General features: G+C 41.9%; 3 protein-coding genes and 3 non-coding genes across 10 annotated transcripts; 5 read left to right on the top strand and 1 right to left on the bottom strand.

The window, feature by feature from the left end:
- Positions 1-11341: 11341 nt before the first annotated feature.
- Positions 11342-11414, top strand: TRNAD-AUC (transfer RNA aspartic acid (anticodon AUC)). The gene has a single exon. It is a non-coding gene; the product is annotated as a tRNA-Asp (tRNA).
- Positions 11415-35365: 23951 nt separating this feature from the next.
- On the top strand, positions 35366-416468 carry TMEM108 (transmembrane protein 108). 2 transcript variants are annotated; one of them, XM_007180919.2, is made up of 6 exons: positions 35366-35413; positions 41983-42097; positions 251694-251779; positions 400811-402223; positions 410973-411127; positions 416042-416468. In XM_007180919.2, the coding sequence occupies exons 3-6, from the start codon at positions 251740-251742 to the stop codon at positions 416162-416164; spliced, it is 1731 nt and encodes a 576-aa protein (XP_007180981.2). In that variant the 5' UTR covers positions 35366-35413; positions 41983-42097; positions 251694-251739; the 3' UTR covers positions 416165-416468. The 2 variants fall into 2 exon arrangements, with proteins under 2 accessions (XP_007180981.2, XP_007180980.2); XM_007180918.2 differs by having other exon boundaries at positions 251698-251779.
- On the bottom strand, positions 130062-130168 carry LOC114237829 (U6 spliceosomal RNA). Its single transcript, XR_003623309.2, has one exon. It is a non-coding gene; the product is annotated as a U6 spliceosomal RNA (small nuclear RNA).
- A 3626-nt stretch (positions 416469-420094) lies between the features above and the next one.
- Positions 420095-489885, top strand: BFSP2 (beaded filament structural protein 2). Of its 2 annotated transcripts, XM_007180916.2 has the most exons (7): positions 420095-420588; positions 459511-459593; positions 465699-465855; positions 466848-467009; positions 480736-480867; positions 487443-487663; positions 489615-489708. In XM_007180916.2, the coding sequence occupies exons 1-7, from the start codon at positions 420100-420102 to the stop codon at positions 489616-489618; spliced, it is 1248 nt and encodes a 415-aa protein (XP_007180978.1). In that variant the 5' UTR covers positions 420095-420099; the 3' UTR covers positions 489619-489708. The 2 variants fall into 2 exon arrangements, with proteins under 2 accessions (XP_007180978.1, XP_007180979.2); XM_007180917.2 differs by lacking the exons at positions 480736-480867; positions 487443-487663 and having other exon boundaries at positions 489615-489885.
- On the top strand, positions 446325-446397 carry TRNAE-CUC (transfer RNA glutamic acid (anticodon CUC)). Its single transcript has one exon. It is a non-coding gene; the product is annotated as a tRNA-Glu (tRNA).
- A 62097-nt stretch (positions 489886-551982) lies between the features above and the next one.
- CDV3 (CDV3 homolog) lies at positions 551983-568409 on the top strand. 3 transcript variants are annotated; one of them, XM_057545492.1, is made up of 5 exons: positions 551983-552602; positions 553331-553407; positions 563273-563418; positions 564698-564857; positions 566047-568409. In XM_057545492.1, the coding sequence occupies exons 1-5, from the start codon at positions 552363-552365 to the stop codon at positions 566195-566197; spliced, it is 774 nt and encodes a 257-aa protein (XP_057401475.1). In that variant the 5' UTR covers positions 551983-552362; the 3' UTR covers positions 566198-568409. The 3 variants fall into 3 exon arrangements, with proteins under 3 accessions (XP_057401475.1, XP_057401477.1, XP_057401476.1); XM_057545494.1 differs by having other exon boundaries at positions 551984-552602; positions 566225-568409; XM_057545493.1 differs by having other exon boundaries at positions 551987-552602; positions 566506-568409.
- The last annotated feature ends 8307 nt before the right edge of the window (positions 568410-576716 follow it).

Below are 576716 nucleotides of genomic sequence, written 5' to 3' on the forward strand. Positions count from 1 at the left end.
CCATCTTGCCCCCTCAAGCCAAAGAAAGCATCTGAAAAGATGTTTTATCAAGCCAGGTTTCTCTAACAACTGTGTATGCAATAAAAGAGCCCATTTTGGCCATTTTCAGGCCAAGATTTTCTTTTAATCCCCAATTAAGTAAGTACTTGTATGTGTAAGTTTTTTACATACATAAAACTGGCTAAAGTTGTTAGTTGGAGGTCGGCTTTCTGAGGCCCCTCGTTTCTCTATTTGAGAGGCTGTATTTCCCATTTTAAAGTTGAATTTGTCAGGGATAAAATTTACTAATGAAATTATATGGTGGCCAGTGTGCTGCTTGTGAGCTTAACTCCTCTAGGCGTCACCCTAGAGTCATTTCGGGCCTCTTACATGTCTTGTTACGCCCTTTGGTGGTCTAAGACCACTGTGAGTGCTTGGCTCACTGAATGGCCAATTCTTTTTTTTTATTTTTTAACATCTTTATTGGAGTATAATTGCTTTACAATGCTGTGTTAGTTTCTGCTATGTAACAAAGTGAATCAGCTATATATGTACATATATCCGCATATCTCCTCCCTCTTGCGTCTCCCTCCCACCCTCCTTATCTCACCCCTCTAGGTGGTCACAAAGCACCAAGCTGATCTCCCTGTGTTATGCGGCTGCTTCCCACTAGCTAGCTATTTTACGTTTGGTAGTGTATATATGTCAATGCTACTGTCTCACTTCATCCCAGCTTACCCTTCCCCCTCCCCGTGTCCTCAAGTCCATTCTCTACATCTGTGTCTTTATTCCTGTCCTAACCCTAGGTTCATCAGAACCTTTTTTTTTTCAGATTCCATATATATGTGTTAGCATACGGTATTTGTTTTTCTCTTTCTGACTTACTTCACTCGTATGACAGACTCTAGGTCCATCCACCTCACTACAAATAACTCAGTTTCGTTTCCTTTTATGGCTGAGTAATATTCCATTGTATATAGGTGCCACATCTTCTTTATCCAGTCACCTGTTGATGGACACTTAGGTTACTTCCATGTCCTGGCTATTGTAAATAGAGCTGCAATGAACATTGTGGTACATGACTCTTTTTGAATTATGGTTTTCTCAGGGTATATGCCCAGTAGTGGGATTGCTGGGTCGTATGGTAGTTCTATTTTTAGTTTTTTAAGGAACCTGCATACCTGTTTACCATAGTGGCTGTCCCAATTACATTCCCACCAACAGTGCAAGAGGGTTCCCTTTTCTCCACACCCTCTCCAGCATTTATTGTTTGTAGATTTTTTTGATGATGGCCATTCTGACCAGTGTGAGGTGATACCTCATTGTAGTTTTGATTTGTATTTCTCTAATGATTAGTGATGTTGAGCATCCTTTCATGTGTTTGTTGGCAATCTGTATATCTTCTTTGGAGAAATGTCTGTTTAGGTCTTCTGCCCATTTTTGGATTGTGTTGTTTGGTTTTTTGATATTGAGCTGCATGAGCTGCTTGTATATTTTGGAGATTAGTCCTTTGTCAGCTGCTTCATTTGCAAATATTTTCTCTCATTCTGAGGGTTGTCTCTTCATCTTGTTTATGGTTTCCTTTGCTATGCAAAAAGTTTCATTAGGTCTGAATGACCAATTCTTATTTTTTCTTTTCAAAGGTATTTTTTTCAATTTGTTTATTTTATTTACTATTTTTATTTTTGGCTGTGCTGGGTCTTTGTTGCTGTGCGCGGGCTTTCTCTAGTCGAGGTGAGCGGGAGCTACTCTTCATTGTGGTGCGCGGGCTTCTCATTGCAGTGGCTTCTCTTGTTGCAGAGCACGGGCTCTAGGCGCCCGGGCTTCAGGAGCTGTGGCTCGCGGGCTCTGGAGTGCAGGCTCAGTAGTTGTGGCGCATGGGCTTAGTTGCTCCACAGCATGTGAGATCTTCCGAGACCAGGGCTCGAACCTGTGTCCCCTGCATTCACAGATGGATTCTTAACCACTGCACCACCAGAGAAGCCCCTGAATGGCTAATTCTTATACATCATCCCGAGATGAGCAAGTCTTTTAAATAATGAGTGGGTCTATGGAACCACTGTATAGTATGAGGACTCTGCCTCCACCACTCCAGGAAATTTCTCAGTCTCCTGCGAAAGCCATAACCAACCAGGAGGAATCTTGTCCCTCTTCTTTGGAGCAAAGCTCTCATGTAATATCTTTACTTTTATCCCAACAAATTCTATTAAGTCAGCTGAATTGAGGAAAGGCCTCAGATCATCCTCTCACCCAATCACTCAGTCAAGACCACTCATTGTCATTCAACTGAGCAAACCCCAGTGTCTTCCAACCAGCACCCCCGCAGTATCCTTCAACTAAATGGGTACTTTCCCAGTATCTTTCATCTGCCCCCTCCAGTAGCTTTCAACGAGGTGGGGTACCGCCCCTCCCCCAGTATCTTTCAACTGCAGGACCAGGTACCTGATATATACCGCCAGATAAAACTCAAGATCATCAACCAATATGAGAAATCTGAGAACCAGAAGAGATTCATCCAAATTTGTCTGGATTCTCTGAGGAGGTGGATGGGCACAAGAGGCCTCTGCTGGTACCAAGGCTCTGGTTCCTTGTAGTGTTCAGGTGAAGGAGAGAAGTCTGCTCTGAGTCCCTTTGTTGATCACCAAAACAGTCAACTGATAAAAAATGCACAATGTGAGATTTGTGAGTTAAGTTTTATTTGGGGAAAAATGAGGACTATGGCCCAGAAGACAGCATTTCAAATAGCTCTGAGGAACTTCTCTGAAGAGGTAGTGGGGAGGTCAGTATATGTGTGATTTTGGTGAAGGGGGATACATGCAATCAAGCACACATTTGGCAGAAGGTTGCTGCTGGTCATGGGGAGCAGATGTCTCTGTTAATGATTTCAGTGTTTTTCCCGATATGAGAAGATGCAAGAAATTGGGCCCATAAAATCTTTTCCTAAAAATGTCTAACTCTCTGAAGGCCTGTTCTGTCAGTTTTTTCCAGAGCACAGAGTGTCCCATTCCTGATCTTCACCCTGAACTCCTTTCAGGGGGTGTAGAAGATCACGACTGCAGTGGCTAGTGACCTAATCCTTGTAGAGGCAGATGGCAAGTGACAATTATTAGTTGGCACTTTCAGTGTAACAGGGGCAAAACTCAGAAATACTTGAATCAACAACTTTTACTCTCTTATCATTTTCCCACTTATGCCTCATTTGCCAAGGTACAGGCTGAACAGGTTTGAGGTTGGGAAAGGAAGAGAAACATTTTACCCTTTTACCTCTCCCAAACTCACTTCCACGGCTACCCAAACACTTTAAATGTTATTCTCTCCCAAAATTCAGTAGGCATTTTCCTTTTAGACATATTTTTTCTTATTATAAAAGCAACAAATGTTTATGTCAAAGACTTTTAAAAAGACAGAAAAGAAAAAGGGAGAGGAGAAAGTAAAGAAAAGCCACTTTAACCCACTACCCAGAGATAACAGCAGCTGGATGTTTTCCTGTATCTTCAAAGTTTTTAAATGCACATTTAATAGAAAGTGAGTACATTCTGTATATACTACTTCAAATTAGAAATTTTATTCACTAATGATAACAATTTTCCAATGATGGGTTACATGCATTTTAACCTACATGAGTACTTCTCAAAGTTTCTTCCACAACACTATTTCTGTGGGCAGTTAATATACAGTTAGAAAAAAAAATGGGAGGAAGGTTATGATCAAATACATTTGGGAACTGGGAAATGCTGCATTAAGTGTAGTTAAACAGGCTTCTTTAACTCAGGGCTTCCAAGTGTCATTAATATGCTGGTGGGTGTTATAAATCTTCAGGATGAGGACTAGAGTATGGATTATTTCTCAATTTGTTGAACTCTTTTCTCCTCTAAGAATTGCATAAAACTTTTATTCCAGCACACATTCTGGGAAATGCTGGCCAAAATTACTAGGAGCAGAAATCAAACCCTCTCGTTTCTCATGGACATTTAAGGCACAATTTTCCCATTCCTAAAGAACTTCATAAAAATTTGTTGCAAATAAATTACTTGGAAAAATTCTAACTGAACTTCCCTGTAGTTAATCTTAATATTATTTTGCCTTACTAAGTATAATTCAATGGACAACATTTAATTTTAAGGAAAACAGTAGTGATATATTATTGGTTGTGAATAGGTGCTCTATTGGGGAAAAAATAACCAACGTGAACATTCTTTATTAGAATAAGGGGTGTTTTTTTTTTGCTTTATTTGTTTTTTATAAAGAATTTATTTTTTCAAGTGCAGTTTTAGGTTCACAGCAAAATAGAGAGAAAGGCACAGAGATTTCCCATATACCACCTGCATCTACACATGCATAGCCTCTCATTACCAGAGTGATACATTTGTTACCACTGATGAACCTGTACTGATGTGTTATAATCACAAGAGTAAGGTTTTAAAAACTTTTGTTAAAGCTTGCTTACTTTGTTCTTCTCAGCACAAGTCTATTCTGTGTAGCACTAATGTCCACAGGCATCATAGTCAGAATGTTCTATCCATATGAAAAATTCTAATCTCAAACTTACTCATTGACTCATTGCTGGTATATAGTAGCCCATGGTGCAAAATTTTATTTTCATATTGTCCTAACTTCACAGTATACCTGGAGTTATATACTTGGTGTTATTTTTATATCGTGTCATGAGATCCTTGGGGAAAATGGTGGGCAGGACAAACTTCAGAAGGCTGACCATTCCCAGCCCCCTTCTGAGACACTTCTTCTAAGTCAAAGGTGGCCAAAGCCAATTAGCTCAGAGGAGAGAATCTAATCCTAAGAGACTCCCACTAGAGGACAGTGATCACCTGAAGCAATCCCATTTGGAGAGCTGGTCAGTGAGCTGATGATACCAGTGGACCCACAGGGCAAAATGGAGGTAGAGGGAGTAGCAGAATCACACAAGCAGGTGCAAAACTGAGGTAAAAGATACAGGAAGCCATTTTTGGAGACTTCTGGGGCCTAAATGACCTCTAGGGCCCATGAGTCCTCATTACCATGTCACCTGAGGTTTGGCTGTGCAGTTTTCCCGGAATGAGGCTGGCTAGAGAGTTGAGATTCTTGTTTTGTTACTTTCCTCAGGTATTTTCACAATGAATTCACCTTGAGAAATAATGAGTAAGACTGTTCCTTTTGATGAGAAGAGCCCAGATCAACACAGCTGGAAAACACAGCAGGAAAAAATGGTGACTCCTCTTTCTTCTTACAACTGCCTTAATGAAACACCTGTCCCAACTGCCAGGAGGGAAAGGGGATGCCTCCCGATGTCTGCATCTTATCCGCTGGAAGTACTGTACAGTTTCAGATCTTTAGCTTAAGGGTTGCAATAGGTGGACGGGCTTTAGCATGTCTGTGAATCCCCTGATAGTGTATGTAATTTTTTGCCTATGTACAAATAGGGGTGAGGTACCATTCATAACTTTCTTTAGACTCTCAAAGGTGTCCCTAATGCAAAAATGGTTATAGATAGAAAAATCTAAGCCTGTTTGTTTTGGATCCATGAGATTTTTCTATAGATCAAATATCTTGACTCTCTGTATTAAAATATTAGGGTTTCTTGTAATTTCTCTGAATCCATTCTGCATAATTAAGTTTTATTTTCCTTGGATCTCTCCCAGCTTGACATTAATACTTTCATCTTAAAAGAAATGGAGAAGTGTCTTTATCTGATGCATAAATAAATAGCATTGAAAAAAGTGTACAAAGAGTCAAAAATATCATTTTAAGTTGTAAAGTGACATCTTTTTCTGGTTTCATAATGTCTCATGCCAAGGCTTTCAAGCTGAAACTACATCGACCTATAAAACTGTCAGCTGTGCTCGTTCTGTCTCCTTTCTTCTTGCTCAGGTATATACTCTCTTTCTCTCTCACCCACCAAATGTAATTCAAAATTCCAGGGGCTGCAGGAAGAAAAGGGGAGAGCTCGTGAAGTCACACTGATAATGAATAAAAGAATGAAAGTCTTCGAAAATGCCAAAAAACCCAGCTGAAGCCAAACAAAATTATTTCATCATAGTGTTGTAATCTACCCATAAGGAGAAAGGAGAGAGCCAGTGAAGTCAGTTTCTTTAGATGAATACAAGAATAAAAACCATTGAAAATGCCAAAAACACAAAAGCTAAAAAATAAAACACTCTCTCATGAATGTGTTAAAATCTACCCATAAAAGAAGACATTTTTAATTGAAATTAATTATTTTGGCCTTGAGATAATGATTCCATATACTGAGACAGCAAAGCAGACTAAGGTTATGACCTCAACTTAATGGAGAGAAAAGGGAAACATGGAATCAGTATAGCCCATGGATGCTCAGTGAGGTGGTAGCTCTGCTGGGCCTGGGACTCAGAGTGTCCCTTTCCCAGGACCATGATTGGGTCAATGACCCACATACTCTTCATGCTTGGTGCCCATGAGAGGAAGGTCAGATAGATAGTAGTGGAGTAGGTGATTTGAAATAAATGGTTAACTAAAAAAGGGTACACACAAGAGCTCATGGTCTCACAGGTTGGTCCCTGTTGAATAGTCTAGAAATGTAAATCCTTGGAAAGCTCCAGTGATGGCTTCCAAACACTACTTTTACTTCTTTCCCTTTGGATCAAGGACAGGGCTAGTCTTCATTTTTTTAAAGATGTTTATGTTTTAATCCTGGCCTATTAACTTTTGTTTGGAAAATGTAATCACTTTGCTTAGAGAACAGGAGTAAATAGAAATTTTCAGTGAGAATTTTAAAAGTGGGTAATGTTTCAGTTTAAAAAATACTCACACATATAAATACAACAATGGGTTTATTGTTGAATTCTCTTGACAATGTACAGGACAAAAATAATCTTGTCAAGAAACCTAAAACATATTATTCCCATTTTTCTTTCTTTTAAAACATTTTAAAATGTAACAAGCATACTGAAATGTGCCTAAAACGTCATTGTTGAGTGGTATTCCATTGTGAGACTATACCACAGGTTGTTTATCCGTTTTCCTGTTAATGGACATTGGGTTGTTTCCACAAGGCTATTATAAGGAATGCTGCTTGCTATGAACATTCTCATATGTTTTTGGTATAAATGTCATGTGTTTTTGTGGGGTACATACCTAGGAATGGATTGCTGGGTCATTAAAGTATGTGTATCTTTAGCTTTATTAAATACTGCCAAACTTTTTCCAAAGTAGTTATACCATGCTTCGACAATTCTAATTTTAATTATTATAATGGTATGCCCAAGTCATGTGGTTAAGGAGTGCACCTGGTTTTCCTGGCAAGAATAAGTTGGTAAATCGGTTTGGGAACAATTCTGTTTGCCAGCTCTTGTTTTCCTTGATTAAATTTCCCCCATTGATACACTACTTCAGACATTATTTTTCTTGACTTTGCCATGATAATACAGTCATTTTTAAATCACCCTTTGACCTGTGTCAATATAGCTATGTAAGATGAGATTAGGGGACCCAGAAGAAAACCAATACCAGGGAAACAATTTGCATAGGACATAATTTCCTTTAGGCTTAAAGCATCTATATTAAATCTTCTGTGATGTGCAGTACAATCTATTTTTTAATTCTTTTTTTAAGTCTATTTAAGTGATGCCAAAGTAACAGAATGATTTAACACAGTTAAATGCCAAACTGGGATTTTAAATACCAATGTTTTCTTCTTTAAAGTTGGATCCCTCCAGGATATTATGAGGATGCAAGCGTCTTCACGGCAGTCTGTCACCTTGTGGCTCCAGAAATTGAAAGTTCATCATGTTCATGGATCAGTACCAGTTTTACTTATTAATACTTCTGGTGTCTGCCTATAAATCAGACACAAAGTAAAGGGCTTTTAAAAATAGCCTACTCAGTCTTCTCAGGTTTGATATACTCTGCTAAAAAGAATTGTTGATATCAGCATCTCCCTCCTTTCCCTTGCTGGCTTCTCTCTGAATATGGGATGCACCTGTGCTGGATCCAGGTCCATCAAGATCTCCAAAGATTTACCATCACTGGTCTTTGTTTCTGCAAAACTCTTGTAAAAATCATCTTATTCTTTCATCCAAGGATGGGTTCCAATAATTCAAAATTGGGAGCCAGAGTTTGGCTTGTGGCTAAGTTTTGTTTCAGTTTACCTAAGCACTGAGCAATAAAGAGATCTCACATTAAGTGAAGTAAATCATTTGCATGCTCAAAGTGAAGTCAAAGATAGTTTGGTCTGTGACAATTGTGACAATTATACAGTATTAAGGGTTTGGGGGAACACATGGGCACCAATATATTTTATGAATTTGTCATTTTATATAAAATAAATGATACAATCCCTGACCTTAGGGAGATTGAAATATAATTCAGGAGATTATACATATATAATGGAAATAACTGAAGAGCAAGTGTTTGGATGTACAGCACAGTAAAACAGGACTTTAGGAATTCAGTCAAGGACTAACTCCACAAAGTCAGGTACTGAAGAAAGGACCAGAAGAGAGTTTGAAGAAAGTTAGTCAGGGAAAGAGCAGGGTGAGGAAAAGCACCCATGAGACATGATGATGGCATGTGAAGATGGCAGAGAGGCTGGATTAATATGGCCAGATCATGGCTGGGAGCTCTGAGAAATGTGCTGGCTACCTAGGTGTGGAGACCCATCCACAGGGAGTTTTATGGGCCAGGTGGAGAAGTGGCAAAGAGGTGCCACTGAATATTCTTAAACATGACAGAATAGTGATGGGAGTGACTTCTGGAAAGATGGACCCGTCATGATTAATATCAGGGCATGGACAGGCAAGGGGAAATGTTCTGGCCTCATTGAAAGAGAACTGGTTAAAGACGTTCGTTGCCACACGCAGTTGAGCAGATGGTGATCATGATATAAATGGCACCCAGCAGAGCTATGTGTGTATAACCTGAAAGATGTTTTGTTTGGGGACAGTGAAGTCTGGGAGAGTAAAAAGCCATCTCATATTCCATGGAAATCATAGTATTAGCGTCTTATAAAGTGCTCCCCCCAAATCAACCGAACTATATATGTGCATTAGAGCTTGATATATACACTAACATTAACAAGTATATTATTTGATTTCCATACAAACGTTAGTCCCAGAATGTTCACAAAAGCATTACCCACAGTAGTCCAAGACTGGAAACAACTGCAAAGCCCATCAGGTAAATGGGAAAGAAACTGGAGCACATCTACCAGTGCTGTAGCACTCTGCAATAAAGGGGAATGAGTGAGTGATACACGCACAACCGGATATGTTTCACAGACATTATGCTGAGTAAAAAGAAGCCACACAAAAGCAGTACGCACTGTATGATTTCGTTCATACAAAAAGAAAACGCATACTGATCTATAGAGACAGAAAGCAGAGCAGAAGCGACCTGCAGCCCAGCGACTGCAAAGGTGCATAAGGAAACTTTTGGGAGTGAGGGAGAAGTTCTTTATCATTATTGTGGTGGTTTCAGGAGTGTATCTGTTACAAAGTCATTGAATTATACACTTTAAATATGTGCAGTTTACTGTACATAAATCATAACACAATAAATTCAATTAAAGAGAGAAGCTAAAGTTCCAAATATTTTCTTTCAAAAATTATAATTTTAGAGTTAAGTTATTAGTTAGAGGTGACTTCTTAGTTTTTAATCCTTCAAAGTATTTTTAAAAGATTTCTATGTTCTAATTCTTGCCTGTTTACAAATTTGTTTGAAAATGTAATCTAGCTCCTTTGGAGAATGAGAGAAAACAGATATTAGTATGAGTCAGGAAATCAAAAGCAATTGAATTATGAGAATTAAAAAATTATTTTCCCACTCACATTACCTGATTTTGCATTTTAAAATGCAAATACATTTAGAAATCTTGTAAAAAAGTTATTGTTGTTACTTCTCCTGATCTTTTCCTAATGTCATAGATAATTCAAGTTGACTCAATAAACTGGATCATTTCCCAACTAGTTTTTCTCCTATTAGGTATTTGTTGAGTCGGCAGAAAAATCCATCCTGGTTTAGCTCCAGCGAATGAAAAGACAGCTTGTGACACACTTGTCACAGGAACCAGGGAAGTTGAAGGGTGACAGGCAAACTTTAAAGGGCCTCCTTTACATGGGGTGGCAGTGGCTTTCTTTCTTTATGATAATCTTTTCTTTTTCTCCATGGAGGATGAGCCAATTACAGTCATAGCTCAACAGGAAGCGGTTCTTACACCTTTGATCATAACGATATTAATCACCATCCTGCTAGTGATTCTCTGTGACTTGGTCACATCAATTATTAATTTGTAAAGTGTGAGTTTGTCGTTTCTTACTGAAATGCTGGCCAGACAGATTGGTATACAGTGGAATGGAGGCTGAGCAAGGGGGCTGTCACTTCACCATTATGAATATCAGACCCTTGTTTGAAAAAAAAAATTACAGCTTGGAAAATGTTTTGCTTTTATACATTCAGCTGATACCATCCAGGACTTGAGTCTTAAACATTTTAAACATACTATTGGTAGGGTCTATCATAATGCATTTAGAGCAGTGGTTCTCAACCTTGGTCGCACTTGTGAATCACCTGAGGAGCTTTTTAAAAATGTCAAAGCTGGGCCCCACTCCCAGAGATTCTGACTTAATTGTTCTGGGATGAGGCCCAGGAAAAGGTATTTTTAAATAGCACCCCAGGTGTTTCAAACGTGCAGTCAAGACGGCGGCGCACTACTGATTTAGAGGTGGGACAGTGCTTTTTAAATGTTCTTAACAAATGAAATACATATAAGTTTTTATAGTCCACGTTAATTCAAAAAGGCTTTAAAATGGGTTCCAGAAATATATTCATCCAAAGATTTTTTAAATTCTGAAAATTATAATTAAATAAATGGAAATTAAAGCAAGAATGAGGTACCATTTTTCCCTTTTGGTAAAGATTTTAACAATTGATGATATCCAGTGATGTTGGGAATACATGGAAATGGTAATGCTGATACAATATATAGGCATGTTAATTGGTGCCAGTTTCCTGGAGGACAATTTAGCAACATCTATCAAATTTTACAAGTTTGTACCAACTGTTCTCTCAATTTCACTCCTAGGAATTTACTTGCAAAATTTCACCCAGATATAGGTTTAGGAACATTCATTGCAAAATGTTTTATAATAGTGAAAGCCTGGAGAAGACCACTGTCCATCATTCAGGGGACCAGTTAAGTAAATTTTGATACATTAGCACGATAGAATATTATGGAGACATTTAAAAAGAAGTACTCCCTCTATATATGCTGATACCAAAAGATCTCCCAGATATATTATTAGGTGAAAAAGAGGGTGCAGAAAATTATGTACAGTATGATCTCTTTTGTGTAAATTTAAATAAATGTAATTTAAAATAAATGCTCACAGGGACTTCCCTGGTGGTCCAGTGGCTAAGACTCTGCTCTATCAATGCAGGGGGCCTGGGTTCGATCCCTGGTCAGGGAACTAGATCCCACATGCCGCAACTAAGTGTTCGCATGCTGCGACCAAAGATCCTGCATACCACAACAAAGATCCAGCACAGGGCAACAAAGATCTCAGGTGCCGCAACTAAGACCCGGCACAGCTAAATAAATAAATAAATATTTTTTTAAAAAGCTTCACTAAAATCATAAATAAATAAATAAACAAATAAATAAATAAATGCTCACAGGTACACTTTCTTTTTTCCTTGAAGCAAACGTGGTTATCTTTGGGAAAATGGACTTTAGTAGAAGTGAGAAGCTTTTATTTTTATTTTGTACCTTTCTGTACAGTTTGAATTTTCTAACCAATTACATATAGAGTAATTATATATATATATATACACACAAGTATACATGTGTGTATACATATATACATAGAGAGAGAGAGAGAGAGAGAGAGAGAGACAGACAGACAGACCACAGAGATATTGTGGATTTGGTTCTAGACCACCTCAATAAAACAAATATTGCAATAAAGTGAGTCACACAAATATTTTGGTTTCCCAGTGCATGTAAAAGTTATGTTTACGTAACTATATATACTGTAGTCTATTAAGTGTTCAATAGCATTATGTCTCAAAAAACAATGTACATGTCTTAATTTAAAAATTCTTTATTGCTAAAAATGCTAGCCATCATCTGAGCCTTCAGCAAGTCATAGTAGTAACATCAAAGATCACTAATCACAGATCACCATAACAAATGTAATAATAATGAAAATGCTTGAAAGATTGTGCGAATTACCAAAATGTGACACAGAGACACAAAGTGAGCAAATGCTGATGGAAAAATGGCACCAATAGATTTGTTTTGATGCAGGGTTTTCACAAACCTTCAATTTGTGAAAAATGCAATATCTGCAAAGTGCAATAAAAAAAGGTGTGCCTGTATAAATATGACATATAACTGAGTTTTCTGGGAAGTTAGATAATGTTCCATTTTTTCTTTATAATATAAACTTTTAAAAGTGAGGAAACCAGGAATAAGGATTTTTTAAAAGTTTAAAAAGAAGATAAAAGTATGAGTAATTTGGAATACAAAATACATGTCTTAAGGTCTCTGTGACTGCTGACTGCCACACATTTGGCTCTGATATAACAGCCTATAAAATAAAGGAAACACCATCAAATCAATTACATGACTCATGATGTCTGAAGGATAAAAATGCATTGTAGGGGAAGCCCAGCAATTCATAAAACTTAAGTGAAATTTTTTTAGGTGGATCTTCAAAAAGAGAATACTGTATGCAATTACAGGGACACACCCTCAACAGTTACTCACAAAAAGGTCAGAAATATTTATCTATTTTGCAGAAGAGAAAGCAGTTAACAGGGGCTCAGTTACTGGCCCTTTCTACTGAAATAGTGTTCTTAGTTGCAACAAATGGCCTCTTCAACCAATGTTGCTGCTGATCACAGACACGATAGATAGCATTGGCCATGCTGAGCGCTGGTGCCAGACTGCCACCTTACTGCCCCCAGAAGCCAAACACCTTCACTGCCATCCTCCCCAGAAAACAGATCCCCTTTGTTCTTTTACAAACCAAAGTATCCTGCGTGACGTTTGATTGGTGGACCTGAAGTCATGTGACTTGTCATAGCTGCAATGAGAGTTGGGAAAGTGGGACAGGTCTCATAATACGGTGTTTCCCTCACTGTGAGGGAAGGATATTCACATTCACAAGATGCAAGTTGGTCAGGAAAAGGACAAACGCTCACCTAGATTCCAAAGCAGATCCAGGATTAGGGTCAAACAGCTCTCAGTATCTATGATCATGCTTTGCATTTTGCCTCTTGCTTTGCTATCAGGAAGTTCTACTTGCACTTCGTCTTAACTCTAATGTCTTTACCAGTTCCAACACAGATCATACAAACATGTAAACTAATATGAGCTAAAGGTTTGAACATGTCTTCTTTCTATAGCCCCAGATGCTGATGGATGTTTAAACAAATAAAAACTGAAATTAAAATTCAATGCATAATGAAATCTGGAACAGCCCAAATACCTTTCAGCTGGGAAATGGATAAGCAAACTGTGGTACAATATACACTGGTACACAGGAATGAGCTACTGATATATGCATCAACATAGAAGAACCTCAAAAAGCATTATGCTAAGTGAAACAGCCACAATCAAAAGTCTACATGCTGTATGATTCCGTTTATGACATTCTTGCACAGGCAAACCTGGAAGGACAGAAAGCAGATGGGGTGGTTGCTGGGGGTACTGTGGCCGGGGGAAGGGCTTAACTACAAAGGGGCATGGGGGAATTTGGAGGATAACAGACCTGTTCTATATCTTGGTTGTTGTGGTGGTTACATGACTGTAAATGCTTGTCAAATCTCTTGGAACTGTACACTAAAAGGGTGAATTTTACAGCATATAAATTATACCTTAATTTTTTAAGTGGGGGAAAAAGTCAATGAAAAATACCTGCATTCACTTTTTCACAAATATTTACTGAGCACCTACTATGTACCAGACACTCTTAAATGACCGTATATTTAAGCAAACTAATTTCAATGTCTGTAATACATTGGAAATGATCTAAATTACTCTCCCAATTCCTTAAACTTGATTTACAGCCAAAAACAATGCATGAAGAACTTTAGCAGTGATGGGAAACCGTGGCAAGTAGTTTCTTTAATCCATAACTGACAAACTATTGAAGTCTGGTGTGAAGACATATTGCAGCCAATGGATCTGACGCCCCCCGAGTACCAATTTAGAAAATCATTTTAGGTGATAATTGGCTCTGCTAAACTCACATTTTTGGTGCAAGGAGGCTTGGAATTTCTGTTGGAAAGAACTAGGGAAGGAAACTGGTGAGGGAGTTAGGGCAGCCTGAAGTAGTGAGGTGGAGGAAGCAGAGCAGGCCTAGGAGGTCTGGAGATCTCACTAGTCCTACTCCTGACTTGTGAAGATCACTTTGTCTTTCTGAACTCAGTTTCCTTAGCCATAAAATGAATGAATTGAAAAAGTGGGAAATACTGACTGCACAATGCAGAGCTCTTCCAGCAACCGCTTGTGACCATGGACAAGTCAGTTTTAGCTTCTTACTATATCAAATGAGAGATTTAATGGTTGCACAAGAATGTCAATACCACTAAACTGCACACTTTAAAATGGTTAAAATGGTAAATTTTATGTTATATATATTTTACTACAATAAAAAAATTTTAATTGAAAAAGCTTTAGACAAAATGACCTTTGGGGTGATGTAGTTTGATCTTGCCTCTTTCTCCTGGGATTAAGTCCAAATTCCTTAACAAAGCCGCTCATAGGGTGTGCAGACCCTGGGCAAATATTTGAGTCACCCAAAATCAGTTTGTCGGCACCATTCTGGTGCCCCAAGCTCACATGATCTCACACAAGAAATGCTGCACTTCCTAGCAGGAAAAATATGCTTGCCAGACTGACATTCTGGAACCATCACTTGGCTCTTGGGCCCCAGGACAATCCCATAGTATGAGTCCTGGGGCATCTGGTCAACCCCACAAATGGGGTAGAAGATTAAGAGCCCTCTGAAGGAGAGAAACAGAGAGTCTGTGCAGGTCCCAGTCTGGGCTCTGGGCACGCCACCCAAACGGCACTGTCATACCCAACTGGTTCAAAACACTAGAGAGGGACTTAGACAATTTTGAAGAAGGCCCTCCAAAGCACAGGCCCTTCCGCACAGGTCATGGGTCAAGGCTGGGAGCAGAGGGATAAGGGTAGAGTAGGGGTGCTTAAGGAATTTTCCCATGTCTAAGTGTGGAACTTCTTAATTTGGCTTATAAACCCTGTCTGTTCTGTCTCAAATGTGCCAAGGAGGCTCTCACCCTCGGACTATACACCTACATAGGGTTTCTCTATCAGAACACAGATTTCTCCTTCTGCCCCAACACTTATTAACCCATTTACTTAATTAATCCTATTCATCTGGGAGGTGTTAGAAAATATTTCCTCCTAGAAGTCTTTTCTGATCCCTGGTTAGTTACTCTGACGGGCTATGTTTTCAGGTGGACCTAGGATCTTGGAATCTGTCTTCTCTTTTTCTTTCCCAAATCAATTCACCAGAATATTCAAAATAAAAGGTAACAAAATCCCTCAGGAGTAGAATACAAGTTCTAAATATGCTTCCTTCTTTCCAGACGCTGGAGAGGAATGGAGTAATTCTGCATTGAGTCCTCAGGGGAGAAGCCTGCATTCAGAAGACGGAGATTGATATTAGCCCCTCCCCAGGCTATCTGAAGCCTGTTCCTTGTGGTCTAATACAGCTTTCACTCATTCATTAATTTATGTATCTATCCATCCTTCATTCATAAGTCAACAAGCATTTTATGGCTCCCTACTCTATTTATGTTACTAAGCTAGACCTGGGGCTGGGTGGGGGGGGGGGAGAATCAAATAAGATATGGTTCCTTCAAGGTGTTCATAGTATATTGGACATAATCCACTCTGGGATGTAGTTAATGGTGTTGTGCCAGGGATGCTTGAAGAATCCTGCCGATGGGTCTGGGGGCTTTCCTGACAATTTGCCATGATACAGGGAGTATGTAATTTATGAGCACCTGAATTCAGAAAACTGTTGTTAGGAGAGCATAAAGCTTCAAGGGTTAGACCATGCCATTGCCCTGGGAACTAAAGGGAGCACAAAGCATGGGATATTCTGCTTTTTCACATTAGACCCCAAGGCTGTTTGTATGCTTGTTACTTTGTAGCATTTCCTATAAGAAAACAGAAGCCCAAATGAGAAGCAAAGAATTATAATAGGAGGTCTTCACTGTCAAGCACCCTGAATGGATAAGACACTGAAGAGAAAGAAGTAATGACAAAGTCATATCCAGGACTTGACCACAAACAAACCCCTTAATTTGCCCCTCCAAAGACTAGGGGTCAAGGAGGGAGTGTGGTGGCCCCTAATAACTACTCTATCCTTTGGAACAGCTGGACAGTTAAAAGAGAGAAACCTCTCCCACAGAGGTGCTGAGAAACCCATGTGGGTGATTTCTGAGATTGAGGCTTTGCTGAAAAACCTTTCTGACTAACGTCTAACTCTGTAATTGATTTTGGACTGGTAAAGAAATGGAAATTTCTATTTGCCCCAAATTTCCTTAAAAAGAAAAGTTCTAAAGCATTTGTTCCATGACTGATATTTCTACTTCTGTCTCCAAATAGAATAACCAGGAAAGATTAACAGGCTGCCTGGTGTTTCCTCAGTGCCCTCTGCTTGGGATGAACTACTTTGAGTCTATAATTCCTTTAGAGTGGGATGAAAGCTATGGGCCTCCTCCCCAGAAAAATGCATATAAGCCTATACACAAAATTTTCCATATAATTTCAGTGGATTCAGAGACCCGCTTGAAAAATATCCATGTACCCTAGGGAATCTGTACTCCGGAAGATATTAAAAATGTTATTTGTTGCAAAATAGAGCTTCAACTTTAGCTGCATTAATTAATGAGTCTCCAGAAATATTGGATAGTGGTTCTCAGGTTAGAGGTTTGTGTGGAAGTTCCAAGGGAGGAGCGAAGTCAGTAGCTATGGAAATGGGCAAAATGACAGAATCTAACCATGTGACAGTGACACTACTCCTCCTAGTTAGGGTGGCCAGATAAAATACAGGATCCCCAGTTAAATTTGAATTTCAGATAAACAACAAATAAATTTTTAGTATGTCCCACACATATTTGGGATACTGTCTTAGTTTGTGCTTCTATAACAGAATATCATATACTAGGTGGCTTAAACAACAGACACTTATTTCTCACAATTCTGGAGACTGCAAAGTCCAAGATCAAGACACTGGCAGAATCAGTGACTAGTGAGGGCCCACTTCCTGGTTCAGAGATGAACATCTTCTCACTGTAACCTCACTTGGCAGAAGGGGCAAGGAAGCTCTCTGGGGTCCCTTTTATAAGGACACTAATCCCGTTCATGAGGAGAGCTCTACCCTCATGACTTAATCACCTCCAAAGGCCCCACCTCTAAATACCATTACATTGGTTATTAGGATTTAACATATACATTTCAGGGGGACACAAACATTTAGTGCATTGTTTATACTAAAAATAATTCACTGTTTATCTGAAATTCAAATTATCTGGGTATCCTCTGTTTTGACTTGCTAAATCTGGCAACCCTAGTCCTGGTCAATTCTATTTTGGCTGGTTTCCCTGTCTTGGACTTGTTATACCTCTGTTCTCTGTGTGTTCCTTTTGACAAGGTCTTTCTTCTCCCTTATCTCGAGATGTACCTTAGTTTGATGCAGCACTGACAAGAAACTAAGGATGATTGATTGTTGTCATTTCTCTCAACAACACAGGAATAGTGAAACTGTGTGTGCCTGTGTATATGCGTGTGTAAGAGAGAGAAAGGGCAAAACAGAAAAGTGATGGATCATTCAGAAAGAAGTTTAAGAATTCGTATTTTGGGCTTCCCTGGTGGCGCCGTGGTTGAGAATCTGCCTGCCAATGCAGGGGACACGGGTTTGAGCCCTGGTCTGGGAGGATCCCACGTCCCGCGGAGCAACTGGGCCCGTGAGCCACAATTACTGAGCCTGCGCGTCTGGAGCCTGTGCTCCGCAACAGGAGAGGCCGCGTTAGTGAGAGGCCTGCGCGCCGCGATGAAGAGTGGCCCCAGCTTGCCGCAGCTAGAGAAAGTCCTCGCACAGAAACGAAGAGCCAACACAGCCATAAATAAATAAATAAAAAATACTTAAAAAAAAAAAAGAATTCGTATTTTGAGATAAACATGACTATTAGAAAATGAAGTCTAACCTCCAGTAACTATAGAAGGAGGTAGTAGTATAACTAGTACACAATTAAGATAGAGAAGTGACGTCTTACAACAAAATATGAAAAAATCCTTGAGCCTTATAGAGAGTCACCAACTGCTTGCCAATGGGAGTAAACTTTTCTTCAAAATCAGGTAGTTTGGGAGAACTGCTAGTTGCTAATGCCAATATCCATTCTCTTCTTTTCCTTAAAAAAACCCTGATCTCTGATTTTGGTCAAGGTAGTAATGTGTCTGGCTAAAACGCATTTTTCATCATTGTTTGCAGCTAGAATAGTCATATGACAACCTTAGCCAATGAGACATAATAGAAGATTGTTGGACATTCTTGGGAAATAGTTGCTTTTCTGATATAGGTGCTACATTTTCTTCCTTGTTGCTTCCTTCTTGCTCCTGCCCAGAGAACAGAAATAAGGCTGGGTGTGGAATAGCCATCTTGAGATCATGAAGCAATCATGAGCTTGAAAGCCACGTGCTTAGAATGGCAGATCAGAAAGGAAAAAGGAGTCTGGGCCACTGACAACTGTGTTGGGCATTGTGCTATAACAGCCTAACCCCCCTTCAGGACTGAAGTCTTTGATTCCCACTGCTGAGGCTCTTGATAGCAGGTGTCCCTCACCTGTCAGACCTCTTTGGGAATTGTCCTCAGCTGAAGACAGACACCCCACCACACCCCACATCATGCTCCCTTCCTGATGGGTAGCCTGCATCCAATGATTGGTTGATGAGAGGGTATAAAGCCCTGCTCCCTTAACCCAGTACAGAAAAACTCTGAGGGGCCAGCTTCAGAGGTTTCCATATGATTGTCTGAGGTCTGTTGTGACCACACCACAGCCCAGCTTCTTCCTTTTACCTAATCCTGCTGCCTTTCCTTACCCCACAGGTGTTAATCCCAAGAGCACTCCTCAGTAAACATCCTGCCTGCAGTCTCCATTGCAGAGTTTGCTTTCCAGAAGACCCTGACCTACTGCTGGCTACTACTTCAGCCTACCTCTGAACTTCTGGTGGCATGAGAAGATTTTTACAAAATATTGGATAAGCCACAGCAGCTGTATTTCTCATATATCCAGCCCAAAGCAATGCCTTTGCAAAATGGAGGGGTATTTTATATCTTGAACTGTGGGCTTTAAAGTCTGAAGAAAGGATTGATTCACAAGATTTAGCTTGTGTTGCTGAAGGCAAATGCAATGTAAGTGAAACTTCTGGATTGACAAGGAAAAAATAATTCCCATCTGATTCCTGCTTTGGATTATGGAGATGAGGAAAAGCCATTCCCAAAAGCTGCAGGAAAAGGCAGGGCCTTGACATTTCTTACTGGAAGGCTAATGAAGGATGAACTCCAAAGAGACTTGGCTAGATTGAAACACAAATATTGGCTCTACAAAAGCTGGGAGCCCTCTTTGACAAAAATAGATGAAGGCACAGGAAGAGTTGGTCACCACGGCCAAGAGAAAACAATTTCAGCACTAAGGATTTAATGTTCAAATGTGGATTTGTGTTGCTATTGACAAACTCCTCAGACATCATTAGTGCTAGAAAATCTTGATAAATAGAGATGTAAGACTTCATCATAGGTACCAAAAAAAAAAAAAAAAAGCCCCACAAAATTAAAAAGTAAACAAAAAAATCTAGAAAGGAGTGAAAAATAAAAATGGAAGCAAATGATTTCTCTTTCTTCTCACTGAATGGAATACTGGAATATAAGGTTAAGTACACATTTGATCATCATAAAATTTGAATAAAATGAATTCTAGGTGAAACCAACAGTGAATCCAAGATCTCTTGAGACTACAGAAAACCTGAAATTGGTATTCTTCCTAGTGTCTCAATTAGATGCATTGTGATTATGTTGTTTAAGACAAAGGCAGAAAATCTAAAATCAGAAAAAAGTAAGGCAGTCCTGAGGGCTTAATCAATTCTCACCCAAGGCCATTGCATCATTACTAATAGATCACTGCCTTTTCTTTCTGGGTTTTAAAATTAGTACAATAGACTCTTCAAATAAGATAGTCATTGACATGAAAATGAGAAATGTGTACTTGGTCCATACAGGTTTTGACTGCAAAGATATTTCCCCAAGTAATTTAAATCTAATGACTTCTCAGACATTTGCTTGCCTTGAAACTGGGGCAATGACAGAGAAGTACATCTGTCATATCTTGAAAGGCCCAGCAAAAAGCAGGGATTCAAGTTTTAATTTATGTGCCTGAAATTTTTAGCATAACTTTTCTTTCCTATTTCTCTGCTTTACACAACCTGTAGTATATTGAAAATGGTCACATTTGGCACAATAATTGCAGTCCTTTAATTTAATGTAGTTCTATAATGAAACAGTACAAGTCACTTTATACTCAGGCTAATGGATTGCTCTAGAGACCTCCAAGGATCATTCAAGAGCTGGGAGAAAGGAGAGTTGAATGTCTGTGGAATTCTCTTAGACTTAGTGTTCTAAAGCATGGGGCATATTTCCTCCTTAGGATATGTGGCCTCCTTTCTTTTTTAGTAGTGGTATCCAGATTTTATCCATGGCAACAATGTACCCTGCTAAAAAACCACACTTCCCAGCTTCCTTTGCACCTCACAGTGATCACATGACACAGTTCTGAGAAGGGGTTTGGGAGATTTCTCGATGGGAATTGACCATGTTAGCCAAGGGATATGTCTGTTGCCCATATCTGATTTATAGATGTGTTTTGCTTGGCCCATAGAGATTTATTTTTTTAAAAAACTGGATAAATTTTCATTAAAAACTCAGATTTCTAGATTATTCAAAATGTATGAGATGTGATCCATCTTGCATTCCCATGTTGCAGTAATGGGCTGTGACTCAGTAACCACACAGCCCCTACTTTTTTCTATTGCCTTATTGTCTGTGATACTCCATTCTTCACCTGCCTCACTCTGTGAGCATTTGTTTTGTAAACCTTGCCTTAAACCATAATCTGTCTCTCTCATTCTTTTTACTTTCTGTGTCTTATGCCATGTTTTATCTGTCTGTGCCTTAGCCCTGGATGACAGATATGTCCTAAAACTCACGCAGTGATCATGCCCAGGGAGGGCTTTCTCAAAGCTGCAGCATGTATGTGTGAATAAATGGGATTATTATTCATTCACTTTAATATTTTAGTTACTGGTCCTGAGCTTGGATCACAGGCCATATTTCAAGGTGAAGTGGACCACATGAAGTCTTAAGGTCCTAGATTGCTCATTTGGCCTTAAGGATTAGAACTGTATTATAAGACAAACCTCAAGGAGTTTTTACTATATTCTTTTACCAAAGACAGCACCAGGGGACATGTGATAGGGGGGTAAGTGGTCTTCCCTTCTGTGAGCTATGAAAAACTAACAATTGATGGTTTTATCATTCATCTACTTGACAAAATACGTTTTGATTACCTTTATTTTCCTTACTCACATCATTCTCAGGGGTTGTGGGTACCACAGATTATACCCATTGAATGAAGTAGTACTTTTTTCATAAAATTCCCCAAGCTCAAGTTTCACAGGACCTTCTGCATTGCAGATTTCAGAATTGAGTGATCAACCTATCTGTACTGCTCTTGATATTAGAGGTTATTATTGTCCCACTTCCTAGGTTTTACCACTCTGAATTGAAAAATTCTCCCCCTTTCTTTCATTTGGCCTTATAAGGCAGCCTTCTATCTGGTGGAACTCTTGTTTTCAATCAATCAGCGTAGCTGCCCTTTCCTGACACTTTTTCCAGGACAATTGTAACTTTCTCGAATTTCAGTAACCAAAGATACACAGTTTTATTGGAAAGAAAAAATATCTTTCTTTTGTATGATATTCAACAACTGACTGGTCATTTGAGCTGTAGTGCCACATTGAATTGACATCCTGGAATGATGTTACTCCTTTGGTCATAACCAATCATAGAGAGTAATTCCTTTTGTATATAGATTTTGGATTATTTATTAATTACTTTTTCTTATATTGTTTTTGAGTTTGTCATTTAATGGCAGAGTACAATGATTCTAAATTGTGGTTCTTGGGCAAAAGCATCAGCATTCCTTAGGAACTTGTTAAAAATGTACATTCCCAGCCCTCACCCCAGACCTACTGAATCAGACGCTCTAGGGGTAAGGCCTGACAATTTTGTTGTACAAGCCCTCAAGGTGACTTTAATGCACACTCAAATTGGAGACCTACTGACATAGTGTTCTGTAAGTGAATGTGACATAGTGATAGAATAATTAATAGGAAAGGAAATTTTTACTTAGAATTAGAAAAACTGGAATGTAAACAAGTGGAATATCAAAAGTATCTTGTTGTAATGGGTTTTTTGCTTGTTAGGATTTATGGCTATTAAAACAATCACTGGCAATATGTATGAGGTGTCAATGGGTCATATCTGAAGTAGTACTATCTAGGTTTGATGATCTTACTATAATTAGCAGGGGGAAAGGAAGAAATATGAGAATGGAGAAAAGAATTTAACCTGAGGGCTTCCCTGGTGGCGCAGTGGTTGAGAATCTGCCTGCTAATGCAGGGGACACGGGTTCGAGCCCTGGTCTGGGAAGATCCCACATGCCACGGAGCAGCTGGGCCCGTGAGCCACAATTGCTGAGCCTGCGCGTCTGGAGCCTGTGCCCCGCAACGGGAGGGGCCGCGATAGAGAAAGGCCCGCGCACCGCGATGAAGAGCGGTCCCCGCACCGCGATGAAGAGTGGCCCCCGCTTGCCGCAACTGGAGAAAGCCCTCGCACGAACCGAAGACCCAATACAGACAAAAATAAATAAATAAATTAATTAAAAAAGAAAAAATCCAAAAAAAAAAAAAAAAGAATTTAACCTGAGAGGAGTTTAAATATTTATGCATGCAAATATTAGCAGAGAGAACACAGAGCCCAGAAAGGAAACAAAACATAAAGGAATGTAAATAATAAACCCTGCTAATAGGTAATGGCAATCGCCCAGTTCAAAGCAGAACCGTCAGAGATGCTCAGAGAAGTAGAGGGAGGATTCTGAGAATGAGAGCTTCCATTCATTTCACAAATGATTATTGAGTATCTACTCTATACCAGGCATTGTTCTGGGGCAATTGTTCTTGTCTTGTCCAATGAGGGACAATATAGAAATTGTAAGTTCTGCCCTCACAGAACTTAGTCTAGTGGAGGTCATGAAACACGGAATGGCCAATTTTAATACGATGTGACAGAAGCCATGTTAGGAGACGTGCCAGGTCGCTGTGGGAGCTCAGAGGGGAGGCGCTGAACTCAGACTCCGGAGACAATGCGGGTCTCGGTCATGGCCACTGTTTAGAGCAGAGGCATATTGTAGGAGCAAACTGAAGGAGATTAGTAAAGTAATTTTCTGCAGCTCATTTCTAATTATCTCTCTGAGGTGGGAAGCATTAGTCCCGGTTTGAGGTTTTAATAGAAAATGTGTGTGTTATAAGGACACGTGACGGAGGGGAGAGATCTTGGACCATGGAAGCCAAAATTCTTGGCAGAAACACAGGACTGGGCCCAGAGTCCTCTTTGAAACCATTTCTAGCCTTGGGAAGCACAGGTAATTGTAACATTGGGGAGAGGGCTCTAGCCAAGAGAAGATGAATCTGTTAAAAAAAAATCTTTGAAAACAGAAGACCTGAATATTCTCCCTGATAGGTTGCTATTCTGAGATCCTCTCAGGAGGAATTAGAGCCATAGGAGCTCTTGAGCAGAAATAGTTTTAAGAATATATGAGGGCCATGTTTTGGGGCCCCTTGTTAGTAGTAACTTCTGTCAGAGGACTGTTGCTGATGGAGCAGGAGACGGCTGATGGAATTCCAGGGAAGCCCAGTATAAAAAAGAAAGAAAATAAAGTGGGGAGAGCAAACAGCCTGTGACTTATTTTATTTCAATTTTTTTGGTTTTTATGTTTTTATTTACTGAAAAAAACTAATTTTAAAGAAGGTAACACTTATTGAATGTTTATTATGTGAAAGGCTTTCAGTTTGTTTTAAACCTGTAACTTTAAGTGTAACTGGCCAAGAAATTCATCAGTGGTAGTTAATGTCAAGAGAGATAAGAAACAATAGGAAGAACAGGGTTACATATAATTCTTACCAGATCCAGTCAAATAGCCATTTCATTAAGTTACTTTAAGTCATGGAGACTATAATTGAGGTTAAAAATCATTGAATATTTAAGCAAAAGTAATATTTGGGGTTATCTTTTCTCAGGTCTCTTCTGAACCTTTTTATGAGAATGGGCAACAGCTACACATTTGTATATACAAGTCACCTCTTTGAGTGAGCAGATTCTCTATCTCTCAGTCCTGATGGTTTACCCACATTGATTTTGTTCAGCTTTGCAAAGTATTCTGAATACATGATTACTTTTACAGTAAAATAATTCTAACTTGCCCATCTTTGTGTATAGCCTAGTAAAGGGAGTCTCTATATAATTCTTTCAGTGTGTTAATTTGCAGCAAATAATTCAGCCTGTGAAATATGCTCCTTTCCATTCTTGAGCAAATCCTTTATCCCACCAAGATCAAAGGATCCCACTTATTCTTTGAGTGACTTCCTCCCTTTGACATGTTAAAATAATCTCCTTTTATTGGTTTCAGAGACCTTGCAAGGTGTTCTTCAAAGTATTTTTGTTGTAGTTATTATTCTCCTCATTTATAATTGATTGGTTTCTTTTATACTCCCTTACCAATTTGGGGGAAATGCCCTCTTTTTTCTCTGATAATTTATATGGCTCTAAAAGTTCTCTTTTTAGCTCCTACCTCTAATGATTATTTTTGTTCCTTGGTATATGCTTTTCATGGAAAGCAAACAGCAAAGAGAAAGTACATAGGCTTTCTTATGGGTTATTGACTTTTTAAAGTTCTTCCTTTCAATTGTCTCCTAAATAGGGCCTATATTTATCACATTCCCTTTTTAAAAATCTGGAGTGTATGGGATGGGTTTCTTGGTTTTCCCCTGTCCCACGAGGATGTGGAATTTAATTATGTTATTAATTTTTGCCTAGTGCCTCACCCACAACACTCTCTAGGGTCCATTTCTGATCCTGTTTAGGATGAAAGTTCCCTCCATTTCCCCTCCTTGTGGGATTTGGAAAGCAGTCCTCAATTTATTAACATCCAGCCCCCTACCCCTACTCCCATCTCCCATCCTGATTGAGCAGTTGGTTACTTTGTGTTTGGATAATTAAAGCCTCCTATTATTATCTGGATAAAATTATCAGCTTCCCCAATTCTATTTAACATTTTATGTCTCATCATTTCTCTTGAGTAATCTATTATATACATTTTTTTCAATATGGAGAAGTTTTAACGTGAATTCTTTTTACAATCGAAAGTTTTTATATGAAAAGTTACAACACGAGTCTATCCTGTGAAGTTTATTCAAATAATACTTTTTGAGTGTCTAGACACTGAGGATAAGCAGAGACTGAAATCAAAATCCATGCGCTTATATTCTACTGAGGGGTGAGGTAGGGAGACAACAAAGAAATAATTCATCAGATGTTGATAAGAGCTAAAAAGAAAAAAAAATATGTAGGATGATAGTTTAGAGCAGCCCTTTTCTACCAGTTCTAACAGAAAATTAAGCTCTGATGCCCAAAGACACCCTTTATATACAATGAATTAACTTCTCTCCTATGCACCTAGAATGACACCAGCAGTGTACAATCCTTGGGAGATGGGAGAAAACAGTCACTGAAGTCATTTTCTGTAGGGTTTAATACACTCATGGAACCCTGGCAGAGAAAGTCAGAGTGACAGTTGTAGTAGGTAGCACTGCTTTGGATCAGCTGACCAAGGAAGGCCTCTCTGACAAGAAGTCTTTTGAGCATAGACCTAAATTTAGTGAGGAAGGAGGGCCCTGCAGATGCAAGGTGAGGGTGAGGGGTAGAGGGCGGTGGCCAAGTATTCCAGCCAGCGACAAGGGTGGGCTTGGTATATTTGAGGAAGAGTTAAGAAGGCCAATGTGGCTGGAGCTGAGTTATCAAGGGACAGAAAGGTAAGGATAAGATCAGAGAAGTGGCTGGTGAGGGGTGGAGATGGGGTGATGAGGCACGCCAGAGGCATTTCAGTTCAAGTCAGTTCAACAGAGATTCACTGAGCTCCAACTGTGTGTCATGACCTGGGGGTTTCAGAGATGAATGAACCATGGTCTCTGTCATCTTGCAACTGACAATATAGATTATATCACTTGACTCACACTAAGTAAAATAGTGTGATAAATGCTACACCTTAACAATAAGCAGACAGGTGGCTGTAGATTGAGTCCTCCCAGAAGCAGCTCCTGAGCCAAGCATTCAGGTGTTAGTGATTTATAAAGGAAGTGCCCACAAGGAGGAGGAATTCATAAGAGCCAAGTAAGGGTGGGATTTCAAGCAACAGACTCAGCCTGATCTATGGGGAGCTCTGTAGTGTAAATTACACTGCAGAGTTTGTCACATTTTAAAGCAAAAGAGCTGTTAGTCATAGGCTATCGGCTGCCCAACAGGGTGGTGTCGCTGTCAGGCTTTTTTGGTTCCATATAAGTGAGGTGGCTCCAGTGTCAAAGGTAATCCTCTGAAGATTATCACAAAGGGAGTGGAGGGTGGAGGATGGTGTGAACAAAAAGCTGCTGAAAGGGATTCAAGAGCATCTTGGGGCACCAACAGTCTCCATCCTAGGGCTAACAAATAGAGAACTCCAGGGGTGTTTCTGAGTGGGAATGAATACATGCGTGAATGACATTCCAGGCCCAGGAATTAGTCTTGAAAATTTTTAAGTATCATTTGGTGGAAACCACATGCCCCAATATTACATTTTCACAGAGGACGCTAAGCTCTTCTGCATAGGAATGGCAAGGTGGTAGAAATATAGTTCAAAAATCTGGGAGATATAGTCATAAAAATGTCATATACACTTGAGTGTGAGTAAGTGAGAAGTGATGCATCTACGGAACAAAAAGTCCAAACTACTTAGAGTATGATGTGTTTTATTAAAAATTACAAAGAAGGACTTCCCTGGTGGCACAGTGGCTAAAAATCTGCCTGCCAATGCAGGGGACACGGGTTTGAGCCCTGGTCTGGGAAGATCTCACATGTCACAGAGCAACTAAGCCTGTGCGCCACAACTACTGAGCCTGTGCTCCAGAGCCCGTGAGCCACAACTACTGAAGCCTGCACACCTAGAGCCCGTGCTCCACAACAAGAGAAGCCACCGCAATGAGAAGCCTGCGCACCACAATGAAGAGTAGCCCCCACTCGCCACAACTAGAGAAAGCTCGTGCACAGCAATGAAGACCCAGTGCAGCCAAAATAAATAAATAAATAAATAAATAAATTTATTTAAAAAAAATTACAAAGAAAAAAATTGGTGAAGACAGTCTCTAAATTTTCAAGAAAATATGTAGGTCTGTCAGCAGCTAGTTTTTTGTGTGACTTGGTGTTGGACTGAGAGGGTCTTTTTATCACAGAGAACTTGCTTAAATGTAGATAAGAATCAGTATACGTGAGTGGCACTAGGATGTAGAGCTTGAAATCAGAGTTGTGTCAGGCACCAGGGAGGGCTGAAAGGTTCCCCCTGGGTGCCAATTCTGATTGGTTGAAGTGGGAGGTCACTAACACTGGGTTGAGAAGGAGTCTGAGGCCATATCCACGTTTAGAAGAATACTACTAATAATAGCTAACATTTATTTAGCACTTCCTACATGACAAACACTGCTTAAGCACTTTATATTGTTTAATTAGCTCATTAACAGATGAAAGAGACAAGTACTTGTATTGCCATTATTTTTCCCTTTTGCAGATGAGAAAACTGTGCAATCATTATATCTTCCAAGGGCCAAACTGTCCAGGTTTATACAGCTGGTAAGTGGAGGAGTTGGGATTTGGTCCTAGATTCTACTCATAATCACTAGAATAGAGTTGAATGTCATGACTGATTAGAAAAGGGAGGAAGGACATATTTGCCATCCTTGCATTCTGGTCTTTTCCCCACCTTTCAATCACCGTCCATCCCCTTTAACAGCCAGTCAAATTAAACTACATTCTCTTCCTCAATGTTCCATCCTCTTGTGCTTTTGTATGGGCCGTTGCCAGCCCTGAAACACCCTTCTGCTAGTCCTTTCCTGGCTAACTCTTACTAGTTCTTTGGAATTCAGTTCAGGTATCACTTTTTGCAGAAAGCCGTCTCTGATATCAATAAGAATTGGTGTTCCTTCTTTGTTTTTTCTTATAGTGTATGAGCCTCACTTGTAACATAACACTTTTTATTTTGAATTGTGATGACTTAAACTTAACTTAAAATGAGCTAAAAGACAGGGTTCATGTAGTGTTTTTATTGAATGAATGAGACTTGATTGCTCTCCTTATCTCTGTTCCACAGTACTTATGTAGTCTTCTAAAATTTACCTGCACAGGAGTTGGACCACATGGAATTTCCAGCTTTGTTATCCTTTTCTTATATCAGTTCGGAACTTCCAAACATTTTATTCAGTAAGAATTTTGCTCACTTACATTTATGTTTTCTACTATATGCATACAATATGGTGTTTTCTTCCATGAACCATTCTCTCTCCTTTGTGGCTAAGCTTGCTAAGTGTGGTATCTCCATCTAAAAAATCAACTTGTTGGAAGGGGTACATGGGGGCTTTGACTTTATTAATAATGTTTTATTTCTTAATTTGGGGGAGGTATAGAGGGGCATATCATATGTTTTAAGTATGAAATATTTTATAAAAAATATTACAAAAGAATATATATCTTTATAGATAATATAAAGAATATAAAGAACATAAACTTATCTTAAAACGTCCAGTGTGTTAGGCTAAATCTGTAGACATTTACACTACTAAATGGAAAAAAAGGTACCAGTTATTAAAATACAGATACATAGACATAAAATGGTTATCCTGGCAAGATGGAAACTAGAATCTTGGGTAATCTGTGGGTCTTCATGAGTGAGAAAAATTAAGTTTAAAGAAGATATTTATTGCTAGAGAGATAAAAACATAATTAGCAATCATAAAGCAGTCTGTGGGGGTTCTGATCATCATGGAGCAATGGGTGCATTTCTGGAGACTTGGCTGTTTATGTCTTATCTCTTTCTTTTCTTTTCAAATATTCCTAAATCTCTTACTAAGCAATTTCTGGGGGGGGGGGGGGGGGGTTGGGGGGGAAAGGGAGGGAGGGGGGCTTGCATAAGCTAACTCCTGATTTATATCAGATACTAACCTATCCATTTCCTGAGATAGGACAGCCAGGTTATACTTGTGAGGCAAGCAGACTGAGAAACAGAAAATGAATGACAGTCTGGATGTTCTTTTTTCAAATTCTTATCCTCAAGCAAGAATTTCTTTGTTTCTCGATGCCTCTTTTTGTAATGATGACACTCACAAAGAGAAAATAAATTACTTTTTCTAGTTAAAAATTTAAATTACTGATGCTGGTTAAATATCAGTGAAAAATGTGCTTATTTTACCCAGTAGATAAAGCTAGAAGTTTACAAGGTGGGAAAAAATTCCCCCCATTGAATGCTGTGAAATACATTTTTAAAAGTGTGAGAGCAGAGGGAAGTTAGATTGCAGGCTTACACATCAGGCTTCCATATTTCTGATGTGGCAAATAAAGTCACTTTTTTTTTTTTTTTTAGATAAGTTTTTGTGATGTCTGTTTTTTTTTTTTAACATCTTTATTAGAGTATAATTGCTTTACAATGGTGTGTTAGTTTCTGCTTTATAACAAAGTGAATCAGTTATACATATACATATGTCCCCATATCTCTTCCCTCTTGCGTCTCCCTCCCTCCCACCCTCCCTATTCCACCCCTCTAGGTGGTCACAAAGCACCTAGTTGATCTCCCTGTGCTATGCAGCTGCTTCCCACTAGCTATCTATTTTACGTTTGGTAGTGTATATATGTCCATGCCACTCTCTCACCCTGTCACATCTTACCCTTCCCCCTCCCCATATCCTCAAGTCCATTCTCTAGTAGGTCTGCATCTTTACTCCCGTCTTGCCCCTAGGTTCTTCATGACCGTTTTTTTTTTCTATTCTTTTCTTTTTTTAGATTCCATATATATGTGTTAGCATATGGTATTTGTTTTTCTCTTTCTGACTTACTTCACTCTGTATGACAGACTCTAGGTCCATCCGCCTCACTACAAATAACTCCATTTCGTTTCTTTTTATGGCTGAGTAATATTCCAGTGTATATATGTGCCACATCTTCTTTATCCAGTCATCTGTTGATGGACACTTAGGTTGCTTCCATATCCTGGCTATTGTAAATAGAGCTGCAATGAACATTCTGGTACATGCCTCTTTTTGAATTATGGTTTTCTCAGGGTATATGCCCAGTAGTGGGACTGCTGGGTCGTATGGTAGTTCTATTTTTAGTTTTTTAAGGAACCTCCATACTGTTCTCCATAGTGGCTGTATCAATTTACATTCCACCAACAGTGCAGTAGGGTTCCCTTTTCTCCACATCCTCTCCAGCATTTATTGTTTGTAGATTGTTTGATGATGGCCATTCTGACCGGTGTGAGATGATATCTCATTGTAGTTTTGATTTGCATTTCTCTAATGATTAGTGATGTTGATCATCCTTTCATGTGTTTGTTGGCAATCTGTATATCTTCTTTGGAAAAATGTCTATTTAGGTCTTCTGCCCATTTTTAGGTTGGGTTGTTTGTTTTTTTGATATTGAGTTGCATGAGCTGCTTGTAAATTTTGGAGATTAATCCTTTGTCAGTTGCTTCATTTGCAAATATTTTCTCCCATTCTGAGGGTTGTCTTTTCGTCTTGTTTATGGTTTCCTTTGCTGTGCAAAAGCTTTGAAGTTTCATTAGGTCCCATTTGTTTATTTGTGTTTTTATTTCCATTTCTCTAGGAGGTGGATCAAAAAGGATCTTGCTGTGATTTATGTCATAGAGTGTTCTGCCTATGTTTTCCTCTAAGAGTTTGATAGTGTCTGGCCTTACATTTAGCTCTTTAATCCATTTTGAGTTTATTTTTGTGTATGGTGTTAGGGAGTGTTCTAATTTCATTCTTTTACATGTAGCTGTCCAGTTTTCCCAGCACCACTTTTTTCACAGAACTAGAACAAAAAACTTCACAATTTGTATGGAAACACAAAAGACTCCGAATAGCCAAAGCAATCTTGAGAAAGAAAAATGGAGCTGGAGGAATCAGGCTCCCTGACCTCAGACTGTACTACAAAGCTACAGTAATCAAGACAGTATGGTACTGGCACAAAAACAGAAATATAGGTCAATGGAACAGAATAGAAAACCCAGAGATAAACCCATGCACCTATGGTCAACTAATCTATGACAAAGGAGGCAAGGATATACAATGGAGAAAAGACAGTCTCTTCAATAAAGTCACTCTTGAGCAAAATGGCTGTTGTTGGCAGAGTGTTCTGAGGGGACCTCACTAATTCAGTTAAAAACTAGGTCATACTCTGCTACAGCAAATATTACTCCACAGAAAAACTCTGTGCAACAGTAGCTTTCCAAGATCCTAGCACTAATCACTTTTTGTCACAAAATATAAGAATTTGGTAAAATCCCAGTAAAGAGAATTGAGACTCTCCTGGAATACTTTAAAATAGGCTCACCTCCTTCATTTAGCTATCATGGCAAACTAATAGCACAGCTTGAGAGTTTGCCTATATGTAGATGTTCTGTATCAGGAGGTACAACTTGGACTCAAGTTTAACTAGTGGTGGCTTCAGAATTGTTACAGGAGAGAGGCTAGAGGAGGTTTGGTGTGGGGGCCTGGGAATTTGCATTTTAACCAGGACTCCAGGTGATTCTGTTGCACACTTTGGAAAAAGCCTCAGAGAAAAACTCTTAATAATGCAAATAGAAATTTGCTTTTAGTTAAGAAGGACATAAAACAAGTCAAGATATCACCAGAGAGTTCATCAGTTTGGTATGGTTAACAAAAGGTAATAGGTTCTTTTTGCAATATTTACTAAATCAACTGGAATTAAACCTAGTTGTGAACCTGGCTTTTAAATTTAGTCTACTGAATAGTCTTCAGAGTATTTATTCCCTATGAATTATTTTTGGCCTTTAAAAAAATCTATTCTCACAAATTATGTGGAAGCTTTGCTTGTGTTTCCAATCTTTTTTTTTTTTTAACATCTTTATTGGAGTATAATTGCTTTACAATGGTGTGTTAGTTTCTGCTTTATAACAAAGTGAATCAGTTATACATATACATATGTTCCCATATCTCTTCCCTCTTGCATCTCCTTCCCTCCCACCCTCTCTATCCCACCCCTCTAGGTGGTCACAAAGCACAGAGCTGATCTCCCTGTGCTATGCGGTTGCTTCCCACTAGCTATCTATTTTACGTTTGGTAGTGTATATATGTCCATGCCACTCTCTCACCCTGTCACATCTTACCCTTCCCCCTCCCCATATCCTCAAGTCCATTCTCTAGTAGGTCTGTGTCTTTATTCCCGTCGTGCCACTAGGTTCTTCATGACCTTTTTTTTTCCCCTTAGATTCCATATATATGTTTTAGCATACTGTATTTGTTCTTCTCTTTCTTACTTACTTTACTCTGTATGACAGACTCTAACTCCATCCACCTCACTACAAATACCTCCATTTCATTTCTTTTTATGGCTGAGTAATATTCCATCGTATATATGTGCCACATCTTCTTTATCCATTCATCCAATGATGGACACTTAGGTTGTTTCCATGTCCTGGCTATTGTAAATAGAGCTGCAATGAGCATTGTGGTACATGACTCTTTTTGAATTATGGTTTTCTCAGGGTATATGTCCAGTAGTGGTACTGCTGGGTCGTATGGTAGTTCTATTTTTAGTTTTTTAAGGAACCTCCATACTGTTCTCCATAGTGGCTGTATCTATTTACATTCCCACCAACAGTGCAAGAGGCTTCCCTTTTCTCCACACCCTCTCTAGCATTTATTGTTTCTAGATTTTTTGATGATGGCCATTCTGACCGGTGTGAGATGATATCTCATTGTAGTTTTGATTTTCATTTCTCTAATGATTAGTGATGTTGAGCATCCTTTCATGTGTTTGTTGGCAATCTGTATATCTTCTTTGGAGAAATGTCCATGTAGGTCTTCTGCCCATTTTTGGATTGGGTTGTTTGTTTTTTTGTTATTGAGCTGCATGAGCTGCTTGTAAATCTTGGAGATTAATTCTTTGTCAGTTGCTTCATTTGCAAATATTTTCTCGCATTCTGAGGGTTGTCTTTTCGTCTTGTTTATAGTTTCCTTTGCTGTGCAAAAGCTTTTAAGTTTCATTAGGTCCCATTTGTTTATTTGTGTTTTTATTTCCATTTCTCTAGGAGTTGGGTCAAAAAGGATCTTGCTGTGATTTATGTCATAGAGTGTTCTGCCTATGCTTTCCTCTAAGAGTTTGATAGTGTCTGGCCTTACATTTAGGTCTTTGTTTCCAATCTTTATGTCATTAGTGATTTGTGTTGCTGAGTTGATTTCCCTTGTTAAACAATGAGTTCCTCAATCTAGCAGCTTATATAGGTATTCTCAAGCATGGCTGGATACAAATCACCTGTGGAACTTTTTAAACCTATAGTTGCCCAGGCTCCACTCTTCACTCCAATCGGAATCTCTAGGCACAGGACCCCCAAAACCTATTTCCCTAAAAGCGTTAACATACACCCAAGCTTGAGGATCAGTGGTTTAAAGACAGCACAATAAACTTTCTCTGAGACTTTCAAACATATTTTTCTTGGTTAGACGTTTCATTACTCCAGCTGCACCCAGAACCATTGTTGTGCTAGATTCAGTGTATTCCCTGCAACTCTGAGCTTTGTGCTATGCTATCTCTGATAGAGACACTCATGAACAATGTCTGAGATTGCTAAGCAGGCTTCACTTGTAGGGCTGATAAGTCAGAGGCCCAAGACACACTGACAAGGGTGAAGTTTTCTCTAAGTGACAGCTTGATCACCTTGAGGAATAGTGAGAGAAAACTTCTGGAAGCAGTGTCACACCACCTGGTCTGAAGTAGGAAGAACATTTTGGAGAATGCAGCACTTAGACCTTTGAATCACTTTGGTGCAGTCTTGAGTAATAAGAGCTTGACTGTGCTGAACAACAAATATTCTAGCAGCCAGTCTGAAAATACTTAGATTTAGGTCAAGTTTTAGAGATGACAGAGGCATTGGGCTTCCTGAATTCCAGACTCCGGAATTACTGACAGAAGGCTATCTCGACAATTTCAAAGATCCCTAAGATAGGATATTACAAACTCTCTGGCTTATTTTGGATAGTTCTGGCCTGAATTGTCCAAGATGCTGCAACAATTAGCTCCCTACATGTTATTCCTATACGTTTCTTCCTGAGTTTGCCTGCGTAGTTCTGTGACAGACTGCAAGTTTCCAGAAAGCAGAAACCACTCATGTTGCTTCTCTGGCCAAGAGTATAGCACAGTGACACACATGCCCAATACTTTAAGATGACCTAGTTCTCAATAAGGAGCGTCCACCAAATCGGCACAGGTTTGTGTCCCATGGGCCAAGGATGGGTGATGTTGAAATTAAACATACCTTCCCTCAGCCTGTGCCCAAACTACGAGCGTCACCAGAACACCCCTTGTTTAGTCAGTCCCTGGAATGCTTTTCATCACTTGAGGAAGTAAAAGGTCTTGAAACTTTTAGATAACATGGAGCGGGGTTTACAACCATCATTTTCTGACAAGTGTCCTCAAAATATTGCTACCCAAAGCGTGGTCCTCAGAACAGAAACATCACCATCACTGCCTAGAGCTTGTTAGAAAGGCAGAGTCTCAAGCCCCCATCTCAGACTTAGTGGATCAGAATCCGCCTTTTAACAAGATGCCCAGGTCATTCTTATTCATATTTAGAATTTGAGATATCGATTGATCTAGTAATTGATCAATCTAGCGCCAATCAACCCCCCAAACAGACACTCAGCCCTTTGTGCACACCTCGCACCCGCTCCACTCGGTAGCAACCAAACCCCCAGAGACATCGGAGAGGGTGCTGCCGAGGGCAATTTGGTGATTGGCTGGCACTACCACGTGACCGGGGCTGGTCCTCCCGTGCTACTGGATTGGCTCTCGCGGACGCTGACGGACAGGGCCGGGGCGGGCCAAAGCCGGGTCGGAGAGGCGCGCGCGGGGGCGCGAAGGCGCGAGAACGCGAGTGCGCGTGCGCAAGCGGCGGAGTTTTTTTTCCCCGAGCCGTCGGAGGGAGTCGGAGCGCTTCTCCCGAGGTAAGAACCGCCGCGGGGCGGCCTCCCTGTCCTTCCGCTGCCGGGTGCGGGCGAGCGGGGCGGGGGGAGGTCTGGGGTTCGCCCGCCCGGGGAGCCTCGCTTGGGAGAGGATGCAGACCCGGGCTCAGCCATCACCCTCGGTGCCTCGGTTTCCCTTTTTCTGCCCTCTAATGCATCTCCCCATCCTCCTCACCGCGGTGACGGGTCCGCCTGAGGGGAGTTGCCCACCTGGCAGCCTCGCCTCAGCCTTTGTTTCCCGCCCGGGGGGATTCTGGTATCGACCCCCTCCCGAGGTAAAGGGTGAAAGGTGGTGGGGCGGGGGCCGGGGAGAAGATGGCTTTAATGCAGTGGGACCTGTCACATGTGAAAACGAAGAAAAAAATGTGGTGTCACTTTGGCCAAGCCGCGGGACTCGAAGTAATCCGGCGGCGGCGAGCAAAGCCGAATTCCTGGCGCAGCCGTGCAGGCTGGGGTGGGGGCAAGGACCGGTGGGCCAGCCCAGGTGCACCGGTGCAAGGCTTCTCCGGACCTGCCCGCCAGCTCTCAGTCCCGGAGCTGCACCGAAATTGAGCGCTTTCAGCCTGCCTAAGGAATACAGAGATCCGTAAGGAGACGGAAAATGATGATTTTAAAAGCAGCTGGGCACTGGCGGAGCAGGTCTAAATGAGAGGCTACCATAAGAAATTACAGCGAAACTGATGACTGGTAATTGTGAGGAGGGAGATGCCTGCAGTGAACTGCAGACCAGACCATCACACTGATATTCTCTTTCAAGAAAACCTTTTTCTGAGGGGCGGGGGGGCGGGGGGGTGGGGTGGGGAGGGGAGGGAAGGGCGTTTATCTCTGTAAACTGGTTATCTCTGTAAACTGAGGTTTTTCTGGACTGTCGAAGCAAGTAATGACTTATTTCCAGCATGTTAATGGGCTGTAGGGAGAAGGGTCTAAATTACACCCATTTAGATCTCCTTAATTCTTTGAAAAGTGCGTGCTTAAAGAAGACCATTGGATGCCAAACCTGCTTGTGCATGGGGGTGGGGGGGAATGTCTCCTTTAAGTCATACTTTAAAAAGGGAGGCATCCCCTGCCTCTTTCCTTCTGCATTTTCCCAGACCTGCAATAGCAAGGGCACACTGTACATCTTATAACGAAGTATAGAAAGTCCCTTCAGTTTTCCACTGGTTAATTTGTTAGATGTACCTGGTAGTCTGCTTGGTAAGAAGTGGTTCAACTAACTGTTATTAGGAAGATTTTACTGTATACTGGAGTTTCACTGTAATTCATTTAGAGCTTATTCTGGTAGGAAATGGACAAGAATCTCTCAGGTTCCTGGTAGATACCGCTTCAAAGGCTTTTTATTACTCTTACCTTCCCCATACAAAGTTTTGTGTTTTTTTTAGGAAACAATGTGATTTTTTTCAAGCATCTAAGACACACTCCATGCCTGTGAAATGCCTACACTTGCTAAGAAATCAATTTACTTGGCAAGTTCAAGCTAATTGAAGAGGGAACACTTAAATTTGTTAGGGGGAATCCGAATTAACATCAACTGTAACAAATCAACTTTTGGTGGTTCTCTGGGGTGAGCAAAAGTAAAAGAGAAGGTGCTGCAAAGCTTGTTGGGAATATAACAAATGACTCTCGTAAAGTAAAATATAGATTGTCACCTGACAGCTTGGAATAGTAAGAATAATTTTAAAATTTGTCAGTGATTTGTTTTTAGCTGGTATGCAGTGGGGAGAGGAAGGAATTCCGAGGCTGGGGTAGGTGGTGTAGTTTGAAAAGGTATATGCTTATGTTTAGAGAGAAAAATGTCACTTTTGTTACATAAATACACAAAGGGCATGCAGTGTTTATCTTTAGCCTGTGGAAGGGAGGCAGGGGTTTTGGAAAGGTTGAGAAACACTTATTAGGTTACACAAGGGAACACAGAAAGATTGGCAGGCTTAGTTCATCTTGAGGGAAGCAACGTGACCTACAGGACAAGGTTTATTCTCTGAGTCAATAAAAGCCCACTAGTGTAGCTTTAAAAGCAACAACAAAATCATTTCTTTTCTGTTGTTTCTGTCCCCTGGGTCAGGGACGGGGGGCATGGAGAGTGAATGAGAGAGATTAGAGTCTGACCTGCATGCCTAAGCAGTAGCGTGCTTTGAGCAGGATCTGTGTCACATTGTGTAAATCTAAGAGCCTTCACGTTGAGAGGGGTCTGAGCACCTTCCCTGGGACGCTTGCTGTAAGATAGAGCGGGATAACATTGCCACAGGTGGGGGCACGGGTGAGATCATCTGATACAGAAGCATGGGGGTAAAGGAGAGCTAGGAAGTGTTTAATTCAGCAAGGCTCAGCCTTGAGGAGCCTTGAGGAGGCATTTCTAGGCAGAGCCGCCTCACTATTGGCTAGACTGGCTGGGCTTTTTGTGGCTTACAGAAGACCTGCCCTTCACGATGGGGGCTCCTGTGGAGTTCTGTGTGTCAGATTGTAAGCATCAGTTATGCTTGTAATGTGCTCTAGAAAAGAAAGGCTCACAAAGACACAAATCTAGGCTGCCATTCTTTCAGATCCTTGACGTGTCACCCACTGGCTTCCAGAAAACAAGTTGTGCCCTCCCTACCAGTAGATGGCACTGCTGTCTCTGGGAATTCCTGGAAGAGATGAAATATAGAGGTGGCAAACCAGCAGTGTGTAGCCTCTAGTATAGATTTTGAAAGGCTGTATCGGTTCTCAAAGAGAATCTAAAAGAAAAAAAAAGTTCTGAAAGCCAGAAATGTTGCTCTAAGGTAGGGATGGTGATTGTGGGTGGGAATGGTGCTATTACTCTGCTGGTTGTGTGTGGGAGGTGGAGAGGGTAAACTGACAATTAAGCCTCATAGCACAGGTTTTGAAAGTACTTGGCATACATGTTGGCTAATTGAAAATGAGGTTGAAATCATGATTCAATCAAAATTCCCAACAACTTCATAGTTTCTACTTCTTTGCTTATAAAACTAGTCTCTACACATGGACGGGACTATGGAAATACATGTCTAACTTTTAAACCTGATCAGTATCCAAAAATTACATGCTCTGAAGATAGTGGTGAGGGTATTAGTTAAAATAATGCTCGTAGCTACTGTACTTCAGCGCTGTCCACAAAGGTAGGTCAAAGTTATTTTGAATCCTAAAACTTAAAAATTCCTAACAAGTATTTTAAGATTGTATTAACATTTCAAATCTTGAACTCTGGTTTCATTGACCTTTTTAGCCAGGGTTCGTTCATCTATTCCCCTGTTTTGAAATACCTTTTTCGTTTTTGTTGTTGTTTTTCATTTTTTGTAATTGACTGTTCTTTGAGATGGATTTTGTAGCCATGATATTTGAGGGAGGTAGTACTGTTGCTAGTGAGGTTGCTGTGCATACGAGCTTTGACCCTACTGGAGGCATAGAACACTGCTGCTGGGAGTCATTACTCCAGTCACCTGCTTCCTCGTGCCATCCCCATTCTATGGCTCAGCTTATTTGAAGTTTATTTCTGTCTCTCTTCAAGTGAACTCATGAGCTAGGTTCTACTACCAGTGCCAAATCCTAAAATCCTGCTGATGCTAGATGGCAGTAGTCAGAACAGTCCACTAACACTGCCTCATTATGTGACCTCAAATACATTTCTTTGCCTTTCAGAACCTCAGTTTTCTCACCTGGTCACTGGGATTGGTGAGATGTGGTGCATGTCTCTTAAAATCCCTTCTAAGTCTAAAATTCTATGGCCAGGTGAGTCTTATAAGCTATTTCTGAAACCTCTGAAAAATTCTCATCTAGAAGGTATTTTCATGCAGTGAACCTAGGGCAAAAAGAAATCTCACTAATATTTCTTCTCAGAGAAATGATTGTGCATTGTCTTAGAATCCTAATAATTCAGAGTTGTAAGAAACCTAGGGATGGTTTAGCTCAACCTTCTCATTTTACAGGCAAGGAGTTTCACCTCAGAGCTGAGTGACTTGACCAAGCTAACAGAGCTAGTTAGAGAACTAGGACCCAAGCTCGGGCTTATGTCAGTCTTGCCTTCTCCAGTGCTGTGTTTCTTCACCTGCCATCAGTACACAGAAGATGCTGTATCTACAGGGCTGGAGCCAAAAAAATTCTGAGTAATTCCTTAATGTAGGGTTTTAAAGCCACAGCATGACTAGTGTTGTGTTTGGGCAGAAATTCAAGGTCAGGCTTCTTTTTGCACCTCATTCTTTTCTTCTCTGACTGTTCTTGAGCAGCATTGTTACTATACATCCTTGTATTTTTAAAACTTTTCTGCATAACCTTTCCTGTAAGAAAAAGCTTTCATCACCCTAGAAGAGTCATTCCCCAATCAGATGTTTTTAAATTGGGTCCATGGACTCTTGAGGGCTATGTGGATAGAAGAGTATTTCCATATAATTGGCTTCCTTTGTAATCTTATATATTTTCTCTATGCATTTAACAGATTATTCTAAGAAGGAGCTCCTTAGGCTTCAATAGATTGCCAAAAGGAGGGGAGGGTCCATGGCACAAAAATAGGGTAAAAATTCTAGGGTCTAGAATAGGTTCTGGGAAATGGCCAGGATGTGAGAATTTTTGAGGTGCTAGAGACACTATGGTGGAAGAGAGTTGGGGGTGGAGTACAGAAGTAAACCTATAGAAGTTCTTAGAACATTTTACCTTTATTAGAATGCTTGAAATTACTCACTAAATGAAGATGCTGATAATAACATTTTACCCATCTTAATGATGGATATGCAAGTATGGATTTCCATTTATCATTCCTTGCTCAGTAAGTACGCCCTCCTAATTTCACCAAAACAGTTTCAAATTTATATGGCTTTATTGGAGACATGCATACTAAGAGGCTTCCTTCTTCCCCAATCTGATTTGATTTCCAGGTAAGTCAATGCCTTTCTGACTTGGGACTTGGAGTTTGGACTCCTGTCTCTCACTGCTGAGGCCCTATGTTTTACTTTCTGCTGTTAACTCCTAGGACTCACCATGATCTCAGAGATGGAAAATAATTTAGGTGTCGGGGATAAAAAATCTTGAGGTTCCTTTATTTGTCTCCAGGGTTGACTACAGAAACCACTGCTCCTCCTCAGCTAATTATTTCCTTTCCCTTTTTTATTTGCAATCTCAAATTCTCTTTTTCTAATTGTCCCCTAATAGGAGTGACTCAGTGTGTATATATGGAAACTAAAAATTCTTGTTTTTGCCAGAAGGTATACAGAAGTTAATTTGTGTTCAAGTCACATTTTGGACACATGAGATATAACTTTGATGGAAATCACTATGTTCTGAAGAACGTCTGCTTGAAAATCTCAATGTCTGTCCTGTAACCCCCTCACTTACATTTGGTACGATGGTGACCCATGCTGGTGAATGCTACCTTCTGGAACCTTTTTAGATTTGGGCCAGGGTAGCATTTATTCTCGCTTTAGCAGAAGAATAAAACTACCTTTTCTTCTTCAGAAGGAAAAGAAGAATCGAATATATGTAATAAGAGAAGAAATAGTCAAATTTCTGGATTCTAATTCCAGCACGCTAAGTTGTTCTGAGATTTTGGGGACATCGTTGACTTCTCTGAGTTTGTTTCCTTGTCTGGAAAATAAGAGGGGAGAGCAGTGACCACTTACATCCTTTCCAGTTCCAAAATCCTGTGACTCTATGAAATTTTACCTGGTACTCAGGCTAAACATATCCTGAAAATGCTGGCTAGTTGGGAATTCATGTATAATCAAAGTCGGTGCCAAGATAATAATTCTTTATATCTGCAAATCACTTTGTGGTATACAAAAATATTCTCTAATTTTAAAAATCTCTTTTCTTCTTAAAGTGTGGTCAGAGAACAGCAGCATTGGTGTCATCTGGGAGTTTGCAATCTGCATTTTATCAAGATGCCCAGGTGCCATGCATGTACTTTAAAGTCTCAGAAGTGCTGTTTTGTCTCATTTTGAATCTCACGTTGACACACCGGTCAATGAAGGAAGCAGGGTATTTCACAGATGAGGAAACCAGATCTCAGAGTTGTTAAGTAACTAAGTCAAGTTCACTGTGCTAGTGTCTCACCCAGAACTCCATACTCTAAAACTAACACTGTCTTCTTTGTTGGGCTGGAATCAGGCTTGTATGAGACTGATTACTAGCTACCCAGCAACCCATGGGCTTAGGTGTGGCTGTGTAACTGAGTGGAAGCAGAAAAGGGTTGTGGTCCACTTTTAGGAAGAAAACACAAAAAGAGAACACCCATGTGAGTTCCTCCATGTTGTTTTACACTCCTCGTAGGCTGGACTGGAAAGGACCCCTGGGGGATCTTGGAAGCTGTGTCTAAGGATGGCAGGACTTTTGTCAGCCTGGGTGCCTGGATCACTGATCAAGGAGGGCCCCTCCACTGTTCACTTGTCCAGTATGTATACAAGGACCAGAAACAGACTTTTACTGAACTAGAGCTAGTATATGTGTTTGGGTCTATGTGTTAAGTAAGTACTTAGCCTACACTAGCAAATTCACTTGAGCAGTAGCTTGGGACTTGAAGTTACGGATCTTCTGGCCTAACGCATTCATTCATTTTTCGTCTTTGGTAGTTGGTGATTGATCGGTTGTGGTCCACCATGCAGAAGTGAGTGGTGAAAGGCAGCAGAGCTGATGGGTCACAAGGATGTAAGTGCGTTTGAAGGCTCTCACACCCTCTACTCCAGGGTAAGTCAAAAGCATTGTTGCCATTGTTGCTCTGGTTTTACCCTTGTCTTAACAGCCTCTTGGAGTCAGTGCAATGGGGTGCCCTGTTTGTGAAAGGTTCCCAAAGCCTTTGGTGATTCAGCTCATAAACACCATTAAGATCAGCACTTACAAAGCTAAAACCATTGTCAGGGTGATGGGATGGAATCTCTGCATTGGAATATCTCAGCACAAGAAGTTTTAGTGAGTTTGTGTGGGATTTGATTTACGTGGGTGGTGAGGGTGTTGCTGGGCCTTCCTGAGATACACTGTAGGGGAGGGAACTAGGCCTGAGTGCCGCTTTCCTGTAGCTGTATCATATTGTTAGCTCTGCTGGCTCAAATTCCCCTCTCTCAGCATCCTCCCCCTCCGTGGATTACTTTGCTTAACTTTTCCTGCATTAATCACTTTTCTTTTTGGGATGGGAGGCGGAAACAGCTTACCAGAGAGTTGATGATTCCCAGTTTGGTGGATAATAGCAGTAGCAAAGCACGTGGTTTTGCCCATTCCATTTTATTTTATCCAGTGTCACTGGAAGTCACATGTCCATTCCCTCCTCATCTGTTTGCAGTCCCTAGTGCAACGGATGTAGGCACTGGGAGCATTATAACCAAAGCTGGCTTTGGATTTTCATTTGTCCTGAAGATTTTTGAGACCAAAAGGAGAAGAAGTTCACTGTTTGGTGTGCCCTTCTCAGAGACCAGTGGAAGTCTGGGAGGGAGGGGTGGAAAGGACATCCAGTCCTTTCTGAACTCTCTGGCTTCTAGAGCTTAAACTAAAATCAGACTCACTGAAGAGAAAATTATAGTTAATACAAATCTAAACAGAGCTAAGGATGGTTAGGAAAGAGGGGGACAGGAAGTTATATAAAAAAAATAAAAGTAATCAGCTGAAAAACTGGATGGAGGGTTGTTTTTAAGCATCTTATTTCAATACTGTGGAGCCCTTGCTGATAACGTCCCGTTACCCAGGCTCAGACAGAGGGCACCCAGAAAGGCTGATGTCCTTCTGTGCCTCACATGGCTCAGTAATGAGTACAATTTTCTGAACAAAATAGACAATTAGAGGCTGTAGACCTCTGGAGATTCCCATAAGCATACATCATTACTGCTCTGGAGTGATGTGCATGCTTAGAGATAAGCAAAGCAGAGAAAAGGCAGCTGCAAAGCACATCAACAACTGAAGAGTCCAAGTGAGTAGCCAGACACAGACCCCAGCTCAGTGCCTGGGGGTCGCTAAGGAAAGGACCTGGTATTGGCTAAGCTTTCTCATTAGAGGAAAGGAGCCACACTTTGCCAGCTTTCCTCATTTTCCTCTGTGGCTCCCATATATTTTCCATTTTAAAAGTAACTAAAAAGTATAGTATGCCAGAAATAACACTGAACTGGCATGTTTCTTGTGTAAATATTGTACAAGGATCAAATTACAGAGGGAGCCATTCTTTATTGACTAGGGGCCAAAGAAAGTAGTGCTGGAGATGCCAGAGGATCAGGGATTCTCATCCTCGGCACCACTGACATGCTGAGCCTGGCGATTCTTTGTTGTGGGCTGTCCTGTGCATTGTAGCATGTTCAGCAGCATCCTTGGCCTCTACCCACTAGAGGCCGGTAGTTCCCCCACTCCACCCCACCGCAATCGTGACAATCAGAAATGTCTCCAGACACTGCCAAATGTCCCCTGGGGGGGAAAACTGCCCCTGGTTGAGAACCACTGCTGGAGGTGTACAGTGACTTAATCTTGCTCTGAGTTTCTCTGGGACTGTATTTTAATCATTTAGCCTCATTTTGCTCCAGTTTCCCTACCTGTAAAATGGACACAGCATTTATAACTCAGCACCCTAAAGAAGGGATGTACATAGTGCTGTGTGATTACTTGGGAGCTCTATAAATGCTAAGAAATATCTGTCTCCCCAAATTTCCAGGACTCAAGGATCACTCTTAATCCTTGTGAAGGCAGTAGCTGAGGAGCAGGGGAGTTTGAAGGGTGAAGGGTTAGTGGTGTGGGAAATGATGAACAGTACTGGATTCTGATTTTACTTGAGAGCTTCATATTCAGCTCATTTCAACAATATACTCGTGAATAAAGGCTTTTTTTTGGAAAGTTAAAAAATGGGAGAGTGGAGGAGGGAGAAGGAGGCTGTTTAGAAGAGCAGTCAAGGAAATTGCTTTTGACTGGGGGTTGGGGGGGTTGTGGTAATCTCTTTTTTTTTTTTTTTTTTTTTAGAAAGATGATGCATATTTTGCTATCTCTGATTCTAGTTATTCTAGTCTTTTTTTTTTTTAATTTTTATTTATTTATTTATTTATTTATGGCTGTTTTGGGTCTTCGTTTCTGTGCGAGGGCTTTTCTCTAGTTGTGGCAAGTGGGGGCCACTCTTCATCGCGCTGCGCGGGCCTCTCACTATCGCGGCCTCTCTTGTTGTGGAGCACAGGCTCCAGACGTGCAGGCTCAGTAATTGTGGCTCACGGGCCTAGTTGCTCCGCGGCATGTGGGATCTTCCCAGACCAGGGCTCGAACCTGTGTCCCCTGCATTAGCAGGCAGATTCTCAACCACTGCGCCATCAGGGAAGCCCTGTGGTAATCTCTTAATGCTAAAGTGACTCATGTATAATCAGATCAAAGGACATAAAGAAGTAACCCCCCCAAAGAAAAATATCCTCCCAAATGACTACTGATCCTAGAACAGATTTTGCAGGTAATACAACAAAGACCAGAGAATGTTTGGAGAAATCTGTTTTTATTCTAGCACTTTTACATTTCTGTTTCTTCTCCCCTTTGGAATTATGGAAAAGGGTTTATCTTCAACTCATGCTCTTTGAATGATACATAAAATGTTTTAAAATCACAGGTGTTCTGATAATCTTCTAGAACTCTGTGTTGGAATGGTGAAAAAGGCCATCACCCTGACTTAGGCCTGAAGCAATCACGTTATTTTACTAGAAAGCCTCAGTTTAACTCTAAGGAAGGGCAAGTGCAGGGATTAGATGTAAACTGTCCTGGCAGATTTGTGTTCAGCCTTGCTGTGTTTCTGGTCCCTGCAATTATTAGGTACACTGACAAAACTTACAACAAACACTACCATATTGACACAGGCACAGTGCGGACAGAGAGCATTGCCATCATCAGAGGAATTCTGTTGGATAGCACTGCTTCAGTCTGGAAGGACCCTATTTGTCAGAAATGCACACTTGTAGTGACAGCAAGTGCGCTTGTTATAACAAGACCTCACCTCATTTAAAACAGGATTGCATTTTGGACTTCTCCATTCTTGGGCACTTTTCAATCTGTGAGTGGCTCTTGCTGAACTTTTTACCTTGCTGCAGCATCTGTCTGTTACAGAAAGTGCCATGGGCCTGTCTCTCTGACATAACTGAGCACACTGCCTCAAAAATATTTGTGCTTTAATCCAAGGCTGCTGAGCTGTCTCTTTCCATCTGGTCTCTCCATGCCCTGACCCTTGGTGGTGAAGCTAGTTTGTGCAGGATGTCTCTTTTGATACTGCCTAGAGCATAACAAAGAGTCTGGGAGAAGTGGCGAGAGAGTTTTCACCTTCCCTTCTTCCAAGCCCCAGTGTGGCTCAAAAAAGTGTTTCATAAGAAGGTATTAATTCACAAGTTTAATCTCTCAAGTTTAATCTCTGAGGAGTTATCCCCTAAAGAATTAGTCTCTAGATTTTCCAACAGACATATTATAGTACAAATTTAGTAATTAAGCCCTTTAGCAACATGGAAGAATTTTCAGGTGATATTATCTATTAGTAGCACCAACATTAGTTGCTTAGAAACTACCATAATTAGAACAAAGGAAAAGATGTGGAAATAAAGACACACATTTTAAAAGATGTAATTTAAATCTGAGCCCAAGACTGTTTTGAGTGGTAGCAGGAGAGAACAAGGAGTTTGTGTGCTGTGAGTAGTGTTCCTGGAGGCAAGGGGAAGGAGGTAGCCAGGGCGAGATGATCCCCGGACAGTCTTCACTCGACTGCTTCACTTCTGGTGGTGCAGTGCTGGTCCTCTTACTGCCCTCCTCTCTTCACTTTGCCTTTCTGTCCTGCTTTGGTCTGCTGGGAATGTTGGAGGGGGCTCAGTGTTTCTCAAGGGAGGTGCTGTTAACATTTTGATACAATGATTCATCATCGTGTGGAACTTTGCTGTCCATTATAGGACATTTAGCATCCCTGGTTACTAAATACCTGTATTACCCTAACCAAGTCATTGAGTCAACCTGCATGGCCCCTCACATTTCCAAATACTGCCTGTGATTGAGAATCACTGGTTGCTAGAGAGTTGAGTGGGGTGTTTTGTTAGGAGGGAGGAGTAATTAGAGTTGCAGAAGGTGCAGTGCTCCGAGGGGCTGGCTAATTAATTTCTGATATGACCTGACCTTTTCCCAGTGCTGGAACTGCTTTGGGAGCCAATCTTATTTTTTAGGGACCAGAAGAATCAGGTTTTGCCAGTGGAAAACTTGGTCCCTGAACCTTGAAATCAACCAAGAAGTCACAGGGGGGATTCTGTCAGTGCCACAGAGGGTGGAGAGACTACTAAGGCTCCCATAGGATGCTGGGTTTTTATTCTTGACTTAACTGTGGCTGAACCTTCTAGATCTACTGAAAGTAAATGGTGGTCTACATGTGGCAGGGATCGACTGGGAGAAAAAATGCAGCAAGGGCAATTTAAAGACAGTCCAGGGGAAAGGGGCTTTGCCAGCCATTTCTTTTCTTTCTCTGTGATTACAAAAACTGGCAAAGTAGCCCTAAATTTGTGAGGTTATGTGTAGACTGTCAGATGGGAGATCTGAGATTGTTTTATAGTTAGTAAAGAGAAAAGGAACACTTTCAGACATCTTGCTGTGGGGCCCCTATAAATGTCTTTGATTACGAGAACAGAAACTCATTCAAGTTACCTTAAGAAATGGAAGGCTTAAGTAAGGATGCATGAGAAAATAAAACAAATGTCAGACATGTGGCAAGTTGGGAGGAATCCCAGAGGCCTTTCAGCATGAGAAAGAGCTGTAGTCTGGCCAGACATCATGGAGACAGGACCTAACTCAGGACCAGGAAGATTGTCCCCTGATCTGTTGCAACTCCAGCATGTATCTGCACTAACAGTACTTGATCAGTCCACATTCTACTTCTTGACCATTAACATGGCTCAGCATTTCCGTTTTGGCTTCTCTGCTCAGGTCTTCCTGTCGCCACAACCTAACTGATGGTCTGTGTACGGACCAAGAAGGAAAGGAATATGATAATTCTGTAGTAACTACCATCCGTCTGGTCAAAGCTCTTCTACCAGGCAGTCTTAGGGGTACTCTCTTGTTCCACACAGCTGTGGCCTAGGTCTTCTTGCCTCAACAAGGACTGTGGTTTCTCTGGAAGGAAGCAATGGTGGGGTAGACTGATAGAACATGAGACCTCTCTGGTGTAAGGACCCTGAATTCTTAATTCTTGGAATCAATATAAACAGTGTTTGTGGGTCATGTGTATAATAAAGAATTGGAAGATTACTTTCAAAGCCTACACATTGAGTAGCAATTGTGAAAAAGCCTGTATCCTTTTTTTTTTTTTTTGAGGCGACTGGCTGCATCCCTGTGCAGAATGGTAGGGAAATTGCTGGGCTAGATGGTTGGGAAATGAGGAGTTGTATTTTCCATATGGGTATCTTATTTTTTGCATCTGTCAAATGTGATTCTCTCAACCACCCATGTATCCCACAGGAATAATGGCTAGGTGGCTGTCTAAATGTTGAAAGATGTTTTGACATCTCTGACAAGTGTTGTTCAGTAGCTGGGTTTGTAAGATTCCAGTTCTGACAAAGGAAAATAACTTGGCTTATTACTCCAAAGATAAATTCCATATAGATGTTGTCATTTTGGGGATTACCGCCTTACAAAGCAGACTTTAAAATGTTTTGTGTTGTAGTGTGTTTTGTTCATTTACCCCTAATCTTGGAGAGTTAGTTTCATTTGAACCAGTGATTGAATATGACTTTACAAGGGAGTGCATTCTCATATTGCAGAAGGCTCTGTCCCTATTTATGATTCTGTGACAGGATAAGAATGATGGTTCCAGCTCCATGGGCCTGCACAGCTGTGAAGGGTGTGCCCTGTGGTAGCACAAACAGTGAGCACTTTGGCTCACTGAATCTACTGAAGGCTCTTACTCTTCTCAAGTAGCTGCAGCACGGTGGTGCCACATTCAGAGAGTCTGTATTTCCTTGGATGCAGCTTCTTTTGAAAGAGGCAGAAGAGAAGTGCAGTGGGGCTTCTACAACTGCTGGTTGAGGAAAGAATGTACTCTGTTATTGAAGGATCAGCTTTCTCACCCAGCTGCTGCCTACTAAGGGGAAGGGAGCAGAGATGAATCTTTTGCTTCAGTTTCTCTTCTTACTCTGTGAAGATCCCTATCCCCTCTATTGAATTTTTTTAATGAGAAGGGAAAAATAGAGCATTGTATCGAATTAGTTTTAACGTATATATTCGTCTTTCTTCTGAGCAGGAAGATTTGTATACAGATAACCACATATTTCCAGATTAAAATCTTCAATTTTAATTTTAAACAAGTGCTAATCTTACTTTATCTTTAGTTTATACTGTAAGTCAAATTTGTGCATATCTAATTTATTTTTTACAAAAATAAAACAAAATTATGTTTTTTCTCATAGAATCAGGAATTAATTTGCAGCCCCTGCATGAAGATTCTGTAGCAACAGTAAAGGCATCTGCTCTCTCTAGGCCCTAGATCCTGAATCCTGGGATTTTGTCCTGCTGTAGTCCATTCCTTGTGAGGTTGTTGGGAGATAAATGTGCTCGAGAGGCAAGGACTGAGGACACAGATGCTTGAGGGGAGGGCTGAAACCTCCAGGTTTAGTGAACTGTCCTGTTCTTCCCATGAGCCACAGGAAGGGGTGATAGATCCTACTCAGGCCTTTTCCCTCCTGAGCACATCGTTGAATCTTGGCCGTCAACTTTCCAAGAAACAAAGCTGTGGCTAGAGTATTGGGTTGGCCAAAAGGTTCGTTTGTTTTTTTCTGCAAGATGGCTCTAGTAGTATTTAGTTGTCTTTAACGTCATTGAAACAATTTTGTTAGATTGTATTGTGACAGCTGTCATATCAGTGTGCATTTTAAAAAAAAATCAAAATTGTTGAATTTTTGTGTAGCCATTTTAATATTGAAGATGGAAGAAAAAAAGCAACATTTTCGGCATATTATGCTTTGTTATTTCAAGAAAGGTAAAAACAAAACTGAAATGCAGAAAAGGATTTGTGCAGTGTATGGAGAAGGTGCTGTGACTGGTTGAACATGTCAAAAGTAGTTTGCAAAGTTTCATGCTGGAGATTTCTCGCTGGACGATGCTCCACGGTCAGGTAGACCAGTTGAAGTTGATAGCAATCAAATTGAGACATTAATTGAGAACAATCAATGTTATACCACGCTGGAGATCGCCGACATACTCAAAATATCCAAGTCAAGCGTTGATAATCATTATTTTGTTTGCTTTATTATGTTCATTGCTTTGATGTTTGGGTTCCACATAAGTTAAGTGAAAAAAACCTTCTTGACCGTATTTCCACGTGCAATTCTCTACTTAAACATAACAAAAATGTTCCATTTTTAAAACAAATTGTGATGGGCAGTGAAAAAGTGGATACAGTACAATAATGTGGAACGGAAGAGATGGTGGGGCAAGCAAAATGAACCACCACCAACCACACCAAAGGCCTGTCCTCATCCAAAGAAGGTGATATTGTGTATATGGTGGGATTGGAAGGGAGTCCTCTATTATGAGCTCCTTCCGGAAAAACCAAGCAATTAATTCCAACAAGTACTGCTCCCAATTAGACCAACTGAAAGCAGCACTCGACGAAAAGCGTCCAGACTTAGTCAACAGAAAACACATAATCTTCCATCAGGATAACGCAAGACTGTGTGTTTCTTTAATGACCAGGCAAAAATTGTTATAGCTTGACTGGGAAGTTCTGATTCATCCGCTGTATTCACCAGACATTGCACCTTTGGATGTCCGTTTACTTTGGTCTTTACAAAATTCTCTTAATGGAAAAAATTTCAATTCCCTGGAAGGCTATAAAAGGCACCTGGAACAGTTCTTTGCTCAAAAAGATAAAAAGTTTTGGGAAGATGGAATTATGAAGTTGCCTGAAAAATGGCAGAAGGCGGTGGAACAAAAGGGTGAATATGTTGTTCAATAAAGTTCTTGGTGAAAATGAAAAATGTGTCTTTTATTTGTACTTAAAAACCAAAGGAACCTTTTGGCCAACCCAATAATATCTTCAAACATGACTTCTTATCAGCACGTCCCCCTTAAAAGAAGTTTCCTGCATGAGGAAGAAGGCAGACCAGGTGCATGCTTCCCTTAGCTGTCAAAAGCTGTCCCCTTTCTATTGGAAAGAACACTTATTAGATCACTTCTGAAATTCTTAATTATTGGCATTAGTAAAATATTTGCCAAACATTAAACAATAGGACATTATTAGTAACCCCCAATTAGTGTCTTTTACTTTGAGAGCCCCAAATCCTGTGTCAGTATGGTACTGGACTTTAACTTCTTGTTCCTTCTGGTGTTTCTCTAAATGCCTTTCCATCTTTTCCCTTCTCTCACTAACCCTGTTACCTGGTGTAGATCCTTTGGTCTCTTTGCTCCCTTTCTTACATCTTTTTTGATTTTCAAAGTTCTGTGATTCCCAGCAGCCTGCAAGACAGTGTGCTTCTTAACTAGACATAAAGGCAGTCCACAGTCTGACTCCAACTTACTTTCTGACTTTGTACTTTTTCTATGCACAAACTGCTCCTTACTCAGACTGGTCTTTGGTCCCATTGTCTACTCTCAGCATAGAATGCCCTTTCTTTTCAGTGACCATTTGGTTTGGTAGCATTGAAAGACCTTTATCCTGTTAGCCAGATCAGCATTTCCATCTGGTCTCTATCAGATTTTAGAAAGGTGACTTTGGGCAAAATATTTAATATCTCTCAGCCTCAATTTTCTTATTTGTAGGATGGGATTCATAATAACGCCCTTATAGGCTGCTTGTGAGCATGGTACCTGGGTTACTCCCTCGCCCGTGTCCTCTTTTCTTCCTGCCCAGCACAGAGCTTTGTGTGTAAGTTCATCATGTGTGCTTGCTGATGAAGTTACTGAACATCAGAATTGCCCAGCTGATCTGAATCACATTTCTTGATTAGCCATCCTCTGCCTGCCACTGCCACACCTCTAACCACATGTTTCTTAGATAAGACCCCAGCCCCCCAACTCTATCAGTAAGTACCTAAAGATATGCTCTCCTAGGGTATGGAGAAAGGGGACTCTTGTACACTGTTGGTGGGAATGTAAATTGGTGCAGCCGCCATGTAAAACAGCATGGAGGTTCCTTAAACTAAAAATAGAGTTACCATATGATCCAGCAATCTTACTCCTGGGCATATATCCAGAAAAGATGAAAACTCTGATTCGAAAGATACATGCACCTCAATGTTCATAGCAGCACTATTTACAATAGCCAAGGCATGGCAGCAGTCTAAAAGTCCATCGACAGATGAATGGATAAAGAAGATGCAGTATATATGTACAATGGAATATTACTCAGCCATGAAAAAGAATGAAATAATGCCATTTGCAGCAACGTGGATGGACCTAGAGATTGTCATACTGAATGAAGTAAGTCAGAAAAGACAAATATCATATGATATCACTTATATGTGGAATCTAAAAAAATGATACAAATGAACCAATTTACAAAACAGAAATAGACTCAGACATAGAAAACAAACTTATGGTTACCAAAGAGAAAACAGGGAGGAGGGAGGGATAAATTAGGAGATTGGGATTAACATACACACTACGATATATAAAATAGATAAACAACAAGGATTTACTGTGTAGCACAGGGAACTATGTTCAATATCTTGTAATAACCTATAATGGAGAAGACTCTAAAAATAATATATATGTATGTATAACTGAATCATTTTGCTGAACACCTGAAACACTGTAAATCAACTGTATGTCAATAAAAATAAATAAATAAAAATGAAAAAAAAAGATTGAAAGAACTTGGTTCTTTGAGAAAAAAAGAAAATACTGTCCTCCTTCCACCTGTGATGGTGAAAATTATCCTGGACCCTCATAATGTCCTGGTGTATCTGCCCACATCAGAAATTGAAGGCAGTTTCAGGGTCACTCCATACAACGCTGAGCACTGATTCATTGTCTTCGCAGTTGTTTCCTCTCATGTATAGTGAGATTTATCATGAAGATCAAATGCTATGATTACAGCTGTCATCATAAGGTATACCTCTTTAAAACAAACTTTTCCAGCGCCCAACCAACAGGCTTTTTATTCCAAACATCATTTAATAAAATGCAACATGACATTAACAGGATTGCTTTGTACAAACACTTGGAATTCATTTAAGCAGACTGTGCCCCATATTGATTCTCAGTTATAGCACGTTTAACATGAATAAACCTGCCATTGTTCTCAAACAATGGTGTTGCTGTCCTGGCAGCTCTGCCCTTCTCACTGTAGAGCTGAAAGCATATCTGTGTTTCTTTTGTTCACTCTATTTAAATTATGGTTTTACACCTCTTGCTCAAATGATTTTAAGCCATATGTTAGGCTTATAAATTGTAGTTTTTAAAACCTAACTCCTTCTGGCCCTTCTCACTCTTTCTTCCTCTTTTTTCTCCATTTTCCTTATTGTACCATGCACAAAATAAGGCTTTAAAATTTTTTTCTACTCAAGGTGAGAATAACTTAAATATTGCTTTTCTGGTTTGATTTTTTTTTTTTTTTTTTTAGTTTTTAGCATGGGCTGCAATTTCATATGTATGTGTGGGTCTCATTGCATTAATTTTGTCTCTTTTTTTGCTTTTTTAAAAAATTTGTATTGGAGTATAGTTGATTAACAATGTGTTAGTTTCAGGTATACAACAGAGTGATTCAGTTATACATATACATATCCATTCTTTTCAGATTCTTTTCCCATATAGGTTATTGCAGAATATTGAGTAGAGTTTCCTGTGCTATACAGCAGGTCCTTGTTAGTTATCTATTTTATATATAGTAGTGTGTATATGTTAATCCCAATCTCCTAATTTATCACTTCCCCCCACGTTTCCCCTTTGGTAACCATAAATTTGATTTTGAGATCTGTGAGCCTGTTTCTGTTTTGTAAATAAGTTCATTGGTATCATTTTTTTAGATCCCGCATATAAGCGATATCATATGATATTTGCCTTTCTCTGTCTGCCTGACTTCACTTAATATGGTAATCTCCAGGTCCATCCATGTTGCTGCAAATGGCATTTTTTCATTCTTTTTAATGGCTGAGTAATATTCCATTGTATATATGTACCACATCTTCTTTATCCATTCCTCTGTCGATGGACATTTAGGTTGCTTCCATGTCTTGGCTATTGTAAACAGCTCTGCAATGAACATTGGGGTGCCTGTATCCTTCTGAACCATGTTTTTCTCCAGATATATGCCCAGGGGTGGGATTGCTGGGTCATATGTTAGCTCTAGTTTTAGTTTCTTAAGGAACTTCCATGCTGTTCTCCATAGTGGCTGTACCAATTTATATTCCCAGCCAGTGTAGGAGGGTTCCCTATTCTCCACACTCTCTCCAGCATTTATTGTTTGTAGATATTTTGATGATGGCCATTCTGACCAGTGTGAGGTGATACCTCATTGCAGTTTTGATTTGCATTGCTCTAATAATTAGTAATGTTGAGCATCTTTTCATGTACTTTTTGGCCATCTGTCTGTCTTCTTTGGAGAAATGTCTATTTAGATCTTCTGCCCATTTTTCTGTTGGGTTGTTTGTTTTTTTGATATTAATCTACATGAGCCATATGAGAGAAAATATTTGCTTGAGTTTATTGATGAGAGGCATAAGTACAACTGTGTGGGTTTTTCTATGGAAAAAAAAAATCCAGAAAGTTCCAAAAAGCAAAACTTGAATTTGCTGCACACTGACAACTATTTACATAGCATTTACATTGTATTTACAACAATTTACATAGCATTTACATTGTATTAGGTAATACAGAGGTATTAGGTAATCTAGAGATTACTTAAAGTATACGAGAGGATGTGCGTAGGTTATATGCAAACACTGTTATTTTATATAAGGGACTAGAGGGTCTGTGACTTTTGGTATCCCAGCAGATACCTAGGGACGACTGAATTGTTCTTTCCAGATCCTTTTTTTTGGAGAAGAGTTATGATAGAGTTTTTTGTTTGTTTGGGGTTTTTCTGGGCTAGTAATCAGAAAGATTATCTAGTGTAACTTCTTTGAATGGAGAGATTTTATAGGCAGGCAACAGGAGCTCCCAACCACTTCTCTCCATGAGCACTGATGGAGGGAGTGCCTGTGTGTGAGTGTGTTTTAGGGTGGAAAAAAGGGAGGGTGCTAACAATAAACTGGGACACTGGGTTGCACGAAGTTGTTTGTTAATCCTTTTGAAGGGGAGTCACCAGAGCTCAGCCATGTGTCCTTCCTCACAGAGTTATTCATAGTTGGAGGAGGCAAGAAATATACAGCCTCTGATCAAGTTGGATATTTTTTAAACTTGATTTTGCATTTTTTATATTATGGGCACCAGGATGAGGACAGCAACGGGAAGGAGAGGTACAACAGCTGACATGTAGCCCCTTTGTGACTTGTGTTAGGTGGGGTATCCTACTCCTTCTTCAATTTTAAATAACCCTCTCAATTGCCTGCCCTGTGGGCTGAGAACTTTTCTCCTGCCGGAAGCTCTCCCCTGTTCCCTCAGAATTTAGGAAGAAGAGACGATGGGGTCAGACTTACCTGAGAACGATTGATAGCCCCTCTGTGGGTTTGTTCCTGAGGAAGGAAAAAGAACTTGCATCTTACTTTACTTCATGTCACACCCTGCTTGGCCCTCAAATCGCTGCTCTCAGATGTGCTCTCTCCGCCACATCCTGTCTGTCTGGGTTTCCCTCCCTCTCTTTTGTTTTGCTGCTGGGCAGGCCACTAAATGTTGTGGCTAATCCCTTGTGCCTACAATCCTTCCCAGGGTGAAAAAGATGGGAGAGGGATGCTCCTGAGGGGTGAGAGGCCCAACAAGAAGAGACCTAGAGGTGCCAAGGGCAAAGCCCTATTTCCCAGTTCAGCGCCAGGCCTCCCTGCCTACCTGCTTCTTTGGGCATCACAGTTTAAGGCCACATTTTGGAGCTAGGAGACTTTGTTACTTATTGGAATTTTTTCCCCTCAATTACATATTTGTCTCCACAGTTAGACACTGAGTCTCCACAGGCGTGGACCCTGCCATGAACTTCTATTGCATTCTTTGCATGGCCTACACTGTAGGAGGCACGTGGCAGGGCCTCAGAATATGGGGGTTTCATTGCATTAATAGTTTGTAGCCTATCTTACTCATTCTCTTACCTTCACTTAATTACCATTTTAATCTGTTTCTTCAATGACCACCACTTGCTTGGTTCTCCCTGGAGAAGCATTTATTCTTCCAGGTGGGTCAAACTCTGCATGCCTCCAAAGCTGTCTGCAGTGGGATTGGTTTGGCCATATCTGACTTTATCTGTTGAGCTGAATCTTACCTTTTCCTCTCTTGTAACCCTGTGAAGAGCCTGCAATCTCAGGAACATGAGCCTCACTTTTTACTTAAGGAGCTTCCTTAACTACCAGGAGATGGAAGGGCCTGAGTTCTTTTTCATCAGGTCTCACTTAAATTGGCTGTGTGGTTAGAGAGTGTCCTTTCACCTCTGTGTAGTGTACTTTAATAATTGAGAGTCACCCCAGCTCCCTTAATCATATCACTTACTCTGTTACTTTTGCTTTCATTAAAGTTGTCCTATTCCTTTGTCATAGTTGTTTAATGCAGTTTTTTTTTCCCTAGCCAGACTCATTTCTTTGAAGGGCAGGGACAAGACCTAATCCTCATTTATCCTTGGCTACCCTTTTTCTCCCTATAGACCAAGCATAAGACTCCATTCAAATTAGGTGATCCAGGGCTTCCCTGGTGGCGCAGTGGTTGAGAATCTGCCTGCCAATGCAGGGGACACGGGTTCGAGCCCTGGTCTGGGAAGATCCCACATGCCACGGAGCAACTGGGCCCGTGAGCCACAATTACTGAGCCTGTGCGTCTGGAGCCTGTGCTCCGCAACAAGAGAGGCCGCGATGGTGAGAGGCCCGCGCACCGCGATGAAGAGTGGTCCCCACTTGCCACAACTAGAGAAAGCCCTCGCACAGAAACGAAGACCCAACACAGTCATAAATAAATAAATAAATAAATAAAAGAACGTGAATTTCTAAAAAAAAAAAAAAAAAAAAAAAACAAACAAATTAGGTGATCCATAAGTGTTTTAACCTAATTAAACCCAAGCATTTATAGAGTTCAACAGCAAGAAATGCCTTTAATACATTAGCTTCTAAACACACCTTAGAGGTCATCAGGTCTACCTCTTTTTATGATCAATTTATTGATTCAGTTACTTCTTCATTCATCCCTCCCTCCTTCCCTCTATTTTGTACCAGGCACTGTGTAAGGAGCAAGGGATCTGAGGTGAATATAGACGTGGAGCTTACTATCAAATGGAGAAGATAGACAATGAACAAATAATTAAGTCTGAAAGCTGTAAGTACTGGGAGCTACAGAAGCCCACCACGGGGAGCTGTCTTAGGGTCCAAGGAGGCTTTTGTGAGAATGTAAGGTTTAAACTGGGGATTATCAACCCAGAGAAGGGAAGTGACTTGCCCAAGGCCAGTCAGTAGCTCCTGTGTAGCAGAGCTTGGCCTGTAACCCAGATTTCTACCCTGCCCTGGGTTTATTCCCCTGAATTTCGTGAGAATGCTGTGAAAACTCTCATTGTTAAAGTACTTTGATCTTCTGAATTTCATTGTGTACACACCTCTTAGCTATTACATGACTAGCTTACATTTTGATGAGAAAACCTTATATATTTTTTCCTTCCTTGCCACCTGTGAAGCAATGTGCAATGCTTTAGTACCTTCCCTCCTTCTGGAGTAGTTATTGGCTCGCCTTCTATTAACCTTCTCTCAATCCTGTGATAGTTTATGTTCTTCATAAGTTTTAAGTCTTATTTAATTTCCCCTAACTCATTAGGAGATTTTAAATTTTGTCCTACAGGGTGGTAAAAATTAAGGACTCAGGAACTATAGAAATTGAGAGTGGCCAAAAGATAAGTGATGATAAATAAGAACTTTAATAAAAATTTAAAATTTTCAGAATAAACTTGAGGGGTTCTTTGAGATGAGCCTCAAGAGTAGAGACTGGAAAGGGATCTTTTTGCCAATTTTTCCTAACTCTTCAAACCTTGTTACATAAGAGGGCTTGGCTAGAGATGCCAACTGGCAAAAACTAAGAGAAATCCTCATGTATCTACGCACAAATTTTTCACGTAGTATGCATGGGAGGAAGAGCAAGGCAGTGGGGATGGAGTCCTTGGAAGGAAGATGTTAGAAAGGGGCCCTCTTAACCTATAGATAGAGTGGGTATTCTGCATTGGACCTGTACAGATAGTCCTACGATAGAAACATTTTATCATTCTGTATTAGTTTGCAGAGAAATACAGAAAATATGATTTGTGCAAGATCACACATCTGGTTAATGAAGTCTTGAACTGTGTGGAATTGTCTGCAAAATGTTTACATTTAAGGGCATTTTTTTCTGGGTGGGTCTGTTTTCATAAGATTCTCAAACAGGGTTCTCATCACAGAAAGGTTAAGAATAATGGTACTAGCAGAAAATACTGATTTTAAAAAGTTTGGAGTGATAGAATCTTTCCATATGTGTCATGAAAATCAGAAATTGTTTAAAAATTGCTCTTTTATAGTATAATAAAAGCTTACACATGACAAAAATCACAAGATTTAAAGATGTGACTAACTGAAAAATATTTAGAGCATGTTTTTTGTTAATATCTCTAACATGCAAGTAGAAACACATCAGCAGTGTGTTTCAACAACATGATGGTGTTGGCAAGAGTGAAGACCTCTGGAAGGCCATGGTTGGTTGGGTCTATGTTGTTATAACCTTTCTGGAGGGCAGTGTAGCCACATACATAACTATGTAAGATGTGCATACACTTTGGTTGAGCAATTCAACTTCTAGAATTTGTATAGAGAAGGCAATTGTACAGCTACTGAAAGATGCACGCACAGAGATACCCATGGCAGGTTTGTGTTTGATAAGAAAAAACTAGAAATAACCTAAGTATCCATTAGTAGGAGACTTGTCTCTAAATAATGGTACATGTCTACGATGGAATACTTGGTAGCCATTAATAATGATAAAGTTCTTCTGAACAGAGAGCCCGGAAATGAACCTACACTTATATGGTCATTTAATGTATGACAAAGGAGGCAAGGGTATATAATGTGGAAAAGACAGCCTCTTCAAAAAACAATGTTGGGAAAACTGGACAGCTACATGCAGAAGAATAAAACTGGACTTTTTTCTCATACCATGTACAAAAATAAACTCAAAATGGGTTAAAGACTTAAATATGAGACCTGAAACCATAAAACTCCTAGAAGAAAACATAGGCAGTACACTCTATGACACTGGTCTTACCAATACTTTTTTGGATCTGTCTCCTCGGGCAAGGGAAACAAAAGCAACAATAAACAAATGGGACTATATCAAACTAAAAAGCTTTTCTCTGTGAAGGAAACTATTAACAAAATGAAAAGGCAGACTACTGAATGGGAGAAGATGTTTGCAAACGACATATCCTATAAGGGGGTTAATATCTAAAATATACAAAGAACTCATACAACTCAACATAAAAAACATAAACTCTATTAAAAAATGAACAGATCTGAATAGATATTTTTCCAAAAAAGACATACAGATGGCCAAGAGAAACATGAAAAGATGCTCAACATCACTAATCATCAGGAAAATGCAAATCAAAAACCACAAAACCTTACACCTGTCAGAATGGCTATCATCAAAAAGGCAACAGATAACAAATATTGGCCAGGATGTGGAGATAAGGGAACCCTTGTGCACTGTTGGTGGGAATATAAATTGGTGCAGCCACTATGGAAAACAGTATGGAGGTTCCTCAAAAAACTAAAAATAGATCTATCGTATGATCCAGCAATCCCACTCCTGGGTATATATCTGAAGAAAATGAAAATAGTAATTCAAAAAGATACATGTACCCCGATGTTCATAGCAGCATTATTTACAATAGCCAAGACATGGAAACAACTGAAACATCCATTAATAGATGAATGGATAAAGAAGACACACACACACACACACACACACACACACACATACATCCATATACATACACAGACTGGAATATTAGCCATAAAAATGAAATCTTGTCATTTGTGATGAGATGGATGGACCTAGAGGGTATTATGCTAAGTGAAATATGTCAGGGAAAAACAAATACCATATGATTTCACTTATATGTAGAATCTAAGAAAAAAAACAAATGAACAAACATTACAGAAACAGAGTCATGGATACAGAGAATAAACGGTCTGGTTGCCAGATTTGCGGGGGGTTGGGGGACGGTGGGTGAAATAGGTGAGGGAGATTAAGAGATACAAACTTCCAATTATAAAATGAGTCACAGGGATGAAATGTACAGCATGGGGAATATAGTCAATAAAATTGTAATAACTTTGGGTAACTAGTCTTATTGTGGAGATCATTTTGTAATGTATAGAAATATCAAATCACTATGTTCTAACATAACTAACATAGTATAGTATGTAAATTATACTTCAATTAAAAGTACTTTATTTTTATGGAAAGATATCTCTGACAAATTAGTAAGTTAAAATAATTGTGATCACAGAAAATCTTAAATAATGTGAATCCATATATATAAAATTGTTTTTATATATGTATGTGGGCAGAAGGAATATTGAATAACATCTTAGCAGTGCTTTTTTCAAGTGATTTTTATTTTTGTTTTGGTATTTTGCTGTGTAATTTAAATGCTTGTACAATGAGCATGCCTCATTAAAATTCCTAACAATACTTAAAACCTGCTTGGTCCTACTGATCAAGTGTTTGTATCACCATCTAAACGAGGTAGCATGTTAAGTGGGTGGAAAGGACTGGACATTGTTTTTATAGAACATCTATTAAGTTCAACTTGATATATACTGTGACATTAGGTGATAGGGATACAGATAAGTGTCTTTGTTGCCTAGGAGCTTAAAGTCTAGAATAATTCCAAAGTGATATGTTATCAAGTAGGTCTGCAGTTCTGTGGCATGGAGTATGTAAGTACCTGCCAAGCTTTTATGATGGCATGTGTATTCAAATTTGTCATTTTACCTTGAGTGTTTACCCACATGTGAATGGAAAATCTGTGAGTGCTTCACTTTGAAGGAGATATTTTGGCACAATTTTATGGACCTCCAGAATCATTTAACTGAGTGTTGCTAACAGTTTTGGCACTTATTTTTAAAAGGAGCTAGCAATTTCTTTCATTGGCAATTCATTAGGTATCCTAACCACCTGCAATTTAAATCTGGTAGCATGGACCCTGAGTCTTCTCCATGGCAATGCTGGAAAGTTGGGATGCATTTTCTAGAAGAAAAAGTCATTTATTAGCTTCGCAAATAAAATGAGTGCTTAGTCATTCCTTCACCCAGTTTTTCTTTATCTGACGTGGATGTTTCCCTCTAGCATCATCATATTGTTGTTGTTGTTTTTAATAGATCTTTATTGGAGTATAATTGCTTCACAATACTGTGTTAGTTCTGTTGTACAACAAAGTGAATTAGCCATATGCATACATATATCCCCATATCCCCTCCCTCTTGAGCCTCCCTCCCATCCTCCCTATCCCACCTCTCTAGGTCATCGCAAAGCACCGAGCTGATGTCCCTGTGCTATGCTGCTGCTTCCCACTAGCTATCTGTTTTACATTTGGTAGTGTATATATGTTGATGCTACTCTCACTTCACCCCAGCTTCCCCTCCCCACACCGTGTCCTCAAGTCCATTCTCCATGGCTGTGTCTTTATTCCTGCCCTCTCACTAGGTTCATCAGTACCATTTTTTTTTTTTTTTTAGATTCCATATATATGTGTTAGCATACGGTATTTATTTTTCCCTTTCTGACTTACTTCACTCTATATTGACAGACTCTAGGTCCATCCACCTCACTACAAATAACTCAATTTCGTTTCTTTTTTTTTAAAATTAATTAATTAATTAATTAATTAATTAACTTATTTATGGCTGTGTTGCGTCTTCCTTTCTGTGTGAGGGCTTTCTCCAGTTGTGGCAAGCGGGGGCCACTCTTTATCGCGGTGCACGGGCCTCTCACTATTGCGGCCTCTCCTCACAGGCTCCAGACGCGCAGGCTCAGTAATCGTGGCTCACGGGCCCAGCTGCTCTGCGGCATATGGGATCCTCCCAGACCAGGGCTCGAACCCATGTCCCCTGCATTAGCAGGCAGACTCTCAACCACTGCGCCACCAGGGAAGCCCTCGTTTCTTTTTATGGCTGAGTAATATTCCATTGTATATATGTGCCACATCTTCTTTATCCATTCATCTCTCGATGGACATTTAGGTTGCTTCCATGTCCTGGCTATTTTAAATAGTGCTGCAATGAACATTGTGCTACATGTCTCTTTTTGAATTATGTTTTTCTAAGGGTATATGCCCAGTAGTGGGATTGCTGGGTCATATGTTAGTTCTATTTTTAGTTTTTTAAGGCACCCCCATACTGTTCTTCATAGTAGCTGTATCAATTTACATTCCCACTGACAGTGCAGGAGGGTTCCCTTTTCACCACAACCTTTCCAGCATTTCTTGTTTGTAGATTTTTTGATACTGGCCATTCTGACAGGTGTGAGGTGATACCTCATTGTAGTTTTGATTTGCATTTCTCTAATAATTAGTGATGTTGAGCATCTTTTCATGTGCCTCTTGGCTATCTGTATGTCTTCTTTGGTGAAATGTCTAGGTCTTCTGCCCATTTTTTAATTAAATTGTTTGTTTTTTGATATTGAGCTCCATGAGCTGTTTGTATATTTTGGAGATTAATCCTTTGTCCATTGTTTCATTTGCAAATATTTTCTCCCATTCTGAGCATTTTCATTTCGTCATCTTTATGGTTTCCTTTGCTGTGCAAAAGCTTTTAAGTTTAATTAGGTCCCATTTGTTTATTTTTGTTTTTATTTCCATTACTCTAGGAGGTGGGTCAGAAAAGATCTTACTGTGGTTTATGTCAGAGTGTTTTTCCTGTGATTTCCTCTAAGAGTTTTGTAGTGTCTGGTCTTACATTTAGGTCTTTAATCCATTTGGAGTTTATTTTTGTGTATGGCATTAGGTAGTGTTCTAATTTCATTCTTTTACATGTAGTTGTCTAGTTTTCCCAGCACCACTTATTGAAGAGGCTGTCTTTTCTCCATTATATGTTCTTCCCTCCTTTGTCATAAATTAGGTGACCATATGTATGTGGGTTTATCTCTGGGCTTCCTATCCTGTAGCATTGATCTATATTTCTGTTTTTGTGCCAGTACCATACTGTCTTGATTACTGTAGCTTTGTAGTATAGTTTGAAGTTGGGGAGCCTGATTCCTCCAGATTTGTTTTTCTTTCTCAAGATTGCTTTGGCTATTTGGCATCTTTTGTGTTTGCATACGAATTGTAAAATTTTTTGTTTTAATTCTGTGAAGAATGCTACTGGTAGTTTGATAAGGATTGCATTGAATCTGTAGATTGCTTTAGGTAGTATAGTCATTTTCACAACATTGGTCCTTCCAATCCAGGAACATGGTATATTTCTCCATCTGTTTATGTCATCTTTGATTTCTTTCATCAGTGTTTTATAGTTTTCTGAGTACAAGTCTTTCACCTCCTTAGGTAGGCTTATTCTTAGGTATTTTATTCTTTTTGTTGTGATGGTAAATAGGATTGTTTCCTTAATTTCTCTTTCTGATTTTTCGTTATTAGTGTATAGGAATCCCAGAGATTTCTGTGCATTAATTTTGTATCCTGCAACCCTACCAAATTCATTGATTAGTTCTACTAGTTTTCTTGTGGCATCTTTAGGATTTTCATGTCATCTGCAAGCAGTGACAGTTTTACTTCTTCTTTTCCAATTTGTATTCCTTTTATTTCTTTTTCTTCTCTGATTGACGTGTCTAGGACTTCCAAAACTATGTTAAATAAGAGTGATGAGAGTGGACATCCTTGTCTTGTTCCTCATCTTAGTGGAAATGCTTTCAGTTTTTCACCACTGAGTATGATGTTTGCTGTGGGTTTGTCATCTATGGCCTTTATTATGTTGAGGTAGCTTCCCTCTATGCCCATTTTCTGGAGAGTTTTTATCATAAATGGGTGTTGAATTTTGTCAAGCTTTTTCTGCATCTATTGTGATGATCTTATGGTTTTTATTGCTTAATTTGTTAATCTGGTGTATCACATTGATTGATTTGCGTATATTGAAGAATCCTTGCATCCCTGGGATAAATCCCACTTGATCATGGTGTACGATCCTTTTAATATGTTGTTGGATTCTGTTTGCTAGTATTTTGTTCAGGATTTTTGCATCTATGTTCGTCAGTGATATTGGTTTATAGTTTTCTTTTTTGTGATATCTTTGTCTGATTTTGGTATCAGGGTGATGGTGGCTTTGTAGAATGAATTTGGGAGTGTTCCTCCCAATGCAGTTTTTTGGAAGAGTTTGAGAAGGATCAGTGTTAGCTCTTCTCTCAATGTTTGATAGAAATCGCCTGTGAAGCCATCTGATCCTGGACTTTTTTTTGTTGGAAGATTTTTAATTACAGTTTCATTTTCATTACTTGTTATAAATGTGCTTATATTTTCTGATTCTTCCTGGTTCAGTCTTGGAAAATTGTACCTTTCCAAGAATTTGTCCATTTCTTCATGGTTGTCCATTTTATCGGCATATAGTTGTTTGTAGTGTCTCTTATAATCCTTTGTGTTTCTGCGGTGTCAGGTATAATTTATCCCTTTTCATTTCTAATTTTATTGATTTGCGTCCTCTCCTGGTTTTTCTGTATAAGTCTGGCTAAGGGTTGATCAATTTTGTTTATCTTCTCAAAGAACCAGCTTTTAGTTTCATTGATCTTTGCTATTGTTTTCTTTGTTTCTACTTCATTTATTTCTGCTCTGATCTTTATGATTTCTTTCCTTCTACTGACTTTAGGTTTTCTTTGTTCTTCTTTCTCTAGGTGCTTTAGGTGTTGTGTTAGATCGTTTATTTGAGATTTTTCTTGTTTCTTGAGGTGAGATTGAATTGGTATAAACTTCCCTCTTAGAACTGCTTTTGCTGCATCCCACAGGTTTTGGATCGTGTTTTTGTTGTCATTTGTTTCTATGTATTTTTTATTTTCTTTGATTTCTTCAGTGATCTCTTGGTTACTTAGTAGCACACTGTTTAGCCTCCATGTATCTGTGGTTTTTTCCTGTAATTTCCTGTAATTGATTTCCAATCTCATAGTGCTGTGGTCAGAAAAGCTGCTTGATACAATTTCAACTTACTTAAATTTTCTGAGGCTTGGTTTGTGACCCAAGATGTGATCTATCCTGGAGAATGTTCTGTGTGCACTTGAGAAGAAAGTGTATTCTGCCACTTTCAGGTGGAATGTTCTATAAATATGAATTAAATCTGTCTGGTCTAATGTGTCAGTTAAAGCTTGTGTTTCCTTATTTATTTTCTGTTTGGATGATCTGTCCGTTTATGTAAGTGGGGTGTTAAAGTCCCCTACAATTATTGTGTTACTGTTGATTTCCCCTTACATGGTTGTTAGCATTTGCCTTATGTATTGAGGTGCTCCTACGTTGGGCGCATAAACATTTATAATTGTTATATCTTCTTCCTGGATTGGTCCCTTGATCATTACATAGTGTCCTTCCTTATCTCTTATAACAGTCTTTATTTTAAAGTCTATTTTATCTAATATGAGTGTCGCTGCTCCAGCTTTCTTTTGATTTCCATTTGCATGGAATATTCTTTTCCATCCCTTCACTTTCAGTCTGTATGTGTCCCTAGGTCTGAAGTGGGTCTCTTGTAGACAGCCTGTATATGGGTCTTGTTTTTGTATCCATTCAGGCAGTCTGTGTCTTTTGGTTGGGGTATTTAATCCATTTACATTAAGGTTATTATCAATATGTATGTTCCTATTACCATTTTCTTAATTGTTTTGGGTTTGTTTTTGCAGGTCTTTTTCTTCTGTTGTGTTTCCTGCCTAGAGAAGTTTCTTTAGCATTTGTTGTAAAGCTGGTTTGTTGGTGCTGAATTCTTTTAGCTTTTGCTTGTCTGAAAACCTTTTGATTTCTCCGTCGAATCTGAATGAGATCCTTGCTGGATAGAGTAATCTTGGTTGTAGGTTTTTCTCTTTCATCACTTTAAGTATATCCTGCCACTCTCTTCTGGCCTGCAGAGTTTCTGCTGAAAAATCAGCTGGTAACCTTATGGGGATCCCTTTGTATGTTATTTTTTGTTTTTTCCCTTGCTGCTTTTAATATTTTTTCTTTGAATTTAATTTTGTTAGTTTGATTAATATGTGTCTTGGTGTGTTTCTCCTAGCGTTTATCCTATATGGGACTCTCTGTGCTTTCTGGGCTTGGGTGACTATTTCCTTTCCCACGTTAGGGATGTTTTCCACTATAATCTCTTCAAATATTTTCTCAGTCCCTTTCTTTTTCTCTTCTTCTTCTGGGACCCCTATAGTTCGACTGTTGGTGTGTTTAGTGTTGTCCCAGAGGTCTCTGAGATTGTCTTCAATTTGTCTCATTCTTATTTCTTGATTCTGCTCCTCGGCAGTTATTTGAACCATTTTGTCTTCCAGCTCACTTATTCGTTCTTCTGCCTCAGTTATTCTGTTAGTGATTCCTTCTAGTGTATTTTTCATTTCAGTTATTGTGTTGTTCATCTCTGTTTGTTTGTTCTTTAGTTCTTCTAGATCTTTGTTAAACATTTCTTGAATTTTCTCAATCTGTGCCTCCAATCTATTTCTGAGATTCTGGATCATCTTTACTGTCATTACTCTGAATTCTTTTTCAGGTAGGTTGTCTATCTCCTCTTCATTTATTTATTCTTGTAGGTTTTTACCTGGCTCCTTCATCTGTGATATATTTTTTTGCTGTCTCATTTTTCCCCCCTTTTTTTAATGAGTGAGATTGTGTTCTTGTCTTACTGGTTGTTTGGCCTGAGGCTTCCAACACTGGAGTTTGTAGGCTGTTGGGTAGAGCTGGGTCTTGGTGCTGAGATGAGGACCTCCAGGAGACCTCACTCTGATGAATATTCCTTGGGGTCTGAGGTTCTCTGTTAGTCCAGTGGTTGGACTCGGAGCTCCCACCGCAGAAGCTTTGGCACAACCCCTGGCTCATGAACCACGTTCCCACAAACTACATGGGGCAGCCAAAAAACAAAAACAAAAAACGGAGAACAATAACAAAGTAAAAAATAAATAAAATTCGACTAGGAAACTAACAGCTATCTTAGAAAAAATATAAAAATAAAAATATAGATGAAACAACAATTGGAAGGTAAAATAGAACCACGATTGTAAAAAAGAGGAGGAGGAAAAAAAAAACGTGGAAAAGGCCTTGGCTGTGGAGGGTGGGGCCTAAGCAGGGGTGAGGTTTGGGCAGTAGGCAGGGCCTATGCTTCGGACCCACAGGGCTGGAAAAGGCCCTGGGAGGTGTGGGGGTTGGGGCTTAGGCTCAACTGAACAGAAGGGGCCCAGGGTGCCTCCTGCCTGTGGTCTCAGAGGGCGGGGGACCCCACCTGGGAATGCAGCAGGTTTCCTGGGCTCAAGTTGGGGGCAGGGGCCAAACGCCCTCCACTCCTCCTCCTGCTCCTCTGGTCTTGGTGGGCCCCTCCCACTTGACCTTCTTGTTCTCTCCTATGCCCTCCTCCCTCCTATGCCCCCAAGACCAACCTGGCCCAGAGGGGACCTCTGAGGGCATAGGACCCAGCCCAAGAGCCAGGCACACTCCCCTGGCTGATTGGGGAGGGGAAATGCTGGGCACGCTCCCCCCAGATCTGTACCTCTTAGGGTACCTCCAGGTGTGGGAACCCCTCCCCCCTTTCAGCCACCCTTCAGGGGCGCTGGTCCTGTCCGGCCTCCACTTTTCCTCCCCCTTCAGTACCCTTACGTCCTACCAGTTCACTTGGGTTTTCATCCTGTCTCCTTGGGTGTCAGGATCCCCCACCAGCATCCTGCAGGTGCCCTAGTTGTGGGGAGACGTGAACTCTGTGTCTTCCCACACCACCATCTTGACTCCGCTGCCTCCATATTGTTTTTTGACATTGGAAAATCATAACCTCTTGAGTGAAGGCAAAATAATATCCATGAAACCTTTTTAGAGTTCTTGATAATTTTATTAATTCTCCATTAACATCTCATTATTTAAAACTGTTTTAATTTTCTGTGAGCTTAGAAAGTAAAAACATCTATCTGCAGCTAATGGACATTCTTTTGGGCCAAAGGCTAGGAGCCCATGATCTAAAGAATCTCTTTTAAAGGAAGTTAGTTAATGGCTTCTGCCATCCAATCTCCTCTTTTACTGTTATGAGAATTTGTGCTAAGGGGAATCTTTGGGAGCATATTCCAACTCAGGACATGTATACTGCCTTAGAAACTTGAAGCAAGTCTTAAATGAAACTTACTTTCACAGAATTAAATTTCTTTCATTCTGAAATCTGGTGATATTATTTAATGCCAGTTCATTTCTACAAAGATTTATCAAGCCCCTGTGGATTCAGGGAGAAGAAAGATGGGAGACAACACTTTTGAGGACTGTAGCCAGTCCCCTGGGGCATGCTGAGGGCTCACTGGTGATCTTGGGTTTAGAGTGAGAGCATTCAACAGAATTCTGTGTCTTTCCTCTCTCTGGGCCTGTGTGTGAAGGAGTGGAGAGAGGAAGTCAGTCACGGTGTGGCTTTGCCAAGTGAGCGGGTCCCTGTGAGAGTGGGAGGGATTTTCACTCAGGGAGGGAGTGGTTATGACAATTGAATATGGAATTTAAACTGCTGAAGGAGGTGAGGCCAGACAGGAGGAGGCTGAGGGAAAGTGAGAAGTGGGAGGATCAGCAGGTCTCACTGGGGTCACTGGAGTGGGGGTACCAGAGGTGGGAAACTGAGAGGATGGTGGTGGTTGGAGAGGAACATGGAGGAATTTCAGTTAAGAATTGATGTGTGTTCTTGGAGTTAGGGTGGAGGACAGGGACTGAGAAGTGGGGGATTGGAAGGACCATCTACGTGGACACCGAATTCACCGAGAATTGTGGCCACCATAGTGATGGAGAGTGACAGGGAGCCAGGAAACCAGATCTTCCTAGAATGCGGGGAAATGGGTGGTACGGTCTGATTTTTTGTGATTCAGAACTCAGAGTTTTTCGGAAGAGGAAAGAGGGACAGTGGCCCAGATGTGGTGAAGAGAAGCAATAAGAACTTCCACCCTACTTCTAAGCCCTGTGGTTTGAGAATGTGGGGAGAAAATAGACACCACTTGAGAAGGCTGGGAGTGGGAGAGCAGTGTCCTCAGGGAACAGCCAAGTAGGAAGATAGAGGGAGCATTCAGAGAGGAAGGGGATCTTCCTGACGGCTGCCTGTGAGTTCCAGAGAGCACAGGAAAAGGGGCTTCAGACACTGGGAGGGAGAGGGTGAGAAGTAAGGTCAAGAAAAAACTATGAAAGAGGCTGTTTGGGCATAAAAGTTGGAGGAATGAGAAGTGACCTGGGCTTCTCATTGTGTCTATTGTCAACAGGAATAAAAGGTATAATGAAATTAGTCCTGATATTCCCAAGGCTGAGTATAGGGAATGGGATGGGAGGCAGGCAGTGTGGATATTGGAGCACCCAGGGTTCTGGGTCTTCAAACAGACTCCTGCATGAGGGGTAGTCTAACCCCAGCTAGAGGAGGGGCTATCTTAATTCTGAGCACTCAGCTCATCCTTACCCCTGCCCAGGGAAGGGTAAAGAGCAGGAGAGGGTCATGGAAGGCTCTTCTGCTTTATTCAGCTTTGTGAATCACTTCACATATTTCACACATTGGCAGCATCACTTTGACTGTGACATATTCTGCTAATTACTTTGTGCCTGATAAAGAGACCTCCTTCTTTTCTTTTTTCTTTCCTTCCCATTTACCCGTTTGTACTGCTTGTGTCTGGACAGATGAAGACCGTAATGTGTGCTAGTGTGAGGGCAGAGCATTGCAATATGCCCTATAGGGCTCTGCTTAGTTAGATACTATCTGCAAGAAAGCATTTGATTTAAAACCAGGGATCACTTCTGCCAACCTCAGGGACATCAGTTCTATCTTCTGGGCAATCCAAACAGGATTCCGTAGTACAAGCCAAAAGAAACTAAACAACTAAATGTATGAACTGACCTTTCAGTGACCTATTTTGGGTGAATTAATTTGTGTTTAACTCTTTGTGAGCACTGGATTTAAAATTCAAAATAAACTCCTTGATAAATCCTGACTGCCTCCCTGTGGACAGATGCTAGTTTCTTAATTCTCACAAGAAGAGATCCAAGAGAGATTTGTCAAAAGGACCTAATTTTAATTTTAACTCCTCTTTCTGGAATCCTGCTACCTTTACAAGGATATCACACAGAAATGACATTTCATGAAACATTTGAGTTGTTTTAACATTTCACTTCTAAAGGTCTACTTTGTGTGTGAGGGGAATTCTCAGAAATGAATCATAATTTTCAAAACAAAGGGAGGGAACAAATGTGAATATAAAGGTTGGTTAGAGAAGGAAACAGATTTTTCTTGTGGAAAATTACAGCATGTGGTAGAGGTTTCAGAGGTGGACTGAAGCAGGGGAAGATGGCACTGATGAAACCATGATTTTAAAGGTACCCCTTCCTTCCTTACAAAGAAATCTATCCTACAGATCACTTACATAGTACATAAATAATAAACACAACCAAGTTTTACTGGCATTTTTTTCCAACTTTGCATTGACACTTCCTCATATCTGCAGTATAGTCATGGTCATAGTTTGGTCCCTGCAAGATTCTGAAAGTCCTGAGATAGCAAAGTTAAATCACATCCCTGCCAGGCTGTAAACTTTTAGAAAGCAGGACAAGACATTTTATGTCTTAAACGATGACTTTGGGGAAATGATCTCACCCTTTGGGATGTCCTAGATGCCAAAGTCACAATGACATGATACTTAAATGAATGTAAATATATTCAATGTATATTTGTTGAATAAATTAAATTGTGGCCAGTGTATTATTTAGTACTGTATATTCTTTTCTAATTCTGTGGCTGCTAGCAATTCAAATGCTTGTGTGTAAGGAAATGTACAAATATACACACATACAGGTACACACACAGAGACATATACTGATACAGGACATACCTGGATATACAGAGAGACACCCTGACTCTTCGCTAACATAATTTTCAATTAGCCAGAATGCTGCATTTCCCAACTAGGTATGTATAAGTTTACTGTAAACGTAGTTGTATTTGTCAGTTTTTTAATCTTTTGCCTCATAGGGGAAACAACCATGTTTAGGAAACTATGTCTTCAGAAATAAAAATCAGCTCAGGAAGGGGAATGTGGCATCTCTTGGTAGCTTAAACCTAACCTCTCCACTGCTGACCTAGTTTTGACATTTTTAAGCTCTGTTTTGTGCAGAAGAAACACAATTTTATTCATGCTCTATAAACAAGTTATTCTTACAGAAAAAGTGAAGGGGCCTCAACATAGGTTCATATTCCTTAGTTAAGAGCTTCTATGATGAGAGAGAAGATGAAGGTGGTGGGATAGGATGTGGAATTCACCTCCCCTGACAAACACATAAAAAGTACATCCTCATGTGGAACAGTTCTTTTTTTTTAATATAAATTTATTTATTTATTTATTTATTTATTTATTTTTGGGTGTGTTGGGTCTTCGTTTCTGTGCGAGGGCTTTCTCTAGTTGCGGCGAGCAGGGGCCTCTCACTGTCATGGCCTCTCTTGTTGTGGAGCACAGGCTCCAGACGCGCAGGCTCAGTAGTTGTGGCTCACGGGCCTAGTTGCTCTGCGGCATGTGGGATCTTCCCAGACCAGGGCTCGAACCCATGTCCCCTGCATTGGCAGGCAGATTCTCAACCACTGCGCCACCATGGAAGCCCCTAGTTTTTTTTTTTTCTTAACGTTTTTATTGGAGTATAATTGCTTTACAATGGTGTGTTAGTTTCTGCTTTATAACGAAGTGAATCAGTTATCCATATGCATATATCCCCATATGTCTTCCCTCTTGCATGTCCCTCCCTCCCACCCTCCCTATCCCACCCTTCTAGCTGGTCACAAAGCACTGAGCTGATCTCCCTGTGCTATGTGACTGCTTCCCACTAGCTATCTTTTTTACATTTGGTAGTGTATATATGTCCACATATACACTACCACTCTCTCACTTTGTCCCAGCTTACCCTTCCCTCTCCCTGTGTCCTCAAGTCCATTTCCTAGTAGGTCTGCATCTTTATTCCCGTCTTGCCCCTAGGTTCTTCATGACCATCATTTTTTTTAGATTCTATATATATGTGTTAGCATACGGTATTTGTTTTTCTCTTTCTGACTTACTTCACTCTCTATGACAGACTCTAGGTCCATCCACCTCACTACAAATAACTCAATTTCGTTCCTTTTTCTGGCTTAGTAATATTCCATTGTATATATGTGCCTCTTCTTCTTTATCCATTCATCTTTTGATGGACACTTAGGTTGCTTCCATGTCCTGGCTATTGTAAATAGGGCTGCAATGAACATTGTGGTACATGACTCTTTTTGAGTTATGGTTTTCTCAGGGTATTTGCCCAGTAATGGGATTGCTGGGTCATGTGGTAGTTCTATTTTTAGTTTTTTAAGGAACCTCCATACTGTTCTCCATAGTGGCTGTATCAATTTACATTCCCACCAACAGTGCAAGAGGGTTCCCTTTTCTCCACACCCTCTCCAGTATTTATTGTTTGTAGATTTTTTGATACTGGCCATTCTGACCGGTATGAGATGATATCGCATTGTAGTTTTGATTTACATTTCTCTAATGATTAATGATGTTGAGCATTCTTTCATGTGTTTGTTGGCAATCTGTATATCTTCTTTGGAGAAATGTCTATGTAGGTCTTCTGCCCATTTTTGGATTGGGTTGTTTGTTTTTTTGTTATTGAGCTGCATGAGCTGCTTGTAAATTTTAGAGATTAATCCTTTGTCAGTTGCTTCATCTGCAAATATTTTCTCCCATTCTGAGGGTTGTCTTTTTGTCTTGCTTATGGTTTCCTTTGCTGTGCAAAAGCTTTGAAGTTTCATTAGGTCCCATTTGTTTATTTTTGTTTTTATTTCCATTTCTCTAGGAGGCGGGTCAAAAAGGACCTTGCTGTGATTTATGTCATAGAGTGTTCTGCCTGTGTTTTCCTCTAAGAGTTTTATAGTGTCTGGTCTTACATTTAGGTCTTTAATCCATTTTGAGTTTATTTTTGTGTATGGTGTTAAGGAGTGTTCTAATTTCATTCTTTTACATGTAGCTGTCCAGTTTTCCCAGCACCACTTATTGAAGAGGCTGTCTTTTCTCCATTGTGTACTCTTGCCTCCTTTATCAAAGATAAGGTGACCATATGTGCATGGGTTTATCTCTGGGCTTTCTATCCTGTGGAACAGTTCTTACTGAAAACTAACTGGATCCTGGCAGAAAGATTCCTGTACAAGCAAGGTTGTGAGAAAGATCCACGTGGAATTGGGTAAGGCACAAAGAGAAGTGTGCCCCAGGGAGGAGACTCAGAGGAAAAGGAAGATTTTAAGGTCAGAGATCCTCCTTGGGGAGTAAATGGTTTGAACTACATATTGGGCACCCTAGTCCTGGGGTCCAACACAGAGAAGATAAGCTCCCTTGATTGTTTGGAGGACCAGTGTGACCAACAGGAGGGCTGTTGGAAGCCTGGCCTCCACTTCTGTGGAGCACACACCCACTTGCTTGCTCCCAAGGCAGGGCAGGGATGGAGGATTGAAACTGCACGGGTGGCTGCTGGTTTCCTGTGACCGTCTAGGTGCATGCCCCAGCCTGAGCTGAACAAACGCTCCAGCACCACTTATTATATGATGTCACAGCTTCACACCAGAGTGATGGCTACTATGGCCAAGGAAAGAGTTTGGCTGTTAGTCACTGAGGTGGCCCAGACCCAAAGCAACATCTGAGCAGGGCAGGGACAGCCATCACTGGCACTTGCACAGGCAGTGTATCTAAAGAGCCCCAAACTCTGTGGCTGGACCTCCACAACCTGCACCCCATCACATGCCAAGAACTGTCACATGCTGAGAGCCTGCTTGGGCACTTCTTGCTCCGTCACTACTCCCCTCTGGTGCAAGGATGCTGTTGCTGGGATGTGGGAGAGCTCACACTTAAAGGGAACAGAGCCAACTCAAACCTGACCCTCAGGGCTTCTACTCCAGTAACTTTGGACCCGACCCCCTCCACTAGGGCAGTGATGGCCACTGAGCAGAGGGGAAGCCCTGGCTCACACCTGGTTCAAGCCCTAGCCCCTCCTTCTCCAGCTTTACCTCCTACCTAGGTGACAGCTGCCAGCACACCCTGAGGAAAGACGTGACTTCTCTTCACATCAGATCCAGCTCTCCTATCAAAGCCATCAGGCACATGCTTTGTGCCCACAAAAAGGGGCATGTCCCACATAAGGACACCCCTTCAGGACCTCAATAGGTAACTGTTTCACCTAACTTCATAGAGACAGAGAAAGTTAAGCAAAATGAGAAAACAGAGGAATTGGTCTCAATTGAAAGAGTAAGAGAAAACTCCTGAAAAAACAAATAATAAAACAGAAATAAACAATTTACCAGATAAAGAATTCAAAGCATTAGTAATAAGAATGCTAACTGAATTAGGGAAAAGAATAGATGAAGGTGGTGAGAATTTTAACTAGAAAGGGACTAGAAAGTATAAAGAAGAACCAGTCAGAACTGAAGAATACAATAACTGAAATGAAAAACACATAAGAGGATCAATAGCAGAACAGGTGATACAGAATAATGCATAAGTAATATGGAAGATAGAATGATGGAAATCACCCAATCAAAACAGCAAGAAGAAAAACAAATTTAAAAAAATGAGAACAGTTTAAGATGTCTCGGGGATAAATGAGGCATACCAACATTTACATTATAGGAGTCCCAGAAGGAGGAGGAGACAGAGAAGGGGGTTGAAAATGTATTTGATGAAATTATGGCTGAAAACTTCCCAAACCTGAAGAAGGACACAGATGTACAGGTACAGGAAGCATAGAGGATCCCAAACAAGATGAACCCAAACAGACCCACACCAAAACATATCAAAATGACAAAAGTTAAAGAGAATTCCAAAGGAATCAAGAGAAAAAGTCATATACAAGGGAACCCCCTTAAGACTATCAGCTGATGTTTTTTTGCAGAAACTTTGGAGGCCAGAAGGGACTGGCATGATATATTCAAAGGGAAAAACCTGCAACCTAGGATACTCTACCCAGCAAGATTATCATTTAAATTGAAGGAGAGATAAAGAACTTCTCAGATAAGCAAAAATGAAAAAAAGTTAATCAATAATAAACCTACCCTAAAAGATGTGTTAAAGGGTCTTCTCTAAGTGGAAAAGAAAAGGCTATAACAAGAAGTAAAGATCTATAGGAAAGGAAAAAATCCTACTAGTAAAGGCAAATATATAGTAAAGACTGAGGATCAACCACATGAATAATCTAGTGCAAAGGTTAAAAGACAAAAAAAATGTGAAAGCAACTATAACTGTAATAAACAGTGAAGAGATAAACATGAAAATGTGAAATATGAAATCAAAAACACAAAATGTTGGGGAAGGGAGTAAAAAATGTATATCTTTTAGAATGTGTTTGAACTTAAATGACTACCACTTTAAAACAAGTAAATATAGTTTTAGGTCAACATATATGAACTCCATGCTAACCACAAATCAAAAACCTACAATAGATACACAAAAACTAGAGAGAAGGGAAAATAAGCATACCATTGATGAAAACCATCAAACCACAAGGGAAGAAACTAAAAGAAGAAAACACAGAAGAACTGGAAAACAAGTAATAAAATGGCAACAAGTACATAGCTATCAATAATTACTTTAAATGTCAATGAACTAATACTCCAAACAAAAGAAATAGGGTGGCTGATTGGATAAAAAAACAAGACCTGTCTATATGCCACTTACAAGAGACTCACTCAGAGCTAAGACACACACAGACTGAAAGTGAGGGTTGGAAAAAGATATTTCATGCTAAAGGAAGTGACAGGAAAGTGGAGGTAGCCATACTCATATCAGACAAAACCATACTTTAAAACAAAGGCTATAACAAAAGACAAAGAAAGGCATTATATAATGATAAAGAAATAAATACAAGAAGAGGACATTATGCTCATTAATATATATGCACCCAATACAGGCACACCTAAATATATAAAGCAAATATTAACAAACATAAATGGAGCAATTGACAATAATACAATAACAGTAGGAGACTTTAACATCCCACTGACATCAATGGACAGATCATCCATACAGGAAATCAACAAGGCAACAGAGGTCATAACGACACATTAGACCAGTTGGAGTTAATAGATATCTACCAAACATTCCATCCAAAAAAAGCAGAATACACATTCTTCTTAAGTACACATGGAATGATCTGCAGGGTAGATCACATGCTAGGCCACAAAACAAGTCTCAGCAAATTTAAGACTATAGAAATTATATCAAGAATTTTTTTTCAATCGCAACAGTATGAAACTAGAAATAAATTAAAGAAAAATGGAAAAGCACAAACACGTGGATACGAAACAACATGATACTAAAAAGCCAATAGATTAATGAAGAAATCAAAGAGGCAATCAGAAAATACCTCAAGACAAATTAAAATGGACACACAACACTTCAAAGTCTATGGGATGCAGCAAAAACAAGTCTAAGAGGAAACATTATAGCAATGAAGGTCTACCTCAAGAAACAAGAAGGATCTCAAATAAGCAACCTAACCTACCATCTAAAGAAAGTAGAAAAAGAAGAACAAACAAAGCCCAAAATCAGGAGAATGAAGGAAATAAAGATCAGAGAGGAATAAATAAAATAGAGAGCAAAAAACAATAGAAAAGAGCAATGAAATCAAGATCTGGTTTTTTGGAAAAACAAAAGTGATGAAACTTTAGCCAGGATCATCACGAAGAAAAAAGAGAGGACCCAAATAAAATAAGAAATGAAAGAAGGGAAATAACAACTGAACCGCAGAGACACAAGAGATCATAAGAGAATACTATGAACAATTATATGCCAGCAAATTGGACAACCTAGGAGAAAAGGACAAATTTCTAGAAACATACAACCTGCCAAAACTGAATCAGGAAGAAATAGACAATCTGAACAGACCTATTGCTAGTATTGAAATTGAATCAGTAATCAAAAACTTCCCAGGAAACAAAAGTCCAGGATTGGATGGCTTCACAGGGGGATTTTACCAAACATATAAAGAAGAGCTAATACCTGTCCTTCCCAAAACTATTGCAAAAAATTGAAGAAGACAGAACAATCCCAAATTCTTTCTACCTCACCATTACCTTGATACCAAAACCAGAAAAAAGATACTACAAAAATATTACAGGCTAATATCTCTGCTGAAATATATGCAAAAATGCTCAATAAAATGTTAGCAAACTAAATCCAACAATATGTAAAAAAAGGATCATACACCATGATCAAGTGGCAGTTATTCCAGGGATACAAGGATGCTTCAATATCCAAAAATTGATCAATATGATACACTGCTTTAACAAAAGGAAGGATAAAAATCACATGGTCATCTCAGTAGATGCAGAAAAAGCATTTGACAAAATTCAACATGAATTCATGATAAAAATCCTCATCAAAGTGGGTATAGAGGGAACATCTCTCAACATAATAAATGCCATTTATGACAAACCCGTAGCTAACATATTCAGTGGTGAAAAGCTGAAAGCCATTCCTTTAAAATCAGTAACAAGACAAAGATGCCCACTCTTGCAACTTCTCTTTAATGTAGTATTGGAAGTCCTTGCCACAGCAATCATACAAGAAAAAGAAAGAATGTTCATCCAAGTTGGAAGGGAGGATGTAAAACTGTCACTGTTTGCAGATTATGTGATACTGTATATAGAGAACCATAAAGTCTTCACATAAATATTATTAGAACTAATAAGTGAATTCAGCAAGGTAGCAGGATATAAGATTAATACATAGAAATCACTTATGTTTCTTTACACTAGTAATGAAATATCAGAAAGAGAAATTTTTTCAAAAATCCACTTTAAAATTGCATCAAAAGAATAAAATACTTAAGAATAAATTTAACCAAGGAGGTGAAAGACCTATACTCTGAAAACTGTAAAACATTGAATAAGGAATTTGAAAATGATTCAAAGAAATGGAAAGAAATACCGTGTTCTTGGAAGAATTAAGAGTGTAAAACGTCAAGACTATCAAAAGCAATCTACAAATTCAATGCAATCCGTATCAAAACACCCATGACATTTTTTGCAAAACTAGAACAAATAATCCTAAAATTTATATGGAACAAAAAAAGACCATGAATTGCCAAAGCAATCTCGAGAAAAAGAGAACAAAGCTGGAGGTATATAACTCTACCTGATCTCAGACTATACTACAAAGCTACAGTAATCAAAATATCATGATACTGGCACAAAAATAGACAAGAGACACACAGACCAATGGAACAGAATAGAGAGCAAAGAAATAAACCCACATGCTTATGGTCAATTACTTTATGACAAAGGAGGCAAGAATATATGATGGAGAAAAGGCAGTCTGTTCAATAAGTGGTGCTGGGAAAACTGGATAGCTACATGTAAAAGAATGAGATTAGAACATTTCCTCACACCGTATACAAAAATAAACTCAAAATGGATTAAAGACCTCAGTTTAAGACCTGAACCCGAGAAGCAAGAAGAACTACAGTCCTGCAGCCTGTGGAACAAGAACCACATTCACAGAAAGATAGACAAGATGAAAAGGCAGAGGGCTATATACCAGATGAAGGAACAAGATAAAACCGCAGAAAAACAACTAAATGAAGTGGAGATAGGCAACCTTCCAGAAAAAGAATTCAGAATAATAATAATGAAGATGATCCAGGACCTCGGAAAAAGAATGGAGGCAAAGATCAAGAAGATGCAAGAGATGTTTAACAAAGATCTAGAAGAATTAACGAACAAACAGAGATGAACAATACAATAACTGGAATGAAAAATACACTAGAAGGAATCAATAGGAGAATAACTGAGGCAGAAGAACGGATAAGTGACCTGGAAGACAGAATGGTGGAATTCACTGCTGCAGAACAGAATAAAGAGAAAAGAATGAACAGAAATGAAGACAGCCTAAGAGACCTCTGGGACAGCATTAAATGCAACAACATTTGCATTATAGGGGTCCCAGAAGGAGAAGAGAGAGAGAAAGGACCCGAGAAAATATTTGAAGAGATGATAGTCGAAAACTTCCCTAACATGGGAAAGGAAACAGCCACCCAAGTCCAAGAAGCACAGAGAGTCCCATACAGGATAAACTCAGGGAGAAACACGCCGAGACACATAGTAATCAAATTGGCAAAAATTAAAGACAAAGAAAAATTATTGAAAGCAGCAAGGGAAAAACGACAAATAACATACAGGGGAACTCCCATAAGGTTAACAGCTGATTTCTCAGCAGAAACTGTACAGGGCAGAAGGGAGTGACATGATATACTTAAAGTGATGAAACGGAAGAACCTACAACCAACATTACTCTACCCAGCAAGGATCTCATTCAGATTCGATGAAGAAATCAAAAGCTTTACAGACAAGCAAAAGCTAAGAGAATTCAGCACCACCAAACCAGCTCTACAACAAATGCTAAAGGAACTTCTCTAAGTGGGAAACACGAGAAGAAAAGGACCTACAAAAACAAACCGAAAACAATTAAGAAAATGGTCATAGGAACATGCATATCTATAATTACCTTAAACGTGAATGGATTAAATGCTGCAACCAAAAGACACAGGCTTGCTGAATGGATACAAAAGCCAGACCCATATATATGCTGTCTACAAAAGACCCACTTCAGACCTAGGGACACATACAGACTAAAAGTGAGGGAATGGAAAAAGATATTCCATGCAAATGGAAATCAAAAGAAAGGTGAAGTAGCAATACTCATATCAGATAAAATAGACCTTAAAGTAAAGAATGTTACAGGAGACAAGGAGGGACACTACATAATGATCAAGGGATTAATCCAAGAAGAAGATATAACAATTATAAATATATATGCACCCAACATAGGAGCACCTCAATACATAAGGCAACTGCTAACTGCTCTAAAAGAGGAAATCGACAGTAACACAATAATAGTGGGGGACTTTAACACCTCACTTACACCAATGGACAGATCATCCGAACAGAAAATTAATAAGGAAACACAAGCTTTAAATGACACAGTAGATCAGATAGATTTAATTGATATTTATAGGACATTCCATCCAAAAAAGCAGATTACACTTTCTTCTCAAGTGAGCATGGAACATTCTCCAGGATAGATCACATCTCGAGTCACAAATCAAGTCTCAGTAAATTTAAGAAAATTGAAATCATATCAAGCATCTTTTCTGACCCCAACGCTATGAGATTAGAAATCAATTACAGGGAAAAAAACGTATAAAACACAAACACATGGAGGCTAAACAATACATTACTAAATAACCAAGATATCACTGAGGAAATCAAAGAGGAAATCAAAAAATACGTAGAAACAAATGACAATGAAAACACGACAATCCAATACCTATGGGATGCAGCAAAAGCAGTTCTAAGAGGGAAGTTTATAGCTATACAATCCTACCTCAAGAAACAAGAAAAATCTCAAATAAACAATCTAACCTTACACCTAAAGGAACTAGAGAAAGAAGAAGAAACAAAACCCAAAGTTAGCAGAAGGAAAGAAATCATAAAGATCAGAGCAGAAATAAATGAAATAGAAACAAAGAAAACAATAGCAAAGATCAATAAAACTAAAAGCTGGTTCTTTGAGAAGATAAACAAAATTGATAAATCATTAGCCAGACTCATCAAGAAAAAGAGGGAGAGGACTAAACTCAATAAAATTAGAAATGAAAAAGGAGAAGTTACGAGAGACACCACAGAAATACAAAGCATCCTAAGAGACTACTACAAGCAACTCTATGCCAATAAAATGGACAACCTGGAAGAAATGGACAAATTATTAGAAAGGTATAGCCTTCCAAGACTGAACCAGGAAGAAACAGGAAATATGAACAGAGCAATCACAAGTAATGAAATCGAAACTGTGATTAAAAATCTTCCAACAAACAAAAGTCCAGGACCAGATGGCTTCACAGGTGAATCTATCAAACATTTAGAGAAGAGCTAACACCCATCCTTCTCAAACTCTTCCAAAAAATTGCAGAGGAAGGAACACTCCCAAACTCATTCTATGAGGCCATGATCACCCTGATACCAAAACCAGACAAAAATACTACAAAAAAAGAAAATTACAGACCAATATCACTGATGAATATAGATGCAAAAATCCTCAACAAAATACTAGCAAACAGAATCCAACAACACATTAAAAGGATCATACACCATGATCAAGTGGGATTTATCCCAGAGATGCAGGTTTCTTCAATATACACAAATCAATCAATGTGATACACCATATTAATAAATTGAAAAAGAAAGACCATATGAACATCTCAAAAGATGCTGATAAACTGCTTTTGAGAAAATTAAACACCCATTTATGATAAAAACTCTCCGGAAAGTGGGCATAGAGCAAAACTACTTCAACATAATAAAGGCCATATAAGACAAACCCATAGCAAACATCATTCTCAATTGTGAAAAACTGAAAGGTTTTCCTCTAAGATCAGGAACAAGACAAGATGTCCACTCTCACCACTATTATTCAACATAGTTTTGGAAGTCCTAGCCATGGCAATCAGAGAAGAAAAAGAAATAAAAGAATACAAATTGGAAAAGAAGAAGTAAAACTGTCATTGTTTGCAGATGACATGATACTATACATAGAGAATCCTGAAGATGCCCCCAGAAAACTACTAGAGTTAATCAATGAATTTGGTAAAGTAACAGGATACAAAATTAATGCACAGAAATCTCTTGCATTCCTATACACTAATGATGAAAAATCTGAAAGAGATATTAAGGAAACACTCGCATTTACCACTGAAACAAAAAGAATAAAATACCTAGGAATAAACCTACCTAGGGAGACAAAAGACTTGTATGCAGAAAACTATAAGACACTGATGAAAAAAATTAAAGATGATACGAACAGATGGAGAGATATACCATGTTCTTGGATTGGAAGAATGAATATTGTGAAAATGACTATACTACCCAAAGCAATCTACAGATTCAATGCAATCCCTATCAAATTACCAATGGCATTTTTTACAGAACTACAACAAAAAGTCTTAAAATTTGTGTGGAGACACAAAAGACCCCGAATAGCCAAAGCAGTCTTGAGGGAAAAAAACGGAGCTGGAGGAATCAGGCTCCCTGACTTCAGACTATACTGCAAAGCTACAGTAATCAAGACAATATGGTACTGGCACAAAAGCAGAGATATAGATCAATGGAACAGCATAGAAAGCCCAGAGATAAACCCATGCACCTATGGTCAACTAATCTATGACAACGGAGGCAAGGATATACAATGGAGAAAAAGTCTCTTTAATAAGTGCTTCTGGGAAAACTGGACAGCTACACATAAAAGAATAAAATTAGAACACTCCCTAACACCATACACAAAAATAAACTCAAAATGGATTAGAGACCTAAATGTGAGACCAGACACTAGAAAACTCTTAGAGATAACATAGGAAGAGCACTCTTTGACATAAATCACAGCAGAATCTTTTTTGATCTGCCTCCTAGAGTAATGGATATATAAACAATAATAAACAAATGGGACCTAATGAAACTTAAAAGCTTTTGCACAGCAAAGGAAAGCATAAACAAGACGAAAAGACAACCCTCAGAATGGGAGTAAATATTTACAAATGAATCATCAGACAAAGGATTAATCTCCAAAATGTATAAACAGCTCATGCAGCTCAATATTAAAAAAACAAACAAACCAATCCAAAAATGGGCAGAAGACCTAAATAGACATTTCTGCAAAGAAGACATACAGATGGACAAGAAGCACCTGAAAAGCTGCTCAACATCACTAATTATCAGAGAAATGCAAATCAAAGCTACAGTGAGGTATCACCTCACACCATGTAGAATGGGCATCATCAGAAAATCTACAAAGAACAAATGCTGGAGAGGGTGTGGAGAAAAGGGAATCCTCTTGCACTGTTGGTGGGAATGTAAATTGATACAGCCACTATGGAGAACAGTATGGAGTTTCCTTAAAAAACTAAAAATAGAATTACCATATGACCCAGCAATCCCGCTACTGGGCATATACCCAGGGAAAAACATCATTCAAAAAGACACGTGCACCCCAATGTTCATCGCAGCACTATTTACAAAAGCCAGGTCATGGAAGTAACCTAAGTGTCCATGGACAGATGAATGGATAAAGAATATGTGGTACATATATACAATGGATTATTACTCAGCCATAAAAAGGAATGAAACTGGGTCATTTGTAGAGACGTAGATGCATCTAGAGACTGTCATCCAGAGTGAAGTAAGTCAGAAAGAGAAAAACAAATATCGTATATTAATGCGTATATGTGGTACCTAGAAAATGGTACAGATGAACTGGTTTGCAGGGCAGAAATTGAGACACAGATGTAGAGGACAAACGTATGGACATCAACGGGGCAAAGTGGTGGGTGGTGGTGGTGGTCGTGTGAAGAATTGGGAGATTGGGATTGACATGTATACACTGATGTGTATAAAATGGATGACTAATAAGAATCTGCTGTATAAAAAAATAAATAAAATTTTAAAAAAAGTACAAAGAAAGGAGGATGGAGAGAAGGAAGAGGGTCCCAGGGCCCCAGCTCCCTGACCCTGTAAGTAAAGAAAAAAATTAATAAAAAAAAAATAAAGTGGGCTTCCCTGGTGGCGCAATGGTTGAGAATCTGCCTGCCAGTGCAGGGGACACGGGTTCGGGCCCTGGTCTGGGAGGATCCCACGTGCTGCGGAGCAACTAGGCCCGTGAGCCACAACTGCTGAGCCTGTGCGTCTGGAGCCTGTGCTCTGCAACGGGAGCGGCCGCGATAGTGAGAGGCCCGCGCACCGCGATGAAGAGTGGACCCCACTTGCCACAACTAGAGAAAGCCCTTGCATGGAAACGAAGACCCAACACAGCCAAAAATAAATAAATAAATTAATTAATTAAAAAAAAAATAAATAAAGTATATGTTAGGGGGACCTCCCTGGTGGCACAGTGGGTAAGAATCCGCCTGCCAATGCAGGGGACACAGTTTCGATCCCTGGTCTGGGAAGATCTCACTTGCTGCGGAGCAGCTAAGCCCCTGTGCCACAATTACTGAAGCCTGCACGCCTAGAGCCCGTGCTTCGCAGCAAGAGAAGCCACTGCAAGGGGAAGCCTGCGCACCGCAACGAAGAGTAGCCCCCGCTCGCCACAACTGGAGAAAGCCTGCGCACAGCAATGAAGACCCAACACGGCCAAAAAAAAAAAAAAAGACCTGAAGCCATTAAACTCCTAGAAGAGAACAAAGGCGAAACAGTCTTTGACATAGATTATAGCAATATTTTTTGGATCTGTCTACTGAGGCAAAACAAATAAAAGGAAAAATAAACAAATGGGACCTAATTAAACTTAAAAGCTTTTGCACAGCAAAGGAAACCATTGACAAAATGAAAAGACAATCTACTCAATGGGAGAAAATATTTGCAAACTATATGACCAATAAGGGGTTAATATGCAAAATATGTAATCAGCTCATACAACTTAATATCAAAAAAACAAAGAACCCAATTAAAAAATAGAAGATCTGAATAGACTTCTTTTTCCAAAGAAGACATACAGATGGCTATAAAACACATGAAAAGGTGCTCAATATATATACGAATTAGAGAAATGCAAATCAAAACCACGAGTTACCACTTCACACCTGTCAGATGTCTATCATCAAAAAATCTACGAATAATAAATGTTGGCAAGGATGTGGAGAAAAGAGAACCCTTGTATGCTTTTGGTGGGAATGTAATTTTGTGCAGCCACTATGGAAAACAGTATAGAGGTTCCTCAAAAAACTAAAAATAGATCTACCATATGATCCAGCTATTCCACTCCTGGGTATATATCTGAAGAAAACAAAAACAGTAATTCGAAAAGATACACGCACCTCAGTGTTCATAGCAACATTATTTACAATAGCCAAATATGGAAGCAACCTAAGTTGTCTGTCAACAAATAGGTAAAGATGTGGTATCTATCTATCTATCTATCTATCTACACACAATGAAATATTATTCAGTGATATAAAATGGAATTCTGCCATTTGCAGCAACATGGATGGACCTAGATATTATTTAGCTTAGTGAAATAAGTCAGACAAAGACAAAAACTCTGTTATCACTTTTTTGTGAAATCTAAAAAATAAAGCAAACAAATGAATATAGCGAAACAGAAACCAATGCACGGATATAGAGAACAAAGTAGTGGTTACCAGTGGGGAGAAGGAAGTGGGGAGGGCAAAATAGGGGTATGGGATTAAGAGACACAAATCACCATGTATAAAATAGATAATCAACAAAGATATGTTATATATTACAGGGAAATATAGCCATTATTTTGTAATAACTTTAAATGGAGTATAATCTCTAAAAAATATTTAATCACTATGTTGCACACTTGAAACTAATATTATAAATCAACTATACTTCAATTAAAAAATAAAATAAAATGCATGAATAAATTTTATTTTTAAAGAAAGAGCTTCTGTGGTGTATTTAATTGATTACTCCTCGATCTTATTTCTAACAAGTTGTTTTATACATAACTGGGTCTATTTTTTAAATAAGAGGGTTTTTTGTGTCCATATGGCATTCATGTGGTTATGTATTTGTATGTAGCATTCTAGGAATAAAAATAATTTTTAAAATGAAAGTTGCAATACCAGCATGTGACTATTTCTGCATAGTTCAGCCACTTTCAAGGCTTAAAGTGGGTGGGATTACACATCTGAATTTTTCAATATAATTGTAGGGTTACTAATGCTTGGCAATTTTGGGTCTGTAAACAAGGAAATATACTCTTCTGGAGGTTCTTCTGTAATGGGTAAATATATTTTCTAAGTTAAGTGTAAGAATTCAAAACAACCATAATAGCTATGAAAAGCTACTCATCTTTGCTTCATTAGTGTGGTTTCTGTGAGTTTTTACTGTGATCATAATTCTTACATGTACTTATACTCCAATTACTTTACTATGTTTGGCAGCCCAAGGATGTCATTCCTTACTGGATTTTCATTGAGTTACTTACACTCATATTTTCTGTGAAGTAAGGACTTTCCTGAACTTGAAATTTAATTGGTATTATATTGGGATAACCACCAACTTTATTCCTATTTCCGTCTGCAACAAGCCCCTTTAGTGTTTTGTGTGACTGGTTGCAGGATAATCCCGTCAATCTGCTCTGTATTATGATATTTTTTCAATGTATGTCTCCTTTATTTCATACCACATCTTGCTCTATAAAGGATTTAGAATGCTTTACAAAGATGCATTAAAATATAACAAGTTAAAATTTAAGAGTGAATGTGAAATAAGAAAAAAAAGGTAAGGTAATAAAAAATAGAACCCTGAATGAAGCTAAGAAAATCTCAGTTTATAGGGATGGATATTCTTGCTTTTGAAGGGACAGACACATGGCCTTGGGCTTTATAGCAGCCATTTTGCAGGGATCTCTGTTCCATTACACAGTATCTTTAATATAAGAAAAAACCATTTACCTCTCTTCTTCTGTAGTTTGGTCCGTGTTTGTTAATTGTTTAAAAAGAGTCAGTTTATCATACATAGAAGAGTAGTTATAATGTATAAGGTAAGGTATGAAGAATGAGACATATACTTCCTGTGTACCTTGCGCACAGCTGAAAAATAGAACATTACCACTTCCTTTGAAGCCCCCAATGTGCTCTTTTCCAACTGAATTCCCCTCTTTTCCCCTTACTAGATGTAATCAGTATCTTAAACTTCAGTTATTCCTTAAGGTTTTTAAGTTTTTACATTATTTACATACAAAGTAAAAAAATGAAACAGTCATGTGCATGTTTTTCTGTGACCTTGCTTCTTGTACTCAGCATTGTTTGAGATTCCTCCATGTTGAAGTTTGTACCATAGTTCCTTCATTTTTCCTTACGTGAGCATTCATTCTTTATTCCCTTATGAATAACAGTGCTATCAACGTTCCTGTTTGTGTCTCAAGGTTCATGTCTCCCTTATGTATGTCTTACATAGGTACTCACATGTGAGACTTTCTCAGCCTCTATAATTATCAAATTGTTGTGTCATATGTGCATATTCAGCTTTGCTAGACAATGCAAAATTGTTTTCCAAAGTTGTTATACCATTTTACACTCCAACTAGTGTAAGAGGAACTCTTGGGCTCCATATCCTGATACTACTTGGTATTGTCTGACTTTTTAATATTTGCCCATCTGGTGGATTATTGATGTATTCTTTATAAAGCTATTGCTAGGCCGGAGGCTTGGCATCAGAGGTGAATTTCCTGCTCATTGGATCCAAGAGTCCTTTCTGATAACTTCTCTTTAGTTCCTGAAGTTTTCCTTTATGCTACACTTCAGAATCTCATCTACTTCAGCTCTCTGAATTACTAATGTTTGTATGCTACCACTTGCTTAGGTGAAGAATTTAGAACATTTTTCAAATGTCTTCAGTTATGATTTTCTCAGTTAACACAGAAATCAATAATTACTTGACACTGCAACTAGTCCGCGCCAAGATATGTGCCCTGCTCTTGGAAACTTTATATGTCCTGTTAGGGTGAGGGTCAGTCGGGCTGTAAACAGATTAAAAAGGAAGCGTCAGGTGCTGAGATGGAGTGTAATACGGGAAACGTACTTCAGGTAGTGTGGTCAGGGACGGCCTCTCATGCAGGTGAATTTAGCTGAGACATGATGAGTAGGAAGAGGTTAGCGGGGATATGTGACTACAGTTGACCCTTGAACAACACAAGGGTTCATTCGCGTATACCTTATAGTCAGCCCTCTGTATCCACGGATCCTCTGCATCCGTGAACTCAACAAACCAAGAACGTGTAGTACTGTAGTATTTACTATTGAAAAATATCTGCATATAAGTGGGCCCATGCAGTTCAAACCTGTGTTGTTCAAGGGTCAACTGTACTGTGTGTGGGGTGCGTTAGAGGGAGGGAAAGGGACAATGTTTCAGACCAGGAGGGAAGAGCATGCACAAGGAGCTTGAGGCAGGGTAAAAGCCCACATGTTTATGAATTGTTAGAAGGCTGATATGGCTGGAAGGCAGATGCTGGTCTGGAGTATTGTGGTAAGAGGTGAGGTTGGAGATTAAGAGCCAGTCAGATCATGTAGAATCTTCTAGGAGGGTAAGGACTGTAAATTCATACTTAACTGCAGTGGAATGCTGGTGAAGGGTTTGAAATGGAGGAGGTAGGGGGAGGGTGACATGATCTGGTTGAAGTTTTAAGATGACTCTTGCTGATATCTGAAGAATGAACTGAAGGGTAGGAAGCATGTTCATAGAATCACAAAATTATAAACACTGTTATCTGTGAGGATGCAGGGTGGGGTGTTTACCCTCCAGGGTCATTCACAATTATTTGGGATGGGGAAGCAATAAGAAAATTGATTGTACTAACTGCCAAGTTTGTTGTACAAAGATAAGCCTTAGAGATTCAGAAAAGGGAGAGGTCACTGTGGAGGGAGCAATCAGGAAAGGCTTCTTGGTTCAGTATGGACCTGGAATTATGGGTAGAAGTTAAACAGCAGAGAAGAGGGAAGGCATTCCAAGCAGGACAGAATGGTGTAGACCTCTGGATAGAACAGAGAGGGGCTGGGAGGTGAACTTAGAGAGAGGGAAAGCTGTTCCCACATTGTGAGAGACCATCTCTTCCCTAAAGATAGCACCACTAGTGAAGTAGTGAACTGACACGCTTCATGGCTTCATGAGGATGTAGCTGAGATGGCTCTACTTTAGAAGACTTCACTAGGAATACAGTTTCCTTAAGAATAGCACCGTTTCATTTTACAGGGTATATGCCCAGTAGTGGGATTGCTGGGTCATATGGTAGTTCTATTTTTAGTTTTTTAAGGAACCTCCATACTGTTCTCCATAGTGGCTGTATCAATTTACATTCCCACCAACAGTGCAAGAGGGTTCCCTTTTCTGCACACCCTCTCCAGCATCTGTTTTTTGTAGATTTTTTGATGATGGCCATTCTGACTGGTGTGAGATGATATCTCATTGTAGTTTTGATTTGCATTTCTCTAATGATTAATGATGTTGAGCATTCTTTCATGTGTTTGTTGGCAATCTGTATATCTTCTTTGGAGAAATGTCTGTTTAGGTCTTCTACCCATTTTTGGATTGGGTTGTTTGTTTTTTTGATATTGAGCTACATGAGCTGCTTGTAAATCTTGGAGATTAATCCTTTGTCAGTTGCTTCATTTGCAAATATTTTCTCCCATTCTGAGGGTTGTCTTTTGGTCTTGTTTATGGTTTCCTTTGCTGTGTAAAAGCTTTTAAGTTTCATTAGGTCCCATTTGTTTATTTTTGTTTTTAATTTCCATTTCTCTAGGAGCTGGGTCAAAAAGGATCTTGCTGTGATTTATGTCATAGAGTGTTCTGCCTATGTTTTCCTCTAAGAGTTTGATAGTGTCTGGCCTTACATTTAGGTCTTTAATCCATTTTGAGTTTATTTTTGTGTATGGTGTTACGGAGTGTTCTAATTTCATACTTTTACATGTAGCTGTCCAGTTTTCCCAGCACCACTTATTGAAGAGGCTGTCTTTTCTCCACTGTATATTCTTGTCTCCTTTATCAAAGATAAGGTGACCATATGTGCGTGGGTTTATCTCTGGACTTTCTATCCTGTTCCATTGATCTATATTTCTGTTTTTGTGCCAGTACCATACTGTCTTGATTACTGTAGCTTTGTAGTATAGTCTGAAGTCAGGGAGCCTGATTCCTCCAGCTCCATTTTTCGTTCTCAAGATTGCTTTGGCTCTTCGGGGTCTTTTACGTTTCCATACAAATTGTGAAATTTTTTGTTCTAGTTCTGTGAAAAATGCCATTGGTAGTTTGATAGGGATTGCATTGAATCTGTAGATTGCTTTGGGTAGTAGAGTCATTTTCACAATGTTGATTCTTCCAATCCAAGAACATGGTATATCTCTCCATCTATTTGTATCATCTTTAATTTCTTTCATCAGTGTCTTATAATTTTTTATTGCAGACTGACTTTGTTGGCCCTGGATTACTATCTTATGGAACTTCACTAAGTCACATGGTTGATTTTTGTTTGTCACTGGGTCTTTACATAGAAGAACCAACTCTTTTTTAAATAGCCTAAGAAGTAATTAGAAAAGTGCAGGTTTAGGTAATAAAGGCACTTATCTTACTCCCTCAAGACTTTCCTTCATTTCTGCAGTAGTGTGAGGAAATGGTTGAGGCAACATGCATTGGTGGGGTCAAGTCAAGTCTGTTGTTCCTAGGAATGTACTGTCCAATTCAGTACAAATCCTTTTATTTACCATCCAAGCCCTTCCCCTCTCTATCTCACCCTTTGTTTAATGCCCAAACTCCTCCCTAGGCCTGCCCTGAAGCTGGAAATAGCAAGACCACCTGGTATTCCATCCTGGATTCTGTCTTCCTTCATTTATGCCCATAGCTGGGAGTGGTGCCTGGTCTGTCCAATCTTTGTCTGGTCAGAGTACAGCTGTATAACAATGTGTACATTTCTCAGTCTGCTTAACTTATCTACTTTTCCTCAGTGTCTTGTATACCTGTATATAATCTCTTGAATTTAACGATTTAATATATATTATTTTTACTCACAAAACCTGATAGATTTCTCTGCTCCAGGATGATAGATTTCTCTTTGATTGATGCTTCTCAGCACCTTCCACCTTTAACATGTCCTTCTAAATTTATTTTCCTATAAAAGCCCACTGCTGCATTTTTGCCCATTCTTGTCTTTTGGCTCAGTACCCACCCCCAAGTTCTCCTCTCTGGGGGCACTGAGTGGCACCACCAGTATAACAACTGTCATAGGCCCTTGCCTACCTTCTCACACCTCTTTTCAGGTGACTCAAGCCATTTTGATACCTGTCAGAGTCACAGATTCAGAGGGACCCTCTAAGTGCCCAGTGTGTGTGAAGTTGTGCCTGGCTTCTGGGAGGCCTTCAGTCTTGGGAGAAGAGGGCTCATACAAGTGAGGAGTGAGCCCATAGCAGAAGACTGGCTTCAGCAAGTTGGCGGTCACCTGTGTTGAGCAGCCCGGCCTGGGCACTTGTAGAGCTGTGGTGCACCTGCTACCACTGTCCCCTCTCCTTACAGCTTGCAGGCAGTGAGCTGCAGAAACTGAGGAAATTCAAAGTGGATTTTCCTCTGGAAAAGGCTTAGGACTCTGATGTAACTTATGAGGAACTGCTATGAATACAGCTGTAAAGGAAAAATACAATAAAAGCTGAAGAATGTTTATTAAGAAGACAGCATGATTTAAATTTCATTATAACATTTCATTATAAGGACTCATTCTCTATAATGAAGCAGTGTCCATGTCCTGGCAGATGACCCACAGAAAAACCTTTTGTTGCTCTGACTACAATAAACTTTTGCAATGAATACTTTCTCTGATTCTTGTTCACTTAACAGCCACTTGTCATTAGAAATGAATTGTGTTCTGAGCTGGAGATGGGTACATGGAAGACAGGCTACTGCAGCAACCCTGAATGTTCTGTTGCCGCCCGCCCCCCCCCACCTCCCGTTTTTGTAACTCAATGTTTACTGCCTTCAGGAAATTCACATTGAGGAGATGGGGACCCTGGACAGCCAACTAATGCAAGTCTGATGTCCTTGAAGGCAGGAGCCCAGTACCTTGTACAGTGCTTGATATGCAAAAAGTGCTCAGTAGGAATTCACTTTTTAGAAAAGTTTAAATACAGTATAGAGATCACCCACATACTCACTACCCAGATTCAGATACACTTATTGTTAATATTTTGTCCCATTTGCATGCTCATGTACACACACTTTCTCCCTGCCTCTCTCTGTGTGTAGGTAGGTTGTTTCCACTTTTTGGTTATTATGAACAATGATGCTGTGCACATTCATGTGTAAGTCTTGGCGTGCATATGCTTTTTCATTTCTCTTGGATAGCTATTTAGGAATGGAATCATGATACATTTATGTTTCTTTGCAAGAAACTCCCAAACTCTTTCTAAAGTAGCTGTACTGTTTTACTTTCCTACTGGCAATGTATGAGGGTTCCAATTCCTCTACATTGTCACTAACACGTGTTATTGTCTGTCTTTTTAATGATAGTCATCCTAGTGGGTGAAGAAGTATCTCTTTGTTCTAATTCGCATTTCCCTAATGACTAATGATGTTGAACATCATTTTCATGTGTTCATTGACCATTTGTATATCTTCTTTAGTAATATATCTATTCAAATATTTTGCCCATTTTCATTTGGGTTGTTTGTTATCTTCTCTTTGAGTTTTAAGTTATTTTTCTATTCTAGATATGAGTCCTCTGTTAGATATACGATTTGCAGATATTTTCTATCTGTGACTTTCATTTTCTTAATGCTTTCTTTTGATGTGCAAAAGTTTTAAAGTTTGATAAAGTCCACTTTAACAGTTTTTTCTTTTATGTTTCATGCTTTTGATGATTCTAAGAAATCTTTGAATAATCCAAGACCATGAAGATATTTTCTGTGTTTTCTTACATAGCTTATATTTATATCTATAATCCATCTTGAGTTAATTTTTGTGTAAAACGTGAGGCGGGGTCCAAATTAACGTTTCTGCATGTGGTTATCCAATTGTCCAAGCACCATTTGTTGAAAACACTGTTCTTTCCCCGTGAAATTGCCTTGACACCTTTGACAAAAATCAGTTTATCATAACTATAAGAGCTTATTTCTGTACCCTCAATTGACATTTATCTTTTTGAAGAAAACAGTCTTCCCCCACAGCTTTTTTTTTTTTTTTTTTAAATAAATCCAAAATGAGGAACACTGTGATGTTTCCTCATGATTAGATTCAGGTTATGCATTCCTGGCCAGGATACTATGTAAGTTATATTGACTCCTTCTGAGGTCATTACATTTAGAAGTACTTGATGTCTACCTGTCCTACATTGGTGGTGGTAATTTTGGTCACCTGGTTAAGATGTCCAGTTTCTCCACTGTATAGTTACTATTGCAAATATCTTGCTTCTCATAAAATATTTTCCCCTACATCTAGCATCCATTGATGATTCTTGCCTAAATCGGTCTTTCCTGGGATGGTTGCAAAATGATTTTTCCAGACCTACCCACCCCCACTTTGCACATTGAACAATCAGCACTAGACATTCTGCTGTTGGCAAGAGCTCTCCCTTCTCTACCATTTCTGTATTTCTCCATCTGTTTATGATTGGTGTGGACTGAAGGATTACTGTTTTTTCAAAGGTTTATAATTCATAACAGTCCTTAACTATTTTGGTGCTCAAATGATCAGATTTGGCTATGCGGACATTATTTGAATTGAAGGTTTATATAAGCTGCATAAAACTGGGTAGCCTCTTGGTCAGTCATAGTACAGTTTCATGTCCAGAAATAGTCTAACATCCAGTAGTCAGAAATAGTCTGATATTTCACAGATACCAGTGAAAATGGTTTAAATCTTTCCTGAAGTTTCTTAAACCAGAATCAAAGGGGAATTCCTACCATGATGCACAGCGCCACTTATCACATCCTCCATCCCTGTCTTCATCTGCCTCACATATCACGTCTCACCAACGGCTCCCCCATCTCTTCCCTCTCAAAACTCATGCTTGCTTGTCTTCTCTCTCTCTGTCCTTCTTACTTTGAGTTCCTCTCTCCTGCATGTCCTCTTTGGAAAAATGTCTCTTCAGGACTCTGCCCATTTTTTTATTTGGTGGTTTGTTTTCTGATATTGAGTGGTATGAGTTCTTTGTATATCTTGGATATTAATCTCTTGTTAGATATATTGTTTGCAAATATGTTCTTCCATTCGGTAGGCTGCCTTTTCATTTTGTTGATCATTTCCTTCACTGTGCAAAAGCTTTTTCATTTGATATAGTCCTATTTGTTTATTGTCACTTCTGTTTTCTTGCCTGAGGAGACAGATCCAAAAAAATATTGCTAAGACTGATGTCAAAAAGTGTACTAAGGCCTCTTTTTTTTTAATAAATTTTATTTATCTATTTATTTATTTATTTATTTTTAAAATTTATTTTTGGCTGCGTTAGGTCTTTGTTGCTGCGTGCGGGCTTTCTCTAGTTGCGGCGAGCGGGGGCTACTCTTCATTGCGATGCATAGGCTTCTCATTGAGGTGGCTTCTCTTGTTGCGGAGCAAGGTTTTCTAGGCGCACGGGCTTCAGTAGTTGCAGCACGTGGGCTCAGTAGTTGTGGCTCGCGGGCTCTAGAGCGCAGGCTCAGTTGTGGCACACAGGCTTAGTTGCTCCGTGGCATGTGGGATCTTCCCATGGCTCGAACCCATGTCCCCTGCATTGGCAGGCGGATTCTTAACCACTGCGCTACCAGGGAAGCCCCCTAAAGCCTCTTTTTTAAAATAACAGCTTTATTGAGATACAATTTACATACCATACAATTCAGTCTTTTAAAATACACAATTCAGTAGTTTTTAGTATATGCACAGAGTTGTACAGCCATCCCCACTATATACTTTCAGAACATTTTCATCATCCCCAGAAGAAACCTCATACTCATTAGCAGCTACACCCTAACCTCTTGCCACCAGCCCCTGCCAACCACTAAGTTGTTTTCTATTTCTATGGATTTTCCTATTCTGGACATTTCATATAAATGAATTCATTACATATATAACTTTTTGTGCTGGCTTCATTTATTCAGCATTATGTTTTAAAGTATGTTGTAGCATGTATCTCTACTTCATTACTTTTTATGTCCATGTAATATTCCATTGTTTGGCTATACCATATTTTGATTATCCATTGATCAGTAAATGGGCATTTGGGTTGTTTTTACTTCTTTGGATATTATGAATAATATTGTTATGAATATTTGTGTACAAGTTCTTGTGTGGATATATGTTTTCATTTCTCTTGAGTATATGCCTAGAGTGGAATTGCTGGGTTGCGTGGTAATTCTATGTTTAATCATTTGAGAAATTGCCAGCCTATTTTCCACAGTGGCTGCACAGTTTGACATTCTTACCAGCAGTGTATGAGGATTCCAATTTCTTCACATCCTTGCCAACACTTATTATCCGACTTTTTAATTCTAGCCACCCTTGTGCCTGTGGTTTTGATTTGCATTTCCTTAGTGACTAAGAATGTTGCTTTATGTTGTTGTTCTTATCATACATAGACACATAAATTCAGAACTTCAAGAGAACAGCAGAAGCAGCAATTAACTTTGATCTATCAGGAAGGCCTAGAAGGTGAGAGAGATGCTTTTGAATTTTGGTGTCATTGTATAGTACTAGTGCTCTGCCCATCCTCACTCCATACCACCTCATTAGCCAACAAATACTCTTCCTGAGTGCCTATGCTGTGTTAAGTTTTATAGTTCATAAGTAAATCAAACTCAGGCCTGTCCTCTGGGAGCTCATATATCAACAGTCTAAATCCAATCACCCTTATAAAATGGCACATGAATGAGTCAGGGCAGAGTGTGTATGGTTCCTCCTGCCTTTCTGTCTCAAGTCTCCTGTTTCTTCTCATTTACTAATTCACCGTAGAGGTGACAAGCATCAGCTAATTAGCTGTTACCTCTCTAGATTGTGTGGAAACAGTGCTGCCATCAAAGTGTCTTTTGACTGTGTATGAGCATTTCTCTGGGATATATATACACAGGGAGTAGAACTGCTGGGTCATACTTAATTTTACTAAGTAGTATTTGATTGCTTTCCAGAATGGCTGTATCAGACAGTCCCCCCACCAGCATTTCTTGGAGGTGCTAGTGGCTTCTTGATTTCCCCAAGTTCCCACCAATGCTTGGCATTATCCAACTTTTTAATCTTTGCCAGGCTAGTGTGTGTAAAGTGAAATCACATTGGTTTTTTTGCATTTCTTTGATCACCAGTGATCTGAACATCTCTTGCTAGTTTGCTGTGATTTCTAGCAAGATAAAGCACCCTTACTGAATAGTAATCTTAATTCCCAAGGAGTCCACCTCATCACAGTCTTCATTTGTCATCCTTTCCTTCATCACTCTTCATATCTAGCACATCCCTGTGGTTTTAACTTCTCCCCGGTCCGTAATTCCTTCTCCCTTGTATCTTATCCTTTGTGAGGTTGTGGGTAAGATAGGACATTATTTAGTCCACTCTGTCTTTTGTTGCTGTGGGAAACAAGGAGCTTTCTCCTGCTTTGTACCAGCAGTGAGTCACAGAGGAAGTAACAGATGGTTTGAAGGGTGAGAACAAAGGCACAAAGCCACATGGGAGTAACGTTTCTTTAAAAACCAGCATTCAAGGGGAAGCAAGTAAAGGAGGCTGAAAGAGTGAAGAAGCATGAGGCAGGTTGCTAAGAAAGGGGGTGGTATCTGGAGACCCTGGGGTCCAAAGGAAGGAGGAGATGATCTAGAAAGGAAAACAGCTTTGGATGATGTAGGACATTAAAGAAAGAGAGAGACTCAATGAGACTTGGAGAGGGAGGAAAGCAGAAGTAGGATTTTAGGGTCTAGTTTTCTAATACATGTACTTCAAAATATAATATATGTAGTAAAATACATGTATTTTTAAATACATGTACTTGACCTTGTGGTGTATGAAATGTACTCTATAAAATTAAGCCAAAAGTCATAGTGTCAGCCCCCAAAGGACTTAACAGTCAACTAGCTGAGCTTTTAATTTCTTTAGAAAATGTGAGTCAGGGAAGATACCAATAGACACTTCTACAACATGTACTAAAGTTGTGTAGACAATCTAATTCAGTGGTTTGCAACTTCTGTCCCACCCACTCAGCAGGGAGCTTTGGTACACTCTGGTCAGTAACAGTGACCAGAGTGTGTTTGATGAGTGCTCTAAGTGTGGCGGAGGAAGGGATGGAGGAGAAGGTCGAGATGAAGATCATGTCTCTAGAAGAATGGGCAAAGAGGTCAGTGATGATGTAATATGAGAAACCAGTCAGAGAAATAGCCCAGAGCAGCAGCTCTCCACTTCGGCATTTCAGAGGCCTCATTGCCATATCAATGCCTCAACTTAACTTTTTTGCCCTCCCCACAATACACAGATTTTAATGATACCTGATCTGCTTTATCTTTCGGTTAGGGTCCTCTGACAACAGGACTTTCTGAATTCTGCCTCTTGGTTTTTGAGATCAGCAGTGGCAATTGCTGAGAATCAGGGGCCAGGGGTAAAGGAAAAAACTATGGGGATAGGCTAGGGAAAATGCCGTGACTCAAAAAGGAGTTGAGGAGTAGGTTATAAGGCCCTCAGCATATTGTTTCTCTCTCAGACAAGTATTTAAAGCCAGTAGCTCTGGTCTTGGTTAGCATCCCTGAATTTCCCTTATTTTGCACCTTGTCCTGCTAGGGTTCTAATCTTTGAGTCTAGGAAACATATCTAGTTATTTAAGAGCTAAACTAAGAGGCCAGAGTGAACGGTCAAGATGGAGAACAGATTAAAGATAGTAGTACTAATACTCCCTTACATGTATCTATCATTTCAGCTTAGTGTTCTTCTTATACTTTGAGGAGTCAAGTATATGACTGTCATCCTTACTATGCATATGAGGAGGCTGAGATACAGATGGGGAGAGGGACTTCCTCCAGGTATCCTGGAAGCTGAGACTGGTCCTAGGATTTTGAGTAATTTATTGCTTATGTCTGTGACAAAATGCTGCAGATTGGGGTGGGAGTGCCTGGGAAAAAGAGTTGACCATAAACTGGAGAACTAAAGGGAAAGAAGGTTAAATAAAAACTGCAAATGCAGTGTATAATAAAAATTAAGCTACTCTGCCCTTAAAGTTGACATCTTATAATCTTCTACTTTAAATTGTTCCCTTGGATATTTTTAGAATCTAGAACCAGAATATTAGGGCTGGTTACCTTTTTGATATTCTAGTCCATCTTCATTTGGCTGAAGGCCAAAAGACAGCTTTCCAGGTTGAGATGTAGGAGGGCCTTGGAAGTGGGTGGAGCCAGAATTGCCTAATCCCTGCAAAATCCCTCTTTTTGCTAAACCACCTTTCCAAGGCTGACTGGAGTCGGGCTCAAGTCAGAGAGATCCAGATCTAGGGAGAGGCTGATGGCTGGAAGAGAAATCAAGTCCAGGGCCAAGAAATCAGAATCAGGTTGCCACACCAATGCAGGGAATGACAGCAGTCAGAGCTGGGAGGGCTGGGGGCACTGCCTTGGTTCTGTAAATCATATGGTCATGCTAGAGCCCAAGGGGCAGGTGGATTCATGGCACAGAGACCAGGACTTGGGGGCTGGGCTCCTGTGGTTCCTCATTCTTTGTCTGACTGAGCCAGAGACTTGGATAAGAGGCAAGAGAAGTAAGCTAGTGGGTGCCCAGCTGCTTGGGACTGATCTGGGGACGTGCAGGGTTGGCAACTATAAGTTGAAAGTTTTATAAGTTGAAAATTAATGAAAAAGGAATCTGAGGTGTTAGACTTTATTTTTGCAGAGAGAAAAAGTGCCTATTTAAGTGTGCTTTGTGTTTCTTCTACTCCTTTTTTCCTTTTCTATTGTCGTGATTGCAGTGGTGTTTAGTAAGGAGCCAGCTACCTGGGGGAGGGCCGCTGCCCAGAGGAAGTGCTGGGCAGCAGGGGGCGAGGCAGGGCACCCAGGCTACCAGTGTACCAAGAGCATAGGGCCAGAGGCCGTGGGCCCCCCACGCAGATTCCAGTGAGTTGTTCAGGCCTGGAAGTTTGACGCTCTGTTCTATTGAGTTCCTCCTTGGGGAACTGAGAAATTCTGAGGAAAAACAAAGGCAAACTCAGTCTCCAAGAGCGATGTTTTGGTCACATTTCCTCTCCAGGGATAGCCTTCAAAGTTCTCACAGTGATAAGCCAGAAATAAAAACTTCAACTTTTCTTCTTGTTTTTCCCTCAAATACCCCTGCACTTCCAGTTTTCCTGTGACCAGGTAGATTTCTGCTTATTCAGGCCCTTCTCCTGGCTGCTGCTTAGTCACAGGAGAGGTGGCCCACTCAGCGAAGGTCTCCAGTCCTTGTCTTCTATGTAAGGGTGAACAGGAACCTGGCCAGGGTCCCCTGAGCTCTCTCCCAGACTGACTCAGTGTTGCCTCTGTGGCCAGGATGCAGCCGGTGTGTGTCTCCCTAGGGCATTCAGAGGAATCACTGGGTGCTGCCAGCTTTCTTTTGTGGGTGTTCTAATCTAAGACAAGGTAAATCAGCCTTGAGGAAAAAGAGCTTCCTGAACTGAAATGTGAAACAGAGTGGGTGGGGAGTGGGGCAGAGCAAGTCTCGTCTGCATACCTTGGCCGACAGGGTGGAGTCTGGAGAACTTACGTGCAGTACGTACATATCTCCGGCCTTTGTTTTCAGCTATCCACAGATGCACCGCTGAGTCACTCCTTGTGGACAGCAGGGCATGTACCCCCTCCTTCCTAATCCTTTGGGATCGCTCATTCAGTATCACCCAAGGGACAGCTCCAGCCTGCATCCAGTTCTTAAGTATAAAAAAGATGGGTTACCCCCAAACAGGCCAGTGCCTGAACCCCTTGCAGTGAGTGATGCTAAGCAGAGCTGCTCTGAATTGCTGAGCTGAGCATACAGGGTTAGATTAAGCAAGGGTGGGAGAAGCCCAAGAAAAAGTAAAGCCATAGTTACAAGACTGTGACCCTCTGAAGAACCACGGAATTACTAGTGATATTTTCCATTTTAAATTATTAATAGTGACTCAGTAATTTAAGTGAATAAAATCAACTGAAACGTAATGCAACTTAGAAAGTAATTAGAAATTTGAGATACGTTCAACGGGAAGAGTTTTAAGATTGGAATTTATCTATTCAGTCACAGTAGTTGCACTGAATAAGACTAAATTATTCATTTTCCACATGTGAAATGTTCCCCCCTCCCCTTCACACAAACACACACACCGTTCAGTTATACTTTATCACTCTTGGATTCTGTAGAAAAAACAGAGAAGAAACTGATGATTTATTTATTTAGTTAGTTACTAATATAGTTGATTTACAATATAATATTAGTTTCAGGTGTACAACATAGTGTTTCACAATTTTTAAAGATTGTACTCCATTTAAAGTTATTACAAAATAATGGCTATATTTCCCTGTGCTGTACAATATATCGTTGTTGCTTATTTATTTTATACATAGTAGTTTGTGCCTCTTTATCCTCTACCCCTATCTTGCCCCTTCCCCTTTCCTCACCCCACCGGTAACCACTAGTTTGTTCTCTATATCTGTGAATCTGTTTCTGTTTTGTTATATATATTCATTTGTTTTATATTTTAGATCCCATGTATAAGTGATAACACAAGTATTTCTCTTTCTCTGACTTATTTCATTTAGTATAATAATTTCTAGGTCCATCCACATTGTTGCACATTGCAGAATTTCATTCTTTTTTATGGCTGTGTTTGTGTGTGTAAGTACATATATATATGTGTATACACACACACACGCACACACCACATCTTTATCCATTCATCTGTTAATGGGCACTTAGGTGGTTTCCATATCTTGGCTAATGTAAATAATGCTGCTATGAACAATGGGGTGCATGTGTCTTTTTAAATTACTGTTTTTGTTTTCTTCGACTGTATACCTAGCAGTGGAATTGCTGGGTTATATGGTAGTTCTATTTTTAGTTTTTTGAGGAACCTCCATACTGTTCTCCATAGTGGCTGCACCAATTTACAGTCCCACCAGCAGTGTGCTAGGGTTCTCTTTTCTCCACATCCTTGCCAACATTTGTTATTTGTAGACTTTTTAATGATAGCCATTCGTAGACTTGTTGATGATAGCCATTCTGACATGTGTGAGGTGATATCTCACTGTAATTTTGATTTGCATTTCTCTGATGATTAGCGATGCTGAGCATCTTTTCATGTGCCTGTTGGTCATCTGTATATCTTCTTTGGAAAAATGTCTATTCAGGTCTTCTGCCCATTTTTTGATTGGGTTGTTTGGTTTTTTGATATTGAGTTGTATGAGCTGTTTACATATTTTGGATATCAACCCCTTATCAGTCATATCGTTTGCAAGTATTTTCTCCCTTTTGGGAGGTTGTCTTTTCATTTTGTCAGTGGTTTCTTTTGCTGTACAAAAGCTTTTAAGTTTAATTAGGTCCCATTTGTTTATTTTTGCTTTTATTTCTTTTGCCTTAGGAGACATATCCAAAAATTTATTGCTATGATTTATATCAAAGAGTGCTTAGCCTATGTTGTCTTCTAAGAGTTTTATGGTTTCAGATCTTTCACTTAGGACTTTAATCCATTTTGAGTTTATTTTTGTATATGGTGTGAGGAAATGGTCTAATCTTATTCTTTTACATGTAGCTATCCAGTTTTCCCAGCACCACTTATTGAAGAGATTGTCTTTTCTCCATTGTATATTCTTGCCTCCTTTGTCATAGAGTAATTGACCGCAAGTGCATGGGTTTATTTCTTTGCTCACTATTCTGTTCCATTGATCTTTGTGTCTGTTTTTGTGGCAGTACCATGCTGTTTTGATTACTGTAGCTTTGTAACATAGTCTGAGGTCAGGGAGCATGATACCTCCACCTTTGTTCTTTTTTTATCAAGATTGCTTTGGCAATTTGAAATCCTTTTTGGTTCCATATAAATTTTAGGATTATTTGTTCTAGTTTTATGGAATATGTGAGCTGTACAGGCTTTTCTTTACATCAGAAAAAGACCTGTAAGGAAGCCCATATTGGAGACTGTTAAACCATGTAGACCTGGTGGGCTGGTGTCCACTCTCTGCTGCCCACCCCCATTCATATTCACTCACTGTTGTTTTGATAGGGATTGCATTAAATTTGTAGATTGCTTTTGATAGTCTGGACGTTTTAACACTATTAAATTCTTCCAGTCCAGGAACACGGTATATATTTCCATTTTTTTCAACCATTTTCAAACTCCTTCATCAGTGTTTTATAGTTTTCAGAGTTTAGGTCTTTCACTTCCTTGGTTAAATTTATTACTAGAATAAAAATTATTTTCAATGCAATTTTAAACTGGATTGTCTTTAAAATTTTCTCTTTCTGGTATTTCATTATTAGTGTAAAGAAAGCAACAGATTTTTGTATATTAATCTTGTATCCTGCTACCTTGCTGAATTTACTTATTAGTTCTAATAATTTTTGTGTGGAGACTTTAGGGTTCTCTATATACAGTATCATATCATCTGCAAACAGTGACAGTTTTACTTCTTCCCTTCCAACTTGGATGACTTTTATTTCTTTTTCTTTTACGATTGCTGTGGCAAGGACTTCCAATACTATGTTAAATAGAAGTTGAGACAGTGGGCATCCTTGTCTTGTTCCTGATTTTAGATGAAAAGCTTTCAGCTTTTCACCATTGAGTGTGATGTTAGCTGTGGGTTTGTCAAAAATGACCTTTATTGTTTTGAGATGTGTTTTCCTCTTTACCAACTTTGATGAAAGTTTCCATCATGAATGCATGTTGAATTCTGTTAAGTGCTTTTTCTGCATCTACTGAGATGATCATGTGACTTTTATCCTTCCTTTTGTTAATGTTGTGTATCACACTGTTTGATTTGTGAATGTTGAACCATCCCAGAATAAGTCCCATTTGATCATGTTGTATGATCCTTTTTATATATTGTTGAATTTGATTTGCTAAAATTTTACATTTATATTTATCAGGAAATATTAGCTTGTAATTCTCTTTTTTTTGTAGTGTCTTTGGTTTTGGTATCAGGGCAATGGTGGCCTTGTAGAATGAATTTGGGATTGTCCCATTCTCTTCAATTTTTTTGGAATAGTTTGAGAAGGATAAGTGTTAGCTCTTCTCTATATGTTTGGTAGAATTTCCCTGTGAAGCCGTCTGGTCCTGGACTTTCGTTTGCTGGGAGTTTTTTTAATGACAAATTCAGTTTCACTACTAGTGGTTGGTCTGTTCAGATTGTCTATTTCTTCCTGATTTAAAAACTGATCATTTTTAAAGACCCAAAAAGGTATTCATTTATCAAAAAATAGATATTAAAATCTTTTGTGTATAGCTCTCTGCTCAAAACTGTGAGGGGAGTAGCATGCATGGTTCTTCCCTTTCAGAATCCTTCAGTTAAATAGGGAAGAGAAGACAAACTTGAAAAACAGTATGAAAATATTATAGCTATATAATGATCAAAGACAGTAAGCAGTACCAGTGGTATGTAATTAGATCCTAGAAGATCTTATTAGATCCATTAGATCTTATGGCACAGAAAGAGCTGTAACATAAGAAGGGAAAGAGATCCTTGGTAGCTTCATTTTACCAAATCATTTATTTTTCCCAAGATTTGTTTCCTGTGTGTAAAGAATAGGCCTGTAAACCTGGTCAGTTGAGACAAAATATGTACTGTATACCACATTTATCTGGGACTTGTCCAAGGAGTGGTCTCTCCAAAAGCATAGTCATACAAATCCTCCCAATGATTCTTTGGGGATTGTTGGAGATGCACTTAAAGGAACAGCAGATCAGAAGGGCTAATAGTTCCTTTCAGATGAGAGGGCCCCAGCAAGGTATCCTTCTAAAGTAAATGGCAGGCTTGAAAGTAGAAAACAATACCTGTTCACAGTTGGCATCTTGCTCATCTGCTGGGATGGCAGTGTTGGATGTACCTTGTCTTCAAGGAAGGGCCTCACCAGAGGCATAGAGAGGCCTCTGAGTGCAGCTGAGGTGCTTCTCTACAAGACCAGAAGCTTTACCCTAGTGCACAGGGTGTAGACCTGAGTTTAGCACAGGTATTTTCTTGCTGCATGCCAAGGCATGAATAACCAGGAGAAGTGGACTCTCTTCACATACTCTACCTGTTATCATTTTGTCCAAGGGAATTGGTTGATAAGATAGAGCTCTGTGTGCTCAAGTGAGCTGTACAGGCTTTTCTTTACATCAAAAAAAGACCTGTAAGGAAGCTCAAATTGGAGACTGTTAAACCATGTTGTTCCCAAGACCTGGTGGCCTAGTGTCCACTCTCTGCTGCCCACCCCCATTCATATTCACTCACTGTTGTATATTGAGTAAGCAGGAATAAGCATGTGAAGGCAAAAGGATGGTGAATTTCAGAAACTTTGGTTTGTGATTAATTTCCAGGAGCTCCTAAAGAACTGATTAATGGGAATTGTGATACTGAAACTAAGCAAGTCATTTGCATCTTCGCCCTACCTTCTCTAGGCAAATGCCTCCAAGGGCATTTATAGGTCACCTTTGGTACTTGACAGTGATTTCAGGGAAGGAAGGCTTTATCTAATGCTTGCTCCTTCCTCAAGGCCCAAAGCAAATACTTTCTGCCCTGAGATCCTTCCCTGAGCTCTTTAGTCAAAATCAGTGGTCTTGTATATCTTCCCATAGCTTTTTGTTCATATCTCTTATGACCACATACTTGGTTATTCACATGTGTGTCTGTTTCCTCCACTGAATTTTAAGATCCTTAAGGACAGATTCCATATATTTATTTTTTACACTCAGAAGCTAGAAATAGTAGGCACTCAGTGCTGTGTGCGGATTGAAAGAAGTTTATATAGAGGATAGCCAGTGCAGTTCAGTATTGTCATTGAGAAGTACTGTCAGCCCTGTGTATAATGTTTAGGTATTTTCTCAGGTTTTGTAAAAATACTAGGTTCTAATGCTTATGGGAAAGTAAGTTTTATAACTAGGCAGACTTTAAATTGGGTTTCATCATATATGGAACAGAACTTAACATTTTCCTCTTCAGCTCCTTAAAGCTTCTCCTCTGGGCTCCTCTATCTGTGAGGGAGAGTGGTCTGATGAAAGGAGCATGAACTCTAAAGCTGACCAGATGGGTGACTTGGGTAAGCTGCTGTCCTCTCCTGCACCTATTTCCTCAGCTGTAAAATGGGGGAAATTACAGTTCCCTTGCACAGTTCTAAGACACATGGTTGGCACCTGTGGTTAGGCTTTGTCACTTATGCGTTCCTCCATGCCCTCATCATTTCTCATCTGGATATTTAACTGGAAGATGATTGTGCTGTTCTTTCAAGCCATTCTGTACCCTATTGTTTGTGGAGCATAACTCTGTCACCACTTTCCTGTAGTACAGTACTTCTTTATCACCTCCAGAATAAAAGTCAAATTTCTTAGCATAGTACTGGAGGCTCTGACTCCCGTTTCATGCTTCAGCATTGTGTCCTTCTGCTTTCATGTTGATTGATTCCTCTAGGAAGCAAACACCAACATGGAATTACAAATGCAAGAAGCTAATAATGGGGAGAGGGAGCAGGAACAGGAAGGGAAAGCTTTCGATGCAATGTTGGTCTGACACTTGCGAAAAAGAAAGCAGGGAGGAAGGACAGCTGGGTAGGAAGAACTTCAGACTTTGGTGCAGCTCTGAGAAAGTCTTGTCTGACCCAAGAATAAGCTTTGGGTCAAAAATCACCTATAGGGGGTCCCTGCTAGTGAGGAATGGCAAGGCTTGCTCAGTCATTGGCTGGAACTGCCTGAGGAGAGCATAGCCTCAGCTTGAAAGTTGAGGCAGTTCCTAAAGACACCCATAGCTGGGAGCTGTTGGTTCACTGTGCTCCTTGTGGCAGATTCTCCCTTGAAAATAAATCTGAGCAGCATACCTCGTGACTGCTGCAGTCTACTTTGTATACTCGCCTCTGCCATGCCACGTTCCTTCAACCATCATTCAACAGATAAGAGTGCCCACTTTGTGCTGGTAACCAACCTTGCTGAGCAAAGCCAGGCTTCTCTGGAGCCTATAATGGGGGAAATAAGTGCAAGTCAGATGTTCACAGTGGCAGGGGTATGACTACCAGCCACACTGAGTGCTCTGGAGGAAAGGAAGCAAGAAGCATGGGAGCAGGTGACAAAGGAACCTGAATTCCTTGAACTCGTCTCAGCCTCTTGCCTGTCTTTGCACTTGTTGTCCTTCTGCCATAACGTCCTTTCCCTGCTTCTTTGCTTGGCCAACATCCTTCAGTAATATCAATGAATACATGTATAAGGTGACCAAATGTCCCATTTGCTCGGATAATTCTAGTCGATTCCTTCTGTTCCAGTGTAGTATTAGCATCGCCGAATCTCATGCTCAAAATACCTCAGTTTGGACAATATATTATATGGTCATTTATTTGCCAAGAATTTGCACTGTTCTAGACATTATACAAAATATTCATTTAATGCTCAGTATGCCTTTAAAACAGTAACTTTAAAAAAAAACAATTTTTCATTGTGAAACTGAGACACAGGTTAAATAAATCGATCAAAATCACAGAGCCAGTGATTCTGGGATTTGTACCCAGGAAGCCTGGCCCTGAGTCTGTGCTCTGAACCACCTGGCTATTTTGCCTCCCTCAAGGCTTTACTTGGGAAGTCCTCCTCTGTTGCTCTGTTGTACCCCTCAGCCTGGCTTAGCCGTTTGTGTATGAGCATCTGTTGTAGCACATTGTGAGGGCCCTGGAGACTGCCTCTCACTTCTCACCCGCCTCACCCCCAGCCCTCACACACACTGAGTGCTCAGGAAGTCTGTTGAATGACTGGATGGAGACAGATGAGAGTCGTTGGTGTGTGCCACGTGGACTGTTAACTGGAACAGGCTCTTGGGTGAGTTATATTGCTCCTTTTTAGATGTTTTTCCCTTTATCCAACCTTCAGACATTATTTACCTTCCCCTCCTGGCTGAATGCTGCCCCCAGACCTACCCAGTTAAGACACTGGGGACTAAAAAGGGACCTCTTTGAAAGAAGTGTGTTCCATAGTTCTTTGTTTTCTTTGTTTTGTTTAATTCTCCTTGTGGTGTCACATTCATTGGGAAATTTATATTTCTTTTCATGTCCCTGAAGTAATACTTTATTTTTAGATAGTTCTAACCCAGAGGGCATTCCAAAGACAATGATATTTCTGGGTTTGTTATAAAGGAATATATAATTTTTTTAAAAACCCATATTTTTCATTTCGCTAAGAGACTTTGAAAGGGATGAGACATTAAATAATTGGGAGATGAAGGTGTTGACTCTATTGCTTTTCCTTCTCACCTTCCTCAGGAACTAGTCCTGAGGTAATGTAGAAAGGGGACATATAGTAATTCTAAAAACTTCACACTCCCTTTGTGTGCATAGCTAAGACCTTCCTAGATAAATAAAATTTCTTAAGATGTTGAAGGTAAAGCTCTGAAGGTCTTGACATGGTTACAGGAAGCAGAGAAAAGGCATCCAAGAGATTACTCTTTGTAACGAGGAAGACCTCTCCCCCATATCCTCTGCTGTAGCTCCGCTCCGAAGTACCCAGATAATAGTAGTTGATGCATATTCCCTGAGTTTTTCAGATGCTAAAAACCACCACCAAATGAAAAAAATTAACTACTTGATGATCATAAGCACGTAGCCCCCAGACCTTCTGGCGCCTAAGGATCGATCACCATCAACCAATCAGAGAATTGTGCAGGAGCTGATCACATACCCTGGGGCTCCCCCTGTCACCCTCACCTTGCCTTTAAAAATACTTTGCTGAAACCCATGGAGAGTTCAGGGTTTGGGGGGCACGAGCCACCTGTTCTCCTTTCTTGGGCCTATAATAAACCTTTGTCTGCTCCAAACTCCAACATTTCGGTTTGTTTGGCCTCACTGCGTTGGGCACAGGAATGCAGTTTGGTAACATCTTCAGCCAGGAAGTTTTCTGTCATCTGTGCAACGCATGCCCCAGTATCATGGAGGAGAAGATTTATTTCCAACCGTTAGGTTTTAAAAAATTTCATAGATTAAAAAAATTATTAGGGATTTTCAACTGATAAAAACCAGAGAGAACCGTATCATGAACCACATGCACCCAACTTTAGCATTCATCTGCCTTCTGTCAATCTTATAACCAGACTTGCCTGCTTGTGAATGCTGTGCTCTCTAGTCAGTCGGTTTTCTCCCAATGCTTAGTTTCCCTTTGGTTAGGCTCCTTTTACTCTCACTAAAAAAGTCAATCCGTTAGACCTATTCCAGCCACTCCTCTCTTCTCGTCTTACTCTAGAGAAAAAAGTGATCTTACATCATGGTATGGAGCAGGATGCTGTGAAGTTGACTCATCCTGAAATGGTGTAGACTTCCAGGAGCTATTGAAAGACACGATGTTATAGGAGAACAAGGGAGGCAGAAAAGGGCAAATCCTGCCGGGATGATGAAAGCATCAGAACTGGTCTTTGAAGGATTATTAGCTTTTGGAGAAGATTTTGGATGGATAGCAAAAGAAATAATACTTGCAATTTTTTATTACCATAATGACAACAGTAGCTACCAAGTTTGGCATGCTTACATGCCATGTATGTGTATCGGCACTCTTCCAAGCACTTTGCATATATTATCTCATTAATTCTCACAGCAACCAAATGAGGTGCAAGAACTGTTAACATTTCCATTTTACAGATGAGGAACCTGAGGCACAGGGGAGCTAACTCACCCCAGGATGTACATGGCACAGAGAGAGGGAAGTTCAGATATCCATGGGCTCACAGAGTGGGAGTGAAGGTCATGGAGACTGACTCCTTTGTTAAGGAAGCCATGACTCGTGGTGTAGGGAGCTTCTCCAGGACACATAGCTACTGGGTGGAAGGGCTGAGACTCTTATCCAGGAACCAGACTTGGGCCGGGTGTGTTTCACTTGTACCACACGGCTGTCTCCCCTGCTAGGAGCTCCTCAAGAGGTCTCATGATACCAGTCTCTACCTTTCAGCCTTTGTTAGGATTGACTCTTCTCTTACTGTCTCTTCCTTCCAGGAATATTTCTTGCTTTATATAGTTTGTTTTATCTTAACTCTGCAAATTGTTAAACTTTGCAGACATTTAGAGAATACAACCTATTCAAGGCATAGTATCACAAAGTAAGTGTAGAGTTGGGGGAAGAGTCTCCTGCCTCCTTATATGAAACTCTAAGTATAAAAAGAGTTGTTTCTGTTCCTTTTTTCCATTTCCTCGACCTCATAGTCTAAAAGGTGTCTGAAGGATAATTTTTCTTTCTCTGCCATGAAAGGCATTGCCCACTGTGGTGCTTATTCACTTAATTTACCTTTTAGGATGGAAAAGGGCTATACAAAGCAAAAATCCAATGTGAAAGGAACACAGAAGCACAGCACTGATTCTCAAATCAGAGGCTGCAACAAGAGATGGGAATATAATTGAGTTGTAAGGGTTTCCCTTTTCCTTTTTATTTTAATGCTTGTATCCTCATGGGTTTTTAATCTATTCAGTATATTACAATGATAGTCTTTTTTCCCTCTAAATTTGGCTACTGGAAGTCTTTAATCTGGTTTCTGTGTTGTTTTGACAAAACCCTATTAATCTTTGAGTTGTTACTTGCTTTCTGTGACAATAAGATGTCCCAATAAGATGTCATGTTGTGTGTTCTTGGTAGATTTTTTCTTTTTTGTAATTATTTTAATTTTATCTTTTGTGGAAGAATAGAAGGAACAGTTTAGATTATATGGATTTTAGAACTCCTTGAAAAAGTTTGAAAACCATCAGTTAGATCAGTGTGCCATTTGTGATTTTTTTTAAAAAAAAGTGTTTCAGTCTTCAAGAGCAATATTGTTACAGGGGAGCTTTATTTTGGAAATGGAATTTATAAGTTTTCTAAATCAAGTGTTTCTGTTTTTTTACTAATTTTATCTTTTCTCTTTTTCAACTCTTCCACTCATTTCTCACTTTGCTGAGCCACATTTTTAAACAAGAGAGAAGAAGAGAAAGAATATACTGATAATTGCTTACTAAGGAAATTTCACATGAAAAGAAATAGAAAGAATCCTCAGATACTGATCCTGCCCAGAGAATGGTGAAAAGGATGACATACCCAAATATTAGCTGTCCACAGTGACCATCTCTGCTCCCTCCTCCTTGAGTCTGTTCCTCCGCTCTGAGCCCCGCTGGCCTGTCCAGGGTTGGCTAGAGGTAAAAGCAACTTATTCACTTCAGAGCCAGATATGAGTCACATTTTAGCTCTCTTCTTACTTAATTTCTGGAGCATTCAAGGCTCCCCCCACCGCCACCACCAAATCTGAAAAGTGAAGCAAAACCACCCATGTAAGTTGGAGGTGAGGATTAAATGACAAATTCTACACAATATATGTGTAAGACCTGCAGCATAGCAAGGGTCCAGTAGTTGTTGAATTCCGTCTACCTTATATTTACACATTTGGGATTTTGTCTGCCTCATTTCTCTGAAGTTTTTTATTGTTGAATATAAGACAACTACAACAACTGCATAAAATAGTTACAGTTTGATGAACTATCATAAGATGAGCATTCTTTGAAACATCGTCCACGTGAAACAGGTCTCGTCTTCCTTCATTGGACAAGGTACGCACTGGAGAACAGGACACGGTCTTGCTTCCACAGAATGGATGATTCTGTAGCACCTTGCACTGCCAGAGGTCAGACGTGGTAATGAGAGAGGACATTTCATGTAGCTAAATTAAGTTGGCCCAAATCCAGCAAAGACCCTGTTAGCAGAAGGGAGAGCTTTTTGTCCAGGACACTGTGGTTGGGCATTGCTGTGGGTTAGCTGCACGATTCTACACCCCACTTCTATGGCTGTGGAGAGAATGGCCTGCTTTGTAGTTTTAAAATTACAAAATGACTAGGAAAAATGCAGATGTGTAGAAATCCTTGTACTCATCCCAGGAATCTTAAGCTTCCACTTGTAAAAGGAAGTTCAGAATGTTGGGAATCCCTGAGGAAGAAGACTCAACTTTAGGATTTTGGCTCTTCTTGAACTTCACTCAGTAGTGGCCACCAGTGGTTGGCTGCAATCCTAATAAAGACATACTTGACTCACCTGGTCTCCCTCTTCTCTGGGCTTCTCCCTTGTTACGCTCTCTGGCTTTGACTCTGCTTTGTATCTCCTTGACCTGCTCTCCACTCTTCAGGACGCTGGGCTGGATAGAAAGTCTTGTTGAGTTCTGAACACTGCCTCTAGGAGTTCCCTCATACCTTGCCATCCCACACTGACTCATCTTTCTAATTCTGCCCAGTTTGAATCTGGTAACCCTGTGGTGTAAATCTTCTGGAAACTGTGTCCCAGGCTCCACATCTTATAACCACAAGAGGTGGCCACTTGCCAGCTTGCTCTGTTGCCCAACCCTCATCTGAGAGATCAGACACTGGCTTCTACTGGTGGCTAGGGGTTAACCAAGGGAATGTCTTTTTTTTCTTTCTGTTCATGTTTGCTTTTTTGTTTTTGTTTTATGCTGGCCCTTAAAAAATGTCATGAAGCTTTGGCATTATGACAATTAACTCTTGGCATTGCTTTTTGGAACCAGGTGAGGGAAACTTACTACTGTCATTAAGACTGATTGTGCCAGGCTCACACTGTCCATTCCAGAGCACCCTTCTTACACTCTCTGGCATTGCTGATTAACTTGCTTTCGACCTTGTCTCTTTAACAAGACTACAGATATCTTGAGAGCAAGGACCGTGTCCATCTTTCTTCCTTGACACCTGAGCACTTGGCGTTGTCATCCATCTACCATGTGTGGCTGCAGCTAGAGAAGAGCCTTTTGTTTTGCCTGGTCATCGTGTAGAAAGTCAGGTCATTGCCTATTATATCATTAAAGTCAAGGTCAAACTAGCTAGTGCCTTTGTGAAATGATGCCTTCATTAGAAAGGGAGCCCACTCCCATTAGAGAACTTTCAGAGAGCTACAGAAAATATCATAATCTTGGTATTGTACCTGTTTGGTGAAGAGAAACAGATTGTTACTAGAGTGTTGAAATTGACTTTAGGGTTTTCTTTCTCAGTCAGGGCCCAAATATTTTAGGTAGGCATTTGGGGCAGTACAAGGATAGCCGTGGTCATTGCTCTCAAGGTGTCTGTAGTCTTGTTGGAGAGACAAGGCCCAGAGTAAGCTAACCAGCAATGCAAGGGCATCTGAGAAGGGTGCTCTGGGATAGACAGCATGTGCTGCAAGGTTGACGGTGTGCAGAAAAGGCCTCACAGAGGTGGTAAAACATGAAGGTCTTAAATTGGACCTTCACAAATGGGACGATTCCTAAGAGCAGAGAGGAGGGCTGTGGAGAGGGAGACCCAGTTGTGAGCAAACTAATGTGCAGAATGTATCTGAAGGAACTGAGTATGTAAATTAGGCTAGAGTAGAAGGAGGATAAGACAAAGAAGTAGTGGTAGGTAAATTGAGAAAGGTTCACCATAGATCATAGGGGGCAATAAATGCCAGCTTAAGGGGTTTGGAACACTTGAGAAAAAGTGTTCTAGTGAAGGTGATGTTCTCAGATTAGCTGTGGAAGAGCCTGCAGGGTAGTAGGGATGGGGCAATGCTAAGAATAGGGCAATTGTGGGGATAGATTGCTGCTGGGGCTGCTTTTTTCAGTAGCAAAGCTTAGGCCACTGTGTTCTCCTCCTAAACTAATTCCAAACCATTTTTATAGATCTGTGCTAGCAGTTCATCACACAAAGAGTTTTTTTGTGGTGTATGGTGCTAGGCAGTACATTAACACTGTATTTGAGTGTTTGGCTTGGAATAAATATTGACATTGATAACTCTTTTTAAGGACATATCTGATTGATAATAGACATTTCAATAGCTGCTTACTAGATTGAACCCAGAGTCATATAGCTGTGGCATTATGACAGTCCTTGACATTGCTGTTTGGGACCAATGAGGAAAGCTTATTGTGTCATTAATATTGGTTGTGCCATGGCCACAAATGCCAAGAGCAGCCATCCTAAGTGTGCAGCCCTGGTCATCGTGCACACTGATGCATGGGAGATCAGAATGATGTCAGTTGTCTGGTCAGTTTGCCAGCTTATGTTCTGTGCCTTTTCTATAATTTTAACATATCATTATATTTTGAATTTTTTAATTTAAAATAGATTTTCGTTCTTTTAAATAAAATGCATATGAATCTTATTTTGGGCCTGTAATTAATTCATTTTTTATAGCTTTGTTTCATCCACTTTAATCTGAATGTGCCTCATAACCTTTTATGGTGCCCTATGGTGAGATAAGTTTGGTGACACCAATATAAGTTGTCACTTCATATGGATAGTGACTGAGTAAACAGTGAACCTGACAAGGAAAGAGAAGAGAGAAGAGGTTCAGGAGCCGCAGAGTCTGGCTTAATGAATATCTACCTTCCTTAATCTCAGATTTGTACTAGACCCCATGGTTCAGAGGTGCAAGCTAGCTCTCATTTCCTGACTCTTGGGGGAAAAAAGCTAACGGTCTGGTTAGAAGTCTTGTTTATTCATAAGCTGACTTGTTGAAGGTAGTCTGAGTATCTTGGAGAGTTGGAGAACAGGTCTGTTGTCTGGCTGCATACCAGCATTTGGTAAACATTCCAAGTTCAATCGAATGTCAGTTTAACATGTGTTCAATATGTAGATTAATTCCTGAACCAAAATGCACAAAAATGAAAGGCTCAACTAATGGAATTTAAAGGCAAGTTCATACTCTGCCAGCTTTTTAAGCTGAGCATAAGCAGCAGATTAAAATGAGACCAGTGAAGGTGAAGAACATGGTAGGGATGGAAGAAGGTGACCAGTGGGTCTTACTTTATGTTCTTATGTTACTGAAATCCTGGAGAGCTTGTGGCCTAATAAGAAAATGAAACATTCATTACCTGAGAGGGAGATACTGCTTTTAGAACAAATAGATCCCTAAAATCCTTCATATAAAGCATCAGGAGCCAGGCAAAATGTTGTCAGTGAGCATTTCTGAACTCTCTGGCATCTTAAGGCAGTGCTGTGATTCTCATTGCTTGACAAATATAACAATTCTTCAGGAGAGTCTTTTCTCCCAACTTAATTTTAAAAGGAAATTTCACTTAGCTGCTGCTTTGTTAGGGTCCAGTCTGTAAGGGTTTTGAGGTCCATGTATCATTGGCTCCTTCCCATGTCAGCTCTGGGCAGGATGACTTTGGGACAAAGCTGTCAATACACATCAGTAAGTCATTTCCCACCATTATAAAGATATTATATACTCATATATTGCCAAATAAAGCTTGATAACTCAATGCACTACCACTCTTGTACTGATTCTGTAAGAAATTCCAAAGTTTCATTTTAAGAGTGAGGTGAAGCAATCATCCATGCAGTCAGCATCCAGAGAAATCCATTGGTTAGCAATTTGGAGTTTTTCTTTCCAGTATAATTTACATGCATATAGATATGTACTTTTTATTTTATAAAATTGGGATCATACTGTATAAAAGAATACGTGTCCTACATTTTCACACATCATGTAACTTACCATGTCATTCATTAAATGTTCTTTTAGAACATGAGCTTTTAAGGACTGAATAGTTTTCTGTGGATGTCCCAGAATTTACTTGCTAATGTTCTCCTTTTGTTAAATGATCATTATCTGCTGTTTTATACTTGTATAAAACAATGATGGTTATCCTTGCACATTCGACTAGTGTTTGTGAATTTTTTAGGATAAATTAATGTAAATAAAGTTATTGGCTAAATACATACATTTTCAATAAACATTACCACAATGCTTCCAAAAACAGCTGACTCTAGTTTATATTTCATCTAGGACTATGAGAGATTGTTTGTTTCAATGTGCTCCACCAACACTGTTACTGTTAAAAATTATTTTGCAGATTCATAGATAACACATGGTATCTTATTTTAATTTGTATTTCTTTGCCCAAGAAATTGAATTTTTCCATATATTTGTGTACTTGTATTTATTATTGTTTTGGCTTATTCTGTACTCTACAGAGTGATTCTCTTTGCAGATTGGCTTCCCATATCGGCATGAGTGATGGGGCAATTATACTTTATAACTAACCACAAACCCAGGCAAAGGACAGCCATTTTTATGGATTGGTTGATTAGATCAGCCAGTGTATCTACTATTGATTGATTGATTGATTGATTGATTGATTTGGCTGTGCCAGGTCTTAGTTGCGGCATGCGGGATCTTCACTGCAACATGCAGAATCTTTAGTTGCGGCATGTGGGATCTAGTTCCCTGACCAGGGATTGAACCCGGGCCCCGTGCGTCGGGAGCGTGGTATCTTAACCACTGGACCACCAGGGAAGTCCTAATGTATCTACTTTTATAATAATCTACTTAATGCACATCTGTCATAACTTTCTTTTTTTTTTTTTTTTCTGAATGTCATGGTTTTTTCTTTTTTTCATTTTTATTTATTATGTATTTATTATGTTTATTTTTGGCTGTGTTGGGTCTTCGTTTCTGTGTGAGGGCTTTCTCCAGTTGCGGCGAGTGGGGGCCACTCTTCATCGCGGTGCGCGGGCCTGTCACTATCGCGGCCTCTCTTGTTGCGGAGCACAGGCTCCAGACGCTCAGGCTCAGTAGTTGTGGCTCACGGGCCCAGTTGCTCCGCGGCATGTGGGATCTTCCCAGACCAGGGCTCGAACCCGTGTCCCCTGCATTGGCAGGCAGATTCTCAACCACTGCGCCACCAGGGAAGCCCTGTCATAACTTTCTGTTCCTTATTCTTTCCCAGATGTTTATTGATTATGGTACATAATATGGTGTAGTAAGATCATTAAAAAAACTATCTGATGAGTGGAATAGTTTTTCTTATTATGAATTCATTAGTATCATACTTTTAAAACTGTCTATGTTTTTAAATACTACTCTCAACTTATTCACCATCAACCTGGTCAAATTCTTTGGCTTGAAGAAGACTGTGAAATCATCAAGATCATTTTCTGCCTCTAGGCAAAGCCTAATCAAATTAGGCTGAAGAGGCAGTAGAGAAAGCACTATGTTAAGTCTGAAGGTTTGGTTTTGAACCCTGGCCCTTTGAGTGACCTTGGCCAAGCCAACTTCTCTGAGCCTTAGAGTCTCCATCTGTAAAATGGGAATAATAATCCCAGCTTTACTCACCATAAAAAGTATTCATTAAAAAAAAGATATATATATATATATATATATATATATATATATATATATATATATATAAATATTGTGTAAACTTTTAAAAAGTATGAAAATATACGGAATTGTATAACTTTTTCTTTTTATTTCAATAAGGAATTCAAATTCATGGGCCCAGCACGCTTCCTCTGTGCTACTCTGCTACCTGGAATTCAAATTCATGAATTGTGTAAACATCGACTATTTTGTACATGGCCTTCTGGTTTACAGGCCCCAAAGTTTTATACAAAGTTTGGCTCATACCTGAAAGAGCATACTCCCTAATTCTCTATATCTACTAATCTTCTCTTTCTAAAAACTCTGACAAAGAGATACTTCTCTGATTTGAGAGTCATCTAAGAACTATCATGGTAGCATAAGAACACAAACATAATCATGCTTCTTTTGATCCTCTCTGAAAATACACATTATTTGGTACCTTCTCTTGCTAAGTTTCAACTGTTCTGTCCCTGTATAATAATAAAATACTGAGTCTATAAAGTATGGTGACTCCAGCAATACTTACAGCTTCAAAATTACAAGGCAAAAAAAAAAAAAAAATTACAAGGCATACCTTGGGAGGAGGCTTGCGGCTTTTTCTTCTGATGCCAAGCTAATGATGGCAGGGAGGGGAGCCAGGAAGAAACAGTCCATCATTTGAGCCTTGAATTTATAAACAATTAAGTGATGGAAATAAATCAACTTCATTTCAGATCCAGACTGGTAAGGAGTCAGGTATGAAAAGTCAGCAGAATTCTTTCTCATTGATTAGTTGGCATACTAAGAGTGCTGTGAAACATCTCCATTGTTTCCTGAACTCCAGGGTCTAGAACCTGTAGCTGATAGTATTCTCAAGCCTCTTTTACCCAAGTGATACTTAAAAGTTTTCTATCAAATTTTAAATTTATAATTTGCTTTAGTTGTACAATTTTAAATATATCAAAATATTATAATAGTTCACTTTTTAGAATCTTAGAAGTTTTTAAAATAGCATTTGCTATTTTTTTAAAAAATAGTTTTAAAAATAGCATTTTAAAATAGCATCCTACAACTGCAACACAGTGGCAATTATTAGTTAGTTTTTAACCTTTTTAAAAGCATGGTTTTACAAAGTGTAATCATAGATTGTATTTACTACTATAACTTGGATTTTTTTCCCTTAACATTAAATCCTAAAAAATTTTCCTAATTCACAGTGTAGTCTTGATGTTAATTACCAAGATGATGTTAGTAGCGAATTCATTTTCCATCAAGTGATCATACCCTTAACCATTCTGTATTGTAGGATCTGTCCATAGCTTCGAATTCTGTAATACTTTTTGAAGATATATTTATATTATAATGCATTCATTCATAAAGCATCAAATTTTTAAAAGTGAAAAGGGAAATTTTGTACAAAGAAGTGGCACGAAGCTTGGGAATATCTAAAAAAGTTCACTTAGACTTACCTGAAAAAGTTGTTCTGTCACATCAGTGGCTTGGGAGGAAGAAGATAATCTCACTTTTAATATTTTATGTTTGTAGGTAAGGATTTGAAAGGTTGAAGTGAAATCCCACTTGAGGTGGGGAGCTGGAACTGTCCCTGATTAAAGCCTGAACCCTGAGCACACTGTGTTCTTGGTAAGAGGAGTAGAATCCTCCTCCCACCTGGCCAGTGAGGAGAATAGCAAGAAAGCTTGCTCCCCAGGCCCTAGGTGGGCAAACAAAGTCCGGAGGCAGAAAATCTGCTTCTGGAACTGGTTCTATATCTTTATTATGTGTATAACCTTGGCCAAGTCATTGTTTCTCTTGGCTAGTTCCATCTTATGTGAAAATAGAGTCAGAACAGATAATGTCTAAGATACTTGCCAACAATCTCTAATTCTGTGATTTTTAAACGTTCATCTGCTCAACACTGCTCTGAATGGTCTGGAATTTGGGGAAATTTATGACTTACCGAGTAGAGGAAACTTAATTCTGATGGAGGCAGAAATTTCTAAGAACAGATAGATAGAAGGCCCAATGCAACTTGCTTTAAAATATTTTTTATGTTTTTCTTGGCATTTCATGTTTACTGTTAAGACAGCTTATCTTTCTGAATTGGAAATCTGGCTATCAAGCGAGATGTTTTCAATTTAAACTCAAGTGGTGGATGGCTGGCTGCTTTTCTGCTGGTTCCATTTTATCCTGCTGAGAAGTCAATCCTTGGCCATCCATGAACCTTCTATTTGCATTTATAACAATAGTAGTTAATGACAGTGAGGGGAGTTGATGTGTGAAGCAGGCACCTTGATAGCTAAGGTCTTAGAAGCTTGAGTTGTTATAGTTCATAGACCACTATTGTATAGATGGAAATATTGTAGCCCAAGGTTCCAGTTAAGTCGTTGTTTCCAAAAGGAGCTTCTTTCATGATGTGAAAATATGCAGGTCTGTGTTTCTTAAACTTCTCATATCCCATGTCTCTTCTGATTAATCTCAGAGTTGATAATTCTCCCTTTTTCCTCTACTGTCATGTGTAGACATACACACATGAGAGATGCTGCTAGCTAGCTTGATAGCCCTCGGCACACATGGAAAAAATGCTACATTTATTCATTTCAGGGTAACTTGGTCATAGTCTCAAATCAGCCACTTACTAGCTCTGTGGCCTTGGATAATTTATCAAACTCCTGTTTTCTCTTCTGTAAAATAAGGGCTCTTTGGCTAGAGAATCTCCAAGATCCACAAAATTATACTTTCAGAAGCAGAAGGCCTGAGACGTAAATAAGCACAAGCCTGGCCCCAGGCACATTGGTAAAGCAAGACATGCTGCCTGCCTCTGGAATTTCTTCCTTTTTGCACACCTCATCATTCACTTTCCCCCCTTCCATTCCCCCCAGCGTCTGGCAGCAGCAGAGTTCTGCTGCCTCATGCTGGCTGGCTCCCTTAAGCAGCAGGTTAGCATATTTAGGCCATTTCTTCAGCCGTCTCTCCCACTTGGCATATTCATATGCTAGCCATCCTTCAACATTCAGGTTAAATGCCTTCTCCATGAAGCCGTATTTGATCACCTCATCTATATTAATCTCTCTTATCTACTAACTTCCATACTAATAGCATTTTTTCAATTCATGGTATTTATTCCTGTTTTGTAGATACAAATAATATTTCTTTTAATGGATTATAGTCTCTCTCTGAGGGCAGAATTTATGTCCCAATTCCTGGTATATCTGTTGAATGAATGAACAAGTGAATGAGGGAGGCAGTTAGTGAGTGAATGAGTGAATGAATTCATCACCTTATCCCCACTTGGTACTATGGTGTTCAGTTAGTAGATCTTCAAAAAAGTGTTGATAAATGAATAATTCCACTTTTCTCATCATTCCCTTAGGCCCTTTCTAGATAACTAGCTTCTTATTTTCTGATTAATGAAGAGGTTATTAATAGCTGATAGCCTGGTATGTTGCCTCTCAGAAAGGAATTTGTGTTCTAATAGCAGATTCAAAGGCCTGACTCATTAATGGTGTACATTTCAGATAATGGACTAGAAGAGGTTTGTGGGAAGTGTGGGTGCGTATAGTCAGAGACAGGAGGTGGTTCCATCTACTACACATGCACCTGCCTCTCAGCCCCTGTAGAAACCTGGTCTGATTTATGTGTATTAACTTTTAATTTATTATGCAAAACAAAAATTCTCCATAGAACACTTAATAATTGTGGCAAAGCTGAAAGCCAGCTGCTGTTTTGTTCCCTTGCAAATATTCTTTCCATTCAACTGCAGTTTTCTCACTTTTGCCATCTTGGCCTGTGAATCTGTAAGCTATGCTAAAGAAAGAGGACTGTCTGAGGTTATCCCAAAGAATGAAGATCTGGTCTTCATAACCTCTTCCACAGTATCTTCCTGGAGCACATGAGCAGTGCTCACTTACATTCACTCTTGAGGATACAGAGGGTGGCATTTTTCAATGTGACTGGGAGATGAGGGAGTCTCTTAGGATGTCTCTACTAATGAGCAGTACAGTCTTTCTTATTTCTTTGGATTATGTCTGAACGGCCTCACCTCAACCGAGCACACAATTCTGATGGTTCTGCCTCACCAGGCAGTATGCACTGTGTCTTTCCTATAAGGTATATCAAAGGAGACAATAGATGGTAAAGAGCAGTGCAAATTCTGAAGGCCTGCTTGTTTTGTGACTGCTTGTTCTCTTATTTAATTCAGTCACTACGGTTTTCTGTGGATTATATTTCTCACATTTTAGAAGACCAAGTATATTTAAATAATTTGGCGTAAAGCCCAGCAAAGTACCGTGCGTGAACTGACACTGAATAAATAACCAGTGGGGAGAAAATAGAGGTTTGCAAACATGACAACCAAGAAACCAGGGCACAATTCAACTTACCTTGAGCAGTTGGCCCTCAGAGGAAATGTCTAGGTGTCTCCGTGGAGGAGATGCCATTGTCTGTATTTGTAATGCAAGTATCTTCCCCATTCTTTTCTCCATCAGCCCCACTGCATGTTAGAAACATTGTGTATACATGAGGGGAAAAAACTAAAACTTGGTTAAATTGGCTATTCCAAACAATGTTATTGAAGTTACTTAGCGGCCATGACAGTGGGTCATCATGGGAGCAAGATACAACCTTTGATCTGTCTTCAGAATGCAGTGTGTTTACAAAAGCGATCACTCAAGGTTAATAGCCTGCATCTGTGGTGTTTGGTAGTTAAAGAATCAATTTAAATGTCTTATGCAAAGGAAAACCTTAACAATGTTTTGTGGTGGTTAATGCATTTCAAGTATACTTGAGATTTAAGGAGCAGACAAAAAGGAAAAGAAGTGGATTTCTCATGGTTTAGACTGGTGGTGAAAACCATTTTTTAAAAAATCGAATTTCTTTAAAAAAATTTTTTTATTCAATTTATTTAAACTTATAAAAAAGTTCACCCATTTCTCCCACCACTTGCCTCCCACCTCTTGCAACCACCAATCTGTTCTCTGTATCTATGAGCTCGTTTTTGTTTTTTAAATTCCACATATAAGAGAGATCATACGGTATTTGTCTTTCTCTGACTTATTTCACTTAGCATAATGCCCTTGAGGTCCATCCATGTTGTCGCAGATGGCAAGATTTTATTCTTCTTTGTGGCTGAATAATATTCTATTGTATATATACACACCACAGTTTCTTTTTTTTTTAACCACATAGTCTTTTTTTATTTATTTACTTTTAAATTTATTTAATTTATTTATTTTTGTCTGGGTTGGGTCTTTGTTGCTGCACACGGGCTTTCTCTAGTTGCGGCGAGCAGGGGCTACTCTTCATTGTGGTGTGCAGCCTTCTCATTGTGGTGGCTTCTCTTGTTGCAGAGCACGGGCTCTAGGTACATGGGCTTCAGTAGTTGTGGCACGTGGGCTCGGTAGTTGTGGCTCACGGGCTTAGTTGCTTCGTGGCATGTGGTATCTTCCTGGACCAGGGCTTGAACCCATGTCCCCTGCATTGGCAGGCATATTCTTAACCACTGTGCCACCAGGGAAGCCCTACACACCACAGTTTCTTAATCCATTCATCCATTGATAGGCACTTAGGTTGGTTCCATATCTTGGCTAATTCTGTGATGAACATAGGGGTAGACATATCTTATCAAATTAGTATTTTCATTTTCTTTGGATAAATACCCAGAAGTGGAATTACTAGATCATATGGTGGTTCTATTTTTAATTTTTTGTGGAAACTGCATACTGTTATCCATACTGGCTATACCAATTTACATTCCCACCAACAGTGCATGAGGGTTCCCTTTTTTACAGGTCCTTGCCAATGCTTGTTATTTCTTGTCTTTTTGATGATAGCCATTCCAAGAGGTATAATGTGATATCTCATTGTGGTTTTGATTTGCATTTCTGTAATGATTAATGATGTTGAGCATCTTTTCATGTACGTGTTGGCCATCTGTATGACTTCTTTGGAAAAAGAAGTCTATTCAGCTCTTATGCCCATTTTTAGTTGGATTGTTTGTGTGCAAGCTTTGTTTCTTTTTTGTTTGTGTTTGCTATTGAGTTGTATGAGTTCTTTATGTATCTTGGATATTAGCCCCTTATCAGATACATAATTTGCAAATATTTCCTCCCATTCTGTAGGTTCCCTTTATATTTCTTGGTGGTTTCCTTTGCTGTGCAGAAGCATTTTAGTTTGATGTACTCCCACTTGCTTATCTTTGCCTTTGTTCTTTTGCATTTGACATAGATTCAAAAAATCATCACCAAGACCTATGTCAATGAGCTTACCACTTGTGTTTTCTTCTAGGAATTTTATGGTGTCATGTCTTACATTCAAGTATGTAATCCCTTTAGGGTTAATTTTTGTATATGTTATGAGATAATTGTCCAGTTTCATTCTTTTGCATGTAGTTATCCAGTTTTTCCAGCACCTTTTATTGAAGAGATTGTCCTTTCCCCATTGTATATTCTTTGGTCCTTTGTCATAAATTAATTTACCATGTATGTGTGGGTTAATTTCTGGGCTCTCTGTTTCATTCCATTGATCTATGTGTCCTTTTATATGCAAATACCATACTGTTTTAGTTACTTTAGCTTTGTAATACAGTTTGAAATCAGGGAGTGTGATACTTCCAGCTTTGTTATTCTTAAGATTACTTTGGCTATTTGGGGTCTTTTATGTTTCCATACACATTTTAAGATTTTTTATCCTATTTCTGTGAAAAATGCCATTGGAATTTTGATAGGGGTTGGATTGAACCTGTATATTATTGGTTCTGGTAGTATGGACATTTTAACAATACTAATTCTTTCAATCCATGAGCATGGAATATCTTTCCATTTATTTGTGCCATGTTCAATTTCTTTCATCAATGTCTTGTGGTTTTCAGTATAGAGATCTTTCACCTCCTTGGTTAAATTTCTTCCTTGGTATTGTATTCTTTGATGCTATTGTAAATGGGATTATTTTCCTAATTTCTCTTTCTGATAGTCCATTATTACTATAAAGAAATGCAGCTGATTTTTGTGTATTGATTTTTTGTCCTGCACCTTTACTGAATTTGTTTATTAGTTCTAACCATTTTTTGATGGAATCTTTAGGGTTTTCTATGTATAGTATCATGGCATCTGCAAATAGAGACAAGTTTACTTCTTCCTTTCCAATTTGGATGCCTTTTATTTATTTATTTTTTGTCTTGCCTAATTGCTGTGGCTAAAACGTCCAATACTATGTTGAATAAAATTGGCTGGAGTGACATCCTTGTCTTGTTCCTGATATTAGAGCAAAAGATTTCAGCTTTTCACTATTGAGTATGGTGTTAGTTGTGGGCTTGCCATATATAGCCTTTATTATGTTCGGGTATGTTCCTCCTATACCCGCTTTGTTGAGAGTTTTTTTTTTTTTTAATCATAAATGGATGTTGAATTTTGTCAGATGCTTTTTCTGCATCTATTGAGATGATCATATGATATTTATCCTTCATTTTGTTAATATGGTGAATCACACTGACAGATTTGCAGATGTTGAACCATCCTTGCATCGCTGATAAATCCCCTCTGATAATGGTGTATGATCCTTTTAATATATTGTTGAATTCAGTTGGCTAATATTTTGTTGAGGATTTTTCACCTGTGTTTATCAGTGATTTGGGCCTGTAATTTTCTTTCTTGTATGCCATCCTTGTTTGGTTTTGGTATCAGGGTAATACAGACCTCGTAAAATGTATTTGGAGGCATTCTCCCATATTTTGAGGGCAAGTTTGAGAAAGATTGGTACTAATGCTTTGAATGTTTGGTGGAATTCACTGGTGAAGCCATCTGGTCCTGGACTCATGTTTGTTGGGAGATTTTTGATTACCAATTCAGATGCCTTGTTAGTAATGGATCTGCTCAGATTTCCTACTTGTCATGATTCAGTCTTGGTAGATAATATGTTTCTAGGAGTTTATATATATTCTAGGTTGTCCAGTTTGTTGGCATGTAATTCTTCATAGTAATCTCTTATGATTCTTTGTGTTTCTGTGGTATTAGTTGTAACATCTTTCCTTTCATTTTTGATTTGTTTGAGGCCTCTCTTTTTCTCTTGGTGAGTCTAGCTAAAGGTTTGTCAATTTTGCTTATCTTTTCAGTGAACCAGCTCTTAGTTTAACTGCTTTTTTCTCTTGTTTTTTAAAGTCTCTATTTCATCTATTTCTGCTATTACCCTTGTTATTTCTTCTACTAACTTTTGGCTTCATTGGTTCTTCTTTTTCTAGATCCTTGGGGTGTAAAATTAGATTGTTTATTTGAAACTTGTTTCTTGAGGTAAGCATTTATTACTATGAACTTCCCTCTTAGAACTGTTTTTGCCACATCCCATAGATTTTGGATTGTTGTGTGTCCACTTTCATTTGTCTCCAGGTATCTTTTGATTTCTTCGATTTCTTTTTTAGATTTTTTTTTTGATGTGGACCATTTTTAAAGTCTTTATTGAACTTGTTACAATATTGCTTCTGCTGTATGTTTTGGTTTTTTGGCCCTGAGGCATGTGGGATCTTAGCTCCCCGACCAAGGATTGAACCTGCACCTCCTGCATTGGAAGGCGAAGTCTTAACCACTGGACTGCCAGGGAAGTTCCTCTTCTTTGATTGCTTCAGTGACCCATTGCTTGTTTAGTAGCATATTGTTTAACCTCCAAATGTTTGTGGTTTTTGCAGTTTTTTTGTTGTAATTGATTTCTAGTCTCATACTGTTGTGGTCAGAAAAGATGTTTGATATGTTTTAAATCTTCTTAAATTTATTGAGACTTGTTTTGTGACCTAGCATGTGATCTATCCTGGAGAATATTCCATGTGCACTTGAAAAGAATGTGTATTCTGCTTTTGGATGGAATGTTCTATTTATATCTATTATGTCTGCTTGGTCTAATGTGTCATTTAAGGCCAGTATTTCCTTATTGGCTTTTTGTCTAGGTGATCTGTCCACTGATGTAAGTGAGGTGTTGAAGTCGCCTTCTATTATTGTGTTGCTGTCAATTTCTCCCTTTATGTTTGTTTATATTTGCTCTATCTATTTAGGTTCTCCTATATTGGGTGCATATATTTTTACAGTTGTTATGTGTTCTTGGATTGAGCCCTTTATAATTATGTTATGTCCTTCTTTGTCTCTTGTTACAGTCTTTTTTGTTTTTTAAAAAGTCTATTTTGTCTGATATAAGTTTTGCTACAGCTTTCTTTTTGTTCCCATTTGCATGGAATACCTTTTACCATACCCTCTGTTTGTGTCTTTCGATCTGATTTGTCTCTCTTGTAGGCAGCATATAGATGTGTCTTGTGTTTTTATACATTCAGCCACTCTGTCTTTTGATTGGAGAATTCAGTGTGTTTACATTTAAAATAATTATTGTTAGGTACATGGTTATTGCCATCTTGTTAATTCTTTTGCTGTTTTTGTAGTTCCTCTCTGTTCCTCTTTCCCCCTTTTTTTAATATTTTCATTTTGTTGAAGTATAGTTGATTTACAATGTTGTGTTAGTTGCACGTGTACAGCAAAGTGATTCAGTTATACATATACGTATATTCATTCTTTTTTTGGTTCTTTTCTCGTACAGCTTACCGCAGAATATTGAGTAGAGTTCCCTGTGCTATACAGGAGGCCCTTGTTGGTTATCTATCATATATATAGTAGTGTGTGTTTGTTCATCCAAGCTCCTGATTTATCCATTGCCCTGACATTTCCCCTTTGGTGACCATAAGTTTGTTTTTGATATCTGTAAGTCTGTTTCTGTTTTGTAAATAAGTTCACTTCTATCTTTTTTTAAAATTAGATGCCACATATGAGTGATGTCATATGATATTTGTCTTTCTCTGTCTGACTTACTTCACTTAGTGTGATAATTTCTAGGTTCACCCATGTTGCTACAAATGGCATTATTTCATTCTTTTTTGTGGCCGAGTAATACTCCATTGTATATATGTACCACAACTTCTTTATCCATTCCTCTGTCAATGGACATTTAGGTTGTTTCTATGCCTCAGCTATTGTAAATAGTGCTTCAGTGAACATTAGGGTGCATATATCCTTTCAGATTATTGTTTTCTCCAAAGATATGGCCAGCAATGGGATTGCTGGATCATATGGTAGTTCTGTTTTTTAGTTTTTTAAGGAACCTCCATACTGTTCTCCATAGTGGTTGTACCAATATACAGTCCCACCAACATTGTAGGAGGGTTCCCTTTTCTCCACACCCTCTCCAGTATTTATTGTTTGTAGACTTTTTGATGATGACTATTTTGACCGATGTGAGGTGATACCTCATTGTAGGTTTGATTTGCATTTCTTTGATAATTAGTGATGTCGAGCATTTTTTCATTTGCTTTTTGGCCATCTGTCTTCTTTGGAGAAATGTATATTTAGATATTCTGCCATTTTTTGATTGGGTTGTTTATTTTTCTGACATAGAGCTGCATGAGCTGTTTGTGTATTTTGGAGATTAATCTCATGTCCATCACTTCATTTGCAAATATCTTCTCTCATTCTGTGGGTTGTCTTTTCATCTTCTTGATGGTTTTCCTTTTTTGTGCAGAAGCTTTTAAGTTTCATTAGGTTCTATTTGTTTATTTTAGTTTTTATTTTCATTATTCTAAGAGGTGGATTATAAAAGATTTTACTGTGATTTATGTTAAAGTATGTTCAGCCTATGTTTTCCTCTAAGAGTTTTATTGTGTCTGGCCTTATGTTTAGATCTTTGATTCATTTCGAGTTTATTTTTGTGTATGGTATTAGAGAGTGTTCTAATTTCATCTTTTGACATGTAGCTCTCCAGTTTTCCCAGCACCACTTTTTGAAGAGACTGTCTTTTTTCCACTGTATATTCTTGCCTCCCTTTCATAGATTAATTGATCATAGGTGCATGAGTTTATTTCTGAGCTTTCTGTCCTATTACATTGATCTATATTTCTGTTTTTGTTCCAGTACCATACTGTTTTAATGACTAGCTTTGTAGTATAGTCTAAAGTCAGGGAGTCTGATTCCTCCAGCTCCGTTTTTCTTTCTCAAGATTGCTTTGGCTATTTGGGGTCTTTTGTGTTTCCATATAAATTTAAAAATTTTTTGTTCTAGTTCTGTGGAAAATGCCATTGGTAATTTGATGGGAATTGCATTGGATCTTTAGATTGCTTTGGGTAGTATAGGCATTTAGACAATATGGATTCTTCCCGTCCAAAAACATGGTATATCCTTTCATCTGTTTGTGTCATCTCCAATTTCTTTCATCAGCATCTTATAGTTTTCAGAATAGAGGTCTTTTGTCTTCTTACGTAGGTTTATACCTAGGTACTTTATTCTTTTGGATGCGATGGTAAATGGGATTGTTTCCTTAATTTCTCTTTCTGATCTTTTGTTGTTAGTGTATGGGAATGCAAGAGATTTCTGTGTATTAATTTTGTATCCTGAAGCTTTACTGAATCCATTGATGAGCTCTAGTAGTTTTCTGGTAGCATCTTTAGGATTCTCTATGTACAGTATCATGTCACCTGCAAACAGTGACAGTTTTAATTCTTTTTTTCTGATTTGGATTCCTTTTATTTCCCTTTCTTCTCTGATTGCTATGGCTAAAACTTCCAAAACTATGTTGAATAATAGTGGTGAGAGTGGGCAACCTTGTCTTGTTCCTGATCTTAGAGGAAATGCTTTCAGTTTTTCACCATTATGAATAATGTTTGCTGTGGGTTTGTCATATATGGCCTTTATTATATTGAGGTAGGTTCCCTCTCTGCCCACTTTTTGGAGAGTTTTTATCATAAATGGATGTTGAATTTTGTCGACAGCTTTTTCTGCATCTATTGAGATGATAATATGGTTTTTATTCTTCAGTTAGTAGTTAATGTGGTGTATCACGCTGATTGATTTACGGATATTGAAGATTCCTTGCATCCCTGGGATAAATCCTACTTGATCATGGTGTATGATCCTTTTAATGTATTGTTAGATTCGATTTGCTAGTATTTTGTTGAGTATCTTTGTATCTATGTTCATAGTGATATTGGCCTGTAATTTTCTTTTTTTGTGGTGTCTTTGTCTGGTTTTGGTATCAGGGTGATGGTGGCATCATAAAATGAGTTTGGGAGTGTTCCTTGGTCTGCAATTCTATGGAAAAGTTTAAAAAGGGTAGGTGTTAACTCTTTTCCAGATGTTCAATATAATTCACCTGTGAAGACATCTGGTCCTGTACTTTTGTTTGTTGGAAGTTTTTTAATCACTGTTTCAATTTTAATACTTGTGTTTGGTCTGTTCATATTCTCTATTTATTCCTGATTCAGTCTTAGAAGGTTGTATCTTTCTAAGAATTTGTCCATTTCTTCTAGGTTGTCCATTTTATTGGCATAGAGTTGCTTGTGGTAGTCTCTTATGATCCTTTGTATTTCTGCAGTGTCAATTGTAACTTCTCCTTTTTCATTTCTTCTTTAATTGATTTGAGTCCTCTCTTTTTCTTGATGAGTCTGGCTAAAGGTTTATCAGTTTTGTTCATCTTATCAAAGAACCAGCTTTTAGTTTCATTGATCTTTGCTATTGTTTTCTTCGTCTCTGTTTCATTTATTTCTGCTCTGATCTTTATGATTTTTTTCCTTCTACTAACTTTGGGTTTTGTTTTTTCCTCTTTCTCTAGTTGGTTTAGGTGTAAGGTTAGGTTGTTTATTTGAGATTTTTCTTGTTTCCTGAGGTAAGAGTGTATTGGTATAAACTTCTCAGTTAGACCTGCTTTTACTGGGTCCCAAAGGTTTTGGACCATCGTATTTTCATTGTCATTTGTCTCTAGGTACTTTCTTAATTTCCTCTTTAATTTCTTCAGTAATCTGTTGGTTGTTTAGTAACATACTGTTTAGCCTCCATGTGTTTGTGGTTTTTACAGTTTTTTCCCCCTGTAATTGATTTCTAATCCCATAACGTTGTGGTCAGAAAAGGTGCTTGGTATGATTTCAGTTTTCTTAAATTTACCAAGGCTTGATTTGTGGCTCAAGATGTGATCTATCCTGGAGAATGTTCCACGTGCACTTGAGAAGGAAGTGTATTCGGCTGCTTTCCGATGGAATGTTCTATAAATATCAATTAAGTCCATCTGGTCTAATGTGTCATTTAAGGCCTGTGTTTCCATATTGATTTTCTGTCTGGATGATCTGTCCATTGATGAGAGTGGGGTATTAAAGTCTCCCACTATTATTGTGTTACTGTCAGTTTCTCCTTTTATGGCTGTTAGCCTTATATATTGAGGTGCTCCTATGTTGCATGCATATATATTTACAATTGTTATATGTTCTTCTTGGATTGATCCCTTGATCATTATGTAGTGTCCTTCTTTGTCTCTTGTAACATTCTTTATTTTAGAGTCTATTTTGTCTGATATGATTATTGCTACTCTGGCTATCTTTTGATTTCAGTTTGCATGGAATATCTTTTTCCATTCCTTCACTTTCAGTCTGTATGTGTCCCTAGATCTGAAGTGGGTCTCTCATAGAGAGCATATATACAGGTCTTGTTTTTGTATCCATTCAGCCAGTCCATGTCTTTTTTGGTTGGAGCATTTAATCCATTTACATTTAAGGTCATTATTGATATGTATGTTCCTATTGCCATTTTCTTAATTGTTTTGGATTTGTTTTTGAAGGTCTTTTTTCTTCCTCTTTTGTTCTCTTCTTCTGTGATTTGATGTCTATCTTTAGTGAAGCGTTTGGATTGCTTTTTCTTTTTTGTGTGTGTATCTATGGTAGATTTTTGGGTTGTGGTTCCCATGAGGCTTTGATATAGCAGTCTATATATAAACAAGATTGTTTTAAGTTGCTGGTCTTTTAATTTCAAATGCCTTTCCAATATCCTGCATTTGTACTCTCCTCTTCTCATGATTGCTGGTTTTGATATCAAACTTCTTTGTGTATGATTTCATACCTTTATCTTTTCCTTTACCGGTGAGCTTCCCCATTTGTAATTTTCTTGATTCTATTTGTGGCCTTTTCTTTCCTGCCTAGAGAAGTTCCTTCAGGATTTGTTGTAATGCTGGTTTGGTGGTGCTGAATTCTCTTAGCTTTTGCTCGTCTGTAAAACTTCTGATTTCTCCTTTGAATTTGAACAAAAGTCTTGCTGGGTAGAGTATTCTTGGTTGTAGCTTTTTCCCTTTCATCACTTTAAATATGTCATGCCTCTCCCTTTTGGCCTGCAGAGTTTTTCCTGAAAAATCAGCAGTTAACCTTATGGGGGTTCTCTTGTATGTTGTTTGTTGCTTTTACCTTGTTGTTGTTATTTTTTTTTTTTTGGTCTTTAATTTTTATCAGTTTTATTAATATGTGTCTCAGCATGTTCCTCCTTGGGTTTATCTTGTATGGGACTCTCTGTGCTTCCTGGACTTGAATGAGTGTTTCCTTTCTCATATTAGGGAAGTTTTTGGTTATAATCTCTTCAAATATTTTCTCAGTCCCTTTCGCTGTCTCTTCTCCTTCTGGGACCCCTATAATGCGAATGTTGGTGTGTTAATGTTGTCCCAGAGGTCTCTGAGACTGTCTTCATTTCTTTTCATTCTTTTTTTCTGCTCTGTGGCAGTGATTTTCACCATTCTGTCTTCCAGCTCACTTATTCGTTTTTCTGCCTCATTTATTTTGCTATTGATTCCTTCTAGTGTATTTTTCATATTTTTCATTCCAGTTATTGTATTGTTCATCTCTGTTTGTTCTTTAAACCTTCTCTTTGTTAAAAATATTGAACACTTCATGAATTTGCATGTCATCCTTGTGCAGGGACCATGCTAATCTTCTCTGTATTGTTGCAATTTTAGTGTATGTGCTACTGAAGTGACCACATCTGTTCCTTTTGTCTTTTCTTGCTCTCTTCATTTGTTGTTTGACTTTCTTTAGTGATTACATTTATATTTATTTCTCTTTGTCTTTTTTGTATTTACTGTAGGCTTTTGCTTTGTGGTTACTGTGAGGCTTACATATAATAACTTACACTCTGTTTTAAGCTGATAACAACTTAAGTGTGTTCCCACTTTAAAATCAACATTTTTACTTACTGTCCCCCTACATGTTTTATGTTTTTAATGTCATATTTTTACATCTGTTTATTTTGTGTATCCCATGACTAATTATTGTAAGCATAGTTACATTTACTACTTTTGTCTTTTAACCTTTACACTAGCTTTATAAGTAATTAATTATTACCTTTATTATATATTTTCTTTTCCAGTGAGATTTATTCTTTCATATATGATCTTGTTACTAATTAACTCCCTTTTGAGTCTGTTTCTTCACCTATAAAATGGTATGATAATGTTTTCATCATAGGAGCTAAATTTATGTATGAAATGTATGTGAGGCTGCTTTGTAAATTATCAGCTACTTTATAAGTTTATTTTATTATAAAGTGGAAATATCCTTTCATGTCCAGTTTTTGTCACTTTGCCTTTCTGTTTATCTAGTAATCACATATGTGTATAGATGGCACTGAGAAGATTGCTTTAAAATTACTTATTATATTGTTTTATTAATATGTATTATATTTATTATTACCTATTTTATTGTTTTACTACTATCTGAATGTTTGACTTCTATGTAGAATTTATTTATAGTTTGACATCATTTAGTAATTATCCAGAGACACGGACATGGTTTACTGTTACTTTTTTATGACTAGATCTATTAGTAAAGGAAATAAGCCTCACCATATCCATTACTCTGTGCAGATGCTACAATTAACTCATCCATGACTTTATAAAGAGCTAGCCGTGGATTCCCAATGTAAGAATATTTGCTTTAGGTTTCTTACCTTAACCTTCTGGTTTTAATTTGATTCAGTCTGAGAAAGGCGAAGTAAATCAAGGACAGAGCAGGCCTGCTTTGTGAGTTTGGATTGAAAAAATGAGAAATTCAGCCTAGACACTTACCAGTGGGGATATGTGATGTAATCATTAAAATGGTGAAGGGTTAGGATTTGTTCAGTACCCCAAAGGAGTCCTCTTTAAAACTATACATATGCATTAGACTTAGATTCCCCTATCTAGTCCATCAAATATGAAACCAGGAAGTAATTTTTTTCTAATACTTTTCTGATTATAGCAGTAATATGTGAGTTGGAAGAAATCTATAAAGTACACTTGAGCTCAGTAAAGAAAATAAAAACCCTATGACACCACTTCATAGAGATCACTGTTGTTATTTATAACCATAATCACTGTGAATAGCCTTAAAAGCTTTGTTTTGTGTGTGTTCATACCTATATCTAGATATCATATGTAGTTGTGTATATAACTTTTGATTTGCAAAATTGAAATCATAGTGTTTTTATTACCTTAATTAAAAATATTTCCTCATTGTCACATGCATGTATGTGAAATATTCACTATTTAGATGAATCATAATTTATCTGTGCCCTACTTTTGGACATTCTAAGTTGGCTCCCAGTTTTTGCTCTTATATGTAATGGGGGAATGAAAACAGTCTTATATGTAAAAATTGGTGTGAAATTGGTAATCATTTTATGTGGACAGGACCTAAAAATGGAATATCTGGGTCAAAGTTACCTATAGTTTTAAGGATTTTTGAAACATATGCCAGATGTTGTCCATAAGAGTCCAATGAGAGCTCCCATTGCCATACCACTTCACCGTTGTCTTACCAACTCACCAGGTCCTGTTTATGCACTGACTGCAAGTTATGTTCCTCTCACTATCCCAGCCTTAGTTAAAGCCTCATCATTTCTTCACAGGTTTACTTCAACAGCCTCTAGTCTTGACTCTCCAAAGCATTCTCCACGTTTACATGATCTTTCTCAACCAAGAATCTTATCACATCAATGGCTTCTCTATAGTCTGTATGTGAACCTACATATTCCAGCATGTGTGCAGAGCTTGTGGTTGCATTGCCACAACCTCTCTAGCCTCATCTATAGATACTTGCCCACTTACAGTCTTGCCTTCAGTCCTCTTAAATTATGGTGGAAGCCTTCTGATATGAGACATGATTTTTTAATAAAAAATATTGGTTAAAATAGGGAGACATAAAAATGATATATTAAAAATGTTTATTATAACTTAAAACATATGTTCACATTTGTTCATCAGTCTTTTGATGTAGGGCCAAAGCCTTTCCCTTGAATGTGGCTCCACTCATCAAAGTACCTCATCAGTTTTCTTGTGTAACCACACCCATAATATGTCACTTACGAGTTCTAGTTTGAGTTTCTTTCAAGTAGAATGAATAATAGAGCAGAATCTTGTAGGTTGTTACGGTGTATCTTCCAGTCTTTTACAGCTATCTCACTCACTTGTAATTTGACAGTAATTTTTTGGCAGCTAGTCTTTTTGAGTCTTTCTGAAAAATTCAACCTAGTTTTCTTAGAGACAATAACTCTTTTGGTTCATACTCATATTTCATTGGCTTATATAATATTTAACTAAATTACACACTATTTAATTAAATTAATTAGATTCTAAGGCCAAGCACAACTGACTTATACATGTTGGGAACCAATATAAGTGACCCTTAGCGAGCATATCCCTCAACTGGGGGAGTCATCAAGTGCCCTGGTCTACTGGAGAGAAACCATCAGTATTTGGCTTGAGTGTCAGTATGCCTTTCAGAGAGAATGGAGAGTGTTAATTCAGGAGTGAGTTCAGTAGAAGTCAGTGAAAAAAGTTTTTCACTGACAGTTTTTCACTGTGTTTACAGCTCCTTAAGTAAGTCATAGCCTCTCTCTTCTTTATTTTTTGGCCTGTTATTTGCTCTCAGATCCTTACAAATTGAATTTTGGTATCATGGCTTCTTCCAGGAAACTTTTCTTCATAGACCCTCCCCTTCCAGATAGTTGTTCCCCCTATTTGCTCACTTAGTGCCACATGCTATAGGTTAAAGTATCCCTATATTCAACTGTGAGCCCAGTGAGACCAGGGCCATGTCATTTATCTCTGATTCCATGGTCTTGACTTTTAGAAAGTATTGGATAAGTGAATTTGATTTTGTTTTTTCAGGAAGGTGGGACAAGTTGAAAAATATAAATACATATCCTCATTATTAAGATGTGTTTAATGTTTCTGAAATTTGAATAGGACTTATAATAAATGTGTTTGTTTATAACCTCAGTAGCTGTTATTGAATTGATGGTGTATCTTAAACATCAAAGCAATGAAACTGGGTTAAAAAAGCGAGATCACTTCAGGGACAACAATATTCTTCCATAAACACCCCTCCATGCCGCTGTCAGAATCTCTGTTGTGGGCCAATGTAGCATTTCTTTTTGACGTCTAAGTTCTAAGGTTGGCTCAGGGTGGGGATGCTGTGCAGCCCATGGGTAAGAACACAAAGACTGGAGTCAGAGTGCCTGGGTTCAGATCTTGGCCCTGCCTCATACTCTGTGCCCTCGGACAAGTCAGGGCCTCACTTTTCTCGTCTGTAAAATGGAGAAAGTCATAACTTTTAAATGATCCATAAAAGCCACTTAGAGCTGCTTGGCACATTCTGTGCCTTCAAGATAAGTTAATGGTTGCTATTGCTATTATTGTGATACCAAAGAATTCATAAAAGTGATCCTATAAATAGTATAATCACAGAAGGATTTATAAAAATGCTTTCATAAATAGTAGCATCCCTTCTAAACCCTCACTGCAAGGCATTCAAAGAGGAAATACTAGGTGGGTAGATATTTACATCTGGAATCTACCATTTACCAGCTGTAACATTCTGGACTATTAACATCTCTTAGTCTTGATTTCTCTACCTGTAAAATAGAGATAATGACAATGCAAGACTCAGCGGGTTATTATGGATATTAAATTATAGGATGAATGTAAAATATAATCAGTCACAGATTTGGTATGCAAAATATAACTTTGTTTATAACTGAATTTTCTCACCTCTTGAGCCTCCGTTTTCTCCATTGGCAGGAAATGAAATCTTGCCAATTTAATGGTAAATTCAGAGACTTCCAGACACTTCCCCTCAATCTCTAGTTTGAGTAAATACTTAGTTGATTTGGGATTCTTTCCTTTTGCCTTTTACTTTACTTCTCCCTTAGGGTGAGGTTCTGGGGATTAGGTGTTATTCTGAGATCTGTGACACTTCCATTCAGATATAGGGTTTCCAATGGTGCTTAGCTCTGTTGAATGCACAGCTGAAAGTTTTCATTCTGCCTCCTGGCCCCAGACCCTGCCGATACCTCTGGTTTCGTGGAGCCTGGTGCACCTGCTTCATCTCTGATACGATGAGGGAAATTCTTGTTTCTCTGTCACCTCACTGGAGAGTGCAGACCTGTACAGTGGCCCCCATGCATGTCCATGCTCCCCCTGTGCTTCCATGGCTCTTCCATCCCTCCAGACCCTGCTGGGTGCTGAGTTTCTCTCAGCTTCTGAACTCACCTGGGGTTTCTTTGCTTCGTCCCCCATCTACATGGGCTTGGCTCAGAGTGCAGATGGGGAGAGAAAGGCTCCATTTCCTTCTCAGAAACCCATAACGGTATTTAACTCTTATTCTTTGCATTAGTTTTCTATTGCTGCCATAACAAATCACTGGACATTTAACAGCTCAAAACACCACACATTTATTATCTCACAGTTCCGTAGGTTAGAAGTCTAGGGTGACTTGGCTGTCTTGGGTTTCACGAGGCTGACTTGGGTTTCACGAGGCCAAAATCAAGGTTCACTTCAGGCTTACCAGGTTGTTAGAAGAATCCAGTTTCTTGCCTTTGTAGGACTGAAATCCCCATTTCCTTGCTGAATGTCAACTGGGGGTTGTTCTCAGCTTCTTGTGGCCACCCACTTTCCTTGGCTCATGGCTCCCTTCTTTCATCTTCAAAGCTAGCAATGGTGGGTTGAGTCCTTCTCACATTTTGAATCTCTCCGACCTCCCCTTTTGTCTCATCTTTTCTGCCTTCCTTTTTCCATGCATCTCTCTGACTCTTCTGACTCAGGTGATTACATTGGACCCACCTCGGTAATATCCCTGTCTTAAGGTCAGCTGATGAATAACCTTAATCCGTTTGTGAAGTCCCTTCAGAGCAGTACCTAGATTAATGGCTGGATTAGTAGCCAGGAATAGGAAATGTCGGTACATCTTTAGAATTCTGCCTGTAACACTCTTACCCCAAATCTCTCTTGACTCTTCTCTGTCAGTGGAGGGATAAACAAGCTAGGCATGTATTCCTCAAAAATCATTGCTTATCCTAGGAGCTCAGCTTTTGATATCTAAGAAATGTTCCAAAGTGCCAAACTATTTTTTCTATCATAGGCCTCAAGATGCTCTGGATGTCTAGCACTAAAATTAACCTTTCTCTCTGTTATATCATGTGTATCCCATGGACAGTGTGTACAGAAAGGCCTCCCTGTCTCTTTGGATGGTGGTTAAAGGATAAAGGCATGCCAGTTTGGTTAATCAAACATATATTGACTATTCTGTAGACAGTGGTATGAGAGATTCTAACCTCAAGGAATTTATAACCCAGTAGGGGTGAATTTCATTTAAATAAATACTTATAATAAATGCACAATGTGAGAAGACTGTGTAGGAATACACATGGTACTGTCAGAACCTAGAGGAGGAGGCTGGGACTTTCAATTGAGAGGTGAAGGTTTAAGAAACAGTGGCGTATAGGCAGGCCTAGAAGAAAAGTGGTGGTTGAGAAATAATTTTACATGCTTGCAATCTGAGAAGTATTTTTCTATACTGAATTTCATTTAGTAATCACAGTTACTTTTTGCAGTAGGAATTGTAGTATTTGTGTTACAGATATGGGAGGTAAGGCTGAGAAACTTGCTCAAAATCAGATTCCATCTTGACTGAGATTGAACCCTTGATCTAACTCTAGATCATGTGCTTTTTTACTAATCACATTAAGATGAGCGGGAGGAGGAGAGGCAAACCACGTGGCGAGAACTGGGTAAGCAGGGGTAGTGAGGTGGCTAATATGGTGTGTACAGTAGCTAGCCTTCAGTAGCCTCTTATGATCCCCCCCTATGGGTATTGACACCTTTGTATAGTCCCCCACCAAACTGGATTGGGCTGGCCTGTGAAACCAATAGGATATTACAAATGATGATGTGTGATTCTGAGGCTAGGTCAAAACAGAAACAGCTACCATGCCCTAAGAGACCAGCGTCCCTCTGGGGAGGTCCACATGGCAAGGCCATAGGAAAGCCATCTTGGCAGCAGGTCTTCCAGTCCCAGTCAGGTCTTCAGATGACTGCAGCCCTGTGGGAGACCCTGAACTAGAATCAGCCAGTTAAACTGCTGTCAGATTCCTGACCCACAGAAACCGTTGTGAGATATTTATTGTTGTTTTAAGCCACCAAGTTTTGGGCCAACTTGTTTCATAGTAGTAGGTAACTAATGCAACATAGGTTTTTTTTTTTTTTTTTTTTTAATTTTTTTTTTTTTTAATTTATTTTTGGCTGCACTGGGTCTTCGTCGCTGTGTGTGGGATTTCTCTAGTTGTGGAGAGTGGGGGTTGCTCAGCAGTTGTGGAGCAGGGGCTCAGCTGTTCCACAGCATGTGGGATCTTCCCAGGCCAGGGCTCGAACCCATGTCCCCCGCATTGGCAGGCAGATTCTTAACCACTGCGCCACGAGGGAAGTCCCGCAACATAGGTTTTAAAAGAGTAAGTAATTGGGCTTCCCTGGTGGCGCAGTGGTTGAGAATCTGCCTGCCAATGCAGGAGACACGGGTTCGAGGCCTGGTCTGGGAGGATCCCACATGCCGCGGAGCAACTGGGCCCGTGAGCCACAATTACTGAGCCTGCGCGTCTGGAGCCTGTGCTCTGCAACAAGAGAGGACTCGATAGTGAGAGGCCCGCGCACCGCGATGAAGAGTGGCCCCCGCTTGCCACAACTAGAGAAAGCCCTCGCACAGAAACGAAGACCCAACACAGCCATAAATAAATAAATAAATAAATAAATAAATAAATTAAAAAAAAAAAAAAGAGTAAGTAATTAATCTTATTTAAATAGTGTTGAACAGATTGTAAGAAACCTGCCCTGCAGTCTAAGAACCTTAGTTTTTATTCTGTAAGCATGAGGGAGACACTGAAGGGTTTCGAACAGCAGAGCGCTTAGAAAAATAGAATATTGGAGAGTCTCTTATGTATGGAATATTTACAAATTAACTGACTTCCTTGCCATTTGGGCCTGGAAAGCAGTCACTAAGGAGTTAAACATCTTCTAAATACTTCCATCTCATCTTTTTCTGAGTCTGAAAATCTGTATCTGACTCTTTGAGTCCTAGGAATCATATTTTATTTTTATTTTTCTAATTAGTGGAGAGCTTCCTACTTCCAGCATTCCTGCAAGGCTAGCATGAGCCCCTGAAAGACAAAATGTCTTGTCCTAAGAGTGTGCTACAGGCAGATCCATGGGTCACCACCAGAAGAAAGTGTACGTGGTGTGAGCATGTGATTAGATTTCAGCCAAACACAGGTACAGGGAAAAGTGTGTAGTAGAAACTCTGATCTGGAGCCTCTGTTCTCTGGCCTTCCGGTGCAGTCACATCCTCGGTTAGCTCTGCCTGAAGCTTGGGGGCAGAATGATACAGTGGAAAGAACAGTATATTAGAGAGTCTGAAGAGGAAAGTGCGAGTTCTCACTGTGCCACTGACAAGCTGTGTGATCTTGGGCAAATATCGAATCCCCTGGGTCTCAGTATCTCTGCCCATAAAATGAGGAAGGGTTGATTAGATGATTCCCAAGGTTCCTCCTAATTACAATGTTCCATGACTTAGGATTCCTTTTATGTGATATCTCCATCAAAACTGGGAGAGTTCAGAGTGATAATCTGACTGTTTCTAAAGGGAATAGGACAAATACCATAACCAAAAATGTTCCTTGGAAACTTTTGTATTGTTATTAGACACAATGTATATCCGTTTGCTTAGTTTTCTGTGTAACATGAGTATTCCTTTGTAATTATAAGAATTATTTAATTTCTGAAAGGTTTGATTTCCCACCATAGAGGTTATGGTGGGAAAAATTAGAAATGCTGCCTGCCATTCATGCGTTAACAATACATAAGTCAGTAAGCGAGTCTGTGCCATAGGTATTGTTCAGTGTGATTTCTATTCTGTTTAATAATTGCAATTTTAATTGATAATTGTGATTTATACCATCATCTTAACACCTTACAGGAGGTGCGGCCCCCTGCCTACTAATCTAGACTGATCTTAGTTTTGGTGCAACATTAGTATGTAATAGGATGCTTGGAAATTGCAGTTTGTAGCTATTACAGATTTTCTTTTCAGGATTGGTAAGTGGAGACACCCCTTACAGAACCCTACAGGATAATGAAATCCATTAATTAATCACAAATCGTGTATTTTAGCTTCCATTGTAACTGTAAATCTTTTTCACAAGCCTGTTTGGCCACTTTTTTTTCCTTCTCCTTTTTCCCCCATCCATCTCTCAGAAGACTGGTGAAAATGCAACCAGGTAAGCAAGCAGATAAATGAAAAGGAAGAAAATCAAGTGGCCTGCATGTTTTAAGAGCTACATAAACTCAAACTCTGGTGATTCTGGAGTTTATCTGAGTGCGGGGAGGGGAGGGTAGGGAAGTAGGTCACCAGTTACAGTAGCTTGCCCTGTTTGAGCATGTAACCCCAACTTCAGACACTGGCAGACAGGATGACAAGCAGAAATAAGTAGTTGGTGCTGGGTGTATGAAAGGAAGTATTTTCACATCAGTCCTTCCACTGTGGACCCTATTTACACACTCCAATAGGTTATTTTTTTCCTTTTCTACACTCCTTTCATTCTAAGAGGATTACACCCTCCATTGCTTTCGGTCCACAAATCCTCCAATGCCATTTGATCAACATGTTTGTGACATTTTTGTTTGGATCAGGATTTGACCATACCTGTAGTGGTCTGAGGAGGTGGCAAGTGTTGCTGGGTGGCCAGAATAGCCAGAGGGTGGTGTGAATTCATTGCTAAATTGTAGAACAGTGCCAGAAGTATTCTGGGATTCTTCTTCTTTTATTCTTTTCAAAACTCTGACTTGAAACAGATACAAACTCCCGAACTTACTGAAGCAAAACTCTATCTCCTAAGGCTGTGGTTTTTAAACTTGAGTTACCAACCCAGAAACACAGACTTTCTGATTCAGTAAGTATGAAATAAGGCCTGATAATTTGCATTCCTAACAAGTTTCCCTGTGTTGCGGATACTGCTGGTCCCATTTTGGGAACCGCTGTCTTAAAGGTTCTCCCAACCTGGAGCAATTGGAAATCAGGCTACAGTCCCCCATGGTTTCTCAATTCTCTCACTCCTTTGAGGCCAGCTTGGCTCTGCCCCACTGTCCCTTGGGTCTGGGGTCATGGGTGTGTGCTCATATCCTGTCCTTCAGACCCAGAGTGTCCCAGACAGCTGAGGACTCTGGGACGCCCAACCATCTGAATTTCTGAACACAGTATAAAACCAGAGATTTGGCACAGAAGTTGTGACCCCCCGTGACCTTAGGAACATTGTCATTTAATCTTGAAAATAACACTCTAGGTGGGGAGCATTCTCACTTTTATCTATGAGGAATTGAAACTAAAGAAGTTGAAATTACTTGCCCAGAAGTAAATTGCTGAACTGGTATTTGAACCCAGGATTATGGTTTCAGTGCCTGATTTTCCTTTACCTATGTCTCTGTTTCTCCTGGGTTCCATTTTGACCTCTTTCCTCATTTCTATGTAGCCAAGATTACAAAGACTCTCTTTAATTAGGGTTTGAATTATGACTTACATATACATATGTGTGTATTTATGTATATGTGATTATATGTACACACACACATACTCCTTGCTTCGTTTTTATTATTTTGCATGTATTTGTAGTATAGTATATATTATGCACCCTTGAAGTTGCCCTAAAGCAGTTTAGAAACAGGGCAAGGAATACACATATACCCCTAAGTCTAGTGAACTCGTGCACATACACATTACTCATCCACACACAAACTGGCTTTTCCTCCATGCCTCACATTAAGGCTAAGAAAATCTGTCTCTTTGGTTGCCATTGACTCATACTAAGTTCCAGCCATGCCCTTGACTGCCATCAGTAAATGGAGTGAAAACTGCCTTTTCTGCCCTGTCCTCCTCGCATTATCCGCATTATCCGCATTATCCGCAGTACTTCACCATAAAGGAGATTTAAGTCATTGTTTAGTTCTGGTGGGAGAGAGTTGGCAGGTCTGTATTGACAGATCCACTCTGTTGGAAAACAAGGACAAGCCCTGAGGGCTTTGAGGGTGTGTCTGCAGTGAGAGTCTATATACTTTGTCCACATTAATAGCAATGCGGGGTTTTTTTCCTTTCCTAAAGAAAACAGCTCTTTTTCCACTGAGGGGTGGACCGGGGGAACAAACCAAAAAACAAAAATTCTGACGTCTGCTGTTGAAGGCTGTAGTGAACAAGGACCTGGGTTACAGGAAGAATGGTGATAAGAAGGAAAAATTGGTGGTCGTAGGTACCCCCAGGAACAAAATGACTGGGAAATACAAAATCACTTGTTTTTATTTTTAAGTTTACTTGTGGAAGTGGGTGTTGGAAAGGTTGCAGCTTGTGAGTTATTGTAAGTGGTGGAAGGAGGGTTGTATGAAATCTGACAGGAAATTGTAACAGCAGCTGTGGATGGGTGGCCTGTATAACTAGGTACCTGATAGGTGTTAGAGGTATGTGCACGCTAGTGGATGTACTTCGGTTCAGCTGTGTGTGGTTTTCTGCAGTCTCCTAGTGTTCCTTCTGGCTGAAATTGCTCACAAGCAAACAAAAAATTTACATTATGCTCAAATTGTTTCCTAGTATACCAATTGCATTGAAACAAATTTGTGTTTTCAAACAAGCAGTGTAGTACAACCGACTTTACACGTCAGTTCTCAGAGGATTCCCTGTTTCCATTTTTATTAGAATACTTGATGGCATTCATTGAGATGAGGGGTATGTGAGGACGGCTGTCTTATACACATTTATTTCTTTTTTTTTTAATTTTTTATTTATTTATGGCTGTGTTGGGTCTTCGTTTCTGTTGCGAGGGCTTTCTCTAGTTGCGGCAAGTGGGGGCCACTCTTCATTGCTGTGCGCGGGCCTCTCACTATCACGGCCTCTCTTGTTGCAGAGCACAGGCTCCAGATGCGCAGGCTCAGCAATTGTGGCTCACGGGCCTAGTTGCTCCGCGGCATGTGGGATCTTCCCAGACCAGGGCTCGAACCCGTGTCCCCTGCATTGGCAGGCAGATTCTCAACCACTGCGCCACCAGGGAAACCCCACATTTATTTCTTATCTCATAAAATTTTAGATAATATTAAAAAACACAAAGTAATTAGTAAAGTCCCCCTCTAATGTCACAAAACGGATGTTAGTTTTTTTGGGCCACATAAAAATTTCCCATGTAGCAAAATGACCTTGTTAAGATGACATGTTCTGACCCCATCCCCCACCTCACCACGACCTTTGAGCCAAGCCACGTGGGGCTGAGTCACTGATGACTGGATGTTGTTCGTTTTCTCCCTGATGATTTTCTTTGACTGATAGCCCAGAGAGGTACCTGTTGAAGTGGCTCTGTATTGTTTGGTGAAGTGTGTATACTCATTTGTTCTGGGTCTCAGGGCATTTCCTAGGGTCTCATTTATTGATTTCAGGATATGGCTGTGTGTATTAGACACTTCTCAGCAAATTCTGCATGCACAATATTTGTGATGGTTAATTCTGGGGTACCCTGGGTGTTTTATCCTTTTCAGGTCCACCTTGGGAAAAAGAGAAAATACACACGGAGAAAGAAGCAGCTTCACACCATTGACCCTACATTTGCAGGGGAGCCATGTCTGGGAAAAGCATAGATAAAACAGTGTCTTTGGAAGGAGTATCTGGTCATTTTCAACAGGTTCAATATCTCTCTTCCAATTAGATGTGGCAGCTGGATTCTCATGTGTGCATTCAGATTACAGAGAGATAAGTGTTGCGCCACTAACGTAATTGCTGGGAAAGGTAGTATCCATATAAACATGTAGGAAATTAAAAAAAATCTAGATGTAGGAATAAAGTATGAGGTCCTAGAATTTAGGGCTGGAAGGAAATGTGGAGAGAAAGGATATTTTTGTCCTGTGTCTCATCTTACAATAAGGAATATGAGTCCCACAGAAGCAGCACAACTAGCCAGGAGATCCTGGCTCGTTATAACGGAACCAGGAACATTAGGGTTCCTAGCTCTTCTCTTTGCACCATGGTATTGATTTTTGTAATTCAGTAAGTTCTGACCACTTAGATTTCAGGCAGCCCTCATTCTGTTGCTGCTGCTCCCTTTAACCCTAGTATTTGTCACACGTGCTTGATTTGATTCCCCTGCTGCACACTTACATTTTATTTTATTTTTTAAAGCTGAGAAAAATGAGGGTTGCTTGTATTCAGGCCACGGTTACCACTAGTTGCTTTACTTCTTTAGTTGACATCCTTTTTTTACCTTAGTGGATAGAAATATAAGAATAATCCTTGTACAAGGAGAACAAAAATGCTAGCCTACTCCGTATGGAGGCCTATTTTCCAACAATTCTGTTTTATCTAGTCAGTGAAGTCCTCGGATGTGTTACTAGAGATGTGAGGATCTGGGAAGAACACCCCAGAAATTTTCAAGAAAAAATGTTTACCTCCTCAAGATATTTTTTAAAACCAAATTGGAAAAAGGTGTCTTATGAAAAATGTTTAGAATGAAATACAGTATTTCAGATATAAAGTGTTCATAGTCTATGTGGCCTTTAATCCTTCAAAATGAATTCTTAAAACCCTGTAATTGGTGGGCATATATGAAAGACTGTTTATGGTGTCAGTTTAGTACAATCTCCATACCCCAAGGACAAGCTAATACTCACTAAGCACTTACTGGGTGTCAAGCACTATTCTGCGTGGCTTACAGGGAATCATTCATTTAATCCTCAATACAACACCATGAGGAAAATGCCATCATTATTACTACATTTGATGGGGGGAAACTCAGGTTCAAAAAAGTGGCGTGACTTGACTAATGCCACCTGCTAATAAGTTGAGGAGCTGGGATGCAAATGGAGGCTCTGCTTTCAAGCTTGCACTACTAGTAGAAATGAAGGGAGGAGCTAGAAGCACCTGCCTTAGTTGTGCTTCTCTCACTCATCAGGCAATTCAGGGCATCCATCCAAGCAGTTTCATTCTCCATTAAAGGAGAATGTCAATAATACACAGTTTTCCTTTTCACAGGTTTGTTGTGATAATCTAAGAAGATAAGGGAGGGAAGTAGTGTTTAACGAGCATCTACTATGAGCCAGGGGCCATTGGGGTGGATATGTTTCACATAACATCATTCATTGCTGCTGTCCCTGCTATTGCTATTGTGTGGTTCTCAAATTCTCTGTTGACTGCAGAGTCACTGCCATTTTCAGAAGATAGATTAACTGCCATCTGTTCTCATGTGTGGGTTTTCTTGTTGCCTCTCACGCCTGTCTTGTTCAACTGATTTCACTGGAGGCGTGAGATTATTTTTAAAGTGATACATGTTATTTGTAGAAAATTTGGGCAAAGGATTTGAAAAAGCGGTTTAAGAGGAGGAAACTCAAAAGGCTCTCAAGCATTGGAAAAGATACTCCGAGTCACTAGTGATGAGAGAAATGCAAATTAAATCAGTAATGATGTGTATAGCATTTCAGAGAGATCAGTTATGCCCAGTGTTTCTGGGGCTGTGGGGACCGTCATGCATTGCTAATAGGAGGTAGACTGATGCTGCCATTTTGGAGAGCCTGTGATAACTGCTTGTTCAGATTAGGCCCACTCATATCCCATGACCCAGCAATTATACTCTTGGAGATGTATGAAAATGTCTTTGTTTTCTATATATTTATATATATACGTATATACACATATATGCATACATATATATATACACACATACATATGTATATGCACATATATGTATATGTGTATGTATGTATATGTAAAACACCATAATAGCACATAAGAGGGTATTCTCACAAGGTTATTGTGATGGTAAGAGGGAGCTGGAGGTAAACTGGGTGTCCTCCGCTAGGAAAGTGGTTAGTTCAAATTTAGTTGAATGAACATAAAGGAGTATTGTGCATCTGTTAGAAGCAATTGATTAGATAAACATTTATCAACATGACTGGATCTTAAGGACATAGTTCCAAATGTGAAAAGTAAGAAAAATGAGATACAGTATAAAACCATTTCCCCAAGTTAAAATGCATGCCCACAAAATGATACTCATTTTGTAAGTGCACAAAATGAGGCTCTCTGCTCTCAAGCTTATACTCTTAGTAGAGATGAAGGGAGGTACAAAAGAAGTACCAGTTAAACCCATCAGAGTGGTTGGATGAGGGATGAGGGGGAGAAGTGGGGAGATAAAAAGGGGAACAGTAGGGCTTCCCTGGTGGCGCAGTGGTTGGGAGTCTGCCTGCCAATGCAGGGGACACGGGTTCGGGCCCTGGTCTGGGAGGATCCCACATGCCGCGGAGCAACTAGGCCCGTGAGCCACAACTACTGAGCCTGTGCGTCTGGAGCCTGTGCTCCGCAACAAGAGAGGCCGCGATAGTGAGAGGCCCGTGCGCTGCGATGAAGAGCGGCCCCCACTTGCCGCAACTAGAGAAAGCCCTCGCACAGAGACGAAGACCCAATACAGCCATAAATAAATAAATAAAGTATTAAAAAAAAACCCTAATCTTTAAAAAAAAAAAAAAAGGGGGGGAACAATAAATAAAGCAGAGAGAATCTTGCAAGAACAATGATAATGTGCCATAAACAGGATAACGATTAACTCAACCCCCTGAAAAGGAAAAAAGTGAGAAAATGCAAGTCAGAACTAAGCAAGAAAATAAAATTATGCGTAGTTCCATTTACAGATAACTGTTAAAACTTCAGTGTGCATTCTTCTAGTATTTTATATGCATGTATGTGTATATGTGTATTTTATATATATATCACACATATTTTTATTTACAAAGTAAATGAAATGTACTCTTTTTTTTTGTACCCTAGCTATGACGAGGTACTAAGTTATCTCTAAAATGCCTTCCAATTCTAAGATGCTCTCCCTTCAGGGTGAATACCATATCATCAAATTCAAATTTTAAACTGACTTGTGTTCAGCATAACCCAAAATATATTTGCTAAAGACTCAGTGTCAACCATGAGATACTTAGTGCATTCAAAGGAAAATATATCTGCATTTGCATTTAATTCAAAAAGCCAAATTCAATTTGGCTTGGTTGCTAAAGATCATTTCAGTGCACTCAGACCATTTCACAGGCTGACAGTTTAAGGTTGGATCACAGTATCAGAGGAGTGTTAATTCCAAATGGAACAAGTGAGGTTAAAAGTTGGTCTAATGTAGCAAGGAACCTTCCCATGTGAGTGACTGAATGGCTTTTAATAGGCTAGAGCTGAACACGAGGCTTGTGGGATCTCAGTTCCCCGACCAGGGATCGAACCCGAGCCACAGCAGTGACAGCACCGAATCCTAACCACTAGACCACCAGGGAACTCCCTGAACAGTTTCTGATGACTGTTTAAAAACAAGTAAATCAGTGAATAATAGAGTTCTGAACCTTTAGTCTCTGTTTTGTATATGGACTGTGAGCAACCTTTAATGAAGAGAACATTCCTCTCTGCCAGAGACAAAAGTACACAAAAGTCTCTCCAGGCCTCTTACAAAAGCCAACAGAAACCTCCCAAGGGAAACTCAGATTTCACATCATTGCACTGAGAGCAATAATGGAGTCCCCATTGGCTGTTGTTGCTATGGTAATCATTGCTGACCGCACAGGTCCTTCCTAATGATATTCTCAACAGGTTCACTAGTAGTATTTGCTCTCTCATGTGTGTGTGTGTGTGTGTGTGTGTGTGTGTGTGTGTGTGTATCTCTAGGTCTGTTTGTTTGCTTGTGGCTAAGTTGTCATGTTTTACTCTGAATCCAAAGTCAGAAGGTAGCCGACATCAGTGCCTTGCCCCTAATAAATGCTAAATGAAGATTTGTGAGGCTGGATTCAGTGCACTGGGTTTGGAAGAAAAAAAAAAAATCAAAGTTATGAGGAGTTTCACAAATCTCTGCAGTTCTCAAAGTGTAGTCCTGGAAATCCATGTTGCTGGCTACCTTCTCTCGTGAACAGTTCCAGCTGCTCATTAGAGTAATCAGCAAACGTGAGGTTTGCAACTCTCCAAACTGCAAAAGCCAGGAGGGAGTAGCTATTTTAAAACTGCCTGCTTTAGGATTTATCAGTAAGCTTTTCTGGGGGAGGGAGCAGCATGGACTTAACAGGCTACTGGCTACTCACCAGGTTGCCTGGTCTCTGGGGGTTGCTTGATAGTGGTTCTCACAGCCAGCTGAGTATAATCCCTTCTTTGGGACACTGGTGCATTCCAGGTGTGGGAATCACTCAATGGTATAATATTAAGACTGTTTTAAGACTTTCCAATCCTGAGATTTCCTCAAACCTGAACTGATATTATAATTTTATCAGATTTTTGCTATGCCTCCAATGAAAACATGATTCCCCCCCCCCATAGTAATATATTACTTATGGTTGTAGAGTATCATGAGCCTTATATGGAATCATTCTTTCCAAAAAGAAGGGAAGGAGAACATCCAAAGTTTGGAGGTAATTTAATTAAGCATTTTTGTTAAGTTTTGTGTTTGCAAAATGCGTTTCAGTTGGCTCTCATTTACCCTACAAGCCTAGCCACTCCTGCCCCCAGTGTCCCTCTCAACTTTACTAAGAATTAAACATTCACAACAACAGGTAATTTTCTTTGGACATTGTCCCCAAACCATGTTTTTCACTGGCAGAGGAGAAGATGCAGATAAAACTGTGCTTAACATCTGAAAAGTAGCTGTTCCAGAACCTATTAAGTCCCTTGTGAAATCACAGTGAGGCCGAGGGCCATGACTCCTTCTCCACCCAGGATTCTGCTTCCCATGGATATAAGAGATCGATGCCAGGGGCTGTCAGTTTACTGTAAGGGTGTGGGAAAAAAAAAAAAAAAAGCTTTGTTAAGTTCTAGGCAGTGATGTGTGGGGCCATCACTGCAGACCAAGAGTGGGAGGACTGGACTCGACGCTGGGCTCTATCATTTTCTGACGGTACGGCCCTGATTGCGTCCCTAACCTCTCCTACTTGTAAAATGAAGACATCTGCCTTCTTGTCTCACAGGCGGTTGTGTCAGATGAGTAACGTGGATCATTCTTTGCAGTTTCTGGAGTGCTTTGGATATGTGCTAGCTTCATTCACCAAGGTCTGATGATTCTACACAAGCTGCAAAAAGCATCTGCACACGTGCCTTTTCTGAGTCTAGGTTGTCAGGCTCCTTAGGCTCCTCAGTTTGAACAAGGTGTTGGAGTGTATCCCAGAATATCAGATAAGAGAGGAAAGGAAAATAACATAGAAAAGAAGGCAAAAGGGTAGGTACTCCCCTCCACCCACTCTCCCACTCCATTCAACACACTGATTTTATTCAGCAGTCCTTTTTTGCTTTGTATGCACAGACAGAGCCTCTTGTGATAAACGTGCATGAACAGAAGAGTATAAACACTCATTTAAAAATAAATTGAGATGTAGTTGGCTGCAGCCATCTGACAGAGCCCTGGATCTCTCTTCCGCAATGCCATCCATTTGTAGCCCATCAATTCATGGTCTTTAATAATTTTTTCGAGGTAAGTCTGAAGTTTACTTTGTTTTATCTATGAAGAAAGGACCCACTGAGCAAATGAATAGTGTAAATAAATTTGACAAGAAACATATTAACCTGCTTAAGAAAAAGGGCTGTTTTCAAATGCCTTACTTGCATCTATTTGCATCCTAACTATGTACTGATTATGAGCGATTCTAGTCGTTAAAGTAGTCCTACGAGGATTTCTACTTGGTAATATTTTATTAGCATTTAATTTGAATTACTCTAATAAAACTCCACTTCTTTAAAACTCGTCCATAATTCAGTATTGTCACACAGATCTTCCTTCCATCAGTATGAATTTGTTGTAAGGTATTATTGTAATTAATTACATGCTTCTAAATCCCTTGGAAACTGGCTGGTACAATTACATCCTTTGAACAAGACTTTCAGTTTCCCTTGGATTCTTAAGATAAAAATGTCTTGACACTTAAATGGCATTGCTAAAGTTTGGATGCAGAGAAGAGTTGCCTGTAGAAGCCAATTAGGGAGGTAGGTAATTAGTTATGTCCACTATGACTGAATTTTAGTCCATGTAGGAGGCCAACTTCTTCAAGACCCTGAAAACTTGGTTAGATTTCTGTAATTACATAAACAAACCTTTATTCATAAAACAACTTCTGCCCTTTGCCTTACCTGTAGTGAACACTGAGTTAATACTTGATGAATGAAGGTATGAGGATACATACATCTTTGGGGTTTTCCTTTTTCTTTCATATAGACTGTCTTAATATTGAGCAGTCTGTATTATGATAGGAACTCTGCAAGAGGATTGTGTTGAAAGCACTACCTGTGTTCATCCCATCCCTCCATTTACCCATCTTTCAAATATTTGGGGGGGATCCTACTCTGGAACCAGTCAAGCATAGGGAAGAGACAGAGTCTCTGCCCCCATGCATATCATATTCAGTGTACAAGCCTCTTAGCCTTTAGTAGAGAGATTGGTAGTGTTTTGCGTCTCACTATACTCAGAGTTGCTGTGTACTTGGTCCAAGTCCTATCCCAGCCATCCTTCTGTGGTTATTGCTTTGTGCCTGATTGGGCCACTAGTTACAAGGCAGGTGCTATGGACAATAGCTTATTCCTACTTTATGTTTGTGTCTCATATTTTTCACTGTATGCTACAATTATGTAACATCTAGGGACGCTCCAATACTAGGGATCCACAGTTCTAAGTAAATAAAGTAGCTTTGTACTAAAGGTTATAGCTAATATTTTTGAGCATTTACTTTGTCTATGCCAGACACTCTTCTGAGAACATCTCGTATGTTCTCTCATTTAATCCTCAGAGTATCCATGAAGTGAGTGTTATTATTATTCTCATTTTACAGATGAGGAAACTGAGTCACACAGGAATATACTTGTAGAAGAGTTTCAGAGAAGCAAACTCTTCCTTTCTTTAATAGTAAGACCATTTTGGCATCCCAGTTTTTTCAGATTGTTTCCACATATTACCTCACTTGATCTGGCACAGCCATTCCCATTCATTTACGTGGGAGCAGTGAGGCAAATGAGGGTGAGTCTCTTCTTTCCATGGTTCTGCAGGTCAAGGACTGTAGTACTTAAACCAGGGCTTCTGAATCCTGGTCCAAGACTCTTCCTCCTTCTTTCTGCTCACCTGACCAGAAGTCTAATGAGGACTTGGGCCTCTCAGTTGTCATGAGAGATTATGAACCTTGGTGACTTTAAGCAGTTATTGGGAGAACATTATTATGTAATGTGTTTCAGATCCACTCCATTTAGTTGTGGATCTAGTACCAACTCCCAACTTTTTTTTTCTGCTCCTTTGTTGTATTAATATTTGGAACCTACCCTTAACAGTTCTAGAGTAAAAAGCCAGTTCTGTGCCCAGGGAATCAATGCTACTTGGGAAATAAATCATATAGTTTGCTTTAGCTAAAAGGAAAAAACTCCCACAAATTTATCTGTCATTTTGATTCATTCTTTCATCCTTTGTAGTACATTTTCAGGGTCTCAGAGAAGCTGCTCTATGAAGGTGCTTGTTGAAGTATCTTGTTTTACATGTGATCAAAATGGAGAGAGCACTTCTTTTGACAGGAAACTTCACTTCTTGTTACTGAAAACCGTCACAACAGTCATTATGTCTGGCTTTCAGACATTTCCTGGAGTTAGGAGAACAATAGACAGTTAAAATGGCAGTGTCAAGAGCATTCTGGGGTTTTATAATGAGTACCACGGGAAATTTTTTCTCTTGAGTTTGTAAGAAAAAGGTAGGAATATTTGGGAGGCTGGAATAATGTGAAAATGAATTTTAATGCTGTATTTTTAAAAATGGAGTGTTCTTTCTAACCTTTGGAAGTTGAAAAAATTAATTTTATACCATGGTTCTCATTTTCTTGTTACTGAGTTGAAAGTGACTAAGGGAAATTTCTCTTCAGCTGTCCCTCTCTGCATTTTAAGTACTCTCCCAAAAAAGACACATTTTTGGCTTTCTGACTTTTTATTTGATTAAACATCATTTAGAGTTCTTGGATCCAGTTTATTGGTTCTTAATTTTTATATATGTTCAGGGCTTCTGAGGCTTATGATTTCTAATTTAGCAGCAAGAGTTATTTCTCTGCTTCCTCCTCTCCTCCAACTCCAAAAAACAAAGAAACAAACAAAAAGACTCAAGCATTAGGAAGAGATGTTAATTTTGGCTTATTTTTTGTGTATTGCAATGTGTTTTTCACAATTTTTACCTTAATTTACATAGCTCTAATAGGATTTCTTAATTTCTAATCATTTTGAAATATTTACTGTTCAGCACATTAAAAGCACAGGCTTTGTAAACAATTTATGTGAGCTGCTGCTTCCACTTCTGCAGTTTCTCAGTTACCACAACAGCTGTGGATGGTTTAAGAGACTCCTGTATTAGTTACACGGTATATACCTGAATGGTAAAAATAACCTGCTGGCTTTATTTTTTTTTAAACTAATAATATGAAAGCAGTTATGAATTATTAACATTTTTAAAGTATAAGACTTACTTTGTTTTAAAATTAATTAACATTTTAAAAAGCTATAAAGTGAAAATAAGTCTTCCTCCCTATTCTCTGATTCCTAAGTATCATTATTTAAAGGTAACTAGTTTAAAGTTTCTGCAGATCCTTCCGGAAATGATTTAATTTTTTTTTTTTAGTTAATTACAGAAGTAATGCATGTTCATTGGACAAAAATCTCAAAGAATATAAAAATATCTAACATAGAATATCAAAGTTTTCACATAATCTTGTTATTTCCTCAGAATTCTATTAATAGTAGATACAATGATATATTTAATGGCTGCTTAGTATTCTGTGGTAAGGCTGTACCATAATTTACTGTTAATTCTATATTATTTTCATTTTTTTTTGCATTTTTTTTTAATCAGTCATCAATTTTATACACATCAGTGTATACATGTCAATCCCAATCACCGAATTCAGCACACCACCATCCCCACCCCACCGCAGTTTTCCCCCATAGGTGTCCATACGTTTGTTCTCTACATCTGTGTCTCAACTTCTGCCCTGCAAACCGGTTCATCTGTACCATTTTTCTAGGTTGCACATACATGCGTTAATATACGATATTTGTTTTTCTCTTTCTGACTTACTTCACTCTGTATGACAGTCTCTAGATCCATCCATGTCTCAACAAATGACTCAATTTCGTTCCTTTTTATGGCTGAGTAATATTCCATTGTATATATGTACCACAACTGCTTTATCCATTCGTCTGTCGATGGGCATTTAGGTTGCTTCCATGACCTGGCTATTGTAAATAGTGCTGCAATGAACACTGGGGTGCATGTGTCTTTTTGAATTATGGTTTTCTGCGGGTATATGCCCAGTAGTGGGATTGCTGGGTCATATGGAAATTCTATTTTTAGTTTTTTAAGGAACCTCCATACTGTTCTCCAGAGTGGCTGTATCAATTTACATTCCCACCAACAGTGCAAGAGGGTTCCCTTTTCTCCACACCCTCTCCAACATTTGTTGTTTGTAGATTTTCTGATGATGCCCATTCTAACTGGTGTGAGGTGATACCTCATTGTAGTTTTGATTTGCATTTCTCTAATAATTAGTGATGTTGAGCATCTTTTCATGTGGTTCTTGGCCATCTGTATGTCTTCTTTGGAGAAATGTCTATTTAGGTCTTCTGCCCATTTTTGGATTGGGTTGTTTGTTTCTTTAATATTGAGCTGAATGAGCTGTTTATATACTTCGGAGATTAATCCTTTGTCCATTGATTCATTTGCAAATATTTTCTCCCATTCTGAGGGTTGTCTTTTCGTCTTGTTTATGCTTTCCTTTGCTGTGCAAAAGCTTTGAAGTTTCATTAGGTCCCATTTGTTTATTTTTGTTTTTATTTACATTACTCTAGGAGGTGGATCAAAAAAGATCTTGCTGTGATTTATGTCAAAGAGTGTTCTTCCTATGTTTTCCTCTAAGAGTTTTATAGTGTCTGGTCTTACATTTAGGTCTCGAATCCATTTTGAGTTTATTTTTGTGTATGGTGTTAGGGAGTATTCTAATTTCATTCTTTTATATGTAGCTGTCCAGTTTTCCCAGCACCACTTATTGAAGAGACTGTCTTTTCTCCATTGTTTATCTTTGCCTCCTTTGTCATAGATTAGTTGACCATAGGTGCGTGGGTTTATCTCTGGGCTTTCTATCTTGTTCCATTGATCTATGTTTCTGTCTTTGTGCCAGTACCATATTGTCTTGATTACTGTAGCTTTGTAGTATAGTCTGAAGTCAGGGAGTCTGATTCCTCCAGCTCCGTTTTTTCCCCTCAAGACTGCTTTGGCTATTTGGGGTCTTTTGTGTCTCCATACAAATTTTAAGATGATTTGTTCTAGTTCCGTAAAAAAGTGCCATTGGTAATTTGATAGGGATTGCATTGGATCTGTAGATTGCTTTGGGTAGTAGAGTCATTTTCACAATGTTGATTCTTCCAGTCCAAGAACATGGTATATCTCTCCATCTGTTGGTATCATCTTTAATTTCTTTCATCAGTGTCTTATAGTTTTCTGCATACAGGTCTTTTGTCTCCCTAGGTAGGTTTATTCCTAGGTATTTTATTCTTTTTGTTGCAATGGTAAATGGGAGTGTTTCCATAATTTCTCTTTCAGATTTTTCATCATTAGTGTATAGGAATGCAAGAGATTTCTGTGCATTAATTTTGTATCCTGCAACTTTACCAAATTCATTGATTAGCTCTAGTAGTTTTCTGATAGAGTCTTTAGGATTTTATATGTATAGTATCATGTCATCTGTAAGCAGTGACAGTTTTACTTCTTCTTTTCCAATTTGTATTCCTTTTATTTCTTTTTCTTCTCTGATTGCCGTGGCTAGGACTTCCAGAACTATGTTGAATAATAGTGGTGAGAGTGGACATCCTTGTCTCGTTCCTGATCTTAGAGGAAATGCTTTCAGTTTTTCACCATTGAGAATGATGTTTGCTGTGGGTTTGTCGTATATGGCCTTGATTATGTTGAGGTAGGTTCCCTCTATGCCCACTTTCTGGAGAGTTTTTATCATAAATAGGTGTTGAATTTTGTCAAAAGCTTTTTCTGCATCTATTGAGATGATCATATAGCTTTTCTTCTTCAATTTGTTAATATGGTGTATCACATTGATTCATTTGTGTTTATTGAAGAATCCTTGCATCCCTGGGATAAATCCCATTTGATCATGGTGTATGATCCTTTTAATGTCTTGTTGGATTCTGTTTGCTAGTATTTTGTCGAGGAATTTTGCATCTATATTCATCAGTGATATTGGTCTGTAATTTTCTTTTTTTGTAGTATCTTTGTCTGGTTTTGGTATCAGGGTGATGGTGGCCTCATAGAATGAGTTTGGGAGTGTTCCTTCCTCTGCAATTTTTTAGAAGAGTTTGAGGATAGGTGTTAGCTCTTCTCTAAATGTTTGATAGAATTCACCTGTGAAGCCATCTGGTCCTGGACTTTTGTTTGTTGGAAGACTTTTAATCACAGTTTCAATTTCATTACTTGTGATTGCTCTGTTCATATTTTCTGTTTCTTCCTGGTTCAGTCTTGGAAGGTTATACCTTTCTAAGAATTTGTCTGTTACTTCCAGGTTGTCCATTTTATTGGCATATAGTTGCTTGTAGTAGTCTCTTAGGATGCTTTGTATTTCTGCGGCATCTGTTGTCACTTCTCCTGTTTCATTTCTGATTTTATTGATTTGAGTCCACTCCCTCTTTTTCTTGATGAGTGTGGCTAATGGCTTATCAATTTTGTTGATCTTCTAAAAGAACCAACTTTTAGTTTTATTGATCTTTGCTATTGTTTTCTTTGTTTCTATTTCATTTATTTCTGCTCTGATCTTTATGATTTCTTTCCTTCTGCTAACTTTGAGTTTTGTTTGTTCTTCTTTCTCTAGTTCCTTTAGGTGTAAGGTTAGATTGTTTACATGAGATTTTTCTTGTTTCTTTAGGTAGGCTTGTATAGCTATAAACTTCCCTCTTAGAACTGCTTTTGCTGCATCCCATAGGTTTTGGATCATCGAGTTTTCATTGTCATTTGTCCCTAGGTATTTTTTGATTTCCTCTTTGATTTCTTCAATGATCTCTTGGTTATTTAGTAACATATTGTTTAGCCTCCATGTGTTTGTCTTTTTTATGGTTTTTTCCTTGTAATTCATTTCTAATCTCATAGCGTTGTGGTCAGAAAAGATGCTTGATATGATTTCAATTTTATTAAATTTACTGAGGCTTGATTTGTGACGCAAGATGTGATCTATCCTGGAGAATGTTCCGTGCGCACTTGAGAAGAAAGTGTAATCTGCTGTCTTTCAATGGAATGTCTTATAAATATCAATTAAATCTATCTGGTCTATTGTGTCATTTAAAGCTTCTGTTTCCTTATTTATTTTCATTTTGGATGATCTGTCCATTGGTGTAAGTGAGGTGTTAAAGTCCCCCACTATTATTGTGTTACTGTCGATTTCCTCTTTTATAGCTGTTAGCTGTTGCCTTATGTATTGAGGTGCTCCTATGTTGGGTGCATATATATTTATAATTGTTAAATCTTCTTCTTGGATTGATCCCTTGATCATTATGTAGTGTGCTTCCTTGTCTCTTGTAACATTCTTTATTTTAAAGTCTATTTTGTCTGATATGAATATTGCTACTTCAGCTTTCTTTTGATTTCCATTTGCATGGAATATCTTTTTCCATCCCCTCACTTTTAGTCTGTATGTGTCCCTAGGTCTGAAGTGGGTCTCTTGTAGACAGCATATATATGGGTCTTGTTTTTGTATCCATTCAGCAAGCCTGTGTCTTTTGGTTGGAGCATTTAATCCTTTCACGTTTAAGGTAATTATCGACATGTATGTTCCTATGACCATTTTCTTAATTGTTTTCGGTTTGTTTTTGTAGGTCCTTTTCTTCTCTTGTGTTTCCCACTTAGAGAAGTTCCTTTAGCATTTGTTGTAGAGCTGGTTTGGTGGTGCTGAATTCTCTTAGCTTTTGCTTGTCTGTAAAGCTTTTGATTGCTCCATCAAATCTAAATGAGATCCTTGCCGGGTAGAGTAATCTTGGTTGTAGGTTCTTCCCTTTCATCTGTTTAAGTATATCATGCCACTCCCTTCTGGCTTGTAGAGTTTCTGCTGAGAAATCAGCTGTTAACCTTATGGGAGTTCCCTTGTATGTTATTTGTCGTTTTTCCCTTGCTGCTTTCAATAATTTTTCTTTGTCTTTAATTGTTGCCAATTTGATTACTGTGTGTCTCAGTGTGTTTCTCCTTGGGTTTATCCTTTATGGGAGTCTCTGCGCTTCCTGGACTTGGGTGGCTATTTCCTTTCCCATGTTAGGGAAGTTTTCTACTATAATCTCTTCAAATATTTTCTCTGATCCTTTCTCTCTCTCTTCTCCTTCTAGGACCCCTATAATGCGAATGTTGTTATGTTTAATGTTGTCCCAGAGGTCTCTTAGGCTGTCTTCATTTCTTTTTATTCTTTTTTCTTTAGTCTCTTCCGCAGCAGTGAATTCCACCATTCTGTCTTCCAGGTCACTTATCCGTTCTTCTGCCTCAGTTATTCTGCTATTGATTCCTTCTAGTGTAGTTTTCTTTTCAGTTATTGTATTGTTCATCTCTGTTTGTTTGTTCTTTAATTCTTCTAGGTCTTTGTTAAACATTTCTTGCATCTTCTCGATCTTTGCCTCCATTCTTATTCCGAGGTCCTGGATCATCTTCACTATCATTATTCTGAATTTTTTTTCTGGAAGGTTGCCTATCTCCACTTCATTTAGTTGTTTTTCTGGGGTTTTTTCTTGTTCCTTCATCTGGTATATAGCCCTCTGCCTTTTCATCTTGTTTATCTTTCTGTGAATGTGTTTTTTGTTCCACAGGCTGCAGGATTGTAGTTTTTCTTGCTTCTGCTGTCTGCTCTCTGGTAGTTGAGGCTATCTAAGAGGCTTGATGGGAGGCTCTGGTCTGATCTAATGTTCTCTTTATCTACACACACACAGACACACACACACACATAAATATACATAAATACATATACATACATATATACACATAACACACATGTATACTTACATATGTATATATGGAAATGTATATGGATTCTGTTGTGAAATATGTTTTTCTTAGCAATATATCTTAGATATCTGCCCATATCAGTACATATAGATCTACCTCACTTTAATGGCTATATAGTATTCCATTGTCCTGGCATGTCATAATTTAACTTACCTTCTCTTTATCAGCATTTGGGTTGTTTCCAGATTTATCCTGTTGCAAACAATGCTGCAATAAATATCTTTGGACATATCTTTTCACATTTTTGGTAAATATATTTGTAGGATACATTCAAAGCAGGGGAATTACTAGTGAAAGTGTGTGCATTTTTAGTGTCACTAAACAGTGCAAATTTTCCTCCAGAATTACTGTATCAATTTATACTTTCACCAACAGTGTATAATATGTTTCACTTCAGTAAATGCTCACTGAGTACTTACTATGTGTCTTCACTAAAATAGGATCTCGGGATAAAAATTGTCCTTGTCAAGTCATGAAAGTGAATAAAAAGCCCCTACCAGGGTCAACTTTTTGTTCTATTCCTGGCCTAAATTGGCAACTCCCCCATTCTGCATCAGTGGCCTTGCTTTCCTTGTGGAAGGCAGTAGCTTTTGTTTTCCTCCAGGATCTGACGTGATGATCTTGTCAGTTGCTTTCAGGAGCTAGGATCCACTGTTGCCCTCTGTTCTGAAGCGTTACCAGGCAAGCACAGAATTTTATCAGCAGAACAGCACAAAGGCAGGAGAAACACAGTTTATTCACTGTTGAAACCTCTTTGTCCTTCACCTCTATGGGTTCTCAGAGAAAGTAATAGATACCAACTATTTCTTCAGAATTCGCTGAGGGGGAAAGTATGGATCAGTCACTTTGGAACCACGTTGGTTTCTGATACCAAAATTACCTAAATGAGTACAATATAATCTGTAAGTTAAAATACCTGAGGGTCCTAAGTGCACAACATAATGGATGGATAAACCTGGTTTTCTGAATGGAGGCAAATGTACTGGTAATTCAATTCTTATAGCTGAGGATGAGCAAGATCTCCGGTTCTCTAAGAATTGAAATTTCCCTAGATCTAGCCCAGAGTGAACGCCTTAGAGCTGCCCACTCTTGGGCCATTGCCTTGAGCCTGTGGGTACAATCCCTGGGGCAAGAGGAGGCTGCAGTTTGCCCAACAGCTGTGTGTGCTCCAGGCCAGTACCCGGCGAAGCTGACTTGGCAGCTGCTCTTTCCACAGCCAACCCGCCAGCCCCTGCGTGTGTTCTGAAAGATAAAGAAGAAAAAAGTAAGCCCCTTTAGAGAGGTTGGAAGAAGCTAGTAGTTGCTAGGCAAGTTAAAGTAATTCAGTGTCCTTGCCAAACGTCTGCCATGCAAATAGGGAACTTTCAAGGAAGGGGAGTGAGATGGTGGGGCATGTTGGTTGCCATAGGAATGTTTCCCTGATTGGAACAAGACCACAGAGTGGAGAGAGCAAGACGGCTGCATCTATGGTTCTTTCTGCTTGGGAATGGGGGCCCAGAGTGGGCAGTGGAGCAGAGGTAAGCCATGGGGAGGAAGGGGCTAAACCCAGAAAACGTTCTTTAAGGCTAAGGGTGTGGGAAAGGTAGAAGGACGGTACATCCTGTGAAGGGAGGACGGCCCCAGCAGATGAGACCCTAGATGCCCTGTGAAACTAATGGCTTCTGAAGCTAAAATCAGGCAGGAGGAGTAAGAATAGTTTAACTCAGGAAAATTATGTGATGAACTTCTATGCTATTCTGAAGATCTGAGACTTGGAGAAATTGCAATCTAGAATTAATTCAGGGAGAATTCTGATTAGAGTCTGGAATAAACCCAGGTTTAAATTCGATGTAGATTTAAAATAGTGAAATTTAGTGGGAAGAGATACTTAATTTGAAGGTATTTTTTAATTTTTGTAAATATTATATCTTTAATTCATAAAACAAAGGTAGTGATTAAAGATTTGTTATTTAATTATGCTGCTATATTAAGTTCTGTTTTTATAGGGGGAGAAAAAGCACAATTGACCAAGTTGTGTGCTACTGGTATCAAACCTTAAAGAGACCCTCTGAGATGAGCTTACTGCTCCATTAATAAGCACCTTACACATCTGGTGGCAGCTTCCAGAATGACAGCTCAGGGTCCAAGCAGAAATCACAGCTTTTAGCTTTTTCAACTGTTGAACCTTGAATGTGCTATTTAACTTCTCTGTGATTTATCAGTTACCAGCTCTTAAAATGGATGTGAGAGCTAATCCTTGCCTCTCTGGAATGTTGTGAGCATGGATGCTGCTGTCATTGAATACAATTTCTGGGGGTGGTAGAAGATCCCGAGGTTCCTATGATGATAATGATAGGCTTAGTTTTTTGTGTTTTTTTTTTTGGCCTGTATTTTTTTTTTTAAACATCTTTATTAGAGTATAATTGCTTTACAATGGTGTGTCAGTTTCTGCTTTATAACAAAGTGAATCAGTTATACATATACATATGTCCCCATATCTCTTCCCTCTTGCATCTCCCTCCCTCTCACCCTCCCTATCCCACCCCTCTAGGTGGTCACAAAGCACCGAGCTGATCTCCCTGTGCTATGCGGCTGCTTCCCACTAGCGATCTGATAGGCTTAGTTTGTCATAGTGATTTAGGTCAAAGATCTTCTGGGGTTTTTTTAGGTTAAAATCTTAAGGGGAACTTTCTTTAGCTGATGAAGTTTTTCTTGTACATGTGAAGTATATATAATTATTATCATTTGCCATATATTTGATTTTTGTGTTCAGAGGGTATTTAAAGTAGTTTCTTCTTTAGAATATATGTATGTATATATATTGGGATTATATGTAGTTGTTTCTTTACTTTTAATGTGGTTTCTTTTTTGGGTCATGTAAAAGAAGAATAATAGAACGTGATATTTATTATCAAATATTTGAATTGTAGAGACGCATAAATACAAAGGATGCCATACGACCCACATTAGGGGTTACTGTTCTGTTTCAGAGCTCACTCCCTTCGACAGTGTCTTGGTCTGCAATTTTAGTGTCGTTTTTACTTTAATTGATCAGATACTGGTTGATTGACACAAATTAATCTGAGGCTTGTAAACCAAATGTCAAATTTTAATTTACTGGGAGAGTGTAATTAGAAAGACTATCTTTGGACTTCCCTGGTGGCGTAGTGGTTAAGAATCCGCCTGCCAATGCGAGGGACACAAGTTTGATCCCTGGTCCAGGAAGATCCCACATGCTGTGGAGCAACTAAGCCGGTGTGCCGCAACTATTGAGCCTGCGCTCTAGAGCCTGCGAGCCACAACTGCTGAGCCTGCATGCCACAATTACTGAAGCCCACACATCCTAGAGCCTGTGCACTGCAACTACTGAGCCCACACACCACAACTACTGAAGCCCACGCTCCTAGAGTCAGTGCTCCGCAACAACAGAACCCACTGCAATGAGAAGCCCGTGCACCGCAATGAAGAGTAGCCCCACCCCGCACTGCAACTAGAGAAAGCCCACGCGCAGCCAAAAAGAAAGAAAGAGAGAAAGAGAGGGAGGGAGGAAGGAAGGAAGGAAGGAAGGAAGAGGAAAGGAAAGGAAGGAAGGAAGGAAGGAAGGAAGGGGCATATCTCTTAAAAAAAAAAAAGACTATCTTTGGACTCTTCAGATGGTATAACCTTTCCCTAGTTTGATCTTGACAAAGAAGCCAAAATATCTACTGGTTATGATGTTTTTTAAAAAATGATATTCTTATCTAGACCTTCTAGAATCTAAGCAGCACTATCTAATAAAAATATAACGTGAACCTCAAATATGAGCCTTCTACGTAATTTTAAATCTACTACTAGCCACTTACGAGTAAAAGGATGGGCTTCCCTGGTGGCGCAGTGGTTAAGAATCCGCCTGACAATGCAGGGGACACGGGTTCAATTCCTGGCCCAGGAAGATCCCACATGCTGCGGAGCAACTAAGCCCGTGCGCCACAGCCACTGAGCCTGCACTCTAGAGACCGTGCTCTGCAACAAGAGAAGCCACAACAATGAGAAGCCCGTGCACTGCATGAAGAGTAGCCACTGCTTGCCTCAACTAGAGAAAGCCCATGCACAGCAATGAAGACCCAACACAGCCAAAAAAAAAAAAAAAAAAAGAATAAATAAATTTATTAAAAAAAACAAAAAGGAAACAGGTTAAATTAATTTTAATATATTTAACCAAATGTATACTGAAATTACCATTTTTAACAGTAATTAATATAATTATTAATGAGATATTTTGCATTTTTCTCATATTAAGTCTTGAAATCCAGTGTACATTTTTCACTTATAGCACATCTAAATTTGAACAGTAAATTTTCACAGAAAACATATGATCTATATTTAGATTAAAATTTACAGTTGAAAAGGTGGATTCACATACCCAAGTCATTCCAAACATGCATATCAATTTTCCATTAACTGAATCAGTGTCTATTTCTAAATTTAATTTAACTAAAGTTAAGTAAAATTTAAAATAGAATCAGTCCCTCTGTGTCCCTGGCCATGTTTCAAGCACTCAGTAGCCTTGGCTAGTAGTGGCTGCCATACTGGATAGAGAGGACTGTTTTTCTCCAGCTTCCTTTCTTTACTCCCACATACCTCAGATTGTGAGACCTGTCTGAGAACTGTAATGGAGAGAGAATCTCACTTCATAAACATGGAACTACAAAGAGTTTACGTTCTTAAAAGGAAATTTTCATTCAAACTATCAGTATATTAGAACCTGCCTGGCAAGGAGTTGTCTGTCTGGTTGACCCTATTTTCTCCACCCTTCTCCCAGACATACCCATATTGTCTTTCCAACAGATAAAAACATGCCAACATTGACAGCATGCCTCACTCAGCTTCCTCTGGGCTTGTCCTCCATGCTGGCTCGTTTCCATTACATCAGTGTATTTCCTGGTTATAGGCCCTCCTTTATCTTTCTCATTGTTTCATTCTCCACATTTGGCTCTAATTTTTGTTTTAGTGAAGGATTCAAATGTTCAAATTCCAGTTTAGTTCTTAATTAAGGTCGTAGTGTTTGATTTATGTTAAATTGAATAAGGAATGAGGAACTTTTCCTCCTCTGCCCCTTGCTCCAGACTTCTAGAGTGGCTGGGCCAGGAAACTTCACTCTCCCCTCTACCCATGCAAGTATTTTTCTTTGGGCAAATCAGGGTTCTTCAGTATGGTCACCTGTGGTTAGACCTGTTAACCTTTAAGAACCTCTCTTTTTCCCTAGGCAGGAGGAATTAAGAAATATGTAGATAGGGGGTAGGTAGGTAATGACTTGGAAGATAAAGACCCCCCCTTAGTCTTGCCAGAATATTTTGCCCAGCACCTTGCTTGGGTCTGAACCTTGTTTGGCACATAGCCTGATAGACCCCATCACCAGGAGGTTATAGAGCACAGAGTTCATCAGTTCCTGTTGGGTACCTGCCACTTTAAAGGGACATTATCGATGATACTGTTGAAATTCACCCTTCATGTTCTGGAACGTATAAAGTGAAAACTACTTACAGAGCCTTTCCAGACGAGGAAGTAATGTGTTATCCAAGACAGTAATGAGTCCTTCCTAGGCAAGAAAGGTAACTCAGAAATTCAGCCTGTTGAGTCATTTTGAACTGTTTTGAGTAGGAATGCACATTGTGCCCCTTCGTCATTACCATCAGAATCAAATAATTTTTAAATAGGACTTGGTGGAATGATTATCTGTGACAGCAGGAAAACCTTGGAAGCCAGTCCCTAGTCTATGAGCTGTGAGAGGTGTGACATCAGGAAAGCCATTGGCTTGCTCTGGGCCTCACTTCTCACCTGTCAAGTGAGAGTGTTAGACCAGGTGGTCTTGAGGCACCTGTCAGCTATCACATGTTTTGGTCATCTCGGCTAATTCCACAGCTTCCCAGATGAAGAACCAGAGGCCTGCAAAGTCACTTCCTGAGATCATGTAGCAATTGGGAGGCAGGTTTCTGGTTCTCAGTCATGTGCTTTGTGTACCCCAGGAGCTTCATCTTGCACTTAGAGGCTGAGCATGAACCAGATGAAGATATCCAGAAGGGTAGCTTGTTCTGTCTTTCCCCATAACATCATTTTGTCTGCTCATATTTTGAGGTTACTGGCCAAAACCTCTAAAACCCGTGGGTTACCTGTTTTATGCCACCTTCAGTAATTCAGTTCAGGCATCTCTGTGGCATAAAGTCCCCCAGTGACTTCTAAATGAAAAGATATATATCAGTTCTTTGTTGCTGAAGATGCATGATAATAAAGGAAAAAGCAGCTGGAATGCAGAGTTAACTTTGCTCAAATATTTACCATTTAAACAACAACTAAAACAAAGCAAAGCAGAACAGAGGGCCACAATGAAGTGCTCCTGTTCAAGTTCCTGGTGTGGGCTGGAGGCCTACTGCCAAGTGTTGGAGCAGCACTCACAGGTAGGCAGCTGAGCCTGACTTTCTCTGGATGGCACTTTTAGCAGGCAAATGCAGGGGCTTTATACTCCTTTAGGCTGGCATTCAGTTTTAAAAAGAAACCAAACAGAGGTGTTAAGGAAAGGAAACTTACTGATTTCCTATTAGTTGTACGAAGTATGCTAAATATTTCTATATATTGGCTCATTTAATTCTATAACCACCCTACAAGACAGGTATTATTTCCATTTTACAAGTCAGTAAAAGTACTCAGAAAAGTTATGTAGCTTGCCTAGAGTCACACAGTAAGTGAACAAGGATTTTATTTGGCTCTAAAATCTGATTACTTTCTACTAATTCCACTAACATCCAATAGCAGTGATTTCACTTTGGTTCCATTGAGTTTGAGGAGGACACCTGATGCTGTGCTGAAGATACCAACATAAATAGACCAAAATGAAAGGGAGATACAGTAATGGAGTAAATTTCACTTATAAGCAGAGGTTGTTAACCTGCATCTCAGAGATCCTTTGAAGATACTGAAAGCAAAAATATTAAAGAATTTTTTTAAAATAATAGGTTTATAAAGATACCCACTAATCAGAATCATTGATCAGTGACAAAAGATCAGTGGTAATCCTAAATCAGATTTAACTTTCAGTGGTGGTGCTTGCTACTTTTTGGGTAAAATATCGTACCATCATTTTGGTTTTTAAGAAGGCATGTTGTTTGGGTTGGTGGTTCTCAGTCTTTTATCCTTTGGGTACATGAGAGGATGACATCTGCATTCAATGTCCTTCCCATAGTTATGAATGACAACAGTTATCTAGTGCTGCACAACAAAGTTAGTGTCTTAAAGCAACAACTATATTTATTTTGCTCACAGATCTGCAATTTGGGGAGGGCTAAACATGGACTGTTCACCTCTGCTCCACTCAGCATCAGCTGCATTGGCTTGGAGGCTTTAATCATCTGAAGCTCACTCACTCATATGTCTGAAGCCTGGGCTGGGAAGACTAGAACAGCTGGGCTCCTCTGGCATCTCTATTTCTTTGTGGTCTCTGCAGCATGACTGCTGCAGGGTAGCCAGACTTCTTCTGTGCTAGCTCAGTGCTCTCAAAGCACATGACCCAAGAGAGAAAGTCAGGCAGGAACCTTATCTTTTATGACCCACCCTAGGAGATCACACATCATCCCTACAGTGCATTCTGTTCATTGAAGCAGTTACAAAGGCCGGTCAGGTTCAATGGGAAGGGAAATAGATTCCATCTCTTGATAGGGAAATGGAAAGTTTCTGGAAGAGCATGTGGAACAAGAAATACTGCAGTAGCCTTTTTTGGAAAATACAGTCTGCTACACAGATAAGCCAGGCTATGGGTTATATGCTGATGCCTAAGCCAGATGTATCTCTGGGCATTTCTCACCCACCCAAGGGAGCATATTGGTATGCAAATGAAATATAATTTATTTCCCTATAATTCAACCCACCATAATTCACACTCTTCAAAAAAGTAAATCATCTGCAAAATTTTGGTGCTCTCTCTACCATTAGAAACAAATTACTTGTAAAACATGAATGGATTAGGCTAATGAGGTAGATAGGTTACTCTGCCTAAATTTTCCATCATTGTTGAGCCTATGCCTGTTGAATGTTCCTGAATTGTCATCATATTTCTGCTTTTCTACCTTGCGCGCAGAGGTAAACAGCCGAATATTTATATAAACACCTTTGCATAGAAGCCTTTCCATTTAAAACTAAAAAGTAGAGACAGTTACACTTAAAACTGAATGTTTCCTGAAGGGGTTTATTCTAGAATTTTATAACATCTGATGCCTCCTCTTTGGGAGATGAAATGATTATTCAAGACACACTTCTCAAAGTTTACAAAATTAGTATCTTCTCTCAAGCGCTACTTGTAAAATGTGGGAACGCTGTGGTGTGGCACACAACAGACTTATGTACTTTTTGCATTAATTGGACTAAGTTTGTTCTAGACCTTTTTTAAAACTGTAAAATATTTCATCCATATTAAAGAGAATATAAAATTTATATGTACGGTTTAAAGAACTAGAAACATGAATACTTGTGTACACACCATCCAAATTAAGAAGTAAACTATCACCTTCCTTATCCCCTGGAGGTCAAACCATCTTGACTTTTGTGTTAATCATCCCCTTTCTTTCCTTTATAGTATTACCATATCTATAGTAAAATCCTTTATTTGTTTGGATCTTCATCCAGTGCTTTTCACTTCAATTAAAAATACTTTATATAAAAAACTTGTACATCTTTTGTTAGTTTTACAGTTGACCCTTGAGCACCATGGGTTTGAACTGTACAGGTCCACTTATCTGTGGATTTTTTCCAATAAATATGTGCTCCAATACTACACAATCTGCAGTTGGTTGAATTTGAAGGTGTGGAACTGTGGATACAGAGGGCCGACTGTGAAGTTATATTTGGATTTTTGACTGCTCAGGGGTCAATGCCCCTGGCCCTCGTGTTGCTCAAGGGTCAACTGTATTCCTAGGTACTTTATATTTTTGTTGCTGTTGTTAATGAGGTCATTCTGATTATTGCCAAGTATGAACATGCAGTTGATTTTTATGTATTCATTTTGTGAAAGTCACATTTGCTAAATCTCACTACAGGCATACTCATTTTATTGTGCTTCACTTTATTGCACTTCACAGGTATTGCGTTTTTTACAAATTGAAGGTTTGTGGCAACCCTGTGTCAAGCAAGTCTATTGGCATTTTTCCAACAGCATTTGCTCAGCTGGTGTCTCTGTGTCACATTTTGCTAATTCTGGCAATATTTCAAACTTTTAAATTATTATTATGTTTGTTATGGTGATCTGTGATCTTTCATGTTACTATTGTAATTGTTTTAGGGCACCACAAACTGCACCCAGATAAGATGGTGATAAACGTTGTATGTGTTCTGACTGCTCCACTGGCCGGCTGTTCCCCCCATCTCTCTCCCTCTCCTTGGGCCTCTCTGAGACACAACAATACCGAAATTAGGCCAGTTAATAGCCCTACAATGGCCTCTACGTATTCAAATGAAAGGAACAGTTGCTCATCTCTCATTTTAAATCAAAAGCCAGAAATGATTAAGCTTAGTGAGGAAGGCATGTAGAGATCCGAGATAAGCTGATAGCTAGGCCTCTTCCACCAAACAGCCAAGTTGTGAATGCAAAGGAAAAGTTCTTGAAGGAAATTAAAAGTGCTACTCCAGTGAACACAAGAATGATGAGAAAGCAGAACAGCCTTATTGCTAATGTGGAGAAAGTTTTTGTGGTCTGGATAGAAGATCAAACCAGCCACAGTATCCCCATAAGCCAAAGCCTAATCCAGAGCAAGTCCCTAATTCTGTTCAATTCTGTGAAAGCTGAGAGAGGTGAGGAATCTGCAGGAGAAAAGTTTGAAGGTAGTAGAGGTTTAAGGAAAGAAGCCATTTCTATAACATAAAAGTGCAAGGTGAAGCAGCAGGTGGCTACACTAAACAACAGATTTTCCATGTAGACAAAACAGCCTTCTATTGGAAGAAGATGCCATCTAGGACTTTCATAGCTAGAGAGGAGAAGTCAATGCCTGGCTTCAAAGCTTCAAACAACAGGCTAACTCTCTTGTTAGGGGCTAATGCAATGCAGGTGGTGACTTGCATTGCATGTTTTAGTGAATATTTTAAGCCCACTGTTGAGACCTACTCTCAGGAAAAAGAAAAAAAGATTCCTTTCAAAATATGACTGTTCATTGACAATGTACCTTGTCACCCAAGAGTTCTGATGGTGATGTACAGTGAGATTAATGTTGTTTCCATACCTGCTAATACATTATCCAGTCTGTAGCCCATGAATCAAGGAGTAATTTTAGGTCTTATTATTTAAGAAATACATTTCATAAAGCTATCCCTACCATAGATAGTGATTCCTATGATAGAGCTGGGCAAAATAAATGGAAAACCTTCTGAAGAGGACTCAGCATTCTGGATGCCATTAAGAACATTTGTGATTCATGGGAAGAGGTAAAAATATCAACAGTATAGGAGTTTGGAAGAAGCTGATTCCAATCCTAATGGATGACTATGAGGGGTTCAAGACTTCATTAGAGGAAGTAACTGCAGATATGGTGGAAATAGCACGAGAACTAGAATTAGAAGTGGAATCTGAAGATGTGACTGACTTGCTGCAAATCTCATGATAAAACTTTAACAGATGAGGAGTTGCTTCTTATGGTTGAGCAAAGAGAGTGAGTGGTTTCTTGAGATGGAATCTACTCCTGGTGAACATGCCCTGAAAATTGTTGAAATGATATCAAAGGATTTATATTATATAAACTTAGTTGATAAAGTAGGAGCAGGGTTTGTGAGGATTGACTTCAGTTTTGAAAGTTATGTGGGTAAAATGCTGTCAAACAGCATTACATGCTACAGAGAAATTGTGAACGGACTAGTCGATCAATGCAGTAAGCTTCATTGTTGTCTCATTTTAAGAAATTGCCAGGAATTCCCTGGCGGTCCAGTGGTTAGGACTCCACGCTTTCACTGCCGAGGGCCTGGGTTCGATCCCTGGTCTGGGAACTAAGATGCCACAAGCCATGCAGTGCAGCCAAAAAAGTAAAATAGAAGGAAGAAATTGCCACGGCCACCCCAGCCTTCAGCAGCCCCCACCCTGATCAGGCAGCAGCCACTGACATCGAGGGAAGACCCTCTGCCTGCAAACAGATTAGGACTCGCTGAAGGCTCAGATGATGGTAGCATTTTTTAACAATAAAGTATTTTAAAATTAAGATATGTACATTTTTTTTAGACATAATGTTATTACACACTTAGACTACAGTATAGTATAAATGTAACTTTTATATGCCCTAGGAATCAAAAAAATTCATGTGACTCACTTTATTGTGATATTCACTTTATTGTTTAAATCTTATCTATCCTGACTGATTTTTGTCTGCTGAAGCTGTCAATTACTAGGAGAATTATATTGCAATTTCTCTCTCTGGTGATTTGTCCATTTCTCTAGTTACCATGTCAGTTTTTGCTTTGCATGTTTTCAGGTAATATTAATAGATACATGCAGGCTTATAATTCTTGTGTTTGTGTGTTGTTCCATGTTTTAAGTGTGTCTTTTACAGGCAACGTATAGCTAGATTTTTATTTATTCAGTTTAAAAATATTTACCTTTAATTAGAAAGTGGGGTCTTTTGCATTTATTGCGGTTAATGATATATTTAAATTTATTTCTGTCTCGCTATTTTATGTACTTTTATTGGTGAATGTTTTCTATTTTTTCCCCCCTTTCTTCTTGCTACCTTCTGAAATGATAATTTCTTTCCCATTCCAGCTTTTCTGCCTACTTCTTTGGAGGTTCTATGCTTTATGTCTACTCCCTTAGTAGCTGTTCTTGCTGCTTCAGCAGACATACTCTAAATTAAAGTTTCTATTTAATGAGTATGTTACCACTCATGCTCCAAAATTCAAAGACTTACCTCTCTTCAGCTTCCCTATTCTTCTTCCACAAATTACAGATTTTTCTTATAGTTTTAAATAAAGTTTGCTTGGTTTTATCCATCTGTTTGTCAAGATTTTCCCTTATTACTTTCTTCCATTTTGAAGTTTTCATCTGCAGTCATTTTCCTTCTTTCTGAAGTATCTCCTTTAGAATTTCTTTTAGTGAGTTTTTTTTTTAATAGTGAATTCTAAACTACATGTCAATGATACAGAGATGAATAAGAAACACTCCCATAAAGTATATAATTTCAGTGTAACTAAGTACAAATTCGAGATTAGGACAATGTGTTGCAAGCACAGAGAGGGGAGGCTAAGTATAAGGACCAGGGGGGTGGGGAACATCTCAGGAAAGGAGGTGGAGGGCTATGGGTGTGTTCACGGAACATTCATCAGCGCAACAGGCTGGAGCTTAGGAGTGGGTTGGTGCCAGGTAGAGCTAGAGAGGTTAGCTAACTAGCTAGTGGGTTGTGGAGAGCCTTAAATGCCAAACTGAAGGCAACAGAAAGTTGGGGGGGGGGGTTTAAAGCAGTGGGGTGACATGACTAGATGCATTATTTAGGAGTGAAATGTATGACTGCATGGTGAGCCATGGGTGCAGTAGTCATCCGCGGGGAGGAGGCTGGGTAACTAATCCAAGGCAAAGCAAAGGTAATGAAGAGGAGAAATGAAATTTTAAAAGACATTGACAAGGTAAAAATCTGAATAGCAGATTTGAACCAGAGAGATTAGAGGATACACTTCAAGGACTATAATCTAGAGGGCTAGCAGGATTGAGAGCATGGGAGGTGGTGTGCATGTTGGGGGTGTGGTGAAATGCCACTGCAGGGAGAGGATGAGGTTAGTTTGTAACATAAAGCATTTGATGTTTTCAGGACAGATGGTGAGTTGGTTTTAGAAGAATCAGTGTTTAATATATTAGGGATATCTCTGTGCTGAGAACTCAGCAACATTTTCTGATTTTATCTGGTGGTTCTGCTCATTACTGTTTTTCCTTCTTTTGCTTCCTGAGTTAGAATATAGATCTCTACTTCAGGATGCAAAGGGTCTGTTTTCAGCCATAAATAACATATAATTAAATAATAATTGGATTTCAGTTAAATTTTAGGTCAGGAATTTGAAATGTAGAACTGCCTTCACTGCTCTTTGCAAAATGATTGCTGCTGCGCAGTGCTTGCTCTTGGCTGATGGGACCTCTTGTCAGGGGTCTATTTTTAATCTTAGCACTGTCCACAGGCTGGCAGATGTGACACAGAGTGTCTAAGAGCATATGGTAAGACAGGAAGGAATGGAAAGAAGACAGACACAGAGCAAGGGAAGAGGGAAGGGAAAAAAATCCTTCATTTAATTAAAAGAAGTATTTGCAAGGCTTATGCTTCCTACCTGCTGTTTTTAGCTGGCAAGATCAGATTCTCCCCCTGTAGATTGCCGCCTGACCTATGAGCTCAGATGGGGGCTTTCTTTTCGATGCATGAGTCATCACAGTGATTCAGTGACTTACTCGTCACTTATACATAATGATTGCAGTAGGCACTGCTGAGAGTTGAAAAGAGCTTCTCCCTGCCAGGGTGGTAAGTAGCTTTAATAGCAGGTGTGGTGTGTCAGTCCAGAACCTGAGCGACGCCTTGCCTTCCACCTGGTGTCATAATGGAGTGCTCTGGACTCAGGCGTGCAGAGGGCCCCATCACATCCAGACATTGCTTGACAGAGGAGGGAGCTGGCCAGGGAATTTGGGGGGGTGGAAAAAACATGTGTTATAAACTGTTATGTTTGGTTAGCTGTACTCTATCTGGCAGCATCACCATCTGAAATATTCCTAGCCTTTTTATGTTGGTGGTGGTGGCTGATCCATGGGATCCTGATGTGTGGATCAGCTGCTGTTAAAATATCTTATCTTTTAGAAGTGACTCAGGAGGAAAAGTAAAAGTTATTCATTTCATCCTGGCTGGAAAAAAAAAAAGAATTTGAGTTGTTAAATTACAGAATGATTCCTATAATTTTTGTTGTTGCTGTCAAAAACTACGAATATAGATTCCTGTATCTGCATTGAGATGGATCTGTCACTATTAGCAGCTGCCTCTGGATGGCATTGGTAAGGCAGAAAGTTGGTGACATAGGTGAGCACATACGAAGTGTTTTATCTAATTTACCTAAATTTTACCTAAATTATCTCATTTGATCAATTGTGCAGTTAAGGAAACTCAGAGAAGCTGAGAGAGTAAGGAAACTGTCCAAGGTCACTGAGCAGATACACAGTGGCCACAGTTCGAATCCAGGTACAATTCGTGGGAAAATTCACACAACACTGCCTCTGGGCATGTTTTGGTATTTACTTTTTCTCATTTGAGAGAACAGATGTGGTTTCTGTGATAAATTAGTCTCACCCAGGTGTTTTCCCTTGATAGAGATACCATCCCTCTATACCTGCCCCAGGTTCCAGCCTTTTATCCCTAGATGCTGTTTTCAAGTAACAAAAATAGGAAAAAACCTGAATAAGGGGCTTGGTCCACAGTGCAATACCAGCCCTACTGTATTCTTTCCTTTGTACTCTTTCTTGAATGCCCATTAGGCTATTTGTCAGTGATGTTTAAACTATTAAAATTTCTGACTGTCTTTATCACAAAGACAGATTATACAAAGTTCTGAGCAGCAAAGATGTCAGCTGTATAAACACAGGGATTTATTCCTTATTTTTCCTAGCAATTTAAACTTGACTAAATGCCAAGGATGAACCAAATGTCAAGCTATCAGGAACAACAGGAACGTATAAGGGTTGTTTTGGGAGCAGGTTTCCTTGGTACCAAACTGAAGTAGCTTCCTGCATTCTACCAAGCTTTGGGGAAACAGAGCCTTTAATGCACATGGAATGTTCTGTTGTCTTCAAGAGAACTTATAATCACTTGCTTGAATAAGCAGCATTTACAATAAGAAAGCTTGAGGACATGCATGGATAGCCTTTTATTATGGAGAGAGGCTGTGTTATAAAGATGAAAATGTTAATACTTAATAGTTTTGAGATGAGAGTTGGAACTGGAGCATATATCTATGTCATAGTCATTTTCCCTGAGAATTACAGGTACCCAACCAAAAGACTGCAGTATTTTTAGCATGGCTTGTCACCCACAAAACACATGAAATGAAGAGCTAGAACCAGGAGTCAGGAGTTACGACAACATGAAACAGAAGGTAAGAGGATCAGTTAAGAGCAATGACCATGAGAGAGATCATCATTCATAGGACAGATATGATCCATTTTCCAGTGCAGAGTTTATCATCTGTTTGAGAGCCCACAAGGAGCGACTCCTGAGGAACCCCTACTAGTCTCTTTTCCTTCAAAAGAATTCTCAAGAGAAAAGAATAAAACAAAGGGAAGGGAGACTAAATGTAGGATAAAGATTGAGGAAGATCTTTATGTATATTTGATACAGGTAGACTGAACTTACCTCACCAGCTTTTAATTGTATGCCAACTTTTTGCAGGTAAATAAATTTCTGCAAAGCCCTAAGGAGCCATTTGTACTAACCTCAGCTGATTGTCTACTAACTTTTTAGAAACTCATGTTCTTAAACTGCTCAGAGGCTTTGGTTTTACCACCTGTGTAATAAAGGACACAATGCAGATGGTCTGTAATGTTGTATAATTTGTGACCACAGTGGGTGGGTATAAATGAGTTTAGTTATCAGTTGATGCGCTAGACACACAATGAATGACTAGGGGAAAATCAGCCAAGGACAAGTAGCAAGTAGCTCGTTGGAGCCCTGTCTGGACTCTGCTGAGCATGCACAGCTTTCCAGACCATCAGAGTTAAGGGGGCTCCTGGCCAGGCTCTCTTTGGTTGTTTCCGTCCCTGGATCTCCTTATTAAATTTCTGGCTTGTCTGCCATTTTATGCTTGTCCCAACCAGTATCAAGACCTCAGGCTACTCATGATGTTAGCCTTTCCTGATTGTTTGCCACTGAGATAACTATTGTTTCCAACAGTGCCCAGGCAGGAATTTTTCCATGCTCTGCTCCAAATAAAGTCAGACCCCTGCAGCAGGGAAGCAGAACTGCCAGTTCCCACAGCCCTCTCCATCTACTGAGGCTTGGGTAGAATTTTCAGGTAATGAAGCTTCGGTAGGAGAGGGCAAGGGATAGGAGCAATCTCTGGCTAAAATGTCACAGAATCCCTTCTTACTGAGACTCAGTAGGTTTTCTTGAGTAAATCTTTAATTAGTTGTATGCCTTTGGTCAGTTTCCAGAATTTTTAAATGGTAGTTTTGTTTTTATTTTTTTATTGAGATATAATTGACATATAACATTGTATTCGTTTCAGGTATACAACATAATTTGATACATGTATATATTTTGAAATAATTACCACAATGTTTATTTAACATTCATCACCATACATAGTTGTATTTTTTTTCTTGTAATGGAGTTTTTAAGATTTACTTTCTTAGCTGCTTTCAAATATACGATAGGGTATTGTTAACTATAGTCACCATGCTGTACATTACATCCCCAGAACTTATTTATCTTATACCTGGAAGTTTATACCTTTTCATCACCATGACTCATTTCTCCCATCCCTACCCCACACGCATACCCTGCCTTTGGTAACCACAAATCTGTTCTCTGAATTCATGAGTTCATTTTTTTCTTTAGATTCCATACGTGAGGGATCTTACAGTATTTGTCTTTCTCGAATTTCACTTAGCATAATGCCCTCAAGGTCTATCCATGTTGTCACAAATGGCAAGATTTCTTTTTTTATGGCTGAATAATATTCCATTGTGAGTGTGCGTGTGTATCACGATTTCTTTATGCATTCATCCATCAGTGGACACTTAGGTTATTTCCATGCCTTGGCTATTGTAAATAATGCTGCAATGAACATGGAAATGCAGATATCTTTTTAAATTAGTGTTTTCATTATCTTCAGATAAATACTCAGAAGTGGAACTGCTGGATTATATGGTAGTTCTATTTTTAGTTTCTTGAGCAATCTTCACATTGTTTTTTATCGTGGCTGCACCAATTAACATTCCCACCAACAATGCACATCCTTGCCAATGCTTGTTATTTCTTGTCTTTTGATGATAGCCATTTTAACGGTGTGAGGTGATGCCTCATTGTGGTTTTGATTTTCATTTCCCTTATGATTAGTGATGTTAAGCATTTTTTCATGTATCTGTTGGCTATCTGTATGTCTTCTTTGGAAAAATGTCTATTCAGATCTGCCCATTTTTTAATCAGATTATTTGTCTTTTGCTACTGATTTATATGAGTTCTTTATACTTTTTGGATATTAGCCCCTTATAAGGTATGATCTGCAAATATTTTCTCCCATTCAGTATGTTGCCTTTTCATTTTGTTTATGGTTGCTATGCAGAAGCGTTTTGGTTTTCTGTAGTCCCACTTGTTTATTTTTGCTTTTGTTGCCTTTGCTTTTGGTGTCAAATCCAAAAAAACCATTGCCAAGACCAATGTCTAGGAGCTTACCCACTATGTTTTCTTCTAGTTTTATTGTTTCAGGCCTTACATTTAAGTCTTTAATTCATTTTGTGTATGGTGTAAGACAGTGGTCCTGTTTCATTCTTTTGCATGTGGCTGTCCAGTTTTTCCAACATCATTTATTGAAGTGCCTGTTATTTCCCCATTGTATATTCTTGCCTCCTTTGTCATGAATTAATTGACCACATAGGCATGTTTTTTTTTCTGGGCTCCCAATTCTGTTCCATTGGTCTGTGTGTCTGTTTTTATGCCATTACACAGTTTTGATTACTATAGCTTTGTAGTATAGTTCGAAATCAGGAAATGTGATGTCGCCAGCTTTGTTCTTATTTCTCAAGATTGCCTTAACTATTTGGGGTCTTTTATGGTTCCATACAAATTTTAGGACTGTTTGTTCTATTCCTGTGAAAAATGCCGTTGGAAATTTGATAGGGATTGCCCTGAATCTTTATATTGCTTTGGGTAGTATGAACATTTAATATTCTTCCAGTCCATGAGTACGGACTATCTATTTATTTCTGTATTCTTCAATGTCTTAGGGTTTTCAGTGTATAGGTCTTTCACCTCCTTGGTGAAATTTATTCCTAGGTATTTTATTCTTTTTGATGCAATTGTAAGTAGGACTTGTTAAAAATTCCTCTTTCTGAAAGTTTATTAGTTTGTAGAAACACAATAGATTTTTGTGTATTGATTTTGTATCCTGCGACTTTACTGAATTTATTCATTATCTCTAACAGGTTTTTGATGGAGTTTAGGGTTTTCTATATATAATATCATGTCATCTGCAAATAGAGACAAGTTTTACTTCTTCCTTTCTGACATGAATGCCTTTAATTTCTTTTTCTTGTCTGATTGCTATGGCTAGGTCTTCCAATAATATGTTGAATAAAAGTGGCAAGAATGGGCATCTTTGTCTTGTTCCTAATCTTATAGGAAAAGCTTTCAGCTTTTCACAATTGAGTATGATGTTAGCTGTGGGTTTTTCATATATAGCCTTTTTTTATGTTGAGGTACATTCCTTCTATACCCGCTTTGTCAAGAGTTTTTATCATGAATGGATGTTACATTTGTCAAATGCTTTTCCTGCAACTATTAAGATGATCATCTGATTTTTATCCTTCAGTTTCTTAATGTGAATTACATTGATTGAATTGTGGGTATTGAACCATCCTTGCATCCCTGGAATAAATCCCACTTGATCATGGTATATGATCCTCTTAATGTATTGTTGAATTCAATTTGCTAATATTTTGTTAAGGATTTTTACATTTATGTTCATCAAGATATCGGTCTCTAATTTTCTTGTGTCCTTGTCTGATTTTGGTATTAGTGTAATAATGGCCTCATAAAATGAGTTTGGATGCAATTCCTTCTCTTCCATTTTTTGGAAGAGTTTGAGAGAGATTGGTAGTAAGTCTCCTTTAAATGTTTGGTGGAATTCACCAGTGAAGCCGTCTGGTCCTGGACTTCTGTTTGATGGGACATTTTTTTAAAAAAACAGCTCTTAGTTTCATTAATCTTTTCTATTGTCTTTTTAGTCTCTATTTCATTTATTTCCACTCTGATTTTTGTTGTTTTAACAAGTTTCAACAAATTTGGTTGTTTTCAACAAATTTGTCCAGGTTTATCATTGCTTTTGGGGGCAAAGATTTGCTGAGCTCCTCACTCAAGCATTCCAGAAATCCCACCTTTTCTTCATGTATTTATATAATTTTCTTCAAAACCTATTGACTTGAAATTATATATGACTTGAAATTAGTTATATGACTTGAAATTAGTGCATGTACACTCCAGTTGTAAACATCTGAGTCCCTTCAGTTATCTCTATGAGCCCTAAAGGTGCAGTTTATCATGACTTGGCCATAAACCATACTAATTTAATGCAAGCAATCAGTTTTGTATATTACCTGATGATCTACTGGTAACTTGAAAGATCATGTCAATAGGCATTATCTTCTGAAAGATAGAATACCTGTGAATTTTTAAATTCAGAGGCTAGGTTGATTCAAAAAAATATTATTAGCTGGGCAGTTTTGTACTTAATAACTCTGACAGGTTTTTAAGTTTTTTGTTTTTGAAAGAAAAGTCTGAGCAGTTAAGGGGTGGTAAAGAGTCTTAAAAACACCCTTACAAAATAGAAATTAAGTACAAAATTGGTTGCTCTTTACTCAGTCTATTTCTTTCATTTATTCCCATCTATTTTCTGCACTGCATAAGAAGTCTTGAGCTATAATCACATTTGAGTGATGGAAACACATCACAGTACCAGGAGACAGCAAATTCAAATGAAATAAAGCTCTGAGAATGAGATAGCAACTTGTCATAATTCATTTCTTTTGTTTTCTATAATCATTATGTATTGTGCTATTAAACTTTTCAGAGTATTTGTGCTATGTCCCTCCTCACCCTCCCAAAATTTTGCATGTGCCATCTTGAACTCCCCGCTTCAGTAGTGAAACAGGCTGTGACTATCACAGTAGATTAGGGGAGAGGCACTCACTGTGGAGGTTCACTTAAAGGATCCAGCTTACCCAGCCATAGTGCTGCTGCTCAAATCTTATGGAATCTAAATTATTTAAAATAAAGGCTAAAATCATGCCATCTATAAGGGAAAAGTTGATATCCAGGAGGACCTTGAGGGCAGGTGGTTTAAACTGTTGAGGGAAGCAGGCACAGATCTCTCTAATGGTCAGGCTATTTCCAAAGATCTGGTGCCAGCAGGCCATTGTGGTTGAAACAGGCTCACAGCCAGTGACTGAGGTTCTAGAAACAGAGCCCATCTCCTGGCTAGCTGAGCCTGCTGAGAGTCAGAGGTAGAGGGTAAGGACCTGAATTTTGGGGTTGAACTGGAACTCACTTAAGAATCTAGAGCTGAAGCTCATTCATGGGGACTAAGCAAGTCTGGTGGTTGGTAAGTAAAAACTGCAATGAGGTGGGTAAGTGGGTGCCCTGGAGTCCTCTCTAGTCCCCATAGATATACCTGGGCGAGAGCAATAAAATCAATCTCAGACCCTGCCCTTCCCAGGTAACAGGATGCTAATATCCAGGTATCTAAACTGGACTGAGACTGCTGGTAAAAGGCCTTCAGACCCTATAGCTGGGCTGAGATTGGAGACAAGGACTGACCTATAGGATCGTCTTCTCAATGCCAAGGAGATGTCGTTGTCTTTATTCATAGTGAGAATTGAATAATCACTGCTGCTGGTGCTACTTAGGTGACCACAAGCCCCAAACAATATAAAGACAAAATATTCCCTCTTGTTTTTATGATCATTATTGCTGGTGATAAGGAACCCCAGGTTAGTGGATATGACCCTGGAATGGAAGTTGAGTCACTGCTTATTAGCTCATTGAGATATTATAGGAAAAATCATGAAATTTGAATGAATCTTATTTTTCCATTATCCTGGATACTGTTGAGCAGAAGTTTCTCAACCTTGGTACAATGAATATTTTGAACCAGATAATTCTTTGTTACAAGGGAGGGCAGGCTGTCCTGTGCATTGTAGGTTGTTTTGCAGCATCTCTGGTCTCTACCCTCTAGATGCAAGGAGCACCTCAGTTCCCCTGTTGTGTAATCAAAAATGTCTCCAGATATTACCAAATGGTATCTGAGGACAAAATCGTCCCTAGTTGAGAACCACTGCTGAAGGCTGTAAAAGAAGCCTGTGTAAGACATGGCTCTGTTCTCAAGGAATTCACAAGCCAGTTGGGTGTACACACATCTAATATACATGTATAATGTGGTAGAAATTATGTTTGGAATGGGGTGCTTCTCAGCATATATATGAAAAGAGTTAAAAACAGAGGTCGAGATTGGCTGACATGAGGAAATGTGCTGAAGAGGAGCCAGAATGGAAGTAGCATTTAAGGCTGGATGGCATTTAACATGTGTAGGGGAGATGGGAGGGCAGTTCAGCTGGTGAATAAGGGTGAGTATGTTTGTTGGGAAACTGTGAGAACACTGCCCTGCTCGGGGTGGAGGCATGTGTTGGGAAGTAGAGGGAGGGAGGCTGGGCCAGGGAGCTGCTGCCCTGAAACAGAGTCTCATACTCCATATTTCCCTGGAGCTCCTTAAAAATCACATCCTGGACATGTAGTTTAGTTCTAAGAAATGGACTTTACATGTACTCAGTGTGATCCTACTCTTCATCTCTCTCTCCTCATGTGATTAATTATGATAATAAAATATCTTCCAGTACTTTGAACCAACAACCCATGTTCCCTCAATTAGGAACTCTACCTGATAAGATTATTAGTGGAGTATAATTATAGCTAATACTTACTAAGCTTTCACCATGCTCCAGGCACTGTTCTAAATGCTTTACATATGTCAATTCATTTATTTTCACAACAGCCCTAGTTGTATTACGTTGTCATTTTCTTGATTACATACGAGGGGACTGAGGCATGGAGAAGTTATACAAATACAAATAATAAGTTGAATAAACAGGATTTGAATACAGGTGATCTGGCTTCAGCTTCTGTGCTTTTAATCCATACTCTACTGCCTCTCTTCCCATGCTGATAACTTGTCATGTGTGCCAGAGGTAGCGAAAAACTATACAGATAAAAGAAACAAGTATGTGGCACTCATGCCCGTGGCCTCTGGCCTCTTGGAAGTCCAAAACTGTTGCTGAGCCACGAGCTTATCTTCTGGGAGTTCATATACGAGGGCTGAATTTAAAAGAAACTCAACGTTTGGAATTACTATCACAAACTACTTGATATGTTAAAAGTACTAGAAACATATCTTGCTTTAGTCATTTTTTTTTTCAATGGGATCTTTTGAATTTATCTCATTTCCAGATTTTGTATACTAATATAGTCAATTAATACTTCCCAGGGCTTCCCTGGTGGCACAGTGGTTGAGAATCTGCCTGCTAATGCAGGGGACACGGGTTCGAGCCCTGGTCTGGGAAGGTCCCACATGCCGCGGAGCAACTAGGCCCGTGAGCCACAATTACTGAGCCTGTGCGTCTGGAGCCTGTGCTCTGCAACAAGAGAGGCCGCGATAGTGAGAGGCCCGCACACCGCGATGAAGAGTGGCCCCCACTTGCCTCAACTAGAGGAAGCCCTCGCACAGAAATGAAGACCCAACACAGCCATAAATAAATAAAAAAAAAAAAATTAAAAAAAAAAACAAAAACAAAAAAAAGTAGTGTATTAAAAAAAAAAATACTTCCCATGATATTAAAGTACATTATATTCATCTAGACCTGTTATAAAAGAATGCCTGTGTTTATAAAGCTCATTTTCAATTGCATTATTTTATCCTCAGAACAGCCCCAGAAACAAAACTGCTTATGAGGCAGAAGAGTTTACATTCATATTTTCATTCCTTTGCCTTTTATTATTGCCTGGTATGGTAAAAAAATGTTGTAAATTGCTTTCCAGACAAGGAAGCAGGGGTAGAGAGAGAAGCAGAAACAGGGTTTAGGTGTGGAATTCCCTTCAGCCCCTGAGTAAATCCTAACTATGCTGCACTGTACTGGGAGTGGAAACCCCGTGCTCTGTCTCAAACAGGCTGGTGCCCTGCCAGCCCAGTGCATGCTCCTCTCTGTCTTCACACACTGTATTTCCCTGGCCTGTAGTGCTCCGTCTCCTCCCCTCTGATTTACTCCAAGTTATGAACATCCCACAGGGAGGAGAAGGCTTACCTCTTACCAGTATGTTAGATACTGGACAAGTAGCTTGACCTCTCTGGAGCCTCACTTTTCTGATCTATAAAATGTACTCAATATGATCTACTACCACCTGCTGAGAAGATTTTATTCAAAGAAACTCAACTAATGACCATTTCATTGTTTTTACTTCTCAGCCTGGCCTGAGACTCACCTATTTTGAGAAATCTTTCTTTGATTAAAACCTTTCTCTGATTAGAAACTTTCCTGCTGTGAATGCTTGAATGAATCCATTGTTGTTGGATTAAAGTTGGATATAACAATATGAACTCATGTTTATTTTAATGTACATATGGTAATTGAGTTATCTATATAGACATAGGTTAATATACATACATGTATTTTCTAGCTCTGTTCTCTGAGAGGGCCTAGGGACAGTAATACCCCTGTAGCAATGAACATACTTAATGCCCAGATCTTGGTTTCTAAGTACCATTTTCTAGTAAAATGAACCAGTGCTCCTTGGGGAAATGGCTGAAACTAGGGCTGGTAGAGGAAAATACCAGATGAACCTAGAGCATCTTGTAATGCCAGAAAGAAAGGAAATGCTCAAGGAAAAAAAAAATGAGACCATGTTAAAAAGACACAGAAGCTAATCTAAAAGAATCTCTAAAGGCCAAAGCTGGAGCAATTTTAGCAACAAAATAATACAGTATTGTATAATCCAAAGAAGAAAATAAATATCAATGATACCATACTAATATAAATAAATAAATGGGGAGAGGGGATATTCTTTCCAAAAGAAGTCTAATTATTAAATTTAGAAAATAGAGAGAGAAAGAGAAAATCATCATTAGAATACCACAGTAAATTGCTACAGGCAAGATCCATCAATGGATACTAAATTTAGGGTAAAACTTTGAGAAATGGTATATTTGCATAGATTCAAAGTATCTCTCCCAAAATAGTTATTACTGTGGTGGTTTTAACATATGTTGACAAATTCTTTGAGAGTTCTTCCTCCAGTAAGTGAAGCTTGATTCCTCTCCCCTGGAGTGAGCTGGGCTTAGTGACTCATGTCTTATGAGTAGAGAATGGAAAGGGAACATTAGTAATTTTCCAGTGGAGAAACCTGGCAGACACCACCTTAACCAGGTGATCAAGGTAAATACCACCAGGACTAAATCACATTGACATCATGTACACCCTGATATGACATGATGAAAAGAATACTTCACCTCTGTGGTATTCTTCCCCACAATTCACAGCCCCAAATCAAGGTGCATTCTACAAAATGCCTGACCAGTACTCTTCAAAAGTATCAAGGTCATGAAAGAGTGAAAGCAAGGAAAGACTGAGAAACTGCAATGGATTGAAGGAGGCTAAGGAGGCTAAATGCAATGTGGGATCCTGATTTGGAGCCAGGAACAGAAAGAGGATACAGGAGAGGAAAAATTCTCCTTTACCCTCTTAGGATCTCTGGCTGGGCTTAAGAACTACACTGACCTAAGATTATTAACAGAAGAAAAGCATACACCTTTTACTAAATTTTTGCCTATACGTGGGGGCCTTCACAAGAGAATGAAGACCTTGAAGAAGTGACCAGAGCAGGAAGCTTTTATACCTTTTAGACAAAGAAATGGTAGATTTGTGAAGAAATGACAAATCAAAGGGGTTTGGGTTTGGGGGCAGTAAATTATGGGGAAGGCAATAGGACATAAATGGGGTGGGAGGGAAACCAGTGGAAGATAAAAGTTATTTTAGTAAGTTTATTTCTACAGAGCCATTTCAACACTGATTCCCAGTCTCTAGGGATAAGGATGTTCTTTTCTTCCTGGTACAGAAGGGCACCTTTCTAAGAAATTTTATGGCCTGTTTTTAGGTAGAAAAGGAGAGGTCAGAGAGCCCTTCCTGCATCTGCTCTTTCTCAAGTGCCTTTAGTTCATAATAATCAATATGCCAAAGTGGCATATTTTGGAGTGCCATGTTCGGAACTCCTTCAAGGACATTAGTGAAAAAAAAACAAACAGGGAAATTCAAATGAAGTTGTAGTTTAGTCAGTAATATTGTTCCAATGTTAATTGCTTAGTTTATAATTATACAGTGGTTTTATAAGATGTTAGCATTAGGGGAAGTTGGGTGAATGGTATACAGGAACTCAGTACTATCTTTGCAACTCTTCTGTAAATCTAAAATTATTTCAAAATTAAAAGTTTTTATAGTTTTCTCCTGTATTTTTCTTGCTTTGCATTTCTTCAGCACCTGCATTTACAAACTCCACAGGGCCACAATTCACTTACTTATATCTTAATTAGAAATTCTGTTCTTTCAAATACATATGTTGCCCCAGTTTTTATATAAACACTACAAAAATTAACTTTTTGTAACTCCCTTGGTTCCACATATAATTCTCTTAAAATGTATTCTTTAATGAATGGATAAACAAATGAACAGAAACTGATTGAGAAAAATGGAAAATTATTGAAATATACCCAGTAAATATCCAGTGCATGCTGGTTTGTCAGTTGGTTGTTGTTTTTTGTTTTTTGTTTTAAGGTATTTCTCAACCATGCTTTCCTCTGAGGATGAGTTAGGTCTTTGGTAGGTGATTTTTAAGCAAACAGGGCACAGTTTTCCCAACTATGCTCATACAGTAAACTGTAGAACAGTGTCCTCAAGGACTAGGTCTTGGAAGGATGTGGGCCACAGTTTATATGTAATTTCACTCTAGAAGAAAGTGCAGAATCTAACATTTGCCTATGTTTTCCTAATTTTAAAAATACTCATGGTCTTTTAAAATGAGCAGAAGCCATGACATGGCCTGTTTGAATTCCTAGCCAAATGTTTCCCCGGGTTATAAAACTAAACCTCATGTGCTATATATAATTAAATTATGCTTGTGGAGTGTACATTGCCTGAAAAGTTTGTGGCTACTGCTTTTGTTTTCAGGGAATCTTTAAAAGCAGTAATTGAAGTCTGTAATAATAGCTGTTTTTCTTGGGGCAGTTGAGAAATGCATAGGATAACTTTGGAACCAGGGCGCCTGGTTTTGCTGAGATGGTGGTATTGTCCTTTTGTTTCTAAGGGCATCAGTTTTTTTTTTTTTTAATTATCTTCCATGAAGACACTGCTGGTATCATATGATTGTGCTTCTAATTAGATGATCCTAACACTGGACAAAGTCCTGAGGTTTCATTTAAAGGTCTTCTATGCCTTCAAAATATGAATCTACATTATTAACAGGGCTGCATCATAGTATTTCTTACATTACATTCCTAATGAAAAACATTCAAGAGAGCTCCTCCTCAACTTTCAAATGTACTATAGGGTTAAAAAATTCATTTAACCCAGCTTATATAATAATAAAAATGCCTAAATCAGCCTGATAGACTTCACTGTCTGATACTGCTGTGGAGAGGGATGTCCAATAGGAACTTGGGTTTTGGGCCTTGCTCACCCTTCAGCACCCACAGACCCTCAGATGAGACAGTTCACTTTTCTTCATCTTGGTTTCTCTACCTGAAAAGTGAGAAGCGTTAGAATGTACGATCTTTAGAGTCCCTTCTAGATCAAGAACATGATCAATTTATAGTTTAGCTTTTCTATTCTAACAAAGGTGTTATTTTATACCAAAGAAAAAGTCATTCAGTGGTTATGAAATGTCTGTAATAGTTTCTAAAGTGGGGTGGTACTAGGGATATAATGTACAACATGATAAATATAATTAGCTGTTGTATGTTATGTATGAAAGTTGTTAAGTGAGTAAATCTAAGAGTTCCCATCACAAGGAAAATTTTTTTCTGTTTAATTTTTATCTATATTAGATGATGGATGTTCACTAAACTTATTGAGGTAATCATTTCATGATGTATTAAGTGAAATCATTATGCTGTACACCTTAAACTTATACAGTGCTGTATGTCAATTATATCTCAATAAAACTGGAAGAAAAAGAAAAGTGAAATAAAATAAGAAATGAAGTCCTGCCCCCAAAAATCTTTAATTTAAAAAAAAAAAAATAGTTGTGTGGGGTCAAATGTCATTGTGTATGAGGAGAGGTAGTCTAAAGGCACACACCGTCATCACTCCAGCAGGTACCAAGATGGCAGGAGGCCATGGTCCAGGAACACTCCCCTCTTCCTCTCTTTTATTTTATTTATTTTTGTTTATTTTTTTTAAAGATTTTTTTTGACGGGGACCATTTTTAAAGTCTTTATTGAATTTGTTACAATATTGCTTCTGTTTTAGTTTTTTGGCCACAAGGCTTGTGGGATCTTAGCTCCCCAACCAGGGATCGAACCCGCATCCCCTGTATTGGAAGGTGAAGTCTTAACCACTGGACCGCCAGGGAAGTCCCCTCTCTTCCTCTCTTTTAATGCCTCCCCCATACTCTTAAAATCAAACACCTTCACTTAGCTTCCACAACCTTTCATAATCTGGCCCTGGTTTACCTCTCGAGTTCATTATCCCAACTCAACTGTATCAATAGTGAATTTCTGTCCTTTTCTTTCACTTGCCATGTTTCCTGACCTGTATACCAGGTATACCCTCTTCCCAGAATGCTTTTCTAGTGCTTCCTCACCTCTTCTATTTTATCACCATTCCTTCCAGGAAGTCTGTCCTGAACCCCCTCTAGGTCTGGATAAGTGTACTTTCCAGGTGCTCCTTTAGCATCAGTCCTCCTCTATCATTAGCACTTGGCATGCTGCGTTGTAAGTGGCTGGTAATTTTCTGTTGCCTTCTTGGGACTCTAAGTCTGAGGGCAGGGAACATGTTTATCTTGTTCTCATCCCTAGAACCTAGCTCAGTTCCTGGCACCAAGATGCTCAATAAATACTTGTTAAATAAATTGAATAGATTAATTAATGAATAAGAAATAATAAATCTGAACTAGGTTACTGAGGAGACTTTCCAAAGTTCACTCGAGATATTCAGTGGGAAAACCACTGTGGAAATCAAATACAATCTACCTTTGAAGCATAAATATTCTTTGCAAGGTCATTTTGTCACTTATATTCCAAGAAGAATCTGCTAGAAACTTGGGGTGGGGGAGGATCATAGGCATTAAGCCCAGGATTTTAAGCAGTGGAAATAAATTAACAGTAACAAAGAGCCCATTGTACTGCAGTAAAACAAGTCTTGTAGTTTGAGCTAATTTAATGAAGTATTTGAGTGCCAAATCTTTCTTTTGTGTTGTATGTTTAAATAGCAGTAGAGCGACTATATAGCAGTTCCTAAATATTTTTAATTGCAGATTGTCATTAAATTTTCTGTTATCTTCTCCCGTTAAGTAGAAGTTTGTTTGTTTAACCGTTCCATGGTATCTTGGTTGTCTCACGCATCACTTATCTCTTTTAGTGCTAGTGGCAGAGTGAACACCAGGCTGGGTAAGAGAATGGGAAGTTGAATGACATGGTAGATGCCAACAAGAATAGACCAGATGCGGTGGTGGGATGAATTGGGAGATTGGGATTGACATATATACATTAATGTGTATAAAATAGATAAGTAATAAGAACCTGCTGTATAAAAAATAAATAAAATTCAAAAAGAAATAAGCATGAAGGGGGAAAAAAAAAAAAGAATAGACCAGATGCTACTGTGCCTCTACAATTGACCTGCACAAATAGAGTGACAAGGCATTTATTTTGTTGTTGGAGACTTCCATTGATCAAAATGGTATCTGACTTCTCAACTCCATGGGCAAACTTTGTCAGTTGAATGAGTCCTTCCAAGATGCCAGTAGAGTGTTCATTTTAATTGGAGATTCAAGTCACACTTCAGAAACAAGAGACAGAAGAAGGTACTTAGCTCTTCATTCACTGTGCCTTTGAAGAACAGCATTCGTTGCTAAGGAACAGCAATAGCATATTCTTGTGTAAACAGTTGGTCTGCTGGGAATTCACGTTACTGTTTCAACCAGGCTCTTTCCCCAGAAGGAGGCAATATCTCTTTTTGGCTTCTCAGTGTAATAGCAGCATGCTGATTTCTGTTCACTTCATCTATTTTGGCCAAGAGCTATCTCAGGTGAACTTTCATAGGGGCAAAGGAGAAGCTAGGATGGCACACCTGCTCTCCATTGAACACTGATTTGATTCTGGAAAGAAAAAATAAAAAGAGGACATCCACCTTTATAGTCGTTCTGCAAATTGCCACCATTTGTTTGGGTAATGGCTTTGTCACATGGCTCCTCTGTATCTCCCCTGGGTTACAAAGGTCATGATTTCTATTTCGCAGAAATAAAGACATTCAGTGGCTTACTTTGGAGGAATTGGAATTTAACTATCAGAGTCTGGAGAGCCTGGAAACTTGCAGGAATTTCCAAACTCTCATTACCTGGAAAAACACTTCTAAGTTGTTTTCTGAAATGCCCTTAATCTAAGCCTTTTAAAACAGAACCAATTCAAATTATTTCACTATAAGGTACATTGCAACACAGCAAGCATTTCCGTCAGCTTTTAAAATTCATGCAGTGTAGCAGTTAAGGGCGGCTTAATTAAAAAAACAACTAACAATATCGTTAAACTGGTGAACATAATAGAACTAATTTCAGACTAGAGTCCTACCTCTAGGCTGCATAGAGCTTTGATTTAATATTTGGGTTTGTTTCCTTTTGTTCTCAGGACAGAATTGAACAGCGAGGGGGGTTGGTTGTATTCTATGTACTTATTAAATAGATGGATTTTTCAGAAGAAATGAAAACTAACCAAAGCAAATCAAATTTGGTTCATGCAGAATCAAGTAGACAGTTTCTTTACTGTGTCCAACACTATTCTAAACAAGACATTCCTTCTAAACATAAAATTACAGTCAGGAGACCCAGATCTCATCTTGGCTCCACCATAAACTCTATGATCCCAGACAAATCTCTTGAATTCCTCTGGAGCAGATGGATTCCAAAGTCCCTTCCAGCCCTGAAGTTTCCTTATATGTTAATATCTGAGCTCAACTGGCTCAAGAGGAAGCATTTGGCAAAATTCAAAGGAAAGTAATAACCAACATTTAGTGAGTGCCTACTATGCATTAAGCTTGTTCTAAGTGTTTTTTGCATTACCTCACTTAATCCCACAACATCCCTATGAAGTAAGTACCATTATCCCACTTTTACAAACAAGGAAATTGAGGAAAGTTAAGTAGCATGCCCTGGGGGAGTTCAGTCTGTGGTTATATTAAGGCAAATTAGACGAGCTATTGGAGAACTACTTCCACCATTATCACCTCTGCTTTTTCTTCAGACTTGGGTGCTAATCAAGCACTTGGTTTTTTGAGTCTTCCAATCTTGCCCTATATGCAGGAGCACTGCATTCATTCCAGTGTTTCAGGAGGAGTTCTGCTTATGGGGATCTATGGAAGTGACATTATGATGGCAAGATGACTCCTAGTGACTTCACAAAGAGAGGGACTTTCAGTATCTAAACAAAGGTAAACAGAAGTCTGTGCAAATCTGTGGAGGCTGTTCTAAGAGTGATGCATTGTCAGTAGCGGGTGGTGTGATTTGATGTGATGAAAACAGGAAGCACGCGCAGGTCAGGTTTCACAGCTATGAAACCTGTAGCTGTAAAGACAAGTGGCATCTGGAGGACATTTCCAAATGGAGCAGGCTTAAGATCTCCCTAACAATAAAGTAGTTGATTTAATTTATCTGGTTGTCATTTTTCTTCTCTGATGCCCAAAGCACAGCCTCAGTGTTCAGAAAATGGTGATTCTGTAGGTGTTTTATAAGTCAACCAAGACAAACTTAGAAATATACTGCCTTTTATGAGGTAAGATGAGATAAGATGAGATGGGATGAGATGAGATTCTGTGAAGAACACAAAGTATATGACAGTGTGTCCTCAGGAAACACATAATTTAGAGATATAGTACATGTATAATATACATGAAGAGAAGAGTAATGTCAGATAATGTGTTTAATGAATAAATAGTGCAAATAAATAGCAAATTGGAATGCACTGAAAATTACGGGTGCAAAGATTGTACCTCAGACGTTTTTAACTAAAAGATTAAGATTTGGAGTTCCAAAAACTGTTTGATTTGCTATTTATGTGATTTAAGCAAGTTTTAATCTCTGTGAGCTTTCGTTATTTTATTTGTAAAAAGAATGCTGATAGAACGCACACTGTAAGGGTATGGGTTACAAATACCCTCATACAAATGAGATGAGTGTGAAAGAACTTTGCAAAGTTCTGAGATAAAAAGGTTGTCATTTGAGGTAGCAATTAGTGATGTTCACCAAGTGTGTCCAGCTGGTGCCTTTCAGACATATGAAAGAATTGTACTGCTTTGCCACCTATGAAGTTAGGTATGGCCGTGTGCCTTACTCTGGCCAATGAAATGTGAGCCCAAGTGGACATCTGTTACTTCCAGGTAGAAGTTTTAACAGCTTGTGTGTGATTCATTGCTTTCTCCCTTCTTGCTCTGCCACTGTGATTGTGGAAGCATCATTGGGTCTTAAATCAACCTGCACTCCCTCGAGTGGCCATGATGAGCAGAGCCCCCAGCCAACTAATGGTGAGCATACAGCATGAGCAAGAAATACATTCCTATCATGTTAAAGTAGTAAGATTCGGGGTTGTTACTGTAGCATAATCTCCTAGCATACTCTGACTAGACTGTGTATCACTCATCCTTCATATTACTTGAGTACCAATATATTCAGGTCCTAGGTATGTTATACTGGTACTGTCTGCTGCATATTGGAGTTGTTTATATCTTTGCTAACTCCACTTTTTCAAACATGTTGGTCTCAAACCAGTCATGTCTTTTTTTTCATCTTTCCTATCAGGTATTTAAAGTAGCTACATAGCATAATAGAACTGGGCTTTTCTGTCTATTTCTGTTTTTCAAAATAGAATGAATAGTTTTATTGAAGGGAAGTTATTGGTCAGGACAGAATTTCTATTTGAGCATAACAATATTGGGAAGAGTAATTGAAAAATAACAAAAAACAAGTTACCTTTATTGTATATATTTCTTTCTTTTAAAATTTTTAGTCTATAGTTATTACAACAAAGTAATACCTGGGTCTTATTTTAGGCAACATGTACTCTTGCTCAGGTTTCAAGTTCTTACTCTACTTGACATACTTTCCTCACTTTGTGAGAAAAAAAATGGACCCATTTTCGACCATATGGCTATAAGCCTGTGCTTGAGAGCCATGCAATGAATGGCATTTTGAATAAGAGTACTTTTAAAACTTGAGAAAGACAAATCCTTTTGGATGGTGCCTAAGACAGCACCACTTTATATTGAACCTTTTTCTGCATGAAAGAATATAGCAAGCCTCCAGTCTAGTCGTCGCTAGTCCTGAGGATCTGAGCCATCAACTAGAATGAGGGTGCAGGTTAGTCGTGTGAATGAACCCCTCTTTGGCCTTGGGTGAACGATTACCCCATCCCCAGGCAGCATGAGTGTGTGGAAAGACTGCTTGGTGCCAGCACCAGAGGTAGTGACGTGGGCCTTTTGAGCGCTTAGTCTTCTTAGACTGAACAGATTAACCCATTTTGGGGAGCAGATTCTACGTGCCATATGCCAGGTACTGGAGCAGTCACTTTCAAATGGGTTATCTCCTTTAATCCTTCTAACGATCCTGTGAGTCTTATCAACTCCCTTTATTTATAGATTAAAACAAACACAAAATACGGAGGCAATTCTGCTTTCCACATTGCTCTCTCTTGTGCCTCATGTATCTTAGAGCTTGGTTAGATGTGAAGTAAGTTGGCCTAAGGAAGCAAACTTTTTAGTTCTTTATTTTAACAGCACAAAAGTGACACATTTTTCATAGATAATCAAAAAAAAATGCCGAAGAGTTAATAGGAGAAAAATTGCCCATAATTCAATCATGCCTGAAGAGCACTTGTTGATACTTTGATAAGCCACCCCCAAGTGTGTGCAGCATTTCATAGAAGGAAAGGGGAGAGACCACGTCCCTCTTCCAGCAGGGCTGAGAAAACTGAGTGTCTCAAGAATGCAGGGCAGGAGAATTAGTTCAGTAAATAGGCAGTTGTGAGAGATACTATCACAGAGCTAGTGTCCCTGGTTACTCTCTCCTGTTGACCTTTCCCCCGATGGCTAATGTCAACAAGCTGCTAATCAAGGTGTGCGAAAAGTTGGGTAGCACAGCAGGTAGAGCTCAGCCCGTAGATATGATCACCAGGCTGTAAACACCATCAGCCTTTCCCCTACAGGGAGAGTGTGACAGTCATGCTGTATCTGTCAGAGCACGTGATGAATCACTTGGAAGAGGACAGCAAAAATGCAGGCTTGCCATACACAAAGGAAAAAATTTATTTCTCCCCAGATTGCATTCATCTTCTCCCCAGATCTTCACTTGTGACATCCCGCTGTTTCTGATAGGCTGTCCTCCATGGTTGTCTCCTATGTAAGCCAGTGGTGAGGCCCTCCACGTGTCAGTGATTATCATACCAGTTGACAGTGATGAGTAGGATCCGTCGCTCTGGTTATTTTGTGGTCTCTACCTGTAAATTAGTTTTTATTCTAGTTTTCTTAATTAAGTTAGGTAAATCCCCATGGCCCATCTTCCTGGAATTTCGGTATTTTAAAGCATTTATACACCTACGCAGTTCTCTCAGTTCTCCTTGGCTGCATGTATCCATGCTCTAAATGGCTATTTTATTTGCCACCATCTGCTCAAGGGGATCCACCCCTCCAGCTACTTAATCTTTGAGGGCTCTTTTACCTTGCTTGGCATATTTCTGGTATAATTCTTTACAAGAGTAGAACCACAAGTTTATATTCAGCTTTAAGAAACTGCAATGTTGATGATATGATGATGATTAACACTTACATAGCTCTGACTCTGGGCCAGGCACTGTTTCACATGTTCTTGATAACTGAATTCTCACAACGCTATGACTGGGTACTGTTGTTATCTCCATTTTACAGATGACGAAACTGAGTCACAGAGAGGTTATATGAATTACCCAATGTTATGCCACTACCACTGGCTGAGCTGGGATTCAGACCCAGGCAGTATGGCTCTAGGGCCTCTTTCCTTTAACTCTACTCTGTACCCTTTCATTCTGCCTCCACTTTTCCCTTTTTCTGAATTCTCTCTCAGTCTAGGTGAGGTCTCTCTCTGTTTTGTCTGGCAGAAGGCATCCTCCAGGGCAGGTGGACTTGCCTTAGGGCCTGCCTCACTTCAGGTGCATCGCTCAGCTTCAGGCTAAAGTCCTCAGGCTCATGAAGGCCTAACATGCAGGGAAATCAGTGTTTGCTGGCTGGGGTCAGGAGTTGCCAGCACTCCATGATGGAGGAGCAGGTGGGAGAAGAGGAACTGACAGCATTCAGTGGAATCCTAGGAGGAAACAACTGTGTTTGCTTGGTTAGTGGGTCTGGGTGTGAGATCACAAGACTATGTATGTGGTTCCAGTTCTCAAACCATAGCCATGCCTGAAGACTTGGACTTCGGTGCAAAACAAGACTGCGTTTTCATTCTAGGTTGTTTATGCAGTCTTAGCAAACGAGAATGCGTTTTGCTTAGTGGTTTAGTATCTTTTCACTTCCATTATCCAAATCCCTGGCACTTGAAGGGCAAGAGGGTGTAGGTACTGACCACCTTGCAGTGGGTGTGGACCCTGGGACCAAAAAAAGAATGGAGCAGCTTTAAGTTAGGTAGTAATGTAAACATCCCCTCATTCCCCCTGCCACCCCCCACCTGGCTTTATGATGTTGTGCAAGGACCTCTGTTAGTGTATGATCAGGACACCCAAAATGGTTGTTCTCTTGCTCTCTGTGCATCCCCTGCTTGACCAGTCCCTGCTTCACCTACACCCTGCTCACCTGACTGACCTTCCCTCTTAATCATAGAGCCCAATCAGTAAAAGCCTTCATACTTGCCCAGGCCCCAGATAGTGACTGTTCTAATCTTTATATCAGAACATCTCCACCACAATAGCTTATCAAAGGGGCAGTAAACGATGTGCTCCTGGTTTCCTTGGTAACCAATGAGCCAACCTGACGTCAATTCCCGCTCTAACTGATAACCTCCCTCTCTCCCCGGGAGCAAAGACTGCTGCCTTGTCCTGCCCGCCGCTGTCTGCTACATACAGTGGGGTGTTGCTCCAGGACCCTGCTTCAGACATGTAAGCTCCCCCATCCATTAAACCACTGGTGTCTCTGTTACTGACTCTGGGCTCTTTCTTCCGTCTTGATGCTGGGCGAGTGCAGGGCTTGCTGGCCTGTGGAGTACAGCCCAACAGTTAGAAACCTAAGGCTTAAACAGGAGTAACTCCATATATGACATATTAAGTCATCTGTCATCTGTCATCTTCATTCAGATGTTCTTTGACTTTGAAAGAATGCTCAGATCCTTTTGAGGCTGGAATTAAATTTAGGGAGTACCCTGGCCTGGCTCCCTTGTTACATTAACCACGAAACAAAGGTCTGGAGGGCTGAAGAGATTTCCTCAAGTTCTCACAAGTAATTGTCAGAGTTACAGCCCTGATCTTTGGCCTGCCAGCCCTGTGTTCTCTTCTGCTACTTCATTTCCAACTTCTGCTTATTGCAGGAGGGAAAAAATATTAGTTGGAGTGCTTTGAAGGTTGACAGGTGTCATTTGCTAGAATTTTTTAAACGTATATTTTAGCATAGCTTTCTTAACTATGGACAAAATCAGCTTTTGGGGTAGGTCTCTGAAATTATCCAACCCCTGTCCCTTCATTTCTCCACATCCATTTAAACAGGCGTATCTGGAATCCTAGATTGAAAGATACCTTTTTCTAGCATAATTGACATTTACTTACTGTTGGCTTAAGGAGGGCAAGAGGAGAGAAAAGAGGAGGCTGGAGAGAGAGAGAGAGATGGAGAGGGGGGAGAGAGGGAGGAAGAGTGAGAAAAAAAGAGAAGAAACAAGCAAACAAACTAATAGGTACTCCCAACTTTGTGACTTGAGGAACCTGATAACCTTTCTCAATATCTAATTAACATACTAGACTTGGGCTACCTCAGTAATTAACTTTTGTTCCCATTTACTTGGTGTTATTCATTTAACACTGAAACACCAGCCTCAGCAGGAAGCTGAGATTTTGTGAAAACGGAAGCAGTGAAAGGGGAAGGTACCTAAAAGCTGTGCCATGGCCTTTAAGTATAGATTTTACTAAAATTTTGTTAAATTTTAGGAAGGTACTTGAGAAAAGGGCTTCCACTGGGTACTCTGTTCTGCCATCAAGAACCAAACAAGGCCTGGTTTGCATGCTGAGGTCCTGGAAGTCCCCGAGCCCTAGAACTCATTCCAAAGAGTTTGAACACTGCCCTCGAGACAAGGTTAAAAATATTTTAGCCTTGGACCCTGGGGCCAGGAACCCTAATTAGAGCAAGGTTGCCTTGGACTGCCACCTTTGAATGCTTTCCTGTGTAGAAAAACTGATGGAGCTTCTCCCAGGGGGATCTTATCAGTTGACCACACCTTGCTGTCACTGCTCACCTGGCCTTGACTTCAAATCTCTGTTGACCTTGAAGACCTGCTTTTGCAAGTCACTCCGGCCAGCCATCCCACCCTACTTGTGTATTTGGGTTTGTCCAGCACTGTCCTTAGACCAAGCTTTAGTCCTTGTGTGATTTCATATACCTCTCTGAGGGACTGTGTGAAGATTTAATGAACTATGTGCATGGAAAGCATGGCATCTGACATTAAGGCTACGCTGTCACCTGAGTCCCTGTAATAGCCTCCTACCTGGCCCTCCTGCTTTCACCCTGTCCCCCCAAAAGCTATTTTCTATATAAAAACCAATAAGATCTTTTAAAAATGAACATTCCGTGTCGTCACTTCCTTGCTTAAAGTCCTCCAGTGACTTCTTAATCTTGCCCCACTGCTCCTCACCCAAACCTGTGTAGCCCTGTGCCCTCTGCTCCCTACCTCAGGCTCAGATGTCAATTTGTACAGTCTCACTCCTTTGATTCAGCCACACTGACCTTCTGCCTCTTTTAACACTCCAAGTACCTGCTGACACTGGCCCTTGTGTACAAGCTGTTTCTGCTTCCTGAGGTGCTCGCCCATTGATCTTCATGTGACCGGCTTCCTCACACCGTCAGATCCCAGCTTAACATCCTCAGAGAGGCAGTCTTTAATTGTCCAGTCTGAAGTAGCCACATAAAGAGACTCTGTCTATTTACTTGTTCATCTCTTTACTTGTTTATCTCTTTACTTCCGTTAGGAAATCACTTCATGAAGACAGGGACCTTTCAGGGCCTGTTCTTCTTGTTTTCCCAGTGCCTAGACTAGAGTTGAGAACATAGTAGGTAGGCGATAAATACTTAATGAATGACACATGGTAAGTGCTCTATGAATGTTCACTATTAGTATTAATTATATTAGCAAAAAACATAAAGGTGGAACCTTAATATAACTGGGGTTCTATTTGGTCCTGATTCTATGTAGTGACATGTTCAGAGAAACAGGCATCCAGCAGAAAAATATGACTGAAAGCAACAAAAATCTTTACTCACACCCTTAAGAATATGCCCAAGGTAGGAGGGTGTATTTTTCACCTATAACAGAACTTGTTAAAATCCTGTCTCGCCATTTCTGTTGCTCACCATATCCAACACTCACGGCAGCCACTCCACCAGTTTTCTCTTCCTGTCTCTCTGCCAACCCCCAACCAAAGAACTCTCCTCAAAAACCCATGGCCTGGCTGAGCACCTCCAGGTATTGGACCCATTTTCTGAATCAGTGTAACAAAAAGTCAGGAATCAAGGCAGGCTTGAAACCTGGGGTTGGGGAGGTGGGGGTGAGACTGGGGATATTCACAGGTAACACAGAGCAAAAAAGGGGAAACTGAATAAAGATCTTAGTGAATTCTGAACTGAATGGTATTTAAGAAAGACTATACTAAATAGCTCTACTTGGGAAACATTGACTCTTAGGAACTTTTTATTAGGAACCAAATACACAGAAGGTATATGTCTTCATTCTTGGTTTCCTGCTACAAAGTTTTAGACCTAGGACAGGAGGAGATGTCTCCTATCACAGAGCTCTTCCTCTCTTAGAACCTTACTGACTCTGATTGGATGTAGTTATTAACTTGCTGTATTATTTCATTTTTAACTATTGTGTATTAGAAGGTGAACCTGAAAGGAAAGGGGAACAGTTAGTGGCAGAGAAAAGAACTTGATGCCAGACAGCCTGATGTGAGCAGAGCAGGATGAAGAGTGATCTCACTACCCCAGCCTAACAGCGACCCTGATTCCTCAAGTAGGGCCAGGTCCCACTTTATCCCTGACTTTTTTTCTCCAGTAGTGGGTTCTGGCTTCAAGAGCTGTCTGTTAGGCTCCCTCAGGTCCAGCACACATTGCAAGACGGACTCTTGAAAAGACAGGCTGCAATCGGGGAAGCAGGGCTCTACTCTGCAAATTACCAGGTCTGCCAAAGCAGCTTCCCTGAGCACACTGCTCCAACCAGCTGACCTCAGCTGACTCATCAAGTTATGAGAGGGGTTGGAATAGAAATCATCTCCCTGGGGGATCCTGGCTGTACAATAGCTATCATTTGTATGCAGTTGAATGATTTGCAGAGGAGCAGGGCTCAGAGCTCCCAGCGGCATTCTGTCTGTATATTTCTGGCAGTGTATGAAACAGTTGGGTAGGTGGTTTCCAAAAGGTGATGTGGGCATTATAGTAACATCTGAGGCTAGGGTTTTCTCCCACCCCATCTAGATTTTGGTCAGAGGTCTACATCCAAAGAACCTGGGTTTAATAGCTGTGGCCTGCTTTCCGATCACACGCCTGTCAGTTCTCCTGTTTCTGCCTGCCACAGTCCTGAGCTTCTCGGCTGCCATCCCCCAGAGAGTACCAAGGGAAGGAGTTAGATGTAAATATTCATGAGGGAAACAGAGAGACTCAGAAGGCCGGGGTCAGGGAACCCTTTTTCTGAAATGGGCTACTGGTTTCTTGCCTTACTTTTCTTTTCTTCTCATCCATCCTCTTAGAGTAACTTGACATTTAAAGTGGCCATTATCATCCCCATCCGGTGGGGAAGAGCCAGACAATGAAGGCAACAGCCAGGAGAGGTGTGGGAACCACACATGATCCCCTGGAATGGCACAGTGTTTCACAGCCCAGCTTACACTAACCATGGGTAAATTGCCCCACAATTCCTCATACATGCCAGGAGTCAAGGAGGGTGGGATGAGGAGGGCAGAGAATTACAGGTGGTAATGGCTGTCATGGGTGACAGTGGAGGGGTGCAGGCGGAAAGTCTGTTCCTGTTTGCCCTTGCCAGGCCATCTGGGACCCTGCCTGGGCACAGTCCTTCAGGAGCTTGCACTGTTGCCTGATCCCCAGGCCTTTCTGCACCAGGAAAATCAGATTAAGAGGATCGAAGGCCGCAGCCTTGAAGGCTGTGGGAGAGGGAGGGTATTTCGGCCCTTTGCCTTCAGGAGGGGTGGGGGGGCGGTGCTCAGTGGCCTGAGTCTATGAGCCTTTGGAGAATTTTGCCCACGGTAGAGCATCCTCCTCTGCTCTCACCTTTTTCTTGTCTGGGTCAAATCAGCTCTGGTCACCAGGTTTCTAAAGCTTGGGCTGCTGGAGAAGGCCCCAGTTTGCCCCATACCAGGATCTGTTCTCTGACAGCTATCTGTTTCAGCCTCAAGTTTCTGATTTTCAGTTTTCTCACTAACCCAAGCTAGGATTTTGCCTATTTCTAGTTACCCTTACCTAGGTTTATCCTGTAACTAGCAATCAGAGATGCACAGTTTGATTAACTGTCTCTTCATAATGTTCCTTTTCCTTTCCTTGCATTAGAGTTGGTCTCTTAAGTTGAATTAATTTATAGAGTAGCCATCACAGCTATCTCTATGTGCCTGCTTTTGCATGAACTATATTTAGTGCCTTTTTCTACTATGTGGCAAGAATAATTTTATTAATCTCAACAGATAAGACCAAGTGTCAAGTCACAGGAAGGGCTGTGGATTTCTCCCTGACTTGATCTAACACCGTGAAGAGTTTCTTTGCTCCTTTAAAGGCTAGTTCTTCAGGTAACGGAACACACCAATGGCTTAACACAGTCCTTAACCCAGCCAGTCTCATGAGTCATGTGTGGAGAGCCTGACACCTTGACTCAGGGAGGATCTCGAAGCTGAACAGTGAAGACCCAGTACCCTGTCATTGGTGAGAATGCATGAAAAGCATTGTACGTATTGGAGCTTAAGAGGCCAGCGGGAGGCAGTGTGATATAAACGGAACTCTGAAGTTTTAGTGAGAGTCCTAGGTTTGGGAGCATCCTCACTCTGCCAGCTTACTGGCCACAGGACATGGTCAAGATCTTTAACCTGATATTCTTCAGGTATTAATGACTACTGTGTACCAGGCACCACATTTGGCATTGCTGATACAGTTGTGGATATGACAGGTTTTGCAGCTAAATGTGACAACCCTGGTTATTTTAGGGGGCTTCTTATGTGAGTCACTTCTTTTGTTAACTTTGTGTTCATAATACAAGTATTTCTACTGAAAATAACATTAGTAACAAGTATATTTTAAAGTTCACATGGGATAGCATTAATGTATCCATTCAGGATACCAGACTGAAAAAAGTACATAGCAGTGTAGATGGGGAATGCTGTTTGTCTTGTGGGAAAAGATTTCTTTATGCATTTATTCCCATATATTAGCAAAATGTAAAAACACTACTACCATTGATATGAGGGATATAAGTTGGCTTATTTAAGATAAATTTCATGAAGATACATGCAGCCCAATGTGCATAGCAGCATTATTTACAATTGCCAAGATATGGAAGCAACCTAGGTGTCCATCAAGAAGATGTGGTATGTATCTGTGTATGCATATATATATACATATATGTGTGTGTGTGTGTGTGTATATATATATATATATATATATATATGTGGGGGGGGTGTGTGTATATATATCTATATATATATCTATATAGATATTTATATATCTTGGAATGGCCAAAAAGTTTGTTCGGGTTTTTCCAATACATACGTATACATACAATGGAATACCATTCAGCCAGAAAAAAGAATGGAATTTTATCATTTGCAGCAACGTGGATGGACTTGGAGGGCATTATACCAAGTGAAATAAGTCAGACAGAGAAAGACAAATGCTGTATGACGTCACTTATACGTGGAATCTAAAAAATACAACAAATTAGTGAATATAATAAAAGAGAAGCAGACTCATAAATATAGAGAACAAACTAGTGGTTACCAGAGGGGAGAGGGAAGAGGGGAGGGGCAAGATAGGGGTAGGGGATTAAGAGGTACAAACTATTAACTATAAAATAAGCTACAAGGATATAATGTACAGCACAGGGAATACAGCCAATATTTTTAAATAATTATAAAAGGAGTATAACCTTTAAAAATTGTGAATCACTGTGTGATACACCTGTAACTTATGTAATTTGTTTTTACATCTTTATTGGAGTATAATTGCTTTACATTGTTGTGTTAGTTTCTGCTGTATAACAAAGTGAATCAGCTATACGTATACATATATGCCCATATCTCCTCCCTCTTGCGTCTCCCTCACAACCTACCTATCCCACCCCTCTAGGTGGTCACAAAGCACCAAGCTGATCTCCCTGTGCTATGTGGCTGCTGCCCACTAGCTATCTATTTTACATTTGGGAGTATATATAAATCCATGCCACTCTCTCACTTCATCCCAGCTTACCCTTCCCTCTCCCTGTGTCCTCAAGTCCATTCTGTACTTCTGCATCTTTATTCCTGTTCTGCCCCTAAGTTCTTCAGAACCATTTTTTTCTTTTATCTACATTCCATATATGTGTGTTAGCATATGGTATTTGTTTTTCTCTTTCTGACTTACTTCACTCTGTATGACAGACTCTAGGTCCATCCACCTCACTCCAATAACTCAACTTCGTTTCTTTTTATGACTGAGTAATATTCCATTGTATATATGTGCCACATCTTCTATATCCATTCATCTGTCGATGGACACTTAGTTTGCTTCCCTGTCCTGGCTATTGTAAATAGTGCTGCAGTGAACATTGTGGTACATGACTCTTTTTGAATTATGGTTTTTTCAGGGTATATGCCCACTAGGGGGACTGCTGGGTCAAATGGTAGTTCTATTTTTAGTTTTTTAAGGAACCTCCATACTGTTCTCCATAGTGGCTCTATCAATTTACATTCCCACCAACAGTGCAAGAGGGTTGCCTTTTCTCCACACCCTCTCCAGCATTTATTGTTTGTAGACCTTTTGATGATGGCCATTCTGACCAGTATGCGGTGATACCTCATTGTAGGTGTGATTTGCATTTCTGTAATGATTAGTGATGTTGAGCATCCTTTCATGTGTTTGTTGGCAATCTGTTTAACTTCTTTGGAGAAATGTCTATTTAGGTCTTCTGCCCATTTTTGGATTGGGTTGTTTGTTTTTTTGATATTGAGCTGCATGAGCTGCTTGTATATTTTGGAGATTAATCCTTTGTCATTTGCTTCATTTGCAAGTATTTTCTCCCATTCTGAGGGTTGTCTTTTTGTCTTGTTTATGGTTTCCTTTGTTATGCAAAAGCTTTTAAATTTCATTAGGCCCCATTTGTTTATTTTTGGTTTTATTTCCGTTTTTCTAGGAGGTGGGTCAAAAAGGATCTTGCTGTGATTTATGTCATAGAGTGTTCTTCCTATGTTTTCCTCTAAGAGTTTTATAGTGTCTGGCCTTACATTTAGGCCTTTAATCCATTTTGAGTTTATTTTTGTGTATGGTATTAGGGAGTGTTCTAATTTCATTCTTTTACATGTAGCTGCCCAGTTTTCCCAGCACCACTTATTGAAGAGGCTGTCTTTTCTCCATTGTATATTCTTGCCTCCTTTATCAAAGACAAGGTGACCATATGTGCTTGGGTTTATCTCTGGGCTTTCTATCCTCTTCCATTGATCTATGTTTCTGTTTTTGTGCCAGTACCATACTGTCTTGATTACTGTAGCTTTGTAGTATAGTCTGAAGTCAGGGAGCCTGATTCCTCTAGCTCCGTTTTTCTTTCTCAGGATTGCTTTGGCTATGTGGTGTCTTTTGTGTTTCCATACAAATTCTGAAATTTTTTGTTCTAGTTCTGTGAAAAATGCCAGTGGTAGTTTGACAGGGATTGCATTGAATCTGTAGATTGCTTTGGGTAGTAGAGTCATTTTCACAATGTTGATTCTTCCAATCCAAGAACATGGTATATCTCTCCATCTGTTTGTATCATCTTTAATTTCTTTCATCAGTGTCTTATGGTTTCCTGCATACAGGTCTTTTGTCTCCTTAGGTAGATTTATTCTTAGGTATTTTATTCTTTTTGTTGCAATGGTAAATGGGAGCATTCCCTTAATTTCTCCTTCAGATTTTTCATGATTAGTGTGTAGGAATGCAAGAGATTTCTGTGCATTAATTTTGAATCCTGCTCTGTTACCAAATTCATTGATTAGCTCTAGTAGGTTTTTGGTAGCATCTTTAGGATTCTCTACATATAGTATCATCTCATCTGCAAACAGTGACAGTTTTACTTCTTTTCCGATTTGGATTCCTTTGATTTCTTCTTCTTCTCTGATTGCTGTGGCTAAAACTTGCAAATTTATGTTGAGTAATAGTGGTGATAGTGGGCAACCTTGTCTTGTTCCTGATCTTAGTGGAAATGGTTTCACTTTTTCACCATTGAGAATGATGCTGGCTGTGGGTTTGTCATATATGGCCTTTATTATGTTGAGGTAAGTTCCTTCTATGCCTACTTTCTGGAGAGTTTTTATCATAAATGAGTGTTGAATTTTGTCCAAAGCTTTTTTTGCCTCTGTTGAGATGATCATATGATTTTTATTCTTCAATTTGTTAATATGGTGTATCACATTGATTGATTTGTGTATATTGAAGAATCCTTGCATTCCTGGAATAAACCCCACTTGATCATGGTGTATGATCCTCTAAATGTGTTGTTGGATTCTGTTTGCTAGTATTTTGTTGAGGATTTTTGCATCTATGTTCATCAGTGATATTGGCCTGTGGTTTTCTTTTCTTGTGACATCTTTGTCTGGTTTTTATATCAGGGTGATGGTGGCCTCGTAGAATGAGTTTCCCTCTGCTATATTTTGGAAGAGTTTGAGAAGGACAGGTGTTAGCTCTTCTCTAAATGTTTGATAGAATTCGCCTGTGAAGCCATCTGGTCCTGGGCTTTGTTTGTTGGAAGATTTTTAATCACAGTCTCAATTTCAGTGCTTGTGATTGGTCTGTTTATATTTTCTATTCTTCCTGGTTCAGTCTCGGAAGGTCGTGCTTTCCTAAGAATTTGTCCATTTCTTCTAGATTGTCCATTTTATTGGCATATAGTTGCTTGTAGTAATCATGATCCTTTGTATTTCTGCAGTGTCAGTTGTTACTCCTCCTAACTTATGTAATATTGTACATCAACTCTACTTCCATAAAACATAATAAAATTTTAAAAAATTTTTAAATCTTTTAAATTTATGAAACTGTAGTTGATCCTCTTAAAAGCCATTTTTCTGCATTCTTATTGAACACCTGGGAAGACAGTGGGCTCTTAAAGAACAAGCTCTATTTACATAGTATATTTCCATATCACTCCTAAAAGGGTCAAAAGCAGCAGAGTAGAGTGGCTGGAAGGGCTGGATTGAGGACAGTCTTCAGATCACCCTCTCATCGAGATGAATAGGCTTCATGAGGGCTTCTTTGCTTATTTGGAGCTTGAAAGACAGCCCCTGGGATCCTCCAGAGAGAATAAATACCCCTGGGATCCTCCAGAGAGATTGGGCCTCCAATCCAGATTGGGCATGGGGAGACTTAGATGCAGTACGCAGTGGGTGATTCAGAGTAACTGAGAAGAGCATTTTAAGATCATTAACTGTAAAGAGAGTTTAAAAATCAATGAAAAGACAATATCCCATTAAAAACTCCTCATGACATACTGGTAAATGAAAAAAAAGAATAGAGACTGTCTTGTACATATAATCTTACATTTTGGAAAAGAAGTATTTACAGGTGTATATAGAATTTTAACTGTGGTTATCATTGGATAATATGGTCCTGGGCCTATCTTTAGACTTTTCTGTATTTTCCAAGCTTTCTGCAGTAAGCGTGTATTTCTTTTATACTTAGAAAAATGGTGGTTTTAAACAAAACCGTAAAGTATTATCTATGCAGGAAAGGGACTATGTGCTGTTCACTATTTCATCCCCAGTGTCAGGGCTGTACATTAGAATCACCTGAGAGAGCTTGTGAACTATTCAACTTTCTGAGCCTCACGGCTGGAGATTCTTGCTCAGTTGGACTGGTCTGGTAGGATATGAGGCTGCCAAGGAAAGTGGAAGCAGATTCTGGACTAAGTCATACTAAAGAGTGTTATCAGAGCCATCATTTCCCATGTAAACTCCAGGTTCATTGTAACATTGGACAAAATCTGTACTCCAGTTGAATATTTTCACTCTAACCTTCCATCCATCTTAGCTCCAGTAGTTGCTCTATGGGGGAAAGATAGATCTAGTTCAGTTTCCCCTGAGATGCCTCACAGGCTCCTGGGACTTGGAAAAGGCAATTATCTGCCAAGTACCAGATGTCTGTTTAGATTGGCCCCGATGAATAAAAACAGTGATGCCAACAGAAGATGTGATTAGCTGGTTGAACAACAACAGGCCATCTCAACACAGATGTACTGGAAACAAGGGTAGGGTTGGATTCAAAAGTTTTTATTTTCTTGAGTGTATTGACAGTGCATTCATTACTTCAATAGGACTTTGATGTTAGCAGTGGGGAGACATGGAGAGAGAGCTAACTTTATACCACAGCATTCTCATTTTTATTAAGGTAACACTTTCGTTAAAACTTCATGGTAAGAGATGACAACGTTATTTTCCATCCACTTGTAAAGAATGGTAATGTGTGCTTCCTGGGAGATTGATTCTATCTATCTATCTATCTATCTATCTATCAATTCATTAATTTATTTAAGAATTCCAAAGTAAGCATTTTTAGCTCCATTTATGACTGCTGTGGAAAACTATTATTCACACTGTCTACCTATACATAACAGACCTATATTGTATTAAAAAGGAAAAGACAGTTGAGGCTACCCAAATGTTTTAGGCCACCATTCCATTTCTGCTTAGTTAAAAAAAAGCAAACACATTGAAAGTTTCTGAGATGCTGCCTATTGAAAACCCTGCTGTAGACTCTAGGATCTGCCAGCTCTCAATTAACTAAGGTATAAGTGGAGAGAGAGGAAAGATCACAGATAATTTAAAGCATGGTTACACCAAAACTAGTCAAAATGTGGTACCAAAATTTTAACTGTAAACATATTTAGTTCAAAACATGTTCAATATTCAGAAACACATTAACATTCTAAAACATCATCTAAAAGCATAAACAATTTAGTTATTGATGAGGTGCAAGCAACTAAACATCATTTTACTTCCTCAGCAAAGAAATAGTCAGAATATTAAAATCAAAAACATTTAAAATCAGAGTTTTAAAAAGATCAAAGTCTGTTAAAATATACTGCTCATTTTTTGGGGGGGGGGTGGTTATCACCTCTATTCATTAGTATGTATTTTTGATATAAAGACACATTCAAAGATGTAGATATTCATGCTGAATTGTGATGGTTTTATTTTTTGACAGACAATTATCTATGCACACCTTTCGGGCATGGTTAATCTTCAGACTGATTTCTTTTCCACCCCTAGATAATGAACAGTTAAACCTCATATCACTCTGACCCATGTTCCTAAAATTTAGAAAAGTGATGAAGATTAGGCAAATAAAAGCAGTGGGTGTTATTAGCAAGATACAGCTCTGTGAGGTGAGTTGGTCATCAGTTGATATTTTTTTCATTATCTTACTCACTTATTTGTGAGCCTGAGGTCACTGGTTCTGGCTTTCTCCTTCCCCTGACATCTAGATAATTTACCACCAGATAGATGATGGTATGGCTGGCTTTCCATTAATCTGTGCCTCCATGTTGTAGTTGGTCCATACTTACTAGGTACATGAAAGAAGTTAACAAAGCTATGGGATAAACAGATAAATGTTATGTTCTTTTAGAGAGTAACAATTTTATTTGAGGATGTTGGGGGGAAAATAATATAAACAAGTTTTATTAATGGTAAATAACTTTAAAATTATTTTTATATTAAAATAAATTGTACATATTATAGAATATATAGCAAAATGTGTTTGGTTTTTGAAGACGAAACAGGAGACTTGAAGGAAATTTCCTGCTTAGAGAGGCTACTTTCACTGTACCCTGAGACTCCAGAATGTAGGATTAGGGTGGGGGTGGGTGGTATTGTTTTTTCTCGTCTTATATTAAATGTTCTTCTGTGAAAAGATAGAGACACACTGCATGAGGGTGTCAAGAAAAATAGCGTGAAATTTCTTTAAATCGATGTCCATTTAGTTATAGTTATGAAGGGACTCCATTCAGTTACACTTTTTCTGAAAAAGCCTACCTCTTAAATGAGGCAAGCATAAATCACTAAATATCCAGTTTATGAGGACTCAACATTTAGACCAGCGGTCCCCAACCCCTGGGCCACAGACCGATACCGGTCTGCGACCTGTTAGGAACTGGCCCACACAGCAGGAGGGGAGCCATGGGCAAGCAAGCAGAGCTTCATCTGCCACTCCCCATTGCTGGCATTACTGCCTCAACCATCCCTCCCTTCCCCTGTGGAAAAATTGTCTTCCACGAAACCAGTCCCTGATGCCAAAAAGGTTGGGGCTGCTGATTTAGAGAATAGTTTAAAGAAATACAAATGGGAGAGTTTGGTACACATTGGCAGAGTAGAAGGACGTGCACTCATTCCCTCTTGCAAGAGCACCAGAATCACAACTGCCTGCTGAACAATCATTGACAGGAAGACACTGGAACTGACCAAAAAGATACCCCACATCCAAAGACAAAGGAGAATCCACAATGAGATGGTAGGAGGGGTGCAATCACAATAAAATCAAATCTCATGACCACTGGGTGGGTGACTCACAAATTGGAGAACAATTATACCACAGAAGTCCACCCACTGGAGTGAAGGTTCTGAGCCCCATGTCAGGTCTCCCAACCTGGAGTTCCGGCAACAGGATGAGGAATTCCCAGAGAATCAGACTTTGAAGGCTAGTGGGATTTGATTGCAGGACTTCGACAGGACTGGGGGAAACAGAGACTCCACTCTTGGAGGGCACACACAAAGTAGTGTGTGCATCAGGACCCAGGGGGAAGGAGCAGTAACCCCACAGGAGACTGAACTAGACCTACCTGCTAGTGTTGGAGAGTCTCCTGCAGAGGCAGGGAGGGGCTGTGGCTCACTGCAAGGACAAGGACACTGGCAGCAGAAGTTCTGAGAAGTACTCCTTGGCATGAGCCCTCCCAGAGTCCACCATTAGCCCCACCAAAGAGCCAGGTAGGCTCCAGTGTGTTGGGTCACCTCAGGCCAAACAACTAACAGGGGGGGAACTCAGCCCCACCCATCAGCAGACAAGCGGATTCAAGTTTTACTGAGGTCTGCCCACCAGAGCAATACCGAGCTCTACTCACCACCAGTCCCTCCCATCAGGAAGCTTTCACAAGCCTCTTAGATAGCCTCATCCACCAGAGGGCAGACAGCAGAAGCAAGAAGAACTACAATCCTGCCTCCTGTGGAATGAACACCACATACACAGAAAGGTAGACAAAATGAAAGGCAGAGAGCTATGCACCAGATGAAGGAACAAGATAAAACCCAAGAAAAACAATTAAATGAAGTGGAAATAGGCAACCTTCCAGAAAAGGAATTTCGAATAATGATAATGAAGATGATCCAGGACCTCGGAAAAAGAACGGAGGCAAAGATCAAGAAAATGCAAGAAATGTTTAACAAAGACCTAGAGGAATTAAAGAACAAACACCTAGAAGAATTAAAGAACAAACAAACAGAAATGAACAGTACAATAACTGAAATGAGAAATACACTAGAAGAAATCAATAGCAGCATAACTGAGGCAGAAGAACGGATAAGTGACCTGGAAGACAGAATGGAATTCACTGCCTTGGAACAGAATAAAGAAAAAAGAACAAAAAGAAATGAAGACAGACTAAGAGACCACTGGGACAACATTAAATGCACCAACATTCTCATTATAGGGGTCCCAGAAGGAGAAGAGTGAGAGAAAAGACCCGAGAAAATATTTGAAGAGATTATAGTAAAAAACTTCCCTAATATGGGAAAGGAAATAGCCACCCACATCCAGGAAGCACAGAGAGTCCCAGCAGGATAAACCCAAGGAGAAACACGCCAGGACACATAGTAATCAAACTGACAAAAATTAAAGACAAAGAAAAATTATTAAAAGCAACAAGGGAAAAGTGACAAATAACATACAAGAGAACTCCCATAAGGTTAACAGCTGATTTCTCAGCAGAAGCTCTACAAGCCAGAAGGGAGTGGCACAATATATTTAAAGCGATGAAAGGGAAGAACCTACAACCAAGATTACTCTACCCAACAAGGGTCTCATTCAGATTTGACAGAGAAATCAAAAGCTTTACAGACAAGCAAAAGCTAAGAGAATTCAGCACCACCAAACCAGCTCTACAACAAATGTAAAGGAACTTCTCTAAGTGAGAAACACAAGAGAAGAAAATGACCTACAAAAACAAACCCAAAACAATGAAGAAAATGGTAATAGGAACATACATATCAATAATTACCATAAATGTGAATGGATTAAATGCTCTAGCCAAAAGACACAGACTGGCTGAATGGATAAAAAACAAGACCCATATATATGCTGTCTGCAAGAGACCCACTTCAGACCTATGGACATACAGACTGAAAGTGAGGGGATGGAAAAAGATATTCCATGCAAATGTAAATCAAAAGAAAACTGGAGTAGCAATACTCATATCAGATAAAATAGACTTTAAAATAAAGATGTTACAAGAGATAAGAAGGGACACTGCATAATGATCAAAGGATCAATCCAAGAAGAAGATATAACAGTTATAAATATATATGCACCCAACATAGGAGCACCTCAATACATAAGGCAACTGCTAACAGCTCTAAAAGAGGAAATCAACAGTAACACAATAATAGTGGGGGACTTTAACACCTCACTTACACCAATGGACAGATCATCCGGACAGAAAATTAATAAGGAAGCACAAGCTTTAAGTGACACAATAGACCAGATAGATTTAATTGATATTTATAGGACATTCCATCTGAAAACAGCAGATTACACTTTCTTCTCAAGTGCACACGGAACATTCTCCAGGATAGATCACATCTTGGGTCACAAATCAAGCCTTGAAAATTTTAGAAAATTGAAGTCATATCAAGCATCTTTTCCAACCACAACGCTATGAGATTAGAAATAAATTACAGGGAAAAAATGTAAAAAACACAAGCACGTGGAGGCTAAGCAATATGTTACCAAATAACCAAGAGATCACTGAAGAAATCAAAGAGGAAATCAAAAAATACCTAGAGACAAATAACAATGAAAACACAATGATCCAAAGTCTATGGGATACAGCAAAAGCACTTCTAAGAGGGAAGTTTATAACAATACAATTCTACCTCAAGAAACAAGAAAAATCTCAAATAATCTGACCTTACACCTAAAGGAACTATAGAAAGAAGAACAAACAAAACCCAAAGTTAGTAGAAGGCAAGAAGTCATAAAGATCAGAGCAGAAATAAATAGAAACAAAGAAAACAATAGCAAAGATCAATAAAACTAAAAGCTGGTTCTTTTAGAAGATCAACAAAATTGATAAAACTTTAGCCAGACTCATCAAGAAAAAGAGGGAGAGGACTCAAATCAATAAAAGTAGAAATGAAAAAGGAGAAGTTACAACAGACAACGCAGAAATACAAAGCATCATAAGAGACTACTACAAGCAACTCCATGCCAATAAAATGGACAATCTGGAAGAAATGGACAAAATCTTAGAAAGGTATAACCTTCCAAGACTGAACCAGGAAGACATAGAAAATATGAACAGACCAATCACAAGTAATGAAATTGAACCTGTGATTAAAAATCTTCCAACAAACAAAAGTCCAGGACCAGATGGCTTCACAGGTGAATTTTATCAAACATTTAGAGAAGAGCTAACACCCATCCTTCTCAAACTCTTCTACAAAATTGCAGAGGAAGGAACACTCCCAAACTCATTCAATGAGGCCACCATCACCCTGATACCAAAACCAGAGAAATATTCTACAAAAAAAGAAAATTACAGACCAATATCACTAATGAACATAGATGCAAAAATCCTCAACAAAATACTAGCAAACAGAATCCAACAACACATTAAAAGGATCATACACCATGATCAAGTGGGATTTATCCCAGGGATGCAAGGATTCTTCAATATATGCAAATCAATCAATGTGATACACCATATTAACAAATTGAAGAAGTAAAACCATATGATCATCTCAATAGATGCAGAAAAAGCTTTTGACAAAATTCAACACCTATTTATAATAAAAACTCTCCAGAAAGTGGGCATAGAGGGAACCTACCTCAACATAATAAAGGCCATATACGGCAGACCCACAGCAAACATCATTCTCAGTGGTGAAAAAGTGAAAACATTTCCTCTAAGATTAGGAACAAGACAAGTATGTCCATTCTTGCCACTGTTATTCAACATAGTTTTGGAAGTCATAACCATGGTAATCAGAGAAGAAAAGAAACGAAAGGAATCCAAATCGGAAAAGAAGAAGTAAAACTGTCACTCTTTGCAGATGACATGATACTGTACATAGATAATCCTAAAAATACCACCAGAAAACTACTAGAGTTAGTCAATCAATTTGGTAAAGTTGCAGGATACAAAGTTAATGCACAGAAATCTCTTGCATTCCTATACACTAATGATGAAAAATCTGAAAGAGAAATTAAGGAAACACTCCCATTTACCATTGCAACAAGAAGAATAAAATACCTAGGAATAAACCTACCTAAGTATACAAAAGACCTGTGTGCAGAAAACTATAAGACACTGATGAAAGAAATTAAGGATGATACAAACAGATGAAGGGATATATCATGGTCTTGGATTGGAAGAATCAACATTGTGAAAATGACTATACTACCCAAAGCAATCTACAGATTCAATGCAATCCCTATCAAGCTACCACTGGCATTTTTCACAGAACTAGAACAAAAAATTTCACAATTTGTATGGAAACACAAAAGACCCCGCAAAGCCAAAACAATCCTGAGAAAGAAAAACGGAGCTAGAGGAATCAGGCTCCCTGACTTCAGACTATACTACAAAGCTACAGTAATCAAGACAGTATGGTACTGGCACAAAAACAGAAATATAGATCAATGGAAGAGGATAGAAAGCCCAGAGATAAACCCATGCACATATGGTCACCTTGTCTTTGATAAAGGAGGCAAGAATATACAATGGAGAAAAGACAGCCTCTTCAATAAGTGGTGCTGGGAAAACTGGGCAGCTACATGTAAAAGAATGAAATTAGAACACTCCCTAACACCATACACAAAAATAAACTCAAAATGGATTAAAGACCTAAATGTAAGGCCAGACACTATAAAACTCTTAGAGGAAAACATAGGAAGAACACTCTATGACATAAATCACAGCAAGATCCTTTTGAACCACCTCCTAGAAAAACGGAAATAAAACCAAAAATAAACAAATGGGGCCTAATGAAATTTAAAAGCTTTTGCATAACAAAGGAAACCATAAACAAGACAAAAAGACAACCCTCAGAATGGGAGAAAATACTTGCAAATGAAGCAAATGACAAAGGATTAATCTCCAAAATATACAAGCAGCTAATGTAGCTCAATATCAAAAAAACAAACAACCCAATCCAAAAATGGGCAGAAGACCTAAATAGACATTTCTCCAAAGAAGTTAAACAGATTGCCAACAAACACATGAAAGGACATCATTAATCATTACAGAAATGCAAATCACACCTACAATGAGGTATCACCTCATACCGGTCAGAATGGCCATCGTCAAAAGGTCTACAAACAATAAATGCTGGAGAGGGTGTGGAGAAAAGGGAATCCTCTTGCACTTTTGGTGGGAATGTAAATTGATACAGCCATTATGGAGAACAGTATGGAGGTTTCTTAAAAAACTAAAAATAGAACTACCACATGACCCAGCAATCCCCCTACTGGGCATATACCCTGAGAAAACCATAATTCAAAAAGAGTCATGTACCACAATGTTCACTGCAGCACTATTTACAATAGCCAGGACATGGAAGCAACCTAAGTGTCCATCGACAGATGAATGGATAAAGAAGATGTGGCACATATATACAATGGAATATTACTCAGCCATAAAATGAAACAAAACTGAGTTATTTGGAGTGAGGTGGATGGACCTAGAGTCTGTCATACAGAGTGAAGTAAGTCAGAAAGAGAAAAACAAATATTGTGTATTAACGCATACATGTGGAATCTAGAAAAATGGTACAGAAGAACTGGTTTGAAAGGCAGAAATAGAGACACAGATGTAGAGAACAAATGTATGGACACCAAGGGGGGGAAGCAGGGGGGAGGGGGTGGTTGTGGGATGAATTGGGAGATTGGGATTGACATATATACACTAATATGTATGAAAAAGGTAACTAATAAGAACTTGCTGTATAAAAAAATTAAATTAAATTAAATTTAAAAAAAAGAAGAATGACACACACACACACCCCCCACCAAAAAAAAAGCAAAGGCTTCAGCGCAGTAATGTGGAGACTTATAATAAGATGGGTTATAATAAAAACAAATTTTCAATCTCAAAAAAAAGAAAAATACAAATGGCTGTATTCTCACAATTACCTGATACAGAACCATTAGTTTCCTCATTTACCTACTTTTATGTCTTGATTACCACTTTGGGTGTCAGAAGTTCCCATGATTTGTGCATACCTAGACTCTTGCTGCTGAACATTTCCTACAGACTCTGATGATGATAATGATGATGATAATCAGCACCTACCCAGTGTTTACTGTGTGGCAGGCACTGCTCTTAAGTGCTTTTCATTAACCCTCACCAGCAACCCTATAAGATAAAATTATCCCCATTTTCCCGATGAGGAAACTGAGGCACAGAGAGTTCAGAAATTTTCCTAAGGGCGTGTGGCTTAGAAATGGCAGAACCAAGGTTGGGAACTGGGTGATGGCTCCAGAATTCTCCTTTTAAACATTACCTTTTTCTGCTTCTCATCATAGAAATTATTAAACATTTACTATTTACAAAGCTAGAATTCATGAAGTTGTTGAAAGTGATGTTGGAGAACAGCTTGAGTCACATGAACAGCATTAAAAAATGAGGAGCTGGTAGAATTATACAATCATGACTCAGTAGGTATTTCCAGAGAGAATCATTTGGTTACAAAGGAAATAAAATGAAGCCCTGAAATAGATTTTTTTAAATTACATTCATTATGTTTGTGCTGTGAACATTCTGTGTGAAGTAAAGGATGTTGTATGTTACTATTGGGCCATTCTGTCTAAAAAACACTCCAAGAAATAGTCAGTTTATTCTTTATTCAGAGAATGTTCTTTTCCCAGTCGTTTTCAGATAAAGACGATCTTCAGGAAGCTAGGCAACCATAGGAAGTTGACCGTGCCAAGTGCCAGTAAAGGTTTAGAGGAGTCTCACCTGTGGTCAGTTGTCCAGAAAAGAAGAGCCTGGGTGGCCATACCTATGCCCCATCACCCCAGATTTCTTTATTTTTCTTTTATCATAAGAAAAGAGAGAACCCTTCTTCCCCTAGCAACCATTCGGGGGCTGCATTGTTCCTTACAACTGCTCTGAACTTGGAAAGCATGCACACATGTGCTTAATTTCAGTCTAGTTGACAGCTTCCTTCCTTAGTTCTGTGGCTTTTGAGAGCAAAATCTGCGTTCTTTCTAAATACCGAAGGCTTGGGATCACTTCTTCATCACTAAAGTTGCTCCTCCCACAGCCTGGACTCAGTCAGAGATTGTCCTCTAAGGAAGAGACCTCATTGCAAAGAGAGAAACATTTTGAGGCACGTTTAAGTGGAACATACAAAAGTTTTCAAAGAGTGATTCTGTTCCAAGAAAGTTAAACTTTTAGCAAACTAAACCCAGAAGCACAAATTTCAGTTAAACACAGGATTTAGTCTGCTAAAAGCTTAAGCAGTAAGCTCTTGCCTCTGAACCCCAAATCTACCTTCCCTAGCACTCCATCTGGTATATTTCACCTTGTCTAGGCAGCCCCACTTGGCTTGATTTTCCAACATTTATCTGTCACACCTGTCAAGGTCTAATAGTTTCTGCAGGTGCTTGACTGCTAGCTTTTTATTCCAGTTTTAATGGAAGCAGATTCCTTTTTTCCCACAGTGGTAGATCAATTAACCACACTGCATTGAGGGCAGGGAAGGTTAACTTTTCAGGACTGATAGTCCTAACAGAGTATAAAAGACTAAATTTTGCTTTTATCTAGGAAAATGCATAGATTGGAGTCTCCCCAGAGAGCTTGTGAGAGCTGGCTCTTTAAAAAGAGGGGGTTATTACTGAGCCTGCGCGTCTGGAGCCTGTGCTCCACAACAAGAGAGGCCGCGATAATGAGAGGCCTGCGCACCACGATGAAGAGTGGACCCCACTTGCCACAACTAGAGAAAGCCCTCGCACAGAAACGAAGACCCAACACAGCCATAAATAAGTAAATAAATAAATAATTTTTTAAAAAAAGAGGGGGTCACCCTTTGGGGAGAATAGCCTGAGATTCCCATATGGCTTTAATCACTGGGCACATCTACGCATTAGCAGACCGTGAGAGGAGAATCCTAGGAACCCCATGGTCATTAGGTAGCGGTGTACTGTTGTCATGATGTGGTCTTTATGTCTGCTACTTCGAAGGTTCATGATAAGGCATTTTCTTTCCATGTTTTAATAGTCTTGTAGCCTTAAATATACTGCCTTCTGCCTTTATTCGCCTATGTGTGTGAGAGAAGCTGCTTCAGCCAGCAAACCTCATTCTTCCCTTGTCTGGGAGCATAGAGCCCAGCTGGAGGTGTGCTGATATACCTGTCCTTTCAGTGAAGCCTTCTGGATTCCAGGGAGGATACCTCTTGTGAAATAGCACCCAGACCAAATATGCCTTGGTAAGAAGCTGTTTCTGTAGGAGGTGTACCTCACTGAGCTGTGTCCTCTCTGGTACCAGCATACTGACTGTACTGTTCAGTCCAGACATCTATGTGTAGCAATAGCAGGTGTTAATCCTTAGCTGGAGGTAGAGGAGACTTTATAATAATAACAAAAGTATTAGTTGGGAATGTTTGAGCCCTCACTCTGGAATGATAATATATAAATAAAAACAAATAAATAAATGTATGTGTTCACAGATATTAAACCAATGCATCTTCCCCTCCTCCCCTTAGAGTCTTGTCTCATTGCAGCTCATCATTCCTAAGGCACAGTGGGCTTACGGTGTTAGTGCAGGAGACTGGCACGATGGTGGGCTTGAAAGCAGTCAGAGAGGAGTGGGAAGGCCCATTAAATTCCTTTACCTGCTCCTAAGGTAAAGAGAAGACAAGCCTGGAGGGCCCAGCTCACAGGGTTCTCCCACAGTGTGGAGACTGGAATCAGGAAGAAGAAAACGTGATGTAAGAGAAATAAAAGGTCTGCCTCTGTCCCAGCCAAGGTAAAGGTGGGAGGAAGGAAATGGAAAGAGGGAGGGAGACAGAAGCAAGGACAAGAGGGGCATCTCCAGATTTTTCTGTGAGCTCTGGCGTTGGGAGACCAAAGCATTCAGGGAAGCGCCCAGGTACCAGATTCTGTGTGCTCCTGTTGGGACTGGGGAGTGGGAAGGAGCACTGTGCAGACACTCTCCATGCTGAGGTGAGAACCAGAAGCATCACAGCAAGTGTAGGGGCGGACAGGCAGCCCAGGGCCACATGGTGCTGGGGCACACTTTGGGGTCTGCAGCCAGCTGAGGAAAAGCTAAACAGCAAAGGGGAGTTGTCCAGACCTACCTGGGAGCATTGCTGGAGGTGAAAGAAAGGGACAGCCTCATACTTTCCTATCAGAGGCCAGAAGGGCACATGGTGACAGGGAAACAAGGGATATCACTGCAGACCAGTGGGTGTGAGGCAGCGCACATGTCAGGACTCGTGCAATGCCTGATGACTCTCCCCCACCAGACACTGGGAGGGCCAGTGCCATTTATAGGAAGAGGGGAAGCTATCAGACAATCTGGATATTTTCTAAAGGAACGTTTAAAATTATTGTATTGGACTAAATTTTAAGCTGGATTGGACATTTAGTTACAGTAAAAGGTGTTACATCAGAAGTGATCAGAACTAATTTTTTACTAAGTGGTTAAAACAGAATCATAAAAAATTATATATGTATATATCTTCAACATTTTATTTTAATTTATTGTAAATGTACATTCATATGGCAATCTTCTAATGTGGGCCTAAGACCTTTTCTTTCTTTACATTTTGGTCTTCCAATTAGAGTTCTGTTGCTTATTTCTGGCATAAATCACCCCCATAATGCTTTGTCTACAATTTCTAGTAGTATTTTCTTTATTACGTCAATTACTATTTGACTCTTGCAATGAAATTTGAGCATAGAATCTTCGAGTTTTTGCAGGTAAAAAAAATATTTTACAGTTGCCTTGACACCTAATTGAAAGCATTGTTAGAGGAAACTTGCCTTAATTAAGTCTATTCAAAGCATTTGATTTAGTTTTCATACAGACAAATCTTTCTCTTCAGGCACTTCTTTCTCATTTCACAGTGTGTTATGCTATGTAACTAAAATAACATGTAAACTGGGCATAAACATATTTGAAGACACAACTGACTCTTGAAAGCAGACAACGTGGTGACACCCCAGAGAGAAACCTGTTACCTGTGAGTTCTCAGTGTTGCAAGGGAATTGGTCAGTGTGATATGGAGAGGAACGAGGGTGCTGGTTCATTCAGCAGGTCAGTTAACTGGGGGTTGGTTAAGAGTGTGAATAGTGTAACGTTTTCTGTCTAAGAGCAGATGAGGGCTCCAAAGGAAGACAGGTTAGTTACAGAGGACATTTTCAAAGTTGTGTTCTCCCCTGCACTTCTAAGTTGCAGGCACTGTGGGTTACACTTTGAAAGCCCACTGCATACATTCTGTGATAAATTAACCAAACCATAAATGTATGTAGCTAATTTGTAAAAGGATATTCAATGGAACACTACTTTTTTTCTTGCTGACTCTTTTCCATGATATTCTTGATTGCATGATAGTAAATCAATAGTTTTTCTTTATCATCTATAGAGTTCATTCCAGTTTCTACTTACACACCTCCTCAAAGGTCTCTTCAGATATGATCTTCATTGCTGTATTTGGAAGGAAGTTTGTTTCCTGCCACACATTCTTCAAAATTACAGCTGCCTGATCTACCACTTAATTCAGGTTTGGCTTGGCTTTGTTGCTCTGGTTCTGTCTATATTTCTCTACTCTGTGTCCTCTCTCAATGCAATGACTTCATTACTCTGTTTTCAGCTACTTTTGGTTGGAAAAGTAACTTTCTGCTTGGGGGTCCAAGCCAGAAACTGTTCTTCCCCCCCATTGAATGGGCACATGGGTGCCTTCTGTTTAACTCTTAGATTTCACTCTGCCCTTTACCTGCCCTTCTCCCTGTCTTCAAAGGTGTGCCTGATTAACCGTTTCATGTCCAGCGCTGTGCAGGTTTCTCTTGTTCTGTGCTCAGGCACTTTTTCCCTATGCAATAGTCTAAGGCCCCCTGAGCCTGCAGTGGAGCAGGTTGAAGGGAGAGTTGGTGAGCTCTTCCTTGACATTCTGCCTGTGTGTGCACTCCCCTCTTGTTTGCAGAGCCAGAGATCCTACAGGTGAACTCTTAGCTGTGGAGCAAGGGGCAGAACTTCAACCAGTGCTCATCAATTTCTCCAGCTATAGGAAAATTCTCACCCAAGAATGAGCAGGTGCCTCTGCTGCCTTTGGCAGATGAATTGAGGACCTTCTCAGTCTGTCAGAGGATGCAGTCTCCAGAGCAGGGTTGACATCCTTCTCGTGTTGGAAAGTCAAGAGTAATACCCATTTTTTTGGTTTCATTTGTTATTGTTTTCTCTAGAGCCAATACTGTCCACTTTATTAGGACCTGTTAAGGGTTGCTTCACAGTGTTAATAACAATTTCTGATCCATTTGCGGCATATTTCTGAACATTACTTTCAAAACATTGGAAGTGGGAGTTGGTTAACTCCTCTCAAACCATTTGAATTGATACTACTGTTCTGTTCCTGCTATAAACACAGCTTGTAATTTATTTCTTACTGTCCTAGCTCTGAGCCATGCCTGCAAAGCCATGTCATGTAAAATGATTTTTAAAAACATCAACTGCTGTGCTGGGGTCAAGTTTTAATACTCTGAAAAGGCTTAGGAATCAAAACCCAGCTGAAAACTAGTCTGTCCTGTTTGTGAGTAGAAATGGAAATGTCAGTCAAGAACATATTGTGACAATCTCTGGGAAATGTGTCGTCCATTGATTTGTGCAGTTATCCCTGGAAAAAGCATATAAGGAAATAAGTCTTCCCAATCCAAATTTCCTTTTGATAAAACCTTGGCAACAACATTGGCAACAGCTTTTCTAATCCTAAATTTCAAGTCTTTAAGAATAATTTTACTGGATGATGCATGCTTTGAAGATATGGTATTTTAAATATCATACTGCTTCCAGACATCTGAGATTTTAACGTGCAAATTGATATATCATTTCTCCTGTCTCTGTGTGTGTGTGTGTGTGTGTGTGTGTGTGTGTGTATCCTGTCATATCAAGTCAGTCATATCAGAGAAACAGGCCTTGGGCAAGTCAGTTAGCCTCTCTGGGCTGTATCCTCACATTGTAGTGTGAAAGAATTGCACTATATTTTATTTTAAGCATTCCACGGTTATAACATTCTTTTATTCTAATGGGAAAGAATCCTGAGGTCACATGCTTATGTGTGGCCTGCACGTGGAGAAACCATAGACTAAAGCTTTATCTCTGAGAGCCTGGACTGATAAGATTCACATATGTACAAGGACTGTTCTCTTAGCTTTTGTCTTATATTTTAATATATGTAAACTGAGGGGAGGGGGTAAAAAAAGATTAAAATCTTTTTTGACTAAGTATTAGCTCCACCCCTAAGCCAGTCTTCACCATCAGCCCACCACTGCCAATTCCAACGGTGGAAGCCATAGAATAGAATAGTTGTTACATGGGGCTCCTGCAGGGTTGAGGGTTGGGGGAGGAATTCTGGGCCTGGGTCTCCAAGGTGCTCACTAACTCATTCACTTCAGGAGTAGTCTTGAGGGGGATCTAACAGGACAACATGGGTTTCCCAGCAGTTTCCTATCTACATTCAGGGAAGAGTCCTAGTTTACATTAATCTTTGCATATATCAGGGCACTGACCTCTGGAAAAGGAAAAAGACAGGAACAAATAATCAATAGGCTTTAGAAAAAATCTGGTGCTTTATGTGCCATTTCTTCCTCAGAGCCATTAAAGGCTGTCTTTTAGACTTAATTCTCTATTTCTAACCTGCTAAGATGAGGACCTTAGCTAGTCCTCACCTCCTTTCTCAAGTCTCACACCCCATTAAGATTGAAGCTAATTTGTCACATTGACACTGAAGAGTATTATTATTCAAAGCTGAATTAAAAAGGGAATTTATACAGAACAAAACCAATAAGCCAAGCAGCCTTGACATTTAATTTTCTTGGAAACCTTTCCCAGCAAACCAGGGAAGTCTGCACACTACACATTTGCAAAATGAAAAGTGGTATTGGAGGAGGATAATCTCCCCGTAGAAATGATGAGTGAGTGAATAATTTGAAAGAGATTGGATGTTACAGACGGTCCTTTCTCCTTCCCTTGTCCTCCCCGTCCCTACCCTGAAATGACATTTATGAGCTCCAGCTTCTAGAGGCAATCCTATTTATTTTATTCCTTTTTTTCATAGACATGGAGAGCTTGGGAAAGTAAAGGACAAGAAATTTTATTTATGTTTTTGGCCATCAATTCCAGGTTTGCACTTTTAAGAATATTGCTTCTTGATCCTTAAGCTCAGAGGATCAATGAGCAGTGTCCATCTACCAAGAGTTGCCTCAAAATTCTAATGTGAATTATTTAAGATTAGTTCAGGACACTGTCTGGCTCCTAAGGTGGGTTAAACATACAAAAGGATCCATGTTTCAGGATCCATTTACTGCCTTTTTTAGTCAGGATAGGTAATACTGTTTGCATTAACAAAAAGCCAAAATCTCAGTGTTTTGACATAAAAATTTATCACTCACATCCTCATCCAGTGTAGGTTGGCAGGAGTTGGGGTGGAGAAGGGCCCTCCCTGTTCCATTTAGGGACCTAGAATTTCTCTATAATGTAAGTCTGCCTCCTCACATTCAGCATCCCTCCACTGGATTCTCTGTATCTACCTGGCAGCTAAGTTAGAGAGCAGAGGATCGTGCAGGATAGAGATGGGTCTGTATCCAGGCCATGGACTAGAACTTCTCTGCCACATGGTCCCACCTAACTGCACGGGAGCTTTGGAAATGGAGCTGAGCTTCATGACCTGTAGAAGGAAGAAAAAAGTTTGGTGAATCCATAGTACTGACTCTACCTTGGTTCCCTTTCCTTTTGCTACCCATACGTGTGCACACCGTCCTAGTTCTAGGGTGTCTATGTGTAATGACACCAGGGCATTTAAATGGACTGATCTAGTGGTTAGGCATATATCCATTTGACCCTATTTTATTCCATTTACTTTTCTCTGGAAGGAGAAGACTGTTACACATAGAGGAGGATCTTTCTCCTGTCAGGGATAAACATGTGTAAATACTCTGCTTGAATCACCATATTTTTAAAGTGGAATTCTACAGGGAGTGGCTGCTGACTGTTCAGTATACATACATGGGAAGTAAGAGGAGATATCATCCATTCATCTATTATATTAGTAAAATCTTTAAATGATTGTTCCTCTCTACCAAGGTGTTCCTCTGTGGGGAAGAAGAAAACATTATAGGACTTCAAGATAACCAAATGATCAAAAGAAAAACAAAGCCAGAGAGATTTCAGATTAAATGATAACGGAATAAAGTAACACCAAGATGTCTAGTAACAGATTACTTGATTGCAAATTTGAGACGCAGGGTTCTAGAGAGATTCATTTATGCCCTTTAACCTTACTCCAAAATTCAAGGTCTAAGGGATTCTCAATTCAAGTTGGTTCTTGATTAAGAAGCAATTCAGACATATGAAGGACTTATTAGATGGGACCAAAAGCAGTAGAGAAACATATTGACAAGGAACCGATAGAAGTCAGGAATTGGCCTGTATACCCTGTATACCCTGACTTCAGCAGAGCATGGTGAAGGCATAGACTGGCATTTTATCGGGCATGCTAGTATTTCACAGGGGAAATTTCTACCCATGGACATTTAAGACCCATCAAATATGGTTCTATATGCTTTTGCTTAGAATCCTTTCCCCAAGAGGAATGTGGGAAAGTACTATGTTCTTATTGATTATAGTACTACCTTCATCTGCCAGCAAAGGCCAGCACTGCAGAAAAATCCAATCGCCATGGCAACAGAGATCTCAGCTTTTAACTTGTTATCACATGAAAAAGTATTTTTTTCTCTAGCCTTAAAGATTGCAGTTTTGTGAATGTGGGGAGTGAGCTTTGGCAACAGGGTTTTGTTAGAGCATCTGGGCCAAAGGGCTAATGTCCAGGGTGAAGGCCTTTAGGACTTTTAATATGTCAACCCTGATTTTATTTATACCAGGTCAAGAAGTGATACTTAAGCCATGTTAGATATCATTTTCCTACCCAGGAACAATGACCTTTAAAAAAAAAAATTCAGGAGGTATCTCAACAGTAGAAGCATAAGAAATTTAATTTGTTGAACTTCCCTGAATATTGCCAGACTCCCAAAAATTGGGAGGAGGGAGGAACTAATTAAATTAACCTCCATTGGATGTTACTGCTTTCTTTGCTTGCTAAGTTCTTCTTCTGCTGTTGTTAAACCTCTTAGTGGGAGCCAGTCCTGTAAGGGAGGGACACCTGATCACCCTGGTCTAGAAAACTGAGCTTCCCTAGAAGCTGTGCTGTAGAGAAATCACCTGCCATCTCTGTTTTAAGACCTTAAAATGACAGTGAGTCTGATCAGCCAGATCTCTTCAATAAAGAGGCAGGGAGGAGCCTGGGCACGAGAGGAACCTGACATTTGTTGGTCACAGGCTCTGTGCCAGGCACTGTGCTGGCTGCTTGAGGCACTCAGACCAGAGTGTGTGCAGTCGTCCTTGCTCTTGTGAACAGAGGAACATTGGCTCATGCTGGGTGTCATTGGAGGCAGTCACTTCTATTATGAGGATCTAAACTAAAGGTTCAACACAACATTCTTTAGCCATTGGTGTCAACGTTATGATTCCATCAGAGTTGTTGACAGAGCCGGTATTTCATTTAAACAGTGGTTCAGTGCAAAGAACAAAAACATCCTAAATACACCAATCTGGCTCATTTTCATTCCTAATGACCAAAAACATTAAATCTCTTTTCATTTAGAATTAATTGGAAGAAGCAACAGAATATATTTTGAGTAGTACATCGTGAATAGACGTTGAGAATTGGGGTGGGGTGCCATAAGCAAGATAGCATGCAGAGATTTTGTTTGAAGGAAAATGTGGGGCATAGGCTTCCCTGGTGGCGCAGTGGTTGAGAATCTGCCTGCCAATGCAGGAGACACGGGTTCGAGCCCTGGTCTGGGAAGATCCCACATGCCGCGGAGCAACTGGGCCCGTGAGCCACAACTACTGAGCCTGCGCGTCTGGAGCCTGTGCTCCGCAACAAGAGAGGCCGCGTTAGTTGAGAGGCCCGCGCACCGCGATGAAGAGTGGCCCCCGCTCGCCGCAACTAGAGAAAGCCCTCGCACAGAAACGAAGACCCAACACAGCCAAAAATAATAAATAAATAAATAAAAATTTAAAAAAAAAAAAATGTGGGGCATAAAGAGGCAAAATCAGAGAAAGGAATCAGTTTTAACAAAGCATAGTCCCTAACAGAACCTTAATAATTAGGTTGTAAATTCACCAGTTTTCTCTTCCACTGTTCACTATTGTTGTTCAGTGAGCAAACTTTCAACTCTGTTAGTATGAAATAGGCCTCTTCTCCTTTGAAGTTTTGAGAGGTGTTTTTAAAAGTCATCATGTCTGTCCGGGGAGGCTGATTTATGCTGTGGTAGCAAACAATCATGGAAGTTTACTTCTCATTCATGCTATATGCCAACAAGGATGAGCTGCATCTCTGCTTACTGTCATCTTTACTCTGAGTCCTAGGCTGATGATGTGGCCTCTGTCTGGAACGCTGCCAGTTTTGTGGTTGAGAGGAAAGAGGATTCCTTCCTGTTAATCGAACACTGGCCGTTAAAGCTTCGGTCCAGAATCGACACACATCAAGCCTGCTCATGTCTCATTAGCCAAACACATCACACCACCAAGCTTGGACAGGGAAGGAAGTCCTTCTTCTCTTTCTAAACTTAATCTATGTACCTTGAACTTTGGGGGAGACACCCTTAGTCTCTTTTTCCTGGGCTATTTTGTCCACCCGGGACCACCTTAAGCCATTCAGGGGTTTTTTAAAAGGTTATGAAGGTCACACCTTTAATTTGGTCCTTGCCCTGAAACTGAGATTTAATTAGCCTTCATTGCTCAAAGGTCTCCTTGTTTTTTTCTGTTACATTTTGAATTGTAAAGAAATTGCCTCTTATAATCCTATAAGACTTGGAATTTCTGGGCTCTTCACTTCTTTTTTTAAAATCATCTCTTTCTCACAGTACCTTGTTAGATGCAGCCAGCAGCAATCAGAGGATGCTATTAGCATTCCATTTTTCATCCTCTTCACCTAAAGCAACAAGCTCATTAGCGCATTATATGTATTCTAAGTTGTCACAGGTGACAGTTTTAGCAAATGTTTTCCTGCTGCAAAATGGATTGCCGTTCTTCCAGGCTCCACTAAAAGAGTTTCTGCACGGGACCACTGCTTGGCCCTAAGCCAACGCCTTATGTTTTAGGTTTTTTTGTTGTTACTGGATCACCCCATTCCTGATAACAACTACTGTATTAGTTGGCATTTCCTAGGTTATGCTACAGTAACAAAAGACCTACAGATCTGAGTAACGTAAAACAAAAAAGGTTTATTATTCCCTAACACTACATGTCCATCAAAGATCACCTGTGTCTTTACTTCTCCAAGAAAGGGCTATGGATATTTCATAATGTGGTCAACTATAATTATTGATTCAAAATGTTATTTAGCTCATAAAATCTGATTTTGCCCCATCTTCATATACTTCTACTAATTCACGCATTCAACAAATATTTATTGATTACCCACTGTGTGTGAGACTCTGTTCTTAGGCCGTGGGAAAATAGCCAAGAACAAGGCAGACAAGAGCCTTGCTCGCAAATCAGACCATCTTTCTATCCTGTTGACTTTGCTTTAACAAAAACACTTGTTTGAAAGTGCTTTAACGAAAGCACTTTCCTTTTCCTTCCCATCCCATGAAGCTGCCTTGATCAAGGTCCACAGAAGAGCTGATGTTTAAGCCAGCCCTTGAAAAATGAGCAGAGTTTGGATAGGCAAAGGAAGAATAGAGACCAGCACTCAAGGCAGAGGGACCAGGAAGGAATGGTGTCATGAAAGTGCGAGCCCTGTGCAGGGAGTTACCACTGGACTGAGCACAGAGGGCACGGGGTCCTCTCTCGAGTGGTTAAACTCAAAAGGAAGGATGGTCCCCTGAGGGATCTTGGTTTTCAACCTTTGTCTTGGACCTTTGTCCTGTGTCACCTCTGATATGGTTCATGAAGCAGGCTTTCCTTTCCAACTTCCTGCTTCCAGCTGGTCAAGATTCATACCCCTGTCATTGCCCAGTGGGGATGGAGCCCCTGAAGAATTTTAAGTACAGTAACATAGGATCAGCTTTGAGCTTTAGAAACTAAGAGATAGGAGGCAGATCAGCAGGAGACTATTAACAATTGTCTACTGGGCCTCGGGGCCTGCTGGGAATGAACCGATGGGGTGAAGCTGCCCTGTTATTTAAAATATTACTATCGATGTAGTAATATCAGCCTGCTTCAATATGTCTGTGTAGCGCTGCCATGCCAGAGTGGTACAACCTCTCGAGCCCAGTCTTTTCAGGCAGATTAGTTTGCCCAGCCTCACCCCCACCCTACCCTGCCCCAGCTTCTTCCTCACCCCAGCTGGCTGTTTGGCTGAGATGTGTGCATGTTCCATGGCCAAGGATGCCCAGGCTCTGACAGATTGAAGAACCAATGCTTGGACATAGGAGGAAGAGCTGGGAAGCCATCACAATAGCAAAGGAAGGGTACACCGAAGTTTTTACCTGAGAAAAGTAAAATGTGAGAGTTTCACCTTGGGTTATTGAGAGAGTAAGTCCATTACCAAGACAGAGAACTCAGGGAGGGGGTTGAAATATGTGTTAATAGTTTTAAAAGTTTACTAATATTATTTTTGACACATTGGGTTTGAGGTATGAATAGGACTCCTCTGAGGAGTTGTCAGGAAGGTGGGAAGCTCAGGAAAGTGTCCACAGCTAGAGGCAAGACTAATGCAGTAAAATGTGAGAGTTTGAAGGGATTGTACAGGGAGAAAGTTTAGAGTAAGCAAAGAAGAGGGGGAGGATAGGATAGGCAGAAATGACCATATTTAAGAGGTAGAGAGCAGAGGAAGAGGAGACGGAGTAATGAACTAAGAGGAATATGGAGAAAGGCGAGATGAGCCAGGAAAGGGGAATACCACAAGAGCTAGAGTCTGTATTTACATCTGCAGATAAAACTGAGCCCTCAGTGCACAATGACACTGCCCACTGTGACCAAGTTCAAAAAACTTTAAAACATCTCCATAGATTTACTTTTATTCTGTCATATGGCAAGATATTGAAATAATTTTTGCTGTATATCTCTTGAACCGTGTATTCCTAACAGAGGCAGATTTGCCCCAAGGGAATCAAAGTTGGTTCTAGGGGAGGAGGGAGGGTAGCTCAAGTCTTAGAGATTGCAATAGTTTGTGGCCCTCCAAGACTCAATCCTATCCAGCAAAATCTTATTCCTTGGTATTTAATTTATCTACCTGGGTTTTCTTGGGTGTCACACAAGCAGCATTGACATTGAGTTCATGGAAGATACACAGAATACATGCAGTGCTATAAAACTATGGTGAATTGATGTGATTGGAAGATTTTCTCTCAATCAGTCCTTATCTCAAAGTCATATTGTGAGAGGTGGCCTGTGTGTATGCCTTTTAGGTGCTTCGTGGATATTGTGTATGGTTGATATTCAGTGCTTTTGTGTATGGTTTGGGCCTTCAGAATTAAATTCTAAAAATTTACATTTCATTATTTTACAAAAGTCATCCAACCCATTGTTAATTGTGTCATGTATATAAAAGAAAAAAGAATCTGCAATATCTAGCAGATAGCTAAAAGTCATTTACTCACATCAGGCAAAAGTTAAGTTCACCAAAAAAAATTTGTTATAAATTAGTTTTGTTTTCTCAATTGTTTTGCTTTGGAAGGGAGAATAACAGTTTTTTTTGTTTTTTTTTAAATGCTATTACATTGCTGTTATATAGTTGTGTAAATTACTAATTTGCATGTTCAATTTGATACCTTATAGTTTATATAAGTAAATTATATTAGGTTACTAAGCAAACACATTTGTAGAGTTAACTTAAATGTTAATAACTTTTTAACTTTTAATTTTACTTGTTTTAAAAATTTTTATTGGAGTATAGATTGCTTTACAATAAAGCAAAGTAATACTTACTTTACAAAGTAAGTATTGCTTTATGACATTGTGTTAGTTTCTACTGTACAGCAAAGTGAATCAGCTGTACGTATACATATATCCCCTCTTTTTTGGATTTCCTTCCCGTTTAGGTCACCACAGGGCATTGAGTAGAGTTCCCTGTGCTATACAGTAGGTTCTCATTAGTTATCTATTTTATACACAGTATCAATAGTGTATATATGTCAATCCCAATCTCCCAGTTCATCCCCCCCCCCATTCCCCCTTGGTATCCATACTTTGGTTCTCTACATCTGTGACTTTTAATTTAAAATGTTTATTTAGTCATCCTTAACCCTGCATTAAATAAAAGATATCTTTGTACTTACTCTGTTTTTGTATAAAACATAGACATAGATATACTATGTAAACAGGTATACAGGGTATCCGTGGTACTAAAATTTCATGGGAGGAACATTTGGGAAAAATGTTCAAAAAGTCTCCTAAGGGAGACAGTAATTAAAAAGTTGAGAAATACTGCTCTGTACAGTTGTGTGTCATTCATAGAGTCTTAGTTTCTAGATTGATAGTTAATCTCTCTTTTCTTCTAGAGTGTTTCCTTCTAGCTTTTTTTACCTGTAATTTGAGTTGGCTGCCACCAGATGGTAGACTCTGGTCTCACGGTTCAACCAGACAGACTCAGCTACATAGTTAATGTGGACAACAGGAAGGTGGTGAACTTAAGGCAAGGTTAATGCTATTCTGGTGCTTCTACCAAAATAGAACTCTTGATTTAAAAGTGAAGTATAACATCTATTAGAATTGTTACTGTGCATTTAAATAGCATCCTAGATTTAGAACAAGATTTAAAGAAATAACACGTTTTATGAATCTTTACATATCCTCAATGATTGCTAAATTGACCTGAGTTTCAACCAATTAGTAACCGTAACTCTTTTTACCTTTCTGAGAGTCAGATTAGGATTAAAAGAAGAACATACATACATTTAGTAACAATTTACGTTTAACCTTCCCTCTTTCCTAGCTTGAATTTCTTCTCTTCATTTTCACCACAGAAACTCCCCCCATACACACACACACACACACACACACACACTTATTTTTTTGTGCCAGTTTTCAGTATTGTAAATACTCTTGCGGTGAGATTTAAATAGTTGCCCCCTAAGGCTGCTTATAACTCTGGGAGTTTTTTATAATCTATGCAGGATGTCAGTGTGGTTGTTGATGGACATAGGCGAAGGAAGAATTACAGCAGGTAAGGGTATTTGGAATAAGTCAATCTTGTAGCAAGTATATTTGAATTGCCAGAGGGAGAGAAAGAGGGCATTTCTCACGGGTGATGAATACTGAAGTAGAAATGGGCAGCAGGAGGCTTATGTATGAGCGTGCATGGCAGGAAGTAGTAAGTATGCCAACTTGATGAGGAAGAAGGTGTTGGAAGCAATAAAAGATGAGACGGGAACATGCTGAGGAAATCTGATGTCTCAGGCCAAAGGAAGCTTGTGTGGATTCTTGAAAATGAAGTTTGCGCTATATATATGTATGATTTCAGCAGAAGAAGTCAGTAGCTTCACAGAAACATAGAAAAATCAGCGAGAAGACTTTTTCAGGAATCTGGACCTGAATTTTTAGTTGGTCTAGCGCAGTACCTCCCTGGACCAGGAGAAACTCTAGAAAGGGTTTGGAACATTGTTTTGGAAAGTAATATTTCATTTCTTACAATGAAGCAAAAATATGTTGATCTAATATCTCCAGTGCTGGAGACTAAAGAAAAGGTAGAACTTTGTCCTTAAACTGAAGAGTAAAAAGCTTTTGAACAATTGCTCTTGTTCCTCAATTTTAAAAAGATACAAATCTGTAAAAATCAAAGAGAAAAGATGTTACTTTTGGCCACTTTGTAGAGGGACAAAAGAAGTAAGTCTTCAGAGATGATTCAGTAAATGAAAAGTATTTGTTAGGAGCCTATGTGATTATTGATGCTGTGAACACTTGGTAGATTTGAGTTTTCAAGGCTAACTTTTAAGAAATTCAGTGTCCAGAAGAGAATAGCATGGTTTTATGGAAAGACAATGAGCTTAACAGGCCTGAGTTAGAATCATAGTTCTACCATCAGCTTAGCTTTATGACCTTGAGTAACCTAAAGTTTCTTAGTGTTCCAAAGAAAACAAGACCACTAATGCCTACTTAATGATGTGAAGCCACTGGTGAAACAGTCCCACCTAGCATGTTGCTAGACACACAGTCATTGCACAGTAAATGTCAATTTCCTATGCTTTTACCTACAGTTTTAACCTATAGTGCCTAGATATGAATGGTGGGGCCTTAGATATACCATTAGGTTTATTTCTCAGATTACTAATCAGCTGGATTAAACAGATGGGCATGATTTTTCATGTAATTAAACTCTTTGTATGAAAGTTGAGTGTATTATTAAGCTAGTTAAATGTAAGCATTAACTGGAATCAATTATATTTATATCATATTTAATTATAAGTTTTCAATTAAATAAAAAATGCTTAGGAAGAGTAGGAACATTAATTCTTGAATTGTATCAACCTCTACTTAATTTAACCTCACCTCTTTTGCCATGAGTTAGTAATATGAATAATTTCCTGGGACATTTTCTTGAAATCCTACCTTTCCTAGAGCATGTTATGCCAGTTTTGCTGTGGGTAGTTTTCTGCATTTATTAATTTTTTTTTTCAAATTATATCTCTTCTCTAGTGACTAGACTCAATTCAAACTAGACAAAGAGAAAGAAATAAGTTGCCTCTTCTGCCATATTTTTTAAACCAACTTCCTGAATGTTCAAACTTATCAGCATCAAAAAAGGAAGTAAAAGCCCCATGATATTTTTGTCAGTGTCAAATCCCATAACTTTATTTTCCAATCATCAAGGAAGCTAATTCTTTTCTCCAAGTTTACACATTCTTACTGGCCAGAAAGCTGCCTAGGTGTGGTAAGAAACACAACTTGGGTTGGATACCAATTTCCTTTCTGATTCAGAACTGCTTTCTTATATTAAAGGCTTTAGATTTCCTTTCTGGTTATAAATTCAGTCTCATGAAATTATAACATCTTTAACCCTATTTACCATAGCCAAAATCATAAGAATATAAAATTTTTCATTACAATGACCTGTTTGTATGTTGGCATAACAGTTACCATGAACACTAACATGGTAAAATCCAGTGTCAGACTTCAGGGAACTAATACTTGGGGGTTGTGTGTGTGTGTGTGTATGTGTGTGTGAGTCAGACAACTATTTAACAGTCTATTATATAAATCATATATGATCTTAAATCTGGAAAGAAAAAAACTTGTCCCATTCATACCCTGAGCTTTTCCATATTTGAACATTTTGGTCCTGTTTGCTGTATGTGGAAGAACAACAAAAACGATCATAAGAAGACAACTAATTATATTTATATCTCTTTATCATGTATAAAATAGCTCCACATGTATTATCTAATTTAATACTTGCAGTAAGCAACCTCCAAAGGGTGGTACCATTTCCTGTTCTTACATGTCACAAAATTTCAATAGTATGTGTAAGATCTAAGAGTCCTAAGAGACAGACTGGGACAAGATCCAAGGTTTCCTATCTTTACACCCTGTTCTTTCTCCATCACATTTATTGCTTTTTCATCCAGACATTCCTTTTGACATCCTACCTACCTGCTGAGGTTCATTTGGGCCGTCATCTTCAAGTAGGATTCTCCGGTCTTCCCAACTGGAGGAAATTCTTCATACTCTCAACTCCTACAGCATTGCATATTTTTATTGTGGTTCTTAACCTACAGGGCCTTTGTGTTGTCATTATTACTGTAGTATCATTACTGCTTCAAAACAATAAGCTCCTTGAGTCCAGGGGGTGTATTATTACCACTTACTAGTAGCAGGCATGTAGGAAAAGTGTGACTGAGTGAGTGAATGAACAAATAAGAACGAGTGACATTCCAAGAGTCTCTGCCGTGAAGCAGTGTTGTGATGACTCACTTAGCCAAGGATCTTTCCTCTTAGAGTTGCGGATAAATGGGGAAAATGGCTCAGATGTAAGATGAGGCTGAGCTTTGAACACAGTGCAGTGCATGACAAGCCATGGAGAGCACACCTATTTGGCCGTGGTCTTCTCTTTACAATGGTTTTTTAAATTTCTCTTTTCAAGCTAGCACTTCTTTTGAGCCACAGTAGCTCTGGAGCTATCAGTTAGAAATCCCCACCTTTGTCTCTTGTTATCTAACAGTTCTCTTTTCAATTGGAGTGATGCAGGGACCTTTCCACCTTTCCCTCTACCTTTTGCAGATGGAAGCAGATCTCTTAGCTGTTTGTAAGCCATGGCCACACTTGTCATTTTCTCATTGTTTTGCCTCTTCTCATCTCTGTGTCTTCCTTGACCACTGTAGTTACTTTGGAGCAGTGGGAGAATTCTTTTTGAAGGAGGTCACACTGGCTGTCTTAATAGTCAGCCTGTGATGAAATCACTGTAGAGATAGCATTGTATGTGCTGCTTTTTTGAATGGACAAAATGCTTAGAGTTGTTTCGAGTAGGGCTCCCACAGAACTTTTTCTCACCATGTAGCCTATGAGCTTGAAGCCTACTAGTAATGTATTAGACTGCTAATCAAAGTGGAAACAAATTAGCAAGGTAATTGCAAAACATTGTACCTTTTCAGAATATATAGCTACAAATTATAAGGGTAGCCATGTAGATTGATGTATTCCTTTTGTAAAATAATGTAGCAACATGCATCATAAATTTATGTATGTTTAATACCCCTTTTGACCTGGCAATTTCCTTCTGGTTGTCTAGTTAAAGGAAATAATTCATAAAAATATGAATGCAGTGTACCAGGTGTGGAACTGTACTCAGCAGTGTCAGAGAAACCATTACAGCGGCTTAACAAAATAGACATTTATCTTTCTCACATAACCAGAAGTAAGGAGACCAACACTCAGAGCTGCTGAGGCATCTCCATGATACTGATGCCAAAAGCTCAGCTTCTCTGTACACCAGTGCCGAATCAAATCTCGGAGACAGAGGTTTGGGTGAAGTAGAAAAGGATAGCTTTATTGCTTTGCCAGGCAAAGGGGGACACAGCGGGCTCCTACCTCAAAAAAAACCCAAAAACTAAAAACAACTATGTGTCCCAACCCAGGAGGATTTGATGCAGATTTTATAACAATGGTTCAAAGATGTGGTCTCTGACAAGATTAGGGTGTGAGCAGGGCTTGCACTCCCTTAATTTCATCTCATCTACTAATCTTGATGAGTTTCTCTGGTCCCTTTAATCTTGCCTCAGGTGGTTTCTTGGCTGCTCCTCCCTTGATTAGCAACTGTTTGAATCTGCCCCTTGGAACTCAGGGAAAGTCATGGAGGCTGGAGTCTTGCCTACAAGAAATGGGGGACAAAAGGACCTCCGTGCCCCGGAGCCCCACAGGGCTCTGCTTGGTTTCAATACGATTGGCATCCCAGGCTTCTTCAATGGATTTTGCCCTCACTGTCGCTTGTGGTTGTAGGATGGCAAGTCATGTCATTGTTCCAGGTGAGAAGAGAAAAGGACAGGAGGACAGGTAAAACTTTCCTAGAAATCTCAGGTGGACTTCTGTTTATTTTTCATTAGCCAGAACTGTGTCTCCCCTAGCTGTAAGGGAGACTGGGAGATTAAGGTTTAGGTTTGGTACATTGTCAGGTTAACCCTTATTGGGTTTTCTTAGTAAGGAAAATTGGGAGAATGGCTGTTGGTGAACAACTAGTAATGTTGTCCATAGCAATCAATGTACTGAAGATAACAAAAGTAAAATAATAGAGGCACACTTAATATCCATTTGCAGATTAATGGATAAATAAAATGATCAGACATGATAGAATGTTCTGTAACTATATTAATTATAGTTAGGTCATGAAAACAGAAGCCAATCTAGGTATGAGGGCTAGGAAACATTTTAATACAGGGAATTAGAAGCTATACAGTCCTTGGAGGGCTGGAGGAGTGAAGGTCAGGAAGACCCCTATCTTAGCTTGGAGTCCTCCCAAAGCAGAGCCTGAGGCAAGGACTATGAGCAGATAGTTGACTTGGGAGGTGAGCCCAAGGATCAGCAGTGGGAGAGTAAGGGAAAGAGGAATAGCCAATGTAGGGGTGCATTGTAGGACAGGGGTCCCCAACCCCTGAGCTGCAGACCAGTAAGGGTCCGTGGCCTGTTAGAAACCAGGCCGCACAACAGGAGGTGAGCAGCGGGTGAGTGAGCGAAGCTTCATCTGCCGCTCCCCGTCACTGGCATTACTGCCTGACCATTTCCAACTCCCCCAAGTCTGTGGAAAAATTGTCTTCCATAAAACTGGTGCCAAAAAGGTTGGAGACTGCTGTTGTAGAGGTTGCATTATGATAGGTAGGAGCTTGATTCTGTCAGAACCTACTGAGAAACAGAGTACCTTCCAGAATTGTCTGCCCAAAGGTAGGAGCATTTATCCACTGGCTCCCAAGAATTGCCCCCAGAGATATTAACTTCCTGTATTTATGAGCTGCCCATGTGTATGTGAGCCAGCTAGCTTCCATGACATCTGAAGTGTTGGAGGAACCCTGGAGATGTGTATCCTGCACTTGAGTTGGGATGCTGCCAGCATGAAGTGAGTTGAAACTTGTGTGGAACGATGCAACCATGGCTGAAATCAGAGGTAAAGGCGAGAGGATATGACCCAGGGTGCAGAGGCATCTGCTACAGCAAATATCAGGAAATTGGACATGAAAGAGTCATAGGGGAGTAGCCACTAAAAGCCTTAACTGCCTGTAGTACCCAAATAGGTGGTTCTCTGGTGGATGCTCAGAAGCCTCTAGCAGTGCCTTCCATCTCTGGCTCCCACAGCTGCTGCTGGGGAGTAACAGCCTCTCGTTACCTTCCAAATGTCATGCAAGTGCCTCTTTTTTTTTTTTTTTTTTTAAATAGATTTATTTATTTTTATTTATTTATTTTTGGCTGTGTTGGGTCTTCATTGCTGCGCATGGGCTTTCTCTAGTTGCGGCGAGCGGGGGCTACTCTTCATTGTGGTGCGCGGGCTTCTCATTGCGGTGGCTTCTCTTGTTGCGGAGCACAGGCTCTAGGCGCGCAGGCTTCAGTAGTTGTGGCACACAGGCTCAGTAGTTGTGGCTCACGGGCTCTATAGCACAGGCTCAGTGATTGTGGCGCACAAGCTTAGTTGCTCTGCAGCATGTGGGATTTTCCCAGACCAGGGCTTGAACCCGTGTCCCCTGCATTGGCAGGCAGATTCTTCACCACTGCGCCACCAGGGAAGCCCGCAAGTGCCTCTTATTGGTGGGAATCTAATGGGAAACCTGATGGCAAGGGCCTCTGAGAAATGTAGTTTCCAGGCTTCATGCCCCTGAGGTACAAGGGAATGCTCAGAAGGGTGGAGGTTGTCCTGAATATCAGTGAATGATATCTGGCCCAGCAGCAACTGATGAATTATGTGCGAAGAGTTTACAAAACTTGTTTTAATTGCTTCCTATTCTCTGCACTGCTGAAGGAGGGATCCCGCCCTAGGGGCTTGGGGATGGCCAAACACCCAACACTGGATAGATGAGATCAACAGCAGCTGATTAGTCAGATGGACTCATAGCTGGGGGCTGAGGACAGGGATGCCATGCAGGGCATGAGAGAGCTGTACTCAGGAACAGCTGAGCAACCAGGGTCTGTGGGAGGCAGGCTTTGTAGTATCGAGAGGCTGGGGAGCCCCTGCTTCATGTGGAGGATGAGATTGGCTTGTGGGAATAACTCCACTTGCTTGGAGGCAATTGAAACCCGCTGCTCAGGGTTAAGCAGGAACTATGCCTGGTACCTTTGATAAGGAGAGTTGCTTGGCTAGGAGACTTTGACCATTGGAGCAGAGTGGGGAAGAGAACTAGCAGTTAGGCCATTCAAGGCCTTCCTGATTTTACCATATGTCAAAGCAGCACATGATAGTAAGCCTTAATTTGAGGTCTTACACTACATAAATGACAAGTAGTCTCCACTAGTTTGGGTAGAGAAAAAAGGGCATATCTTTTTTAAAATACTAAGATTAAATAGCTCTCGTTTAATCATCTCATTTTGCGAGGCAGCCCATTCTTCCCAGGATTTCCTCCATTTGTGGCAAGCCCAAGAACCTCAAGGCCCAACTCAATCCCAAGGGTCAGACCTTCGTATAGTGTCCCCTAAGAAAAGAAATCGAGGAAACAGGGCCTGGCTCTTAGTGAAGATATTGGAAGATACTTGAATGAGTGAAAATAATCAAATGAATGAACACGTGAACCAGAAAGCAAGCCGAGCCAAGAGAGAGGCCCAGAGCTCGTCACTGCCTTTACTTCTGCAGATACTTGGTGTCATTTGCCATCCAGTGGTCACTCTTCCACCAGCTGTTATGTCCATAGATTCAACACCACCTTGTCCCTGGTGGGAAAGGAGTGCAGACTCTCCTCCTTAAATCTGAAACCCAGTCTTCCCTGCCTCAACAGCTGCTGCCACAGCCTTTAGTGGGTTGGAGGAAAAGTGGGAAGAATCTGGAACCCTGGAAGCATTGCCCACCCAACCCACCCTTACCTGAACCACTTCCCAGGGTCAGAAATCATAAATAACAAGTCTTCTGCACTACACACTCATTGTTTTTCTTTTCTTTTCTTGTTTTTTCCCCCCCCCCACACACATTTCTACAGCCTCTATAACTGTGCCGCCCAATATAGTAGGCATTTAAATTTAAAATTTATGTCCCCAGCTACACGAGCCACATTTTAAGTGCTCAAGAGCCACCTGTAGCTGGTGGCTACTGTGTTGGACAATACAACTTATAGAACATTTCTATCCTCACAGAAAATTCTGTTCGACAGTGCCACAACTTGTGGACAGTATCTCAATTTTGTAGGATCATTCATGCATTCAATCGATATGCTGAATACCTACCACGTGCCTGACCCTATTCTAAGCACTGAGGATACAGTAGTAGACAAGACAGACAAAATTTCTGCCCTCCCAGGACTTACACTTTAATTTACAAAGCCTGCATCCAAATGTCAGTGTGTAGCAATAACTTGAAGAAGTAAGCCCTAGGAAACAGATGGCTGCTAATTGTTTTTTGTTTTTTGTTTTAATCCTGGCTCATCCCCAGTCTGATTTCTGTGAGGTGTAGCTCAATTTTCTTCAACTATTAGACCTCTGAATTTTAGACTTCTGATTTGGGGTGATTTGCAAGGCACAAATCGCTTACATATTTGATTTACCTTTAAGTATTAGCTGTCATTGTTAAGTTTTTTACATTCTAAATGAGAGTTTTATTTGAAAGTAGTTGTTCTAGGATATAATCATTTAAATCAATTCTGGCTCCCTGTGTTTAGAATTTTAATTCAGTGAAAGGTCTAGTTCTTACAGATGGTATATAACCACAGCAGAGACAATACATTGCAACCATTTCATTGGTTTTCCTACCACAAAGCCCATGTTTTAATACACCCGCCCCATATAAGAGTTACTCGTAGAACATTAATAATACCAGCCTAAAAAGTTGAATAATGGAAATGGGTGGTATTTCTAAATTAGCCATTAGAATTCAGACACTGTGCTAATGCTCTCATCAAGAGCCACGATCACCAACACCAACAATCTGGGTGAACTAATAAACTGTAAATGTTTTCCCCACTGGTGAACTGATGAATTATAGTCTGTTACAGTTGAAATGGGTCTTTCTGATCCAAATCCCTCTTTCCCCATTATTGGTTCTTCAAATATGTAAATGATTTGTCCAAGGCAATAGTTGAAGATTAAAACCCTGCCATAGCATAATAAAGGGGTCCAGAAATTCACCCATGCAAAGCAGTGCTTCTCAAACTTTCATGTGTGTCCTGGAGGGCTTGTTGAAGCACAAATTGCTGAGCCCCATCCCCAGAGTTTCTGATTCAGTGGGTCTAGGGTAGAGCCTGATAATTTGCATTTCCAGCAACTTCCTGGGTGCTGCTGGTGGTCCACATTTTGAGAACCCCATTTTGTAAACCATGTGGTTACATTATCGCGGAGTTAATAAAATGAGAGCGCCTACACAGCTAGCCTAGAGATCTGAGGATCCAGCTGCATGATCCAATTCTATCCAAGTGTAGACTTGGGTTTAGCACCAGCTGTTGGTGGTCATCTAGTACTGGGTAAACACTGATGGGGATGCTTCGGGGTCCTATAGCTGTGTGGGACTTCCAGGACAGTGACATTCCAGTTATCTCATGGTTAGTAAGCATTTGTTTTGTTGTTCAGATCTGGGAAGATTAGGTCTTAGGGGCCCAACTTCTGGATTTCTGCTTCCCAACCACTGCCTGCTGCTTCCCTGTCAGTCTGTCTTCTCCTCCATATTTCCTTCCCAGCCCTAGAAGGCGAAATCTTTGGCCCAACCCTATTTGAGAAGCTGGCGAGCCAGTTACATTACATCCCAAACTGCATTGTTTAGGAATTTTAAAGCAGCCAGTAGTAGGGCTTCTGCTGTTTAATGTATTCATCCAAACTCCTGCCTCAGTATCCTCTCTCGGCACCTTTGCACTTTTCCACCTTTACCTGTCAAAACCCTTCTTAACTTTGAAAGTTAATGCAGATTCCATCTCCTTCAAAAACCTTGTCTGGTACCCTCCAGAAGACGTCATTTTTCCTTCCTCTGAAAGGATAGGAATATTTTATTCTCAAGACAACCTTGCAGTGTAGGTGTGATACCTGTTTTACAGATAGGGATGCTGAGACAAGAAGGGTAACACATTTTCTAGTTTGTTACAATTTGCTATAATATAATAGTTTGTCTGATACAGCTGGTAGGGCCAAATCTGGCTGTGGAGTGATTTTTGATGTGCCAGTCTCTCCCCATGCTAAACTGCAAGCTGCTGAAGGCAGGGGTCGTGTCTCGTTTGCTCTTCTTTGCGGCCCCAGCCCCTGCTACTAACACAGTACTTGTTACGTGGTGGCACTCTAGTTTTCAAAGAATGGATCTCCAGGCTCACTGCTGCTTGTAGTGTGTCTTCCTGCCCTGCTTCTCTCTGTGCAGGGAGGGGGGCACCTTCAGTGTGGCCTCTCCCTGTGTTCCCACTCAGAATTTTCAGCCTCAGCTCTTCACTCTGTTCCCTCTATGAATGCAGCGTTCAGGAAAAGGAGCGTCACTCCACCTTGGGAACAAGTGATTTGGAGCTGAGGGTAGTTTCAGCTGTGTGCCAGGCTCTTAGTCTTCATGCGGCTTCCACACCCTCTTCACTGGGCCTCAGTCTCTCCTTTTCAGTCCTTATCTCTTAATCTTGGGCATCCCTATGAAGCAAGTAGCAAGGACATGTGAGAGGTTTATCAAAGAGATGGAGTAAAAGGTCACAAAGAGTTCATGTTGCTTACAACTTGAATTGCATGAGAGGCTGTGGATCAAAATATTTAAGAAATACTGACTCACTCATTTTCGGTTTCGAATATAACTTGCAAATGTGGTCATTTATCATTCCACTTCTTCCATCTCTAGGAAAACTACCAGTTTCAGGAGTAAGAAGAAGTGGGATTGGCCTCGCTGTGGCTCCAGTAGGCGGGGGCAAGGATCCCTGGTTCTCCACCAGCTGCACAATTAGAATCCCTGGGGGCTTCCCTCTGTCCCTGGGGAGTCTGATTTGATTGCTCTAGTATGTTCCTCCAGGGTTCTAATGTGCAGTCAGGGTTAGAGGTCCTAGATTCAGTTCTTGGTTTCCAGCCCTGGCTTATCATGAGAGCCAACTTGAGAGCCTTTTAAAATTGTCCCATCTAAGAACCTGGAATTAGAATTCCTGAGGGAAAAACCTAGGAATTTATTTTAAAAATAGATTCTGACCATCAGCTGATTTGGGAAACACCAATCTTGGTTCTTCTGGATATTTCTTCTAGCCCTTGTAGTCATCAAAGCAAGACAGAATTATCAACACAGTTAAACGAGCTGTTCAATACTTCAGGCCCTCACAGGTGAGGTCGAATGTATTACTTACTGCATGCTTCCTGAAGCAAGGTGTAAAGTTCATCAGAAGTTCTTAGAATACCACGGCTTCCCCGTGGAATGAGCTTGTCTGCACAGGTCTTACCTGTGACCTTGATCCATACTCTTCAAGTGATGGCTTCCCCTGTTTTATATTGGCCCATTCCACTCTTGCCCACATAATTTTTCATGTCATAATTTTTATTCCAGCTGCACATTCAACAGTCTGTATCCTCTGGAATCGCTTGACATAAATTATGTATTTTCAAAGATTAAACCAAACCACAAATTAAAACTGTCTTCATACTAGCACAACAATTAAAGAAGGCTTTATGTGGATTGAGGTGGGATGGGAGGAGCGAAGGAAGGGGAATGGGGGAAAAAAGAGAGTTTGAGGTTAAAGGTCTGTGAATGAAAAATGTTGCCTGCCATATTAGTAAACAGAGGATGTTGCAGCCATCAAGCCGCTACAGCACCCCCAGTGGTGAGCCCTGAGGGAACTCAGGTTGGAGACAAATGGGCTGCCAGCTGCCAAGTCCTCACCACTGCAGCCACCCCAGTGGGGCACCCTGAGGGGGCTCAGGATGGGAAAGAACAATATAATGACCCTAGACCGCTAGGGTGCATATCAGAGGAATGATTTCAGTGAGCCCAGACTCTTGCATCTTCCCAAACAGAAAAGCGCTAAATTCCTTAACTTGAGAATTTGGTTTTCTTTAATAACAGTGATCTTTTGATGTTCCAGCTACCTGGCCTTTGTCGCAAAACCCCTGTGTATCCTGGCTCCTCCGTTACCTCTTCGGAGCAGTCCCTCAGAGCTACCTGAGAGGCTGCTTCCCGGGCTTGAAGTCCTCAGAAAGTCTGCCAAATAAAACATAATTCTCAACTGTTAGGTCGTGCATTTTTTTCAGTCAACAGGTCAAAATTCAAATTTAGCAGTTACTATGATATTATGAATAATTTCACATACTGAAATGTATTGCTTGTTCAAAACGTGCATCATGGGTTTACATGCTCTTTCCACATGTAAACATTCTGATAAGAGTTTTGCCTGTTTCATAAGGCCTTGCCTCTCTTTCCATTGTAAAAACTTGGTACATCTTTCAGAACAAATGCCTGCTACCCAAAGAAAATAAAGATGTTTTTTTAGATCCCCAAATTCAATTTCTGAGGGTGTTTCTCAGGCGCTGCTAAAGAAAAAAGAAAGATGCGTGAGTTTCTTTGTGGACAAAGAACCTGTGGACAAGAAATAATCTTTTTCATAAGCAGTGCCGTCAAAATGATAGAACATGCTCCTTTAGTATTTGGCATTGCTACAATATCATTTAATTCCTTGACCTCAGTGTTCAGTCTTTAATACCAAAACTATAAAAGGGGAATTGTGATACATATTCTTCACCTCGCACAAGCACCTTTCTGTCTCCTTGAATGAGATAAGTGGTCTTAATACACTTAATGCTAGAAGGAGGAGGTCTTTGTCATTCTAATATGCCTCAAACTTCTGGTCCCGTTTTTACCCTGCTGCTGACTTCGGTGGCTGTGCACAGCAGAACACCCTCCCCCAACAAACTCAAAGTCCAGCTGGTCTTGAGGAACATTCAGGTAGTTACTTCTCAGTCCTCCAAGCAGAGTCCACATCGATTGATCCCCTTTTGTAGGCTTTTCCTTAGCAGAAGATGAATAATTTTTACCCTTTTGTTTGGAATTCACCATCTCAGTGGATCTGACAACCTCCAATATTTTCTTTTCCTTTTCAGAGAAGGAAATAGGAAGGGGAGGAGAGGAAAGGTGCTCTATTGAAGGTGTTTTTTAATCCTTTGAAGTTCACTGGACCCCAGGCCTCCTGGAAGATAGAGCTTGGGTGGAAGGCAGAGCTGCAGGTCCTCCTCCCCGCCCTCCCCGCTCCCCCAACACACACTGTGCAGGTTCTGCAGCAGGAGAGCCTTTATAAGTCAGAAATCACACAGCCTGTTTCTTTTGGCCCACATGAATTAATTGCTAGTATTTTAAAATAGGGTGACTCATCTAAAATGTCTAGCCTCTCTTGAAAATTTAGGGAAAAAATTTTGAGAGGATTTTCAGTTTCTTTAAGAAAAAACCAAAAGATACAAAGACCTGTTTTCCTGCTGACAATTGGCTGGAGACAAAAAAACACTATTTTCTCCTGCTTTCAAGTTCATTATAGTCCCCTTGACTTCCTATAAACTAAACTTCCAGACCTGACAGAAAGCGACAGTCACTGTAATCATGCTCACACTGTTGATCATAGGTTCAGAGGAGGATGAACTAGTTCTTGCACAAAAGTGAGAAAATTTGGAATAAAGACTAGGAGGGCTACAAGTTTCAGGAAAAATGAGAGAGAAATTTCTTTATGGAACTGAAGGATATTCCTGTGTTTAATATGCAAATAGTCTATGTCAAAAGAATTTGACTGAAAACACCATTGTGACCCAAACCCAGCCCTTGTGGACACATGCACTCATTTGTGACTTATGGTGTAAGTGAGCCTGAGAAACCATCATACTTGCCTTCTTGAAGTAATCCAGCAGCTCAGGCCCTGGACTGACTTGCTGAACTTCAGTTCCCCTTGTCTTCCTAGTTCTCTCTATCCCCATATGAACAGAATAGTGTACAGAAACTGTACACTATTAGTTTAGGAGAAAGGGAGAGACACATACAATATACCACGTACACAGTAAGTGCTTTACTTCATTTAATTCTCTCAGCAATCCTTTGATTTAGGTGCCAGCCCCATTTACAGATGAGAAAGCTGAGGCGCAGAGAAGTTAAGTAACTTGCCCAAGGTCACATAGCAAAGGTACTCAGGGGCAGTCCTGCCTGACTCTTTCCTCAAAGCATGGCGTTCCTGCTGCTCATCGAAACGCTTTCCCTGAATTACTACTTTACACAAAGACATTAGCTTTTACTGTGGGTTGATAAGGAGCAGCCATGGCAAGAATATTCTGTTCATATGCTTATCAGAAGATTTGTCTAATGATCTTTTCTTGGAAATTAATGGCAGAAAAGGTTTGTATTTCTGGAAAAAATAGAGAATGTACTTCTATTTATGCAGCCGGAAAAAAATGGTGCTAGCTGTCCTTTTTGCCTTTATTTTCAGGAAGCTCCAAGGGAAGTGTATGGCCCCATTGCATCTTATGGTAAAGTGAATCACCCCTTTCTCCATGTAATTCTGGATCTTTCTTTCTGATGTCATTAATGTGCTTTGATATGTTAATAATTCTATTGTACAAGTTGCATCTGGTAGTAAGCTTCCTCAGATCCTTTTTAAGGAGGACAAATATATAAATTATAAATAAGAACCTTAAAGTTCAATTTATATCCCTGTAAGTAATTTCTAAATTCAGTTTAAATAAGACAGTGGATTTAACAAAAAGGGCTATTTGGGGAGTAGCCCAAAAGCCTTTGGTTCTTTTCTAGCTTAGGGGAAGCAAAATTAAGAGACAGTTGGTGAGCTCTGGCCTGATGTGTTATCTTGCCTTCTGCTGTTGGGTAACAGTTGCTGACGAGCACTGAGCACTTACTGCGTGCCAAGCACAGGGAAAAGTTCTTTGCATGCATTGTCTCAGTCTTTGCAGCAAGCATATCAAGGACCGTTTTTACCCCTTACAAGAAATTCAAGGATCAGAGAAGTCAAGAAACTAGCTCGAGGTCTTGGAGCTGGTAGGTTTGATCTTGAATAAAGACTATAACTTCTTGACAAAAAAATTAAAAATAAATAAAACACTACCAGGTACATGGAGGACATGAAATAAATTGTTAAATGACTAAATCAAGAAGTGAACAGAATTGATATGATTATCACATGAGGACTTTTTTTTTTAAGATTTTTTTGATGTGGACCATTTTTTAAATCTTTGTTGAATTTGTTACAATATTGCTTCTGTTTTTTTATGTTTTGGCTTTTTGGCCATGAGGCATGTGGGATCTTAGCTCCCTGACCAGGGATCGAACCTGCACCCCCTGCATTGGAAGGTGAAGACTTAACCACTGGACCACCAGGGAAGTCCCCCATGAGGACCTTTTAGAGAAGGAGTCTTTCTTGTTCATCATTACTCTACTATAATTTTTTTATGACAAGAAATGTAATGTCTAGAAAAGGCATGAATCACAGATATCATATAAATTAAACTTCAAATATCTAATTTTGTGGTATCAGAAATCATGTGGAGAATAAAATCATTATTTCTGCTTAAAAAAAAACAAGAAAAAAGACTATGACTTCTTGATGTCTGTGTCCTTACCTGTAAAATGGAGGCAGATGCTCCTTTCCAAACTTCTTCACAGGCCTGTGATGTTAGTTGATATGACAACTCTCCCATTTCTTGCCCCCCTCACTTTCCCAGAGGGCACTCTGAGGGTTGGCCATCAGCTTATTCAGATCTTCCTTTGTCCCAAAGAGATGGTGAGCCATTGTTCTGTTTTGTTCAAGCTCTACTATTGGCCTGGATTGTAATCATTTTCATTCTTTGCTCCACAAAATATTTTAAAGCTGAACTCAAATACCATTGATTTTCATTACTCATAATAGTTATGTTCTATAAAGTTACCATGAATTCTGAAAGAATGAAGACTGAACCAGTGCTCCTAACGGAAATATACGGTTAGGTTCCTATGAGCTCTGGTCACATTTGTGTCAACTGATCAATATATAGTCTTGTTTATATGTGTTTCTGTCTAAAGACAACTTATGTAATATACATTGTTAATTCATTAACTTTGAACTCACAGCCAACAATACTATAACTCATGCCTGCACAAAGCTTATCTAAGACACATATTTTCTCTGTAGGGCCCTTCACAGTATTCTTGCACTTAGGAACAGTAGACAACACTTCAGCACTGTACTTGGGGGCCATTTCAAACAGAGATGTCAATAAAAAGCACAAAAATGCTAAAAAGCATGGCACTAAATTGCCTGTAGAAGGGACACTGTTCACAGTACAAGAGCTGAAACAAGAAGACAGAGCACTGCCTTGCTCGAACTCAGCTGGGAGCACGTGTGTTGGGCGACTCACATTTTTGCCATTCTGCACATGTATACAAATGATGGCTAAAGCACGATGAGTATTGATTTCGGGGAAAATTTATGGATGTTAACTCTGCTTCTTATAAGTTGAACATTTTTTTATAGTTTTTAATTTGTATTTTTACTTTGTAGTTTTTACTGAGTAAGTTTTTATGTAATAAAGTTTATCTTTTTCCTTATTGCTTCAAACTTTGATTCAGAGTTAGCAAAGCTTCTTTCTCTACCCCCCAAGTAATCGAAGAATTACTCATATTTCCTTCTAGTATTTGTATACTTTACTTTCTTACATTTAAATGTCTGCCTCATTTGGAGTTTATGCTCATGTGTGATATTTAGAATGAGTACAATTTTATCTTTTTCCATATTACTCTGCCATTATCTCAAAATGTGTACTTAAAAGCTCATTTTTTTGCCCACTGATTTAATAATGCTGCCTTTATCATATCCTAAATATCCATATATGTATAATTTGGTGTATTCATGTGCCAATTTCAAATTGTTTTAATTACAGAGGCTTTTGAGGATGCTTTAATGTCTGGTAGGCCTGGAAGTCCCTCTCTCCCTGACCCCATCTTATTGGGGTTTTTTTGGTTTTGTTTTCCAGGATTTTCCTGGCTATTCTTCCTCATTTGTTCTCTATGAACTTGTCTTTTCAAGTCAATTTACATATCAAATTCAGAGCTTTTCACATGGTTGTTTATTACTTCTTTCCTGCTACGTGGACATTTCTAATGGGAACATTTTAAGCGGTCTATGAAAGAAAGAGATTTCCCTCCCGAGTCAGTAGAATTGATAGAACTGTTCCATTTAAGCCAAAGGGAGAGGCGGGGTTCTATGAGGCTCGCTCTTGTTAAGGAGTGGTTCAGGACCAGTACACACCTCTTTGCCCTGGAAGCTTGCTTGCGGCCTGTTTCTCTAGCCGTGTGGCTGACAGGGTCTTGGTGCTCTGGCTGGCTGTCAGGCCTGAGCCTCTGAGGTCAGAGAGCTGAGTTCAGGACATTGGTCCACCAGAGACCTTCTGGCCCCTCGTTATATCAGTTGGTGAGAGCTCTCCCAGAGATCTCCATCTCAATGCTAAGACCCAGCTCCGCTCAATGACCAGCAACCTCCAGTGCTGGACACCCCATGCCAAACAACTAGCAGGAGAGGAACACAACACCACGCATTAGCAGAGACGCTGCCTAAAATCAGAATAAGTTCACAGACGCCACAAAACACGCCACCAGATGCGGTCCTGCCCACCAGAAATACAAGATCCAGCCTCATCCATCAGAACACAGGCACCAGTTCCCTGCACCAGGAAGCCTACACAACACACTAAACCAACTTTACCCACTGGGGTCAGACACCAAAAACAATGGGAACTACAAACCTGTAGCCTGTGAAAAGGAGACCCCAAACACAGTAAGTTAAGCAAAATGAGAAGACAGAAATACACAGCAGATGAAGGAGCAAGGTAAAAACCCACCACATCAAACAAATGAAGAGGAAATAGGCAGTCTACCTGAAAAAGAATTCAGAGTAATGATAGTAAAGATGATCCAAAATCTTGGAAATAGAATGGAGAAAATACAAGAAACATTTAACAAGGACCTAGAAGAACTAAAGAGCAAACAAATGTTGAACAACACAATAAATGAAGTTAAAAATTCTCTAGAAGGAATCAGTAGCAGAACAACTGAGGCAGAAGAACGGATAAGTGACCTGGAAAATAAAATAGTGGAAATAACTACTGCAGAGCACAATAAAGAAAAAAGAATGAAAAGAATTGAGGACAGTCTCAGAGACCTCTGGGGCAACATTAAATGTACCAACATTCGAATTATAGGGGTCTCAGAAGGAGAAGAGGAAAAGACAGGGACTGAAAATATTTGAAGAGATTATAGTTGAAAACTTCCCTAATACGGGAAAGGCAATAGTCAATCAAGTCCAGGAAGCGCAGAGAGTCCCATACAGGATAAATCCAAGGAGAAACACGCAAAGACACATTAATCAAAGTATCAAAAATTAAATAAAAGAAAAAAATATTAAAAGCAGCAAGGGAAAAACAACAAATAACATACAAGGGAATCCCCATAAGGTTAACAGCTGATATTTCAGCAGAAACTCTGCAAGCCAGAAGGGAGTGGCAGGACATATTTAAAGTGATGGAAGGGAAAAACCTACAACCAAGATTACACTACCCAGCAAGGATCTCATTCAGGTTCGATGGAGAAATTAAAACCTTTATAGACAAGCAAAGTTTAAGAGAATTCAGCACCACCAAACCAGCTTTACAACAAATGCTAAAGGAACTTCTCTAGGCAGGAAACATAACAGAAGGAAAACACCTACAATAACAAATGCAAAACAATTTAAAAAATGGTAATAGGACCATATACATTGATAATTACCTTAAATGTAAATGGATTAAATGCTCCAACCAAAAGACATAGACTGGCTGAATGGATACAAAAACAAGACCTATATATATGCTGTCTACAAGAGATCCACTACAGACCTAGGGACACATACAGACTGAAGGTGAGGGGATGGAGAAAGATATTCCATGCAAATGGAAAACTGGAGTAGCAATTCTCATATCAGAAAAAAATAGACTTTAAAATAAAGGCTATTACAAGAGGCAAAGAAGGACACTACATAATGATCAAGGGATCAATCCAAGAAGAAGATATAACACTTGTAAATATTTATGCATCCAACACAGGAGCACCTCAATACATAAGGCAAATGCTAACAGCCAGAAAAGGGGAAATCGACAGTAACACGATAATAATAGGGGACTTTAATACCCCACTTTCACCAATGGACAGATCATCTGAAATGAAAATAAATAAGGAAGCACAAGCTTTAAATGACACATTAAACAATATGGACTTAATTGATATTTATAGGACATTCCACCCAAAAACAACAGAATACACTTTCTTCTCAAGTGCTCATGGAATATTCTCCAGGATAGATCATATCTTGGGTCACAAATCAAGCCTTGGTAAATTTAAGAAAATTAAAATCATATCAAGTATCTTCTGATCACAACGCTATAAGACTAGATATCAATTACAGGAAAAAAACTGTAAAAAATACAAACACATGGAGGCTAAACCATACACTACCAAATAACCAAGAGATCACTGAAGAAATCAAAGAGGAAATCAAAAAATACCTAGAAACAAATGACAATGAAAACATGATGACCCAAAACCTATGGGATGCAGCAAAAGAGTTCTAAGAGGGAAGTTTATAGCAATACAATCCTACCTCAACAAACAAGAAAAATTTCAAATAAACAACCTAACCTTACACCTAAAGCAATTAGAGAAAGAAGAACAGCAACAAAAACCCCCCAAAGTTAGCAGAAGGAAAGAAATCATAAAGATCAGAGCAGAAATAAATGAAAAAGAAATGAAGGACACAATAGCAAAGGTCAACAAAACTAAAAGCTGGTTCTTTGAGAAGATAAACAAAATTGATAAACCATTAGCCAGACTCATCAAGAAAAAAAGAGAAAAGACTCAAATCAATAGAAATGAAAAAGAAGTAACAACTGATGCTGCAGAAATACAAAGGATCATGAGAGATTACTACAGGCAACTATATGCCAATACAATGGACAACCTGGAAGAAATGGACAAATTCTTAGAAAAGCAGCACAACCTTCTGACACTGAACCAGGAAGAAGTAGAAGATATACACAGACCAATCACAAGCACTGAAATTGAGACTGTGATTAAAAATCTTCCAACAAACAAAAGCCCAGGACCAGATGGCTACACAGGCGAATTCTATCAAACATTTAGAGAAGAGCTAACACCTATCCTTCTCAAACTCTTCCAAAATATAGCAGAGAGAGGAACACTCCCAAACTCATTCTACGAGGCCCACCATCACCCTGATACCAGAACCAGACAAAGATGTCACCAAAAAAGAAAACTACAGGCCAATATCACTGATGAACATAGATGCAAAAATCCTCAACAAAATACTAGCAAACAGAATCCAACAGCATATTAAGAGGATCATACACCATGATCAAGTGGGGTTTATCCCAGGAATGCAAGGATTCTTCAGTATATGCAAATCAATCAATGTGCTAAACCATATTAATAAATTGAAGGGTAAAAACCATATGATCATCTCAATAAATGCAGAAAAAGCTGGGAAAACTGGGCAGCTACATGTAAAAGAATGAAATTAGAACACTCCCTAACACCATACACAGAAATAAACTCAAAATGCATTAAAGACCTAAATGTAAGGCCAGACACTATCAAACTCTTAGAGGAAAACATAGGCAGAACACTCTATGACATAAATCACAGCAAGATCCTTTTTGACCTACCTCCTAGAGAAATGGGAATAAAAACAAAAACAAATGGGACCTAATGAAACTTAAAAGCTTTTGCACAGCAGAGGAAACCATCAACAAGACGAAAAGACAACCCTCAGAATGGGAGAAAATATTTGCAAATGAAGCAACTGACAAAGGATTAATCTCCAAAATATACAAGCAGCTCATGCAGCTCAATATCAAACAAACAAACAACCCAATACAGAAATGGGCAGAAGACCTAAATAGACATTTCTCCAAAGAAGTTAAACAGATTGCCAACAAACACATGAAAGTATGCTCAACATCACTAATCATTAGAGAAATGCAAATCAAAACTACAGTGAGGTATCACCTCATACCAGTCAGAATGGCCATCATCAAAACATCTACAAACAATAAATGCTGGAGAGGGTGTGGAGAAAAGGGAACCCTCTTGCACTGTTGGTGGGAATGTAAACTGATGCAGCCACTATGGAGAACAGTATAGAGGTTCCTTAAAAAACTAAAAATAGAACTACCTTGCAACCCAGCAATCCCACTACTGGGCATATACCCTGAGAAAACCATAATTCAAAAAGAGTCATGTACTACAATGTTCATTGCAGCACTATTTACAATAGCCAGGACATGGAAACAACCTAAGTGTCCATCAGAAGATGAATGGATAAAGATGTGGCCCATATATACAAGGGAATATTACTCAGCCATAAAAAGAAATGAAATTGAGTTATTTGTAGTGAGGTGGATGGACCTAGAGTCTGTCATACAGAGTGAAGTAAGTCAGAAAGAGAAAAACAAATACCATATGCTAACACATATATATGGAATCTAAAAAAGAGAAAAAAGTTGTTCTGAAGAACTTAGGGACAGGACAGGAATAAACATGCAGAAATAGAGAATGGACTTGAGGACACAGGGATAGGGAAGGGTAAGCTGGGACGATGTGAGAGAGTGGCAGGGACATATATACACTACCAAATGTAAAATAGATAGCTAGTGGGAAGCAGCCGCATGGCACAGGGAGATCAGCTCGGTGCTTTGTGACCACCTAGAGGGATGGGGTAGGGAGGGTGGGAGGGAGATGCAAGAGGGAGGGGATATGGGGACATATGTATATGTATAGCTGACTCACTTTGTTATACAGCAGAAACTAACACATCACTGTAAAGTAATTATATTCCAATAAAGATGTTAAAGGAAAAAAAAGGAGTGGTTCAGGTTACTTGCACCTTCTCATTTTCCCTGAACTAATAATCAGCAAGGTCCCCACCTGTGCTGCTGTCTCTGCGTGTTTGGCCAAGTGTTTTCATCCTCCTCCTCTCTCATTTTTCTTTTCTTCAGCTTTTTGGCTATAAAACTCTGTACTTTCTTAGGATTTCATCCCAGAAATTAGTTGTCATCCTTGGAGCTCCTAAATTTTTCCCTGAGGGACCAGATACAATTAATGTTTCCTCTTACATGGTTGAAAAAAGAGGCTTTTGGTAGAATCTCACTGTGCCTCTCCATCTAGCCAAAGGAGTGCAATTGACCCATGAGACTCAGCTGAGAAACCATTATTCGGTCACAAAATGAATATACAAAACTGAGTCATTTCCATATAGAGGCAAGTAGAAAATATAATGGAAATAGAAATTCCATCATCGTGGCAAAAAATATATATATGTATAAAATGTCTAGGGATTAACTCGACAAGACTATAGAACTTGCAGGAAAAACATTGCAAAACTCCACAGAACTACCTAAATAAAGATTAATTTTGAATAAATACTAGACCATATGGTGCTTGTAGTTAGAATAGCCCTGTGTAACCCAGATGATCTCAAGTGTCCCAGATTTATGTGCTCAGGTGTTTCTTTGATATGTGAATGACATGGCTCTATTCCGTCTATTATGACAAGTTTAACAGTTTCTTGAAAATCTCTAAGCATTTCCAGAGATGATTGAGGGGCTTATGTCCCCCTGGATCAATGTCAAGTACAACTATTTCTCTGCTCTCCTATTACTTGATTATTCATTTATTCATTCATCCATTTGTTTATTCACGGCACATTTTTTACATGCTTACTGGGTCCTGAGCACTCCGTAGATGCCCACCAACCATGGCTTATGGCCCCTTTGGCTCCTACCTCCATTTCCAGTCACCCTTGTCTTAGAACATAGTCTCTTTCATTGCCCAGCTGAGCACCATTAATACAAGGCTATTTTGTGCAAGACTTCTCCTGAAGTTCTGGAGGGTCTTAGTGGTGGATAAGTGTTGTGGGGCAGAGAAGGAGGGCAGATGTGGTGTCTGACGACAAACAGCATAAAGCAAGAAACAATGAAAAATTAAATATTATGCTTATTAAAGTTTGCAGGGAATTTCTCAGTTTATCCTTTATTCTTGGGTCCCACCTGCTGCTGTCTTTTGGAACTGCCTCTTCATTCTCTCAGCATCTCTTGTGTATCATCTCCTCAGCCTCTCAGATTTCTAGACCACTTAATCCCTCTTTCCTAGCCTTTTGGAACTCAAACCTCCTCTTATATTATAATGGAGAGAAATTTAACTCTCTCTTTTTCTCCTTCCTACTCTGCTAGTTCACACTGGGGTTTGGAGGAGGGGATCTTTAATTTGCCTAAACAAAGAAGTCATTGAGCTATTGTTCCCCAACTCCCTACCCCATCCCCCAAAACAAGAGCACTTCTCTTCCTCCAAAAGGAATTCTTCTGATCTCCAGAGCAACCATCTTTAAAGATTATTTTTTTCCTCACCACACTTGGATTTAGAAGAGATCAGGTCTCTCCCAAATTAATGAAGCAAGTAGAAGATAATTCCAACTATAATCCCAATGATATTTTTTCTGAAGTTTAATAAAATTATCTTAAAGTTAATTTGGGGGGAAAAACAAGCTCAAAGAACAAGGTAAATCTTAAAAAGAAGAGTAATAATGGAGAACTAATTCTACCAAGAGTTTAATTTAAACAACACATATTGTTTAATGAAACAATGATCAGACAGAGAAGTAAAACATAACACAAAGTCCAGAAACGGATCTAAATGAAATAAAAAATACCAGAAGAAAATACAGGCAACTATTTATGTAATCCTGAATTAAGTAATGAAGGCCTTTGTAACCATGGTAATGTGTGTGTTTGTGTGTGTGTATAGTTCTTACAATAAATAACTAAGAAAAAAAACAGCATGCTTTACAGCATGAATGAACCTTAAAAACACTATGCTAAGTGAAAGAGCCAGGCACAAAAGGCCATATATTATATGATTCTATCTATGTGAAATGTACAGAATAGGTAAACCCATAGTAGATTAGTGGTTGCCAGGGACTGGGGAGAGGGGACAATGGGAAATAACTGCTAATAAACATGGGAATTTCTTTTTAGAGTGATGAAATGTTCTGGAATTAGGTACTGGTGATGGTCGCACAACTTTTGAATGTGCTAATAACCACTGAATTGTATACTTAAAGGCTGAATTTTATGATACATTAATTATATCTCAGAAAAAATTTAAAGATAAATCAGTTCCACTTGGGGTATCATAAGAAAAAAAAACCCAGCATGCCAATAGAGAATGATTAAAGAATGTCTTTAAAAAATATTCAGTGACACTTGTTAAAGGGGGCAAGGCATACTTTATTCAGGACCATCTGGATGGGTGCAGGGACCACTGCAGTGGGATTTTACTGTGGGGGGAGAGATTGGGCTCCACTCTGAACAAAGCATGGGCAAGTGGGAATTCATAGCCAAGGAGCAGTGTGGGGTCAGTGGACGGAAAATTACTAACAGGAAGCATCAGGGGTCAGGGGCTTGGCTGAACTGGCCCAACAGGGTTGTTGCTGAAGGCAGGCCAGACTGTCATCACCTGGGGGTGGTAGAGTAAATCTGACCAGATATTGAGGGTGATTATATATTGAGGGTTTGGGGTTGCTGGTTAAACTGATTTAGCAGGGTTCTTGCTAAAACTAGTGTTACGGAACTCAGGTTTGGCTGCTCACCACTCAAGAGCCAATAATTTGAGAGGCAAGTGTCAGCAGAAAGAAAAGGTGCTTTAAGCAGAAAAGCTGGCAATCTGAGGAGAAGGCAGACTCGTGTCCAGAGACCAACTCCGAAGATTCTGCTCAGCCATGACAGTTTTTAAAGGGAAAAATGGGGGGAAGACTCTCAGTGAATCATTGAGGCAGGAGGCTGGGTTCTGTATCATTCCCCATTGAGTGCAGACTGGCTGACTCTCTCTTCAGATGTTATCTTGCCTATGGTGATCTGCCTGCACTATTCCTTAGGGGGCTGTTGAGGGTAGAGAGCTAGTCATTCTTTAACTACTTCATTCTTCACTCTTCTTTTTGTCTAGGAAAAGAATCAGCAGGTTAAACAAGACATGGTATGCATTCAGGAGAGCATAAGTCAGGAGTTAGGTTAAATTGCCTAATGATCTCATTCCTATAATTAGGTTCTTTTAAGGTTAAAACGGGAACAGAAGTGGGTGAACAGGAAAGGGTCAAAAGCTGCTTTCACCAGGTTTTACAAGGAAGTTCACAGATAGGCCTAGGAGAAAGTTCAGGAGTGTGACGAAAGACTCTTGTCAAATGTGAATTTAAAACTTTAAAAAGACAAATGACTAATAAACCTATAAAATGCAAATTAAAGTAATGAGATGGAATATGTGCTTATTTACTTGACAAAGATGGAAAGAAAATACAAATTTCCATCATTCGGTAGGTTGCAGTCTAATGGAGATTTTCATAATATGGTATTGATGAAGGGCAATTTGGCAATATATTTCAGAAACCTTAGATTGTGTCCTTGTGATTCCATTTCTAGGAATTTATCTTGAAAAAATACTGTGTACCATTTAAAATAAAGTTGTAAGGTGGGAATTCCCTGGTGGTCTCGTGCTTAGGACTCCGCTCTTTCACTGCTGAGGGCCTGGGTTCAGGGAACTAAGATCCTGCAAGCCGAGCAGTGTTGCCAAAAAAAAAAAAAAAAAAAGAAAAGAAAAATAGTAGTAAAATACAGTAACAGCACAGGAAGATGTCACTACTGCTAGGGAGAAAAATTAGAATGTGTAATACATAAAGCAAAACAGACCAGTAGAAGTATACACACGAAAGGCTGAAGAGATAGGTAGTTTGTAGTTTCTTGTACACCCTTATCTATATTTTGTTTAGCTGTATTTTCCAGATGTTCTTCACTTGAGGTATCTTTTTTTTTTTTAAGTATTTATTTATTTATTCACTTATGGCTGTGTTGGGTCTTCGTTTCCGTGCGAGGGCTCTCTCCAGTTGTGGCAAGCGGGGGCCACTCCTCATCGTGGTGCGCGGGCCTCTCACTATCGCGGCCTCTCCTGCTGCGGAGCACAGGCTCCAGACGCGCAGGCTCAGTAATTGTGGCTCACGGGCCCAGCCGCTCCACGGCACGTGGGACCTTCCCAGACCAGGGCTCGAACCCGTGTCCCCTGCACTAGCAGGCAGACTCTCAACCACTGCACCACCAGGGAAGCCCAAGAGGTATCTTTTATAATCAGAAAATAATAGAAAAGTTATTTAATATAATACAGTTTCAAATTGGTGGCGCTTTTGGGGGTGTTTTGTTTGGTGGGCACAATAACGGAACTGAGATTAGAAGTTTCTTGTTTCTCCTGTTTCAAGACTAGAGATGCAGGGGAGATGAATTGGAAGTCCTCAAAAGTTCCAAAGCCAGATTCTCACCCTCTAGTTGCCCATATGAGTGGTGTATGTAGTTTCAGAATCTAATTGATTAATTGGTAGTTTTATAACATAGACTGTACTATGGTATATTCACTCAAAGAATTTTTCTCTTCAAATCAGGTATTTTGGGCTTTACAACCAGGATCATACTGAGTGGAGTTCTTTCTGATTCTTGAGTTGAATTCTGTTTCCCAGATGTAACAATTTTCTTCTCCCAATTTCCTAGACAGAATCATGAATAAACTGGAGGACAAGCAGGACCAGATGATACCATGAAGAGAAGTTTACAGGCCCTCTATTGCCAACTGTTAAGTAAGTTGATGTCACATTTCTTCTTTCCTAGAATAGGTCAATGTTATTGTTTGCCCAGTGCCAGAAACTTACACACCTTCTGGAGGAAGACCAGGGTTTGGTCAGTGAAGGACAGTACATTTTCCCTCTGCTTCATCTAGGTACTTGAACTATCAAGCATTAAGTCATTCTATTGCCTTGGGCATCAGTTACTGTACATAATTACTGTAGACTTCGTTATAATAATTCTAAATTGGCATGTTAAGCACAATTTGAAAATGAGTGTCAAAAACGTTATTACTCTTGGTTTTGTGGCAGAATAAAGGGGGTTCCAGTATGATCCCTTCTGGGCTCCTCATGAAGAGGGAATGGTAGGCTGTGGGATTTAGTCACATAGAACCTATTACCATTCAGTGACTGTACAGCCTTTGACTTGGAATGTTTTGCATAGTTATGCGTGTTCTTAGATAATGAGTGGTGAAAATGTGGTTTGTTTAGGTTTGGTGGTAGAATGAAGTGTTCGATCCTGATCTTCTCTGCAGGTTGTTCATGTGTTTTGTGTATTGTGCCACAAAGTGCCAGTTGCCATATAGGGAGTGTGTAGTCTTTGGGATTGGATTGTCACTGAATGAATGTAAAATCCAATACCAGTTGGCAGGTTTGATATTCAGATTGACACATTTGGGACAACAGACATTGCTCACTCTGGGTCAAACCAAAGGCATTGAGTTGGGAAAACTTGAAATTCACTGTGCTTGTCTAATTCTTGCTGAGGTAAATAGAGGACCTATCTTTCCTAGGCTGAGTGGCTCCTTGTTAACTTTTGCCAAGGAAATAACGTGAAAAGAGATTGAGATGCAAATCACCAGTCAGCCCTTAGAATTTAGCAATTCAGGTTATGTTGTGCCCCCAGTGCAAAGCACTTTTATCTACAGACAGCATTCTGGTTGGGTGCTTTAATTGACTCATTTTTGCTATTGAATTCTAATCCCTGAAACACAGATCACGTCAGTCTGATTTCAGCCTGATGGAACATCGCCAAGAGTTATAGGGACTCTCTCATGTGCTTTCTCCATGTATTCTATAGGGTTTGTTGCCTTTTTTTTTTTTTTTTTAATGATAAGCTTGCTTGTTAGAGAAAAGGCTTTACGGATTGAAGAAGCAGTGTCATCAAGGAATGATTAATTCTGCCTTGATGGGAGAGGGAACATTTGAAGGATAAATAGGATTTTACACACACACACACACACACACACACACACACACACACACACACACACACACACACACACACACACACACACACACACACACACACACACACACACACACACACACACACACACACACACACACACCCCTCCCTCAAGAAGGCAAGGCAGGTTTTACAGGCAAAAGAAACAAGAAACGAAAAAGAGCATAGTAGATTTAGAAGGCAGCAGAATGTTTGTTTAATTCACCTGTGCTGATTGTATGCCCCAGAGTGTGCATAATGTTATACGGTCATATATTATCTGAAAGGCATCAGAGAAGTATTCTATGGTTTAGAGTCCAGTCTTATTCTATAACAAGTACCCATCCTCCCAGGTCCAACATATTGGAAAGCTGAAGGGATTTTCCTCAAACACTATCTGGATAGCTGCAGAAACTAACCTTGTCTTAACACTTTCATTGTTTGCAAGCTTGCCTAGAAATGCAAGCAACCCAGATTAGGAGGTAGGTAGTGGCCTTCAATAAACCATGCTGATTACTAGGTAGCTGATTGTGGGCTGGAGCCCAGCTTTGTACACAGCTGAAAGGGTGAAGCACTTGGGCAATAGATCAATTAGTCTGACTTCAGAGAATGGTTTTCCTAAGTTCATCTGAGATGATAGGCTGTTATTTATAGCATTTTTTTTCATGAGATGAGTTAGATATTTAGTAAAGTCCTAGATAACTTAAACTCTGGCATATATACACAAACAATATCATATATGTCATTGGTCAGCCAATTGTTCACTTATGCCTGGATTAACATTGTCCACAAACAAAATGGTTTTTCAGTGTCTAAAACTGACTTGGGAACTATAGAGTCAACATAAACTTATTATGTTACTTTATGTGACTCAGCAAACTGATGTTTTTAATTTGGAAGGGTTACAGAGTGTTCTGGTTATCTGTTGTTGCATAACAAATCAGCCCAAAACTTTGTAGCTTAAAACAACAATAATCATTTATTTTGCTCATGAATCTGCAATTTGGTCAGGGGTTGGCAGACTCTGTTCCACAGTGGCTGGGATCTGGGCTGGAATAACTCCAAGAGCTGGGGCTCTTTTCCCTCAGGCCTTTTCACAGGACAAAGTGGGGCTTCCTCACAGCAGTAGTGGCCTCAGAGTGGTCAGGCTTTATACATGGCACCTCATGGCTTTAAGGCCTGGGCAAAACCTACAAGGCTTCTTAAGAATTAGGCTTGGAAATCCCAGAACAATACTTCAGCCACATCGTATTGGCGGAAGAAGTCACTAAGACCAACCCTGACCCAAGGGGAGAGGGATTGGACTCCACCTCTCAAAGACAAGAGTAGTAGAAATTTGTAATCATCTTTAGTCTACCAGGGAGTATCTGTTTAACAAGAAAAAAAGTCAAGCACTTCCTAGTGGACATGAGCCAGTCCATGAGGCTCATCAGAGAAACTCCTCCCTCTGGAGTGCCCACTGTGTTCCCAGACCTCTGCTGATCAGTTCACGTGCACCATCTCACTCACTCCAGAGGTAAAAGCACCAATGTGAAGAAGTGTTAGCAGTGAGTGAGTTAAGGACGGGCCGAGGGTGACCAGGTGGTGAGTGATGAGGTTGGAATTCACAGCCGGGTCTCTCGGACCTCTTTGTTCATGTTCATTTTTTTATCCTGCCTGGTGTTTCCACCACACACAGAAAAAATGAGCAGTGCGGCCCCTATGGCTAGACAGGGGTGGTTCTAACCCATGATGGGCAAAGTTTGCATCCTATTAGTGATGTCAGGTAAGGCTGACAAAAAAATCCAAGCTCTCTCTGGGTCAGTACGTCACAATCACCAGTCATTGAGGCTTATGTGTGCTTGAGGGATGCAGCCTTCGGCAGGCAGGGCAATTGAGGGTTTAATGTTTTACTTTTATTACAACTGACTGTCTCTGCCTTTATTTTATTTCTTGGGCTTCATCCCACAGTGCAATACTGAGTATTTCATCCTGCCAGCTTTAGCCCTTTGGGAAGGTTTAACACATTTTAAACAATACCTTGGAATGACTAAGAGCTTGAGGATGAAGGTGGTGATGAGAACCTTCGTGATTATGTAAAAAACAAATGCTGCATTCATTTTTCCTTTTTAGACCTAAGTAATAAAGTAGGTGTGAAGCTAGTGCTAGGAATACCTGGGTTTTTGAGCTGCCAACCAGGGTTCAAATCCTATCCCTACCACTTAGTAGGTAGTTTATGTTAGGTAAGTTACTTAATCTCCATGTGCCTCATATATAAAATGGGATATGACCACCATGGTATATAGAACTACAGTAAATGCCTGTTCCCTTATTGGGCCTTCCTGTCTGCAAGAGAAGGATACAGCCTCTCTAGGAGCTCTACTGTAACTAACATTTGGTTCACAAAACATTTTTACAGAATTTTTTTTTCAATTTTATTTTTTTATATAGCAGGTTCTTATTAGTTATCTATTTTATACATATTAGTATATATATTGTCAATCCCAATCTCCCAATTCATCCCACCATCACCACCACCCCCCACCCGCTTTCCCCCCTTGGTGTACATACGTTTGTTCCCTACATCTGTGTCTCTACTTCTGCCTTGCAAACCGGTTCATCTGCACCATTTTTCTAGATTCCACATATATGCATTAATATATGATATTTGTTTTACTCTTTCTGACTTACTTCACTCTGTATGACAGTCTCTAGGTCCATCCACGTCTCTACAAATAACCCAATTTCGTTCCTTTTTATGACTGAGTAATATTCCATTGTATATATGTACCACATCTTCTTTATCCATTCGTCTGTCAATGACATTTTTACAGAATTTGATCCTTACAAACCTTATTAGGCAAGCAGGACATTAATTATCATTGATCTCATTCTACAGAGGAGGGAGTTGACACGATCAAGGCTGCCTTTCCCAGGCCATGTCACAATTTTTTTAAAAAGTAATAATGGAAAATAAGGAGCATCATTATAAATGCTGAAGAACGTGCCATTACTGGAGAGGCGCTGAGTCCTGAGTTGACAGATTTGGTCTTTGCCTGGGTGCTGTGTACTGGAAATTTGTTGCATTACTTCATTTTTAAGAAGACCAAGACAATCCTTTTGAGCTCATGAAAATAATTTTTATATACCAATATCTATTTAAGTCAAAGTTGTTTGGATACTTACTCAGAGTTAAGGAGCAATTAGTTCCTTAACAATTAGCAATTAGTTGTTTAGTAAGTTAAGCATTTGCTCTACACCCAGGCATCTGTATTCTTAATTCGTACTCTGTATTATTGGTACATCTTGCTTGTTCTTGCATCCTCGGAATATACTGAACTGTGTTGACTATACAAAAAGTAATCCTTTGCTCAATCCAGAGAACTGTTCACGGGTCCCTGTTACTCAGAAGGTGGAAGAGAAAGAGAACTCCTGCTGTAGATTTGGGCCCCTGACCTGTAGAATTTAGAAGGTAAAAGATATCACCTTTTTTGCCCTCTTTACCTGGCCCATGGGGATTGCAACTGTCGCAGACTTGAATTATGCACACACACCCCAAAATCCATATTACTCAACTCTCTAGACTCTTTCAGGCATAATGAGAAGCTGGTTGAGAATGGAGTTCATTTCTAATGGGATGATCTGCATCTCATTTGATCTCTGGAACTGGGCAGAAGCCCCTAAAAATCCTTTACAGTGAGCAAAATGTCTTTGGTGCTTTTTTAGCTCTAACTAGCACTTTTTGCCAACCAGCTACCCAGTGACTTTATTCGTCCCTCCAGTCACTTCTTAAACTAGAAATATCCACATAGTAATATCTCCCACAGGGGATTAACATTTTCCCTCTCTTTTTCCTCCATGCTTATCCTTATCCCATAGTAGACCCAGAGTCCCACCATGGTACCTACCCAGACCAGTTGCCCTACTCTGGTCTGTGATCTGAAGTTCTCATGTATTCATTAAGGTAGAAAGCAATCTGACTAAATTAATTAATGCCAAGGTGTGCTTCATTGGCTAGGGAGCGTCTCCATACCTTTCAGGGATATTTGCATTTTTAAAGAAATTAACTTTACCTTCTCAAGGCAAATGCTGTGTTGGTGTCATTTTAAACCATATTGAGTATAGCAGTTTAAACAGATAAGTTTCCCAGGGCCTGTCAATTTCTCTGGATCTCCTTGAGTCAATGGTCTTTGAATCTTCACTCCTCTTTCTGGCTTATCTCTTGCCTCTTTGGCTAACTTAAACCAGAAATGATCTTATTATGCCTTATTTATACCCTTATCATCACCATCCTCCTGGATTTCCATCCCTGAATACCTAAAGTCATCTCAATTTGTTCTCTGTTCCAACCTGGATGCAGTTGGGTACCAGCTCCCATGGACTCTAACTTGTTGTGAATACATTTCTCTGCATCCACATTGTCTCTGTTTAGTGAAGGGCTTCCTGTGGTCTTGCCTGAACCCTTTTAATAGTTTTCCTTCTTGCTGCCCTAATCTCAGACCTCCTCCTTCTAATTCACCCTAACATTGCCACAGAATAGCAGCTTGTCCTCTGCTGATGATCTTGCAATGACTTTGCATTACCAGGAACAACAGTTCTCCTAGTGTGGTCCAAGAACCTCTCGGGATCCCTGAGACCTTTTCAGGAAGTCTGTGAGGCTCTCCTTTTCCAACTACATTATCTTTTTTTTTTTTTAATACTTTTTTTAAAGTATTTTTTAAAATTAATTTATTTATTTTGATTTTTGGCTGGGTTGGGTCTTCGTTGCTGCAGGCGGGCTTTCTCTAGTTGCGGCAAGCGGGGGCTACTCTTCGTTGCAGTGCGCAGGCTTCTTATTGCAATGGTTTCTCTTGCTGCAGAGCACAGGCTCTAGGCGTGCGGGCTGCAGTAGTTGTGGCACGCGGGCTTAGTTGCTCCGCAGCATGTGGGATCTTCCCGGACCAGGACTCGAACCCATGTCCCCTGCATTAGCAGGCGGATTCCTAACCACTGTGCCACCAGGGAAGTCCCAACTGCATTATCTTTATGGTTTGTAGTCTTCAACTATATTGCAACAGATTGAATGCAGAAGCTGATGTGAGATCCAGCTAGCTGTCTTTCATAAGCCAGATATTAAGGAGATTTACAAAAATTAAAACAATGGCACCCTTCTCACTATTTTTTTTGTTTGTTTTAGAAATTATGGTTATATTTTATTTAAAATGTTATTTGTTAACATGTAATGAGTTTATTGTTATTTTAATGGATTAATGTTTTTGTTTCTCAGCTTTAATTTTTAGTATAGTAAATATTAGTAGATATAACCCATATAAACAAAGCCTCTTTGTGGTTCTCAATTTTTAAGAGTATAAAGAGGTCGTGAGACCAAAATATTTGAGAACCACTGTCTTCATGGTTTGTTTTTCCTGAGAAGTGAGAGGAAGTTTTCCCTGAAATTAAGGAGGGAGAGGTGGTATGAATCATAACTGACATGGAATTTATGTCCAAACAAGAACTAAATCCAGAAATGTAATCTCTTTTCAATGTTACAGGCAGTTATAAAGATATTGCATTATGTTTGCATATGAAATGAAGAATTTTCATTTCCTCCACCACCATTGAAGGTGCTTCCCTCTCTCACTGAAGGTGCCTGGCTATAACCTCCATGTGGAGTGACACTGTGGCAGCCACAGTTAAGAGCTCAGATTCTGGATTAAGACTACTTGGGTTCAAATCCTGATTTGCCACGAATTCTTATCTAAATGATTTTCACCTCTTTCCATACAAAACATGCCAACTGAGCGTGCCTCCAGTGCCAAACAGCTGTTGGACTGTCTGTCCTCCACGCTTTGCAAATCTATCACTCCGGAGGCCATGAAAGTAAAAGAGCATGCTCCATTTAGTAGCAGAGAGCAAAGTGCTACCACCAGTGGCTATAATAATGGTAATGACATGTTTGGTCTCCAGTCAGCACTATGGAAATGGGAGGCATCCATTTCATCCACACTGCAATTCAGTATTTTAGACTGGATTACTCTGATTGGCTTTCATCGGAGTTTCTCAAACCTGGATGTACATTAGAATCACCTGGAGAGCTTTTAACAAATCCCCTTGTCCAGACCCACCCCAGATCAATTAGAATCTTTGGAAGAGGGGGTGGGGAGCATGGGGCCTGGGCATCAGGTGATTCTAATGTGCAAGCAGGGTTGAGAATCACTGGCTTATAGCAGTGATAACCATGCAACAGAATCACCTGAAAGGCTTGTTTAAATACAGATTGCTGGGCACTATGCCTGGAATTTCTGATTCAGTAGATCTGGGATGGGGACGATAATTTGTATTTCGAAATTTTCAGTGATGCTGAAGCTTTGGTCCAGGGACCACACTTTGAGAATCAGTCTTAGACTAAAGAAGGGCTATCCTGGAGCCAAAGATGCTTTCAGCTTCCCTGCATCACTTGAGCTGCCTAGTGGTGAAATGGATCTTGGAACAAAATCAGGGTCAGTTGGGAAGGAAGAGGAGGAGAAAAGATGTCAGGAAGAGAACCAGCAGAATCACAGTGTTGTAGGGTTAGGAACTGTAAGAACTTGAAGTTTCAGTTACTCCTCAGGATACACTGGAAGTTAGTTTTTACTCTGTTTTAAGAAAGGGCACAAGGAACGGACTAGCTAAGGTTATAAAGCAAAGACAAAACACAAGAGTAGCCCTTGGCTCTGACTTTTCACTGCAGTGGGCCCATTTTAGAACGTGATTTTATAAGACTATTTCTTCCTCATTTCATGCTGAATAGTTCTTTTGCAAATCAAGAATTTGAGGCTGGATTTTTTTATTATGCAAAAATATGCAAATGTTCTCTTAGGGAGAACAGGTCTCTTTGGTTCTGAAGGTTAAGTCATTCACACAGAAAAATTGAGGAGGTAACACTTTGAAGTGTGACATTAACCCAGGAAGTCTGTGCATACTGGGCCCTTAAAGGTGTCATGTTGATTTAATGTCTTTCACATTTTAAGTTGTGATTTTTAAATTTGCATTAAGTCAACAACTCTCTTATGCAGAATAACCAAACATTAGTAAGGCATTCTCATTGTAAGCAATGTCAGTGAAGACTGAGGAATAAAATATTTTAAAGAAACTCAATTTTATGACTTTCGAGTGTATTCCATTACATAGTTAGCAGGAACGTAGGTGAGGGAAGTCATGCTCACACATAGAGCTGTTGACTTATGCAAATTTAAATGTTAACTCTTAATGAGTAAATTCAGTTTTCTATATGAAAGTAGTTTTGCTTAAACATACGGTGGGAGAGAGCATAGAATTTGGATTTAAAGAATGTACTTTGGGCTCTCACGTCTTCTCTTAGTAGTTATGTGACTTTGCACAGAATAGGTAACCTCCCAGAGAGGCCTCATTTTCCTTAACTGCAATACACAGATGATGAGTATATCTACCTTGAGGATTGTTATGAGAGTTAAATGATCAGGGTATAAAAACATTTTATAAGTTGTAAAATGCCTTCCAAACATGGGTTATTGTTTTACTACTGTCCTTAAATAACTTAAGTATTTCTTTTGTTGTTAAATTATACTATTGTTTAGTAAATCTCATTTAAAAATTTTAAAAAGGAAATGTGCAAGACAGTCCAGCATGTCCCCGCCCAGCTTCCAATTTAATAGAACACTCATTAGTGCATGTAAAACTCAATGGGGGCTATTCTAACAAAGGGTTTTCTGGCTTATCAGGATCTGATAAAATTCTGGAAAATTGTTCTAAATGAGAGAAGTTGGAGCAGAATTTTTTAAATGAAGAAAAGGGATTTTTTTCCCAGCAGATTCATGTTGGCTTGTAATAAATCTTCAGTGGACGTTTTCTGAACAGTTTAATCATTGCCTTTACAAATGTGATGGACACTGGAGATTCTTTAGGCTAGAATCCAAGAAGCTCCCAAAACCTAAGCCGCATTGCCTTTGCCAGCTCTCCTTTCGTGTCTCCCTCTCCTGTTCACCCATTTCCCCTTCCTTTCCTTTGGTTCGTCTCCATCACCAGGCTTTCTCTTCTCTTTGCTCTTCCCCTTCAGAAGTTTCTGAAATTTTCTCCTGCAGGGCATAAATCCTTTGTCTGCTGCAGGTGTCCTGACAGCTCCTCAAAAGTGAATTTCTTGTCTTTGATCTGGCTGCACCAGCATATCACTCAGGATATCAGGGTGCCCTGTGAGCTGTGGCCAGTCATATTACTCCGCACCCCGCCAGCATCTTCATCAGTTTCCCCATCTATAAAAAGCTCCCTATGGCTGCCATATCAAATTAGCACAAACTTGGTGCCTTAAAACAATAGAACTTTTTTTCTCTCACAGTTATGGGGGCCAGAAGTCTGAAATCAAGGTGTCAGCAGAGGTACACTGCCCTCAAAGACTCCAAGGGAGAACCTTTCCTTGACTCTTCCATTCTGGTGGTTCCAAGATGTTCCTTGGTTCATGACTGCATCACTCCAAATTCTGCCTTTGTCTTCACATGGCTTTCCCTCTTATCCCTGTGTCTCTCCTGTGTGTGTCTCTTGTAAGGACACTTGTCATTGGATTTAGGGCCCACTTGGATCCAGCATGATCTCATCTCAAATATGCTTAACTTCATTACATGTGCAAAAATACTTTTTCCAAATAAGGTCTCATTAACAGGTTTCTGGGTTAGGACATAGATAGAACTTTTGAGGGACCACCCCTCAACCAACTAGAGCACAATATTGCTGTACTTCATTGAGTTGGAAATATAAGTATATTGAGCACTTAGCACAGTGCCCAGTTCAGAATATGTGCTCAGGAAGTGGTGGGTGTAGGTTGAGGAGCAGGGTATGAGGAAATGGAACTAGTGAGCTTATGAGTTTATACAGCTTTTTGGAGACGTTTTCCATAAAGTGAGGGCAAGAGAGGGCTGTAGCTAGTGGTGGTTAGAAGGCTAAGTGTTTAAAAAACAAAAGCAAAAACAAACAAACAAAAACAGTGAATTGAGCTGATGTAAAAGTTCCCAGGAAAGGTTTGCAGAAACTGAGTGCTGTAGGGCTATGAGCTTCAGGGGATGTGAGATGCACGCTGAGGGTGAGCCCCTAGGGCAGGAGCAGCTCTAGCCGTGATTCCCGTGCTGTATATAGTTGGTGCACAAGCTATGTTTCCTGACCTTGCCAATGAATGCCAGTGCTGGGTACATAATTGTGCTGTGTTTGATGAAAAGAGGCAAGAATTAGATTCCCCTGAACTGTGATGAGTGAGTCTGGTTAACACTGAGCATAAGGGCTTTAATGATTTCCCTGAGATGTTCTCTCAAAGTCAGACAACTGTCTCCCCACAGGGCAGAGCCCAAGCTCTGTGCTGGCAGCTGTGGGTCTGCTAATTATAAGGTGGCTCAGGAGAGAGCCCAGAGCCCTCTGAGATGAAAAGATGCTACAGTTTACTTTTAAATTCCTTGGTTAGATGAAGAAATGAGAGCATACCCACTTTCCCCAAAAGCCAGAGTCCTTGAGTCACCTAGATGGGGGACCAGTATCGTGCCCCAAGTGCCTGCTAGGTCATGCCCCGGCATCCCGGGTTGCAGTGGGAGATGATGGGAAGGGAGGGTTGGAAGCTCTAGAGTGGGGCACTGGAACAGAGATGGTGATAATTAATAATATAATGTCCTGGAGGCCATTATGAGGCCTGGACAGCCTCCAAGGTTGGGGGAGTGCCAGCCTGAAAGAAGCCCAAGTGGCTGGGCAGCTTTCTTGTCTGAACACCTGAGGTCTCATCTAAGCAGCACTCACAAAAGGAGGCTCAGACAAATATAGTCACAGTATGTCTTTGATATGTTATTGTTACTCTGACCTGTGGTAACTACAAAATAATTGAGCTAAGAAATAAAGCATACTATTTGTTTAAATAGCTTAGCCATAGAAATTCCGTAGGGAAAAAATGTCCCATATTTCACCCAAAAAGTTGGTCTCATATTGTTAGGACATTCAGTTTCTCTTTTGGCAAGTGTCTTTGGTCAGGCTCCCTGGAAGCAGACCTTGACTCCTAAGAAGTGACTTGTTGGGAAACATTCCCAGGAAACCAACAGGGATGTAGGGAGTGGGCCTGGGGAAAGGGAAGGAGGCCCCGCCAGGGTGCCGTATCCAACAAAGCCCCACAGAGGCTGGCTTGGGCTTAGTTTCTCCTGTGAACTCTGGTAAGAGGGCAGGTCACACCTTGGCCTTGTCTCCATCATGAGTGACAGAGCTGGAGCATCCTATTCCCCTATCTGTGGGTCAGTGCATGTGCCAGGCGCCGTTTAAGCACTTTAAATTAATGACATGCATGTTATCACATTTAATACACTGAGACACGCAAAGCATTTGGAACAGAGCTGTAAATTTTGGATTGTTATTATTTCACCACCATTATCACCCCTTCCCCTACTCCTCCCGTTTCTCCGGAGTTAAAGTAAAACCTTATCTCTCTTTTATCTGTAGGACCTTGTTCTCATTCTTATGCACCATATTACAAATGCGAACTATTACATCTCTGTCCTTTCCCCTATGAGTCCTCCTGCTAAGTCTCCTTCTTTGAGAACCTGTCTGGAGTCCCAGCTGAGGGCTGGAGGTGACCAGCGAAGGGCTGGTGATGAAGGTGTCTGTGGTTAGAGGTGTAATTGAAATCCCCCCGGATGTGGCCCCCTGGGCTTCTCCTGTGCATTATTAAATTGGAATGATAAATGAGTGGGACCAGGTATTTTAGTCTTTCCCTGGAGATGTGGCTCTTACACATGTGGTCTCCTTGGGAATGTTTTCTCATAGGTGGAACTTTAGCAAGAGTCATTGCCAGTCTGAGGATCCAGATTTCCCCAATCAATGGATGCTTCAAAAATGTAAAGTTCTAAAAACTAGGAAATTATTTATAGACTTCTGAGAGAATTGTATTATAATTATAAAGGAAGGAGGGCAGTCTTTATGCAGAACGTCTAATTGTTCTTGTGAGGAAGCTGATCCAGGTTTTAGAGAAAAACATTTGTGTGTGTACACCAGGGAATTTAGAAGTTTACCTTCTGATGCTACATAAAAATGAGTTGGCTTGATACCAAATAAATTTCATTTTCTTTAAAAAAAAGGAGGAGGAGAGGAAGAGAAAGAGGAGACATCAGATAAGCAATTGCTAAATCTAGAAAGAGATTAGCAGTCAGGATGTTTCCACTTGATTCCTTTTTCTTCCATTTTCCACGACAAGATTTTATTCCCTGGAATATATGGAAGAGTCATAAAAGCATATACTTTCAGAGCTGAATGGAAGATCCTTTAGTAATTGTCACCCCATTTGACAGATGAAGCAGTGGATGCCATCCTGAGAGGATAAGTAACTTGTCCAAGATGCAAGTCTGGTTGATGTGAGGGCAGAGGCTCAAACATGGGTCCACGGAGCCAGGTGCAGTGCTCACTCCAGGCTCTCCTTCCACCACCCTCCACCTTGCCTTGTGCTCCAGTCACACTGATTTTCTCTTCCTTCCTCAAGTATTCCAACAACCTGGCGTGACTGGCTCCCTGCTGCTTGGGGCGTGGCCCCCCTGACCTCCTCCCAGCAGCTTCCTCTCCACCCAGGCTCTCTCCATCAGGTTACCCTGGTTTAAGTCTTGCATAGCACATGGAGCCATCTGACGTTTTCTTTGCCTTTTTTTTTTGCATTGCCTACATCTCCCCTTGGAATGTCAGCTACAAGCCAACATGCTGTATTCCCAGCATTGAACAGTGCCCAGCTCATGAAAGTCCCCCAACAAAAATGGCATTAAAACAGAATGAACCGGACAGAGGACCAATGGGCAGGTTTCTTGGGTGGTTCATATTGTCAGGTGAGACTCATGTTGAAAGGGGGTGGAGTTATGGTCTAGATTAGTACTGTCTGATAGACATAGAGAACGTAAGTCACAATTTTATATTTTCCAGTAGCCACATTAGAAAAAGTGGGAAAAAATAGGTGAAATTAATTTTAGTAATGTATTTTATTTAACCCAGTATATCTAAAATATTATTTCAACATGTAATCAATATTTTATAAATTATTAGTGAAGTATTTTGCTTGCTTGCTTTCATACCAGGTTCTTTGAAACCCCATATATAATTTGCACTTACAGCACATCTCAATTTGGACACTGAATTTTCATCAGAAATACTTGATTGGCGTTTAGATATCATAAAATATATAGTTGAAAAATTAGATTCACATACTTAAAAACTTTTCTAACAATTGAATTTGTTATCAGTTTTTAAATTTAGTTAAAAATGAATAAAATTCAGGTCCTCAGTCACTAACAACATTTCAAGCACACAGTGCCGCACGTGGCTCATGGCTGCATGAGTCTGTATTGGTGACATCTGGCTGTTGGTTTTGAAGTTCCTCTGCCCTTCCTGCACTCCATCAGCCCCGTGGTACGGAGCCTGGTGGGTGGGGCCCACTGAGGCAGAACACCAGGGCCTTGCTCCAGGATAAATGACTGTGCCTCTAGCCCATCAGTCTCTGGCCATCATGTTAAGAGATAGGAGTTGGTAAATCCCTTTAAGTAAAGTTGTTTTATTTTGAGTTGTTCCAGAAGAAGGGCAAGGTCAGGGGATTCTCACACTGCCCACAGAGAACGTGTAGTACAGGGTTGAACACAAAGCACACATGTGAGCCTCTCTCGAAGTGGGTAGCATCAGGCTCTTGGAGCCCCTCGGGGCTTAGAAAACAGAGAACATCACATAAAGCAGAGGGCCTGACTCTTGAGCAGCCCTGCTTGGGTAGCTGTGACAGTGAGCCATGGAAACATTGAGAGTTTATCTGTCTAGGAAGGCTTCTTTCCTCAGATCCTCCGCAAGGCCCTGAACTAATGAGCATCCCTCCTCCAAAGCATGTTTTGAGATCCGCAGCCCCTCTGTATCCATCTCTTCCTGACCTCTGCTGCAATCCTGGCCTGGCAGCCCTGCGTCTCCCTCAGTTCCCAGGGAGCTTAATGATGCAGGGGCAGACGAGTTATTTCTCACAGCTTTCCTACACTTGTCCAGGAGGCCTGGGTATCATGCCGTGAGCTGATTCCACACCAGCAACCCCAAAGGAAACTTTCATGGTGCATGCATCCCTTGGGAGAACAAGGGTCATCAGATGTCACAGGCTTCTGTCATGGCTCTAGGTTAATTACTAAACGACTGTTCTTCTCTGCTAAGAACATTAGCAGAGTAACTCTAATTGAGATATCCAGAGCACAGATGGCCAGATAGGCAAGGGGCCTGATGAGCAGACAAAGGCTAAAGTTTGTCTTGAGGAAAACTATCTCACATAAATTCTTAAATCACAAACAATTTGCAGATAGAGCTCTTTCCAAATGAATGAGCTATCAAGAATGGAATTTTTACAAGACATCCCTACTTTAAATCCCTCTCTACAACCCCTGGGTAGATCATTTGGTATCCTTCTGTTTGCATTATCTTTCAACTCACTTTCATAAAGAACCTGCTATGTATTTCACTCCTAGGCATTGTGCTAGGCACTGGGAGTGAAAATATGTGAGCCCTTCTCTCCACAAACTCCAGGCTAGTGGAGAGGGCGGCTTCACACAGAGAACTGGAGTACAAAAGTGGTTCATCATGACTCCTTATCAGACAGAGCACCTGCTGCACGTATGGCTCTGGGGAAAATTCTGGGGCTACAAAGAGATATAAGGCATAATCTACTCTCCAGAAGCTTACAGTATAATCAAGAAGACAGGTATAGAAGATAAAAAGAAAATAGTATGTTTTAGAATGTAAGAAGAAGCCACAGGTCAAGCCATGTTCTTAAGTCCAACTTAATAGTAATAAAGATGATGTTTTGATTCAACTTCTGACTCTTCTGTGTATGTTTTAATGGGTTCCCAACTTGGAGCAAGGCAGTGATTAGTCCCTAAAACCAGCACTACAACCAAAGGTGACTAATGAAAGCAAGCCATTTATACTTCACAAAGTGTTTTCTCATCTGATATGCCTTTCATCATCTTGACAACCCTGTTGATGGACATCATTTTTATCACCATGTTACTACAAATAAAATGGAAACCCAAAGAAGCTAAGTGTTGTGGTCAAGATCCTACGAGGAACTTGGACCCAGGTCTTCATACACCAAAATCTTTACCCACAGTCTCCCATATTTTATCTAAATCACAGTCCTTGTACTGGGAATACCGTACAACCCACTGAGGACAGTTGTGCCATCTGATTGTATGTTTCTTCTTGGAGTTTTTCAACTTCAGGCGATGAACTCCTCCAACCTTTCCCTTGCAATATGCCTCATTTTGTTTTAAAAGCTTTGGTGGTTGGTCTTTTTGTCATCCCCACCCCCTGCCCCTAGTCTGTTTAAAGAAATAAAACAAACAGTAATAGGATAAGGATATTAGCTCCCAAGTTGGCTGGGTAAGATTTGGGAAAAGGATGGAGGCAGTGGGCCATTCCTTTTATAAGCTGGTGAATCTGGAGTTCATTTAGCCTAATTATTTCTTAGTTAGCAAGCTCTGGTTGTGCCATCCTTATGGCTGTATTTTTAGAAGTCTTAGATTATTATAGCAACTGTGAAAAAGAATGGGAAAAGAAATCTGGCTCCCAGTATACATCTGCTTAATTGTTTCTTGAATTAGATTTGTCTTCATCCAGCCCTCAAAGGATACTGCACCCATCCTTGTGCGGTTGCTGATGGGGCTACCAGCTGATGAGAGGTGTTTCAGGGCGCTGCAGGTCCTCCTCCTCATCCAGTTGTTTATTCTGGGTACCAGATGGACCTGGGAGGGTCAAGGTGGAAAAGGCCAAATAGGAAGCGTGCATAACTGTGACATGACATCTCCCTCGTGGTGCCAAGTGAAACATTAACAATTTGTGTTGAGTCTGATATTCTAGTCATGGCACTTAAGCCTCGTTCAAGCTGATGTGATAAGAGGAAGAGATTGTAATGGGACAGCCCCACTGTGCACTGGAGAGTGACAAGGGATTCAGGAAGTAAATAAATACGGTAAATTATTGGACTGCATCAGAGCAGCTGAGGGCAGGGAATGTTAGCCCTTAAACGGTTTCTCTCACATATGGTTAATTACAGAAAAGCTTTGAAGGAGTTGCAGAGGAAAAACCAGAGTAGGGAATACTCTGAGCGTGAAGGATGTGAACTGACGTTTTACTGCCACCTCCTGCATCCTACAGCAGCCATCGCTCCCCCACCTGCCCTGCTGCTGTCCCAGGGGCTCACTTGCGGTCTCCTCGCCCACCGAGCTCCCATCAGCATCTCCCCCTAGGGAACTGGATTCTGTTTTCCATAAGTCCTCGGCACTGAGGGCCTGCCCCAACAGACTGGTCACCCAGCACTGTGACAGGGAAGTCGACTTGGCCTGGATTCTCTGGGTGTTCCTAAACTCCACAGCTGAGCTCTCATGGCCTGTCCAGGGTAAGGTCAGATATGACACATCCGTTGGACTTCCCATGTTGTCAACAGCAACGCTGTCTCTAGCTGCTTGGTTTTCTCCAGCTCCTCCTCCTGCCAAGTCTTGACTCTTCTTTCACAGCCTCACTGGTTCATTGCTGAGGGGCTACCGTGCCTTACTGCCAAGCCCATCCAACATAGTTTATTTTCCTTCAGCATTTACAGTATTTCAAGAGAAAAAAATGCAAGATATGTTTGTGGGACCAGTGAAATAATCTATTTTGCCTTTTGTTTCCCCAGAAGAAGGATGATACAGTCCAGTGAGGAGAAGGGAGATGATAAAAATATTTTGAAGAAGCTTAGAATCCCAGAGTAATAAAGAATGAAGAAATGCAGATAACAGAGTACAAGGAATTAGAAAAGCGGTCATAGTTGAGTCCGGAGTTACTATGAAGATACGAAATGAGATCAGGGTGGTGGAAGGCTAGGGAAAGAGATGAAAAAGAGGAAGAAAAACGGGAGACGGAAAGTTAAGAGTTGAGAGGATGGAGAAATGTTTTAAGCAACCCCTAATCCCGTAATGTAATTATAGTCATTACATTATGACTGTAATTACAGTCATAATCATGTGGACAGTTTAAATTCATTATATTTTATTTGCTATTTAATACAATTTTCATAATAGAGTAAAAGTCCCCAAAAGCCCAGCATATGGAACTGTAAAAATCCCATTGATTTGCAAATACCTTGCAAAATCCTGTTGTTTAGCTATTAAGGCTGTCTACTAACTGCACAAGTGGATTGTTGGGGTGAATTTCAACAGGGGTTTGAGGTTGTGAGTATATCAAAAGCCAAAGATGTTCTAAGAAATGTAAGAAGAAAATAAAAAGCCTAAAGTGAATCAAATGGGCACCAGGCTTCTGGTTGAATAACAGAGTGTGTTAAATTTGCTGAGTCCAAAAGTCAAAACACTATGGATCTGCTCATTGTACTACATTATTTATATCAATAAAACATAATCAAGGAAACAGCAGACCTTAGTGATGAGTTTTCAGGTTCATCAGAGACTCCTACAATAGTGACATCAGCCATTGATTCTTAGCTGTTGCCATGGCTACTAGATGCCACTAGGATAACCCTGATCATCTTTATTCCATAACTGATGACATTTCAGAGGTGAGTTTATCTGATTAGGAACACTATAGGAAGCACCATCATTTTAAATTAATTTTGTAGTGATTAATTTCCATCACATTAAGGAATAAAGAGCTTTTAAATTCTTTGAACAATACAGTAATTTAAGTGATTATCATGTATACAGTAGGAAACTTTTTCAAAAGAAAAGGAAATTTCTCTTTTATGAAAAATGCAGTTACATGTATTTTTCCAGGTTTATTGAGATATAGTTGACATATAACTGTAAGTTTAAGGTGTACAATGTGTTGATTTGATACACATACATATTGCAAAATGATTACCACCATAGTGTTAAATAACACCAGCATTACATCGTATAATATACTATTTCTTTTTTATGATGAGAATATTTAAGATCTACTCATTCTCTTAGCAACTTTCAAGTATAAAATACAGTATTAACCATAATCACCATTCTGTACATTTGTTTCTCAGAACTTATTCATCTTACAACTGGAAGTTTGTGCTCTTTAACCAGTATCACCCCTTTTCTCCCACACCCCTGGTAACCACCACTTTAATCTCTGTTTCTATGACTTAAGCATTTTTTAAAAAATTATTAGCACCTTTAATTATTATTTATTTATTTATTTATTTATTTATTTATTTTGGCTGTGTTGGGTCTTCGTTTCTGTGCGAGGGCTTCCTCTAGTTGCGGCAAGTGGGGGCCGCTCTTCATCGCGGTGCACGGGCCTCTCACTATCGTGGCCTCTCTTGTTGCGGAGCACAGGCTCTAGACGCGCAGGCTCAGTAGTTGTGGCTCACGGGCCTAGGTGCTCCGCGGCATGTGGGATCCTCCCAGACCAGGGCTCGAACCCGTGTCCCCTGCATTAGCAGGCAGATTCTCAACCACTGCGCCACCAGGGAAGCCCCTAAGCATTTTTAGATTCCACATATAAATGAGATCAGGCAGTATTTCTCTTTCTCTTGTCTTTTTTCATTTAATTTAGTGCCCTCAAGTTCCATTCATATTATCACAAATGGCAGGATGTCCTTCTTCACATGGCTGAATAGTATTCAGTTGTGTGCGTGTGTATATATATATATATTTATACTATATATATATATACATATATATATATATGTATATATATTGCACCTTCTTTATCCATTCATCCACTGACAGACAATTAGGTTGTTTCCATATCTTGGATATTGTGAATAATGCTGCAGTGAACATGGTGATGCAGATATCTCTTTGAGATCCTGTTTTTATTTTCTTTGGATATATACCCAGAAGTGGGATTGCTAGCTCATTCTATTTTTAATTTTTGAGGAACCTTCATACTGTTTTCCATAGTGGCTGTACCAATATTTACATCCACACCAACAATGCCCAAGGGTTCTCTTTTTCCCATATCCTTGCCAGTACTTGTTATTTCTTGTCTTTTTGATGGTAGCCATTCTAATTAATGTGAGGTGATATCTCACAGTGGTTTTGATTTGCATTTCTCTGATAATTAGCGATGTTGAACGTCTTTTCTGTACCTACTGGCCATTTGTATTTCTTCCTTGGAGAAATGTCTATTCAGTTCCACTGCCTATGTTTTTTTTTTTTTTTTTTTTTTTTTTGGGCTGTGTTGGGTCTTCGTTTCTGTGCGAGGGCTTTCTCTACTTGCAGCAAGCGGGGGCCACTCTTCATCGCGGTGCGTGGGCCTCTCACTATCGCAGCCTCTCTTGTTGCGGAGCACAGGCTCCAGACGCGCAGGCTCAGTAATCATGGCTCATGGGCCCAGCCGCTCCGCGGCATGTGGGATCTTCCCAGACCAGGGCTCGAACCCATGTCCCATGCCTTGGCAGGCAGATTCTCAACCACTGCGCCACCAGGGAAGCCCCCCACTGCCTATGTTTTAATTAGAGTGTTTGCTGTTGTTGTTTATGTTTTTTGTTTCATTTGTTTTTTGCTATTGAGCTATTTGAGTTCTTTATATATTTTGGATATTAACCCCTTATCAGATATATGATTTGCAAATATTTTCTCCTATTTGGTGGGCTGCCTTTTCATTTTGTTGTGGCTTCCTTTACTGTGCAGAAGCTTTTTGGTTTGATATAGTCCCACTTGTTTATTTTTGCTTTTGTTGCCTTTGCTTTTGATTCAAGACCAAAAGCAAAGGCAACAAAAGCAAGACCGATGTCAAGGAGCTTTTTCCTTATGTTTTCTTATAGGAGTTTTATGATTTCATGACTTACGTTCAAGTCTTTAATTTATTTTGAGTTGATTTTTGTATATGGTGTAAGATAGGGGTTATATGAATTTTTTTAATATATATCTTTAAGCTTTAAAAATTATGCTTCCTTGAGGTATCAGACCATCATTGTGATCTCTAACTGTAGGGGTGGGGTGGCTTTAAAATAATTTCCGTTCTCTCAACTCTAATTTGTCTCCTGTTTTTCTTCTTTTTTCTCTCATTTCTCAAAGCAGAATTCTTTGGTATTGAGCCACTTGCCTAAAATCATATAGTGTATCACTGCAACAAGAATCCCTTGGATTTCGTTTGTTTATTTTACTTCATTAGAGGTCTAGTCTGATTTGTATAATCCTGCTGGCATGCCTGGTGGGTCGGTGAGCTTCCCTAGGATCTCAGTCAGTCCATAGCCAGCCATTCTGTGACTCAAACAGGTGCTGAAAGAGATTAATAGACAAATATGCCAGGCAGGCACTGTGCTAGATCCTGGATGTATCCCTTAAAAAGCAAACAGACAAAATCTTAAAAATCTTACACTCCCTTTGAAAGACAGATGACAGTTATCCTTTTTCAGAAGAAATTTTCTTGGACATTCATTAAGCACTTACTATGAAGGTACTGCAGAAGATATAACAGGTCTCTTCTCTTTAAAAGAATTTTGTACAACCAACCAACAGATAGTCATTGTTTTAATCAGTGTAGATCATCTGCTATAACAAACAGCCCCAAGATCACAATGGCCTAGCATAACAAAGGTTGGTTTCTCACTTACCCAAAGTTCCCAAATAGATGTTTCTGGTTGGGTGGCTTTCCTCCAAGATTTAATCAGGAACCCAGGTTTCTTCCATCTCATGATCCCACTATCTTCAATGCTGGCCTCTAAGACCATCACAAATGGGAGATAAATATTGGATACTTGTCCTCCTCTGCCTAGAAGTACAATAATAAACATGAATTTCTACTCCTATCCCATTAGCTCGATTTAGTCATATGGCCTTGCATAGATGCAAGGGGACTGGGAAATGCTGTGAACAGCTGTGCAGCCACTTCCCAGAAACAAGTATACACTGTGGGAGGGAAATGTGAATCTTGGGTAGTCAACTAGTCATCTCTTTGAAGCTCTACGTTTAAAACTCTAGGCAGAAGGATAACTAATGAAACAAGACAGCCTATCAAGCATTCGATTCTTCTGACAGCCTGTAGTATAGAGTAAAATAAAGGCAATAGGCATGTTTTTTAGAAATAACTAGTTCTAACCACTGTTGCTATGTAACTCCTGCAGCATTGTTTCACTGTTACGCAGTTCTGTTACCATCACTGCCATCATCTGTTGATGTGAGTGACCTTGAAATAAATGAGTGACCAGAACCACATTAATTTCAAGTTTTGATAGACTCATGGGAGTAAATACTGCTGTTCACAGATTGCGAAGGATGAAAGGAGAGTAAAACATGATTCGTTTCAGCTCCCTGCTATGGTAGTATTAAAAGAGCTGAAAAAGTCTGGGTGTGTGAGATGAATGGAAACAGGACCATTATCTAAGGTTATTCAGGATGTGAAGTGCACAGCGGTAGGGGCACCGTTCACATGCAGACTGTGTTAATGGTGTCCTCCTGGAATTATATGGCTATTCTGGAAAGGACTGAAGGAAAATTTTAGCAATGGAATAGTAAGGAAAAAATAGTGTTTTAAACATAGTTTATGATGCATTAACTCGAAGTTCACATTGGGACCCAGCAGATAACTTTCCTTTTAGATTTTTCTGACATAAGTTCTGATCAAGTTTTTCTTGAAACAGTATATAAGGAAGTCTTGTTCATTAAGCAGGTATTTCACATTTCTGTGAAGAAATGGAAAGTAAAATCAAGAGGAAGAGAGTTGAAAATATAATGAAAGTAGAGAAACAGAAGTTGGGAGGGTCAAGGAGCTGTGACATACTGAGATTTAAATGAGTGGATGGAGAGACCTCTCTGAGCCTCTGATCATTCGTCTGTGAAATGGGAAGCTTAAACGAGGAAGTCTGACACCATTCCTGTGTACAGTGTTCAAAGAAACATAGAATGTAGAGCAATCTATTTCAGGGGTTTCTGTTTTACCCTACAAATATCACATAAAACAAGAATGGTAGTTCTGTGACAGAAACACTGGTCTGCGAGTCAGAAAAGCTGGGTTCTAATACTGGCTCTGCTACTAATACCACGTTAATACTGCTCTTGCAGTCAATTATTTCCTTGTTCTGAGCCTCAGTAAACCCATTTCTGAGTCTCAGTTTATCCACCTATAAAAAGAACATTTGAAAAAGAACATCAGGGACTTCCCTGGTGGTCCAGTGATTAGGACTTCTCCTTCCAATGCAGGTGGTGTGGGTTCAATCCCTGGTCAGGGAGCTAAGATCACACATGCCTCGAGGCCAATAAATCAAAACATAAAACAGAAGCAATATTGTAACAAATTCAGTAAAGACTTTAAAAATGGTCCACATCAAAAAAATATTTACGAAAAAAAACACAGGTGTTCTACAAGGTTGTTCCTACTCTTTTTTTTAATATTTATTTATTTATTTATTTTGGCTGTGCTGGATCTTAGTTGTGACATGGGATCTTCGATGCAGCATGTGGCCTCTCAGTTGCCCAGTGGCATGTGAGACCTTAGTTCCCCTACCAGGGATTGAACCTGCACCCCCCTGCATTGTAAGGTGAAGTCCTAATCACTGGACTGCCAGGGAAGTCCCTGTTCCTACTCTTAATATTCTCTGATTCTAGAATTTTTAAATGGATGGGTGTTTTTGCCCTAAGACAAATAAAAAGATATGAGTGTCATTGAATCTCCACACTGGAGTTAGACTGCATGGGAAGATCTCACCAAAGAAGAAACATAAGTAAGAGTGTATGTGGTCTTTTCAGTTAGTCTGTCCCAGGTGTTACTGCTTATTAAACATGTACTAAACTCTTTAACTCTTTAGGTATGATCAGATTTATACAGAAAACTGAAACACATGCCACCCTTCTGATAGGGTTTTTGAATTCTAAATCTATAGAAAGACTTCTTTTGCCAGTGGTCAATTTAATTTCACCTGTTTTCGTTGTTTACTAAGCTTCCCTTGATTGGCTGATAGTCACCTTCAAAAATGTATTTTGTATATTTGAAATTTGCTAAGAGAATAGATCTTAAATGTTCTCACCACCACCAAAAAAAAAAAAAATTTGAGGTGATGAATGGGTTAATTAGCTTGACTGGGGTGGTTATTTCACATTATATCAAAATATCACAGTGTATAATTTAAATACATACAATTTTTATTTGTCAATTATACCTCAGTAAAGCTGGGGAAAAAACAAAAACAAAAACTGTTCTGAGCATCTCCTGTGCATATTGGGCTTTTGTAGTCACTGTGAGTATGAAAGAAAATAAAAGGAAAAAGATAATAGGCCTGATCTCATAGAGCTTCTAGTTAATTCCAACAGGTATGGGAAGTAGGTAATTGGAGGGATAATTTTAAAAACTGAATTGTAAACCTGGCTGCAGCACTGTTGGGGGTCCTAAACATGTCATGTAAAGGAACATGAGCCATATTCCTATAAAGGAACATATAAAGGATATTTATTAAGTACTTGTAGGTTGAATGAATGTGCCTAGGAAATATCCACCTGCAACAGAGGCAGCCAATGAACAAACTTATGTCACCGTTAAGTGGAGAAAAATGGCTATTAGTGGAGAAAAATAGTAATAACATTAGCCTCCCTTGAGAATTTCTAACCACAGACCTGCTTTCTTGTGGTTTGGATTTTGAATCCATATTACACGTTCAGTATGGGTAACTCTAAGAGGAGATATAAATAAAAATAATGCCAGTGACAGCACCTTCTGGGAGCCAGCCAAAGCAAATGGAAATTCTCTTGGTAGGAAAGCATCCTCAACCAAAGAGCCTCAGGATACCTACAGATTAACTTCAGCCAAATGTGCGATCTCAATGAAAAGTTACCAGATACATAAGGAAACGAGCTGTAATGGTGGGAGTCAGCAAGAGAGAGAGGAGAGAAAGAAAAGAGATGGGGGGGGGGGACGGGAGGGGAGACAGATTGATTAGACTGCCAAGGACTTCAGCTATTGGAATTACCAGATACTGAATATGAACTAACTGGAATTCTTATAATCTGTCAATGTTTAATAAATTACTGCAGAATTTAGTGGCATAAAACAACCATTTGTTATGCTCGTAGAGTCTGTGGGTCAGGCATTCAGGGTCCAGGGGAAATGGTTTGTGTCTGCTCCGTGTTGCCGGGGTCCACAGCTGGAAGGCTGGAGTGACAGCCGCAGGCTACTGCAACACTCTGAAGGCCCCTTCACTCATATTTCTGGTGGTTCCTGCTGGCTGTGGTTGAGACCTTAGCTGGAGTTATCAGCCAGAACGTCCAAATGTGACCTCACCTCATGGCCTGGGCTTCCTCACAGCATGGTGGCTGGTTCCCAGAGCATCTGTAGAGAGAGCCAGGCAGAAGAGTATCACCTTTTCTAACCTAGCCTCAGAAGCTTGATGTGTGACTTCCACAGCATTCTGGTTGTCAGGGAAATCACAAAGGCTTTGGCCAGGCTTGAGGGAAAGGAAAAGAGACTTCACCTCTTGATGAGGGTTGGCGAGGTTCTGAGGGGGAATTTGGCACTAGAAATATTGTTGCAGCCATTTTATAAAAAGATAATCCGTCACAATAGGTAAAAATATTTGAACAAATGAGAGATGGAAATGGGGTAGGGGGATCATGAGATAATAGACTGTTAAAATTGACCAATTAGGTTTGAAAAAAGAACAAGCTAGAACTTGTAGAATTATAGAATATGTAATCATTGGAATTTGAAACTCAGTGGATGGATTAAGTAGCATATTAAATATCTTTTTAAAAAGAATTAACATACTGGAACACAGAGCTTAAGAAAGTACCCGGAATATGTTATAGAGAAATAAGAAGGTACAAAATTTGAAAGTGATTGAGACATGGAAGGTAATTTGAGAAGGCCTAATAGGTAGAACTGGGGGTTCAGGAAGGAGAGAATAGAGACAATGAGGAAGAAGAAATACTTGAAGATGTAAAAGCTCAGAATATTTTCTAGGATATATGAATAATGTGAATACTCCGATTCTGGGAGTACTGTGAATCTGAAGAAAAAATAAAAGGAACTCCACACCTGAATATATTACAAACAATGAGGTTGCAGATAAAGAGGTAGTCTTAAAAGCAGGCAGAGGAAAAGTTTACCTGTAAAGGAGTAGCACTTAAAGAGACCATTGGCTTCTTTACAGCCACTACAGTATTCAGGAGACAGTGAAATAATGTCTTCAAAATGCTGGTAGTTGATAACTGTCAACTTAGAATTATGGATCCAGTGAAACTATCTTAAAAGCATGAGAACAAAATAAAAACATTTTCAGATTTTTTTTTTTAAATAGAGCATTTCACAGATGGGCCCTTATTTACAGAATTTCTAAAAGATGTCCTTCAGGAAGAAGAAAAATTTTCTCAGAAGGAAGGCCTTAAATGTAAGAAGGAATAGTCATCAAAGAAATTGGCAAACAATATTCTGTATTAAACAGTATAATAATGTCTAATTTGTCAGGTCAAAGAAAAATAAAACTAAAGAAATATACTGGACAATAGTAGCATTTAAGTTGGGAGGGGTTGAACAGAATCGGAGCCTTCTAACTCCCTTACAGTGTTTGAGAGGAAGGAAAACACATCAATTAAATTAGACATTGTCAAGGTAAATAGGCATGGCAAAATTTTAAGGGAACCACTAAAAGAATAGAGATAACTTCCAAACAAGTAGAGCAAAATAAAAAAAAAAAAAAAAAACTATTGAACTAATTGAAATTGAAATAATTGAAATTGAATTGAATAAGAAAAATATATAGTTCAAAGGAAGATGATAAAAAATGGGCATAGAGAAGTTGAATGAGTAGGATAAGGTAGAAATAAGTACAAATATCAATTTGCACAGTAAATGTCAGTAGATCAAACGAACCAGTTAAGTGCTTCACAACTCACTTTACGAGATTACTATACATTTAATACAAAAGCCAGAAAAGGATAATATGAGAAAGGAAAATTACTGAGTCAATCTTATGCTCATCAACATAATTATAAAGTCATGGCTTGGTGGGAAGGCTGGCAACCATGAAAGCGGCAAAGAGCCCAGTGCCTGCACCTGTCACTCCTGCTTTCAGGATGCCTCCAAGGACAAGATCGTGCCTTCTTCTGGTTTATTTCTTGGGTGGAGGTTGGCAGGAGGTCTTTATTGATATCAATTCATTTGAGGCTGTCTCTTAATATTCATGACCTGAGGCTGCTACACAGTGCCTGTGTTATATAACAGCACCTCTTTTACAACCCAAGATGTCACAGTCTGATGAGTAATGAAGTGCTTATGGGAGTTATTGAAGGATTAACTGTAGACTCTTAACCAATCCAAGAGTTGCAGGAGATGAGGCACCATCATAAAGAATTTATCAAAGTGATTCGTCTCTGTTGCTGTGGACAGACTACATTCTCATTCTGTCTCTGAAAGTTTATAACCAGTCTCTGAGTAGTTACAAAATGTATTATTAATAATCCTTAGAAAAGCAATACATTTTGGCATGGTTTAAGCATTGCTCAAGTCCAGAAATTTGCAACAATCAGACCTGACCTCATAATATCACTGCCTCTTAAAATTTGACCCTCCTGAAACAAAACCTAAAGCAGTATTATGTCTCTCCCTTTGGATGCAGAGGACCTACCTGTCATCTATTCAGTGACGTGTTAAAGCTTGAGTTGGCAAATTAGGTTAAAGTTACAAGCGTGGATTTGCCTCTCCTCCTTCCTCTCTCTATGAGAGCTGTCATTGAGAAAAGGGCAAATAAAAAGGGATGCAAACCGCTCATAGGATTAGACTGGGTATCTGAACTGGGCAGAGTAGATGCTGCCTAGTTGTAAACTTTGGTCGATTCCCAGTGAAGAGGGAAAGTGCAGGGACTTCTCTTCCAGGCACTGATCTACTTAGTGCATAGCCCTGAGCTCTGCCTATTGTGAAGAAGTCAGAGACCCCGGCAGTTTTTGCTAGAGGAAAGGATCTCCCCAACATGAAGGGCTCCAGGAGGAGTTGTTTTGTGTGTTTCCCTCAGGGACCTTTTGGGAAGGGTAGGACGGGAATCAGGTGCCCCTGAGTCCCACGGTGAAAATACCATCCATACTCCACCCTTGTTTCCATCCAGCTACGAGAGGGCATTTTGCGAAGGCAGGAAAGCACACTAGGTGTTTCTCTGGAACCTGGTTTGGAAGGCCATGTGGTGGGTCCAGGCCAGGAGGAGCTGGCTGCTGGGTCCTGCTCCCTCTTGGTAAGAGTAGATGAACTAGAGTGGCAGAACTCCAGAGGAGTCCCTCGGGTACTGGTGTGTCACATCCTTGTCCCTGAGGCAGCTGTCCATCCACCTCCCACTCCTGCAGCTCAGGGGGCAGAAGTGGAGCCCCAGCAGCGCTCACATTCTCCAGCATCGCCAGTGCCACCTGCTACACGTGTCCCTCCTCCTCAGACCTGCCCCCTCAGCAGTAGCCATCCTTAATACTTTGAGGAAAGCAAAAGGAATTCCTCATCCAGAGTGGAAGGGCGAGGGAGCAGGGGCGAGGCAGAAAGAGACACAGAGAGAACAAGGAATTGGACAACATCTTCTCACGCTATGAACAAAGGGCAAAACATTGTGTAGGGACACTTTTTTTTTTTTTTCTTGAGGATGGGTAGGGTTTCTTTTTTGTCTTGGAGGGACATCTCTATTGAAAAAAAAAGATGGTGTCGTTTAAGACTCTTGAACTAAATTTGGAGTATGAAGAGCAGTTTCAGGATTAGCTGATTGTTAGTGCAGCTGAGAAAGCACTAAAACAGACCCCGTCTGTGCCAACAGACCTGTGGACGTGCCTGGAAATAGTAGGAGATTTTACCTTTTCTGTTGTTTTCTGATTTAAGGTAAATGTGAAATGCTAAGTTACTCATTTGCTATGTTTTCAGAATTCTTCTGCCTGATTTTTACATTGCAAGTGCTGCAGATGCTAGTGGTTAGAAGTAGCAATTGCATTTTGCAAAAGAATTGTATTGAAATTTTTCTAGCAATATCATTATTCTACATGTCTACCTGTTTTAGCATGACAAGAGGAGGTGAGAAACAAAACCAAGCTCTAATATTATGCTAAATCAATTTGACCTTTAATATTGCTGTTTATGCTTTATTGTTAAGTATCCAAGATTTCAGTATTATTTTGGTTTAATGTGAACTGACTGTGAGCTGTATTAAATAACAAGTGTTTGCCATTTGAGCTTTGTGACAAGCTTGCATTCAAAACTTGGTCCTATCATTTACTAGCTGCCTCAGTTTCCTCGTCTGTCTAGAAGGAATAATATAACCTACCATGCAGGGGGTTGTGAGGATTAAGGGAGATTACTTATTACCAGTTCCACGCACAATACCTGGTAACTAATAGATGCCAAATAAATAGTAGAAATTATTCCTTATTCACGTAGCTCTCTAGTAAGGGCTCTGGGCTTGATGACTGTGGTTTAAGCTTGAATGAGAAACTTTGAGGGAGAAAAAGAGCATAATTCTCATTCAGACAGAAGTCTAGGTACCTGGTGAGGTTCATGCCCAGCCAACAGCCTGCAAGATCTAGAGCTGCCAATGAGAACTACCTGAGAATTAAATTCCTTTCCCTTTCCTTTTCTCCTTCAGACTCCTAAATCTAGTAAATTGGACTGGAAATGTCAGAAATCTGAGCTATGTGAGGCCATAGGATATAGGAGAAGATCATGAATTTTCCAGTCCTGGCTCTGCTCTTTACCAGCTGGGTGCTTTAGTTTGTCTCCTCACTTATTAAATGAGTGGTCCAGTGAGGTAGCATATGTGGAAATGGCAGCAAGTAACAGATACACAGCGCCTGGCGTCCACGTTCCTTGTTCTCACCCACCCCACCTCCCACACCCCACCTTTGGCTCCTCTTCTGTGTTGGAAAATCCAGTGCTTTCTAGCGGGTCATCTACCACTTTGGAATAGCTTCTTGGTGTCGTCCAGGCATGTTTGTTGAGCAACCCTGGAGCACAGAGCTCCACAATCCAGAGACATGCCTTAGGGACGAGCAGGCAAGCCCATTCCATAGCCCAAAGGACCATTTCCAGGAGAAAAGGTTTATTCTTACAGTTGTTACATAGGAAACAGTGGGTTGATGTCTGCCTCAAGTGGTTTACAATTCATTGACAAAATGTAGAAAAATTTAAATGGAAGATTGGGAGAAGAAAAGTTTGCAGTCATATAAATAATAATGAGCAGGTTCTTGTTCATGATTTGAGGATAATAATTTTGTTATTTTAGTATTTACAGACCCATGTGAAGTAATCCTTGAATTTTCCTTTGGTTTAGTCTTCAGTCTCTGGCTGTCATGATGGGTAGCATTTTAATATAGGATAGTAGGTCCATTAAAATTCCTCCCAATCACCAAGACCTTCTTGGCACTTAACACATTACTGGTACTAAGTCAGAGTCTTGCAGAATTCAGTGTTGTCATCTGTCTGACTTTGTACCTTAATAAACCGGGTCTGTATACTTCCTTTTGCTTCTAATGCTTCTGTAGCCTGTGGTGAGACATCATCCTTTCCTTTATGATAATTGTGTTTTGGTGACCAAAGAAGTGTTTCTGGTGTTCTGAACCTTTCCTGATAGATCTTTTCTCTTCCCTATGAATGTTTGAGGAACTACCAGAGGAAGCCACAGAGAAGTGGACAAGTCCATGAGTACTGGACGTGCCTTGGCTCAGATGCTTATTGCTTACAGAGTAAAAGCCCCAGTGCTTTCACATATTTATTTAAGAGGTAGATTTATGCAGATGAGAAAACTGAGGCTCAGTGAGGTTAAATCATATACCAGGCTACAGGCTACAAGTAAGTAATAGAATTAGGATTTTAGCCCCTGGATTCTGACTTCAAGCCCAGTGTTCCTTTAACTATTACCTATTAGCAGTTAGGGGAAATAATGGGTTACCAAAAAGAAAATATAAGTTTTGCAAAAGGAAGAGAAAGAGTAAGTCTTTGAGTCCTGGTATAGTACCAAGAGGCCACTAGTAAGGACAACTTGCATAGGGGCAAAGAAAGTTTTTCGATACCTAGAGGGTGGCTGTGATTCTTATAAATAGGATAGGCTTCAGGAGAATGGGTCTGGCAGATCAGTCCTTTGAATTGTCCAAACGGTCAAGGAGGCAGTTCCTAAATTGGCACAGAACAGGAAGATGCCCACAGCAGATTCTCCAGGGTCCAGCTAGGTGGATGCCTTGTGGAGACAGAGCCCAGAGCCAAGGATACTAAGAATTGGTTTTGTGGGTTCAAGGGGTGAGAGAAACTCTCATCAGATGTGGAAGAACTATGCCAACTCACCAACTCAGGTGTACCTTAAGCCAGATGTTAAGTGTCTTTGCTTAGCACCTAGCTTGGTTCAGGAACCTGCATTCAGTGAAGTAGTTTCTTGCTTGCAGAGCTACTCACCTGTGACTGTTTTAGACTTGCTTTTTGTTTTTAATAAGAATACTAGGCTTCTACTATGTGCTGGGCATCATTCTTGATAGTGAATGATAAATAAGATCTCTGCCTTCCTGGAACGTGCAGTTGGGCAGCCCATACAATAAGGAAATGTTTAAAGTCAGAAAGAGACCCCTACTATGCAGAGATCAAACAAGTGATAGTGGGTGACTGGGTAGCTAGTTTGGTTAAGTGGTGAAGAAAAGCATCTCAGAGTAGGTTAACATTAGACTGAAATCTGAATGAAAATAAGCACCCTGCCCTGCCGAGGTGAATAAAAAAGAACATCCCAGGTAGGGAAGGACAAAAGGGGCAAAGGCCCTGGGGTGGGGACATGCTCATAATTGTTGAGGAACAGCAAGATGGCCAATTGTGTCTGGAGTGTAGTGAGTGAGAGGACCAGTGGAATAAGATATGGTGAACGGGGGTGAACAGAAGTGAGAAGTTTGGGTTAAACCCCCATTGATTGTTTGAGCTACTTATCCACACTTGAGTTTATAAAGAGAGGGATAAGTGAGCCTTTGTTGAGCTTGGTGCTGATGGCAGTAACCGCATCATCTCTAGATCCTGAGATAGTTTGAACAAATGGAGAGCGAGAAACCACAAGGAAGAATTGGGGCTCTCTTTGGAAGTGGTAGCTGTTTCATTCATTTATTCATCAAATAGTTAATATCTGCTAGATGTAGCTAAGTGCTGTGAATATATAAAGATAAGTTAGAGCTGCCTAGGAAGCTCACACTCCTGTGTCCTTGTGGGAATCTTCACAAACAGCCCATCTCAAAGTTACATCTTTAAACTGAGATCTTTATGGATACCAAGACAGGTAATGTCTGTAATAGACACAGCTGCCCTTGATTTTTGAGTTGGTTGTGGTCTTTCTAAGCAGGAACAATTTAGACCTTTTCCTTAATGCATTTCTGAAAGAGTGCTGGCATCTCTGCTCTTCCTGGCTGAGAATCAGTGATTGTTCTCTTCACGCTCTCACTTACCTCTTCTTACCCAATCATTCCTGAGACTTACTAGTGTACAATGGCAGAAAGTATTACTCTTTTCCTGGAGGAATATAAAGGGTGCCTAGAGTGCTCTGTTTTCCCCTCTCCTAAGATCCAAGCTGCATTCATTTATCACTGAATATTTCCATTTTAAGAAGCTTTAATTCCAATAAGCATTGATGGAGGTTTGAAGCCCAAACATTTTAATGAAGTCATAAATCAAGAAGCCATAGCAGCTTTCTTCATATGTCCTCACACAAAATTATCTGTGGATAGGTTTCCTAAGGTGTTATAGTGCCTACTTCGGGCAGGCAGGAGCATTCCCAGCTTGGGTTTTAATAACCTATAGTCAGCACAGTCCAAAAGTAGTATGGAGAAACTTGACTTCGTGATTCAAGTGTCAGACACTGCATGCCCTTTTCTCATCCCCATCTCAGATTCTAGCTTTGATCAGACCCAGCCTTAAAGTTGCACATGTCAGTGGGCAAATATTTGTTTCTTTACTTTATCCCTGCCCTTTTAACTGCAGTAACCAGTGTACTCACCATTCACATCAGGTCCCAGATTAATATCCAGCCTCATGTACTCATGTTTGGAATTCCACAGCTATTATCTTTATGTGTTGAAATGAGAAAGTCTGTTATCTATGGACTAAATTCTGTCTTAAAATATTCACTTACTTATAATCTCATACTTAATGCAGTTTTCCTGGGCTCAATAGCTCCGTTTCAACATATTGTGTCTGTTTTATATAGTGTCATGTATTATTTAAATGCATTTATTATGAAATGGGACATGCACAAGCTTTGCAGATTGCCAAAGAGGTTGCCCTCTGGGCAGATTTTTCTATGAACTGCATCACTCATGATCTCCTCCTCCTTCCCACTTTCATTTACAGAGCATCCTGATGCCAGGCATTGCCATAGTAACATAGAAAGATTGTTCAAACAAAAATGGGAGAAAGAGAGACAGCACTGAGCTTTCACCTTCATGGTTTAAGTTTTCTGTGAGCCCACCAACCCAGTCAGAGGGTCTGGAGGAAGCAGGGAGCCCTATCCCCAAGGTTACTGACTATAATTAGAGATAAGAGTGTTGTAATGCTTGTGGATTCTGAGAATTCAGTTCATCGGATATTTACTAAGTACCCACTGTGTGTCATTCAAGCAGCAGGAGATGTGGTACTGCCTTCAAAGAACCTGCAATCTAGTAATCATACCCCTTTCACACAAAAGGGTTGTTATGCAGAAATCTTAACAAAATTTCCAAAAAGAATCCCTTTATTACCAGGCATCTTTTTTCCAAATCTCCTGAGGATGGGCTCTTGATTTATGATTATAAAACAAATTTTTGTCCTGAATAGCCTTCTAATGGGATGAAAATGTGATCCTCCATTTGAAATACTTAAACAAGCCTTCTGCGTTTTTGGAAGTTCTCTGCTGCTATAGATAACGAAGTGATGGTTTATAAAACTTTGCAAGCCAAGTGCTTTGTTCCCTTGCAAAGACCTTAACCTGTTGAGAATACTGCAGGTGAGGTAGCGAGCGCAGAGGTTACAGGAATTCCAGATAGCAGTGAACTGGCAATTCATGTAGTTTCCTGGAGAAGAATAATCAAAATCCCATGGTGGTAAGTTAGAGGGAATGAATTGGAGTGAAAATTAGCTGAATTCCATTTTTTGCATAAGCAAGTAGCAAGGAACATTTATGTCATCCGGAGCTAAGTTATTTCTTGAACGTTTGCTACCTCTGAAAGCTGTATCAGTCCTTCAGGTATACTGTATATGGTACTGTTCATGACATTACCATTCTATCCTAATTGCAGTTAGATTAAGTGAGTCTTTTCAGTGCTTGGTGAATCTGACTTACAATTAAAAGTGAAATTTCTTCATGGATCTAAAAGTGTCTTGGTTCATAGATGAGCTCACAATGTTGAGTTATTAAATGATAAACATTAAAGAGTACTCACTGATAGTAACAGCTGATTTACTGGTTTAAATGAGTAGTTTATAATCTCGTGTTTACCTCCCTCAAAGTATTTCTGTGTAATAATAGTTTCTCTCAGAAAATGACTCAATTCTGTATAGTATTTTTGTGGTGAAAAAGAATAAGCTAAACAAAAATAGAACGTTATAAATTTTTTAAATTTGACCTTCCCCGATGCCCTGAATGCTGCATCTTTACTCTTTGACTCGTTGGAAGGGTGAAAAGAAGCTCTCGGAGTGATATTACTCAGAGACTCTAATGATGCTTAAAAGTCAGATTCACTGGTTTGAGTTTTAATTCTATTATGAATTCCAGCCTCTAGAAGGATGGATTTGTAAGCAATCAAATGGCCCAAAGTTAGCAACAGAAGTGTGAGAAGGACACAGATAATCCACGCACTTTGTAGTCAGAGCTTGCAGGCAGCATTTGGGCAAGTTGGAGAGGTCAGTCTGTCGTGCTGTCCTTCTGCACACCACACAGCCTCTGCTAGAGCGCGAGGGAGAGACCCCCTGCCCAAGTCACAGCCAGTCTAGCAATGAGTGTTTTCTTCCTCTCTAGTCTGAGAGAAACTATTTCAGAGCAGTTATTTGATGTGTCCGTGGAGTGGTCAATAGCTCATCCTACAAAGAGAATAACCAGTGAGTTATGGAGTATTGGGGATCTGGAGGTGAAAATGCTTAGAGTTTAGATACCTGACTTTAGAGAAGTAGGTTAACAGTGTCAATTCCCCCAAAGAAGGCTGTTCTTAGCCATCCACATTCTCTTGTCCAGTTACTCTTGAGCAAGAACCTCATTTGTAGCTGCTTGTCTGTGGTTCGAGATTCATTCTATGAACTTAGAACTATGACTTTCTCAGCAGGAACACAGCTAACTTGGGTTTAAATTTACATCCACAGGTGACAACACCATTTTCTAGCAAAGATAGCATCATCCACCGCAAGTTGCCATTACATTCTGTTCCTTTCTGCTTTGGGTACAAATTCATCACAAAAATAAGCATTGATGTTCTAAGCACATGCCCTGGCTTTTGAAACAGTCCATGATATAGGTCTAGATTTGTTTGGAGAAAAAAATGAGACCACGAATGTGCAAAGTACTTACCACAAACAGAACTGGACTTGATTATCTGTAAAACAGGTAATGGTGAAATTACCTACCTTAGAGGGTTGCTGAGGGGACAAAACGAGATAATGCAGGGGTGTTGATCAGGAAAACAGTGCAGGAAGCAGAAATCACTCTAGTAGTTCGAGCAGAAAAGGATTGCATAAAGAGGATTAAGTGCTGACTAAACTTTTGGAAAGCCAGGACAGTGGAAGTCAGGAATGGTCAGGTCCAAGCACACACCACTGTAGCAGTGATCCAGAGGTCAGGGACCACCACAGCCTCCTCTAAGCTCTGACAACACCATGACCAGGATACAGGAATGCTGAATACAGCTGCCTCGCTGCTTGTCATTCTGAGCGGGAGCTGACCTGCAGGACAGTGGCCTCTCGCTTGCTTGGGCCTCCAGGCCTCCTGAAGCATGCAGTACACGTCCAGAACACTGCCACAAGCAGGAGTCGGGGAGACATGTTTTAAGCCTCAGCCTCTCCAACTAGAAGGAAGGTGGAATGCAGATTGGGAAAACCAAGTCACATTATTTACCATGACAGGAAAGTGCTTACCACAGTGCCTGCTGAAGTTTAGTTATATTCCTGCTGCTTTTGATATTCAGATGTAAGGTAGTACTTTTAACTCCCATGTCTCCATCCTCATTTCCTAGAGCTCTTTGGACAAGTTGATATCTAATGGTACCCAGAGACCCAGAACGGTGGAGGGGTTGTTCTCCCACAAGGCTTGAACTTGACACTCCTGGCTTGGGAGGCCCTATTGATCTGGTCGAGGCTGCTGCCAAAGCTCTCAGGGCACATGACCAGGTGTCCCATGGAACATACAGCTTTACCTGGGGACACCCCTAACTAGAAGATGAAGTCAGGAGCCTCAATTAGCAGTTCTAGAGGAGAAGCAGTTTAGTCCATACCCTATAGAATTGTGCTGTCCAATATGATAACAACATATTTAACAACGCATGTGGTGATTGAAATTTAAATTATTTGTAATTAAATAAAATTTGGAATTCTCAGTAGCCACATATAACTAGTGGCCATCGTATTGGACAGTGCAGACATAGAATAGTTCCATCAATTTCAGCACTTGCTAGAATGTCTCTTCACATGACAGTCAGAACTTGCAAGCATAGCTGAACTCTACAATCTTTGCAAGTTTTCTGAAATATTAATTTCATAGAGTATCATTTTAGGGCCCCAGTGCTTTCCCAGTCTGCACTTGTAGTCCTAGGGCTTTTCGGGGACCCCCAAAGTTGCCCTTGGTGTTTGGCAAGGAGAACCAGGAGTATGGTAGTGGCTGTATGATACCTCACTGACCAGTTGACCACTAATCAAAGGTCGAGTATCCCTGATGGACTAGTCTGGCATGGATCCGCTAGGAATCATCACAGCCAGACAGGCAAGGCAGGATGCTTTGATTGCATGTTCTTTTTCCAACATACTCCCTCCAGATAGCTGCTTCTTCTGCCTCTAACATTCTGTGTGCCTTTGAGGTTTGATGTTCTACCTTGAAGCTTTGAAATAATTCATTAAAAAATTTGTCCTTGAGCTCCCAACCTGTTGGTAGACAAAATGCATGCTTTGAGTTAGATGTGATCACTGTACCCTGTGCTGCTGTACAGTGCTCACAGCACTGGCTCTTGCAGGTGAAATGTACCTTCCCTGCATCGTTTGCTGACACCCCAGTGTGGTGATTCTGAGCCCTGTGGGCAGGAGCCTTCATGAACCAATGTGGCTAGCATTCATTCCACACCTACACGCCTTCTGTCTCCACCTTCCATCCTTGGCAACAGAGCTGCATTGGGAGAATATCCCAGGTTTGGACTTAGCTACAGTTGGGCTCCTGCAAAAAGCCTGAGTGAGACCATTGTAAATGAATGGAATATTCATGATATTTTCTCCTCCAGGTTCTATAATTTTCTTGTATCAAGGCAGATGACAATGAAGCTACATACTTCATTATTTGGCTCTCCATAGAAATACCTTCACCACCCTAGAATTTAACATTATGCTTTTGTCTTCTGTTGAAAGTAGCTGTATGTAAAAGTTTCCTGCACTTTTTGTTTAAAAAAAAGTATCGAAAACATATTCATGTGTTTCAATGCCTCTTGTTTAAAGAGTTGTGAGATAATTCCTCTTATAATTCAATACTAGAGCAAAAGTTGTCTTTACTGACAAACTTATATGCTACCTTTTTCAAATTGTTGACAGTTGTGTAATCCATTCAAATCTCTTTTTGTCTTGGCTCCAAGGAAGCTCTAAAAAAATTTTTGTTCACTTGCAGTAGTTTCCCTAGCCTGGATTTTCTGGTATAATAATCATCTCCTACCAAGACTTATCATCACTTGTTCTTATTATTATACTTCCCTATATTTAAGAGTTTTGGTTTTTTTGTTGTTGTTTTGTTTTAGTAATCGTATGTTCTTATAAACCTTCTATTCTTTTTGGACATAAACATCAATAAATAAATGAATATAAACTTGTGTATGAAAAGTCACCTATGGAGACTTTTATAAATTTATTTATTTATTTATTTATTTTTGCTGTGTTGGGTCTTCGTTTCTGTGCGAGGGCTTTCTCTAGTTGCGGCGAGCGGGGGCCACTCTTCATCGCGGTGCGCGGGCCTCTCACCATCGCGGCCTCTCTTGTTGCGGAGCACAGGCTCAGTAGTTGTGGCTCACGGGCCCAGCCGCTCCGCGGCATGTGGGATCCTCCCAGACCAGGGCTCGAACCCGTGTCCCCTGCATCAGCAGGCAGACTCTCAACCACTGCACCACCAGGGAAGCCCCTGGAGACTTTTAAAATGTATATGTCTGGAGCTCACAACTAGTGAGTCAGAATCTCTGGGGGCAGGACTGGAATATGTATGTATGTGTGTGTATATGTGTGTGTGTGTGTGTGTGTGTGTGTGTGTGTGTGTGTGTATATATATATATATATATATATATATATACACACACATACATACATACATACATATATATATTCTTTTAAATCTCCACAGGTGATTTCGATGTGTTCTTCTGGTTAAGAGCCACTGAAGTAACTCGGTGGATGAGTGATGTGATAAAAAACTGGAAACTCAGCAGTCAATGGATTGTGTCATAGTTGGCCCATGTGAGATGGCAGGTCAAGCAAGTAGTGGCAGGTGCTTAAAGAACTTCCAAAGAAAAGGGATATAGTTGCAGTAAAGTCATTATTCCAGGGCAGTTGACCTCCTTCATTTGTTCATTCCAACATATGTAAGTGCCTGTTATGATTCAGATACTATGATTAGCACTCAGTATACCAAAATGATACGGTCCCCGGCCTCTAAGGAGCTCACAGTCTAGAGGGACTGTCAGACATACAGATAACAACTAGACAGTGTAATAAATATAGGGATAGAGGCACGCCTAGGGCATCATGGCAGCCCAAAGAAGAGTTATCTGGCCAAATCTGGAGGGAAGAGGTCCGGGAAGGCTTCCTGGAGGACATATCTGGGGATCTGGGTCTCAAAGGATGACTAGAAGTTACCCAGGTGAAATATTTTCCCAGAAGAGGCACCAGCATCTATAGCTGCACAACAACTTACCCCAAAACTTAGTGGCTTAAAGCAATAAACATTTATTATCTCACAGTCCCTATGGGTCAGGAATTTGAAAGTGGCTTAGCCTGAAGGGTTCTAGCTCAAGGTCTCTCTGAAATGGTTCGCTCATGCAGCTGTTAGCCGGAAGCCTCAGTTCCTTACCATGCGGGTTTCTTGATAGGCCTGCCCACGTGTTCTTATGACATGACATCTGGCTTCTCCCAGAGTAAATAATCCAAGAGAAAGCAAAGCAAAACCAAAATATCTTTTATGACCTAATCTTAGAAGTCACACAAAATTCTAGTGATTATACAAGTTAGCCCTATGCAAGAAGGGAGGGGACTACACAAGGGCATGAGATCATTGAGGAGATCTTGGAAGCTGGCTGCCACACAAGGACATCAATATTAAGATACAGAATGGCAGAAGAAGCTGACGAGGTGCAGGGCCTAATGATGAAGGACCCCAACAGCCATCATTAAGGACCTGACACTTCATCTATAGGCAGCGCGGAGCCACAGAAGGGAGCTGTAAGAAGAGAAGAATGGTGTCAGATTTATATTTTAGAAAGGGCTCTTGGACAGTATGGAGAAAGAGTTTGGAATAGAAGGGTCAGTGAGCTGTCACAAAAGTCCAGCAAGATGACACAGGCCCAGATCAGGGCAGCTGTGATATGGAAACGTCTCTCTGCCTCTTTGCTACTCAAAATGTGGTCCGTGGAGCACAATGCCAAGCAGCACTGGCCTCATCTGAGAGCTTGTAGAAATGCAGGATCCCAGGCGTCACCCTAGACATAATAAAAGGATCTGATTCATATGGACCTAAAAGTTTGAGAAGTACTATTACAAAGGATGCAGTAGAAATAATTACAAATTTGAGTGCTGAGGGAAAAAGAGGGCAAAGGATTGACTCCTAAGTCATATTGGCTCCACTTCAAAGCTAGAAAGCATACTGTAAACATTTTTACCTGAATCTACAGAATGAGTCTAGAGAGCTATGGATTTTCACAGTGTCGCTAATGATGTCATACGATCTAATAACAAAAAGACATTCTCTTTTATTATGAATTGTAGTCACGTAAATGGTGCCAACAAAGGAAACATACTGAATATTTCCCTGTTGTAAAGCTTCATAATGTTTTCCAACCAGTGTATTTGTTTTGTCTCAGTCTGAAGAACAGAAACGTACATTTTCAGAAAAGAGGCCCTGAGGAATAATATGATAAACAGGGATTTGGAAAGCTACAAGATAGTGCACATTCTGGAAAATGTCCTAATTTCCAGATGACCTTTCCAAGTATTGTCTTCCCTGGGATCAGATTTGGGAGCCAGTTAACTACTGGGCCTCACACAGTAAACGTCTGCCAGGAAATCCGTTACTTTCATTATGGTCAATGGGAGCCACCACCCAGTGGTTTTTGCACTTGTTAAGTACAACTGCATCCTGTGAGGTCTGCCGGCTGGCAAGCACCCACTGCCATCATGTGCCATGTGCCAATCTTTGCTTTTCTTCTTCCTTCCTCTACCCAGATCTTTACAATTAGGAAAATTATATAAATGAGTTAGTTCTCATCTCAGAACTCAAAATAGATATTTTAGCCAGTTCTGCAAAGAAAGAGGGAGGGAGGGAATGAATATATATGAATGAATGAATCAATCAAACCTCCAAAAAACTTACAACCAAGCATTGGCACAATAAGAGTATTTTATTCATGGAGGAAGAAGAGTTTCCAGTGAGTTATTGATCATTTATTGAGTCATTTTTAGTTGGCTTTTCACAATGATATTTGTTGCCATTTAGAGCGATTAGGCAGTCCCTGACCAATAAATCCGAGGCTCCCAGTAATTACAGAGTCTTGGGTAGCAAATCTGTAAGCTGCCTGTCACCTGTAACCTCCTCCTGTGGGATTTCCAAAAATCCCAAGTTGAGGAGGAAGCTGTCAATAGAAATGGCCCCTCCTGAGCTTTGGGACTTCCGTGTCAGTACTCCCAACCCAAACCCTTAGTGAGCATTAAAAATAAGATCCACCTTCTCCTCATGGAAATGAGCTAGAGTTGAGGTAAGAGCTGCTAATTGAGATCATACCCAAATCTTGTGAAAGATAAACCTCATTTTCCTCTCTTTGATTATGTGATCTCAACAGGCATCATGTCCCTATTCCTCAGAAGGTTTACTTAGGAAGGCATTCTTGAGATTCCAGAAAATCATCAGTCAGAGAATTTGTGACTTGCCCTCTCCCCCAGCCCCTGACTTCACCTCTTCTGGTCCTCCTTAACCTACTCTGCTTTGTTTCATCCCACAGTACTGATCACCTTCTAAACCACAAGATAATATACTTACTTATCTTTATTATCAAGCTCCCTCCACTAGAATGTGAGCCCCATGAGGACAGGGATTTTAGTCTTTTGTGTTTTCTGCTGTATCCCAAGCACCTTGAAAGTACCTAGTACATAGCAGGTACTCAATAAATATTATTTCAATAAATTTAAGATCTTAAAGGACGTTGAAACCTGTAGTGCCTTTGTTTAGAGATGAGATTCAAACTCTGAGAGTTTGTGACTTGCTAGTTTGCAGAGGCAGATATAAAACTCAAACCCAGATCTTCCTCTCAAACTTGTGTCCTTTTCACCACTTCCGGCCGCCTTTAGCTGGTGGAGCTGAGTTGGAGAGTGGAGGCTACTGGTCCTAGTCCACAAGAAGGGACTTTCTAAGGGCTTCCCAGATTTAGGCAGGTGTCATGGACATCTTCTGTTCTTGAGAAGACCTTGGTAGTCAAATGTTGCTGAAGCCTTTTGTTTCTTGGTCATATTAGCCAATTTCTGCTGCTAGGAATTTCTCCCTGCCTGAAGAATGGCCCCGCATAAGCACACACAATTCTCCAGCCTCCCCAAATCAGCACACAGCTCTGTCAGGAAGAGTCATAACCTCCACTGCAACCCTCTTTGGTGCACCTTGGGCAGAAGGACTGGTGATGGAGTCACTGAGGAGCTGAAGCCCCTTCCAAGACATCCTCCTGAAGCAAGCACTGTTCTGACCTTTGAAACACTGCAGGACACTATCTTCTGTGACTCTGTGGTACTTACCACTCCTAGTTACTCCAGATGGTCACACAGCCCAGCTCTGGACCCAAAACCATACCCCAACAACTGGGCAGTCTTGCTTGCCCTATCCCCTTACCCATACCACCCTCACCATCGCCAAGGGGCCAAAAAGGAGACTTGTAGAAACCAAGCAAGATTGAGCTCACTGATTGAGGGAAAGAGTCAAGAGTTCTACAGTAGAAAGGGAAGACCTAGGAAACAGGAAGAGGACCAGGAAATAGGCAGGGCTCACAGCCTACAGAGGAACATTGTCTGGGGAGGTGAATCAACTACATCACAGTGTCATTAGAAAATATTAACTTTTTACCCAGTGACTATTATGTTCAAAACCTCTCTCACAAGGCCCACAAATTTCCTTATTACAGGGCTGTCATTTTTCAATAGGAATACTCAGATTCAGCAGTTCAAAAGTGATTGCTTGGAATAATTTCCTACATGGTGTTAAATATCTAGAGAAAAATGTAGAAGGTCTTTCTGCCCATCAGATGCTGTTCCCTAGAGAGAAGGGGAGAGAGAGGGGGAGAGCAGGAATTAACAGCATGGTTCCTTTGGCTTCACAGGAGCTCCTAGCTAGTGTGTGAGTTCAGGAAGTGTCTCATTTGCAGGGAGAGAGTGATTAACACACCAGGTACTGCTCTGGCTCCCCTGGGAGACAGAGGAGACAAAGCTGGAAGGTGACGTTCACAGGCCATCGTGGGCAGCCCCACCTAGAAGCCAGCCTAGCTTGTTTTTATCATTTCTTCCTTCTAGCGCACAGCCCAGCCTTATTCCTGCACCTCGTTTCACCCATCTGAATCCCTACTGTGTGTCAGGCTCTGTGCTAGGTATGCTTCAAGGAGGCAAAGATGAGTCCTGTGCAACCTGTCTTCAAAGACCTCAGGTGCTCAGTAAAGATATAAGTAGGTGAGCAAATAATCAGCAGCTATTGTCAAAATGAATGCATCATAATAAAAATGCATTGGCGTTGGGCTGTGAGCTCTTAACTGCTTCAGGAGCTAAAGCAGGCCTCTGAGCGGAGTTACCATCTGAACTTGGTGCCTCACAATTTCCCTTAATCTGATTTCCAGATTCTCATCAGTAAGCCCAACCAGGATATCCCCTCCCCTAGGACTTTTTCCGTCTTTTTTCCTTTATTCGATGTCTGATCTGTGTGGTCTAACACTTAGAGCATTGAAGGAGCATGCTGGGTCCTTTGTGTCTAACTCAGCCCTGTAGGAGCACTATACACTTTTTTTTTCCAAAGGGGGGTTTGTAATAATATCTGAAAGGAGACTTCTGGCAACTTCCTTGAGGTAGGGTCCCGTAGACTCTACTCATTACTTCATAGAATCATCCAACTCTAGAGCTGAACTGACCCTCCAGATCACCTCAGCCTGTTTACAGTGGATGGGCATCAGCCTCGGGAGGCCAGAGAACTGCCCAGGAGGGCTGGATCTAGGCCAGGCCATGGTTCTGCACTTTTCTGGGTACTTTTCAGGTCCCTCCAGGGAACACACATTTGTCAGACTAGTGGAGTGAATAGGAACAGACGTGACACTCAGAGAAGGGGTGATGTGTGTGAGGTGTTGCTGAATCGTGGAGCTGGAAGGTCATCTCGCCCGCCTCCCTCATTTTCCTCATGAAGAAAGAGAAGCGGGAGAAGGTAAGCTTAATCTTCTCCACCAGAGGAGGCACTGCCCTCTAAGGGGGTTTAGAAATGTGTGTGATCATTTTTGGTTGTCACAATGACTAGGAGTGATACTGGCACTTACTGCACAGGTACCAGGGATGCTAAACATATTGAAACAGTCCTATCTGGTGAGGACTCGCCCAGCCCCAGGTGGCAGCAGCACACGGAGAACCACGGGATTAAAGTGACTTTGCTTATGGCAGAAAGAGCCCGTCAGGAGCGCAAGGAAACTGGCTTTGTGGTAGTTTACAGAGCAGTAGTTCATCATTGCGTGCGTATTTGGGAGTGGGTCACCAACTCCTCTGAGAACTGATTAAAAATCTCCTCTTTGGGGAAACCTTCACATATACATGAACTTTGCACTTAATTTTAATGGGTTTTAAGCCCCTTTAAGCCCATCCATGAACCCCAGGTTAATAACTCTGGTCTAGAAAGAGACATAAAGGTAGAAGAAATTAAATATGTGTATATTTTCTTATGGATAAAGGGGTGTCTGCCTAATGGAATGAATAATAAACGTCTTTTTTTTCCCTGTCAAGTGGGTACAGTGCTATCCAGACTATTAGACCCCTTTTTTTTCATTTGTCAGAAGCTCTGGAAAATTCACTTGAAAATTATAGCTAATGTTTCTTAGTGAGAGCCAACTGAACACCGAATCTGCTTCCAGCACCTTCCTTCCCTTTGTTGTCCCCACATTAGAAGTGCTGGGACGTGGGAGTGGGTACTTACTTCAAAGGATCCCTCTCCTTAGCTGTGAAGAGTCTCTCCTGCAATCGTGTGTGTCCTGACTGAGTTAGAAGGACTGCAGATTTAAAATACTAGTCAAGCTGTAAATCATACGCTGTGTTTTTCAAATTTTCTAAGTGAGCAATTTCTGACTCATTAAATCACTTAAATGGCAAAATGCTCCATTTCAGGATGCTCTCTTCCTTCCTTTTGCAGCAGGTAGTGGATTGTCACGCCTCTATGGTGCTGTTTTGGAGAGGAAAGGAGTGGGGGATGAGGGCAGGAGAGAGGTGAGGAGAGGAAAGATGGGCAGCTCGCTGCCCCCCGTGAGAAAGGACTTAGGGTCAAGTGTAAAAGTAGAGCCAAACAGACATTCCGGATAGTTACCCTTCAAGAACTTTAACTCACTCACACCTGACAGAACGCTCTGGGGCATATTTTCTTGTCCATTTTGCTAATGAAGAAACTGTGGCTCAGAGACATTAAGTAACTTTTTCACAGTTACATAAAATTCCAACCCAACCCTCTGTGACACCTAGGCCAAGTTCTCCCCACCCCAGTGCTTCCCAGACACCCAGCTAGCTTGTGTAAATGAGCAAACGCAGCTAATGATGCCTACAAACTGCTAAAATTACCTGCTCAGCAGAGGCCTCCATACCTTCAAATTACCGAAGCTCCCCAGCTGCAGCACCATTCTCAGGCTGCTCTGGGTGTGTCCAGGATGCTGGGGACGAGGCTGCTGACTTTCTTTTAGCTTTCTGATGATCTGTCAAGGCCACACAGAAACCTGTCAAGGCAACATCTCTCATGGGCTTTCTTCCCTCTTTCTCTTGACTTTGAACCTTTCCTTCTATACTGATGGGAGAGGCAAGTGCCTTAGAATGCAGCCCCTGAGAGCCTCCCAAGCCTGGCTTGGGCACATCAAGAGGCGGCCTGCGTCTACATTCACTTAGCTGATGGCTCTATTTCGTCCCCCAAAGTTCCTTGTTCTGCTCCCCTTGGATATTTGTTTTTCCCTCCGTTGAGCCAAATCCACTGTGTGCTGGTGGGCAAGAAGTCCTCTCCCACTGCCTCCTGTCGGGAAGTCATACCTATTGCTGAACAAGTGATTTCCTGCCTACTGCGACAGTGCTTACCATTCTCTTAGGTGGCTAACATCTTATTACTGAATACTTTGTGTCTAGAAGGTGATCTTTCTGAAGGTAGTGGGCCTTTGTTTGTACCACTTGCTAAGCAGAAAGGCACATCCCCCTCCCCTCCTGCTGGGTATGATTTTCTACCCCTGACCCATCTCCAGCAGAGTTGATGAAGGAGCTTAGTTAGGTCTGATCAGAGTCTGAGTGAAATTCCACTGCCTCTCTGGCAGGGCACTCACAGCCAAGATCTCCTTTTCTAAACCTAGTTGAAACCTAGCACGTCAAATGGATCTAGTGAGCTACAGTCTTTCTCATTTTCTTCTCTAAGTCTCATCCAGTTATGTCTGAAACCATTGATTACAAGTTGGTGTTTGATTTTCCTACTTCCATCAGCAAGAACTACCAACACTCAGTCAGACTCTAAAATTGGTCTTAGAATTCCAGCGCCAAGTATAGAGCCCAGAGACTGTTGAGAGATTCGTCCTTTGAGGATTTTCATTCTGGAATCAGGTCTTTTGAAGGGAAAATAGAAAGAGCACTAAGCCAGGAGTCAGAAGACCAAAGGTTTAGCTCAGACTCAGCAACTAACTGCTCATACAACCCAAATCACTTTCTCATCCAGTTTCCCCAACTGTAAAAAAGAGTTTTACACTTAGATATTCTCTAAAGCAATGCTGTCCACTGGAAATATAACAGGAGCCACCTAAGTAATTCTAAATTTTCTAGTAGCTACATTAAAAATAGAAAAAAAGAAACAGGGACTTCCCTGGCGGTCCAGTGGTTAAGACTTCGCCTTCCAATGCAGGGGTTGTGGGTTCGATCCCTGGTCAGGGAGCTAAGATCCCACATGCCTCGTGGCCAATAAACCAAAACATTAAAAAAAAAAAAAAAAAAAACCAATATTGTGGGCTTCCCTGGTGGCGCAGTGGTTGAGAATCTGCCTGCCAATGCAGGGGACACGGGTTCGAGCCCTGGTCTGGGAGGATCCCACATGCCGCGGAGCAACTAGGCCCGTGAGCCACAATTACTGAGCCTGCGTGTCTGGAGCCTGTGCTCCGCAACAAGAGAGGCCGCGATGGTGAGAGGCCCGCGCACCGCGATGAAGAGTGGCCCCCGCTTGCCGCAACTGGAGAGAGCCCTCGCACAGAAACGAAGACCCAACACAGCCAAAAATAAATAAATAAATAAATAAATTTATAAAAACAAAAAAACAAAAAACCAATATTGTAACAAATTCAGTAAAGACTTTAAAAAGGGTCCAAGAAAAGAAACAGAAAATATTATTTTCAATAATTTTCATAATATATTTTATATAACCTAATATATCCAAAATATTGTTATTTCAACATGTGATCATATATTTCATATTCTTTTCTCTACTAATTTTTGAAACTCAATGTGTATTTTACACTAACAATGCATCTCAGTTCAGACTAGACACATTTCAAGTGTTCAGTGTAGCCACATGGCTAATGGCTATCATATTGGACAATGCAGCTTTAAAATCTTCTGGCTATTAAGTTTTAAATCTGCCACAGTTCTCTATTTGAAACTATTGAGGTCAGATGCAGGATTCAGAATTTTTCATCTTAACGGGTAATACAATATTTATCATATATCATGTGATACCCCTAGGGGTCTAGAGTAGCACTCCATGATCAAACAAATAGTTCTGTAGCAAAAAGTATGACAATTCATACCAAGTGAGATAAATGAAGATGTTAATTAGTATCTTGTAGGTCGAATGTTGCTGGCAAGTGAGTTAAATAAAAAACTCTCGATTTTCAGAGGGTTTTATCTTTTGAAATTACAGATAAAGGATGTGGATCTGTACCATGAAAACTGTGTGTGCTTAGCTTCAATATTTACTTAGTTGTTTCATTTATCAAAAATCAGCCCAGAACTAATATGGTAATACTGTTGTCCATTTGCTGGCCATGGACATGGTATAATGGTTGTCTTCTCCCTTATTTTTTTATTTTTTTAAAATTTTTATTGGAGTATAGTTGATTTACAATGTTGTGTTAGTTTCTGCCTTACAGCAAAGTGAATCAATTATACATACACATATATCCACTCTTTTCCCCCCTTATTTTGAATCTCAGTAGTGATGAGATTCAATCTTTGAATCTCCAGCAAACTTAAAAGGTAATCCATGGGGCCTAGATTTAGGATTGCCAGAGAAAATACAGGACACTCAGTTAAATTTGAATTTCACATAAACATCAAACAACTTTTTAATGTAAGTATGTCCCACACAATATTTGAATTTTAGATAAAGTTTATCCAAAATTCAAATTTACCTGGCCATCTGGTATTTTTATGTACTAACTCCGACAGGTTAAAAGCTGTCAGAAGTAGACTGCTGCTTCTTATGGGCCAGCTAAAGCAGTGTGAGGGAAGACTTTCTTTTTCATCTTGCATCACATTTTCTCAGACAAAATATACAGAGCGATCTGTCTGGATGGTTAAGGAGACTAGAAATCTGGTTTTTAAATTCCAGAATCCAAAAAATCCAGAATGACAAAGAATGCAATTACTTATGTGACATTTGCAGTCCTCATGGCAAGGTCATTGCGAGGGAACTTTGAGCCAAAAGCTAATCTGACATTCTTAATTGACTGTCTTAATGTCCTTAAGAACCTCGTCAGGTTATGAGCCACAAACCAATCATGCAGCCCTGAGTTAGGAGCTTCTTAATCTCCACCATGGATTCCAGAAAGAAAACCAAGGAGGGTGAATTAGGAGCCATCTCTATTTTTTTAAATGGGAGGTGTTGGGGGGCAGTGGTGGGCGTTTGTTGAGAGCATAATTCCCTCTCTAAATGTCTAAAAAATTAAGAGGTACCAAGAGGAAGTGCTGCTTTAAGAACCATCTGGCTCACCCAGGTGCAGGGATGGGGAGGCTTGACACTTGTATCAAAAGTGGGCTTCAGCCAGAGGTCCTAAATCCCTGGGAATTTGTCTTTTGTATGCTAATGCGATGACCCACAGGTTGGGGAGGACCCTAGATAGGTTCGGGATAGGGGCTGGCTGTCCTCACCCCCACTCCAGCCTCCTGAGAGGGGAGAGAGGCTGGAGATTGAATTCAATCACCAATGTCCAAGGATTAAATCTATCATGCCTACACAATGAAACTTTAATAAAAACCCCCTAAACAACAGAAAAAAAGAAAGTGGGCTTCAGCTCCTATAAACAGCATTGTTCCCAGCCCTCCCTGCCTAGCTGGGGGCTTTAAGTCTCTCAGAGAGAGTCAGCAAAGCAGGTGGCAAATTTGACAGACGAAGGAGAGGCCTGCTTGGTACCCACTGGTTCAGTGGGCTGCACTCAGGATCTCCCGAACTCAGGTGACATCCTTCCCAATGACTTGTGAAAGTGCTGGGTCAAAAGCACCTGACTGAGGAACTGTTCCAGATTAAAGGAGACCAAAGGGACATGACAAGCAAATGCACTACAAGATCTTGGATTGAACTCTGGATTAGAAAAAAAAAAAAAAGTTGCTGTAAAGGACATTATTGAGAGACAACTGGTAAAATTTGAATATAAGGCATTTATTAGACAGTAGTTTTGTCATTGTTATAATTCCTCACTGTAGCTGTACTGTGAATAAGAGAATGTCTTTGTTCCTAGTTTTTAAGGGTAAGGGTTTTATGGTTTCAAATGGTTCAGAAAAAAATATATATAGTATTTAGTACATAGAATATATAGTATTCTCTCACATATGTGCACAGAAATGTGGCAGAAATTAACTATTGGTGAATCTATGTGAAGTGTACAGAGGTTCATTGTACTATTCATATAACTTCTAGTAAGAATTTTTTTAATAAAATTTTTTTTTTAATAAAAAAGGAGGAAAGGATGGCAGCCTGGCAAAACCTAAAAACAGACGTCTCAAAAGGATAGCCATGGGAGAGGGCCAGCTCCCTGAGTCAGGAGCTGCTGGAATTCAAGTAGGTTTAGTCTCTCTGCCCTTGAACTTCACTGACTTTCCATTTCAGAGGTCGTGTGGTATGGTGGGAAGAGCCTGCACAGCAGACACACAGGCCTGGTGTTCCGTGGGCTGCAGGGCCCTAGCTGTTTAACCTTGCTGAGCCTCAGTTTCCTAACCTGTATAAAGGGGGTATGGCAACTTACCTCGCAGCCTTGCTGTCAGGATTGGAGGTGATGTTTACAAAGCACCTGGCTGAGTATCTGGCATGTAATAGGTACCCCCCAACACCACCAAGTTAAATATATCTTTGTTTCCACAGAAAGACCATGGCTGGTTGGCTCCAGTCTTTTATTATTTTCAGGCACCGAAAGCAACAGTCTGTTGCCAAGTCTATGGACCTGAAACTCAGGCTCTGCCCCTCTGGAAACCTCTAACTGAAAGCCCCGATGGAAATCCTATTCGTTAAACTGCACTGAGCAGTGTATCCAAGCATGATTCGTTTCCTTGCAGGCATAATCACTCCAGACAAAACTACTGCAATCCCTTTCTAGACAGCTTTTGAAAATCTTTCCTTCCCCAGCTGCCACACAGCATGAGAAGTGAGATCAGGTTATCAGCTCAGAGGATTGAAAAGGATGAAATTAACTCTGGACTTTTACCTTGAGACAAATAACCTCACAAGACATGTGAGTAAAAGTAAAAAGAACTGTCTGGGGCTGTGAGTGAATGGCAGTGACGCTGAGCCAGAAGACTGGGGATAGAACGCTGCTCTGCCATTTGCTAGCCTGGGGTTCTAGGCGAGCCACTGTGAGCCCGTGGCTTTATTTGTGAGATGCAGATGCTAAGGCTTCAGTGTTGGTGAATTAATCAAAGAGACAAAGTCTGTGGAGGGGCTGGGTAAACTGCAAAGGGCTGTATCATAGGAAGCCTTGCTCAAAGTGTAGTTCAGCATCGATTTCATGGGGAGACAAAGGCAGACTCTTGGGCCCCACCCCAGACCTACTGGATCGGAATTTACATTTTAACACCACTCCCGAGGCATTCAAGTGCACAGGAAAGTTAGAGAAGCTGAGCTAAAACACCACCCTTGAGTTGATTCTTAAGTTAGTACCTTTAAAGAGGTCTGAGGGGCTTAAAACCAGAACTTCCAAGTGGCCTGATGTTTGCTGGAACCTCAGAGCTGCTTGATTTTCAGTGTTTTGCCTATTGAGGCTATAAAGTATGTCAGGCAAGGGCCTGGGACACTAGCATAGTCTCTGGTGAACATTAAAAGCACACTGAGAACCCTGACCCAGCTTTTGCCTCCACAGAGGGCTGAGCTAGTCCTCTGTTCCACCCCCACCATGACCCCCTAAGTCAGCTCTGAGAGACACCTGTTACTTCCAAGTCCGGCCTTTGTTCTGGAGATCACCATGTCCATCATGAGACCATCCTGGCTTTTCAAGGGAAAGACTGTAAGGGCTTAACCCAAGGTCAGCTGCAAGTAGGAATTAGGACCATCTGTCAAGTCTCCTTTTGCTAACAGAGCAGAAAGGTGGTGTCGACTGAAAACAATTACACAGCTTAAAAGTTGAGAGTTATGTTTTATTTGGTGGATTTCTTAGGACTTCAAGCCCAGGAGGCAGCATCTCAAGTAACCCTGAGAAAACTGCTCCGAGGTGGCCATGGGGGGAGCCGGAATATACAGGAGTCTTGCAACAAAAAGACCAAAAGATTACTGTTAATAAAAGAAAACTAGATATCTCAAGTTAAGGAATTCAGTGCTTTTCTGTGTATGGGAAGATGCAAGAGCCTGGGCTTACTGAAATCATTCCTTTGATATGCACCTCAGCTATCTGGGGCAAGTATCCTGTGTTTTCATATCCTGAGTTTCCTCAGGGTGCACCTTCAGGTGGCTGTAATCGCTGATGACTGCGACATCCTTTGTTTACTGATATGGCAAGCAGTATTTTATTTCTCAGTGGTGATGACCCAAATGACCTCTGCTCACCCTTACGGTGGATTGAAGGAAAGGCCCTGGTCATAGATCCTACCTAACTCCACAATTCTTTTCATCTACTTTACTTTGGGCCAAGGCCTGGCTAACTCAGAGCCCTCAAGGACAGGAACTGAAGGGCCTCTATCCTGGTTTTCAGCACTTAGCTCAGTAGCTGGGCATGGTAAATGGCTGCCCAGTGAATGATTTTGATGAAGACTTCAGCACAATGCTTTATAGATATTAGGTACTCAATAAATAGCTATTGGCTGATTGACTAGGCCAGGGTGACTTTCCTGTTAGGCACAGAGCCCAGAACCTGTGACTTCTTCAAGGGACTATGAAAATGTTTCAGACCTGAAGATCGACAACAGACTTAATGACCCCAAAATACAGAAAGAAAACTGCGAAGTAAACATTAAAATGTGTAATTAGCTGGCTACAATATATGATACTATGTCGGCTGACTAGTCAAGTGCAACTTGACCCTGAGCATTCTGTACAAGTTATATTAAATTGTAGGATGTGGGTACATTTTAACATGTTAACATGTTAAATGTGGCATGAGTGGAGCCTCCAAAAGTTAGTGTGTAGGGCCCAAGAAGGACTTAAAACAGCCCTGTCATAGCAGTCAGGTGGCATAGTCCCCACCCCTCCCCTGCTAGACAGCCTGGAGCAGGGGTGGATGAGTAGCTGCCTTTCAGAAGGAACTGAGGGGAGCTCAAAGGTAAGGCCCTAAGACAGCGGCAAAGAAATGACACAGCAAAATCACAGAAGCCAAGATGTTTGCAAAATTATAGGGTTTTCTGTCCCTAGATAATTTTCCTAGTTTATTTTTTGGTAAGGAGAAAATCTTTTGTAAGGAGAGAATTTTCTGCTGCTTGTCTTACTACCCTAGTATTGATTAATGTCATGCCCTGCATCCTGTGGATTTCTATTTATTTCTTTAATCACAGGCTGTAGAGATTGGAGTGGGCTGAGTGTAGGGGGAAAGTGGGAATCACATTTTCATCAGTCTTTCCCATTTCCCTATTCCCCTCAAGAAAATAATTTTTGTTCTAAATTTCCATTAAGTTACTCATGTAGGTACCGTACAGAACTAAGTGGGAAATGTCCCTTTGCTCCGAGAGGCCCAATTTAATAAACATTCCTGCAGACAGTAATAAAGGGATCTTTATCAGTTGGTTTTTGCTGTATAAACCACCACCCCCCCCGCCCAAAAAAAAACCTTAGTGGCTTAAAACAACCATCATTTATTTAGCGCACAATCCTACCGGTCAGCTACACGGGCTGGGCTCAGCTGGGTGGTTCTAGTTTGGGCTGGACTCTCTTGTGCCCTTGTGCTCAGCTGCCAAGTGAGCTGTGGGGCTGGCTGATCTGGGATGGCCTTATTTGGGACTGTTCACCTCTGCTCCACATGGCCTCGCTTGCTCCAGCAGGCTAGCTCAGGCTTCTTCACACGGACACTGAGCAGGTGTCTAAGAGAACAGACAGTAATATACAAGACCTCTTGAAGTCCACCCTCAGAGCTGGCACACTGTCACTTCCACCTCATTCTGTTGGCCAAAGCAAGTCACACAGCAACCCAGATTAAAGAGATGGGGAAATAAACTTTACCTCTTAATGTGAAGAGCTTCAGAGTCACATGCAAGGGGTGGGGGCAGATACTGTGAAGGGAAGAACTGTAGTCATTTTTGCAATCTACCAGAGTCACATCAAAAGAAATATAGCCCTGAATGAAATCAGTAAATAAGACTTAAACTGCCAGGGCAAAAGAAGAGAAGAGAAGGGGTCAGAGGAGTCACATATTTAAATGCAGTCAGACTGAGGGGGTTAGGAAATGAGAGCCAGAACCTCATCATTGCACTAAAGTTTACAAAATTGGTTTTGATGGGGAAATTGAATTCTGCTTTAGGAAGGGTGTGTGTGGATATGGTTCTGCCAGATAGCTGTGCTTCAAACGTCTGCAGAAGCATAGCATCAGATAAAAATTAACCTTGCAGTAGATACCACGGACAGTTGGGAACAGCCTTGGCTGACTGAGCATCTTTCTTTGTGCCCTGCAACCAAGGGTAGAGAGGTTTAAACAAAAAATGTTATGTCACGTGGCTAAGAAAGAGGCAAGCAGAGGTGGCACTTCCAGACGGAAGTGCAGGAGCAGTTGGCACACAGTTGGTGATGGAGGAGGGTACTATGTCGAACAGCAGGGGGCTGGCTCAGGGTGACTCTGCTCCAGGTCCTGACTCTGCCACTAACCAGCTCTATGATGTTGCCCAAGTCACCTTCCCTTTCTGGGCTTTAGTTACCTTCTCTACCAAATAGGAGAATGGGTTTAATCATCTCTGTGGTTCCTTCCAATAGTGAAATTAAGATTATTGGGCTGAGTACTTCAACACATAACAGCTTATCCCAAGAAACTCTACAGAGGGAAAAGAGTATTCTTAGACCACTGTAACCCTGGGCTCTAGTGGAGCTTTCCTGGCCATGGGCCTCTCTGCCAAACCCAGTTTGCTTTTCTTTGAGAGAGAGTAATTATGCAAATAAGATCAGAAGGGACCCTACAGAGATTTAGAAGGTTTTTCTCCCCAGTTTTCTAGTGCCATTTTAGGCAACACGGGGCCTTAACACAGTCATCTTATTGCTTACCTCCTTGCATGAATTCTTCACATCTGGCATGCTTCAGAAACTTTCTTTGACTTGGCCTTTTAATTCACCGATGAATTGGATCACCAAGAAGTCTTCAGGTGGTACCAAAGAAGGCTCTCCTGTGCCTGGCACTGATTAGACCACATACCCTTGTCCTGCTCTTGCGCATTTCCATTTGCCCGTCGTGATTTCATTTCTCTTTCTCTACCGTTGTGAAGTTAAGAATGTGTTTCCTGTCCCCATCTCCATTCAGATTTTTTGTAAAGGGTGAAGTTCATTGCAGCAGTGTTTGTAATAGTGAAAAGTGGGACAAACCTGAACACCCATAGAGGGAAGAATGGTTTAATAAAATAGGGCACAGCTATTTGAGGGAATACAGTACAGCAGTGAAAAGGAGCAAGGTTTATTGGTATTAACATCAAACATTTTCCAAAAGATACGGAGAAATGGGAAAAACAGAATAATGTGTCTAATGTGGTATTATTTACAGAAAAGGTAACTTAAATGATGTACTTCAAGGTACGTGTAGATGTGTGTACACAAGGTGAGATTGCTCAGGAAGGACACATGAATAGGTAACAACAGTTTTCTCAGGTCAGCAGAGTAGATGGGGGTTAGGGAGAGTAATGAGAATGTTTGCTTATCTGCATTACTTAGATTTTTAACATTAAGCATATAGTCATATATAGTATTTGTAAAATTTAAAAAAAAAATATTAAACACAATTTCTTGTAAAGAGTTAGGTGGTGATGGTTTATATTTACCTCTGGATATAAGAAAATAAACAAAAAGTAGGAAAAACTTGCTTACTTGTTCTCAGATAAATAACCCAGAATCCTGGATGTGGAGATGTCATAAACTTTCTGACCCTTCAATGTGAGGGAAAATAACACAACAACGGTTGCAAGAAATAAAAAGCCCATGTACTCCAACCTGGACAAGAGCCATCTGAAAACGTCTGCATTTCAGGTTTTAATTACTCTGTCATTTCAGTTTTGTTCTCAGAGCTAATTCCGAGAAGTGACAGCTTTTTTCAAATACTGTGCAATTTAATTACAATTAACTCCTTACAATTTAATTATAGGAAAGTACTATTTCTTCATAATCTGGGCAACTAGAAAGCTCACATAATCAGCAGCTTTCCTCTCTACTCTGCTTTCTGAAAATGAGACAAATAAGAGGCTGAAATTGAGGAACTTTTTCAAAAGCACCTTTCAGGTCCTGTTGTAGGATCAGTCCAAATGATGCTTAATTTCTTACACCTTCAGCAGTTATAGTACCATATGCTGATAACTGCTGTTTATAACGACGCACATTCCTAATGCAACTTTGGAGATTTCAGAGGTTAAAATATGGGCGGTATCTGGTGTTGCTTTCTGTGTTTTTGAAAATTATAACCCATGTGCCATTTATCCGGTGCCGCTCAGGTACCCAGAAAACTCATCAATGGCCTCTCCAAACTGAGAGATGTGGGAGAAAAGACCTGTGCAGAGTGTCTCCAAGGCATCAAACGTGGACCAGCTACGGGGCCTGGTGGCTGCTGTACTGCACAGCGCGATTCTAGCACATTCTGACAGGGAGTCGTCCCGGCCAGGGGGCTATAGGGTTGCATGGTGCTCAGGGTTTGGAGGAAGGGCTAGATTGCCTTCCACCCAACCACATCTCCCTCATCCCCCCTTTGGTCTCCTGTTAAGTCCTCAGCTCCCAGGCAGCCAGAGGAGGCGGCATCTAGTCCCTGCAGAGCGCGCATGTCCTGTCCAGCTTGGTGCCCTTTTCTTTGGGCCGCACCCTCGGTCTCTGTCAGCAGGTCAGAATCACTCCACTCGGGGATCAGCCCTTTCCTCCACCCTCCCGGCCCCTGTGGCTCCCGCCCCTTCCCAGAGTCCTATCAGTGCACCCACAGAAAAGGCCACTTGTTCAAGGGGCCGGCATGGTTTAGGCCTCCTGCCTCTCTCAGACAAGCTATTTCTTTCTTCCTTTCTTTCTTTTTTAATTTTATTTAAGTATAGTTGATTTACAATGTTGTGTTTAATTTCTGCTGTACAGCAAAGTGACTCAGTTATACATTATACATTCTTTTTCATATTCTTTTCCATGCTGGTTTATCACAGGATATTGAATATAGTTCCCTGTGCTGTACAGTAAGACCTTGTTGTTTTTCCATCCTATATATAATAGTTCACATCTGCTAACCCCAAACTCCCAATCCTTTCCTCCGCCACCCCCCCTTGGCAATCAGAAGTCTGTTCTCTATATTTGTGAGTCTGTTTTTGTTTCATAGATGTGTTCATTTGTGTCGTATTTTAGGTTCCACATATAAGTAATATCATACGATATTTGTCTTTCTCTGTCTGACTTATTTCACTTAGTATGATAATCTCTAGGTCCATCCATGTTGCTGCAGATGGCATTATTTCATTCTTTTTTTTGTTTGTTTTGTTTAATCTATTTTATTGGTAATGGACATTTGGTACGTTTCCAGTTTTTAGCTATTACAAATAGTGCTGCTATGAACATTCTTTGTTTCTGTTTTTTATTGAAGTGTAGTTGGTTTACAATATTGTGTTAGTTTAAGGTATACAGCATAGTGATTCAGTATTTTTGCAGATTATATTCCATTATGGTTATTACAAGATATTGGGTATAATTTCCTGTGCTATATAGTAAATCATTATGCTTAAACATTCTTGTACATGATTTGGGGAGAGCTATACCTTCCCTTCTCCGATACCTAGGAGTGGAATTGCTCCATCACAGGTGTGCTTGGGTTCAGGGGTAGTGGATATTGCCAAACCATGTTCCAAAGTGCTTGTACCAATTTACACACTCACAGCAGTACATGATGTTCCACATCCTTGTCAATGCCTAATATTATCTATGTTCTTTCATTTTAACCATTCTAGTAGGTATGTAGGGGGTCAAAAAATAAAAATTTGTAGTTTTTAACTCATCTTCCTAATAACTAATGAAGCCATACACATTTTACTATGGTTATTATCTATTTGAATATTCGATTTAGTGGATTATATGTTCAATTTCTTTGCCAATCATTCTATTTTCTTTTTTCTTCAAAGAGTTCTTTATATATTCTTTTTTTTTTAAACATCTTTATTGAAGTATAATTGCCTTACAATAGTGTGTTAGCTTCTGCTTTATAACAAAGTGAATCAGTTATACATATACAATATGATTCTTTTTTATGGCTGAGTAATATTCCATTGTATATATGTACCACATCTTTTTTATCCAGTCATCTGTTGATGGACATTTAGGTTGTTTCCATGTCTTGGCTATTGTGACAACAGGTTTTCCTTGTCCCTTCAGTCAGATGGCCACCTTCCCTTGGCATTGACCCTACGTGACCTCTTCTCATGGGGCAGGAGCCTTCGCCTTCTCCTCCAGTGGCTGCTGAGGCCCCCAGCTGGCTACCTAGCAACTGGCCGATGTTTTGAGTTTACCTCTTTCAAAAAATGGCTTTTGTCTCTTCTTCCCATGTTATTTTTCTGAGTTGCTGCCTATTCTGTTCGGACCCTCCCAGATTAATGCCAAAACCCTGACTTATTCAAACCAAGAATGATCCACAACCCTCCTTTTCTACTAGTTCTTGCAAGAACATTTCACTTTGTCTTTTGTGCTCCACCTGGCTTCATGCCTCAGTTCTGTCTTCCAGTGCACTAATTACTAAATCACTATATCACTGTCTAAGGTTTACTCCATGCATTAACATTTCTTAATTTGATGAACGTATATTTAATTACCAACATTTTAATTGGTAAATTTTCTTATTATTTTTGCATTCTTTGCTTTCTAATTTCTTTCTCTGTTTTTCAAGTGGAAGGTACTGCTTCATTTAGTGTTTTTGTTTTTTTCTGTTATGACCCAGGAGTGGAATGGCTGGGTTTTATGGTGGTAGAACTACATGTTAAAATGTGTGTTGAATCTCCTGCTCCACAGCAAGATGGTGAATGTGGAGAGACCTGTGGGTGGCTTGGTTCAGTTCCCATCAGACCATGACTTTGGTCTTCCTCCTCCCTGGACTTTCCACCTGCTAAAACTGCAGCCCCAAGAAGTAGCTAGAAATGACCCATTTTTCACTCTACTTTCACAAGCAGAAGAGCCCCACCTCAGCCCCTGACCTCAAGCTACAAACCAGGTTCCCACCCCCTAGGTCCTGTGAGTACCATTAGTTCCTTTTTCCTGCCAGAGCCAGACTCCATCACTGTCTGCCTGCCTCCAGACAGACGCCCTGCTGACCTGTGGCTTAAGCAACTTTCACTGCTTTAACTTTCTGTTCCATTTCTGGCCCATGGATATGTTTATCTTGTTATTTAGTTCAGCTGTGTCTTTTTAGTTTTCTATTCTTACATTATAACTGGCATTGCTCTGTGCTTGAGGCCAGGGGGCAAAGTGGGAGATACATCAAAACATGAACTTACAAAGCTGTCTTGGCCAGTGGTGATGTCCCCTCCAATACCTTTCTAATCATAACACGCAAGTAAAGAGTTTTTCACTCCTACATTCATCATTCCCCAAGCATCTGGTCACAAGTATGAAAGAATACAGTACAATAGGCTCTCATTAAATATTTGTTGAGTGAATATATGAAATATCAAATCTAAAGACAAACGTTACACCAGAGCAGAACCCCACAAACTTTCAGTAAGGCCCTTTTGTATTATCTTAATGGGATGATATGAAGTGTGTTCAAAACTCTATTCCACTGAGCCACACAGGCCCCTAGAAATAGGACAAGCACATAATTTATTATCCAAAACCAGACACCTTTGAGAGTGAAAGAGAATGTTCTTAATAATTACCCCAGAATAACAGACTTAAACTGGGACTCTGTCCAGCAAACCAGAGTGAACGGGCACCTTATCCTGTGACCAACTCGGCAGTGTTTAGTTTCATGAGATTCCCACATCAGGCCAAGTGGCATCTTCTTTTCGCTCATTTTTCTGTTGATAGTCCACGTGAGGGGCCACAGCAGTGATTTTATACCCTCTCTTCTCTGGCCCCATCCTTCCCTTCTTCTCCAAAAAGATAGTCAATGTTTTTAAAAATTCAGTGTCCAAAATAGGGAACTAAGATCATTTTTCTGGATCTCTTTCTCTCCTGGTACCTCCTCCAAATCACTAAAGTAATCCATTCTATATGACGCTCAAGCAAAACCCCACACACCCAGATTCCTCTTTAATAGTTTCCCTAACACCCCTCACTGGTCTTGATTTCCTTTCAACAAAGCCAGCATCACTCTCCATGCTCTCCTCCAGACCAGCCGTGACCCTAAGAGCCCTCAGCTGATCCAGTTCACTAGTCATTCAACAGCACGCCAGCCATTCTACCCCAGGCTCTAGGCTCTAGCTCTAGAAGTGGCAGTCATGTTATGGTGCAGCAAGGCAGTATACCTGGTGTTCCTGTTATCCACTGCTGTGTCACAAACCACCCTAAAACTCAGCAGCTTCAAACAACAACCATTTTATTATACCTCGTGGTTTAAGATGACAGGAAGTGGAGGACAGGGTTCAGCTGGGGGATTCTTCTGCTCCATGGGGCATTGACTAAGAATGCTTGGTGGTATTCGGCTGGCAGGTGGGTTGGCCTGGAGGCTATCAGACAACTTTGCTCACAAGGACGGCTGGTAGCCTGAGCTTAGCTGGCACTGACTGTCAGCTGGAGCACCCACATCTGACCTCGCCTGCAGAGCAGTCTCAGGGTAGTTGGCTTTCTTGCATGGCACTCAGGGCAGCCAGAGAGACTGTCTCAAGACAGCCAGATAGACACTGCAAAGCTTCTTATGACCTAGACTTGGAGGTCCCAGGAGTCACTTAAATTGCATTTTATTGGTCAAGCAAGTCACTAAAGCAGATCAAGATTTAAATGGGAAGGGAATTAGGCTCTACCTGTCAATGGGAGGAATAGCAGAGCATTTGTGGTCATCTTTACTTTATCACACCTGACTTTTTTTTTTAAATTTATTTATTTACTTACTTACCTATTTATTTATGAATTTTTGGCTGCGTTGGGCCTTCATTGCTGCACGTGGGCTTTCTCTAGTTGCGGCGAGCAGGGCTACTCTTTGTTGCGGTACGTGGGCTTCTCTTTGCGGTGGCTTCTCTTGTTGCGGAGCACGGGCTCTAGAGCGCTGGCTCAGTAGTTGTGGCGCACGGGCTTAGTTGCTCCATGGCATGTGGGATCTTCCTGGACCAGGGCTCTAACCCATGTCCCCTGCATTGGCAGGCGGATTCTTAACCACTGTGCCACCAGGGAAGTCCCACACCTGACTTTTTAATGATCCTGAAAGGGACTCCAAAATGTGATCCACATGTTGTACCTGTATCAGCCTAGGGCTAGAATAGGACAGCAGCAAGAGGAGCAAAGCAGGAGGGAAACCTCTGGCCCCTGGCCGCTGACCAGTTGTGAGCATGCCTGGGTACCCAGTGAATGCACAGGTAGGTCTTGCAGCTGCATCTCCACTGCCTTAGTAACTGAAAAAGCTGCTCTTATCACGAAAGCAGGAAACAGACCAAACATGAAAGATGTAGAGGACAAATGTATGGTTACCAAGGGGGAACGGGGTGGGGTGGGAGGAATCTGGAGACTGGGATTGACGCATATACATTATTGATACTATGTATAAAATGGACAACTGATGGGAACATGCTGTATAGCACAGGGAACTCAACCTAGTGCACTGTGGTAACCTAAATGGGAGGGAAGTCCAAAAGGGAGGGGATATCTGTATGTGTATGGCTGATTCATTTTGTTGTGCAGTGGAGGCTAACACAACATTGTAAAGCAACCACACTACAATAAAAATTAATTTTAGAAAAAGTACACAAGAAATGGTTTCAGAAATGCAAGAGAAACAAAACAAGAAATAAAGCTATTAAAAGCCTTAAAAAAAAAAAAAAAAGAAAGGGATTGATTCTTCATGTACACGCTGATATTTGCTTCTCTGATCCTGTTTTCTTAGATTTTCATCTAATTAATACTCACGTTCTCTATTTTTCCAGCTCGAATATTGAATCCTGTGCTCCTCTTTGCTTTCAGAGTAGGCAGGGAGGCTGGACAAGTAAGAGGTTCAGGTCCCTCAAAGTCCTGCCTCGCTGCCACAGGAATTGAGAGTGTAGCTGACAAGAAGGTTCTTGGTAGTTTTAATAATTCACCTGCTCCGGACAGTTTTATGTAGTGAGGTTCGGGAGATGATGAGCAGATTACTGATAAAGAATATGGATTGAAATTCTCCCAAAGCCTTACTTATAAAACCTCTTTAGAAGTAAATCAAGGTTGAGTATATTTATGGGTATGAGTGGCCTCTGTCAATGAATCCATTAACCCAGGAAAAACTGTTTGGATGAAGCACCGTGCAGTATTAAAGGATACGATACAGTGTCTCACGTGCATTTACTCCCTGAACAAGCTACTGACAGATACAGTTTTACTGAGTTCCTGCCTTCCTAAGTTGCATGGAGGTTAACAGAGTTACTTCTAGCCAGTTCACTCTGTTTTTCAGGACGATTTTATTTGCTCCTTTGTATGAGATTGCTGGTTGTCTTTGAGGGGAGCTAGATTGAAATTATGATGTAATGTTGATAGCAAATTATAATAAAATGAATGTTGTGAGAGAGGCTGTGCTGATAAAATTCCAAAACAACTTCCCAGTCTAAGGTATGCTCAGTGCCTAAAAGAAATGGAGGCTGGTTGTAGACGGTTTGGTTGTAAATTTTGCCCTTGGGCTAAGTAAAACCCAAAGAATTTTCATTAGGGCCTCTCTCAGATCAGTAAACCAAACAGACTGTAAATCAAACAGTACAGATCATAATTTGTTCAACTTTGTTGAATACAGATAATCACTTAGGTTCCACAGCAAACAAATTCAGGAGAGCTGAGTAGAGAATTTTGCTGCTGTGGCATAAACGTCAGAGGAGTGCTTAATGGTCCCGTCATCACCCCTCACTCACTTAGGCTGGGTTCAGGATGATGGACCCAGAGACCCCAAGATGGGAACAATCTAAGTTACATTTTAATCAAGCCCCAGGAGGGAAGGGAGAATTATATCTAATGATTAATAGAAAATAGCAATTGTTTCTTGCCCTTATAATCAGTTGTACACCTCGTGCCTGAACAGCTGGATAGATTAGCAGCTGTGCCCCTCACAATCAAATGTGTATGTGGGCAGTTACATGAAGGTGTTACCTCTCTCCCTAAACTGATTTTTCCTAGTTCTTCCAAAATCCTGCTATACTAGATTAGCAGCATTCTGATATACTTAATTTAGCAAAACCCCACTGCATCTGAAGTGCCAGGAAGTAGGAAAGAACTTAATCTTCTCTCTTACCCAGAGAACATCTCTACCCAGAACCAAGAAATCAGACTAAACTCAATGTGGCTCAGTTGTTTATAAAAAGCATCTGATGCCATTTGAATGCCATGTACTTTCTAAGGTAGGTACACAAAATTTCTTTTAGAGAGAATGTTTGCTAAAACCTATGTGTGGAATGGTGAATGCATTTGCAGCAGCCCAGCCCTGTTCTCTGTGATCATGGGTGTTCCTTTATATTGGGGAAAATATCAGGAAACATACTTCTTTTTACCTGTATGACACATCCTGGGAGCAGAGCAGAGTGCTTGCATGTGGTAGAACTGCTGGTGCTGAGATGACAGTGGTAACAATACCCTGCACTTCAGGATGCCCAGCACTGTGCTGAATGCCTTACATTTATTAATTCATTTAATTTGCATGAGAAACCTAAGAGGTGCTGAAATACTTACAGATGAAACTTGGGATTTATGTCTCAGTTTTGGGGAACAGAGTATACAGGGTACGCTGGGGCAGAGTTGGCCATAACTGAATGGTTTTGGGTCTTAGTGATGGGATATGTTTTATTCTGTGTGCTTTTATGGAGGTCTGATATTTCTTCATAATGAAAAGCAAAACAAAACCTAAGAGGCAGATACTATTATTTTCTCTTTCTTATACATGGTGAACCTTGCCCAAGGGTTTGCATCTAACCACTCTATCCATGGTTCTGAAACTGCACGACAGCTCCCCAGAGTGCAGCAGTGGGGGGCTGCAGAATATTTAAGTTGTGGGTGAATGCAGAGCAGTACCCCACACCTATCAGATACCACCTGAACTACTAGCTCAAATTCTCAGTGTCCACGTTAGAGCACACTGCATTCCTGTGATGATAGCATATCTTTGTGAAACTGGCTTTTTAGCACTTGTGATAAAAAGCAAGTACCACATGAAAAATCAATGTGGAATAAGAACTGAAGGTTCTGGTGTCCCATCTGATTCTGGGGTTTGAGAAGTTTGCCATCCCTAATAGGTGCACATATCCCATTAGTAAGTAATTACAGTATTAAAGAATAAAATTAAAATATTTTTTCTTTCAATGTGTATTTCTTTTCAGATGGCTACTAAGTTGTTAGGACATAAATACTTCTTAAGTTTTTTTTTTTTTTAAACATCTTTATTGAAGTACAATTGCCTTACAATGGTGTGTTAGCTTCTGCTTTATACCAAAGTGAATCAGTTATACATATACAATATGTTCCCATTTCTCTTCCCTCTTGCATCTCCCTCCCTCCCACCCTCCCCATCCCACCCCTCTAGGTGGTCACAAAGCACCGAGCTGATCTCCCTGTGCTATGCGGCTGCTTCCCACTAGTTATCTATTTTACATTTGGTAGTGTATATATGTCCATGACACTCTCTTACCCTGTCACATCTCACCCCATCCCCTCCCCATATCCTCAAGTCCATTCTCTAGTAGGTCTGTGTCTTTATTCCCGTCTTGCCACTAGGTTCTTCATGGCCTTTTTTTTTTTCCCTTAGATTCCGTATATATGTGTTAGCATACTGTATTTGTTTTTCTCTTTCTGACTTACTTCACTCTGTATGACAGACTCTAACTCCATCCACCTCATTACAAATACCTCCATTTCATTTCTTTTTATGGCTGAGTAATATTCCATTGTATATATGTGCCACATCTTCTTTATCCATTCATCTGTCGATGGACATTTAGGTTGCTTCCATGTCCTGGCTATTGTAAATAGAGCTGCAATGAACATTTTGGTACATGACTCTTTTTGACCTATGGTTTTCTCAGGGTATATGCCCAGCAGTGGGATTGCTGGGTCGTATGGTAGTTCTATTTGTAGTTTTTTAAGGAAACTCCATACTGTTCTCCATAGAGAACTGTATCAATTTACATTCCCACCAACAGTGCAAGAGTGTTCCCTTTCCTCCACACCCTCTCCAGCATTTATTGTTTCTAGATTTTTTGATGATGGCCATTCTGACCGGTGTGAGATGATATCTCATTGTAGTTTTGATTTGCATTTCTCTAATGATTAATGATGTTGAGCATTCTTTCATGTGTCTGTAAGCCATCTGAATATCTTCTTTGGAGAAATGTCTATTTAGATCTTCTGCCCATTTTTGGATTGGGTTGTTCGTTTTTTTGTTATTGAGCTGCATGAGCTTCTTGTAAATCTTGGAGATTAATCCTTTGTCAGTTGCTTCATTTGCAAATATTTTCTCCCATTCTGAGGGTTGTCTTTTGGTCTTGTTTATGGTTTCCTTTGCTGTGCAAAAGCTTTTAAGTTTCATTAGGTCCCATTTGTTTATTTGTGTTCTTATTTCCATTTCTCTGGGAGCTGGGTCAAAAAGAATCTTACTGTGATGTATGTCATAGAGTGTTCTGCCTATGTTTTCCTCTAAGAGTTTGATAGTGTCTGCCCTTACACTTAGGTCTTTAATCCATTTTGAGTTTATTTTTGTGCATGGTGTCAGGGAGTGTTCTAATTTCATACTTTTACATGTACCTGTCCAATTTTCCCAGCACCACTTATTGAAGAGGCTGTCTTTTCTCCACTGTATATGCTTGCCTCCTTTATCAAAGATAAGGTGACCATATGTGTGTGGGTTTATCTCTGGGCTTTCTATCCTGTTCCATTGATCTATATTTCTGTTTTTGTGCCAGTACCAAACTGTCTTGATTACTGAAGCTTTGTAATATAGTCTGAAGTCAGGGAGCCTGATTCCCCCAGCTCCATTTTTTGTTCTCAAGATTGCTTTGGCTATTCGGTGTCTTTTGTGTTTCCATACAAATTGTGAAATTTTTTGTTCTAGTTCTGTGAAAAATGCCAGTGGTAGTTTGATAGGGATTGCATTGAATCTGTAGATTGCTTTGGGTAGTAGAGTCATTTTCACAATGTTGATTCTTCCAATCCATGAACATGGTATATCTCTCCATCTATTTGTATCATCTTTAATTTCTTTCATCAGTGTCTTATAATTTTCTGCATACAGGTCTTTTGTCTCCTTAGGTAGGTTTATTCCTAGATATTTTATTCTTTTTGTTGCAATGGTAAACGGGAGTGTTTTCTTAATTTCACTTTCAGATTTTTCATCATTAGTGTATAGAAATGCAAGAGATTTCTGTGCATTAATTTTGTATCCTGCTACTTTACCAAATTCATTGATTAGCTCTAGGAGTTTTCTGGTAGCATCTTTAGGATTCTCTATGTATAGTATCATGTCATCTGCAAATAGTGACAGCTTTACTTCTTCTTTTCCGATTTGGATTCCTTTTATTTCTTGGTCTGCTCTGATTGCTGTGGCTAACACTTCCAAGACTATGTTGAATAATAGTGGTGAGAGTGGGCAACCTTGTCTTGTTCCTGATCTTAGTGGAAATAGTTTCAGTTTTTCACCATTGAGGACAGTGTTGGCTGTGGATTTGTCATATATGGCCTTTATTATGTTGAGGAAAGTTCCCTCTATGCCTACTTTCTGCAGGGCTTTTATCATAAATGGGTGTTGAATTTTGTCGAAAGCTTTCTCTGCATCTATTGAGATGATCATATGGTTTTTCTCTTTCAATTTGTTAATATGGTGTATCACATTGATTGATTTGCGTATATTGAAGAATCCTTGCATTCCTGGAATAAACCCCACTTGATCATGGTGTATGATCCTTTTAATGTGCTGTTGGATTCTGTTTGCTAGTATTTTGTTGAGGATTTTTGCATCTATGTTCATCAGTGATATTGGCCTGTAGTTTTCTTTCTTTGTGACATCTTTGTCTGGTTTTGGTATCAGGGTGATGGTGGCCTCGTAGAATGAGTTTGGGAGTGTTCCTCCCTCTGCAATATTTTGGAAGAGTTTGAGAAGGATAGGTGTTAGCTCTTCTCTAAATGTTTGATAGAATTCGCCTGTGAAGCCATCTGGTCCTGGGCTTTTGTTTGTTGGAAGGTTTTTAATCACAGTTTCAATTTCAGTGCTTGTGATTGGTCTGTTCCTATTTTCTATTTCTTCCTGGTTCAGTCTCGGCAGTTTGTGCATTTCTAAGAATCTGTCCATTTCTTCCAGGTTGTCCATTTTATTGGCATAGAGTTGCTTGTAGTAATCTCTCATGATCTTTTGTATTTCTGCAGTGTCAGTGGTTACTTCTCCTTTTTCATTTCTAATTCTATTAATTTGAGTCTTCTCCCTTTTTCTCTTGATGAGTCTGGCTAATAATGGTTTATCAATTTTGTTTATCTTCTCAAAGAACCAGCTTTTAGTTTCATTGATTTTTGCTATTGTTTCCTTCATTTCTTTTTCATTTATTTCTGACCTAATCTTTATGATTTCTTTCCTTCTGCTGGCTTTGGGGGTTTTTTGTTCTTCTTTCTCTATTTGCTTTAGGTGCAAGGTTAGGTTGTTTATTCGAGATGTTTCCTGTTTCTTGAGGTAGGCTCGTATTGCTATAAACTTCCCTGTTAGCACTGCTTTTGCTGCGTCCCATAGGTTTTGGGTAGTCGTATCTCCATTGTCATTTGTTTCTAGGTATTTTTTGATTTCCCCTTTGATTTCTTCAGTGACCACTTCGTTATTAACTAGTGTATTGTGTAGCCTCCATGTGTTTGTATTTTTTACAGATCTTTTCCTGTAATTGATATCTAGTCTCATAGCGTTGTGGTCGGAAAAGATACTTGATACGATTTCAGTTTTCTTAAATTTACCAAGGCTTGATTTGTGACCCAAGATATGATCTATCCTGGAGAATGTTCCATGAGCACTTGAGAAAAATGTGTATTCTGTTGTTTTTGGGTGGAATGTCCTATAAATATCAATTAAGTCCATCTTGTTTAAAGCTTGTGTTTCCTTATTTATTTTCATTTTGGATGATCTGTCCATTGGTGAAAGTGGGGTGTTAAAGTCCCCTACTATGATTGTGTTGCTGTCGATTTCCCCTTTTATGGCTGTTAGTATTTGCCTTATGTATTGAGGTGCTCCTATGTTGGGTACATAAATATTTACAATTGTTATACCTTCCTCTTGGATCGATCCCTTGATCATTATATAGTGTCCTTCTTTGTCTCTTGTAATAGTCTTTATTTTAAAGTCTATTTTGTCTGATATGAGAATTGCTACTCCAGCTTTCTTTTGATTTCCATTTGCATGGAATATCTTTTTCCATCCCCTCACTTTCAGTCTGTATGTATCTCTAGGTCTGAAGTGGGTCTCTTGTAGACAGCATATATATGGGTCTTGTTTTTGTATCCATTCAGCCAGCCTGTGTCTTTGGTGGGAGCATTTAATCCATTTACATTCAAGGTAATTATCGATATGTATGTTCCTATTCCCATTTTCTTAAATGTTTTGGGTTTGTTATTGTAGGTGTTTTCCTTCTCTTGTGTTTCTTGCCTAGAGAAGTTCCTTTAGCATTTGTTGTAAAGCTGGATTGGTGGTGCTGAACTCTCTCAGCTTTTGCTTGTCTGTAAAGGTTTTAATTTCTCCATCACATCTGAATGAGATCCTTGCTGGGTAGAGTAATCTTGGTTGTAGGTTTTTCTCCTTCATCACTTTAAGTATATCCTGCCACTCCCTTCTGGCTTGCAGAGTTTCTGCTCAAAGATCAGATGTTAACCTTATGGGGATTCCCTTGTGTGTTATTTGTTGTTTTTCCCTTGCTGCCTTTAATATGTTTTCCTTATATTTAATTTTTGACAGTTTGATTAATATGTGTCTTGGCGTGTTTCTCCTTGGGTTTATCCTGTATGGGACTCTCTGTGCTTCCAGGACTTGATTAACTATTTTCTTTCCCATATTAGCGAAGTTTTCAACTATAATCTCTTCAAATATTTTCTCAGTCCCTTTCTTTTTCTCTTCTTCTTCTGGGACCCCTATAATTCGAATGTTGGTGTGTTTAATGCTGTCCCAGAGGTCTCTGAGACTGTCCTCAGTTCTTTTCATTCTTTTTTCTTTTTCCTGCTCTGCAGTAGTTATTTCCACCATTTTATCTTCCAGGTCACTTATCCTTTCTTCTGCCTCAGTTATTCTGCTATTGATCCCATCTAGAGTATTTTTAATTTCATTTATTGTGTTTTTCATTGTTGCTTGGTTCCTCTTTAGTTCTTCTACATCCTTGTTAAATGTTTCTTGCATTTTGTCTATTCTATTTCCCAGATTTTGGATCATCCTTACTATCATTATTCTGAATTCTTTTTCAGGTAGACTACCTATTTCCTCTTCATTTGTTAAGTCTGGTGTGTTTTGACCCTGCTCCTTCATCTGCTGTGTGTTTTTCTGTCGTCTCATTTTGCTTATCTTACTGTGTTTGGGGTCTCCTTTTCACAGGCTGCAGGTTCGTAGTTCCCGTTGTTTTTGGTATCTGTCCCCAGTGGCTAAGGTTGGTTCAGTGGGTTGTGTAGGCTTCCTGGTGGAGGGAACTAGTGCCTGAGTTCTGGTGGATGAGGCTGGATCTTGTCTTTCTGGTGGGCACGTTCACGTCTGGTGGTGTATTTTTGGGGTGTCTGTGGCCTTATTATGATTTTAGGCAACCTCTCTGCTAATGGATGGGGCTGTGTTCCTGTCTTGCTAGTTGTTTGGCATAGGGTGTTCAGCACTGTAGCTTGCTGGTCATTGAGTGATGCTGGGTCTTGATGTTGGGATGGAGATCTCTGAGAGATTTTTGCCGTTTGGTATTACGTGGAGCTGGGAGGTCTTTTGTGGACCAGTGTCCTGAAGTTGGCTCTCCCACCTCAGAGGTACGGCCCTGATGCCTGGCTGGAGCACCAAGAGCCTTTCGTCCACACAGCTCAGAGTAAAAGGGAGAAAAAATAGAAAGAAAGAAAGAAGGAGGCTATAATATAGTGAAGTAAAATAAAGCTATTATAAAGCAAAGCTATACAGACAAAATCTCACCCAGAAGCACATACATATACACTCACAAAAAAAGGAAAAGGGGAAAAATTAATATATCCTGCTCCCAAAGTCCACCTACTGAATTTGGGATGATTCGTTGTCTATTCAGGTATTCAACAGATGCATCACATCAAGTTGTTTGTGGAGTTTTAATCCGCTGCTTCTGAGGCTGCTGGGAGAGATTTCCCCTTCTCTTCTCTGTTCGCACAGCTCCTGGGGATCAGCTTTGGATTTGGACCCGCCTCTGTGTGTAGGTCGCCTGAGGGCGTCTGTTCTTCGCTCAGACAGGACGGGGTTAAAGGAGCAGCTGCTTCAGAGGCTCTGGCTCACTCAGGCCGGGGGTGGGGGGAGGGAGGGGTACAGAGGAGGGGGGGCGCGTCTGCGGCGTCAGAGGCCGGTGTGACATTGCACCAGCCTGAGGTGCGCAGTGCGTTCTCCCGGGGAAGTTGTCCCTGGATCCTGGGACCCTGGCAGTGGCGGGCTGCACAGGCTCCCGGGAGGGGCAGTGTGGAGAGTGACCTGTGCTCACACACAGGCTTTTTGGAGGCGGCAGCAGCAGCCCCAGCGTCTCACACCCGTCTCTGGGGTCCGCGCTGATCGCCGCGGCTCACGCCCGTCTCTGGAGCTCGTTTAGGCGGCGCTCTGAATGCCCTCTCCTTGCGCGCCGCGAAACAAAGAGGCAAGAAAAAGTCTCTTGCCTCTTCGGCAGCTGCAGACTTTTTCCCGGACTCCCTCCTGGCCAGCTGTGGTGCGCTAACCCCTTCAGGCTGTGTTCACGCCGCCAACCCCAGTCCTCTCCCTGCGATCCTACTGCAGCCCGAGCCTCAGCTCCCAGCCCCGCCCGCCCCGGCGGCTGAGCAGACAAGCCTCTCGGGCTGGTGAGTGCTGCTCGGCACTGATCCTCCATGCGGGAATCTCTCCACTTTGCCCTCCGCACCCCTGTGGCTGCGCTCTCCTCCGTGGCTCCGAAGCTTCCCCCCTCTGCCACCCGCAGTCTCCACCCACGAAGGGGCTTCCTAGTGCGTGGAAATCTTTCCTCCTTCACAGCTGCCTCCCACTGGTGCAGGTGCCGTCCCTATTCTTTTGTCTCTGTTATTTCTTTTCTCTTTTGCCCTACCCAAGTACGGGGGGAGTTTCTTGCCTTTTGGGAGGTCTGACGTTTTCTGCCAGCGTTCAGTGGGTGTTCTGTTGGAGCAGTTCCACGTGTAGATGTATTTCTACTGTATCTGTGGGAAGGAAGGTGATCTCCACGTCTTACTCTTCTGCCATCTTCTCTCCAAAGTCTCCTTCTTAAGTTTTTTGATCTAACTAAGTGCCCTGTGACCCAAAGTTTTGGGAATCCCTGCACTAGACTACACTGCCTCAGATGTGGAGGCTAAAACATAGAGCATCTAAATGTCCCCTGTGTTAGGTCACCTGCTTCATTAAAAGAAAGGCAGGTTCACAAAAGTCCCCAAGTAGCCAAAGCAATTCTGAGAAAGAAGAACAAAGCCAGAACCATCACACTTCCTGACTTCAAACTGTACTACAAAGCTGTAGTAATTTAAATACTATGTACTGGCATAAAAATAGACACATAGACAAATGAAACAGAATCAAGAGCCCAGAAATAAATCCCTACATATACAGTCAACTAATATTTGACAAGGAAGCCAAGAACACTCAGTGGGGAAAGGATAGTCTTTTCAAAAAATGGTGTTGGGAAAACAGGATAACCACATGCAGAATATAATGAAATTGGACCTCAGTCTTACACCACTCATAAAAATTAACTCAAAGTGGATTAAAGACCTAAACGTAAGACTTGATATGGTAAAAACTCCTAGAAGAAAACATAAGGAAAAACCTCCTTGACACTGGTCTTGGCAATGATTTTTTGGGACACAACACCAAAAGCACAAGCAACAAAAGCAAAACACAAGTGCGACTACATCAAACTAAAAAGCTTCTGCACAGCAAAAGAAACGATAAACAAAATGAAAGGCAACCTATGGAATGGGAGAAAATATTTGCAGACCATATAATAGTAAAGGGCTAATATCCAAAATATATAAAGAACTCATACAACCTCAATAACAACACCAACAACAAAAACAAGTAATCCACTTTAAAAAATGAGCAAAAGAATTGAATAGACATTTTTTCCAAAGAAAATATCCAAATGGCCAACAAGTACATGAAAAGGTGCTCAATATCTCTAGTCATCAGAGAATCAAAACCAAAAATGGAGATCACCACACACCTGTTAGAATGGCTACTATCAAAAAAACAGGAAAAAACAAGTGTTGGGGAGAATGTGGAGAAAAAGGGAACCCTTGTAGACTGTTGGTGGGAATGTAAGTTGGTTCAGCCACTATGGAAAACAGTACAGAGATTCCTCAAATTAAAAATACAACTACCATAGGATCCAGCAATCCCTCTTCTGGGTATATAGCCAAAGGAAATGAAAACAGAGTATCAAAAAAACATCTACAGTCCCGTGTTCATTGCAGCATTATTCAAAATAGCCAAGATATGGAAACAACCTAAGTGTCCATCAACAGATGAATGGATAAAGAAAATGTGGTATATGTACAGTGGAATATTATTCAGCTGTAAGAAAGAAGGAAATCCTGCCATTTGTGACAACATGAATGGACTTGAGGGCATTATGCTTAGTGAGATAAGCCAGAAGGACAAATATTATATGATATCACTTCTATGTACAATCTTTAAAAAGCCAAACTCCTAGAAACAGAGAGTAAAATATGATGGTTACCAGAGGCTGGGGAATGGGGGGATTGGGGACATGTGAAAGAGGACAAACTTGCAACTGGAAGATGAATGAGTTCTGGAGATCTAATGCACAGCATAGCGATTACAGTCCACAATGCAGTATTATATATTTCAAAATTGCTAAGAGCCTAAATCTCAAATGTTCTCACCACAAAAAAAAAAGAAGTGATAGTTGTATGACATGATAAAGATGTTAGCTAAAGCTGCAGTGGTACTCATAAGGCAATATATAAATGTATCAACTCAACATGTACACCTTAAACTTACACAATGTATATGTCAGTTATATCTCAATTTTAAAATGTGGTTTATTCATAAAATGGAATATTATTCAGGAAGGAAATTCTGTCACATGCTACAACATGGATGAACCTTGAAGACATTATGTTAAGTGAACTAAGCCAGACAGAAAAGGACAAATATTATATGGTTCCACATATATGAAGTACCTAGAGTAATCAAATTCACAGAGACATAAAGTAAAATGGTGGTTGCCCGGGGACGGGGAGTTAGTGTTTAAAGGGCACAGAATTTCAGTTTGGGAAGATGCAAAAGTTCTGGAGGTGGGTGGTGGTGATGGTTTCACAACAACGTGAATGTGCTTAATGCCACTGATATGCACACTTTTTAAAAAAGGTTGAAATGGTAGATTTTATGTTACGCATATGTTGCCACAATAAAAAATAATTCTTGCAAGGAAAAAAGGAGGGAAGGAAGGGGGGGAGGGAAGGGAAGAAGGAAGGAGGGAGAGAGGGATGGAGGGAAGGAAGGGAGGGAGGGAAGGAAGGAAGGAAGGAAGGAAGGAAGGAAGGAAGGAAGGAAGGAAAGAAGGAAGGAAGGAAGGGAGGGAGGGAATCAGGATGATTCATCCACTTACTCATTCACCCATACTTACAAAACACCTACTACTTGTCAGGTGCTGTGCTAGGCACGGGGGATACAGCAGTGAACAAGACAGACAAAAATGCCTCCCTGATGGGGCTTATATCCTGATGGGAAGACAAACAATAATCAGAACTAACAAACAATAAGCATGCATTATATTAGACTTGATAAGTGCTAAGAAGGGCACAAAGCAGGCCAGGAGCATAGAAAATGTGGTGGAGCAGGAAGAAGGTGACGTTTTAGATAAGGTGGCAGGGAAGGCCTCGCTAAGATGGCAGTTTGGTAAAGACCTAAAAGAGGTAAGTGAACTATCAGCCACTTAACTTTGTTATTTATCTCTTAACAACAACAACAAAAAAAAAGACTAATTCAGAAACAGAGCCCTGAAGTTAAGTTGTACAACAAACAAACTTATGAGAACTGGCCTACATCAGATAGAATCATTCTTGAAAAAGCAAAAGAAAACTGGTGTATAACTTTTCTTCTCTGTGGATAACCTCACTTCACTGTTTTCAGTGGACCTGAACTTGGAGAGTGAGGGAACAAAGATAATAAATAATCACACCAGCTCTGTACTATACCTCAATTACAATGCAAAATGAAGAAGGGCCTGGAGATTTTATGCAAATAAGAAATCATATTCTCATGATTTGAGATGCTAAATGACACTAGCTAAAATGCTTAGCTGTTTTAAATGGGGTCTACACTGTACTCACACCAGCTGCTCACATAATAACAACTTAACAATATTTTGCTTTTGTATGTAGATGTTTTATGAATTTGGGAGTGGAGGGCCATGAGGGGTTGTTTTTTCTTGAACTATGGGTAATGTATAGAAGTCAATACCAAAAATGTTAATAGCAATTAGAACCATCAGTCATTCAGGCAGTAGGTTGTTTTCCTTCTGGCACCCTTTTAAAACCTTATAAATGGAAATATCAGAAGAAAAAAAGTTTAAATTACCACCACTGGATTTCTTTATGGGACAGGTGCAACCTTCATGGAGCTGTGCAATTTCCCTGAGCATCACCCAAGAGAAAATTGTAGATTCATTGATTATAAGCCCCCGATGTCCTATGTTCCTCAGCTTGCTTCTTGTCTCGCTTCTGTGTCCTTAATGAAGCCATCACACACAGAGGGCAGGGTTCCTGGAGGATCTGGAGCCATTTCAGCCCCTTTGCTTTCCTTCTTGGCCTTTCTCAGCTCCAGCCTGTTAATGAGCGCCAGATTATCTCTCTGCCATCTCCACCCCTTCCCAGAAAGTTTGGAGTTAATCCCTCTGTAAATCATCTCTTGTTAAAACCATTTTGCAGAGCAGGATCTTCAGTGGTTCCCAATCCTGACTGCACACCTGAATCTCCCCAGGAGCTCAATAAGAACAGAAGTCTGTATTTAGTACATATGAGATGCCCACGAATTTGTACTTTTAAGTGCCTCAGATGATTCGGTTAGAAGACACTTCATGAGACTCTGGAAGGGTGAGTAGAAGTTTACCAGATTGGCAAAGGGAAGAAGAGAATTCTTTTCACATGGATATAAAATGCCATGTGTACAAATATGGGTGAAGATACATGTGTGGCAAGTCCAAGGAAGTGCGGTTTTTCAAACTCCAAAAAGTGTTCGGATGGCAAGGAAGCTATTTTGTAAACATCAGCGTTCTTCATAAGATTTCTTTTAATAAAGGTCTCACTGCCAAGCTCCCCTCCAGCTCTGCTGTTTCAGCCTTACCGGTGGTGGGTTCCTTGCCCGGTCCTCGTAGGCCCAGCTCCAGGGTCTGGGTTGGTCTCAAGCTTTCCTTTGATCCTACCATGGCTGCCTCTTGCTTGTCCTTTGCTTTGAAACTGCTTGTCATCATAAGAGAGATAAACAACATGGCTGGAACTTGGAACTTGGCTGCTTATGAAATACCTCAGGCAGGAGCAGCCCACCCAAAAGTGCTCTGCAGTTGACAGTGAGTTTGTATGGTTTTTAGCCTGCCCACTATGGGAACCCCAGAGACAGTTTTCATCAAGTTTTTCAAGCATCTATCCCATACTCTCAAGTACAAGGTCCTGTCCTCCTTTGCCCAAACAGACAGACAGATGCCCTAGCCACAGTTTCCTTACTGTAGAATTCTGAATTTATTATTATCACTTTGATCGAACAAAGTTCTGTGAAGAGCTCTGGGCTTGAGATAGGTGACACTTGGCTTCCCGTTCTGTTTCATATGCTGCTTACTTATTTAACTTGAGCCAAATCACCTGGCCAAGCGAAACGTTCTCTCCTGTCTCAGTTCCCCTTTCTATAAAATTGTTATAATAGCATGCTTTATGTACTTTTTGCTGCCAGGAATAATGGAGGAGATCTCATGTGAATGGAGTTTTGAGAAAAGGGATATAGGCTACAAATGTGGTACTATTTCTTAAGAACAATAGGAAACAGAACCTTGTGTAATTCAACCTTGTAAGACAGGTTGCTTTGTCTGAGACACAAAGAAGAATCAATTTACCAGTAGGTACCTTTCAGGAAATTTTAACTCTCACTGATAGCATTTCCATCTAGACAGTCTGCCATTCATCAGAGGATCTGGCCCCAGCTTTCTTCAACACTGAACCCACAGCTGGAGTCAGTCATGCCTTCCTTTGGGTTCCCATTGAAGTTAGCACTTCCCTCCCTGAAAGCCTTTTCACACTCCTCAAGGTCAGAAACCTTCTTTGTATCTGTCCCCAAGCCTAACACAGGCCCTCGCACATAGTAAGCCCCTAACAAATTGGCTATTAAAAGAATGCTTGGACACTGTCCAGCGTTGGATTAGATGCACTTTAGGCTACAGATTAGCACAATACACATTCCTGAGTTAGAATGGATCTTAAGGATTCATCTTACCAACTTCCTGCCCTTAGCCAGAGCCAACTTTCAAGCACCTAACAAATTAGTGTCCTTTATTTTCAGTTCCTTCCTGAGAAGGACATTGAGTGGTTTTCCTGGCTAAATCGTTAAGGATCCTTTGTGCAGCTGAAGTCCATTTCCTCTTTCTCCACTTAAATGAAAGGGGTAGAACATGCCCACATTTTACATATAGGAGGGGTTTTTTAATATAATTGAAGACTTTTCTTATATCAGGGTCTGATCTAGTTTAGGTTGGAAGCAGGGACCATCATCTCAATTAGAGTACAACAGAAGAGCTAAGAAATTGTCAACTTGAATTTTAGAATTACTTCCAGTGACAGCTGGTAACATGGGAATCAGCTTCAGCACACAGAGGGGAGATGCTGCAGCTTGGAACACTGCCATACTTTTGCCAAAGATAGACTAGACTAGTATGCAGAAGATCTTGCATTTCTTATGTCTGAATATTAATTTCCTACTCTCTGAAGTGTTTAGTTCTCTAAACTAAAGTGATTTGAGTGAATTTAATTTACTAGAATTGCTTTTTTGGGTAATGAACATTTGTATTTCTCCTCTTTATAAAAATACAGGGCCTCTTCAGGCACAAGGAAAGTGATAGTATTAAACATAAAGAAGAAAGTTTTACTGTCCAGTAAAAATCTCCCAACCCTAGAGCTGTTTTGAGCTGATAGCAACATGGCTCTAAAATTCCTTGAACTTCTAGAAGAATGTGGTAATAAAAAGTGAAACTACCATTTGTGATATTTGTTTTACTTTTTTAAAAAATACGAATTTAGAGTTGAGAAGCCAAAGAAAACTATAAAACTGCCTCATGATGACTCATCTCAGGATGTTTTCTCTACTTCCTTCAAATATGATTATTTCCGGACAATTTAATTTAAATACTGCTGTAAGGATTATTTCTGGAGATGGGGGCTTTGCCTCTTGTGTTAATTCCCTCATCTGCAGAAGGACAGAATCAGTTTGATTCCCAAGTAACAATATTGAGATGTATTTTTATCGGTTTGCTTGATTATTTTTTAAACTTCTGTCACTATTGATGGAAACTAATTAAAACTAAATGCACATCAGCTCTTATTAAATGACTGCTACTGAGACGGTGGAGTTCAGGAAATGACAGGCCAGCCCATTCCCTTTAACAATGTTGGCCGATTCACAATCAGGGTAATTTCAGATTTATGAGATTTCAAGCATCCATATGTCCTTACTGTTTCCTGAAGAATTCTTTTTAAAGAAATGAATGTATGTGCCATTTCAATATAATGAGAGCAGAACCACCAACTGAATAATGTACATTCCTTGCCTGAAATAAAATCTCAGCAACGCTAGGAGTGTTACTGTGGGCAAAAGCATTTGGGGTTTATCTACCAAGTAAAAGGCTATTTTCAGCTACTCCCCACTATGTACTTTTATAACAACAAATCATGGGAAAATAATGAATTTAGATAAAACTTGAGACACTAACATCACATGTTATTAGCATATAGGTCATAAGCTTTTTTTTCTCATGTTTGTTTCATAAAAGGGACAAGTTTAGAGATTAGTGTAAGTTATGCAAAATTTTTGATGCAGAAACTAGGCAAAGTTTGCCCCAAACCCTGAGAATCATAGCATTTGAGATCTGAAAGAAGCCTTTTAGAGCAACTCGCCAAGAGGGAGGGATAGAGAAGTGGGCAGAGCAGAGCTCTGTTTCCATACCTGCTTGCCATTGTCCAGCCATGTGACCTTGGACCATTAGGTAACCCTGTGGCCCACAGTTTCCTTATCTGTAAATGGAAATGGTGGCAACACCTCTGCCTACCTGGAAAGTTGTGAGCATGAAATGAAATCTCCTGGAAGCATGTGAACTATAAAGCCCAATGTCAGGGTCAGTTGTTATGATTTAGAAAACCCCCTTACTTTTCTGATGAAGAGCAGAAGTGTACGTGACTTGCCCAAGAGCATTCTTTGGCACAACCAGGCCTGGAATCCAGGAGGTCCCAAAATCCAGACCAGGCTCTGCATATCCCCTAGGGACACTGAGAGAGCCAGGAAGGAGATAAGGAGTGCAATGTTAGGGCCTCCACTGGCTGCTGGGCCACTGGTTATGCTACTTCAGCTCATCCACTACAGATGGATAAACAGTTCCAGGCCAGAGGCGATGCAGCTGGCCCACTGAAGAAGGGAGAGCCACGGCTCACCAAGGCCCACTGGATGAAAACATCCTCTAGCCAACAAAGGGTAATGGGGCTGTCGATCGGGGAACAACCTCTCCTCCTAAAACAAAAGAACAAGACAGAGTGTTGTAAGACTGGGAAGGGTTCTTGTCTAAACTATTTCTCCAAAAGTCTCCCTTATTTCCATTCCTGATGCTCCTAGTATGTCTAATGACTGTGTGTCCACCCTTAACACTCTGGTTCACATGTTAACAAAAGTCCCTTTTTTCTTGGTTTTCTCTTAGTCATGTTTAAGTTTTTTAAAGAATTTTACTAAATACTAAAGGCAGGCCAAAAACAAACTAAGCCAAAGTAATAAAATTAATATTAAAGCTATCAAAGTAGTGAAGTCGGAATTTAAATCTCAGAGTATCTGCCCCCAAAGCCCTTGCTTTTGTGAGTTCATTAAACGTAAAGTAACGATTACATTGTTAAAACAGGAGTTACACACAGGAGGCAAGGTGCTTAGAACTCACAGGAATTTATATTTACACACAAAGTGCACGAAAAATCTGTTGCACAAAGAAATGATGTTTCTGCCTCTGTTTCTAGGAGGCAAAGTATCATATATCCAGGCTAACCAAGAAGTACCATGTAAGCATAAACTGTTAATACCAGGTTACTAGGCTGCCCAAAAAAACGCTCACAGAAAGCAGTAATCTGACATTTTCATTGAACTTTATGCTTATCCAGATCTCTGTCCCACTCCTCATGGGGAGATGGACAGGTTGGAGGAGGGACCTGCCTGAACCAAGGCCACCAATGTGGCAGGGGCCAGTGTAGCAGGACAAGCGGTTGTGGGGGCCATTGGTGGACAGTGAGGCTGCAGGCCAGCACGAAAGGCCAGGAACAAACATGGGGGGGTGCCAGGATGACTGCTGGAAACCAGGTTTGAATGAAAATGTGTCTGATTCAAAAGTATAGAATCTAAGGAGACAGCTTTCTCATTAGGTGGGAAGAAGAATGGAGAGTACGAACCAGTGAGGATGACGGACCCCTGGTGATGTCGGCTTTCCCCACTGTCTTGGGGAGCCTGGTCCTCAGATATCCCATCAAGTCAGTAGAACAAGGCCCACGTCTGAGCTGAGTCTCAGACCCTCTTTCTGACGGAGGTCAGAACAGCACCAGGCTAACAGTGGCTTTTCCTTAAATGCATGCAAGTACGCTAATAACGCTCATTAGGCGAAGTGCTCACTCATTTAATTCAGAGCATCTCATTGTGTCCCTGCATCGTTGCCAGGACAGATGTGTGCACGGCTCAGGCATACTTCTCTCTGCCTGAGACAGATGTTGGGATATTGGGCCATGCTGGAACAATGCCAGCGTGTTTATTAGTGACAAAAGATTGTCAGCCTCCCTTCCCCTACCTGAGGTTTTCATTTTGTAGTTAAAATGTCAATCCCAGCTCAGGAAAAGAAAGAAAGATTTTGAGAGACGTAGAGGAAGAAGTAGGGGAAGCTGGAGAAAAAAATTGAAAGTGATGGAGAGGTAGAAGAAAAAGGGAAAGCTTGGGGTCAGTTGTTTCCTATCACTAAGATGATCTAGGTGATATATGATTCCCACACGTGACTGGGATTCACCTTGGGAGAGATTAAAAATGCAGAATGCTGGCCCCACCCAGAGCTACTACTTCTTAAAGCCCAGTGACCTGTATATATTTAAGTTCCCCTGGAGTGGGTTGTGGGCCAGACTTGAAAGCCACTGGCTGAGGCAATCTCTAAGGTTTCTTTGTATCCTTGAGAATCTTTTCTTTTGAGAAGGGAGAAAAAAGCAGATGAGGGTAAACACAGAGGGCAGGACTGCTGTATCCAAGTTGCTTTATCCTGGGGAAGAGGCTGCCCTCCTGGGAAAGGCTGATAAGATATCAAGGTCAGAGGAGGAGAGGGAGGGATGCTTGGCGTTGGTGTTGGTGTTCATTTCTTTTGTTGGAGTTGTTTATTTCACTAACTGTGGACAAGTCCCTGACAAATGAGGGTATTCTATCCCTACCTTGTAAGTCTCAAATGTTTTGATCTCTTTGATGTCTTTGTCCATCTAATTGGGCAAGATTCTCTGAGCTCCTGTCCTCCCCCCATGGACCACACCACTATGGAACCAGGGAGTAGGCAGCAAGGAAGTGCCTGTCCACTGACTTTAGTCCCTCTTCCCGCTCCTGGCTGCTAAAACCTCTTTCCCCAGTTATCTTCCTCTTTGAGGATATTCTTATGAGTAGGTTTCTATTAACTCTTTTTTTTTTAATTTTTTTAAATTGAAGTATAGTTGATTTACAATGTTGTGGCAATCTCTGCTGTACAGCAAAGTGACTCAGTTATACACAGACAGACATTCTTTTTTTATATTCTTTTCCATTATGGTTTATCACAGGATATTGAATATAGTTCACTGTGCTATACAGTAGGCCTTCGTTGTTTATCCATCCTATATATAATAGTTTACATCTGCTAATCCCAAACTCCCAGTCCTTCCCTCCCCCTTGGCAACCACAAGTGTGTTTTCTATGTGAGTCTGTTTCTGTTTTGTAGATACACTCCTGGGCATATACCCGAAAAAAATTATAATTCAAAAAGATACATGCACCCCTATGTTCATTGCAGCACTATTTACAATAGCCAAGACATGGAAGCAGCCTAAATGTCCATTGACAGATGAATGGATAAAGAAGATGTGGTACATATATACAATGGAATACTACTCAGCCATAAAAAAGAATGAAATAATGCCATTTGCAGCAACATGGATGCAATTAGAGATTATCATACTAAGTGAAGTAAGTCAGAAAGAGAAAGACAAATACCATATGGTATCACTTACGTGTGGAATCTAAAATATGACACACATGAATCTATTAACTCTTGGTAGAGCAGGCAACCCTCCCAGCTCTGCCAGAAGGACCAGGTGATTCGTTCCAACCAGGGGCTCAGGAAGAATGTTTCCCTCCCACTGCCACCTCACAAACCTTGTCAAAACTTCCTTAAAACTTACAAAAGCTATACAGAATGTCTGGAAAACAGAAGATGCCCCTGAATCTCAGTACAACTGTTTTCATTTTATGTAGTCCCTTCATTAATTTTCATATTCATATTTTATATAGAGTACTTATGATTTTGTGGGACCTTTTCTATTATAAGCATTTTCCTCATTGCTGCATAACCTTGATGATGATCTTTGTAACAGCTGCAAAATTCTCCACCTAGAAAAGGTACCACTTTGTTTATCAAATACAGTACTTATATAGTGCCTTCCATGTACCAGGTACACAAATATTATAATAAATATTAACTCATTTCATCCTCATAATATTTATAAACTCATTTCACACTTCTAACAACTATCATGCTAACAACTATCATGCTTGTGTTATAGATGTTATAGATAAGGAAATCAAGGCTTAGAGAGGTTAGGTAACTTGCACAAGGTCACACAGTGAGTGAGCGGCAGAGACAGGCATATGCTAGTTTGTGCTCATAACCACTGTGCGGTGCTGGCATTTTAGTTAACTGTCCTTCTACTGTTTAACATTTACTCTGCTTGCAGTTCTTTTTAGAATTATAAATAACTGGAAAGAACGTCTTATTGCTCACGGCTTTTTTCGTTCTTTCAGATTACTTGTTTAGGGTAGGTTTCCAGGAGAGCTGCCTGCCCCACTTCCTGTTTTGAGCTGACAGAGAGAGGTGGCCATCCTACACGAATTCCCATTGCGGAAACCTGCACTGTGGGGAGAAAGGACACTTTCTTGTGAGGTTGTTAATGCTTGATTCACGGCAAGTGTAATCTAGGAACAATCAAGGGAAATTATAAAGGTTGCAGCCTAGTGAAGGTGAAGCCTGCTGACGTTGCATGACGCCGTGCAGCCTGCTGTTTGTTGCTCACTGCCTCCCGGGCGACCTGGAGGTCAGAAAGCCACTCTTCAGACAAGAAGAGCAAATGGTCTCTATTTATTTCAGTGGGGAAATAAAAGAGTCACTCTTCAGTGGCAAATACCTTAACCAGCCAGTTGGTGAGTCTAATCTTTCTCTTTTAATCTAGATGTTTTGACAACCTGTAAACACAAGTCAATTTGGAGGTCAAGCTCAAATCTCCAGATTTTCTGTATAGCTGGAGATGGGGTTGGCAGTCTTTTTGGAATGGAGTGAACGTAGCTTCAAGGCACTTGTCCTGAAGCTACGTTTGTATAGCAAGCAGGATTTTTCCTTCTGCAGTACAATTTGTTTAGGGGATGGCTTAGCGTGGAGGAGCTCATGGAAATTATGTCCCCCTCCACCCCTGGGCCCACCACAGGGTCAGTCAAGTCATGCTTAAGATTTTTGAGTGATGTTGGACCAAAACCATCAGAGATCTTAGTGAGTCAAACGGCATTTTTTTGCTTTTTCTCTCTTATGACACAGGCCCACTGTTCTTCTTTGCCTAGTATGATACTAGAAACATCAACAACTGAAACTTGTTCCCATTCCCCCAGGCCAATGTATATCTTCAACCTGACACACACACACACACACACACACACACACACACACAGACTCTTCTCTTGGACCACTCTAATGATTACAATCATACATCTGTTCCCCTTTCTCCCCAATTATAAATGTAATTATCATATCTCATTAACACATTTTATTAAAATGGTTTTCCTATCACATAAAAGCGATAAATCTGAAAAACAGAGATAAGAACAGAGGAAGGTCAGAGTGAGAAGAAAATAGGACTAGCTGATTTTTTGCCCTAAGTGTTTGGGAAATTACAGGGAGCCAAAGAGGACTGCGTGAAGTGTGTTAATGGCATAGTTAGAATTTGTAGGTTACCTGACAGGTCCATGCCTTCTCTTGCTCCGCAGCACACTATATCATTTATCAAGACATTGGAAGTCTCAAAAGTGTTTGTTCAAAAGATAAAGGATATTTTTTTGTGGTGGAAAAGGAGGAGGAAGTTGGTCCTGACCATAATTTAAGAATATAAAATAAAGACCTAAGTAAATAAGTCCTGAAAGAGAGTGATAAATGTCCAGGGGCTGTAGGCAGCATACCTGATGGTGTTGCCTGGCAACTTCAGCCGTTCCGGGAGCAACAGAGTCCCAGGCAAAGAGGGAAATTGGGGATACGTTCAGAGAGCTAATTTTACCACCCCTACCCCCTGTTTGCTGACTATGAATAAAATTGGGTAAGGGACTCTGTTTTGAAATGTACCCAGGATTTGTTTCAATCAGTTATGGTAAGACAGAGACATGGAAATGACTGTCATGAAGGAATGTCTCACAGACCCCTAGAAGCAGTAGGCATGGCATGCCACACAGGGCCACATGGGGAAGCACCAGAGTCAGTCAGGAGGCAGAGGGGAAGCATGGGCGAGAATCTTTATTGTGGTTTTCATGGGAAGGAGAGGGCGAGGCAAGGTAAGCAGGGCAGACAGGTTTAGAATTGTCTAGTTTAAATAAGTTTAGTGGTATCTGGACAATAAATTGCCCATATCCTGGCCCTGGGGTAATTAGGGAAGAAGGATAGCATCCTGTGCTGCAGGGGCCTGATACCAGGAGGTAAGTTGTGGGAATGGACTCAGGATTGGTTGGCCTGCATGTCAAAGGCAGGCTCACAGGTAAGTTTACAGTCTCCAAGAATTAGCTCACCCTGGGAGGGGCAGTCCTCCCTCAGGTCTGCAAGGCCCCAGATGCCAGAGCATAAGAATACAGAAAATAAGAAAATATAGTTAATACATACTCTGATACAACATAAGCAAAAGGTCTGCTGTCTGTTTTGTGATGTAGGAGGTATCTGTGTTTTAGGGGCTGGCATTCCCAGAGTAAGAAAGGAACCCTAAAAAGCAACATTAGAAAGATCTGTTCTTTCCTTGTCCCATTGAAGCCCAAGAACATGGTGAGCACACCTACTAATGCCAAACAGGGTGCCTCAAGAAAAGCCATTCTTCTTTCAAGATGTGCGCTTTAGGATCTAAAGAACATTGAAGCATTTTACACAGTACCAACATGTAGTCCATGAGGTACAGGCTTGAAAGGGTAACTCCAAACAGTGCAGGACTCAGGTCTGGTCATTTTGATTATCTCAACACAGAAAAGTGGAGAATGCATTTTCCTCAGCTCACCTGACAGGTTTAACCAGGGTTCAGGCATGAACTGTGTCATTTCCAATCACGTATAGTGAGCATTGCTAAAAAGCAGTACTTGGCAATACTGTATTATGCCATTGTTGAATTAGTTTCAATAACGAGAATAAACATTTGCTGAGCCTTTTGTGTTTGTAAAATGGTTTAACAAGCACCGGCTGGCTCACTTGTTAATAATTTCTTTGAGGGATTCTTTTTTTTTTTTTTATAAATTTATTTATTTTTATTTTTGGCTGTGTTTTGTCTTCGTTGCTGCACGCGGGCTTTCTCTAGTTGCGGTGAGCGGGGTCTACTCCTTGTTGCGGTGTGCAGGCTTCTCATTGCAGTGGCTTCTCTTGTTGCGGAGCACGGGCTCTAGGTGCATGGGCTTCAGTAGTTGTGGCACATGGGCTTAGTTGCTCTGCAGCATGTGGGATCTTCCCAGACCAGGGCTCGAACCCGTGTCCCCTACATTGGCAGGCGGATTCTTAACCACTGCGCCACCAGGGAAGCCCTCTTTGGGGGATTCTTAACAATGCATATTTAGGAGATAGAAGTGATAATTCGGATGGGATTAAGGGAAAAGACAACTAATAGAAAAGCATTTAACACAGTCATTTTTAGTTCCATAGTCTCTGCAAGCCTGTACTGACTAACCATCATTTTCATTGCATTTGGTTACACATTCCTAATGTTCAAATCCCAGCACAAATGTACACACATTGGGTAAAACCATGTTTTAATCTTTATGTTATCTACTCTTCCTTATTGCCCTTTGGCATCTTGATTTGCACAGAACATGGATGCAACCCAGGAAGCACTCTGTGAGTGCACCCACCCCCCACCGTGGGGCAGGAGACCTGGCCCCTGCCCTGCCTCTGCCTCTGCAAGGGATGACCCCCAGAACTTCCCTACATCTCTAAGCCTCAGTGTTCTCAGCTGTAAAATGGCTGAGGAAGGGAGGTACAGAGGGCACAGGTGGTTTGTAAGGTCCTGGCTCTTAACATCCAATGAATCCATGATCTCGCCACTTTCATCGTTTGCTGCTCTAGTGTGTGACTTCAGGCATCTCTTGCTCATTACCTCACTAAAACTTAAACTGACACATCAGCGGGACCACAGGAGCACATATATATGTACACACACAGGTACGTACACACACAGGTACACACACACATACCCTAGTTACCAAACTTTACATACTGGGGAATTTACACCCTTGGTAGACTGAAGACATATTCCAAATTGAAATGTAAAATTCAGTTTACATTTTGAAAATATAAAATGTAAAATGTAAAATTTCATGGACTTCTGAATTTTCTGTTCTAATCTACATTTAATATTACAGTGTTTCCACTCTAATCTCCAAGTAGTATTGGCCCTCGGGGTCAGCATGATTCTGTAACGTCTGGCATCCCTGGAGCCCCCGCCCCAGGCAGCCCTGAGTGTGAGAAGAGCAGCAGTAAGCCTCGTGGGGCTCCGACTTCACTCCTTGCTGGGCCCTCAAGCCTGAAGTGAGGTGATAAATGGAACAGTGGACCTCTTACCCCCTACTCTGTTTTTTAACTGTCTCTTGATGAGTTCTGCTGGTAGAGGCTAAAGTGGTCCAAGAAATATGATCAGAACCAGAGGCCTGTTTGATAATAAAGCTTTTCTATGGGAATTTTTTCTACGACACTCACCTCTAATTTTACAATATAACTCTAATTATAGAAACAGGTGTTCTTTAGAGCCAACAATGGTAGCAAATTTCTCAAGAAGAATCACTGTGTGTAGTATTTATATATTAGAGTTGTCATTTTGAAAACACTTTTACATACATTTTAATGGTAACCACTGTATTTGGAGGATGTATGTACATGCTACATACTCTGCCTTACATCAGCCAGGTCAGTGAGGGTCCCCATAGGGAACAGATGGCCCTCACAGCAGGGAAGTGGGCAAGTTTTGGATCTTTCAAAGGCAATGTTTCATAATAGTGACAAATCTCATAGACAGTGAACTTTATCAAGGTTTGCCAAAAACAACTCTTTTTTGGGTGCCTTCCTAAACATCCCACAATGTATAGAAAATCAGTGTAATGTAATAAGTTGCTGAGTCAGAACACTTCTGAAAATAGCTTCCTAATATCCTTCTCCTAAAATCAAGAAACTTGAGCAGTGAAGGAATCTGGTCATTGTTTATTCATTATTTATTCATTCGTTATGCAATCTTAATGAAACGTGAGAGCCTGCCTTAGTCATTAAAAAAACACATACACTCTTAAAATGAGTACTATTATTTTACTAACCCAGGATTGATTTATGAAGGTTAAGGCACATGTAATTATGTGACAATTCACTTTGCAGAACTTTACTGCTATCATAATGAAATATCAAGGAAATTCAATTTCAATTGATTACTTTGTTGTAGTGTTTTTTGTTTTTTTTTTAACCTATTGAAAAGTCAAATGGTTGTATAGTTATGTGGTTGCCATTTCCCTTCTGCCTAAGCAGAAAATTGAAGTCTCTTTCTGTTAACGTAGTTTCTGACTCTATAACTATTCCTGGCTCGGAGCTCCACATTTCCCATGCCTTGTTATGTAAGCCAACATAGCCATGTGTCAGCTACTACTTCCAATGTCTCATGATGTGAGATCCAGGCTCATCAAGATATACTAACAGGGCTTCGCCATCCTAACAACTTCTGAGCCCAAACCTGCAAAATGGGAATAATTATCATCTTCGTTGGCTGTCATGATGATTAAATAGAATAAATGTAAGAAAAGGAACCATCATAATGTCGTAATGCCTGGTATATACTGCCTGGCTCAATTCTTTACCTTTCCTACCTGTGCCATAAAAGAGCTGTGGTCATCTCGCTCCAAAACAGTACTTGACATTCTGATTCAACCATGATCATACAAGAATGGCCTGACAGAGTGGAAGCCTTCTATATTACATTTTCCTTCTAAACTTGGCTATACAGATGGTCCCCAACTTATGCTGGTTTGACTTAGGATTTTTCGACTTTACAGTGATGTGATACGCATTCAGTAGAAACCGTAATTTGAATTTTGAATCTTGAATTTTGATCTCTTCCTGGGCTGGCGATATACAGTACAATCCTCTCTTGTGATGCTGGGCAGTGGCAGTGAGCTGCAGCTCCTGGTCAGCCACGTGACCACAAGGGTAAACAAGCAACGTACTGTACTTAAAACCGTTCTGTCTTCCACTTTCAGTACAGCATTCTATAAATTACATGAGATATTCAACCCTTTATTATAAAATAGACTTGGTGTTAGCTGATTTTACCTAACTGCGGGCTAATGTAAGTGTTCTGAGCTAGGTAGGCTAGGCTAACCTGTGGTGTTCATTAGATTAGGTGTATTAAATGCATTTTTGAATTAATTAATTAATTAATTAATTTATTTATTTATTTTTGGCTGTGTTGGGTCTTCGTTTCTGTGCGAGGGCTTTCTCCAGTTGCAGTGAGCTGGGGCCACTCTTCATCGCAGTGCGCGGGCCTCTCACTGTCGCGGCCTCTCCTGTTGCGGAGCACAGACACCAGACGCGCAGGCTCAGTAGTTGTGGCTCATGGGCCCAGGTGCTCCACGGCATGTGGGATCTTCCCAGACCAGGGCTCGAACCCGTGTCCCCTGCACTGGCAGGCAGATTCCCAACCACTGCGCCACAGGGAAGCCCTAAATGCATTTTTGACTTGTGATATTTTCATCTTACAATGGGTTTGTCGGGACATAGTCCCATTGTAAGTCAAGGAAAATCTGTACTGATTCTTTGAACAGCTTTATTGAAGTATGAATTACATACCATAAAATTCACCCATTGCTGGTGAATAGTTCAATTATCTTCATAAATGTATGGAGTTGGGCTTCCCTTGTGGCTCAGTGGTTAAGAATCTACCTGCCATTGCAGGGGACACAGGTTCGAGCCCTGGTCTGGGAAGATCCCACATGCCACAGAGCAGCTAAGCCTGAGCGCCACAACTACTGAGCCTGCACTCTAGAGCCCATGAGCCACAACTACTGAGACTGCGTGCCACAACTACTGAAGGCCACATGCCTAGAGCCTGTGCTCTGCAACAAGAGAAGCCACTGCAATGAGAAGCCCGTGCACCGCAACGAAGAGTAGCCCCCGCTTGCCGCAACTAGAGAAAGCCCGCACACAGCAGTGAAGACCCAACTCAGCCAAAAATAAATAAATATTTATTTAAAAAAATATGCATATGGAGTTGTGCAACCATCACCATGGTACATAGAACATTTAATCACTGCAAAGTTTCCTCTGCCCATTTGCAGCACCTAATTGCCACCACAATCCTAGGCAGCAACTGATCTGCTTGGTTTCTCTATAAATTTGCCTTTCCTAGACATTTATATAAATGGAACTGTATAATATATGCAGTCTTTTGCACCTGGCTTCTACATTGTGCATGATGTTTTTGAGGTTCATCTATTGTACCATTGTGTTAGAATTCTCCAGAGAAATAGACCAATAGGAAATGAATAAATATATAGAAAGAGATTTATTATAAGGGATTGGCTCATGTGATTCTGGGAGCTAAGATATCCCACAATCTGCCATCTGCAATCTGGAAGCCCAGGAAAGCTGGTGGTATAGTTCCAGTCCAAATCTGACGGCCTGAGAACCAGGCTAGCCAGTGGTATAAGTCCTAGTCTGAGCCTAAGGGCCCAAGAACCAGGAGTGCCATTGTCCAAGGCAGGAAAAGATAGGATATCACAGGTCAATCAAAGAGAAAATTTGCCCTTCCTCTGCCTTTTTGTTCTATTCAGACATTTAAAAGATTGGTTGATGCCCACCCAAATTGGTGAGGGCAATCCTCTTTACTCAGTCTACTGATGCAAATGCTAATCTCTTCCAGAAACACCCTCACAGACACACCCAGAAATAATATTTTTTCAGCTATCTGAACATCCCTTAGCCTAGTCAAGTTGATGCAAAAAATTAACCATCACAAGCATGTATCAATATTTCATTCCTTTTAATTGCTGAATAGTATTCTGTTGTATGGATATACCACATGTTACTTATCTTTCATCAGTTGATGGAGATTTGGATTGTGTCCAGCTTGGGGCTATTAAGAATAATGCCGCTATGAATATTCATGTATATGTCTTTGTGTGGACATTTGTTTTCATTTCTCTTGGGTAGCTTCCTAGGAGTAAAATTTCAGGGTTCCATGGTAGGTCTGTGTTTATCTCTTTAAAACTGCCAAATTGTTTTCCAAAGTGGCTTACCATTTTACACTCCTACTAGGAATGTATGAATATTCCAGTTTCTCTACATTATCACCAACCCACACTTCTCTTGTCTTTTTTGTTACAGCCAGTCTAGTGGATATGAAGTGATATTTATTGTCATTTTAATTTGCATCTCCCTGATGACTAATAATATTGAGCATCTTTTCATATACTTATTTGCCATCCATATGTCTTCTTTGGTGAAATGTCTGTTGCCCGTTTTTAAATTGGATTGTTTTTTACTGAGCTGTAAGAGTTCTTTATGTATTCTAGATACACGTCTTTGTCAAATCTATATTATGCAAATATTTTCTCCTGTAGCTTATATTTCTGTTTTTGTCTATGGCTTACATTTTCATTTCCTTAATAATATCTTTTGAAGCATGAAAGTTTTTAATTTTGATGTGTTTGGTATTATTTTTGAGAACTCTGCCCAACCCGAAGTCTGCCCAATCCCACTGGAGGATTACTTGCATATATCATGCCCTTTACCCCTAAGGACTTCAGTGTGCATTCCCCAAGAATGACCTTCTCTTACATAACCACAGTGCAGTTACCGACTTCTCTAGATATGCTTTCATCTGATCATCAATTACCTATATTCCAATTTCACCAATTGGAATGTGCTTCATAGCATATTTTCCTCCTGAACAGGATCCAATTTAGAATCACACAGTTCATTTAGTTGTCTGGTCTCTTTAATCTGGAACACTTCCTCAGCCTTTCTTTGCCTTTTATAATATTAACAGTTTTGAAAATACACTTTCAAAAACCATTAGCCAATACATATATATTGACAGTTTTGAAAATTATTTTAACATCATTTTAAAATACATTTTAAAGTAAATGTTCTTTGCTTTTTCTCTGTCTGATGTTTCCTCCTGATTCCCTTCATGTTGTGCTTCTCAAGTCGGAATACCACTTAGGTGATGGTGTGTCCTTCTCAGGGCAACACATCTGGAGGCACACAATGTCCATCTGCCTCACTGATGTTAATTTTCATCACCTAATCAAGGTGGGCCCAGTTTTTCCACTGTTTAACTACCATTTTCTCCTCACATTTAGTACGTCTTCTGATTTCTTTTTGTACCAGCATTTCAAATTTTTCTCAGTGTCCCTGGCAGGGAAAGGAACTGCTCCTCTACTTGCAATACTACTAGTAATTGCTACCCCCTGTGAAGAGAACATTGATAATGGTATTAAAGCCTGAAGACCTTTTTAATGTGTATTTAAGACCTTTCCCTAATGCATGGATGATTAGAATTAGAGAAAGCTGCTACCAAATGGATGACAGTTTTCTTATCCACTGTAATCTAATACAAGATTAACTCCTTTCCGCTATTCTATTAATATCTCCAAAGACTTCCCTGATTTGATCTCTGCCATGCTTGTTCATGAATAAATGGATGTAGCTGTGTTCCTGTAGGGATTCTTAAGGGTGTTTTTTTTTTTTTCCTATTCCATCAAATCAAGATAAACGAACAGCGCAAAAGAAAAGAAATGGCTCAGACTTTATTGGAAAGCGTAATACTTGGGAAAAAAATATTTTTAATAGCTTGGGAAAATAAAAAAGGATGATGACAACTCCAAAGCGTGTGCCATCTCTCATTAGTATCTCGACATCTAGTTAATAGGAGAGGATGACAGCTTTGTTATTAACTTATGTAGACCCTAATTGAAGGCACAACCAAATAGGAGGTTCAGTTGCCTTCAGAAGCACTTTCACATTATTAGCTGTGATTTCAGTGATGGAACTCAATCTCTAGACCCATTTCCAATTCTCAAACTGATACTTCTCCTAGGAACATGTATGGTTTGGGAAGGAATGGTTGTACAGCCAGTCTTCACGGAGAACCCTCATTCTCAAAGTCACTTTTACACCTGAAGATGTAAGCAGTCCCCCATTATATATTACAGCCAAGGTCACGGGAGAGCTGTAACCTGCACACTAAAGCCATTTCTCCACCTAGTCACACAAAGGTCTAGGGCTGGAGCTTTGTAACATGGAATCTATCCTGGTGATTAGTGCATGGATTAGACTTTGCCTAAAAGTCTATGGGGCAAAGATGGGTAGCATCAGTTTAGGATTTGGCATGGCCAGATCCCAACCCCCAAATCGCAGTACTATTGATACACCTCTCTGAGAGAAATATGATGGCAATGACCATCTAATTTGCATAGCCCTTTTCCCTTTCAAAGCACTCTTAGAAATACCTCCCTTCAGGCAATATAGCCAGAATGCCTTGGAGTAAATCTTGGCCTCACCATCCCATGACTGTATAATCTTAAAATTGTCTAACCTCTCTGTGTCTCAGTTTCCTCATGTGTAATATGGAGATAGTAGTGGTTCCCTGCTTGTAGGTGATTGTGGAAACTAAGTGAGATAATATTAATCAAGTGTTAGAATGATGCCTGGCACACAGGAAATGCTTAATACAAGTATTGTCACCATCCTAATATTCTATTGGAGAAGGCGAAGGCATGGATTGATACCCTGTTTTTAATGATGGAGAAGTAGCAGCCAGCATTTCAGTGACTTGCCTGTGATCACACAGTAATTGAGGGGACCTAAGAGAGAAGCCACTCTGAGCTTGTGAGTCCTGCTCTAGGTCCCTAGGAAGGGCCCTTCTCCCTCCAGGCTTTTGAGCATTGCATAACACTAAATGGTTCTGAAGCACAGACCCTCCTGAATATGTGAAACAGGCCTGGACCAGACTGTGTCCCCACATAAATGCTTGACCCCTTGCCCAGCCCCCAGGCCCACCAGAGCCTGGATCTGTGGCAGCTGCCAGCACAGATTCAGTGAGGAGCCAGTCAAGATGGGGGTAGGAACGACACAACCCCCCTGCCCTGCCAGGCGCCCAGCTACCCCAGCAGGAAATCTCTCTGGCATGCTGGTTCCGCCAAGCCCATCAGTCACAGTGACAGTAGCAAATATAGAAAGTTAGGTCTCCCTCAGAAATAAAGACCACAGAGGGACTTCGCTGGCGGTCCAGTGGTTAAGACTCCGTGCTTCCATTGCAGGCGGCATGGGCTCGATCCCTGGTTGGGGAAGATCCTGCATGCCTCACAGTGCAGCCAAACAAACAAACAAATAAATAAATAAATATCAAAATGCTTTTTAAAAAAAAGGAAATAAAGACCACGGACATATTTGAGATATGGCTTTTGTAACTTCAGCTCTTTAGGGAACGAAAATTAAATTTGATGCAGCTTTAACAGTGGACACCACAGAAGCACTTGTTTGCAAAAATCACTTTCATTTTTGTATTACACATTAACATTAAAAGGAAAAAACAGAATACATAATTGAGTGAGCACTTGTATCATCCAGTTATTAAGAGAGAGAAAAAACATACACACACTCTGCTGCTTTAGCAAGCACCTGCTCTTAAAGTAGATCTCCTTGTGCCTAAGATCCAGGGACAGCAGAAAGCCCTGCAGCCTGTCCTGAAACTCACATAGATGGCAAAGGGGGAAAAGGGGCCGATACAAGACAAACATTGCTGCCAGTCATCAACTGTTCTGGAGTCCCTATTTCACTAGTTATTCCATTAATCACACAAAACAGGAAGGATAAAAGGAAACACATATATGGGGGAGGGGGAGAAAAGGACTTAAAAAATAAAAAAGAAATATACTCCTCACATTCTTTAAAAAAAAATAAAGCTGGAAGAAATGTACCAAAGGGTTGAGTGATTCCCTTTGGGTGGTGAGATTGTGGGTATTCAGTTTGGATCTTCCTTCTATAGGTATCCTCCGAATTTATAAGAATATATTTTACAATGGAAATTGAAGAAAGCAATCTCTTTAAAAGAAAATCAGTATCCATTGGGCAGCAGATGTAAAGGTCTATACTGCAGAGCCTGTGTCTCTATCATCGTCACTTAGGGAGCTGTGTGGTCACTAGGTTTGTTTCCATCCTGTGGAGAGAGTACTAACTATGAACTGAGCATCTCTTTGCCTGGTACTTAACAATTCAAGAGGTCTGAACCTTAGAAACTGAGGGCTTGCCATTACAAGGAGAGGTAGGTCATATAATAGCATGGGTGAACATCTTTTCTTCGTGGGTAAAAGATGTAGCCAAACTCTGTATCTCACCGTTGCCAAACTCCGTGTCTCACCGTTGCCTCTGAAATGATTGAAAATGAGCCAAAGTGTCAGATTCCTCCTCTCATCCAAACAGGACCTAGCTGGCAAGGTCCCCAGGGACCTGAGTCAGAACTAAGGTGGGCATATTTGGCCCTCAGTTTATAATATGCGAGACCAAGGGGGAAGCTGAAAAACAGGGTTTTGGGAGTTACCAAATCAAAAACCCAGAAGAGTGAGTTGGTATAGACAGAGCAGAAAAAGCTGGGTAGCCAGGGATGAAGTTGAGGGTGGGGGAAAGTTCTGTGTGGGAAGGGGACCCACAGCAGTGTCTTTCACCATCGGTGGGGAGAGGAGCACCACTGAGAATGCCAGAGAGGCCTGGATGGGTTGGTGTGTAAACTCTTTTGAGCTTGTCAGAGGATTGATTCAAAAGTGAACTGCAACTGTGTTCCTGTGATCAATTGAAAAGCATTCCAAGTTCCTGGGCTGACAAACATTCTCTGTATTCCCACAGCCCTATTATTGCTCATCTCAATCTGACGACAGGGAAATCGAAAGGGATTTGTATCCCCAAAGAATGCGTGCATTGCTGTTACCGTATTACTGTGATGGCTTAAAAAATATATATATGCCATTCCCTTGATACCAGATGTTTGACAGGCTGTCAGTAAAAATGCTGAGCTTTTACTACCTTTGCTAAGGAAGTAATAAACATTATCTCAAAGAGAGGAAGAAGATTTTTGCCAAATCTTGAAGATCTTGGCAGATATCAATCATATGATTTTTATAAGAAATGAGATTCTCCAAATTGTGGGTAACAGATTTACAGATTGCCCAGATGGCTTAGTGAATAAGAGATTGGAAACAGAACATAAATTATAGGCAGGAACATAAACACCAAACGAAAATTTGAAAATAATCAGAATAGAAATCTGAAGAGCATTAACAAATAGTAATTGCTTATAACCTTTTTTTAAGCCTTTTTATTCATTTATTTATTTATTGGCCGTACCGAGTGGCTTGTGGGATCTTAGTTCCCTGACCAGGGATCGAACCTGGGCCCCTGGCAGTGAGAGCGCCAGGTTGTAACCACTGGACCACCAAGGAATTCCCTGCTTATAACCTTTAATGTCATCTTGGCTAGAGATGTTGCTTGGTGTGGATGCCCCAAATAGCAACTGAAAAGGCTTTTTTCAACATGGTTCATTCTAGCAGATATGAATAGAGTGCCTCCTATGAGCCAGACACCATTCTAGGAGTTGGGGACACAGCAGCAAACAAAACAGCCCAAGTCCCTGCCCTCATGATGCTGACACTCTAGTAGGGAAAAATTAATAAACAGTAATAAATAAGCAAAACATATGGTATGTTAGATGGAGATGCATGCAATGAAGAAATATAAAGCCAGAAATGGGAGTAGATGTGTTGAAGGATGGTGATTCAGCTTGGAAAGGGGAGAAATGTGCCAGAGACCCTAATTTCAGGATACACATGGTTTCCAGAGTGGACGGAGGCTCTGGCCAGGCACCTCACTCCCTGGATCACCATTTCTCCATTGATCCAGTGAAGCGGTTAGACTGTGATCTTTGTCACAAACAAGCTCTCACAGCTCTGGTCGATGGTGGTACTTTGACATATGACACAAGGGAAATTAAGAAACAGATTGGATTTCAAACTTGCAAAGTGATTCACCAAGTTGCGTTCTTTTGTGCCAGGAAAACAAAGCCACAGCTCACCCTGAGGGAGCATCTGCTTTGGATGGGCACTCCCGAAAGTGGGCCCACTGGTGCTTCCACTCCTGTGATGGCAGATGGGAGGGAAAATGGGGATAACTGTTTTATGTCTTGAGGATATTACAGACTTGTACAGTTGCCTCTTTAACATTTTGTTCTTTGACATTCACCATTTAGTAGGCACTGTCCTTTTTCAAGCCCATTTTATAGGTTAACAAATGGAAAATAAAGATTAAGTAACTTTCTCAAATTCATCCAGTTAGTTTCAGTTTGAGGATTTAAGCCAAGATCTGATTCCAGAATCTATCATCTTTCACTATGCCTGGCCACATTCTTATAAGTGCCTCACTCTTTACCTTAAAAACCTTTCCCAGTTGTAGATGCACTCAGCAAAATCCAGAATGTGGGACACTATACAGGACAAATTACCTGGTTCCTTCAGCAAATTAATTACAGGAAAAAGAGCAAGAAATAACCTATAGATTAAAAGTGACTTAAGAGACAACCAATTTCGATGTTTGAACCTTATTTGGATCTTGATTCGAACAAACTATTTAAAATCAATGGCATGCATACAGGAATTTGAACACTAAGGTATTTGATAATATTGAAGAATTATTTTTATTTTTTCAGGTGTGATAAAAGACTAATGTTTTTTAAAACAGTAATTTTATTTTTTTTTGAATTTTTGTATTTTATTTTATTTATATTTTTATACAGCAGGTTCTTATTAGTTATCCATTTTATACATATTAGTGTCTATATGTCAATCCCAATCTCCCAATTCATCCCACCACCACCCCGCCCCCCCACCACTTTCCCCCCTTGGCATCCATATATTTGTACTCTCCATCTGTGTCTCTATTTCTGCCCTGCAAACCGGTTCATCTGTACCATTTTTCTAGGTTCCACATATATGCATTAATATATGATATTTGTAAAACAGTAATTTTAAAAGTACATGCTTACATATTTCCAGAGAAAATGATATGCTGCCTGGGATTAACTTTAGAATAATGCATTGGAGGGAGTATAAATAAACAAGACTGGCCATGTGTTGATCACCATTGTAGCAGTTTGTTATAGTATTCTCTTCAGTTCTGTATATGCTTAAATTTTTCCACAATAAAAAATAAAACCAAATCAAACACCCCTGCCATGTGAATGTAGAATTGGTTGCACTGACCATCTGCCACTTTCTTAGGTACCCAGTCTCTTCCATTAGACTGGAGGCAAAAACCAAGTCTAATCGTCAGAGCACATCTGCCAGGCCTGTGGCTGCCTTGGTTTACAGAGCTGGCTAAACGTTGGACTTCCTGCCCCTGGTAGACTCCCCTGTCCCGGGTCTGTGGCTTTTCTGCAACTAGCGGCATGGACCACCTCACCCAAGGAACCAGAGGGTGATGTGATACAATGAAAAGAAGTCTGGCCTTACTCTTTAGCAGCTGTACACCTTGAGCAAAACCCTTCACCTTGCTGAGCCTTAGCGAGTTGTGGTTATCAAATGGAGTAGCATTAAACATAACAGAATAAGATCTATTATGAAGATCCCTCCCAAAAATCTGGGCCCCCAAATGCCCTGGTCAGCTAAGACCCAGCAATGAATGAATCAGGGGGAGGACTGGTCTCTGTAGAGGGAGTGACTCACGTTTTCTGGATCATCTCTTTGTCCCACGTTGAACCACGCCCCTGAGAGAAGGAACCTGCATTGTGCTTCTTTGTGTTCCCAGGATAGTGAGATGGGAAGAACATGGCCTTGGCGTCAGAGAATCCTGTGGTTTAATTCTATATCTATCACTTACCTACCACGGAGCCTTTGGCAAAGCAACCTCCTTATCTGTGAAATAACAATAATAAAGCCCACTAAGAGGAATTAATGAAAGAGGACATTCAATGTCCAGCTCATAGTTGGTGTTCAAGAAGTGTTAGTTTCCCACCGCCCTCAGGTGCTCTCTTGATGCTTGGTGCATGAATGTGTAACTAGATGTTTCTCTGAATGTGGATGCCTCAGCAGCAGGGTCACCAGGTACAGATACACAGGCTTTTCACTGCACAAGGGCACCTGGCTGGACTCAGCTGTGCACCTGAGTGCAGGACTGTCTGCCCAAAGGAAGAGTGCCTTTGTCTACTTTGTGCAAAACTGCTGAGTGAGCTATCAGTGTCCCTGCTCAGAAGGAAAATGCTAGTCACCAGAGAAAGGGATTTGTTTTTATAATGCATGACTCCAACTAGTGCCAAGAGGAAAGAGGAAAAATAACTCTAATTCATATTGTCAAAGCACTGGGCCTTCTTTGAAACAAACCACATTTTGAGACCATGCTAAAATTTCTTGTTGGTTGATTCAGGTCCCTAGCCTGGGCATCATGGTACCAAGGTCATTAAAAAGACAGAAGCATGAAAATGCAAGTTATCCAAATGGGCTACATGTTAGGACTGACTTCCCCCAGGCCACCCTCAGGTCACAGTCAGCTCTGCATCCCAGATTGATGCCAGGTGAATCTTAACTAGTAATAGGAGTCCCCTGGCAAATGTCCATTGGCAGAAAGGCCCCGAGGGCCGTTGTTTCCTTTGAAGCATTTAAAGAGGTGCTGCCTCTCCAAAGCGGTGTCAGGGTCAGTGTGGTCTGGGTGAGCGTTTACATCTTCTCTGCCCCATCACACTACTTCATCTCGGAAGTTCAAGGCCACAGAGGCTCAGGGGCAGGAATCCCACCCTTCTAAAATAAAAGAGCAGAGGCCGGGCCCACTTTCGTAGATGTGTTTGGGGTGGAGGTCAAAATGACTCTAAAGTCTGTCAGGACAAGCAAAGGCAAAAGGAGAGCCAAGAAAGTTTTGAAAAGAAGAGCAGTGAGGTTCAGTGAAGGAAGAAGGGAAGGCAAGAGGGAGGCAGGCATAACAAGTGTACAGGGTGAAATACGGATATACATCAATTTTTTCTAAATGTTTAACTGATTGTCCCAGTACCATTTACTGGAAACTCCTCCTTTTTCTTCTTTCCCAAAACCACCTTTGTAGACTAATTTTTCATCTATGGGGGGCTTTCTGTTTGGTTCCATTAATCTGTCTCTGATTTCATGCCAATGTCTCTAGTTGGTATCTAGGAACACTAGTAGTCCAAAGGGGATTTGGAACCACGTTCAGAATTGAAGTTAGATGTGTGCTTCCCTAAACAGAGATTGCTATCTTTTTGCATTTTGGAACCTGACATCATGAGGTCAGAGGAACTGTTTCAGATAGTGGTGTGTACACAATAGGGAATTAATCATTTGTACCTGAGTGTAAGATCATGCCATGACCTCCTGACCACGAGGGAATAAGCGGATGTTGGAACAAAAGCTCGTCACCTGTAATTAAAAATCTGGTAGAGATCAAAACTAGAAATAGAGTTACCATATGATCCAGCAATCCTACTCCTGGGCATGTGTCTGGAGAAAACTCTAATTCGAAAAGACACATGCACCCCAATGTTCATAGCAGCACTATTTACAATAGCCAAGACATGGAAGCAACCTAAATGTCCATCAATATATGAATGGATAAAGAAGATGTGGTACATATGTACAATGGAATACTACTCAGCCATAGAAAAGAATGAAATAATGCCATTTGCAGCAACATGGTTGGACCTAGAGATTATCATACTAAGTGAAGTAAGTCAGATAAAGACAAATATCATATGATATCACTTATATGTGGAATCTAAAATATGATTCAAATGAACTTATTTACAAAACAGAAACAGACTCATAGGCATAGAAAACAAACTTATGGTTACCAAAGGGGAAAGGGGTAGAGAAGGGTAAGTTAGGAGATTGGGATTAACAGATACACACTACTATATATAAAATAGATAAACAACAGGGACCTACTATATAGCACAGGGAACTATATTCAGTATCTTGCAATAACCTATAATGGAAAAGAATCTGAAAAAGAATATATATATATATATATATATATATATATATATATATCAGATATATAATATATATATATGTCAGATATATATAATATACATAATATATATGATATATATATACATATATTATATATATATCTGAATCACTTTGCTGTACACCAGAAACTAACACAACATTGTATATCACCTATACTTCAGTTTTTAAAAGTGGAAAAAAAAACCTGATAGAGATCAATGAAAGTCCCTATAATTTGATCAGTTTTTGCTTTTTCTACAACTAACACGACTGTGTGAGCTCTTACTGCCCTGCTTACTGTCTGGAGCCCCCAGCCTGGGTCCGCATGTGTCTTCCTCTAAGGCCCTGTGAGAAGCAGAGGGACTCTGGCTGTTTCTACCCAACCAGGTGAGAGCAATGTTACAGGCATTTCCAGGCCGAGAGCAGGTGTGGATTTTTCCTAACCCTGTCCTGCCCTCCTCACTTCCTGCTGTCAGCCTATCACACAGCTGCACACACAGCCAGTGCACTCTCGCAGAGCAGTGGACAGAGGAAACCAGAATGTGGGGGGTTTTTTGTTTTTTTAAATATTTCCGCTTACTTTTTTTTTTTTTTAACTTTGGGTTTCTTTATTTTATTTATTTATTTATTTATTTATGGCTGTGTTGGGTCTTCGTTTCTGTGCGAGGGCTTTCTCTAGTTGTGGCGAGCGGGGGCCACTCTTCATCGCGGTGCGCGGGCTTCTCATTATCGTGGCCTCTCTTGTTGCGGAGCACAGGCTCCAGACGCGCAGGCTCAGTAATTGTGGCTCACGGGCCTAGTTGCTCCGCGGCATGTGGGATCTTCCTAGACCAGGGCTCGAACCCGTGTCCCCTGCATTGGCAGGCAGATTCTCAACCACTGCGCCACCAGGGAAGCCCCCAGAATGTGTTTTACTTTTAGTGTCCAAGTCTGTAGCAGGGCACGTGTAATGTAGGACTGAACGCTGAACAACACTCTGAACCTTCTATGCCACAGGTTCCCTGAATAGCTGGGGGAAGGAGGAAGGAGGAGAGCAGGGAGGTGGTTAGAGGTGCTTTTCATGCCTCCCTTTCCAGCCTCACTGTGTTAAACCCATACCTCTGTTTTAACCCTTATCACATTGTGATGCTGTTTATTTATTTATCTGGCTATTATCTCCCACCCACTGCCCCCACCCACCTTGAGCTGCCTAAGAGTGTCAGGACTGCGAACCATTTTCATAATCTAGTATGGTGTCTGGAGTACAGTAGGTGGTAAATAAGTGTTTGAAAAATTATTAAGTGAGAAAGTCTCAGAGTATATATGACAACACTAGTGTTTTGTGAAAACCCCTGTTCCTGTGTTCAGTCCAGCCACATTGTGTGTGTGTGGTGGGGTGTAGAAGGGAACAGGAAAGAGTCTCCTTTAAAAAAATTAGCAGCCCCACTCTTGCCTGGTGCCTTGGAACATTTTCCAGGTCTATGTCACTAAAACCAGAGAAGGAATCTGGGAAATGAGGTTGGGGCTCTTGCTGAGGAAGATAAATATTGTTCTGTAAGCAGGTGACACATTACCGCGTGCGTTCATCAGTGCCTAGAACCCGTGACATCCTGGCGGTGACTGGCAGAGCTTTTCTGGGTCTTGTATCTGCAGACAGGATCGCGAGGCCTCACAGAAAAGCTCCAGGGAAAAGGAGGAGGGAAATCCTGGAAGTGGCGGAAGCCTGGCTTCCAATTGCTCCCTTGTTCTGCAGCTTCAACTCCGGGCAGCTTTGCCAACCACATAGGAAAGTCATGAGAGGAGATTTTACTTACCCTTTCCTTTGCTTGGTTAGCCTCATTTTTGTTTATTGTTTACTTTTAAGGCAAAGAAAAAGTTCAAATAATTCTTATCACAGCTCATAGGCACACGAAGTGAAGGCCCAGGGCCCTCTGTTCACCCCCACCCAAAACTGCACACACAGGAGCATCCATCTCAGAACCATCTGGGAGTGAATGGTTAATTGCTAATTAAACATGCTTCCAGACTGTGATCAGGATTTCCTGGGAGAAGGTTATAGGGCAGTATGTGGTTACATCCCCTCCACAGAAAGAAGATTAAAGTTCCTCATAAAGAGGAACTTGAGCTGGGGAAGATGCAATAAGGTTCTCTAAGGAACAAGTTTCCTTGCCTTTTCATCCTTTGTATCTGGCAGTTTTGCTTTTGAAAAGAAACAATCACAATAATGAGAAGGAGGGAAAGGAACATTGAAAGGTCATAAACACAGCTACTTAGTTACCCTGAAATGTGCTGGGTACACACAATTCCTTTTGGGAAGACAACTTTTTAAAAATAAGTAAGTTGCCTTTAGATGAGAAGCTTTCTCTCGGCCAGCTCCGCTTCCCGGCCTTGCCATGTGTGAGTCCATGTTGCTGTGGAGAGCAGCTTGGGCCAGGAGTGGGGAGGCGGAGAGCTAGGATGAAGCCCTCTTCTAAATCTAAAGTCTGTCGGGAAAGATTTAGCTGGGGAAACGATATTCAAGTGTGTGTGACTGTGAAAGAGAGAGAGAGGGACAGAGAGACAAAGAGGCAATATGTTATATTTGATATGTGGCTTATAGTTAGTTTTCTTGGAAAAGTTCTTTTCGAGAATGACGTAGGTGAAAATCTTGGGCAATAAAACCATCTGGTTTTATAGGAAAGTATCTCATCACGTAGAGTATATCTTGTGTTTTTCTTTTGTTGTTGTTGCTGTTGCTGGCGGTAGTATGGTTGCTTTGTTTTGTTGCTTTTGCTAAGATAAAATTCAGTACTGTGTCTTCCAACTACAGTCAGCCCTCTCTAGAGAATGGAGCTTGTTTGTGAACTGTATTCTAACTCATGCTTTCTCTGCTGACCACGTTGCACCTGTTTTTTTAATGTGTTCAATTTATTAAAAGTAATGAACAGGGCTTCCCTGGTGGCGCAGCGGTTGAGAATCTGCCTGCCAATGCAGGGGACACGGGTTCGAGCCCTGGTCTGGGAAGATCCCACATGCCACGGAGCAACTGGGCCCGTGAGCCACAATTACTGAGCCTGTGCGTCTGGAGCCTGTGCTCCACAGCAAGAGAGGCCGCGATAGTGAGAGGCCCGCGCACCGCGATGAAGAGAGGCCCCCGCTTGCCACAACTAGAGAAAGCCCTCGCACAGAAACGAAGACCCAACACAGCAAAGATAAAAAAAAAAAAAAAAAAAAAAGTAATGAACAAATAACTTTATAACATAATATATCAGGCTGGGAGAAGAAAGGGATCCCTAAAAAGTATGATATTTGGGATTCACTTCAAAATAACAAAATATTAGAGGTGAGAAGTAGACAATGTAACATATCAGGCAAAGGGGATAAGAGAGATCCCTAAAAAATCGTTATCATTATACAATGTCTGGAAATTTACCTCAAAGCAATGCAAGAAAGGAGGGAAGTGGATGGGGGATTAGATGAAACAGGACTGGGCAGGAGTTGATACTTGTTGGCACATGGAAGTTTCCTAATACTGTTTTGCCTCCTTTTAGATAGGTTTACATTTATCTGTGATAAAACATAAAAAGTTGTACCTGTGTCCCTCAGCCCCAAGATATGGAAGAGATCACAGTAAAAGAAGTCAGGCTGCAGGCTACCAAGACATTTTACTAAGAAAGATACTGACATTTAATGTGGGTGGTTGCTTTACTTGGGGATACTGACTGTTATCAAATGTCTCGGTAATGAAAAAATAATGCTGAAATAAAGAAACTCCTGGTTATGGATTTGATCCAGTCTTAATAGGTCTCTCCCATTGCTAAATATTTTATGGGGCAATTTACCATCTAATGAAACATTTCTCTGATGGAACATTCAAATAGAGGCAGAGAAACTAGACAAATGACGCTCTTTCCTAAAACCAACAACAAAACATCCAGTGCAGACTGCAGTATGGATTGAACAGTCAAAATATTGCCTTTCTTCATCTGTTAGAACCCGCTGGGAGCAGAAGGCATGTGGAATCTGCCCTTAGCTGCCATATCAGTGCCATTTATAGACTGCAAGCTACATATCCACAGGGCCCCAAAGGACCCATATTGATTATAATTTTTTTCTCTTCTGGTTTCCCCAGAAGCATGGCCCCCTGTGTTCCATGATGCACATATTTCCCTAGGGACAAACCTAATTAAATATCAAGAATCAGAGGAAGCAATCTTATTAATATTTGTCAGGGGAATTCTGGTGATGGAGGATGGGGAAGCCTCAAGAACAGAGAGACCAGAGCAGAAGTCAGTTCATGTCAAAAATACATAATGAAACTTGGAATTCAATTTTGCATCTGAGGGCTTTGCATTATGATCTACCTAGATGAGTCAGGGTCCTTAGAGGGGGCTGAGGTATCCAATTTGCCCCTGGAATAGCCACTTCTTGTATTGGGAAGGGCAGTGTATAAGTGAGGAAAATCGTTTCTCCACTGAATCGTCTCATCTCTGAGAGGTTTGAGAACGCTGAAGATTCAGCCTAGGTTAGAGATCCATTAGGAGTAATTCTGTTGAAGGGGGAAGCTGAATATCTGGAAAAGTCTCTGTACGACTCTCACTGAAGCCACGTCAAACTGACAAGAGAGAACTTCTTGGAATCCAAGCACCAAATGTGAATGGACACATCCATTCCCACCAATTCTGGAGGATGGTTGTCATGCTGGAAGAGTTGGAATATGTGGTGGGAGACACCAGTAGTGAGGCACAGAGACCAGAGATCTCCATCTCAACTTGGAGACTCCCTAGAGGCGGGCAGATGCAGTAGTGTTAGAACAAGATCCTTCTGATGCATGGCAATCAGCCTGTTTGAGAAATGCTTTTGGCCCCAAAATTAAATATAGAGCCAGGTTCTGGTGTATTTCAATACTTTCTGAAGATAGAGGAAGGAGAGTACCTGTACACCTTAAAGCCCTTCAATTTTAGCCTTTATCAAGCACCTAGATTCAGTCTTCTTCCTATCCTTTCAGCTGATTGGTCACATTGCACAGCATGTTCCTCTAGCCAAGGAACCACTAGGAAAGTGGGTGACCATTAGTGTCACACTTATGAACTATTTCAGGCAGATAAAGTGAGAGAAGAGAGTCTATCCTCTGTAGTGCTCCAAGTTTCAGATCCCAGATCATTTGTCATAAAACCAGACCACCTCCTCAGTCCCTGACACTAAGCCATCAAGACTTCATCTGAGGTGAGGCTTGAATGACTGTGTGTACCATGATGGCAAGGCCTTAGGGAGCTTTCTCTGTGTGCAACACCTCTCCTTGCAGGGTGAGGTCCTCTTCTCTGGGAACCTGTGGCTTATTTGCAATGCCTCTAATTCTGTGATGAAAGGTCTAGACCTGTACCTTCCAGTATGGTAGCCAATAGCTATATGTGGCTATTAAATTTAAATTTTAATAAATCAAAAACTCAACTCCCAAGTAGTACTAGCTACATTTCAAGTGCTCAATAGCCGTATGTCTTTAGTGGCTACCCATATTGGACAACACAGATTGGCTACCCTATTGGACAACACCAATAAAGGACATTTTCATTACTGCAGAGAGTTCTTGTGGATAACACTACTCTATACCATGGATCAGCAAACTATGGCTTGTGGGCCAAGTTCAGTCCTCCTCCTATGACTGTAGATAAAGTTTTATTGAAAGACAGCCATGCCCATTCTTTTATGTATTATCTATGGCTACTTTCACACTATATGGGCAGGGTTGACTAGTTTGCAACAGAGACCATCTGGCCCACAAAGTCCAAAACTTTACTGTCTGGACCTTTACAGAAAATGTTTGCCAACCCTGCTCCATACCCTTCTCCCAAAAAATTGTACATGGCTAAATACAAAATTTCACACCCAATTTTAGGACCCCTTTACTTCCATCCACATAAACCAAGCTCAGCTTACACATTTCTTTACTAGCTCCATTTTTCGAGAATTTTCAGGCCTCAGTTTCATACTGTGATATCTACAAATGCTAGGTTTACATGATTTCAAAAGATTAAAAACATCTTAACTAATACCACTACAGAGTTTAGGGTCATGCTAAACTGTATGTACACTTTCATACAGCATCACTGGAAAGCTTACCATCATTTAAGAATCAGGCCATTGCCTCTACTTAATGTAAACCCCCTTCCTGCCTTTAACTCTTCCTCCAAGAGTCTAGATTCAATGAGACTCTGCTCTTAGGTTCACTAGCTAAACTGTCTATTATCTGTAGAAAGTTGTCCAAAAATCCTACATACTTCACATCTCTTCTGATTCTTGAGATCTTTATCACTAAAACAACTTCATTTAGCCTTCTCCTTCATCTAGCTATTCTGTTCAGTCTCAAATAGTCACACTTAGAGGCTACCACCTTAAGGTTCTACAGCACATCTTTGCAGAGTTTTTTGAGTTGCATATTGGTTGGAAGAGCATTTGTTTGTTCACATTTATGCATGTACATACACACACACACACACACAAACTCTTACACATTCTCTAAGTTTAGCTTAAGTACCTGATTTAATTAGCCAAGAGGACAAAATATCATCTGAAGCCACAGGGTGTGGGATGCACCAGGGGCAGAAGGTGATAGTTGTTGCAACATATTCCAAAATGCCTCCCTTTAGCCCCCAGAGTCCCCAACAGTAAAACACAGCTACAGGTGACACTGTTTACACACTGGCCTTTCCAGGTCCAAAATGCTCCTGTCTTTCTACATCACAACCTTTTACACTAGCAACTTCCATCAACATATCAGTGTTTGTGCTTCTATTTAGGGCCTTTTGACAAATATTAGACCCTCCTGTCTTTTTTAAACAAACTCAGCCTCAGCAAGACATGAGCATCTGCATTCATTCAATGTCATTCATTTTTTTCTGTAATTTATCAAGTACCTGCTATTTCCAGGAACTGTTCTAGATGTTAGAGACATGCCAGTAAACAAAACAAAGAAATATGTTACCCTGGTGGTGCTTACATTCAGTGGAGGATACTGAAAATAAATTTATTTTATTGTATTTTATTTTTAGTATTGTATTTATTTTATGGAGAAAAATCAACAATTGGTTCAAAACTCAAATAGCCTTTTAAGGTACTTCATGGAATTTACTTAATGTAAATTTCTAATAGAGTTGTGATGTGTCCGTATATTTACAGGCATACCTTGTTTTATAATGCTTTGCATATATATTGTCTTTTACAAATTTAAGTTTTGTGACAACTCCAAGTTGAGCAAGTCTATTGGTACCAGAAGATAAATTAATTTTAAAAAGACACAGAAAGTGGGCAGAGAGGGAACATACCTCAAAATAATAAAGGCCATATATGACAAACCTATGACTAACATCATACTCAACAGTGAAAAGTTGAAAGCATTTCCTCTAAGATCAGGAACAAGACAAGGATGTCCACTCCCCCGACTTTTATTCAATAGAGTTTTGGAAGTCCTAGCCATGGCAATCAGAGAAGAAAAAGAAATAAAAGGAATCTGAATTGGAAAGGAAGAATTAAAACCATCACTGTTTGCAGACAATATGATACTATACATAGAAAATCCTAAAGATGCTACCAGAAGACTACTAGGGCTCATCAATTAGTTCAGTAAAATTGCAGGATACAAAATTAATACACAGGAATTTGTTGCATTTCTATACAGTAATAATGAACTATCAGAAAGAGAAATTAAGGAAACAATGCCATTTACCATCACATCAAAAAGAACAAAATACCTAGGAATAAACCTACCTAAGGAGGCAAAAGACCTGTACTCTGAAAACTATAAGATGCTGATGAAAAAATTGAAGATGACACAAACAGTTGCAAAGATATACCATGTCCTTGGATTGGAAGAATCAATATTGTTATAATAACCATACTACCCAAGGCAATCTACAGATTCAATGCAACCCCTATCAAAATACCAATGGCATTTTTCAGAGAACTAGAACAAAAAACTTTTTAATTTAAAAAAAAAAAACAAACAAAACTTTTTAATTTGTATGGAAACACAAAAGATCCCAAATAGCCTAAACAGTCTTGACAAAGAAGAACAGAGCTGGAGGAATCACGCTTCCTGACTTCAGGCTATACGACAAAACTACAGTAACCAAAACAGTATGGCACTAGCACAAAGACAGACAAATAGATCAATGGAACAGGATAGAGAGCCCAGAAATAAACCCACACACTTATGGTCAGTTAATCTACAACAAAGGAGACAAGAGTATACAGGGGAGAAAAGACAGTCTCTTCAACAAGTGGTTCCTGGAAAACTAGAAAACTACATGTAAAAGAATGAAACTAGAATATTCTGTAAAACTATATACAAAAATAAACTCAGAATGGATTAAAGACCTAAATATAAGACCAGATACTGTAAAACTCCTAGATGAAAACATAGGCAGAACACTCTCTGACATAAATCACAGCAGTATCCTTCGGGATCCATCTCCTAGAGTCATGGAAGTAAAAATAAAAATAAACAAATTAAACCTAATTAAACTTAAAAGCTTTTGCACAGAGAAGGAAACCATCAGCAAAACAAAAAGATAACCTATGGAATGAGATAAAATATTTGCAGATGATGCAACCAATAAGGGATTAATTTCCAAAATATACGAACAGCCCATACAGCCCAATATCCAAAAAAAAAAAAGCAACCCAATCAAAAAATGGGCAGAAAACCTAAATAGATATTTCTCCAAAGAAGACATACAGATGGACAACAGGCATATGAGAAGATGCTCAACATCATAATTATTAGAGAAATGCAGGGCTTCCCTGGTGGCGCAGTGGTTGAGAATCTGCCTGCCAATGCAGGGGACACAGGTTCGAGCCCTGGTCTGGGAAGATCCCACATGCCGCGGAGTGACTAGGCCCGTGAGCCACAATTGCTGAGCCTGTGCGTCTGGAGCCTGTGCTCCGCAACAAGAGAGGCCACGATAGTGAGAGGCCTGTGCACCGCAATGAAGAGTGGCCCCCACTTGCCGCAACTAGAGAAAGCCCTCACACAGAAACGAAGACCCAACACAGCCATAAATAAATAAATAAATAAATAAATAAATAAATAAATAAATAAAATTTTTTTAAAAAAAGAAAGAAATGCAAATCGAAACTACAATGAGGTATCACCTCACACTGGTCAGAATGACCATCATCAGAAAGTCTACAGACCAGAACAAAGATGGCGGAGTAGAAGGACGTGCTCTCACTCCCTCTTGCAAGAACACCAGAATCACAACTAGCTACTGGACAGTCATCGACAGGAGGACACTGGAACTCACCAAAAAAGATACCCCACATCCACAGACAATGGAGAAGCCACAATGAGGCGGTAGGAGGGGTGCAATCACAGTAAAATCAAATCCCATGACTGCTGGGTGGGTGACTCACAGACTGGAGAACACTTATACCACAGAAGTCAACCCACTGGAGTGAAGGTTCTGAGCCCCACGTCAGGCTTCCCAACCTGGGGGTCCAGCAACGGGAGGAGGAATTCCTAGAGAATCAGACTTTGAAGCCTAGTGGAATTTGATTGCAGGACTTCGACAGGACTGGGGGTAACAGAGACTCCACTCTTGGAGGGCACACACAAAGTAGTGTGTGCATTGGGACCCAGGGGAAGGAGCAGTGACCCCAGGGGAGACTGAGCCAGACCTACCTGCTCGTGTTGGAGGGTCTCCTGCAGAGGCAGGGGGTGGCTATGGCTCACCGTGGGGACAAGGACACTGGCAGCAGAAGTTCCGGGAAGTACTCCTTGGCATGAGCCCTCCCAGAGTCTGCCATTAGCCCCACCAAAGAGCCCAGGTAGGCTCCAGTGTTGGGTTGCCTCAAGCCAAACAACCAACAGGGAGGGAACCCAACCCCACCCATCAGCAGTCAAGCAGATTAAAGTTTTACTCAACTCTGCCCACAAGAGAAACAGTCAGCTCTACCCACCACCAATCCCTCCCATCAGGAAACTTGCACAAGCCTCTTAGATAGCCTCATCCACCAGAGGGCAGACAGCAGAAGCAAGAAGAACTACAATCCTGCAGCCTGTGGAACAAAAACCACATTCACAGAAAGATAGACAAGATAAAAAGGCAGAAGGCTATGTACCAGATGAAGGAACAAGATAAAACCCCAGAAAAACAACTAAATGAAGTGGAGATAGGCAACCTTCCAGAAAAAGAATTCAGAATAATGATAGTGAAGATCCAGGACCTCGGAATAAGAATGGAGGCAAAGATCGAGAAGATGCAAGAAATGTTTAACAAAGACCTAGAAGAATTAAAGAACAAACAAACAGAGATGAACAATACAATAACTGAAAAGAAAACTACACTAGAAGGAATCAATAGCAGAATAACTGAGGCAGAAGAACGGATAAGTGACCTGGAAGACAGAATGGTGGAATTCACTGCTGCAGAACAGAATAAAGAAAAAAGAATGAAAAGAAATGGAGACAGCCTAAGAGACCTCTGGGGCAACATTAAATGCAACAACATTCTCATTATAGGGGTGCCAGAAGGAGAAGAGAGAGAGAAAGGACCCAAGAAAATATTTGAAGAGATGATAGTCGAAAACTTCCCTAACATGGGAAAGGAAACAGCCACCCAAGTCCAGGAAGCACAGAGAGTCCCATACAAGATAAACCCAAGGAGAAATATGCAGAGACACATAGTAATCAAATTGGCAAAAATTAAAGACAAAGAAAAATTATTGAAAGCAGTAAGGGAAAAACAACAAATAATATACATGGGAACTCCCATAAGGTTAACAGCTGATTTCTCAGCAGAAACTGTACAAGCCAGAAGGGAGTGGCATGATATACTTAAACAGATGAAAGGGAAGAACCTACAACCAAGATTGCCCGGCAAGGATCTCATTCAGATTCGATGAAGAAATCAAAAGCTTTACAGACAAGCAAAAGCTAAGAGAATTCAGCACCACCAAACCAGCTCTACAACAAATGCTAAAGGAACTTCTCTAAGTGGGAAACACAAGAGAAGAAAAGGACCTACAAAAACAAACCCAAAACAATTAAGAAAATGGTCATAGGAAAATACATATCGATAATTACCTTAAACATGAATGGCTTAAATGCTCCAACCAAAAGACACAGGCTTCCTGAATGGATACAAAAACAAGACCCATATATATGCTGTCTACAAGAGACCCACTTCAGACCTAGGGACACATACAGACTGAAAGTGAGGGGATGGGAAAAGATATTCCATGCAAATGGAAATCAAAATAAAGCTGGAGTAGCAATACTCATATCAGATAAAATAGACTTTAAAATAAAGAATGTTACAAGAGACAAGGAAGGACACTACATAATGATCAAGGGATCAATCCAAGAAGAAGATATAACAATTATAAATATATATGCACCCAACATAGGAGTACCTCAATACATAAGGCAACTGCTAACAGCTCTAAAAGAGGAAATCAACAGTAGCACAATAATAGTGGGGAACTTTAACACCTCACTTACACCAATGGACAGATCATCCAAAATGAAAATAAATAAGGAAACAGAAGGTTTAGATGACACAATAGACCAGATAGATTTAATTGATATCTATAGGACATTCCATCCAAAAACAGCAAATTACACTTTCATCTCAAATGTGCACGGAACATTCTCCAGGATAGATCACATCTTGGGTCACAAATCAAACCTCATTAAATTTAAGAAAATTGAAATCCTATCAAGCATCTTTTCTGACCACAACACTATGAGATTAGAAATGAATTACAGGGAAAAAAACGTAAAAAACACAAACACATGAAAGCTAAACAATATGTTACTAAATAACCAGAGATCACTGAAGAAATCAAAGAGGAAATCAAAAAATATCTAGAGACAAATGACAATGAAAACACGACAATCCAAAACCTATGGGATGCAGCAAAAGCAGTTCTAAGAGAGAAGTTTATAACTATACAAGGCGACCTCAAGAAACAAGAAAAATCTCAAATAAACAATCTAACCTGACACCTAAAGGAACTAGAGAAAGAAGAACAAACAAAACTCAAAGTTAGCAGAAAGAAAGAAATCATAATGATCAGAGCAGAAATAAATGAAATAGAAACAAAGAAAACAATAGCAAAGATCAATAAAACTAAAAGCTGGTTCTTTGAGAAGATAAACAAAATTGATAAACCATTAGCCAGACTCATCAAGAAAAAGAGGGAGAGGATTCAAATCAATAAAATTAGACATGAAAAAGGAAAAGTTACAACAGACACCACAAAAATACAAAGCATCCTAAGAGACTACTACAAGCAACTCTATGCCAATAAAATGGACAATCTGGAAGAAATGGACAAATTCTTAGAAAGGTATAACCTTCCAAGACTGAACCAGGAAGACATAGAAAATGTGAACAGACCAATCACAAGTAATGAAATTGAACCTGTGATTAAAAATCTTCCAACAAACAAAAGTCCAGGACCAGATGGCTTCACAGGCAAATTCTATCAAACATTTAGAGAGGAGCTAACACCTATCCTTCTCAAACTCTTCCAAAAAATTGAGGAGGAAGGAACTCTCCCAAACTCATTCTATGAGGCCACCATCACCCTGATACCCAAACCAGACAAAGATTCTACAAAAAAAGAAAATTACAGACCAATATCACTGATGAATATAGATGCAAAAATCCTCAACAAAATACTAGCAAACAGAATCCAACAAGACATTAAAAGGATCATACACCGTGATCAAGTGGGATTTATCCCAGGGATGCAAGGATTCTTCAATATATGCAAATCAATCAATGTGATACACCATATTAACAAACTGAAGAATAAAAACCATATGATCATCTCAATAGATGCAGAAAAAGCTTTTTACAAAATTCAACACCCATTTACGATAAAAACTCTCCAAAATGTGGGCATAGAGGGAACCTACCTCAACATAATAAAGGCCATATACCACAAACCCACAGCAAACATCATTCTCAGTGCTGAAAAACTGAAAGCATTTCCTCTAAGATCAAGAAATAGACAAGGATGTCCACTCTCACCACTATTATTCAACATAGTATTGGAAGTCCTAGCCACGGCAATCAGACAAGAAAAAGAAATAAAAGGAATACAAATTGGAAAGGAAGAAGTAAAACTGTCACTGTTTGCAGATGACATGATACTGTACATAGAGAATCCTAAAGATACCACCAGAAAACTACTACAGCTAATCAATGAATTTGGTAAAGTTGCATGATACAAAATTAATGCACAGAAATCTCTTGCATTCCTATAAACTAATGATGAAAAATCTGAAAGAGAAATTATGGAAACACTCCCATTTACCATTGCAACAAAAAGAATAAAATACCTAGGAATAAACCTCCCTAAGGAGACAAAAGACCTGTATGCAGAAAACTATAAGACACTGATGAAAGAAATTAAAGATGATACCAACAGATGGAGAGATATACCATGTTCTTGGACTGGAAGAATCAACATTGTGAAAATGACTCTACTACCCAAAGCAATCTACAGATTCAATGCAATCCCTATCAAATTACCAATGGCATTTTTTACAGGACTAGAACAAAAAATCTTAAAATTTGTATGGAGACAAAAAAGACCCCGAATAGCCAAAGCAGTCTTGTGGGAAAAAAACAGAGCTGGAGGAATCAGACTCCCTGACTTCAGACTATACTCAAAGCTACAGTAATCAAGGCAATATGGTACTGGCACAAACACAGAAACATAGATCAATGGAACAAGATAGAAAGCTCAGAGATAAACCTACGCACCTATGTTTAATCTATGACAAAGGAGGCAAGGACATACAATGGAGAAAAGACAGTGTCTTTAGTAAGTGGTGCTGGGAAAACTGGACAGCTACATGTAAAAGAATGAAATTAGAACACTCCCTAACACCATACAGAAAAGTAAACTCAAAATGGATTAGAGACCTAAATGTAAGACGGGACACTATAAAACTCTTGGAGGAAAACATAGGAAGAACACTCTTTGACATAAATCACAGCAAGATCTTTTTTGATCCACCTCCTACAGTAATGGAAATAGAAACAAAAATAAACAAATGGGACCTAATGAAACTTCAAAGCTTTTGCACAGCAAAGGAAACCATAAACAAGATGAAAAGACAATGCTCAGAATGGGAGAAAATATTTGCAAACGAATCAACGGACAAAGGATTAATCTCCAAAATATATAAACAGCTCATTCAGCTCAATATTAAAGAAACAAACAACCCAATCCAAAAATGGGCCAAAGACCTAAATAGACATTTCTCCAAAGAAGACATACAGATGTCCAAGAAGCACATGAAAAGCTGCTCAACATCACTAATTATTAGAGAAATGCACATCAAAACTATAATGAGGTACCACCTCACACCAGTTAGAATGGGCGTCATCAGAAAATCTACAAACGACGAATGCGGGAGAGGGTGTGGAGAAACGGGAACCCTCTTGCACTGTTGGTGGGAATGTAAATTGATACAGCCACTATGGAGAACAGTATGGAGGTTCCTTAAAGAACTAAAAATAAAATTACCATATGATCCAGCATTCCCACTACTGGGCATATACCCAGAGAAAACCATAATTCAAAAAGACACATGCACCCCAATGTTCATTGCAGCACTATTTACAATAGCCAGGTCGTGGAAGCGACCTAAATGCCCATCGACAGACGAATGGATAAAGAAATGTGGTATATATATACAATGGAATATTACTCAGCCATAGAAAGGAACAAAATTGGGTCATTTGTTGAGACGTGGATGGATCTAGAGACTGTCATACAGAGTGAAGTAAGTCAGAAAGAGAAAAACAAATATATATTAACGCATATATGTGAAACCTAGAAAAATGGTACAGATGAACCGGTTTGCAGGGCAGAAATTGAGACACAGAAGTAGTGAACAAACATATAGACACCAAGGGGGGAAAGTGGCAGGGGTGGGGTCAGGGTGGTGGTGTGATGAATTGGGTGATTGGGATTGACATGTATACACTGATGTGTATAAAATGGATGACTAATAAGAACCTGCTGTATAAAAAAAATTTTTTTTTTAATTTTTTTTTTAATTTTAAAAAACTATCAAAACAACAACAACAACAACCAAAACGTCTACAAATAAAAAATGCTGGAGAGAGTGTGGAGAAAAATGAACCCTCCTACACTGTTGGTGAGAATGTAAATTGGTGCAGCCACTATGGAGGTTCCTTAAAAAACTAAAAATAGAGTTACCATATGATCCAACATTCCCATTCCTGGGCATATATCTGGAAAAGGGAAAAACTGTAATTCGAAAAGATACATGCACCCCAGTGTTCATAGCAGCAATATTTACAATAGCCAAAACATGGAAGCAACCTAAATGTCCATTGATATGTGAAAGGATAAAGAAGATGTGGTACATATATACAATGGAATGCTACTCAGCCAAAAAAAGAATGGAATAATGCCATTTGCAACAACATGGATGGACCTAGCGATTATCATACTAAGTGAAGTAAGTCAGACAGAGAAAGACAAATATCATATATCACTTATATGTAGAATCTAAAAAAAAAGATAGAAATGAACTTATGTACAAAACAGAAATAGTCTCACAGACATAGAAAACAAACTTATGGTTACCAAAGGGAAAGGGGGGTTGGTGGGGGGGAATAAATTAGGAGTTTGGGATTAATAGGTACACACCACTATATATAAAATAGATAACAATAACCTATTGTATGGCACAATATTGAGTATTACAAGATACACAATATCTTGTAATAACCTATAATGGAAAAGAATCTGAAAAAGAATAAATAGATAGATAGATAGATAAACTGAATCACTTTGCTGTACACCTGAAACTAACACAACATTGTAAATCAGCTATACTTTAATAAAAAGTTGTTAAGGGAAAAAAGACATGTAATATGAACCAAGGTAGAATAAGTGTATGGAAAAAAGAATTAAGTAGGGTCAGGGGTGAGGGTGAAGGGACCATTTGTGGGATGGTCATGGAAGGCCTCTCAGATGACGTTGCAGCAGAGACTGACCCCAAGTACAGGAGGAACCTCCATCAAGTTCAGAAACCCTGAGGGATGAGCCTGCCTGGTGTGTTGGAAGAGCAATGTGGAAGCCAGTGTGGCTGGACCAGAGTGGGGGTGGGGAGGGGAAGAAATGAGGTCAGAGGAAAGGTCAATGGCATTGCTAAGACTTAGGCTTTTGCTCTAAGTGAACCGGAAGTCCTAGAGAGTTTTGAGCGGAGAAGTAACCTGTTGTTGTATGTTTAACATCATCTTTCTCTGAGCGATATTTCTGCCCTCTATTTTTAAGCCTTCTTGGAAATTCCATTATGTCTCAGTCCACCCCAGACTCTGATTTAATACTCCTTTTTTCTGGGCCACCCAGGCAGAGTTGGGTCTGAGGACCTCAATCCCAAATCCATTTCCCCTGGGCCCACCAGCCTCATATCCTCTCAGTCCACCTTTTACTCTAGCGGTTGCTGCAGAAATCAGCCACATAGAGAATTAACCAGACAGCACCTGCACTCCACATTTTTTCTCATTCTGACCCCACCTTCTCTGTCACAGCCATGTGGGAAGACTGTGAGGACCACACAACCCTTCTGTCATGCACACTCCTGCCATGGGAGCAGGTTAACATCCCAAGAGACAGGCACCCTTTGACTAATGAGGGACAGAGCCAGTGGGTAGATTTTTCCCTCTTCTGACCCTTGGAAGGACAATAAGATACATTCTTCCTTGCTCCTCCAAGGATCCTCAGTGAGACTGCATCCCAATTGTCCACAGTGGTGATCAGCTCAGTAACATATGCTTGGATGTTCTTTCTCACCTTCACTTTTCACACTTTCCAGTCCCCTACACCTGTTCCCTGAAATCATCTCCACAATAAATTACCTATGTTTAAGCCATGTCTCAGCCTGCTTTGGGGGGAAAAACAGGGTTAAAACATCCCCTCTCCTTTCACCTTTCTTACTCTGCTCCTGCTTCTTCATTCAAAAAGAAAACAAATCAAATAATCTTAGAGTCAGAAAGACCTTTAGAGAACATTCATTTCCACAACTTTTGGTCACAGATAAGGAAACGGAAGTCCAAAGAGATTAATATGCCTCTACTATAACTTGTCTTTGTGAAAAAGATAAGAGCAAGTGGAAAATCAGAAACAAGTAAGGGACAACAGAGCTTGGCAGACAGTTCCAAAGTTAAGAATAAGACTTTTTTAACAGAGAAAAAAGAGAGCTAACCTTTGGCATGGCATAAAAGGAATCGGTGCTTTGGAGTTGAAGTGGAGAAGTAATTGTAATTTTGTAATAAATAATAAGTGTTTAAGAATATTCAAAGTTTGTTGTCAGTTGCATCTTTCTGGAGAGTTTAGTTTTTTAGTAAGTTAATCTGTATGTTTTCATTGAGCATTATTTCATTAAGGTTCGCAGTGGTGCTGTGGGAGAGTCAAAGGGCATTCTGAAATAGCTCCCAGCAGGCTAGAGATCAGGAAATTGAACTTCTAATTATATTTTGGCCATTAATTGACTCTGTGAACCTGAGCAAGTCATTTTCTCTCTCTGGGCTGTGGGTTGGTTCCTACTTTGTAAAACGACTATTGGTCTTACCACGGAGTCATAGAATGTTGACTTCTGAAGTGGCTTGGAGCTCATCCTCATTTTGCAGGTCCAAAGAAGTGAAGTCATTGAGTTAGAATCAGATCTGGCACTGTAACCCTGGTCTTCCTGGTCCTCAATCTATGAATGAGTTTTGAGATTCTTCCCAACCATGAAACCTTGTAATTCCATGATTGAAATATAAGATAGTATTTCTGCTCTGAAGAATCCCATAACCAAGTTGAGGGGACACTTGGCACACGGAAGTAGTTATTATAAGACAACAGATGAAATCCCTTAAGCAGAACAACAACCGCCACTTCTTTGGCCATTCAGGGAAGCAAGTTGGCAGGAAAATCACTGAGATTTGAGCTGATCTTTGAAAAAATGGTTGGATGGAAAAAAATCATTATGGATGTAAGAAAGTAGCCAGAGAAAAGTCATGGACCTGGGATCAGCCAGGACAGTGACTGCATCTGTCCAGCAGGAGTGGATGGGTGAATGGGGTGGGTGAGGTATGGTCCTGGGAGAGAAGGAGTTTTTGGTGTCGCTCTTCTGTTCCTTGAGGCTGATCTGAAATTATATGTAGTGAGGAGATCTGACTTATTTCAGTCTGTAGCAGAAGGAAGTAAAATATGGAAACTGCGACCAAGATCTCTTGTGGTAATTAAACAGAGAGTTAAATCTGCTAATTTCTGATTTGTCCTCAAGCAGTTTTATTTTTAAATGACACTTTAAGCATAATTGATACACGGTGTCCCTGGCACCAGGGCTAGTTAGAAAATTCAGTTAGTAGAATAATGAAGAACAATTGACATTTTTTGCTGGTAGCTCTTTGGAAGAGATTGTTTAAATAAGTACAATTATTTAGAAGCAGAAATGGGTGAGACCCACTCAGCTTGATAAATTCCTGTTTTAAGTGGGATTGGTGGAAAGGTAAGGGAAAGATTCAGAGTTTCATATTTGGCATGGATAATTAGAGAAACGTAATTATTGAAGGACAGTAACAGTTTATATACTTTTAAAATAAAGAAACAAGTGAGGAAACCTCAAAACAATAACACAGATATCATAAAGCAAAGTGAGAGAAATAAGGCCTAAAATTTATGTGAAGAAATGCAACAAAAATCCCTTATTAGGTGACAAAGACTTTCATCTAAAACAAAATATAGCTAATGTGCTCCATTAACCTAAAACACAGTGACACAAAAGATTGGTAAATACAAAGATAGAGAAAAATCAGCCAAAAATAAAGCAGAAATATATTTTAAGTCAAAAAAAGCAAATAAAGAGGCAGAATGACACAGGAGTGGCAATGTTGATATTGACTGGAATAAAACAAGGGGGAAAAGTTTTGAGTAAAGAGGATTGCTTTATAAAAGGTGAGATCCACAATGAATGCATAATGTACTACAACATAGAACAGAAATATAGAGAGTAAAAGCTATTAGAAGACAAAAACTGGAAAGAAACACAATTGTGGGAAAATTGGCATGCCATATTTTCAGTAAATCACGGAGTCAAAAATAAATAGGAGATAAATATGCTTAATAATAGTTTATGTATCAAACTTTGTACTCTACAGATGATATAAGCTTTTCAAATATTCATGGATCATTTAGAAAAAATTATTCTACACTGGACCAAAAATTTTTTTAACTCAGTAAATTCAAAAAAGTAAATTTTCTCCTTGTGCAACAAAAACTAGGGTTAGAAATTTTAAAAATAAAAATTTAAACCAAAATCTCACAGCTATTAAAGCAAACATCCTAAATAATATTAGATATTAGAGAAAGTGAATATTTCAAATGTAGATTGCATAGAAAATAGGAGCACAAAAATTGTATGTCAAAGTTTATGGCTGAAAGGTGATTAAAATATATCATTTTATGGAAATAGTCAAGCATATGTAACGGTTGAAGGAAGGTGTGTTTGTAATAAATTTTGAATGCAAAAGCAAAAAAGAAAAAGAAAAAAGTCCTTAAGGCTCAATTCAGACAAATCCATAGCCTTGAAAACTTTCATCACTTAATAAGGAAGAATGAAGATAAGTTACCTATGAGTTCAGCTAAAATTTTTTTAAAAAACAACAAAATATACTTAAAGAAAGTATGAAGAAGAAAATAAAAATAAAAAGGAAGCAAAATTGTGAATTAGAAAAATAGTCACACTTGTGAATATATTCAAAAGTTGATTATTTGAAAAAATAAAATGTGTGTCTTTGACAAGCCTATTAAAAGAGGGAAAACAAACTATAAGAAATATATAACAGATGAGGAACTTTTTAAACAAGGCTACACCTTGTGCTATGTGTTTAGTGTGAAAATTTCAACAAAATTTACAATTTACTAGAAAAATACAAGTAACCAAAATTATATAGCAAACCAGATAGAACTATAAGCATAGAAAGTATTTTTAAACTGTCAGATTTTTAGGTTGTTAAGTTGTTGAAGACTTATGTCCAAAAGGGGGTTTTTACTGTTTTACAAATAGGCAAAAAAAGAAAAAAAAAAGAAAGGTTAATGAACAAATATTTGACATGCTATATAAAGTCGCCCATATCACAGACAACACTTAAAGCCTCTCAATTTGTATTACACAGCTCATGTAACCCAGTTACCAAAACCTAATCTGGTGCCTTAAACATCTCAAACTTACAGACCAATATTAATCATAAATACAGATATAACAATCTGAAACAAAGTTCTGTCAAGATCAAATGAGGGTTATTCAAAGAATGTACAGTTGGATTGCTCTTAGTACCTATTAATGTAGACCATGAAGTCTAAGGAGGGTAGTTGAATGACCAGCTCAATAGATTATAGAAAAAAACCAATGGGTCAATGAAGAAATTAAACGGGAAATCAGAAAATAACTCAAGACAAGTGAAAATGGAAACACAACACTCCAAAATCTATGGGATGCAGCAAAAGCGGTTCTAAGAGGGAAGTTTATAGCAATACAGGCCTTCCTCAAGAAACAAGAAAAATCTCAAATAACCTAATCTACCACCTGAAAGAATTAGAAGAAGAATGAACAAAGCCCAACATCAGCAGAAGAAAGGAAATAAAGATCAGAGAGAAAATAAATAAAATACAAATTTTAAAAAATAATAGAAAAGATCAAGGAAACCAAGAGCTATTTTAAAACTTTTATTTATTTTTATTTATTTACTTATTTACCTGGTTGCACCAGGTCTTAGTTGTGGCATGCGAACTCTTAGTTGCTGCATGCATGTGGGATCTAGTTCCCTGGCCTGGGATCAAACCTGGGCCCCCTACATTGGGAGCATGGAGTCTTAACCACTGTGCCACCAGGGAAGTCCCCCGTAAGAGCTATTTTCTTGAAAAGATAAACAAAACTGATAAACCTTTAGCCAGGCTCACCAAGAAGAAAAGAGAGAGGACAAAAATAAACAAAATAAGAAGTGAAAGAGGATAAATAATAACTGACACCACAGAGATACAAAAAAAGAATCATAGGAAAATACTATGAACAGTTACATGCCAACAAATTGGACAACCTAGAAGAAGTGGACAAATTTCTAGAAACATACAGCCTGACAAGACCTAACCAAGAAGAAAGAGACAATCTGAACAGACTGATCACTAGTAGAAAAATTGAATTTGTTATTTAAAAAAAAAAAACTTCCAGAAAACAAAAGTCAAGGACCAGATGGCTTCACAGGGGTACTCTACCAAACATATAAAGAAGAACTAATACCTATCCTTCTCGAACTATTCCAAAAAATTGAAGAAGACAGGACACTTCCAAATTCATTCTATGAAGCCACCATTACCCTGATACCAAAACCAGACAAAGACACTACCAAAAAAAAAAAAAGAAAAATTATAGGCCAATATCTTTGATGAATATAAATGCAAAAATTCTCACCAAAATATTAGCAAACTGAATCCAGCAATATATAAAAAGGATCATACACCATGATCAAGTGGGATTTATTCCAGGGTCACAAGGATGGCTCAACATTTGCAAATCAATCAATGTGATATACCACATTAACAAAAGGAAGGATAAAAACCACATGATCGGGCTTCCCTGGTGGCGCAGTGGTTGAGAATCTGCCTGCTAATGCAGGAGACACGGGTTCGAGCCCTGGTCTGGGAAGATCCCACATGCCACGGAGCAGCTGGGCTCGTGAGCCACAGCTGCTGAGCCTGCGCGTCTGGAGCCTGTGCCCCGCAACGGGAGGGGCCGCGATAGTGAAAGGCCCGCGCACCGCGATGAAGAGCGGTCCCCGCACCGCGATGAAGAGTGGCCCCCACTTGCCGCAACTAGAGAAAGCCCTCGCACGAACCGAAGACCCAGCACAGCCAAAAATAAATAAATAAATAAATAAATAAATAAAAATTAAAAAAAAAAAAAAACCACATGATCTTCTCAGACACAGAAAAAGCATTTCACAAAATTCAACATCCATTCATGGTAAAAACTCTCATCAAAGTGGGTATAGAGGGAATACGTCTTTACATAATAAAGGCAATTTATGACAAACCTACAGCCAGCATCATACTCAGTGTGAAAAGCTAAAAGCCTTTCCTCTAAATTCAGGAAGAAGACAAGGATCTCCACTCCCACCTCTGATATTTAACATAGTATTGGAAGTCCTAGCCACAGCAATCATACAAGAAAAAGAAATAAAAGTCATCCAAGTAGGGAAGAAGTAAAACTGTCCCTGTTTGCAGATGACATGATACTCTCTATAGAGGACCCTAAAGTCTCCACACAAGAATTATTAGAAGTAATAAGTGAATTTGGCAAGGTAGCAGGATACAAGATTAATATAGAGAAATCTGTTGCATTTCTATACACTAATAATGAACTATCAGAAAGAGAAATGTTTTTAAAAATCTGTTTAAAATCACATCAACAGGAATAAAATACCTAGGAATAAACTTAACCAAGGAGGTGAAACACCTATACTCTGAAAACTATAAAACATTGATGAAGGAAACTGAAGATGATACAAAGAAATGGAAAGATATCCCATGCTCTTGGACTGGAAGAATTAATATTGTTAAAATGACCATACTACCCAAGGCAATCTACAGAGTCAATGCAGTCCCTATCAAAATACCCATGACATTTTTCACAGAACTAGAAAATAATCCTAAAATTCATGTGGAACCACAAAAGACCCCAAATTGGCAAAGCAATCTTGAATAAAAAGAAAAAAGCTGGAGGTATCACCCACCCAGACTTCAGACTGTACTATAAAGCTACAGTAATCAAAATAGCATAGTGCTGGCACAAAAACAGACACATAGATCAATGGAATGGAATAGAAAGCCCAGAAATAACCCCACGTATATATGGTCAGTTAATCCACAACAAAGGAGGCAAAAATATACAATGGAGAAAAGACAGTCTCTTCAACAAGTGGTTCCCGGAAAACTGGACAGCTACATGTAAAACAATGAGATTAGAACATTACCTCATACCATATACAAAAATAAACTCAAAATGGATTAAAGACATCAATGTAAGACCTGAAACCCTAAAACTCCTACAGGAGAACATAGGCAGAATACTCTCTGACGTAAATCATAGCAATATTTTTTGAATCTGTCTCCTAAGGCAAAAGAAATACAAGCAAAAATAAACAAATGGGGCCTAATTAAACTTAAGAGTTTTGCACAGCAAAGGAAACCATTGGCAAAACAAAAAGACAACCTACGGAATGGGAGCAAATGATATGACCAACAAGGGATTAATATCCAAAATATGTAAACAGCTCATACTACTCAATATCAAAAGAACAAACAACCCAATCAAAAAATGGACAGAATAGACATTTTTTGAAGAAAACATACAAATGGCTACAGGCACATAAAAAGATGCTCAACGTTGCTAATTGTTAGGGAAAAGTAAATCAAAACAACAAGACATAACCTCACACCTATCAGAATGGCCATCATCAAAAAGTCCACAAATGACAAATGTGGAGAAAAGGGAACCCTCTACACTGTTGGTGGAAATGTAAATTGGTACAGCCACTATGGAATACAGTATGGAGGTCTCTCAAAGCACTATAAATAGAACTACCATATGATCCAACAATTCCACTCCTGGGTATATATCTGAGGAAAACAAAAACATTAATTTGAAAAGATATATGCACCCCAATGTTCATAGCAGCATTATTTACAATAGCCAAGATATGGAAGCAACCTAAGTGTCCATCAACAGATCAATGGATAAGAAATATGTGTGTGTGAGAGAGAGACAGAGAGATATATACACATACATACATATGTACATACATACATACATAAGCACACACATACACAATGGAACATTACTCAGCCATAAAATAAGAATGAAATTCTGCCATTTGCAGCAAAGTGGGTATACCTAGAGAATATTATGCTTAGTGAAATAAGTCAGAGAAAGACAAATACTCTATAATATCACTTATATGTGGAATCTAAAAAATAATACAAATGAATGTGTATGCAAAACAGAAGCAGATTCACATAGAAAACAAACCAGTGCTTATATTGTAAATCAGCTACACTTCAATTAAAAAATAAAATAAAATGTGTGTTATTGTATATAAACTGGAATCATATAGCCTTGGCACCTTCCTTTGGCCAGGGAAATTCCAGGAGAGGGATTCTGCTGTGAGCAGCCAACACTCCTATTTGGGGGAGGACAGCCTCAGTCTTGAAGAGGAGATCTGAGTGGCGTACAATATTCTCTACATGGTTAAATGTAAAAGATGAAATTATAAAACAAATGGAGTAAAATATTGATAAATAGTCCAAAAATGGGATTGAAAAGGACTTTTTTTGTGTGATATTTTCCAAATCAGATAAAAGAGATGTAAAATAGCTATTAAAACAATAAGTTTTATCAAGGTGGGGAGTGTAGGTGGGAAGAGAAAGCAGTAGGCAAAGCCACCAGCATCACTGTGGTCCAGGTGGGACCTCCCTTGCCTGAAAGGCTGAACATCTGGAGGAATAGCTTTTCCTTCCAGTGCTAACAAAGCCCTGACAAATAGAGCGCATCAGCTTTGGTTTGCAGCCTGAGCTATTTGCTCCTATGGGACCCTCAGGATTACTTCACATTTGTGTATGGTGGGGAGGGGCTGATTTTCAGTCACCCAGAGGGTCCTGCTTACTTCAAACTCAACATGCTTGTAAGAAAGCATGGTCTCCAGGGAGTATTCTCCCACTGGCTCCTACCTCCCCCAGCAACTTGCACTTCCCTGGCTAACCTCACCCCACATTTGCATGCCTGTATAGAAAGTCAAGACCATAGGAGCTGCTGAACATCCAGCATGGTGGGCTTTTTCTGGACATCCCATGTTCTCACTTGCTGCTTTGTTCTGAACCCTTGGGAAGGCCGATGGGTGGTTAGAGACTGTGATGCTCTAGGAAGGATGAAGAAACCTTCCAGGTTAATATTATAATAATAGCAGCCACAGTGACTGTACCAGACACTGTGAGAAGCACTTTCATATATTATCTCACCAAACTTCATAAGTCTCCATTTTACATATGGAGGGAATGAGACTTAGAGTGATCAATTGCCCAAGATCACACAGCTGAAAGCACTTTCTTGAGCCACCTGAATGTGAATGAAGATCTGTCTGATTCCAAAGACCTCATTGTTTTTGCCAGCTCAGTTCCCCTCAGGCTCCATTCAGTGAGGTGGGCTATGGAGACTACAGACAGGAGACTTAGTGTGCAGCTATTATTACATCAGTGATTCTCAGTCTTGGCTTCACATTAGATTCATCTAGGGAGTTTCTTAAAATCCCATTGGTTCCAGTGAGAAGCCAAGGTTAAGAACTACTTATTAGATGCACGCCAAAAATATCCTAGAACACAAAGTTGGTGTCATCTTAAAAGCTAATGTTACCTACTCCTTATGCTTTAAGGAGATTGCATCATTGGATAAAACTGTGACTATTTTGAGCATTTTATTTACAACTTTATTTTCATATTAACCTAACAGAAATAGTAACTAAACAAAAACACAGAACACAGCAGCTTCAGTAAGCTTAGAAATTTTAGGTACTGCAGTGCATCCTCATGTGTGGTGGGGAGTCATAGCTCTGAACAGAGTTAGAAAACCTAGGTTCAAGTTTTAGCCCTGCCACTTACCACCTATGTGATTTGATCTTGAAATTTCTCCTTAATCTGAAGGAAGCCAACTAGATTTTTGAGCAACAGAATGACATGCTGGGTTGTCCTTTGCTGTGCAAAAGCTTTTAAGTTTAATTAAGTCCCATTCGCTTATTTTTGTTTTTATTTTCATTATTCTAGGAGGTGGGTCATAAAAGATCTTGCTGTGATTTATGTCGAAGAGTTTTTTTCCTATGTTTTCCTCTAAGAGTTTTATGGTGTCCAGTCTTGCATTTAGGTCTTTAATCCATTTTGAGTTTATTTTTGTGTATGGTATTAGTGTTCTAACTTCATTCTTTTACATGTAGTTTTCCAGTTTTCCCAGCACCATTTATTGAAGAGGCTGTCTTGTCTCCATTGTATATTCTTGCCTCCTTTGTCATAGATTAGATGACCATAGGTGCATGGGTTTATCTCTGGGCTTTCTATCCTGTACCATTGATCTATGTTTCTGTCTTTGTGCCAGTACCATACTGTCTTGATTACTGTAGCTTTGAGTATAGTCTGAAGTCAGGGCACTTGATTCCTCCAGCTCTGTTTTTCTTTCTCAAGATTGCTTTGGCTATTTGGGGTCTTTTGTGTTTCCATACAAATTGTATAATTTTTTGTTCTAATTCTGTGAAAAATGCCATTGGTAATTTGATAGGGATTGCATTGAACCTGAAGATTGCTTTGGGTAGTGTAGTCATTTTTACAATATTGATTCTTCCAATCAGGAGCATGGTATATCTCTCTATCTGTTTGTGTCATCTTTGATTTCTTTCATCAGTGTTTTATGGTTTTCTGAGTACAGGTTTTTTGCCCCCTTAGGTAGGTTTATTCCTAGGTATTTTATTCTTTTTGTTGTGATGGTAAATGGGATTGTTTCCTTAATTTCTCTTTCTGATCTTTCGTTGTTAGTGTATAGGAATGCAAGAGATTATCCTGCAACCTTACCAAATTCATTGATTAGTTCTAGTAGTTTTCTGGCGGCATCTTTAGGACTTTCTATGTATAGTATCATGTCTTCTGCAAACAGTGACAGTTTTACTTCTTCTTTTCCAATTTGTATTCCTTTTATTTCTTTTTCTTCTCTGATTGCCATGGCTAGGACTTCCAATACTATCTTGAATAATAGTGGCAAGAGTGGACATCCTTGTCTTGTTCCTGATCTTTGAGGAAATTCTTTGTTTTTCACCATTGAGAATGATGTTTGCTGTGGGTTTGTCATATATGGCCTTTATTATGTTGAGGTAAGTTCCCTCTATGCCCACATTCTGGAGAGTTTTTATCATAAATGGGTGTTGAATTTTGTCAAAAGCTTTTTCTGCATCTATTGAGATGATCATATGGTTTTTATTCTTCAGTTTGTTAATATGGTGTATCACATTGATTGATTTGCATATATTGAAGAATCCTTGCATCCCTGGGATAAATCCCATTTGATCATGGTGTATGATCTTTTTAATGTGTTGTTGGATTCTGTTTGCTAGTATTTTGTTGAGGATTTTTGCGTCTATGTTCATCAGTGATATTGGTCTGTAGTTTTCTTTTCTTGTGACATCTTTGTCTGGTTTTGGTATCAGGGCAATGGTGGCCTCGTAGAACGAGTTTGGGAGTGTTCCTTCCTCTGCAATTTTTTAGAAGAGTTTGAGGATAGGTGTTAACTCTTCTCTAAATGTTTGATAGAATTTGCCTGTGAAGCCATCTGGTCCTGGACTTTTGTTTGTTGGAAGATTTTTAATTACAGTTTCAATTTCATTACTTGTGATTGGTCTGTTTATATTTTCTAATTCTTCCTGGTTCAGTCTTGGAAATTTGTACCCAGATGAATGGATAAAGAAGATGTGGTACATATATATAATGGAATATTACTCAACCATAAAAAGAAATGAAATTGGGTCATTTGTAGAGATGTGGATGGACCTAGAGTCTGTCATACAGAGTGAAGTTAAGTCAGAAAGTGAAAAACAAATATCGTATATATGTGGAATCTAGAAAAATGGTACAGATGAACCTATTTGCAGGTCAGGAATAGAAAGGCAGATGTAGAGAATGGACGTGTGGACACAGCGGGGAAAGGGGAGGGTGGGATGAATTGGGAGATTAGGTTTGACATAAATACACCATGTGTAAAATGGATAGCTAGTGTGAACCTGCCATGTAGCACAGGGAGCTCAGCTCGGTGCTCTGTGATGACCTAGATGGGTGGGATGCAGGGGGAGGGAGGGGATATATGTATACATATAGCTGATTCACTTCATTGTACAGCAGAAACTGACACAACATTGTAAAGCAATTATACTCCAATAAGAAAAAGAAAAGAATGACATACTGGGATGGGGATGGGGAGCACCTCTTTCCAGAATACCAGAAGGCCGAGGACAAAGGTGTTGCTCAAGGGATACCAGGGTATTGATAATTCTGCCTTCACCACCCACTTCCGTGAAGTTAAAGTTATGGGAAGCAGTCTGATGCTGACTGTGGCTCAAGAGTTAGGAGAGCCTGTTTTTGTAAGGATTCCTTAAATGGAACCACATATAGTGTTAGTCTTAGTTCTTCCAAAATGAAGATGCAAAACCCAAGCCTACCAGAGCAGTGACATAGCAAGAATCTGGTGTGACTTCAGACATCCTAAGGATCCTATCCATCGGGGAAACGGAAGCCAGGTGTCCCATGCCCAGGACTGCCGGATCTGCTTCTGCCCTGTGCAGTCTCCTCATCTCTGGCAAATCAGGACCTTGGATTATCTGACTCAGAGTGGGCGTGTGGGGTCTGCCCCAACTCTTACCGCCCTCCTGCTTCTAGATTGACAGAGGAGTACTTGGTGTGAACTGGGAGAAAGGTGGTACAGTGGGAGGAAATAATCACCTCTTACACACATGGAGGCAGCTTAAGAGCCAGCCAAGAACCTTGTTGCTTCCCTTGTTGCTTGTTCAGGTCCTCCCTTTCAGAGAAAGAATAGTGTTGTGTCTTGCCTACTATCCATTTTAATCATACAGCCCATTTCCCAATCTTTCCTTCCCAAGCACCAGGCAGGCACATGATTTCTCCCAGATATGGTTCCTTGACATTTGGGAGAAGCAGCGATTTGCTTGTATCCTTTAAGGTTGCTTAGCAATGAGACCACAGGAAGCAGGGTGAGCAGCATGGTATTTCACAGGTGGCTCTTGCTTCCCCTGTTGCCTTTGTTTCCACCCTCTGTTTCGCCTCATTTTAGTCTTCTTACTCCTCTGTAAAGTTTTGATCTCAGTTTTTATGTTACAGAGGCTTATGTTCGTGCCCATCCTGTTGTAAACCGCCTTGAAGCCTTTCTGAAAGTGTGAAAGGCATACGTCAGAAGCAAATTTTATCATTTCAGACTTCCACGTCTGTGATAGGAGTGTGGCGTATACCACATCTGGTGTGTGCCAGTGAGGCTCTGAGCTGGGGACACATCTGGAGATTGACTCGCATGGAGGCACCCAAGACACCTGTCAGGCATCTGACAGACCCCTGCCATGCTAGAGGAGCACAGAAGGATGAGCTGGTACCCAGAACATCATGTCACTCAGCCTCAGCTCCAGGGGAGCGTGGCCAGGAAGCTTGTTTACTACGTTGGGTTGTACAGAATAGAAATATTAGGGTTTTGATATTGGATTCTAGCAGCACATTTGTGAAACAACATAAGGTGGAAAGAATAGGAGATTGGGTTAGAGAGACCTGAGTCTGAATCTCAGGCAGGAGAGAGACACAAGATCCATAACCAAGAGAAGAGACCCACAGTACAGCATGTGCTTTCCTCACCACACCAACAAGCACCCACACCTCCCTAGATCCCTGCACCCCCTCCCCACCAAACAGAACCTGGCAGGCCCAGCTAGGAGAAGGGCTTAAAGGAGCCAAGCAGCCTCCTTAACTGTAGCAGTAGTTGTCAGATCTTACTTTAAATGTCAAATAACCATTTTTTACACAGATATAAATTTCTAATTTGGCTTTTTCCTTTACACATTTCTTTGGCATATGTGCTAAGCACATGTTTGGGAAAAAACTAGTTTAATTCTGATTTTCTTCCTTTAAAATGATCAGCGCTTCACACTCCTTTGCACAATTCATTATGTAAACCAGAAGATTTTTTTTGAGCTCACGGGGCGGGAGGAGGGCAAGTGTGAAGATACAGTTTTTGTGGGTCATTTCAAGTTAGCACCCGTGAGAATTCCATAGTTAGACCTGTTTCCATCCAGGTGACTTCCAGGGCACAGATATTCGGCTAAAGTATCTGAATATCCCTGCACAGCATTTGGAAATGGTTGCAAAGAAGGAAGGTGCTACGACATGCTGCTTCAAGGCAGTTGGTTTTTTTCTTTACCTTCTAAAGTTTGAAAGTAGGACTTCGTTTAAGCACACATCTTCCTCTAGGTTTATATTGTTCATTTTAACACCTCTGCAACTGGGATGCATCTTAAGGTCACTGTCAGCCAGACAGCACTCAGACAGTGATCACAGCCCAGGCAGGCGAGTGTCAGCTGTAGTTGTTCACCTCGTCATCTCTCCATTTGAGGCACATGCATCATTGGTACTATGCGTCTTTAACTGCTATTTTAAATTCTTCAAAAAGATTCACTGTGACTCAGCATTGACTCAGAAGGTTGCTGTGTGTGCAGAGGGCATCAAAGCAGAGCAGCAGGGCAGAAATTAGATATTTCTGGAACAAGTGTTCATCATTGTAAGAATAGTCTCCATTCCATATTCCAGAGCAACAACCATGTTCTAAAATGGGACTAAAGGAAAGAAAACCTTCACAGAGCAGTTGAAACTGGGTTGTGTTTTGTTGCTGAAATGCTTGCAGAAGGATTGACAATTATGTATTGCATGATGTAAGTGAAGGGATGCATGATGAAAGTGTCTGGATAAGTCTAAAGGAGCTCTCTCAATAGTATAGAATAAAAATTGTAAATTTAAGGAAACATTGTGTTATAGTGTAATTGGCAGTACTTTTTCTTTCTTACTGGTACATAAAACAATAGTATGTTGCTTCTTATGTTTGATGAAATATGGTACTTAAAACAGAAGAGCTAGAATTTCCTTAGATAAGTATTGTATCTATTGCCTGGTTGTTAGCATGAGAAAACTTACAAAATTCACTCCCAGAATCACACGTCTGGCCATAAGCTGACACATCCTCAGATGGTTTCAATGTGAACAACAAAGATTTCGTGGAATCCTAGAATGAGGAAGATGTAAAGGAGTCTTGGGGATTCTATGGTCTTACACATGGAGCTGCTGAAGCCCAGAATCCAGAAGCCTCCATTCAGTCACTGGACATTTATCTAATCAAGTGGACCATGAGAATGTGAGGCATGCATGCCCTTTTCCCAGTGCTCCAGGTGGGCATTTTGGGCTTAGAAGGGAGGGGAGGAGAGGGGAGAAGTGGGAAGGGATGAGGTTTCAGGTTGGGTGGCTGTTCATTCAGCCCTTACAGGGTTTGTTTTCTATGGACGCCTTCTCAACAATTCCCCTCTCATCTTTCCCTCTCCCTCCACCCCCATCTTCTTTCTTTGCTTTTGTCTACTCCTCTCCTTCCTTCCTGCCCTCCTTCTAAACCTTGAGGAGGCAGATTAGTTGGTGTGGGGAAGGGAATGGGGCGTGTATGGAGAAAGCAGCACAAACAGGAGGCCTTGAAGAAACACTTTAAAAACTTAACTGGGGGAATTCCCTGGTGGTCCAGTGGTTAGGACTCCACGCTTTCACTGCCAAGGGCCTGGGTTCAATTCCTGGTCGGGGAACTAAGATCCTACAAGCCATTCAGCACAGCCAAAAAAAAAAAAGTTAACTGGAAACCTTTCCATCTCAAGTCCTACCGTACTCTAGAGCAGGAGTTGGCAAACTACAGTCTTCTGCCTCTTTTTGTAAATAAAGTTTTATTGAATCACAGCTACACCTGTTCATTTACATCTTGTCTGTGTCTGCTTTCACATGGCAATAGCTGGATTGGGTGTCCTCAAAGCCCAAAATGTTTACTAGTTTGGTCTAGACAAATGCTTCCCCAAGAGTTTTCTGCAGAATTCTACTCCTGCAAAATGTTAAATACGTATTGCTGGAAAGAAAAAGATTCTCAGGTCAAATCATTATGGAAACTCTGCTTTTTAATCAGAGGACTTCTTAGAGCCTTTAATAAGCTAACATGCACTGTGAATTTCTGAGAGGTAGCTGAAGTATACAGCATTTTCCCAAGTTTATTTAGGAACCCTTTTCTTACAGAGCACCTAATGGGTATAGAGTTCCTCAGGAAACTGGAAAATGACTCTCTAACAGTATCCAAGGTATATTATTAAGTGAGAAATCAAGGTGTATGCATTACCCACCCATCAGTATAAAGAGTGAAAAGGGAAAATGTAGTTAAGTGTTTGCTTGTGAATGTTTCAATCATCTCTTGAAAGATCCATCATGAACTGGTAACACCATTCAGCTTGAGGTGCATTGGAACTGGGAGGCAGACTCTTCACTGTATTGATTATACGCATTTTGACTTTGGGATCATGCCAGTGTACTTCATTACCTAAACAATCAGTCTGTCAATGAACATAATTAAATTTTAAAACAAAAATGTAAAATGGTAAACCACTTTGGAAAACAGTTTGGCAGTTTTTAACAAAGTTAAATATACACTTACCGTATGTCCCAGCAGTTCTACTCCTAGGTATTTACCCAAGAGAAATGAAAACAGGTCCATGCAAAGACTTGTAAACAAGTGTTCATAGCAGCTTTATTTATGATCGTCCTAAATTGGAAACAACCCAAATGTTTATCAGCAGATGAATGAAGATACGAATTGGGGCGTAGCCATGTGATGGAATACTACTCAGCAATGAAGAAGGAGAAAACCACTGAGACAGGCAGCAAGTGGATACATTTCACAGAATTTACACCAAGTGAAAGTCAGACACAAAAGATTCTATCTAAATTCACTTATGTGAAAATCTAGAACAGATGAAACAAACCTATAGTGATGGAAATCAGATCGTTGGTTGCCTGGAGTGGGTGTAGGGGAGATCTGACTGCAAAGGGACAGGAGGGAACTTTCTAGAGAGATGGGAATGTTCTATATCTTGATTATGGTAGTGGCTAAACAAGGGTGTACACTTGTCAAAACTCATCCATCTGTACACTTACAATGTGTGGGTTTTATTGCATATAAATCAACTTTAATAAAGTTAATTTTAAACAGAAAGAAACAAATGTCTCCCTGAATCACTCCAAAGGGAGCAGTGAAAGAGGGAAGAGTATTTGATAATGAGAAGATAGAGTCAAGTTAGCCCTCCAGGGTGGTTATAAACAGGATAAGTCTCTGTCCTATAGTGCAGGAACCCTGGAGAAATGGAGACAATTGAACACACTCTGCCTGCCCCAGTTCTTTGTTTGCCAGCTGTGGGTTCTGGTCTGGAAACCAGACCAAACTTATTACAGGTCACCTTTCATGAGCTCATAGTGGCACTTAGAACTCATAGTGTCACAGGTCTGCCCAGATGCAGGGGGAGGGAACATAGACGCTATCTCTAAATGAATGTCAATATGACATTGTAGGAAGAACCTGTGGGGTGAGATATTTTGGTGTAGTCATGTTTGGAAGATATAATCTAGCACAGTAGTAAAACACATAACCTAGTACCTGGAACATAGTAAGACCAAATAAACAATACCTATCTGAGCATTACTACCGCCACCAGCACTGTTACTGCTATCACTTTTACTGTTAATATTATAGGTTACTGCCAGTAAACCTGATGTACCTGTCACTGTTGGTGTTCTGGTGCTTGCCCTTCCCATGGTGGTTGAGAGCCCCAGAACCAAAGCTATTTCCAGGAAATTGTTTAATGGAAACCCAGCTGCTGGCCCAAAACTTCTGCATCATAATTCACAGTGAGTGAAGGTGGTATCATCATTTTGAGATGGCTGTGAGTACACAAGCTGTAAATAAAATGCAACCTGGGGGGCAGAGAGCAAAGACAGGCTTCCATATAAAGATGTGTTTGTTATATACCTGCAGCCTCCTCCACAGTGATGCTGCCCCATGCAGCCCCTTCTTCCCAGCTTTCCCGTCCCACTCTCCTAGGGAAAGAAATGCGGCACGAGCTTGGCAAGTCCTTTAATTCACAGTGGGTCCTACCCACACCACAATCATGGACATCTCTGGACTGGCAACCCTCTGTACAACCCCACTGAAGACTAATAGCAGAATTTGGACTTCATCAATTGAAAGGCATTCATTTGGTAGGAGCCCGGGAGAAAATAAAGACCACAAATCCAAAGTGCAAAATCATGAAGTCAGCGTAGAATATTTTCCTAATGGAAAAGGATCACTGCAGCCACCCCTAATCCTCCACTGGCTTATGGTGCTCTCGGGAAGTGGCTGTATGTAGAAGCTGACCCACTTGTTACGGGCTGACTCTGGAGCTGCTGCTTCTCTCTTGCAGTCTGTTTCTGAACCTGGGCTACGCAGTCAGCTCCACATCCACAACCCAGGGAATAACAACCACCATTTGAGGTTGTGCTTTACAAATGCAAATTAATTTCACTGCTGGCAGACAGCTCAGATTCCATTTGTTTTTGGCTCACTTTATGTTAAGGTACAGAGGACGAGGAACCCAGCCAGGCCAGAGGGCATTGTTTCCAGAAAAAGCAGCATCTGAAGGAGCCAAGCAGAGCGGAATGAAGCATTGCTGTAGCTCACCTGACTATTTTTATTTCAAATTTACTAACTTCCTGGACCATTTTCTGGGTGGCCTCTGCACCTACCTTTTCTCCCTTACTATCCTGTGGACGACATGGTCTCCTCCACTGATTCCTCTGCACTTCCTTCGGGCAGTACCTTTCAAAAACTTTGGTGATATTGGAATCACCTGGAGGTTTTATTTTAAAAAAAAACCAGATTGCCTAGGCTGTTGCCTGAGTTTCTGATTCAGTAGGTCTGGAATGGAGACCCAAGAGTCTCTATTTCTAGCAAGTTCCCAGGTGATGCTGCTGCTGCTGGTGGTCCACACTTAGAGTAGCTCCTCTGGCGGCACCTATGCCTCTATCATGGTACCTGTTATATTCTGCTTTCATTGTTATTTTTACAGGAAAGACTTAGATCACTATTGTCCAGTAGAAATGTGACCTACATATACAATTTTAAATTTTATACTAGCTACGTTAATAAAAATGATGAAATTAATTTTAACAGTGTATTTTATTTAATCAAATATATCCAAAATATTATCATTTCAGCATGTAATCAATACCAAAATAAATATTAATGGGATATTCTACATTTTTTGTACTAAGTCTTCAAAATTACGTATGTATTTTACACTTATAGCACATTTCAACTTGAACTAACCACACGTGGAGTGCTCAGTAGCCACATGTAGCCAGTGGCTACCATATTGGGTGGTGTAGACTTAGAGCGTGCTTACTGTGTACTAGACAAGGTTATAAACCCTTATATATTAACTCATTTAATCCTCACAATAATCCTAGGAGGTAGACAGTGTTATTAATCTCATTTTACAGGTAAGGAAGCTAAGGCACAGTGAGCTTAAGTAACTTGCCCACGGCCACTGAGCTAGAAAATGGGGGCAGCGGGGCTGAAGCTTGGTAGTCTGGCTTCAGGGTCAGTTACATTTCCACAGGGCCCTCCTGCTTACCCACAGTGTAGGGAGGAAACATTATCTTTGTGCGTCCCCATAACACAGACCATGCTTAGCTCTGATAGGGCACCCAGTAAATGTGTGCTGAATGAATTAAATGAGACAGAGAGGAAGGTTTTGTCAAACATCCAGCCAGTAGGATCAGGTAGCCTCTAACCACCACTGTATGCAAGTGGGTGAGAGGGAATATTTTAAAATTAAATTTGAAATTGTCTATCCTCAGGTTGCTCCCAGGCTAATAGAAAGATGTGAGAAAATACATAATGACGAGAATAAAGGTCTTACATACTATCATTTATAGTGTCATTCACGATTAGGGTGACTGAAACCAGGAAGGGGTACACTGAGAGAGGCTACTTAGAATCGGTGAATCTAAAGGGGTGTCACATGAAATGGAAAGAATGTGGTGGAGTAAAGCACAGGAAAGGGATGATTAAAAGGAAGAATCATCATCAGCCTTGATTGGATACTGTTTACTGCAGACCTAGATCCCAGGAAACAGACTATGAGCTGCAGATTTGCATACAACATCTTTTGGAGGGCTTCCCTGGTGGAACAGTGGTTAGGAGTCCACTTGCCAATGCAGAGGACACGGGTTCGATCCCTGGTCCGGGAGGATCCCACATGCCGCGGCGCAACTGGGCCCATGTGCCACAACTACTGAGCCTGTGCTCTGGAGCCCATGAGCCACAACTACTGAAGCCAGCGAGCCACAACTACTGAGGCCCGCGCGCCTGGAAACTGTGCTCCGCGACGGGAGAAACCACCACAGTGGGAAACCCGCGTGCAGCAACAAAGACCCAAGTGGAGCCAAAAATTAATTAATTAATTAATTAATGGAAAATAAAAACAAACCACCATTAGGAGAGTAAGGGCATGGAAAGAAGTGGGGCTGCGATGTAGTCACACCAAAGGCCTCAGCCAACCCCAAGGAGAACTCCCAAGCTGGGGTGGTCCTCCCAAATTGAGGCAAGGGGACCAGTCCTTTTAACCCCACATGAACAAGTCACTGGATGCAGGTTTCCCAGGAAGGAGGTGTCACCTTGACCTGAGAGCAATTCCTAAAGAGAAACTCGGCTGTGTATCCTCAGCTGCTAACACTCCTAGCAGAGATGGAATGAAGACCTCCTTGTTGGGGGCAGAAGGAGGAATCTGGGTGGTGCACCACAGTGTTCACTATACCAGCTCAGTGCAAGATCTAAAGAACCAACAAGAGAGCACCATGGTGAATGGAAATCATGGGACAGATTCCCAACATAGCCAGCTTGTGTGGGAAACTGATGCAAGGCCATACAATTAGTGAGTTTACACATAGTTCTGTTTGGTTCCAGTGTCTGTGTTCTCTCCATACCTCTCCAGGAAAGAGGAGAGAGGTAAAGAATAGAACTTAAACACCCTTTATTACCAACTGTCCTGTTCCTAGATCTGTAGTATTCAAACACTGTATGTTCTAGATTCTAAAATCTGGACTACGTTTGGGGGCCACATTTCCCTGTGTGCTTTGGGTACCTGGCTTGTTGGCTGCAGTGGCTGGAGTGAGGGAGAGAACAGCTAAGGAAATTTCAGTGGCAAGAAACCATCTCCCCTTCTCCCCCTGCCTAGGAGGTAGGGGCAGCTTCCTTTCTCCTACTAAGCAGGGTGTCTACAAAAGACAACATCCCAAGTGGGGCTTTGATGGCGGTCCCCACGCCACCCACAGTATTGACCTGAGGATCGGAGCCTTTGAGAGATGTACCTCACTTTCGATCCTGACCTTATTTTTTTGGGTTCAGATCAGAGGCAGGGTTTGAACTGTGTGCCTGGAGTGGAGCCGGACCAGAGTGGAACAGCCTTTGAGAGTCCGACGCAGCATAACCACCCACTTGTCCTCTCCAAGGCCTGCTGAAGCTAGGAGTCCTTTGATCAGGTGGTGAGCTCGCTGGGAGCAAAAGTAAGCAAGTGTTACCACTCAAGGGCTTTTGCAGCTGGCAGTGTCCACTGAAAATAGAAAAAGAGAAGGAAGGTAGAGAACAACAGATATATTACGTGTGTATCATGGGTCCCCCTTGAATGTGTGACCTTGAATAAATCCTTTAACCTCTCTGAACCTCAGTTTTAGAGAATGAGACCCACCTCGCAAAATTTAATGAGTATTAAATTAGTTTGCAGGCGTGAAATACTCACAAATATAATATGCTTAATAAATATATGTTCTTATTCTGAACATTAGCACCCTATAAAGTGTTTCCCACCTGTAGATAAACTTATCTTTTCAGAATTTGCCAGAATTTTCTCTGCCAAGATGCATTTTATTACCCATGGTGGGGAATGGGTAATGACAGCCATCTCCATGGCTGAGACCAGGATGCCAGTTTACCCAAGAAACACAGAGCCACACTCAGCCCTCAGTAGATGTTTGCTGAACATGTGAATGAAGAAATGGATGAATGGTGGAATGATAGTAAGAGGCTCTGGGTTTTCCTCCAGGAAGCCTTCCTGGGTTCCTTCAGCTTTTGTGGGTTCCCTGCAAGCTGCTGTCCATAAAATCTGCTCCATCCAACATAGTCCTGGATTACAGCCCACCTTCCGTTCTCTACTTGTTCTGTGTTCTCACCTCCTTGGCTTGATATGGACAAGATGATTTTATTATTTTTTCCTCCAAAAAACTACCTCCAAGTCCACACTGAACTATTCAGTTACCTAAATTCACAAATTTATAGTCCAAAAGAGAATAATAAAGAGGTGGAGGGTGAGTAGCAAGTACCCTTATAATTATATAGGACATGGGTTGAGATTTGTTCTTTTTTATCTCACAGGGTTTTGTGAAGTTTGAGTAAGATGACATATAAAAATTTCTTAGTAGAGTGCCTGGCACATAGTATGTGCTCAATAAATGGAGATTTAGAATTAGTGACAGTATCAGTATTGGTACTGGGGAGAAGGAGAGATGAGGTAGGAGGAAAGCTTTCATCCCCAAGCATGCACAGCCTGGAGGGCTGACTTTCAGAATTCAATTGTGAAATCTAACTCGTGCCCCAAACCTAAATTATACCTTGGAGTATGGGCATCCTGCCTTGAAATGGGAAATTAGACAGTTTCACAAGGATGCACAACTGTGATGCCTGAGCCGTTTTGTTCCAGGCAAACTGGAACAGGTGGTGAACCTTTGACAACCGAGGAGAGCAGTGCCAGCCGGCCTGCACCCTGCCCGACAGGACCCGGGCCAGAATACCGAGCAGCCATGGGCTCAGGAGCAGCGGAGCCAGTGCCGGAGAGAGCAGGCACTCTTCTTGACGTCACCCCCTCCCCAGTCGCCCCAGCCTGCCTGCCCCTCCCCCCAGGCACCTTGCCACCATCCCTGCTACCTCCCTGCCAGCCTCCTCCCTCCTCCTGTCCTCTTCTCTCTTCGCAAACTCTTTTGTGAGGAGGGGCACGTGCTGAGAGATGACACTTCAGACTGTCAGCAAGCCCAAGAGGATGTCAGGTCGAAAGCCCCAGTGCCCTTTTCAGGTGAGTGACTCTTAGGCGTGATCAGGCCTGGACTCTGTCTTTTTCTTCTCCTCCTGGCTTTAGAGAATTCTGAGCTGAGGATAGTCAGATGCCCATGTGCTCAGGCAGGTACCTCAGCCTCTTTAGGCAGGTCCTGGGACTCCCCAGGGCTTCCTCAGGGTCCGAGAGATCCTATTATAGTTGCTGAGGCGCCCACTGGACCGGACCCCAGGCTGTAGGGCTAAAGGCTCTGGGGGAGTCATTTTATTGGGTTTGTAGGAGCCACAGGTTCAGAGACACCATGGCTGTCTAGGGTACACCGGGCCCTCCATGGGCTGCCCTGCCAGCGGCCGCCCAATACAAGTCCTCCTGTTTGTCCTGCTTCCTTTCTGGTTTCATCCAAACCTCCCGAGAGCACACACCTTGAGTTAGCAAGTCAAATCTGGGACTTGTCTGTAAACCCCGAATCCTGACAAATGCTCTCACACAAGCCGTTAGAACTTTGGAAGGACAATGAAGGCCGATTTGCTTAGGTAATGAGGAATGGAACTGGCAGTGGCGGGTGTGGTTGTGAGAGGGGTCGTGGCAGGGATCTGCAGGAAGCTGGTTTCATCCACCTCAGCCTTCTCCTGCCTCCCTGTCTTATGGGATTTGTGTTCATTTGAACCTATTAATATTAATCATTAAAACAAGCAAAGTGAAAACAAGATGCACACACACACACACACACAGGACTCACATTGCTTACTGTATTCTTTTGTTGATATTGTCTTTGAAATAAACATTATAATTTTGTGGCAAGCATTCAGCTGCAAATACCTCAAATGCATGGAATTCTCTAAGTCTTCTTTCATCCTCACATCTTTTTCAGAAAACATTGTTGTGCTTCTAGTATGAGTCAGACAGTGAACTAAGTTCTGGGGCTCCAGATGCTGAAGAAGCTCATGGCCCCAGGGGACTGACCTAAATGTAGCAGAAGCTAAAACAACAGTTTCCACCTGTTGCATCCAGGCCATGTGTGGGGCCTCTGTGCCTCTTCGTGTCCTGTTCCCACCCCTGAAAGCACCCTGAAGTTAGGCATTATCTTCCTTCCGTACAGAGAGGAGAACAAAGCTGAACTAATCTGCCTGAGGTCCCACCACTAGGAAGTTCCAGAGCCAGAATGGACCTAAATCCCACTAACCCCAGGTCCATCCCTGCCCTCCCACCACGCCCTTGGCTGAAGGGCTGTGTGGGGAGAAGGGCCACATATGAACGGGAGCAGAGTGCCCTGGGAGCACTGGGCAGGGAGCCACCACTTCCAACTGGACGAATTGAGGAACTATGATCTCGTCAAGACAAGGTGACAGTCAGGTTGGGTTTTTGGAGATGGATACATGGTCACCCAGCAGAAAAGGGGTATGGGCAGAAACTTTGATAGGTTGGGTATCCGTCTGTATCCAACACCTCATACCTTTCATGTTTAGACGGTGGGGCAATGTAGCCCCGTGGTAATGATACATAAGCTTTGATTTTCATGCAGCCTGCTTCCTTGGTCAAGAGTGTTTATATTACATGTGTGGCATGTAACATAAACTGAATCCTCTGTTGGAATTTGAACAGGTTAAAAACCTATGTGTTCAAGCTGTCAGTCTCCCTGACGATTTCACCTCCAAACTCCACACTCTGAATGAGAACACTTTAAATGGTGAGAACCAGAGGGAATATATACAGAGGCACCAATAGTCATTCCCCTCTCTCTGAGTGGACTCCAAAATGTGTCTGTGGGCACGTGATCTCACACCAGGGTGCTGGGAAAGTTGCCCACAAACCTCCTTCCAGGACCCACCCTCACACTGTCCCTGCTGTCTGACCTCCGTGGAACTTTTTTTTAATCTCAGAGTAGTTTTTACAGGAAAATTGCAAAGGTAAAGCAGAGAGCTCCTATATAGCCTGCACCTAGTTCCCCCTGTAATCAGCATCTTACATTACTAGTGTCCACTGTCACAATTAATGAGCTAGTATTGATACATTATTATTAACTGAAGTCCATACTTTATTCACATTTCCTTCATTTTTCCCCAATGTCCTTTTTCTGTTCCAGGACCTCAGCCAGGATTCCACATTATGTTTAGTTGTCATGTCTCCTTAGGCACTTTTGGCTGTGAGTTTCTCAGACTTTCCTTATTTTTGATGACCTTGATGAGGAGTACTGGTCAGCTATTTTGTGGAATGTCCCTCAATTGGGATTTTTCAGATGTTTTTCTTATGGTTAGACTGGGGATATAGGTTTGGGGAAGGAAAGCTACAGAGGTAATGTGCTATCTTTATATCCAGGGTGCATACTGTCACCATGACTTGAGGTAATGTCTGTCAGGTTCTCTCCTGTAAAGCAGGGGACATTTTTATGAGTCTTTTCCGTTTAGTTTGGGAGAGTACAAAGCAGTCTGGACTGGTGCATTTGTGTTCTTTTGCATTATGTCAGTGAGATGTTACCTGAATATAAATGATCCTGTTATTTTATTAGAAGCTGAGCTGACCTTTTCATCCGTCTAATTCTGATTTTCGTTGTTTGGAGAAAGTCTTTGAGAGAACATCTTTGGTGTGTAGGTTTGTTCCCCTGTCACAGCTGATTTTCTTCCCTTCTAGAATGGCAGCCCCTTGAAGGAAATGGTCATGTCTTCAATATGTAGGCATCATATACCACATACATATGCATATTGAACTCATGTCTTCAATATGTGGTCACCTTATACTAGTCTCCACCTTTATTCCATCTGTGCCCCCAGCCCACAAAGTACATGCGTGCCAGGAGCTTCATGCCACTGCTCGTATGCATTTATTCATTCCTTTCTTTAGGGGAACTTGTAGCTGTAGATCAGAGAAATCATGATGCTGTAGAAAGAGCCCAGAAGTGAGATGTTTCCCTTTCCTTGAGTCTGGCGAGGAGAGGACAGTAAGGGAACCCAGGTCAAGATATGCCTGTTGAGCTCCAGCACTTAAAAACCCTGATGCTTAAATCCAGAATGGTCACTGAAAGAACTTTAATTTCACTTCTACAAAGATGATATTCAAGTTACTATTACTGCCTAACAAACCACCTCAAAACTTAAAACAACAGTAATCATTCATTTTGCTCATAAATCTTTAGTTCGGGCAGGGATCACTTGTCTCTGCTCCACCCAGGCTCGGCTAGGGTAGCTCGAGTGGGGCTGAAGAAGGCTCACTCCCCTGGCTAGCAGGTCGCTGTTGGCTTCATCTGGAAGTTCAGCTGGGACTGAATGAAGGCCTGGGGCCTCAGCTCCTTTCCACATGGGCCCCTCGGTGGACTACTCAGACTTCCTCACAGCATGGCGGCTGACTTCTGAGAGTAACACCCAAGAGTAAGGACTAGGAAGAAGCTGTACCATCTTTTATGACCTGGCCTCAGAAGTCACGTAGCATCACTTCAGCCATAGTCACAAACCCGCCCAGATTCCAGGGGATGGAACACAGACCTAATCTTTCAGTAGGAGTGCTGAAGTCGCATTTAGAAAAAGAGTAAGCTGGTTGGGGTGTGTTACAGTGGTTATTTTTGGAAATACAAGCTGGCTAGTGATTGATTTAGAAGAGGGTTTTTTTCCAGTTTTATTTAGATATAATTGACATATAACGTTGTATTACATCATAATGATTTGATATGTGTGTATATTGTGAAATGATCACCACAATAAGTTTAGTTAACATCAGTCACCTCACATAGGTATACATTTTTTGTGTGATTAAAACTTTTAAGATCTACTCTCAGCAACTTTCAAATATACAATAAGTATTGTGACCTGTAGGCAACATGCTGTGCCTTATGCCCAGAACTTATTTATTGTAACTGGAAGTTTGTACATTTTGACCACCTTCCCGCATTTCCCCCACCCTCTATTGCCCACCTCTGGTAACCACCAATGTGTTCTCTGTTTCTGTGAGTTTGATTTTTATTTTAGATTCCACATATAAATGAGATCATATGGTATTTGTCTTTCTCTGTCTGTCTTATTTCAGTTAGCATTAATTCCCTCAAGGTCCATCCATGTTGTTGCAAATGGGAGCATTTCCTTCTTTTTTGTGGCTGAGTAATATTTTTCTGTGTGTGTGTGTGTGTGTGTGTGTGTGTGTGTGTGTGTGTGTGTAATACCACATTTTCTTTATCCATTTATCCATCAGTAGAAACTTAGCTTGTTTCCATGGCTTGGCTATTGTAAATTATGCTGCAGTGAACATGGGGATGCAAATATCTCTTCAAGATAGTGATTTTTGTTTCCTTCAGAAATGTGCTCAGAAGTGGAATTGCTAAATAATATATTAGTTCTATTTTTAATTTTTTGAGAAACCTCCATCCTGTTTTTCATATTGGCTGTACCAACTTACATTCCCGCCAACAGTGCACAAGAGTTTCCTTTTCTCGACATCCTCACTAACACTTGTTATCTCTTATCTTTTTGATAATAGTCATTCTAATGGGTGTGAGGTGATATCTCATTGTGGTTTTGATTTGCATTTCTCTGATGATTAGTGATATTGAGCACCTTTTCATGTACCTGTTGGCCGTCTGGATGTCTTCTTTGGAAAAATATCTATTCAGACCCTCTACCAATTTTTTAATCGGATTATTTGGGGGGGTGTTGCTAATTGAGTTGTATGAGTTCTTATATTTTGGATATTTAGGAGGGTTTCTTATTCTTCAGCAAAGATTTGTTGTGGCTAAGGTGCTGGACTAGATATGGGGAAATATCATTGATCCAGACACAGTCTTTGCCCTCTGGCAGCTTAGAGTTCAGACAGGGAAACAGATATTTAGACATTTAGAGAGATGGGGGCTAGAACAGGGGTAGGCTTAGTGGTTACAGGCACAGAAGGAGGGGCTCCTAACAATGGCTTCAAGGCCCAGGAGGAGTTCTAGTTGGAAAATGCTTGTCCTAAATGGAACTGAATGACTAAGGCAGAGAAGCAAAAGCTGAGGATAAAAGGTGATGTGGTTACCAAGTGTTTCCGCTTTGGAGGAAATTTTTGTTTTTTAATTGTGGTCATCACAGCCGTTACTATTGTTATATCATTGCCTGTCTTCATAAAGCGTTCTCCAGCTCACGTAGGACATTTTCCTGGATCAAAACTTTCTCAGTACCTAGGTTCTGGAGCAGCCAGGGTCAGAGAAACCTGGGTTTAAATCCTGGTACTGCTACATGGTGGCCGCTCTGACCTTAGATGAATGACTTAACTGTATGTTAGCATGGAGATGATGGGAGGACTCACATTTGTCATTCTTCCCTAGTTCCTGTTCCCAGGAGAGGACCTGTACAGTGCTTGTCTCTGTGTGCATGTGTGTGTGAGTGCGCACGTGCGCGAACTCACACATGCGTGCACATGTTTTTGTTAGGAAGCTGTGATCTGTCAGCCTCCCAGAGTTGCGACACGAGGTGAGTTCATAGGTGTGTCTGGGGCACCCAGGCCCATCTCGCGTGGTTTTCTTGCTCGCATGTGTTCTAGAGATTGTACTCTGAGTAACAATTCCCAGTGAAGTCATGGACCTCATCAGCCCAACTGTGAAACCAGTGATCTCCAGACATTTCTGGAACCCACCAGGTGATGGCCTCAGGTATCTCTAAGAACTAAGCAGAACCCTCTGTGCTTTAGCCCTGTGACCTGAGGCATGTCCCCAGCAGGACTTGATGGGAGAGAACATTTGGAATGTGGCTGCTTGGAAAGAGGGTAGCAGCAAAGATATGTACCCAAAACTCCTTTTTTTCTTTGTGAAAAAAATCTCCCTTTCATAAAGAAGCCCAAGGTCACAGGCATGAGTACCTCTTCAGAGCAGTCACCCAGCTCACCCTAAAGTCAATGATGCATATTTATTTCTGAGTGAGGGAAACCATGCTCTTAGGAATGAGGAGGTTTTTGATCTTTAAAACAAAAGGGATCACTGAAGTACGGAGGGTGGAGCACCAGAATACCGGGACCCCAGTGATATAAAAAGAACCCTGTGGGTTGGTGCATCATAGTGGGGCTGGCCGGGCAGTGTGTGGCCCAGGGCAAGGATTCCACTTTGTTGGGGCTCAGCCTTCTCATTGTAAAGCGAATTAGATACCAGAGAACCCTAGCACTCCTTCCGATTAAAAGACAATAATCTTGAAATGAAAAGAGCTTGTTTCCTGGCAAGATGGTATGTTATTGCCCACGTAGAAAAGACTCCCTGATGGTCAGACTTGATGTGCATGGGTTCTCTTTCTTTTTGTCATTGAAGCATCGGATGCAGAAGCTAAATTCCCAAGTATCCCAATTACTTATTGCTGCAAAACAAACCCCACCCAAACGTGGAGTAAGGCAGTAACAATTGTTTATTTTGTTCATGAATGTCCGGGTTGACTGGGCTCAGATAGGTGACTCTGTCTTGGGGTCTGTGTGGTCGAGGTCCAGTAGTGGCTGGACCAGGCTCATCTCCTGGGCTCCGCCTCTCTCATGTCCAATGCCTGGCTGGGGCTGAAACAGCTGGGGCTCCTCACGCCTTTCTGTTGCTCTTCACACGGTCTCTCCACATGCTGGCGTCGAGGTGGCTGGACTTTTTACATGGGCCTGAAGGCCCCCAAGAGAAACCTGCAGAGGCTGAATGACCTTTTCTTCCCTGGCCTCAGAAACCACGTGGTGTCACTTCTTCCCCATTCTGTTCATCAGGGAGGTCACAAAGGCCCAGCTAGGTTCAGATTCCACCTCTTGGTGGGAGCAGTTTTGGAGAACTTGCAGACCCAGTTTTAAATCACCACACCAAGCATCTGGGATGGCCATGCTGACATCTTGCTTAGTGATGGGGGATGGCTTAGAAGACTTCTCAGACTCCTGTGGTTCTGTCACAGGATTTAGAGGCAATGGAAGAATATCTGGCAGTGGAAACCTAACTTAACTGGGAGGGAAGCTCTACTTAGCAGATATTTTAAATCACAAGGAAAATGAGATAGGATTCTATTTATATGTGCAAGGGAAAACGTATACATGTAATAAATGTGCATGTGTGTAAGCAATTTTAAGATAAAAGTTATACAATTAATTTAATTAGTTAAACAATGGTGTGCATGAAATGCCAGGATTGGAAAAAAGGAGAGAATTAGAGCAAGGATGTCCAGCTTTTGTATTGTCCTACTACAAGTTCCCCCTAGTTACTTGCAAAATAAAGTTAATTGATTAACTTGTTAAAAGAACATAAATGTTAATATAGAGCCCTGAAAAGGAGCTAGAAGAAAACAGGTAAGAGGAAAGAAAAGTCAAAAGAGCAGTAATAGAAAATCAATTCCCAAAAGATAGTGGACCACTGCTTTTGAATGTGCAGAGCAGAGCGATGAGTGAACGCGGTTGAGAGTGTGGACTCCGGGGCCAGGCTGCCAGGTTCAAATCTCAGCTCCCCGTTCCTGGCTGTGTGGAAGGAGGCAGCTTCCTGTGCCTCTCTGTGCTGCTTTTCCTCAGTTGCAGTGGGGAGCTAATGATAGTACCTGCCTCATCAGGTTGTTATGAGGATTAAATGTGTCAGGACAGGCTCAGCCTTGGAGCGGCATGTGGCATGCAGGAAGCACTCAGTACAGATTAGCCATTTCTCTCTTCACCAATTCCCTCCTTGCCTTTGCCAGATGCAAATATCATGCCCAATATGGACTGTGGGCAGCCAACCAAATAAACAGAAGGAGGAAGGCTTTTCCTTCCCTTGGGTCCTGGGACCATGTATGCATTGGAATTCTAGGTAGGGGGAGGCCTCCCTGTGATATCGGGGCACCCATCAATCTGTGGGTTTCCACCCCCTACACTTGTCCTTATTCTGACATGCATTAAAAACCGGTTCCACATTTAAAACACGTCAAGTTAGATTTTAGTTATAGTCTCTCCTATATATTTGGAATTAGAGCCTCCAGAGCCTATTATGCAAATCTATGCAAATGATATGCAATGAGGCGGTAGCCCCAGATTGTGGGGAGGGGAGTGCGCAGGCCAGCACAAAGGGCCTGGAGTGGAAATTTGCATCTGTTAGGGGAGCCCTGGGTTGAAGGCCTTGCACAGTTATTGTGACAGTGTGCGCCCTTGCATTCAGTCCTTAACCTTTTGTGCCAAAGAGGAGAGACGATTTCCATAGTGAAGGTGACAGTGGATGTTGAAGGAGGCATTTGGACAGTGCAGTGTTGTAGCAATTTTTATGATACAAATGAAAAGTTGCTTTGAAATAATGGCCATGATCCAGGCTGTGTCCCTAACCAGCTGGGCTCCTGGACAAGTCAGTTCACTCCTTCCGTTGCCCCCCTGTGAAATGAGGGGATTGGACTAAGTTGCCTCTAGTGCCCTTATCACTGTGACAGCTAAATGTCATCCTCCAGGTGAAAGCCCTCTGCACCCAGGATGGCAGTATCCATTCATTGTACCGAAGTTTTAAAGCCTGAAGAAGAAAGGGCTGAGAGGTAATTTGCCCTAATGGTCCTCCTAGAGAGAATAACATCAGGGGATGCTGGCAACTAAAAAGAGCCGCAGCAAGGGCAAACATGTTTACTTCCACTGTTAGTCTTGCAGGAAGCACTCCTGTCGTATAGTTCCCAGCTGGGAGGATTTTAGCCCCTGAAATGCTCGTGGTGGGAAAGTCAGGGGAATTTCTTTCCCTGAGTATTTTAAAGACCAGGATGCGTTAAGCCCTCTGCCTCTAGAGGCTGCAGAAGTTCTCCTGGAGGCCAAGCTGCTCCTCTCCCACCCCCGGCCTGTCCCTGGGGTCCATCAGGTCCTCTCTGAAAGCTTTGCGCTGCCCCTGACGCTACTGCCAGAAGGCGGCAGTGTCCTTGGTCTTGGGCCTTGGATTGTATGGAACACATCTGTGCTCCACCCCAGAAATCCTCTGGGCTCTTAATTTTAACTCCAGCAGCCTCCAGCCAGGCACAGGTGTGAGCTGACAGCCCCCGCCCAGGGCGTCTCTGACTCAGCCACTTGGGCCTTGAGGAGGAGGCGGGAGGGGTGGGGTGGAGCAGCACCGGGCCCGTGGGAAGGAAAGCTGCTGGTGGGAGGTGCTCCTCTCACAGTTTGACGTGTGTCTGCTCAGCCCCTCAGAGACCCCCAGTGGATTTGAGTGGCACCCTGATCAGCTGATAACCTGCGCTGGAATTGACTTTCCCTGTTTCACTCATCTCAGACCCCCGCCGCTGTCCGCTACGGTCACTTCCCAAAATAAACCACCTGCACACAAGCCCCAGTGTCCGCCTCTCCTTTTTCAGGAATCTCTAAGTTGTGACAGGTATATCAGTCTGCTCAGTCTGCCATACAAGGTACCACAGGCTGGGGGGCTTAAACAGCAGAAAGTTTTCTCCTCCCAGTTCTGGAGACTGGAAGCCCAAGATCCAGGTGCCAGCAGGGTTGGAGTCCCCTGATGCCTCTCTTCTTGGGTTGCAGGTGGCCGGCCTTTCATGTGTCCTGCCTGTGTACAGGCGTTCCTGGCATCTCTGTGTCCTGAGCTCCTTTTCTTATAAGGATACCAGTCAGATTGGGTTAGGACCTACGCCAACGGTTTCATTTTGCCTTAATCAGCTCTTCAAAGGCCCTGCCTAACATACAGTCCCATTCTGAGGTGCTAGGGTCAGGGCTTCAACATACGGATTTGAGGGGGATGTGTTCAACACTTAGAGTGAACCAGGGTGCTTGTGAGCCAAACAGAGGCTTATAAGGGAATGTCCCTTAAAACCTCAGTAGTCACGACCACCAGCTCTAGGAGTAGATTGTCCCTGTGGTGCTAAAATGCCGGGAAGGACCTGGAATAACCCTGAACCGGTCAGCGCACGAGCACGTTGTTCCTTCTGTGGCTGCGACGTTCCGTCCTCTTCTCCTGCCTCACTGCTGGTGGGCGACCAGGAACGCCTGGGTGTCAAATACCCCTTCTGCTACTGAGGGGCTTTGAACACGTTACTTAATCTCCCTCAGCCTCAACTTCCTGCCCCATCAAGTGGTTGTGAGGGTTAAATCGAGAGTGAAAGACAGGGCCAGAGCCGGTGCTCAGCGTTAAACAGATTTTAGGATTGACCCAGAGAAGGAGAAAACACTGTTGGTGTATGGGCTAGACTATGAATGAAAGTTTAGAGAAACTAGGTCGCTTAGGGCAAAGTGTTGGTCCTGGAGATGTGGGTGCTGCCGTCTCTGCTCAGTCTGCAGTCCCTCAGCCTCCCCCACCCACTAAGTTAGACATGCAGGGTGAGGGGACACTGGTCCACCCCACCCTCCCCTAGTTGGAGGAGGCCTCAGTGGTGATCCTTGTTTCAAAGGAGTGTCAGGAGGTCTACTCCTCCTCTCTGCTTCCAGAAACCCACCAGGGCCCCAGACGTCCCCTGTCAGCTTTGCTGACCACCCCAGGCTCCCAGGAATCACTGCCAGGGCCCCTGCTTTGACCATTCATCTTGCTGGAATCTGGTCGGGGAGGGAGGCGCCAGGAGAGTTACCCGGCAGAGGCCCATCTCTACCATTGTCTGGGCGGCTAGCAGGGCTGAAGGAAGGGCATGCGAGTGACCCAGCAGGGGGCTCATATGAACAGGGCGAGTGCTCAGGACAGAATCAGGCCTTAGAGGTTTGTCAGGCGCTCCTCGGCAATACGGAGCAGCTCTTCCCAGCCTGTGTGTTGTACGGGGTGGCCAGTCTTCCCGTCTATAATCTGGATAGATCCTATGTCTCACATTGATAGGAGGTGTTATTTTTAAAGATAGGCACATGCTGTTGTGATTAATAAAATCCATACATATTTAGAAGAGTTTTTAAATGTATAGGTTTTTGTCCTTGTGCATTTTTCTCAATGAACTAAAAGCACACACACTCACCATCATGCAAAGTCCATGGTTTCCTTCTAATGCTCAGAAGGGCTCCTCCTGCTCTAAAAGGCTGGGCACCACCAGTGGTTTTCCACAGAGTTCAGCCTCATGAGCACATAGGACAAGCAGTTAACATGACAACAACCATACAACCAGCTGGTGTTCATGGAATGCACTTCTCCTGCAGACTCTGTGCTAAGTGCTTAATAGGCACCAGATCTGGTCACCCTCTGAACCCCTGTCCCCTTCTGCCTGTCAGTCTCCGGTGGCACTGAGACGTCCCTGCCTTGTTTTAGGATTATTTGTGGATTTATATGAGCTCACCCAGGGCCAGAGACTGCCATGTTCATTTTTGTGTCTCCAGGGTCAAGGAGGGGCTAGACCCTCCTTAATCGTTTGGTGGGTGGGCCTGAATGAACAGAGGTCTGTCGTTTGTGCCTTTGTCTAGTTCATAAATGGAAGAGTCAGAAGAGGCGTGGCCGCTGGTCCGCTCTGCCCACCCAGGCGCTACTCTGGCTCAGGGCAGCTCACACAGAGCTGCTGGCTTCCTTGTGGCCGTGCTGGCCTTGACTGCTCCCTGGTGCAGAGGACCAGCAGGCACTCAGAGGCCACAAGTCTTCTTCCGTGCCCCTACCCCCAGCCTGTTCTGAGCAGCTGCCCTTGGGCGGAGGGCCATGGCATTTCAGAGGTATTTGGGAAAGGACGGGCCTGGCTGGCTTAGCCGGCTCCGCTTCCCCTGTGGCTGGGTTCTCTCTGGGACAGGTGCTGGGTGGCACCCACCTGCTGAAGCTTCCCCAAGTCCCCATGGTCCTGTGTCTGATGGGTGTGGACCTCAGGGATGCTCCCGATGTTTCCCTTGAGTTCCCAGGTGTTTCAGTTTCATGGGTAAGGAAGGCCCAGGGCCAAGCTGCTCCTGGGCATTTCACCTCTCTGTTCTCTGTCTCCCTCTCAAGGCTTCCTCCTGACCTTGGCACTGACTGAAGCACTGGTATTTGCTGCCCAGGAACCATCTCCCAGGGAATCTCTTCAAGTCTTCCCCTCAGGCACTACCCCAGACACCATGGTGACAGCACCCCTCAGTTCTACCAGACGCTCCTCCGTGGTGGCACTGACCCCTCATCCCGACGGCCCCTCCTCACAGGCTGCAGCTTCCATGGCAACGACAACACCCGATCCAAGCGGACACCCTCCTAAAAACACCATCTCCACCGTCATGGCGACGGCAACCACCCCCCATTCTGAAGGCCCCCTGTCCACAGGGCCACTTCCTGCTGCCGTGGCAACCACGTCCTCCCATTCAGAGGGCCGCCCCCCGAGCCAGGCCGTGCCCACCATCCTGCTGACAAAGCCAAGGGATGCTACCAGCCGTCCCCTCACGGCCCCCTCCCGGGCTACCCCACGCAGGCCCCCCAGGCCCCCTGGCTCCTCCCGAAAGGGAGCCAGCAGTTCACCACGCCCTGTCCTGCCTGCACCCAGCGGTCACTCCAGAAGGAAGGAAGGCCCGCGGGGACGAAATCAGAGCTCCACATATCTGGGGCAGAAGCGGCCCCTGGGGAAGATCTTTCAGATTTACAAAGGCAACTTCACAGGGTCTGTGGAGCCTGACCCCTCCACCCTCACCCCCAGGAACCCGCTCTGGGGTTACTCCTCCTCTCCACAGCCCCAGACAGTGGCCGCAACCTTGGCGCCCAGCAGGACCTCGTGGGTACGACCCAACACGCCCCTGGTGTCTGCGGAGGACAAGCCCGGCCTTACCAGAGCAGACCAGGGGGGTGGTCCCACCTTCACCAGCCAAGGAGGGGAGCCGGCCACCACAGCAGCCTCAGGCACCCCCGCCAGTCCACATCCTGCCCCAGTGCCTTCTCAGCACCCCCGCGGTGACCCACAGGACGGCCCCAGCCACAGTGACTCCTGGCTTACTGTCACCCCTGGCACCAGCAGACCTCCATCTGCCAGCTCTGGGGTCTTCACGGCCACCATGGGGCCCATTCAGGCTGCCTTCGATGCCAGTGTCTCAGCCCCTTCCGAGGGGCTTCCTCAGGGTACATCCTCAGCCCCGCAGGCCCCGGCCCGCCCCCCCGGGGTTTCAGAAAGCACTGTTTCCCTAGCCAAGGAGGAAGCTGTGGCCACCCTTACGCCCACCGTGACTGGCAGGGTGCCCAGTCCCCTCTCCACAGTGGTGTCCACAGCCACAGGAAACTTCCTCAACCGTCTGGTCCCCGCTGGGACCTGGAAGCCTGGAACAGCAGGGAACATCTCCCATGTGGCCGAAGGGGACAAACCCCAGCACAGAGCCACCATCTGCCTGAGCAAGATGGACATCGCCTGGGTGATCCTGGCCATCAGCGTGCCCATCTCCTCCTGCTGTAAGTGCCTCACCCTCTCCCTTCTCCCCCACCCACCCACCACACTGGCTTGCCCATCCCTAGAATCCCTTTGCCCCACATGTGGGCAGCCCCCACCAAGTGGGCTGCAAACTTCCCAGAATCCTGGGAAAGGAGGTAGTAGAACAAGAATCATGGATTATCCCCACCCCTGGTCCTTGGCTGGTCAGGCCATGGCTCACATGCCCACTGATGGTAAATGCACAACTCCCAGGAGCTGTGGGGTCCAATCCGACTCTGCATTTGCAGAAAGAAACACCAAGCTGGGGAGGGGACATGGTTCCCCCAGGACCCCAGAGTTACTGAGAGGCAGGGCTGGGATGTGAGCTCCGAGCACCTGTCTTCCAGCCCAGGGCTCTTGTCGTGACACTACCCTGCCTGCTCTCTCCTGTAGCGACACGGCACCAACACACCGCAGGCTGAAAACTGGTGCTTCCAAACTTACAGCTTCTGAGTAGCAGAGCCCTCGCCTTCCTCCCCGCCTCCCTTCCATCGCCCTTCCTGCTGTTCTTCTCCTCTCTCACCTCTTTTCCTCCCCCTCCTCTGTCTTCCCCTGAGAAAGAAGAAAAGATGAAGCTTTGATCTTGCGGGAAGTTCTATTAGCCTTGATAAAAACAGAGTTCTTGTAGCTAAATTGAGGCTTGAGAGTTACATGTGAATTTAGCAGTCCCTCCCCCCCCCCACCCCTGTTTGGTTTGTTCATGGGTGGTGTGAGCTGATGCTTTGTGGACCTTGTCTTTGTCTTTTGCTCTCACTGGTATGTGGGGAAGGGCTCCCCCAGGCCACCAGCGCCTCCTTGCTGCTGCCCATCACTCCTTTAATGAAGAGTCGAGGGGATTCCCTACCGACAGCTCCATAAAGAACCTGATGCAATCACTCAGGACCCAGGGCTTCCTTTACGTCTTCCCCGAGTATTCGATCCTCAGTTCTTAGCATTCCTCTGATGGCCCCACAGGAATCCTTACTGTACCCGCCACTCCCCAACCCACACGGCCATCATCCAGGCACCCCCTCAGCCCTTCCAGGGGTGAGAAACCCCCTGTGCTCCCCACTCATCAGGCCCTTCTCCTGTGACCCATCGGGTTGTTTCCAGCTCTCCTGGGGGCCTGAAATTCGCCTCTTTGTAATTCCCACTCTTTGGTCCTAACCTGTGCCCTCTGAAACCATACAAAAAACAAGTCCATCCACCAACCCCTGAGATACATGAAATGGCTCTCAAGTGCAGGTTTTCCTTTTCCAAGCTGCTTATCCCTGTTCCTTCGAGTCTCTTCACAGGGCCGCCTGGCCCTGGCCCTGGCCCTGCCCCAATCTGCCCCTCTGACAGCCTCCAGTTTACGCCGGCTCCCCCAGAGGGAGCACAACGTTGCACAAGCCCTGCCGTGACAAAGCAGAGCAGGCGGCAGTTGCTCTGTTCTGGACACTTTGGTCACATCCGGGCAGCCTGCACTGCGTCAGCTCCGTTGATTGTAATGCCTCACGTCACACCATGGTCTCAGCCCAATCTCAAGGGGAACGAAGCCCCAGAAGCTTTCCACAGAGGAGGCTGTTAAGCCAGGTCTCGCAGCCTTTGCTGTTGTGGGTCCATCGAACGTCAGCACAGGAGGTGTGTGCCTTGAACATTAAGCTGATGTCTGCTTGGCATTGTACTCTGGCAAGATCCTCTTTAATCTGGAGTCTGGACTCTTTCCAGGAGCCATCTCTCCCAGCTCCCTGTCTCCTTCTAGTTGATAAGCAAAACAAACTTTCCATGTCAGGGGTAGGCGGCCTACATCTGCTCAAGGCCCCGGTGCAGGAAAAGTGAAAATGTTTGCAGGTTGCATATTTCATTCTTTCATTAAGCAGCTGTATTGTCACTCATGGAAGCACAGAGGTATTCATAAAGCTGTAATCGCCCACGTCTAAAACAGAAGAATGATAATGAGAAAATGTAGCACTGTTAGCCAATAAATTATTAATAATGGTCATATTTGAGAAGTAACCACATTAGAGACAGCTTTCTAATTTTCCATTCTTTCCATGTGTCTAGAGGCTCTAGTTTACAAAGGGAGTTCCCATTATTTTTAATCATTCATCCTTGAAACAGACTAGCCAGAGGAATAAAACAAAACAGAAAAAGCAAACATACCATACAGGTGGGGAGTAAATCATCAAGTGAAATGACTTGCCCAGGGTCCCAGTCACACATGAGTCAGCCCAGATCTGGTGGTAGAATCCGTTTGACTCAGCACAGCATTTCCTGAGTACCCACTGTGTGCCAAGCACTGTTCCAAGCACTGGGGACCCAGAGGTGGGTCATGTGGCTCCCCACACCCCCAGCTGCCAGAGCCCTCTCCCCACCTGCACCCCCATGGGCCACACCCACCTGCGTTTGCAGTTCTAAAAAGACTTCTCCAGCCCTTTTGCCATGTCTGAGGTTGAGATTAGATAAGGTTTTTACTGCAAAGTGGAGAACCCATGGGCTGCCTAAACCATGCATAGTAACATCAGCCAAGACAGAAGCAAGGACGCAGCCTGGAAATGCACCACGAGAATGCTTCTGGCCCTGACAGGAGCCTTCAGCTGCGGGGATAGAGCGTATTACTTCCTAAAGGAAGATTGCCCCTGGGGACTGCAGCCCCCGCTTCCTTTGGTGTCTGCCTTGCATTTCCACCATCCTCAGGCCACAAGGTTCCAGCCTAGCTGCCTCCACAGACAGCTCCCTGTCCTGTGGGACCATCATTGACCCTGTGAAGGTGCTGATGAGAGGGGCATTGAGAAAGGAGACACTTGTCCAGCTTGAGAACGCTGTGCTCTTTGGAAGCACAGATGAGTAACTAGCCAGGCTGTTTCATAGCCAGGCGCCACTCAAGTCATCAGGCAAGCAGACGTCTTCCAGGGCTAAGGGCCCTTGTACTTCCGACCTTCCCAGAAGCTACATTTATCCTAAAGCAAACTCTCCAGCCCTCAAAGAAGGGTCTCCTCCTTTGCTAGTTTGCCAGATATTTCAGGCGATCTGTGTTGGTAGCACAGTGTGTGCATAGATTTCCTCATGTGGCTTTTCAGAGTAGCCCTGGCCCTGGCCCTGCTTTTCGGCATTCAGCAGAAGCCAGGCTTCAGAGGCCGGGGCTGCCAGGCAGGCTGGCAAGTCCCCAGTTTCTGGTGGAAGCAGAGGGTGATCACAGCAAGTCTCAGGCCTGCCCAAGAAGGGAAGTCACCACTTCCACCTGTCCTTCCAGATCGTGAGCCCCGCCCAGCGGCTGGATGTATATTGTGCCAGGTCTGAGAAATGCTTTGTCTCCTGAGCCACACTGGAGACAGCCACACACAGTTTCAGATGTGATGAGAACCGAAATTGATTGGATCCAGGCCACATTTGGCTGGGGCCCGGGAGCCATGTGGCTCCTGAGCTGGTCTCTGCTGCCACCATCAGGACGCACAGCCCACCACCTCCTACTGGAAGCCTCGGCCTGGCACTGAAGGGGTCCCCACTCTGGGTTTTCATCAGGAGGTCAGTTGTGTGGCTCTACCAGGTTCCCTGGCCTGTCCTGCACATGCCACATCCATTCTTGAGAATGTCGTCATCCAGCCTCCTTGAAAGAGATGGGGGTTATATGGGGTGAAAGCAGGAAGCGAGGCCAGCTACGGATATTGTTCATCATCAGTGCAAGTTGAGCTGTCCAAAGCAGAGTAGCACCTCTCACTGACCCTGGACCTGTGAGGGTCCACGTGCACCTTGCCCAGAGCAGGTTGGCTTCCTTCCAGATGCACAGTAAATGCCGTTGGAGCATCAGCGCAGTACTCAGAGATAACACATCCTTGTGCCCATATGGCTCTTGGCTGTATTACCAGTTGTTCTGTGAATGTTACTGAAAGCTGAATGTATCTGTGTACCTTTCACTCACAGACCCCAATGACTTTGTAGTTATTATATTAAAAAACCTGGGTCAGAAGTGCTTTTCCAGTAAAAAGAATAGAAGAGATTAGGACAGGAAGGAAGTTTGACCAGGAGGTTGTCTCCTTGGGGCTTATGAGCCAATTGAAGGAGGTGGGGAAGCCTTTGGACAAGGCAGGCTTGTCCGGGGTTGTCCCCGAGGTTGGACCAGAGTGCCGTGGCCACGCTCTCACAGCTCTTCCCTGTGCTTCCTGACCAGCGCCCCCTGCAGGAACCTCCTGGAGCTTCCTCAGGCACATCCCTACCCACCAGGGCGGGGAGTCAGTGAGCCCCCAAAACTGCTTTCCCCAGGCCCATGGCCTCTGTCCAGCCTGGTCTCCTTCTACATCCTGAGGCCTTCCCTGGCCTCCTCCCCAACTGAGACGTCAGAGCTCCCTGCCCTCTCTCACTTTCCTAACTTTAAACCCATGTGAATCACTTGAGAGGGAGCCTGGTGTGATAGGAAGCCTCGGCTTGGGAATCAGACACACCTGGACGTAACCCCAGCTCTCCCACTCGTCACCTGTGGGACTTGGACAGGTTAAGCCTTGGACCAATGTTTTCTCACCTGTGAAAATAGGACTAGCGTCCGCTGTGTTAATTCAGGGCCTTCAGGAGGCAGATACCAAAGCAGAATTAGGCCTGCAAGAGATTTATTTGGGAAACACCTGTGCAGTCTTAAGGAAGGGGCTGGAGGAGGCAGGGAGAGCCTCAGACCGCAGTACAGGTATGACACCTGAGGAAGGAGAAGGGGCCGGAGGGCTGGGAAGGAAGAGGCTTCCCAGCAGTGCAGTGCAGTCCTAAGGAAGTTTCTGCCAGGTGAGGGTAGTCCTCAGGCTGTTCGAGGAGTCTCCTGTCCTGCAGGAACAGGCCTGCATAGTCAGCCACGGCTGGGAGCAGCCCGGGAAGCGTGGCCTCGGCACACACGTGGTGGCGAGTCCAAGGGGAGGCGGCCGGGGCGGTCCCTCGGCTGTGCCCCTGCAGCAAGAAAGCTGAGCAGGCACTCCCAGGGCTGCAGCAGCCTCCCCAAAGGCTTGTTGCGCACAGCAGAGCTGATGCATCTGAGGTCCTATCACAGCATCTGCCACAAAGAGGTGCCGGATGAGGGCAGTGGTCAGATAGTGATTATATTCATCTTGTCAGGATTTGCCACACATTCTCCAGCAGGCCATGGAGAGCACTTTCATCAGGTATTTGAAAAGCAACCTCAGGGTCCTGTATGCTCTCATTTCCATTTCCCATCACACAACAGGTCCCATCCCTGAAATGAGGCCCCTCCCAGAAACGTCAACACAGTACCTGGGCTCCATCTTCACATCAGCAACCCTCCTCCTTCCCGTCATACATCTGACAAGCTACAGCTGATTTCCCACTGACATGCCTGGGAAGCCGAGAGAGCTTGCTTCACCCTCACTCCAGTTTTAAAACTGTAGGAAATAGGGAATCTCACTGACCTCCTTGAGAGTCTTGACAGCTGTTCCCTTTGGAGAAACAGAGCAGTTGGAGCTTTCAGTGGCATGGGAGAGGGGGTGGCTCATGCCCTGTGTGTGCACGGAGCTGTGTGGTTTACGCAGTGCTTCCACCTGCCTCAGGCACGCCCCATCCAGTGCTCAGGATGAGCTAGGACAATGACCATCAACGTCAGGGTGACAGAGACCTGGGTTCAAGCTCCAGTAATTAGCTGAGTAACCAGGATCAATTCTGTGAACCTCCGTGAACTGCAGTTGCCTCTTCTGTGAATGGGAAGAGTGCCAGCACCTTCCTCAGGCAGCTATTTTGTGGGTTAAATCAGACTGTAGAGCACCTGGGAATATAGTAGAGATTCCATAAGTCTGATTGTACTTTTCTTTCTGGGATGAAAGTTCAGACCCCAAAATAATGAAGGCGCTAAACCACAGTTGGAGCCCTGGCCTTGAACCACCCAACAGTCTTGCAGCCCAGTTTTTCTTTCAGGATGTCTCTTCAGGGATGATGCTGAGAGGACAAGAAGGAAACTCTTATTAGTTAAGCACCAGGCAGTGTGCTCAGCATTTTGCATTCATGATCTCTAACTCTCCTTACAACCTTACGGAGTCCGTAGTGATCAGCGTGATGAAGTGACACTTAGTGTAACTCACAGCAGAGTCAAACTTGAACCCAGGTCTTTTGGACTCCAAGCCTGTGCTCCCCCTGCAGCTGGGCTGGCTTCTGGTATGTAAGCGAAATGGTGTTAGAGAGGCACCAGGAACTCCGTGATAGACGTGTAATCAGGCCGGGGCACTAACAACATGGGAGGGGGAGAAAGCTAGGAACGGAACTCCCTGTTCCGAACCCCAGCCCTTCCCGCAGGGCAGGATTCTGGTCCTGCGTCCTAAACAGGCCCAGGCCCCGGAGCAGGGGCAGTGTGGGCTCAGAGGGCACTGGACTGGGGCTCAGGGGACCTGGATTCTACAGCCTGCGCCCGCCCGGGGTAGCAAGGGGGTTCATGCAGCCTAGCCCTCTCCCTGTGGCTTAGGTTTGCCCAGCTTGAATTCCCCTGGGCTGCTTCACCATCCCAGTCCTGGAGCAGGGTGAAAAGTAGTGACCCTGAAGAATAAAGACTCCAGAAAAGGGGAGAGGGGACCTGGGGCCTCACCCCAGTCCCACCACTCGCTGTGACCTGTGGCAAGTCAGCTGGCTGCTTTGGACCAGAGTCTTCTCATCTGTAGAACAAGGAGGTGAGCCCGAAACTAGCAGATGTTCAGGCTGACTCTGCAGCCTCCCTCCTCACCCCTTCCTCCTTCAACCAGTTGAAGAAAGGGCTCTTTGGAAGGAAGGGAGGAAACCCACAAAGCTTGAAGGAATCTCTGCCAGCCGGTCTAAAATTTCTTTTCCCTCAAATATTCAGAAATCGCCTTTCTATTTTTAAAATTTTTTGTGGGGACCTGGAAAAATGGTAAGCAAAGTAGAAGTCTTTTTGATCAAAGCAGATTGGCTGGAATGGAAATTTGCCCAATCTCTTGACTTTGCCTGGAAGCCTTTTCAGGTTGAGATACCAGCAAGGCCAACAGCACGGAAGAGCTACAGAATTCCCCATTCAGCCCGCAGGGCTCTCGGTTCTGGGCCCTGAGGTCTCAGCCTGTGTGGATGCCAGCTTTTGCAGCTTCCCCACACCCTGGCGTGCACAGGCCCCCAAAGCCAGCCAAGCCTTTGGGCTGCGGTAGACAGAGATAGCCTCCACTGCCCTCCGATGGCCATTGCCGCCACAGTACCAGCCTTTGTGGGCCGCTCAGCACGGGCCCCCCCCCCACTCCCCAATGCTGATGATGGGCACCGCCGGGTTGTTGGATACAGCCCTGCCCACCCCTGGCCGAGAGTCTCACCCACCCTATGGGCTCTGGTGATGGGAGCCTGGGCAGGAGGTGCCCAGTCTTCATTTACTGGCTTCTCCCCAAGAGGGCGCCTGTCATCCTGGTCATTGCATCACCTGTTCCCCTGTGTGACCCTGGACAGGCCACCCCACCCTCCGACCTCGGAAGGCTTCCCTGTCAGCATGTCCAGGCCACTCTGTTGAAACCTGGTTCGTCAGCAACATCCAAACGTGCTGCTTCCTCCCGGGGCCCCCGAGTCTCCGAGACTGAGCAGACAGGGTAGCACACCGAGCTGTGTGGAGGCCACACCAGGCCCGCCTGTGCAGTGCGGGCTCCACATCAGCGTTTGGCTTGTCTTTGTGAGGCAGAATCATAGACGGTTGAGAGCATGGGCTTTGGAGTCCAGATGTCTGGGTTTGCTCTTGGGCAAGTCACTTCACCTCTCTGAGTCTCCGTTTTCCTTTCTGTAAAATGGGGACCTCATGGAGTTACATAGAGGATTAAATGAATTAATGTTTCTAAAGTGCTTGGAGCCACCTGGCACATAAATGCTATAAGACTGTTAGCAGCTATTTGTTTTTTGACGATGATGATGAGGCCAGAGCAGCTGTTTTATCAGGGTCCAAGACCTCTGCCCAGAGATTTGCTCTGTGAACCTCTGCCCTCTGTGGAAGTCTAGGCTCATTTTGTAAAATTCCCTGGGCTCTTCCCGTCTCTCTGCCACGCTCTCGCTCTGACTGAGAACACTCCTTATCAGTCCCATGGTGCAACTTGGTGCACACATGCCATTCTCTGAAGCCAAGCTCTGGGGAGCCGTCCCAGCGAGAGAGCAAGGCCTTTCCTTGGAGCAAACTCACTGGGTGGCACTGCAGCATGCACAAGTATCCAAAATCGCATCCACGCCTCTTGCCCCTGAGCCTATGGAGGCAGCCTCTAAGCATCGCTCTGGCCTCACCTCCCACCTCACTCTCCCACACCCACCCCACTCCAGCCATGTGACTCTTTCCTCACACACAGGCAGCTTGTCCCCACCTCAGGCCCTTTGCACGTGCTGTTCCCTCCACCTGGGACACACTGCCCCTGTTCCACACATGGCCAGCTTCTTCCCCAATTCCAGTCTCAGCTGTAAGGTCACTGCTCAGGCAAGCCTTTCACGATGGAGCCTCTACCCCAGCTACCCCCTGTTGTCTCTCTCACTTTGCCACGTTTTCTTTTCTTTGAACAGTTCTCTTGTATATTGTCTGACCCCCGTGCACCCCTCCATCCACACGCTAAGAGGGAAGCTTATGAAAGCAGGTCAGTCTTGTCTTTCTCTTCTCTCCCCCTCTCCCCAGCATCCTGCACAAAGCAGGTGCTCAGCGTTTATAGATATCTGTTGAGCAGACGAACAAACAAATCAACGAGCAGGGCAAGTGGCTGGATGTGTAACCGTCATGGCCCGCCTGACCCTGCTCGCCACCCTCCCGCTCTCTAACGCGGACTCTCTCGACAGCCGTCCTGCTGACCGTGTGCTGCCTGCGGAAGAAGAAGAAGCCGGCCAACCCCGAGAACAGCCTGAGCTACTGGAACAACGCCATCACCATGGACTACTTCAGCAAGCACGCCGTGGAGCTTCCCAGGGAGATCCAGTCCCTTGAAACCTCTGAGGTAACGAGCCCCAAACCAGGGGCTGCCCCGGGGAGGGCTGCCGCTGTGGGAAGAGCACAGGCTCCAAAGAGAGCAGAGCAGCTGCTCGCCTCTTAGCCCCTCGCCCCTCCGAGCAGCGTGGTCCTGGAGGCTGTGCGCCCACCCCAGCCCTGCCAAATGGGCATCTGCATTAGCGAGGATCCCCGGGGGCCTTCTGCTCACGTTGAAGTTTGAGAAGAATGGTTCTTGGGACTTTGGGTTTCTGGGAACAAGTCAACGACTGTTCACTGAGTATCGTTTGGGGGCAGGCACTCTCTGGGGACTGTGAAGGTGAAAGCTTGCTCTCGAGGGGCCCAGGATCCAAGATTTGGGTGAGGTACGAACCCCGACATCATTCAAAGCAAACTAGGGGGGCTACAGGGAGAGGTACAGAGCTGGGGAACCCAGTGGAGGAAAGCTTCACAGTGCAGGTGCTGGGAGGGTGAGTATTGGCCTGAAACCCCCAGCCGGCCAGTGAGAGAGCTGCGCTTTGACCCAGGTCTCTCTGACTGCAGACCTCTTTCCACTCTCACCGGAAGATAGGGCAGAGGCCAGGGTGTGGCTGGAAAGGTAGATGGATTAGGCATGGCCTTGGATGGGGTTGAATGGAGTTTGTGCTTTAGTCTTGGGCAGCAGAGGGTCATTGAAAGTTTTGCGCTTTTTGTGAACTAGTTGTAGAAAGATTGTGCTGATGGTCTGGTGAGGGCATGTCATCAGAAGGGTGGTTTAGTGGATGGATGAATGGATGAGAGGACAGACAGACATACGAAAAGTAAGTAGGTCACCTGGGATACAGTTGAGATGGCCCTGGAGAGGGATGGCAGACGTCTGAGTAAAGGCAGGGGTAGCTGAGAGCTTCTGGAGGAACCGTCCCCTCTCATCCCTCCAGCAGCAGATGAGCTTTTATAAACAGGCATGTGATCACATCACTCCTGTGCTCAGAACCCTTCAGTGGTTTCCCGTCGCTGGTGAGTTAAAGTTCAAAGTCTTTTCAGGGCCTGCCAGGTGGACCTGTCCCCGCCCAACTCTCCAGCCTCATGTTACGCGCTCTCCCTCTTGTTTGCTGAGCTCCGGCCACGTTGCATTTCTTCTCATTCCCTTATGGCACCAAGTTACATCCCACTCCAGGGCTGTGCACGAGCTGTTCCCTCTCCTGGCATGTCCTCTGTCCCTCCCTGGCACCCCCTTCGCTGTTCACCTCAGTGACTCCTACCCACCACTCAGGGCCCAGTGCAACCGTCACTTCCTCAGAGAGGCCTTCCCTGTCTGCCAGGCTGGGCTCACTCTCCTGTCGTATGGTCTCAGCTCCTGTGCTTTTCCATCGTGGCACTTGTCAGGGTTGTCACTGTGCAGCTACTGGTCTGACATTGTAGTTTAGAATGTCCCTCCCCCCCCCCCCCGGAGTAACCGGTTGTCCCCGTATTGCTATAACCCCAGGGGCCATTCTGGGCCCTCATTCTACTCCATCTACCAGCAGCATCGGCACAGTCCGTCGTTTCCTCCTCCAAACGTTTCTCCGCTGGCATCTGGGCCCCATCCTGTCCTGTTCTCCCCACCCACCAGCAGCTCCTCCTCAGTCTCCGTCATTGGCCCCTGTCTTGCCCCGACCTCCAGTCACGGGAGGGCGCGCGCTCAGTGCTCCCACCGCTTCTCTTCTCTTTCCTCTCAGCTCCATGCCTTTAAATCCCATTCCTCACCGTGACTACCAAGTTCTGCTCTAGCCTGGCCGTCTCCCCCGAGCTCCAGACCCGTGTGCCCAGCTACAGATGCACACGTTTCTAACAGGCATCTCCAAGCCAACAGCCCGAGACTGAACTCTCGGCTTCTCCCTCCTGCCCCGACGCCCAGAAGGCCCCCTGGTGTTTCTCGTTATTAGATGGCACTGCCAGCCGCCTTCTCCTCTCGCACACCCCACCTCCCGTCTGTCTGCGGCCCCGTTGGTTCTTCCTCCACGTGAGCAGGGCTCACCACTTGCACTGCGACCCCTCGTCCAGGCTGCCATCATCCCTCGAATCGTGGATTGCTGCCATCGCTCTGCAAACAGCTCTCCCTGCTACTGGCTACCCGCCACGGTCTGTCCTAAACACAGCAGCCAGGTGATCTTTCCAAAGGCAGGACCTCCCGTCAGCCACGGCTCCCAAGCTTCACAGGGCCCCTCTTCACACTTTGGACGGAATCCAGATTCCTCTTAGCAGGCGTTTCTCGGGCTGGCCCTGCCCACCTCCTCCCCCTCTGCCAGAGAGCACATGCCCCAGCCCAAGAGTGAGCTCGTCCTGGCACCTGTCTGAAATGCTCTTCTGCCGGCTGCCTCCACCCCTCACTTCCTCCAGGCCTCTGCTGCAATGCCACCTCCTCAGGGAGGCCTTCCCTGACTGCTCTACACAGGTTAGAACCCCACCCTCCAACCCCTGGTGCTCTGTCCCCATCCCTGCTTCGAGCACTTCTCACTGCCTGGCATTGCACACTTCTCTCTCTGTTGACTGGTGTGCATCCATCTCACCTACTAGAACATAAGCTGCCTGAGGGCAGGAGGGTTGTTTGCTCTGTTCACTGCCCTATACCCAGCTCCACGAACAGTGCACAGCACGTGGTAGGTACTCTGTAAATGGTTGTCACGTGAGTGAACTTTACTCACGATTTACCCATTATCCAGCCCAAAGCCTGACACACAGTGGACGCTCAGTAAGAAGTTTTAGCTGAAGGACAAACAGAGGGACAGGCCTCACAAGGGCATTGACCTTTAGTGTGGCCAGGGTGCAGTTTGGTGGCAGAAGTGTTCCTGAGAACTGTTACAGTGAGTGAAAAAATAGGTAACTTGGACAGGGGGCTGGCCCACTTTGAGTGTGGGCCGTGCACCCCTGGATCCTAAACTCCTCATATGCTCTTTACAGATTGGTAAATGAAAACCAAAGCTAGAGGACGGTGCCGGTGAGCGTACTGTCGCAAGGGCCCTGCTTGCAGACGCCGCAGTCAGGACCCCAGGGTCAGGAGGCTGCAGCGGCACCAGCGGCGGGAAGCTCTGCCGGCTTTAGAATGGGTTTCTCACCCTCCCCTCCCAGCCAGCCCCCTCCCCTCGTTCTGCTGTATTCTCAGTAACAGCAGCTGTCCCCTCCCTGGGCGCAGAGGCCCTGCCGCCCACCCACAGAGCGACCACAGTCACAGGACCATGAGCTCACCGCCGGGCGGCCAGCGTTGGAGGCTGCCAAGTGCTTTGCCTAAGCAAGTTTCCCCGGTGCCCTGCTCCCCTTCTGGGCTGATGAAAGCCACAAAACAGAATCCGGGCTGGATGGGCAGGGTTGTGATGCCCAGAGGCGCCTGGAAACTTTTCCATGCTTTCTCTTCTTTTTCCCTCCCCTCCTTCTGTTTTCTTCTTTCCTGCCTTAGTTATTTTCTACATAACTTTCTCTTTTCTACGCAGAGTAACTTCTCCCACGTGGTTCACCCTTGAACGCTTGCGTTGTCAGAACTGTAAAGCCGCAAGCCAGATCTCAGGCTCCAAAATTCCCGTCCGCGGCTCAACCCCAAAGCCCAGTGGAGAAAGAGGATTTCTGTCCCCTTGCTGACATGCCGCCCTATTCTCCTTACTTAGACGGCTGGTCCCACATCCACCCTTTGGATGGGCGCACAGCTGATTCCAGACAGTGAAGGAAATTCTTGTCTTCTGAAAAGACATTTTACAACAAATGACCTTTCTTCCTGTCTCTCCTTATTACCCATAAAGTAATACATACTTGCCAAAAATAACATGTTTTGTTTAAAAATAAACTTCAGAGTATTAATCGTGGCTTCTTAAAATGAAGCCATTTCTAAGCTGGTCTGGCCTAAGCCGGTTACATCTAGGCCTGCTGCTGAGTCCTTGCCCTGAAATAGCCTGCAGGCTCTGAGCCTTCCGTTGTGTAGAACTGGAACAAACTATGGCTTTTTTCTCTACGTTAACACCTGGGCCTGAGTCTGAGAACAGCCATTTTGTGGCCCCCAAGTGCTTGCAGTCCTTGGTAGCTGCAGCCAAAGCCATTCAGATGACCCGAGCAGATTGTTTGTTTCTAGGCTTTTCCACTCCTCAGACTGTGTAGACGACTGAATTTTTCACTCACCGCCTATTGTGCAGTCACACAGAGATTCAGATCCCTTCAGCTCAGCACATCTAGTGCTACAAGAAATGGGCCGAGAATTCTGACCAGGCTATGGGAGGATTCGGGAGAGTAGAATTAGCCTTGGAGGCTCTGACAGGTGGGTGGCAGGAGAGGAAGGAGGTGGGCAAGCGCAGGGTATGTTCAGGAAAGAAAAGTGGCGAGGCCTCCCGGAGGTCTGTGACAAAGAGGCAGGAAGGAGAGTCTGGGGCACAAGTGGACCAGGTTTTGCCCACCAGGGCAGCATGGAAAGCAACGCCACCTCTGGCAACCTGTGGTGGAGGTGATTCAGGAAGCAGGAAGTCTTCTTTGGAAGCTGCTATAAAAGTCTGAAAAAAGAGCAGAAAGGGCTCTGTACCCCAGCATCAGCAGTGAGGATGGTGAAAAATGGTTGTGGTGGGGAGTGAAATAGGTGAAGGGGATTAAGAGGAACAAACCTCCAGTTACATAATAAATAAGCCTCAGGGATGTAACGTACACTATAAGGAATATGGTCGATAATATTGTAATAACTTTGTATGAGGACACACGGTTATTAGACTTATCATGGTGACCATTTCATAATGTGTGTAAAAATGTCAAATCACTATGTAGTACACCTGAAACTCACATAATATTGTTATGTTGACTATATTTCAATAACTTTTTTTAATGTTTACCAAGCACTCCCAAGTGGAAGTAAACGTCCCCGTGGGTACATTTCTTTAAGAATGGCCACCTGATAACCCCTACCCAGCTCATGCCATCTGCTCCCTCTGTCCCCCAGGACCAGCTCTCGGAGCCCCGCTCCCCAGCCAACGGTGACTACAGAGACACCGGGATGGTCCTCGTTAACCCCTTCTGTCAAGAAACGTTGTTTGTGGGCAACGATCAAGTGTCGGAAATCTAACTGCAGCAGCCCTCGCTTTGCCAGTCCCTACCTTTTGTCTCTAAATTATCAACATACAAATATATATTATAAATATAATCTTTGTGTAACCCTGACTTGATGAGAAACATTTTCAGCTTTTTTTTCCTAAGAATTGTCAACATCTTTTTTATAAGTGTGGTTTAAAAAAAAAAACTTGACAGAACAATCCGTGGCTTTATAAAATAAAGGTATTTATAAGCAAAGTAGTTGCATTGATTGCTTCTCTTCATAACTGTCCTTGAGCATGTGGGGGTCCCAGCAGCCCCAGGCAGGTGAGGGGAGAGACCGACTTGTACAAGTTGATGTTAAAAGGGCCAAGTGCATGGCCTCTGAGGCTTCTTAAAGCTCTGCTTCCTCTCGATTCAATGTGACGGACCCCATTTCCGCCCCCTCCTCCGCACACCAGTGTCGGAGCTGGGCCTCCGCCTAGAGGGACACCGGCGGACAAGGAAGAGGGAACACCTCATCCTCCCAGGCGCTCCGAGCCTCGCGACGGCACAGTTGGCTGTCGAGGGTAATTCCGTCCAAGATTCGGACGCAGGCAGGAGCTGGAGATCGCGGAGGCATCCTCAGGCCACGCCCCCTGACATCCCACACAGGGAGCGTCCAGGCCGGACTGCTTTCCCGGGCGACAAAAGGCTCCCCTCCAAGCACATCCTTGCATCCTCCCACCACCCACAAATGCATTAGACAGCGTGCCTTTCTCTGGAGAGGGTTTGGATGCGGATCCCAGCCTTGGAGCTTCGGAATGCTTGCTCTAATCCAAGGATCCAACGTTTTGGGGTTCACCTTCATTTTCTCAAAAGGCCATCACGTCACACCGCTGAGGAACGTGTTTGTGGAAGAAACCTTGGAGTGTGGAGCTGTAATTTTCTAACCCTTCCTCCCAGGATCTTAAAATAACAAGATTGCCAAAGCGGATGGCTCGGGAGGAAGACGTCATTGTATTCTTGCTCAGCCCTGTAGGCCTGCCTGGGGGTCACGGGGACGTCTCCCCTCACTGCTCTCTCCATCGGTGGTCACCTGCTGCCCCGTGGGCCCACGGCCAACAGGGGTCAGACCCCCAGAGATGTGAGAGGGGCTTCCAGAGATGGCTGCTTCTCCATTTTATCCCTACTGTATAGTGGCTGGGAGAGAAGATAACTGCTTTGACCTTCCTTTCTCTAAAAGAAAAATAGTTTGATAGTATATTTTGAATATAGATGTTCTTATAGTCAGATTGGGACCTGAACTTGAATGTTGAGTCATATGTTCGTGTTATTGCTGTGGTCTCTTTATCATAACTTTTTCCTTTCTTCCTACATTTTCCTTTAAAAAAAAAAAAAGATGGCCTTCAAAAGTGTGTGTTCTCAATGTCCTATGAACCTACTTAACATGAGTTTGGTGATTGTCTGTCTTCAAAGACTCTTCAACCCACAAAGAAGCAGGTTACATGTTGCTCTGAGATTCATTTCCCAGCGTGTTGCTGTCTGATCTTTCAACCTTATCATAATATTTCTGTCGGTGATTGCATTTAAAATATCAATGTGTGTGTGTATATAGAGAAAGAAATCTGTTTGAAAAGTAAAATTTATATATAATATATGTAATCAGAGATACATATGTTATATATACATATGTGGGATGTATGACTTATTTTTCCGTATCCACAGAATTCAGCTACCATGTATATATAAATAAACTTATTTTATTAGCCAGAGGATTCAGTTGCTAATACATTTTGCATTCTTTTCATTTTTAAATAACTTTTAAGTCTTCCTTCAGTACCAACACTACCTGTCCATCTGTATTTTTAAATCTATTTTAACAGTAAGTTGGATTTTTATCAGAGTGATGAGCTAATAGCCATTTATCATTTGATAAAACAAATTCTTTAGAACATGTTTGGGATTTCTCCTCCCAAAAGTCATTTGTCTTCAGGTCTTTGGAGATACTGGTGTCAAGACACACCCTCCTCCCCTTCCCTGGCCTCAGGACTGTATTGTAAATATCTTTGGTCAGAGAAATCTGAAGTTAACCTCGCCACTGAGTGTCACCATTCCGTACAGTAACAGTGCCAAACATGGCACCTTTGCAAACAATGTAATCAGTGGCTTGAGCTCTTCATTTAGCCTTGGATGATGCATCCTAGAATTCCTGCAGCTCCTGGGACCCATCAGTGTCACCTGTTTTAGGAGGATGTTATTATAACACAGACTAATGGGAGCCACGGGCCTTTGGGGTGCACCAGAGGTGGTGTTCTCAGCAAGAAAGCCACATCTAAATAAACAAGGGACACTGCCAGCCTTTACTTGATCAAGTTGGTTCCTTAATCTGATAATCATATAACCAACATTGATTTTTATAAAGTACCTTCCATGTCATTTCAAATAGAAAAAGTAGAAGGAAAAAAGAAAAGGGAGGAGCACATAGAATATTCCAGAATATTTAACTCTGCCTGTGTGACATTGGGAGGTACCCTGTTTTTTGGGTTTAGGGAGACAGAGGGGGTCCTAGATAAGTCACTGGACTAGGAGTCAGAAGAGGCCTTCTCATCCCAGCTCTGCCACCTCCTGGACAGGGGACCTTGGGTGAGTCACTGCAGCTCTCAGGTTGTCATCACACAAGGGAGAATAGGTGATCATAGGACACGTGAAGATACTTCTGGAGTTGTGCACTGCGCAGCCCAAATGTCAGTGCATGTCAACCCTGAACCTACCTCCTAAGGTCGAATTGAGGACTCAGTGAAGTAAAGCATGGAAACCTGCCCAGCGCTGGATGGATTCAGCTGACCCCTTCCCCTTCTCTCCTCAAGGTACATTCCCACATTGCAGGATCTGGGGTAAATATCCAGCTCTGGGTTTTGGATACTTCATTTCTCTAGGGTTAAACTTAAATGCAGTGGGTTTTAGGTCCATTTTGTTATCCGGGGGGCTGCAAGATCCTTTCTGGATACTGAGGGCATGAATTAAAGTCTAGAGGGTGTCATCCAATCCCAACTTGGAGCACCCTTAACGATCTTACCAGAAAACCTCTTTGTTTTTATTTACTAGTTTTCTGGCAGTTGGGGAAACAGAGGTGTGGGGAACATCTGGAGCATAATAGGTGGCCGACATGTGTGGGACCTGAATTTGCCCACGGTCCCTTGTCTATTGCATGAGAGAGTTAGAGCCCAGGCCAGTGCATGGAAAATAAGGTCCAGAGAGGTGAAGCAGTGTGGCCAAGGTCAAGCAGTGTGGCCAAGGTCAAGCAGCTGATGAACACAGTGCAGGGGCGGGGGGCGGGGGGGGGAACGGGGCAGGAAGGTGCCAGGGAGGGACCTGAAGCTGCTGCTGAGGGAGGGAGCGTGAAGGAAGCAACAGGCTTACTTTGTTTCTCTGGAGTCCCTGGGGCTGCCTCCCACCAAGGCTGGTTCACAGCCATCTCCAGGCACACCCCCACAGTCACACACGCAACACAGGTAAGGCTGGAGAGCCCTGACATCAGCCCTGGAACACCTGGAGTCAGTCCTGGCTCAGCCACTCGCTGCACTTGTGATCTAAGGTCTCTGAGCCTCAGTTTACTCATTTGTGAAGTGGGGCTGCTGGGTGCCACCTTGCCCTCTCAGGTAGTGAAATACACAAGCCCAGGTGAGCCACCTTCACAGCCTGCACTGATCCAGCCTCCCCACTACCCACAGAAAAATCTAGGAGGTCATGTGCACAGCCTGCACATGACCCTGCGGAGAACGCCTGAGGGCCTCTCTGCACACAACCCTGGGCGGGCCGTTTCCCTTTCAGCTTGGTGAATGGTGGAAACTCATGGAAAACAGCAGACAAAGCAGCCCTGGCACAGGGAAGCTGCCAGAGAGGCCAAGTCACGGGGATGCTGGGGCTGGAAACCAAAAGCCACTGGCCTCTGCAAACCCACTAGGCAGAGCAGAGGCAGAAGGGGTGATGAGCACAAGGCGAGTGGTGGTGGAAGCGCCCGCGGGGGCCAGCTCCAGCATGCCGCTCCAGAGGCACAAGGCACCCTTCAGGGGAGCACCGTCACCGTCCTCCCTGGATAGCCTCCCAGCCTCCAGGACCATTGCTGTGGGTGGTCTTGCCCGAACACCCAGGGTCTATGTAGGGATGACACCCAGTGGGTGCACAGGTGGCCTGGGTGCCCGCGTGACCCGCCGGGCCCTGGGCATCAGCAGCGTCTTCCTGCAGGGCCTGCGGAGCTCAGGCCTGGCCACGGCACCCACTCCAGGCCTGGAGAGGGACCTCAGTGCCGTCGAGGACCTGGGGGGTTGCCTGGTGGAATACATGGCCAAGGTGCACGCCCTCGAGAAAGTCAGCCAGGAGCTGGAGGCACAGCTGCGGATGCACCTGGACAGCAAGTCCACGCGCTCAGAGAGCTGCAGTGCCCTCCGGGCCTCATGGACCAGCAGCTGCCAGCAGGTGAGTGCCTGGGAGAGGATGCTGACGGCTGCCTGCTGCACCTCTGGAGGGTCATTATCAGAGAGCAAGGGTGCCGAGGCCGGGGGCAGGGAAGTGAGTGGTCTGAGGCCAGAGAGACTGACCCTAACCCCATACGCTTCCATGCTAAAAACGTTAATGACGATAACAACAATAACAGGGACCACCATTTACTGAGGTGCCCTCGGGGCCAAGCCCACGCCAGGCCCTGTGCGGGCACTATCTCCTCTAGGGTCAAAGCAATGCTCTGCAGAGGCTCATTCATTGATTGCATCCTTAGATGAAAAAACTGAGGCACAAAGAAGTTATGTGCCCAAAATCACACAGCCAGTTGGGAGATGGAGCTGAGATTTGAACCTGAATTTTTCCAGGTCCAAAGCTTGCATTTGTCCCATCAGCCTGGGCTGACTCTGTAACCTTTGTGTTAAGAATGGGTTTTTACAGCCATCGTCAAATGGAATACCACTGAATGGATGTGACGTTAAAAACAATAGCTAAATGGAGGTGTGTTCCTGTATCCGTTTATACAGGTCTGTCCCGTAGAAATGTGAGCCACGCAGGTAATTGACAAGTTTAATACCCACAGTAATAAAAGTAAAAAGAAACAGGTGAGGTTAATATTAGTTATCTTATTTAACTCAATATATTTTAAATGTTATTTCAACATGTAATCAATATAAAAAGTATTAATGAGATCATTTACATTCAAAGAGAACTTCTGCAATGATGGAAATGTCCTATATCCTCACTGTCTAGTCTGGTAGCCACCAGCCACCTCTGGCTATTGAGCACTTGACCTGTGGCTAATGAGACTGAAGAGTTAACATTTTTCTTTCATTTTCATTCATTTAAATTTAAATAGCCACATGTGGCCAGTGGCTACCTTATTGGCCAGGGCAGGGCACAGAGGTTTCCTCTCTGTCCCTCACTTGGTCGGGACCTGCTGTCCAGGGTGATTCTGCAGGGTGCCAAGCTCATCCGTCACGTCTGCCTGCAGCCTGTGGTTCTGACGCTGGGGCCGCAGCCAGCTTTGCACAGCTCATCTGTCTCTTTGTGGGTGGCTGGCTTCTCTCCTCCCCCCCTCCCACGAATGCTGGCCTTGGCATCCCTCTGAGCTAAATCAGCCTCTAGCCCAGCCAGGAACTGCCAACTCAGACCCCTTGCACCCTGGGGCACCCAGCACGCAGCCCATGGGGGGAGCTCACGAACCTTCATTCGTGTGTGGCTGGGTGATGCTGGGCAGACACACTCAGGGGCTCCCCATTTGCCCCTTCTGCCTCCCACTTCACCCCAGGATGCTTCTCCCCCCCCACCAGCTGGTGCCTAGCTGACAGCACAGTATGCATGACACCCAACACTGTCCTCTCGGCTTTTCCCCAGAGCTGCTGTTCTGCTTGCATCCATCGATGCTGTGAGGAGAACCATCTTAGAGCAGTCCGAGGCCTTAAAGCTGGCAAATCTCAGACAGCCATTCCTCCAGGGTTCTCTCCAACAGTGCTGATTCCAAATATTTGTGTCCTGTAAACCACCAGAACGCCCCTATTCCAGTATTTCGATATTGGAATATTCCAATATTTCAGCATCTGCCAGACAATTTCTCGCACTCAGATGCCACACAGACTTTTCACGAGAGGTCAGGCATCCCAATTTCTAGGTCAAAAAGTACGACCACAAAACTTAGTCCATACTCAACAGAGACTGACTTGATCTGGCTCCAGAGGTTTGGGCAACTTACCCAACTTCTTTGAGCCTCAGTTTCCTTATCTGTAAAATGGGTATAATAACGCTGTGGGTATTCCAGCAAGTCCGTAGATAAATAAGTTGCATAGGTCCTGCCTGCAGGTAGGCTACCGACCAGAAAAGTGCACAGTGAGAGCAGTACAGGCACAGTGCTGTGGGCTGGATGCCAAGACAGTCAGCCCCCCAATGGGGGTCATTTTCCTTTCAAGTGACTCTAAGTGAGATTCTAGGTATGAATACAGAGTTCTCTTTTTCCTCTTTTATAAAACATGGACTTGAAGATACAGTTAGAACAACCTATAAAATGGAGTTATTTCTGTATCGCACAGCCCAGTCCTCCAGCCATGTTTAGCTCTGTTCCATCAAAAAGAACAAAAGAAAGTTCTACATATCTGAGATAGACACATGATTTTTTTTCTGTTGCTGTTGCAAAACTGACCCACATTCGGCTCTAAGCTGGCTTTGCTGATACCTGCTCTCCAGCCCGTATTCTCCACCCCGTCACCAGAATGATCGTTTGGACATGCGCGATTTGACTGCATTATGTCCCTGCCCAAAACCCTCTGGGATCCTCCTCACCAACAGGACACAATCCACAACCCTGGGCTCAGTCCACAAGGCCCTTCCGAAGCCACCTCCATCCTAGCCACACCACCCACCTGGGAGGCCGTGAACACACCACATGCCCTCGGCCTGGCTACTCCTCTGAGCTGCTTTCCTGCTCCTTCTGTGATCTCTTGACAGCCTGCACATACATCGACTGCGGCAGTTACCATGTTGTCCTGTGTCATTTGCGTGTCTAGACCCTCACAGTCCAGGATCACTTAGGCAAGTGGAAAGGGCACAAGCTGGGGGTCAGGGGAACCTGCATTTGGCTGTTGGCTCTGCTACATACTAGCTGGGTGGCTCTGCATCAGTTACAACTTCTCTGAGCTTGTTTCCTCATTTGCAACTTGGGGATCACTTTATCTACTACACAGGGCTGTTAGGGGGTTAACTGAATGTAATGTATTTAGTAAAATCAGTGACTAACAGCCTAGAAAGAAAGTTTCATTCCTGGCACTGCAGATACCTAGAGCCATGTACACGATCGATGCACAATGATGAGCGGGACCTCCCTTCAAATCCTGGTTCTGCCACTCACGTGGACCATCCACTCATCCGCTCCATGTCTCCCTTTCCCCATCTTTGAAATGGACGAACACCTCACCAGTAGAATGGGCCACTCTGAGCATGAAATGAAATAAGATGTGAAAAGGGGCTGTGCACGTGCAACGTGGCATCGTCAGAGCACTTGCCCCTGGGGGCTGGGCCTCTGGCCAAGGGCTTGCTGTTGGAGCCATGGCTCCCTTCAGGGCCTTAGCAGGACTCCTTTCGCCCCCCACCAACAGTGTCCTCTCGTCACCCAAGAACCTGGGGAGACAGCTCCCTCCTAAGCCCTCTCTGTCCCCAAACGGTAGGCCCAACTTCTGGGCACTGAGAAACAACGCCCTTCCCACTGAGGGGCAGGCCCCACTGCCTCCCTGGGTGCTGGTCAAGGAGCCCTAGACCCCCCCCCCCACCAGCCAGTCCCCGCAGAGCTCAGGAAGGACCCAACACCCCCCCAGGCCCTCTCCCCGTTCCTGGCCTAGAACTCAGCCCCCCGCACCTCCACAGTCCATTTATTTCGGGAAGGGCCGCCTTCTCCTCACGGAGTCTCAGAGGCAGCCACACGTGCTGGGGGCTGCTGGGATCCAGAAGCCGAAAACTCTTGTTCCTCTGCCCTCACTTGGACTTCTTGGCCTGGAGCTTCCTGCCCATCTTTCCAAACACCTGCCCCCGCATTCCTTACCCTTCACAACGCTCCCTTACCCTCGCCCCTGGGAAGCCCATTTTCCTCCATCTGCAACCACCTCCCCGCCCTTGTGCACCCAGCAGAACTCCTCCTCACCCTTCAAGTCCAGTTCAATGGCACCTCCACTGTGAAGCCCTCCCTGATCTTCTTTGACTCCTCAGGACCAGCACTGTGCTTGAGGCTTGGGATCAAGCTCTCAGTTACTGAGCCCTGAAGGGGCTGAATGGTGGTTGGGCACCTAGAGAGAAATGTCCCCTCTTCCTTAGCCTGGGCCCCTAACAGAATCCAACAGGGACCTCTGTCACCCAAGAGCAGGTTGGGCTGGAAGTCCATTTCAGCGGCACATTCTCAGACCAGGCTGCAGGAGCCATGGGGAAGTTCAGAGCAAGTGACAAGCATGATTTCCTTTTATGTCCAACACTTCTGTAGCTGTTGGTGAAAAGAGGACAAAAGGTTGGAAGGGGACAGGACAGTGTTAACTGAGAGCTCCCAGAGCCTTTCTGGGAAGGGGCCTCTCCCATAGCCTCTCCCATCCCCATCAAGAGCTTTCACCCACCAACCATGAGGAGACAAAGGCACACATTCAGAAAAACGAAGAAGGGGTTGAGAGGGGGAAAGAGATTGTTGCCACTGTGGGAAAAGCCACAGCATGGAAAGCAGCCCAGAACGGGGACTCGGGTTCACACCATAGCAGGGTCGGGAAAGCAGCCTGAGGAAATTGTCCCCATCCTCTTTCACTGCATACGTTGGTGAGCCTTGGAAGAACTAGGGTCAGAGCCAGGGCCAGCTTCACGAGTGTGGGCCGAGTACAGCCCTATGGAACCTGAGCTCTGAAGGCCCCCAAAGTTGGGATTTAAGACTCAGTAGCCATCATCTTGAAACTCTCACTAGCTGTATTTTTGAATTTGTATTTTGTAAGTGAAGTCCAATTGCACAGTGAAGCGTGTGTCAGGAACTTGGAGCCTTGGCTCAAAGGGGGTCCCTGTCTCCCTGGGACAGCCAGGTCCCATGACTCCTGGAAACCCAAGGCCCCTCCTGACCTCCCCTCCTTGCCCCACCCCCAGCAGAGGCCTGGTCACAGGGGCAGGGAGGGTCAGGGTGGCAGGTTGGGTGGGGCGCAGATCCAGGGCTGGCAGCACCATGGTGCACTCAGCAGGCAACTGACAGGGAAAGGGTGAGCCTCTTGCCTACACTTGATCCAGGTGCCTACAGAGTAGCACTGAGGTTCAGTACTCTTCGGGGTCTCCTGTCCTCCATGGGTTAGGGTGGCCAGTCTGTGGGAAAGGGAGATGCCTGGCTGGACTTCCCCATCCCTGGCCAGGGCCTGGCACCTCAGTTCAGTGGCTGGCAGGAAGGGTAATCCCTTAGTAGTGGGCCACACTGTGCCCCAAATCATGGGGCACAGCCCCCTGGGTGCCTTTGAGGGTTGCACCTGCCCCTTGACTATCCCTGTGCTCAAGGGATTGCAAGATTAAGCAGCAAAAATGACCATGATAGGTCAAGAGAAAAACCAGGAAGAAAGGAAAATTTTAGTACCTTTAAAGGCTTCCTTTAGCCTGCTTTTTGAACACAGAGCTCTATATTTTCATTTTGTACTGGGACCCACAAATTATGGAGCCGGTCCTAGCTAGAGTTAAATGTATATGAAGTTCCTTTTCAAGTCCAAATCTCTCTCTCTGTGACTCAGCTGTGTTAGAACCTCTCAGCTATTGATACTTTTGCTAAGCAGTAAAAACAGATGGAAGAATTCCCAGGTGGTGGCCACAGAGGCCAAGGAGGACCCGGGCACCAGCCCACTGCTTGGGCAAAAGGTGGTCCTTTCCCCCTCTGGCTTTGCTGAGTGCTCTGACTTTTCTTGCCAAGTGAATAATACTGATAATAAGCTCTGGCAGCAACATCAGGCCCTTTCATCCTCAAACAGGCCAAACACAAGGTTGGAATTAGCAGCCTCCCTTCCTTGGAGCTGCGGATAAAAGGAGAGTGGGGACAGAGGAGGTGCAGCCACAGAGTCTCAAAGCCCAGGGAGCGGGAGGAGGCCAGGTCCGCGGAGATGCTGCCTGGGGAAGAAAGGGAAACGTGGCGGCTTAAATCTCCACGGAATTTACGGGTCTCCATGGGAGAAAACAGCGGCTTGCACCTCCAACAGCAAAGGCTGTCAGCTGGAGTACAGGAGAAATCAAAATTATTGAAAGGCAAGATGATTAGAATTTTAAGTGGGCCTGATCTGAATATTTTCCCTGCTCTCACAGTCCCTCTTTCTGTCCCTTGCAGAGAAAGAGAGCCCATGCTCTGGGGATCTACCTACTTGTGGAAATAGCTGGAAACTTAGGCAATCTAGGTCTGGGCCAGGTTTCTCTCCCCGCAGCACTTGTGGTCCTAGCAGGTTTTTAAATAAAAGATACGAGAAGGATCCTCCCCACTGAATAAAATGAAAGGCAACAGGGTCATTGTTGTGATTCACAACCTGGTGTCCCTGAAAGGGGGAGGGAGAAAGAACTGAGCAGTTTTAGAGCCTGCAAAAGCTTGAATGCATTTACCCAAGTCTACTGCTCAAGAAATACAATTTCTTTAGTGAGAGGAGGCCAGTAAGATAGTTACTGTGTTAGCCGGTCTATAAGGGACACTGAAGTATCATTAGAAATGTAACCATACAGAGAAACATATATTGAGAATTCCTCTGAGAGAGAGTGCTGTGTAAGAAAGACTGAAAAAAATCCTTGGACGGAGCAGGGGAGGGGAAGGAGGCTTGAGGCTCTTGACTGAGTAATACAGGTGGTCAGTAAACTGCTTTCTAAGAAAGGTGGTTTCCTGGGGGCTCTTGTTTTGCTGCATGGAGTGTCTGGGAGGGAGCAGAATTGCTAAAGAAATTAGGGGAGAGACTGAGTCCTGTTACTCGGGGCCTCTGTGCCCTTCCCATACGCCGAGCTCAGCCACTCTTGAATCTCTTAAGATCTGTTAAAATATGAGGTCCGTGTTGAGGAAGGGGACAGAGGAATCTAGATAATTAAAAATAGAGGGTGTGCTGCAAAAAGACTGGGGATTATGAAACCAGAGAGCCCTGAGGTCAAACTCAGGCCCCACATGATCTCGAGGCAAGTTCTTCCTTGATCTCTCTGCATCTTGATACCTCATCTGGATAATGAGGATGTTTGGAGACTTCCTTGAATGATAAGTTGTCTCTGAGAAGAAAACACTAGTGCTCTTCCTGCAGAAATTAAAAAGAAAGGGATGTGTACTATCTCTACTTCTGTGTAACATTGGTCAGAGGTAGTCAATGCGATCAGAGAAAGTGATCGGAAAGCACCAAGAACTGGAACAAAAAAGGGAAAATGCTGGTCTTTCTGGAGAGTCCAAAAGGTTCCATGTGACAATTTTACAACAAACAATAACATGATTTTAGTAAAGTAGCAGGTTATAAAAAGAAATAAAGATCAATGCCCCTCATATCTATAAAAAACAAAAAAAGATATAACGGAAGAGAAAAACTCATTTATGATAGCAAAAAATAAAATGAAATACCTTTAAATAAAGTTAACACGACATGTCCGGGACTCCCCTGGTGGTCCAGTGGTAAAAACTCCGCCTTCCAATGCAGGGGACGCAGGTTCGATCCCTGGTCAGGGAACTAAGATCCCACATGCCGCGGGGCAACTAAGCCCGTGCTCCACAATTACTGAGCTCGCACACCTCAACTGGAGGGCCCGCATGCCACAACTGCAGAGCCCACGCACCCTGGAGCCCTTGCACAACAACTAGAGAGAGAAAACTCCCATGCCACAACTAGAGAAAAGCCCACATGCTACAACTAGAGAGAAGTCTGCATGCCACAACCAGGAGCCCGTGCCACAGCTGAGACCCAATGCAGCCAAAAAAAAATAAAGAAGAAAATAAATGAGACTTCCCTGGTGGGGCAGTGGTCAAGAATCTGCCTGCCAATGTAGGCGACGCAGGTTCGAGCCCGGGTCCAGGAAGATCCCACATGCCGCAGAACAACTAATCCCATGCACCACAACTACTGAGCCCGTGTGCCACAACTACTGAAGCCCACGTGCCTAGAGCCTGTGCTCTGCAACAAGAGAAGCCACCACAATGAGAAGCCCACGCACCACAACAAACAGTAACCCCGGCTCACTGCAACTAGAGAAAGCCCTTGTCCAGCAACGAAGACCCAATGCAGCCAAATAAATGAATTTTTAAAAAAAGAAAAGAAATGAATAAATATTTTTTTAAATGTCCAAAATCTATATGAGACCACAATAAAACCCTCCTGAAAGATACAAATGGAAAGAAATACGATGTGCTCAAATATAAAGACTCAATAGTATAAAGATGTCAGTTCTCTGTATTGATTTATAAATTTAATGCAATCTTAATTTTTAAAATACCACAGTTGTTTTTTCTTAGAAGTAGATGGGTTTATCATAAACTTCATTTGTAAGAACAAAAAGGCAAGAAGAGCCAAGAAGAAAAACTAAAAATAGAAGAGCAAGGGCAAGGGAAAGCACTCCCAGATAATAAAACATACTAGAAAGTCTCGATCATTAAAGCATTAAAGTACATGAGGGATAGGAAGGCCAACGGAACTTAAAACAAAATTTAAAAGTAGGACCCACTGTATATGGAAATCTAGTATTGATAAAGGCAGCATTTGAAACCAATGGAGGACTTTTCAGCAAGTGGTATTCAGGAAACTGGATAGTCATAAGGAAAATAATAAAATTGGATCCATCCCTCACTGTACTCTAGGATCAATTCTAAATGCATCCTAGATTTAAATGTAAAAGAGGAAGCCGTGGGGCTTCCCTGGTGGCACAGTGGTTAAGAATCTGCCTGCCAATGCAGAGGACACGGTCCGAGCCCTGGTCCAGGAGGATCCCACGTGCCGTGGAGCAACTAAGCCCATGCGCCACAACTACTGAAGCCCGCACGCCTAGAGCCCCTGCTCTGCAACAACAGAAGCCACCGCAATGAGAAGACTGTGCACCGCAATGCAGAGTAGCCCCCGCTCACCACAACTAGAGAAAGTCTGCGTGCAGCAGCGAAGACCCAGTGCAGCCAAAAATAAATAAATTAAAAAAAAAAAAGAAGAAGCCATACAAAGCTAAATTCCTTTATAACTTGGCTGTGGGAACATTTGTTCTTGATACAATTCAAAATCTAAAAGCAATTTATTGATTTTTTAAAATATTGATAAATTTGATTACCAAAAAATTTTTAATTTTACATTGCCATATAACACCATAAGCAAAACTGAAAGATAAATGACAAACTAAAAAAGAAGTATTTGCAGCTTAGAATATAAAGTGTTAATATCCCTATTCTATAAACAGCATTTAAAATTTGAGATTTAAAAAAAAGAGCCAAAAAAAAAAAAGAGCCAGCAACACTCTTATTTTTAAATAAGCTAGAGATATAAAGAGACATTTGAAATAAAAATTAAATGAAAATGGTTCTTAACCATACAAAAGTTTGCTCAACTTCACTCATGATAGAGAAATACAAAAATAAAACAAAACAAAACCTACCTGAGATAGCATTTTCACCTATCAGATTGGCAAAACTCCACAAATATGTCCATCTATTTTGTTGGTGAAGCTCCAGGGAAGTTCATACAGTACTGATGGGAATAGAAAATGTTGCAACCACTTGTAGAGAAGAATTTGGCAATTTCTAGACAAATTTATATGCATTTATGTATATTGAATTTGATCCAGCAATCCCACTTCTAAGAATCTCTCCCAATGACACATTGGCAAAAACGTGAACAAGAAGTATGCATAAGACTATTTATTTCAATCCTACGAATAATGGCAAAAGACAGGAAACAACCCAAATACCTATCAGTAGGGGACTAGTTGAATAAGCAATGATAAATCCACAAAAGGAATGAGGAATAGCCCTGTAACTATTATGGAATGATCACTTCCAGGATATATTGTTGAGTTAAAAAAGCAAGGTGGAGAGAATATGTATGTCATTCTACCACTTATCTAAGAAAAAGGAAGGGATATAAGTCCCTTCATGTCATACATATTTGCTTATAATGGAAAAAAATACCATAAATGTTTTTAAATGATCACTTACAGGAGGAGGGTAGAGGGAAAAGGAATAGACACTAGAGTTGTATTAACTTATCTTTTTGTGTGGAGATGACTTTGGAACCATGCAAATATTTTACAGAATTATAAAACAAAATTAAATCTTAAAAAGAAAACCCTAAAAATCAAAAAGAAAAGGAAACAAATGAATCCAACTATGTATCAAATTTATGGTATAATTACCCAGAGAAGAAATATTCCAAGTGACTTTTAAAATCACAGTAATTTGACTGAACATCCCTAAGGGGGATACAAAAGAATACTGGCAAAAAGAATCCTAAATCATTTCAGAAATCATGTTGTCGGTGATAGGTTGGTATTATTGTGACCCCGCGGGGGGGGGTGTGAGGGTGCATGTACTGTGAGATAAAACAAAAGAGTAATTACATATTTGTGTCATTGAGAACTAAGACTTTTAGTGTAGGTGAAAGGAGACACAGTTATAAGACTGATAAAGTTTAGTGACAATTCTTTAGTTCTGAATTTGAATTGGAATTATCAGTAGAAAACCATGGTGTATGTCAACACAAAATAAACATATACCCATTTCCTAGCTCTGGTCAGTGAAAAGACCTAGAAACAATGACCAAGGTAGCAGTACTGAGCATTTTTAGCCTCAGATTTTGGTCTCTAACCACCATCTTTCACTACAAGAACAGAAGCTCCTTAGAGAAATGCCTAGATCCAGGTTTGGGGGCAGGAAATGTACAAGATGAGTCTGAGAAACCAAGGAAACTATAAAGAACTACTAGAGTCACATTAAAAGACTTAAGAGCCAATCTGAATAAGCTCCCACTAATCAAAGATGGCTAAGGGTCAATAGGAATATTAACTACAATAGATTGAAACATATCAAATATGTTTAAATCTATGAGTTCAGTATTAAACCCCTCCCTGCCAAATCCCACTAATTTGTTACCTTGGAGTCTGCTGGGGGACCAACTCATTTTTTGGAAACTGGTAGATAATGAGAAAGAACCAGGCATTCTTTCTGTCTTTCCTGTAAGACCTGTAGGTACATCATGGTTTCAAAAAATAAAAAAAAAGAAGAGAGAAAGTGTCTTTTTGTAGAAGTACAGCTAAAAAAAAAAAAAGTAATTATTAATTTTATTTATATTTATCACTAAAAATAATTCCTAAAACAGAATTTGAATATCACCACTTTGCAACCATAATAAAATAATGGATCTAGGCAATAACAATCATGAAATAGCTACTAATCTCACAAAAAGAGAGACCAGCAGACATGCACCTCCTGGTGGAGTTCACAACACCACCGGTGAAGTAGTCTTGCGGGGGAGGGAGGTGGCGCGGGGGCGGGGGAAGAAAAGAAATTTGCAAGGGATTAAGCCTCAAGATAGAACTACTAGTTTACAGGAAATACAAAAGGTCAGATGAACATGTTAATTGACACCATGGGGATGAAATCAGCAAATCCTGACTGTGGGAAACTACAGGGCTAAACACCCAATTTATTCAACAAGCAAAAATTGTGAGGGGAAAAAAGAGAGATGGGTAGGAGGAGGGGGTATCTATAAATTAAAAGAGATTAAACTGACATATCAACCCATTGAAATGGACATTATTTGGACCACTATTCAAGGAAACTGTTAAAAAATACGTCAGATAATTGAGGAAAGAGGCACTGGGTATTTGATGATATTCAGGAATTGTTATTAACTTTTAGGTGCTATGTTATTTTTAGCTTTGTAGAAGTTATGTAGTTTTTTAAAAACATCTTCATAATTTAGCAATACCATACTGAAATATCTGAAGAAGAAATAATATGATATCTAGGATTTGTTTAAAATAATCTGGGGTGGGAAGGAAATGTGAGGGGATATTGGTGAAAATAGGCCATGCGTTTATAATCATTGAAGCTGATGATGGTTATACGGGGGTCCATTATACCATTCTTTCTTTTTATATATGTTTGAAATTTTCATAATAAAAATGAAGATAGAATATCTACCTCATAGAATTGGTCCATAGGTATTAAATGAAATAATGTATGTAAATTGCTGGGTGCATAAGCAATACCCAGTTAAAGTTTGTGGAACTGAATAAACAAGAAGATAGAGACAGTGAGTGGGTAGTAACATAAACAACTGTGTTTATGTTGTTCATAAACAACATGAATTCATGAGTGGTTCAAACCACAGACACTGCAGGAGTTTAGAGAATGAGTGGGGTACTAACCAGCCCTCAGAGGTGCCCCAGGAAATGGAGATGAAATGTGAGACCCAAAGAACCTGCCAGAAGCTCAGCATGGACCAAGTTGGGAGTCAGGACTAGGCATGACCATCTGCAGGGCAATCTTCATGTGGGGTTGACTCCCCAGCAGTCAAAGGGAAAGTCTGCACTGGACACTTTGTTAAAATCAGCAAGACAGGTTTTATTCAGACTACAGCAGTAGGGAGAGAGACTTCAGAATAGAACTGAGAACACTGAAGGAGGTTGAGGGAGGGTGGTCTAGGTAATTCGGCCATCTGTGTTTGCTACCTGGTGCTTATCCAGAGGAGAAACACACTTCTCATATCTTTATGACACGAGCAAATTGGAGGAAGTGCCCCCCAAAGTTAGCATCATACCCTCCTACAGGAACCCAGAAGTTTGCATTTCACAGCTCCTGGAGGAAACATTCTGGGTTGTTGGAGATTCATATCTGGAAGGAGTAGAGAAGGCATTTACAGTTCCAAGTTTCCTAAAGTAATCGTCTAAGAAAAGGTAGGTCAGGAGCCTCTTGTCAGGTTTTGGCTGGAACAGTAAATTATTTTGGCAGCTTAAGCTTTCTCAGGCAGGCATTTCAAGAGGGCTGGGGTCATCCTAGGGACATGGCCTGGAGCAAATGGAAGCCATGCTAGCGTCTGGTCAGGTCCCCTAGTGGAGGGAGGGGGTGGCTGGAGGGTGTCGTGCAGTTTTCAGGTCTCACCTCCAAGCGCCAAGCTCTCCCGGTCTGTGCCCCACCTCCCTCAGCTCTCTATTCCAAGAGTGGTACACCACAGCGCCCAAAAGGCAGCCCAGAGGGGCTGGGCAGTGAGGGCTGAATACAGAACCAGGCAGGCTCAAGGTTTCAAATCAGAACCCTGAAGAGAAATACTGGAAACAGGCCGAATGCTCCATGGGTTAAATAATGCAGCAGAATCCTCTGCAGTTGTAAGAAAGAAACAAGGAAGCTCGCTATGTACTGATGGGGAGCTAGCACCAATCTATATTTTTTTGAATAAAAAGGCAGACTGCAAAACCTGTCTGTGCTATGCCACTGTTTGTGTTTAATAAAAAAAAGGAAGGAAGGAAGGGAGGGAGGGAGGAAGGAAGGAAGGAAGGAAGGAAAGGAGGGAGGGAGGGAGGAAGGAAGGAAGGTGGGAGGGCAGACCCTCTCTGGAGCACACACGAAGTGGTGGCAGTGGATGCTTCTAGTGTGGGGCTGGGTGACAGAGGCAGAAGCAGGCTTACTTTGGACTCCTGCACTGTTAGAATGTTTTATCTTAAAAGAAAATGAAGTTATAAATAAAACTTCTGCCAATGACTTGTCACTGAGGGCCAGGGAGGGGGAGGGGGTGTTCCAGCCAGGTCCAGGGCCGCTGAAGTCCCCACAGCCTCACAGAAGCACCGAGCCAGGTGGGGGGAGGAGGAAGAGTCTTCTCCACAACCTCCTCTCAAGACAAAACCCCTACAAAGTTCAAGAGCCGTGTACAAGAGCAATAGGAAGGACCTCCTCCTGGCCTGTACTCTCCAGAAGAACTAAGTTAAAACTTAACCCAGGCAAGTGCCAAGGACGCATGTGGTGCCTCTGTACGGGGAGTTATTGAAAGAATGGCTGAACCCAGCAGAATGTAATCCAGGGCCCCCGGCGTTGCCCCAGAGGGCTTATGCTGATCTACTGAAGGTGAGGACTCAATTTAGGAAAATAAAACCTAGTTTATCGTTGTCTGGCTGGGGAAAAGCACATAAAGATTCATTTATCTGGCTGTAAACGAGCTGGTAGAGCTGAGTGTCACAAATGCATTATTCAGGAGAAATGAGAAGTTATTTCAGCCGTTATCAGTAAGTAATGAAAAGCAGTGTGCAGGGAGTGGAAAACTCCATCACAAAACAGACCTGCTATTGGAAAACTGGTAATTTTTATTTATTTATTTCAGGGACCAGTGAATAACCATCTAAATAAGTCTTAGGGGAAACAAAACACTACAGCATGGAGAGAGAAATGAAGTTAGAAAGGCCCCCTCTCAGCAGACTCTGGGCAAAGTTACACTGGAGGCAAAGAACCCTCACCCTCCACCCCTGCCCACCCACCACCCCCCTTCCCAGAGCACCCGAGGCCCCGCCCTCACTCGCCCTCCCTGGCTGCCCAGAGCACAAGGCCTCACCGCCAGCCTTTAACTGTGTCACCTCTCCATCATCTCCCACCCCTCCTGGTAAGGGCCTGATCTCGGGTGGCCTCGGCCTGCAGTGACTTGAAGTAGGATTTCTGTTCCCAGCCAGAGACGAAGTCAGGCCTCGGCAGTGAGAGCGCTGAATCCCAGCCGCTAGACCACCAGGGAGAGTGGCCAGTGACAGGGCCCTGGCCCGTCAGCCTTGTAGAAACGAATTTTCATCAAGAGATGGAAAGTAGTGAAACAAGTAATGTGTTTACCAGGAGTAGAAAGAGTCCGTGTGAATACACTCACACGGGCGGGCTCAGAGGGAGAGTCGTGCCCTCGTGGTCGTTTGAATCACTTTTATGGGACATTTCTTCCGGGTTTCCTCTGGCCAGTCATCTTGCTTTGCCTGGCTCTGAGTCGTATCTGGTATATCTGGTATAACTCAGGGTCCTCCCCTGTGTGCGTGCGCATCTCTTAGCCAAGACGGATTCTAGTGAAGAAGCCTATGGGTAGGTTGACATCACCTACTACGGGATGATGCCCCCTCCCCTTTTGGTCCCCGAGGAGCCTTTCTGCGCATGCGTAGTTGTAGTCGGGAAGGTCTCCTTGACCTCAGAATGAGGGATACGTGGTCTCTTTGTCTCTTATCCGGGCAGGGCTCAGCTCCTCCTCCCTCCTGCTGTTGTCTGCATCTTGGAGTATCTGTCCACAGGGCACCAACTCCAGCTGCTCAGCCTGGGGCCCATCTATCTCCTGCCTCAGGCCCGCTGCTCAAGCCTGCTCCCGGCCACTCTGAGGTGGAAGTTTATCTGATGAATGAATTGACTGTTACTTGGGGAGGGATGTGTCTCTTAACTTACTAGCACTGGTTCATGTACATAATGAAGGTGGAAACAGCTTTTGGCCCATCGATGGCTGGGAGGTATGAATGAGACAAGGGAGTAAAGTTCCTGGCCCTGGCCCCAAGGAGCACCGCCTGCAGAGAAAATTGCTCCTGGTGGGATTTCAGTGCCCACAGGTGCCTGGGAGGGAGCCAGGAGGCCCCCAGCACACCCAGGGCCAGCCAGGCCAGTCCCTCATTGCAGAGGGCAAACCCCCAATTCCCGGGGGCTCTACCCAGGTCCCAGCCACCCTCTGGAGCAGGCACAGGTGCCCTGGGGGCTCTACACGGTTCCCTCCAGTGTCTCCTAGCAGAATCCTGCTCTCTGATAAGACACATGGAGGTGAGCTGTGCACACTGTCACTATGAGTTGCTGGCCTCCGGTAGGACCCTCATTTCTGCGGGACACCTGCAAGTATTAACAGAAACTTTTGCTCACTGTCTCAATGGATTCTCTCGACAATGTCTATGTCACCCAGGGAGATGGGGGAATGCCCACTGGATCAGTCTGCGAGGGTCGCCTAACCAAGTAACACAGACTGGGTGATACCGAAGGGCTTAAACTACAGAAACTTATTTTCTCACAGTCCTGGAGAATGGAAGTCTGAGATCAAGGTGTCTGCAGGATTGTTCCCTCTGAGGGCTCACTCCTTGCCTTATAGGTGGCCATCTTCTTCCTGTGTCTTCTCGTGGTCTTCCCTCTACACCCGTGTCCAAATTTGCGTGTCTTATAAAGACACCAGTCATATCAGACTACGGTGACCTCATTTTAACTTACCTCTTTAAAGGCCCTCTCCCCAAATGCAGTCACATTCTGAGGTACTAGGGGTTAGGACTTCAACATGTTGATTGGGATGGGGGACACAATGCAGGCCATAACACCCATTTTATAGACAAAGAAACTGAGGCCCACAGAGATTAAGTTCCTCATTGAGTTAGTGTCCCAGCCAGGACTAACTCAGTATGTTGTCTGTCCCCCAAAAACTTATGAAAACCCTCCTGTTAAACTCATTTGAAAGACCCCAGACCCTAAAGGGTAAACGGGCCAGGGATGGCTTGAGTGCCCACTGCTTGAGAAGATAGAGTCATGGTCAGCCAGGACCGTTCTCTGAGAGGAGTTTAAACTCTGGGATGAGCCTCCTTTTTCTCCGTTTCTCTGCCTCTTTCAGTTTGGGAGAAACTGCCAGAAACAGTGATTGATCCTTACCCAAGCTCACTCTAACTGGAACTAACGGCTTTAGCGAGGATGCGTAAGGCTGGGTGCCTTCCAGCTGTCACACCGCTCAGTACTGGGACTTGAAAGTTTAATGGCTTGGCTGTCAGGAATGGTGCAGCCCCCCAGGGATTTCTATTTTCCTTTTTCAGTGATTTTTAATGCTCAGAAAAATGTGCTGAGCAGTCGGCCCTGGAGGCGGAACCTCCCTCTCTGAGCAGAGCTGAGGAGCTCCCCGTGGTGCAGCTCCCCATGGGCGGTGGGTGCCTGCGTGGGGTGGTAGGAGTGCCCCTCGGAAAACGCGCACCTACATCACAGGTTCCCACAGACCACTGGGCTGGGGCCCCGGTCCCCTGCGGGGGTGATCGTCTCCCACCACACCTAGATCCACGAGCCCCTTGAAGAGCTGAGGGGTCTTCCTGGGAGGTGAGAGGCCACACCCGGTGGGAGGTGCTGACTCCCAAGGGCCTGGATCTGGGAGTGAGGCAGGCACCTGTTACAGCCACGCAGACCACCAAGAGCACACGGCTAGGGGGACAAAGTCGGGTTTATCACTTGCTGCAGCAGGAGAGAAACACTCTGGGGGAACCTGGGACATCTCAGGAAGAGGGATTGGAAGGGGCTTGTTGTGAGGTTTGGGCCTGTACTGGGCGATTTGGGGGAAGTTAAGAGTAAGGACTTGTTCTGCATTTGATGCTGTCAGGGACCGGGGGCTCTTGGACGACTGGGTAGCCTACAGTTTGTACCCAGTGGACAGGAGTGAAGCAGGCCTAGAGCCGTCATGGGTAAACAGCAGTCCCTCACGGAGCTGGCTGGAAGGCGCGTGTTGAGTCTGTGTGGCTGCAAAGCGTCCTTGCCGCTCCGTTCAGATGCAATCACGGTGTGGTCTCGTCTCTGTGCCCTCGCACCAGGATCACAGAGAACCTGTCTGGTGGTCGCTGATACTCTCTGAGCGTTCGTGTGCAGGTGACAGTGCCATGGCCCAGCTGTTGGCCGCCGCTGCCCGCTGTCAGGGCCAGGGATTTGCTTCCTCCAGCCAGACTGGGCTTCCTGAGCCCCATCCTCAGAGGCAGGAGGGAGGGCTCGGGACAGAGCTGGTGTGTCAGGGTCTCTGCCTCACAGTGGCTACGCAGGGCTCTCCAGGCTGAGACCGAGGTGCAGTTTCTTTGGGAAGCAGGACCCACTCTGACCTCAGAAATGCTGGATCCCACACTCCTGCCTGTGTCACCTTCTCCCCTGAGAGTCAGTCGCACGCCTCTGCGGTAAATGAGGTAGAACAGAGTGACTGAGAAGGGCGGGGTGGTGGCCTCAGACAGAGCCACCAGCTTTGTCCTTCCCCCACGGGAGGCCCTTACCTCAAGTTGAGGGGGGTAATCCCTATTTCACAGAATTGCTGTGGGGATTCTGGCAGATAATGCAGGGGAACTAGAAAGTAAGCTGCCAGAAGGCAGGAACTTGGCCTCTCTACTCCCTGATCTTTCTCTGGCGCCCTGGACAGTGCCTGGCACATAGTAGATGCACAACAAATAGTGATTAAATCAACAAAGATGTGCCCAGCACAGTAATTAGTTAATAAGAGGTTTTCTATTTCTATTATATTTGTTTTCTAGGGCTGCCATAACAAAGTATCACAGGGACTTCCCTGGTGGTCCAGTGGTTAAGACTCCACACTTCCACTGCAGGGCGTGTGGATTTGATCCCTGGTTGGGAACTAAGATCCCACATGCCGTGTGGCGTGGCCAAAATAATAATAATAATAATAATTTTTAAACAGAAACAAAGTATCACAAACTGTGTGGCTTAAACAACAGAACTCGATTCCCTCCCAGTCCTGGAGGCTGGAAGTTGGAAGTCTAGGTGTCAGTAGGGTTGGTTCCTCCTGAGGGTTCTGAGGGAGAATCTGCTCCAGGCCTCTCTTCTACCTTCTGATGGGGGCCACATCCTTGGCATTCCTTGGCGTGTAGATGTATTAGTTCAGTCTCCACCTTCCTTCTCCCTGTGTGTCAGTGTCCAAATTTCCCTCTTATAAGGACACCAAGTCACATTGGCCTAGGGTCCACCCTAATGACCTCATCTCCACTTGATTACATCTGCAAAAATCTTATTTCCAAATAAGGTTGCATTCACAGGTATTCAGTGGGGGTTAGGACTTTAACATATCTTTTGGGTGGTACACAGTTCCACCCATAACGATAGCTATTGTTTTTATCACCTTATAGTCCTGATTTCCAACATTTTATCCTATTTCCTCAAATGTTTTAAAGGTTCCAGAAATGTGAATATTTCTGCACGTAATCCACCTCACCCTCACTTCCTTTTGCACTTGAAATCAGATCCCAAATCCTATAAACCACACAGAGCTTGGGGTTCAGAAAGGAAAGCCATGGTACAGACAGCCATGGTACAGATAGCCCAAGAGAGTACTATTCGTATAGTTGAAACAGTAAACGCTACTAAGTTGCTGTGTGATCTTGGACAAGTTACTCCACCTCTCTGAACCTCAGTTCCCTTAACTGTTAAATGAAGAGATTGGGTCAAACTGACATCTCCTTGCAGACACACAGGGAATAGGCCAGATTCCCTTTCATAACTCCTTAGAGCAGGTGGTCACTTTACCACCCTCTCCATGGCCATGAAGATTCCAAATATAGCTGACTTCCATGTCTGTCTTCACTTTGTGCTGCTAACCGGCTGAGTGCCCTGAGGCAAACCCCTTTCTCTAAAAGGTTCCTCACCTATAAAATGAGAGGGTGGATTCTCTGCTCCCCCAAGCCTTGACCCTAGACCTTTCTGTCACAGTTCCTCGTTATTCCCAAGCAGTGGAGGACGTCTAAGGGAAGAAATTGCCCTCCCATGAGCCCAGTTCCCTAACTTTTCGTGCTCTGCTAGTTGGCCAGCTGCGATAGGAACGTTCAGTACATGTTGGCCACCTCCTTCATTTTCAAGGGTCAGGTGGTGGCCTGTGCCCCAGCATTAATGAAGCAGTTTTATTGACCCCCCCGACACACACACCTGCCAGAATATATCCCAGGCCTTGCTAACAGTCAGTGAAGGGAGACATTGTAAGTCAGAGGGTGACTGAGAGAGCCCAGAGCCCACACCTGATCTGAGATCACAAAAACCCAGATTAAATGTAACCAACAGACACCTGGAATTTCCAACTTGAACAGTGCCCATCATCATGCCTGACCTATAGGTGGTACCAGATACAAGTGAACCTTCTTTCCTGTTCTCCAACATGCTCCCATGGCCCACTGCTGTCATTCATCCCCAAGAGCAGAGGTATAGTCCAACGGGTCCTGAATCTAACCCCCGGCACAATGCCAGGTGCACGGAAAGCATGGGAGGGAGGGAGGGAGGAAGATAGACGGAGACAGTGCATCACAGTGATTCATGACACAAGCTACAGAGTCCAAAAGAACTGCCTTCAAATTCTGACTTTGCCATTGACTGGATTTGTGACCTAAAACAAGTTTCTTAGCCTCTATGAATTTCAACATTCTCATCTGTAAAATATGAATAATAATGTTTACTCTACAGGATTGTCATGGGAATTAAATAATTCACTTAGAGCACTTGGCTTAGCGGCTGGCCAGGCAAGCACTCGATAAACTGTGGTTGTAACTGACGTCACTGTTTGCAGTGGTTAAAATGATAATAACTGCTTGGATTGCAAGGCCCTCCTATTATTACCATCTGCTCAGCCAACTCCGCAGTACCCCAGGGAGAAGGAATTAGCAGTTGCACAGGGGCAATCAGAGATGGACCCTTGGTGTTTGGGAAGCATCTCACCTTGTGGCAGAAATCCAAGAATGGCCTCCTGGCCAAATCAGAGTGGTGGAGGAGCCCCAGGCGGCTGCCTCTGACTGCGTTATCTTGGCAAGTGGCGCCACCTTCTGGCTGCTCCAGGAACCGTCTTGCACCCCTAGTCACCCAGCTGCAAAATGTGGTTTGTGCCAAGTTCTAGATGCCTAGAATCATCCCTTCCCTGCCAGAGCCACCCTGATCCGGTGAGGCCAGCCACGCACTTCATGCCGCCCTGCAGTCACTCCATCCGTGTCAGAATTTCCACGACAGCTCCCAATTTCCTGAGGATTATACATCAACCATAAAATTACACTTTACCCTGAGACTTTGCATACATTATCCAGCAAGTCTTATTCTCTCCTGCTTCCGTTTGTGGTGGGAGAAACCACCCCCTCCTTTTCTCTTTCAGTTGCATTTTCTGTGGCTTTGGGTTTTAGGTGAGAGCTTGAGTTTGAAGTAGGGGTCCTGAGTCTTACGTAGTCTCAGCTCACCAAAGACTTTGCCTGGGTCTCTAATCTCTCCACCTTCAGCTTCTGCATCTACAAAAGGACAGAGATAATTACACCTGCCATCATGGCCCTGACTCTTGAAATTTAAGAATAACATGAGTAGGAAAAGGCTCTGTCAATGTCAGGGATCAGGCTGCAGCTCCTCAGCCTGTGGGTGTAATTAGTGTCACATGTAACTACAGGATCTTAGTGATGTTGGTGCGAGCTGGCCCCGCCTCCTTCCTCACCAGCAGGCTCGACAGTGTAACCTTTGTCATGGCGGCTGCTGTGGAGCTGGCACAGAATTCCTTTTTATTCTGTTCATTCTTCAGGCATTGATGGGTTGACTCTGCACCAGGCACTATGGAATTCAGATATTAAAGAGTCAAAATTCTTGACCTCCAGGACCTGGAGATCCAAGAGAGACGAGGAGGAAATAAATGAATCCACACATTGTTGAGAGCCTGCCGTACGCCAAGCACAGTGCTGGGCGTGCGATGGATGTCAACTGTGTGTTGAACAGGAGGGACTCATGAGGTCCACTTACAAAATCAGCTTTGGTTTGAAAGGACTTTCTTCCAAGGTCCTTTTCAACGTGTTCAGTGGGAGATAAATACTGTCTCCTGCCCCTGGTTGAGAACATGGATGGTCTCAGGATTTTTCTGATCACTTAAAGTAATTAAAAATTCTGTGCTCGTTCTAAGTCACAAAACACTGTCTCAATCCAGTAAACAGCACAGCTAGTCAACTATTATTCAACCTGTGGACCCTTGTTCTCCCCCGCCAGGTGGGGACCAGTGCTCTCCCACCCCCACTCCCCCTGCTGTTTCTAACGCAGCCAGAGTGTAAGCAGGAAGGAAGGCGTGGAAAGGAGGGCAGCAAAGTCCTTTCCAGACACGCTGCTGTAAGGTGGCTTCCCAGCGTCTGGGTCTGGCTGGAGTTCAAACCAGATTCCTTCTCCTGGGGACACTTTCATGAGCTCTGCTGAGAGCCCCGCTCCCCTGCCGGACCAGCCACTCCTCGGCTGGGGCCCCACGGCCTCCCCCACCCCATAGGTGCCCTCTCGCCAGGACCCCGCTCCGCGGATCCCAGGCCGCCATGCCTGTTGTGGGTTCCGCCTTTGCTACCGGGGTGGGTGCACCCTTGGGCACTGAAAGAGGGGTGAGTGGCTTCCCCATATGGGCTCAAGCAATTTAACGTTCTGCTACACATGCACATCTTTTAATCATCTTGCTAGTCTGGGGAGAAAGTTTCCTCATCCCCGTTCTACAAACAGGGGCTTCTTTTAGAGCACACACATCCCCAACTAGCCAAGACAGGGTTCGAAGCCCTACGTCTCTGGTCAAGGCCCACGGTTCTCCCATGAGTCCTCGCTGCGGTCGCTAAAGGGAGAAGGGCCTGCTATGAGGCCTGGGGTCGGCCGTCACGCCTCTCTGTGCCTTGGTTCTTCACCTTGCATGATCTCCGAGAGCCCTTTGCATTCTAAAACTGCGTCACGGTATTTCTGAGTTGAGGCTTCCTGGAAGCTGACGGCAGAGAAGTCTGCAGGGCCTCACCCCCCAGCGTGGAAGGCAGCCCGGCAGCTCAACGCTCCACTTCCTGCTCTCATGCCCTGCGTCTCCTACAGGCCTGTACCTTAAGCAAGCGTGGGGGAGAGAGACACCATTTAACTGGGGCTGGCGTTCTGCTCCCTCAGTGAGGATGAGCCCTGTGCCCAAGAGATGGAAGGCGTGAATTGGCTTCCTCTTCAGACAGGCTCATTTCCCACGGGTCCCTCCTGGTGAGAGGGATATGCCTTGCTGAGCATGATAGGTGTTTCAAGAGAGGAGCTTTCCAGATAGCATGACTCCTCTTTTAAGTCAACTGTTTCATATGAAGAAAAACCCTGTCTGTGCTGGATGTATTGACTGTGGGTCCCCCAGATGGCACCCTCCTAAGGGATCTCCAAGGATAATTTCCAAGAACATACACTGGCCGTGTTCTCCTAACACACTGCTTTGGCGCCGTCTGTAGGACTGCAGCGCACAGCCGCGCACAGTACCCTGCATGTTCTCTGCTGTGTCCCCCTAGATCCTCACAGCCTCTCTGTGGAGTAACAGAACTGGTGTTATTACCCCCTTTTACAGAGGCGGAAACTGAGGCTCAGAGATGAGAAATCTGTGTCTAGTGAAAACCAGAGCCAGGACTGGAACTCGGTTTCCTGTTCCAAGTCTAATACTTTGAGTTCTGTCCCCTCTTTCTTGCTGATGTTCACACAAGAATGAGTGAGCATTTCTCTGCCCTTCCCTAATTGTCTCCCTATCCAACCCCATTCCTGGACACGGTGTCCAAACCCGCCTTCCTGCACTTCAGCCAGCCTCGGGTATGGGAAGTGGGGTGGAGTCTCAGGCAAAGGAAAAGTGAGGATTCTTCTAGAGTTCTTTCAGTAGACTGTTAGCCCCACACCCACCCTTCCAATCTACTGACTGGTCCATTCTACACTGTCGTAATAAGTTGAGGTTATGTGTCCACATAACAAATAAATTGAGGTTATTTGTCCCCTTCATTAAATTAGCCTGGGTTAATTAAATTAAATTAGCAGACACAGGCTCAGGGGTAAAGCATATTAATTCCTGATTGCCCTTGGGTGTCCCTTAAGTTCCAGTGAAGGGTAACAAAGGTAATGTTTATTGAGCACTTACTATATGCCAGGATTTGTTCTGAGGTTCTTGCATATCTTAACTCATTTGACCTCACAACAGCTTTATGAGGCCCATATTTTATGGCCCCCTTTTTAAAGATGATGAAACTCACAGACATAGAAAACAAATTTATGATTACCAAAAAGGAAGGGGAGAAGGAGGGATAAATTAGGAGTTTGGGATTAACATATACACACTAATATATATAAAATAGATAACCAACAAGGACCTACTGTATAGCACAGGGAACTCTACTCAATATTTTGTAATAACCTATAAGGGAAAAAAACTGGAAAAAAAAATATATACACACACATAACTGAACGACTGTGCTGTACACCTGAAACGAACACATTGTAAATCAACTATACTTCGATAAAAAAATAAAATTAAAAAAATAAAATATAGATGAGGAAACTGAGGCACAGAGCAGTTAAATAACTTTTGCAAGGTCACACAGCTAGGAGGTGACAGAGACAAGACTTTCAGCTTGGGTACTTTGATTCCAGAGCCTGTGTACCCAGCAACCCTCTAGATGGATGACGGCTCGCAGCATCCTGACCCTGGAGAGTTTCTGGGATGAGAAGAACACTTGTCTCAGATGGATTCCCAAGAGGCAGAACCCAAGTCTAGGACTCTAGCAGGTGGCATATTATGGAGGTGTCCCCGGGAAGCCTGTGAGGGAGGAGGGAGCAAGCAAACCATCTCAGGCCAAGGGCCAGCTTCAGGGGAACTCAGGAGGGGAAGTTCCACCTCAGAGTTGTCCCAACCCCAAGCAAGGGGCTTTCACACCCCATGCCTGTCAGTCATTTCCAGAGGACTCGCGCAGGGAACTGAAAAGTGGGCTCTGCTGGCCGGAGGGCACTGCTCCAAAAAGAGCCCCGACTGCGGACCCCGGGAAGTGAAAGCACAGGGAACCCACAGGCGCAAAATGGGTGGAAAAAACAATCCAGGGGGATGTGGCCGAGCACTGACACTGTCTGCTCTAGCAGCCGCACCTGGAATAGGGAAGAAGAGTTCGCAATCCGGTTTCAGCCTCAACAAGTACCCCACGTATTTCTGAGCAACACAAATTCCTCTGATGTTGGCAAGCGCCCAGGAAACAAATCTTGTCAGAGGGAAGTCGAGGATAACTATTTCTGCAGGGCCTCCTCCCGGTAAACACAAAGTGCCTCTCCGAGCCCACGTGACCGTGGCCATGTCCACGGGGCCGGCCCACGCCTCTGCAGACACCTCCCAGCCCCAGCACACAGGCCGCGCTGCTCCGCCCCATTCTCCCACGCCGGGTCCACCCAGGAAACCTGCTGCATCTTCATGCCCGCTGCCCAGAAGCCTCTTCTGGAGCTCTAGAGGTCCCCCTGCCCTCCACCTAGTGGTCTCCCACCACCGCTGACCTGCCTTCTCCATCCAACTGTTCCAGCCACTCTCGCGCTACATGATAGGGGCCTAGGGCATGCCAGTCACTCCACTGATTTTCGTTCCCTCGTTGTTTTGTGACGTTATCTCATTCTTCTTAATCATGAAATATGTTAAACACATATAAAGGGGTGCCCAACATCCAAAATTGTCCACCTTAATGTTATTTGCTACAGACCTCTTTTAAAAACACAAAATCAAAGATTCCAGATACAACTGAAACACCCTTTGTGCTGCTCCGTCCTGATTCCATTCCCCTCCCCAGAGGCCACCACTGCTCTACATTTGGCATTTATCATTCCCACCAGTGTTGCTTCAATTTTACTATATATGTATATAAATCCTTTATAGGATTGTTTCGCATGATTTTAAACTTTATATTCAATTGTATTACACTGTGTATTAGTCAGGGTTCTCCAGAAAAACAGAACCAATAGGATGTTTCGAGAGAGAGAGATATTTATTTTAAGGAATTGGCTCACACTATAATGAGGCTAGAAGTCCAAAATCAAGGTGCCCGCAGGTTGGAGTTCCAGGAAAGAGCTGTTGTTCCAGGACAAGTCCAAAGACCATCTGCCGGCTCTGGGGACCTCAGTTCAGGATAGTTTAGAATAGTTTGTTCTATTCAGGCCTTCAGCTGACTGGATGAGGCCCCGCCAACATTGTGGAAGACAATCCACTTTACTCAAAGTCACCAATTCAAATGTTAATCTCATCCAGAGTAATGTTTGACCAAATCTCTGGGCACCATGGCCCAGCCAAATTGACACATAAAATTAACCATCACACACTACTTCCTTCAGCAGCTTGCTTTCTTCACTCCTCATTTTGATTTTGAGATTTATCCATGTTTATACATAGAGCATCTCAATGTATTTATACCATAGGTTATGAATTTTTCTGCTGATGGATAGAGGTTGCTTTCGGTTTCACTATCACAAACAGGAGGGGCATGAACCTTCTCATGCACACATGGGAGAGTCCCCCTAGGTCCGAGGTGGGCAAACTATAGGCAGAAATCTAACCAGGCGCCTGTATTTGTAAATAAAGTTTGACTGGAACACAATCACACCCGTTCATGTACAAATTGTCTAAGGCTGCTTTCATACTCCCAAGCAGAGTTGTGTAGTTGCAACAAAGACCACAAAACCTAAAGTATTTCCTCCCTGGCCCGCTATAGAAAGAGTTTCTGGGAATTCCCTGGTGGTCCAGTGGTTAGGACTCTGCACTCTCACTGCGGAGTGCCCGGGTTCAATCCCTGGTCAGGGAACTAAGATCTCACAAGCTTCGTGATGTGACCAAAATAAAATTAAAAAAAAAAGTTTCTTCCCCGGCTCCAGGTTAGTACCTAGGAGCAGAATGGGCTGTGCCCATCACCAGCTTTTATACGGCATTGTCAAATGGCTCTCCAAAGTGGCCACACCAATTTACCCTCCCGGAAACAGTGTGTGAGATCCCCACTTTCTTCACATCCTCACCTCCCAAAGGTTTGCCAGTCTGATGCTTGTGAACTGGTTTCTCATCCTTATTTCACGTTTCGCTCTTTAAACACATATCACTTATTCATTCAACAAACATCTATTAAGGGATCATTGTGTGCCTGGTACTATCAAGATCAAGCTGCCCCTTTTACAAGAGAAAACACTGAGCTACTTAGTGTGAGAATCACAGCTCCAACATGGTGGTAAGGCAACATGGTCGTGTGTGGGTATTGCAGGCATGCCCTGGAGAGGGTAGCACCATGAACATAAAATCAAACAACTGACATTGTTCTGCAGGCCTGAGGATGCTCAGTTGGAAAATAAAACAACAATTTGGCTCTCTGCGCACGGCTTCTGACAGTGGCACCTCCATGGCAAGTCTTAGCAGAAAGGACCTATATTTCACACAGGCATCAGTAGAATTGTTTAGTAATTAAACTGGTTTTCTGTCCTCTCTTTTGACCTTAGAAAATAAAACATCTGCAATTATAAGAGAAAGACTGAGTGTGAGAAAGAAACTGTCCATAATTTATACAGCAAGACATACAGTTTTATTGTTTAAAGTTACCAAGATAGCCAATAAATAAAGGAAAAGGGAGGTGGAGTGTGAGTGAGCTAAATCTTCATTTGTCCGCCAGGAAGTCAATAAATAATGCCTGTGGCTGATAACTCAAACAATCAAGAAGTTTGTAGAAATATGGGGCAAGCTCTGGACAAGTGAACAGCTGGGGACTAGGACATGAGGAGAGAAAAATGTGGGAAGGGGAACGCTTTTCTTTACAAGCCTTTGTAAGCATCTCTTTTTAGTATTGTTTAATTTTTTAAACCAATGTATATATTGCTTTGATAATTTTTCAATTGAAATACAAGAGGTACAAAAGAGAGCATCTGAAATAATTATAGATGAAGTGATAGGTATGTAATAATCTCAGAGATAGGAGTAGAGGTCAGTGGGAATAGAGATTTTTTTTTTTAAATTAGCCGTGAGATTGTCATTGTTGAAGTAAGGAGGTGAGTCTCTCTCTACCCTTATACGTAGTTTGATGGAGTTGAAATTTCCCACAATAAAAAGTTTTTTTGAAAAAAGAAAAGAAGAGCAATGAGCTGTGAGTCAGACTGATAAGGATTAAATTCATCTGGGCCACTTAGTTCTGGGGGCAAGTTCCTGAACTCTCTGGGCCTCAGTTTCCCCATCTGTATAATGGAAATTATACAGATGCACCCATTCCGAGGGCAGAGATGAGAGACTGTACCTGTCTCAGGGACACACATGTTAGTGGTGGGGAAAGACAGAAACATATCAGAATAAAGTCTAACATGACAACTACAGTGATAGAGGTATACCCACAGGGAATATGGGAAGTACAGAGGATGACCAGGGCAGCCTGAGTTGGTTTTTTAAAATTTATTTTATGGAAGTATAGTTGATTTACAATGTTGTGTTAATTCCTGAGCTGGGTTTTGAAGGATGGGTAGGAGTTCACCTGGCAGATAAGGAAAGCATGGAGGCTGGATGGCCTAGTTAGGTCATGACACACAGAGGTAGCAACATGAGTCAAGGTCTGGAAGCTAGAGAGGCCCACGTCTGTTCAGAAAAATAGTTCAGCCTATAGCAGGGGAGAGAAGAAGAGATAAAGCCAGAGTGAAGAGCAGGGCCAAGTTGTGAGGGTTTATTCAAGAGCACACCCTTGAATAAATTCAAATTGCATCTTAGTAAGTTCATTCCAGTAGAAAGGAGAAGGAGAAGTTGGACAGCAGTTGCTCCAAATCTAGAAAGCAGAGAGAGACAGAGATATCACAGAGGGAGACCAGCTGGCTGCCCAAACAGAGCCTCCCAGGGTCACTGTATCTTGATGTACCTGGTGCTCAAAACTCAGATTTTATTAGGTCATGTGTAGAAAATTAGGCCCTGAAGGGCCGGGTCCTGACACATACACCCAGGCTTACATACTGGTGGACCGTGGCAGTTAAACTCTTCAGTGCCCAAAGCAAGCCCTCCTATATCCATCCAAAGTAGCTGCAGGCAGGATGCTGGGTGAGCCCAGAGCCAGAACTCGGGGGAACAGGATGAGGGAGGCCTCCGCAGAAGGTGAAGCCTAGGGAACTCTGTCCTCCTCGAGACAGAGGGCAGCCTCTAGGGACCAGGTGCTCCCGACCGCCCAGCACTGTGAACACCAGCACCCGCCAGTTCTGGCCTCTCACGCCACACTCCCCCGACCTCTCCTACTGAGACCTTCTCCCCTCAGCCAGAGCGCAGTGTGATGATGAGGTCAAGGCTTACATGCAGTACAACTCAGAAGTGCCCACCATCTTGAACTTGCCCGGAAGACCCGACCTTAGCCCTCAGTGTGCCTGATTCTCCCGGGACCCACAGTGGCTGTGACTGTGCTTGCGGGGAGCTGTCTGGGACATGACACCCTCTCCACTACCTGGTGACACGTCCCCTAACTCCACTTGCAGGTGCAACCTTAACTCACTGCGTGGGCTTCGTATTTTCCATCTTCAGGTAACAACTATCAGGCTGAACCAGAAAAGAGACAACTGGGGCTCGAACTAAGGCTGGATGAGGGACGGGAATGGAGTGAAGCTCATCAATGTGGGGAATCGATATGTTCTGATTTGGGGGTGAAGGGGAGGGAGGTACCAAAGATGATTCTCAGGTTGGCACTAGGTAGGAACCTGGGTGTCCCTGGAGGGTCTCCCCTTCCTGGTTGTCCATGAAGAAGCAGCACTATTTCTGGGCTCATTAATCCAACTGTATGTCCTGTACCAGACACTGTGCTGGGGATGGAACAACAGCAGGACAGAAAGGCGATGCCTGGCCTCAAGGAGTTTATATTCTGGCAGCAAATACAGAGATAACAACTACTAAACCAATAAACAAAAATTGGTAATAATTACAAGCTGTGGTAAGTGTTTTAAAGAAAGTGAACAAGGCAGAGCGGGGCAGAGCGGAAGGAGGTCCTGCCTTAGGCAGGGTGATCAGGATGAGGGAGCCACCCAAACACAGGAGCGGGGAGAGCAGTCCAGGCAGAGGAGTCCGCACGGGCTGAAGCCTCAAGGCAGGAGAGAGGCCCGCGTGGTCCACAGAGACCCGGCGCCAGCAGGGTGGAGCCTGTGAGCAGTGGGAAGATTGACACACATGCGGGGCCTTGAGGGCCGCTGTCAGAAGCTTGGATTTTATCTTAAGCACAAGAAACACCTCAGAAGAGTTTTAATTTAATTTAATCAGAGTGGCATGATCTGATGTGAAGAGTTGAAGAAAATCACTCTGGAAGCAGGATGAAGAATGGACTCAAGGAGGAGAGGACAGAGGGATTAGGAGGATGTCGCCATGGGGTCGGAGAGCGTGATGGGGGTGTGCACCAGGGTGACATCAGTGGAGATGTGAGAAGTAGATGGATTTGAGATACATTGGGACGGGGGGGGGTGGTGCAATTGACTAACCTTGCTGTTGGATTAGATGTGGGAGATGAGAGAAAGCGTGATGTCAAGACTCCCTTGTTCCTGTTAGTACTGTTTACTGGCATGGAGCGCGGCGGGGGGGCAGTTTGCTTTTAGAGGGCAAAAATTCCATTTTGGTCACGTTAAGTGTGAGACATCTGAGCCAAGTAGAGAAGATGTCAAGGAGAGAATGGTATGCAAGCCTAGAGTAGAAAGGAAGGTTCTGAGCTAGAGATATAAATGCAGAAGTCATCCGCACATACATTTCAAGCCATGTGAATGGATCAGATAACTCAGTGATTAAAGAGAAAAAGCCCCAAGACCCAGTCCTGAGAACTCTAGCATTTAGAGGTCAGACAGGGGAGACAGACTTCATGCAGAAGAAGCCAAAAGATGGCCAACAAAGTAGAAGGAAGAGCAGGGGAGAGTGGTTCATGGAAGCCAAGAGAGGAAAGTGTGTCTCATGACAAATGCAGCAGCAGGTCAGGATGAGCACAGAGAAGCATCTGGCTGGCTGTGACATGCTGGCCTTCACCATCCTGGTGAAGATGCAGTAAGAGTGGGGTATAGGGACAGATGATGATTTCTTGTTCATTTATTGCTGGAAGCAAGTCATGCTGAGCATTTATCCTAAACTTGAAAGTCCAACAAATGTGAGAAGTGTTTCCGGGGCTCTTGCATCTGCCAGTGCACCAGCTGAGTCTCATTTCCCAGGGCCCAGGCTTACCCACCTCCTCCCTCACCTGCAGCTCTGGTTGCTGGGATGCCAATATCATTAACTCCAAATAAAGCTCTAATTATACCCTTGGGCCCAAATGATAACCCTTTTGAAAATGCTGCTCATCCTTGCCTTTTTGAAACACAATGAAGGTTAAATCCCTCACCTGCCACCACCAGCTCCATTTATTTTTATAACTGCATCCGCAGTGAGGATGGCAGTAGGAAAGGGTAAAATCCTCATCATCGTAGTACCAGGGACCAGGGCTTTTCAAATGACTATGGATGGAAAAACTGAAAGAAAAATAACATGAAGCCACTAGATAGAAGTCTTCATTCAGCCACCGGTGCATCCAGAAAAAGCAGAGTGGGGACAGTGCCAGACCACCATACCCAGCAGACTCACTCAACAATCACTGAACAACCACTCTGTCCTAAGACGAATAACTACAATAAAGATGGCTACCATTCATGCTTACTCTGCTCCAGGCAGTCAGCCAAGTGCTTCCCAGGCATCGGCTCATTTGTTTCTCACAACTATCCCAGGGGGCAGGGAGTGGCATTATCCACATTCTACGGATGAGAAACTGAATCTTAGAGTCACTTATCCCAGTAACTGGCCCAAATTGGTGAGGGAGGAGCTGGGGTCAAGAATAGGCCAATGTGGTCATTGCCTGCATACAGTTTACACTGCGTGGAGAGATGGGGACATGCTCCGCTATGGGGGGAATGTGACTCAGATGCAGGATGATTCAAGGAGGGAGGTAGGGAGACAGCTAGGGCCCATGTGCAGCCAGTAGCTCCGGCTAAAAGCCTATAGGGGCCATCCTCAATTCCTCTCCCTCACTCTCCCCATGATTGCTCCATCCCCACCATCCCTCAACCGCCCTAGTCAAAGCCGCCATCACCTCCCCTGGATGAGTGCAGGAGCCCCCTAAGCGGGGCCCTCGGCATGGCCCCCTGTGTCCCACAGGAGTCGGGGATCCACTTACCACGCAGGTTACCCCTGTGCCTGCTCAAAGCCTTCCATTGGCATCCCAGCAAATGCCACTTCCTTCCCGCTCTTCCCAAGGCCTTTCGCCCAGGATCTGGTCTTTGCCTGCCTTTCTAACCGCATCTCCTACCATAGCTGCTGATTCCCCAAAACCAGCACAGAGCCTGGCACAGAGGAAATAATAATCACGTGCTGAAGACGTCAAGGTAGTAAAGGATGAGTGAATAAAGAAGCTTCGCAGAGGAAGCCATGTTCGAGAGAAGCGTTAAAGTGGGGAAGGGTTTCTCAGGTGGCCAGGGCCAGGGAGTGTCAGGTGGTAAGACCAGGTGTTCTAGGCAGAGGCAATGGTGTGGGTCAGGACAGCAAGGAGGTCCAGGAGCAGCCTGGGGGCGGCCTGAGCAGGACCGGAGTAGGTCTGTGCAAAGCAAAGGCTCTCAAAGTCGAGTGTGCATCGTAAGCCCCTGGAAAGCATGTTAAAGCACAGATCATTAGGACCCACTCCAGAGATTCTGACTCAGACGTCTGAGGTAGGGTCTGAGAACGTGCATTTCTCACAAGTTTCAGGTGGCGCTGAGGCTGCTGGTCCAGGGACCACACTTTGAGAAGCACTGGTGTAAAGTCTGCTAAGGAAGCGTCCACGTGGAGGCGCAAAGGAAGACAGCTCCAGGGAAGTTAGATGAGGTGGCTGCCGGCCAAGCCCGGAGCAGCTTGAGCCTCCGCAGCCAGCGGGCAGCGCCCCGCCCTGCACCATCCCTCACAGAACACAGCCCTGCCCCCCATGACCTCTGACTGCCTTTCCCCTGCCGCTCAACCCCCACTACTCTCATCCACAGCATTTTAGGCTTTGAAGGTGAATTTTGTTTCTGGCTCCAGCAAAATTAATGGGTCCTAATCCCTTAAGACCAGCTAATCTCACATAGAGATTCGCACTGTTGCTGCTATGACAGTGCCTCTTTTCAACAGAAGACCTGGTGTTAAGTTACGTAGCCTTGATGGTAGGAGTCCCAGCTCTGTTTGGGCAGAAGGACAGAGAGGAGAAGATGTCATCTGCTGGTGTCCCCAGCACACCATGTGCAAGCTGCTAGCCTGCCCTCCCTTAAGTCTGCCCTTGAGTGCAAATGTTACATCACTTTATACTTTTCTCCTACTAGAAAAGTGGGCAGGAGTGGTCCCAGGGTCATGGGTAAGTATGTTTGTATTCACAGCATCAGTCAGGGACTGTACATTTGGTATTTTTATGACCTTCTCCCCTGGAAAGAAAAGGTGATCAGAGAAGTGAGGTTAATTTGCATCCACTTCAGCCATAAATCCAAGAGGACCAGATAGCTAATGTACGTCTCTCAAAGTTTTAAACACAAGTGCCCTCTCCTCTCTAGGGCCTGACAGCAAAGTTTGCAGCCGCAGAAGCCCCCTGGGCCTTCAGAGTCGGACCGCAGATCTGCCTCAGGTCTCCTCAGCTTACAGGGCTCAGAAATGAAAGCTCAGGGACTTGGAGTGGGAGACGGTTTGGTTTGTTTTTTTTTTTTTAACATCTTTATTGGAGTATAATTGCTTTACAATGGTGTGCTAGTTTCTGCTTTATAACAAAGTGAATCAGTTATACATATACATATGTTCCCATATCTCTTCCCTCTTGCATCTCCCTCCCTCCCACCCTCCCTATCCCATCCCTCTAGGTGGTCACAAAGCACCTAGTTGATCTCCCTGTGCTATGCAGCTGCTTCCCACTAGCTATCTATTTTACATTTGGTAGTGTATATATGTCCATGCCACTCTCTCACCCTGTCACATCTTACCCCTCCCCCTCCCCCGTGTCCTCAAGTCCATTCTCTCATAGGTCTGTGTCTTTATTCCCGTCTTGCCACTAGGTTCTTCATGACCTGTATTTTTTTTTGTCTTTTTTTCCCTTAGATTCCGCATATATGTGTTAGCATACTGTATTTGTTTTTCTCTTTCTGACTTACTTCACTCTGTATGACAGACTCTAACTCCATCCACCTCACTACAAATACCTCCATTTCATTTCTTTTTATGGCTGAGTAATATTCCATTGTATATATGTGCCACATCTTCTTTATCCATTCATCTTCTGATGGACACTTAGGTTGTTTCCATGTCCTGGCTACTGTAAATAGAGCTGCAATGAACATTTTGGTACATGACTCTTTTTGAATTATGGTTTTCTCAGGGTATATGCCCAGTAGTGGGATTGCTGGGTCGTATGGTAGTTCTATTTTTAGTTTTTTAAGGAACCTCCATACTGTTCTCCAGAGTGGCTGTATCAATTTACATTCCCACCAACAGTGCAAGAGGGTTCCCTTTTCTCCACACCCTCTCCAGCATTTATTGTTTCTAGATTTTTTTTTTTTAATATTTATTTATTTATTTATGGCTGTGTTGGGTCTTCGTTTCTGTGCGAGGGCTTTCTCTAGTTGTGGCAAGTGGGGACCACTCTTCATCGCGGCGCGCGGGCCTCTCACTATCACGGCCTCTCTTGCTGTGGAGCACAGGCTCCAGACGCGCAGGCTCAGTAATTGTGGCTCACGGGCCCAGCTGCTCCGCGGCATGCGGGATCTTCCCAGACCAGGGCTCGAACCCGTGTCCCCTGCATTGACAGGCAGATTCTCAACCACTGCGCCACCAGGGAAGCCCGCTCTAGATTTTTTGATGATGGCCATTCTGACCGGTGTGAGATGATATCTCATTGTAGCTTTGATTCGCATTTCTCTAATGATTAGGGATGTTGAGCATTCTTTCATGTGTCTGTTGGCAATCTGTGTGTCTTCTTTGGAGAAATGTCTCCAGAGACGGTTTGGTTTGATTGGTTAGCGTCCTCACACCCAGTAGGGAAGATGCCTCTTTGCCTTTGTGATGCAGCCCAAATAGGAACCAGGAGTCCTGACTATTCTGTGTTACAGCAAAGACAGAAAACAGTCCTCCACAACAGAGTCTCTCTTGATTCTGATGTGCGTTTCAGTTTCCAAAACTGATGGCAAAGGTATGCACACTTTCAGGTCACATTAACCTGGTTTGGCCTTCTGGCTCTGCCACATTCCAGCTATGCGATTTGGGCAATTAACATATGCTCTCTGAGCCTCGGCGTCCTCATCCATAAAATGGGTGAGTTGATATCAGCATTGGAGGAGGGCCGTGAGCATTTAGTGAAGTCATGAATATTGAGTATTGGGTGGCAGGTGGGGAACAGTCAGTGAGCTGGGATCTATATAACAATTGGCTCTCCATGGATGAAACGCTCTGCTTTATGGTGTTCGCCAATTTCCTAGTGTAGCTACTCTCACCACAGCTGACATCAAGCTACCAGCATGAATGCAGAGTTGGGAAGAGATGCATTGTAGGACAGTGTTACATAGTGTTCCCACCTGTCGACTGAAGAAAAACACACAACTTAAAAGTTGAGAGTTAAGTTTTATTAGGGAACCTTACTGAGGACTATAGCCCCAGAGAGACAGCCTCTCAAATAGCTCTGAGGAACTGCTCGGAAGAGGTAAGGTAAGAGGCAGGATATATTGGAGTTTTTTGCTGGAAAGCATGTGGTCGAACATCAAAAGATTACTGCTAATCACAAGAAACTGACATCTCAAGTTAATGATTTTAGTGTTTTTCTATATAAAGGAAGATGCAGAGTCTGGGCTCATTGAAATTATTTCTTCAATATGCATCTTAACTCTCTGGGGCCAGTATCCAAAGCACAGAAGACTTGCTGTTTTTCTCCACCCTGAGTTCTCTGGGTGCACCATGGGGCTGGGGGCAGCTACAGTGGCTGATGGCTTGGTCCTTGTAGAACTGGAATGGTGGGCAACATTCTTTGTTTACCGGAATGGCAAGCAATGTTCCCTGTCCACACATCATTCCAGATACGATAGAAGCAAATAACCTCAAAAGCAGAGATGACCGTCAAACATAGTAAAACAATTAGGAAATGATGAGTGGTCATTACCTTTGTATTTTGAGTATTTATTACCTTTGTTTTTAGTATAATTTATGTAATTGTAAGTTCACATAATTAAAATTTTCATGGTGGCTGTGTTTAACAACCGGCTCACGAAACTCCTGAAATATTTATTTAACAGTCTGTCCTGGCAAGCAGGTACAAGCCAGTACAAGCCAGTACAAGCCAGCTCCAGCATGTGAGTGGGCCACACCTGTAGGCAGTAAATCCAACTTCTCTCCCTCTTCCTTTCCTGTCCTCAGTCCCGGGGACGGTTTCACGGTTTTCCCAGGTATAGAGACAAAGATGGTCCCTGTCCCACTGTGCAGGCGCCACACTTACTTTTGGCCTTGGCCACCATCCCAGTCCTCAGCCTGTGCTAAACCTCAGCCAACGTCCCAGCCCTGGACCCGCCGCCTGGCCCTTTCCTGGCTGGGGGCGCTGAGCCACCCCTGACACCCAGAGGACGTAGCCTGTGCGGGGCTGAGGGGCCGCGGGAGGACAGAGGAAGGCTCTCTGCGCTCAGCGATGGCCTGGAGGTCTATTTTAGGATCCACTCTGTGGAGATGGGGAAGCACGGCCAGCGAACTGCGCTTTGGCAAGTCAGGACCTATAATTAGCCTCCACTTGAGGCTCGAATAAACCCCTGGTTGTTACTAAACAACAGCGAAAGCAGGAACCTCCAGTTTCCCTGAGCCCAGAGCTGCCCAGCCTCCTTGGACAGACATTGGACAGAACCTCCCCATCTGCTGGGCAGCGTCCAAAGTGTCCCAGGCAGCCTCCCGTCCTCAACCCCAAGTAAGGAGAAGCAAGGACAGAGCCCTGGCCTCGCCTCCCATCAGCCTGTATCTCCTACCGACTCCTGCACCGTTGCTCCTGTCAGCCTCTTACTTATGAAGAGACTGCAGTCCGCTGGGCGGATGTCACCGATTCACACACAGGGGACAGTTGCTGCTGGGCGGAGCAAAGCCCAAGTCAAAAGGCAGCACATGCAAGCGCTAGTGTGTTTGTTCTGGACGGTGGGACATAGGTGACTGCATCCTCAGGCATCTTTCTGCTTTTCCAGAATTGTGTGCCTCTGAATATGGTACATGTATATACCCCCACGCCCCAGGGTTGGGTTTTGTTTTTTACTTTTTCTGTCTACCCCCTGCATTGCATGTTTTCAAAGCAGAAACAAAACAGAGCTGTACCCACATGAAGAGTTTAAGCCTCAAGCTCCCTCACTTGCACGTCCCCCTTTGTATTAGTAATTTTTTTTTTTTTTCTTAAAGGCAGTCTCCCAACTTGTACAAGCTCCAGGCCCACATCTGCCCGCATCTGGCCCTGCATGGCCAGCTACTCTAGAGCACTTTGGAAGCCATCATCTCTGCAGCTGGGGTTTTTGAGCCCGCGGTCTGGATACCTGCTATGACTCAAGGCCCCATGTTAGGGTGGAATATTTGCCATGGGCACCATTGAGAGAAAACGAGCAGGGTAATTGCCCTGGGCTGCAAATTCATCATCTGCAAAATGGCATCACGGAGCATCCAAAGACAAGGAAAGGGGTTCCTAAATGTGGGTGCAGCAGCGTGTAAAGGAGGGCGAATAGAGGGCTGGGTCGGAGCAGCCAAAGCCAGTCCTCAGAGGCCTCACAGAGCCAGAGCCTTTGAATGAACTATATTCAACGATATTAACTCTATGTTCTTATTTTCTGTATTCTTGGTGCTGTGGCAGCTGGGGCCTCGTTGACAGGGAGAGACGGCCCCATTGCAGGGCTAGTGAATCCTAGAGATAGGAACCACTTACCTGTGACGGTGCCTTTGAGATGCAAACCAACCCATCCTGAGTCAATACCTCAACCTGCCTCCCCTTGCTGGGGCTCACACTCCAAGAGGCAATATTCCTCTGCTCTGACCACCCAGGGCTGGGTACCAGACAACAAGGGACCATCTCTATAGCCCAGAGACCACTGAAATTATTCAAACCAGCCAATCCCAGCTGCTTATACTGCTGTGCCCATTCCTTCCCATGAAAACCACAATAAAGCCTTTTGCCCATGCTTTCCCCTCGCCCCTTCTGCTTCCTGACCAGCCCTGGTTCTTCTCTGTGTAGCCCTACATGGTGCGGCTGCCCCCTCCTCCTGGGAACTGTGAGTAACAAATGATCTTTGCCATGTCAGTTGTCTCCTGATCTGTTGGCCTCTCCATACCAGAATAAAAGCAAAATCCCGGTACATCTTAAACACCCTTCTTGGGGGCTTCCAGAAAATGACCTCCCAGACCTGGGACGGGGGAAGACTGGGAATGGCTCACCCATGATCACACAATTCATTCATGCAGGCATTCACTCAACAGGTGTTGATGGAATGTCCACCACAACCAGAGCTTGGAGGCACAGCAATGAACAAGGAGTTGACCCTGGGAAGGGCCACTTCAGCACAGTGGGATGAGGGCTTTGCTGGGGAAACCGAGGGAGCACAGGAGTGGACCAAGTCCCAGATCTGGGTGGAAGGGATGGTGCGCCCTTGTTCCAGTGGGGTCATCCTGTGTTGTTTGTCCACTTCATTGAAGTTCCCACCAGCAACCTCATCTTCTCTCTGCTCCAGCCCTGCCCTGACGCACACTGGAGCAGGCAACTGGGGTCTCCCCCTCCCCGTTCTTTCTCATCTTACTCCGGTCTCTGACCTCTGGTGCCGGAAGTCCTCCACCAAGTCAGCAAAGAACTTCCAACTCATTTACTTTCAAGAGCAAAGGACTGATAAGAGCTTAAAACAGTGATTTGCAACCTTTTTTTTTTTCAGTTTTATGTATTTTTATTAAACATAATTTACATATAGTAAAATACACAAATCTTAATGGTACAGCTTAACAAATTGTTACCTACTATACATCAATGTAATCACCAGATCCAGATATGGAACATCTTTATCACTCCAGAAAATTTCCTCAGATTTGCATCCTTATTTTAAAGTAACAGTTAGTTTATTCCCCATCCCAAGCTGAAGATTATCCGAAAGCCAATATGTAAAAAAATATATTTATTTTAAAAAGAAGCTTCTCAGGTTAAGAAGATGACTATCCTCCCAAACCCCACCTGTGGGGAACCCTGAGGGGTGCTGAGGGCCAAGTTTGAAAAATCATTCTTCTCCATGAAACCCCCGAACTGTATGTACCATGTTTATGTTCACATGTATGTTCTGAGGGTGGACAGAATTCTAGAGCCGAACTGTCCAGTTCTAGAGCCACCTGTGGCCACCTGTGGCTATTTAAATGTAAATTAGTTAAGATTAAATAAAAGTAAATGTTCAGTTCTTCAGTTGCCTTTGCTACGTTTTGAGCGTTCGGTAGCCACGTGTGGCCACTGTGTTGGACCACACAGTGTAGAACAGTTCCACCATCACCGAAAGTTCTATTGGGCAGCACTGGTCCAGAGATTTCATCAGTTTCCCAAAGGCATCCATGACCAGAAAATGTTAAGAGACACTAAGTCAAGCCAGTGAAACTTCATTTAAGGAGCCAGAAATTTCACTGGAGAGCCAAAAGCTCATCATTGTGACAGAGGCCACAGACAAGTCTGCCTTGAGTAATCTTTTTGCTCCAAAAATGCAACCCTAAAAGCCCTTAGAAGACACCCAGATTTTATGCTTTATTGTCTATCTCGCCCCCCTTTTCTTAGAGAGGGACACTTGAATTCTAAAAATATTTGCCATGAGAAAGGTGCTCTCAGTGCCCCAGAGGCTCTGTGCCCAGCGCGAGGCACAGTTTGAAGTAGGAAGACACCGCGGTGACCTTGTCCTTTGGTGTGTGGTCGTTCTAGGTGGGTGAGGCGGTCCTGGAAAACGCACGGCTCATGCTGCAGACGGAGAATATCCAGGCGGGCGCGGACGACTTTAAGGAGAGGTAATGCTCCACAGCCGAGGGGACAGTCCCTCTGTGCCCCAGACTCCTGGGCCACTCGGGTAATGCTGCCCCAGAGTCTGCAGCATGCACCCCAGCCTCATGGAAGGCTGGGTGGGATAACAGCATCCCCAGGAGAATCCAGAGCCAAGAATATCTGGCTCAAACCCTCCTTGTAGACACAAATAGGTCCCAAAGCCTCAGAGATTTTGCCAGTGTCACCTGGCTTAGAGCAGAGGTCTCAAAACCTAGTGTTCATCAGAACCACCTGAGGGACTGATAGAAAACGCAGATTGCTGTGCCCACCCTCAGAGTTTCAGATTCAGTAGGCCTCAGGCGGGCCCTAAAGCTTACATTTCTAACCGGTTCCCAATGATGTTCATCCTGCTGGCCCTGGGACCAAATTTTGAGAACTACTGGTTTGGAGCAATGCTTCTCAATCCTGGCTGCATATGAGAGTTACCTGGGCACTTAAAACTGCCAGTGCACAGCCCCACAGACATTAATGGGGGTGGGTCCCGGCCTCTGTATTTTTAAAGTTCACCAGGCTTTCCTGATGTCCATCCAGCCTTGAGAACCACCTCTTTGGAGTCTAATAGTGTCTCCTATAATGTGGCTGATGAAGATCATTTTAAGCGGTATAAAGATAAACGTTTTAATTTTTTTTTTTTTTTTTTAATTTTATTTATTTATTTATTTATTTTTGGCTGTGTTGGGTCTTTGTTTCTGTGCGAGGGCTTTCTCTAGTCGCGGCGAGTGGGGACCACTCTTCATTGTGGTGCGCGGGCCTCTCACTATCGCGGCCCCTCTTGTTGCGGAGCACAGGCTCCAGACGCGCAGGCTCAGTAGTTGTGGCTCACGGGCCTAGTTGCTCCGCGGCATGTGGGATCTTCCCAGACCAGGGCTCGAACCCGTGTCCCCTGCATCGGCAGGCAGACTCTCAACCACTGCGCCACCAGGGAAGCCCCCGTTTTAATTTTAATAGTCATGTATTTATTTATTTATAAATTTATCTATTTATTTATTTATTTTTGGCTGCAATGGGTCTTTGTTGCTGCACACAGGCTTTCTCTAGTTGTGGTGAGCAGGGACTACTCTTTGTTGCAGTGCACGGGCTTCTCATTGCGGTGGCTTCTCTTGTTCCGGAGCACAGGCTCTATCTAGGTGCATGGGCTTCAGTAGTTGTGGCACAAGGGCTCAGTCGTTGTGGTGCACGGGCTTAGTTGCTCTGCGGCATGTGGGATCTTCCCAGACAGGGAATCGAACCCGTGTTCCCCGCATTGGCAGGCAGATTCTTAACCACTGTGCCACCAGGGAAGTCCCAGTCATATATTTATTTTTATAGTTACTTTCTGTTTATGGCCCATGAAACTGTTTTTCCACCATAGTACTACCATTTATAGTAGCAATTTAAAATTTATTTAAGATAAAGAGCTTTTAAAGTTTATTGATTTAAGATTTACTCTTTAAGTACATGAATTTAAGGAACAACATAAAGTAAATAATGATACAGAAAATACACATTTAGTGCAAAATCGTGTAGGTGAGTGGGGTTTGTAAAACACTGGCCTAATGGAGAAGCAAAATGAAGATGCCCCTTTTATGGATGAACACAGTGATTTTGAGAATATTTTGAGGGGAAGGTGTCCTGGGAGTTGAGCAAATGGGTGGATGATGGTATTGTTATTCCCTAAATTAGCAAAGATGAAGAGGAAAGGCATATAGTTAGGAGTCTATGGGGAAGATCATGATCCCATGGCCATTCTTATCTTAGGAATAAGAAGGGTGTTGTGATGAAAAAGGGAATCTCCACCATCTCCTCAGATCCCCAGTCATTTCCTCTCTTTGAGACCAAGCTTCTCCACCTGCTAAAAGGCCTCCATTCGTGCCACTCTGGAGTCAAGGAGACTCTCAACCAGCCAGGGTTGCCGTCTTGCTCAGCACTGGTAGCCAAGGTCAGAGGCGCTCAAAGAAGTGCAGCCATCATCCAGCCACTGACAACTCTCTGCATGATTAAAGACAGATGCCAACTGGGACTTCCCTGGTGGTCCAGTGTTTAAGACTCCACACTCCCAATGCAGGGGGCCCAGGTTCGATCCCTGGTCAGGGAACTAGAGCCTGCATGCTGCAACTAAAAGATCCCACATGCCACAACTAAAAAGATCCCACATGCCGCAACTAAAAGATCCCGCATGCCACAACTAAAAAAGATCTTGCATGCTGCAACTAAAGGTCCCATGTGCCGCAACTAAGACCTGGCACAACCAAATAGATAAATAAATATTAAAAAAAAAAAGATGCCAATAGACATCGAACCATTCACACTAAATTTAAGGTAGAATTTAATTAAGTGTGATTAAGGTAGCATCTGACTGAAATGTTTTTCACTCATTCATTCATTTATTCCTTTTGGCATGAATTCATTCATTGATTTGTTTATTCATTCATACATACCTTTGTCCTGCCATTCAACAGAGTAGAATGTAAACTCACCGAAAGCAGGGGCTTGGTCTATTTTGTGCCCCAGTGTATCACCAGCACCTAAAAGAGTGCCAGCACAAGATAGATGCTCAAAAAATATTTATCGAATGAGTGAATGAATGAATTCAACAAATGTTTGAATGTCTGCTTTGTGCCAGGCTCCTTGCCAGGTGCTTGGAGTGAAGTGAATCAGGCATGGTTCCTGACCTCCGTGAGCCCACAGGTTAGTGGCAAAGACAGAGGGTGAACAGACAGTGATTACTGAGCAAATGTGCCATCCCTGAGATGAGCCCAGATGAGGGGGGTCATTTAGCCTGGTTAGGGAGTGTTGACAAGAGATGATGCCTGATTTGGGTCCTAAACTCATGTAGAAGTTGAACCGGCAAATAAAGTAGGCATGACTTTCCAGGCAGAGGGGACAGCGTGTGCAAAGGCGGGAGGACATTAGAAGACATGGTGTGTTAGTGGAATCCCAAGCACCCCAGGATAACTGGGGCATATAGAGTGAGTGAAGGGGAGACAGATCCTGGAGGACCATGTCAGCCATTCCAAAGGGCTTGAAATTATCTGAGAGCAGAGGAGACCCATAGAAGGGGTTCAAGCAGTGGCTCATCATGACCAGATTTTAGCTTTAAAGGAAGCTTTGTAGGGTGGAGAGGACAGGCAGGCAAATGAGCAGGAAACAATGAGAGTGAAGGGTTTGAACTGATGGAGAGGCAAGGTCTGGATTGGGAAGTAAATTGAGATCAGATTATTGAGGATGACACTTAAGGCATCTGAGCAGAGGAGTGACTCCATGTGGTTAAGGACAGTCACTCTGGGGGCAATGCTGTGGGCCTGGGAAGACAACGGGAGGCGTAGTTCAGGGCCTGCCTGGGATGGTAGCAATGGGCAGACTTGAGGGGTGGGTTGAAGAACTAACCGGCTGGATTTGAAAATTATCTATATAGCCAGCCTGAAAAGAGAAGGTTAAAGGTAAGTTCCAGACTTTGAACTTGGGTAATTTAGAAGGTGATTCTTTGAATGAAATAGAAAATTGGGGAGGGAACGCTTACCTAAAATTCAGGGTTTGATAATAAGTTTGGTTTTGAGGAAGCTGAGTTGAGCTGATGGTGGAGCAGCCAAGCAGAAGTGATGGGATGCCATAGACAATGTTGTGTTAGAGTGGCCTGCAGGTCAAGGCAAGACAGCTCTGGGTGTCATGAGCACCCAGGGGTTCTAACTGAAGCACCATTCAAAATGGGGCAGTGAAAAAAATGCTAAAAGTGTACCAGCAGCCTTGGGGGATATCACAGAGTTATCCCTCGGAGGACTGCCAAGAAAACGGTCTGTAGGAGACCAGAACCTCCAGTAATGCTGAATGGATCATGTGCTGAAAGGCATCAGGCTCCCTGGAGAGGTGAGCAAAATAGGACTCCAGAGGCACGTGGGGGATTCTTCCAGCTTGGGTCAAACGAGACTAATCCCCGTCGTATGAGAGAGTTTCCATTTCAGCTGGAAGGATAGGACTTGTTTCCAAAAGAACTAAATGTTAATAAGAATGCAATCCTTCAAAAAGAATAAATTTGGGTAGAAAGTCTAATTCCACATATAGAGCACAGAAAAACGCTTCAGAAACCAGCCCCCAAGTGCTGATTCAAATGTAGAGATCCAACTCTGAAGGAAGTCTCTGGTGGTATGCCACAGGACTCTGTCCTCAGTCTCTTCATTTACTATTTTTAACTGCAAGGTGCTTGAAAGCAGGTGTGGTAAAATGGCAGATGATACAAAGCCAGTTGGGGTGGTGAAGAGTAGAATGACAGAATCACGGTTCTGATCCCAATACACTGGAACAATGGACCAATGACATTCAAAGAGGATAAACATAAACTCCTATTCCTGGGTTCAAATACCAGTTGCACCCAGGAGGACAGGGAAATTGGGCTGAAAGTAGCTTTTGTGAAAAATGTTCAGGGCGTCTACTTGGCAGGAGACTCAATATTAGTTAGCAGCAAATACAGCTAATCAAAATGAAATGAACAAACATACAAACAAAACCCCACAATACAAATCTTAGGATCCGTGATGAATAGAATTAAAGGGTTTAAACAAAGGAGCAGACAGTCCCACAAGACCCTGAAGTAATCAGGTAACATCTGGAGTTTTGCATTTCATTCTCTGTATCACATTTTAAGAAGGACACAGACCAATTGGAGCATTTCAAGTCATTCCAAAAATATATCTTAAACCTGCTGCTGCAAAAACAAAAATGAAAGGGTCATAGTCCCTGCCCTCGATAATGATGAATATGAAAACCCATTTCCATGAAAAATGGAGGAAGGAAGTAGGAATGCTTAACCTGAGGACAAAAAGGCTTGGAGGGGTGTAGGGGATGGCGATGGGGGACAAGAGAGTGACGTAAGAGAGTGTCTCCAAATATTTGTAGGACTGCCAGTGGAAGGATTAGACTGACTTTGGGTGTTCCAGTGGGTGGAACTCAGACTCTTTCAGGAACAGAGACTAAAGCTCTTGAAGGAAGCAATTTGCAATAGTTAGAGCTGTCCAAAAATGGCATGATGGCCTTGGGAGATGATGAGGTCCCCGTCGCTGGAAGTATTGAAGCAGAGCCTGCATGATCACCTATCAACAATGACATCAAGGGATTGTCACCAGGCAGGAGTTTGGATAGTTGAACACGAAAATCCTTTAAAATTCTAAGACTTTAAGAGGCTTTCTGAAATGAGAGGTGTGAGATTTCTCCCTTCTGTGGATGGATGAAGGGAAGGTGTGAAATTTGGCTGAGTGGAAGGCCATGGAAGAAAGGAGTGCCACTGGGAGAAACTGCCAAAGATGTTGGGTAGTTGTTAGAAAAAAGGCCCTGTGCAAACCAGAGATTGAAACAATGCAGAGGGGGCAGTTTCAGACTTGTGTCTGCGTGTATATGTGTACCTGTGTGTTTTTGCGTATTTCGCATGCAAATCCAGGTTTCTGGTTTCTCAAGAGAAGGGCATACCCCTTCCCACGCTGCAGTGATGGGGAGGGCTGGGCAGCAGCGCCCCTTTAGGTGAAGCATGTGCTGTCCTACGCGTGTCAATCCCCACCTCTTGCTGTTGCCCAGACCTGGCCCTCATCCCTCATCTACTTTCCCCACTTGGTCCCTGAAGGCATTTGGGTTTGCAGCCACGGTCCTGAAATTTTACCTGGGCTTTTTGGGAGAGGAACCATGCACGTTCTTCATTTGGGGATCACCAGCACACAGCCTGGGACTTAGCAGATTCTCAGTAATGTTCGTTAAAGGATCCCCAGGTGAAAAGGACGACAGATCAGCATAATGATGACAACACTGGTCCCCTTACCTGGATCTGCCCTCTTGGAGAAGTTTCCCTAGAGCTCTGTGCTTCCAGTGCCCCATGAGGATGTCACCTAATTAATCCAGGTGCCCTGTTATCAGAAGTTGGCTGCAATCGCTTTCATTTTAGTAAGTCAACAGGCAGCAATTGCATTAACAGTGTCCTCAAACCCATTGGAACAGTGACTTTTAACATTCATTGCCTAAGTATCCATAATTGATCTGTTGGTCACATTTATAATCTGATTATTTTTCCTTGGGGTCACCCAGCTCTGCTGATTGAGTTCCTTTACCTACAGATATGAAAATGAGCAGCCGTTTCGAAAGGCAGCAGAAGAGGAAATTAACTCTCTGTACAAAGTCATTGATGAAGCAAATTCGACAAAAAAGGATCTGGAGAGTCAAATAGAAAGCCTGAAAGAAGAACTTGGTTTTCTGTCAAGGAGCTATGAAGAGGTAGGTGGGGGCACTCCTCTGTCTGGCTGAGCGTCACAACACAGGTGACGTTCTGCGTCACTTGCCCAGGGCTGCAGGCAAAATGCCAGTAAAATATTTCCAACTTCTTGTAGTGGGTGAGGTTACCCTGAGTTTCAAACTCAAATGGCTTCAGGGACCAGGCCGGTACATAAATGGGGAGGCAGCAGGTCCAAGCAGTAGTGAGTGATGGGACGTGTGTTGAATCGGAGGGAGCATCCCCTAAGCTTTCTAGTTCAGACTTTTTTTTCAACACTGTACTGGACAAACAAAATAACTCCAAGAGTAGACCCAGGCTGTGGTTTAGTCACACTCAATGAAATTAGGTCGGATCGTTGAGTGACAGGACTGAAGGGGACCGCCTGTGGTGATGTGGTCCCGTGTCCTGCAGAACCGCAGTGATTCTAAACCACCTCACACCGGGCAAGGTCCAAACACCCAAGATCCAAAAAGTGCTTGCAGTTGGAAAAAGTCAAAACCCATTTAACCATGTTCACATTGGGAAGTTCCTTCTTTTGTCCAACTGTAAGCTAACCAGGAATCAGTAAGCCCACTTCCTCCTGTCCTTAGCTCCATAGTTTGTCACCACTCTCCAAAGGTAACGCTTTAAAAACTCCACAGTTATCTTTAAATCTCTTTCCGCCCCCTCTGACTTGATGAAATTCATAAATTTCATCTTGCTGTTATTGCTTACTCTGTGTTGTTATTTTGTTATTTATTTATTTTGATTTTTGCTTTGGGTGGGCATGGGTTTGTGAAGAGTAGCCTAAGAAATGCATCCTGGGGAGAAGAGAATATAGCGCCCATGCTGGGAAGAGGACCAGGGACTTCGCCTGTCTTTGTGAAGCACCACGTTTGGCAGCAGCAAAATGAGAAGCAAAGTATTGCCCACGGAGCTGGGCTTCGGCTGGCTAGAATTCTGTGTCTTTTCTTTCTCCTCTGGAACTCACTGAGGTATATGTTGTCATTTTCAGGATGTGAAAATGCTATACAAACAGCTGGCAGGGTCTGAGCTGGAACAATTGGATGTTCCCATTGGCACTGGGCTGGATGACATCCTTGAGACGATCAGAATTCACTGGGAGAGAGATGTGGAAAAGAAGCGGGCGGAAGTGGGAGCCTTGCTCCAAGCTAAGGTAAGAGGCAGGACCAGCATGCTCACTCTGCCCTGTGCAGAAGGAGGCCAAGCAAAGATGAGTAGCAGCCGACATGCAAAAGAAGAAAAGCAACCATTTCAATCTCGTTAGACAGAAAAGAAATGCAATTTAAAACAAAGCTTTTTGTTTACCTGTCTAAATGCAGAAAAAGTTTAAAATGGTAATAGTGCTGGCAAGCATGTGGAAATGTGGGTGCTCTCCTGAGTTGTTGGGGAGCACAAACCCATGTGACATCTTTGAGGAAGGGATTTGATGACATGTACCAAGAATCATAAAATGCTCCTGCCTACCACTTGAATAATCTAGACCCCATCCTAAAGTTATAACTGAAAATACAGATAAAGTGTACATCCAAATATACCCACTGAAGCCTTTATTATTATAAGGGTGAAAAAAATTGGGAAGAAAACAGGATAAATATTTAATAACAGGAGAAAGACTAAGCCACAGCCTAACCATGCAGTAAAATATCAGGCAGTTATTAGAAATGATATTTATGAAGCATTTATAGCAATATGGGAACTGCTCAGGCAATAAGGTAAAATGGGGAGAAAAAAAGAGAGTACAGAATGGTATGTACCAGGGGTCAGCAAACTTGTTCTGTAAAGGACAAGATAGTAAATATTGAGGCTTCCTGGGCAAGATGGTCTCTGTTGAAATACTCAGCTCTGCCACTGTGGTGTGAAAGCAGCTGCGGACAGAAGGTAACCAGTGAGCATGGCTGTGTTCCAATAAAACCTTATTTACAGAAACAGGAGGTGGGCTGGATTTGACCTTCGGGCTGCAGTTGCCAACCCCTGCTATACACAGTAGGTAAAGCATTCAAACAAAGAAACTAGGCATCAAGAAAAGGTCAGAACATGGTTTATTGTACTTCAATTATACCTTAATAAAGCTGTGAAGAAAAGGTCTCCCTTAAAAAAAGAATCAGAAAGAAAACTATAAACTATAAAGGTTTAGCAGTTAGCAGTGCATTAGCAGTGGTTGTCTTTAAGTGTGGGACCCATTTCATGTTGTGATGTTTTTTCTTTCTTGTTTCCGAGTTTTTCTTAAGTTTTTTTTAAGTAGTATGAATTATGTTCATGGAGGGAAAGCATCTTTTATTAAACCTCATAAATAAGAAAGGAATTAACCAGAAAATAGAATGCACAGGGTTTGTTCTTCCCTTCCCTTTCTCCCACCCATTCATGATTCTGGAATTCTGAGGCAGAGGATTGAAAGAGCAGAAGAGGAAGGAAAGCATGAAGGAAATGGGAAAAATAAAGTAGAATTTGAAAGAAGGCAAGAGGGCTGCTCCTGATTTCTCGGGGACCATTGAGTGGGTCTCAATCCTGACTGCAAAACAAAATTATTTCAGTGCACTTTCAAAAACACCCAGGCCCAAGACCAATTAAATCAGAAGGAGGAGAGGGACTTCATGGTTTTTAAGCTCACTGATGATTCTAATACACAGTCAAGTTTGGGAACCACAGGAGTTGATAAAACTCCCAAAAGAAAACCAGGAGGACCTTTCTTCTCCTAGCCCTCCTCAAGCCCTGCCCCCCCAAGTATCAACAGGAAACTTCCCCACAGGGTCTTCACAAGTCTGGATCCCCCAATGTTCTCCAGCCCAGAAAACATCTTCCACTCCCCAATTCTCCACCCCCTACCCCTTTTCAAAAGCTCTTCTTTCTAACCTTCAAATCCTTGGGCCAGGTCACTACAAACAATTTCCACGGCAAATAGTGCCTAGTAACTCCATGAAATACAGCCCCCATAACCAGTGAGAGGCAAAACCACACAAAGAGAAAGTGAAACCAAAGGATAGATATGGTTTGGGTCCATTGCTTCTTAGGGGACTCATGAATATTTATAATTAATGACCCTAGAGACCATCAGTCCCATTCCCTCATTTTAGAGGTGAGGAAACTGAGACCCAGAGAGGGCAGTTGATGTCCTGGAGTCGCACAGCTGGTTGGAACACCACAGTTCAGCTCTCCTGGCTCTTGATCCAGGGATTTTTTTCTCTGCATTAGGCTGTCACTTCTCCTTGGCTCTGCTTCCAAAGCTAAATCACAGTGGCCCAGGAATTTGCAGACTTGTTTCTGTCCCAACCCTCCTGGGGTCTACATCACACAATAGTGATTATCTCTTTGGGAAAGGGTGGAGGGGCATTATAATTAACAGAAATTAATCCTGCATAGTGTGAAAAAGAAAAAAAAAACTTCATTATTATTCACCCCTCACCCTCTTGAGAATCATCACCAGCCCAACAGTCATTCAAACATTAATTCTGAACAGATTCATTAGTGTTTTTTTAATAGAGTAATCTGAAAGCTACATCTCAGAGAAAACAGACAGTACTTGTTTCAGTTTGGCCGATGCTCCCTGGGCCTCTTGCAGAGAGGCGGAGCTCAGAAAATATTTGCAGAATGAGTGAATTCCTCTAATCATCAACAGAGATCAGAGCTGACAGCCAGAAGTCCTCCAATAAATAGTTTTGTCAATTGCTGTCATGCCCTCGGGGGCTGACTTTTGTCCAGCCTGAACATCTCTTGTAGGTTTCTTGGCTGCAAAGCACAAATGTGAAATGGTTTAGCACACACTGCTTTCTAAACATTTTGCAGAGAGAATACAGACATGTATTTAATTACCTCTCAGCCTGGAGAGGCTAAAAATTAATTGACTTGATTAATTTGTCTTCATTTAAGTTCCTCCAGAAACTGATCCTGAGACAAATATTGAAGTGTAGGTGGTTTCTTTGGAAGTTGCGGGAAGCAGAGAAGCGAACACACAAAGAGCACATTATCCAACCACCTCCCACTGGGGGAGACTGGAGCATCCCCATGGGGGCCTAGGGAACAGTACAGAATACAGGAGAGGAGAGAGGCAAGGAAGATGGGGTAGTAATACCCTCTCCCCTCAGTCATCTGCCATCTGCTAGCAGAGTGACCTTTCAAAGACTTCAGAGAGAGCTCCCAGGGAGAGGTGCAGAATCTGACAGTGGGAAGGAAGCTGGGGAGAAGTAACATGTTATGGCCCAAGGAGTCAAGGTGGATGCCATCAGCATCTGCTATCACTTTCCTGCCAACTCTTTTTATTTCTTAATCAGTAAAAGCTTATAACACTAGGTTCTCTCCAGCCACAGTGTTATAGATGTCGGGAACCTCAGTGGTCCAGTCTTTGGAGCTTCTCAGGTTGCATGATTCAGTGACTGGGGGATCAGGTTGGTCCAGAGAATTTCCAGAGTGTTTTAAAGTCTCACCCTTCCTTTTCTGTTTGATGCGGTTACCCAGCTCAGGGTATTTGGGGATACTTCAAGAACCTCCAGCAGCATGCCATACCACCCTCCACACCTCCTGGCTAGCCATGGGGCACACTCTCCAGTCTGCAACTGACAGACCTTAAAAAGACCACCTTGGGGAATACTGGAGGGTCACTATTATTCACCTGTTTCCTGGATTCATGTGCTGAGACATTGCCACTCTGTAGAGCGACAAACAAAAAAGAGAATCCTGAGTGCAAGTATGCTGTACACTGACGCTGGCTAGATTAAGATTTCTCAGTGCCCTTCTTTCCTAAAACTTTTGCAGAACTTATGGGTACATCGAAATCATCTGTCAGTCATTGTTAGAAGACCTAGAATTAAAAAATAAAACTGATAACCATGTGAGGCCATTTGTGCTGGCTAGACCTCTGACATCCTTTCTGCTCATTCAATTCTCACAACAGCCTCAAAAGCAGGAACTCTTGTTATTCCCATTTCACAGATGTGTTTTCTGCTACCAGGAAGGAAGGAAGGGAGGGAAGGAAGGAGGAGAGAGAGCCAGCAGCTTCTAGTTCCCCTGCGGCCAGGCTGTTTCTACTAAGTTTTTCTTTCACAAATGCAAGCATTTCAAGTGTCATATCATCAACAGGAAAATGAAGTTCCAGGTAGCCAAAAAGACACTTTCAAAAATATGACGCAGTTGTAGTCTTCCATGTCCGTGTCAGTCCATCATGATACATATAATCCCATGTTTCTTCCAACTGACCTTTTCCTTACAGTGTGAGGTCCTCCTGGAAACAGGGCCACCCTGCAGGCTAAGGGCTCCCAAAGTTTCTGAATCAGGCTGCTTAGGGTTCGAAAGGTTGACCTACCCCACTTCAGTTTCCCCTTGATGAGATTGGAGGCCCTCCCCTCAATTCTCAGAAGCCAAATCTCTGTCCCTTGTTCACTGCAGCTGGGTGACGTGCACAGAAACCAAAGGCTTATTCAATCACCAGCGTGAGCTGGAGGGGGGTGGGTGGCAGCTCCTATGAGTCCCTCGGGGCCAGGAACTCCACAACAAATAGATTGCTCCCATGCTCCCTGCCCTGACAGTAGGTCACACTTCCCTCAGATCAGTTTAAGGTATTTGTGGTCAGAAACTTTATCTGAGCTGTAACCATCATGCCTCAAACAGTCAGGATGACAGATTGTGGAGATGGTTAAGAATGAAGAGAGGTGAAGAGATGGAAACGAATTGCGAGGTTCCTGGTTATTGATAGTCTTAGAGCTGCAGGAGGCACCAGACATGGGCTGGAGCAGTGCCCTCTGATGGAAGTCTCCGCAGTGATAGGGCTGTTCTGTAACCTGTGCAGAGTCCAGTGTGGCAGCTCAGCCACGTGTGGTTACTGAGTGCTGGAAATGTGCCTGATACACCTGAGAAACTGAATTCTTAATGTTATTTAATGTTTATGACTTCTTACATAAATATCTACATGTGGCTAGTGGCTACCATACTGGACAGCACAGGTCTAGATCTACCCATGAGAGACTAGAAGCCTTGGATAACATATCACCATGTCATCCGTATTCACAAACAATCACTGGCTCTGTGAGGGCAAATACTTTATACGGGCTGCTGTGTCTATGCCTTTTCTTTGCTTGCTTTTACCAAGAAGATTCAGTATTTTCTAGGATATGTGAAATTAGATTAAATGGATTTCTGGCACTCAACTGTCACTTGCTCTAGGCTCCAAGACGGCCTAATATGGTCCTGCCACGATAGCCAACTGGAAGAGTTCCTTTGAGAGAGCAGAATGCTGAGAGCATCTGTAATCTAGGGGTCCCTGTGTGTTGATGAGTTGGCTATAATCTCAATGGCTCTTCTGTGAAATAAGTACTGGTTTATTCCTCCTGGTGCGCTCACAGCAAGCACTGAAGATGAGTCACCTAGCATTTCTAAACCTCAAAATACGTCACAGAGCGAGTTTTGCAAAAGGGCCCCAGCTTGCTTTTATTTCTTTTTTTATTTATGCATTTTAATATCTAATACCTTCACTTGGTTCAAAATTCAAAATGTACAAAATGATATACAGTGAAAAGTGTCATCGCACCCATGTCCCAGCCACCCAGTCTTTGTCGTAGGGTCAATGTTTTCCTTTTCCTGTGTGCCCTTTCAGAGACATTTTATGCATGTACAAGAAACTATGTATATCTTTTCTCTTTTAACACAAATAGTAGCATTCAGAACATATTGCTTTTTAGCTGCACAATATTGTACCACAGGGGGCAGCAAACTATGGCCCACAAGCCAAGTCTGACCTGCTGCCTGTTTTTCACAAATAAAGGTTTATTGGAACATAGCCATGCTGATCATTTACACATTGTCTATGGCTGCATTTGCATTACACCAGCAGAGCTGAATAGCTGCAGCAGAGACCTTATGGCCTGCTAAGCCTAAAACATTTACTATCTGGCCCTTTACGGAAAAAGTTGCCAACCCTTGTTCCAGCTAACAGGTATCCCAGGGTTTCTTTAACCTGTGCCCTGCTGATGAATGGTGGCTTCCAATCTTTAGCTATTATAAATAAGACTAGTCACTGACTTTGTATGTCCCTCATTTCCCAATATAGAAATCTATCCGCTGGATAAATTTATAGACATGGAATTGCTGGGGCAAAAATTATGTGCATCAGTAATTTTGATAAACATTGCCAAATTACCCTCTATAAAGGTTATAACAATTTATATTCTCATCAGAAATGTTTGAGAGTGTCCATTCCCTGCATCTTCATTGATACTGTGAGTTCTCACACTTTGTGATCACTTTGCGATCTTTGCCAATATTATAGGTAAAAAATGGTTTTTCAGTATACTTTTAACTTGCATTTGTCATATAATGAGGAAGGTGGAACATCCTTTTACATGCTGAATTTCATCCATATTTGCTTTTGTGTGTACTATCAGATCATATCTTTTGCCCATTTTTATTAGGTCTGGGATTCTTTTTTACTGGTTTGTGGTGGCTCTTTGTAAATTAGAGAAATTAGTCCTCTCTCCGTGATATAAGTTGCAAATATTTTCCCAGCTTGTCACTTGTCTTTTTTTTTTTTTTTGGCCACAGCGCGCGGTTTGCAGGATCCTAATTCCCTGACCAGGGATTGAACCCAGGCCCTGGCATTGGAAGCTCAGATTCCTAACCACTGGGACACCAGGGAACTCCCTGTCACTTGTCTTTTTACTTAATTTACGGTAGTTCCAGCTGGCTTTCAAAAGATATTGTTAGCCCGTAAGGAAGTGTTAGTACAGCTGTGTGCTACAGTGGTGTGACCCAGCTGGTGTGGCTGGGGGCAGGAAGGTAGGGTATCAGACTAAGGAAAATAAAGAGACTGTCTCATCAAGGGGGCACTGCCAGTCCTTTACCCCACTACCCAGCACAGCCACATGGGGGGGGGCGCCAGGTCCTCATCTCCTTTATTGTGTTTCCAACCCCACGACTGGTCAACAGCCATCCACCATTGCAACCTCATCCTCATACCCTCCACCAAGGAATCTTCACTCACTCATTCACACTCCATTTGTCAACCACAAACCAGGCTGCAGGCCCCATGCTTGGTGCTGTGGACACAATATCCCTGGCTTCAATTCTTGCTCATCCCCAGCCACTGATTCTGCCGATCTCAAAGCTGTCTTAGATATTTCTTAATAGTAACTCTTTCCCAGGAAAAGCGTAGGGATCTTACTTCAAAACTAAGAGATCTGCAAAGACAAAACAACCCAAATCCCTGAGAAATTAAGGTAAGGTGGCTCGTATCCAACACTTAGTCTCCTGGCAGGGACAGAGCAGAGGCGAGCCTTCTTAGGAATGGGATGATCTCCATGAACCCGAACAAAAATGCTGTCTCTTAGACTTCTCCAATAATTACTTGCGGATGAAGAATTTATTTTTCTCCTCAGAATACCCCTCCTTGCTGAGCCCCTTCTACCTCGTTCATCAGCAGGGTGTGCTCACTCACGACCAAAATGGCAGCGAGTTTGCCAAGCCACACACTCCTCTGTGTTTCCTTTGGCAGCTTTGACCGAGACTGGGAATTGGTCCTACACCCTAAAGAGAGCCGCTTCAACAGCCAAGCAGCTCTCATGTAAGTTCAAGGAGAGACATGGCTCAGCCTAGCCAGGCCAGCTCTTCTGCCAATGTTGATGTTTCACCGAGTGAGACATGCACTTCTTTTTAATTCCCACTAAGGAGGACCCATGTTCTGGTGAAGACTGGATGGCATCCAGCTTTCTCCCAAGTGAATCCTACGTCTGGCTCGGGTAGTTCAGGTGTGTGTGTGCTGCCTAACAAAATCTATCCTCAGCTAAATAACATTTATATGACACTGGGTGACTGGAAAGTGCCTTATAATCATTACAATAATGACAGCCGATCCTCCTAATGAAAAGGAGATTTAATTCCATTCCTGGTAGATCTTCCTCTTCCGGAGTCCCGAGCCTGCACCTGGAACACGTTGCAGACCTCCAATAAACATCGTTGGGCATGTTCTAGGGGTAAAAACCATGTTAGGTGCCCGGGGGTGTCGAGGGGTAAGAAGTTGTTCCTGCACACAAGGTGCCACAGTCTAGTGTGAGGTTGGCTGGGGTGCAGGTGGGAGACAACGGACAGAAAGACCACGCCAGGCAGAGTGAGCTGTGCTGGGAAAGCAGGGCCAGCAGTGCATTTATTGAGGTTTACAGAGCGCCCGACAGTGTCCTGAGCACTTGACAGGTCTGTTCTCATTTCACCTTCCCAACCCGAGATAGGTATTGTGATTTTATCCATTTTATACAGGAGGAAACTGAGGCACAGAGAGGTTAGGTAAATCACAGTTAGACCATGGCAGAGCAGGGATTCAAACCACATGTTCTGACTATAGAATCAACACTCTTAACTGCTACTCTGACCCAGACAGACCTCATGGAGCAGGCGGACCTTGATTCATCCCCTTTTTTAAGGATGAGCACAAGTGACATCTTGTGTGAGGTTGGGAGGTCTTGAGGGACCAAAAGGTTAGGCCAGACTTCTGTCAGGATCTTTCCAGACCACAAATCTGTGCCTTCCCTGCGGATAAGCTTCCTCTATCATGCAAGATCGGGAACCCCTTTGTCCCCAAGGAGCCCACTGCTTTCCCTTTCTCCATGAGAGTGACCATAATGAGGTCTGTGTGATCCTGTGGGATCTGAAAAGCTTAAGAGCAAGGCCGTTAGCTGTGCTCTGCAGCAGAGCAATACTCTCATAAAGCTGTCCCCCAGCTGCAAAAACCAGAGAGCTTGTGACTTGCTGGAACCCACGCAGCAACTGCTCCGGGAGAGGCAGGCTGCACACGTCCACCCTTGAGGGCTCAGCCTGGACATGTGTTCTGCTAAGAACACACCAGCATCATTGCTCTCCACATTCTGCCCCCTCCTAAACTCTCACTCTCCCCTCACACCACAAAGTGGCCATTTTTTCCAGTCGCCGAGGGTGTTTTGGGGAATGGCAATGCTAATCAGCCAAATGGGTGGGGTGTGGAGATGGCTCTTTTCCCCTCCATTTGGAGACCCTCCAATTCTGCATTCTGACTTACTCGACAGCCTGCTGCTCTTTGTCTGTCACATCCATCCTTCATGTGCAACACTGTGCCAATTTGTAAATTTTAATTTGAAAATTTTTAGCGTATTTCAAAATGCCAACATGCTTTCCTGCCCCAGAAACACAGCTGGAGTGCAAACCTGGGTGGCTCGGCTCGTGCATAGTGGAGCCCAGAATTCAAGCTGGTTTGCAAGCCTGGGAACCAACATATCTGAACCTCAGCACACATCCCAGCAATGGCACTGAGTGACAGATCAGTCCTGCTTTCCCATGCTCAGGAGCTAGAACCACACACCTCCTATTTGATCTGCGAGGAGAAATCTGTAGGCGTTGGGTTGAAATGGAAACGGAAGTAGAGTTATTATAATAACGAGAAAACATAAATCTAAAAAGCCATTGGAGAAGAACATGTAACACTTTTAGGTGAGTTAAAACAATTAACTGTCCCCAGATGAAGGGCAAGTATCATTTGTGGCAAGCTGATTTGAGAAGGTCTGGGACGTGATATAAAACAAAATTGAAACACACAGTGATCAAATTAATTTATTTTTCTCTTTCCATCTTAATTAAAAAATGGTGCAAGAAAGTTTCCATTTGGTGCTGGGACGTCATTAACACTGCTCTTATACTTATTAATTTTGCCTTTCAACAAAGAGAAAGCCAGCTTTGAGATTCAGCAGCTTGGCAAGCAACATTTGCTAGAATATAATACAGTGGCTTGCTTTAATTTTATTGATTTTTTTTCAGTTATCTTTTATCTATGGCAAGTAATACAGTTTTATCAGTTTCTGTAGCAATCTAGAACTTTGCTTCCATGAACCAGGCATCATTAAATGCAGATTCCTGGGCCCCACGCAGGATCTCCTGAGTAAGAATCTGCATTTTCACAAGGTCCCCCAGATGATGCTGACACACTTTAAAATCTGAGAACTTAACTGTAGTTTACATTTTAAAGACATTTATTTACAAAGAAAAAGTGAATTGGTTCAAATAAAAACAGTTTGAATTAGTATTCAGATATACGACAAACCATGCTGGTTGTCCAAGAATATCTGGGAAACACTTGGGTACAGCATTTTGCCAATAAAACTAAGACCTGGGGATTCATCTCTCCAGAGACCAGTGTGTGCCAATGAACTACCGAGTACATTATCCAGTCGAGAGGAGGGACAGTTCATTCAGTGCCGGGGCTATGGCCTTGGCCAGCAGCTTTACCCCAGACCTGCCCACCAAGGCTTTGAAACGTGCCTCCGTGGGACTGGACTTCCCCTCATGCCCGGCTCTTACCCATCCTGTGCTGGGGATGTTTCCCAACTGCTCTCTGCAAGGAAATGTAAACGTATGTTTTTATGTGCCAGTCAAATTCATAACACTACCTAAAAGGTAACATAAAAGTTTCCAGTGATGTTTTCTTTATGTAATTTTAGAAATGACACATTTTAAGATAAAATACTTTGCTTTTCCATTTGCATCTATAGCTTCAGTGTGACTTGCTATTTCTTGTGAAATCCACCAACCATTTTTATAATTTTGTCATCAACAATAGCGTCACAAAGTCAGATTACAGAAAAATGCTTGATTATTAATATCTGATTAAGCAAATAGTCACTCACATCAATGATGAATGAGGATAGCTCTGCTATGAATTTTGGTTAATATTTGGATGAGTGCATTCATCAGTGTTGTGAGTGACTTCTTTGTGAATCACATGATAATTTTCAGATACTGGAAGAATAGTCCCTCTAATTTTTGTGCCATTCCCAGTGCAATAGCTACAGACATGACCCACTTTTAAGTTTAACCTGCATTATTAACATTTTCTGCATCCCTTTCTTACATCTGGACAATCAACAAAACAATAATTCAACCTCTGATTTGTAGTGTTTGCCAGTTTCCATGGTGTAAATACTCTCACCATGGCTGATTTCAAACTACTAACATGATGTAAATGAGCACAAAGTTGGGAAGAGATGTGCAGGAGCACAGCATTATGTGTTATTTCTACCACACAAGTACCATTGATGTAAATTACCTCAGTAGCATAGATAATGATAAAATGCAAAATAATTAGCCAGTGATGTGTTTATGTATTACCCTTTTTCATATAACTTATTTGACTGTAACTTGATATAATCTAATTTTGAATGATGGCTGCATAAGCACCAGCTCACAAAATTCCTGAAACGTTAGCACTTGGCTTTTGTGAGCTTTTAGGAGCCAGCTTCAGCTCATGGTTGCCCCTGGCCGCTCTGACTCCATTTGTCTGCCGGGGTACCCCTCTCCCACGCAGCCCATCTGGCCAGGCCCCGGCACCAGAGGGAGGAAGAAAAACCGGGCTACTGATCACAGGACTTGGTGAACCATGAGGGTATTTTAGAGGGATCCACATTCACTTTGAGGGAGACAGCTCTAATTTGGAGGGTCTTAAGTAGAGGCATTGGTGGAATTGGCAGCATTAAGTACTGGTTGTTAAGAGCACAGCACTGGGGTCGGCTGCTGGGCTTGAATCCCAGTTCTGACCCTCATGGGCCATATGCTCCTTCTTTAAAAATTTTTTTTTATTTATTTATTTTTGGCTGTGTTGGGTCTTCATTGCTGCACATGGGCTTTCTCTAGTTGCAGCGAGCAGGGGCTACTCTTCATTGCGGTGTGTGGGCTTCTCACTGCGGTGGCTTCTCTTGTTGCAGAGGACGGGCTCTAGCTGCCCGGGCTCAGAAATTGTGGTGCCCCTATCTTAGTTGCTCTGCGGCATGTGGGATCTTCCCGGACCAGGGCTCGAACCCGTGTCCCCTGCATTGGCAGGCGGATTCTTAACCACAGAGCCACCAGGGAAGTCCGGACCATTTGATCTTGAATAAATAGCTCAATCTCTCTGTGCCTCAGTTTCCTCATGTAAAATGGAAATAACAATGACACTTGCTCCACAGGGTTGTAAAGATTAAATGATATATGGACTTAAAGTAGTTAAGGGAATTCCCTGGTGGTCCGGTGGTTATGACTCTGCTCTTTCACCACTGGAGACCTAAGATCCCACAAGCCGCATAGCACAGCCAAAAAAAAAAAAAAAAACAATTAACAGAGCATTTGGCACAAAATGCTCAATATATTAGTTATCGTTAGTAGTATTCAACTCACAGTAGCTTTTTACAAACTCATTTGTTGGGTACTACATTCCTTGTTACACATGGAAAATATATATAGCCAATATTTGCATGATTTTAAGGTTCTAAAAGCCTCCATATGCATAACCTGATGGGAGCCTCATAGTGATCCCAGGAGGCAGTCATCATATGATTATCGTTCCCCACTCAATGTCATCTACGGGCAGAGACTGGAACTCAGAGAGGCTGAATGATGGCCCGGAGACACACAGCCACGGGCCAACCAGTCAGAGCAGGGTCCACGGGTTATGTTCTCTTTCAGCTGCTCCCAAGCCTTTAATGGACATTTTTGTTGAGCTCTTTATAGCCCCCAAACAGCAAGAACTGGCAGAACTACTACTGAGATGTGAGCCTTTTGACTTGGGATTTCTTAGCCAGTCAGTTAGGTTGGACTATTTGCGCATAATTCTGTAAATAAGTATTCATATGTGGTAAAGATGGCAAATTCAGAAAGCCAGTAACTTAAGAGAGAAAGCAGTTTATTTTCTTCTACATCACTGACTTGTAGACATTTTATCAGACTGCACTGAAGATAAATGAGGGAGAGCTCTCGTGTTTTCCCTTTTCCCCAGTAAAGAGGAGTAATCAGAATATGTCCATCTTGCTCTGGGGAGAAGGTTCAAGGCACAGACCTTCCCCCTAAATTCACAGTGTGGTCAGATGGGTTTTTACAGGGAAACAGGGACTATCAGGTCAAGTTTGTTCACTCCTTGTTTGAGCAAGGTGTGGGGCAATTGGAGCACTGGAGGCGGTTACAAATTCCCAACGTTTATCAAAATTACAAATGCCTACTTTTTTTGGTAGGGGGGCTGCATTGGGTCTTCGTTGTTGCGCACGGGCTTTCTCTAGTTGCGGCGAGCGGGGGCTACTCTTCACTGCGGTGCGTGGACTTCTCACTGAGGTGGCTTCTCTTGTTGCGGAGCGCGGGCTCTAGGCTCGCGGGCTTCAGTGGTTGCAGCACGCAAGCTCAGTAGTTGTGGCTCGCGGGCTTAGTTGCTCCGTGGCATGTGGGATCTTCCCGGACCAGGGCTCAAACCTGTGTCCCCTGCATTGCAGGCGGATTCTTAACTACCGAGCCACCAGGGAAGTCCACAAATGCCTACGTTTTTGATTCAGCAGTTCCACTACAGGAATTTACCCCTCAGAGATCCTCCCATGTATGGAAAATGAGGGATTGCATCATTGTTCATAATGGGCCAAGACTGGAAACAAGCTAAGTGTCCATCAGTGGGGAACTTCCAAATAATCATAGTACTTCCAAGCAAGGCATTACCATGCAGCCCTTAAAAAAATGTAAGTGATCTATATATACTGCTATAGAATAATTTCTAAAAATATGTAAGTACCAAAGCAAGGAGGGATGCTCATATGCATTTATTTATAAATATATGAAATATTTCTGGAAGGAGATATGAGAAACTAGAAACAGGAGAACAAAGTAATTAGGGTACAGGAAGAAAAGGAGACTTTCTACTATATATCCTTTAGAAAATCTTTTGAATTTTATTCCATTTGCATGCATTATATGTTCAAACTAAATAAATGTTGGAATACAAGCTGGTGTGGGTGCCGATAGAAAAAGAGTGATTTTTAAATCAAATGGCTGTTTCCTCTGCGTTAGAGGCCGCGGGGTGGTGACGGGAGAAGGTAAGAGGGAAGGACGGGTTCAGGCCCTGGCTCCCCTTGCTCACCCCTGCCTCTCCACAGCAACAGACGGAGGTGGCCCGCAGGGCCCAGACCCAGGAAGAGAAGCTGGCTGCTGCCCTCAGGGTGGAGTTGCACAACACTTCCTGCCAAATCCAGAGCCTGCAGGCTGAGACGGAATCCTTACGGGCCCTGGTGAGTGGGCCAGGAACAGCCTTGGCCTTTCCTGCGTGAAGTTTTACTCTCAAATGTCTAATTGTAGTCATATGGGTTTCCCATCTCACAGCACATGAGTTTTGAGGGCTGCAAAGGATCATCCGATACCAAATGACAAATGTAGTAGACACAGTTAGTGCCCCAGCGAAATCCCCTTCACCAGGCTGCCGCCATGACTGTTGGCTGCTGACGCCACAGATGCCCAGAGACTTGCCCTCCGCCGAAAAGAAGACCTGGCCTAGGATGGTAGGCGTGCCCCCCCCAGTCCTCAGCCGTCGGCCAATGACTGACTGACAGTGGGGTCTAAAAGCTGCAAAGTGGACTCCACCCTGTGGTGTGATCCACACTCCAGAGCTCTCCGAGGGGTCGGGCTGTAGCCAGAGTCCAGCCAAGACCACCTCCTGGCTTAACACTTTACGTTGCCCTGAACTGCTTTCCTTCTCCCCCTTTTCCTGAAAGGAACTCCTTAATTATTGGCAGGTACCAGGATCCCTGTGTCTGGCTCTGCTTCTGGGGAACCCAAGCAAAACTAGTAAGCTAGTTAGCTCTTCAGACTCACTGTGGTTTGTGGACAGATCTCTTGCATTATTAATAATACAGTGATCCACCCTCTGATCTCTGGGATGGACTGAAGTTCTATTAGGGTCAAGCACGGCTCCTCCTGGATGCCTCCAGGGGGTCATGTGTACTGAATCAAACCACAAGAGTTCGTACACACCAGAGTGCATGAAGGGGTTGGGTTGTATAATCCCTGCGCAGCTGAGGTAGTCTGGACGTCGTTGAGGCCCAAGAAGCCCCTCTCTCCCATCAGCCTCAAGTCCTGGGCTATTTGGGTACCCATTCTTCCACCACCCCCCATACACCTCATCTCAGTATTGCCACCCATAACAGCTCCATCACAAACCTCCAGCCCCACCTCCCACTGTAGCCACAGCCTGCCATGAAGTTAGCTCAAGCATTTGTTCTAGTTGGTTCCCCTCAGAAACAACTTTTCCTCTGCCTGCTGCCAAGATCATCCCATCACCCCCAGTTCCCTTCCTTCAAGAGTCTTCAGTTCACTTGGTCCGTTGTCCTCGGCAACAAGGTCACATGGTGCCCAGTCAGCTCAGGGAAGATGCTGTCTTGCTACAACACGACACACATCTCATTGCTCCACTTTTCTCCAAGTCGTCCTCTGATGGGATCTGGGTCAGTGCAAGGGGGTGTGAGGAAAGGATCTGAGGTGAGAAAGATCAGGAAACTACAGCCTAAATCACTGCTACTTTAACTAAAAAGTTGTCTGAAAGAGATTGCGCTGTTCAGTGTCATGTGGATTTTATGCTAATCAGTTATATTCACCTGCCATAACCCTTGATAAACATCCTAATGTTGGGAATGCAGTTGCTTTAGACACAGTTAAGAGGCTGCCATTTCTCCCCCAGATGTCCTTGTGGCTGCCAAAATTGCCACTCTTCTGGTGATAGAAAGTTCCAGGCAAAAGGTGAGGGATGTATCCTCAAGCCACATCATCAAAAAAAAGCCTGGAGAAATTGCAGCCTAAGTAGCTGGTGCACATCACTCAGCTCATATTCCACACTCATGTATTAGGAGCCTACTACGTGCTGAGCCCTCCCTTAGACTTGGGAGAGGCTGTCAAGAATTAAATGTTTCCTGTCTTCTAAACGCTCATAACCTGATTGGTAAAAGAAAACCGGTACACAAATGACAGAACAAAGCAGGGGCACTTCCTGTGTTCCCCAGAGTGGTTGCTCCCAGCAGTCTCCATCCTCACAAGCCCCCAGCCCGCCCTTACCTCTGCCCCTTGGCAGGTGCTGTCACCAGCACTGTTCTGCAGAGAAGATGAATGTCCTCCAACTTGAGGTCTCCGGCTTCCATTTCCCACCTCAAAACATCTCTGAAGCTTTATCCACCCTCTCCTCCCTTCGATAGACTCCACCTGTCCCCTGTTGCACCATTTGGGACATTCCTCTATCTACCATCCCCTCTCTCCTGCATTATCAGTGTCCCCACCCCTTGGAATTGCCTGTGGGTAAAATAGAAAGTCTTCCTTTGCCAGACCTTCCAATACCACCCAACTCGGGCTTCAGTTTAATGCCCAGAACTCATCCTTTGCTTTCCTACACTTGAGCCCTTGGATGTGTTCTCCCATGTCTAGAAGGAGACTCCTCCCCCTACTCTGCCCCCTCTACCTGCTCCTGTCATCCACACCCTGGGCACAGGTGAGGTGGAGCTCACCGAAGTGCCAAACCCACCGTGAAGCCTAGACCCTGACTCCAGAGCTGGGGTGATCCCTCCCACCTGCCACCCACTCACACTCAGAGCCCCCTGGTTCATGTGGTTATATCAGCTCATGCACTGAACTCACATTAACTCCTTGAGGGCAGGGATCATGTCTAATTAGTTTTATGTCCCCAAAGCACTTGGTACAGTGCCCAAAACACAATTTCTTCAAAGTGAGAGAAACAGTAATAAGAGCACGCTCACCTGCATTCTCTCATCAGAGCTTCATGGAAACATTAAGTAGGGTGGATTGTGACTGCATCCCATTTTGCCGAAGAGAAAACTGTGGTTCAGGGATTTGCCCATTAACACGAGTCATAAGTCGAGAGGCAGAGCTCTCTGGCTCTATCACGCACTAGACGGTGGCGGTCCTGTGGAGTTGGGGACGGGCGCTCAGACCCTGGAGTCTTGAATCCTGGCTCCTCTACTCACTAGCTGTGTGACCTCCCTAAGATGCCGTTTTCTCCCTTGTACAGTGAGGATCTATTTTGGTTATCACATCCATCTGCTGTGTTAGTGGCTTAGGACAACAGGAAATCATTTGTTCATTTATTCAGCAATTTAGGGAACGCTCGGCAGAGATGGCTCTTCTCCATTCCATGTGGCATCTGCTGGGGCTGGAACGTCCAAGAACGGCTGCTTCAGCTCACATGCCCGCTGCCTCAGCTCTGCATCTCTTTTTCTCTCTCCACGTGGCCTCTGCACGTAGCTGGCTTTGACTTCCTCGTATCATGGCAGTCTTACATTGTTGGACTCCTGACATGGCATCTGGCTTCCCTCAGAGGGTGAGCACAGAAGGTACCAGGCCTCTTAACACCTGGGCTTGAAAGTCCCCGAATATCATTTACGCAGCATTCTGTTGGTCAAAGCAGTCACAGACCAGCCCAGATTCCACAGGAATCTGCCTCTTGATGAGGCAGTGGCAAAATTATGGAGAGAAAGTGCAGGTGGGATGGAGAGCATTGTTGCAGCTGCCTTTGGAAACGTGGTCAACCACTGAACCATCGTAGAATTTTCCTCATAAAGTCATTGGCATGATTAAATAGATAATGCAGGTCAAGCCCTTAGCACCCTGCCCGGCACAGAGTGAGCAGTCAATAAATGGTATCTGTTATTAATTATCCTTATAAAATTATTATTATAACCACTAGTATAATAGCCTCAAGTTGGCATCATCTGATCACCACACTTAAACCCCATGGTCCTGACTATTGGGACAAATAGGACAAGAACTCACCCCCCAACCGGAAGATGGAGCAGTGACGTGCTGGCTGGGCTCGGAACCCAGGATGGGCTGCCTCTGTCCCCTGTGGCTCTAGCAGATTGGAGTTCTGGTCGCTGGGCCTTGCAGGCAAGGTTAGGAACACAGGCGAGTCAGAACAGGTAGCACACACGTCTACAGCTTTCCAACATGGCAGAGTTCATCCAGCCATCCTGCTACCCTCAGTCACAGCAACCTGTGCACACACAGGGCCTCACAGCTATGTAAGCCTCAGACAGCCGAGCTGGTGACATTTTCAGCTCCTTTGCCAACAAGGCACTGTTTATAGCGGCAGCCAGGCATCAATAATGGTGTCTGAGGGCTCCTGAGCTCTGTGTTCAGTCAACTCAGACCAGGAATGGAATTCAGTCCAGAAATCACAGAAGGTCACTATTTTACTTTCCAGAGGGCTTAGCAATTTAAGGAAGTCCCTTCAGATCTCTAGAGACAAGAGTAAGCATGCTTTTGTGACCTCAGTTTGCTTGCTGGTGCTGTGTCATGAGTGGGCTGGGGCAGGAGACCCACAGCAGTGGCTGATCATAGAGACTCAAGCACAGGCATCTCTGTGAGAACCAGGCCTAGATGTCAGGGACATAGGTGCAGAAGCTTGACTTGGATTCTAAAGGTGGAATGGAAAAGACACGGCACCTCTGATTCGTGTTCCCATGAACCCACCTTGGGCAGTGGGTCCTAAGTCTTCAGCGAAAAACCCCAGGCCACATGGAAAAGTCACCACGTACACAGGGCAAAAACTATAGACAGGTGATCCAAACCTGATTCCATGAAAGGTTTTCCCAAATCACATGTGTTACAGGTCCAATGTCAACAACCACCGCTCACAAACCAAGCACTTTCCTGATAAACAAAGGGAGAAAACCCAGAGAGGTTGGAACAAATGATTCTCAAAGTCCAGGTGGCCATTTCTGCATCCTCACTGCCATGGAGGGGTTTTCGGATCTCACCAGCAAAATAATAACCAGACCAGACACTGATCTAGATTTATTTCCACTAATCACATTTTGCCACCTGTAGACATACCTAGGATGGGAATCTGACTCAACTTCCTCATATCCTATGGAATTGGGAAGATTTAAATACGATAATATGGTGGCCCCTGCTTAACAGCAGTCATGATTCAAGATGACATCATGACCAAGAATCTTCGATTTCAGCCACAGTGGTCAAAAGAGGATGTAGAAACTTGTTTCATCAAGACTTGACTCAGTCCAATTTAGAAGGATATTTATTTGTTTCTTATGTGTTATATAAAATAAAAAGCCAGATGCTAAATTATAGAACTACATAATTACTACTACTAAAAGATGTTAAAGAGAGAGGCATACCACTTTTTAAGGTATGCCTTATATGTGTTTATTTATATATATGTTTTATTTTTATATGTGTTTATTGGTCAGCCCTACAGTTTGCAGGGCTTGGTATATGGGAAGATGAGAAGAAAGTTTCAGTCTAGTGGGGAGACAGATAGGGCAATAAATGCAACCATAATACAAGTGTTGTTACTTGGGCAACACACACACACACACCTATTCTGTGCCAGGCCCTGTCCTGTCGCTGAGGTTACAGAGACTAGGTTCCTGCTCTGAAAGAGCTCAGCATCTGCTAGAGGAGACATGCCCCTAAGAAGCTCAGCCCGCTGTGATAAGGTCAAGGGCATGCATGTGCTTGGGTAGCTGTGAAACCCAGAGGAGGGCCACCCTAACCCAGCCTGGTGGTAGCAGAGGCAAGAGGGCATCAAGGAAGTCTTCCTAGGAGAGGTGACCCTTGAGTTTGGACGTGGGGCGAATAGGAGTCAGCCAGGTGAGGAGAAGGGGAGATACAAGCCTAGATTTGGACTTTAGACAGTGCACTGTGGCTGCTGCGGGGGGATGTAGAGGGGGAGGAGCCACAGGCAGGGAGATGAGCTAGGAGGCCACGGAGGTTACCCCAGGTGAGAGGTGATAAGAATCGATCTGGGGCATTGGTGGCTGGACAAGAGGGGGCACGTATGGGAAAATGTTTCAGAATGTACAAGAGGTAGGACTCAGTAATGATTGAATTTGGGAGGGAAGCAGGATCAGGGACATATCTTTCCCCGGTTTCTAACTCATGTGGGTTCACCAGCTGGAGCACAGGAGAGGAGGGGCCAGCAGGTTCCGAAGGAAGCCGATGGCTCCATTTTGGACACCTTGATTTGAATGGGGCCCATGGCCTGCATATATTTCCAGTAAGAACCTCAGTACCGAGTCTGCTTGGGGGAGAGATCTGTGCTGGACGCATCAATACAGGAGTCATCCACAGAGATGACCAAGCTGCGAGTGGAGTAGAGACCAACCTGCACAGCACAGCTCAGGGAGAGGAGGGGGCGAAGGGGCAGCAAGAGGAACCAGCAAGACGTGCTACTAAAACATAAAAAACCACAGTGAGTGTGTAGAGGCCAGAGACGTTCGTTCTGACTGTGGGAATCTGGGAGGAATGCAGGAGGAGATGGCGTTCCAGCTGGACGGTGGGTGGCGGTTCACTGAGGAGGGAGGTGGCCCCGGGGTGAGGAGTCAGGAGCAAAAAAATCCCCGAGGCGGTTCAGGGAGCAAGATTTCTTTGAAAAAACACCTGCAAACTGCCTCGTGTGTGTGTGTGTGTGTGTGTGTGTGTGTGTGTGAATCTCTCTCTCTCACTTGTCCTCTCTCATTCTCTCTCTCACTCATCTGCCTCTTCTCTCATCATTCTCTCTCATCCGGCTCTCCGGTTCCTGTCTCTCTCCCCCTCCTTCTTCCTCTTCTCCCTCCCCACCTCCACCCCTGTCAGAAGGATCAGTGAATCAGACTAAGCAAGACTCTGGCCTCCCCAGGAGGATTCATTACTTCCCCACTGAGCCACGTCAGCCCGTCAAGGTCATCATCCTGGGAGAAACAGACAGACCAGGCCGATGCCAGCCCCTCCCACTGCTCTGCCCATCTCCCTCTTCCAGGGCCCTGCCCATCGGCCTTGGGCCTGGACCGTATTCCCTCTCTTGTAGAAACGAGGCCTGGAGAACACCTTGCACGACGCCAGGCACTGGCACGACATCGAGCTGCAGAACCTGGGCGCGGTGGTCAGCAGGCTGGAGGCGGAGCTCAGGGAGATGCGCACGGAGGCAGAGCAGCAGCTGCAGGCCCGCGAGCACCTGCTGGCACACAAGTGCCAGATGCAGCGGGACGTGGCGTCCTACCACGCGCTGCTGGACCGCGAGGAGAGCGGGTGCGTCTCTGCTCGGCTTTGTTAGGAAAGGAGTAGATACTCATGGGTTTAAACTAGACGTTTTTTCAAACACTATAGAAGTAATTAGTGTAAAAAGGAGAAATCACCTCCCAAACTTCCCAACACCCAGCCCCACTCCCACAGCCTGTGTCCTTCCAGGATTTTTCTATTCATATATACGCAAATATATAGACAAAAATATATTATGTACTTATGCATGTATATGTATATGTGTGGATGTTTGTATGCATTCGTAGATGCAGACATACAGCCACACACCATAGACATACCTATATGTGTTCATGCGTACTTCCTACCATACATGGTAGCGGTTAGGAATGCTTTCAGCTGCATGTAATAAAACCTAATTAGTGGAGCTATAAACCAACGCTCCGGAAACTTCAATATGCACTCAAAACATGCCAAGCTTGGGCACCTTTTTAAAATGCAGATTTTATTTCCGAAGATCTGGGGTGGGGCCTGAAACTCTGCATTTCTGACAAAACTCTCAGGTGACGCCTATACTGCTGGTCCACAGACCACACTTTGAGCAGCAAGGGCATAAACCATGTTTACCTAAGAGTTCCAGAAATGAGGTAGGCCAGGCTGCTCCGTGATGTCAGTCAGGTCCCAAGCTCATTTCATCCCTCTGATATACCATCCCTGTCTTCATCTTTGTCACCCCCAATTGCCAAATGCCTACCACAGCTCCAGACATCATAACCAGACATCATGCATGGCCAGAAAAGGGGAGGCAAGAGGAAACAGCAGAAAGGCTTTTCCCTGCATGGCTCACTCCTTTTTTCAGTGAAGGAAGAATGTTTTGGGAAGGCTCCAATGGACTTTTCCTTCTATCTCACATGACCAGACCTACCTGCAAGGGATGCTGGGAAAGCAACTATTTAGCTTTTCCAGCCTCCATACTGGAGAGAGGCAAGAGGTTGGGAATGGCATGTATACGTCTATGTATGTATATGTGTGTATGTGGTATATATACATATATGTATACACATGCACACATATATGTAGTCTTTTTTTAATGGGTAAGGATTCCTGTGGCATATGCATGAGTCTTGGGGCTTAGCTTCCTTGCCAGCTTTTTAAGGAAATTGAAGCCTTTATCACAATTCTATATCTTCATATTGCCCTCCAAGGTCCCTTCTGTGGCATACATTGAATGAGGAAGAGAATACATAGTAGAACAGCAGCTCTAAGAGACAACTTATCGATTACGTAGTACAACCCCTCCTGATTCCAGAGAGAATAAGAAGGCCAGAGCAGAAAAGGATTTGCCAGTGATCAAAATAGGAGGAAGAGGCAGAGCTGGACCAGAGCCTAGGTCTCCTGGGTCTCCCGTGTGCTCTGTACCATTGCTTTCTCAGAAGGCAAGAGGGCCACATGGAAGCAACCTAACCCTTGCTCTTTCAAACAAAAACATGTCATCCAGCTCCTTTCCAGCTGTCTTTTTATTGGATTGATTTCTGTTGATTATAAAAGCTAGATGTTTGTAACAAAACTAATTTTTTCAGATGCCTATGAATATCTGAGTACACAAAATCGTATTAAACAAATACAAAATGTAACAAGATAGACTGAATTTACTTCAAGAGTATAAGGACTCCATCCGGTGAGTGCCTGCTATGTGCCAGCACAGTCTTAAGCTCTATGTTGTCGTCATTTCTCCACAAAACCCTGCCAGAATTACATCATTATCCCCATTTCACAGACAGGAAACAAAACCTCAGAGAGCTTAAATCATTTGCCCAAGGTCACACAGCTAATTACCAGGGAGGTGGGATTTGAAAGCCAAACTGTCTTGTTCCAAAGGCCAAATTCTTTCCGTGAGACACCTGCCTTTCATACAATTCTGTTGTGATTTCTTTACTAATTTTCATCATCCATTGCTTGTCTCACTCAAACGTGTTTTTTGGGTTTTGTTTGTTTGTTTCAGCTAATGGAGAAACACCCTCTTTTCATGAAGAAAACGCTGCCTTCCTCACCGAGTGACCGACGAAGTTCCTTGAGGAGTCCCCACCCCCTCACACCCCCCAACCCGCATCTTCCCTCACCCTCCCCACCCCCATCCCAAGCTGGATTCCCCGCTGGATTCCCCAGTTGGCTCAGCTTGAGCTGAAAAGCTTCCTGGAAGTGGAGAGTGTCCTGCTGCCTGAATTCAAATAGTCTGTAGCTTGAGCAACCTCCCTTGCCCCTCTCCAAATAAATGCTTCGTGTGTGGCTTCCAGTCTGCCCACCTTGTTCAATCCACTGTCGGATGGAGATGGATATCACTTTATACCTGCCTGGCCTTTCCTCATGGGGCCATTCTTAAAGGCTTCGGGAAGGGTCCTTGAGCGTGACGCCATCTTCCTCGTTGTTCAAGGGTCAGCTGCTCTTGGGTTTATCAACATAAATGTGCTTCTTGGGCGAGAGTTGTGCTCATGGCAGGCAAGGTTGCCACCACTGGAGGCAAAAGCAACGTTCTTGCTAGAGAGGGGGTCTGTGTGTATCATAACCACAGGCATCGCAAAGCATTTGGGTGGCTTTAACGTGCTCTTCGAGGGTAGTTATGCACGGACACACCCAGTTCACTGCTGTTAGCAGAGCACTTCTCGACCAGCTTAAAGGGAACTTCAGTTTAAATCTGTGGGGGATGAATTAGGCTGTGCTTGCCTACACTTGCAGCCTCAGAATATACTTCCAGGGTCCTTCCCCAGCCCTCTCAGGGCCCAGGCCAGCCAAATATAGTTCACGATTCCGCCACATACCCAGCCAAGACTCGCCTGCCTTCTGATTAAAACTGAAACCACCACCTGTGTCCTAGCGCAGTCTCGCATGCCTCCAAAACCACACGCGCAGCCCAGACTTAATTTCTCAGTTCTTCCCCCAAGCTTCTGTCAGTCCACCTGTCACACAGAATTGCAGACCAAAATATCCAAGCTGAGTCTCTGTCCTCACGTAAGCTGCTAATCCAGACAGGACGATGTGTCCAATATGGGCACATTGGAAGACGCCCTCCCTCAGTACCTGGGCTTCCAAATAGCTAGGGCCGACGAAAACAAACGAAATCTTATTTACCCTTAAGAAAGCTGGAAAGAGAAGCAAGGCAAGACATTGGGTCTCCTGGTTGAAATTGCTCCAGCTGCTTTCCCTTTCTGGCTTCCAGGATCAAAGAAATTGTAATAATAAGTCCCGTGGGCAGGACAGCTATTTACAGTTTGTATGGTACCTTCGCACAATTCCCTCTGTTGTTCGAGGCACAGAAATCATCAAGACGCCACCTAACGCTGCATTTCAGCAAAGCTGCATTTCAGCAAAGCACCAATCCCCTCCGCAGCTGCACACCCCAGGGGTGCCCATGACTGAAACACTGGGTACCAGGGCCTCCCCAGAAGAGAGAGTGTGCGCCTGGCTATATCAAATGCCCATTCACTGAGGTCTGTTTCTTTTCTGTCTTTACTGGTTACAATGAATTTTTGCCCCCCAGCCAAGACCTGAATCCCTAACCTAAACACAGCTGGAGGGCCTCAGAAGGAGGTACTTCTGTGTCTGAATGGCTGTGCATTTTCCAGAACCTGGAAGCTGTCTCAGCCACGGGAGGAAGGGGAGGATGGATTTGCACACCCTCCTGAGTTCCCACCAGACACACGCTGTGCGGGGCCGCACACGCTCGGTCTCCTTGGCTCCGTAATCTCAAAGAGCCGCTGCCTTAAACCATTAAGTTAATCATCCTTTGGCAGGGAGAGCCCAGCAGCCTGGTGCTTCCACTTCTCAGCAGTTTCTTGCTGCTTCTAATGAGGCTTCATTAACAGGTAAGAAAAGGCACTGCGGGCCCCCCTGACTCCTCTGGGGCCTCATTTAACTCAGACTCCCTCTTACAACATCCAGTACAATTACCCTCTGGCGGCAGTTCACTGACAGGTGGCAGGGAGGATGCTGCTTGTGCCGGTCTCAAGGACAGAGCGCTTGCTCTGGGGCAGACCAGAGAAGGGCTCCCGACGGACTCCTCCGAAAGCGCAGGCAGGCTCTGTTTCCAGACGAGGTAACGAATTCCACTGGCCTCTGGCCTGGCTCCTGGAGCACAGTGTAAACTCCCACTGAGATTGCTAGAACATCCGCTGGATTTCAGACCAAAGTCCTTAAGCCTCACCTTCATTATCATCTATCACACTTCCAAGCACCTGCTGGTGCCCAGACATTTTGTTGGACTTGGGGGATCCCAGTAAAAAGAAGAGACAGTTTCTGCCCTGGTGGGTTTACAATCTCTTTGAGGAGTTCACATGTGCACATAAAAGGAGAAACAAAGCAAAGCAGGCAGAGCAGCACATTACACTTTGCACGACCCCTTCACATAATTCAGTTTATCGTAGGAAACATGAACATAGACATTCAGATCTGATCTCTGTTGGTTTCGGTGAGATGGTTCAGCAGGAACCATCAAGCACCATGCTGGTCTCTGATTATCTCCAAATAGCACACAAATATTTTTTCCAGATTTATTAAGATAAAATTGACATACAACACTGTATAAGTTTAAGGTATACAGCATGATGATTTGATATATTGTGAAATGATTACCACAATAAGTTAACATCCATTATCTTAAATAGAGAGCAAAAATATTTTTCTTCCTTGCGATGAGAACCCTTAGGATTCACTCTTTTTTTTTTTTTTTTTTTAAAGATTTTTTTTTTTAAAGGATTTTCTTATTTATTTATTTATTTATTTATTTTTGGCTGTGTTGGGTCTTCGGTTCGTGCGAGGGCTTTCTCCAGTTGCGGCAAGCGGGGGCCACTCTTCATCGCGGTGCGGGGACCGCCCTTCATCGCGGTGCGCGGGCCTTTCTCTATCGCGGCCCCTCCCGTCGCGGGGCACAGGCTCCAGACGCGCAGGCTCAGCAATTGTGGCTCACGGGCCCAGCTGCTCCGTGGCATGTGGGATCTTCCCAGACCAGGGCTCGAACCCGTGTCCCCTGCATTAGCAGGCAGATTCTCAACCACTGCGCCACCAGGGAAGCCCCAGGATTCACTCTCTTAATAACTTTCATCTATACCGTACAGCAGTGCTAACTATAGACATCATACTAACTATAACATCATGTATGTTACGTCCCTAGTACTTATTTATCATATACTAGAAGTTTATACCTTTTGACCACCTTCATCCAATTTCCCCTCCCCCGACCCCCTACCTCTGGTAACCACAAATCTGATCTCTTTTTCCATGAGTTGTTTTTTTTTTTTTTTTTTTTTTAAGGTGCCACATATAAGTGAGATCATACAGTATTTGTCTTTCTGTGTCTGACTTACTTCACTTGGTATAATGCATTCGAATTCCATTCATGTTGTCACAAATGGTAAGATTTCTTTCTTTCTAATGGCTGAATAATATTCACTGTGTGTGTGTGTGTGTGTGTGTGTGTGTGTTTAATCTCACAACTTCTTTATCCATTATCCATCAATGGACACTTAGGTTGTTTCCATACCTTGGCTTTTGTAAATAATGCTGCTATGAACATGGGGGTGCAGGTATCTCTTTCACATAGTGTTTTCATTTCCTTTGGATACAGTCCCAGAAGTGGAAATGCTGGATGATGTGGCAGTTCTATTTTTAATTTCTTGAGGAAACGCCACACTGTTTTCCGTAGCGATGGTACCAACTTACAATCCTACAAGGGTTCCCTTTTCTCCACATCCTCTCCAGCATTTGCTATCTTTTGTCTTTTTGATGCTAACCATTTTAACAGGCATGAGGTGACATCTCATTGTGATTTTGATTTACATTTTCCTAATGATTAGTAATGTTGAGCATCTTTTCACTTACCTGTTGGCCATTCATATATCTTCTTTGCAAAAATGTTTGCATGCCCTTTGCCCATTTTTTAATTGGGTTATTTGGTTTTTTTGTTATTGAGTTGTGTGAGTTCCTTATTATGATTTGGATGTTAACCCCTTATCAAATGTATAGTTTGCAAATATTTGTTCCCAATCCGTAGGTTGTCTTTTCTTTTGTTGATTGTTTCTTCTGCTGCACAGAAGCTTTTTAGTTTGATGTGGTCCCACTTGTTTACTTTTTATTTTGTTTCTTGTACTTTAGGTGTCATATCCAAAAAATCATTTGTCAAGACCCATGTCAAAGAGCTTTTTTCCTATGTTTTCTTTGAGGAGTTTTATGGGTTTCCATCTTGCATTTAAGTCTTTAATCCATTTTGAGTTAATTTGTGTGAGTGGTGTAAGATAAGAATCTAGTTTCATTGTTTTATGTGTGAATATCCACTTTTGCCAGTTATTGAAGAGACTGTTTTCTTCATTGAGTATTTTTGGCTCCCTTGTCAAATACTAGTTGACCATATATGTGTGGGTTTATTTCTGGGCTCTCAGTTCTGTTCCATTGGTCTATGTGGCTATTTTATGCCAACATCATACTGTTTTGATTACTATAGCTTGAAATCGGGAAGTGTGATGCCTCCCACTTTGTTCTTCTTTCTCAGGATTGCTTTCTCTATTCAGGATTTTTGTGGTTCCATGTAAATTTTAGAAGTGTTTTTTCTACTTCTGTAAAAAATGCCATTGGAATCTTGATAGGGATTGCATTGAATTTCTAAATGGCTTTGAGTAGTATAGACATTTTAACAATATTAATTCTTCTAATCCATGAACGCAGAATACCTTTCCATTTCTTTGTGTCTTCTTTGATTTCTCGCATCAGTGTCTTATAGTTTTCGCTGTAGAGATCTTTCACCTCCCTGGTTAAATGTATTCCTAAGTATTTTATTGTTTTTGATGCTATCGTGCTATAGATATCCTTTCATAAACACATCATCTTTTTGTTTTGAGAAATGGTAAAAGAGGATGGTGCCTCTTTGGGGCAATTCTAGCATCTTATCTGGGGTTGCTGGACTTAGAAAATAAAAATACAAGGTGCCCAGTTAAATCTGAATTTCAGATAAATAAAGAATAATTTTTAATAGAAGTATGTCCCACATATTGTTTGAGACATACGTCTACTAAAAAGTTATCTGGCAGCCCTAATCATATCAGACAGAAACACTCCATACTTCATATCCCCGAAATAGTTATCTGACCTCAAATAATACATGAAGTTTTGTCCAGCATTTCTAGCTTGGATATTCCAACACACAAGAAGAGGAAGGGGTGACCCAGGCCATGTCCTTGCCCAGTCTTGATTGAAAACTCCGTCTCCTGACACAATAGCACAGCAGGTCCAGTCATGGTCAAGAAATTAATCTGCTAGATGAGTGATGAAATAAAGAAAACTATTTTCTCCGTGGAAGCGACTGGCTTAATTAGATCATATAGACTGGTTATTTTGAACAATAGATTGAGCAGGAACCAGAGTAGATCCCAGCATAGATGTGCTGTGCTGCAGAGTCAACAGAAAACCCAATTGTCCTGGTCATGCACAAGAGGAAATACTCCATTTTCTCCAGCTCCTCCTGAGAGTGAAAAGTAATTCACACCACAGGGAGTCAAGCTTTCAGTGTAGTTCTAGGATTGGACACAAAAGCCATGTTGCATTTTAGAGGAAGGCATTTTGCAAAGTGGGTGAGCAACAAACTGCATAATTTCTTTGGACAAGTCATAGATACTTTGTTGGCTTGTTTTGTTTTCTGCAGCGAAATTTCTTATTGACGGCCTGGACTGGAAAAATGTATAAACAAGGTTCACAATTTTAAACTAAAAAGCGTACTTGGCAAAAAAGCGTACAAGTTGTTGCTAACCAGTGGTGCTCTGGGTGCTTTAAGAGGGAATCACAGGATGGGGGGGCGGGTGGGGGGGTGGCAGGAATCAATAGACTAGTGGTAGGTTCAGCACCTCATCATTTAGCTACTGGTGACCAAGAGAAAAGAGGTAAGAGAAACATATAGGGTCATACACTGTCCTGGGAAAGTTAAAGAGTGGTTTTACACATTATTTTGGGAATTCAGTCTTAGCAGTTTACCTGAGCAACCATCATGCTCAGTAGTGGAAAACTCACTCCAAGATTAAATCCTCTTCCTCAATAACCATTTATGCAGCCCTGTTACATGTCACCATGGTAGGTGACAAGGATACAGAGATGTACAAAATGTGGACTTGCCTTCAAATAATCTAGATCAACACTGTCCAATAGAAATAGAATGTAAGCCACATATGTCATTTAAAATTTTCTAATAGTCACATTTTTAAAAGGGAGTGGGGGACAGGTGTATATATGTCAAACTAATTTTGATAACATTTCACTTAATCTCATTATATCCAAAATCCTATCATTTCAGCATGCAATTTATTAATTAGAAATTTTGCATTCTTTTGGGGTATGAAATCTTCTAATCTGGCTTATATTTTACCCCTCTAGTCCATCTCAATTTGGATACTAAATTTTCATCAGAAGTACTTGATCTATATTTAGCACTCATAAAATTTATAGTTGAAAAAGTAGATTTACAAATCCAAGTTGTTCCAAACATACTTAAAAGTTTTCCAGTAAGTGAATTGAGGACCAAAAAATTGTTTTCCTTTGATGTTTACAACTATATTGACCACCTATATTCACCTTTTTCAGAAGAGTTCATGTAACTTTGAAGCAAAAGCATGTCAATTTCAAAACCACACCTGCCCAAGTTGAGTAAATCCACTCACTCTTGTGTCCGATTATTAATATCATGTTTAAGGAGATATTACATAAATTGCAAAATCAATTCTAAATCTATAAATATCAAAAATGAAACATGTTTCAAATTTTTCTTACAAGTTCTACAGGACAAATATTCTATACTGTTTCAATTTTTAAATTAAAATTTTAATTAAAATTAAACAACATTTTAGTTTGCAAGGCAGAAACAGAGACACAGATGTAAAGAACAAGATGGACATCGGATGGACATCAAGGGGAAAGAGGGGGTGGGATGAATTGGGAGATTGGGATTGACATATATACACTAATACGTATAAAATAGATAACCAATGAGAACCTGCTGTATAGCACAGGGAACTACACTTTGCTGTACAGTAAAAACAAACACAACATTGTAAAACAACTATATCCCAATTAAAAAAAAATTTTTTTTTTAATTTCAGTTCCTCAGCCACAATAGCCATATTTCAAGAGCTCAATAGCCACACGTGGATGGTGGCTACCATATTGGACAGTGAAGATTAAAGTTGAGTAGAGGTGGGTGGGATGTACAATGGGCTTAACCATGAAAACAACTGAGGTCATATTTGCAAGCTTTTTTGTGAGAAGTCCTGCTTTCACTTCCCCAATTATGTCTGAAGTGCCTGGCAGGCGGGTATCCCATAGTATCCTAAGTGAGTATAAATTACGTGGCTGCCATTCCGACAGTTTTGCAGCCTTCCTCAGGTAATCCTTCAACTCCACTGCACTGCTTCTCATAACCAGCTCTTTTGGAAGGAGTTCCCCTAGCAGAGCGCTTGGCCTCCTGTGACATAGGTCTTTCATTTTATGGGCATCCCTCTCCTTTCTTTGACCTCTTGGAAGGGGTAATGAATCAAGAGAGGCTCACATGACCTCACATCTAGCTCCCGCTTGCTCAGCTGAACCATTCTGCCAGTTCCCTCTCCCTCATAGTGACTTTCTCTCCAAGGTCCCACAGCCTCTCCCTCAGTCTAGCTACATCAGGACTTACCACCGACCACTTCAGTTCCTCAGACAGATGTGAACCCCACATCTGGGCTGAATTCATATTCTTTACTCTGCCCCATGCAAATTAGGGTATGTGACCAGGCATCTGTTTCAATGTCCCCAGATATTTCCTAAGTTTTAAGAAACTCCTGAACTGTCAATTTTCGTTAGGGGGGCTAATCTCCCCAGAGCACAAAAGGGACCTCTAGGGAACAGGGCAGTCCAACTCCACAGGGTCTCAGCTGGACCCAGCCTGAGTGCTCTATTACATACTATGTTCATAGAACTTAAGGTATCATTGATTATAAAATGCACCATTACTGGATGTAACCCTAAGAAATAAAACCACCCCAAATGGAAGTCTACTAGGAGATCCCAGATAAATCTGAGACACTAAAGGCCTCAGTTTATGGGTAAATGAGAATATACAGAAAAGAGATAGCAAGAAAAAGACAAGCAGAGTAGGACAGCAAGAAAAGCTTCAGCCAGAGCCTGAAGCTTACACAATTTGGAGCCATCTTTAAGAAAGGAACAAAGAATATCTTTTTCTTGCAAATTTTACAAAAACAGATGAACATATGAAGCTGTGACTCAGGCCCATTGCAGGGCCTTGGAAGAGCAACACAAGTGAGGGGCTTGAAGTTTTAGTTTCATTGGCTTCAGGTAGATCCGTTTCTGCCCCCAAGGGACTGATAGAAGCAAACAGAAATCCTCTGTGAATGAATTCAATTTCAATCCAACTGGAAAGCAGTAACACATCATCAACTGTTATCATATCTTGATTTCAGAGATGTTAAAGTGTGAAACAATGTGCTTCTTAGGACCAGTGAAATATGGTATTTATAAAGGAAAGTGGTAATGTAAATTTTGGCCCTGGTTTGGCTTAAACAATAACAACGACAACGATGACGATGATGATGATGATGATGGCTACCATTTATCAAGCTCCTTCAGTGTGCCAGCCTTCTTATAATGCTTTTCTCTGCCCCCCATGAGGGTTTAGTGCCACCACCAAAGACGTGAAGATGCAGGGTGGTGGTTCCTACCTTATGCCCAACTAACTCACCTGGGTGGTCAGCGCACAGTCAGGTGGGTCAGGGAGAATGATCACAGAGTAAGCAAGTGGTGAGGGGAATCACAGCAAGATTGTAGGGGTGGTATTTTCACTGGAGCAAATCCACATAGCCCTGGCACCTGGTGTGCCTCTATTGACCTGGAAAATGTTTTTATCCCCATCCTCTCCTGTCCCTCCCAGCAGGGACAAAGGTATACATTTCCTGTCTTGCCTCCAGCCATGTCTGCTCCCCTGCACTTGGCCATAATGTATTCTAGAAGGACCCAAGAACACCAAGCTGATCCATTACATGTTTTCATGATGCTAATGGGACTTGGTGGGCCCAAGGAGCTAGCATCTAGGTGCCTCAGTAAGGTACCTTCATGCCAGATGGGGGAGATAAACCCTAAGAACATGGGTGAAGCCTCTGAGGGTCCAGTGGTCTGGGGTTGTTGGGATAGACCTTCTAAAGTGAGACACACGCCGTACTTTACACACCAGCCACCACAGGGAAAGGGGCACAAAGCTAGATTTCCAGAAGCAACACAAAGTGTATTTGTCTGTAAACTAAACTCAGTAACACATAAGGCTACAACGTTTGGGATTTGAAGATTTTTTGTCTTTTACTTATTATTCTGACATAATTTCAGACACAGAAGAGTTGAAAGAATAAATTTCAAAGAATTCCTGTATACCGTTCACTCAGATTCCACAAATATTAACATTCTAGATAGATGATGACAGATAGATGATTGATGGATAGATATAGATAGAAAGATAGATAGATAGATAACCATCCCAAAATTCTTAATGCAGTATTAAGCTTTACTAACTTCAGACATATATATGCTACAAACTTACAAAAAATTATTTTAAAGTTAAAGTATTAAAATTTCTTGTATACTTATCTAGCTCTAGACATTCTGACTGGCAAACATTGAGACAAAAACTTTAAATTTGGGATTTATTATTTAAAATTTATAAAATTAGGTAATAATTTCTAATTAGTAGACTATTTTTTACAACGGTTTTAGGTTTACAGAAAAATTGAGCAGATTGTACAGAGAGTTCCTGTATACTCTCTCTCCCACACAGAGTGTTCTCTATTATTAACATCTTGCATTAGTGTGGTACCTTTGTTACAATTGGTGAACCAATATTAATACATTATTATTAACTGAAGTCCATAATTTACATTAGGGTTTGCTCTTTGTGTTGTACATTCTTTGGGTTTTGATAAATGTATCCACCATAACAGTATCATACAGAAGAGTGCCACTTCCCTAAAGATCCTCCTCTGTGCTCTACTTATTCATCCTTTCCCCCTCCTGGCACCCCTGGCAACTACTGATCTTTTTACTGTCTCTATAGTTTTGCTTTTTCCCAAATGTCATATAGTAGGAATCATACAGCATGTAGCCTTTTCAGATTGCTTTCTTTCACTTAGCACTATGAATTTAAAGTTCCTGCATGTTTTTTCATGGCTTGATAGCTCATTTCTTATTACTGAATACTATTCCACTGTATGGATGAAATATGGTACACCAATTTGTTTATCCATTCATCTATTTCATCTATTGAAGGAAATCTTGGTTGCTTTCAATTTGGGGCAATTATGAATATGCTACAGACATCTGTGTACAGACTCTGTGTGGACATAAGTTTTCAACTCATTTGGTTGGAATATTATGTATTACTTTAAAATACATGCTTTGGTTTTATATAGTATCAGTTCTCTATACTAGAAAACATGCAATTGTTAGCACAGCTACACCCTTTCTCTTTTTCTTTCTCTTTCCCTCTTAGTATTTTTTTTTTTTTTTTTTTTTGGCTCACGTCATTTTTACTTAAGGTTTGTAGTATTCACATTCTTTTCTGAAACTATAATTCCTTTTGTTGTCCAGCCTTGGTCTGTCTATATTTAAATGAACTATGATTACTTTAACCACAGCTTTGTCATTCTTGGATTCTTTATTGTGTTTCATCTCTTGGTTAAATAGATTTTATCTTTAATGAATTTTCCAAAAAGTGCTGATGGCTGATGGGTACTTGACTTCCTGACTTACTTCATGTTTGAGCATGTCTGACTGATTCTGTTACATTTGGATAAGAATTGACTAGGCACAGTGTTTCTGGGTCACACTTTGTTTTCCTCAGAACTTGGCTGACTTTACTTCATAGCCTTTGGCTTGGACTGTTATGAAAAAGTCTAAGGCCAGGGGGCTTCCCTGGTGGCGCAGTGGTTGAGAATCTGCCTGCTAATGCAGGGGACACGGGTGCAAGCCCTGGTCTGGGAAGATCCCACATGCTGCGGAGTAACTAGGTCCGTGAGCCACAACTACTGAGCCTGTGCTGCGTCTGGAGCCTGTGCTCCACAACAAGAGAGGCCGCGATAGTGAGAGGCCTGTGCACTGCGATGAAGAGTGGCCCCCGCTTGCCACAACTAGAGAAAGCCTTCGCACAGAAATGAAGACCCAACACAGCCAAAAATAAATAAACAAATTAATTAATTAAAAAAAAAAAGTAACAAATGTTCAAGTACAATTGGTGTCTTTTAAAAAAAAAACCTCTAAGGCCAGCCTAACTCCTACCTCTTCTTCCTGGACACCTGAATAATTTTCCTCCATTATTCCAAGTTCTTAAATAAATCAGAATGTAGATCTGCTTTAATCACCATCATTCTTAATCAGTTTTTCCAAGTATGTGATATGCCCTTTCTGACTAAAAATTTTATTCTCCTTTCATTTCAAGGCAACTTTTTTGTATTACATCTCTGAATATTTTTTCTGTTCCATCTGTGAGAGTCTCTACTTCAAAGCCGTCAAAGGGTCATCTTTGCCCTCTTCATGTCTATCATCTCCTGTCTAATTTTAAAAAAATTTTTCTCCTTTTCTCTGCATTCATTCTGATTATCTCAAGACTCCCCAGCAAAATTTGACTTTCAGCTACATCTATTCATAACTATATTGGGCTTATTTATTACATATTAATAGTATTAACTTTTATTTAGTTCTGCAATATCCTCGTCAACCCATTCTGCTGTCTTGCTGATTATCTCATAGATATTATCATATTAAATTAAGAATCTACATGTTCTTTTAGTGCAAAGCACTTATGGAGAATATGCCCCAGGTTAAGGGTGATATTTTCTTCCATGCTGGTATCTTTCTATGTTGTTTATATCTGAATCATTTATTCAACATAGATTTGAGTACCTACTACTGCAAGACAGGGTTTTGGTCTCTGGCAATACCACAAAACAGAAAAAGTTCTTGCTTTCATGGTACTTTTGTTGTGTGGGTGTGTTTGTGTGTGTACATAGAGTGTGTCTGTGTATTTGGGTTTGCTATGATATGTTTACGTAATAACTACATCATTTTTTGCCATTTTACTGATAGTTAACCTGGGCTGTGCTACCCAGATCTTTCATTTCTCTAATGAAATGAGATTGAATTTACCTTGACAGTTATTGTTTTCCTGTTCTCTGGAACCGGTTTGAATTCCCTTTAGGGCTTCAGATTAAATTATCCATGTTGATTTTAATCTACTTTTCTGTAGCCTGAGGATAAAATTGTTGCGATTAAATTTATGGACTTCAACCTTACAAATGGGAATTCAGTTTGTTGTCATAACAAACTTTTCTTTATAAACTTAATTACAAATTATATAACTGCATTTTCAAAAAGTTGGAAAAGAATAAAGCCACCTCTATATGATTCTATTGGACAACAATTTATATGTTTTTTGTTTGTTTGTTTGTTTTAGTAACTGGACCATTACCTAAAAATGAAAAAGCTGAGGAACCAATAGAAGGAGCCCACAGTCTCCATGGTAACCTATAAGAACATGCATTATATGACTCTGAAAACCCCTTATTGACTCTTTAGGAGCAAACCACTAAGCTTTTTTCCAAACGACTGAGCAATCCTGAAGGTATTCCATATCTTGGTTGTATTTCATCGCAAAAATAACCATATGTATAATTATGATTCATGTGCAAGTGTAATTTCATTTCTGTCCAAACTGGATATACAGCTTCCATGTTCTCCTTTGTCTTCCTCTCAGTCAAGAATCACGTTGATTTCTTGGGTGGAATGGGAAGGAATGGTGTCAAGTATCAGAAATGAAATATGTCCTCTCTAGATTGCCTCCAAAACCAAAGAAGAAGGTAAGAGGCAGGAACTTTGGCAAATTCAACAAACACAAAATTGCCTTAAAGTATTCACAAAGAAACTTTTCAAGGACTGACTCTCAAGGGAACCAAATACAGAATGATAATACCAACTCAGACTAAAGAACACTCTTGCCTCCAATCATAAAATGTATCTGAGCTTCCTGGCAGCCAGGACAAAAAGGAAAATAAAATAGGTGTCATACTTCTTTTTGCCTTATAAATGAATGTTTTGCAGATTATTGCAAGACTCCAAATTTTTCCCATCTTTGCACTCTGAAAGGACAATTTTTACATGGATCTTTATGTATAGGATCATGAACAATGGAATAGACAACATTCTCAAAACGTACGGAGAGATCTACTTACGTCTTCTATGATTCCAGATATGAAGACAATAAAGAAAGATGTAGTTTTATAAAGTCAGTGCCACAAAAGGAATTCTTCGAAGTCCTGTCTAGATTAATGAATCCCTTGTGCAGCTTTCTTCTTACTCAGTGTTCTATTTTCCACTGCTCCTGCCTCTGTGCACTTTCTGTGATTCTGTTTCTCTCTTGGGCATGAAAGCCTCATCTGTTACAAGCCATTGTTCAACAAACCATTCTGACAGCCAGAAGAGAATGAGTAAGCTGTTGTCAGAAGCAGGTCATGGTGAAAGCAGGAAGCAGGAACCATTCTTCCACTGACGCTCTCTCACCTCTGCATGGCCCTTATATCTGCCACCCGTGGTGGGACTTCACTGATCTCTGGACTTACAACTTCCCACTGCCATATCCCTGTCTAGGCTCACCTCTTAAATATTGCCACAGCTTTACCTCCTCTCTCTTTGTTTTTTTAAATTAGTTTAATTTCATTGAGGTATAGCTGATTTACAATGTTGTGTTAGTTTCAGGTGTACAGCAAAGTGATTCAGTTATATATACATATATATCTATTTTTTCAGATTATTTTCCCTTATAGGTTATTACAAAATATTGAGTATAGTCCCCTGCACTATGCAGTAGGTCCTTGTTGGAGATTACCTCCTCTCTTTATTTTCTATCAAAACCTCTCTGTCCTCAGGGCTGAGTGAAGCAACAAAAGGAAATTATGTATATCAATCCAGGTTCAATCAGGGAAGCATAACCGCAGTGAGCTCTGGGATAACGGATTTGGAATTAGACCTTATACAATGATGGGAGGAGCTTGGAAGTGGAGGTCAGAAAGGAGGAGTGAGATGAGAAAGTCGCCAGCATGTCAATCAAAGAAGTACATCCGCTGTTGAAGTGGGATGAGAAGGGGAAGCTGATGGAGAAACGTGTACGAAGCTGTGCCTGTGTGGGCTGTGGGTCCACAGCATCTGGTGATGGGCCTGGGGCTGCCGGTGGTCATCAGGGACAGCACTTGGATAGAAGAGCTGGTCTCGGAGCTCAGGAGGGCCAGGGCGAGCCGGAACGCGCTGGCACCTCTCCACCTGTCACTGCCTCTAACCATGACGACATCCAAGAGTAATGCCTTCTGCTTCTCTTCCACCTCCCGAATTTGGTGCAGGTTCCTCTATTGGCCAACTCTAACCTGAAACCATACAGGAAAGGGGATTCTGGAAACATAGTTCCCAGTTAACCAAGTTGACAATAGAACAATCCAGCAGAGTATGTTTAGGTTAATTCACACAGAATTGCAAATGCCTGATACTCTCTGCGAACACCTCTGAGAAGGATACTTTCCAGTGAAGCTTTCAGGGGTCTCAGGCACTGGCAGGCCAGTGATGAACATCCTGGGCGGGGGGATAAGATAGCTTCCTGCTGCCCTCGTTACTTGCTCCAGGGCTTTGCAACGTCTCCATCACCAAACCCCTGATCAGATACGACAGTAAACCTAGACTCAGGAGGACTGGGATCGTAGCCCAAAGAAACCCACTACAAACTCATGACTTATTTAAAGTCTTCTCTTTTATCTCTATTATTCCTGCAAATCCTGTGTCTTACTTTGCTAGTTTCAGTATCAAAATAAATTTTAAGTTGCTTACTGGATACATGTCTTAATTTTTTTCTCCTCTAACCATTCCCTTACATGCAAGAAGATGCACGCATTCATCCTGTGGCTTCAAAAGCCCCGACCACACCACCATGTAACCCCTGCGAAGTGCACACCCAAAACTGAGGAACATAGGCTTTCTCTTGAAAAGTGGCTCAGCTAATCAGCCACTTCCATGCTTCAAACGTCCAAAGACTCCTGACCGCTCTCAGGATCAAGTCCAACCTCCCTAGCCCAGCATTCAAGGCCTCCATGGTCTGGGATCACCCGCTTCTCCTGCCTCTCAGCACCCACTCCTACCTCCTGAAGACTCCCTTCCAGCACTTTCCTCAGGGTCCCTGACCACCCTGTGATCCTGCTGCTTCCGCACCCTTCCCCGTGCTGTTTCCTTTCCTCTGCCCCACTTCTTTGCCTGAAGAAATCTTCCTCAAGCCTCAAGACCCCACTCGTATGCCTGTCATATCCCTGAAGCATCCCCCCCTCCTTCTTTGTTTGCACCATTAGTGCCACGGCTTCCACTCCATTACCTGTTAGCATTTTGTCTGGCTTCCCAGGTGGGCTGTGAGTGCCTCAAGGCAGACACTGTCAGAAGCCTACCCAACAGCCATGCCCCTCTTCCTCCTTGCAGACAGAAGACCAATCATATTTGGAGAAATCATTTTTAGGCTAAACCAGTCATGGCAATCCCATAGTCCTCTGCCAGTGAGTGACATAAGCTTGGGCACGTGGCTCATTTCTGGTCATTAGGGTGTAGAGAAGAGATACCAGAGCATGTGCTCTCTCTCTCTTTCTCTCTCTCTCTCTCTCTCTCCCATGTAGGACACAGCAGGAAGGCAGCCATCTGCCTGCCAGGAAGAGAACTCTCACCAGAAGCTGAACCCTGCCAAACCTTGACCTTGGACATTCAGTCTTCAGAACTATGAGAAAATGAATTTCTGTTGGTTAAGCCAACAAGTCTATGGCATTTTGCTATAGCAACCCCAGCTGCTAGTTGATAATGCTTAAATAGCTGAGATTTGCTAAGTGCTTGCCATATGCTAGACACCGGTCTAAGTATTTTTTAAGCACCAATTCATGTAATATTCACAACTTTCCAGTGAAGTAGGTACAGTTACGATCTTATCCATCATACAGATAAGAATCTGAGGCACAGAAAGGCTGAGTACTTGGCCTGAAATCATGAAGCTGACAAGTAGCAGACCTGGGATTTGAACAGAGGTCGTCTGGCTATGCATTCACACTCTCAACCTCCAAAGTATTCTACCGCTTCTCAAGGGCTGGCCTTATCTGATTCCTCTCACAATTCTCCAAGACCAGCACAGCGCCTGACCCTTGGTAAGGCATTTATTGAGCGCTGATGTTCTAGGCAATCTGCCAAGCTTTGTCAACAACCATCAATTTCAGCCTCACAACAAGCCTATCAGCATGGAGGCTGAGAGTCCTGTTTGCCCAGGGCTGAGGGGGTTCATGGGATGCAGGACTTTCTATTTAAAACTGGGATGAGTTGGTCACCTTACCTATTAGGTCAGTTCAGGGCTGCGTTATGACTTTCGTTGGCCCAGGAACTTTTGCTTTCGAGGGCCCCTCCCACTGTAGTAGATTTTAGTGGGCCCTAAAAAGTTCATTTTTTTATGATATGAGAAAAAAATGTAAAATGTTTTCTTCAACCCTAAAGGGTCATTTTCTTCCTTCTGATTTTAAAAGAAATCAAACATTTTAGTAGGCTCCTAAAAATACCATGTGCCCCAGTCATCGTGCCCACATCCTCCCAGGCCTAACAATGTGTTGGCCCTGAGCCATATTCTGTCCTAATTCCCATTTCACAGAGAGTTTAAGTAATTGCCCAATAATCATACATCTAGAAAAGTGATGGAGCCAGGATTGGAATAATTCTGTCTAACTTCAGAGCCTGTGGTTTTCACCGCTCTATCAGTGTTTTCAAACATTTTCGTTGGTGACTCCCAATAAGAAATAAGTTTTACAGCACAGTGCAGTACTCACACTCACACACACACACACACACACGCACACATATACACAAACACAGAGGAATCAAAAGGTGCATGTAACAATATTTATCCTTACCGCATATAATTCGTGCTGATTTATTCTATTCTATTTTATTTGGTTCTATTTCATTTTTTTAAAGGCCAATTGCAGCCCAACAGAGTTCAGGACCCATCAATATGTTGTGACCCACAGCTTGAAAAACCCTGCACTCCTCTCTAATACCATTAATAAATATTTGTAGAAAGAATGTCTTGGGTGTAGAGACAGAATAAGGACATCACCCAACATAAATATTTTCAGCCAAATAACTATCAGTTTCATTTGTCTCTTTAACAACTGAAATAACATGAAAAGGAAACGTGTTATTTTAGAAACACAATGCCAGTGGCTGAACATTTTAAAGTATCTGCTTCCTAGAAAGAATGTTGTGAGAGCTTTGATTTTACATGGCTTTGTCTTGAATAAGTCTTAACTCTCAGCATTCCATTCTTCTTAAGACAGGGCATGAGAATGTGCTTCCCAAAACTCATGAATCCAGGGGCTAAAATGAGACAGCTCACTCTCCTGTGTCTGTGTATGCCTGTTTCCTCCTTGAATCATCAAACATGAGCCTTTCACCAGTTTCCTTAACTGTGTGCTAGGGGAAAATGTGAATTTCAAGCTGGCTAGCTGGATAAATAATGGTTACTAAACTAGATCAAAAATAAAGATGAAGCCATGTAAATAAGCTATTGGGCTAATTTTCAATCATTCTGAAGCCTGTAGGACTTCTGAACCCCTAAACAAAGATGTTAATACTACTGGTATTAATTAGAAATCCTCAAGTGACACTGAGGGGCTGGTGCCCCTGTCTTTCTACATTTGGGGACTCTTCTCGATAATGAAGAACCTTCATTCACTAGGACCCTCTGATATCTAGCTGTACACTCAATGTCCAGATTGGCCCGGGGTACCAAATAGCAGCTGGTCGCTGATGGATGGACAAAGACCTACATGAAGGAATGCAGGAGTGTTAGCACAACCTCAAATTAAGGAAGTTCAGAGCAAGGAGCTGTAAAACCCAGTCTCTCAGAGTGGCGGTGGTGAGGCAAGAAGGATCCTAGAGGAAGGCAAATAGGGCGCATAGGTTCTGTCAATCTTGGTGTCGAGCCTGCAATATGATAGTAGCAATAGCCTTCACTTTTCTGACCCTTAGTTTCCTCAACAGTAAATTGAGGTGTCTCCACGCAATGACATTAAATGTTCCTTTCAGTTTTCAAATTTCAGAATTTCCAGATCTGAACACTGAAGGTCCTAGCTTGGAAAATTTGACATTAGAAAGAGGTCCTCATGCCCAAAGAGATGGGGACCTATACTCACATCTTCATCGGATGGCACTGCTTTCCTGGGGCTGGGCTTAGGAATCCCAGTTCCTTCACTGATTTGCCAGCTAACCAAGGAAAAGCCCCAACATGCCCTGTACCCTTTAATGTTCCTAATTATAGGTACAATTGGGCCAGGCATTGGGCTAAATTCTTCTTGTGCATGATCTCATTTTGTCCTCACAGCAGCCTGTGAAGTAAGGACCTCTATGCTATAGACTCCCACCTAGGGAGATTTCATTTTCCCTTTTTGCTGCTCTTTTCCTACTCCCAGCTTTCAAGATCCTGACCCCCTGAATTCACATACACTTCCTCCCTCTTGATTACAGTGACTATGGAAATCTCACGAGATTCTATTACTTAATCCTCTGGTATTTGTTATGCAAGCTTTACTATGTAGTTCCTTGTGTTCAGTTATTCTTGTTGGTTTGGGAATTTGACCTGTGGTATTTGCTCCTCTTCATAGCATATGCTGCCAGTTTTCTTGAATGATTTTAAAATTAGAAGCCTTAATGGATTCCTCACCTTTGCACCTTGTCGGAGAGGCTTTCTGCAGCGTCAATGTGGCTCATCTCACCCCTCCCTGAGAACCACCTCACCCACCTTCAGGAAGGGGACTTGGCAGCCATTTTGTCACCAGTGACCTGCCCATCCCTGACCATAGCTGACTGGGCCAAGGATGGACATCTGACTGAAGATCAGTCAGTCTTCTCCCAAAAATGTAAATTGGGCCTAAAGTAAGTGAGTCCATTTCTGTTGGTTCCTTGACTGAAAGATGGGCCAGCTTAGGAGCTGTGGGTGGGCAGAGAAATCTAGAAAGCTGGTCTACTGAGGGGAAGACAGGAAACAGACGTGCAGAGAGGAGGAGAGACAGAGAACTCCCAGCTTTGGAGACTGAGTAAGATCTCTACCTTGGCTCTCAGAGTGTATAGGGCTCCTGTTCAAGGCCTTGGCAGACTCTGTTTCCTGTGGGTCTCAGGAAAGACCTGTATGCTCTAGAAAGCTTACACTATTTGTTTTAACTTAGCTTGCATTTGACCAAGACCTACATTACTGCCCTGACCACCAGTTATCCTTTAACACTAGGCACAAATATCCCCTGCTCTGAAATGCCTTCCCTGACCCTTCCTCAGAGTGACCATTCCTGCTTAGGATTCCTGTACTATCATAGTCCCCCTATATACTACCACAGTCCCCATGTGTACAACCACAGTCCCCCTGTATACTACTGCAGTCCCCCTGTATACTACCGCTGTCCCCCTGTACACTAAAACAGTCCCCCTGTATATAACCACAGTCCCCCTGTGTACAACCACAGTCCCCCTGTATACTACCACAGTCCCCCTGTGTACAACCAAAGTCCCCCTGTATACTACCGCAGTCCCCCTGTGTACAACCACAGTTCCCCTGTATATTACCACAGTCCCCTATACACACCCACAGTCCCCTGTATACAACCAACGTCCCCCTACACTGCACAGGCCCCCTGTACTACCACAGTCACACTCTTATCACTGCCCTTGGGCCCATGAGCATCATTTGATTCCTCATCTACTAGACTTGAGCCCTCACATGATAGTGACAGTGTCCCCTTCAAGCCCCTTCTCTTATGCTTAGAACAGCACCTGGTACCTAGTAGGTGCTATACAGATCTTTTTGAATGAATGAAACAGTGTGACAATGAATTTATGAGGGGGGAAATCACTTGACTATTATTCAATGACTGTCATTCAACACTGCATGTTTCAATTTTTTTTCAGCTGCTTGTGAGAGTTAGACAGAAGCCCGGTGCTTCTTGTCCTGTCACCAGTGTGTCCCAGCACCCCACACAGTGCCATGTAGAGTGGACACTCAATAAATGTTTGTTGAATGAATGAATGAGTTAGCAGATATGGGAGGAAAGAGACGTGGGTGGGGGGGGTTGGGCTGCAAAGAATCTTAAACCTTCACATCCTGTAAATCCTTGCCCATGGATGGTAATTTTCTAAAGACTATTCATAATTGTTGCCCTTTTATTTGCATTCCTTGTTAAAGAAAGCCTACAGAAGGAAATGCAGTGCTCTCATCAGAAAGAGTGCTAGACCACTGGTTGCCTGACTCCTATCCCCGTACCACATTCCTGAGCAAAGGCAGACGGTCCCCCGGAAGTTCTGCTGTTTGCCCTTCCTCTTCATCATCTCAGGGAAGATTTCATTTCTCTGACAGTAGCTCACCTTTCCTGCTGAGGAGGTCTCCTCTCTGTCTTTCTCTGTCTCGCTCTCTCACCCTGCCCTTCCTCCTTCTGATGAGACCAGGCCCTGAATTCCTTCCCCCACTTCTCACCATCCATTCTGACCAGGAGCTCCTAGTAAATTATTTGCCCTGGTTCTGGCTGAGGCAGGAAAAAAGAAGGAAGTGTGACCAAGAATTCCCATAACAGATGTTTATGGGATTGAGTGTCCATGATGTGTCTTGCATATTCTGGTGTTACTGGGCATACAGACTAAGAGTCCACAGTCCCTGTCATCAAATAACTTAGTTTTATGGAGAAAATAGATATTCAATTCCCATGGAATTAAGAACACTACCCTTCCCCCAAAGACGTGGCTAAATGGGATTTTAAAGTGATCTCTCAAGTAGTTATGGATATATGCACAGATTTAGATAAATTTAGACACATCTAGGATGTTTGTAACAATAGAAGTTTATTTTCTCACAGTTCTGGAAGCGAGAGCTCCAAGATCAAACTGTCAGCAGATTTGGTTTCTTCTGAGACCTCTCTCCTTGGCTTGCAAATGGCCACCATACCGCACATGGTCTTTCCTCTCTGTGCACAAGCTTCCCTGGTATCTCTTTGTGCATCCAACTTTCCCCTTCTTTTAAGTACACCAGTCAGATTGGATTAGGGCCCGGTCTAACAGGCTACGTTTAACTTAATCACTTCTCTAAATGCCTATCTCCAAATACAATCACATTCTGAGGTGCTGGGGGTTAGAGCTTCAGCATATGAATTTGGGGAGGACACAGTTCACCCCATAACAGTATATAGTAGCTAAACACATTAGAACCAACTGACCTATCTAATGATAGGATAATGGTTAAACTCATTCAGCAGATATATACTGAGAGCTTGCAGGGCCAGGTACTGCACTGGGTACTGAATGCCTGTCCACAGTCGAGTGGGAGCAGGGGGTTGATAGACAAATCATAAGAGAGGCAGCAAAGTATGGTACTCATGTGCACAGACTCTGGATGTAGACTTCCTTGCTCCCCCACTTACTAGCTGGATGACTGGGCAAGCTGTTTGACCTCCTGTACCTCAGTTTCCTCATCTGTAAAATAATAGCACTTACCTCACAGGTCTGTTTTGAGAATTAAATATTTATAAAGTACTTAGAATAGTAGCTGGCACATAGCACTATGAGTGATAAATAAGTAAATTGGTGAACATCCACATGAGTCTGGCATTGAAAATGAGGTCTCTGGTAGATTGCATTATTGGCCCCAATTTTACCTTCCTCCTTGTATCCAGGCCCTTTTGCCATGTAACTCTGCAATTCCTCCACAAATGGTAGAGTCTGTTTCTTTGCTCCTTCACTTTGGGCTGGCCCATGTGACTTGTTCTGGCCAATGAGATGTTTGTTAGCAGATGTGAAATTAGTAGAGATTTGAAGTGTGCCAGTGGAGTGAGTCCCCTGTGTTTCTCTCATAATCGTGAGAACATGTTGGAACTAGCCTGCTGATCCCAGGGGCAGGATGGAGACATACAGACCAGAGTCACCCCAACTGACCTGAAAACACTTAAATGAGAACTAATGTTAACTGTGTGTGTACTGAGAATTTGAGATCACTTGTTACCCAGCAGTAACTGACTAACAGGAGGTTGACTGACATTATTACATGACATGAGGAAATGTTACCAATAAATTACATGATGGCAAAAGAAGATTACAAAATAATTCATACAGTAAGATCTTATTTTGTATTTTAAATAAATTTGTGTATTTTATAAATATAAAAATATTTACCAAAATGTTAAAAATACAAAAAATATAAACCAAAATGTTAGTCAGTGGTTATCACTGATGGGTGGTAATTTTTATTTTGTATGTGTTTTTTTCTATGCTTTAAGTAAGCTAAATGACCACATTTAGATTTTGTATTTAGAGTGTGAAACATTACTTGAGAAGATATCTAAGCGGATGGAGAGATGAATGGTAGCCGGGTAGATGGAAGCAGTCCCTCCCTGGTGCCTGTTCTCTCATCCCAGACTTTGGTCTGGATTCTTATGTGGTAACCAAACACACACTGCAGTGGGGCCGCACAGAATGTCTGAGATTGTAGGAGTCTGAAAAATGATTTGTAAGATAGCCTTTCAAGACAACTTGTTAAGATTCTTCGAGGCCCTCTGAAAGAATCCTGTAGGGCTTGGAACATCGTGTTTAAATGCATTTGGACACATGCCAGGTCAGGGTGAAATTAGAGGTTAGCTTTTAGTTTAAGAACAAAACAAGAGAAGGCCTGAGGAACAAGTTGAAATATCTGCTCTGCTTGCAACAATGACTTCATTTTAGGGCACACTGTCCCACACCACTGCCTTGGCCTCCCCAGGGTGACCAGCCCTGGTAGGTGGCACCGGGGTGTACGGGGCACGGCCTCTCCAGCCAGAGCAGAACAAACTGTGCAGCCTTGGCTCCATCTCACTCTGGATTCAGAATCCACACTGGCACCACAGTGGCTTCCAGGCCTTGGTAGGAGAGACAGCTGGTATTTTCTTTTCTGATCTTTTTTTTTTTTTTTTTTTTTATTTATTTATGGCTGTGTTGGGTCTTCGTTTCTGTGCGAGGGCTTTCTCTAGTTGTGGCGAGCGGGGGCCACTCTTCATCGCGGTGCGCGGGCCTCTCACTATCGCGGCCTCTCTTGTTGCGGAGCACAGGCTCCAGGCGCGCAGGCTCAGTAGTTGTGGCTCACAGGCCCAGTTGCTCCGCGGCACGTGGGATCCTCCCAGACCAGGGCTCGAACCCGTGCACCCTGCATTGGCAGGCAGATTCCCAACCACTGCGCCACCAGGGAAGCCCCCTGATCTTTTTTTTTTAATCAGCTTTGTTGAAATATAATTTAGAGCCAAAAAAATCCATCCATTTAAAATGTACAGTTCAATGAGTTTTGACAAATATACACACTCTTGTAACCAAGATATAGAACTTGTAATATATATATATCTTGTAATCAAGATATAGAACTTCACCATCACCCTTTCAGGTTCCTGCAGGTCCCTTTGTAGTCAATCCCAACCCCCATTCCCAACCTCAGGCAACCACTGATGCACTTCCTGACTGTACGTTAGGTTTGCCTCTTCTAAAATGTGACAGAAATGAAATCATACAGCATGCACCCTTTGGTGTCTGGCTTCTTTTGCTCAGTATAATGTTTATGAGATTCATCCAAGTTGTGTATGCCAATAGTTCTTTTCTTTTTGTGGCTTAAGAGTATTCCATTGTAAAAAGGAACGAAATTGAGTCATTTGTAGAGATGTGGTTGGATCTAGAGACTGTCATACAGAGTGAAGTAAGTCAGAAAGAGAAAAACAAATATCGTATATTAACACATATATGTGGAAGCTAGAAAATGGTACAGATGAACTGGTTTGCAGGGCAGAAATTGAGACACAGATGTAGAGAGCAAACGTATGGACACCAAAAGGGGAAAGCAGCGGGGGGTGTGGGTGATGGTGTGATGAATTGGGAGACAGGGATTGACATATATACACTAATATGTATAAAATGGCTGACTAATAAGAACCTGCTGTATAAAAAAATAAATAAAATAAAATTCAAAAAAAAGAGTATTCCATTGTGTGGATGAACCACAATTTCTTTATTCATTCACCTTTTGATGGACATTTGGGTGGTTTCTAGTTTGGGGCTATTATAAGTAAAACTTTTCTTTTCTTTCCTTTTTTGAGTTTCAACTGTACTTGTTCAATAGCTGCTATGGGACTCACTAGCTATGGAATGAATAATTTTCCCTGAAGCTTGCTTTTGCACTAAGAAAAAATATCTGTGATCAAACAAGTTGATAGTTCATTATATCATTCAACCAAGCTCTCATTCAGTAAGCCATTTATCAAGTAAACATTCACCTGTCACCTACTATTACTACCAGTAATAATTTAGCAATATTCTTTATTGAGTGCTTAATAAATATTAAGGTCACCATGCCTCAAATATTACTGGATTATCACATTCATTTCTCACAACAGTCCTGTAGGGTAGCTGTGACTGGGCTCGGCTTAAGGTGCTTCTTAAACCATAAAGTGCCATGCAAATAAAGCTGTATTTTTTAAACAAAAGAATTTTCTATATAACTTAGGTTTTTCATTTATTTATTGGCCTGCCCTCCTCTCTCTCTCTCATTCCTCTTGCTATGAACTGATGTGGTTTTATGACATCTCTTCTTTAATCAGGACCAAATGGTCTGTGACATTGCTCAGGCCTTTATGTTTATTGGCCGACACCGAGAGGAAGACATTACACTCCCTACATCCCTGGTGTCAGAGATGGATTGGTATTCACTCTGGATGCACACGGAACACTTCATCTTCCAGACACACGATTGAGCCAAGGTGCTATATAAGTCAAATAAATAAGTAAAGAGCTGGAAAGCCAAGGGCAGTTCTGTCCTTATGTGGCACACGGAAATACAGTTAACTTTCTGAGTTCCTACTGAATGCTAACACGCACCAGGAACTTTGGAAAAAGAAAGAAAAATGAAGAGGAGACAGAGAAAGACTCTCTTAACTCTTGAAGAGTTTACTTAATATGAGAGCCAAGAATAAGTTGAAAGAATAGTTATCAAGAAAGTATAAATGAGGGCAGAAAACTAGCTTATCTTGAGCTTCTACCATCTGCCAAAGAATGTGTTAATCCGGTGGTTCTGAACATGGCAGGTCCTCAGGATCCCCTAGGAGACTTGTGAAAACATAGATTGCTGGGCCCCACCCCAGAATTTCTGATTCAGTAGGTCTGGAGTTGAGCTCAAGAATTTACATTTCTAGGGCTTCCCTGGTGGCGCAGCGGTTGAGAGTCTGCCTGCCAATGCAGGGGACACGGGTTCGAGCCCTGGTCTGGGAAGATCCCACATGCCGCGGAGCAACTGGGCCTGTGAGCCACAACTACTGAGCCTGCGCGTCTGGAGCCTGTGCTCCGCAACAAGAGAGGCCACGACAGTGAGAGGCCCGCGCACCGCGACGAAGAGTGGCCCCCGCTTGCCATAACTAGAGAAAGCCCTCGCACGGAAACGAAGACCCAACACAGCCAAAAATAAATATAAATAAATAAAAATTAAAAACAAAACAAAACAAAACAAAAAACCACACCTACACCTTTCAGTGTAGGTACCACGTGTTAAAAAAAAAAAAAAAAGAATTTACATTTCTAACAAGTTTCCAAGTGCTATTGATGCTGCTGGTCCAGGGACCACACTTTGAGATCCACTCAGAGTTGATAATATGTGTTAGACCCATATATTATCTCATTTAAACACCCCAAGAGCACTATGAAGTAGGTCTCATTGTCCCCATTTTGTCCATGAGGAAAGTGGAGCTCAGAGAAGTTCCACAATTTGCCCTGGGTCCATAGCTAGTGAGTGGCAAAGGCAAACTTTGAATTTAGGTCTGTCTTACTCTAAAACCCACTGTTTTCCCACTATTTCAAACTTCCCCCAGACTCTTCCTGGAAAAGCAGACCTAGAATATTATCTGAGCTGCTCAATGGTGTCAGAATCTCCAGCGTTTGAGATAAACAGGCACAGTGACATCATTTAGGATCACATGCTACCAAAATAACAGGGTTTGGTAAGGATCCACAATGTAGGAGTCAATGACCCTGAACAAAACTACCTACTTCTAAAAACAAAACAAAACAAACTACCTGCTTCTTTAAAGCAACTCAGGATGCAAAAAACTTCAAGGTGACCCACCACCCCTGCTTCCTCCTTTCATAAAGACAGAGCCTGGTTACAAATCAGATTTTCATCTGTCTCCCTTCTGCTTCCCATAAGCCTCCTGCTGCATTAATTCAGCATAAGGAATAAATCTATAAAACATGTAAAAGCAAAAACCTCTAACATAAGTAGATTCTCTCATGTGAACAAAGAAATTCTGTCTTCCTCTTGAATTTTTGTCTTCTAAAAGAATTTAATTCAGGGACATCCCTGGCAGTCCAGGGGTTAAGACTCCATGCTTCCAATGCAGGGGACACGGGTTCGACCCTGGGTCGGGGAACTAAGATCCCGCATGCTGCATGGTGCAGCCAAAAAAAAAAGACTTTAATTCAGGCACAAATTACCGATTTAAGAAATGAGAGAGAACACATCACTATAGATTCTACAAAGATTAAAAGGGTAAGAGACATTTGGGACTTCCCTGGTGGTGCAGTGGTTAAGAATCCACCTGCCAATGCAGGGAACACGAGTTTGAACCCTGGTCCTGGAAGACACCACATGCCGCAAAGCAACTAAGCCCATGCGTCACAACTACTGAGCCTGCACTCTAGAGCCTGCGAGCCACAACTACTGAAGCCTACACGCCTAGAGCCCATGCTCTGCAACAAGAGAAGCCACCGCAATGAGAAGCACCCGCACTGCAACGAAGAGTAGCCCCTGCTCACCACAACTAGAGAAAGCCCACATGCAGCAATGAAGGCCCAATGCAGCCAAAAATAAATAAATAAATAAATTTATTTTTTAAAAAAGGATTAGAGATTTTTCTGACCAACTTAACTTTATGTCCATAAATTTGACAACTTAGATGAAACGGACGAATTCCTTGAAAGACACAAACTACCAAAGCTCACTGAAGAACAAACAGATAACCTGCCTATCATACCTATTAAAGAAATTGAATTTATAGCTTAAAACTTTTCCATAAAGAAAACTCCAGGTCCAGATGGCTTTACAGGTAAATTCTACCAGATATGTAAGGAAGAAATAATATGAATTCTGTACAAATTATTTTAGAAAATTGAAGAGGAGGGATTATTTCCCAACTAACTATGAAGTTAAAATTACACTGAAATTCAAAGACTTTACTTCAAGGCCAAATACTGCACTTAATATTAAGGGGAGAAAAAAATATCACAATTTTGGTAATAGCAGGCAAAATGGAATCCTCAGTCTCATGAAAGCTCCAGGAAGTAAGCAATTTCATTTGTGTCCCTGCTTCACAGATAAGGAAATAGGTTGGGGAAACTTTGACCTACACATCTCCCCTCTGGTGGTAGGCAGAAATAGGAGAACACCCAAAATAAGCTATTTCACAATTTCCCTGTGGATGAGGTCAGAAAAAGTTTGAAGTCACTAGAGAACAGAAAAGATGGTCCTTAGAGAAGGACTCCGGAGATGGCAGTTCACTTCATGGGAAGTTTTTTTGTTTTTTTTTTTTTCTGGCTGCACCACGCAGCTTACAGGACCTTAGTTCCCGGATCAGGGATCAAACCCGGGCCCCCTGCTGTGGAAGAGTGCAGAGTCCTAACCACTGGGCCGCCAGGGAATTTCCTAAACTTTTTATTACAGAGAATTTCAAACTTATCTAAAGGAGTTAGAATATAATGAAGTACCATACCACTTACCCAGCCCCAACCAACAACCATCAACCAGTCTGTGCATCCAGACCTCCATCCATTTCCTCCATCACATACAGTAGTCCCCCCTTGTCTGCGGGGGATACAAGACCCCCCGTGGATGCCTGAAACTGTGGACAGTACTGAACCCTATATATATGATGTTCTTTCCTATACATATATACCTAAGACACAGTTTAATTTATAAATTAGGCACTGCAAGAGATTAACAACAATAACCAACAATAAAATAAAACAATTATAACAGTATACTGGAATAAAAGTTATGTAAATGTGGTCCCTGTAAAATGAGGGTTACTTGAATATGAGAACTGCACTACAATGGCAGTCGACCTGATAACCTAGACGGATACTAAGTGGCTAATGGGCAGATACGCTGGACAAAGGGATGATTTACATCCCAGGCAGGATGGAGTGGGATGGTGTGAGATTTCATCACGCTACTCAGAATGGTGTGCAATTTAAAATTTATGAATTATTTCTAGAATTTTCCATTTAATATTCTTGAACCAGCACTGACCACAGGTAACTGAAACGGGGCAGAAAGCAAAACCGCGATGGGGGCAGGGGGCCGGCTACTGTATTATTTTGAAGCAAATCCCACCCATAGGATCCTTTTACCCATAAATATTTCAGTATGTATCTCTAAAACAGAGCCTCTTAACCTCAGCACTATTAACATTGTAAGCCAAATAATTCTTTGTTGCGAGGAGCTGCCCAGTGCATTGTAGGATGTTTAGCAGTATCCCAGGGTTCTATCCACTAGAGGCTAGTAACACCTTCCCCCCAGTTTTAACAACCAAAACTGTCTTGAGATTGCCAAATGTCCTGAGGAGCAAAATCTCAAAACTGAGAACCACTGCTGTAAAAGATGAGGGCTCTTTTTTAAAACATGGATACGATAATACTATCATATATTTTTAAATTAATAATTATTTCTTAATGTAATCAAATATCCAGTGTTAAAATTTCTAATTGTCTCATAAATGGTATAAGTGGACTGTTTCTGAAGGTTTTTTTAAAAATAAGGATTCAAATAATGTCCATACATTCATTGTGATTGATGGATATGTGTTTCAGGTATCTTTTACTCTATATGTTTCCCCTCCATTCTTTTTTTTTTTTTTTTTTTAAAGAAAAGAGGTCATTTGAACTATAGAGTTTCCCACAGTCTGGATTTCACTGATTACATGTTCATAGTGTAGTTTAACATTTTCTCTGCACCTGAAGTAAACAGCCACTGATGATCAATGCCATTGTAATTCTACCATTCTTTCTCCATTTATTAACTGAATTCTTGTATAAAGGGAAATTTCCCCTAATGAGCAAGTTCTTTACATTAGTAATGGCCACCAGCAAGGCTGGGATGAATAAGATTCTGAAGCCCTGTTGAAATTCAGTAGAAAGAATGGCAGGGTTGATTACTGATGTCTGATGTGGGCATGTGATGGGACAGTGGTAGCGATTCCTACTCCTAATCTAATTTACTCCCCTGTTTAAGAAATGAAGTCTCAGTAGAAAGAAGTAAGATCATTACTGCTTAAGGACAGAGTGTTGAATGTGATTATGGAGTCAGGGTAGGCTCAGAATCAAAGTGGTTATTTTTCTTTTCGTTTTTAATGATAATTTCCAATGTTGACAATATGCAAGGAAATGGCACTTTCAGATGCTATTTGTGAGAATGTAAATTGGTACAATTTTTCCAGAGGACAATTTGACAATATGTAAAAAAGCCTTAAAATTTGCATATCCTTTAACCTAGAAATTCTACTGCCAGAAATTTATCCCAGGGATGTGCAGAAAGACTTAGTGAAGGTTGTTCATGACAAATCTGTAGTAATAAAACATTGGACACAGGGACTTCTCTGGTGGCGCAGTGGAAAAAACTCCGCACTCCCAATGCAGGGGGCCTGGGTTCGATCCCTGGTCAGGGAACTAGATCCCACGTGCATGCTGCAACTAAGAGTTTGCATGCCGCAACTAAGAGTTCGCATTCCACAACTAAGGAGCCCACGTGCCGCAACTAAGGAGCCCGCAAGCCGAAACTAAGACCTGGTGCAACCAAATAAATAAATAAATATTGAAAAAAAGAAATCTAGCCTTTAAAAAAAACAATAAGTAACATTGGACACAACTTAAGTGTTCGCCTATAGGTGATTCGCTGAAGGCTGTGTGCTATCCCATCAATGGCCTTGCAGTCATTTGAATGTTACAGAATACATAAAGGCACAGAAAGATGTTCATGATATATTATTGAGTGAAAAAAGACAGGTCTAAAGTAATGTATTCAGTAATTCTCTTTTTCTATTTTTAAAAAAGGAATTTATGCATATAAACATATGCATGGAAAAAGAGGTCTCAGTAAATATACCAAAGTATTAACAGTTAATATTAAAATATTAATATTACCTGATGGTAAAATTAGGAGTAATTTATATTTTTTTCCTTTTGCTTATCATTTTTCAAAAATTTCTATAAGTAATTCGTATTATTTTTTAAAAGAAAAAATTTTAATGACAAGTACTTTAAATTACAGTTGCCAAATATCATGGGACGTACTTATACCAAAAAATTATTCATTGTTTAATCTGAAATTTAAATTTAATGGGGTGTTTTGTATTTTTATTTACTAAATCTGGCAAGCCTACTTTTAATGCAAAGCAATCAAAGGAGAGATCAGGGTGCTGGACCCTGATGTGCTGGCCCCTTTGAGGATAGGAGAGTCATTGATTGTTTCAAGTCTTTTAAACCAGGAAATAGGATTTGATGGAATAAGAAAGGAAGATCAATTTGGAAGCCACGTCTTCCTTATCTGAAATCTGGACTCTGCTACCACCACCACTATCCCTACTCCCCCACCCCAGCCCCATTCACCCCACAATCTGGACGTCCCTGGGCAAGTCACTTGGCTCCCTGAACCTCAGTAATAACTCCTGTCATGCCAGGATCAAATGAAAACATGTGTGTGAAGGCACTTAGTAAACTGCAGTAGTTTAGTAAACTACTTAGTAAACTGCAAGTGCCAAGCAACACATTATTATCATGTTAGTACATTATGCACACAAGGACATGTTGAACAGGAACAAACATCTGCCACAAGACAACTGCAGAATTGTTCCTTGCAGCAGACTTTTGATGGCTCTCTGAGGTCAAAACAACTCAAGGTTTAGTCACTCCAGGACTGAACCCATACATTAACATCCATCCAGATTGTTCTTACGACCCTATTTATAGATGCACTGATCATTAAATAGTGTTGGAACACTTTGCCACCAAGTCAGTTGTTAAACTGCTCGGCGAGTGGCTCAGAGGAAGCCCACGTGGTTTACGAGTTTGGCAGCTCATAACTACAGGCCCTCACCTCATCCTCACACACCAGGCTCAGTCACCTTGGAAACTGCCCTATTCTAGATGCAGAGCACAGAACGCCCGACTGACGTGGAATTAATCAGCAGCCGCCTTCTCTTCTGGTCTCTGTTACTGAGAAACTGTCAGTGCTTCTCAAGCCACTTTAGGGAGGAGCCCATAGGGCAGTTTCAAGGATCTTCCAGGGGAAAATTAATACAGGAGGTTGAGGATTATCACAATGTGGAAAAACAAATTGAGGGAGAAAGAAATTAAGGGAGAAGGAAAGAGGAAAGGAGGGAAGTTAGAAGAAAAAGAGGAAAAGTTCAGGGCTTCCCTGGTGGCGCAGTGGTTGAGAATCTGCCTGCCAATGCAGGGGACACGGGTTCGAGCCCTGGTCTGGGAAGATCCCACATGCCGCGGAGCGGCTGGGCCCGTGAGCCACAACTGCTGAGCCTGAGCGTCTGGAGCCTCTGCTCCGCAACAAGAGAGGCCGCGATAGTGACAGGCCCGCGCACCGCGATGAAGAGTGGCCCCCACTCGCCGCAACTGGAGAAAGCCCTCACACAAAAACGAAGACCCAACACAGCCAAAAATAAACATAATAAATAAATAATAAATAAAAATTTAAAAAAAAAAAAAAAAGAGGAAAAGTTCAGAAGGAAGAAAATGAGAGTATCATCCTATTTTACAGATGAGGAAACTGAGGCCCAGAGGCCCAAGGTCACATGACCAGTAACAGCTCCTCATGGGAACCAGACACTCTGGAAAGGGTGACACGAAAACGAACCTTGCTAGTGAAGTGGCACAGCACGGGCAGCCATAGAGAGAGGAAGCCGCCCGCCAGCCCTCACCAAACACTAACCCTGTTCTGGGACTCGTCAGCCTCCAGAAATGTTACAACTAAATGCCTGCTGTTTAAGCCACCCAGGCCATGGTATTTTGTTAGAGCAGCCCAAGAGCAGACTAAGACATTTGGCAATTCTCTTTAACTGATGGAGGAACGGTGGAACTATTTTCCACGTGGCTGCACCGTTTTCTTTTCCCATAATTGATATCTGAGGAGGGAGTACCAGTGTGGAGTCCCAGAGTCCCCAGCCCGAATCTTAGCTCTGCCACAGACTCAACTGGGTGACCTTCTTACGTAACCTCTTAGAGTCTCAATATCCTCATTGTAAAATGGGGACAACAGACTTGAGGGAAGATTACATAGATGACATACAAAAAGCTCCTAGCACATGGTGCTCAGCAAATGTCAGTGGTTTCCTGGTCAGTGTGGAGAGAATCACAACATCTCAGTGTGGGAGGGAGCCTGATAGGTACAACACACAATGCTGCTTCCTGGGTTATCATAGCAGGGCCCCCTGTCCTGTGTCCCACCCAAATATCCCCATTGTTGCTCACCGTAGGGCATCAGGGGAACCAGCTCCACAGGACATAGGGAGGCATTTCCCAGCATTTCTTGGAAACCTGGCTTTCACAGGGCATGAAGGAATGCTATAAGGTGGGGGTAGCGGGGAGGAATTCTGAGGTCAAATAACTGGGAAACACTGGGTTAAATGACATCAAAGCAGGTTTCTCTTCTGCAGGACTCCTCAGAGCATTGAGCAGAGTTATGCACTTTGAAATCCCCAATGAGGCATGGAGTCAACAGCGTTTCCTAAACCTCTCTGTCCCGGGAAAGGAAAATCTGCATCCAAACATAAGGCATCGTCCACACAGCAGGGAAACCACATACAACCACCAAGGTCAGCCTCAGCTTCAAGTTCTAAATATTCACTCCCAAACCTCTGCATTGTAGCAATTCTCTCCTTTCCTGCTTTATCCCGAATGGCAACTTAGAAACTGCAGCCACTGCTACATGAAGCCAATATCCAAGTTCAAGTTCAAGGTGTTAGATAATCTTCCGAGGCTGAATGAAGAGAGTCACCTTGTCAGGATTGAGGGATTTCGCCCTCCCCACTCCCACGCTGAAGCAGGTCTTGAACACAAGTGGGCAGAATTAGGTATCCCTTCTCAACCAGGGTTCTCATCTGAGTTCAGTAAATTTCCAGAGAGCCAGCTTTCTTGGGTCCTGCAATTGCCCTTTTGTATGTTTATGCAGTTTTTAAAAAATCCATGATCTGTTTGGAGGCTGTAACTAAGAGATATAAGAAAAGGTCAGGATCTGGGACAGAACAAAAGCCTTAGCAATTTTTTGAGACCCTGGGGAAGGGGCTGAAGGGATTGTTCCAGAAGACCTGACCCCTGAAGTTCACAGTAAAGCAAATGCAAACAAGTTATACCCTTCTGTTGCTGCCACCTCCCAGAATGGCAAATAATTCCATCTCAGATGGTGATCAGATAAATAACTCTCACTTCACGTACAAGTTTACCCTGAGTCCTTTATTCTCAAGGGCACTGAGGAAACTGAGGCTTTTTCCTGAACTCTTTTAACTAGAATGAAGAAAACAGTCCCAGGATGACCACAAGACAGGAACAACTAGTGCCAATGAATCTTTATTAAGCACCTACTATGGGATAGATGCATATAGTCCAACAGCTGGAGAGAAGAGCCAACCGCACAAATGCATATGGCTGGGATAAATGCAACCCAGCCCTGGGACCACCACCAGCTCCTCCAGACTGTCTGCTCAGCTGGAATTTGGGAAACTCAGCAATGTCTGTGTAAGGAATCTGATGCACCCAGCCCTATCAACCCCGTCTGAAGACTGCAGCTGCAGTGAGGCCCTTAGGACTACTTACTTAAGTATGAAGTTAGAAGTGGGTTCCTCTTTCATCAACACACTTGAAGGCAGTAGGCACTGGAGACAGCAGAAGAAAGGCTGACCCAGCTCTATGGGTGGGTAAGGTGGACCGCTGCCTGGGAAGCAGGGGGCCTGGCTGCAAAAACTATGGTGTGGCATGTAGCTCAGGACTTTGCATGTCCCTGTATCTTAGCTTTTTTGGTAGGGCCTGGGTGTAGGGGACCAAGGATGTTGAGGAAGAGAGGCAGCCTGCTGTGGCAGGCTGGGGGTCACCAGCCTTGGCTTTACCTCTGACAGGCTGGGTGACCTTACCAAGTCATTTCCTCTTTCTGACCTCAGCTTCCTTATCAGTAAAAAAAATGAGATGGTTGTTCTAGATCTGTTGATTGGGATTTTTTTTAATTGTTGTATTTTGTAAAATTCATATAACATAAAACTTGTCATTACTGACATTTAGTACATTCACAATGTTGTGCGACCGTCACCACTATCTAGTTCCAGGACATTTTCATCACCTCAGAAAGAAGTCCTCCACCCATTAAGCAGTCACTCCGCATTACCCCCTCTCCCTATCCCCTGGCAACCACTAATCTGCTATCTGTCTCTGTCTCTATGGATTTGCCTATTCTGAATATTTCTTATAAATGGAATCATACAATTATGTGGTCTTTTGTGACTGGCTTCTTTCACTTAGTGTAATGTTTTCAAGGTTCATCCATGTATCAATACTTCATTCCTTTTTCTGGATAAATAATTTCATTGTAGAGATATACCACTTTTATCCATTCATCAGTCATCAATTATGGACATTTGGGTTGTTTCCACCTTTGAGCTGTTGTAAAGAGCCAAACATTCAATGAACATATGTGTACAAGAATCTATTTGAGTATCCGTTTCCAATTCTTTGGAGGTATATATCCAGGAGTAGAATTGCTGGGATATAGGGTGTTATGGACTGAATGTCTGCGTCCTCCCAGATTCATGTGTTGGAGTCCTAACCTCCAATGTGATGGTATGTGGACGTGGGGCCTGTGACAGGTAATTTAAGTTTAGATGAGGTCATGAGGGTGGGGCCCCCATGGTGGGATTAGTGTCCTTATAAGAAGAGAAAGAGACCAGAGGTCTCCCTCCCAACCCCCCACCCCTGCCCACCCATGTGAGGACACAGTGATCTGTAAGCCAGGAAGGGTGTCCTCACCAAGAACCTAACCCTGATCTTATACTCCCAGCCTCCAGAACTGTGAGAAATAAATGTCTGTTGTTTAAGCCACCTAATCTATGGTATTTTGTTACAGCAGCCTGAGCAGACTAAGACATATGGTAATCTATGCTTAACTTATTACAGAACCACCACACTATTTTCCACAGTGGCTGCATCATTTTTCATTCTCACTACCAAGGTTTGAGGATTCTATTTGCTCCTCATCCTCACCAAACTGATAATATCTTTAAGCAGGAAGGGAATTTAGTAGTAAAACCTTTTCTTCTAATGAAATCTTTCTTGGAAACCTACTATAGTAAAACAGATCAAAGAGAAACTGCTGGGGTGGAGGTAATAGTACATCTGAGGAACCCCCTAGGGTTTGAAGAAACACAGTTTGAAAACCATTTGCTCCAGGTGGGTTTGTTATATCCTTCCTGGCTTAGAATCTGAATATCCCATCTTGATCCCCTTCCAAGGTCCATCCTGGTCTCTGGAGGTTTGGCTTAGAGAGGACTCTCCCCATCTCTATTTTATACTTTTAGGAAAGGCCTGAGATTACAGCGCTCTTCAGTGTGTGGTATAGGGCCACCAATGAAGGAATCAGCTGGTTCCTTTTTTTTTTTTTTTTGGCCGTGCTCCGCGGCATTTGGGATCCTAGTTCCCTGACCAGGGATTGAACCCAAGCCCCCTGCATCGGCAGCTCGGAATCGTAACCACTGGACCGCCAGGGAAGTCCCAGCTGGTTCTTGTTAAAATAAAAATTCTGGGATCCCATCCCACACTTAGAGAATGGGAATCTTTGGGGAAGAACCCGAGATTTTTGCATTTTTTTACATACTTCCTAGATGATTTTGATGCCCCTAAATTTGAGAACCACTGAACTGGAAGGGACTGAGAGGTGAAGGTTAGGAGAGTAAACACCTAAGATCGATAAGGCCACCATCTTACTGAACTGTTGTGAGCTTCCTCCTCTGCTCTTTGAGTGGGAGAGAGAAGTTGGATTTTGCTTTGGGATCCAAGTGCCAACTGGGACTACCCAAAGGTCATATTGGCACCACCTCTGGCCCACAGGACAGGGAAGTTCCAAAAGATAAGGACGCTCTTATGACCTCAGGAACTGTGCAGAGTGTTCAAGCATTTCCAAGTGGTAATTTTTTTTAATGATGGTTATTAGGTTACTTTTTGAAATTTAAAAATATAGCAAATCAGTCATAAAGCAATGACTGTTTATGTGAGTTTTTGCAGCATTAAGCCATGCCTTCTTTGTGCTGAGAATCAACATTATTTACTTTGGGAATCTTTCCCAGATTTCTGTCAACTCATTTACACACAGTTTCTCCTCCCAGACTTGTGACTTAATGAAGTTTTCCCCATCTGGGGCAGGGAACAAGGAAAACTGTCATATATAGACCCAGTTTAGTGCACTGAGTTCATAAGTATCATCAAAGGCCCCCTACCACAGTTATACCCCCAGAGGAGGAACCCCCTCTTCAGGCTCTGCTGGGATTCATCCAAGAATGAGGAGCTCCCCACCTGCTTTGGTTACCCATTGCTATGTAACAAATCTCGCCAAAACTCAGTGACTTGACACAAAAACTATTTTATTATTAGTTCTCACCAGTCTTTGGATTGGCTGAGCTCAACTTAGCAGTTCTGCTACTTGTGATGTTGGTTGAGGCTGCAGCCAATTGGGGGCTCGACTGGGCTGAAGAGTTGGGCTGTAGGGTCCAAGCTGGCTCACTCACATAGCTGAGAGCTGATGCTGGCTGGCAGCTGGGAGCTCAGCTGGGGCTGTTGGCTGAAATGTTGACACATAGCCTCTTCATGTGGCTTGGGATTCCCACAATATGGCAGCTGGGCTAGAAGAGGGAGTATCCTAAGAACAAGTGTTCCAAGCACTGATTTGGCTCTAAGGCCTTGGATAAATTACCTAACCTCTTGGAGCCTAACCTTCTCCATCTTCCAAATGAAGATAATATCTTCCCCATCAGATTACTGTGAAGACTAAATGAGACAATATATGTAAAGTCCTTCACACAGTGCTCCGTAAACAAGAGTGGGTTATGATCATGGCCACACCAACACTTAATCCTGGAGCATCCTTGATAGTACATGCTGAATCTCTCCATTCTTTCTCTCTGGTTCATACAAATTGCTGAGCTGCCACCCCTGACTTGAAGAAAAGGAGGTTGCCTTCTTTAGTGGGGTCCTGTAGGACTAGATGCAGAAATCAGAAACTATGACATGACTCCTTGGAATGTACCTTTTTAAAATAAATTTATTCATTTATTTATTTATTTTTGGCCATGTTGGGTCTTTGTTGCTGCGCGCAGGCTTTCTCCAGTTGCTGCAAGCGGGGGCTACTCCTCGTTGTGGTGTGCAGGCTTCTCACTGCAGTGGCTTCCCTTGTGGAGCACAGGCTCTAGGCACACAGGCTTCAGTAGTTGTGGCTCGTGGACTCTAGAGCGCAGGCTCAGTTGTTGCGGCACACGGGCTTAGTTGCTCTGCAACATGTGGGATCTTCCCCGAAAAGGGCTCGAACTGGTGTCCCCTGCAATGGCAGGCGGATTCTTAACCGCCGTGCCACCAGGGAAGTCCTGGAATGTACCTTAAAGGGAAAAAAAATATCTTACAAGTATTCAAAGATATTTGAATGTTCTTTGCAACAGTGTGCATAACATCTTATCAATAGAAGCTTATCAACCTAAATATCTATCAATAAGGGATGGAATATGATACATCCATATTCTACTGGATATTTGTTGCGTTTAGGGTATCTAGCATCTGATCATCCTTCCTTTTAAGGGAAAATTCTAAAATAAGAAAGAAGCACCCCTGCTTTCCACTACAGTAGCAGGAAGAAGGCAGATATGCCTACTCCCTGCTCCCTGGAAGGCAGGGTACAAGCATGTGAGCTGAGTGGCCAGTGTGATGCTCCTGCCTAAGGTTTTGCCCACAAAGACACAGGGACAGTTAGTGCTTTTCAAGATTGCCACGTTGGCAGTGGAGCCTAGATTCCAGTGGCGTAGAGGTAAGTGTCTGGTGGGGCAGAGCTGCCTCAGTGAGCTAGACTACTCACCTTGGAACTGTTATGTGCAAGAGAAATAAACTTCTATATTCATTAAGTCACTCTTAGTTGAACTTTCTTTGTTATGATGTCTTAGCTTATCCTAATTATGGTGATTTTAGAACATGGCCACAAATTCTCTGATACTCCTCCCATTGGGAAGTAGAGAGTATGTCCGCTCCTTTTGAATCTGTGCAGGCTTGTGACCACTTCAATCAATGGACGTTGGTGGAAGTGACTTCCAGGGCTAGGTCATGAAAGGCGATACAGCTTCCTCCCTGCTTGCTGGGACACCAGCTCCTGGAGCACTGAGCCACCTTGTAAGAAGTCAGACTACCCAGAGGCCGCCACACTGTGAGGAAGCCCAAGCCATGTAGAGAGACCTCATATAGGCACTCTGATCAAGAGTCCCCACTCAGCCCATAGTCCAACTCATGCCATCCCAATCTCCAACATGTGCATGAAGAAGCCTCCAGATGATTCCACCCCCACCCCACCCCAGCCTTTCATTTCACTCCTAGTTTGAGTTTTCCCAGCCGAGGTCCCAGACATTGTGGCATCATCCCTGCTGTTCCCTATTGGAATTCTTGACCCACAGAATTTATAAATATATTAAAATGGTGATTCTTTTATTCCACTAAGTCTTATGGGTTGTTACACAACAATAGCTAATGGAACTCTAAACTGACATATCATAGATTCTATGGGCTATCCAATACCCTTCAAAAAATTTCCTTTTTTGTTAATTAAGTTAACCACAGTTTGTTTCTCTTGTTGCCATCAACAGTCTCAGTTGGTAGATATACAATGAAACACTATGCAACCCTTAAGCTGAGGTAGCTCTATATTAACTGTCACAGAAAGATGTTCGCAATGTAGTTTTAAGAGAAAATGGCAGACTCAAAAATAGTAGGTACAGAATGGTTACAGTTTTGTAAAATAAAATTAGTTTTCTTTTTTCATAAATTTATTTATTTTATTTATTTATTTTTGGCTGCATTGGGTCTTTGCTGCTGCGTGCGGGCTTTCTCTAGTTGCGGTGAGCGGGGGTTACTCTTTGTTGTGGTGCGCGTGCTTCTCACTGTGGTGGCTTCTCTTGTTGCGGAGCACGGGTTCTAGGCATGCGGGCTGCAGTAGTTGTGGCTCACAGGCTCTAGAGCGCAGGCTCAGTAGTTGTGGTGCATGGGCTTAGTTGCTCCACGGCATGTGGGATCTTCCCGGACCAGGGATCGAACCCGTACACGGTAGGTTACTTCCAAGATTAGATGACGTCCCCTGCATTGGCAGGTGGATTCTTAACCACTGCACCACCAGGGAAGTCCCAAAATTGTTATTTTTGCATAGAATAAATTCTGAGATGCTATGTACCAAAATTATACAGTATTGTCTTTAGGTATTGGAATTATAGGTTTTTTTCTTATGCTTACCTGTATTTTCTATTTATAATGAAGCTCATTACAGTTACATGTGTAATTTTTAAACTAAGAATATTAAAAAAAAAATAAAGCCAGGCCTATAGATGCAGAAATTTAAGAATGCCTGGAATACTTCTCCACCCCTGGGGATTTTGCACATTTGCCAATGAGAGGCCTTGCAGCACAATCTTTGGGGAGTGGTAGCCCCATTAGGCAGTGTAGTAGCCCCTAATAATTTCTCCCCTTCCTATAAACATATGTTGTTCCTCACATCAAGAAGTATGGTTTATTTCCCCTTTCCTTGAATCTGGGCTGTCCCTGTGACTGCTTTGCCAGTGGAATGCAGTATAACTGTTCGAGGACTTCTGATCTCAAGTCTTAGGAGATTTGGCAGCTTCTGTTTCTTTGCTCTTACACACTTGTTCTTGGGATGTTCCCTCTCAGAACCTAGCCCAAGCCACGTGCAAAGGTCGCATGAAGCAGAACCAAGACGTTCCCATTGGCAGCCCTAGGTGAGCTCCTAGCCAACAGCCAACACCAACTGCCAGCCATGGGAATAAGTCATTTGGGATTCCAGCCCAGTTGAGCCCCGAAGACTGCAGGTCCAACAGACATCATGTGGGACAGAAGAACCACCCAGCTGAGCCCTGTTAACCCACAGACTCATGAGAGATACTAACATGGTGGTTGCTTTAAACCAATGAGTTTGGGGTCCTCCAAGATGGCTCCACTGATCCCCACCTCTTGATATTTACACCTTGTATAGTCACTTTGCACACTGTACCAGGGCTCGTCTGTGTGACCAATAGAATAGACCAGAAGTGATGTACACGGTAGGTTACTTCCAAGGTTAGATGATAAAAGACCTCGTGGCTCCTGTCTTGGCCACTCTTTCAAGTCACTCTTCATGTTCTGAGCAGCCCCTGGGAGAGAGGTCCACATAGGATGACCAACTTGTCCCCAGGTTGCCCAGGACTGAAGTTTTAGACTGAAATTCTCACATCCTGAGAACGCCCTTAGTCCTGGGCAAACCAGGATGATTGGTCACCCTACGCCTATGTGGTGAGGAAGTGAGACTTCTGGACAACAGGGAGCAAGAAACCAAGGCCTCCTACCAACAGCCACATGAGGGAGGCATCTCAGGAGCAACTCTACCAGCCCCAGTCAAGCCTTGGGCCAACTGCAGCCCCAGCCAACAGCTCAACTGCAACCTCATGAAAGGCCCTGATCCAGAGCCACCCAAGTAAGGTGACCCCCAGAGACTGTGAGATAATAAATATTGATTATTTTAAGCTGCTCAATGTGGGGTAGTTTTTTAAACAGCAATAGGTAACTTATGCGGGTGGTCTGTTACCCCCTAATAGATAACAGGAACAGGGGTGGCTAACAGATATTGATGTCCCCCTGTTTTAAACAGCTGTGATGGTCTTTCTGTTTGGGGATTTCTTTTCCTTCCCTGAAAATCAACCTGAGGGAATTCTGCTTCTAGAGTTCCTGAAGAACAGTGCCTGGCAGGGCCCCTGGTTGCTGCTGCTTCAGTTCATTCCAACTCTTAATTGTTTTCCAAGTTTTAACAATGAATCTCTTGGGCTCACAAAGTCCTCCTGCCTCTCCATTTCTGAATGCTCTCTGAGGCTGTCCTGATTTCCCTGAAGACCTGAGGTGCTTTCCTGGGCTGCTTAAATCACCTTCTCTGCTAGAAAGTATCCCTTGATCTCTGGCACCATGGATATCTGTGTGCAGAGAGCAGTGCACGGGGTGCATGGCCTGTCAGACATGCAGATATTCTGTGGGGGTCTGAGGGGTCTTAACCTAAAATCTCTTCCAACCAGGCACCAAGGTATCTGAGATTTCGCCTTTCAAGTGTGATTAATTCATTTGGGAGGCACAAATTATCCACTAGCGCCTTCTTCTGAATGAGTTTATTGAAGACGTTCTGCCCTGCCTGGGATAGCATAAGAGTACAGTAGTTGGAACTTAATCCAGGGAAGCACAAAAGGCAGGTGGGATCTCAAAAAGCTGACCTTGGTCCACCTCCTAATATGTTAGACTGACTCTGTGTACAGTTAGGCTGCAGGGCTGCACGTGCGCAGAGCACCCGGCGTGCTCAGCGGCAGGCTACTGTGTGCACCCAGAGACCCAGAGACACATTGCAGAGTAAATGAAGGTACAAGTACCATTCACTGACCTATTAGATCCCCAGGGCTGCCATAGCAAAGTGCCACAAGCTGGGTGGCTGAAAACAACAGAAAGGTATCCTCTCATAGTCCTGGAGGCTAGATGTCCAAATTAAGGTGTCAGCAGGGCTGGTTCCTTCTGAGAGCTGTGAGGGTGAATCTGTTCCAGTCCTCTACCCTAGCTTCTGGTGGTTTGCTGGCAATCGTTGGCATTGCTCGGCTTGTTGATGCATCACCCCGATCTCTACCTTCAGGTTCAGATGGCACTCTCCCTTTGTGTCTGTCTCTGTGTCCAAATTTCTCATCCTAATTACCTCATCTTAACTTCATCATCTGCAAAAACCCTATTTCCAAATAAGGTCATATTCATAGGCACTAGGTACTAGGACTTCAACATCTTCTGGAGGAATACACTTCAACCCATAACACTGAGCAGTTAGTAAAAAGTTAATATCCATGAAATGCCAGGCACTTGCCATGATAGTCATTTTATATACATTATTTCTAATCCTCCCAAAGATTTCCCAATTTTATACATCAGAAACTGAGGAGCAGAAGGATTACAGCGCTTGTCCTAACTCACACAGCTGGAAAGACAGTATAGGCTCTGGAATCAGGTACCCTGGTTTCACCACTTAGCTGGGAGGTCGTGGGTAAGTTACTTAATCCTTCTGTGCCTCAGTTTCCTCATTTGTAAAATGAGGATAACAACAATCATACCTCCATCCATATAGAGTTGTTGTAAGGATTTTAAAAGATGCACCGAGCCTGGTACATAGTAATTACTGAACTCATGGTAGCTGTTATTTTAGTTGTAGAGTCAAGTGAAATAAGATAGAAGGTGAAAAACAAAAACCATATGATATCACTCATATGTGGAATCTAAACAAACAAACAAAACAAAACAAAAACAGACTCACAGACTCAGAGAACAAATTAGTGGTTACCAGAGGGGAAGGTGTTTGGGGGGTGGGTGAAATAGGTGAGGGAGGGTCAATCGTATGGTGATGGATGGTAACCAGACTTTTGGTGATGATTGCTTTGTAGTGAACACAGATGTCTTATCATAAGAAAAGTAGTGGAGTCAATATTTAAATCCACATCTCCTTAGCTCTGATACCTTCATTTATTCCTCTGATGCAGCATAGCTGGGTGTCAGGCACTTCTGCATCCATAGTCTCACTGAATCCTCACAATAGATGAGGAGGTGAACACTTGCGGTTATAACATTATAGATGAGGGAACTGAGATGCAGAGAGGGGAGGTGACTGGACCAAGGTCACCCAGCAAATAAAACATTCTCATCTAGCTCTGCTGCTTCTAATATTTCTTCCACTATGTTATGTCATCCCAACGTATAGACATAATAGAGTAGAACATTTTCCTCTACGAAGGTTTGCTGATAACCTCTGGGTGCAAGGTAATCAGCCAAGATTATGAGTTCAGTCAGTGGCCTCCCTCAAGTCTACAGCGGGCAAAGGGTTCTGTTTCCATAAAGGTCAGCTCCTGCCAGGTTCAGAAAGCCCAGCGCAGAAGATCTGCTGTTAATTCTGAATTCTTCAGAAGGAAGAACTCTTACACACACACACACACACACACACACACACACACACACACACATGCTTATATGAGGCCTCACCCCGGGACAAAGCAGCAAACCACTGAAAGAGGATGGAATATATAAGACTTTTTAGTGAGAAGGCCTGAAAAGTGAGAACCAGCTGCCAGGCCCAATCCAAAATTCCCTGGCAAACCAGCCCGAGGGTAGAGAGGATTCCGGAAGACAAAACCAAAAACACATGCAAAAACTTTGGAGATGAATTCCCTTGGATTTCTTCGGCAGGATAGAAAGAAAACAAAAGTAGCTAAGTCCTCTGGCCGTGCCGTCCCCTGGTCTTCCCTCCACCCCCTCTGCCCCAGCCACCCTTCCAAACACAATTCAGCCCTACAAATATCCAAGGAGAGCAGACACCCACAGGCCTCATCTGGCCCATAGTTTTTCATATTGTAGTGGTAAACATTTTAAAAGTGAGAAGTTTTGGGACTTCGCTGGTGGTCCAGTGGGTAAGACTCCGTGATCCCAATGCAGGGGACCTGGGTTCGATCCCTGGTCGGGGAACTAGATCCCACATGCATGCCGCAACTAAAGAGTTTGCATGCCACAACTAAGTCCACATGCCGCAACTAAGAAGCCCATACGCCACAACTAAAAGATCCCGCATGCTGCAACTAAGACCTGGCACAGCCTAAGTAAATAAATAAATAAATAAATAAATAAATATATATATATATATATATATATATATATATATATATATATATATATTTTTTTTTTTTTTTTTTTTTTAAGTGAAAAGTTTTCCCTAAGAATCTGGATTTTTTTTTTTAACTTCTTTCGGAAAATCAAAGGTTCTGGCCAAGTGGCTTCATATCCCTGAATGGTAACTATGACAAAGTTGAGTAGTGGCTGCCTCCAAGTTGATTATTTTTATACCCAGACTATTTGACTCACTTATCATCCCTGCCTGACCCCTGTGGGAATCTTTTTCACTCAGGCCAGGTGAGACTTCCCTTCTGCCTATCAAGTGAAACAGATCTAATCTCACCCTGGCATTCAAAGATCCTTCACAGCACAGCTTACTGAGACTTACCCCTGTGACTATACCTCATGCCGAATCTATATACTCCTTCATGCCCAAACAGGTCCCTTACCTTCCCACATTCACACATTTGCTGGTGCTTTTTTATTTCCTCTAAGATGCCTTCCATCCCAACTGGGCCTGGGAACTCTCCCACACCCTCAAAGGTCCATGTGAGGGCCTTTTCAGAATCTCTCACACAGATATAAGCTTTCTTTCATTTGAGGCTCCAAAGTACCATGTTATTTTGAAGTATGGGCATACCTCATTTATTGTGCTTTACAAGTATTGTGATTTTTACAAATCAAAGGTTTATGGCAACCATGCGTTGTCAGATGATGGTTAGCACTTTTTAACAGTAAAGACATAAAGCCATTGCACACTTAATAGATTACAGTATAGTGTAAATATAAATTTTATATGCACTGGAAAACCAAAAAGATTCATGTGACTCACTTGACTGCAGTATTTGCTTTACTGCAGTGGTATGGACTGAACCCACAATATCTCCCAGGTCTGCCTGTACTTGCTCTGGACTTTCACAACTTCACACATTTGCATATTATAAGTTCTCCTCCTGTGATTCACTTCTGTCCTGGCCAATAGTCCGGCTGAGCCCAGCCTGCCAAGTCATCTTCACCAAGGCGTTAACCTGTGAATGAGGAAGCTGTCTTAACCCTCCTGACCAGCCCAGTCACCAGATAAATACCATGGAGTGGCCTCAGTTAATGCCATGTGAAGCAGAAGAACTGCCTGGGTGAGATTTGCACAAATTCCTGACTTTTGTGACAATTGTGTGATATGATAATAGTGAAACAGGAGGGAAGGGGGCAGGGCACAACCTTTGAAAGAATGACATAGCCCGAGGACATGATATAAACTGATTAGAACCAAATGGGTCCAAGATGGTGGACAAGTCGACTTCCACCAGACCTTGAGCTTCAGTATATGTTCACTGTAACACAGCAAGCTAAGTGACACATCCACAGGCACCATGACAGTTCCAAGACCGACCATAAGGATCAAAAAGTGGGTGGTGGCCCAATTCCTGGAAATCCCAGTCCCTTCCTGAAATAGCTGGAATACTCCTCCCACTCTTTAGCCTAGGAAATTACCCACCCCTATAAAAACTGACAACCCCATACCCTGGTGCCTTTCTCACCTTCTGAGATGGCCCACACTCTGTCTGTGGAGTGTTTCTCTCTAAATAAATCCACTTCTTACCTATCACTTTGTCTCTCACTGAATTATTTCTGTGAAGAGACATCAAGAACCTGAGCTTCATTAAGTCCTGAAACCAGGTGTGTGATCTCAGTTGTAAGACTGTGGGTTTTGGCTGGGTTCGAGTCCCAGCCGCTTGGGTTCAAGTCCCAATCTGGGTTTTGGCTGGGTTCGAGTCCCGGCACGTGGGTTCAAGTCCCAATCTGAGGTGCACGGTTTCAATAAGGTTGTTGTTTTAAGCCACTAGGTTGTAGGCTGCTTTGTCACACAGCAACAGATAACTGAAATGGTTCAGAAAATAAAATTCTTTAATTTTGTTAATTATTTTAAAGTCTTTTTACAAAATTAAAAATATACACACACACAACTTAGAGAAGGGGAACTGATATTTACTGAGCTCCTGTTTTGATTTCTGCCTGGCAATTTTATATACATTATCTTATCTAACACTCAAGACAATCTAGCTTGTGTTACTATCTACATTTCTAAAAAAGAAGAAACCAAAGCCCAGAGAAGTTAACTTGCAGATGATCACACAGCTTGTGTGTGGGGAGAGTAGGGGCGATTGAATGGCCAGGCTATATATCCAGCTAAAAAATCCATGTTTTTGTCACCATCTCCCATCCCTACACCACCTCTCTTGTCTCAGACTGTGATCTACACTCCACTTAATGTGACATCATATGTGCTTCTTCATGTTGCAAAGCCTTCAAAACCTTCCTTTTATTTTTTAAATTTTATTATTTTTTAAAATTTTATTTATTTTTGGCTGCGTTGGGTCTTCGTTGCTACTTGCGGCGAGTGGGGGCTACTCTTCATTGCAGTGCACGGGCTTTTCATTGTGGTGGCTTCTCTAGTTGCCGAGCACGGGCTCTAGGCACAAGGGCTTCAGTAGTTGTGGCACGTGGGCTCAGTAACTGTGGCTCGCGGGCTCTAGAGCGCAGGCTCAGTAGTTGTGGCGCACGGGCTTAGTTGCTCCTCAGCATGTGGGATCTTCCCGGACCAGGGCTTGAACCCATGTCCCCTGCATTGGCAGGCGGATTCTTAACCACTGTGCCACCAGGGAAATGGCCCAAAACCTTCCTTTTAAATGGCGGCATATTATTCCAACCATAGTTTACATACCATTCCCCTATTGTTGAGTATTTAAATTCCTTCCAAATCTTTTTGCCATTAAAAGGAATTCTGACAGTTGCATAGTGTTGATATAGAGTAGGAATTTTAGAGGGAGGGGTGGGCCATTCTTTGGTATTACTAGGAATCTCATTTACAAGACTCCACCTCCAGCCCCCTCCACTGTCCTCTCCACCCTGACTGCCTTAATGAACCTTATCACCAGCAGTCACCTAAGGAGAGTGTCACAGGCAGAGCAGAGAAGGGGGCAGGAAAAACAATTCCCTTGGAATTCACACCCATTCAAGCCAGATGAGTTAATCACCTTTTAACAACTTAATGCAGACCTCATAGATCTTAAATAGTTTTGACAGCTGGAAAATTAAGGTTGTGTCAGGATTCTTGTTGGTTTTGAAAAGATTATAAAACCTCTTATTTCAAAAGGGCCAGGTGAAAGGTTTTTAAATCCTGTTAAGAATTTTAGCTGGTATCCTGAGAGCAATGAGTAACCATTGAATGGTTTTAAACAGGGGAGTGATAACCTGATCTGATTTTTTGATCCAGAAAAAAACACCCTGGTTTGGAGGGCAGGGTTTAGTGATTAACGGGATGGACCGTGAGGAACAAGGAGTACTCTAGCATGACCCTAGGGCTCTGCCCAAGGCAGCTGGGTGCGTAGGATGAGAAGCAGAAAAGGAAGGGAATGATAAGTAGTTCTTTTTTGGACCAGGTGAGCTAGGTGTGCCTGAGGGCAGGGCCTGGGGCAGGCTGTGATGGGCGCAGGCAAGCAGGCTGACTTCAGATGCTTATGCCCCAGGGCTCTGGCTGGCTGGCTACTTGGTCACAGGGACTGAAGACCAGAAGGAGGGACCCATAGACCAGGCCAGCTCATGGAATCAGGGGGTTCTAGGAAGGCACAGGTGGCCCAGCAGAAGAACTGAGGACACTGGGGAAGGCCCTGAGTCCATGAGGCCTTAGTAATCCAGAGACTGTTAATCCCCTCCTTTCTACCAAGGGACCAGGACTACCCCATCTTCAGGAACTGTTTGTGCTAGAGGTCATCAAGTCCCTGGAGCTTTTCAATTTGAAGATTCTGACTGATTCTATACCTAAGGGAAAGTACCAGCTCAGATGTAGCCTCAGGAAGAAAATCCCCTGGGTCCCTGCCCTCTCAAAGATCTACAGCCAGCCAGTGACAAATACCAAGGTGACTAGCACAGGCTGGGATCAGTGCTTTAAGAGAGGTGCAAACCTGGGAAAGGCAGAGTTTAACTCCATCTGGACACCTGAGAAGGTGAAGAAGTGATGGCAGACCTAAAAAACAGGTTGACTTCCACAGGTAGACAGGAGAAGGCAGAACATTCTAAGAGGCAATGGCCAATGAAAAAGTCCAAAGAGGGGAGATACAGGACGTGCGGGAGACAGAGAAGCTTTGTGGTGGCATGATTCTTTCCAGATGCAAGGAGGCACAGCTGTTCATACAGCTCAGACTCACAAGACTGTGAGGGTCTGGGGCAACAATCCAAACATGGCCCCCAAATCATCTTCATCATCAGTGGCTAAAATCAAAATTTCCTGTGACATCATCTGGGAAAAATGCTAGGCAGCTCATTCTGAGCTTGCCCTGTCCCCACCTCCAAAAGCAACTTTCCAGAGCATTTGGATGTGCATTTTTTGTACTAGCTTCATCTCTCCCTGCCTTACTTTCCTACCTGTAGTTTTCCTTTTGCCTTCTTTCTATTTGCCTTTAGACGAGGAAATAAGGTATGTAAAAATAAACCTATAAAACACTAAATCATATCTTTCAAAACCATTCCAATGTCCACCAAATCTCAAAGGGGCCATGAGTCTCATGGGTGGAGCCAGACAGAGCAAGGGTCCAGGAGAGGACCCTAAATGAAGTGCAGGAAGGAGCAGGCTTGGGAAGGGGACTCTGGGGACAGTGCTTTGAGTGAACTGGAACTGAATACAGGAAGTCCTCGGGAACCTCGGAAGGTTATCAAAGTCGACATGCACCTGGAGTCAGCTTCCACTGAGGCTGGTCAGGCAAGACCAAATGCCAGGTCGTTTTCATCCAAATGTCACACTCAAGGGTAAAGGGAGGAGATTTTCAGGCTGCACATTTTCCACACCCAGGAAATGAGGTTCCCTTTTGTGTAGGCCATCCTGGGGAATGTGAGGACCCAGGGACCTGGGAATTGAGTTGGAATATGGTGATAAGCATTCTTGGAGCCATTGCAGTTTGGCAGAGCAGGACAGGGTAAGCTGGTATCGGAGCTTCTTTGTCATGGATGTGGGGCTAGGGGAGATGGAAGGGCACAGCATCACTAAGAACCTTTAATTAACTTTGCCATTTTACTGAGAACTTACAAGCAGAGGTATTCTTCATTGAGCTGCGTTTAGCAGCAGCTTTAATACATAACCTTTGATTGTATCTTATTGATTTATATTATTTTACAATTGGTTACAAATACGTGACATGCTCTTTGCTCCTCCAGGGCCAAGACCCACAGAGACCCATAAGGAGGAGGTTTGCCAACAAGGGTGAAAGCTCCCAGCAGCCTCACAAAAATTTTCCAGTTTCTACCCTCTGGCATTTCTCAGGCTGGGCATCCCACTGCATGGAGATGTCTGCCTGAGGATGGGCCCTGGGGTTGACGGGAGCGAGGTGCAGACCCCAGAATCATACCATCTTGGATGAACTCCACACAGGAGGTTGGTCCAACCCATCAAAATACTTTCTTCCTCTGTGTAACCATTTGACTGGGGGCTAATCAATGATTCCTTGAGGCAACGCCAGGCACCTCCCTCAAACCCCAGACTGGGGAGTAGGCCAGCAAGTCAAGTTCTATTGGGCTGAGAGGGAGGGTGCTTCCTCAGCTCAGAAGACTGAGTGGATGGCAGGTAGCACTGAGGTCCTCAGGGGAAGCCACGGGAGCTCTAGGCAGATGGGTTCGTTGTGGTGGCTATTTTTGTCCAGCCATTTTGAGGTCACAGGTAATTTTGAGATTTGAGAGAAGAGGCCAATATACCAAGTGATTTCATATTTAATAACTACAATTACGCAGCATGAAACTTTAATTTTTTAAATTGTCTTTTTTTAAAATTTTGTTTATTTTTTTATACAGCAGGTTCTTATTAGTCATCCATTTTATACACATCAGTGTGTACATGTCAATCCCAATCGCCCAGTTCATCCCACCACCACCCCCACCCCCCGCCACTTTCCCCGCTTGGTGTACATACGTTTGTTCTCTACATCTGTGTCTCAATTTCTGCCCTGCAAACTGGTTCATCTGTACCATTTTTCTAGATTCCACATATATGCCTTAATATAAGATATTTGTTTTTCTCTTTCTGACTTACTTCACCTGTATGACAGTCTCTAGATCCAACCATGTCTCTACAAATGACCCAATTTCATTCCTTTTTATGGCTGAGTAATATTCCATTGTATATATGTACCATGACTTCTTTATCCATTCATCTGTCGATGGGCATTTAGGTGGCTTCCATGACCTGGCTATTGTAATTAGTGCTGCAATGAACATTGGGGTGCATGTGTCTTTTTGAATCATGGTTTTCTCTGGGTATATGCCCAGTAGTCGGATTGCTGGATCATATGATAATTTTATTTTTAGTTTTTTAAGGAATCTCCATACTGTTCTCCACAGTGGCTGTATCAATTTACATTCCCACCAATAGTGCAAGAGGGTTCCCTTTTCTCCACACCCTCTCCAGCATTTGTTGTTTGTAGATGTTCTGATGATGCCCATTCTAACTGGTGTGAGGTGATACCTCATTGCAGATTTGATTTGCATTTCTCTAATAATTAGTGATGTTGAGCAACTTTTCATGTGCTTCTTGGCCATCTGTATGTCTTCTTTGGAGAAATGTCTATTTAGGTGTTCTGCCCATTTATTGATTGGTTGTTTGTTTTTTTAATATTGAGCTGCATAAGCTGTTTATATATTTTGGAGATTAATCCTTTGTCCATTGATTCGTTTGCAAATATTTTCTCCCATTCTGAGGGTTGCCTTTTTGTCTTGTTTGTAGTTTCCTTTGCTTTGCAAAAGCTTTTGTTTCATTAGGTCCCATTTGTTTATTTTTGTTTTTATTTCCATTACTCTAGGAGGTGGATCAAAAAAGATCTTGCTGTGATTTATGTCAAAGAGTGTTCTTCCTATGTTTTCCTCCAAGAGTTTTATAGTGTCCAGTCTTACATTTAGGTCTCAAATCCATTTTGAGTTTATTTTTGTGTATGGTGTTAGGGAGTATTCTAATTTCATTCTTTTACATGTAGCTGTCCAGTTTTCCCAGCACCACTTAATGCAGAGACGGTCTTTTCTCCATTGTATATCCTTGCCTCCTTTGTCATAGATTAGTTGACCATAGGTGCGTGGGTTTATCTCTGGGCTTTCTATCCTGTTCCATTGATCTATATTTCTGTTTTTGTGCCAGTACCATATTGTCTTGATTACTGTAGCTTTGTAATATAGTCTGAAGTCAGGGAGTCTGATTCCTCCAGCTCTGTTTTTTTCCCTCAAGACTGTTTTGGCTATTGGGGGTCTTTTATGTCTCCATACAAATTTTAGGATTTTTTCTTCTAGTTCTGAAAAAAAATGCCACTGGTAATTTGATAGGGATTGCATTGAATCTGTAGACTGCTTTGGGTAGTATAGTCATTTTCACAATATTGATTCTTCCAATCCAAGAACATGGTATATCTCTCCATCTGTTTGTGTCATCTTTGATTTCTTTCATCAGTGTCTTATAGTTTTCTGAGTATAGGTCTTTTACCTCCTTAGGTAGGTTTATTCCTAAGTATTTTATTCTTTTTGTTGCAATGGTAAATGGGATTGTTTCCTTAATTTCTCTTTCTGATCTTTTGTTGTTAGTGTATAGGAATGCAAGAGATTTCTGTGCATTAATTTTGTAACCTGCAACTTTACCAAATTCATTGATTAGCTCTAGTAGTTTTCTGATGGCATCTTTAGGATTCTCTATGTATAGTATCATGTCATCTGCAAACAGTGACAGTGTACTTCTTCTTTTCCAATTTGTATTCATTTTATTTCTTTTTCTTGGTTGGACTTCCAAAACTATGTTGAATAATAGTGGCGAGAGTGGACATCCTTGTCTTGTTCCTGATATTAGATGAAATGCTTTCAGTTTTTCACCATTGAGAATGATGTTTGCTGTGGGTTTGTCGTATATGGCCTTTATTATGTTGAGGTAGGTTCCCTCTATGCCCACTTTCTGGAGAATTTTTATCATAAATGGGTGTTGAATTTTGTCAAAAGCTTTTTCTACATCTATTGAGATGATCATATGGTTTTTATTCTTCAATTTGTTAATATGGTGTATCACATTAATTGATTTATGTATATTGAAGAATCCTAGCATCCCTGGGATAAATCCCACTTGATCATGGTGTATGATCCTTTTAATGTGTTGTTGGATTGTTTGCTAGTATTTTGTTGAGGATTTTTGCATCTATATTCATCAGTGATATTGGTTTGTAATTTTCTTTTTTTGTAGTATCTTTGTCTGGTTTTGGTATCAGGGTGATGATGGCCTCATAGAATGAGTTTGGGAGTGTTCCTTCCTCTGCAATTTTTTGGAAGAGTTTGAGAAGGATAGGTGTTAGCTCTTCTCTAAATGTTTGATAGAATTCACCTGTGAAGCCATCTGGTCCTGGACTTTTGTTTGTTGGAAGATTTTAAATCACAGTTTCAATTTCATTACTTGTGATTGGTCTGTTCACATTTTCTATTTCTTCCTGGTTCAGTCTTGGAAGGTTATACCTTTCTAAGAATTTGTCCATTTCTTCCAGGTTGTCCATTTTATTGGCATAGAGTTGCTTGTAGTAGTCTCTTAGGGTGCTTTGTATTTCTGCGGTGTCTGTTGTAACTTCTCCTTTTTCATTTCTAATTTTATTGATTTGAGTCCCCTCTCTCTTTTTCTTGATGAGCCTGGCTAAAGGTTTATAAATTTTGTTTATCTTCTCAATGAACCAGCTTTTAGTTTTACTGATCTTTGCTATTATTTTCTTTGTTTCTATTTCATTTATTTCTTTTTCTTTTTTTAAAGTTTTTTGTTTTTGCTTTTATAAATTTATTTATTTTATTTTTGGCTGTGTTGGGTCTTCGTTGCTGTATGTGGGCTTTTCTCTAGTTGCGGCGAGCGGGGGCTACTTTTTGTTGCAGTGCACAGGCTTCGCATTGTGGTGGCTTCTCTTGTTGCAGAGCACGAGCTCTAGGCGCAAAGGCTTTGGTAGTTGTGGCACGTGAACTCAGTAGTTGTGGCTCGCAGGCCCTAGAGCGCAGGCTCAGTAGTTGTGGCGCACAGGCTTAATTGCTCCGTGGCATGTGGGATCTTCCCAGACCAGGGTTTGAACCCGTGTCCCCTGCATTGGCAGGCAGATTCTTAACCACTGTGCCACCAGGGAAGCCCCTATTTCATTTATTTCTGCTCTGATCTTTATGATTTCTTTCCTTCTACTAACTTTGGGTTTTGTTTGTTCTTCTTTCTCTAGTTCCTTTAGGTGTAATATTAGATTGTTTATCTGAGATTTTTCTTATTTGTTGAGCTAGGCTTGTATTGCTATAAACTTCCCTCTTAGAACTGCTTTTGCTGCATCCCTTAGGTTTTGGATTGTCCTGTTTTCATTGTCATTTGTCTATAGGTATTTTTTGATTTCTTCTTTGATTTCTTCAGTGATCTCTTGGTTATTTAGTAACGTATTGTTTAGCCTCCATGTGTTTGTGTTTTTTACGGTTTTTTCCCCCCTGTAATTGATTTCTAATCTCATAACGTGGTTGAAAAAGATGCTTGATATGATTTCAATTTTCTTAAATTTACTGAGGCTTGATTTGTGACACAAGATGTGATCAATCCTGGAGAATATTCCATGTGCACTTGAGAAGAAAGTGTAATATGCTGTTTTTGGATGGAATGTCCTATAAATATCAATTAAATCTATCTGGTCAATTGTGTCAATTAAAGCTTCTGTTTCCTTATTCATTTTCTGTCTGGATGATCTGTCCATTGGTGTAAGTGAGGTGTTAAAGTCCCCCACTATTATTGTGTTACTGTTGATTTCCTCTTTTATAGCTGTTAGCAGTTGCCTTATGTATTGAGGTGCTCCTATGTTGGGTGCATATATATTTATAATTGTTATATCTTTTCTCAGATTGATCCTTTGATAATTATGTAGTGTCTTGTCTCTTGTAACATTCTTTATTTTAAAGTCTATTTTGTCTGATATGAGTATTGCTACTCCAGCTTTCTTTTGATTTCCATTTGCATGGAATACCTTTTTCCATCCCCTCACTTTCAGTCTGTATGTGTCCCTAGGTCTGAAGTGGGTCTCTTGTAGACAGCATATATATGGGTCTTGTTTTTGTATCCATTCAGCAAGCCTGTGTCTTTTGGTTGGAGCATTTAATCCATTCATGTTTAAGGTAATTATCAATATGTATGTTCCTATTCCATTTTCTTAATTGTTATGGGTTTGTTTTTGTAGGTCCTTTTCTTGTGTTCCCACTTAGAGAAGTTCCTTTAGCATTTGTTGTAGAGCTGATTTGGTGGTGCTGAATTCTCTTAGCTTTTGCTTGTCTGTAAAGCTTTTGATTTCTCCATCAAATCTGAATGAGATCCTTGCTGGGTAGAGTAATCTTGGTTGTAGGTTCTTCCCTTTCATCACTTTAAATATATCATTCCACTCCCTTCTGGCTTGTAGAGTTTCTGCTGAGAAATTAGCTTTTAACCTTATGGGAGTTCCCTTGTATGTTATTTGTCATTTTTCCCATGTTGCTTTCTGTAATTTTTCTTTGTCTTTAATTTTTGTCGATTTGATTACTATGTGTCTTGGCATGTTTCTCCTTGGGTTTATCCTGCCTGGGACTCTCTGCCCTTCCTGGACTTGGGTGGCTATTTCCTTCCCCATGTTAGGGAAGTTTTCAAGTATAATCTCTTCAAATATTTTCTCAGTCCTTTCTCTCTCTCTTCTCCTCCTGGGACCCCTATAATATGAATGTTGTTGCATTTAATGTTGTCCCAGAGGTCTCTTAGGCTGTCTTCATTTCTTTTCATTATTTTTTCTTTACTCTGTTCCAGGGCAGTGAATTCTACCATTCTGTCTTCCAGGTCACTTATCTGTTCTTCTGCCTCAGTTATTCTGCTATTGGTTCCTTCTAGTGTATTTTTCATTTCAGTTATTGTATTGTTCATCTCTGTTTGTTCTTTAATTCTTCTAAGTGTTTGTTCTTTAATTCTTTTAGGTCTTTGTTAAACATTTCTTGCATCTTCTCAATCTTTGCCTCCATTCTCTGTCTGAGGTCCTGGATCATCTTCACTATCATTATTCTGAATTCTTTTTCTGCAAGGTTGCCTATCTCCACTTCATTTAGTTTTTTGGGGGGTTTTATCTCGTTCCTTCATCTGGTACAAAGTCCTCTGCCTTTTCATTTTGTCTTTCTTTCTGTGATTGTGGTTTTCCTTCCACAAGCTGCAGAATTGTAGTTTTTCTTGCTTCTCCTGTCTGCCCTCTGGTGGATGAGGCTATCTAAAAGGCTTGTGCAAGCTTCCTGATGGGAGGGACTGGTGGTGGGTAGACTGGGTGTTGCTCTGGTGGGCAGAGCTCAGTAAGACTTTAATCTGCTTGTTTGCTGATGGGTGGGGCTGTGTTCTCTCCCTGTTGGTTGTTTGGCCTGAGGTGACCCAGCACTGGAGCCTACCTGGCTCTTTGGTGGGGCTAATGGTGGACTCTGGGAGGACTCACATCAAGGAGCACTTCTCAGAACCTCTGCTGCCAGTGTCCTTGTCCTCATGGTGAGCCACAGCCACCCCCCACCTCTGCAGGAGACCCTCCAACACCAGCAGGTAGGTCTGGTTCAGTCTCCCATGTGGTCCTGCTCCTTCCCCTGGGTCCCAATGTGCACACTACTCTGTGTGTGCCCTCCAAGAGTGGAGTCTCTGTTTCCCCCAATCCTGTCGAAGTCCTGCAATCAGATCCTGCTAGCCTTCAAAGTCTGATCCTCTAGGAATTCCTCTTCCCAGTCCCAGACCCCCAGGTTGGGAAGCCTGATGTGGGGCTCAGAACCTTCACTCCAGTGGGTGGACTTCTGTGGTATGTGTTCTCCAGTTTGTGCGTCACCCACCCAGCCATTATGGGATTTGATTTTATTGTGATTGAGTCCCTCCTACCATCTCATTATGGCTTCTCCTTTGTCTTTGGATGTGGGGTATCTTTTCTGGTGAGTTCCAGTGCCTTCCTGTCGAAGATTGTTCAGCAGTTAGTTGTGATTCCATTGTTCTCGCAAGAGGGAGTGAGCTCATGTTCTTCTACTCTGCCATCCTCTGAAATTGTCTTTTTTTTTTTTTACTTGTCAGCAAATGTTTAGTGATTGTTTATTATGGGGCTGGCACCCACTCAGCAGGAAATGAAGACCCAATAATGAGCCACAGGGTCAGGGAGGACAGATAAAGGAACAGTCACCAAAAACCCCTATGCAACTATAAATCATGTTACATGCCTTAGTAATAGCATGAATACTATTAATAATAATAACTAACCTTAACTGGGATGACTATTTGTCAGACACTGAGCTGGGTGGGCTTCAATTCTATCCTCTCATTGAGTCCTCATAGCTCCACAAGGCAGGTGTGTTTATCATCCTTACTTTACAGGTGAAAAAACCTGAGATGCAGAGAAGCTAAGTGACTTGCAAGGAAGAGGCAGAGTTGTGATTTGAGTCCAGGTCTGACTCTAGAAAACAGGTGCTTGACCATGAAGTAAAGAGCAAGGAGCTTGAGAGAATGTAAAGGACTTGCCTTCAGTATGGGAAGCTCTCTCTAGACTCCCTACACCCTCACCCTTTTCCTGCTTTTTTAGTCCAAGGAGGATGACAATACTATTGACCTACTGACCTGGTAACCAAGACTGGACTGGCTCTGATTCAGAAGCAGAAAATGTCAGACAATTTCATATCTACTTGTTGGGTCATAAAATAGGATTAGGACTGGAGTTAAGGTCAGGGATAGGATAATGGTATCTTGCCAACATAATTATATCCTTGCACTCTATGATCAAAATGATTGAGTCAGAAGGTTTTGCATTGTGCCAGAGTCACAATGTGACTGGCTCCCAAAGAGGCCACCTAGGGTAGTTTTACCTTGATCAATTTACCACAGAGCTGAAACTGTTTCACAGCCAAGTCAGTGTTCTGAGGTTTGCCTGCCTAGAGAAGACTGACTCCCAGCAATCCAACTCATAGGAGGCTGAAGTATATAACCAGATGCCCATGTATTCATTAACAGTTGGTGTTAGTCCTTCAGTAACTGGCTGTCTCCTCCCTCAACCAGAGCACCCTTTTCCCAATATAAGCAATCCCTGGGAGCCAAATCAGTCATCAGCAGGCTGGTTGGTGAGTTAAGGGAGGCAGATGTAATCCAAGTCAGGGTGGGGTTTGGAGAGTCATCTCCACCTCACAACAGGGTACGTACAGTGTGAGCTCCAATTTCATGTTGCTCTTTCCTGGACATTGGTAGGTAATAAGTGCCAACTTCTGGCCTCTTGGGTTTACCCTTCTTCTTTTTCCTTCCTTTTTCTATATGCCAGCCTCATTCTTTATCTTTGTTTCATGCATTCTCCACAGAATACAATTGATTAGATTGCTGATTATTCAACTGTCATCACATTCCAGCCCTTCTCCCCTAAGATTACATCAAGGACGTCACCTTAGTGGGTGGGTTGGTTGTTCCCAAGCTCTTCATTCATTTACAGAATTTTTTTGTTTATTCTCAGATATGTTAGGTTGAACCATATGGAACTGCTATTTTGGTAGGTTAAAAAACAGATAGCTGCAACTTCGTGTGGTTCAACAAACAGCAGACCTGATCCACTAGGGGTGGGCTTAATGAGTCCAACTCCCTTTTACAAGCCTTGGTGGTAGGTTTATATATGGGGGGGGGGTGCAGGGTCATGCATGGCAGCCCTTTACCTCTTTCTAGAAACAGGCTCTTCTGGGTAGCCACTGGTGTCTGGGACCTCATTCCTCTTGTTATCCATTTATCCTCCAACTAGAACCTTAATGTCAGGGACGAGCTAATGAGGGACTTGAGGTTGAGGAAGAAGGTCAAATTTTTGGCTACACATGACTGACTATGTATTCTAAAGCCAACGAGGAACGATGTTCAGGAACACTTAGATAGTCCATGGTTTGTACAATCCCCTGTTAATGTGGAAAACTGGGGACTAGTAGAGACATTTTACAAACTTCGGTCAAATGCCTCTGTGACGTAGGCTGTACGCCCAACACCATTCCTACCTTCAAGTGATTTTGTTACCGAACACAAGGCCGTGTGTCCAATGCATAGTGAGGCGAAACAATACCAAAACATCAGAGTTTGGAGCAGAGGAAGGTTTGTTGCGGGGCCATGCAAGGAGAGGGGTGGCTCATGCCCTAAAAAACCCAAACTCGGGCTTCCCTGGTGGCACAGTGGTTAAGAATCTGCCTGCCAGTGCAAGGGACACGGGTTCGAGCCCTGGCCTGGGAAGATCCCGCATGCCGCAGAGCGGCTGGGCCTGTGCGCCACAACTACTGAGCCTGAGCTCTGGAGCCCGTGAGCCACAACTACTGAGCCCACGTGCCACAACTACTGAAGCCTGCGCGCCTAGAGCCTGTGCTCCGCAACAAGAGAAGCCACAACAATGAGAAGCCCGCGCACCACAACGAAGAGTAGCCCCCACTCACCACAACTAGAGAAAGCCCGTGCGCAGCAACGAAGACCCAATGCAGCCAAAAATAAATAAATAAATAAATAAATTTATTAAAAAAAAAAAAAAAAACCCAAACTCTCCAAAAGTTTTCAGCAAAGCCCTTTTATAGGAAAGGTAAGAGAGAGGCGTGGTTAGTTGTTGCAAACTTCTTGGTGTCAGATCCTTTGTTCTTGAGGTCAGGTCACCATGTTCCTGTAAACCTCCACCAAAACAAATGTTATCCTCTGTTCTACCTAGAAAAGGCAAGGTTCCAAGGCTCAGCTTTTGCCCTCCAAGGTCCAGGCCCTGGCTAAGGGGAAGGGGTCCCTGCATAGGCCGGTTACCCTGCCCAGGAGCATTTGGCCGGCACCCAGTCTGGGTCCTCCCTCCAATGCCCAGGCCGGGCTGAAGAGGCAGATCTCAGCTGGTGGCTCCCTCAGGGCCAGGTGCCCAGACCCTGCCCAGCCTTCATCACTGAGGGGGCAAGGCGCACAGGGCCCCACTGGCCCTCAGGCTCCTCAAGCCACCCAAACGGGGGCCAGGTCCTGCAGATGACAGCTGCCGCCATTAGGTCACGGAAGTGGGGATGAGGGAGAGGTTCTCGGTTGCTTCAAGGCCTGGGCCTGGCCAATGGGTGCCTGTGGCGAGGGCTCTGGAGCCCCGCAGGACACAGCCCTGTCCCCGGGCCCCCCAGCTCACCTGCTGGCCACGAGGCCGGAGGGCCTGGAGGGTCCCAGGGAGAAAGCCATGATCCCCCTCTCACCGCACTCTCTGCTGCAAGGACCACTGCAAGGCTGACTGTTGGTGAAGCGGACCTCTAACCCAGGCTCTAAGGGCTGCGCACCCGCCCGGCCCCTATTACATTTTCAATGTGCTATAATTGTATGTATACGTGTGTGCTTCTGGCTACCAGTTTACCATACAGTAAGCTCTGTGAGGGAAGGGCCTGTATCTGACTTATACTTAACTCCTAACATCAGGCCTGGCATACAGTAGGTGCTCATTAAATAAATGTTTTACATAAATGAATGAGTTAATGAGTGGATGAACAGTTAAACAACAAATCATGCAAATACCAGGAAAGCATCAAACACCCATACCAAACAAACGGTCTCTGGGCCTTTAAAGGTCAGGAACCAGGCTGCCTATAGAAGTCAGCAGAGGTTTCACCAGAGGAAGTGACCTGAAAGTAGCTGCTCCCCAATTGGAAAAGGTGGTCGGTGGAACAGGCCAGGCAGCAGCTCACAGATCTGAGAGAGGAAGCCACAAATGAAAAGTTACTCCCCATTTCCTGGCAAGTCTTTGGCCAGCATGAGCTGCATTCCTTTGAGCTGAGTGTGTGTGGAATTTCCAGCCTAGGTAGCAGAATGGAACTTGGAATGAATAGCTCAGCAAAAAAGAACCCAGGGATAATGGGGCTGGGCCCAGCTGCCCTGTGCCAGCTCTTGAGCTCATGGAATATTGGAGCTCAGTGGGCCTTGTCGAGGGAGATAAATGATGTCCTTTGGATTATACCACTTCAGAGGACTCAGAGAGAAATTTTGACGTTCAGACAGCATTAGGATCCTTAGAAGATGTGCTGAAATACCTGGTAATGTTCCGAGTGCTCACCACTATTCAACTTTCCATCTACCAAGTAGAAATGAAGGTCTGTTTTGCTTTGAAGATGGGGAAGGTCCAAACATCGAGAGAGCTGGATGATGCTTCACGATGAGGACGGGGTGAAGATGAGGATTCAGGGCTCTGTGTAACCCATCTGGAGGAGGGTAGCAAGGGAGATTTAAGAGGAAAACCTGGTAGGAATATATGCTGTCAGTTTCAGGTCAGGGGATTCAAAGTGGAGGAGACTAGCTTTATGGAGGAGAGTATTAACTACAGATAATGACACAACCACAAAGACCCTGGTCTCTCTACTGGCCTGACCTGAGTTTTTTACATATGATCAAGTTTGGGGAGCATGCCATCAATCACACTGAAAGATGTAGTAGGGAATTTTACTGCATTAACCCTCAACTACTGTACCTTCTCTGCTTTTCCCCATCATTAATTCTTTCAAGACACGGATTACATTGATGAGGACCTAAGAAAGGGAGGACTGAATTTCAGTTATTCATATCTAGATATTTTCTTCTAGATTATAACAGAGTTGAAGGCAGGAATGACAAATTACTCTGCCTAGAACAAAGCACATTGCCTTAAATATAGCTAAACAGGTCCTTCATAGATGAGGAAAGAAAGAACAAAAGGAAGGAAGGGAAGGAGGAAGGAGGAAAGCAAGGGAGGGAGAGAAAGGAAGAAAAAGAAATTTGATCAGAGATGTTAAGGAAGGTGGGGGAGGGGCAATACTGAACTTGGCCTGCATCACAAGAAGATACCTGGTGTCACAGAAGGAAGTTACCTAGAGACCCATCCCAGGTGGTTGAGGTCAGTTTATGTTTGGGGAATTATACGTAAGCTTGCTGTTGGCCAAGGCCAGGCCCTTGATTTGCTTCTTTGATATATTCTAGACTTAGTTCGTTAATAGTAGTGGAGGTGGAGGAGGCATGGGGGAGACAAACTTTAAAGGAAAAACTGTAAAGAAAAAGACAAAGAAGTAGCTCCATTTACTGGCTGTGCTCTATCTACCCCACAAGGCTACTAACATAAGTCTGAGTCATTTCCTCAGTGGTTGTGACAGTTCTCCGTCTTTAGAAGGAGGAAGTGGAAAGTTTAATACCTTACATTAGAGGCCCTTTTTCATATGCAAGGATTCATTTCATTCTCAAGGCCCAGAAGGTACTTAAATGGGACAACCACGTATAGCATGGGCACATTTGGTCCCCATTACTATGGTATGCCATTCCCCTCCTCTTATCAGGCATTAAAAAAAAAGATAGATTACAGTCATCATCTCATCAGGGCAGGGGATACTATTTAAATGTAAAATCATTTATCGCATCCAAGTATTAAGCACTGCAACTAAGAGGTACTCTTTCCCCAAGTATCTTGCAAGAGCTAACATCTCCATTTTACAGATCAAGAGCTTGAGGGTCAGATTTATTTAGCTTGACCTTGGTAGATATATCAATATCTAGTAGCGGGTGGAGTATAAATAAAACCAATCTCCTTTTAACTACCTACTGGCTTACTAAGATCTTTTAGTAAATGAGAACTAAACTTCAAGGCCACTGCTCCTCACTTTCATAATAATCATCCCGTACGATGAAAATGAATAGTTGCCAGACCAGAGAGGGTTAAAGTACAGAGGCCAGCAGAGCGGATGGTACCATCTTTTAACACAGCTAGCTTAACACAAGGCCTTTCCGTCTCGCTAAAGTTCAAAAGACTACAAGGCCCCAGCTATCCCCGGACGAGCAGCCACACGTGGATCCTACGCATGCGCCCGGACGGGGCCTACCCGCCCCTTCGACCGGACCTCTTTAGCCAAGTCACCAACCAGCCCTCTAAATGCCCGCCCCCTTCGACCAATTGGGAGGCAAGAGTCATCATAACGTCACTTATTTAGCATATACCCTCTCCCCGCCCCCAAGCCATGGCCCCGCCCCGTCCGAGACAGCGATTGTCGCCTAAGCGCTTCGTTCTGGCATCTGATTGGCTCCTTTGCCAGCCCCGCCTCCGTCTCCTCCCGCCGCCCTCCCCTCCACGCTCCCACAGTGGCGGGCGGAGCTAAGTACGCAGGCGCGGGTGCTGCCTCTCTCTTCTGGTGGTCCGCCCGCCCTCCTCCCACTCCCTCCCCTCCCCACCCCCCTTCCCCTTCTCTCTGGGCCTGCGTGCGCGCGTCCTCCTCCTTCACGCGCCGCCGCTAGCCTAGCACTCTCACTGGAACCTCTGGCCCGCACGTTCCCTTTGCCCTCCGGCTGCGGAGCGGGCGGGATCCTGCACCGCTGTCGCTGCAGCCCGGGCGGGCGGGGCGGCGGCAGCGGCACGCGAGCCCCGAGGAGGGCCGTACCACCGTTCGCCAGCACGCGGGGGGAGCCGCTCGCCCCGCCGCAAACGCCTCGGCGACCCCGCGGGGCTGAGGCGTCGCCGCGCCCTGGAGCTTGAGCGCCGAGCCGGCCTCGACCCCGAGCTCGGAGCCCCGCGGGCAGCGCCCGCCGCCGGCCCCACCCATCCGGGCCGAGGAGGCCGCGACCATGGCTGAGATGGAGGAGCGGAGCCTGGACAACTTCTTCGCCAAGAGAGACAAGAAGAAGAAGAAGGAGCGGAGCAACCGGGCGGCGAGCGCCGCGGGCTCGGCGGGCGGCGCCGGCGGGAGCAGCGGAGCCGCGGGCGCGGCGGGCGGTGGGGCGGGCGCGGGGACCCGGCCGGGCGACAGCGGGACCGCGGGCGCGGGGGCCACGGGCCCTGGGGCCGCCACCAAGGTTGTGACAAAGGTGAGGGGCCAGGGAGATTGGGAGTTGGGGCCCGGGCCGCGCGCTTGCGCCCATGTGCCCGCCCCCGCCCGCCTGCCTGCTTGCCTGCCCGGGGAAACGGCCGGGAGGGGCGGCCGGGCCCCGGCTGGCGGGCTGATGGGCGCGGAGGCTGCCACGTGACGCGGGCTTCCCACGGCGGGCCGCCTCGCGGTCCCCGCTGGACTCCCCGACACCCCGCTCCCGACCCGCGTCGCTTGGCTCGGGCGAGGACGTAGGCCGCCGGCGGCTCCCTCCCGGGGAATCGGCCCGGGTCGGAAGTGCATCTGTCGAATGACGTCTACTCTGAGTAATTTAGCGTTCTGATTTCAGACCAGTAGTTTGAGCTGAATTTTCTAACAATCACATTTGTGGCAGCTCTAACTGGCACGACTTGGTCTCGAAGCCCGTAAAAGAAAAGTCCTATGGCAAGATGGAGCTAGACGTTTAGTTGTGGGCTTACTGTTGATTTCATCTGGCGTTTCCTGGTTGCTTTTAAAGTAACAGGTCTCATGAAGGAACGCGGTGGAAGTAAAGTTTACTCACGTTTGTACTCCAGCCTAGTTGGCCTTGGGATTGAGCAAGGGCTTTGGCCAGAAAACGAGTCCACACTTTAGGTTCCAGCCGCTTGATCCCTTTTTCATAGTCTGATAGTTGTCTTAGTTGTGTTTTTACAAATAGCTTTAATTGACTAAGTGGTACCTGTTTTACAGGATGAAGATGAGTGGAAAGAATTTGAGCAAAAAGAGGTTGATTACAGCGGCCTAAGAGTTCAAGCAATGCAAATAAGGTATGGTCTGGTTACAGATGTGCTTAGATAACCCAAGGGATAGATACTGTATGTTTGGGGTTTTTTAGCCCCAAAACAGCATCACAGTACTCTTGTGCTTTAGATATGCTTATTAGGACTCTAATGGATTGTGCCTATTCCTCTGATGGCAGCCCTTCTATATGCTGATCAAATTAGCTGCCAGCTCTAAAATCCTGTGAGAGCTTGCCTGCTTCAGATCTTGGTTAGGCCTTTTTGAGACAGCTAAAATGGATTTTGTGGTTTCAGAATTTTTACTTTTAATATCGGTGGGTCGAACTTAGTTTTTCTTTTTGTTTCAAAAAATAACAGGGGTGGTTTTCAGATCCTCTCTGACAGACAAGTTATATATGTATTCGTAATAGAAGCATAGTTAGAGGGAAATAACAGATTTTACAAACAAGTTATGTATGTATTTGTAATTGAAGCATAGAGGGAAATAACAGATTTTACGTATTCACACAGTGAAACCAACTTGTGTAATTAGCACTGAGGTCAAGAAACTGAACATTACTGGTAGAGAAGAAAGCCCCCTCGTAGTCACTGTTTTCACCCCTCAAATAACCACTAACCTAACACTAGATTAATTTTCCTAGAAATTTATAGAAATGGAATCATAGTCTAAGTACATTTTTAAAGTTCAAAAAACAGTAATTTCTGAAAATTGGATTGGTTGGCTTAGAGGATTTGAAATTAACGTATTTTCTGAAGTCCAGTCTATGGTAGTCACATGAACTTTAGATTCATGTAAATAAATGTCATGTTTTTGAGGGTCTTGTGAAGTAGAAAATCCATTGGTTTAGATTAAAAACCCTTTATTCTCAGTTTCAAGAAATGAGTGATCCCTGGGAATTCCCTGGCAGTCCAGTGGTTAGGACTCAGCACTCTCACTACCAGGGGCCTGGGGTCCATCCCTGGTCGGGGAGTTAAAGTCCCGCACGCCACACAGCACAGCCAAAAAAAGAAGTGAACCCGATGCACTGCCTCCCAGTTTGAAGTCTGTGATTTATATATGCCCGTGACTGCCTGGCACAGTGGAGGAAATACTTTTCCTTAACAAAATACTGTCTTTTGACCTCTCTAGATGGTAACATTTATGGTGTTAAATAACTTATTAAAAAACCAGGGCTAACTTTTATGACATTTGTTGAATACTTACCACAACTAGGCATTCACGTCCTAGGTTCTTTCACGTCGCTGTGTGAGCTTAAGCAAAGTGAAACCTGATTGGTAGTGGGAAACTTTTAGGAAATGCAGCTTCCCCACATTTGAAATACCTTCCATGGTGGTGTGAAGTAGAGGTGATTAGCCTGGAGGTTTATTCCCAGCCGCTTCTTGGCTTCCTTTGTGTGTTAGATGTTTTTTGTTTTTGTTTTTTCTTTTTTCTTTTTTTGACTCTGTTGGGTCTTTGTTGCTGTGCACTGACTTCCTCTAGTTGCGGCGAGCGAGGGCTACTCTTCGTTGTGGTGCGCGGGCTTCTCATTGCCGTGGCTTCTCTTGTTGCGGAGCATGGGCTCTAGGCACACAGTCTCAGTAGTTGTGGCACGCAGGCCCTAGAGCGCGCGGGCTTCAGTAGTTGCGGTGCACGGGCTTGGTTGCTCCATGGCATGTGGGATCTTCCCGGACCAGGGATCAAACCCGTGTCCCATCCATTGGCAGGCGGATTCTTAACCACTGCACTACCATCTAACATTGGAAGTCCCAATGTTAGATGTTTTTGAAGAGACATAGTTTAGAAAATATCCGTTTTCTTTCCCTTGGGGCTTGACTTTTAAAAATGGGGAGGTAGGGATGTGGAGTTATGAACAGCCATTTGTGATTGTGGAACTGCCTGTATGTTTGGTTCCTGTGTTCTGTTGTAGAATAAGGCTCTTGCTCTGCCTTTCCTGACTGCAGGCCCTAGACTGCATGTTCTCGAAGACTCAAACTTACTGAGCAATAGCAGCCCTTTCTGAGGGAAAGGTTTCAAGTTCATTGAATGCTAGAAGTTCATGAGGATATTTAAACTGCACCTATTTTTGTCATTGAATATATATCCCATATCCATTCAAGGTTATTTTTTCTTATTTTCGGCTACTCCCGAGGTGGTGAAACATTTCTTAAATCACTTATATCCTTCACCTTTGCCAGGGGCATAAGTAAATCTCAGCTAGTATGAGCATTAAGGTCTGCTTGACCTGAAGTAGACCAGGTTTTATACTGCATTTTTCATTATTTAGCATCTAGTCATTGCCCCTAAGTGGCCATCCAGAGATCTTTCTCTTACCTGCTAACATTGAGAAACATACCTTCTTCAGGAAGCTGCTTTTGTGGATTCTCGGTCACTATGGAGTCTGGGGTCTATCTCCGTTGCCTTCATAAATTAACAGAGGGGAATCTAATGGCTTCCAGGAAAGGCTTGAGAGTGAGAAGCCATCAGAGGGTTAATAATAATGACAAAAACTTTCACTTTATACAGCTGACCTTTGAACAACATGGGTTTGAACTGCATGGGTCCACTTATATGCAGATATTTTTCAATAGTAAATGCTGTGTTACACGACCTGCGGTTGGTTGAATGTACCGATACGGAGGAACCGCAGATGAGGCATGTTAACACCCCTGTTGTTCAAGGGTCAACCATGTACTGAATATCTTTATAAACTTTGTATTAAATGTTCTTGACATTGAAACTCAGTAGGAGTGGGAGTCTACACATTGGTTCAATAGAATGGGAAGTAGGTTACTCACACAAATAGTATATAGTTGATAATGTGGCAAAAACATGGACTTCAGGGAAAGACAGACCTCGGCTTGCATTTTAGCCCTGCTGCTTCTGTGTGACCTTGGGCGAGTTACTTTACTTGTGAATGTTATCTGCAAAATTCAGATGACTACTCAGGATTTTTGTGAAGATTTTGAACAGGATGTTCATAATATATCCACTTGGTTAATATTAATCAACCTCTCTATTTAGTGGGTAAATTAGAATGTCTTACTCTTGGGAATTTCTCTGCTATTTAACCATGAGGCACCTGCTTTATAGTACCAATATTTGAGGGGAAGGGGTAGTGGAGGCACATAATATTATCATGACTAAAGTCCTACTCTGGTGAGTCAGTTCATTATGGACTTAATAGGAGAACATGACATGTTCAGGTTGGCATTAGTATAACCATACAAAGAAAAATCCTTCTCAGAGTTGCTGGAGATCTTGAATGATTGTCTTTTATGACTTGGTCTTACCTTTTGGGCAGAAGCCCTTAGAAGGGGAGAGAAATGAGATCTCTTTCTTCTCTGGAATTGGAGGGGGGTGGTTATGCCTTTAGTTTGTTACCTTTTCTATCCATGAGAGAGACAGCCTTGCTATTTCAATATGAAACAAGGGAAAATGAAACTTTGAAGCTGACTTAAAGATATCTTGAAATTCTCCATCTATAGTCTTAATTTTTTTTCTCCCAACTTTTTGTGTTGAAAAATTACAAACCTCAGAAAAGTTGCAAGAATAGTAGAATAAGAACCCTTATACTCTTGCCGTAGATCTAAAAATCATTTTTGCCACACTTACTTTCTCTTTAGTTAGCTGCATACAGTCTTAAAAGTTCTTGGCACTAGTCCTTGTAGTAAGTTAGCATGCTGGACATTTGTTGAAGGTGAGTGTGCAATTGAAAGGGGGAAAGTTTTCAGCAGCAGCAAGCGTACTGTATTACCGTCCTAGCTCACATTTACCCATTAGCTCAAGATTTAAGTACCAAGGGTATTATGAGGTCATGTGTCAAGTTTTGTGTCTAAGTTAATAAATCTTATTCAAGATCACATCATTGTTTACAGACAAGTTCTGAGAGGGAAGCCATTGAGATGGTGATAAAAGAAGGGGCCTAGCGCTTGAGCTTAGATTATTGGTTGATAGTAGGACCTATAGGCCTTTCCCATCTTTAAAATGGATTTGAGGAAGAAAGATTTCATTTACTACTTATTACTAAATGGTGAGCATTTGTCATGTTTCAATAAAAAATTGAGTCCTTGGAGCCCAGTGGTTTTCTAGGAATCTTAAGAAATCTAGACTTTTAAACCCATTAGGTAGAGCTGGTTAAGTTGTCCTTTGAAGAGAAGAAATTATTACAGCATCCAAGCTGGATTCGTTGTAGCAAATATTTGTGGGACTGCTGTGTCCTGGATATTGGGCATCGACTGCTGGGTCTTGGAGTTGTAAAAAAATAACTCATGCTCTACTGAACACTAGTAGATCATTTCAGTGATGTGTAGGAGCCGTGGAGTCCAGGAGAGACGCTTAGGTCTACCATGAACGGGTCAAGAAAGAGTCCTTGGATGAAATACAGTGACATTTTAAGCTGCCAGCCATGGCTCATCAGGCCATTTCTATCCCCCCGGTTTACTGTTGTAACAGTGGTTGGATAATAGGGTCAAATCAGTGGAGCTGCCCAGCATTCCGGCAAAAGTGCAGTCAAGTCCGGATTTTGTTTTAGCTGCTTTTGGGGAAGGGGGAGTTAGGATACATAAATTCTCCTGTAATGTCCCTTGAGATAAGGAGGTAAGAATGTTCTGTTCTTTATAAATACACTGCTGTAGAATGTGTGATCCTGATCAATCTTACTAAAAAAAAAGTGAATTTCTCAAATCTCAAAAGAGGGAAAATTTTTGTTTCATATTTTAGAGCTATAAAGAGAGTAAAATGAAGTAATAGGCAACCTGAAAGAGTATGGGCTCCGGAGTCCCACTGACTTGGCTCTGCTACCTTGTAGCCCTGGTGAAGGTACTTAAGTATCTGAATATCAGTCTCCTCATATGTACAATGGGTCTTCTCCCTGCCTTAGTGTTATTTTGATTTTTAACTTTGTAAAACGGGTACAACACTGCTTGGCATAGTAGATGCTCAGTAAATGTTCCTTTTTGTAGCATTATCATTCCCCCTACCCCAAAATAGTGCCTTACAGACTAAAGCATATTTAAGACGGAATACTTTGGATTGTGATAATGAATTTACAGTAGCATTGTAGTTTTTATTTTTATTTTATTTACTTATTTATTTTTTAAGCATTGTAGTTTTTAAAACATCAAATTTAGCTGATGAGACGTTGTATATTATATTTGGGTCAAACGCCAAATTTTAGCCTAGTTGTCTTCTGTGGAAATAATTCTTTGCAACGTGTTTTTTGTTCTTTGGCGTTTGGAGGTTTGACATTTTCTGGAATATGTAAATGTGAAAGAGTAGTAGGCTATTTAAATTATTTCTATCCTGCCATTGTTACTATAGCACTTTGGCAAGGCTCTTAGCATCTCTGGGCCTTATTTCCCTCTGTTGGATGAAGTGTCTTGACTAGACAATTTCCAATGTTTAGTTTAGCTGATATTTCAGAATCTTATGAAGCAAAATACTAAGTTGTCTTGTGCCTATTATCAATGTACAATCCCTCTAATTAAAACATCTCTCTTATTTTCTAGTAGTAGTTTGTAATCTAGAGGTATTTTAGATTTGTGATTTTTTAAATTCATTTCTTCACTTGTCTCTGAGGGTGAAAAGGTGATGAACACTAGACAGTAAAGGAATCTTTTCTTTGAGACTCTCAGCATTCTATCAGACCAAATTGGAGTTTTTCTTCAAAATTTTTTTTTTTTTGCAGATTAGGAAAACAATGTTTTTGTTCTTTAGAACATTTGAAGAGTATAACAACATAAAGAAATATGCAAGAATTATTCATAATCCCTTCTGCTTAGGGATAATCAGTGTTAAAATTTTTTTGGTTTTCAGTTTATTGCAAGCTGATAATTCTGGAGTTTAAATATTAAAATAATTTAAGGGAAAAGCTATTTTAATTCAGTGCATTGTTGAAATTAACCATTTCTAAATGTAACTGACCAAATGAAAGCTATCACAGTTTGGGGATATAAGAGCGTAAAAGTGCCATGAAGTCACTTAAATCTTTGTGGGGATCTTATCTCCCTGTCTGGCCTGGATTGGGTTGCTGCGACATTGCTAACTACAGTCAATTATAGCTGGGTGAGTAACACCTGTGCTTTTACTCATGGACCAAGCAAATTACATTTTAGTGTAATTACATAGGTGTGGCTTCAGAGGTGGGTAACTTTTTAAAAAAACTTCTTTTGGGACAATTTTGGCATTTGGATACCACTGTTAGACTCCTGGATAAATTAGGACTTTCATACTCTTATCTGATCATTCTACTTAAAAGCTTTAGGAAGCAAGGTCATACTGCTTAGTGTCCATTTTAAAAGAACATGTTTTCATTTTGCTTTTTTTTTTTAATGAAAACTATGTTTTTTCTTATTATAAAGGTGGTATATGTGGTGTTTATATGAAAATTCAAATATTAAAATGCTGGAGAGGGTGTGGAGAAAAGGGAACCCTCTTGCACTGTTGGTGGGAATGTAAATTGATACAGCCACTGTGGAGAACAGTATAGAGGTTCCTTAAAAAACTAAAAATAGAACTACCATACGACCCAGCAATCCCACTACTGGGCATATACCCTGAGAAAACCATAATTCAAAAAGAGTCATGTACCACAATGTTCATTGCAGCTCTATTTACAATAGCCAGGACATGGAAGCAACCTAAGTGTCCATCGACAGATGAATGGATAAAGAAGATGTGGCACATATATACACTGGAATATTACTCAGCCATAAAAAGAAACAAAATTGAGTTATTTGTAGTGAGGTGGATGGACCTAGAGACTGTCATACAGAGTGAAGTAAGTCAGAAAGAGAAAAATAAATACCATATGCTAACACATATATATGGAATCTAAAAAAAAAAAAAAAAATGGTTCTGAAGACCCTAGGGGCAGGACAAGAATAAAGACACAGGCGTAGAGAATGGACTTGAGAACACGGGGAGGGGGAAGGGTAAGCTGGGACGAAGTGAGAGAGTGGCATGGACATATATACACTACCAAATGTAAAATAGATAGCTAGTGGGAAGCAGCCGCCTAGCACAGGGAGATCAGCTCGGTGCTTTGTGACCACCTAGAGGGGTGGGATGGGGAGGGTGGGAGGGAGACGCCAAGGGAGGAGATATGGGGATATATGTATATGTATAGTTGATTCACTTTGTTATAAAGCAGAAACTAATACACCACTGTAAAGCAATTATACTCCAATAAAGATGTTAAAAAAATAATAAATAAAAAGCATGTAATACCAAATGTTTACGGCACTTACCATGTGCCAGGCACTGTTCTCAGTGCTTTATGTCTGTTAATCAATCTTCATATTGGGGCTGTTACCCCTTTTTACATGAGGAGACTGAGGCATACAGAAGTTAGATGCCGTACTTAGTCTTCCTGGCTAGTAAATGGCAGAGCCTGGGTGTATTGAACCAGGCAGTTTGGCTTTAAAATCTGCTCATAACTGCTTGCTCCATGAAGAAAATAAAGTCATGCATTCTAGCACCCACTTTTTAACATTTACCCAAGAAATCATTCTAATTGTCTTTCTACCTATATTAGGTGCAGAGATTTTTAGTATTGATACATTGTTGGTTTATGTGCCGTGATTATTACTTCCATGTTAGTGTAGACCTAACATATCATTTTAAATGGCTCCATGGGATTCTTATGTGTTAGCAAAAAAGGAAGACTGAAGGCTGGCTTAGCCATACTCCGCACGCTTTTTTCCTCTCAAACTATAGTCTTAAGTAAAATCGTGCTCTAAATGCAGATTGAAGGTAAGTTTGTTCCCTTGTCCGCCTCTGTTGCCACCCTAGGCCTCTAAATTGTGGAATCATCTCTGGTTGGTGGGCAATATGTGATGGTACTATTATCTGAGTGTCTTTAAAGAAGACCATTAGCTATTCAAGAAATTTGTCATATAGCCAGAACTTACTTTAATAGACATGGAAAGAAAGCACCCTTAGATGTCATTTTGCAGAAACCAGGATATACCCTGATGTTCCCAAGGTCACAGTCAGGGTGGGAGTCATATATACATTGTTATGGCCATTGTCATGGATCAGATATCAAAAGGAGAAAATGTCTGAAAGAGTGGAAGGCCAGGGACAGAGCTTTAGGCAGCAGCATGTAGCTTTTTTTTTTTTTTTTTCTTTTTGTTGCGTTGGGTCTTCACAGCTGTGCACGGGTTTTCTCTTTGTTGCGGTGCACAGGCTTCTCATTGCATTGGCTTCTCGTTGAGGAGCATGGGCTCTAGGCACATGGGCTTCAGTAGTTGCAGCATGCAGGCTCAGTAGTTGCAGCATGTGGGCCCTAGAGCATGTGGGCTTCAGTAGTTGAGGCACATGGGCTCAGTAGTTGTAGTGCGTGGGCTTCAGTAGTTGTGGCTCACGGGCTCTAGAGCGCAGGCTCAGTAGTTGTGGCGCACGGGCTTACTTCCTCTGTGGCATGTAGGATCTTCCTGGACCAGGGATCAAACCCGTGTCCCCTGCATTGGCAGGCGGATTCTTAACCACTGCTCCACCAGGGAAGTCCCGCAGCATGTTTTTTTAGTAGAGGAAAGGAAGTTAGATTGATGACAGACACTGATAAGCTGAAGACCTAGGAAACACCACCACTGTCATGGAAAAAATAATCCAGGGAGAAGGTTGGTGGTCTGTGCCAGGTGCATCATCTGCAAGGGCAAAGAGTTGCAAAAAGGAAGTTTGATTTGACAGTTATCTTTGTGCTGTCAAGCCAGCGGTATAGAGAGGCAAGATACATGTACTTGATAATTTAGCAAATTCAGGCTTACATAAAACAGTAATAAGTAATCCAGCACAAGGAGAAATAATCAAAGATACCTTGCAGAGATCACAGACTTCTGACTCAAGTCAATTCAAGAATAAAGAAATAGGGACTTGCCTGGCAGCCCAGTGGTTAAGAATTTGCCTTCCAGTGCAGGGGGTGTGGGTTCAATCCCTGGTCGGGGAGCTAAGATGCCACATGCCTTGTGGCCAAAAAACCAAGAAAACATAAAACAGAAGCAATATTGTAACAAATTCAGTAAAGACATTAAAAATGGTCCACATCAAATCTTAAAAAAAAAAAAATTAAAAATAGGCATTAAATAGAACAGTTAAGTCAGTCTTAGAATGGTATGTCACCACTGAGGATATATTTTGTATTTATAATCACTAGTAAGCCAAAGACTGAGTTCTTGTATTCTCTTCTTTAAATGGGTGACACATCTCTGATGGTAGGGATCAGTTCTATACATTTCCTATGTCTAGACAGTAGAGACTGACACTAATAAAGTATGGAGCACTGATGTAAATACTGAACACTAACTTGTTTTCCTCTGTTGGAATGTGAATTAATTTTGAGAGTATTTTTTTACATGTACTAAAGGATTAGCAAATGAAATTACACAACTTTTAAAACCCATTCATTTGATCACTAAAAATATGCTTACCGTAAGTGCCTGTTTGCACACTTTGGTCCTAGAAAAAAATCAAGTAATTGTACTTTTATCTTTCAAGTTGCCCTTTTCTCTACGTTTCAGGTTAGATTGACCTGTCTTCCCTCCCTCAGTAGAGGCTGCTATAAATAATCAACACAGATTGTTAAAAACCTGGCATGTCAGTATGTTAAATATTTCTAGATGTTCTTGAGTGTATGGAGTTTGCAAAAAGTGAAATGGAGACTGTCAGACAGAGAGGTTTTCTGAACCTTTTTCCAGCGATGAATCCTTTTAAATGAAGTCCTAATGCATAAAATAGATAAAATCCCCTAATTCTTCCTCTTTTTTTTTTTTTTAAAACAAGTGAGGCATTTGGGCTTGAAGAGGTTAAGTACCTTCTCCAGAATCACAGATCATTATTGATAGAATTAAGGATTTGGACTGACAGTTTTCCTGGTGTTTCTGTAATTGAATTAACTTGTTTATTTTCCAATAGTGAAAAGGAAGAAGATGAAAATGAAAAAAGAGAAGATCCAGGTGATAACTGGGAAGAAGGCGGAGGAGGTGGTGGTGGTGTAGAAAAATCTTCAGGTCCCTGGAATAAAACAGCTCCGGTACAAGCACCTCCTGCTCCAGCAGTTGGTAATCTTTATATTTCATTTTCATAAAGATGTCCATTTGTGCATAGTTTTATATGCAGTCAGCTTTCAACTAAATGCATGCTTGCACTGGGTGAGTAGGGTCTTCTTTCCATTCCTAGGAGAGAGATTTGTGTCTGATCTAAAGACTTTCATATCCTCAATAAAGAAATTTGGAAGTTAAGGCTGTAGGCTGCTTAAATCTTACTGCAGTCCTATAGCTTGCCAGATTTACATGTTTAAGCATTTTTTTTTCAATGTTTGACGGCTGACTAAGGAATATTGGGTACCTGTGTCTTTTTTTTCCCATTCCCCATTTTACTCTGTCTAAAGAATGAATTCTCAGAAGGGTGGATTTTATCACTCCCAAGAGGGTGAAAAGTGCTTCTTGGCTGGGGGGAGAGTGGTAATGGTAAAGAAATCTTAGATCTTACAGTGGTTTGTGGCCCATAAGAGGGCCAGAGTATGTAAAAATATGTACAGTGTATCTGTGGTATTAACATTTTTTGCTTGGGGCGTGGGGATGGTACTGTTTAGGAGAAAGTTGTCTAAAAAGGCTCTTTTAGGAAGGCAATAATGAAAAACTGTTGAGAAATAATGCTCTAATGTATACCCATTTTATACAGAATAATATAAAGAATAACAAATCACCCCAAATGTTACTGTCCAAAGATCACAGATTACTACCATGTATAGTTCTTGCATGTTTCTTTCTAGCTGCATTACACTTGAGCTGATAAATGATGTAGAGATGTTCATTTGAAAGGAAGCTTTTGATAACTAGAAAACGTGTAAAACACTGAATTCATGTTTAGGATGGGGGGGCGAATGGTATGTAAGAAAAGCTGGAAGGCTGTGTCCCCAAAATCTTGGTCATGGTACAAGACTTTGGACTGCTTAATTTTTTCTCCTGTTTTACTAGAAAATAAAAAATTCATTGATGATGTAAAAGTGGTCATGCTTTGAAAGGTAGTCCCTGATGAGGCCTGTCTCCCAGGACCAGCAGATTCCTTTCCCACTTCCAATAAGTTGACTTAATAGAACTCATTTACATAGATAATTAAAATTGTACATGGAAGAGAAATTGGAAGACTACTTTTACCCTAGAAAAATAGGCCTTTGCTTTTGGACATTTCCTCAGATTGCTTTCCTTCTGTTGTTCAGAGACCCTTAATGTAAGTATTGGTTTTTTCCATAACTGTTAAAATGATCAGGAATTCAGGAGTAGCTTATTAAAACGCCAAGCACTTGAATAGTTTCTCTAAACTGTTTTGAAATGTTAGTTACAGAAACCCCAGAACCAACAATGACTAGTGGCGTGTATAGGCCTCCTGGGGCCAGGTTGACCACAACAAGGAAAGCCCCCCAAGGACCACCAGAAATCTACAGTGATACACAGTTCCCATCCCTGCAGTCCACTGCCAAGCATGTAGAAAGCCGGAAGTAAGTATTCTCAATATTGTGTTTTGGAGCCCTATCTTTTGGCCAGGGAGTGGGGTATTTGGGATTTGAAAACCCACCTGGGTGTTGCAGTAAAGCCCAAGCTGCAGCTGAGAGGCAACTGAGAATTAAGGTGGGACTTATATGCCCAGGACTGGGGGAGAAGGGGGGAAGGACCCTGGTTGGGGTGGGGGGGGGGAAGAGCACGAAAGACAAACTTCGTCTGCAAGTTTCCCTTATCCCTGGTTTATGTCATTCTGTAGCCATGACAAGTCTCATCTAGTGAGAATTCTTAATAAATATTAAGTACATTGTTGCTGCTTCTATGTTCCTTGTAATATAGAAACTAGAAAAGTCAGCAGTATTTCATTATATCCCCAGTTAATGTGAGTAGGTGGAAGATGTTGGCATTTATAAATGTAATAGTAAAAATAATCTTACTTCAGCAGGTACTTAAACTGAACGCTACCTGGAGTTAAGTGACCACACAGGGCACATCCACATCTTACTTAGGGACATGAATTTCTTACAAAGTAAATAAAATGGGAAGAAATGTAAATGACATCAGATGGAAATTTTTCGGGGTGGCTTTTAAATTAAATCCCAGCGTTTTTGCCTCTTTGAGAGCACAGCTGGCTTGAATTTAAACCTCCACTTGACTTGTTCCTCTGCTCTGTCCTCCACGAGAGGCAGTGATTCACCACACTCATCTTTATCTGACCCACTCCCATAACGTAGATGTTGGGAGACTTCTTTGAATAATGAGTAGAACTTTACTCGAATGAGGAAATTGTTGTCCTTACTTTATGCATAAAGAAAGAGATATGTATTGTCTATTATTTGCTAAGAGTAACAGTGAGTCTTAGAAGGAATCACCATGTCATTAGACAGCTTTTTAACTTTCCGGTTGTCTTGAAGTTGGTCCCAAAATAGGTTTTCAGTTAATAGTATTCAGTAGATTTGCTACCACAGAAAATAGGACCCTAGAGCTTCAGTACAGTATTCTATATTTTTCTGTTCAATTGAAGCCTTAAAAATGGTTTTGGTAAGGATTTTATATACCAGTTTCCCCCTCCTGTCCCTTCCTCAAGATTTTTCCAAGGGGTGGCTTTTTTTAAAATTCAAGGAAGGATATTTTCAAAACAACCTAGTGAAGAAGAAATATTCACTGATTACATTTCTTTTCCCTTAGGGATAAAGAAATGGAGAAGAGCTTTGAAGTAGTAAGACACAAAACTAGAGGTAGGGATGAGGGTTCAAAAAACCAGGCCCTTAAACTTCAGCTAGACAACCAGTACGCTGTGCTTGAGAATCAGAAAAGCAGCCACACACAGTACAATTAAGGAGTGGTGTTTGCTAACCCTTCTAAGGTAACTAGACCACAGCTAACCACCACGGACAGCCATCATCATCTGATCTCTGCTGGATCTACAACTGATGCAGACCACTCGGTGTACGGGACCGGCCCTATCGCACTATGGAAGTTTAAAGTATCACAACTGCTCTTTATGTGTATTGGATTTAGGGGGATTTTCATTGTTATATAAATGGGTGAACTAGATTCAGCAGCGTTCTTTCAGAGTTACTCTGCAAATACAAAAAAAATCAAAAACTGCAGCCAGTGGTCATTTCAAAATCTTTTTATGTTCAGATACTGAGCCTTCGTAAGGGTTGACTACCTCAGATTTGCTGCACTCATTGTGGACTTCATGTGGATCACAACTTCTGGATAAGAAGGTTACAGCTTTTAAGTGTCGATGTGAAACTTGAAACCAGCTCTACTGGATTCCTATCAGAAATTCTGCAGAAAGTCAGCCATCTGGGTTCTGATCTGCTGTAAAAGATGAAGATTTAAGTGACCTTAATTAACCTGTCCTGTGCCCCATTCATAAGGAACACTCTGTAGTGGGTATTAGACTTGCCCCGGAACATGCCGCTCTCAAAAGAACTGATGTGTTCAGATAATCTGTGTAGGGCTGTGATTTATAATTTAAACTTTGAGTTGTATTCTGAGGTAACCACAAACTAAATTCAACCAAACTTGGGTCACCAAGTGGGAAAAGGGGTGGGGGTGGGAATAATCTTATTTTTTTAGTAATTTTTTATTTGGGTAGTGCTTTTTCTGTGTTCCATATTAAGGCTTTTTCTTTCTTTCTTTTTTTTCTTTCTTTTTTTTGCTTTGACTTGGAATAGTTCTTTGACAGAGCATATTGCTTGGCTAAGTAACCTGAAATATGCATTGGAATTGTGAAACGTCTCGTGAATTTGCCAATCCCTAGAGCAGAACCAGATGGCCTTTGATGTAAAGGGCAGTAGATGCAGGGGACTCTACTTCAGGTGCTGCTAAAGCTTCCTCTAATCAGGTCTAAGTTGTATAGTAAACTGGTGGAAAGAGTATATTTTCTGCTCAGGCCAAGGGAGTCACAGATGTGTCCTTATAAATTCAAAGCAGTGAGAGCAGAACCTCAACCTAAAACCCACTGAAGTTTCATGGATCTTGCATGATCTCTGACACGAATTCCAGATGCACTTGTGCCCAAACGTTTAAGGTATTAGACGCAGTGATTGTCCCAGCCTAGCTCTGTCATCAACCTCCTGGTGTGTCTCTTTACGTTGTTCATTTGGAGAGTCGGGGGCAAAAGACAGGTGATGTAGCACTTCTGTTTTTAATGATTACAGCTTAAACTATCCAGTAATTTTTAGTCCTGGAAAAGGACATCAGGACGCTACCCAGGATTACTGAAAAGTCTTTCCATCTAATGAGATAGTCTGGTAATTTCCTAGTTTTGTATCTTCGGTTCAATAGAAATATTTCAAAGTGGCTTGTGACCACTTGATGCAGAGTCTGGGTTTCTCTATAATAAAATCCCTTTGCCAAATGTAGGAGTTGCAGACTTGCTACTGGCAAGAGTGAAGCAAATGGGTGAGTAAAACTCCTGATGTGGGAGCATTTTCCTCTAGGAGTTCAGTCTTGATAAGTGTCAGTGCAGGAATCGCACTCCTAGGAGTGTTACAGAGTCATCTGCTGTCAGATGCAAACCATATCTGGGCAATAATGTTGGCATTATTTGAAGTGGCAGGCAGGATGCCTACGTTCTGGTGTACTTGGGTGAGTAGCTGAGCCATCCAAGGAGAGGTTGGATGAGTGAGAAAGGATTCTTGGTTAATCTGAAGACTTCATTTGAGAACCAAAAATCTTTTAACAAGTAACCTCTTGGACCTTGAGCCACATATTTCCCCTAAAAAGTATGCATTTTTTTCCAGCAAAACTTTGTTGGGGGTTATGTTATTGAGGAATGAGATGAATACGTGGAAATGTTACTTAATGGCATAGAAATCTGAAGACCTGCAGGAGATTTAAAAATTCCAACCCTTGTTATAACTTTTTAAAAGATTGTGAAATTATCAAAATGCACATGAATCAAGTTTTAATATGCTGTATGATGGGTGGATGAGGCTGTCCATTGTACCATTTCTTTCTTTGAATTCTCAGGCATGGTTTGGCAGTGCAAAAACTCTGTAACATTAACAAATTCAATAAAAAGTAAATATGTAGATTTTGGAGTCTGGTGGTTTTTACTCTTAACTGGTAACTGATTCTCTATCTTTGAAAATGGAGAATTGATGACATTCCTCCTTTGCTCTAGGAGGCTGATAATGTCATCTCGAGTGACCTTTCCATTTGAGAGGTGTTTGTAGAGTACTCTTAATGTTAAAACTAGACCTGGAATGAAATTGGCTGTGAACTTGTGATGAATATTCTTTTCCAGAGATAAACATTGAAATGTACTCTTGTCTTCATTGCTGTATTAAATTGTGTTATCTTAGACCATGGTAGGGAAATCTACAGTCTCTACTATGTAAAGATTTCAGGGCTTGTCCTCTGAGAAGCTTACAAATTTCTCAAATGAGAGCCATTTTAAATTTCAGGATTTAGTCTGGATTATAGTCCCTAAATTTCTAAACTAGAGGAAGTATATTTTCAGTCATTTTTGGTTGGAGTGTAAATTTTTTTGAAATACCAAAAATCAAATACAAGTTTTTTTAACTGAACTGTTCATTTTGGAATGTAAGTATATGTATTTTTTTCATACCTACAACTCATTTATTTTGTAACTGGAAGTACATACCTGTTACTGTTCCTCATCTATTTCACCCATCCCCACACACACCCCTCCCCTCTGGCATGTGGTGTTCTCAGTATCTATGACTGTTTCTGTTACGTTTGTTCTTGTTTTATAAATTCCACATATAAGTGAAATCGCTATTTGAACTATTTCACTAAGCATAATACCCACCAGGTCCATCCATGTTGCTAATGGCAAGTTTTCATTCTCTTTTATGGCTGTTATTTCATTGTATCTATGTAACACATTTTCTTCATTAGGTTGCTTCCATATCTTGGCTGTTGTAAATAATGCTGCATTGAACATAAGGATGTACATGTCTTTTCAAAATAGTGATTTTACTTTCCTTGGATGAATACCCAGTAGTGGTATTGCTGGGTTGTATGGTAGATCTATTTTTAATTTTTTGAGGAGCCTCCATACTGTTTTCCATAGTGGCTGCACCAATTTACATTCCCACAAATAGTGCATGAGGGTTCCCCTTTCTCCACATGCTTGAGAACTCTTGTTATTTGTTGTCTTTTTGATAATAGCCATTCTGACAGGTGTGAGGTGATACTGTGGTTTTGGTTTGCATTTCCCTGGTGGTAGTGATGTTGAGCATCTATCTGTATGACTTCTGTGGGAAAATGTCTTCTCAGGTCCTTCAGGTCCTCTGTCCATTTTTAAATTTTTTTTTTTTTTTTGGCTATGCCATGTGGCATGCAGGATCTTAGTTCCAGGGATCGAACCCATGCCCCCTGCAGTGGAAGCGTGGAGTCTTAACCACTGGACTACCAGTGACGTCCCTGTATGAGTTCTTTTTATATTTGGATATTAACCACTTATTTGATACATCCTTTGCAAATATCTTCCTCCATTCAGTAGGTGGCCTTTTTATTTTGTTGGTCGTTTCCTTCACTGTACAAAAGCACAAAAGCTTTTTAGGTTTATGTAGTCCCATTTGTTTATTTTATTTTTTTGTTTCTTTTACCTGAGAAGACATCAGATATATATACACACACACACACACACACAAAACTAAGAGCAACGGTAAAGAGCATCCTGCCTATGTTTTTTCTTCTAGAAACTTTATGGTTTCAGGTCTTACATTTAAGTCTTTAATCCATTTTGAGTTTATTTTTGTATATGGTGTGAGAAAGTAGTCCAGTTTATTTTGCATGTAGCTGTCCAGTTTCCCAAATCATTTATTGAAGATGCTGTCTTTTCTGTTGTATATCCTTTATCATAGATTAATTGATGATATAAGTGTGGGTTTGTTTCTGGGCTCTCTGTTCCATTGATCTATGTGTGTTTTTATGCTGGTACCATTCTGTTTTGATTACTATACCTTTGTAGTATACTTTGAAATCAGGGATCATGTTACCTCTAGCTTCGTTCTTTCTCAAGGTTGTTTTGGCTTTTTGGCGTCTTTGGTGTTTCCACACAAATTTTAGAATTATTCTAGTTCTGTGAAAAATAGCATTGGTATTTTGATAGGGATTGCATTGAATCTGTAGCTTGCCTTGGGGAGTATGGTCATTTTAACAATATTCTTCAATCCATGAGCACAGTACATCTTTACATTTGTTAGTGTCATCAATTTCTTTCATCAGTGAATACAAGTCTTTTACCTTCTTAGTTAGATTTATTCCTGGAATTCTTTTTGATGCAACTGTAAATGGAATTTCTCTTTCTGATAGTTGTTAGTGTATCGAAATGCACCAGATTTCTGTATATTAATTTTGTATCCTGCAACTTTACTGAATTCATTGATAAGTTCTAATAGTTTTTTGGTGGCATCTTTAGGATTTTCTGTATATAGTATGTCATCTGCAGACAGTGACAGCATTACTTCATCCTTTGAAATTTGAATTCCTCTTATTTTTTTTCTTGTCTGATTGCTGTGGCTAGGACTTACAATACTATGTTGAATAAAAGTGGTGAGAGTGGACATCCTTGTTTTGTTCCTGATCTTAGAGGAAATGCTTTCAGCTTTTTACCATATGATGTTACCTGTAGGCTTGCCACACATGGCTTTTATTATACTGAGGTATGTTCCCTTCTGTACCCACTTAGTTGATAATTTTTTTTTAATATTTATGTATTTATTTTGGCGGCTCCAGGTCTTAGTTGTGGCATGCATGCGGGATCTAGTTCCCTGACCAAGGATCAAACCTGGGCCCCCTGCATTGGGAGCACAGAGTCTTACCCACTGGACCACCAGGGAAGTGCCTTTGTTGAGAATTTTTATCATAAATGGATTTTGAATTTTGTCAAAAGCTTTTCTGCATCTATTGAGATGATCATGATTTTTATTCAGTTTGTTAATATGGTGTATCATATTGATCGATTTGGGGATATTGAATCATCCTTGCATCCCTGGGTTAAATCCCACTTTATCATGGTGTATGATCCTTTTAATGTATTGTTGAATTTGATTTGCTAATATTTTCTTGAGGATTTTTGCATCTGTGTTTATCAATGATATTGGCCTGTAATTTTCTTATTTTCTCAATATCTTTGGTTTGGGTATCAGGATGATGGTGGCCTTGTAGAATGAATTTGGAAGTGTTTCTTCCTCTACAATTTTTTGGAGTTTGAGAAGGGTAGGTGTTAACTCTAAATGTTTGGTAAAATTCAGCTGTAAAGCTGTCTGGTATTGGACTTTTGTTGGAAGTTTTTGGGTTTTTTTGTTTGTTTTTATTACTGATTCAATTTCCATTACTGTTAGTCTGTTCATGTTTTCTCCTTCCTGAATCAGTCTTGGGAGATTGTACATTTCTAGGAATGTATCCGTTTCTTCTAAGTTTTCCAGTTTATTGGCATATAAATGTTCACAGTGTTCTCATGATCTTATATTTCTGTGCCATTGGTTGTAACTTCTCTGTTTTCATTGCTGATTTTTTCTTACTTGGGCCTTGTCTCTTTTCCTTGATGTATCTGGCCAAAAGTTTATCAATTTTGTTTATCTTTTCAAAGAATCAGCTGTTTCATTGATTTTTTTCTATTGTATTTTTAGTCTCTGTTTCATTTATTTCTGCTCTGATCTTTATTATTTCTTTCCTTCTACTTAACTTTGGGTTTTGTTTGTTCTTTTTCTACTTCCTTTAGGTGTAAGGTTGTTTGAGATTTTTCTTATTTTCTGAGGTTTGTATTACTATAAACTTTCCTCTTAGAATGGCTTTTGCTGTGTCCCATGGATTTTGGATCATTGTGTTTTCATTTGTCTCCAGGTTTCTTTTTATTTCCTCTTTGATTTTTTCAGTGACCTATTGGTTGTTCAGTAGCATATTGTTTAGCCTCCATGTGTTTATACTTTTTGCAGTTGTTTTTTTTCTTGTAATTAATTTCTAGTCTCATGGCATTATGGTTGGAAAAGATGCATCATCTGTTAAGTCCATCTGATCTAATGTGTCACTTAAGGCCAGTGTTTGTTGATTTTCTGTCTGGATGATCTGTCCATTGATGTAAGGAGAGGGGGGTGTTATTTAAAGTCACCTACTATTGTGTTACTGTGAATTTCTCCCTTTATGTCTGTTAAAATTTGCCATATATATTGAGGTGCTCCTATGTTGGGTAAATGTACATTTACAATTTTTATATATTTACAATTGTTATATCTTCTTGGATTTACAGTTGTTATTTACAATTATTACACCTTCTTGGATTGATCCCTTGATCATTATGTAATGTCTTTCTTTGACTCTTGTTACAGTCTTTGTTTTAAAGTCTGTTTCGTCTGATGTAAGTATTTCTGCCCTGGCTTTCTATTCATTTCCATTTATATGGAATACCTTTTCCCATCCCCTCACTTTCAGTCTCTGTGTGTCTTTAGATCTAAAGTGAATCTCTTATAGGCAGCACATAAATTTGGGTCTTGTTTTCTGGTTGTTTTTGTAGTTCTTTTTGGTTCCTTTTTTTTTGTTTTCTTCCCTTGTGATTTGATAACTCTCTTTTGTGTTATATTTGGCTTCCTCTCTTGTGTGTGTATCTATTATAGATTTTTGGTTTGTGGTTGCCGTGAGGTTTATACATAATAATCTATATATATATATGTGATTACTTTAAGTTGATGATCTGAAGTTTGAACACATTTTAACAACCCTGCATTTTTAATGCTTAATGTTTTTGACACCGTATTTTACATTTTTTTTGTTTTATGTATCCCTTAACTACTCGTGGATATAGGTGATTTTACTACTTTTTCATATAACATTCCTAGTAGCTTCATAAGTGGTTGATCTACTTCCTTGACTATATTTGCCTTTACCAATGAGATTTTTCTTCAGTAATTTTCACATTTCTAGTTGTGGTCTTTTCTTTTCCACTTAGAGAAGTCCCTTTAACATTTCTTGTAGAACCAGTTTAGTGGTGCTGAACTCTTATCTTCAAATATGTTCTTTGCTTCTTTATTCTCCTGGGACCTCTATCATGCGAATGTTAATACACTTGATGTTGTCCCAGAGGTCTCTTAAACTGTCTTCACTTTTTTTTTTCTTTTCTGTTCAGCTTGGGTGATTTCCACTACTCTGACTTCCAGTTTGCTGATCTGTTCCTCTGTATCATCTCATCTCCTGTTGATTCCATCTAGTGTATTTTTTTTTCAGTTACTGTATTCTTCAGATCTTTTTGAATCTTCTTTATATTTTCTAACTCTTTGTTAAACTTCTCACTGTGTTCATCCATTCTTCGGAGTTCATTGAGCATCTTTATTATTATTACCTTGAACTCTTTACTGGGTAGATTATTTATCTCCACTTCATTTAGCTCTTCCTCTGGGGTTTTATCTTTTTCCTTGTTTGGAAGATATTCCTCTATTTCCTCTTTTTGCCTAATTTGCTGTTTTTATTTCTACGTATTAGGTAGGTCTGTTATGTTTCCTGATCTTGGAGAAGTGGCCTTATGTAGGAGATGTCCTATGTGTCCCAGCAGCACACTGCCCTCTGGTCACCAGACCTATATTCTCTAGGGGCACCCTCTCTGTGAACTTCTGGGCTTTTCTGTTGTGATGGAGCAGACTGCCGTGGGCATGCTTGTAGTCATGACTGGTCCCTGGTCCAGTTGGTCACAAGGACCTGCTTAGTGCACAGGCCACCAGCCACGGGTGGGAAGGGCTGATTCATGGGCAGCTGGTTTCGGGAGGTGGGGTGGCAGGGGGGTTCCAGGGCTGGTGCCGGCTTGCTGGTGAGAACGCTGAGTCCTGGGATGGTTGCTTGCAGGCCCAGGTGTCCCAGAGCTGGTGTTAGACTGCCGGTGGATGGGGCCAGGGCCCAGGGCTAGTGCTAGCCCACTGGTATGTGAGGCCAGACCCCAGGCTGCTGGCTGAGGGGCTCAAGGTGTCTCGGAGCTGGTGTCCGACACTGGTGAGTGAGACCAGGTCCAGGGCTAGTGCTGGCCCACTAAGGGGTGGAGCTGGGTCCTGGGGTCTCTGGCTGTAGGGGCCCAGGGTTCTGGAGCTGGTATCAGCCCACTGGTGGTCAGGGCCAGGTCCTGACATGGCTGGCTTATGGGCTTTGGGGGCCCCTCTAGTGGGTGGGGCCAGTTCCTGGGTTCTATGTTATGAGGGGCCAGGTCCAGGGACCCTGGGGGCCTCAGGGGGCCCCACAGCTGCTGTTGGCCTCCTGGTGGGTAAAGCTGTGTCCCCATGCAGATAGCTGCTTGGCTTGGGGAAGCCCCAGGACTGGTGATGACAAACTGGTGGGTGGGGTGGGGTCCCGGTGCTAATAATCTAGAAGGAGGATTCCAAAATGGCACTTGCCAGCACCAGTGTCCTTGTGATAGAATAAGCTCCCCCAGAATGGCTGCTGCCAGCCATTAATGTTACCGATTTACTATTTGGCCATTCTTTGTACTTGATTGAGATTATTCTCAATAGCCCTATTTAAAATAGAACAGACACAAAAACACACTTCCTATCACTCTTCCCTCCTCTAAGTTCCTCCATAGATTTTTTAACCAACTTTGTTTTCTGAGATAAAAGTCACCATTTTAAATTGTACAATTAAGTAGTTTTCAATATATTCTCAAAGTTATGCAACTATCATTACTTTTAATTCTGGAATGTTTTCATCATCCCCAAAAGAAACCCCATACTCATGAGCAGTCCTTTCCTACTTCCCTTCAAATCCCCAATGCTAGGTACCAACTATTATTTTTTCTCTATAGATTTCTCTATTCTGGACATTTCATATAAACTGGGCTATATAATATGTGGTCTTTTTTGACTGGCTTCTTTCATTTGGCATGTTTGTTGTTTTTGTTTATTTACTTATTTTTGGCTGTGTTGGGTCTTCATTGCAGCATGCGTGCATCTCTCTAGTTGTGGCACACGGGCTTCTCTCCAGTTGTGGCATGCAGGTTTTTTTCTCTATTTGTGGCATGCAGGCTCCAGGGCGCATGGGCTCTGTAGTTGTGGTGTGCAGGCTCCAGAGTGCATGGGCTCTGTAGTCTGCGGCAGGTGGGCTCTCTCATTGAGACGTGTGAGCTCAGTAGTTGTGGCGCAAGGGCTTAATTGCCCCACAGCCATGTGGGATCTTAGTTCCCCATCCAGGGATCAAACCTGCATCCCCTGCATTGGAAGGCAGATTCTTTATCACTGGACCACCAGGGTAGTCCCAGTACTTGATTCCTTTTGATTGCCGGACTTGTGTGGATATACCATATTTCATTTACCCATTCATCATTTAATGAACATTTGGGTCATTTCCACTTTGTCCTTGTTATGAATAATGCTGCTATGAACTTACAAGTTTTTATGTCAACATGTTTTTCAATTCTCTTGGATACATATCTAGGAATGAAATTGCTGGGTCACATGGTAACTTTTTTTGAGTAACTACCAAACTCTTTTCCAAAATGGCTGTGCAGTGTCTGAGGATTTTGATTTCCTCATAGCCTCATAATTACTTGTTACCTGACTTTTAATTCTAGTCATCCTAGTTGGCGTGAAGTGATATCTCATGGTTTTGATTGCATTTCTGTAATGATTAATGATGTTGAGTATCTGCTCATGTGCTTATTGGCCATTGGTACCTCTTTGGAAAAATTCGTCTATGCAAATCCTTTGCTAATTTTTAAATTGACTTTTTGGCTTCTTATTATTGAGTTATAAGAGTTCTATATATATATTCTGGATATTAGTCCCTCATCAGATACATGATTTGCAAACATTTCTCCCATCTTCACTTTCTTAATAGTGTCTTTTGAAGCACGAAAGTTTTTAATTTTGATGAAGCCCAATTTATCTTTTTTTTTAAATTGCTTATGCTTTGGGTGTATCTAAGAAATTACCTAACCAAGATCACAAAGATACTTGTTCTAAGAGTTTTGCAATTTAGCTCTTTCATTTAGAACTTTGATCCATTTTGAGTTACTTTTTGAATATGGTGTGAGGTAGGAGTCTAACTTCATTCTTTTACACGTGGATATTCAGTTGTCCAGCACCATTTGTTAAAAAGACTCCTCCATCATTAAGACTCCTCCATTATTTTGCACATTAAACATCTTGTTTATCTCCCTCCACTAGAATGTGAAATTGGAGTAGAAACATATGGGAAGTGATGTCAGGTTCGGAGTGTGGCATAGGATTTGGGGAGAGAGGTCAGGCGGAGGGTGGTAGACATGAAAGGATTGTGATCAGAATCTGTATTACAGGGACTTCCCTGGTGGCGCAGTGGTTAAGAATCTGCCTGGAAATGCAGGGGACACGGGTTCAAGCCCTGGTCCAGGAAGATCCCACATGCCGCAGAGCAAC

The sequence above is a fragment of the Balaenoptera acutorostrata genome, chromosome 4, assembly GCF_949987535.1.
Source record: "Balaenoptera acutorostrata chromosome 4, mBalAcu1.1, whole genome shotgun sequence".
Taxonomy (NCBI): domain Eukaryota; kingdom Metazoa; phylum Chordata; class Mammalia; order Artiodactyla; family Balaenopteridae; genus Balaenoptera; species Balaenoptera acutorostrata.

Excerpts from the sequence above, each read along its gene's own strand:
- TMEM108 (XM_007180919.2), top strand. The coding sequence starts at position 251,740 with ATGAAGAGAAGTTTACAGGCCCTCTATTGCCAACTGTTAA. Across the intron at positions 251,780-400,810 it reads CCTCTATTGCCAACTGTTAA|GCTTCCTCCTGACCTTGGCA; the intron begins GTAAGTTGATGT and ends CTCCCTCTCAAG. Across the intron at positions 402,224-410,972 it reads CGTGCCCATCTCCTCCTGCT|CCGTCCTGCTGACCGTGTGC; the intron begins GTAAGTGCCTCA and ends CTCTCTCGACAG.
- BFSP2 (XM_007180916.2), top strand. The coding sequence starts at position 420,100 with ATGAGCACAAGGCGAGTGGTGGTGGAAGCGCCCGCGGGGGCCAGCTCC. Across the intron at positions 459,594-465,698 it reads GCGGACGACTTTAAGGAGAG|ATATGAAAATGAGCAGCCGT; the intron begins GTAATGCTCCAC and ends CTTTACCTACAG. Across the intron at positions 480,868-487,442 it reads CGGAATCCTTACGGGCCCTG|AAACGAGGCCTGGAGAACAC; the intron begins GTGAGTGGGCCA and ends CCTCTCTTGTAG.
- CDV3 (XM_057545492.1), top strand. The coding sequence starts at position 552,363 with ATGGCTGAGATGGAGGAGCGGAGCCTGGACAACTTCTTCGCCAAGAGA. Across the intron at positions 553,408-563,272 it reads GTTCAAGCAATGCAAATAAG|TGAAAAGGAAGAAGATGAAA; the intron begins GTATGGTCTGGT and ends ATTTTCCAATAG. Across the intron at positions 563,419-564,697 it reads ACCTCCTGCTCCAGCAGTTG|TTACAGAAACCCCAGAACCA; the intron begins GTAATCTTTATA and ends TTGAAATGTTAG.